We start from the raw sequence: 576716 nt of genomic DNA, 5'->3' as shown, positions 1-576716 counted from the left end.
GCTGAGTCACTTAGCTATACAGCAGAGATTGGCACAACACTGTAAATTAACTATACTTCAATAAAGTTATTTAAAAAAGAATAAAGGTGAAGAAGGATGGGAGAGAGGGTGTCTACGGGAGGTGGACTCAGTACTTCAAAGTTTTGACCAGAGTGAACCCTTGACTAACAAACTAATCTGGGATCTCACTTGAGTACTCTCCTTGTGTTTGTCTAAAATGAAAAAAAATGAGAAAGCCTAGTTGCAAAATTTATTAGGTGGGACCAAAGTTTAAGCCTGCTAAGATATTAGATGATAAGACTCTAACTATAAAAATGTTCATTAAAATTTTTTTAAAATAAATGACTCTTCTTTATAAGTAATACAGTCACATGATTCAAAAGTCCACAAGAAATCAGTAAAAATTGTGGAGTAGGGAGCTCTTGGGATCTGTCCCTCACGAGAAACACAAAAATCTGGGGGAAAAAATATCAGAATTAACCTTACTGAACTCTGGGAGTTAACCAGAGGTTTATAGTAATCATTGAGTGCTTAACCAAGAAAAGGCCGCTGAAACATGGTAGGAAATTTTGGTGACATTTTCACTTACCTTAGCCCCACCATTGTCCCCAGTGTGGCAGTGCAGTAGTCTTAAAGATAACAGCCCATAGTCCCAGTACAGGAACCAGGTTTCAGAGGGAGCAGAGAACATCTTGTTCCTGAGGAATTGTGTTTGTCTGTTTTGACCTGGTTAGGGTTTCTCTGGAGAACTGGTGCAAGGGGCTTCCCCCACCTTTTTTTTTGTCTCACTTGGAACTCTACCAGGGCTGAGTGGCTACATGGAGGACATCCCCCAAAACACTGAAAGATAAAGAACAAGCCACTGCTGTCTGGGGCAAAAAGTAACAGTTTGGAAAACAATAGACACAGAAAAAATACAGGAGGAAAAGATGAAGAGTGAGATTTTTGAGGGGAATACATTCTGAAAAGTTCCCATGTATACTAGGGAATCTAGAAAGACATGTGTATGCCCAGGGCAGGACACATGCTCAGAAAAAATAGAAAAAGTCAGAGGCTTTCATCTCTAGATGACCTTTATGCTCAGTGCAAGCAGGAGGTGAAGGCTAAAGCAGAGTTGAAAAATGGCCTAAGGAAGAAGTGCCCTAACACAGAGCCAATCTAAAAAGACCTGGAGAATTTTTTCTTTGATTTTCCAGGTTTTCTTCTTTTTCTTGGCTTCAGATATTTAAGGATATGTCTGTCAAACAAACCACTAGCTGAGCAGTAAGCTAAAAGAATAGAGACTTCAGAGCTTCCCATGACAAGAAATACACTTTACAAAAATAGTTTAGAAAAGCCACCAAGCAAACAACAACCTGCAACCCACAGTAAACAATAACAAAATATCCTAGAAAGGTGAAAGAATTTGATTTCCAGAGTTAGCACATCATAATACTCAGAATGGCCAGTTTTCAATTCAAACTTATGAGGCATGCACAGAAACAAGAAATTATGGCCCATTCAAAAGAAAAAAATTAACAGAAACTGCCCAAAAGGAAGCATAGACATTGAGCATACTAGACAAAGATTTTAGATCAACTACATTACATATGCTCAAAGGGAACAAAGGATGAAGAATACAAGGAAACCAGGACAATAAATTCTCACCAAACAAAGAATATCAAGAAAGAGATGGGAATTATAAAGAAAACCCAAATAGAAATTTTGGAGTTGAAAAGTACAATAATTGAAATTAAAAATTCATTAGAGTTTTAACAACAGATTTTTGAGCAGACAGAAAGAATCAGTAAATTTGAAGATTGGTGAAATGAAATTATCAAGTCTGTGGAGTCGAAAGAAAAAAGGAGAAGAAGAACAAGAACGAAACCAAACAGGGCCTAAGGTACCTGTGGGACCCCATCAATTGTAGCAACATATGAATAATGAGAATCCCAGAGAGACAGGAGAGAAAGAGGCAGAAAGAATATTTGAAGAAGTATGCTTGAAAACTCCCTAAATTTAGTAAAAAACACGAATCATCTAAGAAGCTCAACAAATCCCTAAATACGCAAGATGAACACAAAAACATCCATACTGAGACACATAATAATCAAACTGTTGAAAGAGAAGGATAGTGTGAGAGCTTTGAAAGCAGCAAGAGAAAAACAATGCACTACATACAAAGGATCCTCAGTAAGATTAACAGCAAATTTCTCAACAGAAACCATGGAGGCAGTGGAACAACATATTTTAAAGCACTGAAAGGAAAAAACTGTCAACCAAGAATTTTATATCTGGCAAAACTATACTTAAAACATGAAGGAGAAATTGAGACATTCCCAAAAAAACAAAAGATGAGAGAGTTCATTGCTAGGAGACCTGCCCTACAAGAAATGCTAAAGAGTGTCCTTCCAGTTGAAATGAAAAGTCATTAGACAGTACCTCAAAGCCATATGAGAAATAAAGAACAGTGGAAAAGGTAGCTACATAGATAAATATAAAGGCCAGTATTATTGTGTTTTCACTTGTAACACCTCTTTTTTAATTATATGACTTAAAATTCAAAGGTATAACACAATAATTATAAATACATGTAACAGGTGCACATGTATTTTGTAAGATGTAATTTGCAACAATAACAACATAAAGGTGAAGGATAGCGATGTATAGGAGTAGAATTTTGTATACTATTGAAGCAAAGTTTGAAGTAACTCAAACTAGGTTGTTATGTTAATTGTAATCCCCAAGATAACCACTAAGAACATAATTTAAAAATATATGGAAAAGGTAATGATAAAGGAATCAAAATGGTACACTACCAAAAAATCAATTTAAAAAGACAACAATGGAGGAATTGAGGAAGAAAAAAGATATGACTTATTGAAGACAAATAGCAAAATGGCAGAAGCCCTTCCTTATCAGAAATTACTTTAAATGTAAACAGATTAAACTCTCCAGTTTAAGAGCAGAGATTGGTAGAACAGATTTTTAAAAGTAACAACAGGATGCAACTATTTGCTGTCTAAAAGAGATCCAGTTTAGAGTCAAAGACACACAGTAGTTGAAAGTAAAAAGAAAAGATATCACATGCAAATAGCAACCAACAGAGAGCTAGGGTGGCTATACTACAGTAATACACTACAGTAATAAAATGAGGGAAACACACAACACATACACACACATGACCATCTCAATTGAAGCAGAAAAAGCCTTTGAGAAAACCAAAAACTCCTTCATGATAAAAACACTCAACAACTCAGAAATAGTAGAGAATTTCCTCAAAATGACAAAAGTCATATATGGAAAACCCGCAGCTAACATTATAATCAATGCTGAAAAATGTCCCTCCCCTTAGATCAGGAACAAGACAAGGATGCTCACTCTTACCACTTCTGTTAAACATGATAATGAAAGTTCTAGTCAGAACAATTAGACAAGAAAAAGATATAAAAGACATCTAAAGAAGAAAGGAAGAGGTATAACTATCCCTATTCACAGATGACATGATCTTATATATAGAAAATCTTAAAATTTTCATTAAAAAACTATTAAAGGTAATAAATGAATTCAGCAGGAAACAAGATCAATACCAAAAAATCAGTTGTATTTCTATATGCCAGCAATGAACAATCCAAAAATGAAACTAAAGCAACTCTATTTACAAAGCATCAAAACTAACAAAATACTTAAGAATAAATGTAACAAGGAGACAAAATACTTGTACACTGAAAACTAAAACATTGCTGAAAGAAATTTAAGAGGATCTAATTAAACAGACTTTTGCTATTCGTGGATTGGAAGACTTAATATTGTTAAGATGGCAGTACTCACCAAAGTGAGGTACAGAGTCAATGTGATCCCTATCAATATCCCAGTTTTTTTGAAGAAATAGAAATGCTGATCCTAAGATATATGGAATTGCAAGGGGCCCTAAATAGCTAAAACAAAATCTTGAAAAAGAGAACAAAGTTGGAGGACTAACATTTCCTGATCTCAAAACATACTTACTAGCATAAAAATAGACATAAGATATCAATGAAATAGTATTGAGAGTCCATAAGTAAACCCAAATATTTATGATCAGCTGATTTCCAACAAGGGTGATAGAACCATTCAATGGGGAAAGAACAGTCTCTTTAACAAATGATGCTGAGAACTGGATATCCACATGCAAATGAATGAAATTGGATCCTTATGTAAGCATAAAAAAAAAATAAACTCAAAATCAAAGAACTAAGCATAAGAGCCAAAACTATAAAACTCTTAGCAGAAAACACAGGAATAATCTTCATTACCTTGGATTTGGCAATGCATTCTTAGAAGTGACATCAAAAGCACAAGTAACAAAAGCAAAAAATAGGTATATTGGACTTCATTAAGATTAAAAATTTTTGTGTGCCAAAGGATACTATCAAAAGAGTGAAAAGACAGCCCACAAAATGGGAGAAAATACTTGCAAACCATATACCTGATGAGTCTAGTATCTAGAATCTATAAAGATCTTCTACAATTCAGCAATAAAAGGACAACCAAATTAAAAGTGTGCAAAGAATCTGAATAGACATTTCTCCAAAGCAAGTATATAAATGGTCAACGAGCACATGAAAAGATACTCAACATAGTCATTAGGGAAATACAAATCAAAATCATAGTGCTATACCACTTCAAACTCAATAGGATGGCCATAATTTAGTTTAAAAAAAGGAAATTAACAAGGTTTGGCAAGGATGTGGAAGAACTGGAACCCTCATACATTGCCATTGCCGGAGGGAATGAAAAATGGTGTAGCCTCTGTGGAAAGAAGTTTGTGGTTATGCAACAAATTAAACACAGAATTTCTATATGACCCAGAAATTCTACTCCTAGATATAAACCCAAAAGAACTGAAAATAAGTGTTCAAACAAAAACTTATACACAAATATTCATAGCAGCACTATTCACAATAGGCAAGAGATGGAAACAACACAAATGTCCATCAATGGATGAATGAATAAAGACAATGTGTTACATCCATACAATAGACTATTATTCAGCCATGAAAAGAAATGAAATACCAAAGCAATGTACAAGGTGGATAAACCTTGAAAACATTATGGAAGCCAGACCCAAAAGGCCACACAGTATAGGATTCTATTTATATGAAATGTCCAGAATAGGCAGGCAAATTCATAGAGATAGAAAACAGATTTGTGGTTTCCAGGGAAGAGAGGTAGATATGGGGCTTCCTACTGTGGTGATACAAGTTCTGAAACTAGATAGATATGATGGTTGTAAATATCATGAATGTACTTAATGTCATTGAATTGTATACTTAAAAATGGTTAAAATGGTAGATTTTATGCTATGGGTATTTTACCACCAAAAAAGAGTCAAATGTGAAAAGGCACATTGAGAGAAATGCCTTGATCCCATGTCTATACCCTCCACCCGATTCCACACTGACTCTTAGGGGTAAACACTTAAGAAGTTTATTGTTTACTTTTTTCTTACATATTTATGAAATACAAGCAAATTCGCATATACATTCTTTTTTTTTAAATTTTTTTTTATTTTGTGGCTATGTTGGGTCTTCGTTGCTGCACGCGGGCTCTCTCTAATTGCGGCGAGCGGGGGCTACACTTCGTTGCAGTGCGCGGGCTTCTCATTGAGGTGGCTTCTCTAGTTGCAGAGCACGGGCTCAGTTGCTCCGTGGCATGTGGGATCTTCCCGGAACAGGGCTCGAACCCATGTCCCCTGCATTGGCAGGCGGACTCTTAACCACCGTGCCACCAGGGAAGCCCCTCATATACATTCTTATAGATATCTTTTCCCCCAATAAAATCAATCATGTTATATATACTAATCTTCACTTTGTTCTTTAAGTTAACAATATATGTACCCTGGAGATCTCCCCAGATCAACACATAGAGATGGTCCTCCTCTTTTATAACTGCAAGTCCACCGCTATGAAAGCACTCATTCTTCTGGAGACCCACTTAATATCATTCAGCCTCTGAAAACAAATTATAACCCTTTTGATGGAGTTGTTAGCTACCGCTATGGTGGTAATCATTTTGCAGTATGTGTGTATCAAATCAACACACTGTAAACCTTAAACTCACACAAAGTTATATGTCAATTATATCTCAATAAAGCTGGGGGGAAAAAGAAAGCAAAAGTTCAGCACTTTCCTCACTTTATTTCCAACCTCAATAATCAGTCCTGCATTTCATTAAAAGCTTAAAAGATCCAAATGACCCCAAAGCAAAATCCCCTACCAGGATGCAAATGCAAGGTGATGAATTTCCTTGTGCTTTTTCTCGTCCTTGCACCTCCCATGGCCTGCTCCTTACTACAGGAGCTATTTGGGGTTGCTGATAGTGGCTGAGATTCTGCAGGATAGAAACCCTAATCCTTGCCATTTCAGCATTTTATCCATTTCGGAAAGTGAGTAGGAAGAGAGGGTAACAAATAGGACATCTGCTCCTACAGTCTTCAGAATTTGTCATAGGATCCTCCAAACCTAATCTTTGACTCATTCTTTTTTTTTTTTTTAACATCTTTATTGGAGTATAATTGCTGTACAATGGTGTGTTAGTTTCTGCTTTATAACAAAGTGAATCAGTTATACATATACCTATATCCCCATGCCTCTTCCCTCTTGCGTCTCCCTCCCTCCCACCGTCCCTATCCCACCCCTCTACGTGGTCACAAAGCACTGAGCTGACCTCCCTGTGCTATGCGGCTGCTTCCCACTAGCTATCTATTTTACATTTGGCATCAAGAAGGTGGGTCAACCTTCCTGGGATCCCAACCATTTCAAATAGCTTCTCTCTTGCAAAGATCAAAGGAAACCAGTGATTCTCAGCTGCTTCAGTAATTCGAATCAGAAAAGAAAGCGGTTAGTAGTTGCTAAAAAAATAAACCCAATCGAACTCCAGATTTCAGCAACCATGAAAGAAATTTTCTTCACACGTATGTTTAACATAATGGGTGAACAAGTGAAAAGGAAATGAGTTTGCACAAGGTACTATGGTTAGTCTTGTGATTCAGCACATTCCTTGGTGTAGATTCGCTCCACCTACAAGTAAATTTTCTGAAAACTTGTCATGGCTGCCTCCTGGGCTGAAGCAAAAGCGGGTCTGCCTCAGCTGCCTATCTCAATCTTGTTATTCCTTTCAGAGTAGGGACAGCTCCACGTCCTCGTGGTTCATAATCCATCTCATACTGCTTTCCTTCTCCGCAGCATCACTCACAAGGCGGCATCCAGTGTCCAGGCTCTCAATAAAGACGTGCTGACTTGAACGAAGGCTATTCATGGGTTCTACGTGGTTTCCTGTGGATATGCACCAGGGGCGGAAATGTACCAGCCCGCGCTCACTGAAGGCCAGCTTCTCTTCCTCTGACAGCTTCTGTTCTCCCGAGGCTGGTAGCTCAGAAGGCAGCTGTGCAGGAGCCCCTGATGAGCCTGCAGCACCCTCCTCCACGAGGCACAGGTGCCCAGCGGGCGGCAGCGCTGCGCAGTTGGACGCAACGTTTCTCTCTGCTTCTCCTCCAGCTCCAGGCCTTAGCCTCCGAGACGGACCTGAGTCTCTGCGCCTGCTTGACCTCCTCCGCCGTAAGGCTGAAGAAGTGCAGGGGAGGTTGAACTGGGAGGCGGGGAGAAGGCCGGGAGACCCTGCGCTGGGGGTCCAGCGTGGCAGGGAGCTCCGCAGCGGTTTCTTGCGGGGCTCCAGGCTCCGGGGCTGGACTAGGGGGGGCCTCGCTCAGCAAGGAGAACTCTCTAGGGCCCTCCTGAAGGGAGAGGTAAAGATGTATCTCTAGGAGATGATAGATGATAGATAGATAGATAGATAGATAGATAGATAGATAGATAGATAGATAGATAGATAGATAGATAGATGATAGATAGGTGAGATAGATAGGTGATGATAGATATTTGGGATACACATATACGGTATCACCTGGACTTGCCTGCAGAATCAAATGAGAAGAACTATTTTCTCTGGTAGTGGTTGATTACTACATTATTTTCTTAAAATGCTAGTTTTGAGTTACTGTGTAAATGGCGTGTTTGGTTTTTTTTCTGTTAATGACGCTACTGTATTGCTAACAAGATTCTAAATTAAAAAAAGAAAACAAACAAAACCTAGACTATGTGAACAGTATCCTCTAGAGGAGCACAGCATATAGCTATACAACCCTAAACAGAGACCCAACTCCCAGACATCCATCCATCCATCCATCCATTACCTCATCTACCTCATTACTGCCACCCTCAGCCATCTGTGGAGGGAATCCACATTCAAAACTTCATTCATTCAATATTATGACATAGTATGAGTGTGTTTCGTGTTTGGTAATTGCAATCATTGTTGCTTTTGTTGTGGTCATCCATTTACAATGCTTGGTGTCAGTTTATTTATCTCTTGTAAAAATAAAATACAGTGTGTGTATGTGAAAAAAAAGAGCACAAGAGCACTTGAATAATGAGTTTGTTTGCTATTAGTGTAAACATTAGTTTACTCTCAATAACAGCCTTTTTTAGTTTCATCGTTGTCGATCTGAGTTTATCTTAGAATGACGAACTTTTAAAAGACATATATTATTTGAAAATAGTTAATTTCATTTTACGAGATATCCTAACAGTGACACTGTAGCATTTTAAAGAATAATCATATATTAAAAAGTTTTTAAAGACTTGATAGGAAATATGGATTCCGAATAAAATTACATTCCCAATGAAAACAAACAAACAAACAAACTTCATTCATTAGGGAAGACCCAAAGTGTAGTGAGATCAAATACCTGAGGGCAAGTCTAAAAGCCCCCTCAGCCTTTAACCCCTCAGTGTGAATAAGTTTAGCAGATTTTTACTGGAGGCAGATCTTGATACACCTATAAGACAGATAACAAGCCTGACAAAGGATTTGAGAGCATTCATCAAAGGCAAAAATTCATGAAAACACACTTCATAAATTTCTCTATAGTTAACCTTGTCCTACACTGCTCTTTGATGGATTTTGACTATATTTCTGTGATACTGGAAACCCAGATCTCTCTTAAACCACGTCTCGCAATCTTTTTCTCTTTCACCAGCTGTTCTTGGCCTCATTCATCATTCAACAAATACTGGCTGGGCATCTTTCATGGGTCAGGCACTGGATGGGGCCCTGGTCCTTCTCTTGGAGAGAGTCTAGTCTCCCGTCCAGGCCCTGTCCCCTAATTTCTAGTAAAGATCTTTATCCAAAATGCCCAAAGACGTTGATAGTCTCTGGGCTGAGAAAAAGAAGTATCTCTGGTTCATTCAGTAAGGTGTAGGTCCTGGAATGATTGATAGAACATTTTTGAATGGGGTCATGGAAGCATTATCTTAATACACAGACTGTATAGAGTGCAGGCCACAAGTGTGGTTGCCTGAAGGAGCAATTAAAGGTCAGGTAGTCTGACTGTGCTGATGACACATATGAACTAAAGGAAAAAGAGATGGAGCTAAACGATCTCTGTAAGCTTTATGCTTCCTTTCAGCAACAAGTTTATTAGGTGGAAATTGATTTTGGCAATACATTTACATATGTTTTCTTTTGCCTGAGAATTTGGAAGACCACAAATCATAGCCCATTTGCTGCTTAGGAAGCCAGTCTGATGGATTGCTATTGCAAGAGCAATAAGTTAGACCACCTCTCCATCTAGAAACCTATTTTCCATCTTGTTCTAAGAGAGTTTTAAGAACTCTTACAAAAACACATGGACTGTACTAAGATTAAAAAAGAAACGTAGGTGAAAAAAGCAAGAAATGGAAAAATAAAGAGCTTTGGGAGTCTACAGCTTGCAAATAGCTTCCTATTTTCTTGAGCTTTTCTGCAAGAATGTTGTTTCTTGCAACTTACCACTTATATAATTTCATTTTTTCTAATATCCATATTTTCTCCATGTTTTACGTCTTTGAAATTGAAGCTCTTTTCACAAAAAAATGGCATCTTAGATAAATAAAATATGGTAATTGAGCACCCTATAACTAAAGCCATACCCCATTTGCTGTTTTATATGTGTTGCAACCAGATTTTCAGTTGCTTCTCATGTCCATATTTTGTTTTTCTAATTCGAATTGTAAATTCCTTAAGGATAAGAGAGTCCCTAGTGGTGCCAGACACTTTATATGCACTATTTTTTCTGAATTCTTTCAATAACTCTGTTTGATGAGTTACTCCCGTTTTACAAACAAAGAAATTGAGGCTCAAGGAGGTAAGGTACTTGCTGAAGGTCCTATAGCCAACTGATCAGTAGAATCAGGACCTAAGCTCAAATCTGTTTGACTCCAGTATCCTTTCCCTCCCAACTGTGCCAGCCAGCGTCTTCTATCTCAAAGTCACAGATCACACCTGGTATCGATTTTGGATTCCCCATAAATTTTCTTATCATTCTATGGACATAGTAGGTGTTCAATAAATTCTTGTCAATTGAATGAATGATTTCTATCTCATGTCTTTTTTGGAGCAATTCAGTTGGCATGGGAACAACTTTGATTTCTACTTTCTTTCGTTCATTTTGGCTCAACCTCTTTGGGATGCCTTAAGTATGTTGGAGCTGCCAGGAACAGAAAAAAAAAAACCAAAAAAACAAAAGCAGAGAGCCTCTTGAAGGGCAAATCATGCCTTTTAACTCCCCCACTTTTTGCTGAAAGGGTCTTTTTGTTAAGCCCAGGGTTGTAGGAGTAACTCTCTGTGGGGAGGTGAGGGTGGGGGTCTATGTGGTTTTGACAAGGGTGGGCTTAGAATTTACCCTGGAAATCTTGACTAAAATGTTTTTGTGGGTCTGGGGCACAGTTAGGTTCACACCTAGGAAACTCTCTGAGGGTAAAGCCACAGCTTGGTTCAATCGGGTGACTCACAAGTGTGAAGGTTCATATTTTAGCACCTGGCAATCAGAGGCAGAATTAAACCACTTAAAAATGAACACTGATGAAAACTCAGAAGCATTGCAGGGGCTCCAGGCCATGGCATATATTAGAATCTTAACTGCAACAAAGAACTGAATTTCCATCTAGTTCATCACTGATTCGTGTTAAAGGAATACAAAGGGCCAATTCTGGGTGGGCGGGTGAGCCTTTGTGTCCTGTCCTCGGGTCACATTCTGTGCTTGAACAGATCTGATTTCAGGAGCCCCTCCTTAAAAGCAGGTTCACTGTGGTATTTATCAGCTAGCCTTGGAACAGGGCAATTATGAGGTCCTGAAAGCTATAACACATATATATTTTTTTAACAAATTCAAGCCTCAGAAACTTGCAGAGGTAAGAAAAGAACTATAGTTTTCCAAATATATCTAAAATTCAATACCTGGTTTGTTTAAAATTGCTCTTTGATTTCTTCAGAAAAAAATTGCAATTGTATATGGGGGTATTGGTGGGGAAGGCCCTACTGTGTGCTGGTGTTGTGAGATCCACGGCTGCCTCATGGAGCAGAGAAGACACGGGAGCTGGTGACTGCAACTCACCTCACTTCAGAATCTCTCTTCCTGGGTGAATTTACAGATTTCTTAGGACTTTTGTTCAGTTTTTAACATTTCTAGTATTCTTTTTGGGATTCCGCCAGGGCTAGCAATTTATAGACGTGATGGAAGTAATGAAAATGGGAGTATTTTGTTGCTGACTTGCAGAGAAAGTGCTTGTGGGAGATGTATGCTTGTAGTTCATCCAGTTAGTCTGCCTCCTTAGCCAGCACTTTGGCCCTATGAGCTTATGCTTCATAGATTTAAAAAAAATAAGCTATTTAGATTTCCCACCTTCTACAGTTTTTCAGAATTTTATCTTTCCCCGCAGTTTGAGACACTGACTTTTATAGTAAATACTGAAGCTTATGCGATAACTAAGGCTACGTATTAGTAACATAGATGCCAGGCGTCCACTGTATCAAGAGTCCCCCAGGCTCTTGGCGACTGGAATCAGAAACAACAGAAGTACGAATCGAATCCACATTAAATGTGATCATTTCAACCTCTTTTTTCCCACTGGACTTCAAGCTCTGTGCAGAGGATCGTGTCTGGTTTTGTTCCTCTCACAGTGCCTAGGACAATGCAGGAATGATATGAATATCCAGTTAATTTTTAAAAAAATTTTATGTATGTAGGTACGTATGTATGTATTTATTTATTTATTTTTGGCTGCATTGGGTCTCCGTTGCTGTGCGTGGGCTTTCTCTAGTTGCGGTGAGCGGGAGCTACTCTTCATTGAGGTGCACGGGCTTCTCATTGCGGTGCCTTCTCTTGTAGCAGGGCACGGGCTCTAGGCACACAGACTTCAGTAGTTGTGGCATGTGGGCTCAAGAGTTGTGGCATGTGGGCTCTAGAGCGCAGGCTCAGTAGTTGTGGCGCACGGGCTTAGTTGCCCCATGGCATGTGGGATCTTCCCGGACCAGAGATCGAAGCCATGTCCCCTGCATTGGCAGGTGGATTCTTAACCACTGCACCACCAGGGAAGTCCCTGAATATCTGGTTAATAAATGAATGAATTAGTGCGTTAGGGGAAGAACTGTGCCCGCCCATAGTATCTGCATTCTCTAGCGTAGAACCTGGTACTAGTATATCTTCAATAAACAATGACAGATTTGCATATCTTCCTGGAGCTTAAAACATCAAGTTGTTAGGTTTCATGAAATTCAGCAATTACTTATTATATGATTATTGATTTTTAGAGATAGTATTTCAAGTTGGCAGTTCCCAGATAAACAAGGGCTAGATCTTATCCCCGGAAGGGCCCACAACAAGGAGGTGCCTCTATAGGTGCTGCGACCTTGCCTCGCTTTGGTGAGGCCGACTCCTGACTTGTTTACTTCGACTCTTATAACTCTTTACTGAGTGTATTCAAAAATCAAATCCAGCTGTGTTCAGTTATAGGAATGGGGTGAGGTGGGGAAATCCACATCATGGAGCCATGTTCCAGAAACTAGAACCTCTGGTAGCACCTAGAATACAGCCCCCTGGATACAGTGTAATGGAGAGTGAGGAACAACGGATGGGAGTCTGAAGGCTCGAAAGGTGCCTGCACTGCCCAAAACCATAATGACTTGCTTAACTTCTTTGTCTTTTCCTCCTTGTCTGTATCAGGGACATCTGTTGAAGAAAATCAGTGTCAAGGAAATCGTGTCCTGGGTAGAAAAGAAATCATAGCTAGATGATACATATATCTGTTTGCAAACATACAATCACACGGTGAATACCAATTTGCTCAGAAGTCAGTTCTTAAGGATGAATTTCTGATGCTTTGTTAGAGATCTTGGAAATTCAAATACAAGTATTTCCCATTCCACCTGTGTAAGGAACCTATAGATGCAAAGTTTAATAGACTTATTTGATGCACTAAAAGTTTAAGTTCATGATTCGTTCTAATTTTTTCCCTTTTTCTTCCTATTCCAGGCAAGATAACATTTGCCAACTCAACTTTAGAGTCATACAGGACTCCTTTGCCTCCCTATCTATCCAACGTGTGATACTTTGATCTAATTAAAATAATTTCTCAATGTGTTATCAAAGAAATTCTAACCATTAGACATCAACAGCCTACAGGAAACCACCATTTTGATGTTAGAAAAGAAACAGGAAATACTGCTTATCTCTGGGCCGCCAAGATTTCTGAAGCACTTACCTGCTCTGCTGGGCTCAGACTTTGACACCAAAGCTGTCACATCATTTATGGCATTTCCCTAGTTCTTTACAATACCACTGCAAAATTCACATGCCAGGAAAAAGGGTAGGTATTAAAATCATTCAATATCAAATAATAATTTTGAGGTATTTTCAAACATTCTTTAATATGAAGAGGAGGATCTAATACTCTATATACAGTAGGAACTAAATTTTGGAAAACACACATATAAACACACAAATACACACACACATTGGGAAAGAAGATGGAAAAAAATACACCACATAACAGAGCTGCTCTCTTTCGGTGGTGGATGCAGGATAGAGTTTTATCTGCTTCTTTCTGCTTATCTGTGTTATCCAGGTTATATCCAATAAACATATATTACTTTTAAAATTGGAAAAGGTTATAAAAAGAAATGTTATTGAAAACGTTTATCTTGATTGACTGGCATGGAGGTCCAAAGGCTGACCCTAAGGTAGGACTCACCATGTTCCAGAGCTTCTCGTGAGAGCTGGTTGCAGCCTGTCTCCAACTGAGACCACACCCTCGCTCAGGTGCTCCCCTTGTCTCATTCTGCTTCCCTCATTCCCTTCTTCCTGAAAGCATCCATTCAATAAATCACATGAACAGGAAAGAGTGTTGCCAGATTTAGGAAAAACCAACACACGAGATGCTCAGTTATGTTTGAACTTCTGGTCAAGAAAGAATGATATTTTAGTAAAAGTGTGTCCCATGTAATATTTGGAACATACTTTTACAGAAAAATGATTCACTGAAATTTAAATTTAACTGGGTATCTTGTATTTTTGCCGGCCACCCTAGTAAGAATTCATATTTCAGACTCTTCTTGTAGGGATCCTAGCCCGCAACATCTCATCCACATCAAATATAGAAAAGTAACTGGCTGTGAAAATTAAAGGATTGTGCAGAAGGATTTCATTGGTAATTCCCTCCACCCCACCCCCCCATATATAAGGGTTCCGTGGCTACAACTGGGAAACAACTGCATTCCCCTCTGATGGCAATCACAGAGTGTGAATTTCAGGGCCCACATGTGGAACTCATGGGAGGAATGCAGACCTCGGGGTCACTTTTAAAAGAGATTATGCCGTAGGGGGTGACCCTAGGGAAGGGAACCCCAGCAGGTTGTCAGGTGGGCTGAGGGGACTGCAGAAGCATCCAGCCAAAGGAAAAACAGAGCCTAGGACAGGGGTTGGAAATCTTTTCTCTAAAGGGCCTGATGGTAAATATCATCCTCTGGGTCATACAGCCCCTGCTGCAGTTACTGGCTCTGTGGCTGTTGCACAAAAGCAGCCAAAGTCATTATGTAAATGAGTGGGCATGGCTGTGTTCCAATAAAACTTTATTTACAAAAACAAGCAAGGGAGGAATTTGGCCTCTCTATCATAGTTTTCCAACCCTTGGTTTAGGAAAAAAAAGAGAAATTAGAGGGAATGAGTGGGAAACCTACCGAGAATCTATGAATTTGCCCATCAGAGAATCCCTTCAAATGTCCAGTTGTTTCATGTCTACACCAGGCTGGTGGAATCAGGTCTGCTTTGCAAAGGTCAGAAATGGAAATGAATAAACTGAAGGAAAGTGAGAAGAGACTTAACTTTCCATCAAATTTGCAGTTCTGACAAAGGGACTGGTCATTTTTAATTATTGAATTGAGACTGTGATGTAAAGTGACTGTGGGATTTCTCTTTAACGTCAAGTGACCAGAAGAGGCACACAGCCTGTTAGTCTTCAACCAGTGGCAGAGAAAAGACGCTCTCCCCTGAATAAATTTGAAAGGGATAGTGAGAGACAAAAACAAAGATGCTTTTTGACTACCTGATAAGTCCCAAGATACCTCTTACATTTATATTTGTGGGTCCTCATCTGGGATATAATCTGAAAAATGTTCCCAATGCTGGGGACCCTCCAAAGAAGCCAAGAAAAGTGCCTTTGAGAGAGAGAGTCAGTTTTAAATACCAGTGAAGACTGGAGATCACAAAGCTAGGGCAGGAGCAGGGTAGTAAAACATTCCTGTCCCCTTAATTCCCCGTCTTCCTTTCTGTTCATTCAGAAGAGTCGGGCAGGGAGAGGAGTCAGAACTACGGATGGACTACAAGGTCCTACCCTGTAACACAGGGAACTATATTCAATGTCCTGGGATAAACCAGAACGGAAAAGAATCTGGAAAAGAATATATGTATATATGTATATATATATAACTGAATCACTTTGCTGTACAGCAGAGATTAACACAATATTGTAAATCAACTAGACTTCAATTAAATAAGTAAACAACTAAATAAAGAAATAAAAAAATTTTTAAAAAGCTAATGAGGAGCAAGTGGGGAGCAAAGGAGGGGAGGAGGATAAGCACACCCTGCCCTGAAGGCACAGGGCGCTGGTGGGTGGCGTTACATTTGCTTTGTTCAGATGTGACTTGATGCTGTACAATTTAATCCCTGAATTAAAGCTGGTTGAGATTTAGAGTGACTGGAGGACTTTCTGGTGCCTAAGAATCAACAGATGAGTCACTGCCTCACTGTTCCTGCAGAGGCGGGTAAGGGCTATTCCCACTGAGCGAGACTGAGGGACACAAAGTTTCTACGGTTACAACCCAGGAGTCCTGCTCATTCAACAGGCTGGAGAGACAGGAAAACTTGAAGCAGGGCAGCACACAGGAGCTTGTGTGCTGGCCTCCTGCCCCACCCCCACCCCACTGTGGTCCCTGGACCCCCAAGACCTGCCCAGGACACCAGGGTTTCAGGGTGCCCAGTTTGCCCACCACTGAAGCCCATCTGACCCTCCCTTAATTTGGAGGCCTGCAGAAAATGGCTTAAAACTGCCTACAAGTGTGATGACACCAATTAACTACTTCTTGGCATTTTCCAACTGACATCAGAGCACATTCCAGAGCAATGCTGTGTTTCAGGGTTCAGCTAACTTTTCCTCTAAGGGGCCAGATAGTAAACATTTTAGGTTTTGTGGGCCCTGCAATATCTGTGGCTGCTCCTCAGCTCTGCTGTTCTAGCTTGAAAGCAGCATAGACAATACATGAACAAGTGGGTGTGCTGTGCTCCAATGGATTTTATTTACAAACACAGGCAGTTGGCCTGTTTGGACCAGAGCTTGCCAACCCCTGCTATATGGTACTGAAACATCCATTCTCTGTTTTGCCAAAAAGAGGTCCTATTTTTCCTCCAGAACCACCCTTCCCACCAACCCTACTCCCAGGCCATGTAGTTCAGGTGGTTCAGGCCCCACTCTTGACCCAGGGTGGGCATGTGACCCAGGTCTGGCCAAACATCATGCAATCCTATATCCACTATGATTGACTAGGGGTGAGTACCTAAGCCAGAGTTAATTTAAATTAAATTAAATTAAATTAAATTAAATTAAATTAAGAGATTCTTGCTTGGACAGCTCTGGATTTCAGTCCAGAAAGATGTATGCCTGGAATGTCTGCCTGTCTTCAGTGGGATTCCCCTAATACCAGGATTTTGTTCCCAGGAAAACCTGAGGGGGGTGTATGGAAGTCAAACTGGGGAGGGAGGGAGGCCAAGTGTAGGTGCAGTATTAAGCAAAGTTCTGCGGCTCAGTTCTGTGGGAGGTGGGGCAGCTCTGGGGACAGCCCTCCCCTGCCTCTCCCCCACATGCTGCTAAGGTGCTTCCTTCAGGGGAGGGGGTTGGGGTGTTGACACCTCTGCACTGGGGACTTTTACATTCCTAGGCAGGTCTAACTCTCAGGAAAGCAGCAGACAGTGCTGCCTTCAGAACCATAAGACAAGGAAGCGCGGGGCCCTTAGAGGTGAAAGGCGCCAGGTAAAAGGAAGGGTATATGCAGAAAATCAACAGTGTGTCTACACTGTTAGAGAGAGAAGCAGACAGAGAAAGGGGTAAAGGAGAAGATGGGAAGAACACGAGGTGTGAGGACAGTTTTTGTGCCCCTGTGTTTAGTATTCCTAAAACTTTAAGTTAGCCCTGGACTTTGCAGTTATATGGTGGAAGTGGGGGACACTTGAAGTTTTCTGTGACTTGCAAGCAAAAGTGTCCTAATTGGTAGAGACCCACGATTGATCAGCTTCTGCCATAACACAGAGTAAGAAGGAAACAAACCCTACGAGGCAATACATTGGTCTTTGGACCTCAAGTCCTGGAAATATTTTCTCTCAGCTGAGCTTTGATGTTTCCATTTCTGTTCTTAATAAGAGCCCAGTTGTAGAATTGCAGGGGTATCTTTCACACTCTTATAAAAATCCAACTCCTGAGAATGAGGAGAGCCTGAGAAGTCTGACCCCAGCTGGTGGTGAACCCCAGGTGCACTCAAGACCTTAATAAATAATGGAACACAAGTAGAAGGAAAAGCAAGAAATGTGGGAAATGTGATATCTCAGTTTGGAGGCCCGGTGGACCGACTTGGCCGTCGTGGATAGAAACAGATTAAGTGTGAGAAATCACTCATCCCTAATATACAGGCGTTTCATAGGCCCTGCCATTGTGAGAAGCATTCAGCCTCAGTAAGTCACAGACAACAAAATGTGCATTTTTTCACTTCAGAGGATTTAGTCAGTTGATTAACTACAAAAAGTGAGAGGTTGGTGGGTAAAAGACTGAGCTTTCACTTCAGGGAATTCTGGCGGAGCCCTCCAAGAAACGGAGTTCACATCTCAGCTCTGGGACTCATGGATAATAGCTCACATCAGAAAACCAACATAAATGATGTGGCAAGCGGGGGCTCAGGCAGGGGGCATGGTGGGCAGAGAACTCTTAGAAGTCTCTCCCCCCAACCTTGTGGTGGGGAAACCCTTAAAGACACGGTAGAATAAGTGGAGAATACTGGAATTCCTGCATTAGGTCTGATTAGAAATCACCTCGTATTTTTGGAGAAATATAGAATGAGGTGCCTACAAAGGTGATGGTCCTGGAAATATTCTTCCTCCCTAACTGTATGTTTATTCTTCTTTTTCTTTCTTTTAAGGGAATCTGCTTGTCACTAGGATAGGAAATCAGGAAAACATTCAGAGATTCACAAATGTCAGTGTACTCAGGGCTGGATTTACCAATAGGCAGGCTGGATTAGGTGTAAACTGGTTACATTGCTACTATGAATCTCCGCAAGTTTATTTTTTAAATGCTATTGTTTCAAACATCTAACAAAGGAGCTTGACTCCACCACTCAGTAGCTGTGTGACCTTAGGTAATCTTGAGATCCTTAAGCCCCAATAATCCTCTGTTATAAAATAAGATAATAAAAGAAAATATTTTATAGGGGTCTTTCTGAGAATTGTGAGATAATTCATGTAAGATATCTTCACATACTAAGCACTAAACAAATATTAGCTAGGATAAATTATTATTATTATTATTATTATTATTATTATCATCAGTATAATTACTAGGGCAGGTCTGAACAAAAATAAAAAACGTGGAGCCCATTTTCCACATTCAGCCTCCCAAGTTCACCTTTCTGAGCATCCATCTCCTGCACTGGCAACAAAGAAAGAACTTGAACTTGAACTTGGAGTTAAAGCCATGGATCTAGTCTCTGTATTGCCCCTTCCCAACTGTACAGCCCTAGAGGAGTTACAGACAGGTCTCCTAGCCTGGATTTCCTTATCTTCAGAGGTGAGGATATGCATCTGATGGGTTTGTGGTAGAGACTGAATATAAAATCTCTCCCACTGTGCCTGGGAGGCAGTAGGTGCTCCAGATCCTGTTTTACTCTCTCTCAATTTGATAGAGTATCTGATTAAAGGAATTAACATCATTCATTTATTCAAGATATGTTTTTGTTTACTTACTAGGTGCCAGGCGCTGGGGTACAACAGTACAAAAATCCCTGCCCCCTGAGAACTTACTTCCACTTCCACAGGGTTTGAGTTGAGCTGTCTCTTACCAGCAGAAAAAAAGGAAATGGTGCAGACAGCATGTGAGATGGGAATCATTCTTTTTTTTCCCCCAGCTTTATTGATATATATATATATATTTGACATACAGCACTGTATAAGTTTAAGGTGTACATACATCATGAAATGACCACAGTAAGTTTAGTGAACATCCATCATCTTGTATAGATACAATATAAAAGAAATAGAAAAAATATTTTTCCTTGTGATGAGAACTCTTAGGATTTACTCTCTTAACTTTCATATATAACATACTGCAGTGTTAATCATATTCATCATGTGGTACATCACATCCCTAGGACTTATTTATCTTATAGCTGGAAGTTTGTACCTTTTGACAGCCTTCATCCTAATCCCCCTCCCTCAGCCCCCACCTATGGTAACCACAAGTCTGATCTCTTTTTCTATGAGTTTGTTTGTTTCTATTTGAAGTAAAATTGACCTACAACACTATGTTAGCTCCTGTTATACAGCATAGTTATTCGATATTTCTACACATTTCAAAAAGATCACCACGATAATTCTAGTTAGCATGAAATAATTCTTAAGGGTAAAAAATAACATAGAGAAGACAGAGAGGGATAAGAAGCCTTTATGTGTATGTGTGTATATGCGTGTATGTATGTCTCTATGTGTGTATATGCGTGTATGTATGTCTCTATGTGTGTATATGCGTGTATGTATGTCTATGTGTGTGTATGTGTGTATAAGTGTGTATCTATGTGTATGTGTGTAGTGTGTATTGTATGCATGTGTGTATGTGTTGTGTATGTGTACATGTACGTGTATGTGTATATGTGTACGTTTGTTTGTATGTACATATGTGCATGTGTGTGGCTTTGTATGTATGTCTGTACATGTATGTTGTATACGTATGTATGTGTGTATGTGTGTAGGTGCATGTGTATGTGTATGTGTGTATATGTATGTATGTGTGTGTTTGTGTGTATGTGTATGTGTGCATGTGTGTGTATTTGTGTGTATGTGTATGCGTGTAAATTTTAAAGAGGTTGCCCAGGAAGGGCTGACAGAGAATTGGACTTTGAGTACAAACCTGAGAAAAGAAAGCAAGCTAAGTCTGTAGGACATGGGTGGAGAGAGGTACGTACCTTCTACAATCTTATTATATAATACAGAATCCATGTGACAGAATTTTTATATCTAATTCAGAATTGTTAGCTTTCACTCCTAAGTGAACCCCAAGGTTTAGTCACCATTGGCCCTTCTTCTAATATTACAGATGGGATTAAAAACTGGTATTTGGGGAAACCAGGTTAACACTCACCTGGTTCTGATATGATGATGTTCTACTTAATGACGGCTGAAAGCATCCTGATTTTCAGTGCTTTCCCTGTCCCCTGGCCTTTGGTCAAGATTCTTTTCTGTCATAAATGCTCTTAGCTGTATCATACCCAGTTTGCTGCTCTAAAGGCCATGGTCCAGAGGCACAATCAGTAATCAGAACCCAGTATGGTAGCTGCCAGCACTAACACATCCATAGAACATGCCAGATGTGGTTCTCAGTCCTTTATATCATTATCTCACCTTACCCTCTCAACAACTCGATGAGGTAGGTTCCTGTCTTATCACCATTTTCCAGATAAGGAAACTGAGGAACAGAAAGATTAAGTAATTTGCCCAGAGCTGTGCAGCTTGTAAAGCAGTAGAGATGGGATTTTGAATCTGGTTGTACATTTGACACCGTATCAGTGGTTTTCAAACTTCAGTGTGCAGTAGAGGCCCTCAAAAAGGTCGTTAAACCCAAATGGCTGGGGCCCAACCCAGAGATTCTGAATCAGTAGGCCTGAGTAGAACCTGGTAATTTGCATTTCTAACAAGTTCACAGGTGGACCACTGTGCTATATTATACTGCTTCAAGCTGGAGGGGACTTATTTCTTGGTGCTGTGACAAAAGAAAAAAGTGCTGTCCTTTAAAAACACTTTCAAAATAGAGCTACCATATGATCCAGCAATCCCACTCCTGGGCATATACCCAGAGAAAACCATAATTCGAAAAGATATATGCACCCCAATGTTCACTGCAGCACTATTTACAATAGCCAGAACATGGAAACAACATAAATGTCCATTGGCGGAGGAATGGATAAAGAAGATGTGGTACATATATACAGTGGAATATTACTCAGCCATAAAAAGAAGGAAATAATGCCATTTGCAGCAGCACAGATGGACCTAGAAGTGATCATACTAAGTGAAGTAATTCAGATACAGAAAGACAAATGTCATGTAATATCACTTATATGTGGAATCTAAAAAAAATGAAACAAATGAATTTACTTATACAACAGAAACAGACTCACAGACGTAGAAAACAAACTGCTGGTTACCAAAGGGGAGAGGGGGGAGGGATAAATTAGGAGGTTGGGATTAACATATACACACCACTATATATAAAATAGATAATCAACAAGGTCCTACTGTATAGCACAGGGAACTCTACTCAATATTCTGTGATAACCTATATGAGAAAAGAATCTGAAAAAGGAAGAATATATGTATAGGTATAGCTAGCTGAATCACTTAGCTGTACATCTGAAACTAACCCAACACAACATTATGTAAATCAACTATATGTCAATAGAAAATAAAAATTAAATTAAAAAAAGAGCCTAACTACCAAAAAAACCCACTTTCACTCCGTTTATTGATAACAAACTGGCGAGTCCAAGTGCTTAGGTTAAATTCAATTAAATCAGCATAAAGCTCCTATAAGCAGCTCCCAACATAATTTACTGTATAAGACAACGGCACTAAGAATTTTAAAGAAGCCAGAGTGTGATTGGAGAAATATGAGCACTTTAGGGGCCCACAGAGGTGGATACACAGAAGGTAGGTTGTTAAAACAATAGCCCCAATAAGTCTACACCCCTTTGTCATGTGATGCTGCCTCTCCACCCCTCAAGAACTGGGACCTATTTTCTGTCCCTGTTGAATTGAGCTGGCCTAGTGCTTTGACAAGTGGAATGTGGTAGATACTGTGTCCTTCAAGTCCTGGGGCCTTGGTCTTAAGAGGCCTTTTTTCTTTTGCATTTGCTCTTGCCCTCTTGGAACCTTGAAATCATGGAGCTAGAAGAAGCTCAGTCTAGTTTCCTGGAGACGGAGCCACAGGAGGAGCCACAGACAAGTGTGCAGTGGGGGCGATCACGAAAGCCCCCTGGGCTTGCTGTCCACTCGGCAGGCTCTGCTGGTCCCAGCCCCACCACCAGCAGCTACTAAGAACCTCCAGGGAAACATTCCAAACCCAACTGCTGGCCTGGCATTGGAGAGGCCTGTCTTTCCCTCCAGGGGCTGCTGGTACCAGGCTACCCACAAGCCTGGGAGTTGTGTCTCCCTGTGTGCACTTGAGGCCATGAATTCAGGGCCATGACACTGACTATCAGGATCACATAGACTTATTCCTTGGTCAGTTCTCTTGCCATCTTTCTGGTTAGACTTGCTAACTGAGCTTTAAATTAGCACAGATAAAACAGGCTTTAGGCAAAGAAATTTGGCAGCCAGTTGTTATCTATCTAGGATTTAACAACATTATTTTGTTTTCATTGAGTGTGTGTTTGTGTTATTTATTTATGAATAGTGATCCTGCTTTTTCATGAGTGTTTGTTACCAGAAATTTTATTTTGACTGAAATGGAATAATCTCACAACTAGATTCACTTATAGAAAAGAGTAATAGGGCTTCCCTGGTGGCGCAGTGGTTGAGAATCTGCCTGCTAATGCAGGGGACACGGGTTCGAGCCCTGGTCTGGGAAGATCCCACATGCCGCGGAGCAACTAGGCCCATGAGCCACAACTACTGAGCCTGTGCATCTGGAGCCTGTGCTCCACAAGAAGAGAGGCCACAGTAGTGAGAGGCCCGCACACCACGATGAAGAGTGGCTCCCGCTTGCTGCAACTAGAGAAAGCCCTCACACAGAAACGAAGACCCAACACAGTCAAAAATAAATAAGTAAAAATAAATTAAAAAAAGAAAAAAGAAAAAAACACAGTTCGAGTACTTTCTTTAAAAAAAAAAAAAGAGTAATAATAAATGATAGCAAAGAAGTAAACATATATGGTAAAAGCCAGGAAAGTGGTAAGGAAGATGTGGCAAATGGGGGGCGGGCACTAAGATAAGTGCCTCTGTGTTCACGTGACCTCACAGACCCCTCCCCCTGCCCTCAGAGCACATGCCCTGAGGGTCATGAGACAACTGTCCTGGCTCCCAGGTTGCCTCTCCCTCCCTCTCTTCCATCTTCATCCCAAGCTCCTTGGAGATGGGTTCTTCCAGGCTAGAACATGTTGGAGGAAAGTGAAGAACTACCTCCTGTGAACGTGGCCCCTTTCTCCTGTCTCTTCTTTCCCCAGTTAGCATAAGGACCTGCCTGTAGACTGGTCCCCTTGTGTAAAGGCTCTCCTCAACCCCCGAAGGCCCTTTCTTGCCCAGCTGGTTCTAGGCCTTAAGCTGTAAGCTTCAGAGCTTAGGAAGGGACTTAAGAGTTTCATCTGATCACAGTCTCAGAAGCCTGGAAGCACTTAAGGTGAAATCCCAGCTTAGGACTAGAGAAGGGGAAATGTGCAAGAATCTCTCATGATGTATTTTGGTGTCTGAAAAGGGCATAAATCCAGCAGAAAAGCAGAGAAGGCAGGGACTCTCAATATTTAAGCTGTTAGTATTTAGTCTCATATGTGTTCCAGGCACTGTTTCGCGTACCGGGGGTACAGAAGTCAACAAAACAGACAGGGTCTGTTCAGTCAATAAACATTCTTTCTTTTTAAATTGAAAAGAAATTTTTAAATTCTTAAATTCTTTTTAATTTTGAAATTGAAGTATAGTTGATTTATAATGCTGTGTTAATTTCTGCTGTACAGCAAAATGATTCAGTTATACATATATACATTCTTTTTTATATTCTTTTCCATTATGGTTTATCCCAGGAGATTGGATATAGTTCCCTGTGCTATACAGTAGGACCTTGTTGTTTATCCATTTTAAATGTAATAGTTTGTCTACTAACCCCAAACTCCCAGTCCATCCCTCTCCCTCCCCACCTCCTCCTTGGCAACCACAATCTGTTCTCTATGTCTGTGAGTCTGTTTCTGTTTCATAGATAGGTTCATTTGTGCCACATTTTAGATTCCACATGTAAGTGATGTCATATTGTATTTCTCTTTACTTGACTTACTTCATTTAGTACTTCATTTAGGACAAAAATCTCTAGTTGCATCCATGTTGCTGCAATGGCATTATTTCATTCTTTTTTATGGCTAATATTCCATTGTATATATGTACCACATCTTTATCTATTCATCTGTTGATGGACTTTTAGGTTGTTTCCATGTCTTGGTTATTGTAAATAGTACTGCTATGAACATAGGGATGCATGTACCTTTTTGAATTATAGTTTTGTCTGGGTATATGCCCAGGAGTGGCATTGCTGGATCATATGGCAACTCTATTCCAGTCAATAAACATTCTTGATACATAGGCTAGGGGCACTCAGACAAGAAAGAAACAGAATGAGGAAAGAAATGTCCCCTGACCTCAAGGGACTCACAGTCAAGTGGGAAAGACAGATATTTGAGGACAGAGTCCCAACGCTGTGACAGGGTGCTAAGGAAGCCCAGGGGTGTGGGGGGGGGGATGCCAGTCTCCTGGGGGGTTATTAAGGAACGCCTGCCCTAGATGACAAGAGGCCTAGGTTAAAAATGGAAAGAAGAGTCAGCTCTACCCACCACCAGAGCCTCCCATCAAGCCTCTTAGATAGCCTCAACCACCAGAGAGCAGACAACAGAAGCAAGAAAAACTACAATCCTGCAGCCTGTGGACCAAAAACCACAGTTACAGAAAGATAGACAAGATGAAAAGGCAGAGGGCTATGTACCAGATGAAGGAACAAGAAAAAAACCCAGAAAAACAACTAAATGAAGTGGAGATAGGCAACCTTCCAGAAAAAGAATTCAGAATAATGATAGTGAAGATGATCCAGGACCTCGGAATAAGAATGGAGGCAAAGATTGAGAAGATGCAAGAAATGATTAACAAAGATCTAGAAGAATTAAAGAACAAACAAACAGAGATGACCAATACAATAACTGAAATGAAAACTACACTAGAAGGAATCAATAGCAGAATAACTGAGGCAGAAGAACGGATAAGTGACCTGGAAGACAGAATGGTGGAATTCACTGCTGCGGAACAGACTAAAGAAAAAAGAATGAAAAGAAATGAAGACAGCCTAAGAGACCTCTGGGACAACATTAAACGCAACAACATTCGCATTATAGGGGTCCCAGAAGGAGAAGAGAGAGAGAAAGGACCAGAGAAAATATTTGAAGAGATTATAGCCGAAAACTTCCCTAACATGGGAAAGGAAATAGCCACCCAAGTCCAGGAAGCGCAGAGAGTCCCATACAGAATAAACCCAAGGAGAAACACGCCGAGACACATAGTAATCAAAGTGGCAAAAATTAAAGACAAAGAAAAATTATTGAAAGCAGCAAGGGAAAAACGACAAATAACATACAAGGGAACTCCCATAAGGTTAACAGCTGATTTCTCAGCAGAAACTCTGCAAGCCAGAAGGGAGTGGCATGATATACTTAAAGTGATGAAAGGGAAGAACCTACAACCAAGATTACTCTACCCGGCAAGGATCTCATTTAGATTTGATGGAGAAATCAAAAGCTTTACAGACAAGCAAAAGCTACGAGAATTCAGCACCACCAAACCAGCTCTACAACAAATGCTAAAGGAACTTCTCTAAGTGGGAAACACAAGAGAAGAAAAGGACCTACAAAAACAAACCCAAAACAATTAAGAAAATGGTCATAGGAACATACATATCGATAATTACCTTAAACGTGAATGGATTAAATGCCCCAACCAAAAGACATAGACTGGCTGAATGGATACAAAAACAAGACCCATATATATGCTGTCTACAAGAGACCCACTTTAGACCTAGGGACACATACAGACTGAAAGTGAGGGGACAGAAAAAGATATTCCATGCAAATGGAAATCAAAAGAAAGCTGGAGTAGCTATACTCATATCAGATAAAATAGACTTTAAAATAAAGAATGTTACAAGAGACAAGGAAGGACACTACATAATGATCCAGGGATCAATCCAAGAAGAAGATATAACAATTATAAATATATATGCACCCAACATAGGAGCACCTCAATACATAAGGCAACTGCTAACAGCTATAAAAGAGGAAATCGACAGTAACACAATAATAGTGGGGGACTTTAACACTTCACTTACACCAATGGACAGATCATCCAAAATGAAAATAAATAAGGAAACAGAAGCTTTAAATGACACAATAGACCAGATAGATTTAATTGACATATATAGGACATTCCATCCAAAAACAGCAGATTACACGTTCTTCTCAAGTGCGCACGGAACATTCTCCAGGATAGATCACATCTTGGGTCACAAATCAAGCCTCAGTAAATTTAAGAAAATTGAAATCATATCAAGCATCTTTTCTGACCACAACGCTATGAGATTAGAAATGAATTACAGGGAAAAAAACGTAAAAAAGACAAACACATGGAGGCTAAACAATACATTACTAAATAACCAAGAGATCACTGAAGAAATCAAAGAGGAAATAAAAGAATACCTAGAGACAAATGACAATGAAAACACGACGACCCAAAACCTATGGGATGCAGCGAAAGCGGTTCTAAGAGGGAAGTTTATAGCTATACAAGCCTACCTAAAGAAACAAGAAAAATCTCAAGTAAACAATCTAACCTTACACCTAAAGAAACTAGAGAAAGAAGAACAAACAAAACCCAAAGTTAGCAGAAGGAAAGAAATCATAAAGATCAGAGCAGAAATAAATGAAATAGAAACAAAGAAAACAATAGCAAAGATCAATAAAACTAAAAGTTGGTTCTTTGAGAAGATAAACAAAATTGATATGCCATTAGCCAGACTCATCAAGAAAAAGAGGGAGAGGACTCAAATCAATAAAATCAGAAATGAAAAAGGAGAAGTTACAACAGACACCGCAGAAATACAAAGCAACCTAAGCGACTACTACAAGCAACTTTATGCCAACAAAATGGACAACCTGGAAGAAATGGACAAATTCTTAGAAAGGTATAACCTTCCAAGACTGAATCAGGAAGAAATAGAAAATATGAACAGACCAATCACAAGTAATGAAATTGAAACTGTGATTAAAAATCTTCCAACAAACAAAAGTCCAGGACCAGATGGCTTCACAGGTGAATTCTATCAAACATTTAGAGAAGAGCTAACACCCATCCTTCTCAAACTCTTCCAAAAAATTGCAGAGGAAATAACACTCCCAAACTCATTCTATGAGGCCACCATCACCCTGATACCAAAACCAGACAAAGACACTACAAAAAAAGAAAATTACAGACCAATATCACTGATGAATATAGATGCAAAAATCCTCAACAAAATACTAGCAAACAGAATCCAACAACACATTAAAAGGATCATACACCACGATCAAGTGGGATTTATCCCAGGGATGCAAGGATTCTTCAATATACGCAAATCAATCAATGTGATACACCATATTAACAAATTGAAGAAGAAAAACCATATGATCATCTCAATAGATGCAGAAAAAGCTTTCGACAAAATTCAACACCCATTTCTGATAAAAACTCTCCAGAAAGTGGGCATAGAGGGAACCTATCTCAACATAATAAAGGCCATATATGACAAACCCACAGCAAACATCATTCTCAATGGTGAAAAACTGAAAGCATTTCCTCTAAGATCAGGAACGAGACAAGGATGTCCACTCTCACCACTATTATTCAACATAGTTCTGGAAGTCCTAGCCACGGCAATCAGAGAAGAAAAAGAAATAAAAGGAATACAAATTGGAAAAGAAGAAGTAAAACTGTCACTGTTTGCGGATGACATGATACTATACATAGAGAATCCTAAAACTGCCACCAGAAAACTGCTAGAGCTAATTAATGAATATGGTAAAGTTGCAGGATACAAAATTAATGCACAGAAATCTCTTGCATTCCTATACACTAATGATGAAAAATCTGAAAGAGAAATTATGGAAACACTCCCATTTACCATTGCAACAAAAAGAATAAAATACCTAGGAATAAACCTACCTAGGGAGACAAAAGACCTGTATGCAGAAAACTATAAGACACTGATGAAAGAAATTCAAGATGATACCAACAGATGGAGAGATATACCATGTTCTTGGATTGGAAGAATCAACATTGTGAAAATGAGTATACTACCCAAAGCAATCTACAGATTCAATGCAATCCCTATCAAATTACCAATGGCATGTTTTACGGAGCTAGAACAAATCATCTTAAAATTTGTATGGAGACACAAAAGACCCCGAATAGCCAAAGCAGTCTTGAGGCAAAAAAATGGAGCTGGAGGAATCAGACTCCCTGACTTCAGACTCTACTACAAAGCTACAGTAATCAAGACAATATGGTGCTGGCACAAAAACAGAAACATAGATCAATGGAACAAGATAGAAAGCCCAGAGATTAACCCACGCACCTATGGTCAACTAATCTATGACAAAGGAGGCAAAGATATACAATGGAGAAAAGACAGTCTCTTCAATAAGTGGTGCTGGGAAAACTGGACAGCTACATGTAAAAGAAAGAAATTAGAATACTCCCTAACACCATACACAAAAATAAACTCAAAATGGATTAGAGACCTAAATATAAGACTGGACACTATAAAACTCTTAGAGGAAAACATAGGAAGAACACTCTTTGACATAAATCACAGCAAGATCTTTTTTGATCCACCTCCTAGAGTAATGGAAATAAAAACAAAAATAAACAAGTGGGACCTAATGAAACTTCAAAGCTTTTGCACAGCAAAGGAAACCATAAACAAGACGAAAAGACAACCCTCAGAATGGGAGAAAATATTTGCAAACGAATCAACGGACAAAGGATTAATCTCCAAAATATATAAACAGCTCATTCAGCTCAATATCAAAGAAACAAACACCCCAATCCAAAAATGGGCAGAAGACCTAAATAGACATTTCTCCAAAGAAGACATACAGACGGCCACGAAGCACATGAAAAGATGCTCAACATCACTAATTATTAGAGGAATGCAAATCAAAGCTACAATGAGGTATCACCTCACTCCTGTTAGAATGGGCATCATCAGAAAATCTACAAACAACAAATGCAGGAGAGGGTGTGGAGAAAAGGGAACCCTCTTGCACTGTTGGTGGGAATGTAAATTGATACAGCCACCATGGAGAACAATATGGAGGTTCCTTAAAAAACTAAAAATAGAATTACCATATGACCCAGCAATCCCACTACTGGGCATATACCCAGAGGAAACAGTAATTCAAAAAGACACATGCACCCGAATGTTCATTGCAGCACTATTTACAATAGCCAGGTCATGGAAGCAACCTAAATGCCCATCAGCAGACGAATGGATAAAGAAGAAGTGGTACATATATACAATGGAATATTACTCAGCCATAAAAAGGAACGAAATTGAGTCATTTGTTGAGACGTGGATGGATCTAGAGACTGTCATACAGAGTGAAGTAAGTCAGAAAGACAAAAACAAATATCGTATATTAATGCATGTATGTGGAACCTAGAAAAATGGTACAGATGAGCCAGTTTGCAGGGCAGAAGTTGAGACACAGATGTAGAGAATGGACATATGGACACCAAGGGGGGAAAACTGCGGTGAGGTGGGGATGGTGGTGTGCTGAATTGGGCGATTGGGATTGACATGTATACAGCGATGTGTATAAAATTGATGCCTAATAAGAACCTGCAGTATAAAAAAACAAACAAAACAACTAATACTAAACTTTCATTGGGTTATTTGTATGGAAATATGTTAATATAAATGTTTCAGACATTACATGAAATTTCTAAAAATCTTATATTTGTATTTGTATGGAAATATGTATGGAAATATGTTAATATAAATGTTTCAGACATTACATGAAATTTCTAAAAATCTTATATGTTCTGGTATAATGTTATAAGTAATAATCCTAGTTATTACTTTAAAATGTATATCTCAGAAATAATTAATTTTCTTGTCAACTGCATTATTATGAACTTTCATAAAATCTTTAACCGTGGTCATTTTTAAGTCTTTTGTCATTTACAGACAGTTCTGGGTGTACTCTGATGATTTTGCAAATATGTTCCTATAAAAGGGTTCCATCTTCAAGAAATTCATGGAAAAGACTCTGACAAGTACAGGTTTCTGGTAACTGACTGTACTGCTGAACTGAATGAATAAGCATTTTCAGAACTCTAATGAAAAACTGATGAACTCATAAAAGTGCTAACAAAAGATCAAGATAAAAAAAAAATTAATTACATGGGACTGAGTGAACTGATGAGGATGAGTATAATTTTTGTGACTTTCTGTCTGAATTTAAAAAAAAAAAAAAAAAAATCCCACAAGGACTCAGAGGCAAAGAATATACAAATCAATTTTCACTGCAAAGTAAAGGAGCTGTTACAGTGGAGGATTACTGGACTGAATGTCAATATTATGACATAGTATGAGTGTGTTTCATGTTTGGTAATTGCAATCATCGTTGCTTTTGTTGTGGTCATCCATGTACAATGCTTGGTGTCAGTCTATTTATCTCTTGTAAAAATAAAATACAGTGTGTGTGTGTGAAAAAAAAAAAATAAATAAATAAATTTCTTTTAAAAACCCGTGGGGGGGAAAAAAAAAATCTATTTCCTGCTTTTAAATACCAATATTCTAAAAAATAAGAATGGTAGGAAACATACTGATATTGACTTTCAGAAAATTAATGCCCTAAATATGTTTTATAGGATTTGATACTTTGTAGGAAATCTGTTTTCAAAAAGTGAAACATCTTCAAAATTACTTTAAATCTCCAGGCACATTTCTTCAAATGGAAGAGATGCAGATTTTCTTAAATTGGGTTCAATCTGAATGTTAGCAGAAGAGCATGGGAAACTAAAATGATGTGATTGAAACTGACTAATAACTATTTTATTTTTAGTCTAAGAAGGCTGATAGGAAAAGAGATGGATTGAGAGTGAACAAAAACAAGTTAAAAGGATAATTAGGGATGGGAAAAAAAAAAAAATGGAAAGAATTTCACTCTGCTGGGAAGTATTGTGGTTATGGGGGTAGGGAAGCATTCTAGAAGAAAAAAGCATGAATAGGGCTTGGAAGTGAAAAAGATCGGGGACTACCCCTTGTGACTGGAATTCCCCTCACTCCACCCTCACCAGTTCCTTCCCTCTGCCGTGCCTTCACTCTCTGTAGTTTAGAAATTTCTTTTCTTACAATCTTGCCTTTATTGAAGCTAGGCCAAGACGGCAGCTGCTTTGGAGAAACATTTGTTTCCCTTCCCTCTTTTTGGAGAGTTCAAGGGGGAGAAATAGGCTGGAGATATAGATTTGAGAACATTTAGTCCTATTTTTTTGATGATTATCTCCTGCATTTTTCTCTGCTATGTCTTTCTGAAATTCTTATTAATAGATTTTTAACCTCTTAGATTGAGCTTCTTAATCTCTATCTTTGCCTTCGTATGTACAGTTTCTTATATTTTGGAGGGGTTCAATTTTCTGAGGGATTTCCTTGACTTTCTTTTCTCTTCATTATGTGTTAATTTATATTTTGTTATCATAGTTGAATTTTTCAAGTTCTTTGTTTTTGAGTGCTCCTCTTTTATAATAGCCAGCTCTGGTTTTCCTGATTCAAGATTTTCTCATATTTCTCTGAAGATATTAATTGGTATCTTTGAAGTTTTCCCCTGTTACCTAAATTATTTTTCTTTGGGTTTTCTTTGAGCAAGTGAGTGAGTGAGTGTGTTTAGAGAGCTTTCTTTATATGTCTAATGATCCTTGATTACCATGATTATAAGTAAAACATTAACAATCTTTTAGAAGCTGTTATGAACTTACCTGAGTGCCCATAAAATCTGTATGTTGGAGTCCTAACCCCCAGGACCTCAGAATGTGACAGCATTTGGAGATAGAGTCTTCAAAGAGGTAGTGAGGTAAAATGAGGTCATATGAGTGGGCCCCCATCGTATATGGCTGGGTGTCCTTAAGAGGAGATTGGGACATCCAGACTGAAGGAAGACCTTGTGAAGACAGAGGGAGAAGACAAGGAGAGAGATCTCAGAAGAAACCAACCTGCTGATGCCTTGATCTCAGCCATTTAGAACTGCAGGAAAATAAATTTCTGTTGTTTAAGCCACCAATTCCGTGGTATGTGGTTGTGGCAGCCCTAGCAAACTAATAGAGACATAAGGCTGTCTTCACTTTGGGGTGAGTTGCTAGAGAACTGGCTCTTTCGTTGATGCAGACCCCTTTCCCTCATGAAACACACACACAGTTTCAGTATGCAGTGGCCATTCAATGTCTCGAGAGATGAATCCTCCAACTTTCTCCTGGAGGCAAGCACCTAGCTATGTGAAGCCTTCATGGTCCTGCCCTTCAGAACACAGAGTTTTCAGTTGACTATTCCCCCACCCCCTTTGCAATCTTGTACCTCGCTGCCACCTTCTGCTGTGTTTGGTGCTTCTGATTTCAAGTCTTGTCCTTTCACATTCACTGGAGAATAAAATTCTGGCTGTCAGTTGTAGGGAGTGGAGGCATTGCCTGCTGGCATGTCTGCCTGGGGCTGGGATAATATGGTGCATGCATGCAATCTACAATTTCCAGCCACTCATATATGTTTTTGCTTTAAGCCTCGGCCTTTCCCATGTGTCCTTATGGCTGCTCTGAGTTCTCTAGGGCAGGGGTCCCCAGCCCCCAGGCCTCGGACTGCTACAGGTCCACGGCTTGTTAGGAAGCGGGCCGCACAGCAGGAGGTGAGTGGCGAGCAAGAGAAGCTTCATCTGCTGCACCCCATCGATCGCATTACCACCTGAACCATCCCCGACACCCCACTCCCGCCCCCCACCCCGTCCGTGGAAAAATTGTCTTCCACAAAACCGGTATCTGGTGCCAAAAACGTTGGGGACCGCTGCTCTAGGGCAAATGAGTCCCCTTCTGAATTTGTCCCCCTTGGGCATATATTTTAGGTATAAGCTCTTTCTTCTATCCCAGATGCATCACCACTCCCCATCTGCTTTACATTTTCCAAAAATGTGAACAAGCCTCTCCTTTCCTTGCTAGATTGTACCTTTTCTATTCCTTTGCTGCTACTTCGTCGAAGGAGATAAAAGAATATGTTTGATCTGTCATTTTTAGCTATCTAAGCCACTTTTGGAAAAGAAGAAAGATAAAGAGATTATTAAAATACATTTTTTTTCTCATTGGAAATTGGAGTTGATTATGAAAACAAAATTCAAAAGATTGTTTTTTAAAGTTGGTTTTATACCCAGTAGAAAGTAAAGTGAGGTCTGTGAACTGCGTGAGCTGCCTGTCATCTGTTTGCATTTCAGTTTCCTCACCTGTCAAATAATGGGATAAGAGTGAATAACTGGTTCCTCAATTCAAGTGGTTATTAGAATTATCTTGGGTGCTTGTTTATAACCCAGATCCCTAGGGCCCAGGGTCAAAATTTGGATTCCATAAGTCTGGAAAGTGGAAAGCATGAGGCTAAATAATCCCTTTGGGCCCCCAACACTTGGATATCTTAGTGATTCTGTGAATTTCATTTCTATTGCTTGATTTTCTTTTTAACTGGGAGCTCTTTTATGAAGGACAAATAGGCTAAATATTTCGATAATTGTAGACCCATTTAGAGCCTTAAACTGTGCTTCAATATTGCATAAGAATATGCCAGGAGTTATCAAAAAGTGGAAGCATTTAGTTGATGTAGTAGCTGGGAGGAACAGGTTGGGGTGTTAGGAGAGGATGTTAAGTGATTTGAAGAAAAATTTTTTAATATTTTTATATTTGGAAAGTAAAATACCACTTTTCATACAACAACTTAAAAATTATATGCCATAATTTTTTCTTGTCTGACATGATATGCAAGAAATAGAATTTGTTTTCTGCACACACAAAGCTCAGGGTGGGAGGCGGAGGTTGGGGGATGGTGTCATGAGATTTTCAGGTTTATCCAAAGGGGTCATGTGTTTTAAAAGGTTGCAAAGCACTGCAAGCAGTGAGATGGATTGGTTTCTGAAGAAAAGTGAGAAAAGAAAACCATTAAGTTCAACTGTCACTCTTCCAAATGAATATTGAAACCACTTGGGAAAAAGTTTTGAGTGAGGTTTACAGTCAGAAGCAACGTTGGTGTTTTTGAGGTTTGCTTGTGAATCGCCATTTAGCTGTACCACGTGCTTCCTAGAGATGTGATTAATTGCCATATTTTGAAGCTTTCGAAACTAAGGTGCCTGTTACGTGGGGCTGACTCGTTAAAGGGTTCTGTTCATTTGGATGAGTGGATTTATGTGTTGTGTTATGGCTTACTGGGCAAAGAATTTGGGAGACTGGTATTTCAGTTCTATTTTTGCAGTGATGTGGTGTATGAACGCTAAGTATCTAAGAACACTAGGGTCACTGAGTATTTTATCTTTAACTCTTTGTATACTCTATATTGCACGTGAGGGTGATTTGGCTCAATATTGTCACCCGTAGACCACCAAGGTTCATTTGGCTGATTGGCCAACTTGTCTGACACGGTAGGTGTCTTCCTTCTCCTTCCTTCTTTAATTTGAAGATGAATAATGGCATGTAATCCAAGCAATAGTTACTTATTACAGTGGTAGAGTAACGGCAGTAATTGTGGTAGTAGTCTTGCTATAAATCATTCCTTTACGTAAGAGGGGGACTGATTATGGAGACCAGAACTGTAAGCCTAAGATTAAAAGCAGTGGATCTAGAGACAAGAAAACTGATTTGGGTCCTGGTTCTCCCAGCTCTGTGAACTTGGTCAGGATGGTTTCAGCTTTTCAAGCTTCAGTTTCCTTGTTTGTAAACTTGAGATCATAATAACTACCTGATAGAATTGTTTTCAGAACTGAAGGAAACAATATTTTTAAGCACCAAGGTCATGCCTGGCATTTTGTCCTGAAGATGATGGAACCTTCTACAAGTTTTTAAGTAAAAGAATGATGTGATTAGATTTATGTTTTAGTAAATGTGAAGAATGAGCAAGAGGTGCATAAAACTAGAAAATAAGGGATATGAAGCAGGGAGACAGATGAAAAACTTATACAGCTGAAAAATTATACGATCTTAAACAAAGCAAAAGAAGAAGTGAAGAGATAAGAGAGTAAGTCTCTTGTGAGTAAAGCCCAGGCCCTATTCATCTTGGAGCACTTAGCACTAGCACAATGCCTGGCCTGTATGGTAGGTGCTGAGAAAATATTTCTTACTTGGTCATAGAATTGACTCAGTTTGGTTGAATGGCATCACAAAAAGGTCATAAGATGAGAAGTTTCCTAATTCTAACTAATATGTTTTTCTCATGTTTCCTGTTACTTCTAACTCTCTCCCTCCTTTTGTCTACCTCCAATTTGTGGAGCTAGGCATTTGCCTTCTTTTCTTTGGGAAAGGGGTGCCATAGGAGAAAGTAGACTTTAAAAAATATGGTAAAGTTCATAAGTTTTGATTTTTCAAGAACCTCATCTCATTTGGAAGAATACATGATGAATCAGAGTCAGTATCTCCTGCACAGACATGAACAAAGATTCCTTATCTTGAACGCTGGGGAGATTCAGAGGGGATGTGATAGACCTGGGGGTCTCCTGGGGCAGTGGGGTGGGCCGAGGGTAGAGGAAACTGGATAAGTTTGAGCTTCTGTCCCTGGGTGGTACCTGGGGGTGGGGGTGGGGAGAGGCAGCTCCAGTGCCCACCACCAGCTGATGAGGACACCTCAGTGCTGTGTGGCGTGGCCTCAGGAGTTCCTTGTGTGAGCTCATGCCCTGAACAGCAGGTGGGTCTAGGACCTGAAAACACAGCAGAGTTTTCCACAGGTCAGAGCTGTGCCGTACAGTAGAATTTTTCCCACACACAGGTGTGACTCAGAGGGAAATCGGGGTCTTAAAGAGGCCTTAATGATGGGAATGGCAGGGTAGGGAAGAAGGGTGCAGTGCTGGCCTGCCAACGACCAATGACTGAAGGCTAGAAGGGAACCAGGACACCTGAGTGGACAATAGGGTAGATGTCCACTGACAACCGGGTGCTCTCCCCCAGTCCACCCTGATACCTTGACACTATGAGTTCTGTCAGCCTACGGCCCCCAGAATTCTGATGCAACTCTGGGGGAAGTGGAGGAAGCTGAATTTGAACTCAGTTCTACAGGAACAAAGAGAAGTTCTTGACCACCTCATTTTGTCTGAGATTCAAGCTCCCTATGCAAATAAGATTTTTGGACATATTACTAGAAGTAGAGTAGGCATGATTTTTAAGTTGCTGCATAAATACATTCTGTGTTGCACAGGTCCAAACACACCTGAGATATAGATTCAATCTAGGAAGCCAATTTTCAAGAGTATTGCCAAATGGAGCCTCACGAGGATGGAAAGAAAATTAAAATCACGCAAAATGAGAAAGCAAACAAGGATCTGGGATCCTTAGCTGGAACTCTAGCAGTTTTCTAGTATTCAAAGAGTAAAATGCAGGCCAAGGGGGGAATTTCTGTGAAGGTTTATGTGGCACTTTCTATCTTCCAGGAACATCTCAAACACTTTATATAAGTTAACTCTTGATTCTTGCAACAAACAGAGCAATAGGTGCTATTATTAGCATCTACCTTTACCAGGTAAAGAAATGGAGGTGTGGAGAGGTTACATCATTTGCCCAAGTTCAGACAGCTGATGAGTGGCAGAGCCAGGATTCAAATTTGGGTTTGCTCCAGGGTTCATGGCCTCACTTTGCTCCCTGTCATGTTCTGAATTTGTGTAGTAACAAAGACCTTCACAGTTAGAAAGGAGCACTGGTCTCAGAAGCAGTGATTTCACTGGGAGTGGGTTAGGCAGGTGTCATGGTTGTGTGGAGAGATCTGAGATTCTGGTGGAGATGGGCATTGGACCGAATGACGCTGAGATCTCTGATTCTGAACTTCTAGGAAGCCATCATTCCCTTGACATTTCATTTGTTGGTTAAAATTTTTAAAAACTCTGTTTGAAATAGGCTTTTTCTTTCTCCTGTGGCACGTGAGACTTCCTCAAGAAAAAACTGTGATAAAAATCTAGCTCATGTTATGTATGTAATCATAAGTATCTTTCTGAAAAATAGCAGACTTTTAAAGTGAAAATATTTTATTTATGTAGCTAACAGACCTAATTGAGGATGACTGGTGAAATTATTTTCAGATCCTTCTATATTCAAAAAAAAGTTTAGGGGGGCTGACTCTACCTCCTGGTTATCAGTTCTGTTGACTGAATTTCTTGGGATTTGTTTTCAGTACATTGTTTGGAATTTTGGTTTGAGAGCTTCTCTTGGGTGGTCCCCCACCCATCTCCCTTTTTTCTGTCTGTGCTCATTCCTATCTAACATGTCTGAGATTATGATGGTGGATCCAGTCTTCCATCTCATTACGATATTGGGAATGTCCCGTTTGATGGTCCATGAAGGTCTATCCCTTAGGAACGTCAAGGGTTTACAGTACTTCTGGAATGCATTCAGAAAGTGGATGTGTATAATGAATTGAGTCCAGACTCCAACTTGTTTTATGTATACACTGACTTTTTCAAGTATGCAGCCACATGCAAATCAAGAGAAGATTGTATTTTGTTTTAGACTGAATTTTATCAAAAGAGGTTTACCATTTTGGGGCTTCCCTGGTGGCGCAGTGGTTGAGAATCTGCCTGCTAATGCAGGGGACGCGGGTTCGAGCCCTGGTCTGGGAAGATCCCACATGCCGCGGAGCAACTAAGCCCGTGAGCCACAACTACTGAGCCTGCGCGACTGGAGCCTGTGCTCCGCAACAAGAGAGGCCGCAATTGTGAGAGGCCCGCGCACCACGATGAAGAGTGGCTCCCGCTTGCCACAACTAGAGAAAGCCCTCGCACAGAAACGAAGACCCAACACAGCCAAAAATAAATAAATAAATAAATAAATAAAAATTAAAAAAAAAAAAAAAAGAGGTTTACCATTTTGGAAAATCACATTACTGACAGTGCTTGACTTAGGCTTTTGCATTGCCAATGGCCTTGCACCCCACCAGTAGCTACCTTGTTCACAGTGATTGCTGCATAGAGTTGCAAGTATCTACAACTTCTTTATGCCTTGTAGTGTGACCGTGACCAAGTATTTACATATTGAAATAATAAATTTCTTTCCTTCTATTTATTCTTTATATTAAATATAGACATTAATTTTTTAAAATCTATGTGTAGGTAGGTTAATTTTTTATAAATTTCATTTGGGATAGAACAGAGGGCATTACAAAATACTATTATAAAATGGAGGCTTGAGGATTTATAGAGACTTCATTTTGCTTTGAGTTTCTATAACCCTCAAAACCTCAAAATGAAACCAAGCCAAAAACCTCTAAATTTTAAAACCAGGGCTTCTTTGAATCTTGACTCAGTTTTACTAAAAGAATATATGACACTTCACAAAAGTTGGTAGGAAGTAAGTTTTCTGTGGAGGGCAGTGTGAAACAAATAGCAGGTTTAGGAGAAACCATTATAAAAACAAAATTTTACTTTCTCAGAATATTTTCAGACACTTTCTGTTTATATGACATGTTGTAAAGAGCAAATTAAATAAGCAACAAGTGCTGTGGCATGGCTGCTGTATTCATTCTACTAGAATATTTGTGTATTTTTTTTCCTTCTCTAATTCTCTTACCTACACGATCTGATATCAGAGGACAAATTTAGCTTCAAGATAGCTGAGATGAGGAAAAAGATGACCTCCCTTTTTTAAACTCAGCATTGCTCTGGGCCTAGTGGAAGTTCTTTTGCCTTTTCTCCATTTCCCTCTTTGAAATATCTTTTCTCTCTTTATCTCCAACCTTTCAAGTTCTATGTTCTATATCTGAAAGAATAAATGGGAAAAATGTCTTAGGAAAAAAGGGAACCAAAGCTTAATGAGTGAAGAGTCATCATGCCAAAGAATAAAATGTATTATAAAGCTATATTGAGTAAAATAGGATGTTAATTGCACAAGAATAGGTACAAATAAAAGAGGTGTTACAGAAGCAGACACTAGTTTGTGAAAAATTATTATGATAAAATATACCTCAGAAATGAATAGAGAAAGATTGTCAAATAGAGGGTGAGTACACAGTAGATAAAACTGTGAGAGAAAATTAGAATCTCACTTTATAATATGCATTAAAATATATTTAACAGAATTGAAAAAATTTTAATATAAAGAAAAGCAGAAAATATAGATGATTAGTGCCATGATTTCAGAGAGGGCAATAACTCTAGAAGCAAAAATAGAAAGTAAAATCAATGGAGGAAATCACAAAGGAATAGACTGATCAAATTAACTACTTTTAAGTTTTGTGTTTAGTGCCAGTAACGGTACAAACAGTAAAAACTGCCTGCCAGTACCAGTGCTCACACCACGGTGATGAAGTCGTCTCTGGACCTTCCCAAGTGTGTCTCCATGAAGGAGCACAGCTGCTGTTCACAGGTGTGCTGCTGTGTCCTGTGCGAGGGTGGGACAACTAAGAGGGTGTCACTCACATTGTAGATGTTTACTCTTTTGAAATATTTTTATATTTTTACTAAAATTTTTTAGGTTGCAAAAATAGGTTATTTGTATATTTACTATGTCAGTTCCCTGACCAATCAAGTGACGTATCTTCTCACAACAGAGGCAACAGATACCATTTTGCTTTGAGTCATGAAGAAGGAAGGGGTTCCACAAACAAAAGACTTCTTTCAACGCTGGAAGGTCCTTTACACTTTCATGTGCATCAGAAATTATCTTCAAATGAAAAAGAAAAAATCGCTAGTGGTAAAATTTAGCTAAATTTTGTGTCTCGTTTTGCAGGGCAGAGTATTGTAATTTGTTTATTTTACCAAAATGATACCGTAGTATTTTCAATTTAAGTCTAATAATACTTTCATCTGACATGAATGACTATATAATAAGTACCTAATATTTATTTACCATGACCACATAATTATCGAATTATATCACAACTATTATGTATTGGTTGTTACGAAAATTTTATCATACAATTTGGATTGCTGTTAAACTTTAATGGCTCATTAAATAAATATAATTTTAAAATATCACACATTCTAAGGTAAATGTGTTAAATGATCACATTATTTCTGCCCAGTATTCGAAAGCTAAGAAAATAATATATCACAATCAGAAAAAACAGAAAATGAGAATCCACTAAATAATAAAATGAAAGAAAATTACTTGGATTGTTGAATGCCAGGGGGAAGGAAAGGAAACGGTCAGTCTCAGAAGAATCTAGTACAGACACTTCACAGTGGGGGCAATGGTGAATTAACACTCTATTTTCATGCCAATAAGAATGGATGAATTCCTTTTTAAAAAATGAGAGGAAAAAAAAATTCATGGGGAATCCATTAAACGAAATACACTTTCTGTTGATTTAGTTACACCTCCATGTATTTGAATATTAAACAGCAGAACCCTCTTGCAGAGATTATCCATCTCAAATAAGACAAGTTTATCTTGTAGAAGAACACGCTGATAGGAAGTTTCTGGAAACTTCTTACACAAGAATTCTGACAAACAATGGAAAAAAATTCTAACTACTGTTACTTTTTTTTAAGCTTGAAAGCATTTCTTTCTAAAAAAATTTTTATTTTGTAAACTCTTTAAGGATGGAGAAAAAACAACTGAGTGAGGGAAATGGGGGGAGATTTTATCACTCAACTGTTGTAAAGCAGGAATAGAGTGAAATGCACCACAAACATTTTATTAAATGTTTAAAATTTAAAACTCTTGAAAAAATATATAATTACTAATGTGACAGAAAATAAACTCTTTGAAGACAAGAAAATGTTAACATGCTACTAGTAAATATATACTATAAATATCTATGTGATTAGCAAAACGATTTAACATTCAGAGAAAAATCTGCAAAACAATGACATGGGAGTTTTCTTCATTTGGTGGAAATCATATCAGAATTTGACAACGTTATGACTGATGCTTACGCATAACACAAACGTCAACGATAAATAACAGTATTGTACATTACTTAGGGGATGAAATATGAAACCAAAATTTAAGATTATAGGAGATGAGAGACTTCCCTCGTGGCGCAGTGGTTAAGAATCCACCTGCCAATGCAGGGGACACAGGTTTGATCCCTGGGCCGGGAAGATCGCACATGCCATGGAGCAGCTAAGCCTGTGTGCCAGAACTACTGAGCCCGTGTGCCACAACTACTGAAGCCTGCGCGCCTAGAGCCTGTGCTCCGCAACAAGAGAAGCCACCGCAATAAGAAGCCCACGCACCACAATGAAGAGTAGCTCCCGCTCGCTGCAACTAGAGAAAGCCCACGCGCAGCAACGAAGACCCAACGCAGCCATAAATAAATAAATAAATAAATAAATTTTTAAAAGATTATATGAGATGAAATGAATAAAATTATTTAATTTCATTAAGGTGAGCAATGCTAATTATTATTCCGCCATTTTACATACAGCTAGTAGCGTGCTGATAAACTCTCTTAAAAAAGAAATAAAAAAGCCCTGATTTGTGGCATTTGCTAACTTCAAGGGTAACACTGAATGGTAAATTAAGCAGTCCTAATAAGGCTTATTTCAAGCTCCCAATGGTTTAATAAACAGCTCACAAAATTCCTTCACATTTAACAGTCAGCTTTCACCAACCCATGCAATCTGGCTCCTATGCTCCATATACACGTACAATCTAAGTTATGTAGAACAGATGACAATAGCTGCTAGACCTGTGAATTTCAAAATGCTAGTCTTATATTTCTAAATGTGACTATTTTGGACAATTTTGTCCTGTAGATATGTTATCAACTCAAGAATGATTATATATATGTTTCATGGACTACTTACAAAGATAAAATCTGGAAATCTAAGATTAGGCTGCAATAAGAGCATAGGTGTTCACGGAAAACATACCAAATTGCAACAGACAATATTTGAAAATGATAGACTATCCCGTATTCTGCTTTCTGTGCGTTTTTTAACTGGGAGGAAATGAGACAGCAAAAATCTCTCTAACAACACCAAACAGCTTTTATCTTGCACAAACTGTACAACTGCTTTGTAGTCTCAGTAAAAGTTGAAGACTATTGAAAACACATTTGCTAAATATAAGTATTTTGTCACCATTGAATTTTTATAGGAAATGCAGTTGGTAACATCATGTTAATAAAAACATAAGCAGAGGCAAGTTAAAACTCTTTTAGAATATTTTGATGATATTAATTAAAAAATTCTAGAATATAAACCAAAGTAGACTTGAAAAAATATCAACATTTGTATGTATTTGGTTAGTACTAATTTATTGTATTTTTAAAAATGTGAATGTTATAAGCAAAATGTTGCAGAAACTGAATTCAAAAGACATAATATTCTTGAGACTTCCAAGGGATTAAGAAATTCCTTTAAAAAAGAAATTGTGATTTTTCTGAAAAATATATTATTGTTGCTAAAGAAATTGCAATTTGTTGACAAAGATCTGAACCTCTCTGTTTTAGATAAAAACTAAAAGTGAGAAGACTCAAAATTACCGGGGAATCCCACAATCAACCCATCTCTGATCCAAAACCAAAATTTCCATGTTACAAATTTTGGGTTTTATATTAGATGCAATAATATCATCATTAAGGAAAGTTTCATTGTGCTAAGAGAATACTCTGCCTGTTCTGATGTTCTAAATAACATGTCATTTGAAGAAATATGAGGAATGTAAAATACTACAACAGCATAAAAGTTACAGTTGCCACCTACTGATGACCATAATAGAGAATGTGATATTGATGGGTCGTGAATATTTGAGAAACTAAAATCTTTAAGTCGTTTTCTAAAATCTAGATCAGTTTCCCCGATATTGCAATTTCACTATTGGACTGTTTGCTGCAATAATTTACTGGACACGTTTCCAAATACAGGCACCTGGAAGACACTGCGTGTTTGTTTCCAGGCCACATCACAAAGTTAATATCATAATAAAGCAAGTCACACACATTTTTTTGGTTTCCCAGTGCATATAAAAGCTATGTTTACATGGTACAGTGGTCTACTGTGTGCAGTAACATTGTCTAAACAAATGTACGTACCTTAAATAATACTTTATTGTTTTAAAAATAAAACCATCATCTGAGCCTTCAGTGAGTCATAATCTTTTTGCTGGTAGAGGGTTTAAAATATTTCAGAATTACCAAAATGTGACACAGAGACACAAAGGGAGCAAATACCGTGGGAAAAATGATGCCGGCAGACTTGCCAGTGGAGAATACAGAGTTTCAAAATTTAAATGTACTTAACACTACTGAAGTTGGTCTGCAAGAAAACCAGTCTCAATCTCAAGAAAACCACCAAGTCAATCTGAGGTGATTTCTAGGGAAAATGAGATACTGGAACAAGTAAACACTGAAATCATCATAAAGATTTCATTCCTGTAAAACAACTGTATAAAAATATATTGACTGCTATTTGTAATTATGTTAGTTAAAATTTTCATTTTCTATTATCTTATGTTCAGTAATCTTATTTTTGTAATTTATACAGCATGCTTTTGTAATTTTGTATTTTGTAGAAATGAAGAATATACTAATAAAAAACTTTTGCTTAAAGAAAGAGCACTATTTCTTTTTTCTTTATTTTTTTTTGAAAGTGCAAGGGAAATTTTTATTTCATTTTATTTTTTTTATTGAAGTATAGTTAAAATACAGTATTATGTTCATTTCAGGTGTACAACGTAGTGTTTTGAAATTTAAATACTATACAAAATAATCACCATGATAAGTCTAGTAACCATGTGTCATCATACAAAGTTATTACAGTATTATTGACTATAGTCCTTGTGCTATGTATTATATCCCATGACATTTATTTTATAACTGGAAGTTTGTACCTCTTAATCCCTTTCACTTACTTTGCCCAGTCCTCCACCTCTCTCCCATCTGGCAGCCACCAGTTGGTTCTCTGTATCTATGAGTCTATTTCTGACCTGTTTTGTTTTTTAGATTCCACATAAAAGAAAAAACACACAGTATTTGTCTTTTTCTGTCTGACATTTCACTAAGCATACCCTCTAGATCCATCCAAGTTGTTACAAATGCAAGATTTCATTCTTTTTTATGGCTGAGTAATATTCCATTGTGTATCACACAGTCTTCTTTATCCATTCATCTATCAATGGACACTTAGGTTGCTTCCATGTCATGACTATTGTAAATAACATTGCAGTGAACATCGGTGTGTAAAAATCTTTTTGAAATAGTGTATTTATTTTCCTTGGGTAAATACCCAGAGGTGGAATTGCTGGATCACATGGTAGTTTTATTTTTAATTTTTTGAGGAGTCTCCATACTGTTTTCGATAGTACTGCTCCAATTTACATTCCTGCCAACAGTGCACGTGGGTTCCTTTTTCTCCACATCCTCACCAACACTTGTTATTCCTTGCCTTTTTGATGATAGTCATTCTGACAGGTGTGAGGTAATATCTCATTGTGGTTTAGTTTTGTATTTCCCTGATAATTAGTGATGCTAAGATCTTCTCATGCATCTGTTGGCCATCTGTATGTCTCCTTTGGAAAAATGTATATTCAGGTCCACTGACCATTTTTTAATTGGGTTGTTTGGTTTTTTGATATTGAGTTGTATGTGCTCTTCGTGCATTTTAGATTTTAACCCCTTGGAGGATGTATCATTTGCAGATATCCTCTCCCATTCAGTAGGTTGCCTTTTTCCTTCTGTTGATGGTTTTGTTCACAGTGCAGAAGCTTTTGAGTTTAATGTGGTCCTATTTGTTTATTTTTGCTTTTGTTGCTCTTCCCTGAGGAGATAGATCAAAAAAATATTATTACTAAGACTGATGTCAAAGAGTTTACTGTCTACCTTTTCTTCTAGGAGTTCAATGGTTTCAGGTCTTACATTTAAGTCTTTAATCCATTTTTACTTTATTTTTGTCTATGATGGAAGAAAGTGGTCCAGTTTCATTCTTTTGGATGTAGCTGTCCAATTTTCCCAACACCATTTATTGAAGAGGCTGTCTTTTCCCCATTGCATATTCTAAGACCACTATTTCTAATTTGCCCATTGTCTGGGCCAGTAGCATTCCAGATTATGCATATTTATTCTTTATATGTGGTTATGTGTAACTATATATAAAAATCATATAAAAATATACATTTTAAATGGTGTAATAAAGATGAAAATGGAAATTATTGTATGTTATTTGTTCTTTTGTATTTATTTTGCATTAGTAGTAGTAGCGGTAATGTATTTTACTTATACCTTAAAATGATTATAAATAATATTTTGTCAACAGCAGCATGATTTAGTATGCTTCACTAAAAGTCTCAGCTATTTTTGAGAGCGTGTTCAAAGGACTGTTTCTTAAGTTTATTTTAATACCAATTTTTAATGCTGTCACAGTTGAAAATTTTTCCTCAGAAAGATTTTTCAGTAAAAAACTTCAGTATAAACATCTATCATTAAGCTTAGGGGAAAAAGTTAAGTACTGTATGAGCATCATGTGAATTTTAATGTGTGAGAAAAATTATAGATGTTCGTTTTTACATTTATGTAGACCATCTTGCCAATTACTGTGACTTCCTGTTGCTATTAGCTATTGAGATGAAATGTGCACATGGGATGTAAGTCTATATCTATATGTCAGATAGTCTTTTCGTTCATTTTAATTGTGATGACCAATCTTTTGGCAGATCTGATGAGCTTTTAAGGTAGGTAACAAGAAGTAGAGTGCCGATTCTGCTCTCTTCTTGCTATTCACTTATGTTTGCATTGATAATAGTGTACTCAGTCCACATTATTTTCAGGAAAATTTCTAGACACTCATCCGTATCTGAAGGATAGTTTAAATAAAGCTGGGTACTATAATCTATAAATCCATTTTTTAGGCACATGTAAATGGTAGCAAACTGAAATCCTCTGAAAAGGAAGGAAGATAGAAGAGCAGTGTTATGGATATGTGATCCAAGCAAAGGCCCCAGGGCTCATGTCTCTATTAAGTATTGGTAAAGTTTAATTTCTATATTTTTAAAAGAAAAAATCAATGAAAAGAGATATTTCAATGTTTTTTTCTGCTCTCCTAGTGAACCATATATATATATACACACAGGTATGTGCCTTGTCTCATTCCAAACCCAGACAACTGGAAATGCTATCAAATTAGGAAAGGTGTTAAGATGTTGAGCTGCCAAAGATGATGAATGTTCACTATGATTATGTATTTTGTGTATTATCACTGAATATGTTACCAAAAAGACTCAACAGATTTTGCTACTTAAAAACTAAAAATTTTATAATGCTTTCTGCATACAAAAATTTAATGGTATAGGATAAATTGAGAAAGAGTTTTGCAATAAATATGATAGAAAATGAGTTAACATCCTATTTTCTTACAATCAACAAACCTCATATATATAAAGGCTTTTTAGAAATAAATTTAGAAAACTGCCAAAGACATTTTAAAAAGTCACAAGGCATGAACAGATGATTCACAGAACTCCAAATGACTGAGAAACATGAAAAAAACCTCACAAGTAATCAATGAAATGCAAAATAAAACATAAGTAAGACTATCATCATCCCTCCATCAAATTATCTGTTGCAAATGGTCTCTAAAGATAGCCATTCAGAATCCCTCCATCACTGTATGTGCATGTCAACCTCTCATCAAGAGGTGGCATTGATTTCTTTTTCTTTAGAATCAGGGCTGGTCTCGTGACTTACTTTGAACAGTAGAATGGGGTAGAAGTGATGCTGTGCATCTGATGTGTAAAGGTCCGCATTGTTGGCATGCATATAAATCGATAAAACTGGATCATATGGTAGTTCTATGTTTAATTTTTTGAGGTTTTTTATAATGGTTGCCCCTTTTACAATCCTACCAATAGTACCCAAGATTTCCAATTTCTCTACATCCTTCTCAACACTTTTTATTTTGTTTTTTTTAATAGTAGTCACCCTAATGGGCTTGAGGTGGTATCTCATTGTAGTTATGATTTGCATTTCTCTTATGATTAGTGATGTTGAGCACTTTTTTCCCCTGTGCTTGTTAGTCATTTTTATATCATCCTTAGAGAAATGTCTATTGAAGTCCTTTATCTAAAAGAATTGAAAACAAGGTCCTGAAGAGACATTTGAACGCCCATTATTCATAGCAGCATTATTCACAATAGCCAACAGGTGGAAGCAACCTAACTGTCAATTGATGGATGAATGGATAAAGTGTAGCATATACATAAAATGGGATATTATTCAGACTTTAAAAAGAAGGAAATCTTGTCACCTGCTACAACATGAATGAAGCTTGAGGACATGATGCTAAGTATAATAAGCCAGTCATGAAAAGATAAATACTGTATGATTCCACTTATATGTGTTATCTAAAGTAGTCAACTTCATAGAAACAGTAGAATGGTGGTTACCAGGGGCTGGAAGGAGAAGGAAATGGAGAGTTTCTGTTTAATGGGTATAGTTTCAGTTTTGCAAGATGAAAAAGTTCTGGAAATAGAGTATACTTAACGCCACTGACCCATACACTTAAAAATTGTTATGATGGTACTTTTTAGGTTATGTCTTTTACAGAAATTTTAAAAAATGATTAAGCTTTCTCAAAAGCAGTTGGGCAAAAAATATCAATAGTACTAAACTAAAATTCATAATCTTAGTCCAGGAAATAATAAAATAGGCAGAGATTCATAAGGATGTTCATTACAGTGCTATTTCCAGTAGTAAATTAGTAATTCATTATTGAAATTTCCAACAACAGAATTAGGGGTTGGTCACATGAATTTTTGATATACCTATATGACATATTATTTCAATGACATGAAAAAAATTTTATAGCAAAATGCTAAGTGAATAAATCATGATACAAACCTCTTTATATAGTGTGATCCAAATATATAAATAAATATATACACATATGTATGTATAGCTATTTGTTTTATGTATGATATAACTGTACATGGATATATTCTCTACATGTATATATTTTCATACCATATCTATTATACACATGCATGTAACGAGTTTATTGCATAAACTGACTTGGTAGATTGCAAATATAAAGTAACTTTATTCTTTCACACAACTGCTATTTTCAAATAAACTCTAGAAACTCATTCTTCCTGTTGCCAAGAAGAGCTTGTGAGCAGATCCTTTAGCTTTTCCAGCCATTTGAAGATATTAAAAAGTCTAGACTAACATCCAAACTTCTGTCTCTTATTTAATGTAAGCTTCTCTCCTGGCCCAGCTTTGGAATCCTGAAAAAAAGGACGTAGGTGGTTTCTTTACAATTCTCCCACTTTGTTTTTTCATCTTTCTTTCCACTCACCTGGCTGCCGACTCACTGTCCTGCTGGGCTGGAGGAAAGTAGAGAGGAGAGGAGAGGTCAGAAAAGATCACTGCCATCATGTCTTTGGATGTGACAGATGGTATGCACAGATTCTCAGAGGCTGTGGGGGTGCCCTCCCCACCCCACCTCATCTTCTGACCCTTCACTCTTCACGGCTCCACATCCTACTTCCTTTGCTCATGAAGACGCCTTCCTTGCCTTGCTTCTCACTACTGTCTACTTAGCCTTCACTCCTTGTTGTCCATCTCTATTTTCGATATCTTCTTGGAAGTAGTCCCTTTTGAGATGGTTACAGTCATGGTCCATGCGACCCAGAGAAACAGAGAAACAGGGATCTTTTTTCCAGTGAACTCTTGAAATGCAGGTACTTCTTAACTCAAGCTTCTTTTTTATTGGCTGCCACCGATTGTTTCCCTCAGCCCCTCCTCTTTCGTTTTTCCAGATGTGAATCAAATACTGTTACTGTGTCCACCAAACTCGAGAGGACCAAGCTATCCAAGTATTTTTCTTGAGTGTCCCTCCTTACTTGGATCAAGGTGAGAAGGAAGCACACCTCACACAGGTGTGGGGTGGAACAGTGCACCTGCTCTAGGACAACACTCTCTCTAAGGCAGGATTTCTCAGTTTTAGCACTATTGACATTTGGGGCTGGATGAGTCTTTGGTGTGGGGCTGTCCCGTGTATGATGGGATGGTAAGCAGCATCCCCGGCTTCTACTCACTAGATGCTAGTAGTACCACCCCCCAGTTGTGACAAACAATAATGTCTCCAGCCATTGCCAAAGGTCCCTTGGGGGTAAAATTGCCTCCAACTGAGAGTCACTGTCCTAAAGGCATTCTTTCTACAAACCTGCCTACTTCCTAATGACTTCTTCACCTTCTGTTTTTTAGGATGAAAATGGGTAGGGAGCTAATGCTGGCAAAAGAGCATCCCAAATGCAAATCCTGCACAGATGCTCTAGTACCCTGCTTTAGAATGTGGGGACATTGGCCAACCCTGAAATAGAAAGAGTCATATTTAACACTTTGCTGTTTCACATAAAATAAGAAAAAAAAAACCAAAACCCATGTGGTATGTGAGATAAGAAAGCACACCAAAATATTAATAAGGACTACCTTTGAATGGTGGACTCATTAGTGATTTTTTTCTAATTAACTTTAATATTTTATACAATGGATTCATTCATTCATGTATAAAAATAATAAAAAAATAAGACCAAACATGGATAAACAAGGTCCTACTGTATAGCACAGAGAACTATATTCAATATCCTATGATAAAGCACAAAGGAAAAGAATATTAAATTGTATATATATATATATATATATATATATATATATATATATATATATAACTGAATCACTTTGCTGTACAGCAGAAATTAACACAACACTGTAAATCAACTATACTTCAATAAAAAAAAATTGAAAAAAAAAGACCAAACAAATCCTACCAGTTTTCAAGACCCAGCTCAAATGCCATCTCCTTCATGATGCCTTTTCAGATTACCAAGCTGAAAATACTTTTTTTTCTTCTGGAACAATCACAGGTGACACTTAATCTTCATAGTCACCCCATTAACTAGGGGTTTTGTTATTCCTGTTTTACAGGCAAGGAAACTAAGCTTGGACAAGTAACTAGGTTGCCTAACAGGCCTGATACTATACAAGCTGGTAAATGGCAGAGGTGTCACTCAAACCTGGGTCCATTTCTTCAGTCCATTTCCTACCTGCCATGGTACTGGTCACTGGGCACCCAGAACTTCATGGTGTTTTAGGTGAAATTAAACATTACTGAACCATATCTCCTGCATTTGCATAGTATTCCCCAACTAAATTATAAACAGCTTTTACAGAATAGACTGTTGAGCTTTCATTACATATGCTCACGGAGGGCCATAGGGTAGGTAGATTGCTGAAATAATGCTCAGGTGAAACAAGATAGTGGACACATAAGTCAAATATAAACATCAAATCAACCATAGTTTCTGTCATAACTATTCAATGTCATTTCATAATGGCAATATCATAAGTCATGAAGATTATCTGACAGGTGAATACTGACATGAAGGCATATATTTAAGTGCATGATCTGCTGCCTAAATATTAACATCATCTGTATTCAAGCAAAAGGAGTGGCTTAATATATACTATGAAGAAAGACTGAATATATATTAGTATATACTTATGTTAGATAGACTGAACTGATTTTAAGACAAAATTATCATGTAAATTCAGCCAGTCCATTTGTACCAAACTGTCTTAAATGCCTACTCAAAATAATAATAATGGCAGAGCCCATGATGGTTTAAAGGAAGAGGTAACAGCTAAGGAGGCACAGGCCCTAGGGGGACACATGCCAGATCACTAGGTTTGGGGAAACAAGAGCAAGCTGGTCCCCATGAGGTGGAAGAGATGAGGCTCCCCAGGTATGACCAGGCTTGGGTCATAGTAGCTCAACAACTAGCAGAGTAGAGTCAACAGGCTGCAAGTTATCAATCCTATAACTATGTGGGGCTGGTATAGGCAGGAACTGATATGTGTGTCATGGAAAAGGTCTTCATTTCTATTACTGTGACCAAAATAGGTATATGTAGTCTTTTGGAAAACTAATGAAAACAGTGAGGTCAATGGTAAAACTCAAAAATGTGGTCCATGGACTAACATCAGCATCAATTGGGAGCTTATTGGAAATGCAAATTCTTGGTTCCTAACCTAGACCTAATGAGTCAGAATCTTTGGAGCTGGGACCCAGGAATTTGCATTTTAGCCTGTTCACCAGGTGATTCTTATGTTCAAGAGGCACTGGTTTACAGCACCCCCACCACATTCACTACCCTCACAATGGAAGAAAAATGTTCTACAATCCATTTAAAACCAGTTTCTAACTTTGTGTTGTCCAAGACAGTAGACACATGCCACATGTGGCTGCAAACACTTGAAATGTGCTTATTTATCCAAATAAAGATGTGTTGTAAGTGTAAACACTGGATTTCAAAGACTATGAAAAAGGAATGAAAACTACCTCATTAATAATTTTTTATACTGACTACATATTGAAATGATAATATTTCAGATATATTGGATTAAATAAAATCTATTATTAATTTCACCTGTACCTTTTTACTTTATTGGGGCTTCTAAGACATTTAAACTTACATGTGTGGCTTGTATTATATTTCTATTGGACAGCATTGTTCTAACTCATCTCCTTAAAGGAGGATTTCTTTTCTATTCTACATTTCCTAGTTATAAGCTAGCCAGGGCTTAGTTGAAATAATGACAAAAACAGCACTTGTTTCATGTTTAATGTGTGCTAGACCTGTACTTAGCATCTTGCATGGATGATTTCATTTAATCCACACCATAATTCTATGAAGTTATTACCCCCAATTTAATGATAAGGAAAATGAAGCTCAGAAAGTTTAAAAAACTTGCTCAAGCTACCAGCTGATATGTGACTGAGACAGATGCCAACTCAGGTCCATCTGGCCCCAAATCATGTACTTTTATATATTTCCCTGTACTTCTTGTTATACAATGTACTGAAAAAAAATCATTTATTTTCAATGATATCTATGTAAGTTAAAATGATGAGTATATCATTCAAGTCTTTATCAAGTAGAAGCACATCATTAGAAAAAATAATGACAGAATCATCTCCATGTGTGAAATATGAATCTACAGATGTTTAAGACTTAGGAAACTTGACACAATCTTCCTCAGCTTTTCATCTGATCAATGGGTGACCTTATCAATAATTCCTCATAATAACTCTTTTTTTAAGGTTTTATGTATTTTTAAAATTTTATTGAAGTATTGTTGATTTACAACGTTTTGTTAATTTCTTCTGTACAGCAAGGTGACTCAGTTTGATAGATAGATATTCTTTTTCATATTCTTTTCCATTATGGTTTGTCACAGGGTATTGAATATAGTTCCCTGTACTATACAGTAGGACCTTTTTTTTTTAATCCATTCTGTATATATTTGTTTCTGCATAATAACTCTTAAATCTGGTCACATGGCTAAAAAAACTCTCCTAACTTAGTTGACTATATCTAGATCAGAAACAAACTAAGAAAAAGCTACAACTTTGTGAAATCACTCCAGGTTTCAAGGCCCTGAGCCAGCATGGGTCACAGATACGCTCTTAAAAGTAGGGTGGATTCTTTTTGTTGTTGTTGTTTGTTTGTTTTAGTTCATTATATTTTATTTTTTTTAATTTTTATTGGAGTATAGTTAATTTACAATGTTGCGTTAGTTTAAGTGTGCAGCAAAGTGATTCAGTTATACATATACATATATTCATTCTTTTTTAGATTCTTTCCCATATAGGTTATCACATAATGTTGAGTTCCCTGTGCTATACAGTAGGTCCTTGTTGGTTATCTATCTTATATATAATAGTGTGTGTGTGTTCATCCCAAACTCCTGACTTATCCCTCCCCCCCACCATGTTTCCCCTTGGTAACCATAAGTTTGTTTTCAATATCTGTAAGTCTGTTTCTGCTTTGTAAATAAGTTCATTTGTTTATTTTCTTTTTTTAAATTAGATTCCACATACGAGTGATTTCATATGATATTTATCTTTCTCTGTCTGACTTACTTCACTTAGGATGATAATCTCTAGGTCCATCCATGTTGCTGCAAATGGCATTGTTTTATTATTTTTTATGGCTAATATTCCATGTATATATGTACCACATCTTCTTTATCCAATCTAAAGGTAGGGTGGATTCTTTTATAGACAAGTCTACTCACCAGGAGATCTGTAAATCCATGATGAAAATAACATTTTAAAAAATGGAAGAAGACATAGCATCAGTCTTTGTTTCAATGCCTGGGAGAGGAGACAGGAAGCTTGCAGCCAATACCTCACTCATTCTAACTGTTTTGTCAATATTTGTTATTGTTACTAGAACAGATCACCAGCGTGAACCTCAAAACCAAGGATATCTGTTTGGATAAGTCCTGTTTGAGTAAGTCCTCACAGATGAGTAGAATATGCTTTCCATCATCCATGAAATGATCTAACAAAAAATCAGAATATAGAGCTAGGTACCGAGGGCAGAAAGGAGACTATCAGAAGGAGTGGCTGAGATCACAGTGGTGTACCCCATGACACCTAAGCCTGTAAGCCTCTTCATCAACTGGGATAGTCTTGATGTCTTATGATCAGTATTAAGATATTATATTAAACATAACTGGTTAATAATAATGTCAACAAAAATGGATGTTCTGAGAGTTTGTCACCAGTAACCAACTCCAGTTGATCACAGCCAATCAGTTCCAAGTTATTTACAACCTTACTCGTGGTCTGCACAGACACTGGGGAATGTTCCCAGCGCCTTTTGGATCAAGTTTCCTGTGGGTTTTATAACCAACTGGACCCTTTCCACCTATGGCATCATCAAGGAATCTGTACATGGACCACAGAATTTCACCAACTGGAACTTCTAGGATAGTGTTTGTCTTCTTCACGTTTGTTTTTTCCAACAACATGACAACCCCAGACTTCTCAGGTTCTGAGTTCATAGAAAAAGATATTTTAGGGCTTCCCTGGTGGCGCAGTGGTTGAGGGTCTGCCTGCCAGTGCAGGGGACACGGGTTCGAGCCCTGGTCTGGGAGGATCCCACATGCTGCGGAGCAACTGGGCCCGTGGGCCACAATTACTGAGCCTGTGCCTCTGGAGCCTGTGCTCCGCAACAAGAGAGGCCGCGATAGTGAGAGGCCTGAGCACCGCGATGAAGAGTGACCCCCGCTCATTGCAACTAGAGGAAGCCCTCTCACAGAAATGAAGACTCAACACAGCCATAAATAAATTAATTAATTAATAATAAGAAAAAAAGATATTTTAAAAATTGCAATACTTTTCTTATGGATTCCTCAATCTATATACATTTGCAATATCATCACCATTCATAAGACAGGCCCAATCTTTCCAAAATCAACAGAGGTCACTCCAAGAATATGATCCTCAAAGTTAAGTCATGAATGTTTCTTGATGCAGGAAAGTCTGACTGCCAAGTCATTTGTTCGGAGATACACCAGCAGGGGTGGGGTTGTAGTGGTAAATGAAAAACCATATATAAGTGAACCCAGGTAGTTCAAACCTGTGTTGTTCAAGGGCCAGTGGTAGTTGTATGAACATAAAGCATTTTTGCAGCCTATACTATACTCAGGTGACTTCTTGGGAGCTGCTGCCTGTGGATTTGTAAGAGTTCTTTTATTTTCATCAAGTCCTTAGGAAAGCCAAATTTCAATTGCTACTTAGAGTTCCCAGAGCTTGAATGTGCCAACCCCTATATTTTCATAACTCACTCAGAATCTCATCTAATATAAAATGCAAAGGACTAATGTCTAATGACAGTTTTTTCCACCTGGTAAATACTAGCTTTCACTTGCTAGAAAATTTCAAGATGAAGAGGGAACAAAGACTCCCTCTAGATAACAGAAACTCATGGAAATATGACACCCCCCGCCCCCCAGGTCTAGCCAGTGGTAAAAATCATCAGCATAGCTCTAGACTTAGACCCAAATTAAAACCATCAGCTCAGGCTGACTGTGATGTGGCCATAACATTTCACCACATTAAATGTGTGATAACTGTGCATGGGCAGGTAATGGGATCTGACAGTGCTTGTTGTCACCATGGAGCTGTCATGTCTGCATTGTGTTCTCAATCCCAGAGAATCCATGTCCATCACAAGTCTTCATTCTGGCCTAAATATACTATGACAGTAATAATATATGCAGGCCTGCAAGAGTCCAAATCAGGGGAAGCAAATTAATGTTGACTGAGTACTCACCATGTGTCTGTGGCAGACAGATTTAAAGGGACCCCCCCCCCAATGATTCCTCACTTCCTGAGTCCACTCCTTTGTGTAATCTCCTTTCCGTGAGTGTGTGCAGGACCAGGAACTTGCTCCCTCCCAACAGAGTATGTCCAAAGTGATGGATGTCACTTCCTGATTAGGTTACATTATATGGCAAAGGTGATAGACTGTCATCCCTGTGATGATATTATGTTATATAAAATTCCTTCCTAGCAGGGATTCTTCCTGCTGACTTGATGAAGTAAGCTGCCATATTGAGGAAGCCCACATGGCAAAAAAATGTGGGTGGCCTCTAGGACCTGGGTATAGTCTCTAGCTGACAGCTGCAAAGAGCCAGGGCCCCCCTCCATCACATAGCCGCGAGGAAATGAATTCTGCCGATAACCTGAATAAGCTTGGAAGCAGAACTTTTCTGCAGATAGAAATGCAGCCTGGCTTATACCTTGATCACAGCCATATGCAATCCTGAGCTGAGGACCATTATAAGCTGTCCCTGGACTTCTGACCCATGGGAACTGTGAGATAACAAATATGTGTGTTGTTTTGGCTGCCATATTTGTGGTAATTCGTTATAGCAGCAGTAGAACACTAATACATTGCCATCAACCGTGTTTCTATTCTGCATCCTGTATCTTGTTTCATCACCTCAACAACTTGGGAACTCTGATAATTAGGCAGGACATAAAGTTTAAAAGATTTTGCACTTGTCTTAAGAAAATAGTCATACAAGTTTTTAGGGTTCTGTCCAGGAATTAAGGAAAACCTGCCTTGATATCTTGTATCTAATACCTGAGCAGTCATATGTAAATTATGAGCCAACCATCTTCAGTTTTTAAAAAATTTTTTATTGGAGTATAGTTGCTTTACAATGTTGTGTTAGTTTTTGCTGTACAGCAAAGTGAATCTGTTATACATATACATATATCTCTTCTTTTTTGGATTTCCTTCCCATTTAGTTCACCACAAAGCATTGAGTAGAGTTCCCTGTGCTATACAGTAGGTTCTCATTAGTTATCTATTTTATACATAGTAGTGCATATATGTCAATCCCAATCTCCCAATTCATCCTACCTCCCCTCCCCACCTTGGTAACCATAAGTTTGTTCTCTATATCTGTGTCTCTATTTCTGCTTTGCAAATAAGTTAATCTGTACCATTTTTCTAGATTCCACATATAAGCAATATTATATGATACTTGTTTTTCTCTTTCTGACTTACTTCACTCTGTATGACAGTCTCTAGGTCTATCCACATCTCTGCAAATGGCACTATTTAGTTACCTTTTATGGCTGAGTAATATTCCATTGTATATATGTACCACATCTTCTATATCCATTCCTCTGTTGATGGACATTTAGGTTGCTTCCATGTCCTGGCTATTGTAAATAGTGCTTCAATGAACATTGGGTTACATGTATCTTTTTGAATTATGGTTTTCTCCGGGGAGCCAACCATCTCTAAAATGACTTGATACAAATCATGCCCAGTGGGATGTTAGCAGATGGTGCAGTGCCTTGCATGTGTCCTGCCCACTCACCATGCCTATTCACCTGCTGCGAGTACCTGTGACTCTATACTAGTGAATGCTCTATGGTATGCTCAGCTCATGGTGGGGAAGGCCAAAAGTTCTGGGGAAAAGATGTCTTGGGGAGCATCCCTCAGCAAATGGTGGATGGAGTTGGAAGAGAAACTCCCAGCTTCCTCGGTCCTCAAGTGCAGATATTCTCAGGAGTGTTCTACATCATTCCCCACAAGTTCCCAGTGGGATTGAGACCCAGGTGCCCACAGTGATAACCTACCCCTTAACACACCCTGCAATGGTTTCTTTCCCTTCCTTGTCTTACTTCCTAACTCTTACTAGTGGTTCCTGCAATCTCCTCTCCAAATAAATGATTTGAACTGATTCCTTCTTGCAGGGTCTGCTTCTGTGTGAAGTCAACCAAAGAGGTAAGGGCACTTCACATTGGATGGAAATGTGGAAGAAATCCAATTAAGAAGGACAAAAACAAGTGTGTAGATTGTCTTGAAGAGTGCCCTTAAGAATGTTCTAGGAATAGTGCATGAAAAGGAGAAATAAATTGACCAGAAATGACTGATTCTATTCGTCAAACTCAGTAATTACCAGCCAAGTTTTGATAAGTAATTTGACCCCCACATACTTTAACACTGGGAAGGCAGTGTGCTGGATGATGGACACTGATATTCTTCACTGGATGGATGCCTCCCTTATTGTGAAATCACATGCCAGCATTCTGATTATACATCAGTCTCTTGAGTTTGGTTAGTGTGAGTCCGTTTCAAAAGTCCAGTCAGCTCTGACAGCAATCACTGATTACTAGACTTATTGTGGTGATCATTTCACAATATACACAAATATCAAATCATTGTGTTATACACCTGAAACTAATATAATATGGTATGTCATTTACACCTCAATTAAAAAAAAAGAATCAGACACTGACCTGCCACTCCAGAAGTCTCTGTCTGGGCAGGCAGGCAGAATCCTTTTATTCATTTATCACTTGCCTCAACAATTCTCATTATGCAATCAAAACCATACACGAATGCCAGACAGTTATATCTTGAGAAACAGAGCAATTTTATTTGTGCTTTAGCTTGAAGGAATAACAGAAAGAGTATCACGACGTGAATAAAGGGAATGTCCAACACGGACAAATAGGAAGGAGGAAATGCCAGTCTTCATGTTCCCTTTCTGCATGTGCAACTCAGTGTAGGAGACCCTGATTCACTGCAGCTTTGGGTGCTCATTAACTTCAACAACCTTTCTTTCTTTTTCTTTCTTTCTTTCTTTCTTGCTTGCTTTCTTTTCATTCTTTCTCTTTATTTACCAGATTTTAAAATAATAAATTGATTCCCCAGCATCCTCCAAAGATGTCAAGGAATCAGTTCAAACTCATGGACTTATACATATCTAATATATTTCAATTCATTCTGATTATTGACCAGTGGAATCTTTTGAAAGTTGTCTCTTGACTCGTTTTAAGAGCCCTCAGGGGTCTTTAAAGGCCTTCTAACCTTTTAAGTTTAATTTTTATTTTATATTGGAGTATAGTTGGTTTACAATGTTGTGTTAGTTTCAGGAGTACCCGTCCTATTTCTTTTAACTTTCAAAATAATGTCCCTAACCACACTGACACAACAACCAGAACAACACTGACAAAAACAAAAACGATATACTAGTTCTTCAGGAAATATAAGCATTTCCTGGCATTAAATTCTGAAAGAAATTCATTGTCTGCTTATAAGTGGTACTAGATAACATAACAGTCAATCTTCACACTTCCATAAAATCTGAGGGTAACACATTCAACTACAGCAGAGTGAAACACTCCTGTTGGAGCAAAGCTAAGGAGGTCACGGACCTGACATTCTTAAACTAGGAGCAGTGATCCTCAACCAGGGTCCAAAACCCCCATGGAGACCTCAGTACCTTTCCTCAGAGTTTCTTCAGCACACATTGCCTGCAGACCAAATAAATAGATCTCACACAAAAACGTATGGCTGTTTTTACAGGTATAGATACGTTTTTGATGATATTATTTTTGAATTCATGGTAGTGGTTAGTATTTTTGATTATCACTCTATATTTTCTTAATCAATGGTCACTAAATGAAACTGCTATTCTAGCAACAGTTTGGGGTTAATAAAGAATACTCATATATTAACAGATTAAGAGCCATGATTTAGACAGCCAAATGGGTAGCATGGCCCTTTGAATATCTTTCCTATGAATCCATTTTCTTCACTGGTTTTTGAAAGTTGAGACAGGGAGAATAGTCAGTTCAGTGTTACCTTCTTGGGTGGCCCTTGAACTTAGAGGTTCTGAATTTCTGCCTAAAGTGGGTCCCTGTGTGTGGGGCAAGGATGACAATTATGTGATGGAAATTCATCAGCCTAGCTGGTGCTCTTCTCTGGGTGGGACTTATTCCCATGACCTTGTGGGTAGTGTCAGGGCACAGGGTGTGGGGCCACTGGCTCCACCTGAAGCTCAGTCCAGGATACGAGCCGAGACACAGCAACCCCCTTGTAAAATATGGAGGGAGACAGGTGGGGTCCAGGAGGCAGTCTTGGTTCCAAGCTGGTGTCTCCAGGAGATCTCTCTGGGGCTCTAGATTATGTGTATTCAACAAACACCTAGTTCCCTAAGCCCACGCGTGTAAACACATGTCAAGAGTTCACTGAACTCTCCAGGATCTTTCTCATGTTTACAGTGCTTCACACTTCCATATATATATATATATTTTTAACATCTTCATTGGAGTATAATTGCTTTACAATGGTGTGTTAGTTTCTGCTTTATAACAAAGTGAATCAGTTATACATATACATATGTCCCCATATCTCTTCCCTCTTGCATCTTCCTCCCTCCCACCCTCACTATCCCACCCCCTAGGTGGTCACAAAGCACCGAGCTGATCTCCCTGTGCTATGCGGCTGCTTCCCACTAACTATCTATTTTACGTTTGGTAGTGTATATATGTCCATGCCACTCTCTCACTTTGTCCCAGCTTACCCTTCCCCCTCCCCGTATCCTCAAGTCCATTCTCTTCTCTTAGTCCTGCCGGCAACTCTGTGGGGGTAGGAGGTCAGAGTACTGAAATTGCAGATGAGATGAGCACTCCATCACACATAGGTTGTTTCCCTCAGGGCCACTTAGCTCACTTGTGGCAGAAGCATGAGGAAGACCTGAGCCCTCTGAAACCAACCTGGAAGACAACTTCAAATCAAACATAATATGGGAAAAGAATCTGAAAAAGAGTGGATATATGTATATGCATAACTGACTCACTTTGCTGTACACCTGAAACTAGCGCAACATTCTAAATCAACTATACTTCAATAAAAATTTTAAAAAATTTATGCACATACACACATGAATGATATTTATCCCAAGAAAATAAAATTAAAATTAATTAAAATTAAATCCACTAGGAATTTTTAAAAAGCATAATAATGTCATTGCCTTTTGAGAATCACAGAACATTTCTCTAAATCAGAATTTCTACTCACATTATGTTCTTTAAAACAACACACATGGGGACTTCCCTGGCAGTCCAGTGGTTAAGACTCCACGGTCCCAATGCAGGGGGCACAGGTTTGATCCCTGGTCGGGGAACTAAGATCCTGCATGCCGTGTGGTGTGGCTTTAAGAAAAAAAAACACATGCCACATAAAATACGATATTCAACAAAACATGTTTGGAAGTCCAGGAGTTCAAAATGGAAAGATAATTTTTAACATAAATAAAATAATGATTTAATATTTAAATCTCACTATTGAGTATCACTCTGATAATGTTTTTATGCACAAGATACTTTATGTGGATTATTCCATTTCATCATCACCATGGTCCTTGGAGGCATTTTATCTCATTTTTAAGATGAGAAAAGAGGCTCCAAGAGTTTAAGTAACTTGTCCAGGGTCACACAGCCAGAACACTGACAAGGGGGGCGATCTGAAATTTGCCTGGCAGCCATTTTCTCTTATTCTGCACTTCCCCCCATGCTTAAAAATTTCCCTCAAGAGAATCTATGTTTTCCTTGGGTCATTTTTATCTTTTGCCCCCTATCACCTAGGCCATAAATGATTAGGATCTTAGACTCTCAGTTCATGTTACCAAGCACCTCTTGAAACGTTATGTGAATTGTCCCAACAGATCGCAGACAAAGGGGAGTTGAGGCTGGACTTACTTGTCCAGCCTTCTCTCTCACCCACTAAATATCTCATGACCATTGACCATCCGGATGTCAGCATGTCACACATTATTCTGAGAGCAGAGCAAGAGCCCCTCAGGTCGGTAGATAATCAAGAAACTGTGTTATGAGAGTTGACATCTTATGAATAATTATTTAAAAAATCTGTTTCTTTCTGTTCCTTCAACCCCAGACAGGCAAGTTGATTCTACCAAGTTGCTCAAACTGTGATGAGAACATCACTTAAACAAGGTGCTAGTTGCCTTTATTTATTTTTGAAAGTAAGTTTTTAAAAAGTAAGTTTATTTGAAGATTCTATTGTGAGAGTGTGTGGTCAAAAGGCAAATAGCTTTGGATGTAAGACAGGCAGTACTTGGACTCCTCGGGGACATCTCAGAGAGCTGTGGGCCCCTCTTCTCTTCCTGAGTCACAGAAGTGTCTGTTGGTCCCAAGTTTCTGTTGCTGGGATGGCCGATGATAGGAAGCTACTATAGATGTGAACAGAACACAGTTTTAAGGTCACTGTAATTTTGCGGGACATGTAGCTAAATTTTGAGATGGAAGAGTTTGAGAGTGGGGCTGGATAACAACTTCCAAAAATATCATCTGAGCTGCAGACCTGGGTCCATGCAGGACAAGTGGTCCCAGGGGAGGAGGGGCATGGGCACATTCTACTGCCCTGGAGGGCTGCCGGGGTTCCTGCCCTGGAGGTGACTCTTGGCGGCATCAGGCCAAGATCCATCTTCTAAAAGCTACTTACTGCACAAGGCTGCTGCTGGGATTAAAAGGAATATTTTGATTTGCTGGATACTAATAGCTCCTTTCAGGTTATGAAATGCCATTAATTTAGGGGCAGTTTGGGGATAAAATGAAAACAGCATGACATTTCAGAAACATAAAACATGAAAAAAATCAGCTACAAAGCTCTCCTAGAGCATTTCTCAAAGAGAGGCCGTGTGTATTCTTGGGCCACATCACAGAACTGGGGTAAGTGGGAGGACCTGGAACCTTCCCTTCAAGAGCCCCTCAGGCACAGTCTAACTCCCCCCACCCCCACCCCCCCGCCCAGGACCTAGAACTTGGGACAAATGGAGCTGTCTCCTCCAAACACATTTGTAAAGATGGCCTTATTTCCAGATGAACAGCAAAGAAAACTATCCATTAAATGTCTACACTGAGGGAGTGTGTGGAAGGCGGGAGACTCGCTGCTTTGCTCTCAGCCCGGGATGGGGGTCTGTGAGCCCTGGTGTTCGGGGTTCCTCGCGTCCCGCCAGCAACCACAGCAGAAGGCAGCCAGGACTGAGAGTCAGGGCACAGCTCTTACCAAATCAGTGACCCAGCGGCCTCCTCCAGCCTCAGTTTCCCCTTCTGTTCTGCGCGAGGTCGTTTGATCCCCATGACATGGAAGTGAGGGAACAGAAGATGGAGGAAACCCTCTCCCTGAAGAGCTGAGTGACCCCCAGGCCACAGCTGGTGCAGGAGGAGGTGGGCAGCAGAAGAGCTGCAACCTGGACTTCAGGCCTGTAAACCAGTGTGGGTCTTCTGCATCATTACAGAACCTGCGCATTTATGTGACTCAGGCTTTCTTGGAAGAAATCTGAGGAGAGATTTCTAGGCCTAGGGTGACCAACTGTATTGGTTTACTTGTGACTGAAGGGTTCCTGGGCCGTGAGACAGTATTAAAACAAGAAACCAGACAAATCTCAGGCAAACGAGAACAAAATAGTCACTGGAGCTAGGCAATATATATATATACATATTTTTTTTTTTGCAGAGGTTCTCAACCCTGGCTGAAGAATACAATTACTGGGAGAACTTAAAAAGCCTGATGCCTGGGTATCATCCCGGACCATTGAATCTGAATCTCTGGGTGTATCTATATTATTATTTTTTGAACTCTGAAGGTTACTTTGATGTTTAGTAAAGATTGGGAAACTCTGCTTTGGATACAGCCTCAATGACTTTCTTTCCCCTGCAGACCACACAAAAGGGCTAAGCTTACATAATTGTCCACAACAAAGACAGGTGAAAGTTGCTCAACAGAGTCTTACTGAAAGGCGCAGCAGAGAAGGTTGACTTCCTCAAGGATGCAACAGCTGGGGCAAGCCCTCAATTGACTAAACCAACCAACTGTAGTGCTGGGGGGGAATCCAAGGACCACAGGGCCAGCTTCAGCCCCAGGACTTGTGGGGAGACAGATACTGCTTGGAAAACATTTCCTTACATTGGCATCCAGCCCCCCAGCCGTTGCGAGGAGAAGGCAGAGCATGGCCTGTGTGTTGTGATGAAAACAAATCTCTGTGAGGTGGGGTGGGTGGGATTTCTTCTAACTACTGAACAAAAGAAGTGCATTCTGAGAGTTTAAGGGAGTCTGACTCTTTTTTTTAAAGAATTAAAGATTTTGGAAAGCCTCAAGTTAAAATCTTGCAAGAAAAGAAGAATCTTTTTATTTTTAATTTTTAATTTAATTTTTATTTTATATTGGAGTATAGTTGATTTACAATGTTGTGTTAGTTTCAGGTGCACAGCAAAATGATTCAGCTATACATAAATATATCCATTCTTTTTCAAATTCTTTTCCCTATAGGTCATTACAGAATATTGAGTAGAGGTTCCTGTGCTATACAGTAGGTCCTTGTTAAGGAATCATTTCTGAATTAAGCTTCACATGAGATAGAGAATATCACTTAATGATTATGAGTTCTGACTTGCCTTGTTTTTCCTGATCCTGTGGGCTTCTGCCCCACCAGCTGTCCTTTGAGAACAAAGTTGTACTTTTGTAAAAGCACAAATTTGAGGATAACTTCTCACCTCTGTATTAAACACTGCACATCAGAGTTAACTGGTACCTATTCTAGGACATGATTTGCCCACAGCAAATCATGTACAGTAACCAGAAATCCAAAGTAGATTTGAATCAGTCTGTATATTGTTACTTTTTTATCATCTTCTTTTTAATTGTAAAAACAATAGTGTTGAATACAATTTTGAGCAACAACAAAAAATCTACTATTCCCCAACAAATATTTTCACTTTTGTGTTTCCACATCCATCTTCATTTCAAATGACAGTATCAATAAGAAGACAAGAAGAAACCAGAATGTAATACTATTAAACCTCTCTGGAGTGGGATGACTTTGTAAGCTTTGAAGCAATAGAAAAAATTACAAAGAGAAAGACTGACCAATTTGATTATGTAACATTTAAATCTGAACATACTCTGCATGTGTGTGTTAGACGTGGTCGAGGGACACTTAGAATCTCTCCCCACGTCCTGATCACGTGCCTTCCTCTATTTCAGAGGTCGAAAGGTAAACAGTGACATTTCCTAGGCTCCTTTGCAGCCAGGGTGGTAGATTCAAATTAGATTCACTCATTAATGCATTCTTGTGAGGATGTGCAGGCGGAAGTTCATTTGACTACTTGTTTTGTTATGTTTTTAGCTATGGGTCTTCTGGAACAGCATTCATGTCTAACCCCCATCTTCGTGGTTGTCAGGAGACATTTGTGTTGTGATGGTGGTGGCTTCCTGATTCTTGGGTCACAGCTGCAGTGGAGTGTTCTTCCTGATGGTGGCAGATGTCGTAGAAACTTTTAAGGACAAGTTCTGTGATATTGCAGGAGTCATTCACCAAGGCCCAGCCTAGAGGCTGTCTGTACAGAACTTCCAGGGATTTTACAAGCACCTAATTCTCTGTGTTAAATCCCTTTCTGTTTAAAATATCTAGAATGATTGCTATTTTCTGCACTGACTTGTCGCTGATACAACTGGAAAAATCTTTCAGAAAACAAAATAGAAGGATTAACATGTTTAGTATATGAAGTATTGGTAGGAGAAAGAAAAGACCCAAGAATAGAAAAAATGGGAAAAAATAACAAAATGAACAAATAGGTCACACAAAAGAATAAGCAGAAAGCACCTGAAGCAGATCTCTTTTTAGGAATTGCCCTGCAGCAGACGCACACAGACGACCATGGAGAAAGCAGCCAGACACAATGTGATCCCACTCACTCAGCCAGGGGGGATCTGTCACCCCATAAATCCTTCCTTCAGAAATTTGACATTGGAAATGAAATCTCTTTGATTTTTCCCACGTAGCTGGAATGAAGACATGTGAACCTGCAGACTGAGACAGAGAAAGCTTGTTCATGGTGGGAAAGAAAAGTGAGCAAAGGAACAGACAGGAACTGAAAGAAGAGGAGGTAAGAAAGAGGTGAAGAGAGAGAGATCCTCTGGCTTCAGTTTGCTCCTGGGAATAAATTTTCTGTCTTGCTTCAGCTTCATGTGTTTTGGTTACTTGAAAATAACATTAACAATAATTCTAACCAATATTTTTACAATAACAGAAAATAGACTCAAAGATCATTCATTTAACTAATTTTTATTGGGTGTCTTGTGCACAGGAGTTGAGGACTAGTGCTCTGAATAAGACCAAACCTTCATCTTCACAGAGTTTACAGGGAAGAGCTGCTGGGAAAGCAATTATAAGGAAGCACAGGAATCCTTAAGCACATACATCAGGATGATATAGCCTTGCTATGTCATTTAGGATAGAGGACTTGCCAAAAAAATAGTTTATTCATTTATGCAGTGGGGAAATCTCTCTCACATGTTTGTGATGTTTTTATCCTCTCTTCGGGCAGGGCATACTTTTACCACTATGATGAAATACCTAAAGCCAAACACTTCCATGATGGAAAGATGGAGAACCTGACAGCAGAATCTGAGACTCAAAGTGTGACTTTGGGCATCATAGAAGGTTTCCTACTTACTCCACCAAAAATAGCTTTTTGTCTCTGGTCCTAGATGAACATCTTTCCTCCCAGTGACAAGTATTAAGTGACTCAAAAGGCTGACACCAGAAGGATGTGGACACTGAAAAATTGTTATAGTTCTTATATAAGCACCCATGATTTCTCCGGCATGGCCTTGCTTTGATTCCAAAATCTACATGTGGAGATATTTGTCACCACTTTCTTCCATGAGACCTCACACAAAGGAATTTTGGAAAGGGATAAAAGGATGGTTGCATCGTTACATTTTTTTGGATATTTTTTTTAAATCCATGGTTTTAAAAAAGATGCTAGAGGATGTCAAATAATGCTGCAATAACACCACTTATTGAAGAGACTGTCTTTTCCCCATTGTATATTCTTGCCTCCTTTATCATAGATTAATTGACCATAAGTGTGGGTTTATTTCTGGGCTCTCTATTCTGTTCTATTGATCTATGTGGCTGTTTTGTGCCAGTACCATACTGTTTTGATGACTGTAGCTTTGTAGTATAGTCTGAAGCCAGGGAGCCTGATACCTCCAGGTTTGTTCTTTCTCAAGATTGTTTTCTCTTTTAGGCGTCTTTGTCTTTCCACACAAATTTTAGGATTATTTGTTCTAGTTCTGTGAAAAAAAATGGTATTTTGATAGGGATTGCATTGAATCTGTAGATTGTCTTGGGGGTATGGTCATTTTAACAAGATATGGAAGCAACCTAATTGCCTGTTGATAGAGGAATGGATAAAGAAGATGTGGTATATATACACAATGGAATAGTACTTAGCCATTAAAAAGAATGAAATTTTGCTATTTGTGACAACATGCATGTTGGATATTATACTAAGTGAAATAAGTCAGACAGAGAAAGACAAATACTGTATTTCACTTATATGTGGAATCTAAAAAACAAAACAAATAAACAAACATAACAAAACAGAAACAGAGTCATAAATAGAGAACAAACAGGTGGTTGCCAGAGTTGTGGGGAGAGAGAAATAGGTAAGGGAGATTAAGAGGTACACACTTGCAGTTACAAAATAAGTGAGTCACAGGTATGAAATGTATAGTGTGGAGAATATAGTCAATAACTACGTAATGTCTTTGTATGGTGACAGATGGTAACTGGACTTACCAGGTTAAACATTTTGAAATATGTAGAAATACTGAATCACTATGTTGTGTATCAGGAACTAACATAGTTGTAGGTCAATTATTCTTCAAAAACAAACAAACTCATAGAAAAAGTGATCAGACTTGTGGTTACCTGAGGTGGGGGTGGGGGAGGGGGAACTGGATAAAGGTGGTCAGAAGGTACAAACTTCCAGTTCTAAGATAAATAAGTCCTAGGGATGTAATGTACAACATGGTAAATGGAATGAACACTGCTGTACGTTATATGTGAAAGTTGTTAAGAGAGCAGATCCTAAGGGTTCTTATCACAAGGAAAAATACTTTTTTCTATTTCTTTAATATTGTATCTATACAAGATGATGGATGCTCACTAAACTTATTGTGATAATCATTTCATGATGTATATAAGTCAAATCATTATGCTGCACACCTTAAACTTATACAGTGCTGTATGTCCTTTATCTCTTAATAAAACCGGAAGAAAAAAAGATGCAGGAGGATTTCCTGTGACTTGGGAGACTTGCTGCCGGACTTTGACCTGTTATGAGCTGAAGACTCTAATCCTGGGACAGTGTTTGTCCAGGACAAAGCCATCTGGAATCAGAAAGACTGAGTTCAGAAGGCAACCTGACTCAAACATTTCCAAGTTGCATGATCTTCTAGGTCTTATTTTAGTGATCTGTAAAATGCCATGTTCCATGCAGAGTCGTGTCCTGTGATACTCTGTTGACAAAAAGCCACTCAGAAGGAGCATAAAAATTCAAAGCACAAACAGAAGATGGAAGGAGAACATTTTGTACTGTAGCTCCATTGCCCTCAGACTACAAGTTGGTGTGAAACCCTGGACTAAGGGGAACGTAAGATGAGCCCAGCTCAGCTCACACCAACAAACAAGTTATAGCCAGAGGCCACTTCACCCTGGTGAAATACCAGAGGAATTAAAGGCCGTGGCCAGCAGCTGTGAAGAAAGTCACTGGGATGGCATCTGATTGCCCAGTGAATGCTATGAGTGAAGGGTGTCATCTCCTACGGGAAGGTCAGTGCATTTCCAACGGTTCAACTGCGGGGTTTGGCTGGAGGCGGCCACAGACACACAGGTGCCGGGAAATGTCTGTTCCTTGCACTGTGCACTAGGACAGGCGGCTCTATGCTGTCAGGTGAAGTGCAGCATGGACCACGTGTCACTGTGGGGAAGGACAGTCTGGGTGAGGCAGTGGGCTCCGGGGAGCAGAGGAGGTAGTCTATGTTAGGATTTCTTTTCCTTCTTTCTTCTTCTTCTTTTATTTTCCCAAGAGAGAGCTGATTGTCCTGTTACTCTGCCTACTAATATTATTATAAACTTTACTTAAAGAGAGAGAGCGAGCTGGCCCACTGGTATTGTATTCCTGGGGGAGGGGGTCTGTGAGTTGCCTAAGGTGAGGGCAGGCAGATGGGCTCAGGGCTCCCTGGCTCTCTTCAACCAGAGATGCTCTCTTCACTGTTTTTTAGATCAAGCTTCAGTGTGAGATGTTGATTAAGAAATTATTCCATTGTTCAAAATAAACCGGTAAGTAAAACTAAGACCACCAAATCAGAAGAACTTCTCACTTTAATGGTTATACGAATCCCTTGAAGATTTTGTTAAAATGCAGATTCTGAGTCAGCAGGTCTGGGGTGGGGCCTGAGATTCTGCTTTTCTAACAAGCGCCTCGGTGATGCCCAGGCTGCTGGCCTATGGACCACACTTTGAGAAATAAGGTACTGGATGGAATTTCTGGATGAACATCTCATGGCACCCATATCACTATTAGGATCCTGCCCACTCTTGTATTTGCTCTTGTTTTTGAGTTTTTTAGTCTGTATTGCCTTTGTTTATTTTTAAACAGCTTTATTGAGATTTAATTTACATATCACTTGATTCATCCTTCTAAAGTGTACAATTCAGTGGTTTTAGTATATTCACAGAGTTGTGGACCACCACCGCTATCTAATTTTAGAACATTTTCATTATCCCAAAAAGAAACCCGTAATGGTTAATTTTATGTGCCAACTTGCCTGGGCCATGGGGTGCCCAGATATTTGGTCAAACTTTTTTTGAGTGTTTCTGTGAGGGTGCTTTTTTTTTTTTAAATAAATTTATTTATTTTATTTATTTATTTTTGGCTGCATTGGGTCTTCATTGCTGTGCACAGGCTTTCTCTAGTTGTGGCGAGCGGGGGCTACTCTTCATTGTGGTGTGCGGGCTTCTCATTGCAGTGGTTTCTCTTGTTGTGGAGCACAGGCTCTAGGTGCACAGGCATCAGTAGTTGTGGCTTGCGGGCTCTAGAGTGCAGGCTCAGTTGTTGTGGTGTGCGGGCTTAGTTGCTCCACGGCATGTGGATCTTCCCAGACCAGGGCTCGAACCTGTTTCCCCTGCATTGGCAGGCGGATTCTTAACCACTGTGCCACCAGGGAAGTCCCGTGTGAGGGTGTTTTTGGATGAGATAAATATTTAAATTCACAGACTGAGTAAAGCAGATTGCTCTCCCTAACGTGAGTGGGTCTCATCCAATCAGTTGAAGGACTCAAACTGAAACACCAGCTCTTCCTGCATCTTGAGGCTTCATCCTTCAGACTGCAACTAAACAACCTGCCCCCCTGGGTCCCCAGCTGCCAGCTCAACCAGAAGATCTTGGGACTTCTCAGTCTCCGTAATCATGTGAACCAATGTAAAAATATAATAATCTAATCTAATCTAATCTAATCTAATCTATATCTATATCTATCCTACTTGGTTCTGTTTCTTTGGAGAACAGTGACTAATACAAAACCCCATAACCACTAATAGTCACCCCTGATTACCTGCTCCCCCCAGCTCCTGGTAACCACTAATCTACCTTCTGCCTCTATGGATTTGCCTATTCTGGACATTTCATATAAGTGGAATCATAAAATGTATGGCCTTTTGTGAATGCCTTCTTTCACTCATGATGTCTTACAGCTTCATTGTTGTAGTGTAATCATTTACAAACCTTTAAACTCCTACTAACACATCAGAAAAAAAAAAGTATAATTTTAGGGACAAATTAATAAACCCCAAGCATAATAGGGGCAAATAAGTTACTGCTCTCAAAATTTGAGAGATGAAGATGAGATGTAAGTACATAATGAGTAAGAATAGCATAATTAATATAATAGCACAATCCAATTTAGATATAATATGTATATATATCCAAAGAAAGTAAATTCACATCATTTTCAAATATCCATGGAATAATGGAAAACTTGGCAACACATAAACAACAGAAAAATCACAATAATCCCCAAAGCAGAAATCATACAGACCATATTCTCTGACTGCATTTTAATAAAACTAGAAATTAATAAGAAAATGAAAGCCAAAAAAAATTTTTTTAATTGAAAATAACCACACAGAACAGTCTAGTAACTCTTCAGATAAATGAGATGGCAAAATTGAAATGACAAAGTTTTTAGAAGTACTGAGAAAACCTCGCACAAAAATGTGTTTTGTGCCCTATGTTACTCATAGCACAATCCAGTCTTCAACTGCATTTATTAGAAAACAAGGAAAAGTGACTACTTGGCATTTGACCACAGGTATTTATACTTTCTATCTCCCCAAACTACTAGAATGCCAGTAAATGTATTAATATGCTATTGATTGACAAGGAGGGAGAGCAAACTTTAGCTGAGGAGTTTCAATTATTTTGTAAAGTTGAAAAGCACTTGATTTAACTCAACAGTTTAAATTATTATCCAAGTACCTATAGACAATAATACCAACACGTAGTATGTAATTCACCCAGAACCTCTGTCAAGCTTGGCTCCAAATGACAGAGGGAGGGTGAAGGGTTTGACTGAGCCTTGGGGCTGACCTCAGGAGATGGCTTGAAAGTCCCTACACAGAGTAGCTGGACACTTGGGTCCTTCTCCACTATGCAGCCAAGCTACTGGGTCACAACAACTGCCCCCATGACACTGAAGTTGCATATTCCAGAGGGCTTGATCCATTGAGGTCTAGACCTTGAAGATACCAAGAAGAGTACAGCACAAGAGAGCAAGGGAGAGGAGATGGATTGAGAACAGGAAGATGATATTGATACTGCTCATCCAAATGCCAGCAGTAAGAAAAGGGGTTGACTCCAGTCTGGTGTGAATTTGGGATGCTAACATCTGAGGGTCCTTTAACAAAAATGGCATTTTATCATCCCTCCACCATTCAACTAACTTGCCTATGTACAAAAAGCTTCCAATCAGCATCATAGTGCCTAAATCTTAAATATGATGAGACAGCCAATGACCTTTAAACATTTTGGGAAATCCAACTAAATGAAGAGGAAATCCACCAAAAAACAAGGAAAAGGGATCCCAAAATAATTTGTGGGTAGCAGAAGAAAGTTTCAAAATAACCATTATTACCAAAGAGATAAATGAAAACAATATGTTGATAAGTAGTGAAAAAGCATAATCAGCAGATAAAAAAGAGCTCTTGGAAATTGAAATTATGCTATTAAAAATTATGAATTCAGTAGAAGAATTAGAAGTTAAAGTTAAGGAAATCTCACAGAAACTAAAATAAATCAAAGAATGAAAAACCAAACAAATATAAGGACGACGGGCAAGAAAATAGAACACTGGAGGGTCAATCCAAGAATGTGGATCCCACTATTAAGAGCTATAGAGAAAAAGCTGGAGAAATAGAAGGGAGGAAATTATCAAGAAAAATTACAAGAAAAACTTGGAAAAACAAAGCACAATTGCAGAAAACAATCTACAGATTGAAAGAGCCCATGACAAGGAATGAAAAAGACTCAGAGCAACACCCATCATTATAAAATCCAAAAATGCTATTGGTGAAAAGAAGATGCAAAAAGAGGTTAAAAATAAGGAAATGGGAATGAGAACCATTGGACTTCTTAACCTCAATACTAAATGCTAGAAGAGAGTGGGAAAATGCCTTCAGAATTAAAGGAAAATGATTTTTAAACTAGAGTTCCATACCTTGTCAAATGATCAATTAAACATGAGCCTAATACTGAGGTATTTCAGACCTATAAGGACCTCCCATTCATCCTTTTCAGGGAAAATTTTAGAGAATATGCTTCAGTAAAATGAGAATAAAACAAAAAGTGAAAACATGAGATCCAGGAAATATGGGATTTTATGGAAGAAAAGAATGAAAGGAAACCCTTGGCAACAGCTCTACAATTGGCCTGGAGAGCCTGGGGAGTTGGGGTAAGGAAATCACCAGGACAGAAATGGAATGAAAAGATTATTTGTTGTGATTTAGAGTTTGGAAAAAAATTGATAAGTTTTTCTTGGAGCATTTGGAAAATCATAACCTTGCATACATAGACTACTAAACAAAAGAAAAAGTGAGACAAATATCAACTCCAGAAAAAACAAAAAGTGCCCAAGAAAGAAAATACCAATGACTCAATAGCAAACTATATTTACATCGTGAAAATATTGAAATACTGACTATAATTTAAGCCAAATTATAGTATAAGAGGATGTTGAGTTGTATGGAGTTTCTGTAACAGAGCAAAGTATAATAGAAGTTAATAGATAATATCTATAACTGATAGATCAATAAATAGCAAGAGAAGTATTATTTAGTGATTAGAATAGTAAGGACCAAATACTGTATTAAAAGGTTTGACAGTGGTTTCCTTTAAGAAATAGAACTGGAATGTGGGAAGGAGTGGGACAGGTAACTGTTCCTTTTTTTTTTTTTTTTTTGGTTTTCAACTTTTTAGTAATAATTGATTTTATAATCTTTGTGTTTATATTATTCTGTTAACATTTTGTATTAATTTTAAAAAGGAAAATATATGTATAAACAATAAACTTTAAAAGTTAAGGAGAAGACCAAGAAAACTAAAGAAAGTGGAAGGGATATATTAATAAAGACAGAATTGAAATAAAGTAAAAGAGAAGAAAACAAAATAATAAAAGCAGACTGAATCAATAAAACTGAAAGCTTATTCTTATGAAAGCCAATGCAATAGTAAAACTTCAGGCAAGTTTGATCAAGAAAATGAGAGAATAAATAAATAAGCAATATTAGAGATAAGAAAGAGATCATACCCACTAAAACAGGCAATGAAAACAAGAAAGAAATTGTAAGAGGATAACTTATATATCTTGATACCAAGACATGTCAAAATCTAGATAAAATAAATGATCTTTTAGTGAAATCAAGGGTTAGACACATGACTATATCTGTAACCACTGAAGAAACTGAACAGGTAACAAGAAAAGCGGTACAATGTCCAGACAATTTTCAGGGCCAGTTCATTTAAGGTCCGAGAGAGATAATTTGTATTATTACTCAAAAAAGAAAATTATAGACCAATCTCACTAAGAAATATAATGTAAACATGCAGATAAAGCATTAACCAATCAAATTTAGCATTACATTGAAAATAAGTATCCTCATGATCAAGTAAAAACATTTTTTTAACCAGGAATCTAATAACGGTTCAAAAATTTTTAATTCATTCATTCATTCATAAAATTCATTATATTACATTTAAAGTTGCAAAATAACATAATTATTGCTATAGATGATTTTTAAAAACTCATCATTTTAACCTCTGGTTCTGATTCTTAAATTTCATTAAATTGATAAAAGTGAACCACTGGAAACCTTGAACACATATAGTACTTAATGGTGAAATAGTTTGAAATATCCCCATTTATATCAGGAACAAGGCACTGGTAATTAACAAGACGCCTATTACTACATGTAGTATCATTGTTAGTTTTAAAGTTCTGGTCAATACTTGAGATAGGTAAATAAAATGAAACGGACAGATGCAAGAAAACAATACAACTATTTTTATTTTTCAGTTAATATGGTTGTTTACAGACAACCACACAATTTGTTTACAAATTGAAAAATTATACTTTGTTAATGAATTGAAAAACTACAACTAATAAGAGTTGAATCAGATATAAGATGTATAAGAATATAAGATGTATAAGAATTTAAGATGTATCAGGATATAAGGCTATAAGATGTATAAGAAAAATCAATACTTTTTCTATAGACCAGAAATAAAGCTATAAAAGATAATAGACAGTTCTCTTTTCAGAAATAGCAAAAGTAAAAAATCATAAATTACCTAGGAATATACTTAACTGAAAGTGTGGAAGGTCTATAAATATCCAAGTTCCGTAAAGATATAAACATTTTCTGAAGGGCTTAGAGGAAGACCTATACAAATGGAAAGACATACGTGGTTCCTGGATAGGAAGAATCAATAATCTATCAACTCTCCCCAAATGATTTAATAAATTAACCACCAGTCCAAAGAGATAATTCTCTTTATCCACATGGCTAAATCCTCTACCTTCTTCAAGTTTTGTTCAACCGTCCCTTTCTTAGTGAGGCTTTTTTTTTTTTTTAACATCTTTATTGAAGTATAATTGCTTTACAATGGTGTGATAGTTTCTGCTTTATAACAAAGTGAATCAGTTATACATATACATATGTTCCCATATCTCTTCCCTCTTGCATCTCCCTCCCTCCCACCCTCCCTATCCCACCTCTCTAGGTGGTCACAAAGCACAGAGCTGATCTCCCTGTGCTATGCGGTTGCTTCCCACTAGCTATCTATTTTATGTTTGGTAGTGTATATATGTCCATGCCACTCTCTCACTTTGTCACATCTTACCCTTCCCCCTCCCCATATCCTCAAGTCCATTCTCTAGTAGGTCTGTGTCTTTATTCCCGTCTTGCCACTAGGTTCTTCATGACCTTTTTTTTTTTTTTCCTTAGATTCCATATATATGTGTTAGCATACTGTATTTGTTTTTCTCTTTCTGACTTACTTCACTTTGTATGACAGACTCTAACTCCATCCACCTCACTACAAATAACTCCATTTCGTTTCTTTTTATGGCTGAGTAATATTCCATTGTATATATGTGCCACATCTTCTTTATCCATTCATCCGATGATGGACACTTAGGTTGCTTCCATGTCCTGGCTATTGTAAATAGAGCTGCAATGAACATTTTGGTACATGACTCTTTTTGAATTATGGTTTTCTCAGGGTATATGCCCACTCTAAATCACAGCAAGATCCTTTTTGACCCAGCCCCTAGAGAAATGGAAATAAAAACAAAAATAAACAAATGGGACCTAATGAAACAAAAGCTTTTGCACAGCAAAGGAAACCATAAACAAGACCAAAAGACAACCCTCAGAATGGGAGAAAATATTTGCAAATGAAGCAACTGACAAAGGATTAATCTCCAAGATTTACAAGCAGCTCATGCAGCTCAATAACAAAAAAACAAACAACCCAATCCAAAAATGGGCAGAAGACCTAAATAGACATTTCTCCAAAGAAGATATACAGATTGCCAACAGACACATGAAAGAATGCTCAACATCATTAATCATTAGAGAAATGCAAATCAAAACTACAATTAGATATCATCTCACACCGGTCAGAATGGCCATCATCAAAAAATATAGAAACAATAAATGCTGGAGAGGGTGTGGAGTAAAGGGAACACTCTTGCACTGTTGGTGGGAATGTAAATTGATACAGCCACTATGGAGAACAGTATGGAGGTTCCTTAAAAAATTAAAAATAGAACTACCATACAACCCAGCAATCCCACTACTGGACATATACCCTGAGTAAGGCTTTTTCTGATCACACAAATCAAAACTTCAACCTGTCGCTGCACTCCAGAGCTCTGACTCCCATATCGAACTCCCTTTCTTTTCATCTTTTTTCCACAGCATACCTTCTCCCTAATGACCACATGATTACCTATTGTGTTTATTGTTTATCGTTGGCCATACCCTGATGCATGTAAATGCCTCTAGGGCAGGAAATGTCTCCTGTGTTATTCAATGAGGTATGCCCAGTGCCTTAAGCCTGACATAGGAAGTTGCTCAATAAATATTGCAAATACTTTCCGGACACTGTCAACTGTATTTTAACTCTGTTTGTGATGAATTTGCCATATGGAAGTTAGTTTTTTGTGTGTTTTTGGTAGCAAAATCTACTCTGTCAATCCAGAATAATATAGTAACATTTTATCTTTTGTTCTAGTGGTTTAATGGTTTTTAAAATAAAACTGAACTGAATTAAAATAAAACCCAATGGTATTTTTAAAACTGGAAGAGTAAATGTGCTAGAAGTTTCAAGATAATTTAAGACACGGAATTTTCCCAATAGATATCAAAACATGATAGAAATGTGCAGAAATTAAATAGTATGATAATGGTATAAAAATAGAGAAAAGAATTAATAAGGAAGAATAGAGAACATGACTCATGTACAATGGGAATTAAATATCTGACTAAAGTGCAGAAAAGATGAATAATTTAATAAAAATTATAGCTGAGATAACTGATTCTACCATCAGAGTCCTGTCTTTCATCACAAACACAAAAAATTCCAGGTGAATTTGAAAAAGATATGTGTTTTTAAAAACTATAAAAATACTAGGCCAAAATGTAAATAATTATTATATAATTTTGGCAAGAAATTCATGGAATTCATAAACAATAAAGGTAAAATTTGACAGATTTTACTATGAAAAAGAAAACAAAAACTTACTTTCATATGGTAAATATGCCATAAAAAATATTTACAATCCATATAAGACACGGGGTAAATACCAGTACTGCATAATGAGCTTGGGAAAATTAATGAGTGGAAGTCCAACAACTCAGTAGAAATGAAATTGCCAAAGGCTATTACAAGATAATAGACGTGTGAGCATGGTCTTTGGACCAAATTCAACATTGAAACCAGCCCAGGAAAAAGCCATAATGATAATCAGCTCATGATTATCAGCTGAGGAAACATATCTAAACCACAGAACATGACTCATTTGTGGGAGGGAGTCATCATTGGTTTATAAACACTGTGCCTGGGAAGGTACTAAAGATACATAACTCTGACGATGCCAAAATTTCTACTCTCACTGAAGCCATGCTACGATGCTCTACTCTAGTTAACCCTATGGCAATGGGAGGCTGCTCTAGAGAAAAGTGCTAAGATTCTTAGCGCTTCTAGTTGTTTAGTCTCAGAATAGTGTCCTCTTACCATTCTATTTCACATCAAAAACTGCTGATCAAATTGTAATATACTAAGGGTCTAGTTGAAATGCCACTAGAGAATGGACCAGAATAAATTGATTCCTTTTAAAAACATTTTTTATTGAAATTTACAATGTTGTTTTAGTTTCGAGTGTACAGCAAAGTGATTCAGTTATACATATATATATATTCTTTTTTCAGATTCTTTTCCATTATATGTTATTACAAGAGATTGAGTAGAGTTCCCTCTGTTATACAGTAGATCCTGTTGTTTACCTATTTTATACATAGTATTGTGTATCTGTTAATCCCAAACTCCTAATTTATCGCCCCTCCACCACTTTCTCTCTCTCCTTTGGTAACCATAAGTTTGCTTTCTAAGTCTGTGAGTCTGTTTCTGTTTTGTAAATACAGTAAGTTCATTTGTATCATTTTTTTAGATTCCACATATAAGTGATATCATATGATATTTGTCTTTCTCTGTCTGACTTACTCTGCTTAATATGATAGTCTCTAGGTCCATCCATGCTGCTGCAAATGGCATTATTTTATTCTTTTTTATAGCTGAGTAATATTCCATTATATATATACACCACATCTTCTTTACCCATTTATCTATTGACAGACAATTAGGTTGCTTCCATGTTTTGGCTGTTGCAAATAGTGCTGCTATGAACATAGGGGTGCATGTATTTTTTCAAATTAGAGTTTTCTTCAGATATATGCCCAGGTGTGGGATTGCTGGATCATATGGTAGCCCTATTTTTAGTTTTTTAAGGAAACTCCATACTGTTCTCCATAGTGGCTGCACCAATTTACATTCCCACCAACAGTGTAGAAGGGTTGCTTTTTCTACACACCCTCTCCAGCATTTATTGTTTGTAGATTTTTTGGTGATGGCCATTATGGCTGCTGTAAATAGAGCTGCAATGAACATTGTGGTACATGACTCTTTTTGAATTATGGTTTTCTCTGGGTATATGCCCGGTAGTGGGATTGCTGGGTTGTATGGTAGCTCTATCTTTAGTTTTTTAAGGAACCTCCATACTGTTCTCCATAGTGGCTGTATCAATGTACATTCCCACCAACAGTGCAAGAGGGTTCCCTTTTCTCCACACCCTCTCTAGCATTTATTGTTTGTAGACTTTTTGATGATGGCCATTCTGACCGGTGTGAGGTGATACCTCATTGTAGTTTTGATTTGCATTTCTCTAATAATTAGTGATATTGAGCATCTTTTTATGTGTTTGTTGGTAATCTATATACCTTCTTTGGAGAAATGTCTATTTAGGTCTTCTGCCCATATTTTGATTGGATTATTTGTTTTTCTGATATTAAGCTGTATGAACCATTTGTATATTTTGGAGATTAAGCCCTGTCAGTAGCATCCTTTATAAATATTTTCTCCTAGTCCGTAGGCTGTCTTTTTGTTTTGTTTATGGTTTCCCTTGCTGTACAAAAGCTTTTAAGTTTAATTAGGTCCCATTTGTTTATTTTTGCTTTTATTTTCATTACTCTAGGAGACGGATCCAAAAAAGTATTATTGCAATTTATGTCAAAGAGTGTTCTGCCTATGTTTTCATCTCGTAGTTTTATAGTGTCCCTGAAGTCAGGGAGTGTGATTCCTCCAACTCTGTTCTTCTTTCTCAAGATTGGTTTGGCTCTTCGGGGTCTTTTATGTTACCATACAAACTTTACAATTTTTTGTTCTAGTTCTGTGAAAAATGCCATTGGTAATTTGCTGGGGATTGCATTGAATCTGTAGATTGCCTTGGGTAGTATAATCATTTTAACAGTATTGATTCTCCCAATCCAAGAAAATGCTATATCTTTCCGTCTGTTTGTGTTGTAGGTCTATTCCTAGGTATTTTATTCTTTTTGATGTGATAGTAAAATTGATTCCATTTTTAAAGCCACAATTTCTTACCTGTAACTTTGGAAATGTTATAAGCTTCCTTAACCTCCTTGTATACTGACTGCCTCAGCAGCAAAGTGGAGATGTTAGAAGCTTCCTGAACCTCCTTGTGTACTGACTGCCTCATCAGCATAGTGGAAATGTTACAAGCTTCCTGAACCTCCTTGTGTACTGACTGCCTCAGCAGCAAAGTGGAGACAGATACTGCTTTACCCTCCACACGCTGGGGCCACTGTGAGTATTTAATCATCAGACAGCAATTTGGAAATGGCTGCACTGCAATGAAGACCACAAGGAAGAGAATAAATACAAGCTTTTGAAGATAAGAAAAGTCATTTTTAAAGACTGAAATTTTGTGGTCTCTTGGAAAAGCTTGGAGAGAATAGGGAATACATTTGTTTCCTGGTTTATACATAGAAAAGAATGGAACATGGGGAATTGTGGTAACTTACCTAAATTCATACAATGTGTTGCTTTCCATTGTATATTTTCTCTAAAATACTTTAATAGTATTTATATTCACTAAAACCACAGAATGAAGCCAGTCATCACATTCTTAGTCTTGAAATCAAGACATTTTATTTGGAAGGTGTTATGGGTTGAGTTGTGTCCTATCCTCCCAATACCTCATAATGTGACTGTTTTGGAGACAGGGTCTTTAAAGAGGTAATTACGTTAAAATGAAGTTATTACAATGGGCCCTAATCTAATATGACTAGTATTCTTATTAGAAGAGGATATTGGAGACAGATTGGTTCAGGGGGAAGACTCATGCGAAAACACAGGGAGAAGATGACCATCTAATCCTCATGCAAAATAATGAAATTGGACCCTCATCTTATATCATACACAAAAATAAACTCTTTAATTAAAGGCCTAAACATAAGACCTAAAACTATAAAATTCCTAGACGAAAAAACAGGGGAAAAGCTTCATGACATTAGTGTTGGCGACAATTTCTTGGATATGACCCCAAAAACATCAACAACAAAGGCAAAAATACACAAGTTGAACTATATCAAATTAAAAAACTTTTACACAGCAAAGGAAACAATCAACAGAGTGAAAAGGTGACTTAAAGAATGGGAGAACATAAATGAAAACAATCCATCTGATAAAGGGTTAATATCCATAAGAAATTCTTACAACTCAATAGCAAAAAAAGCAAAGAAACTTACTAAAAATGGGCAAAAACACTTGAATAGACATTTTCCAAAGAAGATACAAAATAGCCAACAAACATGAAGAATAGTATTAAGCATTAAACATAGTATAACGTACAATATATAAAAAGATGCTCAACATCACTAGTCATTAGGAGAATGCAAATCAAAACCACAATGTGATGTCACCTTATACCTGTTAGGATAGCTATTACCAAAAATCAAAAGAAAGCAAGTGTGAGTGAGGATGTGGAGAAACTGAAGCTCTTGAACACTGTTGGTGGGAATGTAAAATGGTGCAGCTGCTACGGAAAATAGTACAGATGTTCCTCAAAAAATTTCAAAATAGAATTACCAAATGATCCAGCAATTCCACTTCTGGGTATGTATCCAAAAGAATTGAAATCAGTTTCTGGAAGAGATATTTTCACTCCCATGATCATTGTAGCATTATTCACGATAGTTAAGATATGGAAACAACTTAAGTGTCCACCCAAGGATGAATGAACAAAGAAACTGTGATATATACATGCAATGGAATATTATGCAGCCTTTAAAAAGGAAATCCTGCTAAATACAAAAACACAGATGAATCTGGAGGACATTAAACTAGTGAAATAAGCCAATCACAGAGGTTAAATACTGTATCATTCCACTTGGATGAGGTATCTAAAATAGTCAAACTCAGAAGCCAAGTAGGATAGTGATTGCCAAGGGCAATGGGGAAAAGGAATTGAGGAGTTGCTATTCAGTGCGTATATATAATAGTTTCAGTTTTGGAAGGCGAACAAGTTCTAGAGGTCTGTATACAACTTGTACCTGTCATTAATAATACTGTATTGTGTACTTAGAAATTCATCAAGAGAGTAGATTGCATGTGAAATGTCTTACCACAATTAGAAAAGTGTTTTAAATGTAAAAGAAAAAAGAAAAAAATGGCCATCTATATTCCAAGAAGAGAAGCCTCAGAAGAAATCAATTCTACTGACACCTTGAACTTGTACTCCTTGGCTCCAGAGCTATGAGGAAATACATGTGTACTGTTTCAGCTCCCCAGTCCATGGTCCTTTGTTACAGCAGCCCTGGCAAACTAATGCAGAAGGGTCCTTCTTATTGTAGTTAGTCTGTTTTGTAAGACGATACTTTACCAAAAAGCAGGGGATACTTTACCTGCATGAACAGGGGCAATGATATCTGTTTTACAGAATTAGGAAAATTGTTGTTTCTTTCTTTTTTTTTTTTTAATTGTTCTTTCTTATTGAGCACTATATTCACATCTAGAAATGGACTTTTCTGAGCCCAGGATGTTTAAATTCTGATTAACTGGAGGTGACGAATAGAGAGGGCATTAACCAGTTGACGGTAACATTTTGATGCACACTTTTCTTAAATCATCAGCTGCATATACCCCATTAATAAAGAAGTGACATGTAGAGAGGTGACAGTGGTACAAGTTATAAATAGGCTGTCTAGACCTGGGGGAGGGGGAGGGTTGGGAGGGGAGACTGCACAAGGTTCTGATAGCCAAACCATGGTGGTGACAGTAACCACTTCGTAGCCAAGCACAACAGAATTGTTTCACACAAAACAAGTTGAACCCCTTGAAAGTTTTAAAACTTGGAAATAGTTCTAGATCACAGCCAGGGGAGAATATCTGTAATGGTGCTCCTCAAATGTAATGTACTTAGGAATTACCTGGGATCTTATATAATGCAGCCTCTGGTTCAGGCAGGTCTGGGGTAGGGCATGAGATTCTGCACTTCTAACAAGCTCCCAGGTAATGCCAATGCTGCTGGTCTGGGGTCAACACTTTGAGTAAAATTTGCACTACTCAAAAAACAAAAGGGGAAAGAAAGTAGACCATAGAGACATTAAAAGGAAATTTAGAACCTAAAGCAACTAGAGAAAGAAGAACAAACAAAACCCAAAGTTAGTAGAAGGAAAGAAATCATAAAGATCAGAGCAGAAATAAATGAAATAGAGATGAAGAAAACAATAGAATAGATCAATGAAACTCAAAGCTGGTTCTTTGAAAAGATAAACAAAATTGATAAACCATTAACCAGACTCATCAAGAAAAAGAGGGAAATTTAGAGCCTCATTTTGAAATGAAAGACATACAAATTGAAATGACCAGATATGTTTTTCCCATGCATTTGGCAAAGCTCTGAAGATTCTGTGACACATGGTGGGAGATGGTACTAGCTTCTCCCATGGGCCGATGGCTGGAATGCTAATAAACACAACTTTGAAGGTGGGAATTTGGTCCTATCTATTAAAGCTGAAAAGGCACATAATTTAGAGCCCAGTGTTTCACTTCTGCAAATGTACCTTACAGATTTACTCACATTTGTGCAAAAACGTAGTCTACATTTTTTGCAAAAAAGATGTACGTGTGAGTATATTTATTTTAAAAAAAATTTTATTTTATATTGGACTATAGTTGATTTACAATGTTCTGTTAGTTTCAGGTGTATGGCAAAATGATTCAGTTATACATATACATGTATCTATTCTTTTTCAAATTATTTTCCCATTTAGGTTATTACAGAATATTGAGCAGAGTTCCCTGTGCTATACAGTACATCTTTGTTGGTTATCTATTTTAAATATAGCAGTGTGTACATGTCAATCCCAAATTCTCAATCCATCCCCCCCCCCCCCATGTTTCTCCTTTGGTAACTATAAATTTGTTTTCTATGTCTGTGAGTCTGTTTCTACTTTTTAAATAAGTTCATTTGTATCATTTTATTAGATTCCACATATAAGTGATATCATATGATATTTGTGTTTCTCTTTCTGACAGAAAGCCCGGTCATCACGGTTTACTCAAGAATGGTGAGATCTGGGAACTATATTTAATATCCTGGATAAACCATAATGGAAAAGAATATGAAAGAGAATATATATACATATAACTGCTGTGAATTCCTGAGAGAAAGACAAATTGGTTTTTTTTTTTTCCATCTGTTGTTCTTTATAACTCACTGGCTTAGCAAAGTACAGAAACTAAGGAAATAGAGTTTTACAGCTAGATGTTTTTCAATACTGCATTTGAGCAAAACAATGTTTAGGGTTCTTACCCCACCTCCCACTCTGACACATTTTTAGCAAAAATACTCCTCGGTGCAAAGTGACTGTACACTTGGCACAGCTCTTTCAGGTTTGCAAACCCCCAGTTCTCTGCAGGGAAATAGCAGGGGGCCCAGAATATGCAGAGTCCAGTGTCAAGGGCAGCATCTCCAGCTTTCCCTTTATTTGCAAAAGAGAAAAATCTTGGAGAAAAGGGATGCCTGGTCTCTCTATATTTGTGCTGTTGGCATTTCTGCCATCATACCCCACAGCACCTGTTCAATGTTCTCAAAAAATTAGGGATTCTCAGGGGATGGAGATGTTGGCTACTTCCATGACTACCTGCCAAGAGCCGTCTGTGTTCCTGTTAATCACATTTCTTCTGGCTCCGATGCCACCACCTCTTCGATTGCAACCCTTCTCTCCTTCCTTGGTGGTTTTAAAAATTATTTTTTAAGAGACGTAACATAGGATCCAATTAGCTTTTAACCAAAGCTGGGAGAGGGTTCAACTGAGCTTTGAAATATCAGAAATATCAGTTCTAGCCCTGTCCCTCCAGGCAGGAAAAAGGGGATTTCAGCCCGGGCTGCTAATAGAGAGCTGATCTAAATGGTAGAAAACCAAAAAGCAGAGGAGATGGGCAGCCCGCAATGGGGAAACCGGTGCTGTTCCCAAGGAAAATGACCAAGCTGCCAGTCTTTTTTCTAATTTGCACATCTCCAAGGACATGTTACTTAGCCAGGCCTGCTAGCTGCAAAAGGAAATCCTAAGACTAGAGTATAATCGCCTCTCTTTCTGCCCTACGTGCTAAACCTGGATGTTCGTTCCTGTCAACACAAGGAAATCATCCTGTCAGATCCCACTCTCCAAAATAAAGCTCAGCGGTTGTAGAGGTAACACAAGTCATCTAATGACTAAAGATTCAATGGGGCCTGAGTGAGATACAGCTTAGTCTATGTCCCTGTGAATTGGTGTGGTGGTAGCTTTTTTCCAAACTCCGAAGAAAGAGCTAGATTTTTAAAATAATCATTGTAACATTAAAAAATCACCAGCCCTTGCCCTTTCTCCCTCGCCAGTCGGCAATCTTTATCTTTCCTCAGCACTGTTGCTGTCATTCTTGTTTATAACTTTTCCTTATGTTGGTGATTTTTTTTTCTTTTTCTCTAAATTTTCCTAAAGAGCGATAGATCAATAGAAAGACACAAAGACATCGAACCAAGAGCCAGAAAATCATCCTGGACTTGGAAGGAGAGTATTTACCGGAACCAAGGAGGGGGCTGGAACACGGTGGGCCCTCAGAGAGGAGAATCAATAAAGATTGCCTCGTCTGACCGGCCAGGCTTTTGTTAATGAATCCTCTCCTCCCTGGAGCCACAGGAAGGAGACGAATTGGGGGTGCTAGCTCATCGCAGGCTGTTCTGTCCTGTTTTTCTCCTCCTTCAAGCTTTGAAAGGAAAGGATGCCCATTGACTTGGATGGGACCCTTCTGGGGCCCTGTACCTTGGAGACTCAGGGCTTTGACCTACTCAGCTTTCCAAGGTCCAAGTGTCACTGAATTTGCCTAAATAACATTTGTCTGAGAATCTCACTTGCGTCTAAGTTTCAGATTCAGGGGCCCATGGAGAAAGAGTTCCAAGCTGGGTGAGATGAGTATGCCTCATGTTAGTGAGATCATTCATTTAATTTCCATGGGTGGGCGGTGGTGGTAGAGAAATAAGCATTAGTGGTTGGGGAGACGGGATGAACAAAAGGCCCCATCCTTGGTTTCAGGAGGACTGGGGTTTAGAACTGTCTTCTTGTTGCCTAAGGGCTTTCATGGGACATAAAATCATTTAACAACTGGAATATACCCTAAAATATCTTTGAATTCATTTCTAGCTTTTTAATTCTATGTCGTACCAATCCATAAGGCAGGGACACTCAAAGAATGAAAGTCCAGTGTTATTTTTTGAGAAAAAAATGGCTGGAAAGGGTTACTTATCTCCATGTCACAACTCTGCATCCGGCAGACGGCCTCGAGCATTTGGCACTAGAGTTCGTGGTGACAGTGACAGTCTTTCTTCCACGTATTTTAGTCTATTTGCTAGTTTGGAGATACCTTTCAAAACTCTCCTCTTCCTTTTTCCATCTCCTACACACAGCTATCACCTCAATTTTTTTTTTCTCACCTAATATGCCCTTGTGTGATCCCCACACAAAAGTGTGAAAATGACTTGGTCTGAACAGCCACTTACACAGCAGGTAAATTCCATCATGGTTGGATGGGAGATTTTTGTACTTGGTTTCTTCTCGAATGTTCTATTAATAATGTCACAAACAAATGTCCTTTCAGTACATTCTCTTCCTTCAGCTTCCAGAGGTATTGTCACTGACAAGAAGCAACAGGAAAACACAGTCTCGGTGTATGCTATTAGAATCTGGGTTTTCCCTAAATTTGTTTCATCATTAATGGTGGGTGTCTTGTAGAGTGAGAAAAATTCTGACAGTAGCCCTCTAAAAAGGTTAAAATATATTCATTTGGCAAATATTTATTAAACATTTACTGTGTGCCTAGCACTGTAAAAGGCACTGTTGAGGCATATGAAAAATTATATACATAGCAGTGGCAGAGCCTTCTGGATTTCTATTCCAATAACCCTTTAATCATTTTTGTCACACCCAGCTATCAGCACAACCATTAGCAAATTATGTCAGCCTGTCTTCTTCAAAGCAGATACAGAATCTGATTCCTGAGCCACCATCATCTTTTTCCTGGGTCATTGCGACAGCTTCCTAATAGTCTTCAGCACCTCATGGGTCTTTCTACAGTCTAGGCTCTAAGTGATTGTTTTAAATAAAGCTGGCTCATGACGCTATTCTTAAATCTCACCAGTGATGTCCCATCTGACTCAGTGGAAAAGTCGTGTCCTGGGGTCCCCACTATCTGGCTTCTCACTGCTATGCTGGCTCCACGTCCTATTGCCCCTCTGGAGCGTCTCCACTCCAGCCACACGGGTCCTCCGAGCATGTCAAACACCCCCCTGCCTCAGGGCCTTTGCACTGCCTGTTCTCTTTGCCTAGAGTACTCCTCCCTCAGATACCTCCACAACAGCTGGCCCTGACGCTTCCTTCAGATCTCCACTGAAATCCTACCTTACAACTGGAGACTTTCTCGACTACCAGTTTCCTGGTTTATTTGCCTATTTACTCTCTCCATACATTATTATTTTTTTATAAATTTATTTATTTATTTATTTATTTATTTTTGGCTGTGTTGGGTCTTTGTTTCTGTGCGAGGGCTTTCTCTAGTTGCGGCGAGCGGGGGCCACTCTTCATTGCGGTGCGCGGGCCTCTCACTATCGTGGCCTCTCTTGTTGCAGAGCACAGGCTCCAGATGCGCAGGCTCAGTAGTTGTGGCTCACGGGCCCAGTTGCTCCGCGGCATGTGGGATCTTCCCAGACCAGGGCTCAAACCCGTGTCCCCTGCATTGGCAGGCGGAGTCTCAAGTACTGCACCACCAGGGAAGCCCTCTCCATACATTATTAATGTGAGGTCCGCAAGGGTAGGATCCATGTCTATTTTGTTCATTGTTCTATTCCTAGTGCCTAGTGCCTGGCACAGGGAATATGCTCAGTAAATATTGGTGGAACTAGTTTTCTTATTTCTCACAAACAGAACACAAAGTTCATTCAAAATGATAATGTACTTACCTAAGAGATCACATTTTCACAGCCTGTCTTGTGTTTAGGAGTGTTTGATTAGATTTAAACATAAGTCTTTGGGTGGGCAGGGGGCTTTGGGGAGAGCCCAATGAAAGAGAATGACTCATCTGGGAAACATGTATTTTGTTCTTTCCTATTTTCCCTTTGTTCCTTCCTGGAATGTGGACTTGATGGCTGAAACTCCAGCAGCCATATTGTGTCAGTGAAGACACTGTCATGATTACAGCCATAGGCTAAAGACGTACAAGCAAAATGATAGAAAGAGTCTGGATCCTTCTTATGGATACTAGTTCTGGACTGTTTATCAAGTTATTTCTTTAAGTCACTGTTATTTCAGCGCTCTGTTACTAGCGAACAAACAGAATTCTTAACTGATGCAATGGCTATTTTCCTTCAGAAGGTTACATCCATTTAAGAAGAGAAGGTATAAATACAAGAAAATGTAAGTAGACAAGATAATATTATAAGAAGTGGACACAGTAAACTGCCACAAGAAGGGCATGCAATGTTATAAATTCATAAAAAAGCAATATTGAGAAGCTTCAAGGAAGTAGTAAGAGGTTGGTTGAGGAGGAAAGGAGACAACCAAGGGTTTGGCTATAGAAGATACTTGATGTGTTGCAGGAGTAGCTTGTCTAGGTTGACTGAACAGAACACTTTTATATAGGAAATTATTAGAAGTTTATGATTTGAAAAGAATATTGGAGTTGAGATAGAGGTAGACTGTTGATAGTGAAAAAAGAAAGTGAACAATGGAAATGAAAAAACTAAAAAGAATTTGGTCATGGGAAACAAAGGAGTGAGGGTGGTCAGACAAGAGGAGACTGTTGAAAGATGCTGAAGCCAATCACGAAAATAGGGAGTACAGGACGAGTTTCTAACGGAAGATGAAGGGTCTGACTTCAGACATGTTTAATTCAACATAAATGGAGCTAAATGGTAAATAATTAGAGATGCAGAGGTGGGACTTGGAAAAGAAGTCAGGATTGTAGAATTAGATGGAGGAGCCATTCCCATAGAGAAGATTCAGGAAGCTACATGAATAATGGGCTAGGCAGCTGTAGACAGCTACAATTAGAGTTGGAAGAAGAGGATTTAGTACAAGCCATAGACAGGGACTGATGAGTGAGCTGATAGGGAACCAAAAAGTCAAGGGACCCGACAGAGAGTGGTTCATGAATTAGGGGGTAGACAATTATGTTCAGAACAGAACAAAATAACATTATAAAAAAAAAAACACCAAAAGCCAAAGCAAATGAAACTTAGAAAAGAGGACAGGATTTGGCAATTAGTTCACTAGGAGCTTTGTGAGTGCAGCTTCAGCAGGGAGAAGAGACCACAGCAGGTAAAGAAGCCATTGGCAGGAGGAAGGCAGCCTGGGGCTGAGCCATAAATGTACAAGTTAGGACAAAAGGGAGACTGGAGCTCAATGAGCAACAGGGTCAGGCAAAGTTTTGTTTTATTTTGTGTCTTTAAGAGAGAAGAACTTGTTTATGTTTGAAGGCAAAGGTGAAGAAATCAGTATAGAAGAGATTGATGTTGTGGGAAAGAGATTAATGCAAAAAGAACTTACAAAGAAGATCTTTTTCTTTGAGACTAGAGAGAATGCTAAGGGGTCAGAAGTATTTTCAAGGTAGAAGATGAGCAAACTCCTTTAGAAGGAGACTGATTTATCCATTCAATAAGAGATGGACATCTGCTGAGAACTGAAGTGAAGAAAAATGGAATTACACACACACAATTTTGTATATTTTATATTTTTTAAAAGTACCCAGGTGTTCCCTTCTTGAAATGAGTATCCTAGGTGCTTCTTGCTGGTTCTAAGTGGTTCCAGGTGGGGGTGGATTATGTGACTCCCGAATTTCAGCTTTGCTCCGGAGCACAAGAGCTTAACGATCTGGAGAAGAAGCTGTAGAGTGGAGGAAAAGTTTAGAAGCAGATCAAGGCCAAAATGAAAACTTAAAGATAACAAAATGCGGATAAAGATCATCTACAACTCCATCCATTGTAACTTTTATGCAACAATGGACTCATACTGTTACCGACCAGCGTTCTTGGCCTTGCCCAATCAGTAGAAATTGATAAGAGGCCAGACAGGAAATTCAGGCAAGGCTTTATTGGGGCCCCTGCTGCAGCATGGGGAAGTGAGAAAAAACAACAGGTTCCCTTGCTCGCTCGCTCCGTGGCAGGGTCGGGGGGGGCGAGCTTGTTCCTTATATGGGGTGAGGGTAGGGGTGTGTGCAGGAGTCGGGCCAGAGGGGTGACTTAGGTGGTTTGCCCACCCCTTTGGTGGTGTTGTGTGCAGTGGGCATGCGCAGTACCCTGCTTTTGCTCCCAACACCCTGCTTTTGCCCCCGGCTCTTCAGAAGTGGCAGTTGGAGGGGGTTTTTTTGGTCTTTTTGTCCATAATTTGCCCCAACTGTGCATGCACGCAGTTATTTTTAGTCCCTTATAGTTTCTTTGTATTTTGTTGCTCGAAGAGACGTTTGTCCAGGTGCAGGCACTGCAGCAAAGTGTCACAGATCCCAGGATCCAGCCTGTCTCAATACCAGACATATTGTCCTGCAACTTTTTTTGTTTATCACATCCTGGTCATGTTTCCAGGTCTGCAAATGTGGATCTACATCATTCTTTTGTATGGGTGTTTTTCCATCATATTAGTGTACCATAATTTATTTAGACATTCTGTAATTGATGACATTTTAACAGTTTCCACTATAACCGCTGCGGCAGTGAGCATGTTTGTACATATATCTTTATGCACTTGTGACACTATTACTTTAGGAGAAATTCCTAAAGTTAGATTTGTTGCTGCCAACATTTTTTTCAAAATATTACACTTATAAGTCTTTTAATAACTGGAAATGCTTCTTTTCCATAACTTTTGCCAATATTGTCTCGTAATCTTTTACATTTTTGCCACTGAGAAGCAAAATACCTTCTTACTGTTTTCAAATTTTCATTTCCTTAGTTACTGTCAAGGTTTATGATATTTTTCTATGTCTACTGGCCCTTTGTATTTATTTTCTGGGGATTGCCTATTGCATCGTACAATTTTCTGTTAGACTGACTTTTTCATATTCATTTATATAAACTCATATTGTATTTTGATTATTAACCCTTTATTTCTAATATATTGAAAATGTTTTCTCCTAGTCTGCCACTTTGATTTTTGTTTATGTATTCTTTGCTTTAATAAAGTTTTTAATACTTACACAGTTATATTTATTAAGTTTTTGCTTTGGTATTTTGAATTTTAAAGCTTTCCCAACCCCAAGCTTAGAACAGTATTGCCCATACATTTTCTCCTAATACATTTTTAATTTTGATCTTACATTTATATCTGTAACCCAGATGAAACTAATTTTTGTATTTAATATAAGCTAGCACCTATTTCCTTATATATGAATACCTGATTGCTTTAGCACAATTTACTTCAATCCATTTTTTCCCTGGGATTTAAAATACTACCTTTAGGCTTCCCTGGTGACGCAGTGGTTAAGAATCTGCCTGTCAATGCAGGGGACACGGGTTCGAGCCCTGGTCCAGGAAGATCCCACATGCCGCAGAGCAACTAAGCCCGTGCGCCACAACTAATGAGCCTGTGCTCTAGAGCCTGCAAGCCACAACTACTGAGCCTGCGTGCTGCAACTACTGAAGCTCGCGCGCCTAGAGCCTGTGCTCCACAACAAGAGAAGCCACCGCAATGAGAAGCCTGCGCACTGCGATGAAGAGTAGGCCCTGCTCGCCACAACTAGAGAAAGCCTGCGCACAGCAACGAAGACCCAACGCAGCCAAAAATAAAGTAAATAAATAAATAAATTTATAAAAAATAATAAAAATAAAAATTAATTAATTAATTAAATAAAATACTATCTTTAGTATATATTAACTTTCTTTTTTTAATATATATATAAATTTATTTATTTATTTATTTTTGGCTGCGTTGGGTCTTCCTTGCTGTACGCAGGCTTTCTCTAGTTGTGGCGAGTGGGGGCTACTCTTCGTTGCCGTGCACGGGCTTCTCATTTTGGTGGCCTCTCTTGTTACTGAGCACGGGCTCTGGGTGTGCTGGCTTCAGTAGTTGTGGCACACAGACTCAGTAGTTGTGGCTTGTGGGCTCAGTAGTTGTGGCTCGTGGGCTTAGCTACTCCGTGGCATGTGGGATCTTCCCAGAGCAGGGCTCGAACCCATGTCCCCTGCATTGGCAGGTGGATTCTTAACCACTGCACCACCAGGGGAGTCCCAGTATATACTAACTTTCTACTCATTCTCGAGTTTCCCTAGATTCTCCTCCTGTAATTGGTTCATCTGATAGTGCTAATCTTATCATTATAACTCATTTTCCAAACTTTCTTGTCTATTTTCACTCATTTATTCTCCCAGGGGGACTCTAGAATCAATTTGTCAAGTTAAAAATCAAACACACATAAGAAATGACTGGGATTTGTATTGAATCATCTATATATTTAGTGTTTCCATCTGGCAATATGGCTTATCTCTCTCTTTATTTGACATTATTTCATGTCTTTCAATACAATTTTAGAATTCCTTAGGGAGTCTAACATTTTTGTTGCCCTTTTGGGTATCACTTTATACAATAACATTTTTCATTTAATACATTAAGAAACTAAACATATGTAATAGATTTTTAAAATGTTGATTCATTCTTTAAAATGGTGGGTTATTCTTTTAACTTGATTTACATTTTTAGTTTTGGTGTAGGAAATTTGTTCGCCTTATGGTCTCAATAACATGGAAATTGCCTGTTAGGTATACTCTGAACCTGGCACCCTTTCAAATGGTAGATCTTTGACAAACTTTTCCATTTCTTCTTTGGATTTCAGTCTACTTGGCTTTTCTTGAGCATTTTTTCCCACTTGATCTTGACTATATAGTCACTCATTCAATCTTGACTTTCAAATTTTTGACAAAAGGGACACAAAATATTACATAAAATTATTAGAACCTATTTCATACCTGTTGTAATTCTTTCCTATTTCATTCTTAATGTGGTACTTTTTGTTTGTTTTCCTCATTTATGATCTTACTTAGTATATCAGGTATTTATCCATTATACTCAGGTATTTGAAGAAGCTTATTTTAATTTCATTTATCAATTTTACTTAATTTTTGTTTTCTTTATTAATTTTAGCTTTTAAGTTAACTATTTCCTTCTATTTTCTTTTGGTTTATTTTGTATCCTCTTCCTTCTATTCCTAGTTTGCTGAGAGTTTTTACTATGAATGTATGTTTGATTTTATCAAAACCTTTTTCTGCACCTGTTGAGGTAATCTTTTTTTTTTTTTACCTGTTAATATGGTGTCACTGACTTTTAGATTTTAAAGCAACATGACCAAGGAACAACCATGTTGGATTACCCTTTTCATATAATGTTGAATTTAATTTGCTGACATTTTTTAGAGGAAATTCCCTTCTATTTTCATGTGGGTTATTGGTCTGTAATTTTCTTTTCTCCCTTCCAAGTACTACTAACCAGGTCCAACCCTGCTTAGCTTCTGAGATCAGGTGCATTCAGGATGGTATGGTTATAGACTGTAATTTTCTTATCTTATAACATCTTTGATTTGGAGTCAGAGTAATGGAAGTGTTTTCTCCTCTTGTAATTTCTGGAAGAATTTGTGTAGAAATGATGTTTTTTCATCTCTGAATGTTAGAATTCACTAATGAAGTCATTTGGCCTGAGTTTTCTCTGTGGGAAGTTTGTTAACTACTTCAATTCGTTCTATAGATGATGGTGATGATGATAATAGCTAATCTATGTCATGGCTTATTATGTGCTAGGCATTATAAAATTTATATGAATATGTAAGTCACTCCTTACCACAGCATTATGAAATTTGTGCTCTTACTCTTCTCATTTTTAGATACAGTAACGAAGTCTCAGAGAAGTTAAGTAACTTGCAGAAAACACACACCTAGTAAATAATAAAGCAAGGCTTCAGACTTATGTCTTTCCTATTCTGGAATCAGAATCCTTCCACCACATATTGACTGTAAATTTTTCATTCTAGTTATAGGCCTGGGAGTAGGAAACACAGTCTCTCATTCATTCATTTATCCACTCACTTCTTGCCGTCATGCGACAAGCATGTTAAATGCTCACCATGAGGCCATACCACGTGTCAGGCTCTGCGCACAAGGCATGCTAATCAGGGACCCAAGAAATGAGGTGGGTGCACAGGGTTTGTTATTGAGGATGAGTGCAAATATCTCCTGTTTGTCTTCAGAGAGAGATTTTCTTCATAGGTCCTCAGGAATGCTTACCTATGACAGTGTTATAATATTGTTTGCAACCTCTCTCCCATCTAACTCTCCCCAGAACTATCTTCTCACCCCAAATCACATTCAGTACTCCCCCAGTGCTTAAGAAAATTTTTACCTGGATGCCAGTTCCGATTAGCACCACCAATAAAATGCCATTCCTTGACAGTAAACACAGAAACTATCCAATCTCAGACCCCATATGCCATCTGCCATGCTAGGCAAACCCAAGTCTCTGATGTGGAATTTCAAGAAGCAATTGAAACTAATCTACGTAATTTCCTTAGCAATCAAAAAAATAAAAACTTTCCTCCAACCACCCCCCCACCAATGCTTTTTGATTTCTCACAACAGTCCTGAAGTGTTAAAGCTTTACAGATATGCCAGCATTTATTTCCTTGCTGTGTAGGGTGGAGACAGAATGAAATCACTGATGAGTCTACAAGGAGGTTCTCAATCACATTTTTTCTTTTACTTGAAACCACATGTTCCTTTTCTTTGAATATTTTTCGGTTGGGTTAAAGGAGGCTAGAGTTGAAAATGTTCTGACGCTTAAAAAATCGTTGTTGCTGGGAGGGTTTTTCCCAGTTTGAAAAATAATACAGCATGCTGCCAAAGAAACAAATGAGTCACAGGAATGGAAGCAAAGAGGCTAAAAACAAACAAAAAACAGCAACAAAAAACTCAACACTAACATCTGCTTAGGTGTATGTCAATGCTTAGCAGGAAAAATGAGCCTACATCTGTCTGGCTGTCTAGAACCGCACCTGATACATGCTGTGATTGGTCCAACTGGAAAGAGGACCCAGGAAGAGACAGCAGTCAGCTTGTACCCAATGATTCCTTGGATTGTCAGAAATTCGGTTCTAGGTTTCAAAATCTGCTGTCAAGTCTCCTGATTAAATTACTGCTGACTATCAGATGGTGATGGTGTAATGACTTTAGAATATAAAGTCCTTACAACAGTCTTTAATCCATGACATCATGTTACAGATGAGGAAACTGAAGGACAAAAAGGCTAATTAATTTGGCTAATAGCCAACTTCTAGGTAGTGGATACTTCCTACCAGGATACTGACACAGATACAGTGCAGGCACAGAACAGCCCCTGTACTGCAGGGATGCCTCATGGTACCCTTCTACCATCACACTCCTTTCCCTCCTGCCTGCATTCATTCCCTCCTTAACCCCTGGCAACAGATCAATAATCTGTTCTCCATTTCTGCAATTTGGTTACTTCAAAACGTTATCAAATGGAAACATGAAATATGTAATCTCTTGGGATTGGCTTTTCAGCACAATTCTCTGCATTTCATCCAGACCATTGGGTGAACTGATAGTTCATCCCTATTTACTGCTGAGTACTATTCCATGGTATATATGTATCATGGTTTGTTTAGCCATTCACCAACTGATGGACATCTGAGTTGTTTCCAGTTAGAGCTACTGTGAATAAAGCTGCTATAAATACTCTAGTACAGATTTGTATGTGAACACAAGTCTTCATTTCTCTGGATAAATGCCCAGGTGTGCAATTGCTGGGTTGTATGGTAGTTACTATTTTTTTAAAGAAACCACTAAACTGTTTTCCAGAGCGGCCGAACAATTTTACATCCCCATCAGCAATGTATGAATCACCTAGTTTCTTCACATCCTGCCAGCATTTGGCATTGTCACTATTTTTTATTTTAATCACTCTAGTAGGTGTGTAGTGATACCTCATTGTGGTTTTAATTTGCATTCCCCTAATGGCTAATAATGTTGAACATCTTTTCATGTGCTTATTTGCCATCTGTATATCTTTGGTGAAATGTCCCTTCACGTCTTTTTCCCAGGTTCTAATTGAATTGTTTGCTTTTTTACTGTTGAATTTTGAGAGTAATTTATACATTTGAGATGCTAGCCTTTGTCAGAGATGTGGTTTGCAAATATATTCTCCCAAACTGTAGCTTGTATTTTCATTCTCTTAACAGGGTTTATTTTTAATTTTGATGAGGTCAAACTTATAAATTTTTCTCTTTTTGGGTTATGATTTTGCCTGGTCTTAGCCCCTAACAATTTTCTCCTGTTTATACCTAAAAGGTTTACCGTTTCATTTTTAAGGCCATTATGAATTTTGAGATAATTTTTTTATAAGATGTGAGGTTTAGGTAAAATTGGTTCTTTTGTTTATTTGTTTGCATCACTTGTTGAAAAGGCTAAACTTCCTCCATTAATATGCTCTTGCACCTTTGAAAAAGCTCAGTTTGGCATATTTTCGTAAGTTCTAGTCTATTCCTGGGTTTTTTACTCTGTTCCATTGATCTGTCTGTCTATCCCTCTGCCAATATTACAGAGTCTAGATTACTATAGCTATACAATAAGTCTTAACATTGGATATAGATCAATTCCTCCCACTTTATTTTTCTATATCAAGATTTTTTAGCTAATATATGGCTAAACTGTGTGTGCTTTTCCATGTAAATTTTAGGATAACCTTGTCTGTATCTACAAAATAATCTTGTTGGGATTTTCATAGGAATTATGTTAAATCTATATATCAGTTTGGGGAACTGATATCTTTCGTATGTTGGGTCTTTCAATCCATGAACAGTGTATGTTCTCCAGCTATTTAAGTTTTTAAAAAATTTCTTTCATCAGTATTTTGTAATTTTCATAATACAGATTCTAAACATGTTTTGTCAAATTTATATCTAAGTGTTTAATTTCCTTTGAAGTGGTTATAAATGATACTGTGTTTTTAATTTTGCCTTCTACATGTTTGTGGTTAGTATATAGAAATGCAATTGGTTTTTGTGTGTTGATCTTACAAATCAATATTTTAAGAAGCAATTTTATTTAGCAAATATTTATTAGTATTCTACTCTATGTAAATCACATCAAATCATGGGGAATATTAAAGGTAGTTAATTACTGCCTATATTTTGACTGTGTACAAACCACTCAATTTATCTGTAGCAGAGGTTCAAGAAGTGAAAAATATGAGAAGATATAACTTGAGTCCACTGGTTACACAGCATACTTGAAGAACAGATGAGAAGTTGTGCAAAGGGACAGGAAGAAACTTTTGGGTAAAATAAGAGTACATCAGGGTGGAAATTTCAGGCTATCTGGGTTCTAATTGCCCTCCAGAATTTTTCTGTGGCTCAGGCAAGCCTCCCAATGACAAATGGTTCATAACACATAAGTCCTTTTCCCCCCAGCAACATATTTTAGAATCCAATGAAATTATATTCATGGACATTTTTGAAACATAGAAATGCTACAACCACATTGGGTTAGAAAATGTTCTCTCCTCTAGTGATTTAAATAACTAAGATCCATTTTTCACTTGGAAAATGCTTTTAAGTTTTAACACAAAGGTAAGATGTGTCTGATCAAGGTAGTCTGTCTACAAAGAGCCCTGTTTCTGGGGAACAGGAGTTAATTACATCTCACCATGTAGGAGTGAGTGCCCCTTCCATCCAGGCCAACTGGGCATCATTACAAGTGAGTAATTGCACCGCTTTTCATCGGTTGCCTAAATCATTAGAACACAAGATTATTAAACCAAGACCCTACCAATTTAGCTGCTCAAGGATGGAGTCTATTAGACCATCTGCTACCTTATCAACACCAGACACAGCAAGTCCAGGCAACTTTATATCCAACATGTAGCACCTACTGCTTCCAACTGATCCATATACTCTTTTTTAAGTGATGGTTATTTAATTGCTGGAGCTAACAAGCAATCCAACGATGCTTCTAGGCTATTAGTACAATTTGCCAAAAGTGGACTGTTGGGTTCAGAAAGAGCCAACACACAATGTAAGATTATTTCCAATCATGTTGTTCAGGCTGGAGTCTAGAGAGACTATTTCAGGAAGGCATGAGTGTTAAAGAGAACAGAATGGTGACCTCATCCTTTTCTCTGCTAAAGTTCTCTCACTATGTGGAGGCTCAGGTGTTTTTAAAAGGTGAAAAACAAAAGAGAAATACGGAGACTAGAAAATATATGCATTTATTTTTACCTTTTCTCTCTGAGTCTTTTCTCTCTACTTGACATCTTTTCATCTGTGAAGGCAGAAGTAGTTTCTCTATCGTTGACTATCATACCAGTACCTGGTAGGTGCTTAAAAAGTATTTCATGAAGAAAGACATGGAAGCAATCTAAATGTCCATTGACAGAGGAATGGTTAAAGAAGATGTGGGACATATATACAATGGAATACTAGTCAGCCATAAAAAAGAATGATATAATGCCATTTGCAGCAACATGGATGGACCTAGAGATGGTCGTACTAAGTGAAGTAAGTCAGACACAGAAAGATAAATATCATACGATATCACTCATATGTAGAATGTAATTTTCTTAAAAAATTGTACAAATGAACTTATTTACAAAACAGAAAGAGACTTACAGATATGGAAAACAAACTGATGGTTACCAAAGGGGAAATGTGGTGGGGGGGAGGGATAAATCAGGAGCTTGGGATGAACACACACACACACACACACACACTACTATATATAAGATAGAACAGACCTACTGTATAGCATGGGGAACTCTACTCAATATTAAGAATGAATATATGTATATGTATAACTGAATCACTTTTCTGTACACCTGAAACTAACACAACATTGTAAATCAACTATACTCCAATCAAATTTTTTAAAAAAGAAATGAATGTTGCCTAAATGAATATAAAGGTAAACACACATATGTGGGGAAAGAGGGAGGGAGGTTGTCCACACGGAGTTTGATGGGAGGAGAAGGAAAGGGTCAAACAAACCAGTCAGCAAACCAATCAGCATGGTCACTTCCATCTCCTCTGGGAACTTCTGAGAACCAGAAAGTCTGGAAGAAAGAATTTGGACTTGCTGGAGAACTGAGCCACTGGCCGAGCATTTAGAAGAAAATGATGCTTTGGGTGAAGGTGAAATGGGGGCTTTGCCATCCTCTCTCCAATAAATCCTACTTTATCTTTCCTCGAAGATGCAACTCCTCCGTGAACCCCAACCTCTGAAGTAATGAGACCAACCAACTTACCTTCACTCAACCACTCATTGCTTGAGAGTGGATTCCACATTCCTAAGTGTGTGACAACCTTGTAAGTTCTTCAGAAAGCAAGGCCATGGTTTTGTTTGGCTTTTTTTTTAATTTAATTTTTATTTTAGATTGGAGTAGAGTTGATTTACAATGTTGTGTTAGCTTCAGGTGTACAGCAAAGTGATTCAGTTACACATATACATATATCTATTCTGTTTTAGATTCTTTTCCCATATAGGTTATTACAGAATATTGAGTAGAGTTCCCTGTGCTATACAGTAGGACCTTGTTGATTATCTGTTTTATATATAGCAGTGTGTATATGTTAATTGTCATGGTTGTGTTTGAACTTCTCAAGTGCACCTGGCTAAGTACACAGCCTGTAGTGGCCACTGCAGCCTGACTGAAGGGAAGGAACCTGTGTCTCTACATCACTTTCCCCTGGGTTTTTCCAAGTTCAAAGAGGTAAATCACTCAAATTTCAAAGACTCCCTTCTGATCCCCTTCAAAAAACTAGTGGATAACAGGGTCCCCTCTTTAAAAGGATTACCCCCCTAATATTACTTTAGTTGGATTATATTAAAAATGTGTTTGAAACATGTGAAAAGAGTGATGCTATAACAGAGAGTGGGTCCTTTGGAGTCAGGCAAACTGGGTTCAAATCCAGGCTCACTCCTTATAACCCTGTGACCTTGACAATTCTTTGAGATGGTGGTGATAAGGTGGCTGTGAGAATTAGTTGTGCATAAAACTATTTAAGACAATGCCTGGTATTTTGGTGAGTACTCAGAAGTGGAAGTAATTATCAGCTTTGATTAGCCACTCTGGCCCTTGTTTCCCCTCCCCGCCCACAGGGAGATGGTGGGGTGAACGCAGATGTGCACCCAGTGGGGAGAGCAGAGCGGGTGAGGGTGTGCAGACGCTATTGTCTTGAGGGTACATTTTACTCCATGATAATGAATTTAGAGCATTATTTTCCACATTAAAACAAGCCCAGAGCTATATACGAATCGAAATATGCATGAGTTTTTATCAAAAATTAGGAGACCTCCTAATCTCGGGTTTGCTTCAGGATGCTTGGTGCTACTCCTGAGGGCCTGGGGGACTGTGTTCATGCCACTCTGCTGTTGGGGGTAGTTTGGAGGAGGAGTTTGAGAAGCACTGTGGGAAAGTGACTGGTAAACCACAAAACACCAAAAACTACTAGTTGAAATGATGCATCTGGTATCTGCTAAGCTTCCTCGGTAGGACCAAGAGCCAGACATCAGGTGCACATAGACTGAACAGGAGTAAATGTGGTCCAGTACATGCCAGTGTAAGCCTGTCTCCAGCATCACGCCTCTCCCTCCTCCCAACCTTTCCCTTGGGGGACTGAGAATTCTTTGAGGACTGGTTGACATAGTGAATTTAATTCCCCCAAAAGGACATGAAGGAGAATTTCAACAAGTCCCTGGAGGTTTTCAAGTGAACCCCAGTCACTGTATCCTCCTCCCAGAGATGGTGCCAACTCTCAGCCCAAACACTTAGCTACCATTTTCTTAAAACTCACACGGATATCAGGCTTTATATTGTCTATAAATTTTCCTAACAGTTAACCTAGTGCTTAAGTTTCTTAATAACTCTTCCTAGGTGTATCTAAAAGTTGCACATCATTGAAACATTTTTGTGTTAGGAAAGCTATTTGTAATAAAATTATACTCACACCTCCCCTGTCACCAAGATAACAACCAATACAAACTCCTCTTGAAAACCAGTGAGTGAAACATGGTTCATCTTACTGAAAAACCCGAAGGAACTGTTTGGCCAACCCAACAGAAAGCCAATGGCTACAAATAGTCTCCAAGTATAATTAGCTACTGGGTCTCTAGATTATAATAGCACTTAGTAGACAATCAAGGTTTAGTAGATTTATTTATTCATTCAACAGATATTCTGAGAGTCTGTGACAGGCCAGGTAATGGGTAAGTCACTGGATGGATAGATGGATGGATGGGTGGAAGATGGATGGATTTATGATGGTTATATCAGTGAATGGATTGCTCTCCAAAATGTAAGGCAATTAACACCTGATTTAAGCCAATCACAATACTACCTTAGAAAAGATCAAGGGTAGAGAGCATATTCTTTTTTAAAGAAGAAGTTCAGATCTATAACCATTTGGACACACACTATTTCAGACGTAACTTGGGCTCTGAGTGAAATTTCTTGGGTATTTGTGAGAGTTAATCATGGAAAGAGTCATGAGTAATTTCAAATGTGTTAGGTAAAAGCTTTTATTTGATTTTTACCCCCAATGGACAAATACCCTTAGTACTCCTGTGGTGTAAATGATTTCATCTTCCCCTGTTAGAGACCCTCCGAGGTCTAATATGTTGGAGCAGAACCAGCTTTCAAAGCCTTCAAAGAAGAAACTGAAAATTTCTGTTATGTTTTAATTTATATTCTGAGTTTTTATAAGGTGTACCCAAACTTTGCTTGTGGAAAATCATCATTTATCTTAGTGATTTGCCTGGGCATGTTATTCAGTGTAGTAGATCCATTAAGAATGTCAGCTTCCTGAAGACAAGGACTTTCTGGCTGTTCATAGAAACACTTTCACAGTACCTGGAACTTTGTTAACTGAATGAATCAATTAATAAATGCAAGGACCAGGTTAAGTTTTATCACTGCTAATGTGACATTTCACCTTGTTACACGTTGGACCATACCTCTCCAATGCACTGCAACCCTTTTCATCTTTGCAGCTCTACTGTAGCCTTGATAGCAATGCATATTCAAAGAAAAAAGTAAAAACAATAGGAACAGAGAAAATAGATTAAAGTCAGCTGTATTTAAACAAAATCAGAAACACCGTCTGTATCACACCGGTCATTTCTTTCTCCTGATCACAATAACAATGGCTCTAATATGTTTTAAAATCAAGTTATTCCTTACCACTTTCTCAGATTAAATTAGATTATTTATCTTCAAGAGGTGTGGATTTTCTTTCTCTTTTTCTAATCTAGAAAGTTCTAGGCAGAAATATCTTTTAGTACAAGTCAAATGCTAGTTGATGTTCTCTCCTTATAATATCCCAGCATAGAAATGGACCCAATTCCCCATTTTCCCAGCTATAAGCAGAGAATTCTACAATCATAAAGAGATAGTCTTAGTGGGATTTCTCCACATACACACTCCCCCTGCCCTGCCCAGGTCTTATTAGTTTCTGGCCTTGGGATTGTATAACCTTCATCCATCAGGACAATGGCTACAATAATGTGCCTGGATCCATTTATAAAGACAGTGTCAACTAAATCCTATCCTCCTAGAATTCTTGACCAACTTGCTAGATGTTTACCACACTTGACTCATTTGCTTCATTAAGAGAACTTAGACATTATTTTCAAATAATACAAATCATAGTCTTAATAACACCTCCCCATCCTCTCCCCAGCATATGAGGCTTCCCCAAACTTTGATTCTTTAATTTAGTCATGTATCTTCCAAAGCCCTGAATTGGAGGACTCGCACTCGAGTGCCAGACGCTGAGGAAACACCCATCTCCACAACCGACAGCTAACTTACTAGGACATATGTGGGTCTAGCCTGTCTTGAGGTCATATTTTATTTTGACCCAGAACATTTTCCAAGGCAAGGGAAAAGATGACTAATCCATCATTTAGGACCAGAAATGTCATTCTCAGATTCAAGTAGCACTTGGAAGATCCTGTGTGTTATGCCCCCACCACAACTGTGTCCTTCCTGAAATTTATGTGTTGAAGTCTTAACCTCCAGGACCTCAGAATGGGACTGTATTTGGAGATGGGGTCTTAGAGAGGTAATTAAAGCCAAATGAGGTCATATGGGTGGGCCCTAATCCAATATGACTGGCATCCTTGTAAGAAGAGATTAGGATGCAGACACACACAGAAGACCACATGAAGACAAAGAAGATATCTACGAGCCAAGGAGAGAGGCCCTTAGAAGAAACCAACCCTACTGACACCTTGATCTTGGACTCTTGGCCTCCAGAATTGTGCTAAAAATAAATTTCTGTTATTTAAGCCACCTGGCCTGTGGTATTTTGTTATAGCAGCCCTAGCAAACTAATACACTGTTTTAGAAAACCTGGAGAAGAGATGCCTGATTAAGGCAGAAGGAAAGATAAAGAAAAGCTGAGGTTCTTTCAGTATCTGAAGTGGAAGAAGTCTGTGAAATGGGACTAGAGATAGTTGCCTGCATTCAAAAAAAAAAAGAGTAAAGCTTAATGAGGATGAGGGACCTTTCCTTTTGGCCCTACTTCCATTCAGGTGGAAGCTAAATTGATTTCTGCTTTGTTCCCCCAACAGCTTGCATTAGCAACTGGCCACTGCCAAGCTTGGGCCAGGAGGGAAGAAGCCTTTATCCGTATGCAGATGAGGGCTTGGGGCAGGCTTCTAAACCAAACACCCTTGGGCCTTTAACCTGATGTAGGAGTTCAGCCTCATTTCTGGCCCACAAATCAATTCATCCCAGAGAGAAACCTTGGGGATAAACATTCACACACCATCAGGAATTCAAAACCTTACCTCCTGCAAGACTGGCTTCCAACAATTTGGAATAATAATACACCCCAACACAAAGACCCAAAGCAACAAAGCCCATCTCAGACTACTTAAGCACACTTAAAAAGCCCAAAGCAGATGGTCAGCCCCTTCCCAAACTGAACAAGCTGCCCTGGACCTAGTGAACTGCCATGTTGGCGCCATGCTTTCATCTGGCTTCCAAAATCTAACGTTCACTAAGCACTCCCAGTTTTAGGCAAGTCCCATTTTCACTTTCATTTAGAGAAAGATAGGAACCAGTCCTTCCCAAAATTTAGGGAAATAACTCTCTTTTAAAATTCACTAGCAATAGCACCTTGAATAGCTGAAATACCTCGTGCTTTTTTTCTCTCAATGGTAACCCTTGTTTATCTGATGCCCTGAGTGGACCATTTTTAACACATCCTCTTCTATATAACAAAATTATTTTTGGCAATAATCATGAAATTAAATGGATCATGGCCAGAAAATACATGCAAACAATGAAAACTTTCCTTTTATTGAATTTTGTATATATAATCATGTTAGTAAAAAAAAATAATGTAAAATATCAATGTTTGAAAAAGGGGGAAAGGAATGAATCAAGACTTTCCAATTAAATGCAAAAAGTCCAATTTAGGTAACCATGAAATTGTGTCACTAAGTGAACATTGTAATTTCTGGATCAATCACTTCTTAGTTAATTAAGAAACACAAAAGTAGAAATATCAATTTTAAAGATAATCAAATTATGTAAAATATTTCACATATGAACTAAACTTTGCACTTACCAAACAAGAGACAGCAGCTTGAGGCCTACACCCTGGTTCACTGTTTTAAATTTTAAACACTCAGAAAAATTCCAAGTGATCACAAAGAAAGACAGAATGAAGTAACTCAAGTTCTGTTTCTTCATCTAGATTGTTGTTTACCTTGGATCCACCATAGGGGTGAAGACTAAATTGTGCCCCATGTGAACTTGAATGACTCAGGACCCTTGGGAACTCGCTCTTGAAACAAACACGTGTAGCTAAGTCCACAGGGAAACTGGGCATTTTCTAAGTTAACTCCCATGTAGACTACCTATTTAGTAGAATGACCTGTTTACTAATAAAAATGTGCTAATCTGAAGATTTCACATACAGTAATCATCTAGAACCTAGAACCACAAAAATTTTTTGCGAGGAGAGATATTATGACACTGTTAATGATTAGAGTATAGAATTGTTGGCACATGGTGATAATAAAAAGCATTTTCATTTATGATTTATGATTTTTAAATTCTCTATAGACAAAGCACTCCTCTCCTGCCTGAATCTGAGCACTCCTCTCCTGCCTGAATCTCTGCCCTGCCCTTGGGTGACCCATTGACTTTTCCTCCTACAAAATGTGGCCCAGGAGCTCGGTTCTGTTCCCACACACTCCACACTTTACTCCATCCTTTGCCTCTGCTGAGCCACAGGACACTTTAACCTTCACTAGAGACGTGATGATTTTAAGGGCAGGGATCTATCTCTCCCTTCTTTATATCCCTCATGGTATAGATACCAACTGAATAAATGAATGACACAATTTATAAAAGATTTACTAATTTTTCTTACATATATATACATACCCTGGGTATTTGTTTAGAAAGTTATATAAAATTTTTAATATTGTAAGTAAGTCTTAGAAAAAGAAGTCAGACACTAAATCATAATCAGTCATACATACTGTATGACTTTGTTTAAATAAAGTACAAAGACAGGGAATCTATTCTAAACTTCTAGATGTCGGGACACTTCCTGTTACCCCAGTCAAGGCAGGGAGGTTGTGCTAATAACCATGTGGGATCACAAGGGGGCCTTGGGGGTGTCTGGTGACGTTCCATCTGTTGATCTGAATGCTGGTGCGTGGTTGGGTTCTCTTTGTGAAGTTTCCCAAGCTGAACATTTATGATATATGCACTTTTCAATAGGTACATTATACTTCAAGAAAAAGATTTTTCTTACAAAAAGAATCACAGAAAAATGTATTATATATTCAAGAGTAAAGATATATAATATTTGACCACATATAGGAAACAGATGATCAAAACCTTCCATCAAGTTGGGTAATAGATTTAATCTCTCTAACTTTCCACAATCCTTAAAGGTACAGGATTTCTCAGCTTACTGAGACTAGTTATTCACATCTTCAGAACTAAAACCAGCTTTAAGAACGCTGCCCAATGATAGGCTTGGTTCGGAACTCATCTTTTACACCTCCGAGCCAGGCTGACTCTGGAATGATCTCTGGTTGTCAAAGTTTTCATCCTTCTTTTCTCTTGGTCCTTCATTCTCCTCCTCTCATGACCTTTCTCACCTCTTTCCTTATACTAGGCTTTCTGCTTCCAGAATATTGTCAGTACCTTCTTTTTATTTATTTATTTATTTATGTAAATTTTATTGAAGTATAGTTGGGATTTACAATGTTGTTAATTGCTTCTATACTGCCAAGTGACTCAGTTATACACACACACACACACACACACACACACACACACACACACACACATATATATACTTTTTCATATTCTTTTCCATTATGGTTTGTCACAGGATATTGGATACAGTTCCCTGTGGTATTCCTTGTTATTTATCCATCCTACATATAATAGTTTGCCTCTGCTAATTCCAAATTCCCGTTCCTTCCTCCTCCCACCCCCTCCCCCTTGGCAACCACAAGTCTGTTCTCTATATCTGTTATTCTGCTTTTGTTTAGATATGTTGATTTGTATCATATTTTAGATTCCACATGTAAGTGGTATCATATAGTATTTGTCTTTCTCTGTCTGACTTACTTCATTTAGTATGATCATCTCTAGGTCCAACCATGTTGCTGCAAATGGCATTATTTCATCCTTTTTTATGGCTGAGTAATATTCCATTGTATATATGTACCACATCTTCTTTATCCATTCATCTGTCAATGGACACTTAGGTTGCTTCCATGTCTTAGCTATTGTGAGTAGTGCTGCTATGAACATTGGGGTACATGTATCTTTTAGAATTATAGTTTTGTCTGGATATACACCCAGTAGTGGGATTGCTGGTTCATATGGTAGTTTTATTTTTAGTTTTTTGAGGAACCCCCATACTGTTTTCCAGAGAGGCTGAACCAATTTACATTCCCACCAGTAGTGTTTTCTCCACACCTTCTCCAGCATTTGTTGTTTGTAGACTTTTAAATGATGGCCATTCTGACTGGTGTGAGGTAAATACCTTCTTTTAAGCATCTTGATAAGCACAGAAAATTTTCTCACCTCACCCTCCAAACAACTCAGTTGATTCCCCATTCATCTCTAGACATCCTTAAAGTTCACCAGTGATGTCCTAGAGTGTCAGAATCAACCAAAAGCCCTCATCTACTTCATCTCATCTCTTTTTCCCCGGAGACTCTCAAATCCCTTGGCTTTCCATAAATCCCACTCTTTTTCCAGGAAGGAGGGTGATTTGTGAAGGAAGACAGTCTGTGAGGGGAAATGCCCATAAGCCTGGGAGCAGTGAAGAGTGATGGGGGTGGGGGTGGGGGAGAGGGGGATGACAAGAGAAGAGGAAGAAAGGAATTGACAAGAGTAAGTAGGTGAACCACAGTGAGTCACATGTTTGCCACAATCTGACACAACCGTAAGGGAAAAATATTATTTCCTGGAGTTTTCAGAATCTAGTGACAACAACAACAGCAGCAGCATCAACCATAGCTATTGTTTATCAAGAGCTCATGATATGCCAGGCATGGGAAGAAGCACTCTATTTTAGTGTGTAGTGTTTAGTGTTTGATCCTCACAATAAGCCAGTGAGGTAGGTATTTACATCTCCACCTCACAGATGAGATAACTGAGACTCCACTAAACTAACAGGGAATCAAACCATAATTCAAATCTAGTTTTCATCAAGTGAATAAATTTACATAATAAATGGCTTACTAGTATCACATTACAATAAATTACATAATCAATAGCATTACATATCTTCAATATGTGGTCCATTTTTAGCAATCCATAGCTCAACACTTGGTGCAAAATTTCAGTGAACGTGATGCATGAATGCAGCATTTCTATCAATCCTTACATGTGAATCTGGGATGCAATGCTTCAGAAAGTGTGTCTCTAATTCCCTGATTAAACCTGTGTTTTTATCACACCCTGGAACGATAAAAGTGTTCAGATCTAGTGAGCATTCAGCCAACTTTCTCACTGGCCCAGTTTTGGAAATCACATTCCACCAGCCCCCCACCCCTCTGGTATAAAGGGAAAGTGCCCCATCCAACCACTCTGGTGACTCGGCCTAGCCTATCAATCTAAAATGTAGAGATTTTTCTTTATTTTTTGAGGATGGCAGTGACTATTTTCTTATACAGGAATCTCATCTAATGAACCAGCTGCTTATGGTTCCATAAGGAGAATATAACTTATGTTTCTTCTTTAGATTCATTCATTGCACAGATATTTATTGAACTCCTACTAGATGTTCAATAAATGTGTCTAGACATCATTCTAGATACCTGAGCTACATCTGTAAGCAAAACAAAATCCTGGCCTTTGTTAAGCTTACTTTCTAGCAATGAGATAAAGACAATAAACAATGAAAGTGATTAATAAGTATATGATCTAGTATGTTAGAAGGTGACAAGCAATGAAGGGGAGTAAAACAGGGTAGGGGGTTAATTAATATTTAGATAGGCACACACTTCACACTTTTATCCTCCGGAATACAATGGAAAAAAATCAAAACATATAGACAAAGTTACACGGTCAATACATACCAATATTTGTGTATGTAAGGTTGAGTTTCAAGAGAAAATGTAGTTTGAAAAATAAACTGCCATTGGAAAAATTGGCAAGAAAACATCAATCAATCATTTTTCTGTTTTTTCCAAATAATTATTTGATTTTATCACATGGAGAATTCACATGTGGAAAATTAAAGGAGATTTTGGTTGTCACCGCAGTTGGATTCAAGTCATCCTGAAAAAAACAGCATTCTACTTAATTAGTCAACTTTCATTTTTGACTCGAATGTTGGAATAGTCAAGACACCTTGAAATCCTGATGGAGAGTTGACTCTACAAGCCCCATAAGCCAATAATTCTAACAATATTAGCTTGAGGGTTTCTAAGAATCCACCTCAGTGATTTGCCATTACTTGTGCCTTGGTTCCCAGAAGGAAATGGCTGGCTGTTCGGTGAAACACGCTTCTGAGATGAGGACCCAATGCTGTTGAACACACACATTTCCTGGGCATCTCTGTGGACACCAACCTCCCTCCTCTCCAACCACAAACTCTCACACCCTGACGACCTCCACCCTCACGTCCTTAACCCACTACTCCTACCAACCCAGGAAGAATGCGGTGCTCCCTTGGAAGAAGGCATCAGGGGAGTGGCCGAGTACCTTCTGGGTTTTTTAAAAACTGTCATATGGTGAGATAGTAGTAGGTTTCAATGCTGTCACCTATTCAGTCGGTCCAGATGAACTAGAATCACCATTTCAGTGATGTCATAGCTCAAGGCAAGAACATGTCACCCTCTTTATTTCCAGCTTCCAACAAGCTGCTCAGGCAGATGCTAAATGTGGTCCTCCCTGCCACGTTCAGGAGAGTGGCCTTTGTGTGGGTTAATTGAGACCCCACTCCATTTAATAGGCTGTTGAAGTCTTATTGAAACAGAGCTAGTGCCGCAGGTTAAATACAGTGCAGTGCTCTTGCTAATCCTCTCATTAACAGGGCTGGGGAGCTTGTTGGGATCTGAGAGTTTGCATGTATTAACGGGGAGCTCTTCACTCAAGCGCTATCCATAAAATGACAAAGCCAGTTTGCAAATAGTGACATCAACAGTGACACAAAGCTAGATGCCTTTAAAAAAATAAACAGCATAATAACTGAGAAATCTTATATTCACACTTGAGAGAAGAAAAAGAGAAGCTGGGAAGAGATGTCTTACTGGTTTAGATTTAAAACTGAAAGGAGGCTGATGTCAAAACACCGCAGAGACGAGCAGATGAAGCTGAACTGAGAAATTATGTTAATGAGCCCTAGAGCTGAGGCCCATCTTTAGAAGCATCTGAGATGGCATATTATGTTGTTTTTATTAGGGGATAAAAAACAAAGTAAATTCCTGGCAATGGCTGAAATAGGTAGGAGGAAAGAATGTCGAGTTGCCAGCTCTCCTAGGAAAAGAGTGCCAGCAGAACCACTGGCTTAAGAAAGCGTGTGGCATCAGAAGCAGACTCCTGAAGCTGAGACAGCTCTGTGCCAGCAGGGAAAGTGGGTGCAAAGGTAACTGTGAAAAGGGGGGGGTGGGTACAAGTGTATTCAGCTGAAGACTGTCCATCACTGATTTGTATGTCATACAAGAAAATGGAAAGAGGATTTGGATAGGAGGGTATTGATAGTCAGAAGGGACAAAAAAAGTCACTAAAAAGAATGAAATAATGCCATTTGCAGCAACATGGAGGGACCTGGAGATGATCACATTAAGTGAAGTAAGTCAGACAGAGAAAGACAAATATCATATGATATCGTTTATATGGGGAATCTAAAAAAAAAAATGATACAAATGAACTTACTTACAAAACAGAAACAGGCTCACAGACTTAAGAGAACAAATTTATGGCTACCCGGAGGAAAGGGTAGGGGGGAGGGATAGATTGGGAATTTGGGATTGACATATACACACTAATATATTTAAAATAGATAACCAACAAGGACCTACTGTATAGCACATGGAACTCTGCTCAATACTCCGTAATAACCTAAATGGGAAAAGAATTTGAAAAAGGATAGACACATGTATATGTATAACTGAATCACTCTGCTGTACACCTGAAACTAACACAACATTGTTAATAAACTATACTCCAATATAAAATAAAAATTTTTTTAAAGTGTGGCACAAAGACATGCATCCTTGTCAAATGATCTGATCCATTAGCCACCCATGATGCTTGGTGGAAAGATAAAGCCATGCTCCATGGTGGCAAATAGCACACTGGGGCTCTTGTGGCTGAATGGATTCTGAATACATTGGGTAAAATGATATCTACATTTCAGGCAAGACTTTACATCCTCTAGTAAAATAAAAATAAATAAATAAAAGCAGATGAGGGATAATGATTTGCGACACTTTTCCTAGGACTGCTGAACCATGGTACAAGGCTGCTTTGCTGCCTGCCCACCTGCTCTGTTTGTGTGGAAAGGAGAAACAGCCAGAATTCAAAGGAAATCCAGCGTCACTGACCTGAGGGTCCTTCATATTGAGGAAGTGTGCGACTTCAGAGTTATTTTGTCTTAAGAAATGTGCTTTGGCCCAACTATCCAAAATATCCAAAATTCTGCTAATAACAAGCCATGTTTAAAGTGAGTGCTATGTTGCAAAACAGAAATAGAGTTACAGATGTAGAAAACAAACTTATGGTTACCAGGGGGGAAGGGGGGGAAGGATAAATTGGGAGATTGGGATTGACATATACCCACTACTATATATAAAATAGATAACTAATAAGGACCTACTGTATAGCACAGGGAACTCTACTCAATACTCTGTAATGGCATATATGGGAAAAGAATCTAAAAAAGAGTGGATATATGTATATGTATAACTGAATCACTTTGCTGTATGCCTGAAACTAACACAACATTGTAAATCAACTACACTCCAATAAAAATTTTTAAAAAATAGATAAAGTGCTATGTTGGATAATGTTCTCTCAGTTAAACGAGCAATCATTCTACCCCTAACTAGCCATGTGGCCATAGGCAAATTATTACTCTGTCAGGACCTAAATGTCCTGTGTAATATGCATGAGTCACCCTGGAGGAAGTCTAAGATCCTTCCAAGTTCCCAAATTCCATGATTGAAATATTAAAACAGAAGGGCAACCAAAAAGAAAGTAATTGGTAAATATTTTTTCTAAAAAAAACCATGGTCAACATAACTGGCCTATGTTAATGGAGAGAAAGGAAACGGGCTTTGGTAATTGATTCATATTTGACGTAATCAATGATCAATTCCTAGGGGAATGGGCTTAGCCTTATATGTATCCAATAATCCTTAAAGAGCCTCAGAAAAATTGGGCTTTAAATGTTTATTCCTTATTATTTCAGAGACTATTTGTGATAACCTTCCATCAACAGATGCACCAACGCTGAACATGGAAGTTTCTATCCTCTCCAACTCCAGAGTATCAGCTGAACTGTGATTGTCTCATCGCTCTCTTTTGGAAGCAGTTGCGACGTCTCTTCGGTCTATTTACATCTAGAAGGGATCTCAAATCACCCCTGGCTTTCTTTCCCTATTGCCACTGTCCTCCTCACTGTTCTCCCCACTGGCCTCCTTTCCAGTACTTCTTCTACACAGCAGTCAGGTTAATTTTCCTAATGCCCTCATTCAAATTTACCTGCTTACAACCTTTAACGAATCACCAGCACGTAGCAGATTAATTACTGACCCTTCATTGGCCATTCAGAGCTTTTCACAGTCTGGTTCTTGCTGACCGTTGTAGCCTTATTCTCTTACTAAACTCTAAAATGCAAGCCTTCTACTGGCCAGACTAGGGAAATTGCTGAACGTGCCCTCGCTTTCCCGTTGCCGGGCTCTCACCCCCAGCCCCACCCCCACCCATCCAAAATGCCTCTTTTGCCTTGTGCTCCTGTTGAAATCTTTCTTCTTTCGGATCCATTTCAAACACGGCTTTCTCCACAGAGTCTTAGATGGTTTCAGGCCGAAATGTACTCTCTGACTCCATTGACCACTACAAAAATCCTTCTTTTGTGACGTTATCTTTCTCTACCTTATTTATCAGGTCAGATTTGTTGGCCTTCCAGCAATAAGTAGCAGAAGTGTAGTCATGGCCCTCACCCCTCAGACCCTGCAGAGGCAGAATGCAAGGCAGGACCCCTGGGGTGTAGCTGGTAGTTAGCTCCCAGAGCTCTCACATGACGGCTAGCTTTTCTGTCTGTAATTGTGGACCCGAGAGGACAGCCTGTAATGAAAAACTCGCAAACGTTCCTCGGGGGAGCCCCGAAGTTTCCAGCACAGAGCACACAGCCTGTGCCCTAAACTTCTCTTTAGTCCATGGACTGGCAAACCAAATAAGAAGCTCCTAAGGCTTGTCATAGATATCCCACTAGACTGCCACCCGTTATCATCCTTTGACATCCTTCCTGAGACATTAGATAATAAATTTTACTCAGTGCTGCTAATAACCTCCCAGTCTACAAACTGCCCTAGGGCAGGAACAGGTCATCATTAGTTCTGGTTTGCCTGAAGATATCTCACAAAAAGCCTTTCCCTAAAAGGGGATAAATAAATATTTGTTGAATTAAATGAAATTATTTGCCAAAATGTAATATATAATAAATATAATATGTATAAGTAAATAATAACAATATTATAATAATAAATGTTCACTTGTGAGTTCTAAGCTGCTGTTTAAAGAAATTTTTTTTAAATGAGGATAACGACCTGCGATTCATGCTTTGATACCTTGGAATTCCCATGTTAGATTTTTTTAAGAAGGTGCCTACATGTGGGTCGGCAAAAGATCTCACATTGAAAAAAAGGAAATTCAGGTTCTCAAGATGATTGGTAAGATACCCAAGATTACACACGACTCCTTATGGACAGACCCAGGATGAGATGGGCTGGGTTACACTGATCTAGTAAAAGTGTAGTTCGTGGACCACACTTAATACAGAGCTTCAGGCCCCATCTCAGACCTATAGAGTCAGAATCTGCATTTCAAGATCTCCAGGTGAACTGGGTCCACATTAATGTTTGAGAAAATCTGCTCACAGATCATACTGCTAGAAAAGTGGTAATGCCTTCGACGCTTTCAGGGATCAAAACGTTTGTTTTAATAAAATCTTACAGATAAGTACATTTTCATCACCCTATGGCGGGTATAGAGGCAATGCAGGACAAAAAAAAAACAAACAAAAAGAACGACGTTGTAGGCATTCATTCTATTAGCTCAGGACCAGTAATTATTATTTGGGGTCAAAACAAAACCTCCTTCTACAAGCTCACATGAGAAGTCATTGGTAACAGGCTAGTTCTGTTAAGTCCAAGGAATGAATGCAATTACCTTTCCTCCCTTCTCTGTCTAAACAGTTATTATTCTAGTTTAGCCCAGCAACCTTCAAGTCTGTACTAAAAACTTTTGGGTCACTCTAAAACTTCAAGTACTGTAATCAAGTACCCTACATTTCAAATCCAGTTCTTTTCTAGGTATAAAGAATATGAATTGTCTGTAGGAAAATCATGGTTTATTTTGGTCTACAATCATATTGCCAGATTTATAAAGCAATGTTTATACTAGTTGTTGGTTGTTGTAAAAAACAAAATACATGGGGACTCTCAGAGCTGAACCATGAGTGTGACCAAGTGAATGGAAGTAGAAACTATAGATTTAAATGTGTTCTCCCCTCAACTCCCTTCTCGTCAAGTCTCTTCTACTTTTCTTTAGAAAACAAGATTTATCAGGGGTTTCCTTGGAGAAGCACCCTGTCATTTCACCACTCTTTAAGGCAACTGTGGAATCCAAGAGGGAAATTCTGCCTTAAGAATTCCCCAGTATCATGTTGCCCCTGGTTGAAACTGATCACATTTATCAAACACTATAGAAGTGCTAATGTTATGCATCGTTACCCACAGTTAATGCAATCAAGGGAACACTTTCAGTACTCTGGGGTGTGTGTGTGTGTTTGTGGGTGTGTGTGCAAGAGCTGTTCTTTGAGTGAAGAAAGCAGGAGAGATTACAGCTCAGGCTAGTATGAGCTCTTCTCCTTTGAAAGAAAAACATTAAGATTTCTTTGTCAATTTGGGGGGATGTTAGCAGTTCCTGATAAATCCTCTCTCAATGTTCACTGAAAATGTACATAAAAATTCAAGAAGAGAGAGAAAGAGACTAAAACAGTTCTTAAAGTGGGAAAAACAAGGCTACATGTTACAGTGAAGGGAGAATTTCAGTGAACTATGGTTTTGATGGCGATGATCAGAGAAACATAATGCTGAGATATCCATATTTTACCTTCTGAAGCAAAAGAAAACCAACATGTGGGGGCTGGAGCAGTAAAAACAGAAGAGGTGGGGCAGTTAAGTAAGTCTGCCTGTCTTTATTTAGCTTAAGGGTGTAAATGCAGCACTGAATTGAACCTTAGGCAATAACATGGCAATTATTTTCTTCCTTTATCAAAAAATAGTCCTTAAGAAAGATTCTGGGTCCAGTTAGTTTTACATGAAAACTCTGTCCCTAAAGTTTAAAATACAGAAATATTCTATTTGTAGTAAAAAAATCTCGTTCCATTTTTTCTCATAAAGACACCGACACTGGTACAAAACTGGATATGAACCACACCAACTCCCACTCTTGCCAAGAATACTATGGATAAATCTCATGTATAAATAAGTAGGAAAAAACCCTAAATATAATAGTATTAAATGAAATTGAAATGATTGAGTGGTTTTAGTTTTCAGTCTCCCTAGCAAACTATTTCACCCTAAGTATCCGAGGCTGTGTTCCCTAGGAAGCAGACTGAAATTCTGTGTTCAGCAGGCAGGATGTTTACTAAGGAGTGTCCTAGGGATCTGTGGAAGAAAGAGAAAAGGAACAAGAGTGAGCAGAGGGAGAAGTTGACTTGTGACACATCCTCAGCAGAGCCCACAGGGAGGTCTGAAGCTATGAGAGCCCTAAGTTTGCATGAAATGGTCCAGCTTTTTTAACTCCCACTCAATCAGATTTGGACATGGGCCACCCAAAGAAAGGACATGTCTTGGATGAGGCATCTCTCACATCCATTGCTGGAAAAGAAGAGCTTCTTCTTGACTCTGGATTTGTTGGGCTTGGTCTGCTGGTAGCCACGTTTCCTGGCACATGGAGAGGGCCTGACTATCCTAACGTAAAATGCAAGTGACGCTCAGAGAGAAAGCTCTGCAGTCAACAGCTTACTACTTGCAATCCCTGAGGCTTGATTCCTTCAGTTTTTCCTTCAATTCTCTGAGATAGTCCAGTATCTTTTCCAGATATACAAGTGAAGAAAACCCCCCTTCCACTTAAGCTAGTATAAGTTGAGTTTTTATTACCTGACTCATACACTATGTCAGGTTAAGTCAGTTACCAAACCTAAGCAAATAAAACACACAGACACACACACACACACACAACTGTAGGCCAATAGTAAGTATGAATATTGAATCAATCATACCAAGAAATATCATGAAAAAAGCATTAAAACTGTATATGAAAAGACTAACCTACTATAACCAAATAGGATCCACCCCAGGAATGCAAAGATGGTTTAATATTAGAAAAAAATGTGTCAACATAATCTACAGGTTGACTTTAATATTCAAATAAGAAAGTATATATGGTCATCTTAATAGAAGGGTATAGTAGGCTGAATAATGATCCCCCCAAAAATGTCTGTGTCCTAATCTCTGGAAACTATGAGCATATACTTTATATGGTAAAAGGGACTTTGCAGGTGTGATTAAGTTCAGAATCTTGAGATGAGGAGATTACCCTAAATGATTCAGGTGGGCCCCATGTAAACACAAAGCCCTTATAAGAGGGACGTGGTGGAGTTAGACATAGGCCATGTGACAATGGAAGCAGATACTGGAGTGACGTCCTTTGAAGAGGAGGAAAGGGCCACAAACCGAGGAATGCAAGTGGCCTCCAGAAGTTGGAAAAGACTAGGAGATGTATTCTCCACTGGAGCCTCCAGAAGAAGCAGGCCCTGACAACCCCTTGACTCTAGCACAGTGAGGCTGATTTGAGACTCTGACCTCTAGATAGTTAGAAAACAAATTGTCTTAAGCTGCCAAATTTGTGGTAATTTATCACAGCAGCAACAAGAAACTAATATAAAGTGGAAAAGACAATAAAGTTTCATATTCAATGTTGATTTTTTAAAAAACTTAGAAAGGACACTGTTTTAGCATGACAAAAGTCAACAATCTACTTCAAGTTGTAACATATAACAGTGTCACCATTATTTTTTAAACATTGTTTTGGGGGTTTTATCAAATACAGTAAGAAATGAAAGAATTTCAATATATCAATTGAAAAGGAGAAATGTGACTCTTCCTAGATAATATAGAGAGTGAACTATGAAAACATTAGAACTACTGGTCACTAACTCTCATCTATATTTCAGAAATCTAAACAGCTCTGAAGTCAGACTTCTTTGCATAAGTTTGATGCCCACACTCATTTTTCGGTAAAATCTGAGTTCAGTGAACATCAGGCTCTTTATAGTCTTTATTTATCTTTTTTAAGTAAAAATATCAGTTTATCAGCACATTGATTATGGGATGCTGCCTTAAACCTTGCTGTGGATATTATACAACATGTGCTATAGGTGCAATATTACCTTTCCAAAAATCTAAAGTTTGGAATTTCAAAATACATCTGTCTCGCAGGTTTTGTTATGGATTGAGGGCCTATAATAAGCAGTTTGGTACTATGACAAGGAATAGGTAAATAAATATATGAAATCATTAACATTAAAAGATTCAGATAGACATGATATTAAAAATATTCCACTTACATAAATTATAAAATACCTAAATTAAGTATAATCTCTCAGTAAGAAATGTGTGGGGCTCCACTGAAATAAACTACAAAATGAGAGAAATAAAAGAAAACGTATAAGTAGAAAGACATACTGTGTTTCTACGTAAGTAGGCTGGATATTTTAAAAATCCACATTTTCTCTCAAAATAATGGGTAGATATAATGCCATTTTAAACAAAATTGCAGTAGAATTTAATTTAGAACTTGATTTAAAAAAAAAAAAATCTCTGCAACCTCTCTTTCTTGCCTGCATACTACTCACAGAAATTTACAGAAACCCCACAGAAATGTTTTTTCTTACATAGGGCAATTCCCAACTGGGCACATTTTAATCTCTGCAAAGGGAAATGGGTATAGTTCGAGTTTGATATGCCCTATTTAGGGGATTTAAGACTCTGGGATTGGGAATCACTATTCTTAAATTCAGTTGATGTAATAAACATGTGTAAATTCACTTTTCAAAAAATTTTGCAGTAGTAAAGATGGCCACATTGTTAAAAAAAAAACTATAAAATTACAACAATTAAGTCAATGTGATATTAATTTTAAAATACCTTGATCAATAAAATAGAACAAATTATCCAGAACTAAATCAGAGAATAAATGAAAATATAGTGTATAATAAAGTAGGCATTGCAAAACAATAGGCAATGAAAATATTCAACAATTCTAGGTTATTAGGGAAAAAAATACTTGGTAAGACTTTTTGCTCACACCATACACATGAGTTAAAAAATAAAAAGAAACAAATGAACATGTTGAAAATTGTTGGGTGGTGTAAAGAAAATATTTTTAAAATCTCTGGTTGAGGAAAAGGTTTCCAAGTGAAAAATAGCAAAGGATTAAACTTTTTTGGGTCAAATGAATTGAAAGGTAAAAGCAAGTTTCAAACAAACAAACAAACAAAGAACCCCAAAATATACATGACAAATATTTCAGAAAAAAAGCCAATCACTTCAAGGTGTGCAATTCATACAAATCATTAAAATTCACTAAGATCCCAAGAGGAAAATAATTAGAAAAGACCTCACAATTCACACATGAGAGAATTCAAACTTTTTTTAAATGCTACACTAGAATGATTGGGATAAAATTCACTTATTCCTTTTCTTCCCTACAAAACCTTCAATTTTTCAATGAATAAATATTTAAGAAGGCAACAGGAAGAAAGTAATTAACTAAAACAAGAACTTAAATAATATGTGTACAACATGTGCTGGGAATTCTGAAGAATGCAAAAGTTACATAAAATAAGAAATTAAATTAAATGGAACAATGAACATGAAGTAAACAAATGGCATTCTTATTTCATAAATATGAGGTCACTCGGGCTGGGAGTATTACAATAGAAAGAGCTAGATGGTAGGATGCCAATGGGACTAAGAGGTAATCATTTTTTTTGCCACAAAATCTTCAGCATCTTTCAATTAATACCAAGAAAGAACTTAACAAACTCTTAAAAAGAGTCTTTATACTCTTTACTTTGGAGGCAGTCTTATGTAGTAGAAAGCCTAGAGGTCAGAGAACTGGGATTTAGTTGTTTTTTTTAAATTTATTTATTTTAATTTATTTATTTTTGGCTGTGCTGGGTCTTTGTAGCTGCACGGTCTTTCTCTAGCTGCAGAGAACGGGGGCTACTCTTCGTTGCGGTGCACAGTCTTCTCATTGTGGTGGCTTCTCTTGTTGCAGAGCATGTGCTCTAGGCACGCAAGCTTCAGTAGTTGTGGCACACAGGCTCAGTAGATGTGGCTCACAGGTTCTAGAGTGCAGGCTCAGTAGTTGTGGCACATGAGCTTAGTTGCTCCACGGCATGTGGGATCTTCCCGGACCAGGGCTCAAACCCGTGTCCCTTGCATTGGCAGGCAGATTCTTAACCACTGCGCCACCAGGGAAGCCCGGGATTTAGTTATATTTTTAAGACTAACCAGCAGGGTGACAATGGACAAGTCACTTAGAAGCTCCAGATATCAGTTGGCCTTATCTGCTATTTGGTAACAATAATCCTTTGTAGGACTTCAGCTCCTGAAAACTTGGTGTTAATGTCCTCTTGTGATCCCTCCACTTCTAAAATCTACAACATGATCTTAAAGACCATCTTATCCAGAGACAAGGGAGGTGAGGAGGTTATAAAGAAGATCATTCAGCACAGTTTCCCAGAACTGTACTTCCCAAGAAGAAAGAACTCCTAGGAAAAAAGGCAGACAGAAATAAATGAGTTTCTAGATTGAAGAGCTCATTAAGCAAAAAAAAAAAAAAAAAAAAAAGCGCTCATTTAGTGCCCAGCAGGAAGAAGGAAGATAGACCCACACTTAGGCATATCATCACAACATTTCACAATATGAGGCATAAGACCTCACAGGAGACCCTACAGGCGTCCAGAATGAAAAAAATTAAAAAGTTAGTATATAAAAAATTAGAAGCCAGAGTAGGTTTGGGATATTTAAGCACAACACTAGAAGGTGTTGGAGCAATGCCTTCAAAATTCTTAAGGAAAATGATTTCCAACCCAGAACTCAATATTTAGCCAAACCATCAAACAAATATGAAGTAAAATTAGACATTATCAGATGTAAGTTCTCAAAATTTTTACCTCTTATTTCTCTTTTCTTATGAAGCAACTGGAAAATATGCTCCACCAAAATAAGAGAGTAAACCAAGAAAGAGAAAGGCATGGGACACAGGAAATTGAGGGTTCAGCTCAGAAGAGAAGGGAGACACCAGTTTTTAGCCAGACTGGAGTTGAGAACAGCAAGTCCACACTGAAGCACGTCAGAAGGTTCTTCTATTTCCACATTTCTACAGGAATGAGAATGTGATAAGTACCTAATATCTTAAGAGGAAATTCAGATGATTAATAAAGTAGAATGGAATTTGATTGTTTTTTATTTTTAATCAAACAACAAAAATTAAAATGAACACTATTACTAACAGTAGAAAAAAATAAAAATTTGTACAGGGAAATAAAAGTATAGTATACCCCATGCTCAGCTGTGAAAAGAATTGACAGTCACGTCAACAGTGACTATGATGTAACCAACAGTATAAGGAGATAAGAAGTGTTCATGAACGGGTAGAGGTGGAAGGGGTGAAAGAGAACTCAGTCTTTTTCTTCCATAGAAAAAGTCAGTAGAGAATGCTTACAACTAAAACATCATGATGCACAGATATAAGTGTGTTACTTAGAGATATGGAGTTTAAATGTCAAATACAAACAAACTCAGCTCCGTCTGACTTCAAAGTCTGTTCTTTATACCATCACACACATGAAGTCCCAATCACAGAGTGTGAGGGCCACTGTGCCCCTCTGGGTGATGGCAATAAGTAACACAACATTCAAATAGTCAGAGATGAACAATTGGGAGCAATCAATGGTACAATGGGTGCACTGACATAAGGAAGAAGGGGATAATATTTATTGAGAGCTCCTGACAGATTTAGTTTTCTCACTTAATCCTGTCTGAAAAAACAGATACTTGTCTCTCGGAACATCTAAGCCTGAAGAATAGAGTAGAAAGATATTAACCAATTCCTGGTTTATTTATTTCAAAGTGACATTTGTTCAAGATGCCCACCACTAAAACTAATACATAAATGTTATCATAAACATCTATAGGGAATGTACAGTTTTATTGGGTCTCTGTAGATTCCAGAAGTGTTAGAGGTCATGTTCATGTCAATTCTTTCTAAATACTAGTTTATTTATAAATTAAAATTTTGATTTGTACATTCTTATTTTCAGTTTATTCGACTGGCTAAATTATAGGAGGAGGGTTGGTTAATTTGAAACATAGTGTAAGAAAAAATATGTAAATGCAGTAGTGTACAAGGCATAAAAGAAAGGGAACATTTGGTTAGTTCAAAATGTTCCAGCTTTTGGATCCAACTTAGGGATATAATACATACAGTTATAAGCTTAACAGAAAATAGAATCCTTAATTATATTTTATCTATCCATCAAATATTAGCATGTTTTTTGATCACTGGCCTTTAATGCCAATCTAGTTTTCATATTCTTTAAAGCAACACCTCTAAGCTGAGCTAATCATAAGAAACAAAGTACCAGTCAAACTGAAAATCATAAAACACTTAAAGGGTGTGGATTTTCCCAACAACTTTAATGGGGGCTGTTTAGAAATCTAGTTTCAATCTTTTCACTGCATTTCAATCTTGCTTTGAAGCCCACATTACTCCAACTAGTTCCTGTCACTACATGAGTATCATAAAACATAAAATATAAGTGGCAACAATTACAAAATTGGGCTTCCATCCTCTTGATATCCAGTGGCAGAAAATGAAATATACTTCAACAATACAAAGACATGGACAAATGGATATATACACACGTCAACTGTTTCAAGACAAATTTCAAAGTGAAAACAGAAAATTTGGCCAAGAGGTCCACACGAACCAGGACCTTAAAAAGTACTGTTAATTGATGTTAGACACACACAAATCTAGAAAACTAAGTTTCATTATTTTTGAAAATTAATGTGTTTGTGACTAGAAAGACTTTTAAAATCTTCATCAAACTCCTTAGTCTTGAGATGAGGAAACTGTGGCACCTAGAGGTTCCCAAGGTCACCTACTAAAGACATTGACTTTCAAGTCAACACATACATAGTCTAGTGTTCTGTTGGTTTGATTGTTTGATCTTTCATTCAAAAATATTTTCTGAACACCTACCACAGGTCTGACACTGGAATATAGCAATGAAAATTAAAATCTCTGCATCAAGAAGCTAATAGTCTGGTGCAGAAGACAGAAAACCAACCGAGGACCATAACATTTAGCCAGAGAAAAAAAAATGAAGGAGGGTAAGAAATAGAAAGTGAAGGGGAATCATGGTGAGAAATGAACCTGGAGATGCAGCTAGGGGCTGGGTCATGTAGAACCAGGGACCAGGTCATGTAAGACTTGGTGGGACTTTATATCCTGAGTATAATGGGGAGCTTGGAGAGAATTTTGATCATGCACATGACATGACCAGTTCCATTACACTGTGTTGCCTCTGTTGTGTATTTATTTATAGCACTGAATGTTTGGTGTACTTAATGCTATGGCTACATTGTCCTTCACCTTATTCCAAAAACTTATATCTACCTTTTATTTTTAAAGACATGGCAAACCACATAAAGAGATCTCCTGGATTCTATGATGTTGAGGCTTTACAAGCAGATCAGGCAAATTTGCTGGGGTTGAGGGTCAGATGTTCTACTTCTCTGTCTGCAGATCTAGGTTTCTTCCTCATGATTTCTCTGCCCCACTGATCTAAGTCCTGTCTCCTTTCATCCATCATTTCTAGTGATATTTAGTCATATTGACTTTTCCCAGAACGGTTCGAAATCCACTGCACTTTAAAGATGCAATGACAGTGATGTTGTAAAAAAAAGACTTAAAGACGACAATGAAACTATAGCTTATCTCTGTATAGAGCACACTTCCAGGACTTTGTGGAATGGTCTTGATTTTGCCTTTATGTCCCTAAAAGATACTTATAACTCACTGGATTATTTCTATTTCTGAATAGATGAGAACAGTACTTATTTCACATTGTGTGACCAAATCACCTGAAATTTGCTCAAAAGAGTCTTCAGTTGATCTCATATAACTACATAGTCACCTTGGAAATCTGTATCAATCTGCTTCCACCTTTTCATAACTTGAAGAAAGAGGATATGTCATGAAAAATGCAATTGTCAGGCTATGGGTCAGGATCTTTGCTTCCTTAACTGTAAATTTTTATCAACCTTGGAAATAGATACTCATCTTCAGTCTTTGGGCACTTAACAAGTTATATTACCTGAAGAGCATTTTTCAGGAATATTACTCTAATAGAAATTTTCAAAGAGATGAACGAGTGATAAGGTGGGGAGGGGAAGTGAGAGGGGGAGGGAAAGGGAGAGAGGGAGTGGAAGTGGAAAGGGGGAGAGAGAAGAAAGGAAAAGAAGAAAACACTATTCTTCCCAATTTTCCTAAAAAATATTTAGATTTACTTAGAGGCTCAATACATCATAATTAGCTTATTTTTATTCGATAAGCACTCCAAAACTGCAACTTTGTTGTGCTTTTCATTTCAATCCAGCACCTGTCTTGCACTTTGTCTCTAAGCATATTTTGTATCTTGGGATTTGCTCATCTTTTTATGGTTCCAATCTGTACCAATAAAGTCCATGTGCTATGTTACAAAGATATTTACTCAGCAGAATATGAAACAATTTAACCAGACTTTAAAAATCCAGAACAAAAAAAGTATTTATTCAGAATAATCTTGACAGAGATCAGAGATGCCTCTCTAATTTAAATCCAGCTGTAGATTTAGAGTCAACCTTAATGACAAAGATGCTTGTCAAATATTCTTTCGCATAAGATAGACTCTTATTCATATATAAATGTGTCTAGTGAACAGCAGAATCACAAAGGGACCAAGGAAAGGGTCACTAGCATTAGCCTTTACTTGACCTGTGAGCTTGAGTAAATTAACTCTTTAAGCCTCTGTTTTCCCACCTGTAAGTGGAAAGGAAATATCACACATAAAGCATTTAGCACCGTATCTGACACATAGTAATCTCTCCTTAATGTGAACTATTTGTTGTCATTAAGGTGGCCCACGAGTCCTCCCCACCACCCTCCCATCCAGAGGCAGCTGTCCTGATGCACAAGGAGGACATCAACTGTCAGGAGACCACAGCAACTGAGGTGGAAAGTACCTTTGAGGTCCTTGCGTTCAACCTCCCACACCTCATAGGTCTGGAGACTGAGACCCAAGTCTGAGACTAGGGCTTGGAGCACATAGTCAACTGTGGATAGAGATTAGAGCATAGGTTTCCTGGCTGCCACATCCATTACTATTTCCTGTAATTCAAGCTGAATCAAATCCCCTCTTATAAGGTGTTATATGCACCTGAGTGATGCTTCACACAAACACATGGAGGCTAAGCAATATGCTACTAAACAATTCATGAGTCACTGAAGAAATCAAAGGGTAAATATAAAAATACCTGGAAACAAATGAAAATGGAAACATGATCTAAAATCTATGGGACTCCGGTCCCTTGGTGTGGGAGCTCTTCTTGCCCTGCCCTGGATGGTACCCCTGGAGCATCCAGGTCGTCCCTCAGGTGCCTGAGGCTGAGCAGTGGCATCGTTTCCTGTTCCCAGCGAGCCCCTCGGATCCCCACTGAGGTGGTGCATCCAGTGAGAAGCTTTCTCAGGGGTCAAGATGTTGTGTGGCTGACAGGGTCTTTCTGCTCTGTGTGTCAGGCCTGAGCCTCTGAGGTGCGAGAGCCGAATTCAGGACACTGAACCACCAGAGACATCCTGGCCCCATATAATATCAATCAGTGAGAGCTCTCCCAGAGATCTTCGTCTCAACATTAAGACCTAGCTCCACTCAACGACCAGCAAGCTCCAGTGCTGGACACCCCATGCCAAACAACTAGAAAGACAGGAACACAGCTCCACCCATTAGCAGAGAGACGGCTTAAATCATACTAGGTTCACACACCCCAAAACACCGCCAGATGTGGTCCTGCCCACCAGAAAGACAATATCCAGCCTCATCCCCCAGAACACAGGTACCAGTCCCCTCAACCAGGAAGCTTAGACAACCCAAAGAACCAACCTTACCCACTGGGAGCAGACCCCAAAAACAATGGGAACTACGAACCTGCAGCCTGGAAAAAGGAGACCCCAAACACAGTAAGTTAAGGAAAATGAGAAGACAGAAAAATATGCACCAGATGAAGGAACAAGGTAAAAACTGAATAGACAAAACAAATGAAGAGGAAATAGGCAGTCTACCTGGAAAAGAATTCAGAGAAATGAGAGTAGAGATGATCCAAAATCTTGGAAATAGAATAGAGAAAATACAAGAAACGTTTAACAAGGACTTAGAAGAACTAAAGAGCAAACAATAATGAACAATACAATAAATGAAATTTAAAATTCCTAGAAATAATCAATAGCAGAATAACTGAGGCAGAAGAATGGATAAGTGACCTGGAAGATAAAATAGTGGAAATAACTACTGCAGAGCAGAATAAAGAAAAAAGAATGAAAACAGTTGAGGACACTCTCAGAGGTTTCTGGGACAACATCAAATGCACCAACATTCGAATTATAGGGGTCCCAGAAGAAGAAGAGCAAAAGAAACAGATTGAGAGAATACTTGAAGACATTAGAGTTGAAAACTTCCCTAACATGGGAAAGGAAATAGTTCAGTCCAGGAAGCGCAGAGAGTCCCATAGAGGATAAATCCAAGGAGAAACACGCCAAGACACATATTATTCAAACTATCAAAAATTAAATACAAAGAAAAAATATTAAAAGCAACAAGGGAAAAACAACAAATAACATACAAGGCAATCCCCATAAGGTTAACAGCTGATCTTTCAGCAGAAACTCTGCAAGCCAGAAGGGAGTGGCAGGACATATTTAAAGTGATGAAATGGAAAAACCTATAACCAAGATTACTCTACCCAGCAAGGATCTCATTCAGATTCGACAGAGAAATTAAAACCTTTACAGAAAGCAAAAGTCAAGAGAATTCAGGACCACCAAACCAGCTTTACAACAAATGCTAAAGGAACTTCTCTAGGCAGGAAACACAAGGGAAGGAAAAGACTTACAATAACAAACCCAAAACAATTAAGAAAATGGGAATAGGAACATACATATCAATAATTACCTTAAATGTAAATGGATTAAGTGCTCCAACCAAAAGATATAGACTGGCTGAATGGATACAAAAACAAGACCCATATACATGCTGTCTACAAGAGACCCACTTCAGACCTTGGGACACATACGAACTGAAAGTGAGGGGTTAGAATAAGATACTCCATGCAAATGGAAATCAAAAGAAAGCTGGAGTAGCAATTTTCATATCAGACAAAATAGACTTTAAAATAAAGACTATTACAAGAGACAAAGAAGGACACTACATAATGATGAAGGGATCAATCAAAGAAGAGGATATAACAATTGTAAATACTTATGCACCCAACATAGGAGCACCTCAATACAGAAGGCAAATGCTAACAGCCATGAAAAGGGAACTCGACAGTAACACAATCATAGTAGGGGACTTTAACACCCCACTTTCACCAATGGACAGATCATCCAAAATGAAAATAAATAAGGAAACACAAGCTTTAAATGACATATTAAACAAGATGGACTTAATTGATATTTATAGGACATTCCATCCAAAAACAAAAGAATACACTTTCTTCTCAAGAGCTCACGTAACATTCTCCAGGATAGATCATATCTTGGGTCACAAATCAAGCCTTGGTAAATTTAAGAAAACTGAAATCGTATCAAGTATCTTTTCTGACCACAACGCTATGAGACTAGGTATCAATTACAGGAAAAAAATCTGTAAAAAATACAAATATGTGGAGGCTAAACAATACACTATTTAATAATCAAGATATCACTGAAGATATCAGAAAGGAAATCAAAAATACCTAGAAACAAATGACAATGAAACCACAACGGCCCAAAACCTATGGGGTACAGCAAAAGCAGTTCTCAAAGGGAAGTTTATAGCAATACAATCCTACCTCAAGAAACAAGAAACATCTCGAATAAACAACCTAACCTTATACCTAAAGCAATTAGAGAAAGAAGAACAGAAAAACCCCAAAGATAGCAGATGGAAAAATATCCTAAAGATCAGATCAGAAATAAATGAAAAAGAAATGAGGGAAACAATAGCAAAGATCAATAAAACTAAAAGCTGGTTCTTTGAGAAGATAAACAAAATTGATAAACCATTAGCCAGACTCATCAAGAAAAAAAGGGAGAAGACTCAAATCAACAGAATTAGAAATGACAAAGAAGAAGTAACAACAGACACTGCAGAAATACAAACGATTATGACAGATTACTACAAGCAACTATATGCCAATAAAATGGACAACCTGGAAGAAATGGACAAATTCTGAGAAAAGCACAACCTTCTGAGACTGATCCAGGAAGAAAAAGAAAATATAAACAGACCAATCACAAGCATTGAAATTGAAACTGTGATTAAAAATCTTCCAACAAACAAAAGCCCAGGATCAGATGATTTCACAGGGGAATTCTATCAAACAATTAGAGAAGAGCTAACACCAATTCTTCTCAAACTCTTCCAAAATATTGCAGAGGGAGGAACACTCCCAAACTCATTCTACGAGGCCACCATCACCCTGATACCAAAACCAGATAAAGATGTCATTAAAAAAAAAAGATTACAGACCAAAATCACTGATGTACACAAATGCAAAAATCCTCAACAAAATACTAGCAAACAGAATCCACAGCATATTAAATGGATCATACACCATGATCAAGTAGGGTTTATCCCAGGAATACAAGGATTTTTCATATATGCAAATCAATCATTGTGATAGACCATATTAACAAATTGCAGGATAAAAACCGCATGATCCTCTCAATAGATGCAGAGAAAGCTTTTGACAAAATTCAACACCCATTTATGATAAAAACTCTCCAGAAAGAAGGCATAGAGGGAACTTACCTCAACATAATAAAGGCCATATATAACAAACCCACAGCCAACTTCGTTCTCAATGGTGAAAAATTGAAAGCATTTCCACTAAGATCAGGAACAAGACAAGCTTGCCCAATCTCACCACTATTATTCCACATAGTTTTGGAAGTTTTAGCCACAGCAATCAGAGATGAAAAAGAAATAAAAGGAATCCAAATTGGAAAAGAAGTAAAACTGTCACTGTTTGAAGATGACATGATACTATACAGAGAGAATCCTAAAGATGCCACCAGAAAACTCCTAGAGCTAATCAATGAATTTGGTAAAGCAGCAGGATAAACAATTAATGCACAGAAATCTCTTGCATTTCTATACAATAATGATGAAAAATATGAAAGAGAAATTAATGACACAGTGCCATTTACCACTGCAACGAAAAGAATAAAATGCCAGGAATAAACCTACCTAAGGAGACAAAAGACCTGTATACAGAAAACTATAAGACACTGATGAAAGAAATTAAAGATGATACAAACAGATGGAGAGATATACCATGTTCATGGATTGGAAAAATCAACATTGTGAAAATGACTATACTACCCAAAGAAATCTACAGATTCAATGCAATCCCTATCAAACTACCAATGGCATTTTTCACAGAACTAGGACAAAAAATTCCACAATTTGTATGGAGACACAAAAGACCCCAAATAGCCAAAGAAATCTTGAGAAAGAAAAATGGAGCTGGAGGAATCAGGCTCCCTGAATTCAGACTATACTACAAAGCTACAGTAATCAAGACAGTATGGTACTGGCACATAAACAGAAATATAGACCAATGGAACAGGATAGAAAACCCAGAGATAAACCCACGCACATATGGTCACCTTATCTTTGATAAAGGAGGCAAGAATATACAATAGAGAAAAGACAGCCTCTTCATTAAGTGGTGCTGGGAAAACTGGACAGCTACATGTAAAAGAATGAAATTAAAACACTCCCTAACAGTATGCACAAAAATAAACTCAAAATGGATTAAAGACCTAAATGTAAAGCCAGACACTATGAGACTCTTAGAGGAAAACATAGGCAGAACACTCTATGACATAAATCACAGCAAGATCCTTTCTACCCACCTCCTAGAGAAATGGAAATAAAAACAAAAATAAACAAATGGGACCTAATGAAACTTAAAAGCTTTTGCACAGCAAAGGAAACCATAAACAAGACAAAAAGACAACCCTCAGAAAGGGAGAAAATATTTGCAAACAAAGCAACTGACAGAGGATTAATCTCCAAAATATACAAGCAGCTCATGCAGCTCGATATTAAAAAAATAAACAACCCAATCCAAAAATGGGCAGAAGACCTAAATAGACATTTCTCCAAAGAAGATAAACAGATTGCTAACAAACACATGAAAGGATGCTCAACATCACTAATCATTAAAGAAATGCAAATCAAAACTACAATGAGGTATCACTGCACACCGGTCAGAATGGCCATCATCAAAAAATCTGCAAACAATAAATCCTGGAGAGGGTGTGTAGAAATGGGAACCCTCTTGCATTGTTGGTGGGAATGTAAGTTGATGCAGCCACTATGGAGAACAGTATGGATGTTCCTTGAAAAGCTAAAAATAGAACTACTATATGACCCAGTAATCCCACTACTGTGCATATACCCTGAGAAAACCATAATTCAAAGAGTCACGTACCACAATGTTCATTACAGCACTGTTTACAATATCCAGGACATGGAAGCAACCTAAGTGTCCATCAACAGATAAATGGATAAAGAAGATGAATAAATAAATAAATAGATAGATAAATACATAAATAAAATTGAGTTATTTGTAGTGAGGTGGATGGACCTAGAGTCTGTCTTACAGAGTGAATTAAGTCAGAAAGAGAAAAACAAATACTGTATGCTAACACATATATGTGGAATCTAAAAAAATAAAAAAAATTGTTCTGAAGAACCTAGGGGCCGGCAGGGCAGGAATAAAGATGCAGACATAGAGAATGGATTTGAGGACATGAGGAGTGGGAAGAGTATGCTTGGATGAAGTGAGAGAGTGCCATGGACATATATACACTACCAAATGTAAAATAGATAGCTAGTGGGAAGCATCCACATAGCACAGGGAGATCAGCTCAGTGCTTTGTGACCACCTAGAGGGTTGGGATAGGGAGGATGGGAGGGAGACGCAAGAGGGAGGGGATATGTGGATATATGTATATGTATAGCTGATTCACTTTGTTATACAGCAGAAACTAACACAAAAATGTAAAGCAATTATACTCCAATAAAGATGTTTAAAAAAATGTGGAAAAAAGAAAAAGAATTAACACCAATTCCATACAATCTTTTCCAGAAAGTTGAAGAGACGAGAACATTTCCCAATTTACTGTATGAAGCTAATTCTACCCATATACTAAAACCAGAAAAAGACAGAAAAAGGAAAAGATGGTCTTAATTGTTAGCAAATAAAATTCAACAGTAAATAAAAAGAATTATATACCATTAACAACAGTAATTTATTCCAGGGATCAAAAGCTGTTTGAATATTTGAAAATCAATCAATGTAATCCACTATATTAATAGGCTAATCCACTATATTAACAGGCTAATTTCTGCATCGATTGATAAGTGTATCAATACATATTCGTGATTTTTTTAGAAAAACTTAAAAAAATAAAAAAACAATAGAGAGGAAATTTCTCAATAAAGAGCATCTAAAAAACTGTACAGCTAACATTAAACTTAGTGATGAAATATTTTTCTCCTAACATCAGGAACAAGGCTAGAATGCCTGGTCTCACCACGTGTATTCAGCAAAGTGCTAGAATTTCTAACTGGTACAATACGGCAATAAAGAGGCATTAAAATACATAGAAAAAAAAGATAGAGATCTGAAAGGAAGAAATATAACCGTCCCTATTTATGGATGACATGCTTGCCTATATAGGAAGTTCCAAAGACTCTACCAAAAACTCCTAGAACTATTAAGTGAGTTTATCAAGGTCATAGGATATAAGATAAACATACAAAAATCAACTGTATTTCTAAATACTAGCGATAAACACATGGACATTGAAATTAAAAGTACTACTTAAAATTGCTCAAAAAATGAAATACTTAGGTGTAGGTGTAACAAAACATGTACAGAACTTGTATGTTGAAAACTGTACAACACTAATGAAAGAAATTTTAAAAGACTTGAATGAATAGAAAGATATACTGTGTTCATGATTGGAAAAGTCAACATGCCAAAGACAGCAATTCTCCTCAAACTAAAACTCCTATCAATATCTTTGAAAGATTTTTTTGTAGAAAGATACAAGTTTACTCTAAAATTTATATGAAAAAATAAGTAAACTAGAATAGCTAAATACAATTTTGAAAATGAAGAATAAAGTGGGAGGAAGGAATTTCAAGACTTATTCTATTCAAGTCTATAGTAATCAAGACTGTGTGGTTCTGGTGGAGGAATAGACACATAGATCAGGTAACAGAGTAAGGAAACCAGAAGTAAACTCACACAAACATTCCTAAATGGCTTTTGAACAAGATGCAAACACAACTAATTGGAGGAAGGATGGTCTTTCCATCAAATGTTGTCAGAGAAATTGGACATTTGCAGCCATAGATAGATAGATTGATTGATTGATTGATTGATAGAAAATAGATAAATAAATAAGCAAATTCGTTTTAAAAAATTAAAAAATAAAAAGAACTTCATCCTACCAGAGGGCAGACAGCAGAAGCAAGAAGAACAACAGTTCTGCAGCCTGCAGAACGAAAACCACAATAACAGAAAGTTAGAGAAAATGAAAAGACAGGGGATTATGTCACAGATGAAGGAAGAAGATAAAACCCCAGCAAAGCAACTAAATGAAGTGGAGATAGTCAACCTTCCAGAAAAAGAATTCAGAATAATGATAGTGAAGATGATCCAGGATCTCAGAAAACGAATGGAGGCAAAGATTCAAAAGGTGCAAGAAATGCTTATCAAAGATCTAGAAGAACTAAAGAACAAACCAACAGAGATGAACAATACAATAACTGAAATGAAAAACACACTAGAAAGAATCAATAGCAGAATAACTGAGGCAGAAGAATGGATAAGTGATCTGGAAGACAGAATGGCAGAATTCACTGCTGCGGAACAGAATAAAGAAAAAAGAATGAAAAGAAATGAAGACAATCTAAGATACTTCTGGGACAACATTAATGCACCAACATTCGCATTATGGGGGTCGAGAAGGAGAAGAGAGAAAGAAAGTACCCGAGAAAATATTTGAAGAGAATATAGTTGAAAACTTCCTTATCATGGGAAAGGAAACAGTCAACCAAGTCCAGAAAGCACAGAGAGTCCCAGGCAGGATAAACCCAAGGAGGAACACGCTGAGACACATAGTAATCAAATAGACGAAAATTAAAGACAAAGGAAAAATATTAAAAGCAACAAGGGAAAATGGCAAATAACATACAAGGAACTCCCATAAGGTTATCAGCTGATTTCTCAGCAGAAATTCTGCAAGCCAGAAGTGAGTGGCATGATATATTTAAAGTGATGAGCGGGAAGAACCTACAACCAAGAATTCTCTACCCAGCAAGGGTCTCATTCAGATTTGACAGAGAAATCGAAAGCTTTACAGACAAGCAAAAGCTAAGAGAATTCAGCACAACCAGACCAGCTTTACAACAAATGCTAAAGGAACTCCTCTAGGAGGGAAAGAGACTAGCAACTTAAAAAAAAAAAAGTGTACATATATAGACTGTTATATTAAAAACCTCATTGGAACAGCAAATCCCAAAACTACAATAGATACACACACAATAAAAGAAAAGCAACACAAATACAACACTAAGGATGGTCATCAAACCACAAGAGTAGAGAACAAAAGAGGAAGGGAAGGAAAAAACCTACAAAAACAAACTCAAGACAATTAAGAAAATGGCAATAGGAATACACACATCGATAATTACCTTAAATGTAAATGGATTAAACGTGTCAACCAAAAGACATAGACTAGCTGAGTGTATACAAAAACAAGACCTGTATACATGCTGTCTGCAAGAGACCCACCTCAGACCTAGGGACACATACAGACTGAAAGTGAGGGGATGGAAGAAGGTATTCCATGGAAACGGAAATCAAAAGAAAGCTGGAGTAGCAATACTCATATCAGACAAAATAGACTTTATAATAAAGACTGTTATAAGAGACAAAGAAGGACACTACATAATGATCAAGGGATCATTCCAAGAAGAAGATATAACAATTGTAAATATATATGCACCCAACATAGGAGCACCTCAATATATAAGGCAAATTCTAACAGTCTTAAAAAAGGAAATCAACAATAACGCAATAATCGTGGTGGACTTTAACACCTCACTCTCATCAATGGACAGATCATCCAGACAGAAAATCAATAAGGAAACACAGGCTATAAATGGCACATTAGAGCAGATGGACCTAATTGATATTTATAGAGCATTCCATCCAAAAGCAGCAGAATATACATTCTTCTCAAGTGCACACAAAGCATTCTCCAGGATTGACCACATGCTGAGCCACAGGGTGAGCCTCAGTAAAGTTAAGAAAATTGGACTCATATCAACATCTTTTCTGATCACAATGCTATGAGATTAGAAATAAATTACAAAGAAAACTATAAAAAACACAAACATGTGGAGGCTAAACAATATGCTACTAAACAACCAATGGATCACTGCAAATATCAAAGAGGAAATCAAAAAATACCTAGATACAAATGAAAATGAAAGCCTAACGATTCAAAACCTATGGGATGCAGCAAAAGCAGTTCTAGGAGGGAAGTTCATAGCAATACAATCTTACCTCAAGAAACACGAAAAAATCTCAAATAAACAACCTAACCTTACACCTAAAGCAACTAGAGAAAGAAGAACAAACAAAACCTAAAGTGAGTAGAAGAAATCATAAAGATCAGAGCAGAAATAAATGAAATAGAGACAAAGAGAACAATAGTAAAGATCAATGAAACTAAAAGCTGGCTTTTTGAAAAGATAAACAAAATTGATAAACCTTTAACCAGACTCATCAAGAAAAACAGAGAGAGGACTCAAATCAATAAAATTAGAAAACAAAAAGAAGAAGTTACAACTGACACCACAGAAATACAAAAGATCATAAAAGACTACTACAAGAAACTAAATGCCAGTAAAATGGACAACCTGGAAGAAATGGACAAATTCTTAGAAAAGTGCAACCTTCCAAGACTGAACCAGGAAGAAATAGAAAATATTAACAGACCAATCACAAGCACTGAAATTGAAACTGTGATTTAAAAACTCCAAACAAACAGAAGTCCAGGACCTGATGGCTTCACAGGTGAATTCTATCAAACATTTAGAGATGAGCTAACACCTATCCTTCTCAAACTCTTTCAAAACTGCAGAGGAAGGAAAGCTCCCAAACTCATTCTATGAGGCCACCATCACCCTGATACCAAAACCAGATAAAGGTACCACAAGAAAAGAAAATTATAGGCCAATATTACTTAGGAACATAGACGTAAAAATCCTCAACAAAATACTAGCAAACAGAATCCAAGGGTACATTAAAAGGATGATACACCATGATCAAGTGGGATTTATCCCAGGGATGCAAGGGTTTTTCAATATCTGCATATCAATCAGTGTGATACACCACATCAATAAATTGAAGAATAAAACTATATGATCATCTCAATAGATGAAGAAAAAGCTTTTGATGAAATTCAGCACCCATTTATGATAAAAAAAACTCTCCAGAAAGTGGGCATAGAGGAAACCTACCTCAACATAATAAAGGTCATATATGACAAACCTACAGCTAACATCATACTCAATGGTGAAAAGCTGAAACATTTCCTCTAAGATCAAGAACAAGACAAGGATGTCCACTCTTACCACTTTCAACATAGTTTGGCAGTCCTAGCTATGGCAATCAGAGAAGAAAAAGAAATAAAAGGAATCCAAATTGGAAAAGAAGAAGTAAAACTGTCACTGTTTGCAGATGACATGATACTATACATAGAAGATCCTAAAGATGTTACCAGAAAAGTACTAGAGCTAATCAATGAATTTGGTAAATTTGCAGGTTACAAAATTAATACACAGAAATCTGTTGCATTTCTATACACTAACAATGAAAGATGAGAAAGAGAAATTCAAGAAACAATTCCATTTACCATCGTATCAAAAGGAATAAACCTACCTAAGGAGACAAAAGACCTGTACTCCAAAAACTGTAAGATGCTGATGAAAGAAATCAAAGAAGACACAAACAGATGGGACGATATACCATGTTCATGGATAGGAAGAATTAATATTGTAAAAATGACTATACTACCAAAGGCAATCTGCAGATTCAATGCAATCCCCATCAAGTTACCAATGGCATTTTTCATAGAACTAGAACAAAAAATCTTAAAACTTGCATGGAGACACAAAAGACCCCGAATAGCCAAAGCAATCTTGAGAAAGAAAAACGGAGCTGGAGGAATCAGGCTCCCTGACTTCAGACTATACTACAAAGCTATAGTCATCAAAATAGTATGGTACTGGCACAAAAATAGAAATATAGATCAATGGAACAGTATAGAAAGCCCAGAAATAAGCCCATGACAAAGGAGGCAAGACTACACAATGGTGGAAAGACAGTCTCTTCAACAAATGGTGCTGGGAAAACTGGACAGCTACATGTAAAAAAATGAAATTAGATCATTCTTTAACACCAATCACAAAAATAAGCTCAAAATGGATTAAAGACGTAAATGTGAGACCAGACACTATAAAATTCCTAGAGGACAACATAGGCAGAACACCCTCTGACATAAATCACAGCAATATCTTTTTCGATCTGTCTCCCAGAATAATGGGAATAAAAACAAAAATAAACAATGGGACCTAATTAAACTCAAAAGCTTTTGCACAGCAAAGGAAACCATAAACAAAACGAAAAGACGACCCACAGACTGGGAGAAAATATTTGCAAATGATGTGACCAACAAGGGATTAGTCTCCAAAATTTACAAACAGCACATGAGGCTTCATATCATCAAAACAAACAACCCAATCAAAAATTGGGCAGAAGACCTAAATAGACATTTCTCCAAAGAAGACATACAGATGGCCAAGAGGCACATGAAAAACTGTTCAACATCTCTAATTATTAGAGAAATGCAAATCAAAACTACAGTGATATATCACCTCACACCAGTCAAATGGCTATCATCAAAAAATCCACAAACAATAAATGATGGAGAGGGTGTGGAGAGAAGGGACCTCTGCTACACCATTGGTGGGAATGTAAATTGGTACACCACTATGGAGAACAGTATGGAGGCTCCTTAAAAAAACTAAAATTAGAGATGCCATATGACCCTGCAATCCCACTCTTGGGCATATATCTGGAGAAAAACATGGTCTGAAAGGATACATGCACCCCAATGTTCATTGCAACACTGTTTACAATAGCCAAGACATGGAAGCAACCTAAATGTTTATCGACAGAGGAATGGATAAAGATGATGTGGTACATATATACAATGGAATATCACTCAGCCATTAAGAAGAATGAAATAATGCCATTTGCAACAACATGGATGGACCTAGAGATTGTCATATTGAGTGAAGTGAGTCAGACAGAGAAAGAGAAATATCATATGATATCCCTTATATGCGGAATCTAAAAAGAAATGATACAAATGAACTTATTTACAAAACAGAAACAAACTCACAGACTTAGAGAAGGAACTTATGGTTACCAGCGGGGAAGCATGGGGGGAATGGATAATTAGGGAGTTTGAGATCAACATGTACACACTGCTATATTTAGAATGGATAACCAACAAGGACCTACCGTATATAGCACAGGGAACTCTGTTCAATGTTATGTGGCAGCCTGGATGGGAGGGGAGTTTGGGGGAGAGTGGCTACATGTATATGTATGGCTGAGTCCCTTTGCTGTGCACCTGAATCTATCATAACATTGTTAATTGGCTATACTCCAATATGAACTAAAAAGTTTAAAAAGATGAATAAATAGATATATTATTGGAAAAAAAAAAAAAGAACTTCATCCTAAAGCTCACACCTTATACAAAAATTAATTCAAAGTGGATAGTTGATGTAAATATAAAACTATAAAAAAGAAATAGGAGAAAATCTTCAAGATTTAGGGCTAAGCAAAGAGTACTTAGATGACACCAAAAAAGTGTGAGTCATAAATGAAAAAATACATTGTACTTCATCAAAATTTAAAACATACATCTGGGGAAAATCTACACTTTAGAGATCATATCTAATCATTTAATCTTGTAATCCCAACATTTAACTAATTAGTTCTATGCAAATAAGTAAATGCCAAATAAGTATTTGTTGAAAGACTATATGAATATGGGCAAAGTACTTTTTAAAACTTAATCTGCTGTATGTGATCTGATTCAATTCAGTGTTCATTGAACATCTACTGCTGGGAAGCCCTGTGTTGGGTCCTGAAGCACTGGATCTCAGATAAGGAAATGAGGGAGTGAGCAGAGTACAGGGTGGGGAAAACCAACACAAATCTTGCCTTTTAAATAATAAAGATAACCCTCTGGAAATTAAACCAGAGCAACTTCTCTAGAGCCAAGCATTCTAAAACTTCAGCGTTTTGGGGTGGGTAAGCTTATCTCAGTCATCTCCACTAGGCTTTGGTTCTATAAACCAAGCATAAACCTTTAAATCAGGATTGACAGGTGTTTGGCATTCGTGTGACTTCTTCCCCTACCATGTTGGAGACAGACATCACTAATCAATCTCAGCGCCATACAGCTCTGTGCCTAGATGTGGCCTTGGAATCCATCTCAACCCAGTGCTCTAGGCAGTGCTCACCAGTCCATCAGAGTCAATCTTAGAAAAAAAAAAAATCACGATCTCGGTCTGAGGGTTACCCTGTATAAGCCACTCCTCTGCCAAGTGTGTGGGTGAATGGCTCGGTACCGTGCTTCTGAGAGCTCCAGGGTTCAGTAGGAAGAGGAGACTGCAGGTAGAAGGCTTCAACTGGGTCATCATCCTTCAGAGGACTGGCTCTCACACGGTATTTTTCCTAGTCCTCAATAGACACGTCAGCATCTCCCTACCTGCTGGCTCTGGCAGAGAGAAAGGGAGAGACAGGGACGAAGGGCTGCCACGGAGTCCAGGTGCCCTTAATGCGGTCCAGCGTGGCCCCCACAGGGCTGCTCTGCTTGCCGGCAGATATCCTTTTGAGCGTTCAATTAAAAGGGACATTTGCTGACGTCCGTAGGTGGTGCGCGTGGTCCTGGCTGCTTCAACATGCTGGCTTCCAGCATCGATATTTATAAGATTTGGGAGATATTTTGTGTTTGTTTAAATGCAAACATGAATGTTTACAGGACCTGGGCGATTTTGTGTTTATTTAAAGCCTCAGAAATAACAGGACCACTCTGTTTTACAACCTAGATAATATTTTGCAGAAGTTTTGCTGCAATGGTCACAGGTGTTTTAGCATTAAAACTGGAGGTTCAGAACCAAGAACAAAGAATAACCTTCACAAATCTCCCAGCAAAAAGGATGCAAAGTGACACTGAGAAGAGGAATTCATTTTTTTACTCCTGGAATAGTGTTCTGAGAAAGCTTAGTGGTAAGGGAGATCCAGCTGGATTTCAGTGTCCTCATCCATAAAATAAGGCTAATGATACGGACTCAGAGGAGTGTTGAAACAGTGAACATAATGAGTAAATTCTTTCACGACCTTGGAGTGGAGGAAGGCCTTCTGTAAGTACTCAAAATCCAGAGGCCATTAAAAATTAATACACTCAAACACATTTTAAAAATAAGCAAATCAAATCCTAAGAAAAACTGGAAACAGTATCTGTGTCTGATATCACAAGAACTCATCTCTGTAACATATAAAGAGCTCCTAGAAAGTGAGAAGAAAATGGCCAAGAGGTTTATGAAAAGACTGCTTATAGAAAAAAAAGAGAAAGACAAACAGCTCTCATATGTATATATATATATATATATATATATATATATATATATATATATATATATACACATATATATGAAAGAAAAGAGGCTCAATTTTACTCATATAAGAGACAAAGTGAAAATACAGTAAAATAACATTTCTCACCTATCAGATTGGCAAAAATCCAAAAGTTTAACAACACTCTGCTGGCAAGGTGGTGGGGAAATAGGTACTCTCATACATTGCTGGTGGGGGTGCAAAATGGTACAACCCCTGCAGAGGACAATTTGCCAACTGTCATCAAAATTACAAATGCATTTACCCTTTGACCCAGAAATCCCACTTCTGGGAATTTATCCTACAGATATACTTCAAATATATGAAGCAATGAATATATATTATATGCAGCATTAATTACTAGCCAAAGATTAGAAACAATCCAACAGTCCATCCACAGGGAACTGATGATATTACACCAGGGGGTATGTGTACCACGGAATATTATGCAGTTGTAAAATGAAGAATGAGGCTGCTCTCTATGTAGTGACGTGGAAAGGTCTCAGTGAAAGAAGTCAGGAGCAGATACTGCACATAAGTGGGTAAGAAAGGTGAAGAGTTGGGGAGAAAATATATTTACATTTGTTTTTCTTTTCAAAATTTCTATGTCTGTTTTAACATCATCTGCATTATTTTTTTCTTTTTACCTTTTGACCACCTTCATTCATTTGAACCAATATTTCTATTTCCTTTAATTTTCAAAAATAAATATTTGTAGCATCCAGAAGAAACTAATAGAAACAGGAGTCCTAATGGGTAACAGAGCTGGAAATATAATGGGTGGGAACAATGGCAGAAGCAATACTTTTTGACATTTCCCTTTTTATATTATTTTGACCTTTCACCATGTGAACTTGTTAACTTTTTAAACATAAAAATTTAGAAAAAAAAAAAAAAGGAATTGAGTTAATGAGCATAAAACACTTAGCCAGTGTTCCAGATCCATTTAGATATATATGTTAGTGGTTTATATAATTTAAAAGGTCCTCTTGTGGTTTTTGAATTTGGCTCTACAGAGTTCTAAGGCTGTTAATCATCATGTGGCCTTCACACCACTAGCATCAGAATGATCTGGGGCATATATTAAAAATGAATTTTCCTGGGCCCAACCCAATGCTTGCCTGCATGATCGGAACATCTAGGGATGACGTCTAGGAATAGGGAGTTTTTAAATTCTCCACGTGATTCTTATGAACCTTGAAAGTTGAGCATGACTATGATCTACCCCAAGTGGGGACGGTGTGAAGCCAGCAAGTGTGTAGGGACCCACTGAGACTGCGACTTTCAATGGCAAATATAGGCTGCCAAGTTCAAATCATATCTCTTGAGCTCCCAGCATGCACATCCCACTGCCTATGGCATCATCCCTTGACTGCGTGGTCGGGACCCCCAATGTAACACATCCAACCTTGAGCTTGGGTAGACTGCACTGTGAACGGTCTCCTGCACCCACTGTTCTCTTACACCCTCCCCATCTCAGTAAAGGATGCCATAACCCACTCTGCTGTTCAAGCTAAACATTTGGGCATCATCTCTGATTCTTACCTTGGTCCTCTTCCCATACCTAGTCCGTCAGCAAGTCCCAGCCTCAGCAAGGGTCGGACCAGTTTGCACTCCCACCAGCAATGTATTGCCTGTTTCTCTACTGCTTTGCCAACAGAAATTGAAATTGGGTGTCTTTTCAAATGTATAAGAGCTGTTTGTATTTCTTTCTTTCTTTCTTTCTTTTTCATAAGCAATCTACTCATGAAGTTTCCATTGCTGGTTTTTTCCCTCTCACTCTATAAGGGCTTTTTATATGTTTTCAGTGTCTTCCCGTTGCACTCAGGATAAACACTGTTTTCCTCGCCGTGGCCTGCCAAGGACCGGGTGGCCTGCCCCTTCCTCCCTGTCCTATTCATCCCCTGCTGCTCTTTCTTGCCCTCTGTGTCCACCCACACAGCCCTCCTTTCTTCCTTTGAATAGGCCTCCCTCACCCTGCCTCAGGGCCTTTGCTTGTCAGGTCTCTGCCTGGAACGTTCTTTCTCCAGAATCTCCCAGGCTTATCCCTTTGTGTAGCTGAGGACTCAGCTCAAATCCCACCTCCTGGGAGAGACCCTCCCTGACCACACCAACCCAAAGTAGCCCCCAGCCCACCCCATCCCCCGGTGGTCGCTCTGCCACCTTTGTTTACATCTAGAAAAGCATGAGAATATTGGGGGAGGAGAGGGCTCTGCCAAGATAGAAAAGGGACAGAAAAGGGAACTTGGGGACAAGCTTTGCCTATTCCACAGCCTTCATTTGGAGCCTTGTCTCTACTCCTGGGGCCTGGGGCCTTTGCTAGAAAAGCAAGTCAGGGACAAATAGGACAGGGAGGTAGTGGAATTCACATCTTTTCTGGGCATGAACACAAACTCGAGTGGGCCAGACCTAGCACACAGGGGCTCATCTGTGTGTGATCTGTTGCTCTGTGATCTCCACAACACCTCTTCACTGTAATTAGCCAAGAAAACTGCAGTTGAACAGAAGAAGCAATTCCTGCTTTAGTCGGTCATGGAAACAATTTAAACTTTACCCTGGCCACTTGGTTTTTCAAGCAGAGGGCACATGGCAGTCCATTTGAAATGAGACCAGCATCTTCTTTTCCCTTTGTAAGTTCCTATAAAATAAAACCACCAGATTCCCAGAAGATAAAACATCCATTCTCTCCCTCCCGTTCACATAAGTGCGTCCTCACGCCATCACAGGCTTCTGCAGATTTTAATAAGGTCCCCTGTGTGGGTCTCTTCAAATATGGGCAAAAGACTCAGAGTGAGAAAATGTCACATCAAATCAAGGGTGCTATAAATGCAGCCCTTGTGGCGGGCAGACGGCTCACAAGCAGCTTGAACCAAATCACAATCTTTGCCTGTTGGTAACCAAAATGGAAGAGTCTCCTTTGGGGCCTTCATTTTGGCAATTTCAATTAAATACTTAGAATTTTTTTGTAAAGGAAAACAGTGTTTGAATTGGGCAAACATCATAGCCTGCTAATGGTGAGAGACCCTCAGAACTTTTATTTCCTGAGGGGAAAAGTGCTTTAGAGACCAGTTCCGGTTAAACGTAAACAGCTAGACACACAGACACAACCACCTCTAACTCCAAAACCTTTTCTGAATCTACGTTTCTGCTTATGTTACTGTAACCTAGATCTCCAGCCTGGATTGCTCTAGTCCTACGGCGTAAATCAACATCCCACGCTTTTGTGGGTGTCTGAGCCCTTCCTGGACCCTCTGGAGGGTTTGTTGTAGGGTAGCAGTTCTTAACCAGGAAGATTTTGCCCGTAGAGGATATTTGGAAATGTCTAGACACAGCTGGGGAGAGAAGAGTGCTACTGGCGTTTAGTGAGTAGACGCCAGAGATGCTGCTAAACATCCCACAAAGCGCAGGACAGCCCCCCAACCAAGGTGATCAAGGCCCAGATTCCCACAGAACGAGGCTGAGAAGCCCCGTGGTAGAGACAAGTTTTTGCTGAGTCACTCACACTGCAGGCGCCCCGTCAACACAGGGTCCAGTCTGCGGTCCTGGGGGCGCCTGGGCTTCTGCTGATTTCACTGTCTGCAGCTCTGGGGTTGTGGCCTTTCTCTGTGGGACGCTGCTGCCACCAGGCTGGCATTAGCAGAGTATGGAGAGGAAACCATTACACTGTCTTCACTGGACTGCCTGTCCCTCCTCTCCCAAACAAAGCCTCTGACTGGAAGTTTTGGGGTTAAGGAGGCAGAGGAAACCAGAGTTCAGTAGAGGGAACAATATACTGGCATCCCAATGTCCTTCAGTTGTTCTTCGAAGACATTTACCTGCAAGGACCTGCCCATGGTTCGTCTTTCCTCCTAAGGTCCTGACACCTGCCGTGTTCCTTCCCCGCACACTGTCCTCAACCTGCAGCTGCCAGTCTTCCCCGCCCCTGAATGTTCTTCTTCTATTACGCTTTGCTCTCTGTCTCTCTGATCCCCACCCAAACTAAGGTTTTGGTCTATTTCTGCATTTCAGAAACCTCAGGCAGGCCTGTGCTAAACCAAAGAGGCTCCAACCTCAGCATGCCAAAATATCTCACAGAAACTTGTAAACGGTAGTAGTTTCTCGAACATATTCCAAATCAAAATTTTAGGCAGGGGTCCCTCTTAAACAAGTCTTTGGAATCAGAAAGGGAGACAAAAGAAAATGCATTTTTTTCCCTGATTCTTTAAGGAGTGGGCATGTGAGTTTCTTTTGTTTTCTATTTTCAGATCTGTTAGAAAGAAGGGATGTATAAAATAACAATTGGGAGTATCAGAAAGTTCTAGATTTGAACTGTAACTCCAGCCTGGAAGCCATGTGATCTTGGGCAAGTTGTTTACCTTCCTGGAGGTTTGGATTCCAACATGGAGATGACAACACTCTCTATCCTACATGGAGGCTGTAGGATTTAAATAAAGGAATTCGTGTAAACACAGTGCATGGCACATAGCAAATCTTCAATGAATATTAACTATTGTTACTACAGACCTCAAATTTCTGACATCCTTAACAGTAACATGAGAAATTCTGGATGAAATCCTTTGAGAAATGTGACTAATCAACTACTAAAAAGCAAAGAGAAGATAGACTCTGCCTGCCCATGACTCTGAGGATAAAACCAGTTTCCTAAGTATATAATTTTTACTCTAAGTGTGACCCTCAGAACGAGGCATCAGCCTCCCCTGGGAGTTCGTTAGAAATACTGTATCTCAGGATGCACCATAGACCTACTGAATCAGGGTCTGCTCTTTATCAAGACCCCCAGGAGATGCGCGTGTGTATTAAGGTGTGAGAAACACTAGGAAACGTGGTCCAAAATATGATGTGCACGTGGCTGCAGGAGAATTAGCTTCAGCTGGTTCTGTTTCCATGGTCTGTGGGTGACCTGATGACTTATTAATACCTGGCGTATCAATATTCTATCACTGTGTAATGAATTACCATAACCTGAGCAGCTTAAGATAACCCCCACTTATTATCTCACAGTTGTGTGGGTCGAAAGTCTCTGCTCAGAGCAAGACAGAGCTGAAATCAGGGTGCTGCCCAGACCGGGCTGTCTTCTGGAGGCTCTGGGGAGGAGTCCACTTTCAAGACACTCGTGTGTTGGGAGAGTTCATTCCTGGTAGCTTTGGACTGAGGTCCCTGTTGTTTCCCAGCCGTTGGGTGGGAACTGCTCTCTGCTCCTCAGGCCACTCTTGAGCCCCCACCATGTGACTCCCATAGCTCGGCAAGAGAGCACTTCCCTTGCATCAGATCTCTTTCAAATACAAGCTCCTTTTCCCCTCTGCTGCTGGCCAGAAAAAAAAACTCTCTGCTTTTAAAGGGCTTGAGTGATTAAGTTAGGATAATCTCACTATCCGAAGGTCAGATCTGCTATATAACATAACCTAGTCCCAGGAGTAAAATCCTTCATCTTCATACCAGGGGGAGGGGAATCCAGGGGTCGTCTTAGAACCCTGCTACCACCCCAGGTGTTACAGACAGTAAGTGTCCCCCCACAATTCCTATGTTGAAACCCCAATGTGACTGTATTCAGAGATAGGCCCTTTAAGGAGGTGATCAAAGTTGAATGAGGACTGGAGTTCTTAAGAGAAGAGGAAGAGACACCAGGAGTGCATGTTCACAGAGGAAAAGTCGTGTGAGGACACATCTGCAAGCCAGAGAAAGTGGCCTCAGGAGAAACCAACCCCGCCAGCACCTTGATCCCGGACGTCCAGCCTCTAGAAATAAATTTCTGTTGTTGAAGCCACCCAGTCTTTGGAATTTTGTTATGGCTGCCCTAGCCAAACAATACACTGGATAATAATAGCAATGAAAATCTAGTTTTTAAAAATGTGAAGTTGGCATGGCAAGATCCTTTGATGAAGTTTGAAATACACTCATATACAAACCAATTGAAACACTTGTGTGCCAGCCAGGGGAACCAGGATGCGAGGACAGATGATGTAAAAACCTGTGGATGATGGCGTATGCACTAGAAAATCACATATGAGCATCGCTTAGTATAAATCAGTGCCCTGAGACTTGCACCAAGTGCTGTGGAAACACAGAGAAGTAAGATCACTTGCAATGGTACTTAGATAGGTTCATCCCATCTGCTGAGCTAAGAAGATGGAACAGGGTTTAGAAGGATGAGCTATACTTTGTTTAGATTTGGCTCCTGTTGAATATTTGTGATTGCTTGATTATTGACCGAGTGAGAAAAACACCACTCCAAAAGGAATCTTCTGTGAAAAAAGAGAGAAAGTATCTGAAGGGAAACTGCTAAGAGGCGAAGCAAGAGAAAACTGCATTTTCTTCATTTTACATGTCTGACCAATCTGGATTTTACAATGATTATAAGTTTAATAGTATCATTTCACAAAAATAGTGAATGTGTTTTTTAAAAGACATGCATTGATGGGTTAGTTCTCATTTATTCCTGCTCCTCTCACATTGAACTGGTGATGTCTGACGTCCCACTGAGGTAGCTAAAAGCTGTCAGTGCAAACTATCACATTTAGAATGGATAAACAACAAGGTCTTACTGTGTAGCACAGGGAACTATATTCAGTATCCTGTGATAAACCATAATGGAAAAGAATATTTAAAAAAAGAATGTATATATGTGTATAACTGAGTCATTTTTCTGTACAGCACAAATTAGCACAACATTGCAAATCAACTAGAATTCAATTAAAAAAAAAAAAGACTGTCAGGCAGCCTTCATGTGGGTCCAGTTGGACCTATAGTCCAAGAGATAGACTGCTTTTCAGATCTGTTGTTTTTTTTGGTCCAGTTGGCCTCCATGGAATTTGCACACACATTTTAGAAATAAGATTGAATTTTTAGGTCTATTATTTTTCCAGTTCAAATATTAACACCTTTATATTTGATAAATGAAATGGTCATGGAGATATGCAAATCCACGATCATTTCATTTTTGGGAAGCTAAAATATAATCAGTTAAAAATGGAAGGTCCCCAGTTTTCTTCCATGTATTTAGAGATGTCAACAGGAGTAAGCAGGGATCACAAAGTAGACTGAATAAGACAAATTTCCAGCTTGGAGCCTGAGACACATTGAAGAACTCTTGCGAAGGCTGATATAATCACATATGTAAATCGGCCAGAGTTGCTTTTTTTTTTTTTTTTTTTCAAAATGTCTTGAAAAAGAAAGGGATTTATTTTGAAATTAGCTGTAAGAAAGGTAGGCAGGGAACGGCAAAGGTTACTCTGCATGAGATGCATGAGGTGTGACTAATCTCCAAGCTAACTTCTCTCACAAAGCAGTGGCCTTACTCTGGCCGTGGGGGTTGCCACTTGTTTGATGTGTCTTTGACTCACATGTTGTGGGTGAACCCACACTTCAAAGGCAAGGATCAGCAGGAATGTGCTTCTGGGTGCAAGATTTCCTGCCAGTGCAGGGCCTGTGGGGAGAAAGTCGGCCTGCCCTCCCTGGGGAGGTCCTGGAATGGTCCCCTTGAAAGGGACACTTGCCTTTTCCAGGGGATTTAAGACAGAAGCAGCTGATTTCCCGTGTGGCTCTCAGAGTGTCCTTGCCTCTTCCCTCTCTCAGCAGCAGCCCGAGTCCTGATCTCCACCATGGCTCACAGGAATTTGTAAGTCTCATAAGCAAAGCCTCTTAGTGCACAGCTTTTGAGAGCACAGCTTTCCCCTAATTTTAATTTTCCCCAAAGAACCACATTTAGAGATCTCCGGGTCTCTAGATCTGTGACCTCCTTCTCCCCGAGGAAGTCACCCCGGCTGTCTTAGCCGTTATCACAGCCCCCTTTTTTCTAGCTGACAGCCACAGCTGTAACTTTTAGCTGAGACTATTAGCCAGAATTACGGATGAATGAGTGAGTGAGTGAGTGAATGAATGCATGTGCACACACGTGCTGGCTGGCAGAAGCCCAGGATACAGGCACAGAGCACCGTCCTCCTACCTCTCGTCAACAGCTTTACCGGACACTACCTTGGTAAGTTCCCTGTCGCCATCTTTGTCTCCTTTTAGCCATCAGGCCTCACGAAAATGAAAGAGAGCTTCTATTCCTCAAAGGTTAGGACCCCCCCACCTACACAAAGCTTGGCGTACTATGTGTGACGGAGCGTTTTTCCTATTTTCTGTTCTTTTGATTTCTTTTAAAATCTATTTTAGGGACCTGTGTGTTTATGCCACAGGAAGTCTGTGTGCTAAGTTCTATGCATGTTAGCTAGAACCCTCTATTCCATTAATGGAAAGGGTGGGAAGGTGTTTTTGTCTCTGCTTTTCCCTAAACTGTACAAGACACATGGGTTTTCAACTAACATGAGTATTTCTCTCCCTTTCTCAGCAGCCTGGAAATATCTGTGACCCACCTCCCATAAAAGCAAGATGTATGGCAGCTAAGAATCGCTCATTTGCTGTCCTTGCAGGCAATTTTTGTACTGGAAGGGGAGGTTTAAAAGGACTAAGTTCTAGTTTCGCCTGAGGGGAGCCAAGTTTGGGAACTGGAGAGCAGGTCCTTCCCAAGTAGGCGTCCCTGCAGCCCTGTGCATGCAACCACAGGTCTTGTACAAAGCAATCATACTGACCTTGCCACCAGAGTTTACTTAAGGTTGAAAGTCAAAACTAAACTTAAAGGAAACCAAAGCTCATCACAACTGAGAAAAAAAGAAAACAGAAAACAGAGGGAGCTCGTGTGGATAGAAACTGTCAAGTTTCCCATTGCTTGTATTTGTCAGAATCACATCAGAAGTCCCCACCCACCTACCCTCCCTCCCTCCTTCCCGAAGTGATGCTGAAGTGACACTTGCAGAAGTGGTGGGGACATGCAGACACGGGACAGAGAGCACTCAGGGGCTTTGCCAGGATGGGTTGACCACAGCAGGTCATTTCCCAGCTCTGCTTCATACAACTGGTTCCCTTAACCTACTCTTCTTAGAAATAAGTTTCAGCACCTGGCAGGTGATATTTAACTTTACCTCCTTTGAAAGGGCACTTAGAGGTCATTACCACCCAGTCCCTAAGCTGCTTTCAGGACTTGAACTCATGTGAGAACAAAGGGCAAGGCCACACAGCACTTTACCTCCCCGGACGCCCACACGTGGAAACCCAGCTCAATCTGGGCTGGTCTTTTGAGAGTGCTTTACTTGAAATCTCACTGACAGAGGTATCCACTCGCCAGAACTCTAAAGAATGAAAGCACAGTGAAAGTCTATCAGAGGCAGAGGACCTAACGTTTATAGAGCGCTGGCAACGTGCCAAGCCCTGTGCATAGTACTGAACATGGATGAGACCATTTCACCCTTATCACAACCCTACAATGTACAGGAAACTGAGGCACAAAAATGTGAAGTGACCAAGATTACACAGCTGCTAAACGGAGAAACCAGGCAGTCTGACTCCTGAGCTTTTGTTCTTTTTTTTTTTTTCACTTTCTAATCAAAATTTTCTTTGTTTATTTAAATAACATTCTTTTAAGAAGGTAACATGTATACATACAAACAGTACAAAAGGGCATACGGTGAAGTGTGAATACATCTTTCAGTTCTGACCCCCTCTACTCTCCCAGTTTGCTCTAGAGACATTGAGTTTCTGGTATGTGTACATAGAGGTATTCTATGCATATAAAATTCTATACGTGCATACAAGCATTTGACTCTGACCCACCTGTCTTTTCCCCAGATGGCAGCTAGCTAGAGATACTCTTCTGTTTTTCCCCACTTAGTAATATATACCAGGGAGCATTCTATATCAGTACCTACAGATCTGCCTTATTCTTTTTAATCGCTGTGTGGTATTTAATTACATAAAAGCAGCCAGAGTTTTTTACTGAGGTCCCCCACCCTGCTCCTCTCCCAAAGGCTCTGAAACAAGCACAGAAACTTTTTCAGATTTTATCAGTGTTTTTACTGTTAACAATTATAGAAAAACAGAGGTTAAATATCACAATCAGGGTGTCTCTGAGAATCATAAGAATCTTTAAAAGTGTTAGTTACGGTTGTCCCTAGTCATCATCTAAATTCCACAGGCTCCTTATAGTTATTTGTATAAGTGTGTGTGTGTCCAGCATGTAGATAAGTGGGTTTGGCCAGGAGGTGCTGGAGGTGACACCAGGGCAAGAAGAAGGAGAAGGGGAGGAAAGGCATCTTTAGAGCCTTGGAACAAGTCTCGATGGACCCACCTTCCATGCAAAGTCTAAAGGGGCCTTTAAGCCGGAGTCTCCACAGCAGGCTGCTGGCAGGATATGTAACAGTTTCTCACGCTTTCCCAGTGACAATCTGAGGAGACCAATTCAATAAACATCATTCATCAATTACTGGGGTTTCTAAGGAATTTCCTTGGGAAAGGTGTGAATTGCAGTAAAAAGTTAAGTCCTAACCTTTTCAGCTCCCAAAGCTTGCTTTCTCCAGCTCTCCTTTGAGAGGGGGTGGGAGAGGAAGGTGAGGGTGATGAGAAAGAGGGGAGGACAGAAGGGTGAAAAACATCCGAAACCCAGAAAGAATCTCTCCGTCTCATACCGTCTTATAAAAAGGAACTTACCCATTCTGCCTTGATTTTTCTCCCCACAGGGATCTCTCCCATCACCAGGGCTTCACAGACAACAAAGAAAGACATCTGTCTGGTCATTCAAACATGAGCCCTGCTTCAGAAAGTGGCTCATTCTGACACCTTATTAGGGAATTTGAGGTGTGCCACCCGATGGCAGCGTGTGGCTTTGTGAGACCATCACTTTGTAGGTCCAGTGGCCATCTCTCTTCTTTGTTCCTCCTGCACAGAATGCCCACTAACCCCAAGGAAAGTCTTCTGTGAGTGGAAATAAAAAGAGGAAAACAGAGTTTGTCATATTTTATTTTTATTAACATAGCCCCAGTAAACGTTCTTGCTAGATGACCTCAGACATCATCAAGTGCCATTCTTCCCTTTTGGACAAGGACAGTGAAACCCAGGTAAGAACATTGAACATGCCCAAAGCCACATGTTACCTTGAGGTTTAAGCCCAGTCTGAATCTGACTTCATTTCGCACCTTGGCTGCATAGTTTACAGACTCCCATTGATGAAGATGGCAATACGCCATCCAACACGGTAAAGGTGCTTCAGAAAGACAAATATATGATATCACTTATATGAAGAATCTAAAAAACAACTGATACAAATGAACTTATTTACAAAACAGAAACAGACTCACAGACATAGAAAACAAACTTATGGTTACCAAAGGGGAAAGATGGGGGGGAGGGATAAATTGAGAGTTTGGGGTTGACATATACACACTACTATATATAAAATAGATAGCCAACAAGGACCTACTGTATAGCACAGGGAACTCTGCTCAATATTCTGTAACAACCTAAATGGGAAAAGAATGTGAAAAAGAATAGATACATGTATATGTATAACTGAATTACTTTGCTGTACACTTGAAACTAACACAGCGTTGTAAAACAACCATACTCCAGTATAAAATAAAAATTAAAAAGAAAAAAAGGAAGCCTTCCCTGAATCAATGTATTAACTTTGGATGAGCATTCTTCACTGCAATGTCTTTCTAAAGAGACCTAAAACAAAAGTCATTTAAAAAATGTGTGGCTCTCTTGATCAAAATTCAATGTTGGTAAAATCCTATTTTGTTTTCATAGTACAGGACTAGAGATAGTTTCAAAGTTCTATTAAAGCAGTTGCTTAACTGCATTGACTAGTAGGGTCTCTTACTGAGGACAGTTGAGATAAAAGAAGCAAAAGTAGAAGCCAAGTGCTGATATGCCCACAGTGGTGACCACAGGCTCCACAAGGGCAGAAAGCTTACTTATTTTATTTACCACAGCAAACCCAGTATTAACAGAATATATGATAATGGCTAGGCACTCAACACATTTTGGTTAAATAAATTAACAAAAGGATGATGGAAGAGGGGTTCCTCATCCATTTCTGTCTGCTCCAGCTGCCATCCTTCCCCAGTCTCCCAAGGGCAATGTGCTCTTGACGGCTCATGGCATCTCACGCACCTGGATCAGACCATAAATAACATCTTCTTAAAGAATGGGACCATTCTTTAACAGAATACCCTTTTTTAAGAGAGTACCATTTAAAAGAGTACCACTTAAGAGAGAGTATCATTCTTTAAGAGAGTACCATTGGTGCTTAAAAAGTGTGAAGGAACTCAATGCCCACTGATGGGAGAAGCAGAGCCGGCTCCCAGAACGGCCTTCCCCTACCCCACCTTGTCAACGCGGGAGCCTCACGGTACCCCTGGATGATACCTCCTACTTCTCAAGGTTGCCGTCTCAAAGCCTCAGGTTCCTGGTCTCTGAAATGTCAGTAATTCTGGTTAAACGTGTTCAATGAGGAAAGGTGTCACTTCTGGATCAGAAATTTGGGCGTATTTGGAAGACAGAAACAGAAATGATTTATGGATAGAAAAATCAAGGCATGAACTGGCAATCCCAGGTCGTGCCATGAGTGAGGGGGGCTGTCTAGTGCAGTCCGAGCCTTCTCAGTGGAAATTCAGCAAAGGCTGAGTCAGTGATGCTCTCTGAGATAATTAACCAGAGGACAGCTGATAGTTATGCCAGCTGATCTTTCCCCCCATCCATCTTCCTATATTCAGCACTTGTCCATGGTTTTGGGCTCAGGTTAAAACTGCAAAAATGGTCTCTAAGTAAATCAGGGGCCTGTTTTGAGAATGAAAAGTGAACATTGGGACAGGTGAGAAAAGTGGACTGCAATTCTGAATTTGGATATAAAATAGAAAGGCATCTCCTCCAGGTGAAATGCAAGTATTAAAGCACGTTGCCTCCTAAATCTGAGGTACCACACTCTCTGCCCACATCCTGCCATTCTCTGTCCAATGGAGAAACTCTTCCCAGTGAAAGCAGAGCCCCACTGCAGACCTAAAACCTCATATGTGTTGAGAAAAGCCCGTATTAGCTGCTTATACTGATGACTCCAGCCTTCAACTTATCAAATTAAATGGACAAGCAAGAATCACTAAACTTTTGAGAGAAAGAAATTATAAATAAAAATTTAAAAATCTTTAACCAAAATAGTTCTAGGGAGAAAGGAAGAAATGAAAATATGTCAAACACCTGTTTTAAGGATATGGGTTATAAATATTGATTTATTCTGAACAATAGAAAAGTACATGTCAATACATTAAAAATATATGGCTACACGTGAGATAACCAGAAATAAGATGTACAACTTCCAAAATACTAGAAGCAAAGCACAACACAAAATCAGAAAAGGAACAAAGAAAAGCCAGCCGATCCAGTGCCAGGAGTGAGAGGGTCACAGCAGAGACGAAAATCAGATCAAACACCCGTGTCATCACAAGAAAAGCAAAGGATTTTAACTTCCCCATTGAAAGAGAAAAACTTTCAGATTAGGTTTTAAAAGAAAAAAGCTGCATGTATGTTTATAAGAGACATACTTTAAAATTGATTCGAAGATTGAAAATATGGAGATTCATAAACATATATCAAGCAGAGGATGGAGAGGCAATTCATAAGGAAGAACTACAAACAGTCTATATGAGAAGATACTCAGCCTCTAATAAGAATAAGAAGATGAATTGAAATGACCATGCAATACCATTTTCCACTGGTAATAAGATGGGCAAAATTGTTAGCAACTGATAATAACTGGGCCTGGTGAGGATGTGGGCAAACAGGCACTGCAGACAGAACTGTAAGTTGGTCAGAATTTTCCAAGTAATGGGGGGCTTCAGGGGGAGGGAACAAGAATAGTGTGGCCCCACTGACTCATCTCCAGGATAAAGACTGGACCATAGGTACCCAGGTGACAAGTTTAGTCAACAAGTCATGTCATCACAAAGGGTGCTGATCCAGACCCATCTCTGATCCTTCCTCGTTTTACTCTCATGTGCATGTTTCTTTGCTAGAGTGTGCCTCAGTTTCTCCATCTACCTTACTGCTCTCATAAGATGAAATGAAATGAAATAGTATATGTAAAATGTTTTGCAGACTATAAAAAGCTACACAATATGTGACATTATCATTTTTTTCTTTTTTAAAATTTTTATTGGGGTATAGTTGATTTACAATGTTGTGTTAGTTTCAGGTGTACAGCAAAGTGGATCAGTTATACATATACAAGTACCTACTCTTTTTTATATTCTTTTCCCATATAGGCCATTACCGAGTATTGAGTAGAGTTCCCTGTGCTATACGGTAGCTTCTTATTAGTTATCTATTTTATATATAATAGTGTGTATATGTCAATCCCAATCTCTCAAGTTATCCCTCCCCGCCCCCATCCCCTGGTAACCATATGTTTGTTTTCTACATCTATGATTCTACTTCTGTTTTTTTTTTCTGTTTGTTTGTTTGTTTTATTTTGTTTTGTTTAGGATTCATTTCCCATGTAGGCCATTACAGAGTATTGAGTAGAGTTCCCTGTGCTATACATCAGGTTACTGTTAGTTATCTATTTTATATAAAGTAGTGTGCATATGTCAATCCCAATCTCACAATTTATCCCTCCCCTGCCATTCCCTGGTAACCATAAGTTTGTTTTCTCTATCTGTGACTGTATCATTTTTATAATAAGAATAAAATAGAAGAAGCACAGAAAAAAATGGGTATAAGATTAGACAAAATCTGGCTTCCTCCACCTGAATGTTTTTATTCTGCCTCAAAACTTACAAGAAACTTTAGAAGAAGTACATTCCTCATCCTTGGGTAGATCCAGATACGTGGTCAGCTGGTCTTCTTTATAGAAATGCAGCAAGACGGTCCCCAGCTCTCCCACAGCTGTGCCTGTCCAAAGCTTTCACAGTCACTGGAGCCCACTGAGGAGAAACCAAGGAAAGGCTTTTAGCAGCTGGGTCCCAAACCCTGGCCACAGGTCTCAGGGTAGCTTTTCAAGCCTGAGGTGGGAAGCAGGGACTCGGGGTTTTTGTTATACCGTCCATTGTCTGCCTTTTACTGTCACAGCTACTGTTGTTGTTTAGGGTGACATCTGAGCAGGCTTCTGACACTGGGGAGAGAGGGAAGACTTCCACCATCCAGGAGTGACAGGGTTTCTCCGAGGGAATGACATTTCCTCTTTCTGTAAGACCCTTGGCGTCATCTCCAAAAGTCAGCGCTTTCATAGAAAATTTCCATTAACCCAAGACATTCTAGATGAGAGTCATCACTCCAGAAATCAAACTTCTTTTTTTTTTAAATGCTGTTATTGGACAGATGTCAATATACTTTAGGAATAGTTAAGATATTAGGTTGGATCTGGGTCTATGTCTTACTAGGTCTGCAAACTTGTATAAGTTACTTCAATTCTTTGTGTCTCAGGCTCTTTCTTTTTTCTTAGCAATTTTCAAATATGAAATACAGTATTATTAATTATAATCCCCATACTGTGTGTTACATCCCCAGGGCTTATTTATTTTATAACTGAAAGTTTGTACTTTTTGACCCCCTTGACCCATTTCACCCACCCCTTGCCTCTGGCAACCACCAGTCTGTTCTCTGTGTCTATGCACTTATTTGGTTTTTTGTTTGTTTTGTTTCTATATTCCACACATAAGTGAGATCATACGCTATTTGTCTTTCTCTGTCTGACTTATTTCACTAAGCATAATGCCCTCAAGGTCCATCTATGTTGTTGCAAATGGTAGGATCTCATTCTTTTTTATGACTGAGTGTATGTATGTATATATACATATATATATATATATATATATATACACACACACACATATATATTTATGACTGAGTATATATATATGTAATATATATATATGTATATATATCACATCTTCTTTATGAATTCATCCTTCAATGGACACTTTGGTTATTTCCATATCTAGGCTATTGCGAATAATGCTGCAATGAACATGGGGGTGCATATATATTTTTGAATTAGTATTTTCATTTTCTTTGAATAAAAACACAGAAGTGGAATTGCTAGATCATATGGTAGTTCTATTTTAAATTTTTTTAGGACTTTCCATACTGTTTTCTAGTGACTGCTTTGCATTCCCACCAACAGTGCACAAGAGTTTCAATTTCTCCACATCCTCTACAACATTTGTTATTTCCTGTCTTTTTGATATTAGCCATTCTAACAGGTGTGAGGTGATATCTCATTGTGGTTTTGATTTGCACTTCCCTGATGATTAGCAATGTTGAGCATCTTTTCATGTACCTGTTGGCCATCTTTGGAATGTATGTTTTCTTTGGAAATTGTCTATTCAGGTCCTCTGCTCATTTTTCCGTTGGATTGATTGGTTTCTTGATATTGAATTGTATGAATTCTTTACATATTTTGAGTATTAACCCCTGATCAGGTATAACATTTGCAAATATATTCTCCCACTCAGTAGGCTGCCTTTTCATTTTGTTGATGATTTCCTTTGCTATGCAGAAGCTTTTTACTTTCATGTAGTCTGACTTATTTTTGCTTTTGTTGCCTTTGCTTTTGGAGTCAGATCCAAAAGTCATCACCAAGACCAATGTCAAGGAGCTTATTGCCTATGTTTTTTTGTTTTATGGTTTCAGGTCTTACATTCAGGTCTTTAACCCATTTGGAGTTAATTTTTGTGTACAGTGTAAGATAGTAGTCTAGTTTCATTCTTTGGCATGTCACTATCAGTTTTTTTCCAAAACCACTTATTAAATTCATTTATTCGTTCTTTATATTTACAGTGAGTTAAAAATAGTACCTACCTTTAGGCTTGTTATGAGAATCAAATGAGACAATGCAGGGAAGCATTTCACGCAGTCCTGGTATGTGGCAAGTGCTTGATAAACAGGAGCAATGGTTTTCCTTATTGTCTCATTCATACTCTATTATCCTTTCCCTTCCACTCAGACCGAGTCACCATTTCCTGAGTACACATGTTAGCAAATGAAAGCAGTCGGCAGGATAACATATGGCCACCCAGGAGGGAGAAACCAGATGGCCTAGGTTACATTTACAGACCCACATCAGGAAAAGCTGGGCTACTGTGGGTGAAATAGTTTGAAAATGCACTAAATCAGGAACCAGAGGACAGGCTTACTACCTACCACCAGTTGTTGGGTTAACTGAGGGGGCATAGCTGGGAATCAAATCCAAACTGGACTCAATTTTGATTCCTAAGGCTTCTTTAAACTAATCTAGAAGTAAGAGAACAACCCCTCCCTTTCTGGCAGGCCAATTCAAGTTCAGATCCATGACCCCAAAGTGCATCATCTGTAAATTCTCCTGGAAACATGTCTTTGAATAGAGCCTTCCCATCCCCTCCTGACCCATCCCCTACTTCTTTTTTTCATGGTTCAGAGTTCCGCTGTGACCTGGGATGTAGAAACTAGAGACAATATCCCTGCTAACCTAACAACAACAAAAACTGAATAAATTACAAAATCATAACTTTCTTTGTACTCTTCAGATTGCTGAGGTTATAGGGCAAAAAAAGTAGCGTGAAATCCAAGGAAAGAGAGGCTTCTCCAAGGAAATGTTGGAGAAGAGCTTTGGCTCACTTGCAGCAGAAGATGAAATGAAGACCCTGGGTATCACCCATGCAGGTATAAAGAATTCAGCTAAAATTCTAAACAAATTGCTAAAGACTGAGTAAGGGCAATCATGACAGCATAGGACCTATGGGATACTGAGACATTTGAGGAATTTCCCCTTGTTCACAGGGTTTTCTCCATGGCTACTCCACCAAGTGCTCATGCGAAAGCCTAGAGAAGGTGAGCATCTGCTGCTGGAGAAAAGAAAAGAACCCCATCTATAAACTTCTACCCTACAAAATGTAAGCCTTAAGATAGAGGAGAGGCAGCAAACCCTGTCACCTCAATGGCACAGGTGAAAATTCATTGCATCGAGGGAAGAAAGGAAATAAGAAGAAAACCCTTCATCCTTGGGGAAGAGCAGGAAATCATTTGGGGTCCAATATCCTATACAAATAATATTAAAGGTCTTCTATTGTTGAGAGGGGGCACAAGATTGACAAAGATACCAGCCAGTGTGACTGGCATGGGCAGGAGGTACAGGATCTCTGACGATGCCCCCCATACAAGGCTCAGGTACCCAGGATCACTGGGGCCGAGTCTAGAGCAGAAGAGTAGGGGCCACTCCTGCCTCCACCCCGAGCCAGCAGGCACTGAGGGACTGTCTCAGAGAGAGACCTCGCTTTGGAACAGGATGCCAGGGAAGGCTGAAAGCTGGGGGAGTGGGCAGGCACAAAGCATTAAGAAAAACCTTCCAATCTCTTCACCACCACCCCAAACATAAGACAATGCTAGAGCAACTTGAAGCCAGTGGTGTACCATAGCAATGAAAAAACCCAGACTCAACTCAAGTCTGATAGATTCAACTCCCACATTAATGGCCGAGCACCCAAAAATGGCCTATTTGCAGGAATAAATAATATTACTTCAGTATCTTTTGTCCTACTCACAATGTATGTAATTCAATAAAAAGTGATGAGATATACAAAAAATTAAGAAAAACCAAGAAACAAAGCAATTAGCAGAAACAAACCTAGACATGACCCAGTTGCTGGAACTATCAGGCTGGGAATTTAAAATAACTATCATATATATGTTTAAATTTCCAGTGAGAAAAAGGGACAACATTCATGAATAGACAGGGAATTTCAGTAGAGGAATAGAAACTGTAAGGAAGAGTCAAAGGGAAATGCTAGAAATAAAATCATGAAAAGAGAGATGAAGAATGTCTTTGACAAGCTCAGTAGCAGATATGATAGAGCCAAGAAAATAAACAGTGAACAAGAAAAGAGAGCAACAGAAATTACCAAAACTGAAACACAAAGAGGAAAAAGAGTGAGGAAAAAAGAACAGTACATTTGAGAACTGTGAGACAAGGTCAAACATTCTAACATACAAGTAATTAGTATGAAGAAGAAGAGAGCTCAAGATAAAAAAAAAAAAAAGTTGAAAAGATAGTAGACACAATTTTTTTTTTTTTTTAAATAATGAAAGTTATAAACCACAGATCCAAGGATATCAGCGAACCGCAAGCTGGATCACCACCCCCCACTCATACACACAGACTATATTCTGTATGATTCCATTTATACAACATTGAAAGAGCAAAGACATAGAGAAATAAAATAAATCAGTGATTGCTTGAGGGCTGGGAATGTGGGGAGTGTTATTTGACTTAGTTACAGTTTGGGAGAACAATGAAAAAATCCCTTATAAACATATGTGTACATTTTTTTCTGTTTATGGGGGTTACTGAGTTATAAGACAAGAGTGAATTTTGCTTTATAAGAAAGTGCCTACATGTGGCATGAGGGAATTTTGTGGTGATGGACATGTGCTGTACATTGACAGTGATTGCAGTTACATGACTGTGTTTGTCAAAACTTCTAGGACTTCCCTGGTGGCACAGTGGTTAAGAATCCGCCTGCAAATGCAGGGGGACACGGGTTCAAGCCCTGGTCGGGCAAGATCCCACATGCTGCAGAGCAACTAAGCCCATGCGCCACAACTACTGAGCCTGCACTCTAGAGCCTGAGAGCCACAACCGCTGAGCCCACACGCCACAACTACTGAAGCCCATGCACCTAGAGCCTGTGCTTTGCAACAAGAGAAGCCACCACAATGAGAAGCCCGTACACAGCAACAAAGAGAAAGCCCGCGCACAGCAACACAGCCAAACATAAATAAATAAAATAAATAAATTTTAAAAAAAAACTTCTAGAAATATACATTTAAAAGGATGAATTTTACTTTATGTAAATAACACCTGACTTTAAAAAAAACTTAAACTTAGATGACCATGCTAGGTCAGTCCACCAAATTAATCTTCAGTTTGAAATCCATACTCCTATGTTACCCAGTGGGTTAGATATAAAAATTGGCCCGAGACAACACCAGACTTAATGATCTCACTTCCTTATGATGGAGGTGGAGACAGACCACTCTTCATGATGGAATAAATAATATAGTATCAACAAGCTCTGAATAGTGGGGATCGAATGAGATGTTGGGTCTTAAAATCTGGTCTTAGATGATGAGCCCCCAGGAGACAAAAGTTGGACAAAACCAACTGCATCAAAATTTTGCCTGTGTTGGCCCTTCTGAGCACACTTTATAAAATCATAAAATGCATTAATGGAAATGGCTGGTTTCATAGGGTATCCCCCAGCAATAAAACTTCAATTTATGTTACTGGAACATTTTTCTCATAGTTGGTTTCCTCACACCAGTCTAGGCAGGAAATCCCTTGTGGTAAGAGTTCTAAATTCACATTAGGTCAGAAAGTTTGGTGATTTATTCTCTGGAGAATTTCTGAACTGAGGCTTCCTTATTATGTAATAAACAATATTTTATTTTGTCTCATTTCTATAAGTAAGCTTCTTTCAAAGTTCTCTGTATCTTATATTTATTTTTCTTATTAGTCTCCAAAATGCCTGCTTCAAATTAGGGGGAAAAATGGATACATCACCATTTACCACATGTAAAAGTTAAACCAGTAAGAAGGGTTGGTTTCAATTGTTTCTCAAACCCAGTTAAAGAAAATGACCCCATTTAGAAGAAAAGATGACGGAGGCTTGGATTTTGTTGAAAACCCTCTAGTAAAGATCAGCATCCAGATAGGAGTCAACAGAACACAACCCTTTCTCACCAGAAGCCATTTGTCTGTGAATGGCTTCATTATTTTTATCTTCTGAAAAGAACTTGGCCATCACATTTATATCAAATACCAGGAGGCTGTCCTTTGGTTTTGAAAGGTGTCTGAGTCACTTAAGAATCACAGAATTTTGTGCTTGAGGAAGACTCTCTTTGGTGTTGAAAGATGTCTGAGTCACTTAGGATATGCAGAAGGACAGCTCCCTCCCAGCTCGTGGGTTATCTAACATCTGAGCAGCCCAAAGTTCATATTGGCTGTTTGCATTAATCACCGTAATTTGACTAACAAGCTTGAAGTGACAGCTCAACCTCAGGATGGCATTAAGGCCACAAACTGAACAAAGACCAGAAGAAAAAGGGAGAGTGGTAAGGCAGAAATCCCCTGTTGCCCTCCATGGTAGCTGTGAATTTCCAAAGTGTCAGTAAAGACATCAACAAGTCAAGCCAAAGGGGATCATGAAGGGATGCCCGATGGGAGGGCAGCCATGCCAGCTACCTGCTCTCCTAGGCATGTTTTCTTCTTTCTGCAGATCTTAGCCAGCTTCCTTCTGACTTTGGCTGTGGCTCTGTGTGTAGTACCACCATGCCTGGACTTCAGAGTACCTTGGCCTCCTTTGCTGTGTTGATCAAAAATTCAACCTGGGCACTTTTGATTTCAAATAGATTTTGTCATTTTCTGTTCAAAAAATGTAATCCTTCTACCTCCAAAGACTAGGTAAGGATAGACTTTTTTAGGATTTTGGCAAAATAAGAATGAACACTAAATTTACAAGGACACTGAAGTAGAGCTGCCCCCTCACCACCAGCACCTCCTGTGCACATTCATCCAAAGGCATAAAAGACATGACCTCCCTGAGCACAGATGACTGATTTCTTAAGGACCTAAAGTCAAGCAATCGATTACCCTGCTTCCTAGGCAGAACTCTTAACTCGCCCATAGTTTTCAACTCAAACTTGTCTCTTGCATTCTGCTTGAAGTACACAATCTGGCCAAGTATTACAGCTATACTTTTAATAAAGCTTCTCTACTTCTTTATAGTAAGCAACTCAACCTACTGGTTAAGTCACCACACACCTCTCTGCAATTAAGTACTTTTCCAAAAATTCTCTTCCATTTCTTGAACTGAGTTCCACATAATACTGCTTTCTGAGAATCCTTTTTCAGTGAACTTAAACAAGAAGCAGGTCTCCTCCGAACCTCTTGTATGTTTGTGCATCTTGAGAATCTCCACAAACAAATGCACATGGTTTCCCAAACTTATTTGACAAAGGAGCCCTTTTAATGCTCTCACCCACAACACCTGTTGTTCCATATAACACAGTGTGGGAATTTCTGTCAACCTCATAAATTGATTTCTCTTCCTGGTAAATAGATGCTACTTCTTGTTTGAAAAACCTAACACCGTATTTCACATTCTCTGGTCAGAATCCGACCTCCAACTCTGAGATTATTTGCTGAAAAGGCAGCATTGACACAGCCTGAGTCCAATTCCTCTTGCCTAAGTTTTCCATCACCTGAATTTCCCCAGGTGCTAAAAAAGATTCCTCTCTTTACAGAAGAGTGGACTTTCAGAATTGGATTCATTACAGTTATACTTTATGATTGCTTCACACATATAACACCAAGAAGAGGGCCCTCTCACATTCCTCCACGTTCATTCAGAGTCCAGGACGTACTATGTTATTTCCCCCACCCCAGCCCCCACCCAGAGTCAGCTTGCTTCCTTCCGCTCCACCTTAATCCACTATAATTTTTAAATCTGTGCCTTAAAGAGTAGCCATAACACATACTTCATGAATGATTCTGGACGTTTAATAAGAGAGAAATAGATATGACCATATGTTTCTTTCAAGCCATGGTAGGTCTTCTTGTTCACAAATCAAAGCCTGATGCAAAAGAAAAACAGGTTCTCTTCACAATTATAAATCTGCCTGATTATATCCTAACATTTGATTTCTGAAAATAAGGAAATATAGTAACTATACTCCTCTTTCTATTGTTAATTGAACTTTATTTCAGGTTTTTTAAAGCACAAAGGAAGCAGATTTGGAGAAATATTAGTTTTGATTAAGTAAGAAGATTTTATACATAGTTTGCCCCCCCTTTTTTTTTTCTTAAAGTGTGGGTTCTTAGCATTTGGAAGAAAACAAAGATCGCTGAGGGTGGGAAGAGATGTCTCATGTTTTCATAGAGATTTCAAAGCTTGAGTCATCCTTGTCATTTTCAGACCCAACTGCCCAAAGCTGACTCAAAAAGGTGGGGTAAAGTGGAGGTTAAACTGAGTTTTGAAATCAATCTAACAACCTGTGACATCACCACGGAGGCCACTTCATTCATTGCTACCTCATACATCTGGTGCCTTCCCATGGCTCCCCAGATAAAAATAAGTTAGGCTCTGTTCATTTCCCAAGAATGTTGTCTCCTCTTAGAGATAATGTGGTGACTAGCAAAACAACTCCAAATATTTTAGACTTGTATAGGTTAAGCCCCAGATATTCTGAAGTTCCCGGCACAAACAATCCCTGACTTATGATGGTTTGACTTATGATTTTTCAACTTTACAAAGATGTGAGAGTGACACTCATTCAGTAGAAACTGTAGTTTGAATTTGAATTGTGATCTTTTCCCAAGCTAGAGATATGAGATAGGACACTCCTGTGATGCAGGGCAGCCGCAGCCCCCAGGCAGCTATGTGATCATGGGGGCAAAAAATCAACACACTTACAACCGTTTTGTACCCAGACAACCATTCTGTTTTTCACTTTCAGTATAGTAATCAATAAATTGCATGGGGCTTCCCTGGTGGCGCAGTGGTTGAGAGTCTGCCTGCCAATGCAGGGCACACGGGTTCGAGCCCTGGTCTGGGAAGATCCCACATGCCGCGGGGCAACTGGGCCCGTGAGCCACAACTGCTAAGCCTGCGCGTCTGGAGCCTGTGCTCTGCAAAAAGAGAGGCTGCGATAGTAGGAGGCCCGCGCAGCGCAATGAAGAGTGCCCCCCACTTGCCGCAACTGGAGAAAGCCCTCGCACAGAAACGAAGACCCAATACAGCCATAAATAAATTAATTAATTAATTAAAAAAAATAAAATAAATAAAATAAAATAAAATAAATTGCATGAGATATTCAACACTTTATTATAAAATGGGCTTTGTGATAGATGACTTTGCCCAACTTTAGGCTTATGCAAGTGTTCTGAGCACATTTAAGGTGGGCAAGGCTAAGTTATGATGGTTGGGTGTATTAAATGCATTTTTGACTTAGAATATTTTCAACTTATAATGGGTTTAACAGGACATAACCCCATCATAAGTCAAGAAAGTTCTGTATAGAACAGTAGTCACCTTATTAAAAGATTGACCACTCTTTATTCTTAGACCTCTTGGAGTCGTTGTGAGGAATAAGTGAGTTAGTATACATACCACAACTTGAATAGGGCCAAGCACAGAGGAAGTGCTCCTACTCACCGCATGTAAGTAATAAATGTCAGCCGTCATTACTACTACTATTTTTTTCCATGATTGTTCATAGCAGCTTTATTTGTAACATTCAAAAACTGGAAGAAATCCAAATATCCATCAATGGGAGAATGGACACATTGTGGCATATCCATACAATGGAACACCAGTCAGCAACAGAAAGGAATGAAGTACTGACACACACAACACATGGATGAATCGCAACATAATGATGCTGAATGAAAGAAGCCAGACAAAATAAAGAGGGCACACAGCATGATTCCATGTACGTAAAATTCTAGAAAATGCAAACTAACCTATAGTGACAGGAGGCAGTTCCGTGGTGGCCTGCAGTGGGGGAGGGAGTAGAGGGAGGGATGACAAGTGGGCAGGAGGGAACATTTTGTCGTGATGAGTGTGCTCACTCCTGATTGTGGTGATGGCTTCATGTGTGTGTACAAATGTCAAAACCTTAATTCTGTGCTCACTACTACTACTATTACTACTTCTAGTACCTCTTCTACTACTGCTGCTATCAGTGTTTCATTCAATCTCAGAGTATTTCCTTGAAAATTACACTTCAGAATAAGCAAAGTGTTTTAGATCCTTGCATCTCAAAGTGTGGTCCATGTGGTCTGCAGACCAGCAGCAACAGCAGCAGGGAGCCTGTTAGAAATGCAGATTCTTAGGCCCCTCCCAGACCTACACAATTTCAGCAAGACTGACAGTTGATTCTGATGCACATTGATGTTTGAGAAGCACTCAACAAACAGAATATTTTGGTCAGTGGGCTTTGTCACATACACCACATCTTTTCAAAGATTTCAACCTAGAATCTAACAAGACAAACTTGCTCTTTTAAATTGTTAGGGACAAACCAGAGACAACAAAGTTCTGCTTCATGTTCTGTATCCTCAGGACGCTAAGAAAGGAGAACTCAGAGAAGGAAGGCACGAGTGCCACCAGTGCCTACTACCTATTGAACATTTCATCTTGTGTATTTCTTCTGCACCTCATATGTCGTGTTCAAAGCCAAACTTAAGGGCTCTGTCTTAAGTTGGATTCCCCAGATGCAGACACTGAGATGAGGATTCCTGTTGGAGTGATTTATTGAGAAGGGTCCTCAGAAAAGTCTAGTGGGAGAGAGGAGAATCTGGACCAGGAAGAGAGGGAAGCTAAGCAAGGAAACAATGTCAAGAAAGAGAATGGGTAATTTTGGTTCGATCCCTCAGGGGACTCTGAAGACAGTGGTAACTCCTTGTAACGCAAAATGTGGTCCATGGGCCAGCAGCACCAGTCACTAGGACCGTGTTAGAAATGCAGAATCTCAGACCCCACACCAGCCCTACTGAATCAGAATCTGCATTTCACAAGGCCTCTCAAGTGATTCATAAGCAAACTAAAATTTGAGAAACACGGATGTAGGTCATACATCAAAGTTCTCCCAATTAGGAACAAGGATGGAGAAATACCTATGTTTCCCTGCTATATCAGCCTTTGGGTAAGGGCTGGTCTTGGGCTCCTTAATCCTCTTAGTAATTTCCCAGCTGTTTCCTCTTTCGTAAATGCAGATGAAGGCGTTTCAGCAGGCTGAGTTTGGCTGCTGGCAAAGAGATGTAGGTTCGGGCTGCTCCCAAGTGTTGGCTGAGAGTGAAAATCCACCAGGAGCTGGTAAAGAAGTCCCAGGGGGTTATGGGCTTAGAAGTAGCCACGCCACCTCAGCCTCCATTTACCTGCTCCCTCTGTCTGCCCTTTCTCTTGTCTTCTTAGTGCATTAATGGAGAACCATACGCAGAACTCTGAGGTCAATTTCCCTCACTTGTCAAGACTAAGTAGGTATCCCGTGCTCTCAGGTCCACCTCTGCAAAGGTTCTCAGATCTGTTCTTCATTCTCCATCGCCTTGCCACCGTCCAAGCTCAGAGTCATACCATTCCTTACTCCTGGCTCCCCACCCTCTGCTCACAATCCAAGCTCTGTCTGCACCTGTACGCATCATTCCAGGTACCACAGGAAAATCTCTGCTCCTCCACACCTCTTCCAGGCAGAATGGCCATCTGCCTTCTGTTCCCACAGCAACAGTTTTGTTCAGTTTTCGAGGGAGACATTTGTCTTTTTATGGTAGCGTTAGTCATTTATGGACCCATCTATCCAGATAGACTCTGAGCCACTTGAAGATAAAGATTCTTTGCACTTCCTGTGCTTAGCACATATTAGATACTCGACAAATATTTATTAAATAAGGAAATCATCGACTCTAAGTTACTTTTCAAGTACTTTAGCATATGCAGAGGTGCAAAAAATTTGCACTCAAGGATGCAAACACTAGACTAAATGAAAAAAGAGAAGGGTAAGAGAAATTATACACGAACCTTCCATGCTTTCCAACGATGAAAACTCATTCATTCACTACTTGGCAGATTCTCTTAGCTGCTTTGGAAGAATTTATCTGGAATCTTGAGCGCAAACAATCCCCTCAAGAATTAGTCACACACATTTGATAAAACACAAAACAGCTAAGGCCAATCACCATTTATTTCAGCTATTAATCACCAATGTTCATATTCACTACAGACTTGAAACTGTATTTCTCAAATACAAGCCTTGAGAAGAGATGCTGTTTGCTTTTACTAGTATTTCAGAACAAGTGCAACATTTGTAAGTTAAGTAATTAGCATCTGGTCTGTTCTTTCTAAAATGTATCTCCCTCTCTACAGCTAGTTCTCTCTGTCTCTCCCTCTCTCTGTCTCTCTCTCTCTTTCTCTGGTTTAATTAATGCTAATTCATACTGCCCTACAAGAATTTGCAAGCTGTACTGAGAAATAATGCAGTGTTAGTTTTGTAATTTAGTGCACAGAGCACATTTGTACAAAAGCTCTGTAAACTGGGCCCATGGTCGAAGGAGCAATTAGCACTTTGTTAGTATGCAATGATGTACTAATCCGTGCAGTCCCCAAAAGCAGTTGTCTATTCCATTTTGCCCTCATGTGCAAATTCTTTCCAGTGTATATAGCACTGCTCCAAAAATAACACACGGCATGCCTGCTGCTGTAAATTGGGTTCACGATGATGAAGAAATATCAATTCCAAAATATTTGTTGGGGAGAAATACACATGAGTACAATTTCCAGCAAAACAGGGAAGAGGGTGCAACAGACTTGAAGAGGGGCTCGTGTTCTCATTCCTCCCTCAGATTTCACTAGCCGAGTTGTCTTCATCTTTGGAGAAAGACTAGGGGAAGGACACTTGATGGAAAAATAAGACCTCACACCAGAACAGTTAACCCAAAATCACACTGATGTCAATTTCACTAACACTGTAGACTGATTTGCATTTAAACAGACACCATCCGTTCCTTTATTTAAATAGCACATAGGAACCGTGTAACAAATTGTGCGTTCTTTAGACTTCTCAAATTCTTAGTGAAGAACATGACCAGGTCAGGTTCATGATAAAAGTAAAATTTTGTCTCACATTTTTACAGTGATTTGCAGATACATGGGCTCATTGAGTCTCACCACACATCTGTGTGTCGGTAGACACACCATTGCCACTTTGCTGATGTGCAAATGTGGGTTCAGAGATGTTGGGTGATTTGTCTGAAGTCACACAGAAGGCACTACTTTGTAGTGATACAAAACATGGGTTCTGAGGCCACATTGCCTGCAGGCAAATTTTCACTCTGTTTCTGTCTGCCCGTGTGGTCTTGGCTTTACCTTTTTGTGTTCCATTTTCCCCATTTATAAAAGGGGAATGATAATTATGGTACCTGTCACAGCGAGTTATTGTGAGGATTATATGTAAAGCACTTAGAACCGTGCCTGATTACAAATAGTGCTATATAAGTGTTAGCTGCTGCTGCTGTTATTATTGTTTAGCATAAGTGAGTGCCCAAGATAGGGTTGATTCTCAGATGTGATGAACTTTCAAGGGATCCAAAGGTACCTAGTTAATCTTTCCTTCTCAAGGATCAATTTCTCAGGTTATATTATATACAATATATCAAACATTTTTAAAGATAAAAGAGAGCTGAAGGGAAAATTAATGCTATTAACTTGAGGAAAAGCTATTGTATGGAAGATAGTGACTATTACCATCAAAGAAGAATATAGCAAGCTGGTAATAAGCTGAAGCATGATTTTGATTTGATATGGAGAGCTAGTCTTGATAGAAGAGAGAAGGGGTTCTTAAGGCAGATCACAGAAATAACCACAATCCAGCACCTTTCCTGGTATCAGTGTCCCTTGTGAGGTAACTTTGCAACTCCTGTTATCAAGAGGTGGAGACTATTTCCTTTCTAGTGACTCTAGGGTGGTCTTGTGACTTTCTGTGGCAAATAAAAAGTACAGTCACCCCCCCCCCCGCCCCCTTTATTCTCTGGGAATATGCTCTAAGACCCAAGTGGAAGCTTGAAACCACAGATAGTACTGAGCCCTACATACACTATGTTTTTTCCTATACATACACACCTATGGCAAAGTTTAACTTACAAAATTAGGCACAGTAAGAGACTGACAACAATAACTAGTAATAAAATAGAACAATTAAAACAACATACTGTAAAAAGTCATGTGAATGTGGTCTCTCTCTTTCTCTCTCAAAATATCTTATTGTACCATACTCACCCTTCTTGTGATGATGTGAGATGATAAAATGCCCACATGATGAAATGGAGGAGGTAGATGACATAGGTGTTGTGACGTAGCTTTAGGCTACTATTGATCTTCTGATGATACATCAGAAGGAGGACCATCTGCTTCCTGGATCATGGAGCCATGACCATGTCGATGGTTGGGGATCCCTGGCAGGATGGAGTGGGACAGTGTGAGCTTTCATCATGCTACTCATAATGGTGTGTGATTTAAACTTATGAATTGTTTATTTCTGGAATTTTCCAGTAAATATTTTTGGACCACAGTGGGTAAATGAAAGTGAAACCATGGATAAGGGGGTCTACTGTGATGGCAGTGTTGACGTGCCAGTTCTGAGTCCAGGCCACAAGACACTTTACAACTTCTGCCCTTGCTCTTGGAAAGCTGCCCAGTTGGGCTAAGCTAGCCCACTGGAGGGTGGGAGAGCCCATCTCCCTTATCCAGGGGCAGCCAGCACACTCAGGAGGCAGTCATCTCACTCACTGGCACCTGAGTCCAGAAGAATTACCCAGCTAAGCCCAGGCCAAATTGCTAACTCATAGAAATATTAACTAAATCAATATTATTATTTCAAGCTGCCAGGCTTGGGGTGGTCTGGTGCAGGTGAAGCTGATTGACCCTGGGAGACCATGGCACCTCTGCCCTTAAAAATCCTGGAAGACAGTATAGGTACCTCCCATTGGGAACTATTTAGAAAAAAACTATATGGGATAAAAGGATGAAATAGGAGACTTCAGAGATTTTGTTCCAACACACGTGTTTCTGAGTTTGTTAAATGGGATTTAAGCTCCAACTAAAGGATTCTTTTCTGTTCATAAGCAAACAGCATTATCTTTCAATCATTCAAGAAACCTTACTGAGCACCTACTATGTGCTCAATGCTAAGAGAATGAAGTGATCTCTTTCCCAGCAAAAATTAAAAATTGTGACAAGTGTAAAAAAAAAAAAAAAAAATTGTGACAAGTGTAATTTTGACTACATTTGGTTCACTAGATGATATTCAAAATCATGTTTTTAAAAATCAATAGATTACATTTCCATAGTAGTCAGGGCAGCTTAATGACAACATTACATAAAAAAACAAATGAGTTAAAAACATGTTTTAAGAGCACATACAAATCATTTATGTATCGTAAGTGTAATAATACCTACTTGCAAACAGTTGAAAATCTAGAATCAGGCATTTAAGCAGATGTCAGGCCATCATTTGATTTTCCCCAATACAATTTGGTAGAGCACGTCTGTGCCCTCACACTCAACTTTTGCCAAAAAAATGTATGTACCAATCAACATATTCTGTCATACGAATTTGATACATGAAGTCTGGGCAACCTCATTCTCTTTCTTCTCTCTGACATTTCGTAACATATTGGTAATTTTATTACAATCCTCATTCTTAAGAAGTTCTTCCTCCTTTACACTCGTCCTCCCTAAACCTGTCAGCTGTGGTGGGGTTACTGCTCTCTCGCCTCTGCTCTCGACAATGATACCCTTTCCAGCATGACCCCGCACTGGTTCAGGGACCAAGTTTCTCGCATTGGAGCAGAGGACAGCGTGAAGCCCTCGGGTTTCTCCCCATCCCCATTGGTTCCACGTGGGCAGCGTGGGGTCTTTCATGGTTGCAGGACACTTCCTGAGACTTTCTAATTGCCTGGAGCAGAGCACATAACTTAGTCTTCTCTTATTCATTCATTCATTCATTCCTTTGTTCATTCACTCAACAAATGACTTATCCAGGCAATATGCTAGACATAGAAAATACAAATGTGAGCCAAATATTAACTTGACCCCTGTCCTCATGGAGCTCAGAGTCCAGTGAGAGAGAGAGGTCTTTGTCAAATATCACAAAAACAAATGTAAGATTTCCCCCATGATGAGTGCCACCTGGTATATGAGTACTTTATAAAGCTGACGTCAGAAAGAGCTTTCGTGAGTAAAGTTCACTTGAGTGAAATGTGAAGCCTGTATAGACATCAACCGGGAGGAGGAAGAGGTAAAGTGGAACAGGCAGCGGGACCTGAAAGTGCAAAGGCCCCGTGGCAGGCAGAGGCACAGAGAGGACGTGGGAGGAAGGGAAATCAACATGAGGTCAGGTTGAAAATATGGATGGGATGAAGGACCACACTGGGCAGGCCTTGGTGAGTTTACCTTGATCCCAAATCAACAGAGGACTTAGCAAGGTATTGACATGGGCAGTGTGGCATTTTTCTTAAATTTTGTTTTGTTTTTCTTTTTAATTTTATTGAAGTATAATTGATTTGCAATATTGTGTTAATTTCTTCTGTACAGCAAAGTGACTCAGTTATACATATATTTTTTTCATATTTTTTCCATTATGATTTATCACAGGATATTGAATATAGTTCTCTGTGCTATACAGTAGGACCTTGTTGTTTATCCATTCTGTATATAATAGTTTGCATGTGCTAATCCCAAACTCCCAATCCATCCCTCCCCAACCCGCCTCCCCCTTGGCAACCACAAGTCTGCTCTCTATGTCTGTGAGTCTGTTTTTGTTTCATAGATATGTTGATTTGTGTAGTATTTTAGATTCCAGTGTGGCATATTGAAAAGATCACTTTAGCTGCAGTGGAGGTAAGGATGCACTGACCTTCTGTTCCATAAGCTTTATCCCAGAAAAGACAACCCCAGGCCACAGCTGAGTCTTTAGACCAAGGAATGAGAAGGAGGGGCAGATGGAAGACGGTCTAAGGAGACAAAAGCTAGGGTTGGACTAGAAAAAGAGAGTACTCAGTACTCTGCCTACCAGAACCCCCATCAGTACATTCTGGCTGGTTTGTTGAAATGTAGATTTCAAGGCCCTCTTCCGCAACTTCTGAGTTGGCATCTCAGGAGTCTGCCTCGCTGTTCTGAGTCACCCAAGACTAAAAATTACACTGTGTAAGGCAGAAAAGTAAGTTGGAAAATGAGGCTGAAACCATTCAGAATCCCATCAACTCCTCAGCACGAGCCCTGAGCAAATAGAAAGAGGAAAGAACGCATCTAATGAAAGAGCACAGACATGATTTCTCCCGCGGGCTGAGCCAGGGCGTGTCCCTGTGCCCAGAACTCATCTGTACCACGCAGCCAGAGACCTTCCAGCAATGAATGTTTAATTCCAAGCTGCACTTCTGTGTCGCTGTCTAGTCTCCAGACTCACTATGATAGCAGGCATTTTACCTTTATTTCTCTCTGATCGCTCATAATACTTTAAATCAAATGTTGGCAAACCACTGTGCCAAATCCAGCCATCCCCTGATTTCATATGGCCCAGAAGCTAAAAAATCATAAGATTATTGTGTAGCATAATAATATCATATAGAATTCAAATTTAGTGTCCACAGATGAAGTTTTATTGGAACACAGAACCACGAGTATTCATTTATTTATTATCCATGGCTGATTTTGCTCCACATACACTCCAACCAAGGCAGAGCTGAATAGCTGTGATAGAGACCATATGGCCCACAAACACCTAAAATATTTACTTTTTTTTTTTAAAGAAAAAGCGTTTCTGACTCATGCCTTCAGTTAACCTCTTAGCCTATTTTGTCAAATTACTAATAAATTACCAAGCTCCTGTAGGCAAATAATTAACCTGTAATACAAATAATTGCCCCATAATTTAAATCCATCATAAGCTTGACTTTTATATTGAATTTTCTTAAAGCGAGACGTACCCATACCCTATGTACCATGACTAATTTACTGCTATTCAGCTGATTCAGAAAACGTATGATTTCACAAAGGATCTAACAGTGTTATCAGTTCATTGTATTGCACGTGCTTCTCTAGAAGTAATTAGACAAAACCAGCATAGAGTCTCTACTCCAATTCTAACTGATTTATCCAAAACAGAATTAATTACTTTTGGCTTAAAATGCACTCTGGGTTAATATGGTACATTTGAATAATAACATTTTATGAATATGCAAAATGCCTTTGAAAACAGTAAAAATCAGATAATTCACACCAATGACAAGGAGGCCCAGTACAGACAGATTAGCACATTTCTTGGGAGGGAGGATTAATTGAAAAAAAATGATGTAAGTTTACTGAATCACCCTGTAAACTGTGCCCAGAGAGACACACACTGTTGACAAGATTCTTTCAGTAAAGATACCATAACATGTTCGGTAAATATGATGGGAGTTACACTTGTAGGAGACCTCATTACAGCTCTTGGCTATGAAATCTTGGTGGAAAATTGGGGTGAGACTGCTGGGTTTTCTGTGAGAAGTATTGAGTTTGCGGATTATTAAGGAGGTGAGAATCAGTAAACAAGTGGGGTTAGCCTGCACAGCACTTTTCAAATTTCATTCTGTCTTTGACGCTTATAATGCTGGAGACATTCATTCCCAGATTAAAATAAGGCCAAGAAATCATCGTTTAAAATACAGTTATTATCTTGTTTGGTTTGGTTTTGATTTTTCTGTACCAGGTGCCACTCCTACAGCAGTAAAGTATTTTAAAAGAGAGGAATTAGACTATAGTAGAGAAAACACTGGCTGCTAGTAAACAGTCTTGGATGTCACCTTCCCAAGCTTTCCCAACACTTAATAGGCCCATGAGAGAACAGAAAAATTTAAAACCCAGTGAGCAAGGAAATTAAAATTACTTCCTCTACCATGGGCCAGACCTGAGCAACCTAATAAAGAAAGCAAAATGTTTTTTCCTACCTCCACTCCTCAACCTATACCTTTTTTTTCTAATCAATTACTGGTTTGCTCCTTGATCATTAACTCAACAATTATTTACTGAACACCTGAGAGGCACCCATTTAAATTTCTGGAAGTTCTACACAAAGGTGTTAAGTAGTGCCTACTGTATTAGTCAGGGTGGGAGAGATGCTGTAACAAAGAATGCCAGTGTCTCATTGAATTAACATAATAAAGATCAGCCCAGTCACTTACCTGGTGACAGGTAACCGTAATGAGAAATGGGAGAAGTGTGGTCTAACTCTCTTCCCAGAGGATGAATGAAGTGGGTTTGGGAAAGAGCTTGCCAGGCTTGGCCACTCCTGCCTTCAGAAAGCTTACTTTCTCCCGCATGTCAGCCTAAAGCGTTTGGTGCCATCGTGGACACTGAAATCTTTCAACCTCTGGGCCATTGGGGGCAGGGATAGGAAATGTTAACTTGATTGAGATATGAGATTAATTGTGAAACCGCTCTCTGCCATCATTTTAATCTTATTAAAATAAGTTAGTAAAGTATTTTAATCTTGTTCAGTCTTCTCAACCACTTTGAAATGAGGTCTTATCATCAACACATTTATAATGACAAACTGAGATTCATGGAGGTTAAAATCCTTCTAGAGTGACTGGGATTCAATCTCAGGGTCCCTGGACCCCCAGTCTAGTGCCCTTTTGCTGCACCACTGGTCCCCAAACTTGAGCCTTTTGGGCCTCACCCTCACACTTCTTACTGTACTAACATACTTACATTACTGTTTAAAAGATCCACTCATTAAAACTTAGTCTCCAATATCCTATGATAAACCATAATGGAAAAGAATATTTTAAAAAAAGAATGTATATATATATATATATATATATGTGTGTGTATATATATATATATATATACACATATATATATATATACATATATATATATGTGTATATATATATATATATATATATATATAACCGAATCACTTTGCTGTACAGCAATAATTAACACAACATTGTAAATCAACTATACTTCAATTTAAAAAAAATAGTCTCAGCCAAAGCAATGTTCTCTGTGAGATGAGATGCGGGTACCATATTTTCTAGTACATATTTCATCAGTGGTCAACACCACACACCTTGGCAATCACTTTATTTCCTTTATCCTCATTATTTGTCATTTAAGACAATAACCTGATAAATAGTCCTGAGCAAAGACAAAAAACCAGGGTTGATGTTTCTATGAATCTTTCTCTCTGGTCTTTGCCTTTTTAAAAAGATATGCTGGGTTCAACCCAGAGGAAAAGTTCTCTAAAATGACATCCTTCAAATTGGAACCACCATGAGTTATCATTTTAGAGCCACTGGCATGACTAAAATTAAAAAGACAAATTTAAAATGCAACCATGGATTCAACCAATCATGGATCAAAAATATTTGAAAAAAAAATTCCAGAAAGTTTCAAAAAGCAAAACTAGAATTAGCCACAGGCCAGCAACTATTTCAATAGCTTTTACATTGTATTTACAACTATTTACATGGCATTTACTCTGTATTATGTATTATAAGTAATCTAGAGATGATTTAAAGTATACAAGACGATATGCGTAGGTTATATGCAAATACTACGCATTTTCTATAAGAGACTTGAGCATCCGTGGATTTTGGTATCCATGGGGGTCTTGAATCCAACTGCCCTGGATGCTGAGGAATGACTGTGTACCTCTGGTTTCATCCTGACTCAAGCACTTAGAGACTTGCCTTCCACATCCCCCCAGTCTCATTCTCTGTCCATCCACACTTCTTAATTATATGGAATCTCAATTACCTCAAGAGGAACTTCATACTGCAATGGGTGTTCCACTTTACAGATAGCTAAGCAGAGGCTTAAACTTGCATTCAGTTGAAATAGTTATAGAATAATTGACTAAATTATCTGTGCAGCATGAGAAGATGCGCAACATCTCTAATTATTTGAGAAATGCAAATTAAACCTACAATGAGTTATCACCTCACACCAGTCAGAATGGCCATCATCAAAAAGTCTACAAACAATAAATGCTGGAGAGGGTGTGGAGAAAAGGGAACCCTCTTGCACTGTTGGTGGGAATGTAAATTGGTGCAGCCACTATGGAAAACAGTATGGAGGTTCCTCAAAAATCTAAAAATAGAACTACCATATGATGCAGCAATCCCACTCCTAGGCATATATCCAGAGAAAACCATAATTTGAAAAGCTACATTCACCCCAGTGTTCATTGCAGCACTATTTACAATAGCCAAGACATGGAAACAACCTAAGTGTCCATCAACTGAGGAATCGATAAAAAAGATGTGGTACATATATACAGTGGAATACTACTCAGCCATAAGAAAGAATGAAATAATGCCATTTGCAGCAACATGGATGGACCTAATGATTATCATACTAAGTTAAGTCAGACAGCCAAAGACAAATATCATGATATCACTTATATGTGGAATCTAAAAACATGATACAAATGAACTTACTTATAAAACAGAAACAGATTCACAGACTTCAAAAATAAATTTATGGTTACCAAAGGGGAAAGGTGTGGAGAGGGATAAATTAGGAGTTTGAAATTAACATACACACACTACTCTACATAAAAATAGATAACCAACAAGGATCTACTGTATAGCACAGAAAACTCTACTCAACCCTCTGTAATAACCAGTATGAGAAAAGAATCTGAAAAAGAATGGATATATGTATGTGTATAATTGGATCACTTTGCTGAATACCTGAAACTAACACAACACTGTAAATCAGCTATACTGCAATATAAAATAAAAAGTAAATTAAAGTAAATAAATAAATAATGTGTGCAGGAAGGTATATCCTGCAGGACAGTTGATGTCACTAGATCACAGTTGGAGGCTGAAGACCAAAGTACAGAACACACTTGATCTGGTGTCCAAAGACGGTTCCCAGTGAACCCCACTTTCTAGCCTTCCTGCCCGTGTGTAGTCCACTTGGAGGCTGGACTTGGCCTGGGCCTGTGACTCCCTTCAACTTCTAGGACAGGGGAGGTGACACAGGACAGTTCCAAGGCCTGGCAGCTTGAACCACAATGTAAGAGGTCCAGCTACTTTGCTGGAGAGACCAGGTGAAGACACCCCATGTAAAGGCCAATGTAAGGAGAGAAAGAGAAGGAGCAACCTTTCACTCAGTCCCCAACAGCCGAGCCCAGGCTTGGGCGTCCTTGCCGAGGTGCCCGTCAGACTTGTGAGTGAAGGATTCTGGATGCCCCAGCGCCATCCTAACCTGAGCGCAGCTGCCGGGAGATCCCAGTGAGGCCTGCAGAAGAGCATCTAATGAGGCCTGTTTAACAGGAGAAACAGCACCAAGTGTCAGGTCAGTGTTGGGGAGGCTGAAGCTGGCTCCAGTCATTTAAATGTCTACTCTTCAGAGTGCCAGCCCACAGAACGCAAAAAAAAAGGAGACGCCTGTCAGTTCAAGCCACTAAACACTGGAGTGGTTTCTACGTAACCAGAACACAGTGTAAGGCAGAAATTTGGGGTGAAGATGAGGACTCTCACACCCACACTGTGACTTCTTTCCAGGGTGGGTTTTCTGTTTTGTTCAATGGATTCAGGTCTCTGAGCAGAGCCTCTGCCACCTTGTTACACTAAGATACTTAAATGATTTCACAGGAAGGATTTTAGGGCCCTCCTGACTCCCAGGGATTTAAGAGTGTTTGTTTTTGTTGTTGTTGTTGTTTTTCATTTAAACAGGAGCTTCCTTGAGGCCCACTAGAGCCTATAGCAAAGAATGCAGATAAAAGCAGTCTTCTGAGCTGAACTCCCCACACATCTGCCTCTGCCCCCAAAAGCATGGAAACTTGTGCATTTCTCAAAAACATGAGGCTCACTGAATTAGGCCTTCAGTCCAGTGAAGTGTCTAGAAGAGGAAAATAACGTGGGCTCACACAGGCTCATGAAATCCTAATCATGATAACCCTAACCCTAACCCTGGACTCCTTTTCCTTCTTCTCTTTTTTTTTCAGCTGTGAAGCAGCACCTGCCATGAGCTGTGGTGGTGCCTATTTTCATATTGTCTGACAGTAGCAGTTGGATCAGGCTTGAGCCAGTGTGACTGAGAGGCAGGCTCCCTGCTTCCACAAAGCTGAATTTAATAAGATGAGAACAGCATGCCAAGATGGGGACCTCCCTCCCAATCACTTATCCTGACACCAGCCCCTCAGCGGGGCCGTATTGCCGAGGTAATCTGGGTGAGGCCGACAGAGCATCCTGCTTACAAGTTCAATATAATGGAACAGCAGGGGCCGAAGGGCTGGCAGAAAAGCTTAGCAAACCTAAAGCCTATTACTCTATGCTTGAGGAAAAATGAGTCACAAAATATTACACCCAGAGCAAGACTTGAACCTGCCAAAGGCAGCAACAACACACGCTCAGCCTGGTCCATAATGGTGCATTCAGGATTCTGTGGTCCAGGGTGATGTGGATTTCAATGTCCAGAACCCTAATGGAAATGTATATGCAAATTTCCCCTGAAGCCCATCTCTCCCTACCAAATCTAACAGGCAAGGTGACTGCACACTGCATATGTCAAAGAAAATGATGCCTTTTTAATCTGCCTTTTGTGGCAAGAAGAAGGCAAGAAACTGGACAGAAATCTCTCAGCTGCCTATGTGGCCTTTGTTGTTTTTTTGTGCCTCTTGTGATGTTGAATTTAAAACTAATGGGCGAAATAACAAGCAAATGGTCTCTGAGTTCTGAGTTAATTTGAATATCAACTCTTCAATATAAGTGAGTTCTGACACAAACTCTTCAACACTAGTGAATCAAATCAAACTCTTTGACTTGGAATGGACTTGCCTCATGCCTTCGGTCAATCACTGCTCTAGACCCAATCTAGTCTCCATCTAACTAAAAGACTAAGGTTTTTTGAAAGAATGACAATAGAACTAAGACTTGTGATGTTTTTCTCCTCCCCTTAGGCCAGCTACTACAGGTTCTTATAACAGTGGCCAGTCCGATCAAGTGAGGTATATGCATGTCATTCTATAATGTATAAGGTCAAATCCCATAGAACAGCAATGCTAAGAGTGAACCCTCATGTAAACTATGAACTTTGAACGATAATGATGTGTCAATATATGTTCATCAATAAGAGCGGAGGTATTACGCTGTGGGGGGTGTTAATAGTAGGGGAGGCTGTGCTTGTGTGGGGACAGGGGATATAGGGGAAACCTCTGTATTTTCCCTTTAATTTTCCTATGAACCTAAAACTGTTCTAAAAAAATAAAATCTATTAAAAATTTTTCATAGAACCATAAACACACAAAAAAGTCAAATTTACTATATGTAAGTTTTAAACATAAACAGGAAAGAAGGAAAGAAGGAAGGAGGGAAGGAAGGAAGGAAGGAAAGAAGGAAGGAGGGAAGGAAGGAAGGAAGGAAGGAAGGAAGGAGGGAAGGAAGGAAGGAAGGAAGGAAAGAAGGAAGGAAGAAAGGGAGGGAGGGAGGAAGGGAGGGAGGAAGGAAGGAGGAAGTTAGCTTTGAGATTAAAAGATGAACAATAAGTTGTTTGATCCAGGCAGTACTTGCCCTCTCCTCTGATGGAATCAGCCTCCAAACAGAACCATGAAAATCAAAGATTACAAAACAGCATACGATTTAAAGGGGAGACAATCATTCTTTGAGTTAATTGTTTCAAATCATTATCTCGGCTACATTTACAAGTCCTTCCAGGTAAACACTTATTGCCCTCATTTTATAGACAAAGAGCCCATGGAACAAAGGTTGCATAACTAAGCTCTGTTGGGAGGTGCTGAATCTGTGAATTGACTCCCGGTCTATGTGGTCCCAAAGTTTAGGTTCTGATCACAAAACACTAACACGAATGTTCAAGGCCAGCTATTGATAACTCAAGCAACTCAGTAATATTGTATCTGGAAAGAATCCTCCAAGGTGGAAAGGGGAGGAAGGGAAATGAAGGAGGAAAGGAGAAGGAGGTAGGAACCAAGGACAGCAATCAAATTACCAGCTTCACTAAATGAGTTGGGAGGTTTGTTTGCTAAGTTTTTTTAACTTCTAGTAAAGGAGTGGTTAAGTTTATTCCAAAGACTGATGAGAGCACAGATATTAAATTTCTACTTCCACTGGTCCTGCCAAAATGCTGAATAATTAGGACATTTGTTCTGCATTCATTCCAAAGAAAAGCATTTGTTTACCCAACCAAAGTATGATGGAACACCACTTATTTGCTGTTGCTTCAAGCAAAGCTTCTGGATCCTGGCTGTGGACTATTTAATTCCAAATGACATTAACATTAAATGTTAGGTTAAATCCTGACATTTTGGAGAATTGTAATTTTCCTAAAAATTATTCTGTGGACTTTGTCAGCTTTCATCTTTTACCCCTTGATCTGAAAAACAAACAAACATACAAGAAAAAGCCATTACAGTACTCCTTCTCCTTCAGTGAAAGCCGTGCGTGCAAATGGAGAATCATCTGGTGGGGTGTTAATATCTCAGGAAATTCATTATTTTGGAAGAACAGGAATAGCTTTTAAACAAAAATTCAATTAATATGTTTGATCAAACTGAAGCAGTTGCAAGAGGAACTTAAAAGTGATTGGGGGACTTCCCTGGTGGCGCAGTGGTTAAGAATCTGCCTGCCAATGCAGGGGACACAGGTTCGAGCCCTGGTCCTGGAAGATCCCACATGCCGCGGAGCAACTAAGCCCGTGTGCCACAACTACTGAGCCTGTGCTCTAGAGCCCGTGAGTCACAACTACTGAGCCAGCGTGCCACAACTACTGAGCCCACGCACCTAGAGCCCGTGCTCTGCAACAAGAGAAGCTACCACAATGAGAAGCCCACACACCTCAGTGAAGAGTAGCCCCCGCTTGCTGCAACTAGAGAAAGCCTGTGCACAGCAAAGAAGACCCAACACAGCCAAAAATAAATAAATAAAATAAATAAACTTATAAAAAATAATAATAATAAATAAATAAATAAAAGTGATTGGATTTGTTATAAATCAAAGTAATATTCCAGCCACCTCAGGGGTCACACTCTCTTTATCTCTGGGCTTTTGAATACACAGGCCTCTCTCTCTCTGGAACATTCTGCCACTCACCTCCCAGCATCCTGTTCTTCAGAGTCATCCTTCAGGTATCACTTTACGTGTAACTTCTTCCAGGGATCTTTCTCCCATTCTGCTACCCCACCTTCCAATTCCCAAGAAGGTACTTCTGCTCACAGCACAAAGGACTTTACCTACATAGAATGCATCCATCTATTCAATAGAGGCCAGCTTCTTCTCTGAAGCCCACTCACTCATAAGCTCATGAAGACAAGGACCACTTCTGGACAGATGTAGCTGGACACCTAGCCTATATTACATGCTCACAATGGTTGCAGAATGAGTGAATGACACGTCTGTTTATTCCCTGTGAAGCCTAGCCTAGATTAGGAGACAGCACGTGGATCAGAAAGGCTGTAATGGAATCCTGATTTACCAGCTCTGTGACAGCTGGCAAATTGCCTAACCGCCGCAATCTTGTTTCCTCATTTGTGTTATGGGAACATTAATATTTAATTGTCAAGGATGTTATGCCAACAAGTGAGATTTTGTGAGTCGATTGCTTGGCATTTCACCTAGGAAAGAGTAAGCACTCAATAGCTGGTAAACAGAGGCTACTACTTCTAAACAGAGGCTGCTGGGAGCCATGTTAATATCCATCATGTATTTACCTGCACCATCACGCCACTCTGAGACGCTGAATATATAAAGCAGTGGCTCTCACGTCTTAGTATGCAAGCTCAGGTGGACAGCTCACCAGGGCACGGATTGCCAGGCCAGCTCTAATCTCTGATTCAGCCAGTCTAGGGCAGGGTCCAAGAACACATTTCTAACAATTTCCTGGGTGAGCTGATGCTTCCGGCCCTGGGACCACACTTTGAGAACTGACTCTCACTTTCCTCTCCTGCCTTCTCAGCCCAGGCAGCTGCACACTGGAATCACACAAGAAGCTTTCAAAACTCCTGATTCCCGGCTCCTTTACCATGGACTTCTGATTTACAAATAGGTTTAGGGTAAGACCTGACTATTGGGATTTTTTTAAGCTTTCCAGATGATTCTGAGGAGAAAAGGCTGAAGACCAGGGCCCCCAAGCCTTTGCCTCTGGAATTGTGGTCCTGAGTGTCACCATCCGCCGCTTGTTAGAAACGCACAGACTTAGGCCCCACCCTGACCTAACCAAGAAGCATCTACGTTTGTAATGAAGTCCTCAGAGCATTACTGTGCATATTAAAGTGTGAGAAGCCCTAAAACACGATGTCTCCCGCCCAATTCACATCAGAGGAAGCACCCCCAGGTCTTACCTTGGCCCCACTTGAGCGAGGAATGTACCAACTCTGCCCTTTCCTCAAAGAGAGGGGTCCTTACCTCCTTCTCTGCAGGCACGACCCCGAGGGGTCTGCTCTCTCTGGCCACCCCTCTCCCCTCTCTGTCTCCCCAGATTCAGTCTCATCTGCAGACACAGCCTTCGTTGCACCTACGATCAAGGCCAAGGCTTCCTACTCGGCTTTCAGTGAAGATAGGGAGGAGGATCGATGTCTCAGAGGGATTCAGAAAAATAAAACTTTTCTTTAAAAAAAATAAGTTAGCACCTGTCTTCTCCCCAAATTACCCTAACACACAAATGTGTTGAGATGGTATTAAAATAGAATCTTTATCCACTACAGGCTGGAAAGTGAAAAGTAACATGGAAGAGATGCCTAATGATTTGGAAAAAGAAAAAGATCCAACTGCATTAGTGGAGAAATTATGAGGCGTCTACACCCAGAGAGACCTGGAAGTGCTAATTGAATGCCCTCATGCCATTATCAGCAAAGCCCCTCCAGAGCGAGCAGCACAAGCACATCTGAGCAGAAACCTGAGCTAGCAGCAAAAAGAACTGTCCTGATGGCCTAAGGAGGGTTCTGTTTGCATGAGTCAGCCACCCAGTGTCCTTGCATAGGTGGGTTCATCAGAAATCCTCCATAGACAAGAGGAAGATCTCCTCTGGTTGAGTGTGCCATGCCAGGTTGAAACCCAGAGAGAAGACAAGTTTGGTTTTTAGACCTAATATAGCTGTTTTCACGTAACAGCTATATTAGGAATATGCACATACATACATGTACTCAGATACACGCACACACATACTCCAAACCACAACTCTTGTTACTGGAAATGTGTTCCATGGACCGGCAGCATCTGCATCATCTGGCCCCAGCCCCACACCTACTATTTAAGAGTCTGCATTCCTTTGTATTATTTTATTATTTTTTAAATTGAAGTACAGTCGATTTACAATGTTGTATTAATTTCTGCCGTACAGCAAAGTGACTCAGTTGTACATGTATATGCAATCTTTTTTATATTCTTTTCCATTATGGTTTATCATAGGATATTGAATATAGTTCCCTGTGGTATATTTTAATAAGAACTCCTGGTCATTTGTATGCACATTACAGTTTGAGAAGAATTGCTCTAAACCAGTGGCTCACAATTTTGGCTGCAAACTGGAGTCACTTGAAGATTTCAATGTGCAGGCAATTTTAGGAACCAGGGATCTAAAATAAAACATAAAATATGCCCCTTCTTTTCCCCTCAGATTGAGCCCTTTCACTAGTTTAAAAACAGGACATTGATGTGTAAGACAAACACTTTAAGACAGCTATTGGAAGACCTTATAACTCTTTTAAAGACTAATCTTATTCTGTTCTGTTAATGAATTATCTTTCTAGCTATATGCTCCCTGAGGCCAGGGGCCAAACTTATTCTGTATTACATTAGACTTCAGGCCAACCAACCAAAGGGCTTGGGCTGGGGTAGGCGCTGAACTAATGTGTGTAAATTAATGATAAGTTAATGATAATAAATGAAAGATCAAATTCTGGCTTCTCTGTGGTATTCATTCTTTTCTTTGTACATTTCAATCGTTGAAGGCATTATTAGGATTATGTCTCCCAATCAAGACTACAAGAAGGAACATATTTAAAGTTTTCTACTCCTCTTTCCATCCAAATATGTAACATATTAATGAACACAGAGGATATATTCAGTACTGGTAAATTTCATTGAATAACCTCAAGTTTTTATGTAACTTAGAGATATAACTTTTCAGGAGGAACAATTGATCCTGTGTCATCATGAACTATGCTTTACTGGGAACTTACTGTATTTTACATGAGAAATCTTGATTAATGGGCCAAAATAATCTTCAGAAAAAAATAACAAAGCTGGGGGTATCAAGTTCTCTGACTTCAGACTATACTACAAAGCTATGGTAGTCAAAACCGTATATTTCTGGCACAAAAACAGACACATAGATCAATGGAACAGAACAGAGAGCTCAGAAATAAACCCACCCACTCACATGTGGTCAATTAATCTTCAACAAAGGAGGCAAGAATATACGTGGAGAAAAGACAGTGTCTTCAATAAGTGGTGCTGGGAAACCTGGACAGCTACATGTAAAACAATGAGATTAGAACATTCTCTAACACCATATACAAAAATAAACTCAAAATGGATTAAAGACCTAAATGTAAGAACTGAAACCATAAAACTCCTAGAAGAGAACATACACAGAAGACTCTTTGACATAAATCATAACAATATATATTTTTTTGGATCTATGTCCTAAGGCAAAAAAAACAAGAGCAAAAATAAACAAATGGGACCTAACTAGACTTAAAAGCTTTTGCACAGCAAAGGAAACCATCAACAAAATGAGAAGACAACCTACTGAATGGGAGAAAATGTTTGCAAATGTTATGACTATAAGGGGTTAATATCCAAGATATATAAACAGCTCATACAACTCAATATCAACAACAGAAAAAAAAAATTAAAAAATGGGCAGAAGACCTGAATAGACTTTTTTCCAAAGAAGACATACAGATGGCCAACAGGCACATGAAAAGATGCTCAACATTGCTAATAATCAGGGAAATGCATATCAAAACCACAATGAGATATTACCTCACACCTATCAGAATGGCTATCATAAAAAAGTCTACAAATAACAAATGTTGGAGAGGATATGGAGAAAAGGGAACACTTGTACACTGTTGGTGGGAAAGTAAATTGTTGCAGTCACTATGGAAAACAGTATGGAGGTTCTTCAAAAAACTAAAAATGGAACTACCACATGATCCAGCAACTCCACACCTGGGAATATATTCAAAGAAAACAAAAACACTGATTTGAAAAGATACATGCATCCTAATGTCCATAGCAGCACTATTTACAATAGCCAAGATATGGAGGCAACATAAATGTCCATCTACAGATGAATGGAGAAAGAAGATGATATATATACACACACACACAATGGAATATTACTCAGCCATAAAAAGGATGGAATTCTGCCATTTGCAACAACGTGGATGGACCTAGAGGTTATTATGCTCAGTGAAATGTCAGACAAAGACAAATATTCTATGTTATATGTGGAATCTAAAAAACAAAACAAACAAATGTATGTAACAAAACAGAAACAGACTCACAGATAGAACAACCTAATGGTTACCAGTTGGGAGAGGAAAGAGGGTAAAGGCAAGGTAAGAATAGGCGATTAAGAAGTACAAACTACTGTGTATAAAATAAATAAGCAACAAGGGTATATTGTACAGCACAGGGAAATATAGCCATTATTTTGTAATAACTTTAAATGGAGTATAATCTATAAAAATATTGAATCACTGTGTTGTACACCTAAAAATAATATAACATTGTAAATCAACTATACATCAATGAAAGAAAGAAAGAAAGAAAGAGAGAAAGAAAGAAATCTTGATTACTGTGAACTCAGCAAGCAAGGAAAAATAAAAACTAATGTCGGGAATAAATTTCCTTAAACCTAAGTATCTCTAAGCTATGTTCTAGGTTTAGAATATATTCAACAGAATATACCACACTTTACTTTCTATAAATCTGTCCAATGACTATCAGTGTTTAGAATGATTACACTAGACAAGGGGTCAGCAGATGTTTTCTGTAAAGGACCAGATAATAAATAATTTTGGCTTTACATGCTAATGAAGTCTCTGTAGGAACCACTTAACTCTAAAGTTGTAGTGTAAGAAACAGTCACAGACCATGAGTAAGCAAATGGTTGTACTCGTGTTCTAATAAAACTCTATTTATAAAAACAGGTGAATTTGGCTCTGGGGCTGTAGTTTTCCACGCCTACAATACAAGACTGTAAGAAATTTACTATTTAAAAGTAAAATGGGATAAACTGTACTTACAAAGGCAAAATAAGTTCGTTTTGGCAAAAATAGGATACAAACAACTGCACAAAAATGCATATACACATACTTAGATAATATTTTCACATAGAAAGGTGAACGCTTGACCAAAATTTTTAGAGGCAGTGTTGGTGAGGGGAGGCAGCAGGAAGTTGCTCTGTTAACTTGTAAGTTAATAGAATATGTAATTAACCAGGGCGTGATATTCCTCAAATAGTCAGGTTATTCACAATAACCTTTTAAAGCTTGTAGCATCTAGGATGATTTTTTTTTCATGGGAGGAACTATGTGAAGTCTTGAGCAGGTGAACCAGGACCAGAACCCACTTTAGTTTTCCAGAGGAATTAGGGAAATGGGAAAGCTAGCCAGGGGATGATGGAAACATAGACAATCAAAATAATATCTATTCTACTATAAGGGGTCTTAGCCTTTTGATGTATGAAGTGGTGTAAGATCATTTCAAGGTTGAGCTGGTGTCCTAAGTGGACAGGCAAAGAGCGTCACCTTCCTGGTCCTTTCAGGATTCTTTCCCTCAGATGAACGGAAGCCATAACAACTAGCCCAGGAGGAAACTCAGCCAAGCCTAGGATCCCTTGACAAGTTCTAACTCACTGGTCTTCACCACCCATGCCCAAATAAGAATGCGCCCACATAAGAATATGTTTCTCTAGCAAATTAAATACATTTAAATATTGGCTTGGTCTAAGGCAGATGGTCCTCTAAGTTTGATCTGGTTTGATAATCTTAGAAGATATAGATTTAAGTTTGGTGAGAATTGATAATTAGAGTGTTTACTCTGGGGTAAATATTCTGGATTTGAAAAAGAAATTCAGTTTTTCTCTGGAATTCAGCAAACTAGTGTGATGTTTTGTTGTTGTGGTGGTGGTGGTGGTGGTGGTGGCGGCAGTGGCTTTCTTTGGGGTTTGGCTTAAGACTCGGTTATTAAGCTCTTTGCCAGCTCCTACCTTCTCCCCCATCCTAGAAGTATCCCTCCTCCAACGCAGTAGGTGTTTAATTGATGCTTGCTAATTAACTAGAAAGGAGCATCTCCCAATTCAATATTGGGAAAACTGGATTGGCACATTTCAGCCTGAGAGTTGTACTTTGTTTTAGAAGAGACGAAATATCTCTAAGTCTCTTAGGTTTAAGCCTCTCTTAGGACCCTGGGCTTGTGTACAGTATGCTACAGCTCCCCTTCCGTGGCACTGTATGGAAATTGGTCATCAGGGTACTTCTGTAGAGGGTCATTTACAAAACAGGGTGGTGTGAACACATGTTCTGATTTAACTGAGATAACTTCACTAAGCTTGTGCTGTCAGGGTAAGCTTGCTATCCCAACAAAATTATTATGTCCAGTGCCAGACTGCACAACCAATTATATGAACTATATGGTCACTCTAATGAGAGCTGACCCTAATTGACCACTGACATCAGCTAGGCACTCTGCTAAGAACTTCAATGCAAGTTATTTCAGTAAATCCTCACAGCACCCCTCAGAGATTCTACCATTATTATTTTCACTTTACAGATGAGAAAACTTGAGGATAAGAGAGCAGAAGTTACATAGATAGTACAGAGCAAAACCTAGATATTCACCCATGAGAATGATTCTAAAAGTCAGAATGCTTGACCACAAACATCACAGTAGAGTAAGGTGCCAGGGAACTGTCCTTTTCTGGGTGGGAAAAACTGTATTTGGAAAAAGGTAAGAGACAAAGATAAAAAGAAAGGTGGAAGCTGCATGAAGGTAATTTTACAAGCAACATTAAAGTTTCTACATCTTTTTCTTCCTTAGCTGGCTTAGTCTGGACTATGACATGAGGTTAAAATGTACATTTCTACAGGAGGTTGTGTGTGTGTGTGTGTGTGTGTGTGTGTGTGTATATATATATATATATATATATATATATATATATATATATATACAGACATATATATATATATATCCAGAACTGTGGATGGAGAAAAAGTCACAAAAAACTCTAACAAGAGATGAGGTGGCATTTGCCACAACGTCTACAATCAGGGTTAGAGTATGTTCCAGTCTTCACCTGTTGTAGATTAAATACTGTCCTTTAACTATTTTAGTGCCTCTTTCCCCTTTCAATCTCAAAGATTCCCCAGCCTGGACAACAAATTGCATGGCAGTCTTATCTATAATAAAATATTCATATAAATTCATTTCTGTTTACGGACTTTCAATGTTTAACTGATATCGTAATGCATATCTTTTCATATCTCTTGGGATATTTCATTTAGAGGGTGACAAATTTGGTGTTTTATTTAAACATTTATTGAAAGAACTAAACCAAGCCCTGGAAGGTGGGAGTGAATCCACGGAAGAAGACGGCAGCCTGTAAACTAGAGAAAATTATAAGACTATTGTAATAAAGTCTTATAACGGGGGTAGGTAAAGCTATTTCTGGAAAGGAGGCTTTTTCAATAAAGGAGCTTTATTCTGGATATGAAATATATACACAAATTTGGTGGTCAGTGTAGCAAAGGAATATTCCAGGAGCATATAAGCCGTCTGCAAATTAAAGGCTAATGGAGGAAGAGTAAAGGGCCAGCTCCTTCTGCCTCCGAGCTCAGGTAGCGAGAGGACAGAGAGGGAGAAACATGGGAATTCTTATCTCACCTTATCTGGTGAGATAAGTTCTCTTCTTTGGAACTTTGGGTACCTTACTAACCACCACTGCCATTGCCACCACCACAGGACTGCCTGGGAGCTGGGGCCAAATGGATGTAAAGAAAGAATAAAAACAGGGGTTTTCCTCCGTCTCAGGCCCCAAGGGCCCCCATTCTCCTTCTTCAGACCAAAATTCAAGGAGTTTTCTTGGAGCTCTGTCTGTAACACCTGGTGCATGGTTCTGGGTTTCCTACTGCCTTTGGGTCTAGAGCAGGAGATGACCGGTAGGAAAAACAGTACACTCAACACAGGTTCAGTGGTACTTTGAGTTCTGGTTTCCTCCCCCATCTGCCTGCCACAATTTACTGTTCAGGCTCCTCAGGGAGTTTAAGATCCAGGATGTTTCCTTGCATTCATTGAAAGAGACAGGATGGAGTATACTTAGTCTCTCTGGAGTAGACCTGGACCCAGAAAGAACATCTTAATCTCTGTAAAGAGACCAGCTTAATGACTAAAAGTGCGCAGAAAACTTCTTACCTTAAGTCTGAAAAAGTCATGAGACCTGTTAGATTTCACCCAAGGACTGAGGAAGAGGAGAATAAAGCTGTTTTATGAATGGTCTTTCAACCTTCTGGTTACATATGGTTAAATCTTCATGAAGAATATTTACAGGTATTTCACCTTCAGTAATCCATTCTACAGAGCTGGCAGGAAAAAAAGGACAATCTGAAAGCACTTGAAATGCTTCATTATTTTTCAGAGTAGAGTATGAAAGAAAAACCTCCAGCTCCTAATGCTGGCTGTCCGCTTCACTGAATCACCAAACTACAGGGAAGTCTTGAATCACAGCTTCAGATTGAGACAAGGTGGGAACTTCATCATGCCTGTGTTATTGTGGGGGATGGATTCAAAAATAAAAGACCTAAGTTTCAGCTGGTCCCAAACTATGGAGAATTTTACTCACACAAAGCCCCCATTTGCCAATGCAACTCTGGTAATTGGACACTTAATTACCCTATTTGCACACATATATAAGGGGTGTGCCTGCAAGAAATCAGAGCCCACTCTTAAGACTTTGCCCCCAAGCAATGAAACCACATGCTTTTGTCAACAACTAAATTGATTAGAATCGTGTTTATTTCTGCTCGTGTTAGTCCACACGTATTTTCACTGGAGCCTGATGTCTATTGAGTTAAAAGCTTAGTGAAAAAACCTATGTTATGCAGAAAACCTAGAGAGTAATTGCCAACTATGTGCCAAGAATCTTTTCATTTTATAGAGAATGCAAGGTCTGAATCAAAAGAAATACTCTTTGCAACTTCATATGCTCGGGCAGACTCAGCAGCCCTATAGTCATAATAAAGACAGAAGGGCCTTTTAAAAGAATATTTTAAGCAAAATTTCCAGCATGGATTATTCTCTAGGGTAAATGGCTCGGGCATTGAATTTTCCCATTTCCCTGGGGCAGGTAAAGGAGTGAATTTTCTCTAAATATCTTCTAGCTGGACAGTGTCCTAACAATGTCCTTGGGGAAATGTTCTCTGATTTAGAAGCATGTATTGTGTGTTGGGCCATCTGGGCTGCCTCCCCATGAATAAAATCACCAAGATATGGCTGTTTCTTGATCTTTGATTACATATAGACCTGGGTTCCAGCTGTGGCTCTAACTTGCACTAGTCATATACTACTGGGGACAGATTCAGTTCCTTATAATTGTTGAATATGGTGAAGAGAAATGAGAAAGCTTGCCACGGGAGTCCGCTAAGGTGTCAAAAGTGAGGGGGCAATGAATGTTCACAGCAGCCCTACTTACAATAGCCAAGACATGGAAGCAACTCAAGTGCCCATCAACAGATGAATGGATAAAAAAGATGTGGGGTATATATACAATGGAATATTATTACTCAGCCATAAAAAATGAAATACTGCCATTTGCAGCAACATGGATGGACCTAGAGAATATTATGCTTAGTGAGATAAGTCAGACAGAGAAAGACAAGTACTGTATGATATCACTTATATGGGGAATCTAAAAATAATACAAATGAATGTATATGCAAAACAGAAACAGACTCACATAGAGAAAACTAAGTTATGGTTACCAAAGGGGAAAGGGAGGGGGATGTGCAAATTAGGGATAGGAATTAACAGATACAAACCACTATACATAAAATAGGCAACAAGGATTTACTGTATAGCACAGGGAATTATAGCCATTATCTTGTAATAACTTATGGTAGAATATAATTGGCAAAAATACTGAATTACTATGCTATACACCTGAAACTAATATAACGTAAATCAACTATACTTCAATTAAATAAAAGGCAAGGAGGGACAAGCAGGAAGGAATGATCAGTAGATTTGGTAGTTTGAAGGTCGAGAGTATGCTATCTTTGTTTTGGTCACCAGGCATTCAGTAAATACTTGTTAAGTGACTTAATTGTCAGCACCATTTATTGAGCCTACTTTGTACAGAGAGCATTACATGAGGAGTCAGGAGTAACCAGAAAAAGAAAACGGAAGCCTGCCTACAAGACTATTGATGAGTATTCCTTGAAGAGTAAAAACTCACCAAGGTGAAACAATATTGAACAAGACCAAGTTGAAAGACTCAAGGTGAGGATGAGGGGTCAAGATGACCTTTGAATTCTTATATAACAATATGATGTCTACTGGTATTCCATAGAGGGATTCCCCTCCTGGCCTGGGCTCCGAAGGCGCAAGCTGTGGAATGGCTGGAGCTGGCTGGCCGCCACCACTGCTGTGATGTCCTTAGGTTCAGCAGATTCCAACCAATGCAGAGGAGCTTGCACCAGGGGCTGTCCCATCTTAGCGCAGTGAGAAACAGAGGACCTGGAGTCAGGCCAGGTGGGATGTTTAACTTCATCACTTCTTTGGTCTCTGGTTTGTGGGACATCTGGTCACTCTTGCTTGGGCTTGGATTTCTTCTGTTATCACTCATATAGAATATCTATCTATCTAGTTAGCTAGCTAGCTAGCTATCATCTCTTTCTCTCTCTATATATATATCATATATAGCTATATCATCTCTCTCTCCATCTCTATCATCTATCTATCCTTTTTCTGTATATCATATATATCTATATTTATACATATCATATCTGTCTATCTCTAGCTATCTATCATCTATCACCTATCTATCTATCTATCATCTATCTGTATCTCAGATATGAGAGGAAATATTTATATTCTCCTTTCATATCTAAAACAGAATACAAATACATCACTACTCAGAAAACTATGCTTCTTTTTTCCAAGTCTAATTTAAAAAAATTGTTCTTCTAATAGGAAGAGTTATGCATGAAAATTGCTAGATTGAGAGCAGAAGCAGAAGGACAGGCTCTGTCGGTCACGTTCACCACCCTTTGCTCAAGTGCCATAGACTCTTGCTTTCCTTTCTTAGTTGTAGTAGATTTTCTTGAATAAATGTTTCCTCATTTGCTGAATGACCTCAGTACAATTTCCACAGTAAATTGTTGCTTCCTTTTTAAATATGTTTGTTATGTTTGTTTCTCTGAGGAGTGAGCCCACAGAGGTCCTCACGCTACAATTCCAGAAGTGGAATCCACAATGAGGATTTTAACCTATAGTTTGGTGGAAAGAAAGAGGAAGGAGCTATATCTCACATAACACAACAAATTTTTCTTAAAAGCCTCTTGAAGATCTTTCTTGTTCTCAAGAGTTTTCCATTCCTAGCGTTGTCTGCCAGGGTCCCCTTTCCTCTTCTTTCTCTGTGTCTTGTCTCACTGCAGCCTCCTTTGCCACCTCCCCTCATCTCTGTGGCCTCTCCCACTGCGTCCCCCACTCCCAGTCTGATCAGCGTCTTTGTCTTATGTAAGTGGATGCAGCCTTCTCTATGCTTTCCCTTTCGTGACACATCCAACATCCCAGGCAGTAAAACAAAGACTCTGTTTGGTACATAACCTCCTTGGTAGCCTTAAGAATGGGAAGAGGGGAAAGGCAATGTAACATTTTTTCCAATCATGCTACTTTATATTTAGCTTGAGGTCTTTCAATTTCATAAATGCCATTTTCACTAGTTATGGTTGATAGGTTTCATAACCAAGGAGATTGTTAATACCTGGAAGGAACTGGTAGATGAGGCTTACGTTTTCCCGGTCAGCATCCATTTAAACAAATAAATATTTATTGAGGACTTTAAACCCAAGTGTCTTCCTAGATGAGCAGCAGAAACAGTACCTGGAAACTTGTTAGAAATTCAAAATTGTGGGCCTCATCCCAGACCTAAGGAAGCCGAAAACTTCACTATTAAAATCTGAGTTTTAACATGCCCTTCCAGTGATTCTAATGCTTGCTAAAGTTTGAGAGTCACTGCTTTACTCCATGAAGAGGGATCATGATAGAAGCTTAAGAATGCAGCCTTGAGCACGACTCAGCTCCTTTAGAAATACTCATGGTCTGTCAGGCAAGATAAGCATGTACACAGACAATTAAAATATGGTGTAATATATGCCATGTTAGAATTACATACAAGGTACAGAATTGCAGAGAGAAAAGAAAGTTAACTTTTGTCAGTGAGGGAATTGCTGAGCAGATTTTACCACTGACTAGGTTATACTTAGGACTTAGTTAGTTAGTTACCTCTCTCAGCCTTGATTTCCCCATCTGTAGGTTGGAACTAATAACGCCTATTCTGATGAGTTATACTGATTAAATAAAAGCATGGAAAGTGAAAGTGTCCAGCATAGACTCCTTGCTCTATTAGTGGTAGTTCACCCTTAGCCCTTCTTATCCAAACTTCTTCAGTACATAGAAGGTTAAATGAATATGTAGTAAGATTTCAGAATGTGGAATCCCAAGCTTTACAGAAATAACCATTTTCTCCCCAAATCTATTTTACTGGCTGATAACGAATACCAATTATAATTTAACTCCTCATTTCTGCTTTCCAGATTCATTGGCTATCAGGAAAGTTCCAGGATAGATTTTGTTCAACATTTGCCCATATCAGATTGACAGTCAAATTTACCTGGGAAAACAAAGCTTTACCATTAGCAGTCACTGCCGTGTTCCACCTCCAGCATTTATCAAAATTGTATCTCCCCACAAAAGGAAAAAATAAAATGCTAATCATTGACTGAACAATTATTGAGTACCTACTATGTTCCAGGGCAAGAAAGATGCTGGACATAAGGGAATAGAAAAGACAAACCTCGCTCTATCCTCATGAAGCTTATATTGCAACAGAGACTGGGGGTCAGGCTATTTTGGAATTACAAAACTGAACTGCTTACAAAACTGAAATTTTTCTCAAGAATAGAGATCAAACTTGTGTTCGTGTGGTGGTATCCTCCTAGTCCTAAACAACGCTTGTAAGATATACGGGGACTGGCCCACAGCATTTGAAAAGTGGAGTATTTTTACTTCAATTGAGGTCTCAGATTTTCTTAAGATTCACAGATGAGTAACATGCACTCTGTCTTTCCAGGAGATTTGTAGTTAGTGGGTAGACAGGCAAATAACACAAAAAACATGCCTAGCAGCGCCTGGCACAAAGTAAAATGTTCAATAATGGAGACAAATGTTAGTATTACTGCTTACTCAGTACAGAAAGGTGCTTGAGGAATCCATTGTTAGGCCTGCTGGGTGCTCAGGCCACGTGGAATACCACCAAACATTGCCCCAGGCCCAAAGGAAACAAGATTCCTCTAGATATGGGTTCGGTGGGACCTTAGGGCAAAGATAAAACTACCTGCCTTCAAGGTGGTTGTGCTGATGGAAAGTACTCAGGACAGAGGACTCAGACACAGACCAATTGGATTTTAGTTCCACTCTAGTCAGCGGTGAGTCTACTAGTTCTACCACCATTAAGACTTTAACTGCTCTGAGCCTCTGTTTCCTTTTATCTGTAAAATTAGGGTAAAAATACCTTCCCCCCAGAGCTGTTGTGAGGATTAAGTGCAAAAATGGATTTTAAAGTAGTGAAAAAATATGTTAGGCAAATGTGAGGGTTATTGTTGTCATCCTGCAGGAGAAATGCTGAGATCCTTTTATAGCCATTGGGCCATCTCCCAAGACCTGGACTCTGCCCGCTCACGGGATGGACAGGAGTTTCCGCATTGAATGTGCCTTCCCTTCTTCCTCAGTCCCCAACTGAGACAGGCTGGGACCTGGGACACTTTGCTGCTGTGCTGCAATGTTTGCACCTGGACACACCTGTCCTCCAGCAACAAAATACAAAGAAACTATAAAGGACTAAAAATAACTGCATGCATGCACAGTTGGGGCAAATTATCGACAAAAGATACAAAAAGACCAAAAAGAAAACCCTCCACCTGCCACTCCTGAAGAGCCGGGAGCAAAAGCAGGGTACTGTGCATGCCCCCCTGCACACAACACCACCAAGGGGGTGGGCAGACCACCTAAGCCACACCTCGCCCCAACCCCTGGGCACACCCTTACCCTCACCCCATGTAAGGAACAAGCTCGCCACCCCCCTCTCAGGGAGCGAGCAAGGGAACTTGTTGTTTGTTCTCGCTCCCCTGTCCTGCAGCAGGGGCCCCAGTAAAGCCTTGCCTGAATTTCTTGTCTGGCCTCTGATCAGTTTCTATTGATTAAGGAGGCCAAGAGCCCTGGTCAGTATCACAACAAAGGTAATGCCAACATTGATTATGTGGCTGAATGGAGTCTAAATGCAGTGCATTTTCCCCATTTGGAAACTTGAGCCGGAGCATGGCTAGCTCTGTACTCACCCCACACTCCCCAGTTCCCAGCCCCTCCACCCCTCCATCCATTTCATTTATCCTTCGTGTGTTAAAGTCACACCCCACCAAATTATCTGCTCCCTAAAGAGTCCCTTTCTGTTGCTCTCACCTTTTTATCTCCCAGGGTGCATAGCGGACTGACTTACATTGAATTCGTGCTCAATATTACTTTTAACAAAGAAGAAGAAAACTTTGTTTTACCTGTTGATGTAAGGTTATTTCCAACATTCTTTGGTGCAAGTTTCCCATGCTTTCTGGTATTTCCCAACTAGTATCCAACATTATCCAGAGGGATAATTCATTGGTTCTAATAATATTTGTTGAGTCCAGACTGCATAAATGTTGGAAACACAGGTTAAGCAAAGAGTTGTTTCTGTTGTCATAGAGCTTAAGGGCTGTTTGCTATTAATTGTAAATGAGGACACTGTAAATTACAAATGAAGACCAAAAAAATCTGAAGTTTTGGCATTCCATGGGCACACACAAGTACAGCTCTGTATATGGCCAGGATCCATTCCGGTCAGTGTTTAGGCCATAACTTTTAGAAATGAATTTTTAATATCACTTCTAACCAAATATAGACTCTTTAATTCAAAATATCTACTGCAAAATAGATAAAAACAATACCACTCCTAAAGTCACCTGCAAAGAGAGTGTTTTTAGTATTTTGATTTCTATTATTAGATGTAAGCTGAATGGGACATGTCAGCCATTTCTGACCACAAGCCGCAGTGCAGATGCGGACCCATCTCCACTGTAAACGCACCCACGCAGAAAACCTCCTTGGCAGGGACAAAGCCCCAGGCTCTGCTGCCCGGTCTAAGAGTCTCACTCTGTTTCCTGAGGTATGTACTTTGCAAACTAGCCTCAAGAAATACGTTTCAAAAAGAGCTCCCAGACCAAAACTGAAGAAAACCTTCATACGTCAGAGAGCACAAAAAGTCCTGAGAAGTCCTGCAATTAAAAAGAAAAAAAAAAAATCTATTTGGTGTGTAACCCAGGCCTCCCCACGTTCATTTCACCATAGGGCCATTTTTCCAAAAGACATGTATAAATATCCTGAAAAAATAATATTCCAGGGAAGATATTTTTGGAATGCTCTAGTTTAACTTATTCAGATCCTACTCTGATAGGTGGCTTTTTTGCTTTGCTTTTTTGATTGTCATCATAAGAACTTTTTAAATGTATAGAGTTGTCCTAAGTCCATTCTGAACAATTACATCATCTGCTGAACGGACAACCAAAATTCTGTTTTGTCATTTAATAGAGAAAGCAATCCAGATGAGAGGTAACAGTGGCCCTTTACCATCTGAAGAGCCACAGAATGACTACCTGGGCGTGTATGGGGCCTGCAAAGGACTCATCCCGCAAGCTGACACACAATTCATTGTTCTACCTTCATTTCATATTTATTTTCCTGGCGTTTGTCTTTGCTTTGGCAACCTTAGGTAAATTTCTAATTTTCCAAGGTTGCCTGCAGTGAAGTTCTATCCCCGGAGATTGTTTTTTATTAGTCTCTTAAGCAAGTTATACAATTCAAATCACCTCTCTCAGTCCACCCATCTGCTTGTTTTTGCTTTTCTTCCTCTCTGCTGGATTCGGTGTAGATATCCTCCAGGCCTCCTCTCGCCCCTCCCTGTCCACTACCCTAAACTCTCCCCCACCGTTCTGTCTATCCTCTCTGTCAGGGACCAGGGGCCCCTTCTGTTCAGATGGCTCCGGGCCCACCTGTACCGGCCCCATCTGTCAGCAACGCAGCCCCAGCATCCCGCAAACCTGGTGGAGGAAATTCTCCTCCGAAGAATTGACGTCACTAGGTGTTCTCCTGAGAGTTGTGCCCTGAAAATTTAGCTACATTGAGGAAGAATAAAGGGCATTTCAGTGTGGACTAGAGGCGTTCACCACGCTGGCATTGATAAAATGCTTCTCCCACACAGCATGCATTTCACCGTTAGCAACATCACCCAGAAAAATTAAAGGAAAGGAGGAATTGAAAAAGGTAAGATCTTCAGGCTAACTAGAAATGGTAAAATGTTTATATCTTAATGCATAAGAAGATCCAGTGGATAAAATCTATATTCTAAACCTAGCCTGAGCAAACTTATTTGCAAGGTTATCTCCTCTTGTTCTTCCAATTCAAGCAGGGCAGCAATCTTTTTTGGAAGACGTCATTCCATTTTAGTTCCTTGGCACTATTTGTAAAGATGTCAAGGACTCATAACCCAGAGGAAGCATTTCCTTGAAAGGAAAGTCTATTTCTAATATTTAAAATCCCCAGTCTCCTATAAAATATATATAGTGGGAGAAAAAAAGGTCTACAATTGAAGACTACAGTGAGGCTTGGCTACTTTTTCTTGTCTGAAATTTGATTCACATTCAACCCAGATCTATGTGTTGATTTAGAGCCTGAAGTGCCAAGAGGAGAACAGAATGGACGCAGCCAGCCACTGTGGAGTGCATTTTGTGCCAGGACTGAACAAGCTCTAAAATATGTTGATGGCCCCTGAAATTCATACGTTAGAGCTCCTGATGTCCACGCGGCCTCTAGTTCTGATGTTGCCTTGCCTGCTGCCTGAGCGCAAAGCACTGCAGCGACCCTGTTTATCTGGCCCCCGCACAACGTTGTCAAGACACATTTCCATTTTCCAAGTGACTGCTGCCACTGGGCCACAGTCTGTGCTCATTTCTCGAGTAGCTAAACCCTTTGACACTGTGGTTTTTAATTAAAATTACATTAAAGTTAATCAACCAGAAAGAGGCTGCTGTAGAAGGCAGGTTTGATTGCAACCTGCGAAGGGCACAGAGGCTGCCAACTTGCTAAAGATGTGCCTGCAGATGCCAATCTGCCTGCGTGAGCCCCACAGTTACAGAGCCGCTGCCGAGCGGTCAGGTCTGCTGGCGTTTTCCCTGGGACTGTCAAGCAGCAGCTCGGGAAAGAGGGAAAAAGCAGACAAGCCTCTGCAAAGGGCACCATCCCCACACCTCTGCTGCTGCCCCGACCACTGATGTGAAACTCACATCCCAACCGTTTCATCTCCAGACACAGCTGGGCTCCACAAGGAGCCATAGGTTTGTTGTCTGGGGAGGCTCCTCAACGTTCCGTCTTCTTCTACAGGCTGGGCTTCTGGCATATGGGGCTGTGTATATCATCCAGAGGAGATACCTGGATGCTCCAGGATGCCTTGTTTCTCTCCAGGCTCTTTGCAAAAGGGCTTCATTGGAAAATGACAGCCCAGCATTACCTTAATAATCTGAACCAAGAGACTATCAAATAAAACTTCGCATCTAGGATTTGTTATTTCACACCTACTGAATGTGGCAGTGGTGTTGAGCTGAAAATTTAAATTGTATTTTTGTTCCATGCTTCTCTGATTAATTTACATCATATACCCAGGCCTTACCAAAGTACCTGACGCTTGGTAAGAGTTTGGTTAGTTTTCAATAAATGAATGAATGAGTGAAGAAAAGAGTGCATTGTTTATCACAATACCTATGCTTTTTTCTAAAGCTATAAAACCGACATTAGTACAAAAAGCCAGGTATCATTTTATCTTGAGTGCCCACTCTGTGATCTCTTGGAAATTGCTGCCTAAATCACTGTGTTGAGAAAGATTCTGAGGCAGTATCCTGGTAATCGAGTGGAGAGTGAGCTCAGTCAAAGCTCTGAACAAGATATCCTTGTTCTAAGGCATGGAGAGCAATATAAAGATTATGTCAGAATTCTGTGGTTGCTTCAAAGTAAACTGACAAAACCTCTTGGGATGATTTACAAGGAAAGAATGAACTTCAAAGAGGAAAAGTAACTAACTTTACTGAGCCTCAAGCTCTTGTCAAAAGCTGGCAAAAAAATTTATGTTATAGATCCCTGAGTGGACTCCTGAGTCCAGCAGCTGGTTCTGACCCAGCCCTTGGTCCTGTAACCAGTACCCATGTCCTGCGCAGGGTCTGCCCGAGTGCTTTGCTCAGCAGCAAGTGTCTTGAGGCAGGTGAGCCCCAGGTGCCATGTACATCCTAACTGTGAACATTAATGACTGTGTTCACAAAGTGTCTCCCTATAAAAAGCTATTTATAAAAACAGATTTTTGTTTTTCTTTAAAAGTTAATTCTGTTTTCTACAGTGAGATCTAAGGGCAAGTCTGCTAGGGAGGGGACTGGTTCTTCAAATGTTTTCTCTTCTCTAACAAAAGGAGAAATAACCCTGCAATGAGTTCTTTTTTTGCTTCTCTGACCAGCTTACTTAAGATTTCCTTTCTTTGTTTTGTTTTTTTTTAACATCTTTATTGGAGTATAATTGCTTTACAATCTTGCGTTAGCTTCTGCTGTATAACAAAGTGAATCAGCTATATGTATACATATATCCCCATATCCCCTCCCTCTTGTGTCTCCCTCCCTTCCTCCCTATCCACCCCCCTAGGTGGTCACAAAGCACCAAGCTGATCTCCCTGCGCTATGCAGCTGCTTCCCACTAGCTATCTATTTTACATTTGGTAGTGTATATATGTCAGTGCTACTCTTTCACTTTGTTCCAGCTTACCCTTCCCCCTCCCCGTATCCTCAAGTCCATTCTCTACCTCTGCATCTTTATTCCTGTCCAGCCCCTGGGTTCATCAGAACCTTTTTTTTTTTTTTAGATTCCATATATGTGTATTAGCATATAGTATTTGTTTTTCTCTTCCTGACTTATTTCACTTTGTATGACAGACTCTAGGTCCATCCACCTCACTACAAATAGTTCAATTTCGTTTCTTTTCATGGCTGAGTAATATTCCATTGTATATATGTGCCACATCTTCTTTATCCATTCATCTGTCAATGGACACTTAGGTTGCTTCCATGACCTGGCTATTGTAAATAGTGCTGCAATGAACATTGGGGTGCATGTGTCTTTTTGAATTATGGTTTTCTCAGGGTATATGCCCAGTAGTGGGATTGCTGGGTCATATGGTAGTTCTATTTTTAGTTTTTAAGGAACTTCCATACTTCTCCATAGTGGCTGTATCAATTTACATTCCCACCAACAGTGCAAGAGAGTTCCCTTTTCTCCACACCCTCTCCAGCATTTATTGTTTGTAGACATTTTGATGATGGCTATTCTGACTGGTGTGAGGTGATACCGCATTGTAGTGTTAATGTGCATTTCTCTAATAATTAGTGATGTTGAGCATCCTTTCATGTGTTTGATGGCAATCTGTATATCTTCTTTGGAGAAATGTCTATTTAGATCTTCTGCCCGTTTTTGGATTGGGTTGTTTGTTTTTTTGATATTGAGCTGCATGAGCTGCTTGTATATTTTGGAGATTAATCCTTTGTCAGTTATGTCGTTTGCAAATATTTTCTCCCATTCTGGGGGTTGTCTTTTTGTCTTGTTTATGGTTTCCTTTGCTGTGCAAAAGCATTTAAGTTTCATTAGGTCCCATTTGTTTATTTTTGTTTTTACTTCCATTACTCTAGGAGGTGGGTCAAAAAGGATCTTGCTGTGATTATGTCATAGAGTGTTCTGCCTATGTTTTCCTCTAAGAGTTTGATAGTGCCTGGCCTTACATTTAGGTCTTGAATCCATTTTGAGTTTATTTTTGTGTATGGTGTTAGGAAGTGTTCTAATTTCATTCTTTTACATGTACCTGTCCAGTTTTCCCAGCACCACTTATTGAAGAGGCTGTCTTTTCTCCATTGTATATGCTTGCCTCCTTTATCAAAGATAAGGTGACCATATGTGCGTGGGTTTATCTCTGGGCTTTCTATCCTGTTCCATTGATCTATATTTCTGTTTTTGTGCCAGTACCATACTGTCTTGATTACTGTAGCTTTGTAGTATAGTGTGAAGGCAGGGAGCCTGATTCCTCCAGCTCCGTTTTTCTTTCTCAAGATTGTTTTGGCTATTCAGGGTCTTTTGTGTTCCATACAGATTGTGAAATTTTTTGTTCTAGTTCTGTGAAAACTGCCATTGGTAGTTTGATAGGGATTGCATTGAATCTGTAGATTGCTTTGGATAGTATAGTCATTTTCACAATGTTGATTCTTTCAATCCAAGAACATGGTATCTGTTTGTATCATCTTTAATTTCTTTCATCAGTGTCTTATAGTTTTCTGCTTACAGGTCTTTTACCTCCTTAGGTAGGTTTATTCCTAGGTATTTTATTCATTTTGTTGCAATGGTAAATGGGAGTGTTTCCTTAATTTCTCTTTCAGATTTTTCGTTGTTAGTGGATAGGAATGCAAGAGATTTCTGTGCATTAATTTTGTATCCTGCTACTTTACCAAATTCATTGATTAGCTCTAGTAGTTTTCTGGTAGCATCTTTAGGATTTTCTATGTATAGTATCACGTTATCTGTAAACAGTGACAGTTTTACTTCTTCTTTTCCTATTTGGATTCCTTTTATTTCTTTTTCTTCTCTGGTTGCTGTGGCTAAAACTTCCAAAACTATGTTGAATAATAGTGGTGAGAGCGGGCAACCTTGTCTTATTCCTGATCTTAGAGGAAATGCTTTCAGTTTTTCACCATTGAGAACATTGTTGGCTGTGGGTTTGTCATATAGGGGCTTTATTATGTTAAGGTAAGTTCCCTCTATGGCTACTTTCTGGAGGGGTTTTATCATAAATGGGTTTGAATTGTGTCAAAAACTTTTTCTGCATCTATTGAGATTATCATATAGTTTTCTCCCTCAGTTTGTTAATGTGGTGTATCACATTGACTGACTTGCATATATTGAAGAATCCTTGCATTCCTGGGATAAAACCCACTTGATCATGGTGTATGATCCTTTTAATGTGCTGTTGGATTCTGTTTGCTAGTATTTTGTTGAGGATTTTTGCATCTATGTTCATCAGTGACATTGGCCTGTAGTTTTCTTTTATTGTGACATCTTTGTCTAGTTTTGGTATCAGGGTGATGGTGGCCTCCTAGAATGAGTTTGGGAGTGTTCCTCCCTCTGTTATATATTGGAAGAGTTTGAGAAGGATAGGTGTTAGCTCTTCTCTAAATGTTTGAAAGAATTCACCTGTGAAGCCATCTGGTCCTTGGCTTTTGTTTGTTGGAAGATTTTTAATCACAGTTTCAGTGCTTGTGATTGGTCTGTTTACATTTTCTATTTCTTCCTGGTTCAGTCTTGGAAGGTTGTGCTTTTCTAAGAATTTGTCCATTTCTTCCAGGTTGTCCATTTTATTGACCTATAGTTGCTTGTAGTAATATCTCATGATCCTTTGCATTTCTGCAGTGTCAGTTGTAAATTCTCCTTTTTCATTTCTAATTCTATTGATTTGAGTCTTCTCCCTTTTTTTCTTGATGAGTCTGGCTAATGGTTTATCAATTTTGTTTATCTTCTCAAAGATCCAGCTTTTAGTTTTATTGATCTTTGCTACTGTTTCCTTCATTTCTTTTTCATTTATTTCTGATCTGATCTTTATGACTTCTTTCCTTCTGCTAACTTTGGGGGTATTTTGTTCTTCTTTCTCTAACTGTTTTAGGTGTAAGGTTAGGTTGTTTATTTGAGATTTTTCTTGTTTCTTGAGGTAAGATTGTATTGCTATAAACTTCCCTCTTAGAACTACTTTTGCTGCATCCCATAGGTTTTGGGTCATCGTGTTTTCATTGTCGTTTGTTTCTAGGTATTTTTTGATTTCCTCTTTGAGTTCTTCAGTGATCTCTTGGTTATTTAGTAGCATATTGTTTAGCCTCCATGTGTTTGTATTTTTTTACCTTTTTTTCCTGTAATTGATATCTAGTCTCATAGCATTGTAGTCAGAAAAGATACTTGATGCAATTTCAATTTTCTTAAATTTACCAAGGCTTGATTTGTGACCCAAGATGTGATCTATGCTGGAGAATGTTCCCTGAGCACTTGAGAATAAAGTGTATTCTGTTGTTTTTGGATGGAATGTCCTATAAATATCAATTAAGTCCATCTTGTTTAATGTATCATTTAATTTTTAAATTTATTTATTTATTTTATTTTTGGCTGCACTGGGTCTTTGTTGCTGCAAGCGGGCTTTTCTCTAGTTGAGGTGAGCGGGGGCTACTCTTCGTTGCAGTGCACGGGCTTCTCATTCTGATGGCTTCTCTTGTTGCGGAGCACAGGCTCTAGGCATGTGGGCTCAGTAGTTGTGGCTTGCGGGCTCCAGAGCGCAGGCTTAGTAGTTGGGCGCATGGGCTTAGTTGCTCTGTGGCATGTGGGGTCTTCCCAGACTAGAGCTTGAACCCGTGTTCCCTGCATTGGCAGGCAGATTCTTAACCACTGCGCCACCAGGGAAGCCCTAATGTATCATTTAAAGCTTGTGTTTCCTTATTTATTTTCATTTTGGATGAGCTGTCCGTTGGTGAAAGTGAGGTGTTAAAGTCCCCTACTATGGTTGTGTTATTGTCGATTTCCTTTTTTACGGCTGTTAGAATTTGCCTTATGTATTGAGGTGCTCCTATGTTGGGTGCATAAATGTTTACAATTGTTATATCTTCTTGGATTGATCATTATGTACTGTCCTTCTTTGTCTCTTGTAATAGTCTTTATTTTAAAGTCTATTTTTTCTGATATGAGAATTGCTACTCCAGCTTTCTCTTGATTTCCATTTGAATGGAATATCTTTTTCCATCCCCTCACTTTCAGTCTGTATGTGTCCCTAGGTCTGAAGTGGGTCTCTTGTAGACAGCATATATACAGATCTTGTTTTTGTATCCATTCAGCCAGTCTATGTCTTTTGGTGGGAGCATTTAATCCATTTACATTTAAGGTAATTTTTGATATGTATGTTCCTATTACCATTTTCTTAATTGTTTTGGGCTTGTCATTGTAGGTGTTTTCCTTCTCTTGTGTTTCCTGCCTAGAGAAGTTCCTTTTGCATTTGCTGTAAAGCTGGTTTGGTGGTGCTGAATTCTCTTAACTTTTGCTTGTCTGTAAAGGTTTTAATTTCTCCTTCAAATCTGAATGAGATCCTTGTTGGGTAGAGTAATCTTGGTTGTAGGTTTTTCCCTTTCATCACTTTAAATATGTCCTGCCACTCCCTTCTGGCTTGCAGAGTTTCTGCTGAAAGATCAGCTGTTAACCTTATGGGGATTGCCTTGTATGTTATTTGTTGTTTTTCCCTTGTTGTTTTTAATACTTTTTCTTTGTATTTAATTTTTGATAGTTTGATTAATATGTGTCTTGGCGTGTTTCTCCTTGGATTTATCCTGTGTGGGACTGTCTGTGCTTCCTGGACTTGATTGACTATTTCCTTTCCCATGTTAGGGAAGTTTTCAACTCTAATGTCTTCAAATATTTTCTCATACCCTTTCTTTTTCTCTTCTTCTTCTGGCCCTATAATTCGAATGTTGGTACATTTAATGTTGTCCCAGAGGTCTCTGAGACTGTCCTCAATTCTTTTCATTCTTTTTTCTTTATTCTGCTCTGCAGTAGTTATTTCCACTATTTTATCTTCCAGGTCACCTATCCATTCTTCTGCCTCAGTTATTCTGCTATTGATTCCCTCTAGAGTATTTTTAATTTCATTTATTGTGTTTTTCATCATTGTTTGTTTGTTCTTTATTTCTTCTAGGTCCTTGTTAAATGTTTCTTGTATTCTCTCTATTCTATTTCCAAGATGTTGGATCATCTTTACTATCATTACTCTGAATTCTTTTTCAGGTAGACTGTCTATTTCCTCTTCATTTGTTTGGTCTGGTAGGTTTTTACCTTGCTTCTTCATCTGCTATGTATTTCTCTGTCTTCTCATGTTGTTTAACTTACTTTGTTTGGGGTCTCCTTTTTGCATGCTGCAGGTTTGTAGTTCCCATTGTTTTTGGTGTCTGCCCCCAGTGGGTGAGGTTGGTTCAGTGGGTTGTGTAGGCTTCCTGGTGGAGGGGACTGGTGTCTGTGTTCTGGTGGATGAGGCTGGATCTTGTCTTTCTGGTGGGCAGGGCCACGTCCAGCAGTGTGTTCTGGGGTGTCTGTGAACTTATTGTGATTTTAGGCAGCCTCTCACCTAATGGGTGGGGTTGTGTTCCTGTCTTGCCAGTTGTTTGGTATGGTGCGTCCAGCACTGGAGCTTGCTGGACATTGGGTGGAGCTGGGTCTTAGCGCTGAGACGGAGATCTCTGGGAGAGCTCTCGCCAATTAATATTATGTAGGACCAGGAGGTCTCTGGTGGTCCAGTGTCCTGAACTCGGCTCTCCCACCTCGGAGGCTCAGGCCTGACATCAGGCCAGAGCACCAAGACCATGTCAGCCACATGGCCAGGTACATGGGGATTTTCTTGCCTTTTGGGAAGTCTGTGGTCTTCTGCCAGTGTTCAGTAGGTGTTCTGTAGGAGTTGTTCCACAAGTAGATGTGTTTTTGATGCATTTGTGGGGAGGAAGGTGATTTCTACGTCTTACTCCTCCGCCATCTTGAAGGTCCCCCTGCAATAGGAGACTCCACTGAAGATGCCAACCTCCACAAGAGCTAGAGGTGCAGAGGCATTTTTTTCAGAGTGTTTACAGCTTGCTTTTTTTTTCCTTTTCCTTTGTGCTTCGTCTAGTTTCACTTGCTCACAGGGTGCTTCATGCAGTGGCATCGCACCCGGCACTTCAGATCAGAGTGCCTAGTGAGAAATTATGAGGTGAGATCTTGAGATTCAGTGTAGAACCAGACAGATGTGTCCTTTATCTCATGGAGCACACTTTGTCTAAATCAGTCTGCTGGAATTTTCCTCAAACTTCATTTTCTTTGGAGGAAAATGTCCGGGTAATTCATGCAAAAAGTAGCTCTTCTTTTGTGCTTGTTTTGGTTTCACTTGCCTGTAGGGATCCTGTGCAGAGGCCTTGCACCTTACACGTTGGATTAGAGTTCCCAGCACAGAACCACTGCGCCTGATGTCTCAGCTTGGTGGGCCTGCATGGATACTGTGATTCAAGATGGCAGCCATGGGCCATGTGCCTATTTCCTTTCTTTGAATGTAACCATGATGACTGGAGCTACAGCAGCTATCTTGTGACCATGAGGCACAAGCACCAAGACCAAAATAAAAAGGAATTCTGAGAATGAGAAGCAGAAGGATGGAAAAGAATTTGGGGCTTTAAAGACATTTTTTAAACTGTTGCCCTGAAACTGGAATCTCAAGATTCCTTGCTTTGTGAAATAACTAAATGTCATAGTGCTTAAGCCACTGTTAGTTGGGGAATCTTTTACTTGCAGCTAAAAGCTTTCTAATTGATATAGAGGTCTTGTTTTCCACCACAGAGAATAAAACCTCCCAATTTCATTCCTTCCACTTTAACATTTTAATCATGTGACATCTTTGTGTTTGCAGTGTATCAAAAATGTGTCTGTCCCTTGTAGAAGTCCTTAATAGGGAAACATATCAAAGGTTAGCTTTTCTTGCCTGGTCAGATTTTTGGAGTAATAGCTCTCCTTTGGCCTCTGTGAGACCTCTACAAAAATTTCCCCAGTCAATATTTAGGTGTTTTCTCCTCTAGCTTTAAATCAAGAGGAGTTCTCTTGTCCACTAGAATGCAGTTTTCCCATGAGAAAGTGAACACTTGTTTGGTGTTTGTCCATGGATGAACCAATCAGATCATTCCCTGATGTTTGGGAAAAGACAGTAAAGAGGCTGAGGACATAGGCTGATTAGGTGGACAGGCTGAGGTCCATGATGAAAACAGAAAGATGAGGCTGAGGCTGCCACCAGCAACCTCTGCCAGCCCCATTAGTGCTCCTGGAAAGGTCTTGAGTCCCTACTACTCACATATGCCAGCCATAGGATTGTCTGGAAAGGTGGCCAATTCTGCCACTTACACTGACAGACTGCATATAAAAATACCCACCTACATGCTTTTCACCAGCGATATTTCTAGGGAATAAAGACACAGAAAAATTGAAAATGAAAGAATGTAAAGAGATAGACCACACAAATACTAAGCATAAGAAAGTGGAAATCACTGTAGGAGACAGGATGTTAAATTAGAAATTCAGCTGGAGTGCTCGGATATAGTAAGTCTGAGCACTCCAGCTGAATACTCTATGTGTCCAGGAGGTGCCTGCACTTGCTCCAACGACTGGAGCAAAAGGCAGTGTGTGCTCTGGGACGATCCTTCCCCGGCCTTGGCCCTGGAGGAGGTTGACGCTCCATCAGCCAGTTGAGAAGGAAGCAGAGAAGCAGCCATTCTTTCCTCCCTAAAGATAGCTGGCCTGTCTTCTACTGTCCTAGCCGTCAGTGGAGAGGGTGAGGGAACAAGGAAACTCTTGTTTTTGATGAAAATTGAGAGGAAGTTTAAAGTATTGATTAACACTATAAAATAAAATACAACACAATAAAACAAAAATCCACCAGGTCACTATAAATAGAGCCCCAAACATTCAATGGTGTCAAATATAAAGTTGCATCACCGGAATGTTAATAATATGGTAAGAGTGAGTCTGCACAGCTAAACTGTTGACAGTTCCATGGGCTTGTGTCAGGTCTGAATTTGTGCTACTGTGTGGCATTCGTTGGGTGTCACAGTTGGGATTCTTTAGAACAGCAGATGCTAAGGTGGAATGTGGGGTACATCTATGTACGTTAGAGTACATTAGAGTCATAATCAACACATACCAAAAGGAAGGGGAGGAAACAGGATTGGGCAGAGAGAGAGATGGCAAACTGGGAAGCAGGCCTGACGGAGCCTCACCAACCTGCCGGGCCTCTGGCTGTCAGCACTGTCCAGTGGGGCTGGGAGGCTGGGGTCTGCACAGCCTTGCCTGGCTCAGTCCCTGGGTGCGGTTGGCCCCAGAGGGTGTGACCTCAGTCAGGGCAGCTCTCTGCAGCTGAAGCCTGCCCTAGGCAAATCTGTCAGTGTAGACTCTTCTCGACTGTGTTGTCTGGCCACACCTCTAGCACACTGAAAGCTATATGATAAACAAATGTTGAAGATTCCATCAAAAATATATCTAAGAACCAGAATTCTAGAGAATCAATCTGTACATTTAAAACAGCAAATTTTAATTAATTCATTAGTACATTCAAAGTTTCTGATAAGGAAAACTTCTGTTTGGAGGAGCAAACTAAAACACCTTTATTTTTACAGCAATAAAACAACATCATGAAATTTTGTTTGTATTCTTGCGCTTTTGTTGAAACTTTACCCCACTCCACACCTATATGAAATAAAAGTTATCAAATAAGAGTTATAAAAAGAGAAATACTTATCTGACTCTTTTCAGGAACAACAGTAAACAATATTATTGACAGAATCAGCAATTGAATTAAAAAGTCTGTTAATGCTGGTGTTAATAAACCTGGCATATTTTCAATTTAGATTGACACTATTCAAACCAAGTCTTCTGGGTAATAAGATACGTCACTAAATCTGGGAACATTGGCTACCTAAATTAAACATTTATTACTTGAAAATATTGGAAGCTATTACAGATGTTCTGTGATCAAATTATATTTTTTCATAAAAAATATCCTCCTTAGGAAGCCAAGATGAAATCATGGGTTGTGTGCTATTTACCCTCTGGCTAGAGAAAAATACATAATTATCCATGATATTAAAGTTTCAAATAAATAAACAAATTTACTTCTTTAAGGATGGGTATGTGTACTGTTTGGATTTCAAACTTGAATGATTTGTTACTTTCACTCCATTAGCAAGTACTTATTGATTTCCTGTTATGTGCCAGGCACTTCCCTAGGAGCTGAGAAGTATGGAACAAGACAAAGATGCTCTCTTGTGTAGTTTACATCCTAGTGATTTTATTACCAGAATTTAATGTCTTATTAAACAGTAGTGACACAATGGCTTCTTGAAAACTATGATGACCTAAAATTAAAATTTTGATAAAGGTTCAAGTATTTCTAAAGTACTCCGTCAGAGGAAACCATAGTGTCTCCTTGTCCCTCCAAAATGAAACCATAATGTCTTCAGCCCTCACCAGTCCCTTCTTTTCAGAAATCCAAATTAGTATCTAAGTTTTCTAGCATGGTGTAAGGAGATGATGGCTTATACTCTCAAAGCCGGCACAACTTTCAGGCCCCTGGGTTCTGGAAGTTTCTTCTGTTCCACTCATTTCACTACACGGAACTTAGTCTTTTCTTATCTTCCATAACGATCATGCACATCATTTCCTAAAACTCTCCCTGTTTCTCACGGGTCACAAGGCACACGAGGCTATTTTCTATTAAACATGCCGAGCTGACTTCTTCCTCAAAGACATTTACACCTGCTCTTCCCTCTGCCTGGAACACTGTTCTTCCAGACTTCATCCTCACTTCATTCAGGAATGAATGTCACCTCCTCCACGCCCTACCTAAAATAACACACTACCTCAATACCCTGCTTTAATGTTTTTCATAATATTTGAGAGTTTGTCGACCTGTTGTGCATTTATTAATCTGTTTATTGTCTGTCTACCCAAGTAGAATGTAAGCTCCAAGAGATCATGGACTCAGACATGTTCACTGCTGTAACTTCAAAGCCCTGAATATACTGAGAACATAAAAGTTGCTCAATTAAAATTTGTTGAATGAATGCATGAATACATGAACACATGAAAAACACGAATGAACGTGAGTTTAACAGACTTCACTGAAGAGTTTTGGGCGAAGATAAAAGAGGGGCTCAAACTATAGCAATATAAATAATCTTAAGAGGAATCATAAGCATTCACCTCCTCAAGAATGTCCTGTAGCCACTCACATCCCTTTCCCTCTGAGATGAAAACAACGAACTCCTGCTCTTATTTCAGGTAGAGGAACGCCCTTCTTCAGGCATTCGGCATCTACTCACACCTACTCGTGGAGGACTCACATTCTGACCCGGTACTTCCCAATGTATTTTTCCAAAAGCAGTTCTTTCCTTTAGAGAAAATTACTTAGTATCTACTCTTCAAAGGTAAAAATTTCTCCACTTCATTAGATCATTAATTAAAAGTGGTATAAAATCAAAATCTTGAATTAGAAAACTTAATTCTTAATTCTTCTATCCCAGATAGATAGAAGCTATTTATTCTTTAACAGATGTAAGTCAAAGACTACCCTAACCGCAATAAGTAGGAGCTTCCTTTATTTTTACTGAAGTATAGTTAACTTACAATATTAGTTTCAGGTATACAATATTCGATATTTTTAGGGATTACACTCCATACAAAGTTATTATAAAATATTGGCTACATTCCCTGTGCTGTATTTTATACTTACTAGTTTGTATCTCTTAATCCCCTTCACTTATTTTGCCCCTCCCCTGACCTCTCTCCTTACTGGTAACCACTAGTTTTTTCTCTGTATCTGTGAGTCTGTTTCTATTTTATTATATTTATTTGTTTTATTTTTAGATTTCATATATAAGTGAAAACATATAGTATTTGTCTTTCTCTTTCTGACTTATTCCATTAAGCCTAATACCCTCCAGCTCCATCCATGTTGTCACAAGTGGCAGAATTTCACTCTTTTTTATGGCTGAGTAATAGTCCATTGTATATATGTACCACATCTTCTTTATCCATTCATCTGTTGATGGACACTTAGGTTGTTTCCTTATCTTGGCTATTGTGAATAGTACTGCTATGAACATTGGGGTGCAATGTGCACCCCAGGGCTGGGATGCCCAATGTGGGGCTTGCATCCCTCACTCCCCAGGGAAGATTCCTGAGCCTGTGATATCCCCCCTCCTCTTCTGGGTCACCTGTCAGGAGTATGGGTCCCAACTAGATGGCTTCTCCCCCACTCCTACCAGACTCCATGTGGTTCTTTCTGAGTAAGAAGAAGAGCCATTGGAAGAGCCATTCTGCTAGTCTTCAGGTCATTCTCAGAAAGAAAAAGACCAATGTTTTACAGAGAGGTCTCAGCCCACCTTTCTGGGAGTAGGATGACTATGACAATGTGGCCTCACAAACATCTTGTGGTACTGTGCAATGAAATAGGACGCTTCATTTTTGTTAATTCTAAGTTTGGAAATTGTCACCTGTAAACTAGAAATGCATCAGGAATAAGAGAAAGAAAGAGATTGCGGTAAAAGAGAATTGGAAGAAAGGAGGAAAAAAATCAACCAGTGAATTCAAATAAGTTCTATAGTTGAGTTCATAGTTGGTACCAATGTCAATTTCCTGGTTTAGACAAATACAATGTTGATAAGATATTATCTTTGGATGAAGCAGGGTGAAGGATACATGGGAACTAATTGTACAAATTCTTGTGAGTCTTAAACAATTTCAAAAAATTTTAAATATTCTTTTTAAAACGGTGTCAGAAAGCAGAGGAACCGAAAATACAGGGCAGATCCTCACACCTACAGATTAATATGGTGAAAAAAGCTTTATACACTGCCCTTAGCTGCACATAGGCAGTAGCTTTAAAGCAGATTTTATAGTAACAATAACAACCATTGTCATTTACTGACCTCCTATTATGTGCCAAACCCTATGCTAAATGGTTTGTACATATCATCTTGTTTAATCTCCTCCAAGGGGCTATTATTGTCATCTTTGTTTGACCAGTGAGGAATACAAGATTCAGACAAGTTAATTTTCCAAAACCATGAAGCCAATAAGCGATGGGGGTAGGAATTGGAGCCGGTCTCTTTGATTTCAAACTCCATGAGTTTCATGGCACAAATGACCATGCTTTCTTATACCTGTGCTGTAGCACAGATAAAGTACATTTGGTTTCCATAGGGGATAGGTAGATTTACTCAGATAGGCACTAGCCAACCTTCATTTCCCCTGACAGGTCTGAGTGAGTGGGGAAAGGAATGACCCCTTTGAAGAAAGTGACACGAGTTGTTCTAGTCTCATAGGTTTCTTTTCTTTGCGTTCTATGATCCACTGGCCATAACTCGAATTCATGCTATAACATGGAATACCATCTCTGCTATGAATTTATAGTTGGGTTGATTCTGATGTACATCAAACTGGGATCCTAAGCTTGACATGGGGAGTCCAGCTGCCTTTGAGATGCACTGGACTCCACCCAATGGCATTGCTCAATATTAGATGCTGACTAAGTAACCCAACCAAACCTTCCTCTGAAAAATTTTGAAGGCAAGATACACAAGGAGAAACAGATATAGTAGAGGAAATCAGCGGTAGAAAAAAGCTAAGTCCTGAGAATAGCAATAGCATAATCTTTAGGCAAGAGACCAGTGGCCACAAGCTGCTAAGGGGAAGTAAAGAGAGCTGGATTTACAGAGATGCTTTTGAATCATTAATTGCAATGATTGATATTCCAGGCTCCCAAAGGCTTGATTGTGTCAGTACTTCTAGTGTCCTTTGCTTACTATACAGTCTCACCTATCTTGTTTTTGTAAATAGGGGTTTCTCTACAATTGGAGAATACATATACAGAGAAGTTTCTTGCAGGTAAGAAGTATAAACCAAAAGGAGAACAGACTTCTAATATAGTATTTAAAAAAGATTTTTCATATTCAAAAACAACAATAAATGTCCAAGATCATAGACTCATATTTTTTTTATGCAGAACAAGAGTTGAATTTTTTTAAATAATTTCAAACTTAAAAGAAAAATTGCAAGAGTAGTACAAAGAGTTCTCATGAGCCCTTTATCTAGATTCACCCATTGTTAACACTTTGCCACACTACTCTTATCATTCTTGCTGTAATTGAATATATATGTGTACTATTTTTTCTGAACCATGAGAGTAAGTTACCTACATCATCCCCTATTACTCCTTAGCACCAATTATATATTTATTAAACAATGCTATTCTCCTCACATAACCACAGTGCAGTTACCATATTTGTGAAATTTAACAGTGATACAATATGATTGTCTAATCCACAGTCAACACCCCAGTTTCACCAGTTGTCCCAATAATGCCCTTTATGGTGAATTGTTCTGGTTCAGTACCCAATCCATTTAAATACCACATTGCATTTAAATCTTATGTCTCTTAGGGCTCCTTTGATCTGTAATAGTTCCTCGGCCTTTCTTTTTCTTCCACAACATGGACATTTTTAAGATTACATGCCATTTCTTTTGCATAATATACTCAATTTTGGCTTGTCTGATTTCTTTCATGATCAGATTCAAGTTATACATTTTGGGTAGGAACACCACATATGTGATATTTTGTCATTCCTAATGCATTACATAAGGGACACATGATGTGAGTTTGCAAATCATCACTTTTGGAGCTCACGATAGTAATAACTGACCCAGGCAACAATTATCAACAGAGACTAAGTTAGTGAATAAAAGCTTGATGAGGAACAGAATATTTACATCGTCTCGAAGCATCTCCATATAAATACTGATTAATTACAAAAGGATAAATAGCAGCTTTACAGTGGAGAAAGCTGGTGAATATCACCTTAACAAAGTGATCAGAATCATGTATTCTTAAAGATAATTGAGTACATAGGGGATTCCTTGAATGTGTTTCCTGTTTTATTTTCTAGAATCTACATAGAAAACTACAGACAAAAATGAAAACTAACAAGAAGGGGTAGTGAGACAAAATACAGCAGCAAAGAAATGACACCTTCCTTTCACTTAAATTCTAAGTAAATGGATCTTATAAGGTGAGATATTTCTACACTGAGTTTCTGGACTAACTAAAAAATCAGTACCCAAAAGCCTGCCTAATAGATTTATCAACAAGAAATAGTATGAATATGACTCCTGAATTATTCACATATAATAATTCTAGCCACAGCGGGGGTGTGGGGGAGAGGGGAAGACAAGATGTGACAATCAGAAACTATTAGGTTTCTGAGCAAAGGACTTAAGGAGAAAATGAAAAATTGAATTATTATATGATCCAGCAATCCCACTCCTAGGCATATATCCAGACAAAACCATAATTCAAAACGATACATACATCCCTATGTTCATAGCAGCACTATCACAATAGCCAAGACATGGAAACAAACTAAATGTCCATCAACAGATAAAGAAGATGTGGGACATCTATCTATACAATGGAATACCACTCAGCCATAAAAAAGAAGGAAATAGGGCGTTGCCTGGGAGCCGCCGGAGGAGGAGCGGCGCGGGGGATGCGGCTGTGGCGGCTGCGGCGGCGGCGGGGGGCGCGGGTCGACGATGGCGCGGCGGCGCTGAGGGCGCGGGGCGGGCGGCGGTTGGAGGGTGGGCGGCGCGGGCGGGCGGCGGCAGCTCCACGGCCCCGGGCGCGCTGAGGGACGCGGCTCTCGCCTCAGCCCGGCGGCGGCGGCGGCGGCGGCGGCGGCGGCGGCGGCAGCGGCGGCCGAACAATGAAGCTCCTGAAGCCGACCTGAGTCAACCACAATGGCAAGCCAATTTTTTCAGTTGATATTCACCCTGACGGGACCAAGTTCGCAACTGGAGGACAAGGACAGGATTCTGGGAAGGTTGTAACCTGGAATATGTCTCCAGTCCTCCAGGAGGATGACGAGAAGGATGAAAATGTCCCCAAGATGCTTTGCCAGATGGACAATCACTTAGCATGTGTGAACTGCGTGCGGTGCTCAAACACTGGGATGTATTTAGCTTCTGGGGGAGATGATAAACTGATAATAGTGTGGAAGCGGGCTACATACATCGGCCCCGGCACCGTGTTCGGCTCCAGTGGCAAGCTTGCCAACGTGGAGCAGTGGCGATGTGTCTCCATCCTGCGGAGTCACTCAGGCGATGTGATGGACGTAGCGTGGTCCCCCCATGACGCCTGGCTGGCCTCGTGCAGCGTGGACAACACCGTGGTCATCTGGAACACAGCGAAGTTCCCAGAAATCCTAGCTACTCTGAGAGGCCATTCTGGCCTGGTGAAGGGCCTGACTTGGGACCCTGTTGGTAAATGCATTGCCTCTCAAGCCGACGACCGCAGCCTGAAGGTGTGGAGGACGCTGGACTGGCAGTTAGAGACCAGCATCACCAAGCCTTTTGATGAGTGTGGAGGGACGACCCACGTGTTGCGGCTCAGCTGGTCCCCTGACGGGCACTACCTCGTGTCCGCCCACGCCATGAACAACTCCGGCCCCACTGCCCAGATCATCGAACGGGAGGGCTGGAAGACCAACATGGACTTTGTCGGGCACCGGAAAGCTGTGACTGTCGTGAAATTCAACCCAAAAATCTTCAAGAAGAAGCAGAAGAACGGGAGCTCTGCGAAACCCAGTTGCCCGTACTGCTGCTGTGCTGTCGGCAGCAAGGACCGCTCGCTCTCTGTCTGGCTCACGTGTCTAAAACGGCCTTTGGTTCTCATCCATGAGCTGTTTGACAAATCCATCATGGACATTTCCTGGACTCTGAATGGGCTGGGCATCCTGGTGTGCTCCATGGACGGCTCTGTGGCGTTCCTGGATTTCTCCCAGGACGAGCTCGGAGACCCCCTGAGCGAGGAGGAGAAGAGCCGCATCCATCAGTCCACCTACGGCAAGAGTTTGGCCATCATGACCGAGACCCAGCTCTCCACCGCCGTCATCGAGAACCCCGAGATTCTCAAGTACCAGCGGAGGCAGCAGCAGCAGCAGCAGCTGGACCAGAAGGGCTCTGCGGCCAGAGAGACAGGCTCCGCTACCTCGGTCACTGGCGTCGTCAACGGGGAGAGTCTGGAGGACATCAGGAAGAATCTTTTAAAGAAACAAGCTGAGACTCGGACAGCAGATGGTCGGAGGAGAATCACGCCTCTCTGCATAGCACAGCTGGACACTGGGGACTTCTCCACGGCCTTCTCCAACAGCATCCCGCTCTCGGGTTCCCTGGCGGGCACCATGCTCACCTCTCACAGCAGCCCGCAGCTGCTGCCGCTGGACTCCAGCACCCCCGTCCCCTTCGGCACCTCGAAGCCTTCCACAGAGCCTGTGGCGGCGACCGGCACCAGGCCTGTGGGCGATTCTGTCAGTAAGGACAGCGTGAATGCGGCCTCTGCTCCCGCTGCACCGTCCCCCTCCATCCTGACAACCCCGTCCAAGATCGAACCTATGACAGCGTTCGACTCCCGATTCACGGAGCGCTCCAAAGCCACACCGGGGGCTTCTGCCTTGGCCGGTTTGACCCCGACGGCTATGGAAAGGGTGAAAGAGCAGAGCCTTGTGAAGGAGCTGCGGCCCCGGGATGTCCTGGAGAGCAGCAGTGACAGCGACGAGAAGGTCCCTGTGGCTAAGCCCTCCTCGCTCTCCAAGCGGAAGCCGGAGCTCGAGGTGGAAACGGTGGAGAAGAAGAAGAAACGGCGGCCTCGGAAGGACTCGCGGCTCATGCGCATGTCCCTGTCTGTGCAGTCCCCAGCTGCCCTGACTGCAGAGAAGGACGCCGTGTGTTTGTCCGTCCCAGCAGCTGCGCTGAAGCTGCCCATGCCGGGCCCCCAGAGAGCCTTCACCCTGCAGGTGAGCTCTGACCCCTCCATGTACATAGAGGTGGAGAACGAGGTGACAGCCGTGGGGGGCATAAAGCTGAGCCGCCTGAAGTGCAGCCGGGAAGGGAAGGAGTGGGAGACGGTGCTCACCAGCCAGATCCTCACCGCTGCCGGCAGCTGTGACGTGGTGTGTGTCGCCTGTGAAAAGCGGATGCTGTCCGTGTTCTCCACCTGTGGTCGCCGCCTCCTCCCTCCCATCCTGCTGCCATCCCCGATCTCCACCCTGCACTGTACCGGCTCCTACGTCATGGCCCTCACCGTCACAGCCACGCTGTCTGTCTGGGATGTGCACAGGCAGATAGTGGTGGTGAAGGAAGAGTCTCTACACTCCATCTTGGCAGGAAGTGACATGAAGGTGTCACAGATCTTGCTGACGCAGCATGGAATCCCCGTGATGAACCTGTCGGACGGGAAGGCCTACTGCTTCAACCCATCACTGTCTGCGTGGAACCTGGTTTCTGACAAGCAGGACTCCCTGGCCCAGTGTGCAGACTTCAGGAGCAGCCTGCCACCCCAGGACGCCATGCTGTGCTCGGGACCCTTAGCCATAGTCCAGGGCCGCGCCTCCACCTCGGGGAGGCAGGCAGCCCGGCTCTTCTCCGTGCCTCACATGGTGCAGCAGGAGACCACCCTGGCCTACCTGGAGAGCCAGGTCGCCGCAGCGCTCACCCTGCGCTCCAGCCACGAGTACCGCCACTGGCTCCTCCTCTACGTGCGATACCTCGTGAATGAAGGGTTTGAATACCGACTCCGAGAAATATGCAAGGACTTACTGGGGCCCGTTCACTCCTCCACTGGAAGCCAATGGGAGTCAACAGTAGTGGGTCTGCGGAAGAGGGACCTGCTGAAGGAGCTGCTGCCAGTCATCGGGCAGAACCTCCGCTTCCAGCGCCTCTTCACCGAGTATCAGGAACAGCTCGACATCTTGAGGGACAAGTAGCCTGCCCAGCCGCAGCAAGGGCAGGGCCACACTCTCGCCGCTGAGGACACGCAGGTCGGCCTCTCATCTCGCTGGGCTACAGGATGAGGAGACACTGGCAGGAGGTGGGCTGTCCTGCACAAGTACGGGCCCAGCCCCTGGGCACACTTCCCCTGTGTCCTGGGCCTGTTTCTCCCTCAGGGGGAGCGGCTCTGCCTGCAACTCGCTCCTCCCTCCAGGACCCCGGTGCGGAGCTGGGGCTCTGCCCAGCTGCCCCGGGACCAGTGAGGCAGCCCAGGCCTGCCGTCTCCAGCACGGTCCCCAGGTGGACACTAGCCCTGCTACTATAGGCGCCGTGCTGCTCCAGCTATGACGAATGAGCCATTTGTGAAAGAGAGAACCGTGAGACGTTAGCGTATTATGCAGTCAGTAGACTGACCTGAGATCTATGTAAAAAGAAAGCCTATTCCAACACATGGACTATTTTTGTACTAGAATTTGCTAACTTGTAATATGGAATTTTCCTTTTGGCCAATAATCAGGATTTCCCTGTAAGTCACTTGGACATTGGTCACTTGTAGGAAATTTAAACTCTAATTATGACAGCTACATTGAAAAATAATTGTACTGAAATTAACTTGTCTATCTTCATTTAGTTTTAATTTTTAAATGTTTGTAAAAAGAGACTTTTGGGGGGGATGGGGCGATTTCTTTTGTAAGTGTAAAATAAATGAACACGCATTGGATACCAAAAAAAAAAGAAGGAAATAATGCCATCTGCAGCAACATGGATGCAACTAAAGATTTTCATACTAAATGAAGTTAAGTAAGAAAGAGAAAGACAAGTACCATATAATACCACTTATATGTGGAATCTAAAATATGACATGAATGAACATATCTATGAAACAGAAACTGAATCACAGACATAGAGAACAGACTGGTGGTTTCCAAGGGAGAGGGGGTTGGCAGAGGGATGGAGTGAGGTGTTGGGGTTAGCAGATGTAAGCTTTTATATATCGGATGGATAAACAGCAAGGTCCTACTGTATAGCACAGGGAGCTATATTCAATAGCCTATGATAAACCATAATGGAAAAGAATATTTTTAAAAAAGAATGTATATATATATATATACATATATATGCATATATATAATATAACTGAATCACTTTGCTGTACAGCAGATATTAACACAACATTGTAAATCAACTATACTTCAATAAAAAAGTATTAAAACTGAAAAAAAAAATAGAACAAAGAACTCCAGAAGACCTGTAAGTAAAGGCTACAGCTACAAAACCTAAAGACTTGAAAAGAACATGGAAATATCTGCTGGTAATATTCCATTTGTATCCATAAATACAGAAACAGCATACCACTGTTCATCAAATATTTATTAAGTGCTTTTTATGTGACAGACAATGGGATGGCCTTAGGAATCCAAATATGGGTAAAACATAAAGCTGCCTTTTGGATTTTACTCTGCAGTGGGGAGAGTGGACTGTAAGCATTTTTTTTAAGACAATATTTTATTATAGGCTCTGTAATGAGAAAAAGTAGTGTCCAAGATAACAGAGTAACCAAGAAGCCTTCAGGGAGTTGATCATGGCTCATCTAGCTTATTGGAGAAATTGATAGTTTGATGTAGCTAGTGAATTACTCTTCTCATGACTCCCCTTGAGCAACTATTATGAGCCATTGTCTTGATCAATTAACATGTATTAACACCTATAATTCTCATAGCAACCTAGGTGGCTGATACTATTTTTATCACTATTTTGCTGGTGAAAGTGCTAGAGGCAGAAGACAGGATAAAATGAGTGTTGTGCATAAAGTTTTAATCAGAAGCCAAATTACAGGAAGATCCATGTTCCATGCTAAGAAGCTGACATTTATCCTGCAGTCTGTGAGGTACTGTAGATTTTTCAGAACAGAAGTGTCATGCTGAGAGTTGCGTTTTAGAAGTTTATTCTGGCAGCTATGTGAGTGGCGGAGTGGAGTTGGATAAGACTGGGGAGAGAGGAGGCAATCGGGAGGGAAAGGAGCCAGTGAGGAGACAATACAGCAGGTCTAGCTGGGCAAAGAGAGGATGTGGACCATGCAGGAGAGCGCTGGAGAGGGCAGTCTGGTCCAAGTGTGTCAACAGGATTGATGATTGATTGGGTATGGGTTAGGGTTAGGGTTAGGTGGCAGGCACGGTTGCTCCCAGTGTCTGGCTGAATCTAATAGATGGTTTCTAGCTCAGCTGATTGCAGTTGTTGGTTCAGTGCCCACATGTGGCCATTAGCTTGGATTCCTCTCTGACCACCAACCACATCACCAACCAGGCTTCAATTTCAAGGGGCAATAGGTGAGAATCTAAACCCTTCTGGACAAATCACTGTCTCTGATAGGAAGGAACACTCAAAACACATATTAGAAGAGGGTATGCACCTGAAACTAACACAACACTGTAAATCAACTATACTCCAATATAAAATTTCAAAATAAAATAAAAATAAATTAAAAAGTGGTGTGGATTTGTCAGATCAGTCAGATTATCTTATTATAGGGAGTACAGCATATATCAGGAACTTCAAGGAAAGATGAGGAGATGGTTCTCCTTGGGTCACATGTTTCTGCATGCCTTATAAGACTTTCTCCCAGAATATTCTTTCGAAGATGTTTCTATAGTGAAAATCCTTGAAAGACAGAGATAATGCCTCCCTCCAGAGCAAGAGTAGATGTGCTTGCAGCCTTGTAGCTAGTTTTCCTCAGAGGAAAGGGCTGATCTGTTTAGCGGCCATTGTAAAAGTTGTGAGTTTCCTAAGATGAATTAAGGCTGATCTCCTGCAACGCAGCCTCCTGCACCATCCAGGTCCTCCTGTGTTGCTCTGTGGAACTTAGGGACAAGGATAACTGGCACACATACATGTGCTCACTCCCTGCTGCCCGCTGTGTCGTGTAACAAAGCCTCCATCTCTGACCCAGGAGTCTTCAGCTTTCCACCAGCACCCATGAAATTGTGACAAGCTTCTTAGCATATAAGTGGGATAAAATCCCAGACACTTCACAGTTCTTGAAAGAAAGTTATAGAGATTCCTAATTGTGGTGTGCTCAATACAAAAGAATAACCAAATTGAGCAGTTTTGCATTAAAAGTTAATTGTAATTTTTTGACCTCCTCTAAGAATCTCAGCCCAGACTCTTGCCTAAGATTTTTTTTTAATTTATTTATTTAATTTATTTATTTTTGGCTCTGTTAGGTCTTCATTGCTGTGCGTGGGCCCTCCCCAGTTGCAGCAAGTGGGGGCCACTCTCTGCCGAGGTGCGCAGGCCTCCCGCTGCGGAGCACAGGCTCCAGGTGTGCAGGCTTCAGTAGTTGTGGCGCACAGGCTTCAGTAGTTGTGGCGTGCAGGCTCAGTAGTTGTGGCACAAGGGCTCTAGAGTGCAGGCTCAGTAGTTTCGGAGCACGGGCTTAGGTGCTCCGTGGCACGTGGGATCTTCCCAGACCAGGGATCGAACCCGTGTCCCCTGCATTGGCAGGCAGATTCCCAACCACTGCGCCATCAGGGAAACCCTTGCCTAAGATTTAAATAAACTCACTCTCTTAGTGATTGACTTGCATTTTCATAATTTTTGAAGAGAACTGTTAACAATGAGTGAGTTTGACTTGCTAGAAATCCTCACAGAAGACAGGAGATGGTGGCAGCGCTCAGATGTCTATTTCAGTACTCACTGGGGGAGACTTTTTCCTTTTCTAAAGGAGTAAACCCCGGGGGGGTCTGAGGATGACTTTAAAAGTGCAAAAATAGCTTACTTTGAGATTAAATGTACAGTGGCTGCCATCTGAGATGAAATTCCTCTGAATTTCAGCTAATATAAATAGCTACTGAGCTTAGAGACCCATTCTTGGATTTCTTAACTGTGTTACAGGTGCAACAAGGTGATGGTGACTGAGATGGGCCTTATGAGTGTCTGAAACTTTAGTGAGCTGATTCTGTAAAAACTGTTGTTTAGAAGTTTTGTCTTTTATCAGCTAGGGGCTACAATTTATTTTTGAATCCAACTGACCTTTTGCTTGGGGTAAACCACACTGATAGGCTTTTAATTGTACACATGAGAGAAAGATTTCTGAAATCCAGACATTTGAGAAGGGTAGATCTAAGGACCTACACTTTTCTGAGAAATAATGTGAAACCTTACTTTTATAGTGGTCAGAGTACATCTCTGTAGTTTGAATTTTTAAATAATTAATACAATTTATTTTTTAGAGCAGTTTTACATTCATATAAAAATTGAGAAGAAAGTACAGAGTTCTCATACAACCCCTCACCCCTCCACACACAGTTTCCCCTATTATTAATATCTCACATTAGTGTGGCACATGTGTTACAATTGATGAGCAAACTTTGGTACATTATTAACTAAAGTCCACAGTTTACATTAGGTTCACTCTTCTTGTTGTACATTCTAAGGGTTTTGACAAATGTGTAAACATGTTTCTACCATCACAGTGTCATAGAGAGGAGTTTCACTACCCTCAATATCCCATGTGCCCTATTCATCCCTCAGTCTTTTCCTCCAAACTCTTGGGAACCACTGATCTTTTTACCATCTCCATATTTTTGCCTTTTCCAGAATGTCATATAGTTGGTATCATACACTAAGTAGCTTTTTCAGATTAGCTTCTTTCACTCAGCAATATGCATTTAAATTTCCTCTATATCTTTTAAGTTTTTTCTTAATAACACTTTTTTTTTATCACTGAACACTACTCCATCGTCTGCATGTTCCGTAGTTTGTTTACTCATGCACCTACTGAAGGATGCCTGTTACTTCCAAGTTTTGGCAGTTGTGCATAAAGTTACAAGTTTGTGTTGGGTCATAAGTTTTCAACTCATTTGAGTAAATATCAAGGAGCATGATTACTGAAGCATATGGTAAGACTATGCTTAGTTTTGTAAGAAATTGCTACATTATCTTCCAAGGTGGCTGAACATTTTGCATTCCCACCATATAGATTTTTTTTTTCAGGTATTGTCTTGTGTCTGTAGTTTATTGCTTTTCCTTAGTGTGTGTGTGTATGTGTATTCAAACAGTTGTTTCAAAGGATTAGGAGCAGAGACTCTAAGCCAGCTAAAGAGGTATTGTGGCAGGAAGAATAATGCCCCCCCAAAGTGTCTGTGCCAGAATCTGGGAATGTTACACGGTAAGGAGGAATTAAGGTTGCTAATTAGCTGACTTTAAAATAAGATTATCCTAAATTATCCAGGTGGGCCCAGCATAACCACAGGAGTCTTCTAAATGAGGAAGGAGGCAGAAGAGACAGAGTCACCATGATGTAGTGTGAGAAAGACTGCTGGCTTTGCAAACAGAAGAGGACCAAGAGCAAGGACTGCAGGCAGCTTGTAGAAGCCAGAAAAGGAACCTGCCAACACCTAGAGTTCAGCCCAAGGATCCAATTAGAACTTCTGACCTGAGAACTTTAAGATGATAAATTTGTGTTGTTTTAAGCCCAAAGTGTGGTCATTTGCTACAGCAGTTACAGGAAACTACTACAGATGTGTAACTTCACCATCTCAGAGTGGAAGAAAGATTTTGAAAAAGGACAAGGCTCTCTGTGGTCCACATGTAATTCCAAGATTGAATGACCCAGAATTGAAAACATATGTCTATACAAAAACCTGTACACAGACATTCACAGCAGCATCATTCTTGATAGCTGAAGAGTAGAAAAAACCTAAATGTCCATTATCCATTTTGTTTAATGAATAAATAAACAAAATATGGTACATCTATACAGTAGAATATTATTCATCCACAAAAAGGAAGTACTGATACCTGCTACAACATGGATGAACCCAAAGACATTATGTTAAAGAGGCCAGTTACAAAAGACCACATAGAGTGGAATCTCATTCATATGAAATGTCCAGAATAGGCAAGTCCATAGAGACAACTAGAAAGTAGATTAGTTGTAACCAGATGCTGAGGGCAGAGGACAGAAATGGGGAATAACTGCTAATGGGAACAGGATTTCTTTGGGGGAGAGTAAAAATGTTCTAAAATTAGTGACAATAGTTGCACAACTCTGTGAATATACTAAAAACCACTAAATTATATATGTTAAAAGAGTGAACATTATGGTATGTGAATTACATCCAACTCTATCTCAATAAAGCTGTTATTAATAAAAATATGGAATGACCCATATTTTGGGAAATGTACTGATAATCAGTTATTGACTTTTGATGTGAGTTTTGTAGATACAATTTTCCCTGGGAGAAATGAACAATGGAATTCCCCTCTTTCAATCATTTGGGAGGCAAGATTTAGACTTTTCCTGGTGAAAGGGAAACTGTCTTCTTTCTCTGACCTTGAGGTTGGTGGGAGCTTAGATTCTGGGTGTATCAGTCAAGATTGGTAAAGTTATGATGCTAGGTAAATTTAGGTTTAAAGACCCAAATATAAGACGTGATACCATAAAATTCCTAGAAGAGAACATAAAGCAAAATATTTTCTGCTATTTTATTTTCTACAATAAATTGTAGCAATATTTTCTTAGGTCAGTCTCCCAAGGCAAAAGAAAAAACCAAAATTAAACAAATGGGACCTAATCAAACTTAAAAGCTTTTGCACAGCAAAGGAAACCATCAACAAAATGAAAAGACAACTTACAGAATGGGAGAAAATATTTGCAAATGATGCAACCAACAAGGGGTTAATATCCAAAATACACAAACAGTTCATACAACTCAATATTAAAAAAACAAACAACTCAATCAAAACAATGGGCAGAAGACCTAAATAGACAATTCTCTAAAGAAGACATACAAATGGCCAACAGGCACATGAAAAGATACTTAACATTGTTAATTATTAGAGAAATGAAAATCCAAACCAAAATGAGGTATCACCTCACACAGGTCAGATGGCCATCATCAAAGAGTCTACAAAGAATAAATATTGGAGAGAGTGTGGAGAAAAGAGAACACTCCTACATTTACATTCCATGGTGGGAATGTAAATTGGTGCAGCCACTATGGAAAACAGTATGTAGGTTCCTCAAAAAAACTAAAAATAGAGTTACCATATGATCCTGTAATCCTGTTACCAAAAGTTGGGTCTGGCTGCTCACTGCTCAAAAGCCAACAAAGAGGCAAGGTTTGTGGAAAGGAAAGTTTCCTTTATTATGGAGGCCGGCAACCCAGGTTGAGGGGTGTTGGGGGAGTAGGGCGGACTCCTGTCCAAAGGCCTACTCCCCCCCCACTTACAATCAGTGGGCAAGAGCTTTTATAGACGGAGGGAGGGGGCTACATGCAGAAACAGCACACTCAGCTCTGACAGTCATCTTGAAACTGGTCATGCCATGGTCTGATCAGCATCATCTTGTTTTAAGTACAATTAGTCTTTAGTTCCTGCGTCAGTTTGTTCCGATTTCTTTGAGACCAATTCTCAGAATTGTGGCAGCTTATGTCATGGCTACAGTTTGGTCATCATATTGTTAACTTCTTCCACCTGGTGAGGGTTTCATTATCTATAAGACAGCTCACAGGATATGGCTCAGAATATTATCTACAGCCCTTGAGGAGGAACTAAAGTTCCTTGACTATGCATATTGACTAAACTATTATTATTTAGTCTTGTTGGACTGTTTTTCTTTGCTTCTGCATTTTCTCACTTCTTGATTAAACTTATTCTTTGGCCAAAGTTTTTCCACAGACAAAAAGGGAGGCTGAGAACATGGAGTGGTGGGGGAGGACCATAGGGTCCTGCTCCATTTCAATCTCCCCTTTTCTTTGATACTCTTCAGTCTTGAGGAGGGACAGGTACAGAACAAAATAGGGAATAAAGTTTTGGATAGAGAGGTTAATCATAGACTTGGCAGAGGAATTTGGTTTTAGTTTACATTTCTGTTCCAATTTTCCCCAACTCTTTGAGGGATTGGGCGACAACTGCTCTTGGCTACTTCCTGCTAAAGTGGGGTGTAGTCCTGCCTAATTTGGGGAATGGACAGAGAATTGGAAGTAATCTCAAGTTCCAAGCTTAGCATCAATATTTTTTATTAGGAAAACATTATAGCATCAATATTTTGTATTATGAAAACATTATCTCTCTTTTTGATTACTTTGTCATAGTACCTGGACAAACATTTGAAAATTAGTATAAGTATTACAGTGAGGATAATAATCAAAATGCAACTTTGTATTATTCTCTAAATGTGTTCTTTTTTTCCTTAATGGTTAAAGCATATGTACAGTGTATGTTTAATAGGCCACAAACAGGCTGTTTTGGTTAGCCTAAAGTTCAGATTAAATCATGTATAAGCCAGAATGACTTCCCCATACCTCAATATGTGAAAATTTCTTCCATCATTTTTCAGTTTTAATTGTAAATCTTTCCATAGAAAGCACTAAAAAATCAATATATTTTTTTCCAACATTGCCAGAGTGGCTCAGTTACCTGCTCTGGGTCCATTCATGTCCCTCGGTGCTAGGCCAACTTTTTGTTTATATATTTGTCTAGTCATCCACATTGGGGGACAACTAATTAGACATAACAAACAAGTACAGAAAGGTATGTTGATGGGGAAACATTTTATAGGCTATACATCATTTATACCCAATTGTCACACAAGCATTGTACATGTGCTTTGAGTATTAAACTTAAAGCCAGCAATGATACACATCATAAGTAGCTATACTCTGTGTTAACTTCACTAGACAATTTTTTCCATCCTTAACACTGGGGTCAAAAATATGGTTTGAAGCAAAACAATAGCTTTCCATTAGAACTCTTTAAATTTCTTACCCAGTTCAGCAGTATGATCTGAAAGTTATCCAATGTTTTCAATATAATTTAACATACCAAATAACTCTAGTTACTTTAATATTTTTTCTGAGATGCCTAGAGGCCCCTTTGGAATACTCAAAGTTAGCTAGAGAAAGAAACTTACCATCTGTTATCAAAAGCAGCTCAATATTCCAGGAAAATTTTGTTCTCTTAACATGGAGAAAGAAAACCAGATTCCAGTCTCGTACCAGCTTACTATTAATAACAAAATTCATTTATCTAATTAAATTCAATCTAATCTTAATCAATCCTGACAACATACAAAATTGTCTTCTCCAAGTTCCTTTTTCATAAACCTTTTATCACTTTCTGGATCCATATTGTGTCCCTATTTTCCCCATACATAAATAACCAGCTCTAGGACAAAATTATTTTCCTTTTCTTCCTCAAGAAAAATATCTCCACTCTTTGTACCTTCTCTCGCCAACAATGCATATCTTACTTGCTTTACATACTGAAATGCTTCCCTTATCATTTTTACATATTACAATTTTTAACCCTTAAAATTCTTAACAAAACCAAGAAACAAGTAATTGAACTGTTATACCAGCATTTACAGATTGACAAACTTAAGAACATATTCCATAACTTCTAAAAACTTACATTTTTCTCATAGTATAATTTCTCTTTAATGTAGTATAAGATGTGTGTTTAGTAAACCTATCTTTTGAAGTTCTACTAATTAACACAAGGCTGAAGTCTCAGGCAAAGTGGGCTGTGTTTGTATTTCAAGGACATGATAAGAGTTAACTTCAAGCTTTCTCCTAGGCGTATTTTTGTTCTCTCAGGGTCAGAATTCTGAAAACAGTATTTTATCAAGCTAGCTTTCTCTAACTGCATATGCAAAAAGAACCAGTTTGGGAGTTTCAAATGAGTTTTACCTTAACCAGTTTTCTCTGGAGTCTGAAGAATGCTGTTGCCATACATTGTTAAAAAAAGTTATCTTTCTTTCTCTTTAGTCATAATCTCATAGCTAAAATTTTTCTAATGAATTGAACCTGAATTTCCCATTTTACAAAAGACAACAAAGATACCAATCTCACAAATGGAATATACTTTCACACACAAGAAGACAGAACTGTCACAAATCCTCCAAGAAGGATGACCCATACGGAGTGCCAAACAAACACTCTCCAACACAAACAGTCCTCAATGTCAGACACACATCAGAACCAATTGGCAAAATGCCCAAATAGCATTTTGTGCTCAAAAGAGAAGTTTGCTGGGCGCGCACCGATGGACTTAACTTGGTCTTGGAGCTCGTCAGCTCATCCAGAGGTATCTTTCCGTTCCACCAAGGCAAAGCATAATTTGGCAGCCAGTGAGGAGCAGAGGAGAAACAGGGAGGAACCCTGAAACAACTGGTTTCGGCAGCTGCTAGGAATGTCCCCCCACATCCCCTCTCGGTGCCAGCAAGCCACAAGCAGCGAGCTCCTTGCAGCCAACCCGGTGCCGTGTCATGAAGGCTACTCCGCTTGAGAAAATCCCGGGAGCCAGATATCGCGAGAGGGCAGCCTCATGCTGGGAGCCAAAAACTTACCTAAAGTGGGTCCAGCTGCTTCCTTCTCAAAAACAAGTAAAGAAGCAAGGTTGGTTGAAAGGAAAATTTGCTTTATTTCAGAGATCAGAAACCTGGAGGGGTGGGGGATGGTGGACTCTTGTCCAAAGGCCGACTCCCCCCTACACCCCATCAGTGGGCAAGAGCTTTTATAGATGGAGAGAGGGGGCTACATGCAGAAACAGCACACTCGGCTCTGACAGTCATCTTGAAACTGGTCGTGTGGAGGTCTGATCAGCATCTTCTTGATTGTTTTAAGTACAATTAGTCTTCAGTTCCAGTATCAGTTTGTTCCCATTTCTTTGAGGCCAATTCTCAGAATTGTGGCAGCTTATGTCATGGCTACAGTCTGGCTATCATGTAGTTAACTTCTTCCACCTGGTGGGGATTTCAGTATCTATAATATAGACAGTTCACAGGATATGTCTCAGAATATTATCTCTAGCACTTGAGGAGGGACTAAAGGTCCTTGACTTTGCTTAATGACTAAACTATTATTATTTGGTCTCGTTTGACTCTTTTCCTTTGTGTCTGCATTTTCTCACTTCTCTGATTAAACTTATTGTTCGACTAAAGTTTTTCCACAGACAAAAGGCAGGCTGTGGACATGGGGGGGTCAAGGACCACAGAGTCCTGCTCCGTTTCACTTATATGTTAATTAGGTAAAAACTCTTACTGAGTAGAGTTATGTATGGACCTAAAGGTAAATGCCTTTCAGACTGAGTGACCCACAGAAGGATTGAAACTTTCTCTTCTTAACTCTGGAGATACTTTCAGTTACAGTATAGGACATTTTACAGTGATACTGTGACACTACAAATTGTAATTGACTTTCAGAGAACAGACTTCAGCTTTTTAATGCCCCCCAGGTATGTGATCTTACACTAATACACACTTTGTTGACTCTGATTGCTTAATTAGGACCCAGAGTTCTGTGATAGTTGGAAATTTCTGGATTTTTTCCCTGGCAAAAACTTCATAATACAACATGAGACACATAATTTCATGATGAACAGTTCAGAACTGCAAATGTAATTAATGCATTTTTTTATGGTTGCTGTTAACTATAATTAAATACCATGACAGATGCTCATCAAGTAAATTTCCAGCAAAGATTGATTGATTGATTGATTGATTGATGCAGCCTCTGAGATTATAGTAGCAAATTCGAGAAGAAAAACATTTGAGAAAACAATGGAATGATCTAATAAAAGTGGTAAAATAAAGTTACACTGAAAAAGAAAAAACCTCTGCATTAATTTTTGTTTTGTGTGTATCTATCTTTTACTACTTTGGGTGTGAAAGCACCCTATGGGTTTCATTCAGAGAGTCTGATACAGCTTACTAAAATTTCCCAGTGAGCCCTTTTGTGGTGAAAAATGTGAACTTCTATTCCCCTCTTAGCAATTCCCCTCTTAGGATTTCAGAACTGGAATCCTGCTCAAACATTTACATGTAATTGTTAATGGTGTCTCACTTTTATAGGAAAGGGTGGCAGCACAGTCAGCTGGCGAAAGTTTATGCTCCCCTTTAACAACATAGAATTGTTGCAAGGAAGGGGTTTCTAGCCATTGACAACCATTGCTTAGCATGTCCTGCATCTATGTGGGACCTCACGACTGAGTTCTGGCCAATGGAAGGTGCATGGAATTGAGGTGTATCCCTTCCAAACTTGACCCATCCTCCATGCTCTCTTAGCCCTCATCTGCTAACTCAGGACCTTTTGGAAGCCATGGACAGAAGACAGCAGAGCCTCCAGCATCCCGGTCCCTGAATCACTCTGTGGAGCAGAGTGTCCTCTCCCTCTTTCTGCATAGTGGACCTTACAGAGGCCAGAAATACATATTTGTTGGCTTAACCCACTGAGATTTGGAGTTTATTCATTACAGCAGCAAGTATTCCCTTAAGAAGTACTAAGGTTCACTACTGTGCTTTCAAGTCTGAGAAGAACATCTAGCACATGGGAGGCCCTGAATGAACAAATAAAAGCGCACTCCCTCTAGAAAGGCAAAGAAAAATGCCATGTAAGCACAATTTCTTTGTCTTCTGGGCAAGTCATTGTCAAACACACCAGATCAGAAATGGTCTTACAGGAAGAGTAGGAAAGACTGTGGAGCAGGTAATGCTACCTGCTTGTCTAATCCCACAGGGCCAGGATTTTCTTATGTGATTTTGGGATCAGGGGAGAATCTGATAGTAATTCCAGGTCATCAAAGGTCCCCATATAACCATTTATATGTACTTTTACTTCAGAAAAATCACTATTATTTATGGAGAGCTTATTCTGCCAATATCCATGATGATGACAAAATCCTTGGTGGTAGATTGCAGTGTCCCATTCAGCCTAGCCAAGGATACATTTATTTGATTATGCAAGATACTTTTATACACATTTTCTTATTTAAGCATTTATACGTGATTGTCCCCCATCTCATGTGTGGGGTGATGGAGGCCCACGGTTTTTGGTGAACTCATTGCCAAGGGCACCCATCTGTCTGCTCCTTGCGTCCTGGGTCTCATACTCTACTCCAACCGTGGCTCTGAGCACCAACCTTCATATCACCCAAAAGCCACTTGTTTAACACCAAAAACAAACTCTCAGATAATTAATTCAGGAGCACACACCCAACTGTGATGTGGATTTGGAACCATTTCCTTTGGATACTTGCTTCGCGAGTTCACACAAACCACCAACAGAGCATCCCCGTTGGTACTGCTGTTTCTCTAGTAATAGACGGTTTTCCTTCAGGCTTTTATCTTGACCTTGTGACACTACACCTTCTTATTGGGAGGTTCCCTGCACATTGCCAAAAGTCCATTGTGTAGCTCAAACTGTGTTACCTGGAGAGGCCTTTCCTCTCAATCGGTCAGAACTCAAATCCTTCCTACATCATCCCCTAAAAAAACCAATCTTTTATACCAGGCATCCTCAAACTTTTTCTGTAAAGGGCAGATAGTAAATAGTTTAGGCTGTGTGGGCCACACAGTCTCTGTCACAGCTACTCAACTCTGTCCTTGTAACACAAAAGGGTCATAAACAGTACGTGAATGAATGAGTGTGGCTGGGTTCCAATAAAACATCATTTTCAAAGACAGTCTGTAGGCTGGATTTGGCCCATGGCTGCAGTGCACCAAGACTGATTTTATACATTCATCATTTTCTATGATTAGGCTGAACTTTTCCCCAAACATTTGTTTATTCTTCAATTTTCCTGTTTTGGAGCCTTGATATGGGTATGTAAGGACAAGCAGATACTCTATTGGGATATTTTAGGACTGTTGGAGTTTATGCATATGCTGAAAAAAATTGGTGTAAGGGAACTTTGGATTTAGGAAATGTTTTCTAAAAGGAAAGGAAAGAAAAGATGATTCTTGACGTAGAGTGGAGGATGCACTAATATAAGGAGAAAACAAAGTTATTATTGGTTGATTAATAGGGAATAAAACAAAGAGACTTGCTGCATTTATTCATTCACTGAAAATATTTGTTTTCTCTCTTTGCTGCAGGCCTTGGGATTACAATGTGAAAAAGACAAATGTGGTTGCTGCCATACAGAATTGTTAGTTTAGTTGGGGAGATACACATTTAACAAGTAATTTTATCACAAAGGGTGAAGAATGTAGGGACCTGGTGGGTACCGGGTAAAAAACGTGAGCCTGGGGCTTCCCTGGTGGCGCAGTGGTTGAGAATCTGCCTGCCAATGCAGGGGACACGGGTTTGAGCCCTGGTCTGGGAAGATCCCACATGCCGCGGAGCGACTAGGCCCGTGAGCCACAGTTGCTGAGCCTGCGCATCTGGAGCCTGTGCTCCGCAACAAGAGAGACCGCCATAGTGAGAGGCCCGCGCACCGCGATGAAGAGTGGCCCCCCCTTGCCGCAACTAGAGAAAGCCCTCGCACAGAAACGAAGACCCAACACAGCCATAAATAAATAAATAAATAAATAAAATAGCTTTACAAAAAAACAAAAAAAAATGTGAGCCTGACTAGGAAGAAGGAACCTGGGGGAGTGAAAGGATGTAGGAAAGTGATGTAAGTGGGAGGAAACTGACAAATGGCTTTGGAATCTGGAGAAGACAGTTGAATGCATATGTATATGACTTTGAAAGGCCAATGGCGGACATTGAGGTAGGGAGTGACAATCAAAGGATTGGGAGTTTTTTTTAAATATTTTTAAAAAATTTAATGACCTTTCAGGTTAACTGCACTGGTGGAGTGGTGAGGTGGGGGGTGGAGGGGAGTAAAGGGTGGAACTTGGCTGTAACTAGGTGGCAATTTTAAATGAGGAGTTTTGTTGTGTTAAGGGAACAATAAGGAATTACCTTGCCTGGGGCACAGAATGCCGGAGAGAGTGGCCAGAGCCAGGGCCAGAAACAAAGGTTGGAGCCAGATGGCAGAAGGCTTTGAACGCCAGGATCAGGGGCAAGATCAACTTGAGCAGACTGTGGGGTCCTGAGCAGCCAGAGCAGGATCTGAGCCGACAAGTTTTAGGAAACTAAGGATTAGAGAGGGAAAGCCTGGAGGCAAGGAAAACAGGTAAGAGACTCTAAGAACAGTCCAGGTAATAAAGGGCAGGAGATGAGATGAACGGGGTTACATTGTTTTGTGAAATTGCTTCCCTTGTCTATAAACTCCTTTGAGTTAAATGCAGCATCTGTTCAGCTGCCTGTGGCACAGTTTTTTACCGGATGAAAAACAGCACTGTATTCAGGAGCTGCTGACAATGTCTCTCCTTGTGCTCTGCTATGTTTTAATTATGTTTGACATTCATCGCACACTATTATCCAGTGGCAGCAAAATGAAGAAATGCCGCTTCATTGGAAGTCAAACAAAAGTGAGGACACATGTAATTATATAGTATTAATAATAGATTATTCCTTAAAAGCCAGATTTTTAGGTTTAATATACCCGTGGCCTCCTACCTACCACCCACTCTGCATATCTTGTTTGATTCAATTGTAAGAAGCCTCAGCCCACAATTTAATTACAGACATCCACCATAAAACAGTAACAGTTTGAAAAGAACAAAGAATCCAAAAACTACATTAGGAATCAGGAGAAGGTGGTACCTTTTTATTTTGGAAATTTTCAAACATATACCAAAGTAGAGAGACTAGTAAAATAAACCCATGAATACATCACTCAGTTTCTACAATTATCAGCACATTGTGTAACTTGTTTCACTTACAGCCCCACCTACTTTAACCCTTCATCCCCAATCTGGATTATTTTAAAGCAAATCTTAAGCATCCTTTTATTTCACCTGTAGATACTTCAAAATGTATTTTTAAAAGAAAATTTTAAAAAATACAGACACATTACCATTATAATGCCTAAAATAGAAACAACAATTATTCTTCAATATCACCAAATATTTAATCATGGTTTAAATTTCTCCAGTTGTCTTATAATTTTTATTTGATATTCTTTGTTTTTCAAATGAAGATATAACAAGAGACACATGTGTCGTAGGTCCATATATCTCTTAAGTCTCATTTAATTTATAGAATCTCCACTTTTTTTGTTTGCTATTTATTTATTAAAGAAACCAGGTCATTTGTCATGTACAATTTCCCGCTTTCTGGATTTACTGATTAGTCATGTATATCGTTAATCTAGTCCCTGGTTTTTCAATAAACTGATAATTAGACCCAGAGGCTTGATCAGATTTGGTTTTACTTTTTTTGTAAGAATATTTCATGGGTGATCCTGAATTCTTTCATATCACATCAGAAGGCATTTAATGTATTGTCTCTTCATTTGGTGCTATTAAGAGAAATAAATGGGTTAATGTGTTTTCAACCTGATCCAACTATTATAAAGTTCTCCACTAGTTACCCTGAAACAAAAGTTTTTATGAAATAAAAATAGAAGAAATACTTGATGGTTTTTAAAAAATTGCCTATTATTAGGAACTCATGGATTTTTTTTTAAATTTGATGTGTTTTAATACATTAAAATCATATATTTTGAATGGACAAATTATTTCACCTTTGCCCAAAGTCAGACCCCTCAAGTTGTCTTCTCTTTCTTTTTCACTTTCCTTTAGTTTCTTTGATAGCTTCCTTGATTTTTGGCAGAAGAGGCTCTTTTTGTACTTACCTGAGTCTGGATTCAGCCATTTCTCCAACAACTCTGTTTCCTTTTAGTGGGAAATGGTATTTAGAAACCACAGTCTGAGCATAAGGGTGCTTATTGCCATAGGGTTGGTCATTGTTTCCAGGCCTTTCAAAAGACAGAACTAGGAGCTTTTTTTTTCAAGAAAAAATATTTCATGACTATGAACTAATATTAGAATAAATTTACAATTTTTATTTAACTTATTTCCTTTTATAGTTGTATATCCTTTCTCATATGCCGGGAATTCTGGTTTCTAATGATATTCAATTAATATAATTATTTATTTGCTTGATCCTAACAATATACAATTTCAAAATAATAATAATTATTATTTTTTTTTAAAGATTTTTTTTTGATGTGGACCATTTTTAAAGTCTTTATTTGAATTTGTTACAATTTTTTTTAATTAATTAATTAATTTATTTATTTATGGCTGTGTTGGGTCTTCGTTTCTGTGCGACGGCTTTCTCTAGTTGCAGCAAGTGGGGGCCACTCTTCATCGCTGTGCGCAGGCCTCTCACTATCGTGGCCTCTCTTGTTGTGGAACACAGGCTCCAGACGCGCAGGCTCAGCAATTGTGGCTCACGGGCCCAGCTGCTCCGCGGCATGTGGGGTCTTCCCAGACCAGGGCTCGAACCCGTGTCCCCCACACTGGCAGGCAGACTCTCAACCACTGCGCCACCAGGGAAGCCCCAAAATAATAATTATTATTATGAACAATATTATTATTAAACATAGTTTGCTTTCCTTGTACTTCTTTTTGTCTTTGAGGTATATCCCACTAATTCTGCATAATTGTATATATATACATATATATAAAATAAAGTTATGTATCTGGTTAAGCCCACAATTATGTTTCATTTTGCTTTTATTTTTTAGGGATTTAAAATTTTTGATGTATTCATCAGGGTTCTCCAGAGAAACAGAGCCATTAAGATATATATAGATATATATAAGAGGAGATTTATTATAGGAATTGGTTCACATGGTTAGGGAGGGTGAGAAGTTCCATGATTTGTCGTCTGCAAGCTGGAGACCCTAGGGTGTAGTTCAGTCTGAGTCCAAAGGCCTGAAGGTAGAGAGACAGATGGTGAAAATCCCAGTCTGAGTCTGAAGGTCTGTGAACCAGGATCACTGTTTGAGGGCAGAAGAAGATGAATGTCCAGCTCAGAGTGAGAGAGCAAATTCACCCTTCCTCCACATTTTTGTTCTCTCCAGGACCTCAGTGGATTGGCTGATGCCCACCTGCATGGGATGGGGCTGCAGGGGGATCTGGTTTATTCAGGTCACCAATTCAAATGCTAATCTCTTCCACAAACACCCTCACAGACACACCCAGAAATATTGTTTTACCATCTATCTGGCCATCACTTAGCCCAGTCAAGCTGACACATAAAATCAGCTATCATTTTTGGGTTAATTTTTTTTTAACATAAAACATTTACATGGAAACAAAGACAAAACTATGAAACTAATTGCATTCAGAGAAGTGTGGCTTCTGTTTCTTTCATCTCCACCTTGTGCCTTCCTTCCCTTTATAGATAGTCATTTATATTTATTTTTAGTTTATTGTTCCATTAAAAAAATCACACGGACTTTTATATACCTTCTCTTTAAAAAAAGGTAGCATAGTATACACACTATTCTAAAGAGGATTGCTTAGAAGGCTATAGAAGAAAGTTCTACAGGTCTTAAGTTACCACTTCTATGAAAATAATTTGTTATTTTTATCATCAAATTTCAGTATATTTGTTATAAAATCACTGTGTCAGCATAGACCTAGAAAAAAGATAACATCAAAATGGACAATTGCTAGGCTTGAACTCTGGTAATCTGAAGAGAAACACTTTGTTCAGTTAATGATTATATATTCAGCACTTGTGATGTGCCAAGCACTGTCTTATTTAATCCTCATGACAACCCTGTGAGGTAAGTATTATTCTTAACCTCATTTTGGAAATAGAGAAACTAAGGCAAGACAGGTTAAGAAACTTTCCTGAAATCTCCAGCTATTAACCAGCAGAACTGGGCTCTGAACTAACATTCTGGCCATCCCGCAAGGCCGAACATTTACCTTGTGTCCTTCTATTTCCTATTATAAACAACTTTGCAGTGAACATCCTAAAGATTAATTTTAGTTCTCATCAATTAATGTTTCCTTACAAGGATCATTTATCTAAATGAATTTGTGAGTTGAGAGGTAAGCATATTTTGAATTAAGTGTTTGGGAATTTTTGATTATCTTTAGCTCAAAAAATTGAGACAGAATCCTTTTGAGTAAACTAACAATGTGTCCCTATGAGTTTTTTTTTTTTAATTCAACTCTATTGAATTTGAATACAATAAAATGTATCCAATTTAATTGTATGGTTCAGTGTTTTGAGAAATGTATACACCCATGTAACCACAACCACAGTCAAGAAATAGAACATACCCAGCAACACCAAAAGTTTCCTTGTGCCCACTTGCACATCCCACAAGCTTTGAGAACTGATTCCTTTTACTTGTAGTGCTCTTCTTAGAGAGATAAATAAACTTTTTGGTTACAGGCCATCTCATTCCCAAATGAACTATCTCCAGGCAGAAATTAATTTTTGTACTTGTCTGTTTTCTTTTCTACTAGAATCCATGTCAGAAAGCATGGACTTGAAGCTACCAATATTAAAGCTTCTTTCACTATGTGAGCTGAAAGCAGGCATCCACTGGGCTCTTGACATCAAGCCTAAAATTCCCATGTCCCATGGGCCACTCCCACCAGCCAGCCCTGACTTTTTGGATATTTGACTTTCATTTGGATAAAGAAACATTTAAATAGCTATAATGCCTATTTCCCTGAGGGAGTGTTATACATCTGTCCAAAAGATGGGAAATTTCAGTTGCTGAATGATCAGGAAATTTCACTTTTAATCCCAGGTATAAAAGTAAGTTCTATAGACATGACCAACTATACTAGCATGTAATAATGGAATGTTATAATTTTTAAATGGCCATCTATGTACAAGAAAACTAACTGCCAAAAGGGTGAAATGGTTGGTACAAAGTCACACCATTTAAGATACAGTTGGGATACTCCTGGGCATATATCTGGAAAAAAAACATAATTCAAAAAGATACATGCACCCCAGTGTTCCTTGCAGCACTATTTACAATAGCCAAGAAGACATGGAAGCAACCTAAATGTCCATCAACAGAAGAATTGATAAAGAAGACGTATATACAATGGAATACTACTCAGCCATAAAAAAGAATGAAATAATGCCATTTGCAGTAACATGGATGGACCTAGAGATTATCATACTAAGTGAAGAAAGTCAGACAAAGAAAGACAAATATCATATGATATCACTCATATGTGAAATCTAATCGTAAAATGATATAAATTAACTTATTTACAAAACAGAAACAGATTCACAGATTTTGAAAACAAACTTATGGTTACCAAAGGGGAAACATTGTGGGGGAGAGGTAGATCAGGAGCTTGGGATTCACATACACACACTACTATATATAAGATAGATAACCAAAAAGGACCTACTGTATAGCATACATATCTACTCAATATTCTGTGATAACCTATATGAGAAAAGAATCTGAAAAAGAATGGATATATGTATATGTATAACTGAATCACTTTGCTGTACACTTGAAACTAACACAACATTGTAAATCAACTATACTCCAATAAAAAAAAAAAAAGATACAGTTGGGATAAAAAAACTTTTCTAACGGGATAAACTACCTCTTCTTCCCAAATCTCAGCCTGCTAGCTCAATCTCATGTTCTTTTCACAGTATCATGCTGTCATTCCATATTGGTGTTCCTTAGGCATGACGGTTCCCAGACAGAAATGATAGATATTGTATTCACTGCACCATGAGAAAATTCTCATGGCCCTCATTTTGCAGTATCATTCAGATATCACTTGCAAATCAACCTTATTATACCCATCTTCATACTGACTTGGTGTAACACAGACACAAGATTACCTGATTACCATCTAGGATCTGCCAATTATCAGTCATGTGACCTTGAGTAAGTTAATATTCCTGTGCCTCAGTTTCCTCATCTATAACATAGTGATCATTTTAGTGCTTGCTTCCTCGGATTGTTGCCAGAAGGAAATGGATTAATATATGTATTTAGTAGAGAACTTGACATATTACCATTACAATATCATCATGACTATAAAATACTTTAGCCAATGTAGATTCACTGAATGTCCCTCTTGCTCACTGCCTCTCTCCCCAATTCCAATCTGCTCTGCAGGGATAACCCACATTAGACACATAGCAAAGACCCCGAACATCCCAGTGATCTCTAAGGATAAATTTATGAGAGCTTTCTGGCTTCCACTAGAGTTAAGAGGATTAAGAGAAGGCAGCACTTCGGGCATTCTGAAGAGGCTTTCTGAATGGAGTGGAACTGGAGAGGGGCAGGAATTGTTGGGCCGAAGCTAAATGGTTTCCCTTATTGTGGAGAAAGTGACTGACTATGAAACAGCCCTGCTTATTTTGCAAGTTTAGATCAGAAGAAGCAAATGGTCTAGGTGCTGCCCTGGCCAGTCTTGACCACTGTGGTTGGATACCACAGTCTTTACATGTTCTGACCATGGCCTGTAAAGTTTACACCTTTACCTGCATGATTAGGGACAGTTAGATCTGATTCCATGTGTCTTCCATTTCAGAGATTTTGTCCTCTGAAACCCACCCTCAAGTATCTTCCATCCTTGTTTCTCACTTTGTGTTGTATTATTTGTCATTCTCCCTGACCGTAGGCTAGTTTCCTCCTCATGGCTGGAGACGTCACTACTGACAGCTCACAGCATCTCAACTTGTGCTTCTCATCACCATTGGAGAAGGAAGACCTCTTTTTTCTTAGTTCAAATTCTAGGCAAAATGGGTCTGCATTGGGTCAGGTGCTAAGGTGAGGGAGGTTGGGATCCTGTAAAAACATGACAGCCCTTGCTGGAAGCACATGCTGGGAACGATGGGAGAGCATTTCCCCCGAGAGGGGGTTGGAGCGGGTGGGGCTGCTGCTCTCACAGTGATGGTGGGGGTAACCACCTCCACCATGACCCTTTCTTAATTTCCTTCTGCTTTCTGCCTCGCGTCCCCTCACTTTCATTACTCAGCAGCATGCTGTGGGTGTGACTTTTGCTCTTGTGTGCCATTGGTGCCATCTGCTCCTGCCTTGTCTCCTTTGATGTCATGATACAGATGGCAAGGACACAATGGGAAGTGGCACTTAGTTCAATATGGTAGCTCTGGCTACATCCAGCCTGCCCTTGCTCAGTGCTGCTTATAAGTAATCCAGCTCATATGAAAGTCTAATAATGCAATCATTATTACATTATGGTTTAGCCTCTGAAATCCCATTATAAATTATTGAAACTAGATTCACCCTTTCCAAAATATGCATTTTTTACAATAGAGGAGCTAATATCTAGGATTGCTTTAAAGGTAATCTGATCGATTTTTAAGAAATGATAACAACTTGCCATTAACAAGCTACCAAAGTTCAGGAGTATTGTTGCTATTATAAACAATGGAAAATATCTTCCAAATATGCTTGTTAATTTGACCATGTAAGTGTCAGAGCTAATCAGTCAACAGCTACAGCTAATGCAGGAAAGAAGAAAAATTAATATTCATTAGACTCTTGTTTACACTTCTGTTGTCAAGGTTAATCAGTTTGCTTTAAGCACAACATTTCACTCTTATTAAAGTCATTAGTACCCTTCAGTACACGGAGAACACTGGGGTTCACAAGTGTTTGATTTATACATCACACACATTGCACAGGGACCCATGCTTAAGCCATATTTTGCTGGAATTTAGACATAAACTTTTATTGAGACCAACCAATTACTCTTCTTCACAGTAGAATGATAGGTAAAAAATGTAACCCAAATTTAGGTGTTTAGTCATATTCTCAATTGCAGAAACTAACAAGTATTCAGCCTTTCAGTTTTAACACAAACATTACATAGATTCATACCAAAACAGTCCCTACCAGGCACTGGCAATGCAAAAAGGATTTTTGGCATTTTGTTTACCTTTATGTCAAAATGATCATTATAAACAACTGAATTGTGATCAAAATTTTTTTACCGAAGAATAGTGAATGTATCTAGCTAGTCCATGGCTGTAACCTTATCAGAGGATTCGCTTTTCCTATTACAAATAGGAAATGACTCTTTTAGTAATTTTTCACCCCCCTCCAAGTGTGGAGCTGGCAATTTGATGGAAATCCCAGCCTGACATTATTCTAGTTTACTCCTCAACACCAGTTTACACAGGGAAGTGAGCCTGGGAACGGCTCTCTCCCCATCACTCTTCATCCCACGAAGAAAGCTGATAGACATCATGTAACGTGGATCTCAGCTTTCACCTGAGTTTCCTTGGTGTTTAGTTCCAGAAACAGGAATTATGATGGGTTACTCAGCAAAGACTTATCCTGACACCCAGTTACTACAACATCTGAAGCCTGCTCCAGACGCACCAGTACGAGTCTCAGACTCCACAGAAACAGTCTATTTCTTCGAGCTGCAATGGAGCTGTGTTGTTTTTCCTTCTTTTCATCCTGTGACCAATGACCAGGATGCTCTGGATAAATGCCCCTTGGCTATAACAAATAGAACAAACAATATTCCTTCTGTATGCAAGTTACATGTTTTTGTGACAGTGAATATGGAGGGGCCTCAGAGGACAAAGAGTTTTTTCAATAACTGCCATAAGAGGACTGAATATTAATTATTCTCAAACTAAAAAGTTATTTTTAGCATATCTCTTCTAAAACTTAATTAACACATAGCCAATACATTCATACAGTAGGAGAGTTCATTTGTACTTTGGTGGAGCTATTTGTAATTGATTCTGCTAGTTTTTTTCCTGAAAGCTCTTAAAAATAATTGGACATTCAATTGGAGTACTCTTGACATTTACTGTAGATAGATGACATATAGAACTTTCAGCAAAAAATAATCTCCACAATACCATAAAAATATAGAATATAGTATTTGGGAATTGCATTAATTATTTATGCGTGAGAAAGGACTAAATTTACTGCCGTATTAGAAACGGCCATCTATCTGGCCTGGAGTCTTGGTTTGGCTTCTCAAGTTTTTTACCATGTAAAATTGCACTGTCCAATACAATAGCCACTAGCCACTTGGAGACATTAAAGTTTAAATTAATTTAAACTAAATAAAATGAAAAATTCAGTTCCTCAGCCACATTTCAGTATTCAGTATCCACATGAGCTGGTGATCGCCCTATTGAATGATGCCAGAAGAGAATATTCCTGGTCATCTCAAAAACTTTTATTGGACAGTGTTAATATAAAATTTATGCAGTCCTCGTCAATCACAAAAATGATCTATTCTTCAATCACTTTCCAGGAGATTTTCATTTCAAGGTTAACCTAATAAAGATGTATTTTGACCTCTTGTCTCCAAAGATCATTGCCATACAGTAACAGGAACAAGACACAAAAAACCAAATTCCACTGCCAATGAGACTGGAAGATGTTTAATTCAAATAAAATGTACATACAGAAAACGATGGACAAATCATAAATGATGTAGAAGGTAGAAGGAAGGTCCTATCTAAGCAACTGAGTGTGTGTGTGTGAAGAGTGGCCACAGAAGCAAGCAGATGTGTCTACAGAACCTGCAAAAGGCTCAGAAATGGGAGGTCAGTTCTAGAGATGGGGACTTCTACGTCTCACTTCTGTCCTGCACTGTCAGAGTGCTTCTTTTACTCTAGTAAGAAACTACATGTTTTATCCTCTAGATTAACCACAGGTTCAGGACTAGGGACACCAGGTACAAGGACAGACAGTAGAAAGGGTGGCACACTGAAAACAATGTCACCCAATGAATACCGACACCCTGACTGCTGAGAAACCTTCTGGCTTCTTTCCCCATCCAGTTCCAGAGCACCCATCAGCTGGGTTTTTTATCTTCCTCTGTCATCACCTCACCTTCTAAACAGGAGATTGGAAACTCCTTCTGTGGAGAAAACAAACAACTCCAGAGGGAAGACATACTAGTATTGATAAGAGGGGTCCCTTTAAAAAGCCAGCCGGCCTCTCTATTGCCTGCAATGCAGCCACCAGCCCACACCCCCTCCCCTTGCACAAACAGATGTCAGGCAATTTTTTAGTGCCTCACTCTTCAACATAAAAGAACAGCCAATGATAACCATGTATTTGAGGATTATCTCCAACAAGAAATAGAGAGACTGAAATAAGCAAAGTGGAAAAGCAGAAACAGGAAAAAAAAAAGGGAAAATGCAAGAAGAGGAAAACCTTGGAGAAAACATTAGAGAGATAAGGGAATATTACACAAATAAAACAAGAACAGCATACCACTAAAGGAAATGGAAAGGCAATTTAAAATATGTGAGTAAATATATAAACTCTGTGGAAACTTTGGAAGACAAAGGTGAGGAACTCTCCCAAAACTGAACAAAGAAAAAGAGATGATAGTAGAAGAAGAGAAAATTAAAGTTCCAATATTCTAAGTTCCAGGGGAAAAAGAAGAATAGAGAAAATGATGCAGAAGAAATACAAGAATATTTCCCCAAACTGAATAATATGAGTGTCAGCACAATGCATGAAAAAGAACCTACAGTCTGGCACAGGACTGCAAAATGTCCAAACATTAGGGACAAAAAAGATCTTAAGAAAGATGGGTCATATCAAAAAGAATGAGAATTAAAATGACAATGATTTGGGCAACAGTGATTTTGTCTAGTTCTTAGCCAGAATCAAGAGAAAAAGTCTGTATACATTATATTAAAGTACTGATGTAAATGTCAGAGGAGACAACAAAAAAAGCTGAAAATGATTTACTGTGGGCCCAGTTGTGAGGAACTGTGAAAGAGGAATCAAGAGACTGGTGGATTTTTGTTCTGCTGAACAAAAAAATCTTTGATAACTAAAATTATTTGTAGGTACTATGGGATAGAAATAAATTTAAAACAAAACAAAACCTGATCCAAGAAAATAATCGCAAATTATTTAACATCCAATTCTTATCAAAATCCCAGTTTAAAAAATAAACAAGCAAACAAACTTTTGGATTCAAATCTGGGAAATATCAGATTATAAGCTGTATGAAGTGAATGAAGTAGTAAATAAGTATATGGGCCCCTTTTCATGTGAGGATTTGAAGACATAAAATACGTAGACATCATGGATACAACACAACAGTACCTTGTTAAAAACAGCTTCTAACCAGACTTCTAATCTTACCCTCAGAATTCACAATAAGGATCATTAATAAGCACAGAAATCATTAATAAGCACAGAAAATAACCTAACTGACTGACAAGGAATACTTTTTCATGTTCAGTTTGTCAAAAATACTAGTTATCCTAACATCTTGACCACGACATTTATTGTGTCAATGATTATATAAAAATACTAAGAGCACTCTTTTTCAGGATGACTTTTCTGGAAACTGAGATTTGCTAAGAAGGACTACAAAAACCCAAATACATTATCATGAAACCCTGAAATTCCTGTTTCCCACCAGGTCATCCATTGGAGCATTGGTGATGCTTCCAGACTTTAACAGCACAGAAGACGTTAGGTTATTAATGAGGGCAGATTTAAAAAGGAAGTCTGTGAATGTGATTTGATGTGTATTTTACAAACTCCTACATATCAATGTAGTACAATGGAAATCTGTCAATTGCCTGCTTAAGTATCTCTGGTGGCTCCCTTCAGCCTAGTATATAAAACTCCTTAATCTTTTATTCAATAACCTACATCAATTTTCTGTCCTTTCCTCATGCTTCTAAACACTTTCTCAGCTCAAGCCAGATGAATCCGCTTGCTTCTTCCAAGTCTGGGTTTTCTGTCCAGAAAACATATTGTGCCTTCATGCATATTGTCTGTCTGCCTTGAATGTCCTCACTTCCCCTCTACCAAACCTTATTTTTGTCCATCTTAAAGCTTTGGTTCAAAGCTCTGCTCCAAGAGGCCCTTCCTGACTGATACCAACTGTGGCTGTTGTTTGTTGTTGTTTGGTTGGTTGCTTACTTGGTTTTATGACTCTGGGCCCTCGTAAGAACTACTAGTAACTTTATCAATATTTCAGTTTTCAGCATGGACTTACAGCAAATTACTGACCAACTTGTCACCGTTGACAGTGGGCAAGCTTTCTTCTACTTACTGGGACTTCAACTCTACATTATCCTATGTCAGATTCCTATGGATTTCAGGCTCACTTTAAAGTATGGATCCATTGGTCCATAAATCTGCCTCACACACGCAGTGTGTGTTTCTATAGTGACTGTACTCCTCAAGTGTCTATGCATTTCGGGCTATGAAGGCTGTTCCCCTGGGGGTTTGGCAACACGCTGGCATTGTGTGGGGTGTAGGTCACATCATGGCTGGTACCCTTTCTGGTGAATTTAGGCAGAAGGGAGGGAGGAGCCCCAGAGCACAGCCCTCCAGGCATCACCACTGACCCCGATGGGTCTGGGGCTGTAACCCACTGGTCTGCTGCTTTGGAGCAGGAGAAAATGATGAGTCCACACTCTGGTTCTGAGTCCATCCACACTTCAGCAATTTTTTGATACCTTGGCATTAGGGCCAAGCCAGCCATCTGGGCTTCTTCTGTGGCTGCTAATCTCAAAATGGCCCTCAGGCTTGCAATGACTCTTCCGAGGCTGTGTGGTGAGAAGTAGGAGCAGTGATGACACGCCTCTCCCAAGGCTGAACTGCAGGCCACCCTCCACCCGGTCCCCATTCACATGTCCTTTCAGTGCCCCGGTTTCCTCCAGGGTTTTTTGGGGGGTGGAGGAGGAGGGAAGGAGAGACCTATGTCAGTCACACATCTTTCAGGAAATGCCCATCACTCTAGACTTTCTTAATCTTTCTGTCCCCTCGAGATTTTGGAAATCTGGTCAAGCCTGTAGACCTCTCAGAATAACACTTCTAAAGGAATAAAATAAAGGCATAAAAAGAAAATATTTATATTAACATACAGTTAACCAAATGTTATTAAAATACAATTTATGGTAGTTATCTATGTTTATTAACACACAAATAACAAGATCTAGTATCCAATTTAGTATGGATCTAGTGGATCCATATCCACTTTAGTGGATCTAGTATCCAACTCTAATTTCTAATGCTGTTGAGCTTCGCAATTTCCAGGTAGCTGAAACAACTGTGATATAATAAGAAATGGGATTTCCATTGATGATAAAAGTCACAGATACCGTGAATATAGCAATGCATCCATTTTAAAAATTAATTTTTAAAATTAGCAATACATAAACATGTTAAAAATCTAAACTCTTGTGTGATAGAATGAAATTCTTCCTCCTTGCCCAGTTCCCCACTCTCTCAGTTTTCCTTTCTAGAAGCACAGTCATCTGTCTGTGTGTTGCCTTCCAGAGAAATTCAATGTAAATATATACCAGGAAGGGGGAGAAAGTTATGTATTTTATTTGTTCACTTAAAACATTTTGAAGATTGTTTCATTGCAACTCACACTTTTTAAGGACAGGTAGCCTTCCACTGTGTGAATGTACCATAATTGAGTGAACCTCCACTGATGTATTTATACTGCTCTCAATCTTTTGTTCTTATAAATGAGTCACATACAATTTTGAAAACATGTGGATTATATATGTTGCACAGACTACTAAAAATGAAATTCTCAAAGGCAGTATAGATTTTTAATTTAGAAGAATTTGGCACAATTGTCCTCCAAAGAAGTTGCATCAATTTCCACTCCATTCAAGAATACATAAGAGTTGTATCTGGCAAATGTACAGGTTTTCCCTGGAACTTGGCACTATTTGGAAGAAGACTGGGAGTGAATTCACAGTACTGTTACCCATAATTTCCTCACCTTTTATTCTCCTTTAATGCCTCGTGCTAAAATTTAGTAGAACTTGGTCATTCTTCCTATTCACTGGCAATTGTTTTCACTTTTGTGGCAATGCCTGCTTTTGATTTTATATTCTTGGGATGGCACAGAGTCCTGGCAGCCTAGATCAAGATGTTAGAGATTGTTTCAATAAATAATGTCCAGCAAATAGTTCATCTGAGTGCCTATCAGAAGGAAGTGGGTGGTGGGTCTTGTGATAAATCTCTTCACCTATGGCCCATTGGAAACTGAACACCAACTTCAAAGCATGTAACATTTGTCTTTTCTAAGAGGTTTAACTCATAAAATATGTTAAGATAAATGATGCCAGTAATATTCTAACAATGATGGGCTATCATTTTGTTTCCATAGTTACCTGTGTTTCTATTAGCTTAAGGTTTCAGATGAGTAGCTTCAAACTCTGGTTTCTTCTTCAACTAGGTCAATAGTAACAATTTTTCCTTCTATTGGGGAAGCAAACCAAGTTGTAAATCTCATTAATGAAGAAGACACTTCTACAATGTCCAAATTTTACAATGCTCAATTAGATTAAATTCAGAGCAATAAAACATTTCTGAATATGTTCTCAGAGACACTCATATCATAGTTTTCCTTATTTGACATCATCTTTACCAGTTAAGAGAACACACTTCAGATAATAGTAACGCTCTTTACAAATCATTATTTCCTGAATCTCTTCCTGGTTTTAGCTATGACAAGTTCTTTTGGTAACGCTGAACTCTAGACATGCTTATCTCAGACTTGTTTACAATTTTAGGCTAAAGGGCTTTTCTAATCATTGCAGTGAGTGAGCCAAAATCTAGAATAGGGTCTTCATGGGAGAAGAAGTAGGATAATTAAACAAAAGTGATTAGAGTTGATTAAAGTGATGATAAAGTGTAAATGGATTCACACTTACAGGTTCTTCTGAAATCCAATGTAAAGAACTGACCCCATGGCTAATCTCAGGGCAATTAGGTACTCATGGAGACCTAGTGAAATTCTTTAAGTTCAGATTTTGAAAAGTAATGTGTTATCAGGGGAAACAGAAAATCCAGACCTTAGAGACTAATTTTGATTCCTATGAAAATAGTAGGAATCAGGATAACATATAAAAGAGAACTCAGTACTGGGAAAAACCTAAAAGGTGTGGCTAGAAATATATCCTTCTATGCTCTCCTCCTGTGAAAGGAGGAAAGACTGAGTGATCAAAGGGAAATTGTAACTGCAACAGATCTTGGTTTTACTCCTTCCTTCCTTCCGCTTGGTCACTGGCTCCAACATAGCTCTCAATTCTAACCCGTGTGACATACTCATATGTCATATGTGTTCTGGGCATATCAGCAGTTAAGGGTCCAAAAATAACTGGTTAGATGGAGTGTCATGGTAAATAGTGCATTTTTGACTTACTATATTTTCAACTTATGATGGGTTTATTGGGACATAACTCTACTGTAAGTCAAGGAAGATCTGTACATATAATGGAATATTATTCAGACATAAAGGAGAAGGAAATCTTGCCTTTTGTGACAACATGGATGAACCTTGAGGGCACTGTACTAAGTGAAAAAAGTCAGACAGAGAAAGACAGATATTAAATATTCTCATTTATATGTGGAAACTGAAAAACTTGGATCATGCAGGGAACTCTACTCAATATTCTGTAATAACCTATATGGGAAAAAAATCTGAAAAAGAGTGGAGATATATATATATGTATAACTGAATCACTTTGCTGTATACCTGAAAGTAACACAACATTGTAAATCAACTATACCCCAATATAAAATAAAAATTAAATTAAAAAATTCTTTTAAAAAAGCTGAATCAGAAAAAAAGAGCAGAATGGTGGTTGCCAGGGGTTGAGTGTGGGGAAATGGGAGATGCTGGTCAAACGGTGTACACTTCCAGCTATAAGATGAATGAGTTCTGGGCACCTAATGTACGCCTGATGGCTATAGTTCATACTGTATTATATACTTCAAAGTTGCTTAGAGCGTAATCTTAAATGCTCTCACTTCGAAAAAGAAACAGTAATTATGTGAGGTGATGGAGGTGTTAACGACCCTTATTGCTGTAATCATTTTGCAATATATATGTGTATGAAACCTATACAATGTTATGTCAACTGTATCTCAATAAAGCTGGAAAAAAAAAGAATTCTACATTAGCCCGTGTGTATGTAGGAAGGCAAATGATGAAAGGAGATGCTTCTTCCACAACTCCTTTTAATTCTCTAAAAGTAGTTCCATTATATAGATATTGGAAGGTCAGAGGGAAGTTGCAGAAATAATAAATCTTAACATGAGTCACTATGAGGGCGAGTAGAAGCTTGTGAAATTCCAGCCCATGTTCATGGGCGTGTTCCAAATGTGATGGCTGACGTCTACACTAGTCACATTATGGAGGGGCTCTGCCTGCTCCAAGAATTTCAAAGGACAAATAAGGAATTTTTTTTCTTTTTTTGGCCACGCTGCAGGGCATGTGGGATCTTAGTTCCCCGACCAGGGATTGAACCTGTGCCCCCTGCAGTGGAAGCACAGGGTCTTAACCACTGAACCGCCAGGAAATTCCCAAGAATCTCAAAGGAGAGATACAGTACTGAGAGAACAAATTACGACAGTATGAGGCTGCATAAAGCAGGACCTGAACATTTTGATTCAGGGAACTGGAGGAGATGATGTTTCTGTTCTGAGTCTATGTGATAGAGTCAGGGTTCTGCCCTCTGCTCTCGGGGTAGCCTCAGGATATTCATCTTCCTGTGTGTTTCAAGTCATTTGTGAAAGGATACTAACCCTGCCCACTGAATCAGTCAGGGTGAAAGTGGCTTCAGGTGACTGAAGAGCCAGCTAACCTTGGCTCAGTCCATAAAGGCATCACCTGTTCACGCAGGAAAAAGCCTGCAGGTAAAGGTGAGCAGTTCTCGGGCTGCCCCAGCAGCTTCCTGATGGGAGGCTTGCAGGTCCTCTGTGCCTTCCTTGATTTTCCTACCCCTGTTGAAATGGCAGCAGTGCCTGAGACAGCTCATTCTCACACTTTCAAGTCCAAGTTTCAAGCTGGAAGCAGTGAGAGCGGGCAGGGGAATGAGGAAGAGGAAACCCCCCAAAAATGACCCTCTCCCTTCAAGAAAAAGGAAATGTCTTCCCAGGATCCCCTTGGCAGATTTTCCTCTGTGTCTCCTTGGCCAAAACAATTCTCTCACTGCAAGAGAGGTTATGAGAAAGAGCATTTGGTTTGCTATCCTCTGCGGCAGGAGGGCAGGCAAGAGAGATGGAGACAGACAGAGCTGGCTACAACCACCTCAGGCCAGAACTGTGAATGTTAAATGGGATAAAACATGTAAAACAATTTGCACAGGCACACATTGTGAATATTCAACAAGAAGGTAACACTTATTTGCTATTGTTATTTGCCTTGAAGAGAGAATATTTTAATGGAGAGACTTTGTCATGCGCTTTAAATATTTGAGTGTTGTGATACCTGTGATGAGAATAGAGTTGAGATCATAGTAATTTTCTATGAGATCTGTTTCAAAATGATATTGGCTCTGATAGTAAGCACACCATGGACACAATTTTCAAGCAGGATTGGAAAGACCCCTGTTATTTAGGTGGACACTTGCATTAAGGGTAAGTCTGGGATTCCTTCTAGTGGAAGCTTCTATGATTCTACACTACAGCCATCAGAGGCTCAAGACACAAGATCTTTCTCTTAGCTTAAAATGGACTTAATTTGTGCTTGGGGCTAAATTGCGGTGTTCTGGCTGGATCCAGAATTTCTAAAATGAGGACAGAAAAGACTATTACAGCTCTGCAATTGCAACGAGATATGCAATTCCTTCATGATTAACAGAGAAGAGAATTGTTGCTTAGATACGGACAAGTACAAAATAATAGTAATTTTTTTTCCTGTTGAGAGGTACAGAATTCATTTTAGTTTTAGATATTGAAATTCTAAATACTGATATCTCCTCAAGTTAAAAATGAACACTGGGGTCAGTAGCTTACCCACAACTTCCTTATTGGATCATCTATTCTTAAAATGACTGTATATTTCCCGTGTTATGACCTTCTCTGTCACATGTGCATTCTCCATCCCTTCGTTAGGATTTTGTGAACGTGCTATGAACATGTTAGAATGGTGTAAATGATATTTGCTGTGTATGATTTGTTTCCCGTCCCCAATCCTGCCAGGGGGAGGGAGGTGTTATATCTCAAGAGACTCTCTTACCAAGTCCAAGTTTTAAATCAATTAAACTTGTACAGACTCCAACATACCATCTTGCTATGACCTCGAGCCCTGAAGTACACGGACGAGCGGAATGATCGCAGCCAAGTTGGAAAACTGTCTCTGAAAAGAGTAGCTGGTTGACAAACATCAGTAGTGACTCAACCAAGGGAAAGGGTGACTTCCTCAAATTGAAAGGGGTCCTGAAGGTAAGACAAACGCTGAAACCATATTCCCCAAATTCATATTTTCATGCTGCTTTAAGCTACCCAAGGAACTCACAGCAGAGGTGCAGAGCTACTTACTGAGAAGCTCAGGTACTCCCTTTTCACACCATCAGCATTTTCTTCTCCTCACACTTTCTCTTCAACCTCTTTCCAACTGTCTTCCACTCCACCAGTCACCAAAACTATTCTGTTCAGGTCACCAAGGACCCACACTTGGTGACGCCCTACGGCTGTTTTTCATCCTCACCTTCCTTGTCTTCTGAGCATCATTCAACAGTGTGACGACGCCTTCTCCCTGTGTGGCTCTGGTGACGTTACACTCTCCCTGTGCTCTTTCTTCCTGTCTGGCTGTTCCTCCTCAGGACTTTTTCCTGGCTCCTCCTGCTTTACTCCAACTCCTATTATTGGCGGATCACTGACCTTCAGTTGGGTTCCTCCTCTTTTCTGTCCACACTCTGACGAAGGCTTGAAGTTCCAACTTTAGCCAGTGCTGATCTGTCTCCAGTGAGGAGCTTCTCCTCCGAATCCCATTTCAGTGCATGGCTAATAGGTTTCAAACCGGACATGCAAAGAAGGAGTCAGGCCTTCCCTTCTCCCACTCACCACCACGTGACCTCATTCATCCCCTGCCTTCCCATACCATCGCCCACTCAGTTAATAACGCCTGAAACCTGGGAATCATCCTTGAACACTACTTCTCTAGCGCCTTCACAACCAGCCAACGCAATTCCTGTCAATTCATCCTCCAAACGTGTTTCACGCACATCCACCCACTTTCTCCACCTCCACCACCGCACCTGGTCTAACTACCAGCATCCCTCACCTTGTGTGCGGCAGTGGCCTCCTAGCAGTGTTCTCAGCTTCTTTCCTTGGCTCCCCTATGATTCATTCTTGCCCAGTGGTCAAAACTACAATCATACTACAGCACCCCCTACTCAAAACTCTTAAAGGGTTCTTACCACTGCCTAAATAAAACCCAGACTCCTTACTGTGGTCTAGAGGTGTTTCACATTCCAAACCCTGGCAATGTTTTTAACATCACAGCCATTCTCGTTCTTTCTGCCTGAGCCTCTGTCACACTGACCTAACACACCAGCCTCTTTTTTGCTGCAGGCCCTTTGCACTTGCTGTTTCTTCTCTTAGAATTTTCTTTGCCTGGCTCTTTGCATAGCTCACCCCTCCTGCTTCAGTCTCAGCTTAAATACCACCTAATCAGTGATGCTGTGCTCACTACATTACCTAAGGTTTTATTTGTTTGTTTGTTTACTTATTTATTTAGACTGGTAGGAAGACGGTTCTTTCCTCTGGGATTTCAGGCACATTTAGAATAAAACCTGGACGGAATATGAGAAGGAGAAGCAACACCTGTATTTGGGAGACAAACAAGATTATGATGAGAAGGACCCCATTTGATCACCTCTCCTTGATCTTTTAATTTTCTACCAAGAATGATAAATTCTAAAGCCACTGGGGTCTTGCAGGTCACTGAAATGACCGTGATGGGCTATGAGTAGGGCAGTCGGGAGTGGTACAGCAGTCAGTGCATGTCTATGTGAAGGTATTCAAGGGACAAATTTTAAAATGCTGAACATGAGAAGCTAAGCCTGGCTGAGGGCTGAATTTGGCCTATGAGTCACCAGTTTAAGATCCATACCTAGATGTCTCTCATTTGTTGAGTAAGTCAGAGCATTCCTAGTTCTATAAGCATCAACTTTATGTGCTTCTATGTGTACATTACTAAAAAATAATATATAGTCATAAATAAAACAGTCTAGAACCACATATTCTTTACTTGACCTTTAGGCATTTTTCTCTTTTTCTATCTATGCTTTTGAAGTACTACGAATTATAATGTTATATAAGTATACTTACCTAACTTAGTTTCCAGTCAAAGCACTTGGAGGTGACCCTGAAGGGCACCGTGGAAAGATTTGAAGCATGGGGGAGGTCATTTTGTGTTTTAGATCACCACATCTGTGTTTTGCAAAAATCACTCCAGAACAGTGTGGAGTAGGATAAGAAGTAGAGGAAGTAGGGACAGTGGTTAGTAACTATTGCAGTAATTTAGATGAGAACTGATAATGGCAAAGACAGCGAGTTTGGAGAGATGAAGAAGAAATAATCAAACTAGAAAATCCAGGTTAAGAAAAGCTACAGCAGACGTGTATTAAAGTTTCAAGTTTCCTAATGGTCATGGAAAAACAGGAAATGAAAGATGTTATTCCATAATAATCACCTAGTAAAATACTGTATACCAGTCAGGACCAAAATTTTTCTTGAACTCCGAGAGGAACACATCAAGAATACGACCCTGCAAAGAACACTGTGCATGAATATGGCTGTATCTTATCTCAGCCTTTGATGAAAGACAAGGGTAAAATATTAATTCATAATTCAATTTTAGCATCTCTATAAGGAGTTAAAATAATATCACATAGATGTTATTTTCTTATGACCACTACCACGGAGAGAGAACTTTAAAAATCTAGGAGATAAATTGACAGCATGTCTCTCTTTTTTTTTAATATTTTAATTTTATTGGAGTATAGTTGATTTATAGTGTTGTGTTAGTTCAGGTGTACAGCAAAGTGATTCAGTTATACATATACATACATTCATTCTTTTTAAGATTCTTTTCTCATATAGGTTATCACAGAATATTGAGTAGAGTTCCCTGTGCTATACAGAAGGTCCTTGTTGGTTATTTATCTCATATATAGTAGTGTGTGTGTATGTGAATCCCAAGCTCCTGATTTATCCCTCCCCACAACGTTTCCCCTTTGGTAACCATAAGTTTGTTTTTGATATCTATAAGTATGCTTCTGTTTGTAAATAAGTTCATTTGTATCTTTTTTTAAATTAGATTCCACATATGAGTGATATCATATATTTGTCTTTCTCTGTCTGCCTTACTTCACTTAAGTATGATAATTTCTAGGTCCATCCATGTTGCTGCAAATGGCATTATTTCATTCTTTTTTATGGCTGAGTAATATTCCGTTGTATATATGTACCACATCTTCATTATCCATTCAACTGTCTATGGACGTTTAGGTTGCTTCCATGTCTTGGCTATTGTAAATAGTGAACAGCATGTCTCTTAAACCATGTTTTTCAAACTTTGGATTATGACCTACTAAGGATTGTGAAATCAGTACACTAGGTCAGAAACAGCACTTTTAAAAATGAAACAATAAATTTGAATACAAAATAGGATATTTTTACTTAGCAAGGGCAAGTGCTAGAACACAAAACTTGTGTGCGTGTGAGTTTGTGTGTACATGTGGCCCAATACATTCTGTACTGCAGGTCATGGTACAAACAGGTTTGAAAAGCTCTTCTTTACACAACCCTCCTGTATTGACTCATCTCAGCTGTGATTCTGAGATCGCTGTAGGGTGGAGAAGGGAGGAAGATGTCTGGGTTGTTAGATAAAAGCAGAGTTGCAATCAATCATCCTTAGGTATGTGATAGGAAACTGATGCCCTCCTGATTCTACCTGAAGTTAACCCAGGTAGCTCCAGCCTCTCTTCACAAAATGCTACCAAGGAGATAAGGCTGTCAAACCCCCAATCTGTCTGAAGCTGAACCACGCCCTGGAGGAAGCTGTTGAGTTCTGTCCCTTAAAGACTCGATTTGTCTAAGTCACAAAGCTTGAGTTTGAGCAGGCATGCATCTTGGGCAACACACCAGAGTGTAGAGAGCTGTGTGCTGTCTGGTACGGTCAGGACACATCCTCTATTGTTTCTTTCACTATACTCTCAGAACACTCTACTTACAGAATACTTCACTCTGGTTAACAGATGTGTGGGGACCTGGTGAATTGGAGGGTGTGTGACTTTCTAAAGGGGGTTACCCAGACTCAGTTATCTGTGGGAATGGGATCCCAGTGTTTTCAGACCTCCCCAGTTGTCAAGAGATCCAGATATTTGTGTAAAACGACTTGTCTTTAAATATTGGCAACGTGGTTTTAAAAAATTAATGATGGGCCAAACAACTCTATGGGCAAGATCTGCTCTCATGGCTCCTGGTTTGCCTCTTTCCACCTAGATCAGGCTTTTTTGTTTGTTTTTTTTGTTCTTGTTTTTTATTTGTTTGCTTTTTTTGGTTGTTTTTCTTTCTTTCTTTCTTTTTTTTTTTTTTTTTTTGGTCAAGAAATGGGAAAAGAATTTGAAAAAGAATGGATACATATATATGTATAACTGAATCACTTTGCTGTACACCTGAAACTAACACAACATTGTAAATCAACTATACTCCAATATAAAATAAGAATTTAAGAAGAAATCCTTTTCTTTAATTGAATTTTATGGAGAAGTCCAATAAATAAAACCACCACCAATGAAAGTGCTCCTCTTTGAGGGGTGGGCTGGAGCTGTTTCCATTTGCCTCAGTCTTTCTAGCTCTGCTCTCATGAGCCCCCGGCTCTAGAAAACAGGGAAACCATGGATGTAAATGCTAAAATATTGTCTTTTTTGAGACAGAATTCTTTTTTCTTTTTATTTAAATTGGCAATTTGCCAGCAGGTGTCATTACTCTTGAGGTCATTCTTATATTGTAATACTAAGATTATATCATTAACATGTGGAAGGATGTTTGTCTTTTTTTAATTTTTATATACATTGGGGCAGAAGGGAATACATAGATCATTTAAGTGAGCAGGATTAAATTATTTAGGTACAAGCTATAAATGAAGATTTCTAGACAAAATCCTGTTTTAAGCCATTTTAAATCAGAACTGACACTTTCAAAATCCATTCTGATATTGCTGTATAGATTCAGAAAAACATTTAAAATCTGAAAGCTACATCAAAATCCTATAAGCTGGCCCATAGAGCAACTAGGGATTTCTGCTGGAATAAGGTGAGGTATAAATAAAAGTTCCAGAGATAGCACCTGACTATGCAATCAGAAGCTGTTAATAGATCACTTGATATTGAGAAAAGTAGAATTTTTCATAATTAAGTTCCCATTAAAGTGAAGGGAACAGGATGCTGTGCCCCATAGTTATAGGCCACTCTGAAAATATTGTTACTTGGCTGTGAGGTAGGGCTGGAATCCAGCCTTTTCTATTCTGAGGCTCTGTTTTGGATTTTTCCCTTCCACTATGCAAATAACACAAGATTTAAAAGGTATTCATAAAAAACATTTTCTGGTGTCTGATTTAAGATAGCTTTGACAAAAGCAATAAAAAGACCACAAATTTTGCTACTAAACAGATTCTGTTTTAAACAGATTTTACATATAACTTTCGTATAAAATCAGTTGACAGCCTTTGATAGAGGCAGACCAGACTGCTGGATATAAGTGTAGTAAAGAAAGCATCCCGAAATGTGGGTTATTTGTTTACTAAATTTCAAATGCTTAACCTTCTTACCATCCACTCAGTAGGGTGGCAGGAGTAGAAATCAACATACATAGAAATATTATCTGTGCTCATTCTCCTACTGTATATTCCACCCTATTTATTGCAGAACTATCTTTTATCTACTTTCCTGAGCACAAACTCCCTCGAAAAGAAATCAACTTTTGAACCGAGGTAATCTATCCATATTTTCTCTTTGTTTTCTTGCCCTCTGCCTGCCATTCCTTTTTTTTTTTTTCTTTTTGCTAACTTCTGTTGAACTCCTGACCTTGGGTAAAGATGCAGCTTTACATGAATATTTGAAAGCGACTTTTGGTGATTTAGCTGCTAAATGCGTATGATAGAAGTCCAGCTAAACTTGGAGGCTCTGGGGGGTTTTTAACTCACCGGTGCCAGAAAGAAGACCAGTCTGGGGAAATCCAGCTAATGTCTCCCAGCTGTGCAGGGAAAGTGTGAACAGCTCTGTCACAAGCGCTGCCTTTCTCTTCTTTTCCAGACAGTACCTTCTACTCAAACCATCACTTCTCATTTGCCATTTGGACATCGGTGATGGAACTTGCTGCTTTATTGCCCACGGAGAAACCAAGTGAGGAGTGGGGGGCTGATCTGGAAGTTTCCCTGGTACAAAAGAAGTTTCAGGCTCAGGCCTGGTCCTGGAGCAGACACACAGAAGGCTGACAGATTTGGCCTAAAGGTGGCTGGTGGACCAATAGGTAATGCAAGGAGAAATGGCCTTTTCTGGAGTCGTTCTTTCCAGATGAGAAAGTGACATGCCATCACTCGGCCCTGGGAGCAAGCTAGCATTTCTTGGCCAGTTTCCAAAGCAGGTTTGTCAGGAGGCTGGGGCTGTTGTACAATCAAGAAAGAAGTGACAGAAACACAGGCAGCAAAAGCCTCAGAAACAAACAGTAAATTTTCGCTGTGAGGCAAATATTCTCAACCTTAATATTTTATCAGAAAGCAGGCTGATTGATACTCAGCACAATTTGCAGCAAACACTCGACTGCCCCCCGAGCAGCCGTTCCCTCCACTGCTTAGAATTCCTTAAGAAGACCTTGTCCACCTTTCCTACTTTAAAGACAGGGAGACTGAGACTCTGATGATTCCTGTGAGCCTCAGCTCCTTTGTTAGTACAATGAGGCATTGTGCTGCATGTTTTTCCAAGCTTTATAAGGACTATGATTTAAAAATTTCAGTTTGTTTTCGTGTCACACTTCCTTTAAATGCCAAATCACAGTAGTTTGAGTCTCACTCTGTTTGATCTCAGGAAATCCAGATGCTGACTCTATTTCTTTCTTCCAGGAACACCTGAGAAGTGCTCAGACCTTCCTAGATCTTCCCTGGTTGTCATTTGCCATTTCAGCCGCCGACTTGCTCTGGACCACAGACCAAGGACTATTTGTTGCTGCGCTCTTCTTGCCAATTTTGAGCCAGCTTCTTGCAGGCATCTGTGCTCCCCGGGACCATGGTATTTTTAACAAAGTCAGCACTATAACTTTTAATGAGAATTTTGTAAGGTCTTGAAGATAGTGCAGTGCAAACCCAATGCAGAATGTCTACGTGATTCTCTCAGTCCTGTGAGTCCCCAGGTCCAGGTCTCTCCCCTGGTGCCCCTTTGTTTAGCAGATTAGCATCTTCGCTTGGCTTTCATGTGGTCATAGTCATGTGACTATGCAAAAGGGACCAGTTTAGTTGTCCCAAAGTGAGAACCTGAAACACATTTACCATATCTAATATGTTAGTTCTATTTGTTTCCCACAGCTGCTGTAACAAATTACTACAAACATCGTGGTGCAGAACAACAGGAATTTATTCCCTCACGTTCTGGAGGCCAGAAGTCCAAAATCAGTATCACTGGGCAGAAAGCAAGGTGTCAACATGGCAGTGCTCCCTCTGGAGGCTCAAGGGGAGAATTGCTTTTGGCGGCTGCCTGCATCCTTGGCTTGTGGCCTCATCCCTCCACTCTCTGCCTCCCAGGTCACACTGCCACCTCCTCTTCTTTGTGTGTCAAATCTCACTCAGCCTCTAAGATTTCCACACCAATTCCAACATGTGTGTTTTTATTCCACACCACCAAGTACCTCTCTAATACCAGGGTGTCCTACAATTCAACTCACCTCTAACACAATCTACCTGGAGGGAGTGTGTCAGATCCCACAAGTCAAGGGCTCAGTCCTGCAGGACGGCCATCCTCACCCCTCCCCCAACATCAGACACTAACTGCAAGTCCAGGTGCTTCTGACTGGCCCTGTCCTTGGGTCTGATTAATTCTTTCGAGCAGCTCAGAAAACTCAGAGAAACATTTTACTTACTAGGTCACCCGTTTATTGTGAAAAGATAGAACTCAGGAGCAGCCAGATGGAAGAGGCACACAGGCAAAGTCTGTGGGAAGGAGCTCGGAACTTCCCTGCCCTCTGCTAGTGCACCACCCTCCCCAGACCCCCACATGTTCACCAACAGGGAAGCTCTCTTGGGTTTTTATGGAGGTCTCAATACACAGGTACAACTGATTAAATTATTGGCCACAGGTAATGATTCACCCGTGATTAAATCACCTCCAGCTCCTCTCCCCTTCCCAGAGGTCAGGGGGTGGGACTGAAAGCTCCAACCCTCTCATCACTGCATTGGCTCCACCAGCAACCATCTCCCATCCTTAGGTGGGAGGGCTTTCCAAAAGTCACTCGTTAACATAGCAAAAGACACCTTTAAAGCTCTCATCACAGGAAATTCCAAGAATTTTATTTAGGAGCTCTGTGCCAGGGAGGGGACTAAAGTGAAATATATATTTCCTATAATAAATTACAATATCACAACCTCTCTATCTTAAATGAACACGTGTTGTGTCATTTAGGGTCTACCACAAGATCCTCAGCTTAATCACATCTGCAAAGGCCCTTTTCCAGTAAGGTAACATTCACAGGTTCTAGGTAGTAGGACCTTATATTTGGGGGGCCATTATTCAGCCTACTACAGTAGTCTTTGCTGCTATTCATCAAATAATTCCAATCCGTAATCTTCTGGACAACGGCCTGACTTCCTTTGGTTGGGCAGGGGATGTCACCAATGAGTGAAAGTAACTTGTGCCTCCTCTAGGCTAGAGCATTAAATTGCTAGTTCAAGGCCTCCAGAGCTCCATTCCCTCTGCTGTGAGCCCAGCCATTTTTGGAATGATGGGTGTACCACCTATCAAGGATCCAGAGGAAGGAGGTAAGAAGCAGAGTCCCCGGCTGAACTGTAATGACATAAAGGATGAGCAAGGAATACGCCTGTGCTGTTAAAAGTCACCAGATTCAGGATTTTTTGGTTTTGATTTTGATTTTCAGCAACATAACTTTTTTTTATTGAAGTATAGTTGATTTACAATAGTTAGTTTCAGGTGTACAGCAAGTGGCTCAGATATGTATGTATTTCAGATTATTTTCCATATAGGTTATTACAAGATATTTAATACAGTTCCTGTGCTCTACAGTAAATCCTTGTTGCTTATCTATTGCATGTGTACTAGTGTGTATCTGTTCATCCCAAATTCCTAATTTATCCTCCACCCCTCCCTTTCCTCTTTGGTAACGGTAAGTCTGTTCTCTATGTCTGTGAGTCTGTTTCTGTTTTGAATATAGATTCATTTGTATTTTTTTCTAGATTCCACAGAAAGTGATATATAATATTTGTCTTTCTGTGTCTGACTTACTTCACTAAGTATAATACTCTTAGGTCCATTCATGTTGCTGCAAATGGCAGTATTTCATTCTTTTTTTATGGCTGAGCAGTATTCCATTGTATATATGTACCACATCTTCTTAAGCCAATCATCTGTTGGTGGGCTTTTAGGTTGTTTCCATGTCTTGGCTATTGTAAATAGTGCTGCTATAAACATTGGGGTGCATGCGTCTTTTCAAATTAGAGGTTTTCATCTTTTCCAGATGTACACCCAGGAGTGGGATTGAATGTCCTCCACCTGCCTCCACCTGCCTTTTGTCTGTGGAAAACCTTTAGCCAGAGAATAAGTTTAATCAGAGAAGTGAGAAATGCGGGGGCAAAGAAAAACAGTCCAACAAGACTAAATAATAATAGTTTAGTCATTAAGCAAAGTGAAGGACTTTAGTTCCTTTTCAAGGGCTATAGATAATAAATATTCTGAGCCGTATCCTGTGAGCTGTCTTATAGAGACTAAAACCAGGTGGAAGAAGTTAACTACATCATGACCATGACATAAGCTGCCACAATTCCAAGAGCTGGCCTCAAAGAAACGGGAACAAACCAACCCTGGAACTAAAGACTAACTGTACTTAAAACCGTCAAGATGACGGTGGTCAGACCATCAAGATGAGCGTCAGAGCTGACTGTGCTCTTTCTGCAGGTAGCCCCCTCCCTCCGCCTATAAAAGCTCTTGCCCACTGATTGTCAGTGGGGGGAGTCGGCCTTTGGACAGGAGCCTGCCCCCCCCCCCGCAACCCCCGTTTGCCGGCCTCCAAAATAAAGCAAACTTTCCTTTCCACCAACCTTGCCTCTTTATTGGCTTTTGAGCGGGAGCAGCTGGACCCACTTTCACTAACAGATTTTGGCTTCCAACGTGAGGCTGGGCTCTCGCAATATCTGGCTCCCCGGTTTTCCCAAGCAGAGCGGCGCCATGATGCGCCAGGAAGGCTGTGAGGAGTCCTCTGCTCGTGGCTCACTGGCCCTGCCCAGAGAGGGGTTTGGTGGGGACATTCCTAGCAGCTGCTGAAACCATTTGTTTCAGGGTTCCTCCCTGTTTCTCCCCTGCTCGGCACTGGCTGCCAACGTACGCTTTTCCTTGGTGGAACGGAAAGATGCCTCCGGACAAGCTGACGAGCTCCAAGACTAAGTGCACTGGTGTGTGTCCGGCAAACTTCTCTTTTGAGCATGAGGTGCTATTTGGGCATTTTGCCAATTGGTCTGACGTGTTTCTGACGTTGAGGACCCTTTGCGAGCACTGAGTGTCATTTGGGTGTATTCCTAATTGGTTCTGACTTGTGTCTGACGTCAAGGCCCATTTGTGTTGGGATGTGTTTGTCTGGGACTCTGTATCGGTCATCCTCTGGAGGGTTTGTGACAGTTCTGTCTTCGGGTGTGTGAGTGTGTATTGCATTTGTGTGATTGGTATTCTTGTTGCCTTTTGTAAAATGGGAAATTCGGGTTCAATTCATTAAGAAAACTTTTAGCTATAAAACTATGACTAAAGAAAAAGATTTTTTTTGTTTTTTTTTTTTTTACCAATGTATGGCAACAGTACTCTTTAGACTCTGGAGAAAATTGGTAAAGATGAAACTCTTGAAACTCCAAAACTGGTTCTTTTTGCATATGCAGTTAGAGAAAACTAGCTTGATAAAATACTGTTTTCAGAATTCTGACCCTGAGAGAACGAAAATATGCCTAGGAGAAAGCTTGAAGTTAACTTTTATCATGTCTTTAAAATACAAACACAGCCTACTTTGCCTGAGACTTCAGCCTTGGGTAAATTAGTAAAACTTCAAGCCAAGAAAAAAGAAAAAAGAGAGAGAGGAAAGAGGGCTTAGGTTTATTAAACAAACATCTTGTACCATTGAAGAGAAATTGTGCTATGAAAAAAAATGTATGTTTTTAGAGGTTATGAAATATGTTCTTAAGTTTGCCAATCAAAAAATGCTGGTATAACAGTTCACTTACTTGTTTCTTGGTTTTGTTAAGGTTTTCAAGGTTAAAAACTGTAATATGTAAAAATGGTAAGGGAAGCATTTCAGTATATAAAGCAAGTAGGATATGTGTTGTCAGCAAGAGAAGGTATAAAGGTGAGATATTTTTGTTGGGAAAAAAAGGAGAATAATTTTGTCCTAGGGCTGGTTGCTTCTGTATGGGAAAACAAGGGACAAATTAACATGGATCCAGAAAGTGCTAAAAGGTTTGTGAAAAAGGAACTTTGAGAAAAGAATTTTGTACATTGTCAGGATTAAAATTAGATTGAGTTTAATTAGGTAAATGAATTTTGTTATTAACAGTAAACTGATGCAAGACTGAATTTGGCTTTCTCTCTGTGTTAAGAGAACAAAGTTCTCCTGGAATATTGAGCTGTTTTTGATAACAGATTGTAAGTTTCTTTCTCTAGCTAACTTTGAGTTTTCCAGAGCACCCCTGAGACATCTCAGAGAGAAATATTAGTAAAAAAAAATTTTTTTTAATCTAATGGAAAGCTATTATTTTACTTCTAACCATACTTTTGACTCCAATGTTCATGATGAAAAAAAATTGTCTAATGAAGTTGTCACAGAGTATAACTACTTATGAGGTGTATCACTGCTGGCTTGAAGTACATGTCAGAGCTGACTGTGCTGTTTCTGCATGTAGCCCCCTCCCTCTATAAAAGCTCTTACCCACTGATTGTCAGTCGGGGGAGTTGGCCTTTGGACAGGAGTCTGCCCTCCCTTCCCCCGTTGCTGGCCTCTGAAATAAAGCAAACTTTCCTTTCCACCAACCTTGCCTCTTTATTGGCTTTTGAGCAGTGAGCAACCGGACCCACTCTCGGTAAGCGTGTAGTTATTTCTTGGATGTCCTGTCTTAGGTTGCATTACACTCAATTATGTTACTTGTCAGCTATAATGATGAAAGCTAAAATGATGAAAAAATAACTTTGTTTTTCATATTAACACCAAGTATATTTAGCACAGTTTTTAGATTCACCGACTTTTCCAGAAATATAGCTATCATGTAAATCCATGGAAGATTATCCTTTGTTTTGTTCAGAATTTTACAAAGGATGTTTACTATTTTGAAATATCATGCTCTTAACTACAGTGTTGGTTCTGGTATTTCAATACCAGACAGTCAGCTTCATAGCTTTCCAACTGGTGGGGATTCTAATTTAGGTAAACATGTGACTCTTTCATTATACTACTTTATTTTTCTCTCTCTCTTTTATTTATAGGTAGGGTTTTTTGGTTGCTTTTTTTGGGGTGGGGGTTGTAGCCTATGATTATCTGGAGGCTGATATTCATCTTTGTGGCACTGAGTCTGGGAGGGTTGTGAACCACATTGTTTAGGACAGTGCAGGTTCTCAGCATAGCAATGAGATCATAATTATAATGATAGTTACCATTTACTGATTGTTTTCCATGCACCAAAGCAGTGTGATAGTCACTTTACAAATATCTTCTCATTTGAGTCTCACAATAAATCTTTCAGATAGGCATATTTTTTTTATCTCCATCATTACAAGTGAGACAAGTTTGGCCAATACAGTTAGTAAGTGTAGTTGGCACTCCATACCCACGAATGCAGAATCCGGGGGTGCAGAATCCATGGATATGGAGAGCCGACTTCACTAAGCCATTTTATATAAGGGACTTGAGCAGCCGCAGATTTTGGTTTCCGCAGGGGTCCTGGAACCACTCCCCTGCGGATACAGAGGGAGGACTGTAATAGAGCATCATTTGAATCCAAATCTGCTTGACCTCAGAGCCAGGGTATTTACCTGCCCAGTTAAACCACCAGTCTAGAAAAGATTGTTGCACCAGCTGAGGGAACACCCAAAAGCAGGCATGTCGTAACTCTATGTCTGAACCATCATTGCTTCCAGTACAGCAATACCAGTCTCCTAATTTCAGAACAGGAGGCAAGGCTCAAATGTATCAGGAAATACAGAAAGAAGAGCTATATAGAGTTAACAAACTTCAAATATATCTGCTACTTCTTCCATTTGAAAAGTGAAAATGCCGCAGAAGTCTCCAAGGTCAGAATCTCCTCTTTTCAGTTTTTCTTCATGAACAACTTCATATGTTCATGCAAAACCTTTGACCTCTAAGAAGCCAGCAGCATTGATAATTATATCTCAAAAACAACCCTTTATGTGGTACCCACTCTATAATGGATTCAGAGACATGAATAAAACATCTTAATTTTCAAGTATTTCTTTTTAAATTAATATTTGAAAGAAAAATATCTTGTAAAGAAAGGAGATTTTTGTAAGGCGTGTAGCTCTTGCATAGAGGGATAGAGTTTTCATGGCCTGTCTTGTTAAAACTGTTCTAGTACCCATCTGATGCACACTTATTTATGGATTTTAGACTAAAAGCTCCTTTTTGTCAGTTTTCTTCACAAGCACTTATCTCGACATCCTCATTAGGTGATTTTTCTCTTTTCTTTTTTGTTGAGGCCTAGCCATGCCCTTGGTACTCTCTTTTGTTCCTTGCTGCAAAAGGAATGGTTTTAAAGCCTCCCTTTCCACCAGTCCCACCTTTTTTTTCCCTTTGTAATTAGCCTTATTTGAGGACCAGAGAAGCAAAAGATTGGAAAGAAATACAAAAACTGTTGAACAAAAGATGATGTTCTTTACCCCAACCATACGCTGTATAGCTCGTGTGCAACCTGGGTCAGATGACTCGCATATATGCCTTTAAAATGAAAAGAGAATGAAAAAAGAAAGAACAAGAAAAAGCACTGACTTTCACAGCAGCTGCATTGGTATAAACAGGCTGGGAGTAAATGTCACAGCAAAGGAGAATAATACATCTTGCCTTCATTGCAAAAGTAACTCACTTTAAAACCAAAGAACATGATGAAACTACACACCTGGTCACAATGCTTTTAGATAGTCATTTGAAATACCTTAATATTAATTTTCTCTAATTGGAAGGAGAGAAACACTTTTCTTTTTTAAAACTCTAAGCGTGTTTTCTCATTTGAGCCACACGAAAATGGAATTGTTCAGCTATTTCCTTTAAAATTGGTTCATTAAAACAGTTTCGATGCATTGGTGATTAATGAAATGTTTTTTCTGCCTCCTCTTATTTCATTAGTTAAGAGGAACAATGGATTTATGCTTTCCTTGTCTCTAAAAGTAAAACTCTAGCTTTCAAAATGTTAAAATTCATAAATACCGGCTGGCTGTTGGGCCTGGAATAATGTTATTTCTTAAAAAAAAAAAAAAAAGTTTTTTTACCAATACATTTCATGAGAATGACCATCAAAGGCAGTTTTAATGGGACAAATGTTACAAGGTATGAAGACTCAGGTTTCCAAAGATAGAGCTGCCAAAAACCAACTTGTCTTCTGCCCCACTCTACCCCCTGAAATAAACATTTTAAGTTTATCAGAATATAGGCTTTGTTTGTTGTTTTCCATTTTGATTGGGCAAGTATCAGTGACCCAACAGGAAATGCAGAGAACACTCCACCTGGCAATTTAAGGAGAGTTCAGCAAACAGATTACAGTTGACCCTCCAACACAGGGGTTGGGGCGCTCACCCACCACACAGTCAGAATCGGAGTATAACTCACTCTTCACGGTTCCTCGGTATCCACGGTTCCAAATCCTCAGAGTCAACCCACCGCAGACCCCTAACACTGTAGTATTTACTATTGAAAACAATCTGTGTATAAGTGGGCCCATGCAGTTCAAACTATGTTATGTGTTATTCAAGGGTTAACTGTGTTTGTAAAGGTGTGAAAGGGGTTTAGGAAAACCATCAACATGCAGTGTTGGTAGCCCCTGTCATCCACAGGCCTGAAGTGGCAAAAGGAAGGAACCATTATCAAAATCTATGAAACAAACTCTGGTTTCTTGCAGCCAACCCGCAATGACCGGCAATGCAGAAGTCAGAGGAACACACACCCCACCCTGCTCACTTCCTGCCCTTGATTTCTTGTTAGCTAAGCCAGCTGGGAACCAAAGGGCAAAGGAAGCTGTTGGTGCCATCCTGGCACAGAGCAAGGGGACAAGGAAGCAGGAGGGGCACAGGGAATCAATCTGATTTTTTAGAGACCCAGATAAATACCTCTTTCTCTCCCCACTTCTTGCTACAAGATACAGGCATCTCTTTCCCTTAAGCTTTCTTTTCCCTTTACATAAAATCAGTTTCATGGAACTTTTTTAAGGAAACAATTCTAAACAGCAAAACTTAGTCCTCTTAATTCTGTTAACAGACCTCAAAGAGCTCAAAATACCTGAAGAAAGGTTACTGCCCCCTCTTCACCTGCTACTGGGTGGAAAGTAATTAAAGGATGCGGTCATTTCACTCAGCAAATATTTATTGAGTACTGAGCAAGTGCACACTGAGGCACCATCTAAGAACCATGGAGGACCCAAGGGTGAGTCAGATGAGGATCTGGTCACCAGCATGTCTCTGAATTCCCAGCATCCATTTCTGTTTTCTTCTCCTGCACGTACTCAGGCACAAGACAGTGCTCACAACCCAGGCTGGTCAATCAACACATTCCTGTCTTCTACCTGGTGTGACACGCTCAGGACAGATCAGTTACCTAAGATAGACCAATAAGAGTCTTGTTTGGGGGGCTTTCCTGGTGGCTCAGTGGTTAAGAATCCGCCTGCCAATGCAGGGGACTTGGGTTTGAGCCCTGATCCGGGAAGATCCCACATGCTGAGGAGCAGCTAAGCCCGTGTGCCACAATTACTGAGCCTGCATTCTAGAGCCTGTGAGCCACAACTACTGAGCCCACGTGCCACAACTACTGAAGCCCATGTGCCTAGATCCCATGCTCCGTCCGCAACAAGAGAGGCCACCGCAAGGAGAAGCATGCACACCGCAACCAAGAGTAGCCCCTGCTCGCCGCAACTAGAGAAAGCCCCCGTGCAGCAACAAAGACCCAACACAGCCAAAAATAAATAAATAAATAAACGTTTAAAAAAAGAGAAGAGTCTTGTTTGGAACTGTTTTGCCAGATTTACGAGCAAGAGTCTTGTTTGGAACTGTTTTGCCAGATTTATGAGCAAAGAGGTGCTCTTTCAAAAGGAATTGTTCAGTGAAAATGATGTGAAAAAAAGCCTGTGAGAAGGATGAGGCCAAGATGAGAAAAGCAAAGTTCAGGAGAGAACGAGATGGAGGCTCTGGACCAGCCACACCTGAAGCCTGTTGGACTCAGTGTCCTGAGATAATACATTATCATGTTTTGCTTAAGCTGTGATTTTATCTCTTACAACAGGATGAGTCTTGACTCATATATTATCTTCAAGAAGTTTGTGTGTAACAGAGAAGATCGGTGTGTAAACAAAACACAAAATATAAAGTTAGAAATAGCATTTTTAAAAGATAGATATAAAGACTTCAGGGAGCCTAGGTTTACTTACAGAAGTAATTATCTTAACAATCAAGGAAATTAAGATGCCATTTGAACTGGGCCCTGAGTCACAGATAAAATGTGACGTGTTGATTTTTAGGGGTGAGCACACAGAGAGACAGAGATATAAAAGGATATACTCCAATATACTTCAAAATGTTATCCATGGTAATTTCTGGGAATTAGGATTGTAATGGAAAAGGGTTTTTTTTTAATTGTTGTTTTGTTTAGGCTATAATTTTTATTCTGTTATATTCTTTAAATTTGTTACAACTAGTATGTGTTACTTCCGTAGTTTTCTTAAAAAGAAAAAATATTCAGAAACCTCCTTTAGTTCAGACCTCCTTTTGTACAGACCTATAAGCAGTTGCAATAAACCACGAGTTGATGATGATCTGCCAAAACAGTGTGTGGAGGAAGGGTGACAGGTAAGCAAAAATAGAACAGGGACATGAATTATAGCAGGACAATTTATTGTAATGACTTTTTAAACAGCTTTAAAATGTGAAGAGATACTTTCATCATTTCTTCCTCCCCCGAATGTAATTTGTCCTAGGCCAAATACAAGTGTGATGTTGGTAGTAATTAAAATTTAATTTGTTTTGCCACAAAAAAGATCTACCAGATGGATGTTTCTCTGCTTTTGTTGACTGGGTAGAAACTAGAATGTAATGATGATGATGAAGAGGAGGAGTAGGATGATATAACCCGTAGTACAGGGGAAGCACATCACATGTACAGCAACCCTATAAATTGTTTACTCCTATAATCTGCACTTTGCAATTGAGGAAACTGACACTTACCCTGGGCCACATAACAAGCATGTGGGGACTGAGATCTGACCTCATGAAGTCCTGGTCCAGGGCTCCTATTATACGGCATCTCCACAGGAACGATGATGGATGGTCTCTGTGCATATACAAACATACTTAAAGAATTAGAAGCCCTATCCTTAATACAAATGAGAAAGAGTGATGACAAAGTTTTCACTATTTCACATGCATCCTCCACTATCATTTGGTGTACAGCTAGCTGAGGTTAAGGGTACATTTATGCCCATAATCTTGATTTCAGCATCATACTAATTCAGAGGTAGTCAGGGCATCTAACTTGCTTCTGGAACCACATATCTGCTGCCCTGTGCCAAGCAGAATGCGATCTACCAATATTCTAATGCTGAAATTAGACAGCTCAAACAACAGCTGATTGCACACCATGAGATCCACTAAAATCTGACAGCAGGTGTACTCACCAATTTTGACCATAATGATGGCAATAAGGAGACTTTCTGTTAAAGGGACAAGAGAGCAGATATCTGGCACCAGGCAATGGAAAAAAGCAAGACAGTTTTAAACAAGTACCACATGTGGTGACTCATTAGATGTTGAGAGCTAATAAGAGGCTGAAGATTTTTAGCTTAGCACTGATGCTGTGGGCCGCAGGATCTCCTAACATCTAGAAATTGAGGATGAATCAGGAGGTGGTGATAAATCCGGTGCTGATGCCTGGAGTGTGGAACTGTTATATTTTTAGGATAAAGGCAAAGATGTAAAAGTCTAAGAGAGTGCCAGGGTGAAGCAGATATGTTGAGAGATCTGCATGTTTTTGTGTTCATTCATTCATTAAGCAAGTACAATGCCATGGACAACACCCCAGATTTCAGTATACAGAAAATGGCCCCTTCTGGGTGGAGCTGATAGTCTAACAGAGAAGAAACAATTAACCAGATAAAGATTATAAAGTGCAATGGCTGTTGGGATAATAGAAATGTAGGATACCATGAGGGCATGGTCTAGGGAAGTGAAGAAGTTCCAGTGGAGGTGCAGGCCCAGGACAAGAAGAAGAAATAATGAAAGAGGGAGGGAACCACCAGGCAGGACTGTAAGAAGGCCAGAGCTGGCAGGAGCTGGGTGGTTAGCGAGGATGGAGAGGTGGACAGGCCCAGATCCTTATGCTGTATACAAAAGCATCTGTACTCTTACAGACAGGAAAGATACCTCAATAGCTGCCATTCTTTTAAAGGCAGCCAGATAACCAACATGTGTATTTTGAGAAACTGCTACATGCTGTGCAGTGAACAAGATGAAGTCCCCGCCCTGGAGAAGCTTGTCTATTGGTGGAGGGATTCAGACAATGAATCTGCAGAAGAATACACATGCCGAGTGCTAGGAAGAAGAGGAAAGAGGCTGCAGTGGGAGAGGATGAGTGGGGGGCAGGGACATGGAACCCTGGTCGTGCACGGTGACCACTCTTGTGGAGGAAATATTTGAATTGAGGTCTCAACAGTGAGATAGGAGGAGGCCTGTGAGGGTTTGGGGAAAGCATTCCAAGCAGAAGGACAGCCAACTCCTTGAGACAGAAACAAGCAGTCTTGTGTTCACCACCCAGAAATTGGGCCTGTGCAGCCAAGAGGGGGATGAAGGGAGGTTTAAGGGCCACGAAGTGGGAGAGATGAGGACAGATAAGGTAGAAACTTGAGGGAAAATGACCAGACATTCAGGTTGGCCCCAAGTAACCCCAGTTACCACTCTTTTGCCCAATTTAATTATTAATAACGCCCTCCCTCCTTCTCTAAGGCTCATGGAATAGGGCAAGGAGACTAGATTTTGCAGTTCAGGTGAAAGCCATTGGGGACTTCTAAGCAAGGGAACCACGTGATCCGCGGATTCATGCCTTGGAAAAGTTGCTCTGGCTGCAATTGGCAGACGTTCTGTGAGGCGAAGGACTTCCATTCATTCTGTTTAAGGCCCTGATACCCAAAGAATTTCTTGGGTTTCTCACAGTACTGCAGAATCTTGGAATTTGGAAAGAATCTAGAGCTTACTTTGTTTATAGTCCTACACCATGTAAGAATGCCTCCTACCATGATTGGTGCTTACAACTGGCTTTAATGAAACTCAAATAAAAGACTACCATCAAATAAAGAGGCGGGAGACTTAGAATAAGAAGAACAGAGTCTTTGGAGCAAGACAGAGCCAGATATGAGTCCTGACCCTGTATGAGCTTTGTGACCTCAGGCAAATTACTTAACCTCTCTAAGCCTTTGATTTGCCACCTGCAAAACAGAAACAATAATAACCACCTGGGTGCCTTTAAAGTATTAAAAATAAGCTATGTAAAGCAATGGCTGGTGCAGAGTATTTCAATATTATAAAAATAAAATAATAAAGATTCTTTAATGTCATTTCAAAAAGCCAATCCTACCTGACAAAGTGATTTTTCAAATTATTGTCGACATCACTTTTTATAGTTTGCTTTGAACCTCTGCTGAAAACAGTGCATTCTCTCTCCAGAGTAATGCACTTGATATGCACATGAAATTTTGCAAAAACATTTATTGAATGGCAGCTTGGAATAATGTTTGCAAAACTGTTGAAGGGCTCCTTTTAAAACAGAAACTGAGCTGAATCACAGAATTGTAATTCCATCTACCCCACTCCCCATTCAGTATCCCAATTTTCCCAGCAAGGTGACTAAGTCTTTCCCCTCTGTCGCTCACACCCCTTCTCTAACCCTAGTCTAACCTCACTAAACAAACAGGTTATAAGTGACTATCAGACACACAAAGGAAAGGGTTATATGGCTTTACAATAGAAAATTATTGAAGAAAATTATTGAAAGTCTCCAGCAATCACTACAGCAATTTTTTCCTGTACTGATTTTTGTCCTGAAAAATCTGGATAAGTCTGACTAATTCCTGAAATATACATTTACATGGTCTCCTTCACGCCTGCGACTAGGATGAGGTGGCCCAAATCTTTGTGATTTACCACTGGTGCTAAGAGCCCAGGACCACAAACACTCGTTCACATCTAACAGAACAACCTTTCTCAGAAATCTTGAGTAGCAATTACACTAGCTTTAAAAGGAAGCCATCATAAACATTTCACAGTTATTGTATTAGTTTTCTAGGCCTGCCATAACAAAGTGCTATAAATAACAGAAGTGTATTGTCTCACAGTTCTGGAGGCTAGAAGTTCAAGATCAAGGTATGGGCAGGTTGGTTCTTTCTGAAGGCTCTGAGGGAGAATTTGCTCACTGCCTCTCTCCTGGCTCCTGGCAGTTTGCTGGCATTCCTTGGCTTATAGATGCAGGCTTAACTCCTGCATCTTTGTCTTCATGTTTACATGGCCTTCTCGCTGTGTGTATTTGTCCCTTCACACATTTATTCATTTTATAAGGACAATTTATTCTTTTTATAAGGTCACCAGTCATACTGCAGTAGGAGCTCACCCACTCCAGAATGACCTCATTTTACCCTACCGAATCACACCTGCAACAACCCTATTTCCAAATAAGGGTACACTCTGAGGTACTAGGGTTAGGACACCAACATGAATTTGGGGTGGACACAATTCAATCCATCACAATACTGAAATGAATCCTCTTTATTTCACATTTATTTATGCCTTCCCCACAGAGAGATTCCATTTGAACTTTTCTAGTTTAAAAAAATGCAAAAGGATAGCTTCCTCAACTCGATAAAGAATATCTATAAAAAATCTATAGCTAATACTTAATCCACAACTATATTTCATGGTGAAAAACTCTAAGTTTTCCCACTAAGATCTGGTACAAGACAAGGATATTTCCTCTCACCACTCCTTTTCAGCATTATACTAGATGTTCTAACCAATGCAATAAGACAATAAAAGGAAATATATATATATATATATATATATATATATATATATATATATATGTATATAGATATATAGAGAGAAGGAAAAAATAAAACTGTTTGCAGATGATATGATTGTCAGTGTAAATAATCCAAAAGAATCAACAAAAACCTATTGGAACTAATAAGTGGTAATAGCAAGGTTGAAGGATACAAGATTAATATACAAAAGCCAATCACTTTCCTATATACCAGCAATAAACAAGTGGAATTTGAAATTAAAAACACAACACCATTACACTAGCACCCCCCAAAATGAAATACTTTGGTATAAATCTAACAAAATATGTACATGAGCCATATGAGAAAAACTATAAAACTCTGATGAACAAAATCAAAGAAAAACTAAATAAATGGAGAGATATTCCATGTTCATGGGTAAGAAGATTCAATATTGTCAAGATGTCACTTCTTTCCAACTTGATCTATATATTCAATGCAGTCCTGGTCAAAATCCCAGCACATTTTTTTGTGGATATTGACAAATTGGTTCTAAAGTTTATATTGAGAGGCAAAAGATCCAGAATAACCAACATAATATCGAAAGAGAACAAAGTTGGAATATCAAACCCACCCAACTTCAAGTCTTACTTTAAAGCTACAGTGGTAAAAACAGTGTGGTATTGAGGAAAGAGTAGACAACTAGATCAATGGAACAGAATAGAGAGCCCAGAAATACACCCACATAAATATAGTCAACTGATCTTTGACAAAGGAGCAAAGGCAATACAATGGAGTAAAGATAGTCTTTCAACAAATGGTGGTGGAACAACAGGACATAAAAAAAAGAAAAAAAAAAGGATCTAGACACAGACCTTAACACCCTTCACAAAAATTAATTCAAAACCGATTGTAGACCTAAATGTAAAATGCAAAACTGTAAAACTCTAGAAGACAATAGAAGAGAAAACCTAGATGACCTTGGGTATGAAAATGACTTTTTAGATATAACAGCAAAGGTACAATCCAGAAAGAAAGAATTGATAAGTTAGACTTCATTAAAATTAAAAACTTTTGCTCTGTGAAAGATGTTGTCAAGAGAATAAGAAAAGAAGCCACAGACTGGGAGAATGTATTTGCAAAAGACACATCTGATAAAGGACTGTTATCCAAAATATACAAACAACACTTAAACCTCAACAAAAAGAAACAAACAAACTGATTTTAAAAATGGACCCATAGACCTTAACAGACCCCTCACCAAAGAAGATATATAGATGACAAATTAGCATATGAGAAGATGCTCCATATCATATGTTATCAGGGAGATGCTAATTAAAACTATGAGCTACCACTATACAGCTATTAGAATAGTAAAATCCAGACCACTGACAACACCAAGTGCTGGTGAAGACGTGGAGCAACAGGAACTCTCATTCACAGCTGGTGGCATGAAAAATGGAACAGCCACTTTAGAAGACACTTGGACAGTTTCTTACAAGAACAAGTATACTCTGAAAAAATTAAGCAACCATGCTTCTTGGTATTTACCCAAAGGAGCTGAAACAAAAACCTATATGTGGATATTTATAGTAGCTTAATTCGTAATTGTTAAAAACGGGAAGCAACCAAGATGTCCTTCAGGAGGTGAATGGATAAATAAACTGTGGTTCATCCATACAATGGAACATTATTCAGGAGTAAAAAGGAATGAGCTACCAAGCCATGAAAAGGCCATAGAGGAACCATAAATGCATATTACTAAGTGAAAGAAATTTGAAAAGGATATATATTGTATGATTCCAGCTGTATGGCATAGTGGAAAAGGCAAAGCTATGGAAATAGTCAAAAGATCAGTGGTTGCCAGGGGTTAGCTAGGGGTAAGGAGGTGAACAGAGCAGTAAAAATACTCTGTGTACCGTAATGATGGATACATCATTGTCCAAACCCATAGAATGTATAACACCAAGAGTGAGTGGTAATGTGAACTGTGGACTTGGGGTGACTATGATGTGTCAGTGTAAGTCATCAATTGTGACAAATGTACCACTCGGTGTGGGGGACTTCTTAATGGGAGAGGCTATGTATGCTTGGGGTCAGAGGTATGTGGGAAATCTCTACCTTCCCCTAAATTTTGCCGTGAACCTTAAACTGCTCTAACGATATCGTCTTAATTTTTAAAAAGTGATTCTTTTAAAAAGTTCTTAGAGCTACTTGTCATTCCTGTTTAAAAAGATATTTCCTTTGAAAACATTATGCCTTGTTAAAAAATATACAGCATTATAAAAAAGAATTAAAAATGAAAAAGCATCTGATGCAGGCCTCCCCACAGGCCCACCCCTGCCACCACTTGTTCTCGAAGTTGACATCTGAGTCTCAGGGGTAATCAGGAACACAGAATTCATTCCAAAAATCTCTGCGGCTCAGTTGGAACAACTGTTCGTGTTTATAAGGCACATGGTTTGATGAAGATTGCATCTATTTTAGATTAGTCTGGGGGCTGGCCCTGTTGTTCTAAAAGTCTAAGGATGAAATTACAAATTTAAACAGTCGGTGTCGGTGGCAGAGCCTGCTGTTTGCTGGAGCAGATGCTGTCAGCGTTCCTCCCACATCCTGTAGGCACTTTTTCTACCGGCAGCACCTACAACTCCCTGCCAGAGGGCTTTCTTTAGGCCTCATGGGGCACAGACTGGAAGTGCCAGGTGTAAGTACCCCTGGAGGAAACCCCAGCACAACCTGGTGGGGTAACTCTGAGAAATAGCCACACTGACCCCAGCCTGATGAAATTCACTGACCATTCTTGTAACTTGATCCACAATGTGCCCTCCCTTCTTTCTCTCACTTCCCTTCTTCCCTGGTGTTTCCTGGTTTCATCTCCTAAATAAACTAGTTACACATTGTTTTAGGATCTGCTTCTGGGGTAACCAAAACTAAGACGCTTCTCTTCCCAATACTTATTCCTTTCTTCCTTGTTAACATGACTTCAATTTTCTTGGAGTTCCCAGCTTCAAGTTCAAGTTCATGGGCTTCAAGGGAGGCTGTCTCTCCCCACCCCAGGAAAGGGGTGCTGATTGGTTTAGACCCAGCACAGGGCTCGGGTTCTTCTACGTGAGCAGGTGGCTCCGTTATGACCAGTGAAGACACTGGGAGGGCAGAGCCAGCACGGAGGAGGCAGAACCATGAGAGCCGCAAGAGCAGAGGCAGAGCCTTAATCAGATCACACCCGGAGCTGATCTGCCTCTGGAATTCTTGTTACATGAGATATTGGCCATTCCTGTTGTTTAAAGCAATTGAGCCAGGGTTTGTTGTTACTCCAGGCAAAAAGCATCTAATTAATACATTTTATGTCTAGAGAAAACAAAACCCACAATCCTTAGAGTGTCAAGAGGCAGTATATGGCCACTAGAGCAGGAATCAAGAGCCAGAAGGGGACAAACAGACATCGGGACAAGCAATTCAGGGGAAGTGGACAGGGGATGGAATTATGTTCACCGAGTAATAATGGCAAAGGAATCCAGAATGTCCAAACCAGAGAAACAGGGCACCAAGAGTGGAGAATCAGCTAACCAACCTTTCTTCTTTCCTTCCTTCCTCTCTCCCTCCCTCCCTCTCTTCCTTCCTTCCTTCCTTCCTTCCTTCCTTCCTTCCTTCCTTCCTTCCTTCCTTCCTTCCTTCCTTCCTCTGTCATTCATGAGCACACACTCTATTCCAGGCACTTCTAGGAACTGAGCATTCAGTGGTGAGCAGGACTGACGTGGCCATAGCCTTTGGGAAGCTTGCACCCAAGAGAATCACTAGCAAGTTGAAGCCCAGGAGTGCATTTTAGAGCAAGAAGCAGGAAGGTGAACCCATGTATGGGCCCAGATAAAACTGTGTTGCCGCAGCTGTGTGCTCTTTCTGCTGCTCTCTCCCCCAACAGGTGGACATCTCGACTCTGGGCCTCAGCGGAGCCAGGAATGACTCCTGACATCAGGCAGTGTCAGTGACTAAACTAACCCCAAATAAAGAAAACTCTTCCGAAGGCCTCAGTGGAACCCTGTGAACTGGCCAATGTTTGGTAAAATGGCCCTCTAGAAGAGAAAAGTCACTTTTATTAAAAAAAAAAAAAAAAATACGGCAATGAGATGGAGGCTGCTATTTGGCAAATGAGATTTTTTCTCAAGTAAGAAATGACCTAAGTTGAAGGTGTCAGGTAAGCTCAGCCAAAGAGCTACCTGGAAATCTGTATTGATAAGTCAGTGCTCAGTAGGGGAAAAAGTACTGTGATGTCTTCCAAGGCACGGAAAGGATGTTAGCCACTCAGATACCCATTTGCTATAGCCAGGAAAACTTGGAAGAAGGGAAGTCTTGATGTTTCTCTATCCCTTTGGAAGAAATTATTTTATAACTAAAAGGAGAACAGAGACAAAATATAAAATTATACTTGTTTCTCTTGGAATTCATGCCATAAAAACTGAATCTTGAAGATGGCAGGTACCCATTTCTGAGTGCCAAGCTATAAATTGACCCAAACATCTCTTAAATATAACGTACAATATTACTTGTACAATTTAAATGTACATTATGCTTTATTATTAAAATGTTTTACTTAAAATGTTTATCATTCGTACATTTAATCTGGTAACACTTTTTTTTTTGCACTGACCTGCAGATGTCTGTGTCACCTACTATTGTTCTGCTTTGTATATATTCTGCTTTGTATATTATTTTGAAACATATCAAAAATATCCACACATACACATTTATGCTCTCTTTTCAAGCTAATATGGCTGATAATTATGTTATAAAAATGTATGAGTATTGCTAAAAATGTGTGGTTTTGTGCATGTTATGGAATCTTAAAGGCTATTTTTGATTCATTTATTTATTCATTCATTCAACAAATATTTGTGGAATGACAAGCTAGATGCTAGAATCTTGAGCTAGAATCTAGATTTGTCGTATAAGTCTCTGTAGAAACTACTTTTCTACTGTTGCCTTATAATGGAGCCAGTTAACCGTGAGTTATTAATACCAAGATCCAAATAATAAATCAATATGAGATGGCAAAAAAATGTCAAAAAGCAGAAGAACAGGAGCAAGGTCAGGTTCAGATACAAAGATTCATAGAATGGAATATACAAGATAAAAACGATCAAGAGAGTGTGAAGACCATGAGAAAATCTGTGAGACTGATACCCACAGAAGTTTACAAATAACAAGGAAAGCACCGTCTAGTCAGTGCTTGGTTGGTATCAGCAAATTCTCATTGACAGAGAGCTGTGTTGAAAGGCTTGAGCCCCATTCTTTGGCCCCAGTTGATCCTTTAGACCTACAAAGCACTATTTTCAACCATCTGAGTCGTCATCACTTCATCACAGAGAGCCAGTCAATCCCTCTACAATCTCTGCTTTATGTTTCTTTTCCACCAAGTTCCAGTTGCTGTCTAATTCTGAAAGCAGAAGTCCAACATTGTATCATAAGAGGCAAGATTTGGATTCATTCTGGCACATCACCTGTGGTGCACCATCTTTGGTTCATGACAGAGCAGTCACTTATGCCACCTGAACATCCTTCTCTTCTAAGATGCAGAGAACAGAATATCACGTCATCAAAGTCAACAAGTTAGAAAAAAGAGAGACTTAAGACAGCAAGGTAGAAACGAAGATAAGCCACCATATGTGTGCAAACCTTCATGGGAGAGGGAGGAAGTTGGCAGGCCAATACTGAGAGCCCTGGGACCTAAAGGGAAAACTCTGATCAGTGGTGTAGATTCAGAAATTCTGCCTCATCATTTTTCTCAGAACAAATCAGGCCCTGTACACTGACTTAAGTCAACTATCTAAGAAGAGACAGAAATATATATCAGTAGGTCAATTATTTATGTGTGGTCAAAATCCCTCTAACCTTTCCCAATCTCAAGGGACTTATAAAAGCTATCAGGAATTTTCTTGAAGACCATGGACTAAAAATAACTGAGAACTATACTCAGTATCCTATGATAAACTATAATGGAAAAGAATATTTAAAAAGAATATATACACACACACACACACACACACATATAACTGAATCACTTTGCTGTACAGCAGAAATTAACACAACATTGTAAATCAACCATACTTCAATTCAAAAAATGAAAAAAATTAACCGAAGTGGAAGAGTCTTGAAAGGTTTTTAATACAGACAGGGGCAAAGCCTGGTGATCTGACTTTATTCCATGTCATCCAAGTGGTCATGCTGGGCAGATGGAGCTGTGGGGTCTGAATAAGATATTTTTTCCAGGACTTGCGGTTCTGACTCAGAACAAGCACTGGAGTGGATCAGAGCTGACCCAGAGCCAAGCTGTATGAAGTGAGGAGGGAGATAAGGATGGGAGTTACTCAAGACCCAAAGAGTCAAAAGGAAGTCTGACTTTTGTGGCTACATCCACCAGGCTGACGGCTTCTCTCCTGGCTTCCACTTTTGTTCAGCCAATGTGAACCACCCTCAGGACAGCAGAAAGTGGAGGAAGGATGGGATTTTGGCAACGGGCCTCAAACATTTTGGTCTTGGGACTCATTTACACTCTTAAAAGATAAAAACTGTATCTATTGATATTAGAAATTAACACAAAAATTGTATCTATTGATTTTACCATATTAGAAATTAAAACTGAAAAACTTGTATCTGTTGACATAGATATATGATAAAATAGACTGATATAGAAAATGATATAGAGAAAAATTACATCTATTGGAAATTTTTACATTAACTTATTAATGTACTTGAAAAATAACAATAATTCCATAGTACATTAAAGTAATTAAAATGTTTTATGAAAAATATATTTTTCCAAACAAACAATAATTAGTGATAAAACTGACAGGTTTACATTTTTGCAAATCTCCTTAATAGCTGGCTTAATAGAGGGCAGCTGTATTCTCATATCTGCTTCTGCATTCAATCTGTTGCCATATCACATTATGTAGTCCCTGAAAAATTCTACTGTATACTCAAGAGAAAGAGAAAACAACACAAATATCTCAGTATTATTATGAAAATACTTTTGAAAATAGCTATGAAAGGGCTTGGGGACACCAAGGATTCCCCACACCACACTTTGAAAACTGCTGGTTGGACTATATATGCCCCTGCCCTCTCCTTTCTAGGCTACAAGTTAGCAGTGGTTGTGCCCCCTGGTCAGAGCTGCACCCGCTGTTGGGCATCCAGCCCTCTCTGTCCATTGTATTCCCAGCCCCTAGCCCTCTCCTGAGCCTGGGAGTGATAAAGTCTCCCTGGTGTTGGTAGCCCTGGGGTGCTTCAGATCCCCTGCTGGCAACTCTTAATCTTGCCCATACCTTTCTTTGTAAATAGACCCTTCATTAAACTCTCATCAATCATCTTTTTTCATGTGTGCGTGCAGCGGGCAGACTCTAAGGTGGCCCCCCATGATCCCCCCTCCTGGTGTTCTTGCCTGTGTGCAATCTTCTCCCCTTGAGAATGTGGCAAAAGTGTTGGGATGTCACTCCTGTGGTTGCATTATGTTGTGTAAGACTCTTCTCGCTAAAACAGGTGCATTCTAGAGCCTCTCCTTGATGAAGGAAGTGGCCACGTAGGAGAAGTGACCGTGTGACCAGGACTGCAAGCAGCCTCTGGGTGTGCACACAGCCTCCAGCTAACAACCAGCAAGAGCTAAACCCCAACCCTACAGCCATGGGGAAATGAACTCTGAGCTTCAAAGGGATTCTCCCCAGTTGAGTCCCCAAATGAAAACACAGCCCAGTCCACACCTTGATTCCAGCCCTGTGAGACCCTAAGCAGAGGATCTAAGTTTTAGCAAGATTCCTGATCCATAGAAACTGAAATAATACAGGCATGTTATCTTAAACTGCTAAGTGTTTGGTAACTTGTTACACAGTAATAGGTAACTAAAACAGTGCAATTTTCCCCCCAAACCCTGACTCATAAACCATCTACACACTAACTATAAAAAAAAAATTTTTTTACCACTGCTGTCCCATTTTTAAACACCTTCCCTGTATTCATTTCCAAGTCACATGATAGCTACAAAGAAAGTAACAGCTAATACGTGCAGAAGTGTGTAGTGATATTGGGTTTTTGTTGTTTAAAACTCACCAGTTGACTTTTCTCTGGGTTAGAAGGATACAGTATTAATGTTACGGAAGATGTACGGAAGATGTTACAGAAAAACCCGAACGAACTTTTTGGCTAACCCAATATATAAGGGTTATACATGCAAGAGTCTTTTGCTTTTAATTCCATAGAAATTGATACTAGTAAAATGTACACAAAATATTTGCATGTGGCACAATATACAATATGTGTATAGTTTAAAAAATTATAGTGTCATGAGGATCTGCCACCCAGCTCAAAAAACTGAATATTACAAAAACCTTTGATGTTAACTCCCTGGGTGTTCATCTAAAAGCCTATTTTCTTGCCTCCCCAACCAGGTAACCAGTATCCACTATTTTGTGTTGTTCACTCTCTTACCTTTTGTTATCAGTTATCAACTATATCTGTTGAGATATATATATATTGTTTAGTTTTTAAATGCCTTTGTGCTTCACTCATATATACTTCATGTATATATGTATGTGTGTATATATATAAATTCATCTGCAACTTGCTTTTGTTTCTCAATATTATTTTGAGATTCATCAATGTTGTGGATATAGCTGGAATTCATTCACGTTTTATTGTACTTGAACTTGGTTATCCACTCTCTTATCTATGTATATTTAGCTTGTCTTCAGTTTTTGTTATGAGCAACTTGCTGTACACAGGAGCAGGAATTTCTCAGCTCCAGGTGTATACCTAGGAGTGAAATTGCTGGACTGTAGGATGTGTTAATTTGCACCTTCACCAGATAATGTCTAGTGATTTTCCAAAGTGGCTCTGTCATTTGATGCTCTTAGAAACTGTGTGCAAGTCTTCTTTTTGCTCCATGTTTTGCTGATGAGCCTAATGTACCTTTAATTAATTTGAGAGGATGTTGACTTCTACTCTAAGTGACACCAGAGGTTATTGGAAGATGTTGAGCAGAAGTGTGACCTGACTCCACATGTATTTTAAGTGTACCACTGTCTTTCAGGTTGCAGATAGACTACAGGAGACCTGAGGGGTGGGGGGTGGAATATTTGGAAATGCAGGCAATAATTCAGGTAGCAGATGGTGTTGGTCTGAACCTGGGTAATAGCATAAAGGTAAGGAGATTTCAAGATTGAGCCATAGAGCTTGCTGATGGACTGGCTGTGGGCTGGGAGAGTTGCCAAGGATGACTCCAACTTTTTCTGCTTGAGCAATTCTAAAGGTAGAGATGCCTTTAATTGAACTGGGGAGGGATGCATTGGTCAGAGCTGAGTCTTGGAGCTGTTAAGTTTGAGATGTTGGTTAGACATCCCGTGGATATCTTAAATGGCTGTTGTATGAATGAGAATGGAGCAGGTCCTCCCCATCAGCACTGTGGATGTCTGAGTCTGGATTACTCTTTGTTGTGGGGCGTCCTGTGCATTGTTAGATGTTTAGCCACATCCCTGGCCTCTACCCAGTGGGTGCAAGTAGCACCCATCCCCCCAGTGGTGGCAACCAAAAATGTCTGCAGTCATTGCTAAATATCTTTCAAAGTGGGAATGGGGGGCATAACCATCCTGAGGTAAGAACCACTTGAATGGAAACAAGTTATGAAGACAATCCTGAGCTGATAAATTTGGGAGTCATTAGCATAAAGATGGTATTTGAAGTCATTAAACCAATAAATATCACCAAAGAGTAGATGGAAAAGAGAAGATGTCAAAGGGCTGAGATTAAGGGTGGGGATGCACCAGTATTTTGAAGTCAGAGAGATAAGGAGGAACCAGCAAAGTTTCAGCAAAAGAAACAAATAAGTCAGGGGGAGGAACCAAGAGAATGTGATGTCCAAGTGGAAAAAAATTTTTATCAAAAAAGAGAGAATAAAAAACTGTGTCAAAGAAACCTAGTAAAATAGGGTTGAGAATTGATCATTTGGTTTGCTGTCATGAAAGGTACTGATGACCTTGACTTATCTATCTATAAGTTGCTAAATACAGTATAAACTTAACAGCAAGAGACTGGTCTTATGTCTATTACCAGCACCATTACTTTCTGTTAAAACAACCAAAACTAAACAAACCAAATACAATGTTACTTATTTTTTGTTGATTTTCACAGGTGATCTTTTGAAAATCTATTTTTGGGGCAAAAATGTTTCTAATTGATTCCAGAAGTAAAGGAAAATAATTATAGACATAGAGTACAAAATTTTTTTCAATGAGATTTCTGTAAATGGAAAGAGAGGAATCTGGCATCAACTAGAGGGAGAAGTGGAATCATGATGGGAAAATGACAGGGCATGTTTTTATAATTATGCAAAACCATATCCAGCTGAGAGGGAAATTTTGATGATGCAGAGGAGAGAGGAGAAAATTGTTAGAGTGATATCCATGGGTAGGCAAGAGAGGTCTGAGTCATGCTGTTTACATTTCAATATATTTCATACATGCCAAGAATGTTAAGTTTGAGATCCACACAGCAGGGGCCGTATCCTCTTGGCACTTTCTGTCGGGTAGGTAGATGCTTACAGCTTCTACCTCAAGCACACCAGGAGGCCTTTCTCGGACTGGAAGAGAAGGTTTGGCCCCCAAATGTTGGCCTCCCCTCCCCCAAGCAGTCCTCAGCCAACGACAGATGGGAGTGTACATTCCCTGGGGAGAGGGCAACCCTAAGGAGGTTTCTGTGCCATCCTGAGAGCTCCAGGGGTCTGGGTCCCAGTGCCCACAGCAGAAATCTGCTCTTTAGCTCCCCCCACCCGCCCCGCCCCCCGACCCCGTACTGGCTGATTTCCCTTCCCTGCCTCACTTCAGTTCCTGGGATCTCCTCCCAAATAAGCTACTTACACTCAAATCCTTGTCCCAATGTCTGTTCCGGGGAAACCCAACCCAAGACAGTATAAAGTCAAACAACATTAAGCCCTACCTACTAGTCAGCAGTACAGTACTTCTTACAAGCTGTGTAGAAAATGTGTCATTCTAGACTAACTTAAAAACAATGTCTGTATGCCTTAGCAGATTTCAACCCAGAATATACTACAACACAGAGGAATATTTATCCTGACTAAAGTGGCCCCGTGTCTGTGCTTGAGTGCCACTCTCTGTCACATCAGTGTGACAGCACTAAGTGTCTAGCTTGAATAAGTGGTCCCTGTCCTTTGATAATACACCGTGGGTCTGGCATTCTGCTCACTACAATTTTCAGCTCCATCAAGGGAAGCCTAAGACGTCTCAGAATTCCCAGAGATTTTCAAACTGTGCTTCATTTGTTCTATTATGCACTCAGTCTGTCTTGTCCCTTTGAACTGGATTCACCAGGGACACAATTAGATAGCCACTTTATTTGGGTTTTTTGTTGTTGTTTCATACTCCCTAGCTTGCCATTTCTTTTTCAGTCTGAATTGTGTTGCTTCCTCATCCTCCACCCACCCCAACTCACTCATCTTTCATTTAAAAATCCCGCAGAGACAGGTAACTCTAATATAGATCCTTATAGATCCATAAGACTTCATTTAGCATAGTTAGGGAATAATTGCTAATATTTATATAGTGCTTCTTATGTGCCCGACACTGTTATAAATGCTTTACATGAGGTTTTTTTTCTGTCTTCACATCAACTCTGTGTTGCAGATACTAATATTATCTGCATTTTACAAGATGGAATTATTATGAATTTTAATTGGTACATTTTGGATTCCACAGCACTTCAGGGCTAGAAACAGTCTTGAAAGTTCATTTAGGTGATCTCTTCTTGGTAAACAGAGATGTTTCCAGGTGTTCTAGGATAATCATAGACCCAAACCTTTGAAGTAGTTTACAGATGCTATGAAGGGAATTGGGTACCTCTCAGAATTCATATGTTGAAGCTCTAACCCCTGGTGTGATGGTATTTAGAGGTGATTAGGTTTAGGTGAGATTGTGAGGGTGGGACCCTCATGGTGAGATTAGTGTCCCTATAGGAAGAGACCAGAGAGCTTGCTCTTGTTCTCTGCACCACATGAGGACACAGCAAGAAGATAGTCATCTGGGAAAGCCAGGAAGAGGCCTCACCAGGAACCAAATAGGCCAGCACCTCGATCTTGACTCACCACCTCCAGGACTGTGAGAAATAACTGTCTGTGGTTTAAGCCACCTAGTCTATGGCATTTTGTTACAGCAGCCTGAGCTGGCTAAGGTGCCAAGTTTCTGCAGGACCCAGCCTGGCATCTCTTTCCAGGCCAATCTCAGATCAGTGTCCCCCCCTTACTGTGACACTCTGGTCACAGTGCTTTATTCTGTTTCTGCAATGAGACAAGCTCCCTATACTTCTGGGTTTTCATAAATGCTGTTCCCTCTGTCTCACACACTCTGGTAGACAAAATAACGGCCCCCAAAGATGTCCATGTCATAATCCCCAAAACCTGTCAATATGTTACTTGATATGACAAAGGGGACTTTATAAAGTGTAACTAAGTTAAGGATCCTGAGATGGGAAGATTATCTGGATTATCCAGATGGCCCACAGGGTCGTTATAAGAGGAAGGCAGGAGGTTCTGAGTCAACACCACAGAAGCAGAACGATGCTGTTGTCGGTAGAGGGCCAGGAGCCAAGGCACGTGGTGGGCGCTAGAATCTGGAAGAGGCAATCCTTCCCTTAAACAGGTTCTGCCCTGAAGCCTCCAGAAGGAATGAAGCCTTGCTGACCCCATTTTAGACTTCTGAACCCCAGAACTGTAAGATAATAAATTGTGTTCATGTATGTCACTGTTTGTGGTAATTTGTTACAGCAGCCATAAGAAACTAATACTCTCTTCCCACTTATTCCTCTCTTTATTTTCATTCTTATTGATCTTTCATATTTCCATTCAAATATCACTTCCCTCAGGGAAAGGATTGTCATTTGTCTTACCACTTCAACCACTAACTCATCAAAGAAATGCCCCTGTTACATTTTCACAGCATCCCATGCTTTTCCTTCAAAGCTCTTTAAACTGTTAGATTATTTGATTAACTTCTGTGTAACCCCCCAGATTCCAACTTCTGTGAGGGCAGAGTCTATGCTGTTTTTTTTCTCACCATTATATTCCCAACATCTCACACCAGAATATCACAAACATTCAATAAATAGTTGTTTAATGAATAAATAAATGAATGAAGTAACTAATTCATATAGGACATGAAAATGATTTGATAGCTCTAAAAGAGACATATAAACATTATTGTTATAATTTTAATTGGTTAGGCCTCCAAATAAAAATTAATGCTATAGGGACTTCCCCGGTGGTGCAGTCATTAAGAATCCACCTGCCAATGCCTGGGACATGGGTTTGATTCCTGGTCCGGGAAGACCCCACATGCCGTGGAGCAACTAAGCCCATGTGCCACAACTACTGAAGCCTGCGTGCCTAGTGCCTGTGCTCTGCAACAAGAGAAGCCACCGCAATGAGAAGCCCATGCACCACAACAGAGTAGCCCCCGCTCGCTGCAACTAGAGAAAGCCCGTGTGCAGCAACGAAGGCTTAACAGAGCCAAATATAAATAAATAAAATAATTTACTAAAAAATAAATAAAAATAAAAAAATAAAAATTCTATTAAAAAAAGTAATGTTATATATAAAAGGCTTCCTAATAGTCTATGAGCCTTATTCCCATATTAAAAAGCATCAGAAACAGTTGCTGGTTAATAGGAAATTGGAGGCTCATTTTTATCTCATTTTCATTCTTCTAAGTCATGTCTTTTTCTTGTTTCCACCAGTTCAAATATATGAAAAGTACCTTGAAAAGGAAGTTGGCTCTCAAATTGATTTTATAACTTTATTAGTCAAGATAATCCTTGCTGTGGTGTAGTAGCAACCCCCCAAATCTCAATGGCTTTAGACATAAAATTTTTTCTTGTTCTTGCAAAGTCTGGAGGGTCAGCAGCATTGTCTTCCATTTATTGATTCAAGAATTCAGGCTCCCTTCATTCTGTGATGCCGCCACTTCAGCCTCTGGCCTCCGGGCTTTGTGCAGGACAAAGAACTCACAGCCCTTGACTACCTTGGTCCAGAGGTTACGCACATCACTTCAATTCATAAGCCATTGGTCCAAAGTTGTCACGTGGGTCTGACCCAATGGCAAGGGAGTCTGGGAAATGTGAGGGGCATGGGGAAAATTTGGTGAGTATTGTCCACAAGGGCTATCAATGTTTTTGGCAATAATTCATTACTTATATGCTATACGTAAATTGAAATATTGTTCCCCCAATAATATTTAAATGTACTTAAAAGTTCCAGCTCTTCGAAGAAGCAATACAGTGACTCATTTCTTAAAGAGTCTTTTGTGAGTAATCACTTCAGATGTGTCTCTTTCAAATTAAGACAGGCGTGTTTATGTTGACTTTTCCTGAAGTGGTGTCCTCCTTGGCATGCTGGGCCAGCTCGCCCCTGTACTTCTCTACCCAACTCCCAAGTTCATGTCAGGTAACCTTGCAATGGTAGCTTGAATTTGGCCACAATGGGATCACCTACACCACAGCATTTAGCAAATGCTACAAATTAGGACTTCTTTTGTTTTCAGAGAAGCAGTTGTTAAACATTTACTAGCACATTACTGTATACACTGGTGGTTAAAATGATTGTTTGGTCCTAGAAATCAGATTGTAACATAGTTTTTAAATTAATGAGTTATACAATTTTAAGGCCAAATAATCTTTTGGTGCCCAGTGGGTCTGTGCACACACACATGCCCACACATGTGCTTGAGGCTGGCAATGCAGTACAGCAAAAAGGCTCCAGAAGGGTCAGGAATCCAAAGTCTGTTCTAGGTTCTGCCACTAATCCCTATGAGTCCTTAGCCAGGTCACTCAGTCTCTCTCAGGCACAGTTTGTCAAGTGTAAAATAAGAAAATGGTGCCTGCTGACCCCCCATCCTCTCCTGTCCTGATACTTACAATGCAGATCCCACGCTGAATCAAACCACAGTGCTCATACTTTGCACTAGACTGACAGTACCAAAAACACCTAATTGTTTCAAGGGCAGACATTGGAATTTATTTCTAGATGATTCTGTTAGGGTTTGTGTTTGCTCTGTGAGAAGTCTGTGGGTATACCACAAAAATATGTATGAAAGAATGGCACTCTGTTATTGTAAAATAAGTGAAAGATTTAAATTGCAAGGAATTCATGTTGCAAGCTCTGTCATCTTGAGACTTAAACTACAACTGCAGCATTTTCTTTCTTTTTAGATCATGCTCTTATATTGGCTTTTGTTCCAATTATTTATTGCTGCATAACAAATCACCGCAAAACCCAGTGATTGAAAACATAAGCTGGTTTACTACGCGTCACAATTTCCTGGATCAGGAATTCAGGCACATGGGATCAAAAGGGATGCTGGGTGATGTTCAAGGTTGCTAAACATATCTGGAAGCTCCAAGATGGCTTTACTTATGTCCTGGTGCCTTGGCAGGAGCAGCGGGAGGACTGGGCTCACCTTGGCTCCTCTCTTGCTAACCCAAGGTCATCATGGCGACTGAGGGTGCCCAGAAACCAAAGCGGAAGCTGCCAGTAGTCCTCTGAAAAGGTAGGTCCAAACGTGGCCGGGTGTCACTAGTGGCAATCTCTGCTTACAAAAGCAGTCACAGGCCAGTCCACGTTCGATGGGAACAGTGTCAAATAATTTGTGGCCACTTGTAATCTTGCATAAAATCAAGAAATATCTTAAATACCACCAGGCCCTCTGTAATCCTGCTCTCCCCCAAATACACCATTGCCACCACCAACAGCAGAGAGATCAAATCTCTCTCTTAAATTCCCATGACATTACACCTTGCCCCTGTATGTAAACCTTGCGACCTTTAGCACAGTCTTGGTATAGAATGGTTATACCAAAATATGTTAATTTTATCAGTACGTTAAAAAAGTCTGCCTACAAAATACATAATTTGTATATGTACACCTCTTCATTTATCCTTCAAAGAATGAATCTCTTCCCTGACAAATCTTCAGATATTTATATATATAAAAATTATATATATTATATGTTATATTTATATATACTGTTGTTATATATATAACATATATAAAATTATATATATTAAAATTTTGTTTTATATATTATAATTTTCTGTTTGTGTGTGTGTCTGTGTGTGTGAGTATATATATATACATATATATATATATATAGAGAGAGAGGTTAATTACAATATATTGGCTCATGCAGTTATGGACGCTGAGAAGCCCCACTATCTGCTGTCTGCAAGCTGGAGGCCGAGGAAAGCTGGTGATGTAGCTCAAAGAGTTGAGAGTCAGAGAGCTGATAGTGTAGACTCCAATCCGGGTCTGAAGGCCTGGAAACAGGAGCACCAATGGCAAGAGAGATGGATGTTGCAGCCCAAGCAGTCAAGCCCAGTTAACTGAATCTTCTTCCACATTTTTGTGCTATTCAGGCTCACAGTGGATTGGATGATGCCCACCCATAATGGGAAGGGCTTTATGCTTTATTCAACTGCTAATCTCTTCCAAAAACACCCTCACAGACACACCCAGAGACAATGATTAACCAGCTATCTGGGCATGTCATGGCCCAGTCAAGTTCACAAATAAAATTACCCATCAAAGCTAGTAACCTTGATACTTTATTTAAGTGCTAGTGAAGAAAATTTAGAAGAATATGCCCACAACCTTGCCAATAAATTTGACAATATCAAAATTTAAATAAATCTCTATTACAAAATACCATGAACAAAGTTCAAAGTGAAGTGACAAATTTGGAAAAAGATATTTGTATCGTATGTAAATACAACATGGATCAATATCCAAACTATACAAAGTATTTCTACAAATCAATAAACAAAGATAAAACACATGAGAGCAAAATAGACAAGGGATATAAACAAGTCATTTACAGAAATAAAAACACAAATGACTAAGAAAAGATGCTAAACCTCACTAATAATCAGGGCATTGCAAATTACAATCCATTCTTAACCTATCAGATTGATAAAAATTTTAAAACCTGACAATATCAAGTGTTAGTGATAGTGTGAAGGAAGGGGAACTGAAATTGGTACAGACAGTTCTGAGGCCAATTCAGTGGTATTTATTGAAACAAACAAACAAAAACACATACCTCTGTGACCCAGTAATTCCACTTCACACTAACTTCCTTCGTTCCTGTGCAAAAGGAAGCATTTTGATGTTGTCAAAATTATTGACAAAGTCACATATTTTACTGCATTTTTTATTATCAGTTAAATAAAATTTATTATCAGTTAAATAAAATTAAATATTATCAGTTAAATAAAATTATTATCAGTTAAATGAAATTTTACCAGTTAAATAAAATTCTAGTCATAAACTACAAATTTTGGTAGGCGAGTATTGCTTTTAATGCATTAATAAATGTATATATTTTGTATAATTATGATATAAGGAACTACATTTAAAGTTACAAGAGTTATATAGCATTCTTTATAAGCATGCAAAAATAGAGACAACTAAAATAATCATTAATAACGGAGGTGCTAAGCAAAATGTACTCTAGTTAAAAGAATGGGGGTAGATTTGTGTGTATTCACATGAACTGGTCTCCAGAACAAGTTGCTGAGTGAAAAAAAAAAACAAGGTAGAACATTACATACAGTGGAAAACTATTTAAGTTAAACACATATACAAAACACTACTATAAATTGTTACGAATTTGTAAATAATGGTATGTAAATGCGAAGAATAAGGTCTGGAAGGACATTTACAAAGCTGCTCACAGTGGTGACCCAGAGAGTGTTGAGGGTGGGACAGAAATCAAAGCAGGGATTCAAAGGAACTTCAGCCCCATCTGTAGTATTTTAATTTCTATCAAGACAGTATATTATTTGTAAAAAGTAAGAATAATTTTAAAAATTAACCACAAAATTTTTTATTTCAAAATGTTTGAAGAGATAAATTACTCAGTAATAAGATAAGATATCCACATAATATTTTTAAGAGAACAAACTAAATTTTGGGTCATTCTGTCCAGTACAGCTTCATTTAGGTAAAGGGAGAGAAAAAAACAGTTACATAGATACATGAGGTATTTAAGTGGAAATGCATGGAAAGGGAAAGACCCCTGCAGACTGGTGATGATGGTTACTTTGTGGGGAAGGGAGTGAAGGTGGGAGGCAGAGGGCAGGGGAGACTTTTACTTTTTTAGAAAATATGCTTCTGCACAGTTTCAATGGTCATAATGAGCCCATACTAACCTTATGATTGAAAGCCTAATTTAAAAAGTTAATCCAAGGTTGGCCTACATGGTTAGTTAAAAAACATCCTGAATTTCACACCTAAACCATGGCCTATTTCCAGTATCACTTTTGTTTAGAAGATGGAAGCCTTTTATCTAAGAGATTGGCTTGAAGTTCATGCACTGAGTCAGCAGAGGACAGCCTCCATTCATGAGGAATGAAGGAAATAGGAACACACAATTACTCTTCTCTAAGGGTTAGGGAAAATGCCCCAAAAGGGACACATTGCATTTTATTATCATTATTGGTTTGTAACTCTTCAGGCAAAGGGTGTTGAGCTAAATAATCTAGGCCAAATCTTAGGCAAGAATTTGTTGATCCAGACCAAATTACATAGCGAGAACTGGAAGAGACTGTACTAATTGTACAATCACTTTTTTATTATTAACATAGGCACAAAGGGATAAGTGTATAAACTGATGCTATTACTGTCCCACTCCTTTGTGCCCAAACAAAAGAAAAGAAAAAGATTTTACAAACAGTGTCTGTTTGATGGTATCAAACATGGTAGGAAGAGCCTCTTCCTTCAGTCATTTCCTGTTTGTCAGTCTTCTATCTAGGTGTCAGGTTTAAATTTGGAACACACAAGAAGCAGTGAATTTATCTCAAGCGAAGGAAGAAAAAAGGGAAGAACAAAACCAGATTACCCATCAGAAAACAAAATATAATTTAATATGCAAATTAATGTTCCTTCTCCTAGTGATAAAAACTATCGGGGAGGTGACTTGCACAATACCAATGAGAGTTATGAACAAATACGGCTCTAATGGCTTATGAATTGTTAGCCTGTGATTTGAAGACTGATTTAGGAACTACTGACATTGAAAGACATTAAATTAAAGTGATGATGAAAAGTGATGGATTCCAATACTGGGATAAGTCAAAAGTGAAATACCGAGGGCAAAATTAACGCAAGAACCTCCAAAGAGAATGATTAAAAATGAAAGAATATTCTAACAGAAAACAAGAAGTACAATAGCACTGATTAAATCATAATTGGTATAAGGATTCACTGATACTAAAATGAAGTTCCTTCTTAGCTAATATTTGGAGAAAAGAAAGGGATGCCCTATTAAACCCTCCTAATGACTGACCCAGAGAGCAGTGCAGCACTAAGAAAATTCTCTCGGTCCATGTGTGTTTACTACATCTGGATCTCCCAGGACAATGCCAATTTACTTAGTTTTAATTGTGATATAATTGACACAGTAAAAATGCACAAACCTTAATTGTATAGCACAATTAATTTTACATATGTATCCAGCCATGTAGCCATCATCCAGACCAAGCTTTGCAATATTCCATCACCTTAGAAGATTTCCTTATGACATTTTCCAGTCAATTCCTCTTCCCCTAGAGGTAACCAGCCTCTCCTGCAACTCCTATCATCATAGCTTAATTCATATGTTCTTGAGCTTAATATAAATAGAATCATACAATATGTAGTCTTTTGTGTCTGGCTTCTTTCATTGTTGAATGATATTTGCATTGTTTCAATTTTGAGACCATAATGATTGAAGCTACTGTGAGCATTCTTTAGAAGGGTCCATATATTTTCATCTGTTCATATGTCATCAATTTCCTGTTGATCATAAGACCCGTGAATTAAACAGAAATGTTTCTCAACCCAAAATGGTGAGACAGAGATTGGATTACCATAACAGACGGTCCTCTCCAAAAAGAGAAGGAACAGGAGGTACAGAGCAGTCATAGGTCTGTAGCAAATCTGAAATCCACCAGGCTCATGCCACCTCCCCTTGACTGAGGCCCAATTCTCACCCTGCATGTGCGTTATTCCTGGCTCTTGGCTTTGACCTTTGGGCTCTTGGCTCCTCCTTCTGAATCATGATTTCTCTTCCATAAAAAAAAGTCTGTGTTTGCAGCAAGGTAGCTTTCTTAGCCTGCTTCCTGCATATAGAAATTAATTTTTTATACTATCTCTGTCCCTTTCATTCCAAGCTGTTTTGATTCCCTTACCAATTTTGTGGTTTTCTTGTATCAATTTATAATATCCTCAATAAACAAAGCCACACCCACATTTCTTTCTGAGACAAGTCCTTCCATATCTGGGCCACATGTATGGATGCTATGGGACAAAACCCTTAAAATTCTTAAAAGCCTTATTGTTACTGAGAGAGTTTATAAAAGTCTGCCCGTAAATCTTTCTGAGATCCTAACAAAGTATCTTACAACTGCATACTTGAGATATTTACCTTAAGGCCATGTTCCAGTGATAGCTCTGGATTTGGTCTTGCCATTTATTATTTTGAAAATCTTTTACTGGGAGACACTGGGGATGGAAAACGGTTTTATTTTCAAGCCCAACGAATCCTGAATATATTGTGATTCCTCTAAATTTGACTGAAAAAGTTAACAGTTCCTTCCTTATTTCATCCCTCTTTCTTCTTGTAAGTTATTGTAATCAGTAGAAGAAGCCAGTTGGCACTTTCTGCATTCTGCCTGGAAATCTCCACAGTGAAGCCCATGAGTATTTCAAGTACCCTTTCTATTTTCCAAGTCTCCATAGGCAACAAAATTGCCAAACTGTGTGCCGCTACATAACAAGGATTCCTGCTTCCCCATCTTCAAGTAACACTTCCCTCACTGTCATATGAGTCCTCATCAGTGGCCTCTTGAGGCGTTTGAATTTACAATATTCTTGAAGCACTACCAGCATCCACCCACTGCCCGTCCCAAAGCCACTGTCACATATTTAAGATTTGGGTTATGGAGCACCCTCTTTCCAGGTACCATTTACACCAAAATGTAATGGCTTCAACAATAGCCATGTAATTATACTCATTATTTTGTGGGTTAGGCATCAGGCAGGGATCTCCAGAGTGATTCTTCTGCTCCCTGTGCCACTGACTGAGGTCACTTAGTGGTATTCAGCTGTGGCATGTGGGTTGGTTTGGAGGGTCCGAGACAACCTCGCTGCATGTCTGAAGCACTCTGGTGGGATGGCTGGAAGTCTGGGCTTAACTGCAGTGCCAACATGGCTTCTCTAGCATGATGGTCTCAGGATATCAAACTCTGAGAAAGCACATCAGCAGTCCCAGAGAGTGTGTTCCATGGGGCCAAAGCAGAAGATACTAAGCTTCTTCTGACCTAATCTTGGAAGTCACACAATGTGCCACTTCTACCACATTCTAATAGCTCTGAGTAAGTCACAGGTCCTGGGAGGGAGCCAAGAGGTGTGGTTCACTGCAGGATCATCTTTGGAGACTTGATAGCATATATGGAACAAAAGTAGGATGTCACTTGAAGACTAAGAAGAATCATTGTAATGTCACTGTTCCTTATCCAACTAGCAAATAAGCATGCTCTACTTTTTAGCTATTATGAATCTTCTCTGTGTTTGTAGTCTTAAATACATTATTTAACATTTCTGTATTTTATTTGCCTTATTTGTTATACTTTGTAAATTTGTTGTGATGATTTAATTGAGATCATAAAGTGCTTAGCTGAGGGTCTAGCGCATAGTAAATATTAGGCATAATAATATAAATATTTAATATTTTTAGTCCCTGTTCCTTTAAGAATCCTATTGCAAAGGAATTGTTTGTAACAACTAATAAAGAAAAAAAACAAACACACACAGAGAAAGTACTATGACCTGTTAATTGAAATGATTTTATTTTATTGTTGAACCTTAGATATCTATAAAACTTATCTCTAAATGCCAAGCAGAAAACTGGAAGGGCATTGACACATGTCAATACTGACATACTCCTAAATCTCTTTGTGGCTCTGGTATGTCTCAAGATGATTCTGGAGCATGTCGCCAAAGCCAGGAATGATGAGGAGATTATTGTCATCCACAAGACCCTCTCTGGCTTAGACTACTCCAAAGCATGGGGGAGGTCACCTGCTTCACGTCCCAGAGAATCATTCTGTTTCAAAACCAACTCTGAATTCAAGAGAAACTTCAGTTATTTTATTTTTTGCCCCAAATTAGAGGGCATATAGACAATAAGGCTGGCCAATGTATGGCTCTAATGAGCACATTTGGAGCTGGTTAAAACATTCAAAATCTTAAACCTTAAGATCTGAGGTTTCCCACATCCCAAACTCCCCTCTCTTTCAACCCACTTGTGTTTTCTCTCTGTTAGGTCTGCAGATGGGCGAGCAGTAAGGTTGGAATACGCCCCTGAGGGCATAGCGCTCTCCTTCTTTGGTAGGCATGCCCAATGAAGATGAAGCTTACTTTTCTGGAATCTCATTTACAAGAACAAGTCTCCGGCCTTGGTCACATCTCACTTTCTTCTTTTCTACCAATTTTCTCCCAAATGTTACTGTTGGGAGGTTGCCAAATCGTCAGTGATGCTGCCAGGGCTAAGCTTTCTCAGGTGTTGCCTGGCTAACTCAGGCCTTCCAGAAGGTCAGAAGAAGTCTGAGAACAAAAGTGTCCTAAATCTAAGTGGGGCCATGGTGATAAATGGTGGCCATTCTGATTCACTCAGTGGAAAGTACATTAGTGTAGAGCTGGGACTTTTTTAAGGAAGAGGAACTAAATATGAATTGACCATCCCACTTGCAGTGATGCAACATAGTATGATACTATTCGACTGGTTAGAAATATTGGAATATTATGCTACTTTGTCCAAAACAAACCAATGTTATTTGGTTTTTAACTTATTTTCCTGCTACCCAAAACCCTAATGGTTTGGCATTTCCTTGCTTGCTGTTATAAACAAACCAAGAAAGAAGAAGCAATTTGGAGCTGTGTATTTAAAGCTGGAGGCACTTAAAGAACAAGGTTGGTGCTCTGAGGTCTGCAGTTTTGTCTGAGTGTCCACACAGAACAGGCCTGGGAGCTGGTTTCACCCACACTTTGGAAGAAAGAAGACAGCATATGAGATGGAAGAGACATCTTCTGAATGAGGAAAGTAAATTTGTGTTCATTTTCAGTACTTGGGTTCCAGCCTAAAGAAGGCTATTAGGATGTTAATGATCAATTGTACCACTTTAGTGTAGGGCCAAAGCTAATATTGCTCTAGTACTGAGGGAGTATGATCTCTCATAATGGGTTAAAATTTGAACATATATTTACTTCCAAAAAGAAGGGGGTTACAGATAAACTTCTGTCCCTTAGTCCCTCTTCTCAGTCATGATATCTACACATCAAAACTAATGAGTCACAGAGATAGAAAAATCAAGACCCCAAAGAGATGGGGAACCAGACTCTAAATTAACAGATCTCGTCATTAGGGTCAGAGAGCAGTGGCAAAATCGACTATTATAATTATAATCATAGTTATTGTTTTTGTTTTGAGTTACCAGAGGGCTCAGAAGGCTCAATTTCAGAGGACACGTTTAAAATTTCTAGTTTTGTCTTACTGAAGTTACAACCATTGTTAAATCTGATGAAGAGTTCTGTCCCCTTTTCTAATTCCATGAAAGACTAATTCATGTATAAAAAGCCTCTACTTCATTCATTCCTTTGTAAAGGAAGAGATGCATCAATCCACTCAGGAAACAAATCTTGTTACACATGGGAGATCAATTGTTTTATGAAATAAAATTAAAAGTGTAAATGCGGTTAACATTTTAAAGATATGGCAATTGAAAGTATGCCTTGAACTCATTTGACCAAGTATTTTTTTTCCGTTTTTTGAAATCACACCTGTATTGACATGCACTCTCTTCCTCTATCTGGTAAGCACAAGGTGTGGGAACTTGTGCAATAGATAATTAATCTCTATTGCTATCTATAGTTTCATAGTTAACACTGTCTTAGCAGAAGTGTGAAAACACATTCACACCTTTGAAAATGGATGATTAACTAATCAAATGACAATATGAATGTTAGACAGAATTACAGAAATGACTGCAAGGCAGAGCTATTTATGATTACAACATTCTATTTCATTTTTAAGGGTAGATTGTTCAGTATAATCTGTGCTCCTCAAACGTCTAAGCAGATTCTCAACTTTTTAATTGCATGACTCCTCAAAAAAGAAGGAAGAAAATTTCAGATCCTTCCCTAATTAAGCATTTTTTCCAGTTTTATGAGTAAATAATTGACATACATCACTGTATAAGTTTAAGGCATACAGCAGAATGGTTTGATTTACATATATTGTGATTACCACAATAGGCTCATTTAACATCCATCTTCTCATATAGATACAATAAAAGAAAAGAAAGGAAAAAAAGTTCTCCTTGTGATGTGAATTCTTAGGATTTACTCTCTAAACAGTTTTCCTGTATGTCATACAGCAGTGTAGCTATAGTCATCATGTTATACATTACATCCCTAGTACTTATTCATCTTGTAACTGCAGGTTTGCTCCTTTTGACTACCTTCCTCCAATTCTCTTTCCTCTCACCCTCCACCTATGATAACCACAAGTCTGATTCCTTTTTCTATAATTTTGTTTTCTTGGTTTTTTTTAGATTCCTCATATAAGTGAGATCATACAGTACTTGTCTTTCTCTGACTTATTTCACTTAGCATGATGCCTTCAAGGTCCATCCATGTTGTTGTGAATGGTAAGATTTCTTCATTCTTTATGGCTGAATAATATTCCATTGCAAACATATGCCACAACTTCTTTATATATTCATCCATCGATGAACACTTGGGTTGCTTCCATGTCTTGGCTATTGTAAATAATGCTGCTATGAACATGGGGATGCAGATATCTTTTTGAGTTAGTACTTTCTTTTCTTTTGGTTATATTCCCAAAGTGGAATTGCTGGATCATATGGCAGTTCTATTTTTAATTTTTAACAACCAATGGATCAAAGAAGAAATTAAAGGAGAAATTAAAAATTTCTGACATAAATGAAAATGGAAACACAACATACCAGAACTTGTAGGATGCAGCAAAAGCAGTTCTAAGAGGGAAGTTCACAGCAATAAACACTTACATTAAGAAGCAAGAAATATCCCTGACAGACAACCTAACACTATGCCTTAAGGAGCTAAAAAAGAAGAGTCCAAAGTTAGCAGAAGAAAGGAAATGATAAAGATTAGAGCAGAAATAAATGAAATAGAGAACAGAAAAACAACAGAACAGGTTAACCAAACTAAGAGTTGGTTCTCTGAAAAGATGGACAAAATTGACAAATACTTAGCTAGACTAACCAAGGGAAAAAGAGGAAGAACCCAAATCAATCAAATTATAAAGGAAAAAGACATTACAATGGATACCATAGAAATTCAAAGGATCATAGAGGCTATTATGATCAACTGTATGCTAACAAACAAGACAACCCAAAAGAAATGAAAAATTCTTAGCAACATACAACTTACCAAGACTGAATCTGGAAGAAATAGAAAATCTGAATAGACCAATTACTAGGAGATTGAACTGGTAATCAAAAATCTCCCAACAAAGAAAAGCCCAGGACCAGATGGCTTCACTGGTGAATTTTACCAAACATTTAAAGAAGAATTAATACCAATCCTTCTCAAGGACTGAAGAAATGAAAGAGGAGGGAACACTCCCAAACTCATTTTACAAGACTAGCATTATCCTGATACCAAAACTAGAAACAAATACTACTAGAAAAGAAAGCTACAGGACAATGTTCCTGATGAGCAAAGATACAAAAATTCTCAGTAAAATGCTAGCAAACAAAATTCAGCAGCACATTAAAAAGGTCATTCACCATGATCAAGTGGGATTTATCCTTGCAATGCATGGATTATTCAACATATACAAATCAATCACTGGGATACATCACATTAACAGAATGAAAGAAAAGAATCCTATAATCATCTCAATAGACGCAGGAAAAGCGTTTGACAAAATTCAACATCCATTCAATATAAAAAACTGTTAAGAAATTAGACATAGAAGGAACATATCTCAACATCATAAAGGCCGTATATGACAGGCCCACAGCTAATATCATACTCAATGGTGAAACGTTGAAACCTCTTCCTCTAAAATCAGGAACAAGACAAGGGTGCTCACTCTCACCAATCCCATTCAACATAGTAGTAGAAGTCCTAGCTAGAGCAGTCAGGCAAGAAAGAGAAATAAAAGGTGTCAGAATTGGAAAGGAAGAAGTGAAGTTGTCTTTATTTGAAGATGACATGACTTTATATATAGAAATTCTAACAACTCAACCAAAAAACTGTTAGATCAAATCAATGAATTTAGTAAAGTTGCTGTATACAAAGTTAACATGCAAAAATCAGTAGCATTTTTATACACTAACAGATTTTCTGAAAGCGAAATAAAGAAATCAGTCCCATTTACAACAGCATCAAAAACAATAAAAAGCTTAGGAATAAACTCAACCAAGGAAGTGAAAGATCTCTACTCTGAAAACTACAAGACATTGATGAGAGAAATTGAAGACACAAATAAATGGAAAGGTATCCTGTGTTCATGGATTGGAAGAATTAATATTGTTAAAATGTCAACACTACCAAAAGCCATCTATAGATTCAGTCCAATCCCTATCAAGATTCCAAAGGCAATTTTTTAAAGAAGTAGAAAAAACACTCCTAAAATTTATATGGAACCACAAAAGACCCCAAATAGACAAAGAAATCCTGAGAAAGAAGAGCAGAGCAGGAGGCATCACACTTCCTGATTTCAAGCTATCCTATGAAGATAATAGTCTTTGAAACAGTATGGTACTGGCATAAAAACAGACAAATAGACCAATGGGACAGAATCAAGAGTTCAGAAATAAACCCGAGCATATACAGTGAACTAATATTTGACAAGGGACCCAAGAATACTCAATGGAGAAAAGATAATCTTTTCAGTAAATGATACTGGGGATAATAGAAAAGTCCATGTAAAAGAATAAAATTAGATCCATATCTTACACCACTCACAAAAATTAGCTCGAAATGGATTAAAGACTTGAATGTAAGACCTGAAACCATAAAATTCCTAGAAGAAAACATAAGAATAAAGCCCCTTGACATAGGTCTTAGCTATGATTTTTTGGATATGACACCTAAAGCACAATCAACAAAATCAAAAATAAAGAAATGTGACTACATCAAAGTAAAAAGCTTCTGTACAGCAAAAGAAACCATCAACAAAGTGAAAAGACAACCTGTGGAATGGAAAAAATATTTGCAAACCATATATCTGATAAAGGGTTAATATCCAAAATATATAAAGATGCATACAACTCAATAGCAAAAAAAAAAAAATGACCCCGTTTAAAATATGGACAATGAACCTGAACAGCCATTTCTCCAAAGAAGATACACAGAAGGTCATCAGGTACATGAAAAGATGTTTAACATCACTAGTCATTAGAGAAAAGCAAATTAAAACCATAATGAGATATTACCTCATACCTATAAGAATGGCCATCATCAAAAAGACAAGTGATAACAAATGCTGACGTGAACGTGGAGAAAACCTAGTGCACTGTTGGTGGGAATGTAAATTGGTACAGCCAATTTGGAAAACAGTATGGAGGATCCTCAAAAAATTAAAAGTAGAGCTACCATAAGCATTTTTAAATACATGAGGTTAAAAAGGGAAAGAGAGGTATAGTTCAGGACCATAAACAGGGAAGAGTCAAGAAAAGAGAATCATATTTGAGTGACTAGTCAGTTATTTTTTTCCTCTGGACTTTGTCATTTCCATTTAAAATGTAGACTAATCTGAATAGGCAATTAAACATCTAGTCTATCACAGCAAGTCCTTTTTTGATAGATGCATTAAAAACCAAATTGAGAGATAGGTTTCGTCTTCATTGTTTTGTTAATTTTCTAAGTGTATCTGTGTGTTCTCTCTAAGAAATAATAATTGGGAAAAGGCAGTGATACTTTAGGAGGAATGTAGATCTAATAATTGGAGGTTTAAGACCAATATTCCATGTTCATTGTAGTAAAGTCTTTAGATAAAAATATTTATATTTATATTTTAAAGCCAAAGTGCATATTTGTGGCACATATCACTTGTTGCCTCATAGTGTGGTATTTGAAAGACGTATTAACCCTCCTGTAATGCCTTGAAATCCAGCTACATAGCTGATTCATTACCCCACCCCAAATTAGCCCAGTGCTTTATACTAAGTATACATCCTTTTCTACAGAATCAGTGCTAAACAGTAAATGATGAGACAAGCAGGGCTGAATAAGGCAGCCTTCCTGTGCACATACAACCCAGTCCCCATAAAGCCTCACTACTTCTCGAGATCATTATGATCATTAAAAACTTACTTGTAGACATAAGCCTCTTGAGGGCCACAAGCACTGTTTTATTCACCACTGAATCAACACCTATGTCAATGCTCAGGATATTAATGAGAGATTCAACAGTGGACATAGCTATTCAACAGACATGAGAGAATTTACACAGTCAAATAAATCCTGACCTTTAACAGTGGTTACTTTAGCCAACGATAGGCTTATAATACTGTTGCTGAAAACAAGAATGCCTCAACATGAAACATTACACAAACCAGGTTTAATGATCCCAGGTATGCCTGTCAGGAAAGCTGGGTTCTAGACTGGACTTTTTTCCATTGGGCCATCATTTAAGATCTACTGATCCCTCTCCTTGAAGTCCTGTAGCTTCTTCCCATTGCTTTGCTTCAATGAATACACTGGCCAGACTGATCTGTGGACCATGAACAGAGACTGAGATGCCTCACTTTTACAATGAGGGACTTTAGTGGGCAACATAGTTCTCCATTTGTAAATAATTCAGCGATCTTATTTCTCTTTCCATTTTTTAAAATTTCGCTTTGAGTCCTTGACTATGTTATCAAAATGGCAAGAAAAGTTGATACATCTTCATCAATTCTTTTGCTTCTAGCTTGGGTAAAAAGTTTGGTGTTTAAGAGAAAGTGGATGGTAAAATGAAACTAAAGCTTTTAGATTACTGTGGATTTCATGAAAATTAGGCTTTGTTTTTCTCTTTTAAAACAAGTAACTATCAATGTCATATCTATAAGAAACTTGATTAAATTTGAGGTGAAAAATTGTATCTTGGAATTCTCTGATTTTCATCAGTATGTCACATTAGTATGTTTCTGTGTTTTTTAAAAAATACCCACATGTTCAATAAATGATTAAATTCATTTTTTAAAGCATGTAAATAAGACAATTAAGAATTAAAAGTACAAAAAAAAAAAGAATTAAAAGTACAAAAACCTGTTAAAAAAGAGGAGAATAAAAGATGTATCAGGGACCTGGGATGAGTTAATTTATGAAACTTAGCAATTAAAATACTGCAAGTTTCCTGGTAGGTAAGACATGATGGGAAACTCACTGGGTAACTTAGTTCTGAGTCTAATAAAAGAATACCTACAGATTTGTTCTTTCCTAGACAGACTCTTTTTCCATTTCCATCAAGCCATAGACAACATTTAACACAAACATTACACAAATTTCACTATATTTTGTACCTTCTGGGTCATTGCCACAGTATTAATTTATAGAGCTTCAGGTGAACTAGAAGTTTGGGTCACAGCACTCATTATATCTCGTGATCCCTGAGACACTGCCAGAGAAATCAATGCAAGTTTATTTGCTTCTTAATCAACAGATTAAAATTATAATATCCAATCATTAATAGTTGTCAATGAGCAAACATTCACTAGTAGAATCTACCAAAGTAAAAAACATTTTCTAAAGTGACCTGCAGTAAATATGCCTTTTGACCTTTCCCATCTAATAAATCTGGTGATGGTACAGGGCTACCTATTACACTTTTTACTTAAAATATTTTATAATAAAAATAAACCTAAAGTGATGAAAATACAAACATTGAAGCATCTATTTCTTTTTGTGATCTTTGTATGAATGAAGAAAAAACTTGGGAAAATTACGTGTTCTCAATGTTTGGATTATAAGGGGAGTGTCAAAAGGTGCTTATTGGGGTGACTTCTAGAGCACTAGTGCTACTTTGAATTTGTGGAATCAAATTGGGTCTCTAAAGAAGGGCTTTGTAATCATAAGGAGGTGTCCTGGACAGAATACAAAGTATCTCAGAAAGGTTTTAGGACTCTGTTTCACCCTTTCTTTAAAGAGTAACTGCCTTTCTGAAACTTTCTATAAATGGAATGAACTGGGGCTCCAGAGGGATGGAGATAAGGGGGAAGGAGTGGGATTATAAACTCAGATCAGGCCAGAGGTAGGCCTGGTAATTTGGAAAGTAGCCTGTGGAAAATCTGGGGTCATTAAAGGGCTTGCAGGAAACAATGACATGATGAGATAGAAAATGGTTTTACAAGGCATCATGTAGTTGAGGTGCACAGAATGAATGGGAGAGAAGAAAACCTGCAGGTCTGAAGCAGTTGGGAGGCTACAGAAATAGTCTGGCTAGGAAGGGGTATGGGTCTGCACAGATACACTGACTGTGAGGAAAGAAAGATGCATGGTTTTATAGGAAGTTACACAACATAGTTTGGATTTAGGGAGTGAAATACAGAACTTCCCATTCAAAGATGATTCAGATGTTAAGTACTGGCTGAGCTCTGACAATATTGACTGAAATAGGGATGACAGAAGGTAAGTCTTTTCTAATGTGCTGAGTTTGAGGTTATCAGTAAGACATCAGAACTATTCGGTAGAGAGCTGGGGATGCAAGCCTGTAACTTGAGAAATTAGAACTCAAGTAACATTTGGGAACCCTCCACATAGAATGCAACAGTTGCATCCCTGAGAATGGATCACTTTTCTAAGAGAAAGGCCACAGAGAAGGCCAGAGCTCTCAAAATTGAACGTAATGGGAAAGCCAAAAATTTTTAAACGGAAGAGGGTTAGTCAAAGAACAAAAAAAAGAGCAGAATTCATGGGAGAAGTAGGTGAGTATAGTATCAATCTTACTGAGATAAAAGGTTTTCTAAAAGGACAGATGGGGGTAGGCAACAGCGTTGGATGCCTCAGAGAAGCTGAGAATGCTTCTGCACCCATTTATGGAAGCAGCAAGTTTAATGATTTCCTACTTCTCTCATCCCTTGACAGTAAACCTCCTCTTAGGGAATGTGATTCTATTCTGCATAGTGGAAAATGTACCTCCCCCAAGGGGCAGAGCTACCCCTTCTCCCCTCCGATAGCCTTTCTAGAACACCAGGTGTCTAATTGGGTACTCATGTGTTTCAACAGTCTTCTCAGGACCACTACAAGAGCAACTCACTCTCTTGACCAGAAAATGTGATCGCTTATGGCCATTCTATTTCCTAAGGGTAAGCTCATCGATGCCTAAGGTATTTCTGGGATTCACAGATTGCAAAAGTACTATTATAGGACATCTAACATTTATTGACTACCAATTGCATGTCATACATTGGCTAGCATTTCCAACATTGTTTCTTTATTTAATATTGACCATATTGCACACTGGACATTATTGGGAATTATTGTTCCCCATTTTTTGGAGTGGCCTCCCAAGGTTGTTTTATTTGCCTTGTAGTGGAAGGGAATATCTCTATACTTTCGAAACTGAGAAAATGGGCCACTCTTGGACCAAGAGATCAAAGAATCAAAATCAGAAAAGCGTCAGCACTAGAGAATAATGCTTATCAGGCCATACATCGCCCATTGTTCTTTTTTGTTACCAATAATTTGAAATTACAGATTATAGGGAATTTCATCTAGTTGTGATAAAATTGAGCTTCTTATATAATACCATAATTTCTGTGAGTAAGGAATTTTTTGCTGTCAATTTCTTTCTCCCAGTTAAAACTTTTCATTTTAAATTTGACATAGTGGCTTAGCTGTTATCTCTTGTATCTAGTTTACAGAAGTTGACAGTTTCTTCTTTGTTTTTAACCTATTTAGTTTATGGGAGAAATATACTATCATTTATACTTAAACCCAACCTACAAAGCAAAACCAATCTACAAATTCAGGAAGGTGTTTTTCACCCTGAAAGTAAACAGGGCATGCAATTTTTCATGGTTAATACTTTTTATAATTGGGATACTATATACTTCCAGTATAATTAACTAAGAGTTGGGTTATTCATACCTTCTGAAAATCCAGCTTATGTTGCCCTCTTAATGGTAAATTGAAGAGGCTGTCATTAGCAATACTTCACAGGTGGCCCCTTTTGCATTACCTATCCAGAGCTTGAGTCAGTTGAAACCTGAAAAGACTATGACAGTAACAGCAGTCACAGAAATAGGCAGAGAGATGGACAGGATGAATAGCTTAGAAATAGATCCTGGATAAGATAGAGCTGAAAAGGAAAAGAGAGGTTATTCAGTGACTACTTCTGGGAAAATAGAGTTAGGAAAGTGGGTTTGTTATTTGGAAAAAGCAGTCAAGCTAGATATTCAATTCCTACCGTAATAAGAAGAAATAAAGAGGAAGAAAAGAAATAGATGTAAAATAGAAATCTATTTTTTAACCAACAGAAAACAGAAGAAACATAGAGGAGAGAATGAGTTATCTCTTGCTAAGAATTAAATAATGGGATAAACAACACAGAAAAATACTCCATATGTGTGTAAGTCTGTCAAATTACTTTAAGTAAAAGGAAAACAACAATTACAATAAATAAATGCCACAAACAGGATAGAAAAAGGCTTCATATAGAAAGATAATATATAAATCAGTAAGGAAAATAGTGACAGCCTAATTTTCAATGGGAAAGAATATGCACAATTCATAGGAGGACAACAAAAGCATGCAAAATATTTATCACTGCTAATGAGACTCAAAAGCTGTAACAACATGCTTGTTTGTATCCATTTAGCCAATATATTTAAATGACTTTACCTATTGTTGACAATTTATCCACAGTAATTGGCACAGTAATTCCACTTCTAGGAATTATCCTTCAGAGATAAACAGAGCTAGAGATGAAAGCTTTATTTTTAGAATATTTATCTCAGTGTTAATTTTAAACAGAAAATGAGAAACAACCTAAAACTTCAACACTAAACAGTGAAATAAAGTGTGGTATGTAGACTCAGGTCACAATAGGAAAAGAGCAGGCAAATAGTGGCCTGGGACAGTAGTCTGTTCTTTTGTGCCTGAATTTTTATGTATTTCCAGTGGCATTTTGCATAGTTAGAATTTGATGGTTGCAGAAAGGGTGACAGATTCACACAGCAGCAGAGAAGTTAAGAATGTAAACTCTGGGTGGGATTTCCATGGGTTCCCATTCAGTTCTGCTGCTTTATGATCTTATTCTGTGAGCAGTGAGGGAACCATTGTAGGTGTTTGTATTTATTAGGACAACCAACTTGAATTAGCTTAAACAAAAAGTGGTAAGCAATCAGCAAGTGCTCTTGTAGCCTAGATCATGTACAAGTGGATTGTCTTGGCGTACAATCCCAGGAGCAGGAGTGAGAGGGAGGAATGAAGCAGGGGAGGAGGGAAGGATAACACATGGACCCACGTTACAGGTCACTGGGGCTGGATACCACGGGGACTTCGAGGTGTCTTATAAAGTGTGCTTCAGAACTGTCTGCCCAAGGAATAGAAAGCAGGACATATTTATCCACTGGATCCCACCCACCCTTGATCAAGGTGGGCCCCTGGGCACTAACTCCCTCTGCAAGTTGTTGTGTGTGTGACAGCTGAGAAAGCCCGTGGATGCTCCACTCCAAGGTGTCAGAGGAGCGAGTGAGACGCACGAGGTGCCACCAGGTTGCGCCTGACGATGGTTGAAACCTACAAAGCGCTGGTGGCCACAGCAGGAGCTGGGGCTGAGAGGGTATACCAGACGTGTCCCATACACAAGTCTTTGTGGCTCAAAGAAGAGCGAAGACCCAGAAAGGCAGGAATAGAGCTGAACCTCAGTGAAAATAACCAGAGGTTCCAGTTCATCTGGATTTTCTCAGTCTCAAATGTCTGTATCTCTCTGGCTGAAAAGAGGCATCACCTTTTCTCTACATGATAGAAAACTTGTCTCTTAATGGCTTCTACATTTTGCATCTTACAATTTCATCCTCAGGAAATAAACTGATGTAATTAGACCTGTATCTAATATGTCCTGAGGCAAAGCTTCATTGACTTATTCAAGGTCAGGCACCTTAAAAAGAGGTGTCATGTCAGGACATGAGGACACTGGTATTCAAGTATAAGCATTTATATAAAGTCTTTGGTATTCAAATTAATTTCTCCCTCCTCCAGGCTCCCACATCACCTTCTCTCATGTTGGGCTGTAATTATTTGTTGATGTGTTTGTCTCTCTCCCTCTAGACTCTGAGTTTCTTGAGGGTAGGGACTTCATCTTATTTCTCTTTGTTTCCCCAGAACTAGCATGGTGCATGGTACATAGTAGGTTCTCCAGTTTGGGGGGGAAATAGATCATGAATTCAGCAAGTTTGTCCTTGTCAGGTTAACAATGCAGAGCTATTTGGTGTACGTCACTAAAGTTCTCACTGCTTATTCCCTCTAAATAAGCAAAAGATCCTTGAGATGTTTTCAGTGCAGCTAACTAGGATGTCACTGATATTTCAGACTCAGTGTACAACAAAAAGCACTACTGTTGTTTGTTTGTCAAGTTTGTCAGCTCCTGCAAAAAAGTTTCCAAAGATCATAGCATCTTCAGGAGACCAACGTAAGAGATCTCCAGTGTAAGTCATGTTGTATATTATCATGATCTTTATTATTATCGTATTTTTTAGGAATAAGAGTCTCTGACCCCAGAGAAAATTGTGGTCTCTCTCATAGGAGGCCACCCCAAAAACGATACACAGTAAAAATAAAACATAAAATACGGAAAGCCTTCTGCAGAGGTGAGAGGTGATTTTTTCACACTTTTCTTTTCTCACCTGATAAGTGATAGGGCACACTGTTAAATCTCCTTTGAAGGGTGTTTCACATAATCTTGATTTAAACATAATGTTACCTAGATTTCAGTCCTGAAGGCAAAGTAGCTCTGAACTACTCTATCAAAAAAACAAGAACAAAAACAAAAAAACTGAATATAGTGCAATAATAGTTCAAAAGATCCATTTTCTAAAAGTAAAAGATACTCATCACAGTAACAATAGCTAGAATTCAGGAACAGCCTGCTTTGTGGCAGAAAGCACCAGTAAGGTTGGATATAGGTCATCTAATGCTCACATCAGTCATGCAGGGATAGTCTTATTGAGAAAACTGAGGCTCAGGTGGAGAATGACTTATCAAATGGAAATTAGACGTAGGAGAGGAGATGGGTAGGTCCATTCAACATGTGAATGAGTCTCTCGGCTTTCAAGTTGAACAAGAGCCAGATATGAAAGACTACACACTGTATTATTACATTTATTAAGGTTCAAAATCAGGCAAAACTAATAAATCCTCATAGAAGTCAAGAGAGTAGTTACTTTTGTGGGGTGGGGTTTGGATACGATGGGGTATCAGGGAACCTTCTAGATGATGAGAAATGTTTTATATCTTGACATGGATGGTGGTTCAAAAGTATGGACATATGTTAAAAACTCATTCAGCTGCCCAAATATTTGTGCCCCTTTCTGTATATAAGTTATATCTCAATAAAAAAGTTAAAAAGAAGGGGAAATGGAATTAGAATTCACCTCTGTTTAGTTCCAAAGGCCCTCTCCTTCCACTACATACTCTTTCTGCGATGTTTCAAATGTTTATGTTCAACACAGAATCTGACCCATTTTCCTGGGATAGTTCACAGAATAGTCTCACAGATACTTTAATAAACAAATGCAAATAAGTTTATATAGCAGAAATTGCAGAGTACAGGAATGATTATGAAAGGATGATATAGTAGCTGGGACTAGTTTATAAAGAGTTTTGTGAGCTCGTTAAAGGAAATGGTTTTATTTGTACAGGGAACCACTGAAGGATTTGATATGACAAGTTTTATGATCATATTTGACTTTGAGGGTGAAATGGATTAGAGAGGATGGATGGGTGGGTGGAGGAAAGGCCTGGGGACAGAAAGCGAGGTAGAAAGCTGTTGTCATCATCTCTGCAAATGTGATCTTGGACTAAGAGTGATGACAGTGTGGTTGTAGAAGAAATAAAGATCTGTTGAGTGGAAGTTGTGATCAGTTGGATGTGGGCAATGAGGGGCGGACAGGAGCTCTGAAGAGGCTCAGAGGGCTGATCCCGAGTGAAGGGGGTCCTGTTTAACCACCAGGGAAACAGGGACAAAGTATATTCCTCTGGGGAGAGGCTAACACTAGGCAGGTTGTCACGGCTCCAGCCAAGTAATTTGGGATTCAGGGAAGAGCTGTTATGGGCTGAATTGTGTACGCACCAGATTAATATGTTGAATTCCTGAGCCCCAGTACCTCAGAATGTGACTTTATTTGGAGATACGGTCTTTCAAGAGATAATTAAGTTAAAGTAAGTTCATTAGGGTGGGCCCAAATCCAGTACGACTGGTCTCCTGATGAGAAAAGGAAATTTGGACACAGACATACATTGAGGGAAGACCATGTGAAGACACAGGGAGAAGACGGCATCTACAGCCAGGAAGAGAGGCCTCAGCAGAAGCCAACCCTGCCAGCACCTTATCTTGGGCTTCTAGCCACTAACGGTAAGAATATAAATGTCTGTTGTTTAAGCCACCCAGCCTGTGGTACTTTGTAATGGCAGCCCTAGTGAACTAGTACAAGTGCCAACCTGGACTTCAGGCCATTCAAATCGGAGAGGGCACAGGCCGTGGTGTTCTGGGAGCTAAATCACAGCTCAGAAAGTGGACAGGGCCACCAGCGACCCTCGGATAGAGATCTTCTAACCAAGAACTAGCTCCAAAGTCTGTCTACTGGTAGGAACAGGGCTTCTAATATTCTTCCAAATTTAATTCTCAATGGCTCAAAGATCGGGCAGAGCAGAGCTATAGGTGGATTAAAAAGTATGGTCTTTCATGGAAACAACCTAAATGTCCACCAACAGATGAATGGATAAAGAAGATATGGTACATATATACAATGGAATACCACTCAGCCATTAAAAAAGAAGGAAATAATGCCATTTGCAGCAACACAGATGAAACTAGAGATTGTCATACTAAGTGAAGTAAGTCAGAAAGAGAAAGACAAATACCGTATGATACCACTTATATGTAGGATCTAAAATATGACACAAATGAAACTATCTACAAAACAGAAACAGAATCACAGACATAGAGAACAGACTGGTGGTTGCCAAGGGGGTGTGTGTTGGGGGAGGGATGGAGTAGGAGTTTGGGGTTAGCAGATGTAAGCTATTATATATGGAATGGATAAACAACAAGGTCCTACTGATAGCATAGAGAACTGTATTCAGTATCCTATGATAAACCATAATGGAGAAGAATATTAAAAAAGAATGTATAACTGAATCACTTTGCTGTACAGCAGAAATTAAAACAATGTTGTAAATCAACTGTACTTCAATAAAAAAAAAAATCACACACACAAAAAGGTATCGTCTTTGATTCAGAAGCTAGGCAGTAAGAAGCAAGCCAGGGCTGACTAACCATTTCAATTTCAAAAAAATAATTGGATTTCAACTTAGAGCAAAAAGGAATGCTAGATCCAGTCAGAATTGACTTGATAAACAAGATACTTGTTTGTACTTACACATTCCTTGGGTATTAGACTAAAAAATAAATATATATGTATACATATATATATGCACATACACAGACGTTTAGTCTACACACCTCACATGCTCTGCCATGGTTCAGCCACTGTCCTTGCTCCCTTGTGTCCTGCATCTTCTCCCTGACTTCCCCTTGGTCTCAGTATTGCTCCCCAGTAATGAGGGTCAAGGGCAGATCACTTGAGGAATAAATCACCATGACTTTCTCATTGGTCTGTACACATTTGTCAAGGAATGGAATCACCTGGAAATCCTTCTCGACTCCTTTTCTACTAAGTACAATTAGGAAGTATAGATTCTCCCTTTGCAATTACTCTCACACTCACCCTTTCTTTGTACATTTCACACAGCTCAGTTCAGGTTATCATCTGATTCTGCCTCAACGACTGCAATAGCCTCCTTACTGTTCTGCTCAACTCCTAGCTCTCTCCGCACCCCTGAAATCTGTCCTACAGAAAAATCTTTGAAAAACATCACTTTGACCCCAATGCCATTTTTCTACTTGTTAGCGTTCAACACATTCAAATCCTCTGCAACCTAATGTTTAAGGCTTTGGGAATCTGGGTTTTCTAATATTTTCAGTCTTATTTATAACCATCCTCGCTTCCCCATGCTCATCGATATGGTTTTGGGCATTGCCCACCCCCGAGCCGCAGTGCAGCCTTGAGCTCCCCCTGCGCTCCTGCTCGTGTGCATACTTCCCTCTCTTCCCTCCCTCCTTTTCCACGCCCCTTCAAGAACAGCTCGAACCCCAGACACTTTTGCTCATTCTTCTGCTAGCATGACAAGCCTTCTTCTCTGCCTACCCATGCCACCCGTCTTTCAAGGCCAACCTTAATTTCTCCTCATCTTTGACGTCTTTTCTAACCGTCCTGGCACTCAATCTTCTGTGACAGCAACTGTGGGGCCGTTAGGGTCTGGATGCCTGAATCCCAGGATTGTGGCTGGATAACAATCACTGCTCATTCCCAGGACTACGGACCCTCCTCCCTCTTCCGTTCCTATGGCGGTGAGAGCCCCCAAATTGTCTATTCATAGCGTGATCCCTTAGGAAATTTCTTCTGTTTTGAATTGCCAATTGCCTTTTTATGATTTAACTTAAAAAAAAATGACTTCTCTTTCCCATGCAGATTGTAAAGACTTTGCCCCCACACGACCTAGTTTCATATGAGGGAGGAGAGGAATGCACTATCGTGTACCAGGCAGTGATGTGCTGTTTTTCCCAGTGCTCCTAGTGTGATGGTCTAGCAGTCTGTTGCAGGAAGAGCTTCAAGACCCAAGAAAGAGCCTGGAGTCGGCAACAGAGACATCAATGGTTTAATGGATGAGAGAGCTTACGTGTCTGAAGCAAGGTCCTGGACCAACATCCCACCGTGTGTGGCAGACGGCAGGCAGGATGTGGTAGCAGTCTTTGCTCCCGGGGGCAGGTGGAGATGTCAGGTTGGCTTATCGATTATCATGGAAAGTAGCAGAGGGGCACGTTGCACACCACCCCTTTGATAACAGTCACTATCTGGGGCCTGGGGCAAGTACATAGGAAGGTCAGTCATGTGAGTAGGGTGTAGGTGAGGCAGGCACTGGCTGGGCAGGGGATGTACAGAGAGCAAGAGAACAGCCATCCTGAGTGGCCTGACCATACACTGATTTATGGGGCACGCAAAACCCATGATTTTACAGATATTCTTGCTTAGGATAAGGCTAAAGTAGAGAGTATTCATTTAAGTTTTTTTTTTTAGTGAGTTGATTTAAATAAAAAAACATTAAATAATAATGGTTCAAGTGATACTCAGTGATGGCAAAAACTGTGGAAGTGGTCCTTGAATGACTGAAAGAGTGTTAGATGGTATTACATTTATTTCTCACAACAACCTTGCAAATTAGAAACTAAAGTCAAGAGAAACGTTGGGACTTAGCTAACCTAGAAAGCTAACGGGTCATGAAGCAGGATTCAGCTGGAGGCATTTAGGTCTCTGATGCTCTCCAAGGATCCGCCTTTACCATGACACCCGTTTGTATAAGGAAGATTTCGTTTAACTACTTAAGTGTGTGTCTGACTTGTGTTTTTATACCTCACCTCATCTCCTCAAAAAGAGTTACTTTCTATATTAAATTCTTCACCTCCAGAATGAATTTGGTGTGCTTCTAAACACATTTATAAACATACCCAATTTCCTGCCTGGCTGAGTGAAACATTAATTCTCCAGCTTGGCACCTCATCCTACAGCTGTAATAATGGCCGTTATGCCCAAATAGGCCCTTAAACGGAAGACCTGCTGAGCAGAGACCCACTTTCCCAGACCTGCTCCACCTCGTCAGCTTCTCTGCCAACTGACCAGGCGGAAGCAGCAGCAGGGGAGGAGGGCCTGCATGTAGGTGGGGAGGGGATCGTTTTGAAAGCCTTAAATCCCTCACAGGGAAGAAGCAGCTGCTCCTTGTTTTTCTAACATCTGTCCCATCTGTCCCCATCCGCATCTGTCCCCATCCGCACCTCACCCTTCACCTCACCCTTCGGGGGCTGGAGCTAGCTACACGTAGATACGACAAGGGAGCCTTTCTGAAGGCTGGTTGGTGAGTGGGTATGAGCATCATTGCTACTCAGAAAGTTTCTTCTACTGAGAAGGGGACAGTTGGGGTTCTTGAGGACGATGGCTATCACCTTCCTTCATTTTTTTCTCACAAACATGCAGCTGTAATTGCCAGAGTAGGGATTTGTAGCATCACCCAAGTCGGACTGTGCGTCCTGAGGATATCATTTCACGAGACAGAGGTACCCCTAACGCGCACTTCCTAATTGTAACCTCCGGGGGAGGCACAGGCTTCCGATGTGGGGGGAGGGGAAATCAGGATGCTACACACAGTACAAGGATGGTGCACCGCCTTTAAGTGCCGCTCGCCGCATTTAGCAGCGTGCTGCCCATACCCGGGTTCCCCGCCAACACTGTGCGCCTCGGGACTTAAGGACCTTATTTTTATCCAGTTATTTCACCCTAGTATTCAGAACCGTGGCTGGAACCTGGCAGGCGTGAAATAGACACTTAAGAATGAATGAACGTTAACGAAGAAAAAACAAAGGAGCAGTCTGCTTCCTTTGGTTCGAAGGCAGGAGTGCAGGGAGAGGCTTGGACTTGAACCGAGTCGCCCCGGTACGCGCATCCCCCGGGCACGCCGCTTACAGGGTGGGCCGGCAGGCACTCCCTTTGACCCCCAGCGCGCCTGCGCGGTCCAGGCGGCCCCCCCACCCCGGGCGCGCAGTGACGCCCCCTCCCCGGTCCTTCCCTCCAACAAGTCCTCCCACTCGGGTCACGGGGTTGAGCACGGGGTTAGGAGTGCGCAGGCGCAGTGGGCGGCGGAAGTCGCGACCAGGAAGTCAGAGGGGCAGGGGCAGGGGCCGCCCCGCTTTGCGAAGGGCCCTGCGCTCCTCCTCCTGCTCCCGCGTACCGCCCACCCTGTCTCACGTGGGGCGCAGCCCCGCCCCACCTGTGCGGGCGGCCACGCGGCTGCCACTTCCCGCGCGCGGACATGGCCCTCGACCCCACAGGTACGGGGCGGGAGGCGGGGGTTGCGGAGCCTCGGGGGCGTGCGGCGGGCGTGGGGCAGGGGGCGGGCTGGAGGTGGTGCGGCGCTGAGGCCGCCCCGCCCTCCCGCGTCCCCGGCGCCCGGCCCGCCGGCCCTCGGCGAGAGGGTTAGGGGATGGCGGTCCGACTGTGGCTTGCGGACGTTTTCCCCCTAGCGCCTGCCTCCTTGTCATCATGCCCTTTGCACAGTTTGGGGCACAGGCTCCTTTAAATATCTGTAGTCCGACTTGAACACATCGGTCAGGACGAGGGCCCGTTTCTCTGGAAAGTGTCCCCGGACTCCCGGTCCCGTCCCCTGACTTAGGCGCGCCCTCCTGGTGCCGCGCGGCGTCAGTGCCCGCCTCCGACGCCGTCCTCAGGAGTCCCCTGCGGTACCTGGCGCGGAGGATGCTCGCAGAGTTGCGGGTCTGGGGGGAGTGCTGATTGGCTTTAGGACATTCCCTTCGTTTTATGGATGTGAAAACTCAAGGCGGTGGGAGGAGGAATGACTTCCAACCTTTGGAGAGCCAGAAGTAAAACAGCCCTGTTGGTGACTCAGGGAGAAGGAAATAGACGTGTAGTTGACAAGTCTTGTGGCTGGGGGAGCCGAGTCCGGGTGAGACTCAGAATCCCACGTCCAGCCCGGGCGGCAGGCCGTGCTGCCGGCCGTGCTGCCGTTTGAGTCCTTATGGAGTAAACAGATACTTGTTGCCACCTCACTGTGTGTCGTGTCTTGTTCTAGGCCCTAGGAAACTAGTGTGTAGGACAGAAAGTCCCTGCTCTGTCTAGATCTTGTGTTCTAGTGGTGGAAGAAAGAAGACAGCACCCCTCTACCCGTACACACTTTTACAGATTGTGGTAAACATGAAGAAAATAAGCGGTGACAGAGGTAGATGGTAAAGCGAGGACCACTTTAGGTGGAAGGGTCAGTGAAGAGCTCTAGGAGGAAGTGTCATGTGAATTGGCATCTGAAGGACCAGAGGAAGCAGTCCTGTAAAGAGGTAAGGAACCAGTATGCTAAGGCGCTCCAAGGTGCAAGTGCTTAAACGATTTGATTGGAGTGAGGGCCAGAGTGTGGAGATCTGTCAGGAAAGATGCTGGGAAAGTAGGCAGAACCTAGATGCTGCAGGGCTTGAGCGGTGATAAGTAAGCATTTGGACTTTTCCTCATGTTATCAAAAACGTGTGGAGGGTTTTAAAGAGGGCAGTGACATAATATGATACGTTATGCCTTTACTACCCTGGTAGCAGTGGTAGCGTTGTAGAGGGACCCTGAGAGGAAGGTTAAGATGGTAGCAGCAGTCCAGGCCAGATATGTTGGTATGTATTGGCCTGGGCTGGTATTAGGAAGAAATGGAAAGAAAGACAAAGCTTCGGAAGATGTTTTGGAGGAGAAATTGACAGGACTTGCTGTTGCATTGAATAAGAGTGGTGAGCGAAAGGGAGGCATGAAGAGTAATTCCTAGACTCTTGATTTCAGCTGGGTGGCTGGTGATGGTCCAGTCTAACAACACGATGCTCATTGGAAATTCAGATGAAAGCAGACATGGAAACAAGATTGGAATGGAAAGTAAGAAAGTGGACTCAGCAAGTAGGACGATTTAAATATTTCTTTGTTTAATTATCAGGATACAAATGTATTGAAGTCAGCTTTTTTTTTTTTAAACTTAATTTTTGTTTGGTTCATAGGTTGAAACATAAGTTCATATTTTGATATTCCTCTTCTTACTGTACACAGTGGTATGTTTCTGAGTAGATATGCCAAATGAAGCTTATATAGCAAAATCTGTTTTCTCATTGGTTTATGTTAGGTTTTAAAAAATCTTTATACAAGTTTGATTTTCATTTGGCAGCGGCTTTTAACTAACTGCCATTTTAACTAACTGTCCATTTTCCTCAAGAAATTCTGAACCCAACAATGAAATGCAGGTTGCATACTTTTATATGTAGTTTTATTTAAGGAATTTTCCTTTCTGTGAATGTAGAGGTAATACCAGCACTCTTTGGAAGCTTATCAGCCATAATTACGTTCCCTATTTTCTCGTACTATTTGAGTGCAAAGAGAAAAAGCTGGAGAGTCCAAAACACCGAGGGAAAGTGTGAGGGAGAGAGAAATTTTAAAAAAATACTACTTGCTGTTTGCACTTGCAGATGTTCAGAATTACTTTGCCCAAGCCTCTGGCGGTTTAAAATAGTCCACGGGCAGTTCTAATATGCAGAGGAGAAACACGGCTCTGAAATCTCCCAGGTTTATTGACTTGATCTTCAGCTTTGTTTTCTTATCAACCTAATCTCCCTGCTCCTAGGGAAGTTCTCCCTACATCTGTAGCTGTAAACAGGACCTTTGATCACATAGTAATGATTCAAGAAATATACAGTATAGTTCATTCTCCTATAAAAGGACTTAAGCAGTTAGTCTTATTCCAAGTTATAACTTTACCAATTTATAACTCTTTCTGCAAGTATTATATTTATTTTAAAAATCCAGTCAAACTTAGGTGATTGAAATTTTAGAGGTTGTTTATTGATCACCTATAGAAAGGGTGTTAGAAGTGGTGCTTGTTGAAGTAGAATTTCCAGAAAGGTAAAATGATTACTTACGCTAAGACAAAGTGAATATGTATTGAAGATTTTCTTCAACTCAGTAATTAGTAAGGGAACCAGTAAAATGTAAAAAACACTCCAAAAAGCATTGAGAGGTAGATACTAGAATATGTCATAGATTGTTGGCTTAGATAAAAGCTGGTTAATTTAAATAGGGCCATAAACTGTCATTTTGGGGGTTATCTTTCCCACTGGTCAGATATTATTTCTGTCTCTGTTGGACAAAGTTCTAGAATTTAACCTCTGCCCCTAACAAGTTGTAAAATAGCCCAGTCATGGGAAGTCCAGCCCAGTGCTGTCCTGAAAGGACACCCAATTAAGCCTTTGCTGCTTCCAGAGTCCAGAGAAATCATCTGACATGATTATATTCCCAGATGACAACTCACAGGAACCTGGGCCTGAGAAGTTTGATTTCTTACTTTTTCTAATAACTGGAAGAGATTCCCTTCTCCTCTGTTTTTCTTCTACCTTTTCCTCTTTGAGCAGGGTAGGTAGTTTCCCTGCCCCGTCTATTAGGGTGGATTCACAGTGGGGGCAGCAGGAGAGAAGTTCCCTTAAGTGTGTGCGTGTGTCTCCCTCCATGGGTGTTTTCTTCCAGAAATCTAATAAGGGGAAGAACGTGGTAGTGAGCGGGCTCAGGGGTGGGAAGTGGGCTCAGGAATTTCATGACATTCCATGAGTAAGATGTGTGTATCTTGGGAGGATGGCATTATGGCAGCTCTTGGGATACTTAGGTTGCATGGGTTCTTTTAGTGGTTCCCATGGAGATGGAGGTAGATGAGCTTTAGGTATACCAGCACCCTCAGTCACTGGAAGATTCTGCTTTTCAAGTTAGACATCTCAACGGTTGGGAGAATCTTTTTTTTTTTTCTGAGCATTGTGTTATTAATATGGAAAAATACTATAATGTAGTTGATTAGAAAATTTTTTATTTTGTTATTGCTTCTGTGTTTTCACAGTATCTGGTTACACACAAATTATATTCAAGTTGAGAGCTAAAAATCTGACTTCCCACGTTTTATGTATTGCTAAGCTCAAATCACGTTTGCACTAGAAAATATATTGCTTTTGTCTCATTAGATTAACAACCTGAAATTGTTCTCTGAAATTTATTTATTTATTTTTAAAATTTATTTATTTCGGCCCGTGGGATCTTCGTTGGGGCATGCAGGATCTTTCATTGCGGCGAGCAGGTTCTAGAGCACATGAGCTCAGTAGTTGTGGCCCACGAGCTTAGTTGCCTGACCAGGGATCTAACCCGAGTCCCCTGCATTGGAAGGCGGATTCTTAACCACTGGACTGCCAGGGAAGTCCTCTGTTCTCCGAAACTTAAAAACGCTGGCATTAGCAGAGAGCACAGGAGAGAGAGAAGCATTGAAGTCAAAGAGGGATGTGTTTGGAGGCCCTGTGGGGTTTGGACTGTGATCATGAAATGTCTCCTAAACCCGTTGGTGGAGTTTGAATTTTATCCAAGAATAACAGGGAGACACTGCAAGTGCAAGAGAGTGACAGGTAGAACTTTCCTTCATTGTGTGTTGATCTGACTTTTGATCAGATCCCGAGCGAGATCTCAGCTGAACCATCTGCATTGGGGCATCACACCTGGAGGCATGGGAGGTCCGTCTCTCGTGGGTGGTTGTAATTTTGACCACTTGGCCAAGGTCTTGTCCCATTTCTTTGCTATGTTTTTCCTGTCTTGTAATTAATAAGTAATCTGTGGGGAGACCATTGAAGACCATGCAGATGTTCATTCCTCATCAAAAATCCCCCTTTGATTGAGTCTCCATTGATGATTTTTGCCCGATTCAGTCTTTCCTATGATGGTTACAGAATGATGGTTTTCTACCTCCAGCGCTCTCTCCATGTTTATTAGATGGTTGTTGACATTTTGCTGTAGACAAGAAACCATTTTGTTTCTTATTGATTTATAGATTTGTTATTGGTGTGGACTCATGAATTTCTATCTTCTCCATGGTTCATCATTTGTTACTGTGTGTGATTATTTTGGTACTCACGTTTTCTCAGATTTGGCCAGTGAGAGTTCGTTCAAACCAGCTTCTGGGTCCTTGGGACGTGCGCCCATCATTTTTTGAGCATTTCCTTTTTTTCTCACACAATATCTCTGGCTCCTCTAGGACCTCCCCTGGCCCAGCCATAGAATTACTCATTTCTCAGACAAGCCCTGGTTCCTTTACTTGGGCACGGTATTGAGGAACGAGATTCGGGCACCTGGGCACCACTTGGGTGTTTTATGTGCAGGTGATTTATTCATGGAGTGTTTTTAGGAAAAACCTGCCAGGGAGGGAGGGGAACAGGAGCAGGAGGGGAGGAGGCTGAGTAAGGGTGTGCTGCAGGGCTTGTCCTGCTTTGGAGGCAAGGGAGCTGGGCTTTGTGATGCCTGTCAGCCCAAGCCCGCTGCAGGGGTAGGGAGAGGGGACCTCGAGAAGGAAAACCGCCAAGTGCTCCCATGCCCCAGGGCAGTGCTGGGAAGGTTGCAGGTGTGATGTTTCAGGTTCTCTCCTCCAGGAGGCACCTGTGTTCCCCGCCACGGGAGGGACACCAGCTCCATCCTAAAAATAACTTATGTGAGTCTGTTAGGAACCTTAGTTTGGGTAGTGAGAGCTTGGATCAGGTAGGCAGGTCAGGTAGGAAGGGGTAGGCAGGTCAGGTAGGATGTGTGTACTGCGTCCAGGTGTAAAGTATCTCGGGGTTGTGGTAAAAAAGTTTAAATATACCTAACATATGCCAAATTGCTTTTGTTTTTGTTTTTCCTCTAGGCCATTTGACATGCTGTTCCTTCTTTTTGGAATTTTTCCCTTTCTGCCCCACCCCCACACCTGTCTAAGTCTTGTTCATTTTTTTAAAAAAATCAGTTTCAGAGGATGCTTTCCCTGATGGTTACCACCCTCCAGTCTTTTGCAAATTTTTTTTTTTTAATATTTGGAATTTTAAAAACCACCAAAATTTCAAATAATCTGGGTATGGAGTTTCTTTCATTCTAATCTAGAGTTTTTTCCTTGAGAAATAGAATGAAACCTATAGACGGGGTATGTCTATATGTATCATATAACTTGAGAGATGAAGGAAAATCTGATGTGAAAATGGGAATATTTACTTGCGTGGTGACCAGTAAATGTCTTTCATATGGTGCCATATCTTTAACTATATTAGCGAAAGGATGATTAGAAAGGATAGGCCAGTTATTACACGTAGACTGCAAGACATTCTCCACCAGCCCCAGGAGGCACTGTACTGTTATGCAGTTAGCACCGAATTGAATTTGGGAATGAGTAGGACTGACTTGTTTCAGACTTTGCCAGTAACCTCAGGTCCTTTAAGAATTCTGAACGGCATAATCTGAGATTTGAGGATGAGGGGCAGGGAGAGTAAGATGTATCAGCAGCTGAGGCTGCTTCAAGCCTTAAAGTTGTATGTTTTTAAATACTTCCAGCTGGTCTCAAGGGGTTCTTGACTCAGCACAGAAAGTTCATGTTTCATTGACTCGATTAGTATGGTTATTTATCTCTAAGGGTGTTAATGCTGTATTTGTAGGCATCGCTAGGTGTATAGATGTCAAAAATGCAAGTACCTTAGACTTGATAGAAGTGGGCCACACAAAATGTGCCCAAATAAGAACGTTGATTCCCAAATTAACCTTCTCCCCCCACCAGCCCCCATTATACTTTTACATTTGTAAGTAAAGAGATTGAGGGAAAACATTTTTAAGAACGTGGTGTTTACTATCCTGCATTGTGTTTTTGCTAAAGAACTGTTACTGGGAGGTTTTCCAGATTAAAGGATTTGTTAATTAACTAAATATGATTAATTGAAAGACAGAGTTTTAAATGTTTATGCTGCAGAATAAGGTACATCAGTGTATAAACAATCCTTAGCATGTTGCTTGGTACATAGTAGGTGCCTGATAAATGTTTAACAGAATGAATATCGAATGAATGAATATTTTTTTTTCAACTATTTGTTAGTATAATGATTATCAAATGTAGAAATTTAAATACATGTGTCATTTATTAAATAGTTTTATTGCATGTTTACCATATGCTAGGAGTTAGAGGGAGTTATGGAGGTTAATGAGACATGTTCTCTGACCTCATTCTACTTAAGTTTCGTGCAGTGTTTTTTTTTTAATTTTTTTTTTTTTTTTATATCTTCCAGTCACTTAGGCTGGGCAGCCTGGTGAGGGAAGGGGTCTTGGGCTATGCCCCTTAACCCTTGGGTGTCTGGCATGATACGCCCGTTTTCTTTCTTTTTTAAAATTTATTTATTTTATTTATTTTTAAAATTTTTGGCTGCGTTGGGTCTTCGTTGCTGCGCGCGGGCCTTCGCTAGTTGTGGTGAGCGGGCGCTACTCTTTGTTGCGGTGCGGTGGCTTCTCTTGTTGCAGAGCACGGGCTCTAGGCGCACGGGCTCAGTAGTGGTGGCTTGCAGGCTCTAGAGCGCATGCTCAGTAGTTGTGGCTCACGGGCTTAGTTGCTCCGCGGCATGTGGGATCTTCCCGGACCAGGGCTCGAACCCTTGTCCCCTGAATTGGCAGGTGGATTCCCAACCACTGTGCCACCAGGGAAGCCCCGTGCAGTGGTTCTTAATCTAGAATCTGATATTCGAATTATTTGGGGAGCTTTTAAAAATACCAATGCCTGGGTGTTACCCCAGCATCTCTGTTTTAACTGGTCTAGGGTGGGACCCAGAATCACAATTTTTAAAAGCCCTCTCAGGTGTGGCTGTTAGATGCAGCCAGAATTGAAAACTTCTGGTACCAAACCCTGTCTTAGTCTGCTTGGGCTGCCGTAATAACATTCCATAGACTCGGTGGCTTAAACAGTGAACATTTATTTTCTCGCAGTTTGGGAGGCTGGGAGCCCGAAGTCCAGGTGCGGACCGATTTGGCTACTGGTTCTTCCCCTTCTTTACAAGGCCACCTATCAGATTAGGGCCCTACCCATATGAGCTCATTTAACTTTAATCACCTCTCCAACTACAGTCATTTTGGGTTTAGGGCTTCGACATGAAAATGGTGGTGGTGGGGACACAGTTCAGTCCGTAGCAACCATTGATCTAGCAGGAGAAGATTTCGTAGGTAGTGTGCTGTGCTGTGTTCTAAGTCCACGTGTGATTAGAGCCATAGCGTTTGTGCATGAAACACCGTGGGGTTAGAGGGTGGAGAATTCGCTTTCAGGTGCTGGGGTCAGGGAGCACTTTGGGTAGACCAAGAGTTGAGTGTGATGTTAAATAAGTAAACTTTGATAAGGAAATAAGAGGTAGGAGATGGAAAATAAAGACAGAAGATTGAGCTTGAGTTTGACTTGACTAGTGATTTGCTGGGTGGTGATGCAAGATTGCTTTGAGCTATGTAAACCTCAGGTTCATAACGCCTGCTCCTGCCTGTGATGGTGTTTGTAAAATGATCCCTTCTACCACCACTTTTTCCTTCCTTCTGAAAATATTTATTGTGCTTTTTCTGTGTACTATATAAATCCAAGCTGACTTTTTTTTTTTAAGCTAAGAAGGATAATATAACCACTGGGGTGGCAGAATAAGGATTTAAACTATAGAAATTTTAAGTTGAAATTCTGATGCTGGTGGGACTTGGGAATTACTAACAGATACTTGAAAATGTGGGCCGAGTAGATTTGGAGATGTAGACAAGCAATGAGAACACAGCATAAAAAGTACCATTTTTAAGGTGGAGCCTTGTGGGATTGCCGCGGGAGGAATAGGAGCAGAGCTTACCTAGAGAGTGTTTATACTTTTTTCAGTATTACCATAGTTCAGAATATTTTTGAGGCTCCTTTAGAATTTGCCTTCAGCCTCTACAGTACACATATCTTAATATCTTAATTATTTATCTTAATATCCTCATTTTGGTAAATTTTTGTTCTGAAGGTGAACTTGAATTTCAGCCAAGGTTAGCCAGAGGCAGTCTGGTGAAGGTGGTAGGAAGAAAGTTGTATTGTGGAACTGGTTTTAACTCAGAACTCAGACTGGCTCTGAAGGCCATCCTGAGAAAGATGTGAGTGATTTGAGCAAGGGTTGAATCTTTGAAATAAGTGAATAAGGTCTCAATATAAAAATAATTCCCTTGCTGTGTTATCAAAGTGGTCCATGTGTTTTGTTAAATTTTATGAACTCTTACAAGATGGAGGGGAAGAACTGGTCGAGCTAGTGTGGCCAGAGGCATTGAGAAGCATTCGTAAGGATGCAAGTAGCCCACTGTGTTCCAGACGGACACCGGAGGGAAAATAAATCAGGAGTGTGTTGCTGGGAGGTCCAGGCATGCTGTCATTTATTCCTTCTGTTTCCCGTAATAACACGGCTGATTTTCTATTAGATATCAATGGGAAATTGTGCTTGTAGCAAAAGACAGTCTTGAAGTTTTACCAAATAAAGTAAATGTGAAGCCTTTTCATTTAAGACATTATGGCCACAATGGAGATTGCAGTACTTTTCTAAAATTGGCATGTCTTCTTGCATAAGTCGATTTCCTGCTTTGGTATACTTTTAGTCTTGTCCCTTTCTGGCCTCATCTTGGTTAAAGCAATGTGGGTGGAAGAGGAAGTTTTCACACCTAGCAATCTGCAGAATCTGAGGTCCAAGAAATAGGTGCTTTGGGGAAATGGGCACATGTGGTGTGAACGAGGTGGTTACTACCAGAGGAAGCTGATAGGACAGAGGAGTACAAATGTAGCACAATGATTGTGGGAAGTCCGTGGTGTGTGACCCAGAAGCAGAGCAGAAATAGGCACATCTGCTTCATTGATGTGCTTTCTGGGTTTTGTAAGTTTGAGCTTATAAAAAGATTCTGTTGTCACTGACTGACCTGATATTTGATGTTTATTCTCTGTGAAGGTACTTTTCAGCCAACTGACAAATCAGTCCTTTTGCTTTTTTTTTTTTTTTAAATAATTTTCTTCATGGTCAGAATCATTTAGCTTTACTTTCTGATCAAGAAATGTGAAGTTTTGAATTTTGCTTGTTCAAAACGATGCTTCTGAAACCAACAATCTTCTTGTTCAAGGGTTCTTTCAGGCTTCACCGTGACTTTGGAAGCTCACGGGACCTTGTTTGCTGAAGTCCCCTGAAATAGGCCACTGCCCCAGGTGAGGGGTCGGGTTGTGGAAGAAGATTTGGGGCCAGCCCTTTTATCAGAGGCCTGGGTTATTTCCCCTCTGTGAGTCTCCATGTTTTTATGTGCAAAACAGAATCCAAATACTTAACCTGAGGGGGCTTTAAGAAGACTAAAGGGTGTTCCTGGCCTTCATCTTGAGGTTTCATAGCCAGAGGCTGCTGGACTGTTGGGAGGAAAATCTTTCCTGCTATGGATTTTCTTTGTTTTGTTGATTCAAGTGTGGCTTGAAGGGAAGACAGTGGGAAAGGGACACTGATCTTCCCTGTGTTCGTTTTCCCAGTCTCCGTACCCCTGCCCGCCCACCCCTTCTTCACATTACACTGTTGCTGTAGAAGTGGGTATGACCGAGCTGGCAGACACAGGGAAGTCTGGTTGGGGCATCAGTGTCTTTGAGCACTGAGACCGGAGTCCTCCTGGGCTCCTGGTGTGAAGCACGCAGTGCAAAGGTACCAGTGGAGAGCTCTGGTCCTGCTGTATTGTACACAATGCTGTCTGCCTGGGCCCTTCATTTGGAGACTCTTGGTAGCTGGTATAGAAGAGGGACTTAAAGTAGAAACCGTTGCTAATAAGAGCAGTTTTGCACATCTACTACAAGCATTTTTCTTATTTTTCCTCCAGAGTAAACAGTAGCATGGAAATGTCTGCGGGAACAAGTAAGTGCAACTAGGAGGTTCCAAAAAAGACAAAAAAGTGGCATTATCTAAATAACAATTAAATTAATTACATTAGAACATTTTCAGTGTTGAAAAGGTATTCCTTGCCCTTCCGGTGTCACTTCTTTCCAGTGGAAGATTCTGTGATGCTCTTGAGTTGCGTCACCGTTATCTTTGTGGATTCATGGCAAGTGCTGCTGTCATTTGCCTTGTAATTGAGGATGGCATGTTGCAGGAACACGTGAGCCCCAGAGCAAAGTCTGAACTAACAAAGTCAGCCAGTGAAAAAGGTGAAAATTGACTTTCAGGTGATGATAGAATGTTGAGAAGTTAGAGCTTTGGAAATTTTCCCCAGTGGTGTTATCCTGATTCTCCATCTCAGTATAAATTCATGTGACTATAGAGTAGCAAATTCTCAAAATTTGATTTTTTTTGTAGGCTTTGGTGCAAATGTATAACATATGCATCATATTGACATTGAGGGAATCACCCTGTAATTTTGTGAATAAAAACTGCCATATCTATAATATTTGTAGTGTTGAAGGAAACTTTGAAATATGTATAAAATCATAATTAATTAAAAATTGACATTTAATGATCGGTATGCTACCAAGTGGTATCAGAATTAATTATAAATTTTTAAGTCTGGTTTGTTTTTCTTTTTTTTTTTTTTTTTTGGGCTGCATGGCATGCAGGATCTTAGTTCTCTGATCAGGGATAGAACCTGTGCCCCCTGCAGCAGAAGCGCAGAGTCCTAACCGCTGGACCTCCAGGGAATTCTCAAGTCTGTTATTTCTGATTTAACACCAAGAGTGTAGAAAATCTAAATAAATATTTATATGATTCTAGAATTTTCTTTGCCATAGGAGGTTTTAGAAGAACGATCAGAACGAGTTCTTGCAAGCCATTTAAAAAATGTTTCCGGAGGAATATTATAACCTAGAATTTATAATGTAGGTAAATTTAGGTAATCAATATTATAATTTACTTATGGAAAAAATGGTTCAGTACCACAAAGCTATGTCTTTATTCAGGGAGCTAATTTAAAAAATTAGTGCTTTATCTAAGACCACTGCAAGATGTGTAGAGAAAGAGTGGATTCATCAGGACACATTATAGGTGAGTTGTATAGATTAAAGCTGTATGAGTGAAAGGAAGAGATCACATTCTGAAATTGATTATATAAAGTAGATCAGCATATCACAGTATTTCTTCTAATCTGTTCAGTAATAATACTGTTAATTACTGATGCCTAAATATGGTTTGCACTATAGACAAGGAGAAAAGAAGTGTGTGGAGACTGCCCCAGTTTTATTGTCTTCCCTCCAAATAGATACCAGCTTTCCACTCACAGGATGTGTCACAGACACTTCAAATTCAGCTTGTCTACCCTGAATCACCCTCCCACCTGGGGTTTCTTTTGTCTCCCTGTCTCAGTGAGTGGTCACATCATTTCATTTGGAGCCAGAAAACTGGGAAGCTCTCCTTGACTCATCCTGGTTCCTTAGTCCCCTCAGGTCCCACCACTCCTCCAGAGCCTCCCTCTCAATCTGTCCTTTTTTCTCCACCCATACTTGCAGTTCCTTCTGTATGCTAGTGTTCTTTTTCTCATCTTATAGCAGCTCTGGCAAAGCTAAGGAAAAGAGAAGGCATAAATCAATAGTGTAGGCCAGAGTTCAGCAATCTATACCCTGGGCAGAATCTGGTAAGGCCTGTAGGCTGTGAATGGTTAGTAACATTTTCAAAGGGTTGTTAAAAATAAATAAATAAATAAAAGGAGTATACATGACTGAGATGGTTTGTAGCCTACAAAGCTTGAAGTATTTACACTCTGGTCCTTAACAGAAAAAGTTTGCTGACCCCCTGGCATAGGTAGTGAAAATTGGGATACAGTTATAGGTGTAGTAAAGAGGAAAAAGTCATGTGAACGTCTTCATATCATTATTTTGAAATTTTAGATGAAATGGATAGTTTCCTTGAGAAATACAAACTTACTAAAAACTGCAGCTGACTCAAGAATAAATAGAAAGCCCTTAGAAAATTGGATCAGTAGTTAAAACTCTCTTTGTGTCTATCTCCCACACACATACATACTCCCAAACCCTGACTAAACCAGGTACACACACACATATACACATATACATGGCAGGATATTGGCTTATGTGATTGACTGTTGGGCAGGTCTGAAATGTGTAGGGCAGGGTGTCAGGAAGGGCAGCCCTGGAACTCTTGGTCATGAGCCAAAGCTGTGGTCTGCAGGTGGAATTCTTCAGGAAAATCTCAGGTGCGCTCTGAAGACTTTTCAACAGATTGAATCAGGCCCACTCAGATTTTCTAGGATGATCTCCCTAAAGTCAACTGATTAAAGACGTTAATCACATCTGCAAAATACCTTCCCAGCAACAGCTGGATTAGTGTTTGTGTGAATACCTGGGGACTAGCACCTCACCAAATTGACCCATAAAGCTGACCATCACGGGTGGTTTCTACCAAACTTTCAAAGGACTGGTAATAATCTTGATTTTTATACAAAGGGGTCCAGAGAATACAAAACGAAGTCCCTAACGTATTATTTGAATAATGTGACTTTGATACCAAAACAACACAAAGATAGGAGAGTAAAGTCACAGGCAGATCTCAACATGAAGATAACTTCAAAGATTCTAAGCAAAATTTGAGCACTCAAGACAGGTGCTGCTGGTTACTACTCACTGTTCTTCTAAAAGACATAGACAGAATTGAAAAAGAAAGGTACAGAGCTTTCCTGATGATTGTCTATATAGAAATTGGAGGACTTCCCTGGTGGCGCAGTGGTTAAGAATCCGCCTGCCAATGCAGGGGAAACAGGTTTGAGCCCTGGTCCGGGAAGATCCCACGTGCTGCAGAGCAACTAAGCCCATGCGCCACAACTACTGAGCCACAACTACTGAAGCCCGCACGCCTAGAGACCACGCACCACAACGAAGAGTAGCCCTTGCTTGCCGCAACTAGATAAAGCCCGCGAGCAGCAATGAAGACCCAACGCAGCCAAAAATTAATAAATAAATAAATAAATTTATATAAAAAAAAAGAAATTGGAAGAGAATCTATTGGCAGAGTATTAGAATTAATGAGAATTAAGTAAGGTTGTATTGGTTATAAGGACAATATAAAAAATTTAGTTGAACCTACATACCAGCAATAAATAATTACATATTATTTATGAAAAGATACCTTTCCTGATAGAAATAGATCTAATAAAAGATGAATAGTATCTTGAAGGAGAAAGTTATAAAACTTCTTGTCTACTTAATTATTTAATTTCTGATAGTGAACGTGTTAAAATCACCCACTGTGAGTATAGGTTTGTATCATGTTTTAAAGTTAACATATTATCAATTGAAGTAAAATATATATACAGTGAAATTTACAGATTGTGAGTTTTGATAAATGCATATGCCCCAAACAGGACATCCCTCAGAGAATATCCGTCTCAATGCCCATGGATAACTAGTGTTCTGATTTTTATCATTGTAGATTAGTTTTGCATGTTCTTGAATCCTATGGTATGTACTCTTGTGTCTGGCTTCTTTTTCTCAACAGAATTTTTGAGATTCACCCAAGTTGAGTAAGCCAGTAGTTCATCCTTTTGTAGTGCTAAGTAGTATTCAGTGGACATTTAGGTTGTTTCCAGTTTGGGGCTATCATGAATAATGCTTCTATAAACTGACTTGTACAGGTTGTTTTCTGGACATATATTTTCGTTTATCTTGGGTAAATGAATACCTAGGGAGTGGAAAATAGGCTGGGTGTATATTTAACTTTATAACTTAATAAGCAGTTTTCCAAAGAAGTTTATCATCTCACACTCCCGCCTGCATGTATGAAAGTTCCAGTTGCTCCATGTTTCTTCCTTACATTTGGTGTCATTAGTGTTTTTCATTTTAGTCATTCTGGTGGGTGTGAAATGACATCATAGGTTTCATTTGCATTTTCTTAATGGCTAATGATTTTGAGCACCTTTTCACGTATATATTTACAGTTTTGTGTATCTTCTTTTTGAAGTGTCCACTATAGCCTTTTGCCTCTTTTTTTATTGGGTTGTTTGTATTTTTGTTATTGATAGGAGTTTTTTAATATATTCTAGCGTCAAGTCCTTTGTCAGATACATATATTTTGCCCATTTCTAATTGGATTGTTTTCTTATGGTTGAGGGTAAGCAAGTCTGAATATTCTGCAAATACATAAAGATCTTCTCCTATGATTTCTTCTAGAAGTTTTTTTTCCTTAACTTTTTATTTTGAAATAATTACAGACTCACAGAAGTTATAAAAAATACTAATGTGTAGAGTCTCTTGTGCCCTTCACCCTGCTTCCTCCAACAGTGAAATCTTATGTAACTGTAGTACAAATATCAAAAGCAGGAAACTTGACGTTGGTACAATACTGTTAACTAGACAGTAGACCTTTTCGGTTTTCACCAGTTTTTATATACATGCATATGTTTGTGTGTATGGTTCTATGCAGTTTTACTCCATGTTCCTGTTCTTAAAGGGAAAGCATTCAGTCTTTTACCATTAAGTATGATGTTAGCTATAGATTATTTGCAGATTCTTTGTTAGATTGAAGAAGTTCCTTTCTAGTCCTAGTTTACTGAGTTTTGTTTGTTCATTTTTAATGAATAGTGTTGAATTTTATGTGTTTTTTTCTGCGTCAGTTGATGTGATCTTACGGCTTTCCTTTTTAACACTGTTAATATGATAGATCACATTGATTGTTTTTCAAATAGTGAACCAATCTTGCATCCTTGGAATAAAGCTCACTTGGTGTGGTGTATTTTTCTTTTTATATATTGCCAGATTTGATTTGCTAATATTTTGTTGAGGATTTTTGCATCTGTATTCATGAAGGATATTAGGTTTTTTTTTTTTTAATATTGCTTTGCTTTTGGTATCTGAGTAATGCTGCCCTAATAAAATGTGGTGGATTCAACCAACTGCCATTGTGTAATACTGTAGTACCCATGTACTGGAAAAAGTCTGCATATAAGTGGACCCTCACAGTTCAAACCCTTGTTGTTCAAGGGTCAACTGTATTGGTTTGAGACTTTAAATATGAGCATTTATTGCTATATATTTCCCTATAAGCACTGCTTCAGCTTTGTCTTACAAATTTTGATATGTTATGCTTTCATTTTTATTCAGGTCAGTGTATTCTTTTACTTCCTCTTTTGACTTATGAATTATTTAGAAGTGTGTCATTTAATTTCCAGGTGTCAGGAGGTTTTCCTGCTATCTTTCTGTTACTACTGTCTAGTTAACTCCATTCCATTTGATTTATCTGTAGGGTTTCTGTATTTATTTCTTAGTTTTTTTAAGTGGTTGTTCTAAAGATTACATTATGCATACATAGTTTATCACAGTCTACTAGCATCAACATTTTATCTTTCAAATAGAATGTAGATATCTTACTACCACCAAAGTTGCTTTATCCTCTTTCCTTTATCATGAAGTCATCTTTAATATTATCTCTATATACATTGAGAATGCTATAATTTTTGCTTCTGTCAAAAGTAATTTTTAAAATTCAAGAAAAGAATAGTTTATTACATTTATCCTTTGTGTTGCCCTTTCTTCATTCCTGTTGTTCTGAGTTTCCTTTTGTTAATATTTCCTTCCTGTCTGAATAACTTCCTCTAGCCATTCTTTTACAGCAGGTCTGCTGGCAAGAAACTACCTTAGCTTCCTTTCCTCTGAGTTATCTTTATTTTGTCTTCAATCCTGAAAAACATTTTTTCTGGTTATAGAATTTTTGATTGACCGGTCTTTTCTTTTAGTATTCAAAAATACTGTGACACTTCCTTCTGGTCTCTGTGGTTTCTGAAGAGAAAGCCTTTGTCTTTTGAATTTTTGTTCCACTATATTTCTCTCTGATGCCTTGAAGATTTTTTTTTTTTAATTTTAGTATACAGCAGTTTCTTATTAGTCATCAATTTTATACACATCAGTGTATACATGTCAGTCCCAATCGCCCAATTCAGCACACCACCATCCCCTCCCCACCGCGGCTTTCCTCCCTTGGTGTCCATACCTTTGTTCTCTACATCTGTGTCTCAACTTCTGCCCTGCACCTTGAAGATTTTTCTTTCTCATTTTCCGAAGTATGATTATGATTTGTCTGGGTGTGTATTTCTTTCGGTTTTTAACTGTTTTCTTGAATTGATAGTTTTTTGTCTTTTGACTAGTTTGGAAAGGTGTCAGTCATTTCTTCAAATATTTTTTCAGCCCTGCATTCTTTTTACCTCTTTTTCTGAGACTGTGGTAAAATCAATGTTAGATCTTTTCTTCTTGTCTTGCAGGTTCCTGAGCCCCAGTTCATTTTTTAAAAAGCCATTTTCTATTTTATAGATTGGAAAGTTATTATTGAATTATTTTCTAGTCCTCTGACTTTTTATTATGCCATTTCCATTTGATTTTTGTATATTAATCTTGTATCTGGAAGCCTTGCTAAACTCACATACTAGTTCTAGTAACTTTTTGTAGATTCTATTGGATTTTCTATATAGACGCTTATATGATCTTTGAGTAACTATGGTTTTATTTTTTCCTTTTCAATCTGGAAGCCTTTTATTTTTCTTGCCTTATTGCACTGGCTAGAACTTCCAGTATAATGCTGAATAGAAATGGTAAGAGCAGACTTCTTTATCTTTTGTTCCCTGTTTTAGGAGGAAAACATTCAGTGTTTCACCATTAAATATGATATCAGCAGTGGGTTTTTCTTTAGATGCTGTTTATCCTGTTGAGGAAGTTTCCTTCTGTTCCTGCTTTACTGAGGGTTTTAATTAGGAATGGATATTAGGTTTTTGTCAAATGTATTTTCTGTGGCTTGTTGTCATAACCATGTGTCTTTCCTTCTTTAGTTTTTTAATATGATGAATTACATTTCTTGACTTTTGAATATTAAATGAAGCTTGCAATCCTGGGATAGACCCCACCTAGTCATGAAGTATTATCCTTTTTTGTATTGCTGAATTCAATTTGCTCATCTTTTGTAAAGAGTTTTACATCTGTATTCATGATGGGATATTGGACTGTAGTTTTCTTGTAATGTCTTTATCTGGTTTTGATATCAGGGTAATGCTGGCTGCAGAGCAGTTTGCTGAAGGAGTTTGTATGGAATTGATATTATTTCTTTCTTAAATGTTTGGCCACATTCACCAGTGGGGCTCTCTGGGTCTGGAATTGTTTTGTGAGAAAGCTTTTGACTACAGATTCAATTTTCTTAATAGATATAAGGCTATGCTGGTTATATGTCCTTTTGAGTTAGGTTTGGTTATTTGTGTTTTTTCAAGGAATTTGTCCACTTCATCTTTGTTGTCAAATTTATTGACCTACATTTAAAAATCACTTAAATACATTATTATTATATAAAAATGTGTATCATTTCTGATCTTTGTGACCTCCCTTTTTTCCTGGCAAGGTGGTTTATCAGTTTTAATAATGTTTTCAAAGAACCAGTTGTGGTTTCATTGCTTTTCTCTATCATTTTGCTTGTTTGTTTTGGTTTCTATTTCATTGATTTATGCTTAGATCTTTATTATTTCTTTTCTTTGCTTTGTGTTTATTCTTTTTCTAATTTCTCAAGGTGGAAGATTAAGTCATTGATTTAAGACCATCCTTTTTTTCCAATGTAAACTTTTAGTGCTATAAATTTTTCTATCAGTACTGTTTTAGCTGCATCACACAAATTTTGATATGTTATATTTTCTTTCATTTCAAAATACGTTCTAATTTCTCTTTTCATTTCTTCCTAGACCCATAGGTTATTTTAAAGTGTGTTATTTAGTGTCAAGAGATCCTTTTGTTACTGATTTCTACTTTAAATACACTGGTGTCAGGGAACATACTTTGTATGATTTGAATTCTTTTACACTTATTAAGATTTGTTTCATAGCCCAGACTATAGTTTATCTTGGTAAATATTCAGCTGTTATTGAGTGGAGTATTCTATAAACATTAGGTCAAGTTAGTTGATAATGTTGTTCAAGTACTCTACAGTTTTAACATGTAAATTTAAATGTATGTTTTCTAATATGCCTTATATATTTACACTTGTACATCATGGATTCATTTTATTTGATCAGAATATATTCTCTGTTACTTCTTGTGGCAGATTTTATTTTACAAAGAAGGTTACAACAGTATCTTCCCTCCCTCAGGCTCCGTGTGATGTGGCCCTCCCTCCACTGGAGTGTAGGCTGAGCCCAGTGACTTGAAATCAACATAAGGTAGCGGGAACAAGGCTGCACGGCTTCCACGACAGGCTCAGAAAAGGCCACTTACCCGCTGTACCCTGTGTAGGTGATTTGGCCTTTCCAGTCCGCATATCAGATAAATATGTGAAGAAAGAAGTCTTCTTGGCAGTAAATCCTCCAGCCCCAGCTTTTGCGGCTGTTGAAGTCAGGGCCTGTGGCTGGAGTCTTCCCAGATGAGCCCCAGACACAGAAGCAGAGGAGTCACTTCTGCTCTACCTGCCTGAACTCCTGCCCATGGGCTCCCTGTGCATACAGAAGGGTTCTTGTTTTCCATCACCACATTGGATTAGTGGCTTGGTTTGTCACACTATGATAAAGATCACTTCTTTTTCGGTGGGGTTGAAAGAGATAAACTTTTCAGTTCCTACATATCTGAAAATATCTTTAATTTCACTCTTAATTGGCTCTGGAATTCTTGGATATAAAGTAATTCTTTTTCAGAACTTTGATGTTATTTCGTCATTATCTTCTTGCATCCACGTCTTGCCCATGAAACACGATGTAAATCTGGTCCTTGTTCCTCTGTGTGGTGAATTTTTTTTTCCCTTTTGAAGCTTTTAGGATTTTTGAGCTTCAGATATTTCATCAAAGTGCACTTAGGTGACCTATGATTTGTTTCTTTCTGAGGACTCATGTCTTTTTATTTGCTTCAGTATATTACATTTATTTGAAAATTTTATTTTCTTTACTCTTTTCAGCCTCTTAGGGGTTGTTTACTTCTTGATTAATTACAGTTGGGTTCTCCCTTTCACTGTGTTGTCCTTCAACAAATTTAGGTAATTCTTGGCTGTTTGGTTGTTGCTGATTTGTTTGCTTTTTGAGATGCCTTCTTACCCTCTCTACAAATACTGTATCACTTCATAGCTGCATCCAAAGGTTGTTGGGAACCAGGGAAAGCTTAGGGGGTTCCTGGTCGTAAGTGTCACTAGATAGATACTGAGAGACTTTCTGATCTTTTGGAGATAAGTGCCTGTATTTACTTATTTTACCTGTGGTCTGAAGGCAGCAGAAGAGTGACCTCCTTTGGCTCCTGCTGCAGTATTTCGACCACTAATGCTTTGGTTTCCTCTAGGGATGTCTCCTTCTCCCCGTTTCTGCTGCTTCAGAGCGTGGAGCATGCCTCCTACTTTTGGTATCAGTTTTTTTCCTGGGAAAAAACTCTGGGGATAAGATTGCCTCCTTTAATCTGATCTCATCTGCCTTTTGCCTTTCAGAATTCCTGATCATTTGGAGGATACTTACCCCTTTGGATTTTAGGGTTCTCTAGGAATTTGAGGAGCAGGTGGGAGTTTGGAGCCAGGTGCTCCGGCTGCTGTTAGTCTAACTGAGGTAGTTCTATTTAAAGTGCACAGAAACCTCCTGTAGTTTGTTTTTCTATGCACACGAGTTCTACTTTTTCTTCTTCTGCCAGCTCTTTCTTAAGCTACTCTTGTTACTGGGTAGAGAAACTATTCACATGTCTCTTAATCTTGGATCTCTTCATCTATCCTTGGGTCTCAGTACTGTATGGCTAAAAATCCTCTTTTTGTGGATTATATGAATTAAAAAATTATAACACTTTATGACTTTAATTTTGCCAAGACTACATGGAATGTGTTATCAAATAAAAGTGTTGCAACATAGTTTGCAGAATGTTTTAGAAAGATGTTGCCTACACCCTCACATTTTTTTCTTTTGTATATAAAACAATATTTAGAATGATTTTCAGAGACTAAAGAATCACAATTTCATGAGGTCATAGAAGAGTCACTTTTTAATATATTTGCATAGGCTTTTAAGTAGACCAGAGTGCTTATTTTTCCCCTAAACTGGTGATTTACCTGAGACTTTACTATATTAAAGGAAGATCTTTTTTTTTTTTTTCAGAGCAGCATCTCAGACATGTCGAAAAAGATGTTTTGATCCCCAAAATAATGAGAGAAAAGGCCCGAGAGAGATGTTCTGAACAAGTTGAAGGTAAGATTCAAATATTCTTATGAAGATCAAATACGTTGTTTATAACATGATCTGAATTTAATCCTTAGCCTTGGAATCAAGTAGTCAATGAATTAATATGTATGAATTGCTTCTTACCCTTTCACTCAGATACCAGTATTTCAGCTTTCAGAACTTCCAGGCAGTGTTCAATTCATTTACAATTGAAAAATATTCTCCCAAATTCCTAGTAAAAAACATTTTTTCCCAGATGTACAGTTATATAGAGAGAAAAACTTGTATTCGTATTTTGGAGAAACAAGTTATTCTGGTGATTCTGATAGGGAAAGAAGAAACATCAAAGGTAATGTGTGCCTGTTTTTCCTCTATCAACATATTCATATAGGAATATAGTCTAAGATGATTTTCTTTGGCGTCGTTGTCTATTACTGAATTGTTAATGGAATCTCAGTAGTACTTACAAGTCTTTTTTAAAATTTTTCTATATTTTACATTTCTGAGCAGAAGATATTTATGTAAATGCATGTGCTAGGCACCCACATATGCATGTATTCTTTGAAAAATGTTTTTAATATAAAATATGCCTGTATTCTATAAATCTAGAGATATATTGATTAATATGTAATATTATAGTGAAAAATATAAACAAAGGCATAGAAGATGAAAAATGAGGCCATAAATGATGGGTAATTAGAAAAGCAGATAGCAGTATTATTGTAGAAATGTCTTTTAATAAAAATCTTCCTCTTGGAATGCCCATGGCAAAGAAACAGTGGTAATACTGTGCTGACGTGGACTGTTTTCCCGGCATCCCTTGTAGCCTTCGTTGAGGGACCACAGTAGTGCTTAGTGGGGCTGATGGGCTGCAGTCACCTGCAAGTTTCTCTGCGGGAAGCCAGGCTGTGTCAGCTGTAGTTTGGGGACTGTGTCAGTAACATTTGGGTGCTAGGCACATTTCTGTCCCTTAGATGCTATCTCCTTAGAGAATGATCTCTGGGACTGATGGACAAAGGCAATAAAAGAATAGTTCCTCAGAATTGACATTGTGTGATGGTCATTTCTTTTTCTTAAATGATTTATTATGAGCTATTCCCATTTTAAATCCACCTATAAAATTAAGTTTGAATTAAATCCATCTGTAAATAAATTTATTAACAAGTTATCAGTAATTTATTAGTATCATTTGATGGTCTTGCTTTCATTATGAATTAGTTGTATAATCAGAGCACCTTCCTTTCCCCCACCCCCAGATGTCAGGAGAAGTTACTCCATTGGCACCTGCAGGGAGGGTTCAGTGCACACCTGGCGTCAGCGGGTGTCATGCTGATGGTCTCAAGAGGTAACCCTCCACCTGCTTCATAGGACTTTAAAAAAATATCCTGATTCAGGTGAGGGAGGATAAAACTTAAAAATGGATAATAAAATTATAGGGTTTTGTAACACGTTATTCTGATATCTAGAATGAAAGAAAGCTAGATAATTCAATTATAGACTTCTTACATGATTCAGATGAAAATGTGAAATGGTCGAGTTTGGGTTTCAGAACTACCTTTGCTTTGCTCTTAGACAATGAAACTTTGTTTTTGGTCTTTGAAATGAAAGAAATAGAGTATAACTTTAAAATATTTGTGTTACACACCTATTACTTTGTAATGGTACAGAAAAGAAAATGTTTCGTTTTTGCTTCTTTATAAAAACTTAAGTTACTTAGGATGTTGACTTTTTTTTTTTTTTTTACCATACTTAAAATCTTCTGAAGACCGAAAGCATCTTAAAATTTGAGATCCATTTGAGTTATTTCAATGCATTTGTCCCTACTAGAACACGTTATAACAAATGATCTTTGAGTATTTGAATTTTTATAGATAATCATATATTGATTTTTTGTCAGGCCATATGGTCCAAAACAGTGTTTTAGAATCTAAAATTGATTATTTTATAAAAGAATGATCTTCCTGTTTAACCATGTGAATTAGGAGAGAACATAAACTGGCATTGCTCAAGTGGGAGCAGAACAGCTACATTTAAACTGAACAATAAGACAGAATTTAGAATCAGAACACTTCCATTGTGGTTTATTTACTATTTATAGCCTTCATTTTATTAAATAATTATAGGATTTTACATAAAAGCATTATGCATCCTAATTGTACAGTTCTTGAGTAAAGATACAGAAATTCTAATAAGTGATCTGATTTTCTGCTAAATGCCTGAAACATGATTATGTAGGAAAGCTTTTCTGTTTGATTTTTTTTTTTTTTTTTTCATGTCATTTCAACCTGGCTGATCATAAGAATTGGGTCAGGCTGCCAGCAACTTAGGTTTGTGAAGGGAATGGAACAGCTTTTCCAGTGACAAAGAGAAATGAAATCACTTTCAATGAAAAAAAAAGATGCCTCATTATAGTCACCAACAGCAGTTATTGACAGCTACACTTCCTATTAACAAGGAGCATTTAACTAAGAGTTTGGCTGTTGGATCTTTGGACTTGATCTAATTTGCTAGCATTAATTAGTTTCTTTTGAGCACAGACACTTGGTGCTCACAGCTATAGATTTGGAGGGCTAATTAGGATAGAAAATTGAACAGAATGGGGTAAGGCATTAACCTTCAACCATTACCAGCTGGGACACTGATAAAGACCACAGCATCCAAATGCTCCCTATTGATGTGAAGAGTACCCTAATGAATATCAATTTCAGCCAGGTTGCTATATTCTTACTAGTTCTCTCTTCATTATAAGTTTTAACCAGCTTCCCTGATCCCTTCATTATCTATATGTACACTATTGGGTTTTACTCTACACTGATTTAGTCTGCATTGCACATTTCACCTTATGTTTAAACACACTTAAAATTTGTCTTAAGTAGTGGATAATGTTTAGAATGTTTCATTGTTATATCCCCTGATACTTCTGAAATTTAACTTTTATCTATAATTACATGATTCTGATTCTACAGTTAATTTTTATGAAGTCATGGTAACTTTGCCATTTCCATGTAATGAAAATTATAACCTGAAACAAGAAAATCTCAGCTTTTGGGTGACAGTTAAGCAGTGTTTGTATTAAACTGGTGTCAACTTTAGAATCTTTGTCTTTATAAAATAGATTTTTTTTGTTTCCTTTTGAAGAGAAAAAGAATGCTCATCACTTTTTCCTTTATAACTTAGTTTTGATTTGATGAGTAAAGATGGCGTGACTTGGGGATCAGATACAGAATTGAGAATCTGTATCTCACTACTACGTAAACTTTCACAAGATTATAAACTCTGTTGGTAAAGCATACATCAAAAGAAAGGCAATTGAACAATGGATTTAAATAGAAAACTTCATAATGTTCTTCCTTTGCCAGTGGTATTAGTGGCAGTGAGTAGAGCCACTAAAATAAACGATCAAAGTAACACAATGAATGCTGAATACACTGGGAATGGAACGGAAGAAAAATTCTAGAATGGCCAGTCTCTGCCTTTCTCCCATCAGTCCCCCTACTTCCCAAAAGCCAAAACAGAAGTCCCCTTCCATCAAGTGTGATGGTGGAATCATTGCTGTTTCTTGAATCAGGGACTTACCAATGTGTGGTGTTTTAGGAGGATGGTTTGATGACCTCTGGAGGCTACTTCCCACTCTGTGACTTTTCCCATGCATTTGATTCTTCACTAATTTAATGATTTATATTTTCTATGTTAGGAATATTTTTAAAAATATTGTTTGTCATACATAATGGTAAAGTATGCATTCTAGTGCTATAAATTTTTTTTTTTCTGGAAATAGAGCCTTCATAAGAAAAAGAGTCACTGAATTGCTGTGTTTTGTAAAAATTCATTGGATTTCTTTGCTTTTTTGAAATGCATAATTGGCATTTGATATAACATCTCTATGCTGAGTAAAGAAGTTTGCCTTAAAAATAGGAAGAACCCTTTTTTCTTTTTGTTACGACAGATCAAGACCAGAAAAGTACTTTGACATCAGGGGTGGCCTGGAACTTTCTTTAACCTGGATATATTCTCCTACTCACTCCTTTCACCCCTTGGGCCTTCTTTTATCATATTTCAATGTTTCTTTTGTATCAGTGTTTTCTGTGGCAGTCTTTTTGATCTACTGGCCAATAGGTAGGATTGGTTCTAAAGGAATTGTATAAAGTATAAGGAAGCATGGATTGTTTATTTGACACATCACAGAACTGTCGTTAAATAACACAGAAGCTTAATAAAATGGCTGCCGTCTTTATCAGTCAAACACAACTGAAATATGTTATATTTTGCTAAGTTCCAAAGATGGATGAATTAACAAAAAAAGAAATTCAAATTAAGAATGCTTAGGATATTCTTTAGGATATTTGCAGGCAGAGAACTATCAAGACATCATTAAAACAAATTGGAGGGCTGCAGACTGTAAATGGTCAAAGTAATCAATCTTCTATCCAACTCTGTTACTTGAACCTGCCCAAAACTTTTCATTTGTTGTTTGAATTGTACATGTATTATCATATGTATTTTTGCCATTTAACCGGTTCACCAATGTTAAGTCACACTGAAGTAGAGATTCAACACATCTTTAGACTGGTTTGGATATGTTAGGAGGATAATATATAAAATCACAAAATATGAGTATCTTTTATGTATAAGAGTATGTTATATATTCTAAGAAATTTAAAGAGATTTAAGGCACAAGTCCTCTTCTTTGGACCTACACTGGACTGTGTCAGGGTCCCCAAGACCACCCCTGAGTTTGGTGATTTCCTACAAAGACTCATAGTACTAAGCATATAGTCAGACTGATGGCTAAGATTTATTAGAGCAAAACCAGCAAAGGGAAAAGGCACATGGGACGAAGTCCAGAGGAAACCAGGTGCAAGCTTCCTAGAGTTCTCTCCTGGTAGAGTCACTCAGCATGAGCTTAATTCCACCATGGCTGAATTGTGACAACGCGTGAAATGTTGTCTCGGGGGGAACTCGTTAGAGACTTGGTCCTCAGACTTTTAACTGGGAGTCGGTCACGTGGCAGCCTCTGCATAGTATGTACCAAAATTCCAGACTCCCAGAAGGAAAGCAGGTGTTGAACATAAACCACGTGGTTTACCCAGACAGTTTAGGCACAGTGAGCAGCTCTCATCAATTAGGGAATGGTGGGAACGCTCCCCAAATCCAGGTTCTGACGCCAGCTAAGGGCCAGCCTTGTAAGCAGGCCTTTCTAAGGAGAGCGGTGTCAGGCCTGCCATGGTAACTCTTTCCTGCACATGGACACAGTAAAAGTTATTATGTATTTAATAACTTTATAATACTTAATTAAATAATTATGTGTTCAATCAAAGTTATTATGTATGTCTGTTGGGCCTGATGTCATGCCAGTGGCATCATGAATAATAGACCTCTGTCAGTCACAAGTACAGATGAATGATTTTTAAAACAACTGAGCAAAGTATATGATATGGTCATTGCTCATTGACTTAGTAGTTCTTAGTTACATTTATTAATTCACACTTCTGTTGTAGGACTTAATGATTGTCTTGACTTATTGGTCTTGTTTCTGAATAATGGCAATTTTGTAATAAAATTATCTGTAATTGGACATTAGTACTCCTCTTGAATAAAATGGCTAGTTCTTCTTTCACAAAGAAAGGTGCAGTATGTTTTAGTTTTAGAAGTTAAGTTAAAATTTTTTTTTGAATTTTATTTTATTTATTTTTTTATACAACAGGTTCTTATTAGTTATCCATTTTATACATATTAGTGTATATATGTCAATCCCAATTTCCCAGTTCATCACCCACCCACCCCCCCACTTTCAGCTAAATCTTTAATTGACTAAATTAGCAGGGAATATTGTCAGAGCAGATGAATCTAGTGTTTTTAACAACTGATTTATGCAACTCATCTCTGAAGGTATAAGAGTGAAAAGTCTACATTTGAACACAAAACCAAAAAATTACATGGCTTGAAACTTAGAAATATTGTTAAAATGAGTATTATTAATAAAAATGTGAGTTATAACTTCTATCAGTATTAACAAGTTTGTATTATTTTCCTAGTTTCCTGGCTATTCAACTTCCAATTATTTTGCTGTAATAGACTTAAATCTTTTCATCTTATGAGCAATTAATCCAAAACTAAGTATCATCTTTAAACAGTACCATGCCCTTGTATATAAAATCTGAGTACGAGATCACACTTCATTTAAGCTATCTGATGATCCTTGAGTTGTGATTGGGATTCTAATCATAGCCTGTGACTGGTAAACTTCTTGCAAATACACACAAATAGTTATATTTTTACTAAATACATTCTTATAGAAATCTTGTATGTCTGTGGAGAATAAAGGGGAAGTTTGGTTTGTACAGAACCCTGGAATGCACTAGATTGGTAGGTTTAGAACTATTTAAAAAATAATCAGTTCTTTTTGGGATGAGGCTAGAATTTGTTTCAAACTGTAATGTCTAAAACAGATAAAAGCAGTATTTTTTGTTGTATTATTACAAGTTACTGATTTTGTTACATTTACAGAGTCAGTACATGAAAACAATTATTATTTTCAGGAAGCAAATTTGAAATCAGATGTTATAACAGTTGTTGCCTAGTATGTATCTCCCAGTTAATTTTTGTGGTTCAGTTTTTTGAGGGATGCAAAATATAGAGTAAATCCTAAATCACATAAGGAAGCAGTTCTAAATAGTAATGATTTCTTATGATTTACTCAGATTTTCAGAGTATTGTTCAATTAAATAGATATAATAGAAATTTTGTTCTGAGGCCCATAAGCAAGTTTTTCTGGCATCATATTTTATTATATTGGCTGTCTCCAATGTGTTAGCATTTGATAATACTATTTGCATATGTTTTAGTGTTGGTCAATTATTACATGACTAAAAATATATTTTTACAAAGCCAAAACGGAATTTTCAGATTCTCTTAGGCACTTGAATGGACCCTTAGGGTTATATGGAACGTGGTCATTCAAAACCATTTACTGAGTATTTCCCACTTAGTAGTCACCATTATATGAACAGTAAATAAAACAGACAAAGATATTTGCCATGAAAGCCCTTAGATTTCAGTGAAGGAGGGAGGTAAATATTGTTAAGTTATTATAAGTAAATATAAGTGACCTGGAGAATAATAAAGTTGGGTAAGGCAGTGGGGAGGGTGCTGGTGTTAGAAGGGGCTGCAGTTTTTAGTAGGTGGTCAGCATGGGTCTCACTAAGACGGTGACATTTGATCAGAATTCTTGTAGGAGGTGAAGGAGTGAGGTGCAGTATCTCTGGGAGGAATGATGTGAACAGGAGTAGCACGTGCAAAGATGCTGAGGCACTGGATGCGGCTGGCATGTTTGAGGAGCAACAGAAAGGTCCCTGTGGTTAGGGTGGGATGAGTGAGGAGGAGAGCGGGAAGTGAGCGTTCAGGAGGGTGACAGTGGATAGAATCAGGGTCTTGTGGGCACTGAGGAGCCAAATGAAAGGTAGTGATGGCTTAGAGCAGTGGAAGGAGACGGGGTCTGATCTGCGATGCGCTAGCATCACTTGCCGCTGCGTTAAGTGTAGATGGGATGGGGCAAGGGCAGACCAGGGACGCCAGTTTAGGGATGTGACTGTGATGGTCCAGCTGATAGAGGGTGGTGAAGTGGAGGGGTGGTAACGGTGGAGATGGTGAGAATGAGCGCACCCAGGGTGTATTTTGAAGACAGAGTTAAGAGAGAAAAAGACGACTCCCTGTTACTTGTCCTGAGCAAGTAATGGATGGAGTTGTGGTTAACAGAGATGGGGAAGCCTGTGTGTGGAGAAATTTTATTATTTTATTTTAGTTTTTGGCGATCGATAGATCAGGAGTCTAGTTCTGGACATGAACTTCGAGGTGTCTGGTAGACGTCTAAGTTTGAAGCCACTGTATTGGACGGTAGTAAAAATTCGTCACTCTTTTCAAGGGAGACAAAGGAGGCGAATGTTTATCCAATTGTGGTGGTTCTGGTATTTTTCTAATATTTTTGTGTAAGTGTCAATTCTCTTGGTGTGCGTTTGATACACGTCAATTTGGACAGTGATAAAGACTGACATTTTTGTTCCTTGGTTTTAAGGTTCCACCTGGACTACTTTCATTCCAGAATTAAATCATGATTACACTGATTTGTTAATTCATCAAACTGTCCTTCAGTACTGCTGGCTGCAGTATCTGGTGCTGGGTACCTGGTCTCACACCACAGTGAAGAGGCTAAATTAGCCATTTGTATAAAGTGACGAGTGGTCAAAGGCAGCAAATACCGTTTCTCTGTGCTGACTCTGATGAGTTGGAAGTGGCTGCCCAGCACACTGGTGCTGTGTCAGACATGAGTGGTGGATTTGGTAGGTGATGATATGCTTTGTCTAGTACTTGTCCTTTTGGCCTACGTGCTAGTTTATTTGTAGTTAACTGCTTTTTAGTTACGGATCTTGTTTGCTATGTATTATTTATCCCTGCCTTCACCTAGATTGAAAAGTTACTTTCTTCCAATAGCTTAAGCAGTTTTTATTATTCACTTCATTTTCTGGGAACACCTCTAATGCTGTTTTCTGTAACACTCTTTTTGGGGGCTGTAGCCCTAACATATATACACTGTAGACCATTCACTCATTAAAAATGTGGTCATACTCACATAGCATAATAATTTGAGGTACATGTTGAACTTAATGTTTATTTTTATAATTTATAAAACGACAATGAGGTATCACCTCACACCGGTCAGAATGGCCATTATCAAAAAATCTACAAACAATAAATGCTGGAGAGGGTGTGGAGAAAAGGAACCCTCTTGCACCGTTGGTGGGAATGTAAATTGATACAGCTACTATGGAGAACAGTATGGAGGTTCCTAAAAAAACTAAAAATAGAATTACCATATGACCCAGCAATCCCACTACTGGTTACATACCCGGAGAAGACCATAATTCAGAAAGACATGCACCCCAACGTTCATTGCTGCACTATTTATGATAGCCAGGTCATGGAAGCAACCTAAATGCCCATCGACAGATGAATGGATAAAGATGTGGTACATATATACAATGGAATATTACTCAGCCTTAAAAAGGAATGAAATTGGGTCATTTGTAGAGATGTGGATGGACCTGGAGACTGTCATACAGAGTGAAGTAAGTCAGAGAGGGAAAAACAAATATCGTATATTAACGCATACATGTGGAATCTAGAAAAATGGTACAGATGAACCTGTTTGCGAGGCAGAAGTAGAGAACAAACGTATGGACACCAAGCGGGGAAGGGGGGGGGGCGGGATGAATTGGGAGATTGGGATTGACATATATACACTAATATGTATAAAATAGATAACTAATAAGAACCTGCTGTATAACACAGGGAACTCTACTCAATGCTCAGTGGTGACCTAAATGGGAAGGAAATCTGAAAAAGAGGGGATATATGTCTACATATAGCTGATTCACTTCACTGTACAGTAGAAACTAACACAACATTGTGAAACGACTATACCCCAATTAAAAAAAAAAACAATACTTTTTGATGTTTAGTTTTTAGTGAAATTGAAAGTCTTCTTGATTTTTATTACCTTGTTAATCTTATGAAAAATACACTCAAAATATTATGTGGTAATTACTAGTTAATTTTATGAAGGATCATTAACAAATCTGGACACGTTCATAATGCTGAGTTTAAAAAAGCATGATATAAAATTGTATACCTAGTATTATCCTAATTATAACAAAATGATAGATTCATATAGGGAAAAAAATACATTCAAAATTTAATAATAATACCTGGAAATGTGGGAAGGAAAAAGGTGGATCATAGGTTATTTCTTTTCCTACGTGTAGTTTTTTTTCATATTCTCCAAAATGAAAACATTACTTTCTTGAAATAAGCTTTTTATATGTCCTGTATGTGCAAATTATAAGTACATAGCTTGATGAATTATGACAGAGTAAACGTATCTGTGTAACCACTATTGAGGTCAAGAAACAGAAGTGACCAGAAGCCAGCCTTCTTTGTGTTCCCTCCCAAACACTGTACTTTTCCTCCTCCCATAAGGAGGAAAACTACAAACTGCATAGATTAGTTTGCCTGTTTTTTAATTTAAATGGAGTCATATGGTATGTGCTCTTGTGTCTGACTTCTTTTACTCAACTTTGTGAGAATCATCCGTGTTCTTGCATGTAGTAACAGTTCCTTCATTTTCATTGTCACGTAGTGCCATGATAGAAATGTGCTATTCATCCATTCTGCTGTGATGGATATTTAGGTCATTTCCGGTTTTATACAAATAATGCCCCTATAACCATTCTTGTTCATGGTCTTTGGTACCTGTGTGCATGCATTTCTGTTGTTTATGTACTTAATAATGGGATTTCTGGGTCATATGATGTGTATAATTTCAGCTTCAGCAGATAATGTTAAGCAAACTTCCAAATGACTGGAAGCACATATACCCAACTTTTAAAAACAACCATAAAGGGATGTGGGAAGAAGAGTGTGGATTATGGGTGATTTTTTTTATTTTTATAGATTGTTCTCTATAATGAACATATATTTCTTTAAAAAATAAACCTATAAAGAATTATGTTATATTTTATAATACAACAAAACTATAAATATAGAAAAGGTAAATTTTTCTGTGTGTTACATTCTATAAACATAATAGAAAGAAAGATCACAAACTAGGAAAATATTTCTAACATATGTGGCAAAGATTTGATATCCTTAGTATATAAATATTTACTATCTGTAAGGAATCAGTGAATATCCAGTTTAAAAAATGAGCAAAGGACACAAAGCTTCTTCCTGATAAATTACATATACATTTCTGATAAATTACATATTATTAAGTATGTTATAAAACATGCTCTCACTTTCAGTGGGTTAATTGCAAACCACACCCAGTATTACTATATGTAACCTGTAAACTTGATATGATTTAAAAATTTGTAATGGAGACTTTCTGCTTCTGGCCTGGCCTACTAGCTCTTATCACACACATCCTTCTGTAAAAAACAATATATTAAAGACAACTACCTGAAGGCATTGGAGGGTAAACAAAAGCAGATGGAAATCAGAGGGCAGTCAAACATTGAAGGAAAGGAGTAGGACTGGGTGACTCTCTGCCCTGTAGGGTGGCTGAGACTCTGACCAAAACCAAAACAAAAACAAAAACAAGTTGGTCTTGATGGTTTGAAGAACCAAGCACAGGGTTTGGTGTAACTGCAGGCCCTGGCAGTTTATTTATACATTTTTATACATGGAGGGAAGGGGAAGAGCATAAATCCCAACAAGGATCAAGCCAGAGAAGAGGAGCATCAAATTCTGTGCATAAACCCTGGCTCAGTCCTAAAGTACATATGGGGCACATGACAGGTAGCTTAGTTAAGGCTAAAAGAACTGAACCAAAAATTGAGCTGCTACCCACTATACATTATTGCCAGGGAGACAGGTTTCTGCATTTGAGTTCAGCAAAGAAAATTGACTGCTTAAGTGAAAAAGGAAAAAAAATTCTTGAGAAACAACAGAATCCAGACTTTTTATATGGTATCATTCACAATATTCATGATCAATGCCAAATTATTCAGTGTACACAGAAACAGGAAAATATGACCCATTCTTTAAAAAAAATCATCAGAGGCTAACTTCAAGATTACTAAGATGTTGGAATTAGCAGGCAAGGATTTTATCTCAGACATTGTAATTGTTTAAGAATGTAAAGGAAAATATGATTGCAATGAATAAAAAGACAAGAACTCTTAAGAGGACCTGAAACAATAAAAAAGACCCAAATCAAAATTCTAGAACTGAAAATATACAATATCTGGTGTAAAAACTTTAGAATAAAAATGGCAGAAGGAGTCATGAATCTAGAGATAGATCAATAGAAATAGTCAATCTAAAGAACAGAGAAAAAAAGATTCAAAATGAACAGAATTTCAGGGACCTGAAGATAGTAACCTTTACATAATTGGAATTGCATACCTACCAGAATGGCTACCATGAAAACACTGATAGCATTCACTAAACATACACCTGCCCGCTGACCCAGCAACTCTACCCAGAAGAAATGAAACTTATGTTTCATTTCTGTACAATTAATACTTATAGTAGCTTATTCAAATAGCCAAAAATTGAAAATAACCCAGGTATCTTTCCAAAGGAGAAGGGGTAGACTGTGGTATACTCATGCAGTGGATACTAGTCAGCAGTAAAATGGAATAAACTAGTGTTATAGTGTTAATAACAGAGATGAATCTCAAAACTGTCTCTCTGGGTGGAATGTAAATATGAAAGAAATAAGAGTACATACTTTTAAAAAATATTATATTTTAGAACAGGCAACATTTACATGGTGCTCTAGAATAGGCTCCACTAATCCAAACGACGGTGGCAGTGTTGGGGTGCTAGTGGGACAGGTACTGATTGGAAAGGGACTTTAAAGGAACTTTCTGGAATGATTTTAATGTTCTGTATTTTGTTTATTTGTGTTGCACAGGTGTATGCTTTTGTTGAGTGCTGTATTTAAGATTTGTTTATTTCACTGTATATAAATGTCATCTAATAAGAAAAAGTAAACATAGAACTCTAATCGTGTACATAATAAAGTATTTGTGGGTAAGAAAACATATATGATGTATAATGTTGATGAGGCTTTGGAGAAGCAGATATTTACACTGCTGGCTTGGAATATAGATGAGCATGATGTCAGGAAAGGGGTTTGTGAGTATTTTAAATAATTAACAAAAATTCATAAATGTGGCTACTGCTTCACCTAGCAACTCTATTGGTAGGAATGTGTCTTAAGGAAATTATCAGAGATGTGACATAGCATTGTATATAATATAAAATATTGTCAAAAACTTAGATGTCAACAGAGTCTGATTGGTTTTAAAAATTATGGTACTAGAAATGATATACACAAATTTGTGACAATAATGATGCATGATTGATATGAGAGACTAGCATAATATATCATTTTCATCCAGGGTTGATGGTCTACAGTGGTCAAATCCTTCCCTCTGCCTGTCTCTCTTTTATTGGAGCACAGCCATGGCCATTTACCTAGGTGTTGCCTGTGGCTGCTCTCATGCTGCTGTAGTAGATGTGAGTAGTTGCAACAGAGACAACAGAGCTCACAAAGCCTAAAATATTCACCATATGCCTCTTTACTGAAAAAATTTCCTGATCCCTAGTTTAATTAAATTAAGTTTTTAAAAAATACAGAAGAGCTTACCAAAATTAACTAATTCCATAATTAGTTAATTTTGAAACCAAATCAGTTGAAACCAAGTCAGTCTGCATCCTTAGGGAGTTTAAGTATGGTAGGGGGGATAGTTACGAAATAAATGTTTAAACCAAAATTATGACTAATAGTATGGAGAGAGAGAGCTATGAAGAAATGTTAACAGAAGTTGTTTCTGAGTGTTGGGTATATTGGTGATTTAAAATATCAAATATAACAAATATCCATACTTTTGGATATACTACTGTGAAAAATCTGAACTGTTTGTTTTTCTCTTATTTTGGACTCAGCAGACCATATTGTTGAATGTATTAAGGAACTCTTTGTTAGTACCCCGTGATTTTCAGAGTGGACCTATTTGTCCAGTGCCTCAGTGATAAAGGCTTCATGCGATTTCTTCTGTGTTATCTTTTTCTTCCACATCTTCCCTGGTCAGATCTATTCAGATGATGAAATTCAACTCATCACATTCTTACAGTGGAACCTCTGCTCTGCCCTGCTGATTGAAGTGCATTTGGTCTTCATCTCTCACATAGGCCAAATCAGTGGTCCTCAACCCCTGATGTACATCAGAATTATCTGGGAATCTTTTTTAAAATACCAGTGCACAGGTTTCTCTCTTCAAAGAAAGGTGTTAGTTAGTTTTTTTTTTTTTTTTAAAAGCTCCCAAGGTGATTTCAATGTGCAGCCAAGGTTGAGAAACAGGGATTAGCCAAAGGCACAGGCTTGCCCCTTAAAGCAGCGTATAGTAATGAGCCATATGGGTTTTACTCCGTTCTCAGGTCATTTTGAATATATTAAAATTACCTACTTCACTGCCCGGGGTACTCTTTTTCGTATTAACGATATATGTTTTGGTTGTTCTGTTGTTGTAGCTATTCTTAGTTTTTGTGTGTATGTTTTCTGTTTCCTGAATTTTTATTTCCCTTACTTCCGTCATGGAGGTTGAGCCCCAAATTATGTAGGCCAGCGTTCAAATTCTTTTCCAGAGCACCAAAGATTCTTAGCAAACTCGTCATAGGAAGTGATAAACCCAAGTATACTTTTGCAGTCTTCAACCCCTATCCCCTTTTATCCTGTAAATTACATGGCTACCCCCTTTCCCTCTTTCCTGTTAAGAAAATCGCTAACCTCATGGCACACAAACTTCACCCTCTGTAATGGTCTCTCTGTGTTTCATCAGCACAGTCTTTGGTTTGTCAAATTTCAAATCTAGATTCTAATCTACGTGAGCAGAGATTTGATTTGTGGTTGTCTCAGATCCCTGAATTCACAGGATATCATGTGAGTAATTAGTTTACAACTTCAGTTAAGACAGTTATTGTGACTTGGAGATGCGGTCCTTAACCAACCTGTGCCTGTCCTCTGCCCTCCCCACTGTGGTGGTCCTGGCCCTGAGCACAGCAGGTGAGGAGCCCCCGGTGATGCCCTGCTGGAAGGCAGGCCTTGTGTGACGACACATTTACACTCAAAAACTCTACAGGAGGAGCTTCAAGATGGCGGGAGAGTAAGACGTGGAGATCACCTTCCTTCCCACAGTTACATCAAAAATACATCTACATGTGGAACACCTCCTACAGAACACCTGCTGAACACTGGCAGAAGACCTCAGACCTCCCAAAAGGCAAGAAACTCCCCACGTACCTGGGTAGGGCAAAAGAAAAAGGAAAAAACAGAGACAAAAGAATAGGGATGGGACCTGCACCAGTGAGAGGGAGCTGTGAAGGAGGAAAGGTTTCCACACACTAGGAAGCCCCTTCACTGGCGGAGACAGGGGGTGGCGGGGTGGAAACTTCGGAGCCACAGAGGAGAGCTTAGCAACAGGCGTGCAGAGGGCAAAGCGGAGAGATTCCCGCACAGAGGATCGGTGCCGACCAGCAGTCACCAGCCCGAGAGGCTTGTCTGCTCACCCGCTGGGACGGGTGGGGGCTGGGAGCTGAGGCTTCGGCTTCGGTCGGATCGCAGGGAGAGGACTGGGGTTGGCGGTGTGAACACAGCCTGAAGGGGGCTAGTGCGCCACAGCTAGCCCAGAGGCAGTCCGGGAAAAAGTCTGGAACTGCCGAAGAGGCAAGAAACTTCTTCTTGCCTCTTTGTTTCCTGGTGCACGAGGAGAGGAGATTAAGACCACTGCTTAAAGGAGCTCCAGACACTGGCGTGAGCCGCGGCTATCAGCGCAGACCCCAGAGACGGGCATGAGACGCTAAGGCTGCTGCTGCAGCCACCAAGAAGCCTGTGTGCAAGCACAGGTCACTGTCCACACCTCCTCTCCCGGGAGCCTGTGCAGCCCGCCACTGCCAGGGTCCCGTGATCCAGGGACAACTTCCCCAGGAGAACACACGGCGCGCCTCAGGCTGGTGCAACAGCATGCTGACCTCTGCCACCGCAGTCTCGCCCCACACTCCGTACCCCTCCCTCCCCACAGCCTGAGTGAGCCAGAGCCCCCGAAGCAGCTGCTCCTTTCACCCCGTCCTGTCTGAGCGAAGAACAGACGCCCTCAGGCGACCTACATGCAGAGGCGGGTCCAAATCCAAAGCTGAACCGCGGGAGCTGTGCGAACAAAGAAGAGAAAGGGAAATTTCTCCCAGCAGCCTCAGGAGCAGCGGATTAAATCTCCACAATCAACTTGATGTACCCTGCATCTGTGGAATACCTGAATAGACAACGAATCATCCCAAACTGAGGAGGTGGACTTCGAGAGCAACGATATATATATATATACTTTCCCCCTTTTTCTGTTTTTGTGAGTGTGTATGCGTATGCTTCTCTGTATGATTTTGTCTGTATAACTTTGCTTTTACCATTTGTCCTAGGGTTCTGTCTGTCCGTTTTTTTTTTTTTTCTTTTTCTTTAGTATACTTTTCAGTGCTTGTTATCATTGGTGGATTTGTTTTTTCGGTTTGGTTCTCTTCTTTCTTACTTTCTTATTTATTAATTACTTAAAACATTTTTTTAATAATTATTTTGTTTTTTATGTTAATAACTTTTTAATTTTATTTTACCTTTTCCTCCCTCCCTCCCTCCCTCCCTCCCTTCCTCCCTTCCTTCCTTCTCCCTTTTATTCTAAGCCATGTGGATGACAGGCTCTTGGTGCTCCAGCCAGGCATCAGGGCTGTGCCTCTGAGGTGGGAGAGCCAAGTTCAGGACATTCGTCCACCAGAGACCTACCAGCTCCACGTAATATCAAGTGGCAAAAATCTCCCAGAGATCTCCATCCCAATGCCAAAACTCAGCTCCACTGAATGACCAGGAAGCTACAGTGCTGGACACTGTATGCCAAACAACTAGCAAGACAGGAACACATCCCCACCCATTAGCAGAGACTCTGCCTAAAATCATAATAAGGTCACAGACACCCCAAAACACACCACCAGACGTGGACCTGCCCACCAGAAGGACAGGATCCAGCCTCATCCACCAGAACACAGACACTAGTCCCCTCCACCAGGAAGCCTATACAACCCACTGAACCAACTTTAGCCACTGAGGGCATACACCAAAAACAACGGGAACTGTGAACCTGCAGCCTGCAAAAAGGAGGCCCCAAACACAGTAAGTTAAGCAAAATGAGAAGACAGAGAAACACAGCAGAGGAAGGAGCAAGGTAAAAACCCACCAGACCTAACAAATGAAGAGGAAATAGGCAGTCTATCCGAAAAAAATTCAGAATAATGATAGTAAAGATGATCCAAAATCTTGGAAATAGAATGGAGGAAAGACAAGAAACGTTTTAATAAGGACCTAGAAGAACTAAAGAGAAAACAGACAATCATGAACAACACAATAAATGCAATCAAAAATTCTCTAGAAGGAATCAATAGCAGAATAACTGCGGCAGAAGAACGGATAAGTGACCTGGAAGATAAAATAGTGGAAATAACTACTGCAGAGCAGAATAAAGAAAAAAGATTGAAAAGAACTGAGGACAGTCTCAGAGACCTCTGGGAGAATATTAAACACACCAACATTCGAATTATAGGGGTCCCAGAAGAAGAGAAAAAGAAAGGGACTGAGAAAATATTTGAAGAGCTTATAGTTGAAAACTTCCCTAATATGGAAAAGGAAATAGTTAATCAAGTCCAGGAAGCACAGAGAGTCCCATACAGGATAAATCCAAGGAGAAACATGCCAAGACACATATTAATCAAACTATCAAAAATTAAATACAAAGAAAAAATAATAAAAGCAGCAAGGGAAAAACAACAAATAACATGCAAGGGAATCCCCATAAGGTTAACAGCTGATCTTTCAGCAGAAACTCTGCAAGCCAGAAGGGAGTGGCAGGACACATTTAGAGTGATGAAGTAGAAAAACCTACAACCAAGATTACTCTACCCAGCAAGGATCTCATTCAGATTTCATGGACAAGTTAAAACCTTTACAGACAAGCAAAAGCTAAGAGAATTCAGCACCACCAAACCAGCTTTACAACAAATGCTAAAGGAGCTTCTCTAGGCAGCAAACACAAGAGAAGGTAAAGACCTACAATAACAAACCCAAAACAATTAAGAAAATGATAATAGGAACATATATATCGATAATTAGCTTAAATGTAAATGGATTACATGCTCCAACCAAAAGACATTGACTGGCTGAATGGATACAAAGACAAGACCCGTATATATGCTGTCTACAAGAGACCCACTTCAGACCTAGGAACACGTACAGACTGAAAGTGAGGGGATGGAAAAAGATATTCCGTGCAAATGGAAATCAAAAGAAAGCTGGAGTAGCAATTCTCATATCAGACAAAGTATACTTTAAAACAAAGACTATTACAAGAGACAAAGAAGGACACTACATAATGATCAAGGGATCAATCCAAGAAGAAGATATAACAATTGTAAATATTTATGCACCCAACATAGGAGCACCTCAATACATAAGGCAAATTTTAATAGCCATAAAAGGGGAAATCGACAGTAACACAATCATAGTAAGGGACTTTAACACCCCACTTTCACCAATGGACAGATCATCCAAAATGAAGTTAAATAAGGAAACACAAGCTTTAAATGATACATTAAACAAGATGGACTTGATATTTATAGGACACACCATCCAAAAACAACAGAATACACTATTCTCAAGTGCTCATGGAACATTCTTCAGGATAGATCATATCTTGGGTCACAAATTAAGCTTTGGTAAATTTTAAGAAAATTGAAATTGTATCAAGGATCTTTTCTGACCACAATGCTATGAGACTAGATAACAATTACAGGAAAAAATCTGTAAAAAAATACAAACACATGGAGGCTAAACAGTACACTACTTAATAACCAAGAGATCACTGAAGAAATCAAAGACGAAATCAAAAATACCTAAAAACAAATGACAATGAAAACACGACGACCCAAAACCATGGGATGCAGCAAAAGCAGTTCTAAGAGGGAAGTTTATAGCAATACAGTCCTACCTTACGAAACAAGAAACATCTCAAATAAACAGCCTAACCTTACACCTAAAGAAATTAGAGAAAGAAGAACAAAAAAACCCCAAAGTTAGCAGGGGGAAAGAAATCATAAAGATCAGATCAGAAATAAATGAAAAAGAAATGAAGGAAACAGTAGCAAAGATCAATAAAACTAAAAGCTGGTTCTTTGAGAAGATAAACAAAATTGATAAACCATTAGCCAGACTCATCAAGAAAAAAGGGGAGAAGACTCAAACCAATAGAATTAGAAATGAAAAAGGAGAAGTAACAACTGACACTGCAGAAATACAAAGGATCATGAGAGATTACTACAAGCAACTCTATGCCAATAAAATGGACAACCTGGAAGAAATGGACAAATTCTTAGAAAAACACAACCTTCCAAGATTGAACCAGGAAGAAATAGAAAATATGAACAGACCAATCACAAGCACTGAAATTGAAATTGTGATTAAAAATCTTCCAACAAACAAAAGCCCAGGACCAGAGGCTTCCCAGGTGAATTCTATCAAACATTTAGAGAAGAGCTAACACGTATACTTCTCAGACTCTTCCAAAATATAGCAGAGGGAGGAACACTCCTAATTTCATTCTACAAGGCCACCATCACCTTAATACCAAAAGCAGACAAAGATGTCACACAAAAAAGAAAACTACAGGCCAATATCACTGATGAACATAGATGCAAAAATCCTCAACAAAATACTAGCAAACAGAATCCAACAACACATTAAAACGATCATACACCACAATCAAGTGGGGTTTATCCCAGGAATGCAAGGATTCTTCAATATATGCAAATCAATCAATGTGATACACCATATTAACAAATTGAAGGAGAAAAACCATATGATCATCTCAATAGATGCAGAGAAAGCTTTCCACAAAATTCAACACCCATTTATGATAAAAACCCTCCAGAAAGTAGGCATAGAGGGGACTTACCTCACCCTATTAAAGGTCATATATGACAAATCCACAGCCAACGTCATCCTCAATGGTGAAAAACTGAAACCATTTCCACTAAGATCAGGAACAAGACAAGGTTGCCCACTCTCACCACTATTATTTAACATAGTTTTGGAAGTGTTAGCCACAACAATCAGAGAAGAAAAAGAAATAAAAGGAATCCAAATTGGAAAGGAAGAAGTAAAGCTGTCACTGTTGGCAGATGATATGATAGTATACATAGAGAATCTAAAGATGCTACCAGAAAACTACTAGAGATAATCAATGAATTTGGTAAAGTAGCAGGATACAAAATTAATGTACAGAAATCTCTTGCATTCCTATACACTAATGATGAAAAGTCTGAAAGTGAAATTAAGAAAACACTCCCATTTACCATTGCAACAAAAAGAATAAAATACCTAGGTATAAACCTACCTAAGGAGACAAAAGACCTGTATGCAGAAAATTATAAGACACTGATGAAAGAAATTAAAGATGATACAAATAGATGGAGAGTTATACCATGTTCTTGGATTGGAAGAATCAACATTGTGAAAATCACTCCACTACCCAAAGCAATCTACAGATTCAATGCAATCCCTATCAAACTACCATGGGCATTTTTCACAGAACTAGAACAAAAAATTTCACAATTTGTATGGAAACACAAAGGACCCTGAATAGCCAAAGCAATCTTGAGAAAGAAAAACGGAGCTGGAGGAGTCAGGCTCCCTGCCTTCAGAGTATACTACAAAGCTACAGTAATCCAGACAGTATGGTACTGACACAAAAACAGAAATATAGATCAATGGAACAGGATAGAAAGCCCAGAAATAAACCCACGCCCATATGGTCACCTTATCTTTGATAAAGGAGGCAAGAATATACAATGGAGAAAAGACAGCCTCCTCAATAAGTGGTGCTGGGAAAACTGGACAGCTACATGTAAAAGAATGAAAATAGAACACTCCCTAACACCATATACAAAAATAAACTCAAAATGGGTTAAAGACCAAAATGTAAAGCCAGACACTGTCAAACTCTTAGAGGAAAACATAGGCAGAGCACTCTGACATAAATCACAGCAAAATCCTTTTTGACCCAGCTCCTAGAGAAATGGAAATAAAAACAAAAACAAATGGGACCTAATGAAACTTAAAAGCTTTTGCACAGCAAAGGCAACCATAAACAAGATGAAAAGACAACCCTCAGAATGGGAGAAAATATTTGCAAATGAAGCAACTGACAGAGGATTAATCTCCAGAATTTAGAAGCAGCTCATGCAGCTCAATATCAAAAAAACAAACAACCCAATACAAAAATGGGCAGAAGATCTAAATAGATATTTCTCCAAAGAATATATACAGATTGCCAACAAACACATGAAATGAAGCTCAACATCATTGATCATTAGAGAAATGCAAATCAAAACTACAATGCGATATCACCTCACACCTGTTAGAATGGGCATCATCAAAAAATCTACAAACAAAAGAAAAAAAAATCTACAAACAATAAATGCTGGAGAAGGTGTGGAAATAAGGGAACCCTCTTGTACTGTTGGTGGGAATGTAAATTAATACAACCACTATGGAGAACAGTATGGAGGTTCCTTAAAAAACTAAAAATAGAACTACCATACGACCCAGCAATCCCACTACTGTGCATATACCCTGAGAAAACCATAATTCAAAAAGAGTCATGTACCACAATGTTCATTGCAGCTCTATTTACAATAGCCAGGACATGGAAGCAACCTAAGTGTCCTGTCGGCAGATGAATAGATAAAGAAGACGTGGCACATATATATAATGGAATATTACTCAGCCATAAAAAGAAATGAAATTGAGTTATTTGTAGTGAGGTGGATGGACCTAGAGTCTGTCATACAGAGTGAAGTAAGTCAGAGAGAGAAAAACAAATACCGTATGCTAACACATATATATGGCATCTAAAAAAAAAAAAGGTCATGAAGAACCCACAGGCAAGATGGGAATAAAGACGCAGACCTACTAGAGAATGGACTTGAGGACACGGGGAGGGGGAAGGGTAAGCTGGGACAAAGTGAGAGAGTGGTAGTGTATATATGGACATATATACACTACCAAATGTAAAATAGATAGCTAGTGGGAAGCTGTCACATAGCACAGGGAGATCAGCTTGGTGCTTTGTGACCAGGTAGAAGGGTTGGATAGAGAGGGTGGGCGGGAGACGAAAGAGGGAAGAGATATGGGAACATATGTATATGTATAACTGATTCACTTTGGTATAAAGCAGAAACTAACACACCATTGTAAAGCAATTATACTCCAGTAAAAATGTTAAAAAAAAAAACTGTCTACAAATTGAGTTAAAATTTTTTTCTAGTTAGCGAGTATAAGGTATATATACAAGCATGAGAGTTGGTCCTTTAAAAATCTTATTTGTATTAAAAAACACACATATATGACTTATCAAGTTATTACGTTATTATTGTAATCTTGTATATCGTCCAGGGAAATTCTCAGTTCATTCTGTTAACTCTGGTCATATATGTATATTAGACTCGTATATGCCCAGTTTCTGAGTTTCACTAAAAAGAGGCTGAGTCCAATATACCATTGTTGAGTTGTATAGGTTAGTGTCCTTGGTAGGTAATATTCTTTTCACATTGATACAATGACTCTTTTTTTGCTATGTCAGTGTTTTGAGTGGGCCTATTTGAATATAAACACTTCTGCCTCACAATGCAGAGTCAGTTTAGATGGGCAGCGGGGAAACCTCTTCATGTTTTTGACCTTGAAGGAACGTTGGTTTTCCTATGAGTAGTGGGTTATAGTGGGTAATTTATAGGGTTAATTATTGTTGAGACTGGATTCTTCACCTTTTTCCCTACACATTTTAACGTGCCATTTAATGAATGTAAAGTTATGCTAAGCATTCATATTAAATAGACTTGTTAAGTATGTCTTTCCTATCTGCTACATGGTTCCTACTGAGAGTGTTAATATTCAAATATTCATTTATGATGGCGTTTATTCGGGAATATGTCTAATAAAAATATACCATATTCTTCATCTTTAAATTATCACTGTTAAAGAATACATTCCATAATGATATTTTTCAGTAGTGGATGGAATATCTCAGTTTTCTTCTATTTCCCTTTCGTTTTAAAGGAAAAGTTCCAAGGTCATGGCATCTGTAAACTGGTTAGGAACTGACATATACTATGGAGTAAAAATTGAAGCTGAGTTGCCCTCTAGGGGTTCAGTTTTAACACAACACATTTTGAAATAAGTAATGAGATCTTTGGGGGAGGGGTCCGTCTGCTGAATGGGGAGTCTGTTCATTTTCTGTGTCGTGTGACTAGTCAGAGCAAGCTGACTTCGCTAGTGAAAAGGAGAATGTCCCGGTTTTGTAACCTACAGGCAGTTTAATCAAACATCCTTTTTGGGATTTTTTGGTTTGCTTTTAAAGTCAGAGCATGTGTGCCAGACTAATCCAACCATCAACGTATTTTCAAGAATTATTTGGTGATTGATCCACGAATTCTTTTCTGATGCTCCTCTGCCTCCTCAGTGTCACCTCTTAAGCACTTTTAGGTCAGCTGCCTTCCCTCTTCTGCCCAGACCCAGCGCAGACCCCAGTGAAGTGGTTTAATTGTGAATCTTTATTCTCTCAGGATGTGACAATGAGATTTCAGTGGCATCTTTGTGGACTGGGTCTCCAGCCTAAATGGTGCCCAGCTTTACATTGCTTGAGGTCCAGTTCTCTTTGGACTCTGTCTCTGGCACAAAGTGCTCTACGGTGTAATTGTAGAGTTAGGCTCTTTACTGTTTAGAAAGCGGGAGCAATTTTTTTTTTCCATTATTGAAAATGTTAACTGAACTTGGACTTGAGTAAATGGTAAATATGGAATTTATTTTGTGTGTAGATATTTAAATGTTTTGTATATTTCAGCACATTTGTATATCAAATATAAAAATTCACATGGTTATTGATATATTTTTAACACGTTAGTGTGTACTGTGTGTGTGTGTGCATGTATGTTTTAATAATGCTCTTTGATTCCCTTTGAAGGGTGCTATAAAACTTTACTCCTTTAAATATATATTTTTCACCTCTGTAGTTATATTGAGATTTTCCATTCTTTTTCTCATGGTTATGGAAAAACCTTGATTACTAACTGTCAGAACCTATTTTTTATCATTAATTTGTAATTATTTTTAAAGTTCAGGATTTATCTGTTAATTATTTTAATACCTGAAAACTCATTGGATTTTGATATATATTAAAATATTAAATTGGCTGTGCTGTAGATTTGTGCCATCCAGTTTAGTAGTCACTAGTCACAGGAGCTACTTCATTTTTCTTAGTGACACTACCCACACTTCACATGCTCACTAGCCACATGTGGACTGTGGCTGCCATATTGTATAATCCAGACACTAATCATCATCATCACCACTGCAGAAAGTTTTATGGGACAACAGCGGTATAGATATATGAATCATCTTCTTCACTGTATTTTTTAAAACATCTTAATACTGGTAGTTACCTGTGTAAAATGAACTGAAATGTATAAACATTATATGCCTTTATATTTTCTTCTCTTTAATCAAAAGAATATTTTGGAAATAACTGTAATTGAAACGGATCACACATGAAATACTTTTACCTTTCTATTTATCTTAAAGATCAGCCTTTATTACAAGCTAAGTGATATCAAATGCTGTAATAAAAACTATATATTTTTGAAATACGTAAATATATCTACTTTATCTCCATCTTGTGGTAGAAATATATGGAAATCCTGTTCGTAAGAATATAGTTAAACTGTATACATCTTTACATTGACTTACCCTGCTCTTTCTCATTACTGTAAATGAATTAAGTGTTTATTAACAAAGTTTTAGGTCTTATTCAAGGAGCCAGTTAAAAATAATTTTAGATTTTATAATTACTATTAAGGGGGAAATCCAGAACTACAGCTGCCATTCGAATATGTTGGAATATTAAAACAAAGAATACAAACATTTTAGTCATGGTTGAGAGAAAAACAAATATGAGAGCTTTAGCTGCTTATGTGCAGATGTAGTTTTTGTTGTTAAAGAGGATTATGGTAAATATGTTTCTGTGATAAATCTATGAAGTTTCATGAAATTGTTTCTTACTGCCACATAGTTTTTTAAAAAATACCTTTGATTTTTAAAGTTTCTAGTTTTTGAATGTACTCAGCGGTTTTGTGGATAATTATCATTGTAAAATTATTTTTGGAAGTAAATTTTAAAATGAGCATTAAAACAATTTGTAAACTATAGCATTCCATATAAATACATAAAATTATCTTTTTAAATCCTAATATGAAATATCAAAGGTTTAAGAACATACTTGTAAATCAGATTTATTTGAATCAGATTTATTTAAAAATTTTTAAATTAAATAATTTAAAAATATTTCTTAAAAAAGTTTTTAACAGATTATATTTAACCTAATATTCTTAATTTTTATATTCTTTTAGCTTAAGTGTTTTTTTTTTTAGTTAACTAATATAATTTACAAAGCAACATTAATTTAGAGTTAAGTTTTTATATGGGAAAGTATGAATGCTCTAGGAATTCTGAAAGAAAATTTTAGTTAAATTCCAAGAATTTAGGAAGAATTTTATGCCAGAAATAGACTTTTAAGCTAGGTTAGATTTAGATAGCTTTTTTTTGTTTCTTTCTTTCTAAACTCCATTTGTTTATCTTATTAACTATTAGGGAAGAAATAGCCTATAAACGGGTAACATCTAAATAACCTATTTAGAAGGTATCCGGAATAGGTGTTAAAACATGAAAGCTGAATACAATGCAGCATTTTTTGAGACAGTGACCAGAGATTAGCCTAATTATAAGACTAGCTTAGGACCCTGTTTTGGTGCTCCTTGAAAGCCTAGCAAAAAACTCTAGACCTAATATAATAGAAAACAGGGATTTCCATGTAGCAAAGCTTTTTATTTAGGGAAATTCTGTGATCTTAGAAACTTAGCATTAGATGGAGCTTTTGAGGTTAACTAGTCCCAGTTCAGGAATCTTTCCAACAATATATGAGACTTTCCGTTTTCGATAGCTCTGCCCCAGTTCAGACTTTTATTATTTACCTCCTCCTGCATCTGATTGTTAGTTTTTTAGAAAACATCATTCTTTTAATAAAAATTATAAATTCTCAATTTATATAATGTAAGGAATATAGAAAGTATGAAACCTCTTCCACAAAATTACCCTAAATGTCAACATTCACAAATACAGGTATCTCTCTGTGAACATATATGGAAGGAATTACAGAAAATACATGATTTTTAAAAGTTGAATTTAGCAAAACAAAACTAAACTGAAAGATTTGCTGAAGTTCAGGTAAAATTTTCTGGATTAAAAAATGTATTACTTCCAAATTTGCATCAGATATTAAGAAAAGATTATATAAAAACCATTAATAAACTTGTCATTGTGTTTTTTAAATTTCATATTCTAATTATGAACAGTATTGAAAATATTATTATACTCCCTCCACATCCTGACTTTTAGGGTCCCGGTTTTTGTAAGTTGTATTTTTACATGGTCTCAATTTATAATACTTCTTTTCTATAACTATGAATTCAGTGCTCACCACATCTTCTCCTCGTTGTATTTCTTTGTTTTGATCCATTGCTTCATGGGCTGGATTTCATTGTCACATAGTTTATTTAAGAAGAATCTTTCGGTTCTAGAATCCTTACTATCATGTTTGGAAATGACTACTTGTTGCCTTATACGTGTGTGACATGTAGGGTGGGTGTAAAATTGTTGGGTCATGTTTTTCCCCTCAGAACTTTGTACATGTTGCATTCATGTTTTATGACATTGGTTGTTGCTCTGAGAAGTCAGAGGCCAGCCTGACTTTGGTCCCCGCCCCACCTTGCAACCATCTTGCCATAGATGATTTGATTTTTTGTGTTTGGATAGTAGAAAAATTCTTTCTTTATCCCTGAGTTTGGCATCTTGGTTGTTTATTGCTCTGTATCAGTTCTTTCTGGAATATACTGTGTCCTTTTGCTTTGTAGATTCAATTCTTCATGTCAGAGAACTTTTCTTAAATTGTCATTTAAAATATCTTTTTTTCTTTTCCTTTTTTGAATTGTCTACCTCTAAGATGCCAGTCATCCTTGGAACTTTGACATGGGATTAACACTTGATGTTATTTGCTGCATCACAGATTACGCCAAACTCAGTGGCCCCAAACAGCACACATTTATCATCTCTCAGTTTCTGTGGGTCAGGACTCAAACAGGGCGTGGGTGCCAGGAGGCTGGGATCTTTCTAGGCCACCTTAGAAGCTGCCTACAGTAATTGCCTACCACGCCTTGGTTTTCTCTACCTTTGCATGACCTTTTTAAATTTTCCTCTGTATTTATGATGATTATCCTAAGTCATTCTTGTAAAATCTCTCACTTGAATTTTAGCTGTGTCTACTCTATTCCCTATTATTTATTACCACTATTATGGGTTTGTTTTGGTCTTCAGTTTATATTTTTATCTCTTTCATCTCACTCTATTTTATCAGCCATTCCTTGAAGTCTAGCTTTCTTGAATTTATGTTTTATGAAGTTCTTATGTAGTGTGACATCTGAGATGAATCTTCTTTTCCTTAGGGTGTGTTTGCAGAGTTGCCCTGCTGTTTCTCTGAGAAGTTGTGGGTTAATTCTCTGTAACACTCCTGCCACCTTTTTCTGATGTTTCTCGTCCCTCGTGGGAGCCTGGAGGGAGGGGAGAAGGGGCTCGCAGGCCAGTGCAGTGTTTCTGTTAAATAACCCTTGGGGCTGTGTCCTCTTTCCTGTGGGGTTGCCTCTGGGTGCCCATCTCTGTTAAGTGGGGAGCCTGGGGAATGGCAGCCCTGGGGGTTCTTCTTCCCCTGCTGGGTCCTCTGAGGGGCTGAAGGCTTTTATTCTAGAGGTTTTGTTTTGTTTTTTTCCTTTTCTCTAGGATTCCCGTTTATACCCTTAGTCTGCTTCTCTCAAGGATGAGGGGTGCTAGTAGTGTGAATTCTCAGGACTTTCTTAGCTCATTTTCTCTGCGCAGTGTGTTCTGGGGGTAGAGTTGGGGTGGAAGCTGGGCTGAGCCTTGCCAGAGTCTTTTCTTTCTTTCTCAACTATTCCTTTTTAAATTATGGTATAAGACCATAGCTATACCTTTTTTCTTTATTGTGGAAGCTAGCCAATGTTTCCTTTTTTTAAACTACTTTTGTTTACTTTTTTTGAGGAAGGGCTTATGAGCTTGAAATATCCTGCAATTTGTAGCCAGAACTATCCTCAGTATCTATTGCCTGAATTGTTTTCTTAGCGTATAGACTAGATTTCTCTATCTAGAAAATTTCCTTTCCTTCCCCAACTTTACCCTAAGTGTTGCTGCTGGGTAGAGCTTGCTGAAGTGTACGGTTTGGTCCATGTCATTCTCCACTGCCTGTAGGGTCCAGTCTAAACTCTTACATTTAAGGTCTTCCAGGATGTTACTTAAGCCTGCTCTACTAGTCAGAGTCTTGCTTTTTTTCTTGAGCTTCGGCTCTGGCTAAATTTAAGTATTTCCAGTTTCCCATACATACCCTGGGTCGGTTTCCAAGATGTGGCCAGTTCATAACATGGCATGTGTACCCCCGCGGTTTTTAGACCTCCCAGTCTTCTGATCCCTTTCTCTAGGAACATGCTCATTTGTCCAGATCCATCTCAATGTGTGGTCCCCAGAGAAGAGCACAGAGAGGCTGTGAGCTGCCACTGCGATTGTGACACTGATATTAATACGAGTGGTCCAGGTGTTCTGTCGTTTTTCATATCATGGGATCACATTGACTTTATCTGTCATTCTCTTCTAAAATTTGAATGTTTTAAAATGTAAATGCAGGAATTTGTATTTATTCCTGAGAAATTTCACCTTTTTTTTTTTTTTTACAAGATTTCCTTAACTGTAGATGTTTTGTTTTTTGAAAATTATTTATTTATTTATTTATGGCTGTGTTGGGTCTTCGTTTCTGTGCGAGGGCTTTCTCTAGTTGTGGCAAGTGGGGGCCTCTCACTCTCGCAGCCTCTCTTGTTGCGGAGCACAGGCTCCAGACGCGCAGGCTCAGTAATTGTGGCTCACGGGCCTAGTTGCTCCGCGGCATGTGGGATCTTCCCAGACCAGGGCTCGAACCCGTGTCCCCTGAATTGGCAGGCAGATTCTCAACCACTGCGCCACCAGGGAAGCCCAGAAATTTCACCTTTAATCAGAGGAGACATTAGCAGGAATTGGTGATTGAAGAGGCCCCTGAAGAGAAGCCTGATGACACCTATGAAAATTTGGTTTCAAATGATTTGCCAGAAGCAGTGAACTTGGACGCCTTAGGTCTGAGGTAGATGGTTGTGACATATCCAGCAAGATACCCAGCTTTTAGCAGAAATTTGCTTTAGTCTTAGGTTTCTAATGTAAGGCATTACAACAAGGCTTTAAAACAAAACATACACCTTTTCAAAGTATTCTTTTTCTTAACTCAAAACCCTGTTTTGAGTCCTGTAAAATCTGTGTTCATTTTTTCCCTAAGACCTTTTATATTTTGTACGTATGATTAAATTGGAACTGTGTGGATTTCAACTAAGGGAAGAGAATAATTTGTTTTTAAGATCTCATTTTGATTGGGTAAAATAATTCTACGTATTCATAAGCTGAAATAAAATATTGTTGTCCACATCTTAAAACAAATTGGGTAAAATAAATGTAAAGTTAGTGATTTTTTTTTTTTTTTAAAAGGTCTTTAACCTTTTTAAAGGTTAAAGTTCTGAGTTCTTTTTCTACTGTTGTAGAGGATAAGAATTAGCGTGGCCCGTGGCTTTCAAAATATTTTTTCACCCGGCTGATGGTAAGAAATACATTTTAAAGTACAACCCAGTGTATACATACGTATGCACTTTTGTGTTTATGTATGTGTTTATATAGACGAAATGCACGGTATACATTATTTCCTCTTCTCTTTCATTTTTAAAAACAAATGTTGTTTGCAGTCTGCTAAATTTTCATGATCCACTAAAGGGATACAGACTTCAGTTTGCGTTAGGCAATAGATAAACCTAAAAAATTTTCATGTAAGTAGAACCTGGTTTTCCCTTTGTCTTACGTGACAGTTTGGAAGTGTTTTGTTTTTATTTCAAATTGGTCCTTAAGAGTATTTTTCATGTTTCTATATTACCTGCTGTTTTGAGAAACTGATTCTTAAAAAACCATGGATAAATTATTTAGTAAAAATGAACTTAATTTGTAATATGTGCAGTTCCTCTCAAGTGTGTTTGTTTTTTTACGTTTGGGTTCATTTCTTTTTGAAGGAGGAAGAGTTCCTTCCCCATAAACAGAGCCAGTAGTTCGGAGACAGAAATGAAACTGCAGTGGAGTGAAAAGCAATGATAGATTCATTTTGAGATCTGAATAGAATCCAGGACCAAGTGGGTTAGGAACAGACTGTTAGAAATCTGAATTCCTATCTCCCCCAGCTGTCCCAAGACTCAACAGGCCAGGAATTATGCATATATTCAGTTAACTAGAATGTGACAGGTATGCCCCATGAAAAATGTAATGGGGAAACTCCTTAAATGGTTGGTCGATTACCATTGTAACCGTGTAATATTTTACACTAAAACCAGAAGACCCAGGAAATAACTCTTTCTATTTGACATTAAAAAATATGATGATTCTCTGGTTTTAAAGTTTGTACATTTTGCGAAAGCTCTTTTTAGCTTAATGTCAGCAAAGCAGCTGCTGTTTGAATTTACTTTGCAAAACACTGAATTATTCATTTCCATAAACAAAACTTCCTTAGTAATTATTTAGCATTAATTTATTTCTCTTTATTTCAATCAACCCTGTTGACATTCTATTTTAAAATTAAAAATATTCTTTGTGGAATTTAACGAATACAACTCTGTGTCAGCCACTTTCTCTACTTTCTTCTGTTCCTATGACAGAAAATTACCAAATCCTTTTTTATTTTTATATTTCGAATATTTTATATTTTACTTTAATTTTTACTGTTTATTTTTATTATTTTAATGAAAGTTACTAATAAGATATAGACCAAAAGTAAAAGTCTTATTTAGCAGTATCTTATGTAAAGTAGCTTCTTAAGACCAAGCCCCATGTATTTGACCTGTTAGATTTTGCCATAATGCATGAATATAATGAACAGCTATTATATTGGATTCTGACAATGTAAAATTATTAGAAATATTTAAAATAATTATTCATTTCATCATTTGTACTCACAGACTGTTTAATAGACTATTTAGTAGGAGAAGAAAGGTAAAGATTGTAGTTTTGCATTTCTTGGGACTCTTCCATCCATCTTTGCAAACGTGGAGACAGCCCTTTAAATTTCCTGCTTCCTCTCTGTAGTCGTGGTGAGGGCTCCCTCAGCCCTTCAGACTCTTATTATAGTCAGTGCACTTGCCCTCCTGGGCGATCACCACTGCCATGTGATGTTTGTTGTATTTTTCCATAATTGCTGTTTAGTTTTACATGTCATTGCTCTGCTGCTCCATTGGAAACTTCTGGAGGACAGCAAACAAACTACTTGTTAGCTTACTAAATGTCTGGTAATATAATAGAGGACGAAAAGAATCCCCATATTTATTTTATAAAGTAGTGTCCGTCCAAATGAAGCACCCTTCTTAGCTCAGGTGCTTCTTGGAGCTCACAGTCAGAGAGGTTCAGCAACCCACACGGAATCCCTCCAGCCCAGGCTTGGAGGGGATGTAGACTTTCAGTGAAGGGCCCATTTCGATGCCCTGTTGTTGGTTCCCAAAAGGAATGTTCTCCATCCATCATGGCCTTGTGGGACCGTAGAAAGGCTGAGGTCTGTAGAATAGGAGGTGGGGGAGTTAGTTAATTCCTCTGTTTCTAGGGCTGCGATGCTATTTAGCATTAGTAGGAGACTTCTGCTTTAGTGGTTGTTGAATGAGTGATGGTAGGATTTGAGGGGATTACCACGTGTGCGTATTTACTCTGGAGTTGAAGTGTTCATAAGAGTCTTTCAAGCTGGTGACACAGACCATCAGCCTTCACCAGGAGCCACTATGCAGACATGTGTTTTGTATTTTGTGTTTCCTGTGCATGGTGTCTTAGAAAACAAAGTTAACCGAGCTACTTAAAATTGTGAGATTTTACATAAAACAAAAATTCTAGCTTTAAAAAAACATGAATCCTCAGATCTGGGATGCTGTTGCCATTCCTGCAAGGCAGACAGTATCTGGAATAAAGCAACAGCTGCCCCTTTAAACATGGGGCATGTACACTGGTTTAGTAGTCTTTGTGCTTGCACTGTGATTTTATATACATATGAAATATATTATAAATATACTGTTTGATATTATACATATATAATACATTATATGTATATAATGTTTATATTAGAAAAATATTTCTCTGAAAATACGCTTCAGTTGTAAGAAAATCCAACTGAGATGTCTGTGTGGTTCAAGAAAAATAGGACAGAGTCTTTCATGAAAGTCAGGAATATTCTTTTGTGTCTGACATGCAGATGGTCCACCTTCCATGCAGCACAGGCAGCCGCAGCCTCAAATTCTGCAAGTCTTTGGAGAGTGTCATATCTTAACAGATTTTGGTTTTCATGCCCCTAGTTAGGGTCTATAAGTAACTTGTTTGGCTGTTTCTCATGGGATATGAATTTTGGAAATATAAATTTCCAGGTTAATTTACATAGTTCTTTGGTTCCTCAAATTCTTTCCTATGACATGGTATCTAAGACACGAGAAAAGGTACACCTAAGGTAAGTAATACCTATGAATTATTTAGTACGTAGTAATAACCTATTTTATGAGGTTTAAATATAATAGATAATAAATATATACTTCATATATTTTATATAAAATCTTTCTAATAAAATATTTTGAATATTATATATAACATAATGTATATAATGAGCAGTGTTTGACATGCCTTAAGTACTCTAAATCATATTATTTTCAGTTCTAATAAATAGTACATTTAGCTGTGATTTTGCTTTCTTAAATGTATTGTTTAAAATTTGCAATTTTTCTGTCATTTTCATCTGAATTGTTGAGTTTGCTAACAAACAAAACAATACTTTCTGTTCAGTTGACCCAACAAATGGGCTTTCCTCTTCTCCCGTCTTGGATTTGAAGAGTGTTCAAGAGTGAAAGGGGAGGAGGATCTATCTTGTGTTCTCTTTAGTTGTGTAAGTTACAGATGTGTCAGCCTTTTGTCATTTTAGGATTCACTCATTTTTACCCTGCTCAGTACATCCTGCTTTTTCTAGAAAAGTCATAAAAGTGATCTGGTTGTTTTTAGGTGTGCATGCTTTTTGGAGGTGGCTGTCATGGAAAGAGGATGACCTGAGAAGAACTGTTTCTTTTCTTTGCCCACCTTGTAAATATCTGTGCCCGAAACAAGACTCCCCTCCGAGAGCAGTCCGTAATAAAAGCACATTCCTAACTATTTGAGATGATAAATCGTGAAGTTTGTTTTAAAGAAGTCAAGTTTACTTTATGTCAATTTTCTATTTGCCCTGTATAAGATATATTTAATTACTTTATTCCATCTCTGTGTTCAAATTAATCAGATTCTGACTACATATTGGTGCTCAAATTAGAATAATTCTTTAATCAACTGTGTCATCCATGCCATGGTAGACTAGAATAGAAAAGCTACTCTTGGCATATTGAAGACGTGCACATTTTATTTCTATTGTAATTTAAAAGTAAAATCAGAAATATTGATTTCTACTTGACTGGAGGGATGATTTAGTTTGAATATCAGTCTGATCTTAATCAGGTGAGAATTAATTGAGTTGGAGGTATTAGATATTCAGTGATGTTAAGCGAACCATGGTCAATCTAGAGAGAAGCTTTCTTTTGTACTATGTTAGAATTATCAAATAGCTCATGCACCACCATGTTAAATCATCTTTCCATGTTCATCCTCTACCTGCTTGTCTCATTAAATGCACCACTAAATTCATTCTGTACCCAGTCTAATGTTTAAAGTAGCAAGCTAATAAATCACAATTTAATAGAAAATTAAAAGCATAATAATTTTGTCATAAAATGCTATTGTTGTCAGAATTTTCTAATTATATATTTTCTAGTACCTAATTTAAAAAACCAAGTGATAAAACCTCTGCTTTTCAAGTAATACCTGGGACTTAAAAAAAAAATCTTAGCTTTACTCTTTTTTTTTTTTTAAATATTCAACATTGCAAGAATCAAGTGAGCAATACAGAAAAATTTTAATGTTTATTTCCAGAAATAAAAATAGAGTATGTAGCATTATATCGGTCTACGACATGGCATGGGCTTTTTATTTATTTTAAGAGTGTGATAGCAATATCATAAGTGTTGTGAAAATATAAATGGTGAGATAACACCTCCATAGGACTCGCCCTTAAGTAGTAAAATTGTAAAGTCTTTAAATAAACTGCAGCCAGAACGGAAAGGATGGATTTGCCTTGTTAACTAGGGATACTACACTTATTAAATGCCTCATTAAATTTAGCATCACATGTCTTCTATTCTTTTTTTCCTCTTTAAAACTGAGAATTGGGACCGATTTATTAGCAAGGGAGCACGTGTTATCAGTGTCAGATTTCTTCCATTTTGGCAGTTGGTATGACTGTGTTAAATTAAAATAAAACCAGCAGTGTGACTTTTGATGGTGTCATTTTTACCTTGGACGACTGCTTCACTTGTCATTCGTGGTATGGAAATAGTTGGATCTCTGCAGCTCTATATTTTGCAAAAAGGAATGACCACATTTGTATTTGAGAACAGTTAGCATCTAATGAAATTAAGCCATCCAGGCAGAAGTATTCGTCGAGTGTGATGAACGGGGTGTTCTTCTTGAGAGAAAGAGGGGTCCCCACCCTGTTGTCGCTAAGCAGCAATTCCGGGAAAAGGGAAAAGGGTTGTTTAAGAAAAAAATCAAGAGATGACCTTTCACTCTGCGCATCAAAGTCAAAGCTCCTTTCTCCCCTCTCCTCTACCCAAAGGTATTACTTTCTTCTCTTTCTTTTGTTTAAATTACATTTTGTAAGGTTGACACATCGACAAACTACCAAAATACAGTAGGAACGTGTTTCTGCAGTTCTCCCCCCAGGCCCCAGGTTTCCTCCTAAGACCACCACCACCACCAGTCTCTTTCATATCCTCCCCCCAACCCACCGTTCTGTGTTACACAAGCATCTGTCTGTATAGGTGCACATGTGTACACATATGTGTGTGTGTGTGTCCTTGCTGTTTTCACTTTGAGTCTTGGAGATCATCCCTGATAGTGCACTTTCTTTAGCGGCCAGATAGTGCTTTGTGGTTTAGTATTTCTACTCTGGCTGTTGGTGTGACTTAGATTAAAAGAAAGCTGATAAGTGGCTTTGAATGGTGCCAAATGCTATTTTTTACTAATGTGAAGGTATTTTTTGCCTCAGCTAAGAGAACACAGGATGAGGAATGGCTAGTGATATGCCATTCTTTTAATGATTCTCTGCAAATGATTTTTGTTATGTATTTATTTTCATTAAGAAAGACATAGCCTGGTGTGATGAATTGGGAGATTGGGACTGACATATATACACTTACATGTATAAAATGGATAACTAATAAGAATCTGCTGTATAAAAAAAATAAAATAAAATTGAAAAATTCAAAAAAACGAAAAAAGAAAGGCATAGCCATAGTAATTTTTATATTTTAGTTGTCTCCTGTGTTTGGACATGAAGAACTTACTGTCTTTTCAAATGCTGTGTCTTAAGGGAAATGCCAAGCTGTTTCAAATCCTTTTTTGGAGCAAAGCAAAGGTGTTAGATACATCAGTAAATCTGACAAACCAGCAGACTAGGAAGAGGGTGAGCAGGTTTTGTCAATAATCTGGAAACCACATCCAACAAGGAGGGAGCAGTGTTCACCTTGGCTCTGAGCCAGGAAAAGGAAGCGATAGGAATGCTATTGTCTGTAGTATTTGATGGGAAGGCAGCAGCAGGAGACTTAACTCTAGTTTTCCAGGCAATAAATCCCCCCCTCCATGCACACACACACCCCAATGAAACTGGCTACCTTGTGAGATAAGGAGTTTTCTGTCCCCACAGTGTTTACACAGTGAGATGATTAGAAAGGACTTTCTGAATTGAGGAAGGGTTTACGGTTTCTAAGTCCTTCCTCCTCTGGCCATTTCCACCCCAGAAGTCTAGAACAAGGTCCTTTCCTGGACCCTCCATGAGTGGTGGTGAATGGTCCCCATTGACCCATGCTTATCCCCAGAATAGTCTGTAAAGCCACCTCCTAGAATGGGAAAGTACAACAGGCTGGTTTACTGCTTGCATTACTTGCGTTACTTACAGCATTGATACTGCTGCTGTGTAATCCTGCTTCTTATTAGGGGATGGCAAGGAAGCCCGGAAGGCTCCATGTTCAGAAAGGGGCTGGCTTCCTTGTTGGTTGCTCTGTTGGGTGTGTATTCATGAATAGGTCTTTTAACTTTGGAGGCTGGGGGGCGGGCAAAGAGGGAACATGTAGCAAAAATGTGTGGTGTAAACCAGACTCATTCACTTAATTTCTCTTGCTTTGTCACTTTCTAAATCCTCCCCCTCTGTCATTGTTAATAATACTCATGGATTTTCCTATCTGGGGAGACTGAAAGCCTTTCTCACGTGCAGTTTTTTTTAGGAGTTGGGGTGATTTGGTGCTTTCCTTGGGCACACTAGGCTGTGCTAACGTCTACCTTTCCAATTCTGATAGCACTTAGAATCCCAAGCACAGAATTCAGCATTTCATTGTCTACTGTTTGGAGAAGCCACTTTCTAATGTGTAAAATCCTTATTTTAAATATTTAAATATGTTTTATTTGAAATATTTAAATGTTTTATTTTATATATTTAAAAGTTTTGTTTTAAATATTTAAAAGTTTTATTTTAAATATTTAAATATCTTTTATAGGCATTCTGGAAAAGGAGGTGTGGAGCCAGAGGGTGAGGTATCCGGTGTTATTTTATTTTAGGTGATTGCTCAGGAGCAAGAAATCAGAGCCATAAGCTGTAGCTTTATTTTTTTCCCTGTGGTGGTGACTGGAGGGGCTGAGCCATCCCCACTCACTTCCCGGTCCCAGTTGTGACCTCATGTGAGGTGACTGGTGGGGCTTACAGCTCTCTTGTGACCCTGGGGATTTCTGCTGGGTGTGGAGGATTTTCCTGTGTTCTGATTGTGGAAAGGAGTAAGTGGGATTCCATAGTCGTTACAAGTATTTTTCAGGAATTAAAGAGGCCTGGCTCCAGGCCAGTCCTTGTCACACTGTGTGTCTTGGAAATGTGTGACGTCACCTACTCAAAGCTCAGGTTTCCTTGTCTGGTAAATGAAGATAATAATAGTGCTTATCTGTTATTTGTAAAAATTCACGTGAGCTAATAAACATAAAGTACTCGTGTCTGGTGTATAATAAATACTCAGTATATTTCAGTGGCCATTATTATTTTGATTTTATTGCTATTACTATTAACATCTTTAAATACCTTGCAAGAAAAAATCATGAAATCACATAGGAAAATGGAAAAACAAAAAAAGGCCACCTGAAATAGTTTATTCTAATGGAGATATAGACCCGGCTCAGCATTAATGTATTATTGCCCTTTGTTCTCCATAAACAGAGATCATCTCTGTTCCAGGTGCTACATACTAAGGGCTCCTGGTCGGAATCACATTTTATTCCCATTGAACTTCCCTTCCAGTAAATGGAGATAAAGAATCTGAGCGGCTCATCACCAGCTGCCTGTCTGCAACTCACCTGAAGTACAGGGAACTAAACATGTCCAGGACTGTCTTGTTCAAAATGGCAGCCACTGTGCACATGTCACTTTAATTAACTTAATTAAAAAGAAAAATTCAGTTCCTCAGTTGCATCAGCCACATTTCAAGTGCTCAGTAGTCCCCTGTGGCTAGTGGCTACACTATTGGAAAGTGCAGAGAACATTTGCATCATCGCAGGAAGTTTTACTGGACCATAGAAATATAACGTGAACTATATTTATAATTTTAAACTTATAGTAGCCCTCATTTTTTAAATGTGACATTAATTTTAAAAGGTAAAAGTAATTTTAATATTTAATCTATATAGTAAATAAATATTATCTACTTAACATGCAATCAATATAAAAACTATGAACAAGATAGTTTATGTTACTTTGTCCATCCTAAGCTCCCACAATCCAGTATCTTTTACACCAACAGAACGCCAAAATTAGGAGTAGGCACATTTCAAACCTTGCTTGGTAGCCACGTGTGCAGGGTTTAGAGGGTTACAAACCCAAGTTTACCCAGTGAAGACACAACTGTTTGGTATTATTGAATTGCTTTGTGCATCTATCACTATATTATAAACACATTGAAGTTAGAGACCCTATTTTGTATTTAATGAACACCTGATTAAAGAAATAACTGTCCTGGAAGTAAAAGTTGGAAATAAAAGCTATGTTTAATGCATCAGTGATAAGGAGCAATGATTTTTATTTGTTCTAATCCTCTCTCTGACCTTATGTGAATCAAAGATATTTCTGGACAGCAGAATTTCATAAAATGTTAACATAAAAACCAATAGGTGATTTTCACTCCTCATCTTAGCATTCAACAATAATGACCATGCCTTCTTTAACCCAAACTGTCCCAGAAAAGATAGTCATTTGTGGATACCTTTTATTTATTTATTTTTATATTTAAAAATCATATGCAAAAAAATTTGCAGAAGAACAAAGGGAGAGTGACCTTAGAAATTTTAATAATAATTAAACATAGCAAGTCCCAATTTTTATTCTGTGTTTCCCTGTTATGAAAGTTTTATACTTGAAATTCATATTCATAAAACTCGAAGTTTTATATACAGTGTGTTTGAATGAAACTAACTATTCATTGTGGACCTGGAACACACCTATCTTGTCAGTATTGCTCCAGATTCCAGCACACCTCCAGTCAGTCCCCCTGCACCAGCAATCCTGGTTCTTATGCTTGCATCCATAAAATACGACGTTTTTGAAAACTTTGATGGCTACTGATTTTTTTTGACGAGAGGATAGTCATGTTTTTTGCTCCATAATTTCAAAAATTTTTAGTTTTTTGACTTATACGTCCCATAAATACTATTTCCTTCTAGTCATCTTTGTTTATAAGCCATCCTTAGGCATTTGGGTCACATACACTTCAGCATAAAAGATGGGGGAGTACACTGCCGTGTGTCCCTAGCACGTGGGATGTACATGTTCTTGTTACAGGACGCCACGTGCATGAGACGTCCCTCTTGTCAAATGACTGATGGGGTGAGTATGCCATATTTCCTTTTTGTCCTTCAAAGTATGTTATTTACTCATCAGGTCCTGATTTTGAGAAAGTTCACCTGGGATATTGTCATCTGAAGATACTAGTCTGTGGTTGTGTTTATAGATCTGTTTCACCACCGTCATCAGAGTCTGGAGTGCTGCTTTCAGTTCTTCGCATTCATCTTCTGATTCATCTAATACGTGGGAATCATCTTTTTGTCAGTTTTCTTTCTTCTACTACAGGCAGTGTATTAGTTTACTATCACTGCTGTAACAAATTATAAACATTTAGTAACCTAAAACAGCACAGATTTGTTACATTACAGTCTGTAGTTCAGAAGTGTGACACAGGTCTTCCTGGGTTAACATCAAGATGTTGGCAGAGAGACTTACCTGGTTGTCCAGTGGTGAAGAATCTGCCTTCCAATGCAGGGGAAGCAGGTTCGCTCCCTAGTCAGGGAACTAAGATCCCACATGCCGCGGTGCAACTAAGCCTGCGCCACACAACTACTGAGCTCATGCGCCTCAACTAGAGAGCCCATGTGCTGCAAACTGCAGAGCTCACGCGGCCTGGAGCCTGCGTACCACAACTAGAGAAGAGAAAACCCACACGCCACAACTAGAGAGAAGCCCGAGCGCCATGATGAAGAGCCCACACACCACAGCTAAGACCCGATGCAGCCAAAAAAATAAAAAGTAAAATAAAATTAAATAAATAAATAAATAAAATATTAAAGAAAAGAAAAGATGTTGGCAGAGCTGCATTCCCTTCTGGAGGCTCTATGGGAACCTCCATTTCTTTGCCTTTTTCAGTTTCTAGAGGCCTGTTTTAGCTCGAGCTGCTCTAACAAAAATGACATAAATGGATGACTCATGAACAACAAAACTTCATTTCTCACAGCTTTAGAGGCTGGAAGTCCTAGATTAGGGTGCCAGCACAGTTGGGTTCCTCTTCCGGGCTGCAGACCTTTGTGTCCTCACATGGTGGAGAGCAGAGAGCAAGCCAGCTCTCCCTTGACTCTTACCAGGACATTAACCCCATTTATGAGGACACCACCCTCCTGACCGTATCTCATCCTAACTACCTCCCAAAGGCCCCGCCTCCTAATATCATCATGTGACAGGGTAGTGGGGGCGCAGTGGGGTTTCAGCACATGGATTTTGTGGGGACACCAACATTCAGTCTGTTACAAGGCACCCAGTTTTTTGACTGGCATTCCTCTTTTTCCATCGTTAACAGCCAACAGGATAACCTCCCTCTGACCCTACCTCCATCATCACGTCTCTTTCTCTTCATCTGTGCCTCCCTCTTCAACTTTCCAGGACCCTTGTGATTACTTGGGCCCCACCCGGATAATCCAGGATAATCTCCTTATTTGAAGGTCAGCTGCTTAGTAACCTTAATTCCCCTTTGCCATGTAACCTAACATATTCACAGGTTCCAGGGATTAGGATTTGGGCATTTTTGGGGGCTATTCTATCTAACATAATCAGAAAGTGAAAAAAAATCTCAAATCTCAACTGTGTTCAAGGAAAGCAAAAACCAAAAGACTACTTTTATGTATTCATGAATGATGGTGTAATACATCAAGCAGTACAATAAGAAAACTGATAAAATAATGGTTTATTTCACTGTGGCATCATTTTTCTAGGTGATTCCATCATTTTGTTTACATATTATTTTAGCCTAGGGAATAATTGCTGAGTCATGATGAAATAAGTTCTAGGATAATATAGTAAAATGTTTCGTTAAGATCATTAAGAGTCTATATTGTGTCTTAGCCTTATACAAAGATGCAATGAACCTATATAATTGCAAGATAGAAATGAGTTTTATTGTATTGTAAAATATGTCTGTTTTCTGTGGTTTTTTGGAAGGCCTCTAAGAAAAAATGAAAATCATGAAATATCTTTAAAATATTGGTTAGAGCTACTCATGAAAGAAACTCAGAAATTAAAATTGGGTCCAGTGGACCCTGATCTCTATACAGAGGGTCAGTGTCTTGGTTCCCTTGCCTTCTGTGATGCCCCAAGGTCCTTTTGTCTTCCAGTCTCCTCTCTTTCTCTGCTGGACCCTTAAATATTGGCAGCCCAGTGGTTACCCAGGGCCTCTTTACTTTTCATTATTTTTAATAAGTTACTACTGTCAAAACAGTGTCTTCCAACTTGCCTCAGCCCCGTAGAGCTGAGTGCTTTCTGGAGAGTCTACTTGGATATTTCAAAGGTCCCCCAGCTGGATGTGTCTGAAACTCGGCCTCATCTGTTCCCCGTCTCCCTCCACGGGCTGCAGCCAAAACAGAACAGTGTCATATGTGTTTCTTTTCTGGTGTTTTTGAGTCATCAGACTGCGCCGTCTGCTCCCAGTGAGAAGTGTAGGCCAGTGGTCCCCAACCTTTTTGGCACCAGGGACCGGTTTCGTGGAAGACAATTTTTCCACGGGCTGGCGGGGATGTGATGGTTCAGGCGGTAATGCGAGCGATGGGGAGCAGCAGATGAAGCTTCGCTCGCCCGCCCGCTGCTCGCCCGCTGCTTACCTCCTGCTGTGAGGCCCAGGCACGGCCCGGGGGTTGCGGACCCCTGGTGTAGGCATTATCCCTGACTCCTTGTCTGTTACCCCCTGAACTGATGCTTCTACTCCTCTGCCTTTTACCCCCTTGCCATCTCTTGCTCGGATTATTGTACTCACATCTTAACCAGTTTCCCTGTTATTCCCACTCCTGCCTCCCTGCCAGCTCTTCTGGTTGTCTGCAGAAGAAAATCTGATGGTGCCATTCCACTGTGTAAAACCCTTCTAAGGATTTCCATTCCCCTTAGGACAGAGCCTAAACACTGAGCACTGCCTGCTGGTCACAGTGGTACATGCCTGTCCTCCTCCACCTCCCGTCCCCCAATTGGCTCAGTGTAGATCATAGCTTACAAGGATGGTAAGCCCCTCTTGGATGGGTTTGGAGTCCCAATTCTGTGCTTCCACAGCACCCTCCCTGCCTTCCCCTGTCTGAGTGGGTACCACACTCGTCCAATAGCACTTTTTAATTGTCTGTCCTCCTCAGGGACTGTTGGTTCCCTCTGTCTTGTTCAGCATGGAAACCACACAACCTAGCATAGTGCTGGGTGTGTAGTAAGTACTTGGAAAATGTTTGTTGAATGAATGAATGACTGATATTTTATGAGCCTATGGGATAAGTACTGAAAGAATATTTGAAAAAATTTAAAATTTTAATTTATTGAATCGGTTAATAACTGTGAAAGCCTGAATTAACTCATTGGACAGTGCCTGGGATGTAATAAGTACAATGTTAGCTATTATTGTTGTTACTATTATGAGGCCGGAATATAAATGACTTTTTTCTTTTTCATTCTACTCTGATAATTTAAGAAAAAAATAAATGATTTGGGATTAACATATATACACTACTATATTTAGGTAACCAACAAGGACCTGTATAGCTACTGTGTAGCACAGGGAACTCTACTCAGTACTCTGTAATAACCTGTATGGGAAAAGAATCTGAAAAAGAATGAATACATGTATATGTATAACTGATTTACTTTGCTCTACACCTGAAACTAACACAACATTGTAAATCAACTATATTCCAATATAAAATAAAAAACGAAGAAAAAAAAATAAATGAAATACTTGCAGTTGGATCTCTTCTTAAACATTAAGGTGATGGCATGATTTGGTGATTTCCCATCTGCAGTATTTTCGATTTACCTTTGGAAACGGAAACATTTTGAAGGTGTGAGTACAGTGAAGAAACCAGTGTTTCAGTGAATGTGTCTCATAAAAGATGAGGTGGCTTCTGCGTGTTATGTTTTCCATTGAAGGGTTAGTTTTATGGATCTCTTGAAAAATTGTCTATGGAATTTTGTTGTTGTTACAATGTTTGCTGGCAGATACTCACTAATACACTTTTTGCAACTAAATTGAACTTGTCCTAAGTAGCTTCCCACCCAGTCTAGAATTATTTATAATATTTGGCTTTTTTGTAGGTTGGATTGGATTGAATTCTTTCCAGAAGCCATACTACTGGTATCATGGACTCAAAGGTTATGAAGAGAATATATAGTTTCATTACTAAATTTTATAAACAAATGTATTCATAAAGTCAGAGCTGTTTACAAACTATTTCCCATGAACTTCATGAAATACTGTTGATTATATAGATAATGTGCTTTGTGGCCTGTGGCCATGGCTGCCCTCGCTGAGCAGCCATTAGGAGGGAGAGGACACATGCCTTGGTTCAGGTCTTCACCCCTGCACGAGACGCTGGTGAGCTCAGCACCCAGGGCCCTCTGCCCCCACAGCTTGAGGAGGCTCTGCACACAGGCCTTCACTTAGAAGATAGCTTCTCCTGGGAAAATTAGCTTTAGATTTCAATTTCTATTATAAATCTAAAACTCACAGACACCTTTGTCTGAAGTGAAATCTTAAGAAAAGTTGACACCTACCTAGACTCTCCCCAAATTGTATCATTTAAAAACCTCTTCTGATTCAGTAACTGGTCAACAGATCATTTATACATTGTATCAAGTACATCTCTGTTTTTATTATCTAGCTCATTATAAGGAAGCCGTTTTATGCTTAAGATTTCCAGTTGTAGAGTTGATGATATGTTTTGAATTTAGGGTGATTTAAAAATCTGCCTACTACATTTCTTTAATAAGCAAGACCTCCTAAATGTCTTTCCTTTAGATTAAATTGATGTTCCAGATTTAAAAGTGAAACCATCAAGATGGTGGTGTAGTCATGGAAATATTACACAGAGCTTATATGTTAACATTCTAAATTACGTTGGTACCCAAATAGAGCTCTGCTTTTTGTAATGCTGGAAACAAAATAGGTACTCTATAAGTACTTTACTGATTGAGGAAATAAAAGTACTAGAAAGTTAGAAGTAAGTGCTATGTCTAAAGATGGTTGTGTAAAAATTCATAAGCTCGGGATTTTTTAGAAAATATGTTAGTGGAATCATAAAAGGAGTGGTTCTGGTCAGAGATATGAAACATTGGAATTACTTCTTCTAATCTTGTATGTTTTTAAATTGTCATTTCTCATTGAATGCTTTAGTTCTACCTGTATGACTGCATTTGCAAAATAATACGTTGCTTGAAACTGACTAAATGAAAAGTGTGGAAGGTAAGTGTTTCTGCTCCCACACACAGCCTTGCCCTTCATCCTTGGCTTAATCAGGAAACCTTATTATTGGCGGTTATTTAAATATTAAAATACATTCAAAAGTTCCATAAATTAAATGTGTGAAAAGCAATGAATTCCAAACCATTTCTTTCTCTTACTGCTTTTATATGGAGGTTCCCCAAGTTCTTTCTTATATAAACTGGAAATTATATAGACTTCTTGTACTTAATTACAGTATGATTATTTTGCCCATTATCCTAGACTAATAGACTTTATCTCTTTCCGTTTTCCCTAGCTTCACTTGATCCAAATTTTATCATGCCCACAGAATATTTTTACCCAATAGTTTATTTATTAAGTGGTTTCTTTCAGAGAAATGAGTGTTTACAGAAGAAGGATAGAATTTCATGTTCCTGATATTTTGAAGAAAGAAGTCTTGAATGCTATCTTTAAGCACATTTCTTTAAAGTTTGGAATAACTTTTAATCATCTCTCTCACTGTTTATTGATATTTATTTGCATTACCTTAAGATATACGTAAGTGAATGAAAGTTCATTTTCATAGTCTTTAATGGTGAATAATTTATTTATATACAGGTATACAAGCTCTTTAACACTTAATATTGAGAGACAGAAGCGATTTAAATTGGGCTTGTTTTAGAACACCATCCTAGGAATCTGGCAACATCACTGTTATATGAATGTTTGCTAATGTGGTTTGAAAGAAGGATCCTCATTAAAATCTTGTTGCTAAACAAGTGACAGAAACCTTACAAACAGCTTGAGGCTTCAGGCCAGTCACAGTTACTCCTGAAGAGATCTGGACAAGTGTGAAAATACAGAGACTGTGCCTTTATTGTAATCAGAACACATAAATGCTATCTGGAGTCAATTCCCTACTTGAGGACGTTTTTAGTCATATTAGGGAAAACAAATCTTAACATAATTCAATGCCTAAGCCTTCTGTTGTGAATTTGTCAAGTGTAAAAGTATTGGGTGTGTTAAATTCAGAAAGTGTACTTTTGGTAATAGCCCTTGTATTCATGTTTTCCTGCAAGGGACTGGGGTTTGGTCAACTAGCATATGGTCATGAGGTAAAGTTCATGATGCTCATGACCTTTCTGAAGATGATATTTGAGTGCGCTGATTGATCCAGGTCTCTGAGTGATGGTGAGGCTGCGAAGAGTCAGCCCACGGTTTGTCACCACCGTCTAACATTTAGTCACTTCTGGATTAACTATGTTCACATTCCTTTTGAGGGTTGCTCCTGTCTTAATTCTTATTTAGGATCATAACCCTTGCCTCTAGAAAGGCAGGTCTTAACATCAGGCTGTGCAGAGAGCAGTTAACATGTAGGGATGCTAATGGCTTTCCAGAGTGGAAGTTAGTGGACTTTTCAATAACCTTGTGGCCCCCCATCAGGACCTCTGATGAGAACAAGCTGATTGTAAGTCTGCTCTGCCTTTTTGAGTCATAGGGGATCCTCATCAAAGGACACAGGAAGTCCCCTTGCTCTGATTTGGCCCACGTGCCCAGCTCATCAGTGAAGAGACGACAAGAACATTTGTAGTTGAGTGAAAAAGATGCCTGATTCGGTTTAGGACTCAGTGAACAGTGGCAGTTCTGAGACTGGTCAACAGCAAGCTGAAGGAGCCCATGCTCGGAGCTGGAGCATCCCTGCCCCGCTGTGTGTGACCAGACACGCACACCGTTTGAAGTGAGGTCCTCTCCCACAGCAGCTGTCCTCGCTCCCATCGCCCCTCATCCTGCAGACTGTGCAGTGGACTTGGACGTCTGTGCCATAGGCCTCTTGGTCTGGCACAGCCCCTCGAAGGAGTTTCTTGTGCATTTACAAATCTCAATCATTTTCAGTTTGCTTGTGGTTTAAAACCACTTTTGTTACACATTTTGTATCTTCATGGAGGCTCCTGAAACTACCTGCCTGCTTTAAGATGATTATAAATTTTATTTCTTAGTAGCTGAAAGGGTAATACCAAGCTCAAGAAAAGAGGAGAATCCTGATAATTTTGTACTAAAAGAGTTATAAAAGCTATTCTCCAGCTTCTCTGTGAGGATGATGTCATATTTTAAGGTCTGACATGGACATGGTTGGTTACAGACTGGAGGCGGCCGGGGCTGGGACTAGAGCCCCCAGTGGGTAGGAGAAGGACCAGAAGAGTTCAGGAGAGTCGCTGCCAAAGCAGGGGAACCCCGCGCACTGTCCTAAGGAAGGGCTGAGGAGGGATCTGGTCTGACCCAAAGCAGACCCAGTAGAGAAGCAGGGGGCCCCGCTGTGGCTGGCCTCTGGCACCTGGGTTTTCTGGGTTGGTGGTCCTGAGAAGGCAGGATGCCAGGGGGCCAGTACAATTTAAAAGGGAAACTACCAGAATGGAAATGTGATAGAAAGCCGTTTGGATTTTCTGGAGCATTTCAGAGTTGACTCAGGAATGGAATGGGAGCCCTATTATCAGAAGTGAAGGACCATGGCAGGTTGTCTGAAAGAAAGAGGGTAACTTGATGCCATCAGAAGGCACACAGAAACTGGCCCCCAGAGGCCTGTGTCTGGACACAACTCCCCTTTTACTCTTCCTATTCATTTCTTCTAGAATATACTCTTTTTTTTTTAATTGAAGTATAGTTGATTTACAATGTGTTAATTTCTGCTGTACAGCAAAGTGATTCAGTTATACATATATATACATTCTTTTTTTAATATTCTTTTCCATTATGGTTTATCACAGGATTTTGAATATAGTTCTCTGTGTTATACAGTAGAACCTTGTTGTTCATCCATAGAATATACTCTTTTTCTCTATAGGGAGACCTTGGAGATGCTGCAGGTTTGGTTCCAGACCACTACAATACAGTAAATATCACAATAGAGTGAGTCACACAAATTCTTTGGTCTCCTGGTGCATTGAAAAGTTATGCTCACACTATATTAAAGTGTGCAATAGCCTTATGTCCGAAAAAAGAATGTACATGCCTTAACTAAACAATACTTTATTGCTAAAAAATGATAACCATCATTTGAGCTTTCAGCGAGTCGTAATCTTTTTGCTGATGGAGGATCTGGCTTTGATGTTGGTGGCTGCTGACTGATCAGGGTGGGGTTGCTGAAGGTTGGGGTGAATTTCTTAAAACAAGACAACAATGAAGTTTGTCGCATCGAAGGACTCTTCCTTTCATGAATGATTTCTCTGTAGCCTGCAGTGCTGTGTGATAGCATTTTGCCCACAGTAGAACTGCTTTCAAAACTGGAGTTAGTCCACTCAAACCCTGCCGCTGCCTTATCAACTAAGTTTATATAATATTCTAAGTCCTGTGTTGTCATTTCAACAAGTTTTATAGCATCTTCACCAGGAGTAGATTCCAGCTCAAGACCACTGTCTTTGCTCGTCCATAAGAAGCGACTTCCCCTCTGTTCAAGTTTTATCAGGAGATGCAGCAATTCAGTCCCATCTTCAGGCTCCACTTCCAATTCCAGTTCTCTCACTATCTTCTCTGTGTTGGCAGTTACAATAGTAACATCAAAGATCACTGATCACAGGTCACCATAACAATTATATTAATACTGAAAAAGTTTGAAATATTTCAAGAATTATCAAAATATGACACAGAGACGTGAAGTGAGCAAATGCTGTTGGAAAAATGGTGCCAATAGACTTGCTCGAAGGAGTGTTGCCACAAACCTTCAATTTGTAAAAAAACGCAGTGTCTGCACAGTAGTAAAATGCAGTACAGTGAAGTATGTCTGAATTAGAAATCCTACTTAATCTCTACATTCTGCGTGCCTCTGTGAAGCCACCTCACTCTTCACCTCATAGGTCTCCTCACCCCCCTTTCAAATCTACAGAGTAAAGGACTTCTATTCTGCCTTTTATTCATGTACACGTCTTTTGTGGAGCATGTCCTGTGTGCCAAGCACAGTCTAGGTAATAGATGTTAAATGAGTGAATATTTTAGAGCTGTTAACAATTATAGTGATGTAATTACAAGTCATTTTTTTTCTTCCAAATTTTTAATTTCAGATTTCACTAAATGTTGCAAGGACTCTGGAATCCTTATGGTAGTAAAATGCCGCAAAGAAAATTCTGCATTGAAAGAATGTCTAACTGCTTAGTAAGTAGTTACCTCAGCGTTTGTGCTCCTGTGTATATGTGTGTGTGTAGTATGTGTAGTAGATAAGAGTATGTTATTTAACTCATTACATGTAATATATTCTTTACTTCTCCACAACAAATTTGTCATATAGTTGGCTGAGTCTAAAATTTTAATTTGTTAAAGATTCTTCTAAGAAAAACGATACAACATATTTATGAAGGGTCTTTTCAAGTTTTGTGTGTTTGTCAGCATTTTATCTGATTAAAATACATGATTTTTCATGTGATTTAATAAATTCCTTTTTATGAACAGAAAATAGAATATATTATAGATGGGTTTGTGTTTATCTCTTCTAATGAAAAGGTACTTTTGCCAGCCTTGGGATATTTTGGACTAATGTAATTTAACTTCTAGGAGAGTTGCAATAAATCAAATGAAGGCTACAAAGGTAAATTTAGATTTTTTTTTTTAAAGTTAATTTATTTATTTATTTATTTTTGGCTGTGTTGGGTCTTCGTTTCTGTGCGAGGGCTTTCTCTAGTTGCGGCGAGCGGGGGCCACTCTTTATCGCGGTGCCTGGGCCTCTCACTATCACGGCCTCTCTTGTTGCGGAGCACAGGCTCCAGACGCGCAGGCTCAGTAATTGTGGCTCACGGGCCCAATTGCTCCGCGGCATGTGGGATCCTCCCAGACCAGGGCTCAAACCCGTGTCCCCTGCATTGGCAGGCGGACTCTCAACCACTGCACCACCAGGGAAGCCCTAAATTTAGATTTTTGAAGTTAAATTACTTTGAAAAATAATTCTTAAATATCATGTTCACTGATATTCTCTTGTAGTTCCTTGAATCTTAAAGTAAAAATATGCAGAGGTCTTTTTTTTTTTTTTTTAACATCTTTATTGAAGTATAATTGCCTTACAATGGTGTGTTAGCTTCTGCTTTATAACAAAGTGAATCAGTTATACATATACAATATGTTCCCATTTCTCTTCCCTCTTGCATCTCCCTCCCTCCCACCCTCCCCATCCCACCCCTCTAGGTGGTCACAAAGCACCGAGCTGATCTCCCTGTGCTATGCGGCTGCTTCCCACTAGTTATCTATTTTACATTTGGTAGTGTATATATGTCCATGATACTCTCTTACCCTGTCACATCTCACCCCACCCCCTCCCCATATCCTCAAGTCCATTCTCTAGTAGGTCTGTGTCTTTAGTCCCGTCTTGCCACTAGGTTCTTCATGACTTTTTTTTTTCCCTTAGATTCCGTATATATGTGTTAGCATACTGTATTTGTTTTTCTCTTTCTGACTTACTTCACTCTGTATGACAGACTCTAACTCCATCCACCTCATTACAAATACCTCCATTTCATTTCTTTTTATGGCTGAGTAATATTCCATTGTATATATGTGCCACATCTTCTTTATCCATTCATCTGTCGATGGACATTTAGGTTGCTTCCATGTCCTGGCTATTGTAAATAGAGCTGCAATGAACATTTTGGTACATGACTCTTTTTGACCTATGGTTTTCTCAGGGTATATGCCCAGTAGTGGGATTGCTGGGTCGTATGGTAGTTCTATTTGTAGTTTTTTCAGGAACCTCCATACTGTTCTCCATAGTGGCTGTATCAATTTACATTCCCACCAACAGTGCAAGAGTGTTCCCTTTCCTCCACACCCTCTCCAGCATTTATTGTTTCTAGATTTTTTGATGATGGCCATTCTGACCGGTGTGAGATGATATCTCATTGTAGTTTTGATTTGCATTTCTCTAATGATTAATGATGTTGAGCATTCTTTCATGTGTCTGTAGGCCATCTGTATATCTTCTTTGGAGAAATGTCTATTTAGGTCTTCTGCCCATTTTTGGATTGGGTTGTTGGTTTTTTTGTTATTGAGCTGCATGAGCTGCTTGTAAATCTTGGAGATTAATCCTTTGTCAGTTGCTTCATTTGCAAATATTTTCTCCCATTCTGATGGTTGTCTTTTGGTCTTGTTTATGGTTTCCTTTGCTGTGCAAAAGCTTTTAAGTTTCATTAGGTCCCATTTGTTTATTTGTGTTCTTATTTCCGTTTCTCTGGGAGCTGGGTCAAAAAGAATCTTGCTGTGATGTATGTCATAGAGTGTTCTGCCTATGTTTTCCTCTAAGAGTTTGATAGTGTTTGCCCTTACACTTAGGTCTTTAATCCATTTTGAGTTTATTTTTGTGCATGGTGTCAGGGAGTGTTCTAATTTCATACTTTTACATGTACCTGTCCAATTTTCCCAGCACCACTTATTGAAGAGGCTGTCTTTTCTCCACTGTATATGCTTGCCTCCTTTATCAAAGATAAGGTGACCATATGTGTGTGGGTTTATCTCTTGGCTTTCTATCCTGTTCCATGGATCTATATTTCTGTTTTTGTGCCAGTACCAAACTGTCTTGATTACTGAAGCTTTGTAATATAGTCTGAAGTCAGGGAGCCTGATTCCCCCAGCTCCATTTTTCGTTCTCAAGATTGCTTTGGCTATTCGGGGTCTTTTGTGTTTCCATACAGATTGTGAAATTTTTTGTTCTAGTTCTGTGAAAAATGCCAGTGGTAGTTTGATAGGGATTGCATTGAATCTGTAGATTGCTTTGGGTAGTAGAGTCATTTTCACAATGTTGATTCTTCCAATCCAGGAACATGGTATATCTCTCCATCTATTTGTATCATCTTTAATTTCTTTCATCAGTGTCTTATAATTTTCTGCATACAGGTCTTTTGTCTCCTTAGGCAGGTTTATTCCTAGATATTTTATTCTTTTTGTTGCAATGGTAAATGGGAGTGTTTTCTTAATTTCACTTTCAGATTTTTCGTCATTAGTGTATAGAAATGCAAGAGATTTCTGTGCATTTATTTTGTATCCTGCTAGTTTACCAAATTCATTGATTAGCTCTAGGAGTTTTCTGGTAGCATCTTTAGGATTCTCTATGTATAGTATCATGTCATCTGCAAATAGTGACAGCTTTACTTCTTCTTTTCCGATTTGGATTCCTTTTATTTCTTTGTCTTCTCTGATTGCTGTGGCTAACACTTCCAAAACTATGTTGAATAATAGTGGTGAGAGTGGGCAACCTTGTCTTGTTCCTGATCTTAGTGGAAATGGTTTCAGTTTTTCACCATTGAGGACAATGTTGGCTGTGGGTTTGTCATATATGGCCTTTATTATGTTGAGGAAAGTTCCCTCTATGCCTACTTTCTGCAGGGCTTTTATCATGAATGGGTGTTGAATTTTGTCGAAAGCTTTCTCTGCATCTATTGAGATGATCATATGGTTTTTCTCCTTCAATTTGTTAATATGGTGTATCACATTGATTGATTTGCGTATATTGAAGAATCCTTGCATTCCTGGGATAAACCCCACTTGATCATGGTGTATGATCCTTTTAATGTGCTGTTGGATTCTGTTTGCTAGTATTTTGTTGAGGATTTTTGCATCTATGTTCATCAGTGATATTGGCCTGTAGTTTTCTTTCTTTGTGACATCTTTGTCTGGTTTTGGTATCAGGGTGATGGTGGCCTCATAGAATGAGTTTGGGAGTGTTCCTCCCTCTGCAATATTTTGGAAGAGTTTGAGAAGGATAGGTGTTAGCTCGTCTCTAAATGTTTGATAGAATTCACCTGTGAAGCCATCTGGTCCTGGGCTTTTGTTTGTTGGAAGGTTTTTAATCACAGTTTCAATTTCAGTGCTTGTGATTGGTCTGTTCATATTTTCTATTTCTTCCTGGTTCAGTCTCGGCAGTTTGTGCATTTCTAAGAATCTGTGCATTTCTTCCAGGTTGTCCATTTTATTGGCATAGAGTTGCTTGTAGTAATCTCTCATGATCTTTTGTATTTCTGCAGTGTCAGTGGTTACTTCTCCTTTTTCATTTCTAATTCTATTGATCTGAGTCTTCTCCCTGTTTCTCTTGATGAGTCTGGCTAATGGTTTATCAATTTTGTTTATCTTCTCAAAGAACCAGCTTTTAGTTTCATTGATTTTTGCTATTGTTTCCTTCATTTCTTTTTCATTTATTTCTGACCTGATCTTTATAATTTCTTTCCTTCTGCTGGCTTTGGGGTTTTTTTGTTCTTCTTTCTCTAATTGCTTCAGGTGCAAGGTTAGGTTGTTTATTCGAGATGTTTCCTGTTTCTTGAGGTAGGCTTGTATTGCTATAAACTTCCCTCTTAGCACTGCTTTTGCTGTGTCCCATAGGTTTTGGGTCGTCGTATCTCCATTGTCACTTGTTTCTAGGTATTTTTTGATTTCCCCTTTGATTTCTTCAGTAATCACTTCGTTATTAAGTAATGTATTGTGTAGCCTCCATGTGTTTGTATTTTTTACAGATCTTTTCCTGTAATTGATATCTAGTCTCATAGCGTTGTGGTCAGAAAAGGTACTTGATACGATTTCAATTTTCTTAAATTTACCAAGGCTTGATTTGTGACCCAAGATATGATCTATCCTGGAGAATGTTCCATGAGCACTTGAGAAAAATGTGTATTCCGTTGTTTTTGGGTGGAATGTCCTATAAATATCAATTAAGTCCATCTTGTTTAATGTATCATTTAAAGCTTGTGTTTCCTTATTTATTTTCATTTTGGATGATCTGTCCATTGGTGAAAGTGGGGTGTTAAAGTCCCCTACTATGATTGTGTTGCTGTCAATTTCCCCTTTTATGGCTGTTAGTATTTGCCTTATGTATTGAGGTGCTCCTATGTTGGGTGCATAAATATTTACAATTGTTATAGCTTCCTCTTGGATCGATCCCTTGATCATTATATAGTGTCCTTCATTGTCTCTTGTAATAGTCTTTATTTTAAAGTCTATTTTGTCTGATATGAGAATTGCTACTCCAGCTTTCTTTTGATTTCCATTTGCATGGAATATCTTTTTCCATCCCCTCACTTTCAGTCTGTATGTGTCTCTAGGTCTGAAGTGGGTCTCTTGTAGACAGCATATATATGGGTCTTGTTTTTGTATCCATTCAGCCAGCCTGTGTCTTTTGGTGGGAGCATTTAATCCATTTACATTCAAGGTAATTATCGATATGTATGTTCCTATTCCCATTTTCTTAAATGTTTTGGGTTTGTTATTGTAGGTGTTTTCCTTCTCTTGTGTTTCTTGCCTAGAGAAGTTCCTTTAGCATTTGTTGTAAAGCTGGTTTGGTGGTGCTGAACTCTCTCAGCTTTTGCTTGTCTGTAAAGCTTTTAATTTCTCCATCGAATCTGAATGAGATCCTTGCTGGGTAGAGTAATCTTGGTTGTAGGTTTTTCTCCTTCATCACTTTAAGTATATCCTGCCACTCCCTTCTGGCTTGCAGAGTTTCTGCTGAAAGATCAGATGTTAACCTTATGGGGATTCCCTTGTGTGTTATTTGTTGTTTTTCCCTTGCTGCCTTTAATATGTTTTCCTTATATTTAATTTTTGACAGTTTGATTAATATGTGTCTTGGCGTGTTTCTCCTTGGGTTTATCCTGTATGGGACTCTCTGTGCTTCCAGGACTTGATTAACTATTTCCTTTCCCATATTAGGGAAGTTTTCAACTATAATCTCTTCAAATATTTTCTCAGTCCCTTTCTTTTTCTCTTCTTCTTCTGGGACCCCTATAATTCGAATGTTGGTGCGTTTAATGTTGTCCCAGAGGTCTCTGAGACTGTCCTCAGTTCTTTTCATTCTTTTTTCTTTATCCTGCTCTGTAGTAGTTATTTCCACCATTTTATCTTCCAGGTCACTTATCCTTTCTTCTGCCTCAGTTATTCTGCTATTGATCCCATCTAGAATATTTTTAATTTCATTTATTGTGTTTTTCATCATTGCTTGGTTCCTCTTTAGTTCTTCTACGTCCTTGTTAAATGTTTCTTGCATTTTGTCTATTCTATTTCCAAGATTTGGGATCATCCTTACTATCATTATTCTGAATTCTTTTTCAGGTAGACTGCCTATTTCCTCTTCATTTGTTAAGTCTGGTGTGTTTTGACCCTGCTCCTTCATCTGCTGTGTGTTTTTCTGTCGTCTCATTTTGCTTATCTTACTGTGTTTGGGGTCTCCTTTTCACAGGCTGCAGGTTTGTAGTTCCCGTTGTTTTTGGTATCTGTCCCCAGTGGCTAAGGTTGGTTCAGTGGGTTGTGTAGGCTTCCTGGTGGAGGGAACTAGTGCCTGTGTTCTGGTGGATGAGGCTGGACCTTGTGTTTCTGGTGGGCACGTCCACGTCTGGTGGTGTATTTTGGGGTGTCTGTGGCCTTATTATGATTTTAGGCAGCCTCTCTGCTAATGGGTGGGGCTGTGTTCCTGTCTTGCTAGTTGTTTGGCATAGGGTGTCCAGCACTGTAGCTTGCTGGGCGTTGAGTGAAGCTGGGTCTTGATGTTGAGATGGAGATCTCTGAGAGATTTTTGCCGTTTGGTATTACGTGGAGCTGGGAGGTCTCTTGTGGACCAGTGTCCTGAAGTTGGCTCTCCCACCTCAGAGGCATGGCCCTGATGCCTGGCTGGAGCACCAAGAGCCTTTTGTCCACACGGCTCAGAATAAAAGGGAGAAAAAATAGAAAGAAAGAAAGAAAGAAAGAGGCTATAATATAGTGAAGTAAAATAAAGCTATTGTAAAGCAAAGCTATACAGACAAAATCTCACCCAGAAGCATATACGTATACACTCACAAAAAAAAGGAAAAGGGGAAAAATTAATATATCCTGCTCCCAAAGTCCACCTCCTGAATTTGGGATGATTCGTTGTCTATTCAGGTATTCAACAGATGCAGGCACATCAAGTTGTTTGTGGAGTTTTAATCCGCTGCTTCTGAGGCTGCTGGGAGAGATTTCCCCTTCTCTTCCCTGTTCGCACAGCTCCTGGGGTTCAGCTTTGGATTTGGACCCGCCTCTGCGTGTAGGTCGCCTGAGGGCGTCTATTCCCCGCCCAGACAGGACGGGGTTAAAGGAGCAGCTGCTTCGGGGGCTCTGGCTCACCCAGGCTGCGGGGAGGGAGGGGTACAGAGGAGGCGGTGCGAGCCTGCGGTGGCCGAGGCCGGCGTGACGTTGCACCAGCCTGAGGCGCAAAAAGTTGCACCAGCCTGAGGCGCAAAAAGGCGGGAAAGTTGTCCCGGGATCACGGGACCCTGGCAGTGGTGGGCTGCACAGGCTCCCGGGAGGGGCGGTGTGGAGAGTGACCTGTGCTCGCACACAGGATTTTTGGAGGCAGCAGCAGCAGCCCCAGCGTCTCACGCCCGTCTACGGGGTCCGCGCTGATCGCCGCGGCTCGCGCCCTTCTCTGGAGTTCGTTTAGGCGGCGCTCTGAATCCCCTCTCCTTGCGCGCAGCGAAAAAAAGAGGCAAGAAAAAGTCTCTTGCCTCTTCGGCAGCTGCAGACCTTTTCCCGGTCTCCCTCCCAGCCAGCTGTGGTGCGCTAACCCCTTCAGGCTGTGTTCACGCCGCCAGCCCCAGTCCTCTCCCTGCGATCCAACCAAAGCCCGAGCCTCAGCTCCCAGCTCCGCCCGCCCCGGCGGGTGAGCAGACGAGCCTCTCGGGCTGCTGAGTGCTGCTCGGCGCCGAGCCTCTGTGCGGGAATCTCTCCGTTTTTCCCTCTGCGCCCCTGTTGCTGTGGGGTCCCCGCTGATAGCTGTGGCTGGCGCCCATCTCTGAAGTTCGTTTAGGCGGCGCTCTGAATCCCCTCTCCTCGCGCACCAGGAAACAAAGAGGGAAGAAAAAGTCTCTTGCCTCTTCGGCAGCTGCAGACTTTTTCCCGGGCTCCCTCCCTGCTAGCTGTGGTGCACTAACCCCTTCAGGCTGTGTTCATGCCGCCAACCCCAGTCCTCTCCCTGCGATCCGACCGAAGCCCGAGCCTCAGCTCCCAGCCCCGCCCGCCCCGGCGGGTGAGCAGACGAGCCTCTCAGGCTGGTGAGTGCTGGTCGGCGCCGAGCCTCCGTGCGGGAACCTCTCCGCTTTGCCCTCTGCACCCCTGTGGCTGCGCTCTCCTCTGTGGCTCCGAAGCTTCCCCCCTCTGCCACCCGCAGTCTCTGCCCGCGAAGGGGCTTCCTAGTGCGTGGAAATCTTTCCTCCTTCACAGCTCCCTCCCACTGGTGCAGGTGCCGTCCCTATTCTTTTGTCTCTGTTATTTCTTTTTTCTTTTGCCCTACCCAAGTACGGGGGGAGTTTCTTGCCTTTTTGGAGGTCAGACGTTTTCTGCCAGCGTTCAGTGGGTGTTCTGTAGGAGCAGTTCCACTTGTAGATGTATTTCTACTGTATCTGTGGGAAGGAAGGTGATCTCCGCGTCTTACTCTTCCGCCATCTTCTCTCCTCCCTCTGCAGAGGTCTTTGAATGCATCTGCTTTCTGCTCATCTCCCCACGTTTTATCACCCACATTATTGACAGGCAGTGTTGTGGATACAGTGCTTTAGTGAGTAGGGAGTTGGTAGTTGTCCGTGAGATCTTAGTTTTGGTGAACGCTTACTTCCTTCTGTACTCTGCTCCCCTAGCCTGTGAAGCATCTATGTCAGGATGGTTTGATACTTCTTAGGCAATTACATAAAAAGTGGTGATTATCTGAATCTTAAATTGTTTTCTTTTTTGATAACAAATAATGTACACATGAATTTATAGACTCTTTTAGAATACTGAATCTCCACATTTATAGATGAGGAAACATACTCCAAGTCTGCATGTCTTCTCTCAAGTCAATAAACAATTCTAATAGCTGCTCTTTTTTATGAGCCCAGACCTGCACTAAGTGTTTAACTGTGGAGAAGTTCTGGTCCCTAGAGCTCCCAAGAGATGTTGAATGAATAGATGAACCTCTTTCACATTTGTGTGACTGAATTTGTTAAATTCCCTTTTGTACATTAATTAAAGGATTTTGACACCTCGGTTTCAGTCATCATATCATAGGGACTCATTATTCTTAGTTGGGACAGGACAGCACTGGAGCCAGGAGCAGGGACCGTGGAGAAGGCAGCGGGCTGGTGTCTCCTGGGTCCCCTGGGGCGTAGCTCCCCCTGCAACCCATGCAGGGTCCTCACTGTCAGGTGGGGTGATTATTCCTCACGTGGAAACACGTCACCCCAGCGCTGGCACATAGGAGATACTATGTACTCAGTAATTGTTAGCTCTTTTTAAAAGTTTGTGTTATTTGTTAGCTTTTGTTATCTGGATATTAATCATTGGCATATCCTGCCATCTCTCGCCCCCTAGAGATGGAGGAGAAGATAACAGTTCCCAGTCCATCCTGGGGGGCAGGGGGAGGCTGTGCCTGCTTAGAAGAGAGGGGAGCGAACCAAGAGGAGTGACTGACATTTGTGGGAAAGAAATGAGAGCTATTAGGAAGAATTCTACTTGACCTCAAGTCTCAACATACTCTAAGAAATACTGCTTTTTTTGTCTTTGCTTAAGTGGGGGCTCTGCTTTACTTACTGTCGACATTCCATGGGTGGAACAACTACCCTCTCTCATCTCCGCCTGGTGACACCCTGAAACAGTTTTGTGTTCTATTATTTCTCCCTGTCTCTTCTCACTCATCCCTCAATAAACTGCAGTCTGGCTTCTGCCCTCACTCCCCTGGAACTGCTTTTCCCGGAGGTTCCAGTGAGTGTCTTTTCCATCTTTTCTCTGATACTTGACCCCTCTCTGGAAACCTCTGGAAGTCCCTTCCATCTGGCTTCCTTCTTTACGCTCTTTCCTGTCTCCTCAGCATCTCTACCTATTTCTTCTCCACCTTTTCTTCCTTAACGTCTTCCTTAAAGCTGGTTCCCCAGGTTCTCTTCTCCGTTTTAAATCTGAGAAAGCTCAGTTTGCACCCGTGGAATTCAGCTGCTTCCTATGGGTCATGGCATTTCTCCACTTCCCTCTGCCGGTCCAAAACCGAACTGAGCTCCTTTGACTCCTGCCTCGTGTCTTTGTGAATTCTAGTTGTCTCGGATCTAGAATCTTCCTGGTCTCCTAACTGTTGATTTCATCTCAATCTCCCCCAGATCCACTTCATCCTTTTCATCAGAACTGTGCTTCCTTTGGCTTAGGTCCTCCTCATTTCTTGTCTGGATTATTGTAATAGCTTATTTATTGGACCCTCTTGCTGCCCACCTTTAGCCTATCTGCCACATGCTGTCAGATTCATCTAAGGCAGTGGTCCCCAACCTTTTTGGCACGAGGGACCAGTTTCGTGGAAGACAGTTTTTCCACGGTGGGGGCGGGGAGGGGATGGTTCAGGCGGTAATCCGAGCAGTGGGGAGCAGCAGATGAAGCTTTGCTCCTTGCCCGTCACTCACCTCCTGCTGTGCAGCCCAGTTCCTAACAAGCCACGGACCGGTACCGGTCCGTGGCCCAGGGGTTGGGGCCCCCGATCTAAGGCACAGAACTGATCTTACAGTTGCTTTGTGAATAGTGCCCGTTCAGGGTAGATTTGACTTCCCAGTGGGGCATGAATGGATCGCCATGATTTGGCCCTCTGCATTCCAGCATCTCAGGCCCTTTCTCCTGCACATGATCTGCTATGGTGGTACTAATCTACTTGTACTTCTTCATGCATCACAGTTTTTCCATATCTATGGAATTTTCCACATGTGCCTTCTATGTGGGTTTCTGTTGGTCCTTCAAAATGCAACTCAAACGTCTCCCCCGACAGCTCCCCTTTCTCCACTCTGCCCCATGTTTCAGGCCACAACTGCCGTAGTACTTTGTGTACATAATTGTGATGCAGTCTTGTCTGCTCTCATGGGTCCCTGGGGATGGGTGCTCTGACTTCCCATTGTCCTATCCTGGGACATTGCTATTCAAAAAAGAACCATTAGGTCTTTTTTTTTCTTTAATTTGGTAGCCTAATGTTTACAATGAATTTATGACCATTACTAAAAACCTTCTAAAGATTGTGCCTGATGAACCGGATGTCTGAATTTATTGTTAAAGTGAGCTTACGTGCTTGCAAAGTGATTCACTTTAAAAGATTTTCATTTTCTTTCTAGCTATAATGATCCAACCTTTTATGAAGAATGCAAAATGGGATACCTGAAGGAAAGGGAAGAATTCAGAAAAACTGGAATTCCTACCAAGAAAAGGCTGCAGAAGCTTCCCACAAGCATGTAGGCAAATATTCAAATGATACTCAGTAATGCCAATGTTCATGGAAATCACAGTCACCTGAAATGATGGACTCAAAGAAGTGTTTGCTTTATCCTTAATTATGGAAATAATTTTATCTGAAATAAAGATTTTTTTTAAACTTCAAAGTTGAGTTTATTGAATGGGATAGGAGTAAGTGGGGAATTGGAACATGGTTTACCTGGGCATAATGGGTTTATCCTTAATTATGGAAATAATTTTATCTGAAATAAAGATTTTTTTTTAAACTTCAAAGTTGAGTTTACTGAATGGCATAGGAATAAGTAGGGAAATGGGACATGGTTTGCCTGGGTCGTAATGGGGTTTTTCATATAGAGAACAGCTATAGTTCTCTAACAGTGATCCGATTTTTAGGTTTCCACATGAATCTTACTTATCAATCTATAGACTAATCATGGGGCCAGAAGTAACTAAAGGAAAGCAGGAATGGACAGCCTTCAAAGGAGTTAATAACTTGGCAGTATAGCAGGATGGTCATGAGCCAGGCTCCACCACTGAGGATTAACTGAGTAGGTAAGTAGAGTATGTAGGACAGTCTTGGACGTGGTAAGTGCGCTTTAATGGTTATTAGTAGAAGTAAAGGCTTATTTGGAAACAGAGATGAGGAGATAAGTGCTTATACATGAATTAGTTTTACTTACATCTTTAATAGAAAATTTCCTAAAATGTAGTGGCATTCCTTCACCTGTTAATTCTGCTACTGAAAATATTTTAATCTTTTTAAAAGTCTTCTTTATAAGGATGAATGACCATTTTGTAACATAGTAGTGGTTTCAGGAACTAGTGTAAAAAATTTCTGTCCCGACGTAATAATTTGATCCCAGGTTGAGCTTTTATATTAAAAGTTGCTTTTTTTTTCCTATGAGCTGTTAACTCTTCACCATAGCCATTGCAACTAGTTTCCAGGTAAGTAAAATTTATATGTATTTACATAGTTTTTATTAAAATCACAAATAGAAATTCCTGCCTACTAGGACAAGATTTAACTTAGGCCCCAATCCCATGAAATAGATCTGAGATCGAGTTAAAAGTAAATAGGACCCTAAAGAACCATGCGATGTTCAGGTTCCACACTTTGCTCTTGAGTAGACCACTCAAAGGAACTACTTGACTCTTACTTGAAACCCAGAGAGACCACATTTTCCAGGCATACAGATCAAAAGGAGGGAGACAACAGGAGCAGACAAGCAAAGCAGATACAGCCACAGAGACCACACGGCGTGGGGGTAAACAAGCCCATGCTCCTCTGGGGACCTTTCGATATTGGTGCATTTCCTAGAGCACAGGAATTAGTTTGTTTTTAATGACTTAAGAAAGAGCAAAATGGTTACTTTAAAAAGCTACTAAAAATATACAGCTTGTGGTTATTTTATAATTTTAATTAGAATTAGAGGGGCCAGCTTCATTTTTATGTGGAAAATTCATCTAGGTAGATGTCGCTTCCCCACAGGTGCTAGACAGACTAGGTTATAGAGTATAAAAATGTCCACTGCATGCATGGTACTCTGGGGAATCCGTCCCCGTGTGTCACTCGGCTCTTCCTCTGGCTGGCACCCCTGCACCTCTGCTGACACTCTCCTGTCCAGTGACAGGCCACAGATCTTCTACCCGTACGATCTGCCTTCTCCAGACAGCACTTCTGCATGAGACCATGACTGTTTTCACAGGATTCAGTCCTTTAGTGCTTGAAGCCTGAACTCTCCCCTCTACTTTGGTTCTTGTGTTCCACAGAGGTACATCCCTGCTCTACTTACGAATTAGGTTCCATTTTAGCAGAACCTCAGTTTCCTTTTAGAGAAGATGTAACTTCTATTTTAGCTAATGGGGAGGATTGAGAGGCTTTTGTTGCTGTTATCCGTGTTCTTTTCACTCTGTTGAGTTATGGATGTGCTGAATTGGGTTATCCATATAAAAATCTGGAGGTTAAAGAAATCTTCAAGGGAAGTCCTTTGGAGCAAGCTTCAGCTAGTATGAAACAAGTCAACAAAATTTTCCATTTTAAATAAGCTACAGATGGGCCATTCTCTCACTTCTCTTTGAATCTTACCAATAACAGAAATGATCATAAAATACATTTAAAAATTTATGACTGGGAAAATTTCTTTTGGTTATTCTTTCCTAAATAGTTTTACATCATTTGTTTAGCACTTTAAACTGTCAAGAACATCAACCACTGATTTTCTAGCGTACCTGTTTGATAGCTACCCTGTTGTTTAGATGCAAAAGCACTGTCTCTATTCAGAAGTTGGTTTAACAAGACAAATGTCTGTTACATGAATCAGATTAACAACCTATAATTGGTACATGACCCTGGAATATTTAGGCAAGGACAATATTTCCACTTCAATTTCAAACAAAAATAATTTATTTTAAGTAATGTCTTGGCATTGTTCAAAACATTAAGCCATTATGTCATACGACTTATTTTCTTTACAAAGGAAAATGCTCAATCTTGGTTTTAAAAAAGGCAAACCAGTAAGCTACATTAGAGATTAGATATAATGTACAGCCTATGCAGCCACGTGACAAATAGTTTCTGCTGCTTTGTTATTACACAAGTAGTTGCTTCCTTCAGCTAAAGCCTGGAGTCTTGTATTTGTTTTATGCATATTGGGTTTTGTTCTATTACTTGGCAGGAGATCGTACTCCCTCGAGTCAGCTGTGTTCATTGGTCAGAATAAATTCCAGCATCTGACATCAACTCCATTAATCACAGACAAGCTTGAATAAGTAAGATAATAGAAAGACAAATATCTGGTGAATGGTGAACACTGTTTATATATGTATGCTATTCAGTTAATGTAGAAGAGATTTGAAATATTCTTTTGAGTCCAAGGGGTTTGGAACTGTCTATCAAAAAGGATAAAGGCCTTCTACATGAAACGCTTTATCTCATGCAAAAGATGTAGGAACGGAGACATATATTACTAATATTCTTAATACCACCACCCTGAAAGAATACAGAGAAATTTCCGTATGAAGCCATCCTTGTTACTTGTTTATAAATGATTGATAGGCTCTTAGAATCAAAGCGTTGGGGGACATTTCATGATTATACTATATCATATATCAATACAGCACAGAATTTGGTTTCTAGGATTATAATTTCTAATTAATTAAAAACCACTTTCTCAATAAGTAAAATTACATTTCAAAACAAAGTTTAACCAGTTAATAAGCTGCTCTACGTAACAAGCAGGTGTAGACCCTTGGAAGAAAACGGCTTTATATAGTTACACACCCATTGGGATTTTCACTATAGCACTGAAGGACAGATTAGACTGAAGCCTTTGTGATACTATTCCTACTTCTAACTGGATAACGTATATGACTGTAATAGTTTATTCACACACCACATGGTTTTTCAACTATTTCATCACTTTTTTTCAATTAAGACTTGAGGGATGTACCAGGACAGAGTTGGCTTCAATGAGCAGATCATTTCAAGTCTTAAAATCCAAATTGTACTTTAAATTTTATCAACATCGTGATTAAAAAATGACTTTAAATCTTATACTTTGAGACACAATAGCACACATATAGATGCAATAACCCAGATAATATTGTTCCACTGTAATTTCCTTATCCTTACGCATTATAAGGTCAGCAGAAATATAACCTAAGTCACATTGCCATTTTACTCCTTTACGCAACTTAAAGCAACTTAACATGCTTTTTCTCTGATACAATGGTCTCCTTTATTTTTATGAGTTAGGCATTTCACATGCTTTGTAAAACCATGTCTGAAAACTTTAAATTCCATTCTTCATGTGAGGGGCAGAAATGTACAATTATCATCAAAGGTAGAGTTGTCATTGTGAAACACCTTAGGTTTATTAATTAGTAACACATATCTGATTCTTAGCCAGAATATGGAGCTGGAGGGTGTTCTTTCATACTGAAAAATCAACTACATAATACGGTACATTATGTGCAAATGTAAATACTGAAGAACTCTGCAAAAGTTTAATCAAAATCTGCTTTCAGTTTGTTAATGATTTCCCAAGAAAACCACTGAGGGAGATACAGCAACCTCGTGAGAACATCATAAATCTCTTCATAATTAATTTTTATAATGGCAGTTTTGATTATGTTGATCCAAGTAATGCAGTGGTGGCAGGTTGGGTAAAGGCAAAGGTTTATTTTTAGTTTCCCCAAATGTTGTCTCACTTGATTTAGGAGGGCTTGGGAATACCCAAGAATTATCTTCTAGAGAACTTCTGCCATAAGAGTTGTGTTCCTGAAAGTTTGTGCCATCGTGAGGAATGGATCGCTCATGATCTGTCCATGACTGGAGAGCTGCTTTCTCTGATAAAACCTTTGCATCTCCTGGTAAAGGGGAAGACGTGGCATGACAAAGAGTTTTGCCGTTTGGTGAGAGAGGGGCCTGTCTTTTGTACGTTACGGTAAAATTCGTCAAGTGCAGTTTTGTGCTGTCTTTCCCAAGGTCTTCCATGCATCCTGCTGGGGCGCAAGCTGAAAAGAAAGCACAGGCTAAGCATCAGCTGTCCTGGTATTTATGATCAGAAAACAGTAAACAAACACTTTGTTAATTTGGTTGATTCTAGAACTGGAAATGGACATTTCCAAGTTAGTATGATCACTGCGGCAGTGTGACTTGAAGTTGACAGATGATCTCAGTTCTAATCCTGGATCCGCTATTTACTGACAGGGTGACACTTGACTGCTCCAGGTGTCACTTCTCTCGTCTGCAAAATGGACACAGGAATCTTGTCCCGCCAATATCACAGTGAACATGAAGAAATTCCTATTTTAAAAAGCTGGAAACCAATTCAGTTAAAATACAAGTAAAGACCCTGTTCCGCAGAATGTTTGTGTGTCAGTGGAGACTAAGAAAGCTGTTCGTAAGTTTTAATAATTTTGTTAGATATAATATTCCTTAGCTTAGTCAAATCTGTTTTCCATAGGTGGTCCAAAAGTAAATTTTTCCAGAAATAACTACATTGTGAATTGGTGAGACCCAACTGAAATTTAATATATATTAAAAGGCTTTTATGGATAAAACAATTTAAATTAAAAGCTATAAAATCATCTCATTTCTTGTCAAATATATATAAGGGTAAATGTAAATTCTGCTATGGTCACAATATAGGTCAAAAAAAAACAAAAAAAATGAGTTTAGTAACCTGTAATGGCTTAGAAAACAGACCGCTCTCCAGCTGCTGTTCAGCCACAGACGACACAAAGCAAGGGTGTGCTTCCCTCCCTCTGCATTGCCTTTCCCCAGGCAGCAAAGACAAATTCACCCTCAGCCCAAGACGGATACCAAGTGCAACCAAGGCCTGACTCTACTTTTAAAGGAGAAAGAAAGAAACTGAACCACATTAAAAAATAAGCTCATTGCCCCTTTTCTTGGGAGGAGGTGACAGTGCTCAGCTTCTGGACAGGGTGACATGTGGGTCTACAGAAAAGGTGACCTGGGCTTATCTCTGTCCACTCCCCAAAGCACTCAGTTCTTTGTGGAGAGTGGTGGCCCCGGGCCTGGCACTGTCGTAGGAAACGTGCTAGAAACTTTCGGTTCAAAGCAGGATAAGATTGATCATTCACCAGCTCAGAAGGGACACGACAATAAGCACTTCCAAATGAGAAGAGAGCATTTCTCCTTAATTATTTTTTGGAAGTTCTGTTTAGTATATAAGAGGCACACTGAAAACTCACTGAAACATTACTCCATGAGTCTCGTTTAAGAGAGGTCTTATTTCTACCATCAACTTAAAGTTGTCTCATACGTAACCCTGGCCACTGGAAAACCTGAGGACAAAATGAACCGTAAACTAAGTTGGGGCGTGCCAAAGCACCTTATTGTTTTGCCTGGTTCATAAGTAACTAACCCTAGAAACAGAAAGGCAATTCTGAATTTAGCTTTCTGTCCCAACGTGCAATGTCCCCCGCCCCACAGGAAACCTTCCTGAGGAGAACTATTTATAAAATCTCTTGTGCCCTCTTCAGGGACAATTTGAGGTGCAAATGACAATTTTAAATTAATTATTTTTTAAAAAATAAGTCACATCTCAGTCCTTTAAAAATGAAGTTTACGGCATTCAAATTTACATTACACAACTTTACAGGAATACAACCATTACGTAATAAAAGGTACAAATGCACTGATTTTTTTCCGAGGTATAGAAACAGCTTTGGCAAAGTAGCCACTACTAGTTAACACAAAACTCAAGAAAAGGTTTAATCAGCCAAGCAGTTAAATATGAAAAGCAAAGCAATGAAAATTTTTGTTTGGTTGAAAGGGCTAAGTGAATAGCATCTAGTCTCTATTCAAAACAATCTATCCTTTAAGGAAAGAAAAATTAAGTTTACAAAAAATGAAAATAACCAAATAACGAATCAGAGTTCTCTCTTTAAAAACAATTTAAAGAGCTACGTCTTTGGTGTATTCTGTAGCACTGGAATGAAAGTAGCTTTTGGTGTCTTGGTGTCTTTTTTTTTTTTTTTTAATATATGAAGTAGTTGTGGTAAAAGGTCAACTAGAGCAAACTTAACACCTCAGCCTTGAACACATAAGCAACACTTGGCTGAGAAAAAAGCCACAAGGGGAAAAGAATACAGTACTGAAGAAACACACATCAGCAACACCTTTATGTGTGAAGTTGACCAGTATGAGGCTGAAGCCAGAGCAGAGAATGGGTGGCTGTGAATAGACTACATATACTTTGGCTTATCAAACTCATTTGATGAGATTTCGATAAGATACGATAGCGAGTTGCTCTTTGAGCAGTTTGGCTGGAATCAGTGGTTTCCGGCAAACCCTGACTTGCCTTTCTTGATTGCAGTTGGGGTTTTCAGCTTTCTTAGCAGTTCAGCTTGTACTTGAGTCACCAGATGTAAATTAGACATTTCTCTCTTCAGTTCCCAGTATGCACTTTGCATATTATCACTGAAATACAGGGTTTTTTTTTTAAAAAAAAAAAAGTTAATGGTTATTATTCTCTGTGGAGAGAAGGGGATAACTTTAAAATAGAAATGAGCTTATCTGCATTTCTGCTCAAATTGTTGTGAAATAATACAAATCAAATAAAACTTCCTCATTAAATAAAATATTTAAATAGAGCATTATAACAAGTGAAAAAATCTTATTCACAATACATTGACCTAATTTTAATCAATTAACTGAACTATATTAAACAGAAGGGTATTATAAAAAGTGTTCTAACCAACGAGTTTAATAGTTCTCTTCTCAGGACTGAGATTTTAGGATAGCCTACCATGTGCAGTGGTGTTAATATATTTAATAGTAAGGAATATGGTCTTCACTTGCAAATCTGATCAAGAATAAAGTGACATTCATTCATGGATGGATTTTAAATTTGTATTTATCTTTTGATTGTTCTGATGTTGTGAATTGAAATGCTGTTATCAATTCTGAATGTACACCAAAGCCCACATTAAAATAAAATTTAGGTTTCATGCATTCCAGTCTTTTATGTTTGACTGGGCTGTCTCATATTGTTGGTTCTAAACCAATGTGACATGACAGCACAAGACATGAAGAGCCAGCTGATTTCCTGGTAAGGGAAAAGGAGCTGGAGAGAGGATTATATGAAACAGAAATAAAAACTTCACAAATACCTCTCATAATTAAAAGTATTTTACCTCAATTATCTGAGAAGTTATAAATCAGTTATTTTAAACCTAATTTTATTGAGTTTCGTCTTCCATTAAGCATTCTTATTTGCATATTCATGATTTTTTTTAGGTTCTTAGTTGCCAACTAAATAAATCAAAATCTTCAACACATATGTAAGAACAACTGATCTCATAGTGTTCAAACAACCCCTACTACCTCTTAAAGATATTAGTGTAATTTTAGTAATAATGAAATCAAATTAAACAAACATGTCACATCATGCTTCAATTTTTGTCTAGCTATAAACAAAAACCTTTAAACAAACTACTAGGATAACACTCTTCATATCTAAATCTAATATTCTAATTATGGAAACAACAGATATATTCAAAAAGAGTTATTTTGAATTATGACATTCCTTTTTTGTCAAAATATTCCCATTCCACTCAGACTATAATTCTTTCAATAGGAGCAGGAGAATAAACTTTATACTGCTTTTGAGAAAAATCTACTCGTTTTAATCTGTTGTAACGTCACTTGTTAACCAGTAGTCTATTAAAAAACACAGGGATTTTTGCAAGTTTTTGATAGGTGTGAAATAATTACTTCACAAAAATTAGTTAACCACCTCTGCTTCGGCAGTCAACATCTGAGCCGTGTGCTACAATGAGTGTGTCACACAGGAACTGTCTGAAGTGTGAAGAGTCAGTGATTCCTTGGTGCAATTCTGGGCATTCAGCATGCTTCCCAAAAAGGTTACTCACATTACGTAGCAGCTAAGTGTAAACACTGTACATGTGCTAATTCATGCAGACAGTCATGATATGAATCATACAGATTAAAAACAGTGGCTTGAGATGGTAAATCAGTACCTGACTTGGAGAAAAGCAAATACAGTATTCAAGACAGTGTTTGGATACTGGAATATCAAACATTTCATCATTCAAAATAGCTAACCATATAAAATAAGAGAAAATTATAATAGAGGTGTTAATGCAGCACTAATACACATTTTCCAATTCAGTTTAATGAAGACTGCTTATAAATTAGGTGACACCAAAAACTAGGTCACCTAGTTTAACATATGTCTAAACTTTTTCTTTTGCCCTTAATGTCACCTGAATTGAAAACTACAGATATAAAAAACTAAAATTATTACTAAGTATAAGCTCTCCCTCTTGTGGATAACAAAGTAATGGCAGTTACTTTACACTTTACCATTTATATTAAAGTGCTATAGTCTTCAAAGTGTGTTAAAATTTTTAAAATTCTACTTGAACAAAATGTTTAAATCATTGCTTAAGTAAGACTGGACAGTTGTCATCCACAGATCTTCAGCAGAGCTCCAGCTAACCTTTACTTATCCAGGTATTTTTGAGACTATAAACTGTTCCCCTTCTACCTCCCACCAGCTGGGAATATAAATTAGTTAAGTTTTGCTTTAAATACCATACAAGCAAAATCCTAATGATATATATAGTTGTGTACAAAGAACTCATAAAGCTACTTGAACACTGAGATGCAGCACCAAAGTACCCCAAATGAGAACCCTAAGAAATAAGACAGATGAGACAATAAGATAATGCTGGTTGAGCATGTACTATGTGCTAGACAGGCACCTCACCCTGTTCTCACACAAACGTGGCAACCTGGGAGCTCACTTCACACACAAGGAAGCAGGTGCAGGAGAACTTCCTGACTCTAACAAGCTGCTGTTCAAAGCTGCCTTTTAGCTATCCAGTCCTGTGACTGACTGCTGCCCTTTGTGGGTAACATTTTTCAAATCATCAGAACCTTCAGCTTCATCACATATTTACCAACCACTGACTTCCAACACAACCTTCTTCGTCCCAGTATAAAATTCCACACCTCTAAATTTTAAACGTAATGAAACCTGCTTATCCACATCTCAAGAAGGGGGCACATGTCCAGCTTACATGGTAAAAACTGTGTAAAAGCTCAGTTTTCTTAATTGACACTGTACGTTCAACTCTTTAATACTGAAATGAATGTTCCTTTGTATAAGAAAAATCTACTTGAATTTTTTTTTTACTTCAGCCCTATTTTTCTTTAGCTTTTGAAAATTTATTGAACTACTACATTCCCCAGAGGAATTAAAATGAAAGTATGGTATATCTTGACAACTGTGATTTCTTCAAACAAGCATCTTTCAAGTATTTTTAATTGTAAGGCACAGCAGGCAATCATTTTACACTGCAACCCATATTCTGTTATGTTCTATTCTGTTTTATTTATTTTTAAAATGCTTGTCTTAACTCACAAAATTTCATGATCAACTAAGGCAACACAGCACAGTGTGAAAAACACTAACCTAATCCCTATTTTCTAAACCAAGAATTTGCACCTGAAGAAGTTACCCCATACCTAGATCTGGCTTAAGAACTGAAGGCAACAACCTAAAGGTAACCCCCAACTAGTACACTGGCAGGACACTGGCCAAGTTTCTGATAGGCAGGGCTGTTATTGTTAAATGATATTGTTTACAATGAGGAACATATAAAAGGCCTCCAGTAATTAAAATGTTCACTCAGGAAACAATATGGTACCACCTCGTTCCCCTGGCAATATGATGGAGGAAATGCAAAAAAGGAGGTGATCCAAAAAGGGGAGTTTTCCAAATAACTGGAAAATAATCATTAAAAATACCTAAACTTTTAGTTAATGGTTTTATGGAAACATTCCTATGTACTTTTCTCCTAATACAGTAAACTTAATTTATCATCTGAATTGTTGTATTTAGAAGTGGATGACGTAACTTAAAGACTAATAAAACATAGGACTATAAACTGTAAATAGGTATAAATGATAAGGTAAAGGAAAAACAAGATAAAATGCAGTCAGGAATGAGGCTAACATAAAAATGCATGATATAAAGTTTACCAAGGGTAAGCTACAAGTTTGGTTATTAGTTTTCTAGTTGCTAACCAGAAGAGGGAGAGCTAATCAGTTCTGCAATCCACACTGCTATGGGTTTGCAAACACAGAAATGTACTTGAGCACTGAGGAGCCATTAGGACCCGCTTTAATTACACAGTTCTTTAACATACAGAAACTCTTAGACTGAACTTCATTCTAAAATCTGTTTCTCTCAGTTGATACCCTGAATTGATACTGAACTTTAGAGAATTCAAAACTGTACTTCAAAGCCACAATTACATAGTTCTCAGCCTCAGAAACCAGACTCATCTCTTGGGGCCTTCCTCCTCCTCCAAATCCTGGCCTAGAGATCCTTCACTATCTTTTTAGTTATGTGATGCCTTCAAACACACATCTTTTTGGTGGGTGGCGGACAACTTTTCAAGTTACTCTCAAAAAAAGTGATCCAAATTATGTAACACTGCCCATGAATGGAAGCAGAAGCCCTGTTCTATACCATGTACTTCTAATTATTTATATAAGCCCTTTTATTTGACCTACTGATTCTAACACGCTTCTTTCCAAAAATGGTTTAAGAAGGCTTGTAAAAATGACAAATACAACAAAATTAATAAGGGGAAACCTAGGTTGACAGGAAGAAAGAAGGTAACTGACATAGAAGACACCTTGGAAAAATAATTCACATGGATGCTATACTAGACACATGTTTTAAAGAAAGGAAAAACTTCCTTGCTGTATATTTAGATGAAAGTTGAAGGCATAAGTGAGCTACTGTTTGAATGGCAGGGCTGAGTAGCTGCAATAGAGACTCTGGCCCATGACACCTATAATACTTACTGCTGGCCCTTCACACAGGAAGAGGGGCTGCCCCTGGATCTGGAAGAGGGGCTGCACTGTGTTTCCTCATACTGTTTTCCCCAACTGAGCGTTTCTCTCCATTAGATTTTTGATAGGAGGAATAGGTATGAGATAATTCAGTAAATTTTGGAAGCCAAACGAGCAAACAATGAAGTCAAATGAGTATGTTTCATTGGGTGGAAGTATCCATGGAGAGAGGGGATGCTAACATAGCAGAACAAAAATTATCAGATAAAACAATGCACTTATGTTACTTAAATAAAAATGATACATATATTTGAGGAAAAAAAGGGCCGAAATAACATACATGAACTCTGATAGCTACTTTTATTCTTACCCCAAGAGGACAGTTCTCTTAAAATTCATGTCATATCAAAGACTAAGGCTGTCCAAGTTTGCCCTTAAGACAAAGTGATATTGCTGTGTATGGAAATACGTAATTTTTCATGTAAAAATCAGGATTACAGAATACTTCTACACAACTAGCTCCCTAAAATCCTATCTAAAATATTATTGAATGTTCAAAAATTTTATCTAAGGCATCACAATATGCACCTTTCTACTGCTCAAGTTCAAGCCTGTTGTTAAGGAACAGTTAAATATTTTTTATAAATACATTGTGATCAGAAATTACATGCAGTACCCAAACAGTGTCAATCTGTTTTTAAGGTTAAATCATAACAGAAATCTAAGTACCTATACAAAGTGGCCTACAGAACAATTATTATTGTTATATAATGTATTATTATTGAATGTTGAAGAATGTTCATACCTTGAAATGCTTAGTCTTTGGAGATCTCTGCTCTTCAGATTGTCTTCCTGAGATGGATACTGTCATTGTTTAAAAAACAGTTTAAAAGTTGTAATTGTTACCTTCTATTTATTCTCAAAACTTTATTTACCCTACACATGCTTCAGCTTTTACAGAATACATCTGTAACTGTACAGCATAAAACTAGTATCTTATATTCAATTTTAATGAAATAACTCCAAATCTATACCAGATATTTCTAAATCATTTCCAATTATTTAAAGTCATTAATGCTTTAATTTTCTTTAAAAAATACACTTGCTCTCACATAAAAGACCTTGGAGTCTTACAAAATGTATTTCTGACGATACCAATCTGAAATCTATATTCAAAAAAGGGTAACAAATTTATCAAATTACTGTTTCTTCAGGTATAGCTGAGTGAATTCCACCAGAAAATGGAAGTTTATTGGTATTTCACTTTTTGGTATTATTACAAAGAAGTACCAAAATTTAACAGGTTATTGTTTAAAAAGATGAACAAATTTCCTCTTTCCACAAGAAAATGACAGGGAAAGGACTTCATAAAGTCCTTATATACTTCCAAGTTTTAGTAGTTTAGGTTACAGATGACAAAAAGAACCTATAAAAGATATTTAAAAGTGGACTTAATACACTTAAGATAACTCTGTAACACACTTATTTGCAATGCATTCAATTCAGGGTCTATAACAAATTAAAATGACTATCACAGGCACTAATTCTATTAGCAGAAATGGCCAGTATAAACTAAAAGAACAAAATTTAACTTTACTATTTCTTATTTATATAATCTAAATGATATTTTTTAAAGTGGAACACTAAAAAGCCACAAAAGGACTTCATGAGTCCTCTGAGTTTGGGAGTGTAAAATATCAAAATGTACTACAGAAGTTAAAGTGTCTTTGGATCTGATTGTTCAGAAAATACCAACTAAATACTGTGAATGATTTAGTTGCATCTCAGGGAGCCCTGTGGAGAGGGGAAACAGAACTGGCCCACAAGTCAGAGGAAGTCTGACCACTAACAAAGCACATAACCTTGGACATTTTCCTTTCCTGTTCTTCACAGGAAATGAAGGAATCAGATCAAGTCACTTATCGTTTCTCTGTATAATTAATTAAAAATATACATTTTAATTAGTGTATACTTATACATATATGCACAATGGAAACCTTGTTTTTAAAGCCAATGATAGTAAACAAAACACCTAACAGTTTTGCTTGGTGAAGTATTTCTCCAGCTACCACCTAACAATTCAGAAAATCTAACACAAATTAGCAAAAAGCACAAAGGAATTGTCTCTAATACTCAAAGACCCTATCCCTGGCCAGTCATCAGTTTGCCATGTTCTAAAGGCAGTAATGGATCTGTTTCCCAACTTGTGCCATCTGATGTTGGAGTTTCACATAAATGGGCCCATAGCTACAAAATCCTGGGAAACACTGTTCAAGTTAAATAGGTTCCTGTACTTCAGGACTGCTCAGAACCTTTAGTACACACAGCACACTGTGCATCTCTAAAGAGGCTGTTATTGGCTACCTTAGGCATCTACACCAACTCCATTTACTGAGCCAGTGTTTCCTACGCTTCGGTCCTAGTGTCTGTTTTTCTCAAAGGAGCCGCTGTTCTGAATATAAGTGGCTGGAAAACTGGAGGATACAGAAAGTAAAAAAGGCCCATAGTGGAACTGACCCTGGAACCTTGACCTCATTAATACCAAACACTGAATCAACTGAGTTCACTAAGTACTTTAAAAAAAAAAGCAAAGCCCCCAAAGCCCCACTATTCTGTCCATGTAGGATGCTATTTCACACTTCAGAAGGTGTTATAAAATATGTTTCACAGAAAATACCATCTTAAAAATATTTGTAAGTATGGCTACAGTAGATATAAGATTATTGTGAACATAAATTTTCTCTCCATAGCTTGCTCTTTGACTCCCATATCCAAGAGGACTCTGACCAGTAATACCTTTGAAACAAGACTGAAATGTACACATCCCACAATACCAAGATTTAAACTTGGAACCCTTGATAAACTGATAAATTTCCACTCCATCTTTCCCTGGTTCATATCTTTATATTAGTTGTGAGCATTTTTGACTTTAAATCTCCCCTCCCCCAGCCAAATAAATTCCTATGAAGAAGGGACCGTGTCTTAAATCCCCTTTTCAAAAAAAAATTCCTCCCTTACCTCACCTTCAACTCTTAAAGTTTCTTAGTCTCTCAGATTCAATTTCATCAGCAATAAAACAAGTGATTTCTAAAGTTTCTTCTACCTTCAAGTCTGTTTCTGTGATTTGTGAAAGATGAATTAAACTAAAAGCAAATTTATCCTCTAGCACCACCTAGTGGAAAACAAATAATAAGAACTGAACTGTATTAACACATATACACATATACACCCCTAAAGCGCTGCTTTTCTCGATTACCCTAATTAAATTTTTTGAAACACATTCACTTATTGAATACCCTATGTACTAGGCACCATGCTGCTTAGATATTTAATGTCAAGTTTATAGAAAAAAAGTTCAGTTAAATGAGTTTGCTAATGTCACAATTAATAAGCAACACAACCATGAACCAAGTTTTTATGATTCCATGGTTCTGCTTCCTACTCTATAAGGAGATACCCATTATTTATAAAAGCTATTAAATCATTTCAAGTAGAAAGTATATACTGACAATTGTAATTCAGAGCTTCAAGATGCAGATCTTTTCCTGCAAGCACATCTTTTTAAAAGAAGCCTCCTAAGGGCTACTACGGCAACTGGGCTTGCAGGACAGGATGCTGGAAGCTGCTGAAGGAATTGTGCATGTGATCATGGGTGCAAAGCTAGGAAAATCAACTTCAGATGTCAAGTAGGAAAAACAGGTTTTTTTGGCTCTAATGGTAGTTGATAGTAATTTTTATAGTGGGTGTTTCCCCTTTATCAGGCCTGGGGGCTCCAAATCAAGTTCTCACTGTCCAGTTCAGAGGAGTTCATTGGGTAAAGACCAAGGCAGGATGCTATATTATTCTTAATGCCTGTCTCATTCTTAACCAGTGGTCACCTCCAGTAAAGACCACATTGCAGACGAGAGACCTGTCGGCTCATCTAAGGACACTTGGGACTCAGGGCAGAGTGCTGGCTGGCAGTCAGGAAGCGTGGGCGGAGCTCCTCTTTCAGGTGGTGGCTGCTCAGAAGAACCTAGGGTGGGGACATAGCTCCTTAGTAGTGCTGGATACTCTGATGGGCAAAATGTTGACCTGAGAAATAATTATCTAAGTGGCTACCTTAGTTTGAAATACATAGTGTATAGAATGTATATAATGGCTATTGAACTCCAGACTATTAAACTTTTCAATTTCCTGTAATAACTATTTTAAACTTTGTGTTTGGATCATTGCTCCCACACTGCTCTGCTTCTCTATCATTCCTTCTTTTTATTCTCAGCATTGTCATGACATTGAAAACATTTATCCAAGCTTTTCTGAACCCAATGTAAAGTTGTCCCTCGGTATCCTATCCATGGGACACTGGTTCTAGGATCCGCAGTGGGTACCAAAATCTGCGTATGTTCAAGTCCCACAGTTGGCCCTCTGTATCCTCGGGTCAGCATCCATGGATTCAACCAACAATGGATAGCGTAGTCTACAACCTGTGGTGGCCTCGATCCACAGATGTGGAACCCACAGATACTAAAGACCGACTGTATACTTACTGAAAACAATCCTTGTATAAGCAGACCTCCACGGGTCACAACCCCATTGTCCAGGGATCACTGTATTAGTAGACAGACTCTGAGTGAGGACCTGAGAGGCAACTTGTGTTTCAGTGGATGACTTCAGGCTAACCATACTTTAGCAGCTCAGCAGGGTTTTTGTTTTGCTCCCCACCCCCACCCTCCGCTCCGCCAACCCCAATTCTTGCATTCTCAGCTATTTGCTGAAAATTAAAGTTGCTCCAAAAGTATTAGACTTCTGAGAATTAGTGGATGCTGTAAAGTTTTGTTTTAATAATTCTAAAAATCAAGTCTCCTGTCATGTCTAAATTAATCAAATTATTACATTAAATGAAGTGGGAAACTTAAAACCTGAGTTCTCTTTAAACTTTACAGAGAAAAAAATGACTTAAGGAAATTGAAGGAAAGGAAGTCTGAAAGAACAGCTTTAATAAATTAATAAACTAATAAGGTTTTTAAAAATTAGCTTTTAAACAACAAAATCATATAGTTCTGGGATTATGCTAAAAGTATACAGTTATCATATTTTAGCAAAAATGATTAAAGGGGAAGATAAAGGTGAATTTTCAGATAATGTAACTCTCTAAGTAGTCATAATTTATGTCAACTCTGATTTAATACTTAGTTATAAATCCTACATATGATGCACACAGCATGCTGAATTTCTCAATTTAATAATTCTGTAATACCATTTGTTTGGCTTTTTGTAGCTCTATTTTGAGATCTCTACATTCTTTCCTCATCAGTTCCAGTTCTTGTTCCAAACCATGGATCTTCAGGTCACAGCTCAACTTTTCCACCTCCCAGTTGGATGAAGGTGGATTTAAATTTCTTATCACTACAAAAAGGATGGACATTAAAATTGTTATTTCTGACTTCTACATTGGTTGCAATTCGAAAAAGATTATGCTAATAAAATGCAGGTTAAAAGAAAAACCAATATAAAACATGAACAATTACTAAGTTTCTGAAAAACAGTAATTACTTTCAAGTATCTATGCTAATAAGAAATCTAGCAATCTTATTTTAGAATGTATTAATCACCCCTATCCCTGATTTTTGGTTTAGGGTAAAGAGCAAATTTGTCAGCCTGAAACTCTAAAATATACAACACATATCAAGCATATGCTGAAATTATAGATGGATGAATAATCTATATACATCAAGGTTAAGAGTGACAAGAATTAAATGAAGTGAGTAAACTGATGCTCACTCAGCTCATCACTCCATCTAGTCCCTTTAGAAAGTATAAAGTTTGACCATCAGGCCTAGAAGATAACTTCCAAACAATTTTATTCATAAACATTCCACTGTACAAACTCAATACCACTGGATACGGACTAACCCTTGACTTGGTTCCTTAGGCTCTGTACAGAGAAAAAGCCCCAATCAGCTGCCATGAGAGATCTCACCTCAACCTCCCATCAAAAGGTCTCTCAGAGGCCTACTCGTCAGCTTGTCTCATCAGAGTGAATGTGCATGGGAGCAGGCTAATACCCACATCCCCCACTCTTAATTTTTCAACATAGCATCTCATCTGCACATTTTAACAACCTTTAGAAATTGGCGGGGGTGGGGGGGGTGGGGGGGGAAGCAATTGTAACTACTCAATGACAGGGCATCTAACCTAACAGTGGGCAAGAGGCTTTGGAGAGGATGGGGTTCTACTCCTTTCTTCATCTACTTCACTGCAAACTAGCCCTGAATAAAAACCATCAAATTTTCTCTAGGAAAAGTACAATTTATATCCAAGGAAAAGTTAAAAGGAGTTGATATTTTGTAAAAGCAGAGCAATTAATATAAGCCTAAAAATTAAAAAATAAGTCCTTAGTATACAGATATAGAAAACTGATCATGGATATAACACAGGAATGGAAAAATGTATTAATTGCGTTAGAATAATTATAACAAGTTTAAGTGGCCTACCCTGCTGAGTTTCCACCTCTGTCCTCAGCTGGAGGAGTTCTACTTCTTTAGATTGTAGCTGTTCATTCAATACTTTCAAAGATTCAGAGTTGTCTTTATTCTAGTTAAGTAGGGAAAATGCCAAATTACATTCAATAAAATCTATAGGTTGGTATTATATATTAATTTTCAGGTAGATGTTGAAAAAACTGATTCTAGCCTTTGAAAAGCAAGGTGGGAAATGAACTCAGTTTTTCACTAATCTCTTTTTCTAACTTAGGACATATTATTCACTGGCTTTTTTAAAAAAACAATGATAAACTCTACTAAGTCATGATTTTTCAAAAGAAGTTAGTGGTGTTAGATGTACTTACGACCTAAACATCAAAAAAAAAAAAAAAAGAGACCTAAACATCATTACATATTGAGTACTTATTTTGTATAGAAATAACTTACAAATATTCCTATCAAAATTTTCTATTTTTGCCTTGAGCATGCAAATTTTTTATCTAGTAAGTGTAAATATCTCTGATTTCTAATTTTAACCTCTTGAAGGAGAAAACTCATTTGCAATATACAGATACCATCCTTTTCAAACCAACTTACCATTTTATCCAATTTGCTCTTCAAATTATCTCTGTCAATGCAAACCTCTCGATATGCATGATAGGCCTTATTTACTTGTTCTCGTCCCACAGAACTTGTTTCTTCATCCTTTCGAGCTCCTATAAGCTAATGGTATAAAATTAGAAGACAAAGCTTAAGAGGATATTCTACGTAAGAAAATAAGTCAGTCTTCTATGGCTCCACAACTTAACCTTAATTACTGTAATGCAGGGAATAAAGCCTGGACTACAATTGAGTGAACATTTCACTTCCACACAATTAAGCTTTACTGATTAAGAAAGTAAAAAGTACAGAACAGATATTTTTAAAACTCTTCTTTCAGGCTTTTACTTAATCAGTATCTTATACTTTGTAGTAACTATTTATAGTATTAATTCGTCATACTAAACACAGTACATCATTCTTTTATAGTGCTTATGTGTTTTCCAAGCCAGCACACAGTATTTAATTTCCATCATCAGAAAAGTATCAAGTTAGTGTGTACTTGACATTTTAAGGAACAGACGTGTTAGTTCAAGTCCTATATTATTCCAGAAGAGAAATTATTAGGATTGTTGGTCACAAAGTACAGAAATATTTCCAATGTTACTTATACCAAATCACATTTTTCTATTGACTTTTAAAATAAACCTAACTACAAGCTCCAAAATGTTACCTTTTGTCACTCTATCCAGTATGTCACAATTTTATTTAATAGTCATTAAGAAAATTCATACGAATACAAAGAAATTGATTATTTTTACAATTGAGTCCTCTTTTCTTACTTCCTCCAAATGCGTGAAACTCTACCAAGCCCTATCCTTAAGTTTTAATAAGTAGATCATTTCCTTCCCCCTTTGTGGAAGCTGCTGTCTGTAATGTACCACTACACTGAAGATCTAAGGATCATAAACTATGATCTGAAGAAAAATGAACTTAGTTAAACTTTAAAAATAAGTGGACGCGTGAGGAAGATTTCTCAATAAATGGATGAGTGAGTAAGATTTCCCAATAAGCTAAATAGATCTGATGATTTATAATTGAATCAGCTACCTTGCTTATGTATTCTATAACAGTTTCTGCATTAAAAGGTGTAAACAGAAAACATTAATTCATCAGTTAAATGCATTCTTATTACGTGTGTTCAAGAACAAAGGAGAATGTTGAGGTAAAGAAGATGTCAGTCCTGGTAAAATTTCAGTACTGACAAAAACGTTATTAAACATATCAGAACAATGTTCCAGGAACTTCTTCCTTTGACACTTCATTTCCTTTGACACTTCATTTCCTTTGTTGGTATATAATTTTTTGCACACATTTAAAAATCCTGAATAAAATACATACAGCTATGAAGGTAAGGCAATCTGAAAAAAAGAGGTAAGAAAAATATTTGAACTTTAATCCCTTCATGTTGTTAATCCTATTCTGCAAATATTCACCAAGCACTATGATATGTGAAACACAGTAGGCTAAGTAAAATGCCCAGGGTTTTGAGATTAGCAGTGAGTTATCCTTAGAAATTTGGTACACTCATGGAAGACAGAGCAGAAAAATATTTAAAACTTCAAATGCTTTGAATTATTAAGTCACAAACATAATGAAGGTAAATAGATAAATTACCTTTTCTTCCAAAACTCTTATTCTTTTTTTTAAGAAAGAGTTCTCTTTCTCTGAATCCTTAAGTCGTTTTTTGATGTCTTCATATGCAGTGACAAGGGCAAAATGTGAAGCAACAGATTCATCTCCTGAATATATTGAGACTGGAGTCACTGTATCTCTCCTATGGGCTTTTTCATGATTCAGAATGCAGATATCATCTTCTACCAGTGCATCCATGACAGCTATTTAAAAACATAAAATAGAATGTCTCATTGAATAAATGAGCAGAAAAAAGAAGGTATATTTAGAATAATGTGAATATTGGGGAAATGTTTAAAAACTCCTATTTCTTTTTTATTTTTTATTGAGATACAGTTAATGTATAATACTATGTAAGTTTCAGGTGTACAACACAGTGATTCACAATTTTAAAGGTTATATTCCATTTATAATTATTATAAAGTATTAGCTATATTCCCTGTGCTATACAATTATCCTTGCAGTTTATTTATTTTATATAGTAGTTTGTACCTCTTAACCTCCTACCCCTATCTTGCCCCCCGCATTCCCTCTCCTCACTGGTAACCACTAGTTTGTTCTCTATACCTGTGAGTCTGTTTCTTTGTTATATTTACTAGTTTATTTTTTAGATTTCACATATAAGTGATACCATACAGTATTTGTCTTTCTCTGTCTGACATATTTCACTAAGCATAATACCCTCCAAATCCATCCATGTTGTTGCAAATGGCAAAATTTCATTCTTTTTTATGGATGAGTAGTATTCATTCCATTGTACATATATACCACATCTTTTTTTCTCCATTCATCTGTCGATGGACACTTAGGTTGCTTCCACATCTTGACTATTGTAAATAGTGCTATGAACACTGGGGTGCATGTATCTTTCTGAATTAGTGTTTTTACTTTTTTGGATATATAACCAGGAGTGAACTTGCTGGGTCATATGGTAACTCTATTTTTAGTTTTTTGAGAAACCTTCATACTCTTTTCCACAGTAGCTGCACCAATGGCTTCTTGATGATAGCCATTCTGACAGATGTGAGATGATATCTCATTGTAGTCTGAATTTGCATTTCTGACGATTAATGATGTTGAGCATCTTTTCCTGTGTCTGTTGGCCATCTGTATTTGGAAAAATGTCTATTCAGGTCTTCTGTCCATTTTTTAATCAGGTTGTTTGTTTTTTTGATGTTGAGTTGTATGAGGTGTTTACATATTTTGGATATTAACCCCTTATCGGTCATAACATTTGGAAATATTTTCTCCCATTCAGTAGGTTGTCTTTTCAATTTACGGATTTTTTTCCTTTGCTGTGAAAAAGCTTTTAAGTTTATTTAGGTCTCATTTGTGAATTTCTGCTTTTGTTTCCTTTGCTTTAGGAGATAGATCCAAAAAAAAATACTGCTATGAATTATGTCAAAGAGCGTTCCGACTGTTCTCTTCTTTACGGTTTCAGGTCTTACATTTAAGTCTTTAATCCATTTTGAGTTTATTTTTGTGTATCTTGTTAGAGAATGTTCTAATTTCATTCTTTTACATGAACTGTCCAGTTTTCCCAGCACCAGTTATTGAAGAGACTGTCTTTTCTCCATTGTATATTTTATTAAAAAAAAATGTTGTTTTTTACTTAAGTATAGTTGATTTACAATGTTATGTTAGTTTCAGGTATACAGCACAGTGATTCAGTTTATGTATATATAATATGCACACACACACACACACACACACACATATATATGCCTGTAACGTTTGTTTTGCTTTATTTCAGACAACATGAATACTAAGGGAAGGTTTTGTTTGTTGTTTTCAGAGTCTGGTCTTCCATCATTGTCTATTTGCTTTTCTGATTTTATAACTGAAAGCTTCCAATTGCTCTCAACTAAAGTCAGAGTTTGGCAAGTCCAGTGATTTGTTTATATCTAGGATTATAGGAAAGTTAGGCAAAAATAAATGTGTTTACTACAAATCTGAGTAGTTCAAACCTATGATTCAGTTATTCTTCACCAACACCAATTTAAAAATTTCTAACCATGTAGGACAACTCCTTAAGTTAGATTCTTTGTCAGTTTATGAAGAAAGTCGAAAAATACCCCAATATCCTACAATATCCCCCCAAAGTGGCAGATCCTCATAACCATAATTAACTCCTGCTGCTTCCAGTACAAAACTGCACTTTCTCCTAATGATGGATAAAGAGTAAAGTTTTCTTCCTCTGAAGGGTTTACTTTTTCCTCTCTGGATTCAACTCTGTTCCAAAATAACAGTAAACATCATTCGAATCACATTGCTAGTAGTTGAAATCCTCGTATTTCCTTTCCAAAAGGAAAGTATGGCTTATTCCCATACTGCAAACCTCAAGTAGGCATATGTATCTCTAAGACTCTTTCACACACACATTATATCTTAAAAGAAAAACAAGCAGAATAAGAGCACATGGGTAGTTAAGTGATAGGATGCAGTCTAGCTTAAGGAGAAGTAAAATTGTGCCTATCTTAGACATCTGACTTAGAATGTCTTAATATCCAACCAAATGGACAGGATTTATTCAACTGGAATCATTCTTTTTTTCCCTAAAGACAGTTGAAAACCAAACTGCTCTACAGAGTTGAAACAGATGGTGTCCCACAATTTGTGCAGTTTGAGGATCCAAACCTATATGCTCTTGCTTTACACAAAGTTCTAACTAGGTCAGCAGTGCGACTTCCTACTCATCCATTTTTATCATGAAACAATCATTTACTCAGCAAGGAAAACCCAATGTGGGAGACGGCTGTGCAGTAAAATAATTGTTATGCCATAAAGGGAAGTAATATATTTGAGATAATACAGAATGCTATGAGGATTGAGGGGTGGGGAGGAGGAGGAGTTTTTAAAGAAGGTACCGGGAAAGATCAAATGACTCTTAACCCTGCATTCTTAGGTGAAGAGCATGGTTATTTTTACCGTACTTTCTGTACTTAAACTTTAACAGTTTGCTAACTTCCAGCAGGGGTAACAAGTTCAAGGGCCTGAAAGAGTATGCAGAAAAAGAATGAGGAGGGGAATGACAAGAGATGAGATTGGAAAAACAGAATGGAGACCAATGGAGATCGTCCTTTACGATAAAGAGACTATAGGATTTGGTCCCTATTCTGTGGAATTTAAGAAAAACCTGGACATGATTCAAGAATGTGAGGAATACTTACACAACAACTATAAAATATATTCGTAATCAAATGAACTACTTAGTATTGTGCTGTTTTACAAATGTTATCCCCATTAACTCTCATGATTACCCTATGAGATAGGAAAATCTTATTACACCCATTTCACAGACGGAAAAACTGGGACCCATAAAGGTTATGAAGTTTAACCAAGATCAGCACAAAAACTTGGATTTCAGAGCCTGAACTATTAGTACATTTCTCTCCCCCATGAATCTTTTACACACTAAATTCATCAAGAACTACAAAAGTAGGAACCTTTTGGAAGGTTTTTAAGTACCTTATATGGAAGGGAGTGTAGTGATTTAACAATGTCACATTTTATAAAGTATGATAACTGGTCATTTTTAGGATAAAATGCGTAGTCAGATTGCTTATTTTATATATCTGTTGCCCATTTTATTTATAAATCACCCAAAGTTGCATATGGTCTCTCTCTCTAAATACAAGAAAACATTATTTGTCTAAAAAAGCTTTTTTCAAGTTTTATATCATTATTCTATATACTATAAACATGACTTGGAATGCACTGTCCTAAAAAATTGCTTATCTGTCTTAAAAAGTATATGAGAAATAGCCAAGCACACCAAAGAGAAAATCCACTTGCATCACAGATACACATCAAATTTTGTTTTAATAGTTGTCATTTAAATTTGTTATGAAGTGAAAATGAAAAATTTAATTTCTATCCTTGCAAAAATAAATATAAAATCACATAAGTATCAGAAATATTAATGCTTATCATATTACTCCATACACACCCAACTTCTTCTGGAGATTAAAAGCTGCAGGGCCAGGGAAAATGAGATCTCAGAAAGGTACCAAATAATAGAAGGCAGATATCCCACTGTATTTATTACTATACTGAAAGGAAAACTGCTAGCAAAGTAACAAAATAGGCTATGTGTAACCTTTGGCTTTATTGCTTACGCAAGCATCCTTCCTCAACCTTATTTCTACAGAGAAGTAAAGGGAGCTGCAGTAGCCTACCTCACAGTAAAGTAAGATTCAGTTTTATATACTTTGTGATGAAAGGCCTCTTCATGGGTATCCAAAGTATCTGGCCCGGAAAATTTGATTTTCTGGATAAACGGCAAAAGCCTAATTGGCTCTTATTATGCTTAAACTAGACCAAGCTAGCTTTAACATTTGCGAAAATTTATACTGTATCTAAACTTATTTACCATAACTTAAATTATCTTAAAATAACAAACCTGTGTTTACTTTAATCTTTAAAAAGTGAGTGCCATGAGCAGAATGTTATTATCAAAGATTAGAATGATCAAAAGATTAGATAGTATTTTAAATAGCCTAGCAGGAATTGATAATATTAATTTTTAAAACTTAACAAATGTCGAAAATATTATCCCAAGACAAGATTAAGCGGGCCTCTCTCAATCATGAAAGTCAATGATAAATGTATCCTACAGGAACATGCAACACAAAAAATGGTCTTTTACAAGAATATTCTAAGAAACTGGAGCTGACCTAGAGCAGTGTTTGCAAAGTGAGGAATGGACAACTGCCTTAGAATGATTTAGAGTTCTCTTCAAAACTACTGACTGCTAGGCTCCAGTGCAGATCTATGCAAATCAGAATGTTGGGGTGAAAAACATCAAACTGAACTGTCAGTAATCAGTCCATGTGACTTTAAGTCCCATTCCAATTTAAGGACCACCACTGTAGTGGAAACAAAGCTAAGTGGATATTACGTGATTTACAGAATCCCGATTATAACTAGTACTCTTAAACATTTGTGGGCATGGTTAGTTCTATGTTATCAGTTGGTAAACATCACCTAACTTTTCTTTTTTTTTTTTTTGAACTCTTTATTGGAGTATAATTGCTTTACAACGGTGTCATCACCTAACTTTTGCATGGAGATTTTGTTCTTATTACAGAAAGTTACTTCATATTTATCATTTCATCTCACCACAATAGTAAAGGAGAGTCAGATATATTTATCTATAGACAAATAAATCTATATATAATCATGAAAACATTTTATATATTTGGCAATTAGATTTTGTTTCTTTTCAGAGGTTTTTACATAAGAGAAGTACAAATTAAAAGAGAATTAGAAAGGACTGAGGTGAAAGATGTTGACAATTGCTGAGAACAATGAAATTCCCAAGAACGATTAAAAGTTGTTGTGATCACCCAATTCCAGTGTGGGGGAGGAGGCATTTCCACACCATCAGCAAGCAATGCTCTGGACACCAGCTGGGTGCCCTACAATTCAACTCAATTCTGACACTATCTACCTAGAGATGGCATGGGATTCCACACGTAAAGGGCTCAGTCCCACAAGACTTCCCTCTACTTCAGAAGCCAATGGCAAGCCCAGGTTGCTACCTGTACTTCTGAGGGACCAGCTGCAAACTGGAGGTTCCAATGATTCCCTCCAATTCAGGATGCCGATCACCAAATCCAGGTTGTTACCTGTACTTCTGATCAACTGGCTGTAAATCAGAGGTTCCCACAACCTTCTTGAATTTGATTAATTTGCTAGAGCAGCTTAGAGAACCAAAGAAACCCATTTACTCACTTGATTACTGTTTATTACGAAGGATATTAAAGGGTATGAATCAACAGCCACATGTAGAGATACACAGGGCCAGGTGCTGAACAAAGGAGCTTCTGGCCTCCTGGAGTTTGGGGCCAGCATAGTGGCATGTGGAAATGTTCTGGTTCACCAACCTGGAAGCTCTCTAAACCCTCTCCACTTTGGGTTTTTATGGAGGCCTCATTACATAGGCATGATTGATTAAATCACTGGCAACTGATTGAACATATCTCACCCCCCACCCTCCATCCCCCAGGTCAATGGGACTGAAAGTTCTAATCCTCTAATCATCTGGTGAGTTCCCCTGGCAACCAGCCCCCATCCTGCAGTGCTTTCCAAAAGTCAACTCATTAACATAAATCCAGTCAAGGTGGAAAGTCTCTTGTTGTAAGTAACAAGATATCCATTTATGTCACCTTGATGGCTCTGAAAAGGTGTCAGAAACTGAGGACAAGAGACCAAATATTATGGCAAAAGATGCTCCCATGGCTTTTATCCCTCAGGTAATTCCAAGGGTTTGGGGAGGTGTGAGCCAAGGAACCACAGATGAAGACCAAATGTATATGAGAAATATATTTTGGTCAGCTAAGTGACCACATATGTTTTTCTTACAAATCACAATATCACAATATTAATGGAGAAAGATGGGCACAATCTGCCAGATGAGGTGGGTAGAAAAGAGAATAGCAGTTGCTGAAGGCTAGGGAAGAGATGTAAAAAGAAGAAGAAAAAAATTCAAACATTATTAATCAGAATTCATCTTAGGAGACCTTAAATTTCAGTCTTTTCTACAATCAACATTGAGAGGACCCTCAGTTGAGGTATGCTATACATACTGGGGTGTGAGAGACTAGAAGACATAGAATTATTTTCTGACACCAGATTAGTCTTTTTTCTAGGAAAAAAATGATTATCCTGTTGTATTTAATCATCTTAATATTTCCTATTTATTGCTCACTAAACATGACAGGTACTAGTGCTTCTGCATAGTAGGGGAGAATTCACCCCCCCAAAATATGTCTCTTTGGTTATGTTCTAAGAAACAAGAGAGGTGGCGAAAAACTGCGAAGACCAAGTAGGAGTTACCGTTTTGTAAGAAACATGCACATTTATAAGGGAAATATCCATCTGTAAGGGTGTTTCCCTCTCTCTTCCAGAAAGCGGAGGATGACCAAATGTCTAGAAACTCTTATAACAACCTTATCCTTGTTTACTGTGCTTATTCTAGGAACCTCACATAACTGACTCTTCCCTACCCTTAACATTCCCTTTTGTCTTTAGCTGAGGAGAGCTTTGACCATTTTGGCAAGTTACTCAGTTCTCCAGGGTCTCTCCCATGTATATGTATTAGTAAACTTCTGTTTCATTTTCTCCTGTTAACCTACCCTCATGTCAATTTAATTCTTAGACCAGCCAAAGGAACCTGGAAGGTGATAAGATAAACTTCATATTTTATGGCAAGACAAAAAAATTTTAAAAATAAAAGTTTTCTCTACCCCTTTGGACCTCCTCCCTCCCCTTTAGTGTGTGTTGTGCATCCGCATTAACCAGACCTCCTTAGGAGATAACTTCCTTCTTAATCTTGTAAGGGGCCACGATGACCCCATGACCCACTACTCACTTTTTACTGGCAGATCTGGATTGTATAAACTGTCAATAACACATCATTTAGAGTATAACCCTTTGTCTCAAAAACATGTAACTGTGCTTTGACCTCTAATGGGTGGAGCAGTCCTCAGAGCATTCTAAAAGACTGTCTCCCAGTACAATCACCAGGTTGGCTCAAATAATATTTCCCATTTCTTCCTTAGATAGACTATTGATTAATCTTTCTGTTGACATGCATGTCTTACCACCAGAGGACACCTGGCGTCTACTGTGAACCAGTGCTCAGTACCAGCATGGGCTCATTAAGCCCCACCAACTCAGATGTTCTGGTGAGTTCTGATATTCAGATCTCATTACTTTTAAGTGATGATCCTAAACATTTTATTCAGGCTGTTTTTACTTAAGACTTGGAGTCTTAAGGGTAACCAGTGCATTTCCTAGGCAGGGGACCTAAGGGGATCTGGGCTGGGCAGGAGGCCCAGGGAAACATAGGTGGCTGGGTTTTTGTTAGATTTAAATTTTAAAAAACAAGTCAATATATGGTCTGAACAAAACTTTTGCTAGTGAAATGAGAAACTGAATTAATTCAGGTCTGAAGAGCAAGGGACATCTGCTCCTTCCAGCCACAAGGTATTCTCAAGTGACTGAGAACCTAGTGGAAGTATCTGAGGATCAACCCTCGTGATGTCGCAGTCCTACATGGGAACCCACTACAACCATTAAATACTGCTCTTCCAGAGGCACACACTAGAAAGACTGATTGATTGTCTTGTGCTCTTGATGCTGAAAACTCGGCCTCCTGTGCACCAGTGCCAAATCAAATCTTGGAGACAGTGTTTTGGGTGAAGTAGAAGAGAATAGCTTTATTGCTTTGCCAGGCAAAGGGGGACAAAGCAGGCTCCTGCCCCAAAAAACTGTGTGTCCTGACCTGGGAGGATATGATGAGTTTCATAGCAATGGTTCAAGGGTGGGGTTGCTGATAAGATCAGGGTGTGCGCAGGGCCTGCACTCCTCTAATCTGGTCTCAGGTAATTTGCTTAATGAGCTTCTCTGGTTCCTTTAATGTAGTCTCAGGTGGTCTTTCTCTGGTATGAAGAATGCTGACATCTTAAAGAGCTTAAAGACATTGTTCTGTGTATCCCCTGAAGTGGAACCAGGACCCTGCCCCAAGGCTGCACAATTGTTTCTTGGCTGCTCCTCCCTTGTCTCAGCATCCCCTCCCTTCCTGGATTAGTAACTGTTCGAATCTGCCCTTTGGAACTCAGGGAGAGTCATGGAGGCTGGAGTTAAGAAACAGGGTACAGGAAGGCTTCCGTGCCCAGGAGCCCCACAGTGTCCTGCTCAGTTTCACTCTGAGCACTCTCAGAGGCTTTACTGGGGGAGGGAGAAACCGAGACACGCAGAAGAGTAGAACTAATCCAAGAGTAACTCTTCAGGGAGCGAGACAGAAGCAGCACACATCCCATCCACCTTTCTATCCTCAGAAAGTTGTTCAGAGCATATCTCATATCTGAATTAGACTACCAAATTCATAATGGGAAACTGTGCCTTAAAGGCTAAACAGCTCCTAGACAGACTGCCACCTACGGGGATGCCAGCTGGGTTTATGTATGCTTGCAGGTGCTTACTTAATTGAGAATTAAAGGATATCCTGCCCTGAAACAGCCAAGATGGGGCTCTTTTTTGGCTTTCCAAAACTGATTTTTGCATGCACAGTTAAAGAACGCCAGCAGAAGCTAAGTTCTTACCCTGTCAGTCAGTCTCCTGGAACACTGCCTACAGGGTCTACTGGAAACAAGAGTGGTAAGAGTTTTTCCCGTTTCTAAAATTAGATTAGCATGAGAAAATATTTCTAGGGCTAACTTCTCAGTTCCTTTGAATTAGAAAGACTTGTAAATTGTTGAAATTTTAGAGAGCTCTCATCTTAAACTATTTTATCTATTTTAATTGGTATGCAGAAGCCCCAGAAGGCTTCAAAATGCCAAAACAGCTTCACTGAAAGATTTGTTGTAGAAAGCTAATGAAATATTAATGTTATAACAAGTACCTAAAATAAACAAAAAAAATCCTTTAAGACTGATGATCCCTGGTCGGGAACTAAGATCCCGCATGCTGTGCAGCATGGCCAAAAAAAAAAAAAAAAAGACTGACATAACTACTGCTCCCCTCTAATCTCCTTCAAGTACTCATTCTAGTAATCCTCTGTCTGAATTGCCTTCCACTCTGAAGACACTATTAGTGGTTACCATTATAAATGGAATCACCTGAGGCTGTAAGTGAGCCTGTTCAGATCAGAGGCCAACTGAGGGCCATAGTTAAAGAATTTCTTAAACCCAGGAAGGCTCCTCAAAAGTTTTTGTAAATGGATTACCAAGATGCGAGGCCACTGGTTTGACTAAACTGACCAGAGCTGATATTCAGAGCCTGATAGGAATTTTTTTTTTTTGGTGTTCTCCTCTAAGCTCAGTGAGGGAAAGAACATTCCAACATAAGTGGATGGGTAGGTCTAGATATCATTGCTGTGGCCATCCAATTCTTTGAGGAATTAAAAACAGCTGTCTTTTTTTTTTTTTTTTAATTACAAATCCAGTCTTTACAGAACCAGAGGTGTGGCTCCACAAACAATTTAAAGCCCACCAGTCCTTTTACCACTCCCAAAACCTCCCTTTGGTTTTTGGCTAAAATACCACTTTTTTTTTTTTAACATCTTTATTGGAGTATAATTGCTTTACAATGGTTAGTTTCTGCTTTATAACAAAGTAAATCAGTTATACATATACATATGTTCCCATATCTCTTCCCTCTTGCATCTCCCTCCCTCCCACCCTCCCTATCCCACCCCTCTAGGTGGTCACAAAACACAGAGCTGATCTCCCTGCGCTATGTGGTTGATTCCCACTAGCTATCTATTTTACGTTTGGTAGTGTATATATGTCCATGAGACTCTCTCACTTTGTCACATCTTACCCTTCCCCCTCCCCATATCCTCAAGTCCATTCTCTAGTAGGTCTGTGTCTTTAGTCCCATCTTGCCACTAGGTTCTTCATGACTTTTTTTTTTCCCTTAGATTCCATATATATGTGTTAGCATACTGTATTTGTTTTTCTCTTTCTGACTTACTTCACTCTGTATGACAGACTCTAACTCCATCCACCTCACTACAAATAACTCAATTTCGTTTCTTTTTATGGCTGAGTAATACTCCATTGTATATATGTGCCACATCATCTTTATCCATTCTTCCGATGATGGACACTTAGGTTGCTTCCATGTCCTGGCTATTGTAAATAGAGCTGCAATGAACATTTTGGTACATGACTTTTTTTTTTTTTTTTGACTCTTTTTGAATTATGGTTTTCTCAGGGTATATGCCCAGTAGTGGGACTGCTGGGTCATATGGTAGTTCTATTTTTAGTTTTTTAAGGAACATAAATACTGTTCTCCATAGTGGCTGCATCAATTTACATTCCCACCAACAGTGCAAGAGGGTTCCCTTTTCTACACACCCTCTCCAGCATTTATTGTTTCTAGATTTTTTGATGATGGCCATTCTGACCAGAGTGAGATGATATCTCATTTGATTTGCATTTCTCTAATGATTAATGATGTTGAGCATTCTTTCATGTGTTTGTTGGCAATCTGTATATCTTCTTTGGAGAAATGTCTATTTAGGTCTTCTGCCCATTTTTGGATTGGGTTGTTTGTTTTTTTGTTACTGAGCTGCATGAGCTGCTTGTAAATCTTGGAGATTAATCCTTTGTCAGTTGCTTCATTTGCAAATATTTTCTCCCATTCTGAGGGTTGTCTTTTGGTCTTGTTTATGGTTTCCTTTGCTGTGCAAAAGCTTTTAAGTTTCATTAGGTCCCATTTGTTTATTTTTGTTTTTATTTCCATTTCTCTAGGAGCTGGGTCAAAAAGGATCTTGCTGTGATTTATGTCATAGAGTGTTCTGCCCATGTTTTCCTCTAAGAGTTTGATAGTGTCTGGCCTTACATTTAGGTCTTTAATCCATTTTGAGTTTATTTTTATGTATGGTGTTAGGGAGTGTTCTAATTTCATACTTTTACAAGTAGCTGTCCAGTTTTCCCAGCACCACTTATTGAAGAGGCTGTCTTTTCTCCACTGTATATGCTTGCCTCCTTTATCAAAGATAAGGTGACCATATGTGCGTGGGTTTATCTCTTAGCTTTCTATCCTATTCCATTGATCTATATTTCTGTTTTTGTGCCAATACCATATTGTCTTGATGACTGTAGCTTTGTAGTATAGTCTGAAGGCAGGGAGCCTGATTCCTCCAGCTCCACTTTTCGTTCTCAAGATTGCTTTGGCTATTCGGGATCTTTTGTGTTTCCATACAAATTGTGAAATTTTTTTTCTAGTTCTGTGAAAAATGCTAATGGTAGTTTGATAGGGATTGCATTGAATCTGTAGATTGCTTTGGGTAGTAGAGTCATTTTCACAATGTTGATTCTTCCAATCCAAGAACAGGCTATATCTCTCCATCTATTTGTATCATCTTTAATTTCTTTCAACAGTGTCTTGTAATTTTCTGCATACAGGTCTTTTGTCTCCTTAGGTAGGTTTATTCCTAGATATTTTATTCTTTTTGTTGCAATGGTAAATGGGAGTGTTTTCTTAATTTCACTTTCAGATTTTTCATCATTAGTGTATAGGAATGCAAGAGATTTCTGTGCATTAATTTTGTATCCTGCTACTTTACCAAATTCATTGATTAGCTCTAGTAGTTTTCTGGTAGCATCTTTAGGATTCTCTATGTATAGTATCATGTCATCTGCAAACAGTGACAGTTTTACCTCTTCTTTTCTGATTTGGATTCCTTTTATTTCTTTTAATCTGTGCTTTCCAGTTACAAGGAAACCTTTCCCCTCGAGCTAATTATGACTTACAGCAATTTGGTAAACTACACCTTTGTAAGTAGAATTGAAACATTCATCTTTTCTCTCTATCCAACCATTCCCTCCAGAAATTGGAAACTCTTAGGTTCCCAGCACCTTTATCAGGTAAATAAGGAAGACCACCTCCTGATAAGTACAGGAATCTCAAGGTATTTTGGGGATCTCAAAAAGAGAGAACTTCACCCAAATCTATAGATATTGCAGGCAGAATCTGTGGCAAGCCTTTGGTGTAATTTATCTGGCCTTGAGAGATCTTTTAAAGGTTTAATCTAAGATTCCTTATGAAAAGTTCCAACACAGCCAATTTATGAGTCTATGTGGTCAATTACAGACTTATTTCGCAAACAAATTAATATGGCTATATTTGGTAGAAATAAGGGTAATTTTAGAGAGAAAAAGATTATGCTTCAGTGGATTTTAAATTCTAATTTTGCCAAATGAGGCTTTTTTTTTTAATATTTACCGCCTAAGACTCACTTCTTAGATGGCTCCTGTTGTTATGCTTTATTACTGTAAAGTTTAATTGAATTATTAAAACAACATTCTAGTTTGTTTCTAAAGCTGATCACAATCTATTTTTGCATGAAGATCAGATTCACCATGACCTGCAACCAGGAGATTATGCACACTGGAAAAGACATCAGATAAAAGACCCTTTACAGCCATGCTGGATGGGGCCATATCAGGCTTCCTCTCCTGAATGAACTGTAACTCCTGTCTCTGACACCCGACTTCGACTAACTAGGACCAGCACTACCAGGCCAGAACAAGAAGACAATGACATCTGAAGTAGACAGCTGATGCAAGATGACCCAGGCCTGCATACTATTACTTTGACAATTGCTCACACTTCTGTTTATGAATCCAAAGTATTTCTTTCCTGGGCTCAATCATTTGCAAGTCAAAAAATCAATCCAAACAAACCGTAGGTTTGTGGACCTATGTCCAGTACTCCTAGATTTCCTTGGAGGATTTCTCCTCTCCAAGGCTCTAACTGGATGGCCCTTATTTTATTTTAGAAGAAACTCTAGTATTGTGCAAGCTACCCATTACCTTCAATATCACTAAGTGGGACCCTCTTACCTGGCCAATTAATGACACCTGTTCTGAATGTGCCCATAAGCACTCCTTTTCACTAGATGAAAAGATATTGGGTAGCTCCTAATGGGACCTAATGGACTCATGGAACAAGTTTATGGCCTTGGCTCTCTCCAGGATGGTTAGAAAGATGTGCAAATGGTTTCCCTTGGGCTAAAGGTCACCTATGGGTAGCCTTGGAAACAGCCGCTGCCAATTTGCCTTTAATGCTAGTGTGCTGGGTTTCTATCACTTTTCCAATAGTATGACAATTTGGCCGAGATATTTGTTAACTCATAACACATAAGAGTCAGATTTCCACTCTGAATGCTCCTCTTCCCAGTTTAGAAAAAATACTAGGAAAATGTTTTGATTTAGGAGGATCTTGGCTTAAACGTTTACTACTGACACTGTTACTCCTACTGTCAATCCTATATAGCTCTCTATAAATTAATGAACATGCACAATGCACGTGCAAGGTAGAATTGGCATAAGTCCTATTGGACAACTGGAATTGACCGTTAGTCCTTGACAGACATCTCAGTAGTACAACTCCCTAAAACAAGTTATTAGGACCCAACACCAAAGGACATGATGGACCCAGGGCACGTAAGCAACCACCCTGGCATAAGGCAGCCAAATATTTGATCACCTAATGCTATCAAAAGATTAAAGATCAAAAGGGGGAACTGATGAGATAAAATTCATGTTTTATGGTAAGACAAGAAAAATTTAAACATAAAATTTTTCTCGACAGAGACAGCAGTTATGCTGCCATAAGCCAAGGAAAGCCTGGGGCTATCAGAAGCTGGAAGAAGCAAGGAAGGATCCTCTCCTAGAGGCTTTGGAGGACGCATGGCCTAGCTTCCTTGACACCACGACTTCAGACTTCTAGCCTCCAGAACTGTAAGAGAATACTTTTATTTTGTTTTAAGCCACCCGAGTTTGTGGTAATTTGTTATGGTATCCCTAGGAAATTACTACCTTAGGAGTTTGTGATAATTTGTTATGGCATCCCTAGGAAACTAATATCTCAGGGAGTTTTGACGCTATTCTTCAAGCCAAGAAAATGCCACAGGTGAGATTTGATTAGGGGAGCAGTATTATCAGATTTTCAGTTTAAAAGGATGACTCTGACTACACTGGAAAATACAGCCTGGCAGGAGAGGAAGACTAGTTGAAAAGAAGCTGGAGAGCAGAAGCAAGAAACACTACAATCCTGCAGCCTGTGGACCAAAAACCACAGTTACAGAAAAATAGACAAGATGAAAAGGCAGAGGGCTATGTACCAGATGAAGGAACAAGAAAAAACCCCAGAAAAACAACTAAATGAAGTGGAGATAGGCAACCTTCCAGAAAAAGAATTCAGAATAATGATAGCGAAGATGATCCAGGACCTCGGAATAAGAATGGAGGCAAAGATTGAGAAGATGCAAGAAATGATTAACAAAGACCTAGAAGAATTAAAGAACAAACAAACAGAGATGACCAATACAATAACTGAAATGAAAACTACACTAGAAGGAATCAATAGCAGAATAACTGAGGCAGAAGAACGGATAAGTGACCTGGAAGACAGAATGGTGGAATTCACTGCTGCGGAACAGACTAAAGAAAAAAGAATGAAAAGAAATGAAGACAGCTTAAGAGATCTCTGGGACAACATTAAACACAACAACATTCGCATTATAGGGGTTCCAGAAGGTGAAGAGAGAGAGAAAGGACCAGAGAAAATATTTGAAGAGATTATAGTCGAAAACTTCCCTAACATGGGAAAGGAAATAGCCACCCAAGTCCAGGAAGCGCAGAGAGTCCCATACAGAATAAACCCAAGGAGAAACACGCTGAGACACATAGTAATCAAAGTGGCAAAAATTAAAGACAAAGAAAAATTATTGAAAGCAGCAAGGGAAAAACGACAAATAACATACAAGGGAACTCCCATAAGGTTAACAGCTGATTTCTCAGCAGAAACTCTGCAAGCCAGAAGGGAGTGGCATGATATACTTAAAGTGATGAAAGGGAAGAACCTACAACCAAGATTACTCTACCTGGCAAGGATCTCATTTAGATTTGATGGAGAAATCAAAAGCTTTACAGACAAGCAAAAGCTAAGAGAATTCAGCACCACCAAACCAGCTCTACAACAAATGCTAAAGGAACTTCTCTAAGTGGGAAACAAAAGAGAAGAAAAGGACCTACAAAAACAAACCCAAAACAATTAAGAAAATGGTCATAGGAACATACATATCGATAATTACCTTAAACGTGAATGGATTAAATGCCCCAACCAAAAGACATAGACTGGCTGAATGGATACAAAAACAAGACCCATATATATGCTGTCTACAAGAGACCCACTTTAGACCTAGGGACACATACAGACTGAAAGTGAGGGGATGGAAAAAGATATTCCATGCAAATGGAAATCAAAAGAAAGCTGGAGTAGCTATACTCATATCAGATAAAATAGACTTTAAAATAAAGAATGTTACAAGAGACAAGGAAGGACACTACATAATGATCAAGGGATCAATCCAAGAAGAAGATATAACAATTATAAATATATATGCACCCAAAATAGGAGCACCTCAATACATAAGGCAACTGCTAACAGCTATAAAAGAGGAAATTGACAGTAACACAATCCTAGTGGGGGACTTTAACACCTCACTTACACCAATGGACAGATCATCCATAATGAAAATAAATAAGGAAACAGAAGCTTTAAATGACACAATAGACCAGATAGATTTAATTGATATATATAGGACATTCCACCCCAAAACAGCAAATTACACGTTCTTCTCAAGTGCGCACGGAACATTCTCCAGGATAGATCACATCTTGGGTCACAAATCAAGCCTCAGTAAATTTAAGAAAATTGAAATCATATCAAGCATCTTTTCTGACCACAACGCTATGAGATTAGAAATGAATTACAGGGGATAAAACGTAAAAAAGACAAACACATGGAGGCTAAACAATACGTTACTAAATAACCAAGAGATCACTGAAGAAATCAAAGAGGAAATAAAAAAATACCTAGAGACAAATGACAATGAAAACACGACGACCCAAAACCTATGGGATGCAGCGAAAGCGGTTCTAAGAGGGAAGTTTATAGCTATACAAGCCTACCTAAAGAAACAAGAAAAATCTCAAGTAAACAATCTAACCTTACACCTAAAGAAACTAGAGAAAGAAGAACAAACAAAACCCAAAGTTAGCAGAAGGAAAGAAATCATAAAGATCAGAGCAGAAATAAATGAAATAGAAACAAAGAAAACAATAGCAAAGATCAATAAAACTAAAAGTTGGTTCTTTGAGAAGATAAACAAAATTGATAAGCCATTAGCCAGACTCATCAAGAAAAAGAGGGAGAGGACTCAAATCAATAAAATCAGAAATGAAAAAGGAGAAGTTACAACAGACACCGCAGAAATACAAAGCATCCTAAGAGACTACTACAAGCAACTCTATGCCAATAAAATGGACAACCTGGAAGAAATGGACAAATTTTTAGAAAGGTATAACCTCCCAAGACTGGACCAGGAAGAAACAGAAAATATGAACAGACCAATCACAAGTAATGAAATTGAAACTGTGATTAAAAATCTTCCAACAAACAAAAGTCCAGGACCAGATGGCTTCACAGGTGAATTCTATCAAACATTTAGAGAAGAGCTAACACCTATCCTTCTCAAACTCTTCCAAAAAATTGCAGAGGAAGGAACACTCCCAAACTCATTCTATGAGGCCACCATCACCCTGATACCAAAACCAGACAAAGACACTACAAAAAAAGAAAATTACAGACCAATATCACTGATGAATATAGATGCAAAAATCCTCAACAAAATACTAGCAAACAGAATCCAACAACACATTAAAAGGATCATACACCATGATCAAGTGGGATTTATCCCAGGGATGCAAGGATTCTTCAATATACGCAAATCAATCAATGTGATACACCATATTAACAAATTGAAGAAGAAAAACCATATGATCATCTCACTAGATGCAGAAAAAGCTTTCGACAAAATTCAACACCCATTTCTGATAAAAACTCTCCAGAAAGTGGGCACAGAGGGAACCTACCTCAACATAATAAAGGCCATATATGACAAACCCACAGCAAACATCATTCTCAATGGTGAAAAACTGAAAGCATTTCCTCTAAGATCAGGAACGAGACAAGGATGTCCACTCTCACCACTATTATTCAACATAGTTCTGGAAGTCCTAGCCACGGCAATCAGAGAAGAAAAAGAAATAAAAGGAATACAAATTGGAAAAGAAGAAGTAAAACTGTCACTGTTTGCGGATGACATGATACTATACATAGAGAATCCTAAAACTGCCACCAGAAAACTGCTAGAGCTAATTAATGAATTTGGTAAAGTTGCAGGATACAAAATTAATGCACAGAAATCTCTTGCATTCCTATACACTAATGATGAAAAATCTGAAGGAGAAATTATGGAAACACTCCCATTTACCATTGCAACAAAAAGAATAAAATACCTAGGAATAAACCTACCTAGGGAGACAAAAGACCTGTATGCAGAAAACTATAAGACACTGATGAAAGAAATTAAAGATGATACCAACAGATGGAGAGATATACCATGTTCTTGGATTGGAAGAATCAACATTGTGAAAATGAGTATACTACCCAAAGCAATCTACAGATTCAATGCAATCCCTATCAAATTACCAATGGCATTTTTTACGGAGCTAGAACAAATCATCTTAAAATTTGTATGGAGACACAAAAGACCCCGAATAGCCAAAGCAGTCTTGAGGCAAAAAAATGGAGCTGGAGGAATCAGACTCCCTGACCTCAGACTATACTACAAAGCTACATAATCAAGACAATATGGTACTGGCACAAAAACAGAAACATAGATCAATGGAACAAGATAGAAAGCCCAGAGATTAACCCATGCACCTATGGTCAACTAATCTATGACAAAGGAGGCAAAGATATACAATGGAGAAAAGACAGTCTCTTCAATAAGTGGTGCTGGGAAAACTGGACAGCTACATGTAAAAGAAAGAAATTAGAATACTCCCTAACACCATACACAAAAATAAACTCAAAATGGATTAGAGACCTAAATATAAGACTGGACACTATAAAACTCTTAGAGGAAAACATAGGAGGAACACTCTTTGACATAAATCACAGCAAGATCTTTTTTGATCCACCTCCTAGAGTAATGGAAATAAAAACAAAAATAAACAAGTGGGACCTAATGAAACTTCAAAGCTTTTGCACAGCAAAGGAAACCATAAACAAGACGAAAAGACAACCCTCAGAATGGGAGAAAATATTTGCAAACGAATCAACGGACAAAGTATTAATCTCCAAAATATATAAACAGCTCATTCAGCTCAATATTAAAGAAACAAACACCCCAATCCAAAAATGGGCAGAAGACCTAAATAGACATTTCTCCAAAGAAGACATACAGACGGCCACGAAGCACATGAAAAGATGCTCAACATCACTAATTATTAGAGAAATGCAAATCAAAACTACAATGAGGTATCACCTCACTCCTGTTAGAATGGGCATCATCAGAACATCAACAAACAACAAATGCTGGAGAGGGTGTGGAGAAAAGGGAACCCTCTTGCACTGTTGGTGGGAATGTAAATTGATACAGCCACTATGGAGAACAATACGGAGGTTCCTTAAAAAACTAAAAATAGAATTACCATATGACCCAGCAATCCCACTACTGGGCATATACCCAGAGAAAACCGTAATTCAAAAAGACACATGCACCCGAATGTTCATTGCAGCACTATTTACAATAGCCAGGTCATGGAAGCAACCTAAATGCCCATCAACAGACGAATGGATAAAGAAGATGTGGTACATATATACAATGGAATATTACTCAGCCATAAAAAGGAACGAAATTGAGTCATTTGTTGAGAAGTGGATGGATCTAGAGACTGTCATACAGAGTGAAGTAAGTCAGAAAGAGAAAAACAAATATCGTATATTAATGCATGTATGTGGAACCTAGAAAAATGGTACAGATGAGCTGGTTTGCAGGGCAGAAGTTGAGACACAGATGTAGAGAATGGACATATGGACACCAAGGGGGGGAAACTGCGGTGGGGTGGGGATGGTGGTGTGCTGAATTGGGCGATTGGGATTGACATGTATACACTGATGTGTATAAAATTGATGCCTAATAAGAACCTGCAGTATAAAAGAACAAACAAACAAAACAACTAATACTAAACTTTCATTGGGTTATTTGTATGGAAATATGTTAATATAAATGTTTCAGTCATTACATGAAATTTCTAAAAATCTTATATTTGTATTTGTATGGAAATATGCATGGAAATATGTTAATATAAATGTTTCAGTCATTACATGAAATTTCTAAAAATCTTATATTTGTATTTGTATGGAAATATGTATGGAAATATGTTAATATAAATGTTTCTGACATTACATGAAATTTCTAAAAAAAAAAAAATTTTTCTCTACCCTTTTGGGCCTCCTCCCTTCCCTTTGGTGTGTGTTGTGCATCTGCATTAACCAGACCTCCTTAGGAGATAACCACCTTCTTAATCTCGTAAGAGGCCACAATGACCCATAACTCATTACTCACTTTGTACATTTAGATCTGGATTGTGTAAACTGTCAAAAATATGTCACTTGACATATAATCCTTTGTCTCAAAAACTTATATATAACTATGCTTTGACCTCTAAGGGGTGGAACAGTCCTTAGAGCTTTCTTAAAGACTGTCTCCTGGATTATAATCCTCAGGTTGGCTCCAATAATATTAAGGTAGAGGAAAATTTCTTCTGGACAGCATGCATTTTCCTACTTCCCAGGTAGGTATTATTTTCCTAATTTATAAACAAATCTTAGAAAAATTAAAATACCTTACCTACACCTACATAAAGAATCAGCAGCAAAGGTGGGAATGTGAACCCAGATAAGCCATCTTCCAAATTTATGCTTTTAATACCACATTCTGAGAGGCAACACAAAATTGATTCTTATTTTTCCAATAAGAATCTGGACAAGGCAGAACTCAGTGGTAGAAAGAACAATGGCCTGAGATTCAGAAACCCAGACTCTAGTCTAAGATCTGCCACCTTGATTATTGATTAGTTTACCTCTCCAGATCTAAGTTTTCCCAGTAATAAAACGCCAGGGTTGAACTACATCACTGAGATGCTGCCCTTCCTATATTGTGGAGGCAAACTTTTAATGCGAATACAGTATGGCAACCTAAACAGATAGAAGGGAATTCAGTTTTACCAGGAACTGAGTAACAGATACAGTACACATATTATGACAACACCAAACTTGACTAGAAAGGTATTGTCACCACAGATGAGCAAACAGGGGCTCAAAGAAGTGAGGCAAATTTGTCTATAATCACACTGGTAGTATGTGACAGAGCTGGGGTCTGAATCAAGGCCTATTTAATAGGCTCTTTCCTCGACTTTACATTGCCTCCTGAATTGAATCTTATCTAGAATTTTCACCATCTTTCTACCCCTCAAAAGCCAGACTATCCCTGTACCCACTTCTATGGAATAAGGATTAAGTCTTACAGAGAAAAACCAACACCTACTTCTCTTTCCCTTTTGTTAATGAAATAATTAAGGGCAGGAATGAGCTAACTGGTTTATAAAGAAGGGATCGTCGAGTGCCTTTTTTCAAGATACTATGTACCTCAGCACTCAAATGCCCTATAATTCAGTGAGTGCCCAAAAATGTACTCAGCACCAGATACACAGTATGAAAAACCCCATTTTCATTTTTATAACCCTCACCGAGTTATCTCGCTAACTGCCTTAGTCCAGAAATCAGTTTGTATGGCCACAGAATCGTAAGACTCTTTCTGGGTTAGCACAGGTATGTAAAGCAGTCTACTTCTTTTCATTCCTTTCATAAATAATACACCTCAATGCAACTGAGCATCTTCACACACTAAATGCTACTGGTATTAGTGTTAATTATTCTCTAATAGTGATATGACAACTGTATTTTAATCCAAAATATAGGTACCAAAAGAAATTAAATTACACTGGTTTCATTACTTCAAGGATTATGAAGTACTTCATCACATCATCTTATTTAATAATCATGACAATGCTTTGTGTTGGCATATCAGGCAGTGTGCTTTGACTTTTAGGGGAACTAGCTCATTTGTTCTCCATAACAATTCATTAAATCTACATAAGACCTGCGAGGTGAGCAAGAATTTCCTTATATCCTTACATTCGTGTACAACTTTCCATCTTAGAAAAACATAGCATTAAAATTTAACAACCCTGTGAAGGATGTACCATTCCTAACTAACAGACGATGTAAGCAGTGATCACAACAGGATGGTAAATTAGACACGGTAAGTTTAGATAACTGTAATGTAAACCACGTCTTGAGATCTTGTTCAATTAAATTTAAAGCTCTAAAAATAAAAAAGCAAGCGTCTTCTATGTTTAAGAGGCAAGGATCAATTTCAATCCTAGTAGGTTGTCTTTGATCATCTCAGCATATCTCCAATATACCCTGGAGCAATTTGTTTCCATCTGTATTACAGTTTCTGTATTTTCTCTCACTTCTGAGTATCTGAGTTCCTTGTTTGTAGGGACGAGGGACTCAGCCTACCTGGCATGTAGTAGCCACTCAACAAATGATGGAAAACCATCCTGAAAAAACCTAACATTATTGTTAGCCATCGGTGATGTACAGGGGTCGATTTACATCGCCCCAAGCAGGACCGTACTAACCATACGTCCCTCTTTGGTTTCCGATTTAAATGCAGCCCCAATGAATGAAATAAAACTGCAGACGCCCCGGTAAACCAGAGCACGGTAAGAAAACAAGCACTAGGGATAACCGAGGACCAAGCGGGGCCCGACCCGGCTCGCGCGAGTAGACGCGGTCGAGGATGCCGGGCGGGCCGCTCCCAGGTCCAAGGTTTGGAGAAATGACGCGTCTCTCCGCACCGACGACGGCAGCAGAGGGAGGTCCCGGCACCGCCCGCGCCCCCGGGCCGGCCAAAGCGGGTCACTCACCCCGAACACAGGATCCGTGGGGCCGCCCCCAGGGCCGCCGAGTTTCGATTCCCCAGCGTTTGGAAACGGACCGAAAACAAACCGGGTCGCTAGGGGTCACCGCGGGCTTCCTGTTTCCTCAAAGACAGCGCCGCTTCCCCGGCAAAGGCAGCCGCTCCGGGAACGCCGCGAAGGGACTCCCATTTCTCCCGCCTCGGCGGCGCCAGGGCCGGCGCGGCCGGCCAGTCGGCTGCGGCCTGGGAGGCTCTGGAAGGAGGGCCGAGCCAAGGCCGAGGGCCGAGCCGCCGCCGGAGAAGGCCGGTTACCCGGCCCCGTCAGCGCCCGCCCTAGCCTCGCGCCGCGCAGGGGGAGCGCAGCAACGGGGCTGGCTAAGAGGGCGAGCAGCTCATGACCGGAAACGGGACGTCCAGTAATCCACGGCTCGGCGCCTGAGCCGCGCAAGCAAACCGGAAGTCAGGCCGGAGGGAGATGGGAGGGCGTTCGCCAAGCCAGTGCTGGGGCAGTGGGGAGGAGAGGTGCACAGAAAAGCAGGGCGCGGCGTACTACGCGTCCCGTGAGCCTCCGCCGCGGGGTGGGCGGGGCCGCGGCGTGCTACGTGTCTCGCGAGCATACGCAGCAGGGTGGGCGGGGCCGCGGCGTACTACGTGTATTGTGAGCTCCCGCGACTGGACGGGCGGGGCCCTGGCGACGCGGGAGGCGGAGGCGGTGACGCAGTGTGGTAAGGCGTTAACCGCCTTGGCGGAGGTTGAGGTGCTCGCTTACTACAGCGCCGTCTTTTTCCTTCAGCGTCCGCTTGGGGGTCCCCGAACGTTGTAGCGCGTGTTGGCTCCGCTTAGTAGCGCTCTTGTGGGTTTCTAGTTCTCGCCTCGCGGTGGCCGGGAACTGGGGACCCGTGACGATTCGCGCCTGCGGGGAAGCCGTTAACAACCCGACTAGTTTCGGGGCGTTGCTCCGGGTCCCCTCGTTATTCGGCACACAGCTCTTGTTGACATTGTGGAAGCTGTTGACTTCGGGGGGGGGGGTGTACCCGGCTGCGCCAGGTAGAGGATGGACAGGCCTGAGCTGTGGGGTCACGAGTAGTTGAGTTGGGGGCCGTCCTTGGAGGTCGCAGGCATACAGAACCCCTCCAGCTGTAGGCCTATATTTGATTAAACGAATAAAGGAGAAAATGGTAATTATAGGGCATTTATCCTTACTGACTGCCAGTTAGCAACAGTGATGCTCCTCCCCAGCCCTTTCGAAGTGTTTTGTCAACTAAGGACTTAAATATTGTTGAAGTCAGTGTTCTGTTGGAAGATGTTTTTGCATCGCGTTTTTTTTTCTTAAATTAATTTATTTTATTTATTTATTTTTGGCTGCGTTGGGTCTTCGTTGTTGCATCCGGGCTTTCTCTTGTTGCGGCGAGGGGGGGGCAACTCTTCGTTGTGGTGCGCGGGCTTCTCATTGCGGTGGCTTCTCTTGTTGCAGAGCACGGTCTTTAGGTGCGTGGGCTTCAGTAGTTGTGGCATGCAGGCTCAGTAGCTGTGGCTCTTGGGCTGTAGAGTGCAGGCTCAGTAGTTGTGGTGCCCAGGCTTAGTTGCTCCGCGGCATATGGGATCTTCCCGGACCAGGGCTTGAACCCGTGTCCACTGCATTGGCAGGTGGATTCTTAACCACTCTGCCACCAGGGAAGCCCTGCATCGCAGTTCTAATTCATCAACCAACAGTCAGCTCATCAAGGATGGATTCAGCTCTAGGGTTTACTTTAAAATATTTTTCTGTTGTTGTTAAGCCTCTCTTTTTGCTTTAGATTTAAGTGAAAATTCACAGCTGTTATGAACAAAGCACAACTTAAAGTTAACATGACATTTAAAAAATGTTTTAAAATCTATATTAATGTAATCATTTAGAAAGAGCCATTCACTTCAGTTTATCAGGCTGGGACATAAGAGCAGTGTTTTTAATATTTTGGAGAAGAATCCTTTTTCTGGCTCGGTAATGCACTTTACAGAATAAAAGCAAACCACCGAGAGGTATGTTTTGCCTCGTTTTTGAAGAATGCTAACAAAATCTGTTGAGGCACCCCCAAATCATCAAAAATAAAATGATAATCTGGTTTCTGATTTGTTGATCTGGAAATGTTGAATCTTTACTCACAATTTAGAATAATTTGAGACTTGTTGAAAAAGAAGGGAAATTCATTTTTATCTTTTGTCTCTGAGTAAATAAGATGACTTCGCTCAGTATTTTACTATATGTGATCAGTCTGTTTTTGTTTTAAAATACACACTTCTCTATTATAATAATGAAAAAAAGTGGGTCTTATTAACAATACAATTTGCTTGTTCAGAATGCATAAGCTTATCAATTTAGTCAAGTAAACCATCCTAATTTTTTTTTTTTAATTTTTATTTATTTATTTATTTATTTATTTTTGACTGTGTTGGGTCTTCGTTTCTGTGCGAGGGCTTTCTCTAGTTGTGGCAAGCAGGGGCCCCTCTTCATCGCGGTGCACGGGCCTCTCACTATCGCGGCCTCTCTTGTTGCGGAGCACAGGCTCCAGTCGCGCAGGCTCAGTAGTTGTGGCTCACGGGCCTAGTTGTTCCGCGGCATGTGGGATCCTCCCAGACCAGGGCTTGAACCCGTGTCCCCTACATTGGCAGGCAGATCCTCAACCACTGCGCCACCAGGGAAGCCCCCCATCCTAATTTTTTTTGTCAGGGAATGGGGGCGGGGAGAGTGGTACGCCCGGTAGGTTATGACAAAATGTAATCCAGATATTTGTTAAATTGAGCTGGAAATGGTCACTTTCTATCCACCTATGCATCCGCTTTAATTAATTTTAGCAAATAAATTATTAAAGAAAACTTGCCACACTTATGCTTTGTTATAAGCATAAGTTGAAGTTTTATTACAATCTTGCTGTAAGGAAAAAGACCTCCGATAAGTCAAATGAAAGATACAGTCTTAGTAGGGACATTTTACGGGAAAAGAAAATGGTTAGATAATTATCATTAAAGTAGATAACAGAAAAAAAGGAATTTGGGGGTCCTTAGACTCTTAACTAATAGTCAACTGCTTAGGTGAGTGGATGGTTTTCCAGAGCAAATCTTAATTCCATTAAAGTTTATTGGAAGGTTGCATAGGCTTTTTTTTCAGGAATGTTCATTTCACCGCGAGAGAGGAGTTGTGAATTACAGTCATCCAAAAAAACATCTGTACCGGCCAGGTTTGGGACAATTTTTTTTAAACCATTATTACATCTTCTATAACTACAAATGCAGTCTGAAATTTTCAAAACGATTCAGGTCTTTATAAACATATATTTGACACAAGGCACTTTTTAAAAAGTCCTGTTTTACAGGTTGTAATAAACAAAAAAATAGGTAACACAAGAGATTCTCCCCCACCTCGTCCCACCTTCTCCCATCCTCTCACCAAGGTCCTGATATTTTTCATCAGGAGCTGCTCCTGAAGGATAGAGTGAGGACTGGCTTCAGTGAGGTTCCCTTTTTCCCTGGGGTAGGTTGGATTTCAAAGCAATATCTGAACAAAGAATATGGGTCCTGGCACAACTCTTGACTGTGGCTCAGCCTCCTTCTCCTGTTTTTAGGCAATTGTGCATCTTTCGAGCTGCTTCAAATCTTATTTTTTTGTTTAATTAGGCACTATGTTAAAACAACGAAAAAAAGTGCTGTTGTGTTTTGTTTTTTTAATGGGAGCTATATATTTCTAAGCTGTGGCAAATATTTACTGTTAGAGGAAAGAGAATACACCTTTTGAGGAAAATTTGTAAAGCGAATTTTGGGTTAGTGATTTAAATTTTATATTAGTTTAATTTGATTAAATCATACCATCCTAGGGATCATGTTTTCTGTGTCTCTGCCCTGTGTTTTGTGAGTACTGTGAATGTGTGGCTCTGCAGTGTCAGCAGAACAGAATTAAGATGTCAAAACCTTTAAGTTGAAATAGCAATATCACTTTTCATATTAAAATCAGCTTCAATGTCATTTCATCCATTAATGTCTTAGAAGCATTCTTCCTCTCTTCTCCCCCACCTATCACATGTCCAGGTTAAAAGCCTTAGGGTAAGGGAATGGTTTCAGTGGCAGAGATACAAAACAGTTTCAAAAATACTACCAATAGTGAAAAATCTGGTATCTGAGCCTACATAGTCTGTTTTCCTTCTTTCCTCCCATACCTCATTGCTCATACCGCTACCCCCCCCCCACCAAAACACATGCACATACATACACAGAATGTTGTGAATTGCAGAATCAAAAATTTCATGATTTCTGTTACACTATGTGTATCTGAATCTGTGAGTATGCCTGAAGCAGCAGGCAAACTGGGCGTCATGGATCCCTAACCCTTAACCTTGGAAAGTACATGAAGGCTTTCCAGGGGGTTATGTAAATGATCGTTTAGGGTTATTAATTTTCACACTGTTTACTTGCATGTTTCTTTCCTAAAATTGATCTGCCTCAGAGTGTGCCTAAACCAGGGCAGCTTTCCTCTTTCCTCTTTTGTAATTGTCCATTTCCCACTCTACAATTAAAGCAATACCTTTAATCTGACCTAAGTCTTGTTTAGAAAGTAAATGATTCTAATAACTGGGTAGCTAATTGTTTCACAAGAGTAGTAATTTCCAGTGGGTTTTGAAAATGCTTCAGAAGAACTCAATTGAGTTGTCAGCTGATCATTAAAAATAATTTTATGACATACCCCATGTGATTTTTGGTACATAGCTTAGTAGTTCAGAAGAATGATTATTGATATAACCAGAAATCCTTCTGCTCCCAAATATTTGGAATGGAAGAACACAAAATATAAGAATAGGATCAGCTTGAACCCTGTTTCTTTCTAACAACAAATAATATTCATTCTGGATACACGACCTAAATGGGGGGAGAAGGTGCTATCCATTTCTGTATGAGATGCATTTCCAATAAAAGCTGACTTACAGTATTTTATAATGATCATAATTTGTATTGAGTTTCTCATTTGATCAGTAGTGCTCTAGTAAATTAATGATAACACAATACTGATGACAATTTTTATAATTTATGTTCTCAGGAATTTTAAAATATACTCTTTTGTGTAGAGAAATATGATCAATTTAAAGTATATTCAAGCACTAAAATATGTTGCGATAAGCTTGTGTGGGGGAAGTGAGATAATATGAAATCAAGGAGAAAAGGAATAATATCAGTTTCCTACCTGTGGAAGGAGATCTTATTCATGTGCTTTTCAAATGGATGGGTTGATAGTAGATATCAAATTACTATGGCATTTACATTCCATTTATAAAAGGGATATATCCTACTGTCTCTAGCAGCTAGCCTTGTCCTGGACAGGCAGTCTGTGCTTCATAATAACTTTTTGACTTAAAATGTTTGCAGTCAGTAGGAATTAGCTTCTGACAGCTTTCATTTTTTAAAAAATAAACATGAATGTCATAACTGTATGCATAGAAACTAAAGGCAGTGACTTTCTTTTGGAAACATATGTAGGTGAAGAAAAATTTAATAGTCTTAGAAAGCCTTTGATGTAAGGAGTAGGGAGAAGAAATATGAGAAGAGCTAACAGAAGACCAGCATCAGAGACCCCAGGATGGTGTTGGAAGATTGTACAGAGAAGGAAAAAAGATCCAGTAAGGGAAATTTTACACTGCTTACTAAATGAAGTAAGAGCAACCCTTCTCTGAGTCTTGATACTTACACTCTTACTATCTGAGATATGAATTAATTAGTTTATTCAATACTTAACAAATATTCATTCAGAACTTACCATGTGTCATTGTTTTAGGCACTGAGATGAAACGGGGAAAATAGCTTTTTAATATATGAAGAAGTAAAATCTATCACAGAGAAATCAGTCACATAGTCAAGACCTATGTGAAATTTAACATGATGAGAAATTACTTCCCATTAATTTTTTTTCATGACAGTTTCTATATATGTCTATGAAGAAAATAAACTTTTTCCCCTGTTTAAAATGGGAAGAGAGGAAGAAATAATTCTATTTTGTGACTGTCACATATACACTATAAAAACCAAGAAGATAAAGTCAGCTTTTCAGAGGAAAGACATTTTTATAAAGCTACCAAATAAACAACAATGAAAGGATGACATTAAACTTCAGTAAGATCTATAGAAAGAAATTAAATTAGATTTTTCAAGTAGACTATGTAGCAGAAGAGAGGGAAAATTTCTAAACCCATTTCACAGCTCACATGATATAAAAGTGAAATCATTGACTTTGTAACAGTTGCAAAATTACAGACATAATTTCCAACTGTAGGTTTTTCAGTTGTCTATGAATAGTCAGTTGATTCTTAAAAGTCCAAAAACAAAAAGATGTGTGTTTTTTTTTAATTCACTTATATTTTGTTAATCCTTTTCTCTTAACAGTCATTTTATATCATTCCCTTTTGGCTTTAATAACCCCCCATCCCTCTCATCCCATAGCCAGTCTGTTCACCTGATTTTGTAGATTTTACCGTTTAGCTAATCTTTTGGATCTTTTTCATAGTCTCTACCATGCCACAGTTTCCTATCCATCTATTATAATAGTTTCCTTTAATTAGTTCTAACTTTTTTTTAGTTTCCAAGTCATTCTTTATATGGATAGCTAAATGGTCTTTTAAAAATGTAAATCTTACCATTACGTTTCTCCTCTTAAACTCCTGGAATGACTCCTTAGCTTGTTTCAAATGTCTATTCTTAATCTAGCCTAGCCTATTTTACCACCAGCTTCTATAAACACTGCCAGCTCAGACATTGAGATTGGATATCTTTACTCCTTTATAAGTTTTCATTCAGTTAACCCTGATTATGATTTTAGAATATTTACTTTCTTAGATTATCATTTGACGTCTTTTTTAAATTTAAAAATTCTCAGAGAATTGGGGAACTCCCGAAAAAATTTTCAACATTAGTGTGAGAATTATGGCTCTACTTCTTACTTGTCCTAAAATGATATAACATTTAAAAGAGGATCCTATATCTTCAGATAATGGATATCAGCTTCAGAACATATGAAGCAAAACTAGACAGAACTAGGAGACATGCCCACAATACTGGAAGATTTTAACATGCTTCCCTAACTCATAGAATAAAAAAAAATACATTAAGGAAATAGATGATTGAATAAAATTATTAGCATCACACTCATTAGGATGGCTATTATCAGAAATAAAACCAAAATGGAAAATATTCATCTTAAAATTAATATGGAATCTCAAGGGAACTTAAATAGTCAAAACATCTTGAGAAAGAAGAACAAAGCTGGAGGCTTCCCATTTGCTGACCTCAAAACATATTACAAAGCTGCAGAATCAAAACATGGTACTGGTGTAAAGACATACATATAGACCAATGGAATAGAATGGAGAGCACAAAAAGATCCTCACATATATGATTTTCAACAGATGTGCCAAGACCATCCCATGGGGAAATGTGGTTGGGAAAACTGAATATTCGTATGCAAAACAATGAAGTTTGACCCTTACCTCACACTGTAAAAATTAAATCAAAATGGATCAAAGACCTAAATGTAACAGCTAAAACTATAACACATTTAGAAGAAAAATAGGGGGAGGGCTTCATGACATTAGATTTGGCAGTTTCTTGGATGTGACACCAAAAGCATAGGCAACAAAAGAAAAAATGGGTAACTAAAGGTCTCTAAATTAATCACTAATAAAATATTAAAAAATCATTATCTAGTGACTCCAATATTGGACAAATACTGTGATCTTTACTCTGAATTTCATTAGAATTGTCTAAATTCATAATTGAAGGGTAAATAAAGAATATAATTTTAGGGACTTCCCTGGTGATCCAGTGGTTAAGAATCTGCCTTCCAATGCAGGGGACGCAGGTTCAATCCCTGGTTGGGGAACTAAGACCCCACATGCCGCAGGGCAACTAAGCCTGTGCGCTCTAGAGCCCGCATGCCGCAACTACTGAGCCTGCGCGCCTGGAGCCTGCACGCCACAACTAGAGAGCCTGCACACCACAATGAAAGATACTGCGTGCCACAACTAAGACCCAATGCAGACAAATAAACATTTAAAACTTTTTAAAAAAAGAATATAATTTTAGCTTCAAAACTAAAATAATGCCTATGCTTAAATAGTGTAGACATTTAATGATATGAGGAAATGTTCACAATATGTTGTTAAGAAAGCAAATTGTTGAGTTCTGTTTGAGGTTACAGACTGATTTATTTATATCTTTTCCTTCCATTAAGATTGGAGTTAAAGAGTAAAAAATACATACACATAACAGAAAAAGAAAGAGGTGGGGAGTCATCAGAGGACAAAGGATTTCAACAAATATACTGAGAGAAACCAGGTATGAACCTCTCAGGAAATGAAGTGGAACCCAGGAAGCTTTAGCACAGAATATACTGGAGAAGAGTCCACAGTGGAGATAGGAATCAACCCTCCCAGAAGGATCATGATGAGGCCCTGAAGGCCCTAAATGAAAGATGGAGAATGGATATGACATTTTTGGAAGTCTTTCATGAAACTAATTTGCTTTTTTGTCTTCCCCATCTCATGCACAAAGACAAGCCATCCAGGCTCTCCTCTCAGAACAAAAGCGGAGAGGACCCTCTCCAAAGAAATTGAAAAGAAAATTAGACAAAGTGGGAAAAGCCTTTAGTTTGTTTCTTTCCAGGGTAGGAATTCCAACTTATTCCTGTGCTCAGTGTGTTATGCTTACTTTGCAATTTTAGATGTGATATGTAGAAGAAGCATACTCTTAGTTTTGCATTATGCAATCTAAGTTAATTCCATTTTCACATTCTCATTTTAAAACTATTGATAGATTCCTTTTCTTAACATTTGTGTAGTGACTTTTGAAACATTAATTATATAGTTACTAGAACCCAGAGTAAAAAAGTTATAACTCTTTTTTTAATTAGAATTATGCCACATTTCTGAAATGAGGAAAATAACTGACAATATATAAATAATATAACATATAAATTATTTTGAATGGCAAGTTGAAATTCTCTAATTAAATTAGCGTCAGATTCTGTTTCCATGTCTTGTGATTTAAAGGACATGGTCAACTTAATTGAAGACTATTCTTCTGCAATATTAGTGGAAGAAATTTTACCTTTAAGCAAATCAGTTGTGTGACTTACATGACAATATAGCTTAGATAAAGGCCAATTGAGAATGGGCACATGTAGGGAGAAATAACTAAGCTGCTCTGAAATTAATACTCTCCTTGTTCAACCTACTGATATAATTCTAATCTTTTTATAACAGTATTGCATTTGGTAGCCACCCTGAAGATCTTAATTATTCTTGTTCGATCTGTTGTTTTATTCTCACAAGTCTCAATATACTGAATAATACAAAATACTGGGATTCTTGCAGCCATCCAATATAGACATAAAGCGTATAAACTGATTACTAAGGTTTAAAGTTGGCATTTAGCACAATTTATCAGATTTCTACTTACTTGTTAACTTTTTCCTGGAAACAATTTAAAGCTGCAAAAGATACCATCCTTTAAATATGCCAGTAAGCTGTTTCTTTCCATTCTATCAATACTTTGATTTCTTATTTTGGGTGAAATCCATCAGTTATCCTCATGATTAAAACAAAAAAAGAAAAGAAAATATTAAGCATCTTGGAGCATTTATTGAGCTAGAAGCTACCCAGCAGTATCTGCATAAAGTAGTCCCTGAATGATAAAGATAAATTACAACTTTGCACAGATAATAGGCTCTTAAATTCCTGTTGAATTGTTAAATATAATCTAAGGTTGACATACAGGCACAAATTGGTTACTTAGGTATGAATGAACAGCAAATTTTAAATTTACATTATAGAGAAGATTAAGGATAAATGCATTTTAAGTTAAGAAGCAAACTACCTAATCATTTGTTAACTTGAGCACTTGAGAAAAATCATGAAGGAAAGACAAAATAGAGTGCTCTCATTATGCGCTGGTTTCTGCATATTTTAATTTTCTTATCTAACTATAAATATAGCTCATTTAAAAGCAGTCTAGAAAGGAAGTCAAACATTTATTATATGTATTTAGTGTACCAGCACTGAAATGGGTTTTTTTATATGCTGTTTCATTTCATCATTAAAACCATTCTATGAATTATACTATTATTACTATCAACATGTACAGATGATAAAATGATAGATTATTTAACTGGTTTGCCTTAATTTAAAAATCTCATAGGAAGGAGCCAAAATTTAAATCCAGAGCTACGAATGATATTCAACTGATACGCACACAGCCATACTAGTTTTTAAATAATTTGAATATCGGTACTATCTAGGACAGCCTTAACGCTGAAGTTCATATTATTTTCATTATTTCATAATATAAATATTCACTCAGTGCTTCTCTTTGGCAAGTATTCTTTTAAGTGCTAGGGATACAGTGGTTAACAAGATAGATTGACTTGCCAGTGGATTTTCCTTGTTTTGTAGAGGACCTCATTAAATAAACTATAATACAATGTGTTGAGCAGCATGGAGAGGGGGTAGAGATTGCTGGGGGCACACGGTAGGGGCATTGACTCTTACTCAGTAATTTTTCAGATTGGCTTAGACATCACCTCTTCTCAGTAGCCTGACAAACCACCTACCTGGAAGTCTCAGGTGTGCCCCATACACTTACAAATCATTTTGCATTGGTCTCATAATAGCACTTAATGTTACTTGAGGAGAGGAATTTTGTCTTTCCTTTAGCATTGTCTGGCTCATAGCAAACCCGCAAGAAGTATTTTAGAACAAAGAAAATAGAATTGAGGTCTGAAACAGCAGCAAGGAAGTGAGAGAACAGTTTTAGATAAGCTTTTAGGTATTGAGGTGGGAAATGACAGAGATAATCCTTGTAATGTAGGAGGAAAGTTTATCTTTTGAGAATGAGGAGAATGGTCTGAGATTTAAAAAGGTTTAGAATAATCACTGAAGAATTGCAAGAAGAAAGAGAATACATAAAAAGGATAGCCTTAAAGATGTGCTGAGGGCTCATCTGAGGTTGAAGTCTCTGAATTTGTAGTGGTACCAATAGGCATGACTACATAATATCCTCCAAGAATCAGCAGCTCAGATTCAAGACCTCGACGACCAAGGCTGTATTCCTTTGTTTTTAAATTAAATTAAATTATTTTTTATATAGCACATTCTTAGTAGTATCTATTTTATACATATTAGCATATATATGTCAATCCCAATCTCCCAATTCACCGCACCACCACCAACCCCCTGCTTTCCCACCTTGGTGTCCATATGTTTGTTCCCTACATCTGTGTCTCTATTTCTGCCTTGCATACCGGTTCATCTGTACCATTTTTCTAGATTCCGCATATATGTGTTAATATACGATATTTGTTTCTCTCTTTCTGACTTCACTCTAGGTCCACTCTAGGTCCACGACAGTCTCTAGGTCCATCCATGTCTCCACAAATGTCCCAATTTCATTCCTTTTTACGGCTGACTAATATTCCATTATATATATGTACCACATCTTCTTTATCCATTCATCTGTCGATGGGCATTTAGGTTGATTCCATGACCTGGTTATTGTAAATAGTGCTGCAATGAATTGGGGTGCATGTGTTTTTTTTGTTTTCTCTTATCTTTATTTTTTTTTAATATCTTTTTTGCAGTATAATTGCTTTAAATGTTGTGTTAGTTTCTGCTGTATAACAAAGTGAATCAGCTATACGTATACATATATCCCCATATCCCCTCCCTCTTGCGTCTCCCTCCCTCCCTCCCTATTCCACCCCTCCAGGTGGTCACAAAGCACAGAGCTGATCTCCCTGTGCTATGCAGCTGCTTCCCGCTAGCTAGCTATTTTGCATTTGGTAGTGTATATATGTCAGTGCTACTCTTTCACTTTGTCCCAGCTTACCTTTCCCCCTCCCCGTGTCCTCAAGTCCATTCTCTACGTCTGCATCTTTATTCCTGCCCTACCCCTAGGTTCATCAGAAACATTTTTTTTTTTTAAGATTCCATATATATGTGTTAGCATACAGTATTTGTTTTTCTCTTTCTGACTTACTTCACTCAGTATGACAGACTCCAGGTCCATCCACCTCACTACAAATAACTCAATTTTGTTTCTTTTTATGGTTGAGTAATATTCCATTGTATATATGTGCCACATCTTCTTTATCCATTCATCTGTCGACGGACACTTAGGTTGCTTCCATGTCCTGGCTATTATAAATAGTGCTGCCATGAATATTGTGGTACTTGACTCTTTTTGGATTATGGTTTTCTCAGGGTATATGCCCAGTAGTGGGATTGCTGGTTTGTATGGTAGTTCTATTTTTAGTTTTTTAAGGAGCCTCCATACTGTTCTCCACAGTGGCTGTATCAATGTACATTCCCACCAACAGTGCAAGAGGGTTCCCTTTTCTCCACACCCTCTCCGGCATTTATTGTTTGTAGATTTTTTGGTGATGGCCACACTGACCGGTGTGAGGTGATACCTCATTGTGGTTTTGGTTTGCATTTCTCTGATGATTAGTGATGTTGAACATCCTTTCATGTGTTTGTTGGCAATCTGTATATCTTCTTTGGAGAAATGTCTATTTAGGTCTTCTGCCCATTTTTGGATTGGGTTGTTTGTTTTTTTGATATTGAGCTGCATGAGCTGCTTGTATATTTTGGCGATTAATCCTTTGTCAGTTGCTTCGTTTGCAAATATTTTCTCCCATTCTGAGGGTTGTCTTTTCGTCTTGTTTATGGTTTCCTTTGCTGTGCAAAAGCTTTTAAGTTTCATTAGGTCCCATTTGTTTTTGTTTTTATTTCCATTTCTCTAGGAGGTGGGTCAAAAAGGATCTTTCTGTGATTTACGTCATTGTCTTTTTGTCTTGTTTATGGTTTCCTTTGCTGTGCAAAAGCTTTTAAGTTTCATTAGGTCCCATTTGTTTATTTTTGTTTTTATTTCCATTTCTCTAGGAAGTGGGTCAAAAAGGATCTTTCTGTGATTTATGTCATTGTCTTTTTGTCTTGTTTATGGTTTCCTTTGCTGTGCAAAAGCTTTTAAGTTTCATTAGGTCCCATTTGTTTATTTTTGTTTTTATTTCCATTTCTCTAGGAGGTGGGTCAAAAAGGACCTTTCTGTGATTTATGTCAAAGAGTGTTCTTTGTATGTTTTCCTCTAAGAGTTTGATAGTGTCTGGCCTTACATTTAGGTCTTTAATCCATTTAGAGTTTATTTTTGTGCATGGTGTTAGGGAGTGTTCTAATTTCATTCTTTTACATGTAGCTGTCCAGTTTTCCCAGCACCACTTATTGAAGAGGGTGTCTTTTCTCCATTGTATATTCTTGCTTCCTTTATCAAAGATAAGATGATCATATGTATGTGGGTTTGTCTCTGGGCTTTCTGTCCTGTTCCATTGATCTATATTTCTGTTTTTGTGCCAGTACCATGCTGTCTTGATTACTGTAGCTTTGTGGTATAGTCTGAAGTCAGGAAGCCTGATTCCTCCAACTCCGTTTTTCTTTCTCAAAATTGCTTTGACTATTCGGGGTCTTTTGTGTTTCCATACAGATTGTGAAATTTTTTTGTTCTAGTTCTGTGAAAAATGCCATTGGTAGTTTAATAGGGATTGCATTGAACCTGTAGATTGCTTTGGGTAGTATAGTCATTTTTACAGTGCTGATTCTTACAATCTAAGAATATGGTCTATCTCTCCATCTGTTTGTATCATCTTTAATTTCTTTCATCGGTGTCTTATAGTTTTTTGCATACAGGTTTTTGTCTCCCTAGGTAGGTTTATTCCTAGGTAGTTTATTCTTTTTGTTGCAATGGTAAATTGGGAGTGTTTCCTTAATTTCACTTCCAGATTTTTCATCATTAGTGTATAGGAATGTGAGAGATTTCTGTGCATTAATTTTGTATCCTGCTACTTTATCAAATTCATCTATTAGCTCTAGTAGTTTTCTGGTGGCATCTTTAAGATTCTCTATGTATAGTATCATGGCATCTGCAAACAGTGACAGTTTTACTTCTTCTTTTCCGATTTGGATTCCCTTTATTTATTTTTCTTATCTGATTGCTGTGGCTAAAACTTCCAAAACTAGGTTGAATAACAGTGGTGAGAGTGGGCATCCTTGTCTTGTTTCTGATTTTAGAGGAAATGGTTTCAGTTCTTCACCATTGAGAACAGTGTTGGCTGTGGGTTTGTCATATATGGCCCTTATTATGTTGAGGTAAGTTCCCTCTATGCCTACTTTCTGGAGAGTTTTTATCGTAAATGCTGTTGAATTTTGTCAGAAGCTTTTTCTGCATCTATTGAGATGATCATATGGTCGTTAACCTTCAGTTTGTTAATATGGTTTATCACATTGATTGATTTGCGTATACTGAAGAATCCTTGCATTTCTGGGATAAACCCCACTTGATCATGATGAGTGATCCTTCCAATGTCCTGTTGGATTCTGCTAGTATTTTGTTAAGTATTTTTGCATCTATGTTCATCAGTGATATTGGCCTGTAGTTTTCTTTTTTTGTGACGTCTTTGTCTGCTTTTGGTATTAAGGTGATGGTGGCCTTGTAGAATGAAATTAGGAGTGTTTCTCCCTCTGCTGTATTTTGGAAGAGTTTGAGAAGTATACGTGTTAGCTCTTCTCTAAATGTTTGATAGTCTTCACCTGGGAAGCCTCTGGTCCTGGGCATTTGTTTGTTGGAAGATTTTTAATCACAGTTTCAATTTCAGTGCTTGGGATTGGTCTCTTTATATTTTCTGTTTCTTCCTGGTTCAGTCTTGGAAGGTTGTGCTTTTCTAAGAATTCTTCCATTTCTTCCAGGTTGTCCATTTTATTGGCATATAGTTGCTTGTAGGAATCCCTCATGAATCTTTGTGTTTCTGCAGTGTCAGTTGTTACTTCTCCTTTTTCATTTCTAATTCTGTTGATTTGAGTCTTCTCCCTTCTTTTCTTGATGAGTCTGGCTAATGGTTTATCAATTTTGTTTATCTTCTCAAAGACCCAGGTTTTATTTTTAGTTTTATTGATCTTTGCTATCATTTCCTTCATTTCTTTTTCATTTATTTCTGATCTGATCTTTATGATTTCTTTCCTTCTGCTAACTTTGGGGGTTTTTTGTTCTTCTTTCTGTAATTTCTTTAGGTGTAAGGTTAGGTTGTTTATTTGAGATTTTTCTTGTTTCTTGAGGTAGGATTTTATTGCTATAAACTTCCCTCTTAGAACTGCTTTTGCTGCATCACATTGGTTTTGGGTCATTGTGTTTTCATTGTCATTTGTTTCTATGTATTCTTGGTTTCCTCTCTGATTTCTTCAGTGATCTCTTGATTATTTAGTAGCATATTATTTAGCCTCCATGTGTTTGTATTTTTTACATTTTTTTTCTTGTAATTGGTATCTAGTCTCATAGCACTGTGGTCAGAAAAGGTACTTGATACAATTTCAATTTTTTAAAATTTACCAAGGCTTGATTTGTGACCCAAGATATGATCTATCCTGGAGAATGTTCCTTGAGCACTTGAGAAAAAAGATTATTCTGTTGTTTTTGGATGGAATGCCCTATAAACATCAATTAAATCCATCTTGTTTAATGTATCATTTAAACTTCTGTTTTCTTACTTATTTTCATTTTGGATGATCTGTCCATTGGTGAAAGTGGGGTGTTAAAGTCCCCGAATATTATTGTGTTACTGTCGATTTCCCTTTTATGGCTATTAGCATTTGCCTTATGTATTGAGGTGCTCCTATGTTGGGTGCATAAATATTTACAATTGTTATATCTTCTTCTTGGATTGATCCCTTGATCATTATGTAGTGTCCTTCTTTGTCTCTTGTAATAGTCTTTATTTTAAAGTCTGTCTTTTCTGGTATGAGAATTGCTACTCCAGCTTTCTTTTGATTTCCATTTGCATGGAATATCTTTTTCCATCCCCTCACTTTTAGTCTGTATTTGTCCCTAGGTCTGAAGTGGGTCTCTTGTAGACAGCATATATATGGGTCTTGTTTTTATATCCATTTAGCCAGTCTTTGTTGGAACATTTAATCCATTTACGTTTAAGGTAATTATCAATATGTCTGTTCCTATTACCATTTTCTTAATTGTTTTGGGTTTGTTTTTGTAGGTCCTTCTCTTGTGTTTCCTTCTATTGTGTTTCCTACCTAGAGAAGTTCCTTTAGCATTTGTTGTAAAGCTGGTTTGGTGGTGCTGAATTCTCTTAGCTTTTGCTTGTTTGTAAAGGTTTTAATTTCTCCATCGAATCTGAATGAGATCCTTGCTGGTTAGAATAATTTTGGTTGTAGGTTTTTCCCTTTCATGTCTTTTAATATATCCTTCCACTCCTTTCTGGCTTGCAGTTTCTGCTGAGAGATCAGCTGTCAACCTTATGGGGATTCCCTTGTATGTTATTTGTTGTTTTTTCCTTGCTGCTTTTAATATTTTTTGTTTGTATTTAATTTTTGATAGTTTGATTAATACGTGTCTTGGTGTGTTTCTCCTTGGATTTATCCTGTATGGGACTCTCTATGCTTCCTGGACTTCCTTTCCCATGTTAGGGAAGTTTTCAACAATAATCTCCTCAAATATTTTCTCAGACCCTTTCTTTTTCTCTTCTTCTTCTGGGACCCCTTAATTTGAATGTTGGTGCGTTTAATGTTGTCCCAGAAGTCTCTGAGACTGTCTTCAATTCTTTTCATTTTTTTTGTTTATTCTGCTCTGTGGCAGTTATTTCCACTATTTTATTTTCCAGGTCACTTATCCGTTCTCTGCCTCAGTTATTCTGCTATTGTTTTCTTTTAGAGAATTTTTAATTTCATTTATTGTGTTGTTCATCATTGTTTGTTTGCTCTTTAGTTCTTCGAGGTCCTTGTTAAACATTTCTTGTATTTTCTCTATTCTATTTGCAAGATTTTGTATCATCTTTACTATCATTACTGTGAATTCTTTTTCAGGTAGACTGTCTATTTCCTCTTCATTTGTTTGGTCTGGTGGGTTTTTACCTTGCTCCTTCATCTGCTACATATTTCTCTGTCTTCCCATTTTGCTTAACTTACTGTGTTTGGGGTCTACTTTTCGCAGCCTGCAGGTTCGTCGTTCCCTTTGTTTTTGGTGTCTGCCCACAGTGGGTACGGTTGGTTCAGTGGGTTGTGTAGGCTTCCTGGCGGAGGGGACTGATGCCTGTGTTCTAGTTGGTGAGGCTGGATCCTGTCTTTCTGGTGGACAGGGCTGCGTCCAGTGGTGTGTTCCGGGATGTCTGTGAACTTAGTATGATTTTAGGTAGCCTCTCTGCTAATAGGTAGAGTTGTGTTCCTGTCTTGCTAGTTGCTTGACATGGGGTGTCCAGCACTGGAGCTTGCTGGTCATTGTATGGAACTGGGTCTTAGCATTGAGATGGAGATCTGTGGCAGAGCTCTCGTTGATTGATATTACATGGGGCTGGGAGGTCTCTGGTGGTCCAATGTTCTGAACTCGGCTCTCCCACCTCAGAGGCTCAGGTGTGACAGCAGGCCAGAGCACCAGGACCCTGTCAGTCACACAGCTCAGAAGAAAAGGGAGAAAAAAATTTAAAAAATTAAAAAATATTAAAAAAAGAGAGCAACCAAACTGATAAACAAATTCACCATTGACAACAAGCAGTAAAAACTATACTAAGATAAACATAAAAATCAGAAACAAGTCAGTTGCAGACAGCAAACCCCTCACCTACAGTTGCTCCCAACATCCACCACCTCAATTTTGGGTTGATTCGTTGTCTATTCTGGTATTCCACAGATGCCGGGTACCTCAGGTTTATTGTGGGGATTTAATTCGCTGCTCCTGAGGCTGCACGGAGAAATTTCCCTTTCTCTTCCTTGTTCTCACAGCTCCTGGGGTACAGCTTTGGTTTTGGCCCTGCCTCTGCATGTAGGTTGTCCTCAGGCTTCTGTTCCCACCTGGACAGGACGGGGTTAAAGCAGTGGCTGATTAGGGGCTCTGGGTCACTCATGCCAGGGCGAAGGGAGGGGTATGGTAGTTATAATTGGAATGGCGGGCAAGTCTGTGGCGGCAGAGGCTGGCGTGACGTTTCAACAGCCTGAGGCACCCCATGTGTTCTCCCAGGGAAGTTGTCCCTGGATCACAGGATCCTGACAGTGGTGTGTTGCACAGGCTCCTGGGGTGGGGCGTGTGGATAGTGACCTGTGCTTGCACACAGGATTCTCGGTGGCTACAGCAGCAGCATTAGTGTTTCATGCCTGTCTCTGGGGTCTGAGCTGATAGCTGCGGCTCGTTCCCATCTCTGGAGCTTGTTTAGGCAGTGTTCTGCCTTCTGTGGGCAGACAGGGAAGGAATCCACTCTCCTCTTGCACCCCGAAACAGTGGTCTCTTGCCTTAGGCAGGTCCAAAGTTTTTCTGGACTCCCTCCCGGCCAGCTGTGGCGCACTAGCCCCCTTCAGGCTGTGTTCATGCAGCCAACCCCAGTCCTCTCCCTGGGATCTGACCTCCTCCACCATCTTGAAGGTCCTCCGCATGTGTCTTTTTGAATTATGGTTTTCTCTGGGTATATGCCCAGTAGTAGGATTGCTGGGTCATATGGTAATTCTATTTTTAGTGTTTTAAGGAACCTCCATACTGTTCTCCATAGTGGCTGTATCAATTTACATTCCCACCAACAGTGCAAGGAGGTTCCCTCTTCTCCACACTCTCTCCAGCATTTGTTGTTTGTAGATTTTCAGATGATGCCCATTCTAACTGGTGTGAGGTGATACCTCACTGTAGTTTTGATTTGCATTTCTCTAATAATTATTAATGTTGAGCAGCTTTTCATGTGCCTCTTGGCCATCTGTATGTCTTCTTTGGAGAAATGTCTATTTAGGTTTTCTGCCCATTTTTTGATTGGGTTTTTTGTTTTTTTAATATTGAGCTGCATGAGATGTTTATATATTTTGGAGATTAATCCTTAAGCCTATATTCTTTAAGAATGTTTCTGGCCTCAACTAATTGGAAAGACAACAGATAGTGGTTTAAACAGGTAAAGGTTTATTTCCTCACATATCCAGAAGAGCAGGTTATATAGAATGAGGGTAAGATTCCTAAAGTTAAAAACTGCAACAACAACAACAAAAATAGCAGTTCTGGAATGTTACTATGAGTTCTTTCCTGAATATCAGCAATTGGAAATGGGTTTTCTTTTTTTCTGAAATCTTGTTTTGTACAATAAACGCTTTTTATATTAAAATTGATTGTTGAAATAAAAGTTTAGAAGGAAAATATCTCTCTGTTGTTTCCAAAACCTTTTTTTGTTTTATGCTGAATGTTACACAAATGAACGCTTCAACATCATTAAGGAACCCAGGACATAAAAAGAAATGATAGTATACTTTAAATGGGTGGATTCTGTAGTATGTGAATTATATTTCAAAGCTGTTAAAGCAAAAGAAATGAGGAGAAAAATGGGAACTCCCCCTCTGCCCCCAAGCGTAGCAAAACTTAAAGAATAGAAAAATTTGACCATTTGCAGTAAAGAAGATTCTTAGGAAGTAGCTTTCTGGTATTGGGGTAGAGGATAAGGTGAATTGTATTGGATCCTAATCTTCCACCAAAATTATTAGGTAAGTCAAATTCATTTCTTTATACCAGGCTCTGTCTCCTCAACTACCTGCATAATATACATGTCATAACTTGCTCTGATCCCCAGTGCTTTCAAGCTTTCTCTTCTCTTTGCATATCTCTCCTCCCCATTCACAGGAAAGCAAAAACAACTACTCAAAGAGTTACCTAAAATTTTTTCTTCATTTCCTTACTTCATAGTTACAGTTCGGCATGCTCCAATCAGGACTTCATCCCCAGCACTAAACTAACATTGCTCTCAGATCATCAGTGACTTCCATGTTTAAATCCAGTGGCAACTTCTCTGTCCTCATGTCTGAAATTCTAAACAACATCTAATGCAATCAACCATTCTGTCTTTCTGGCAACATAAGTGTCACTAACTTTGATCTAGTTACTTAAGCTGAAAACTTAGTCAATCTTGATCCCTATCTTTCCCTTATTCCCTATAGGCAATACAGCAATGAGTCTTACCTGTTCTACCTCTACAACATGCATGGAATAAGTCCATTTTTCTTCAGAGCCTTATTTCTACGCAGGGCCAAAACATCGTCTCCCTACTCAAATATATTCTTTATACTGTCATATATTTTTAAAATATATACTTTGTTGAACTATACCATATATACAAAAATTATAGATGACGAGCTCAAAAATTATTACAAGTAAATACACTTGTATAACCACATTCAGGTTAAGGATGAATCTCTTCCCCTCACATATTATCTGTCATAGTTGTCTGGACCCTAGAAGAGCATTGCCAGCCCCACAGAAGCTACCTCATGACCCCTCTCAATCACTATACCCCCTTGACCCAAAGCTAACTGCCATTCTAACTTTTAACACCACAAATTAGTTCCACTTGTTTTAAATATATGTATGTATAGATGTATATACACATACATGGTATCATGTAGTGTGTATTCTTATATCTGGCTTCTTTTATTCAGTGTGTTTCTGAGATTCACTCAAGTTTTGTGTCTCAAGAGTTTGTTCATTCTTCTTGCTATGTAGTATTCCACTGTATGAGTATCCCACATTTCATTTTTGTTCTACAGGTTATAAATATTTGAATTGTTTACAGGTTTTGGGTATGAATGTTCTTGTACATACCTTGAGATAGATATAGATATTAGATATAGATATTTGGTATGTATGTACTTAGAAGTATGTTCAAATTTAGTAGATAATGAAAAGCAAATTTGCCAATGATCATACTAATTGGCAACTCAACCAACTGTGTATGAGAGTTCCAGTCTGTTTATATCTTTGCCAACACTTGGCATTGTCTGTCTTTCTAACACTGGCATTGCTTGTGTGTTGTGGTATCTCATTGTAGGTTTAATTTGCATTTCCTTTACAATTCTTTTTTTTTTAAATTAATTAATTTATTAATTTATTTATTTTTGGCTGTGTTGGGTCTTTGTTTCTGTGCGAGGGCCTTCTCTAGTTGAGGCGAGCGGGGGCCACTCTTCATCGTGGTGCACGGGCCTCTCACTGTCGCGGCCTCTCCCGTTGCGGAGCACAGGCTTCAGACGTGCAGGCTCAGTAGTTGTGGCTCACGGGCCTAGTTGTTCTGCGGCATGTGGGATCCTCCCAGACCAGGGCTCGAACCCGTGTCCCCTGCATTGGACTCCCAACCACTGTGCCACCAGGGAAGCCCCCTCCTTTACAATTCTTAACTCTGAGGACCTTTTCATATTTGTTGGTCATTTAGATTGCCTCTTTTGTGAAGTATCTGTTCAAGTCTGTTGGCTATTTTTCTATTTGGTTCTCTGATTTTTTCCTAATTGATAGTAGATCTGGACAGGAAATCTTCCCTGCACTTATTACCTGTCACACTGGCCTCATTTTTGCCCTTCAAATAGGCCAAAAATTTCCTCTTTTCAAGGCTCTTTATGGGCTGTGTCTTCAATTTTCAAGTCTCGGCCCAAATGTCATACATCCATATAAACCTTCCTCGACCAAACCTCCTCCAACACACACACCTTCCTATCGTATCACCCTATATTTCCCTTTAGTATTTATCAATATCTGACATTATTTATTTACTAGTTTGCTTATATATACTGTGTATTTCCCCTCTAACTGGAATGTTAACTCATGCCTGCTGTGTCTGTTTTTATTCCCTGGTGTTTCCCTAGCACCTAGAACTTTTGTGCAACATGTGAGAGGTACACAGTAAATTATCTGTTTAAAAAAATGAATGAGTGAAGGAACAAATTAATATCTAGTTTGAGGTATTGTCCATATTGCTATATTTAAAGAAAACCAGATTTATATTCCAAAGGAATATATGTTTTTGTAGGTTAAGGTCAATTTTCTTGAACTAGGAATATTGTTTGACCCTTCTTTTATACATTATAATTACATTCCTAGAGACTAAGATTATTGAACCCTTAATTATCTTCATTTTCCAAGGTAACTGTAAAATTAGCCATTATTGGCATATTACCTGATGCAGCTTTACAATTCTAAAATTTACAAGTGTATAAAACATTTTTACAATTTAACTTTTGCAACAAGAAGTTACAATTTATCAAAAACTAAGACTTTGGGTACACAAGTGTTTAAAGAGACAATGGAGATTGAAACGATTTTTATTGAAAATTTATAGTTTGGTGGTTTATTTGGAAACCTGTTTTCATATTTTAAAAGTTCTCTAGAATTTTCAATAACTGATTTTAATTGAAAGTCTGATATATAAGCTGTAATTATGAATAAAATGTATAGAAAAATAATACTAAATCTGATAAATGAGTAGTATTAAAAATTTTCTGCAGTTCGTCACCATTTTGATATATGTAGGTCTGATACTAAATACGTTTTTTCAAAATGTTTATTTCAAAGATAGGTACTGTTATGTTGCTAAAATATCTTTGAGAAATAACTTTTAAATGTTAATTTTGTAATTTTACATTTATATTAGCCCTGATTAGACCACGAAATGGACACTTGTTTACAGTATGAGAGCTGAAGCAAGAAGGCAGAGTGTTACCTTGCAAACACACAGCAAATATTGATATTGGAGGTTACAAATAATTTATAGTGAGTAGGCAAAATTGCAAATATGGAATCTGCAAGTAATGAGGATTGATTGTATAATTATATGAAATAATACAATTTTTAAATTTCCATTTAAAAATTTTGGAAGATAGAGGAGAAAACAGTTCATAATCTTATCACCATAAGACTTTTATTTTCTATATTTTCTTCCAGTTTTTGTCTCTGATATATATATTTTCAAATATTGCATAGATACCTATTCTTTTTGTCTTCCACCCCAATTTACCTCTGGAAAATCTTCCTCCTCCACTGTATTTTGGGTGGGGTGGTCTCTACATCTTGTTCCAGAGATGGGTATGTGACCTATGCCTAAAAATTAGCATATGATATTCACTAGCTATAGTCACTGGCACTGGGATAGACATATGCCCACTTAGAACCAGTGTGATGCCCTGAGTTTTTTGTGGACTCCTGGAGAAGAGACACTCCTTTCACACTGGACTTGAACTTGCTGCCATCTTCTTTCACATGGAACCTAAGACTGAACCTAATGCAGAAGGAGGCAAAGTAGAGAGACTAAGGGAAACCAAGTCCTGATGAAATCAATCCTGAATCAATCAGTTTATTTTTATAAGAATTGTCTATATTTAAGATGTATAACAAGATGTTTTGATGTACATATACATTATGAAATGGTTACTACAGTCAAGCTTATCAACATATCCATCACCTCGCACAGTTGCCTTTTGTGTGTGTGTGTGTCTGTGTGTGTACGTGGTGAGAACACTTAAGATTTACTCTATTAAAAGACAAATACTGTATGTTACCACTTATGTGGAATGTAAAAAATAAAACAAATGAATTAATATAACAAAACAGAAACAAACTCAGATACAGAGAATAAATTAGTGGTTACCAGTGGGGAGAAGAATGGGGGAGGGGCAAGATGGGGTAGGTGATTAAGAGGAGCAAACTACTATGTATAAAATAAGTAAGCTATAAGGATATAATGGGACTTCCCTGGCGGTCCAGTGGTTAAGACTCCTCACTCAATGCAGGGGGCACGGGTTTGATCCCTGGTTGGGGAACTAAGAACCCACATGCTGCCAAAAAAAAAAATTAAGAAGATATTGTAGAGCACTGGGAATATAGCCAATATTTTATAATAACTTTAAAGAGTATGAGCTATAAAAATATTGAGTCACTATGTTATACATCTGAAACTAATATAATATTGTAAATCAACTATAATTTAATAAAATAAAAATTAAATATAGGAGGATTAAATAGACAAAAATAAAAAGAATTCTATGTAAATTTAAGAAAAGAATATTTACCTTCTATCTAATATTTGGAGATTGCAAACAGTGTTTCTATCGTTGTTTAAAAAAATTTACTCTCAGCAGATTTCAAGTATACAATACAGTATTATTAACTATAGTCACAGTGTACATTAGGTCTCTAGAACTTAGTCATCCCACGTAACTGAAACTTTGTGCCCTTTGACGAAAATATCCCCATTTTCCTCTCCCTACCCCACTTCTGGTAACCACCATTCTCTCTGCTTCTATGATTCTGACTTTTTTCAAATTAAGCAAGATCATATGGTATTTTTCTTTCTGCACCTGACTTATTTCATTCAGCACAATGCCTTTCTAGGTTCATCCATGTTGTCACAAATGACAGGATTTCCTCCTTTTTTAAGGCTGAATAATAATTCTTCTTTTCTTAAATAAATTCATTTCTTTCTTTATCTTATTTTGGCTGCATTGAGTCTTCATTGCTGTGCACGGGCTTTCTCTAGTGGCGAGTGGGAGCTACTCTTTGTTGTGGTGCGCAGGCTTCTCATCGTGGTAGCTTCTCTTGTTGCGGAGTACGGGCTCTAGGTGCACGGGCTTCAGTAGTCGTGGCATGCGGGCTCAGTAGTTGTGGCTCACGGGCTCTAGAGTGCAGGGTCAGTAGTTGCGGTGCACGGGCTTAGTTGCTCCACGGCATGTGGGATCTCCCGGACCAGGGCTCAAACCCACGTCCCCTGCATTGGCAGGCGGATTCCTAACCACTGGGCCACCAAGGAAGTCCAGTAATTCTGTTATATATATGTCACTATTTCTTTATATATATATCAGTATTTCTTTATCCATTCATCCATCAGTGGTTGTTTCTGTTTCTTGGCTATTGTGATAATGCTGCAGTGGACATGGGAGTGCAGATACCTCTTTGAGATAAGGCTTTTATTTCCTTTGGATATATATCCAGAAGTGGGATTGTTGGATTATATGGTACTTCTATTTTTAATTTTTTGAGGAACCTTCATATTGTTTTCCATAATGGCTGGACCAATATATATTCCCACCAACAGTGTACAAGGATATCCTTTTCCTCCACATCCTTGTCAACACTTGTCATTCTTTAACTTTTTGACAATAACCATCCTAACAGTTGTGAAATGATATCTCATTGTGGTTTTGATTTGCATTTCCCTGATGGTTGGTGACATTGAGCATTTTTTCATATACTTGCTGGCCATTTGTATGTCTTCTTTGGAAAAATGTCTATTCTGGTCCTTTGCCCATTTCTTGATCGGGTTATTTGTTTTTTTGGTATTGAGCTGTAGGAACTCCTTATATATTTTGGATATTAATCCCTTATCAGATGTATGGTTTGTAGATATTTTCTCCCATTCCACAGGTTGCCTTTTCACTTTATTGTTTCCTTCACTGTGCAAAGTTTTTTAGTTTGATACAGTCCTACTTGTCTATTTTTGCTTTTATTGCCTTTGCTTATATCCGTGAAATCATTGCCAAGACCAATGTCATGAAGCTTTTCCCCTATTGTCTTCTAGAAGTTCTAGTTTCAGGTGTTATGTTTAAGGCTTTAATCCATTTTGAGTTAATTTTTGTGTATGGCATAAGATAATGGCCCAATGCCATTCTTTTACATGTGGATATTCAATTTCCCAACCCCACTTATTGGAGGGACTGTCCTTTCCTCATTATCTATTCTTGATGCCCTTGTTGAAGATTAGTTGACCATATATGTGTGGATTTATCTCTGTTCTGTTCAGTTGATCTGTATATCTTTCTTTGTTCAAGCAGCATGTTTTGATTACTGTAGCTTGGTAATGTATTTTTTAAATCAGGAAGTGTGAGGCCTTTAACTTGTTCTTCTTAAGATCGCTTTGGCTATTTGGGGTCTTTTGTGGTTCTCTATGAATTTTAGAATTTTTTTTTCTATTTTTGTAAAAAGTGTTACAGGGGTTTAATAGTGATTACATTGAATCTGTAGCTCACTTTGCATAATATGGACATTTTAACAGTGTTCTTCCAGTCCATGAACACTGAATATCTTTTCATTTTTTTGTGTTGTCTTCCATTTCTTTCATCAGTGTTTTATAGTTTTCATTTTACAGGTCTTTTACTTACTTGGTTAAATTTATTTCTAAGTATTTTATTATTTTTGATGCAATTGTAAATGAAATCGTTTTCTTGGTTTCCTTTTTGTATAGTTTGTTGTTGGTGTAAAGAAATGCTACTGATTTTTCTGTGTTGATTTAGTCCTGAATTTAGCTATGCCTCATGTCAGCCATACTTCTCACTTTTGGTATATGAGCCAATCGTTTTTTTTCTTTCCTTTTTAATTTTTAATTTTTTGGCTTAAGCTGTCAGTTGCAACAAAATGAATCCTAGCTGATACAATATAGTTTCAATCATAGCATCATACGCATTTATAATCTTGCTTTTGCCCTCATAATATTTTATTTGGAGATATAAATATAAGATTGACATTTTTTAATTAACATGTTAATAATTTGCAGTTTTTAAAAATATAAATATCAACTTTATATTCTCATTACTATATGTCTCTAGATCCTTTAGATTCTTATTGCAATATAAATTTTTTTATAACTTTTTTTTTTAAATCAGTCATCAATTTTATACACATCACTTTATACATGTCAATCCCAATCACCCAATTCAGCACACCACCATCCCCACCCCACCGCAGTTTTCCCCCCTTGGTGTCCATATGTTTGTTCTCTACATCTGTGTCTCAACTTCTGCCCTGCAACCCGGTTCATGTGTACCATTTTTCTAGGTTCCACATACATGCGTTAATATATATATTTTTATAACTTTTCCATTTCGTTTTTGAGAGTTCATTTGCCTATCAGAATGTTCAATGTTTGAAAATGCAAGAAAACTGTCTCTTTTTTTTTTTTTTAAGATTTATTAATTGATTGATTGATTGATTGCTATGTTGGGTCTTTGTTTCTGTGCTAGGGCTTTCTCTAGTCGCGGAGAGCGGGGGCCACTCTTCATCGCAGTGTGCGGGCCTCTCACTATCGTGGCCTCTCTTGTTGCGGAGCACAGGCTCCAGACGCGCAGGCTCAGTAGTTGTGGCTCACGGGCCCAGTTGCTCCGCGGCATGTGGGATCTTCCCAGACCAGGGCTCGAACCTGTGTCCCCTGCATTGGCAGGCGGACTCTCAACCACTGCGCCACCAGGGAAGCCCGAAAACTGTCTCTTAAAAATTTTTTTCTTCAATAATGTATCTAGTCAAACTACAAGTAAATGCTTTTGTTGACATTTTTTGTGCTGCTTTCTTTTCTGGAATTCAGCAACTTTTACTTTAGTCATGTCAAGTTAAAAGCTGCAAGCCTTTTTTGTGTGTCACATTTTCTTTTGACTTACCAGAAATAATTTATATTAAAAAAATTAGTTCTCAATTGTTGCAGTTCATTATACAGTAGTAGGCTATTGTTGCTGTAGACTTTGAAATAATACCTGTCTCGTTTTGTTTTAAGAAAAAGTTATAGTTTTGAACATAGAGACAATTCAATTCTTATAGAACAATATTTAGAATAGTTTTAAATTTGCATAACACTAATTATGGCCATTAGTAATTATAAGAATGCCAGTTAAATCATGTCTAAAATTGTAAAGAGGTATTAAAAATTGCATATTGTATTATTACTTTATATATTAATCTTCCTATTTCTGTTAACTTACCATATTATGGACATATTAACAGGATATGTATTCTAACAATACATTACCTATGATGTTAAGTATTTAAAGTTAAGACTCACAAACATTAAATAGCCACAATACTAGTAAAGTTTAGTCTACTGTAATTTTTTAATTAATCAAGCTATTTTAAAATTTGTATCTTTAATGCCAGGTTCAGATAGTTGTATAATATACATGATAAACATATTTCAAGTATATTCTGCATGTAAGAGCAGAAGACTCCCTGATAGCTTGGCATTGTGATGGCATTATACAGAATATTGGAAAATACAGCACAGGAAATATAATAAAAGGAAGATGAACAGTTCTGTTTTCACCACAAGAGGCTTAAATTTGTATATCTTAGCATTAACCTAGCCTGTGAGCTAAGCTCAAATCTTTGTGTGTGTGTATGTTTGTGTGCTTATGATTGATCCTAGATGAAAACAATAATTGAATGCATAGAAATATTTCCTATCTGGGGTCATTTGCTAAGGTGGGGAGGCAGAAAAGTGTTTTCAAGACAGAAATTGTCTGGGTGAGTGGGAAAGTAAATTTAAAGGGAACTGTGGTAGGATTATGGAGAAGTGTTGAGTATCCTTTTGAGGTTTGTCACCATAGAATTTAAAATCAAATCAGTCTGCCTTGATACCAAAACCAGACATAACATTATCTTTTATAAATGTAGACACAAAAATCCTCCACAAAATACTAGCAAACTGAATCCAGCAGCATATAAAAAACATTATACATAATGACTAAAGAAATTTGTCCTAGGAATTTAAAGTTAAACATCTGAAAATTAATTAATGTAGTATATCAATACAATAAAGAAAACCACATGATCATTTCAATAGATGCAGAAAAAGCATTTGACAAAATCCAACACATTTTCCTGATTGAAAAAGAAATTCAACAAACTAGGAATACAAGGGAACTTCTTCAGTCTGAAAGGGCACCTACACAAAACTCACAGATAATACCATACTTAATGATGCAAGAATGAGAGTGTTTCCCTTAAAATAAGAAACAAGAATGTCCACTCTCCCCAGTTGTATTCAACATTGTACTGAAGGTTCTAACAAGGGCAGTTAGGCAAGAAATTGGGATTAAAAGTATTTAGATTGGAAATGGAAAAGTAAAATTATCTCTTGTTTGCAGATGACATGATTTTGTAAATAGAAAATCCTAAGGAATCCAGTAAAAATCTATTAGATGAAGATGAAGCCATATGTTTAATCTTTATTTCCTTATCCTATATGTCCCACCAAGTGTCCAGAATGCATTTAGATACTAAACATTCTTCAGCGCCTTGTAATTCCAGTTACCTCCCCCACAACCATGGATTCTGCCCCTTCCTCGCTTTTGAAGCTCTGCTGTGTGCTGCTTCTTTGTTAGAAGCAAAACCAAAAACTCTCATGGAGAACCAGCTGCAGAAGACAGTCTCCCTAGATAAGGCAGTTGAGGAGGAAGGGCCTGGATGTGCGGTCGGGAATGTCCTGGTGTACACGCCACACCTCAGGAATGTTACTGAGGATGGAATGGCTGCTTTTGGAAGACAATTTCTAGAAGAAAAGATGTTGACTTTTACAAGCCAAAGATGTACTGAAGTATAGAAGGCTGCTGTATTTGCAGAGCTAGGTTCTTCGGTTCTCACTTTAGTGACGGTAAATGCTGAAAGGACTTCTAGAGCTGTTTGCAGTTCCAGGAGACTCCTTCAGAGCACTTCTGCAGTGGCTGAGTGCTACTTGTGAAAAGACAGGAAAAGCTGCCAGCAGGATAGCAGACAAACAAACTAGAGTCCCGTGGTAGGTAAAAGGGCAGTCCCCAGTCTAGACTCTATCTTGAAGCCAAAGAAAAGTGGAAACTGTATATGGTGTATAAAGAAGCCACCAGATCAGTAAACTGCAGGAAGAACCTCAGTCTCTCAACTCCGATGCCCACAGCTCCTGTTTGGGAAAACTCACATCTTTTAAGATAAGGGATCCTGTATGAATAGTACCAAAGCATTATCACCTAGTAGCTAATGAATTCTATTGAAATGTTACACTATATGAAAAAATAAAATGTGCATGTCTTCAAGATGGCACAAAATACAGGTTACTGCCTCTTGGGGTACATTTCTTAGAGGGCTCACTAAATATGTAAATAGTTGACGTTTGTTAGTATTGTATGACTGATGACTTCACTGAGAACCTGCACAATTCAGGCTTAGCTCTGGATTCAGTTGACTTTGTGAAGTATTTACCCACGCAGAGTGGGCATTTGGCTTGTTTTAACCTATTAGGATTTTATTTTCATTTTATATTAAAGAAATTCTATTAGAAGAAAAGAGGTATGTATTAATCCTGAGTGGGCTGGTTTGGGGATGACTTCTTTTAGTGAGGCTTTCTAAACATTGAGATTAGAAATTAGGTAATTAGTGAATCCTGAAAGTCTAGCTCTTCAATTCTAAAATCTTCATTTAAAGCGTCTCATTTCAGCTTTTCTAAAAGTTCAAGGAAAAAAGGTCTCCAGTTCAGACTTTTTCTGATGAGGGAAGAATATTTTGCCTACCTTATAAAAATGTGACTCAGTGCTTAAATTTAAAACTAGATTTAAAAATTAGTACAAATAACAAGCAGTGAGCCATTTTTATGGATATACTGTAATTTCATAATTATTAATCTAAAATTAAAATTCTATACTTCGTCCTTTTGAAAAAACCTACATACTACATGTCACAGTACACACAAACTACATGGTGAAGTTGGGTGGGCGCTCCCGTAACCTTTGAGATACAGTATAGGAATCTTAGCCATTATCTTCTCTCTCCTGAGTAATATTTGAGTTTTATTTTGTATATTTTGGCTGGTCTTGGTATTGGTAGAATATACTCTAATGTGGATCATCTCTATTTCTGTATTTATTTGTTACTAGACCCAACCACAGTCTTCTTTTCCCCTTTCTACCTCTCTTGACTTGTGGAATGTACTATATATGGTCATACAATTTGTAATCATATATTAGAAATCACAAATCTGTTTTGTGCTTTTTATGTTGTTAGATACTGATACTCAGACTTTTACTAGGATATTAAATGCATTTAGTCTTATTACAAAATTTTAAAAACAATATAAACAGAAAAGCACCCTTGAGGCTTCCCTGTTTTCATGAAGCTCTTCTGCCAAGTACATTCACTTCATACTGTATGTATTCTGAATATTAATCCCTATGTCTATGTATTGAAAATATTTCATCCTTGTCTTTTTCTTGCTTTTCAACTTATTTTATGGTTTTAACTTGTTTTTAATTTTAGTTACACAGAACATTTAATCTCAACATGTTCAAGATTATCAATCTTTTATGACTTTTTTGTATTTTATATACAAATGCATTTTTACTTCAATGCTATATATGTTGTTTGATACTTTTTACCTTAGTGTTTAGTCAGTCCGGAATTTATTTTTATAAATGGTGCTGGGTTGAGGTTGAACTTTATTTTTTATTGTAAAAATCACGAGTGACTGTTAAATTTCTCACATGCTTTTGGGATCATCTTAAATATTAAGATGATCATAATGGTTTTTCTTCTCTAATCTGTAATGTGACATGTCATGCAAACAATGCAAGTGGCCAAGCAGCCCACATATCAGACTTGCTGGAGCAATGTTTACTAGAGAACGCTCACATGGATGGAGTCAGTAACTTAATGGTGAACCTCCACTGCCTCATTCCACTCTGAAGCAGAGCATAGCCCAATCTATTCAGGCCATAGGGCAAATGCCATTAGAGGGCCCTTGACTGTTGAACTATGGAGCTTTTAATGAATAATTAGAGAAGCACCATGATTTCCCCTGGCATGATCAGGGACCAGACTATAGTAGTAATAAGATGTGGCAAAACTTTGATTCTAGCACTGTCCTGACAGCATGGCATTCAAGGTTGAAGGGAAATCTAAGACTGGTGGTTACAGTTGTAAGATGCTGCAAGTTAGCCGTAGGATTGCCATGCCTAACTCACAGTGGGCCACACCAGTATATACGACTGGGTTAGCACCATCCCCTTCCCTGGCATGAAAGGGGCTTCTCATTGTGGTGGCTTCTCTCGTTGCGGAGCATGGGCTCTAGATGCGTGGGCTTCAGTAGTTGTGGCTCTAGAGCGCAGGCTCAGTAGTTGTGGCTTAGTTCTCCGCAGCATGTGGGATCTTCCCAGACCAGGGCTCGAACCTGTGTCCCCTGCACTGGCAGGCGGATTCTTAACCACTGTGCCACCAGGGAATTCCCTTACACATCATTTTTAAAGAATGGGTTGCGTTCCTTGAAAAACCCTTGGCTCAATCTTATAGTTCATTTATTTTTATTTTGACCATTTTGATAGTGTATCAATTGATTTTTTAAAATTTCAGTGGTCAAAATTTAAATTTCCATGATATTCTGTTGATTCTTTTAAGAAATGAATATCCTTTCATATCTTTCTGAAGTTAGTGGATATTCTAAAATGCCATCCTATTTAATTTATTAAGCTTGTGTTTTATAGGTAATGAATTTTTCCTTTTGTTAGGTTTGTTTCCTCTCTCTCATTATTGGATTTTGTCTTTGATTATTGTGATTGAGTGCTCAACTGCGTACTTGAGATCGTTTATGAATTCTGTTTACTTGAGCTTTTCTCCAAATATGGAAGAGTGGTTAAGACAAAGCTCCTGGATGGGGTGAGCCAGTGGCTTCTTCTGGGTAGTGAGAACTCTCTATTTTTCCTGGGTGTTGCTAGCCTCCTGAAGCTTCTGTTTTACCCCTTCACCCCAGGATTAGCTATCTCCGCTCTACCTGATGATAGACGTGTCTGTTGCTTAAAGCCTGGCCCAAAGAGAGGTGACCCTGTATGCTCTACTTTAGTACTCCAGCCAGTCACTCTCTTAGTTTTCCCAGACCCCTCATGCATTCATTATCTTAGCACAGCCTTGGACCAGCTTCCATCTTTGTGGGAGTTTTTTTCTGTGGGTATTTGGGGCTGTGGCTTCCTTCTCTTCATTCCCATCTATTTTCTTTCATGAAAGGCTTCCTCATAGTTTCTGGAGACCTGTGGGTACTGCTTGCTTTTTTTTTTTTTAATTACATCTCTTAGGATATATACTCTTCTGTAATTTCCTGGCACCTGGGGTGGCATGAGAAGACTCTGGCATGTATTCAGTCTTCCATCTTGAACCAGTCTCCAAGATAGCTACATTTTAAAAACCATTTTATTTTAATTTCAGACTCATAGAAAATTTTCAAGAATATAAGAAAGAATTTCCAGTTGCTTTACACCCAGATTTCCCAAATATTCTCAATGGTAACATTTGAAAATAATGATTTGGGAATATATATTCAATATATATTTGGAAATATATATTGAATCATTTAAGAGTAAGTTGTGATATTACTGAAAATGGCACTAAAGCAATGATTAAACTGGAAAAAACTGTTAGAATTAACTTTTTTGGATCTTTGGAATCTAATTTTGGAGTCTAATAAAAACTTGACAATACCCAGAAGAGTGCTTACTAAAGAAAGCAGCTGCTAAATTTCAGTAAGTGAGTTATGTGATGTTTTTACTTTCCCACGTGTTAGGGTAATTCCGGAGGAACAGAACCAACAGGATGTGTGTGTGTGTGTGTGTGTGTGTGTGTGTGTGTGTGTGTGTATACAGAGAGAGAGAGAAAGAGAGATTTATTTTAAGGAGCTGGCTCATACGATTGTGGTATCTTAATAAGTCCAAAATCTGATGGGGTAGGCCAACAGGCTAGAGACTCAGGGGAGAGTTGCATTTCAAGTCCAAAGGCAGTTCTGCTGGCAAAATTCCTTCTTGCTTGGGAGAGGTCACTTTTTTTCTATTAAGGTCTTTGATTAGATGAGACCCATCCATATTGTGAAGGGTAATCTGCTTTACTCAAAGCCCATCAATTTAAATGTTAATCTCATTTAAAAAACACTCCTTCACAGCAACATCCAGAATAATATTTGACCAAATATCTAGGTACCCTGACCCAACCAAGCTGACACATAAAACTAACGATGGTTCGTTTTAACACCCAACTACTATCCCCCATTCCCAGATCACAGGTGCCATAGGAATGGCAGCTTGCATGTGCAGCGTGTTGGTGCCAGAGGGGCTGACCACACACACAAAGAATACAATCTTTACAAAGAGTAAGTTGCAGACTCGATCTGTCTCTACCACTTGATACTTCAGTATACCAGTTGATACTTCAGTATGCTATTTCCAAAAACAAGGAATTATTTTTATTATTACATGACTATAATGTAGTTATCCAAATCAGAAATTTACTTTGATGAAATACTGTTACTATATGGATACATTTTAAAGGCTCTTGTTACATATTTCAAAATTTCCCTCCCAAAGTTTCTACCAATTTACACTTTTGTCAGTAGTATATGAGAATTTCAAATAATTCTTTACCATCTTAAAATTGTAGACTTAAATAGTTTTCAACTTTGCTAGATTGATATATAATGTCTTCAGATTCATCCCAGTAGAACTCCTATCTTTTTTTGCTACTATAGATCTTAACTTCCTTCTCTGTATTTCGGGTTTTCTTCATGGAATCTTCCAAAGAATGAAAAAGAAAAAATGTACAACTCTGGAAGTATTGGGGGGACTTCCAAACTTGACTGCCCCTAGCACAAAAGTACTTTTGTTACTATCACTGTTCTTTATTACATATACTAATTTTAAAAAAATTTATTTTTGTAACCTCTCTATAAAATAATAATTTTACAGATAAAATTATAAGAGGTTAAATGTCTTTCCCAAAGTTATGCAAGTAGTAATTGGTAGATTCTGGACTCCTTTTAGACTGCCTGGCTTCAGAGCTGATAACATTATATTGGGCCGCTTAGGTGGGAAGGACAGTGAAACAGTCTATGCACATTTGCCAAAGGGAATTCATATCTGCCATATTTAATTGTCTTGAAGATAGTGATCAAAGCATCTTTCATGAAAGATGATGGAAGATATCAGACTGAAGACTCCAGATGGGAATTGAAAGTGATGAAGAGTGTTGGATGTTAATGATGGACAAGAAATACAGCTTTTAGACTAATATGATTGCTAAGTTAAGGGAGATTGTATGTGATCTGAAGACAGAATAAACACTGAAAACCAGCACATACTGCAAAGCTAATAAGGTTTAACAAATCTTCAGAGCTGACAAGACATAACACAAATGTGATGAAAGGGTGGCTGGTGAAATTTGGACTCTGATACATGGCTAAAAAGAATATAGCAGAGTAGCTGATAATCCAGCAAAGAGGAGTAGAGGACTTTCGACGAAGAACAGTCAGAATGGAAAAATCAAGAAATATGAAAGCAGGACAAGTTTTTTTTTTTTTTTTTTTAAATTAATAGACTTTTACTTTTTTTTTTTTAAGTATTTGTTTTTTTATTTACTTATGGCTGTGTTGGGTCTTCGTTTCTGTGCGAGGGCTTTCTCTAGTTGTGGCAAGCGGGGACCACTCTTCATCGCGGTGCGCGGGCCTCTCACTATCGCGGCCTCTCCTTGCGGAGCACAGGCTCCAGACGCGCAGGCTCAGTAATTGTGGCTCACGGGCGCAGCTGCTCCGCGGCACGTGGGATCTTCCCATACCAGGGCTCGAACCCGTGTCCCCTGCATTGGCAGGCAAACTCGCAACCACTGCGCCACCAGGGAAGCCCAGGACAAGTTTTTAGAGATCATCTAGCCCTACTCTCTTTACCTTACAGATAAGAACACTGAGGCCCTCTTGAAATTATAGAGCTAGGAAGTTGCATGGTCAAGATTAGAAACTACATTTTTGACTCTTAAGTCCTGATCTTTTTCTACTGTCTCTTGAATATTATGAAATTTTAGTCCATAATATTAAAATTATCTTATTTTCACTTCAAATTCTTTTTAGAAGTAGGCAGGTTCAGTGTTGTAGTCATTCAATTCTTGGTTACAAATGAGATATTTTTCTAGAAATGGGAATGATAAAAATTGAAATTTTAATGCTGAAACACCCCAACTCTGAAGATAGTGATACAGATACTATTACTTTTCTCAAACCAAAAAGAGTTGCATCATCTGGGTTAGACTGTGGTTAAAAATATATGCACTTCCTGTAACAATGTTGGAGAACAAAAGAAGAATGGCAAGTTTTTTTTGTTTGAAGGAACAGTCATTTTTCTCATTCACATACAAACAAAACAATTTCTATTATAAGTAGCCGTTTATCTTCATTCCTATTCTGTATTTATTTATTCACACTGTCTTATTAAATTCTGAGATTATTCAGAACTCCTTGGATATGTTGTAATTTTATCATCTGGGATACATCAGTCATAAAGTACATATACATTGTAATAAGTGATGCTTCATAAGAATTCGCATTGGCTATACTCCATCTTTAAGACCTTTGTTCTGTTGAACAATGGGACTGTGTGATATTTCAGTTGAAGAAGAATTTATCTTATTTTCTAATTTTTTTCAGACTCTGCTATAACATTCTAAAATAGCATTCATGAAATACAGAAATCTTTGGAGAATTTATGTAAAATCCATATTTTCTTTAGCTCATGAATTTCACTTTAATGCTACAAATATATATAATAATTGTACTATATTAAGTTATTTAGAACTGTTTAGTGGGGTTCTACAGACCTTGGTGTTCTCTTTAATAAATGCCATTTAACTAGTAATGCATTGTAATGTATTGTTATAGATAAAAAATGGCTCACTAACCCCTTTCCCATCCGTTAGTATATTTAACCAGTTCCAGATGCTCCACAGACACATAGAAGAAATTGAGCAAAATTAGGGGAATGATATGAATGATTCCTGCATGTAAAGTACTATTTAGGCATTTGGGGATCAACAGACAGAGAATCATGTTTCCATCATGAACTCATTTATTGCTGGAGATTCAAAAATAGTATCTCTGTCCTCAGAGAGGTTACAGTCTAGTGGTGGGAATTAGGCAGTAAACTTCATTATATTATGTCGCAGAATGTTGTAAATACCAGAAGTTGAGAGGACAGGAACGTCAAGCAGGGAGAAATTGCAACTGGTTGAGGATATCCACGAAGACTTCTTGAAAGACATGGTATCTGAAGTGGGTCTTGAAAGTAGGTAATTTATAGGTTATGATAGAGTAAGGAGAAAAACAGGAGCAAAGGTATAGAGACAGAATACATTGGATATGTTTGGGAAATATCAAATAATGTAAGTTGATGCAGTTTGGAAGATGAAGAGAAGAAAGTAATGCTAGCAACCATTTAATGAGCACCTACTACATGCTGTGCTTCTTGCCACATACCCTGCATGCATTATTTTATTGAGCTTTCAGAACACTCTGAGATGGTGCTAGTATTATTCCTACTTTCCAGATGAAAAGATATTAAATGATTTGCCCAAGATGATACAGCTGTTAAGTTGATGTTCTTAGATCTTAATCTAGGTCTGACTGATAATAAAATCTGTACTCTTAAGTACTTCACTATAGAGTTACATTGTGGAGAATTCAAAACCAAAGTGGGGAACTTAATTCCAATTATGTTAGCCATGTCAAACAATATTTTTTTAGCAAGAGGACCAATTATTGGGAGTTTATAAGATTAATCTGTTATCAATGAGTTGAAAGAATATGGGGAGAGAGAAAGTAGACAGATGGTTAGTAGGCTGTTTATAGCAGTCTAAATGAACTGATGAGGAACTGAGCTGGGTTGGTAGCAATAAGATTGGAAAGGTGGGAACACAGCACAGAATCCTTTTTAGTTTTGTAACTTGTAACAAAATGACAACCATTTAAATGGAGGGGATGAGGAAGTAAGCAGTGTCAAAGTTGACCCTGGGTGAAATTTGAGTCTAGGTAACAGTATTGGGGAAGAGAAACTGTTTTGAAGGAAAAGAGAACCCAATTTGGCCCAAGTTCACTGTGCTTGAGTAAATCCAGGTGTCAAAATTATTTGAAATGTAGGTGATTGTGAGACTTGAGATGGAGTTCAGGGATGAGAGATGGAGATTTGGCAGCTATTTGCATGGAAGAGAGGGTCAAAGCTATTTGAGTGAAGTCCCCAAGAAAGAGAATGTAAAAAGAGAAGTTTGAAGACAGAACCTTGGAAAGGCCTACATTGAGGGACTAGGGAGAGAAAGAGCAACCAGTAAAGGAATCAGTAGTGGTTAGAGGTTTAAGAATAAGCCTTTGGATTATGTGATTAGAAAATCTTTGGTCTCCTTTGAGAGAAACATTTGGTAAAAACGAGATGGTCAGTCATTTAAGAATTGAATAGATGCCTAGGGTTTCTTGTACCAAGTTTATACTCTTTCTATTGTGTGACTCTAGAATTTTTCTCGAGAGGAATGGACCCATATTTCATATTGCCTATCTAGCAGACTCACAAGTATTTTAAACTCAAGACCAAAAAGAACATACTATTTCTGTTCCCCAAACCCCAAGCTTGCTCTGTATTTATGTCTCCTACTTGGTTATTAACTCCACTGTTCGCTCATTTGCCCAAAATGGAAATCTAAAATTGATCTGTCACCATCTCCCCTTACCACTAAGAACCTTCCCCTCTCTTTCAAAACCAACATGTGTTTGATTGATTATTGCTATAGACTGAATGTTTGTGTCCCCCTAAAATGTGATGGTATTAGGAGGTGGAGCCTTTGGGAGATGATTATATAGTGAGGGCAGAGCTCTCATGAATGGAATTAATACACTTATAAGAGAGAGCCCGGAAAGTACCTTGCCCCTTCCTCCGAATGAGGTTACCACAAAAAGGCGGCCATCTATGAACCAGCACGTGGGTTCTTACCAGACACCAAATATGTCAGTGCCTTGATCTTGGACTTCCCAGCCTCCAGACCTGTGAGAAATAAATTTCTGTTGTTTATAAGTCACCTTGTTTATATGTCACCTGGTCTGGTATTTTTGTTATAGCAGCCCAAACAGACAAAGTTAGAAATTGGTACTGGGAAGTGAGGGTAATAAATACCTAAAAATGTGGAAGTGGCTTTGGAACTGGGTGATGGGTAGAGGCTGGAAGAGTCTTGAGCTTCATGCTAGAAAAAGCCTACATTGCCATGAATGGATGGACTATTAAGGGCAATTCTGATGAGAGCCCAGAAAGAAAAGGCGAGAGCTGTAGAAAAGCTTCAGTCTTCTTGGAGAATACCTAAGTAATCTTGAACAGAATTTTGATAGAAATGTGGATGCAAAGGGGGCATTCTGATAAGGTCTCATATGAAAATGAGGAACATGTTATTGAACAATGGAGAAAAGGTGATCCTTGTTATAAAGTGGCAAAAACTTGGCTGATTTGTGTTCATGTCTAGTGTTTCGTGGAAGGTGGAACTTGTAATGAAAGTGGATATTTGGCTGAGGAAATATCTAAGCAAAGTTTTGAAGGTACAGCTTAGCCTCTCTTGACTAAGTAAAGTAAATTTTCTTGACTTATCTCCATTGCCCAGTGGAGCTGTGGGTTGGAGCCGCCCTCATGATCCCAGGCCAGTAAAGCCCAGCTGAGCCACAGGCACCTGACTCTAACCTGTGAGAGCTACTGTGTGGGCTGCTCAAAGCCAAGGGATAAGGCCACGTACAGCCTAGGAGGCCCAACCCCTACCTGGCAAAACTGTGGGGGTGGGACCCAAGCCCCAGTGGGTCTGGAAGGGGTCCACAGCCCATTGTGCCTAGAGGGCAGAGCACAGAGCCAAAGAAGGTTATTATCCAGCATTAATGTTTAGACTTGCTCAGGACCTGTCACTCCTTTCTTTCTTATTTCTCCCTTTAGAGGGGGAATGAGTATCCTATGCCTGTCCCACCATTGTATTTTGGAAGCACGGAACACATTTGATTCCACAGGTTCACAGCTGGAGAGGAATTTGCCTCAGGATGAATCCTGCCTTCAGTCTCACTCATATCTGATTTAGGTGATATTTAGATGAGACTTTGGACTTCAGATTTTTGAGTTGATATTGGAAGGAGTTAAGACTTTTGGGAGTTGTTGGGAATGGAATAAGTGTATTTTTCATGTGAGAGGAACATGAATTGTGGGGGGCCAGAGATGGAATGCTGTAGACTGAATATTTGTGTTCCCTCAAATTCGGAGGTAGAGCCGTTGGGTGGTGATTAAATCATAAAGTCAGAGCCTTTATGAATGGGATTAGTATCCTTATAAAAGAGGTTCCAGAGTGGTAGTACTCTTATTATTCCCAGAGAAGCGGTTAACTAATTTGTGAAGTAAAAAGTGGTAGTGCTGTCTGACTGAAAATTGAGTGTCTATAACCATTCATAATTACTGCATTAAATGAATGAATAAATAAACTAATGTATAGCCTAAACTTTTGCCTGTATGATTTTGAATAAATATTCAATGTTTTCTATTTTCCAAATGTAATTTTTAAATTTTCTTTTGAATTCTCTAGTTTAATATGTTAGCTAAGTTATGACATAAAAAATTAAAAACAGAAATTGAGTAAAGCAAGTTTACTTAGCACAGCTTTGCTTTTGTCAATAGGCATGTATTTATGTCCCCTACTTGGTTATTAACTTAAGGCATGATTTTATAGGGACCCCCCTCAAAGATTCTAGCACTCTCCTGGCCACATTCTCTTTCTCCTCTTCATTTGCACCTTCTGGATGTGGCAGTAATTTTGAAAACCAACCAAGTGTTGGAGAAAAGGTAATAGAAATAATGAGAATCTGGTTTGAAAATAATAAGTATTTTATAATCTGTATTATAAATTCTATTAGCCTGGATAAACTGTGTCAAATCTAAAATACCAAGAGGTTTAAGTTTGATACAATTGAAAATGAGTATCACTATTTAAGTAATAATGACATTTTCTTGGTGTTAATTTATCTTCTCAGTATTATCCACTGTGAGACCTAACTTCCTAAGAAAATCTGAAAACTTTATCTACCAGTTAAAAGTAATTTTTTAATCCCCTTAACATTTTATAATAGGCTATCATAATGGATTTTCCTAAGCTTTCCATTGATGCAGATGCCAGTGAACTTAGAGTGCTTTCTCCGATGGTTCCAAGATGGACAGACTCCTAGGCAGTTGAGTAACAGATAGTAATGCTTTGCTTTCTTTTATATCTCTTCTACTTTAATGATTTGTATTATTAGTATTCTCTTCAATATGATGTTTCTTTGTAGAAATATTTTAAAGTGACTTCATTTTGTGGGGAACAGTTAATCTATATAATATAATCCATAAACTTGTTTAACTAGTTAAATATAACTTCAATGTGGTAAAAATAAATGGATAAATGAAGGGCACCTCTGTGAAACACTCTGCATTGTGGTACCTCCCACCTTTTGAGCAGGAGACCTCATGTCCTGTTTAGGACATATGACCTACTTATATGTGGTCTGAGTGAGGATTCTTGTGTCATTTGATATTAAATACTAATAAGGCCTATTTTTCTTATTAAATAATAAATATAAATAGAAGATTCTTGAATGAACATGTAATGGATAATTTCACTGTTTGTAGAACTTACCCTCAGCTTAGTTGTCCCCAATACCTGCCTTGGACTTAGAATCTCCCTCATCTCTCTTTATATTTGAGTTTTGGCCAGTGGCTAACATATCTCCTCCTACTACTACATTGTTTGCAGCGCACAGTGGGAGCTCATGGAGGATGGATGACGGTGTGATAGTGTTCTGGAACATAAAACTAAAGGAAAGCCTTGACAAAGATAACTTTAATTTCTTCCATTTTTGATGACCAGATCTATGTTTCGGTTTTGTCAAAGTCACAAGATGTCTGCTATTAGTACTGTTGTTTTTCAGTTTTGTCAACGTCACAAGATAAACATGTCTGCTATTAGTACTATTGTTTAATATTTTCCTGGAGCTAATTAAAAGTAAAGAAAACAAAATACAAAGGACATCATCAGCAAGATAGCAGAATATGAGGCTTCTGACTTTTCTGCCTCCCACAGATGCACTGAATGAACAGCTACATGCAAATCAATTCCTTTGGAGAGAAATATAGAAACTAATTGAGGGACTTCCCTGGTGACACAGTGGTTAAGAAACTGCCTGCCAATGCAGGGGACACAGGTTTGAGCTCTGGTCTGGGAAGATCCCACATGTCGCAGAGCAACTAAGCCTGCGCGCCACAACTACTGAGCCTGTGCTCTAGAGCCCACGAACCACAACTACCAAGCCCGCATGCCACAACTGCTGAAGCCTGCATGCCTAGAGCCTGTGCTCCACAACAAGAGAAGCCACCGCAATGAGAAACCCGCACACTGCAACGAAGAGTAGCCCCCACTTGACGCAACTAGAGAAAGCATGTGTGCAGCAACGAAGACCCAATGCAGCCAAAAATAAATAAATAAATAAATTAAATTAAATTAAAAAACTAATTGAGTTACTCTACACATTGGGTGACTGAGAAAATACCTACACTGAAACGAGTAGGAAAGCTAAGATACATTCATGCTGTAAACCTTCTTCTTGCAATCAGGAGGGAACCCCCAACTACCAGCTTCTCCCTGAGGATAGAGGGTTTGGACCACATGGTTAGATCCTCAACTTTTGTGGCTGCTACCTAAGGAACTGGCTCCCAAATTACCTAGCTCTGAGAGCCAGTGGGGATCAGCATTTGTGAGTCCCCCAGGACCACATTAAACAAACAGGTGGTTTTAAACAGAAGTGTAAGTACTTACCATGGCTATACCCCTGGGCTCAACACAGAGGGAACAGATAAAAAGCACAAGGTTATTAGTTTCTCCCTGATACTCTCAGTATGAGTTTGACTGCATACTTTTCTAGTTGCTGCCCAAGGATTGAGAGTTTCTAATCAGCTGTGTCTGGAAGCTGATTGTGCTCCTCCAGGAGCCTGAAAGTGCTGTGAGCACTTCCCTCCCCGTCTCTCCCTTCACTCACTCCAATGATAAAAGTGAGTGTCCAGCTTCTTCCTGGAAGGAGCTTGTCCGTGCATCTAGCACCCCAACTTTTATGACTGCCACTCAAAGGACTGGCTCCCAAATCACCTAGCTTAGAGGGCCAAAAGGGCTTGGCACTTACAAGTCCCCATTCACCACAGAAAACTAGTAGGCAATTTCCAACAGATGTGTGAGCACTTCCTGCCATTGTCTCCCCAGGCTCATCACAGAGGGAGCAGGCAAAAACACAAGTCTCAGTTTTTACCTGGAAGGGATTTAAATATATACTTTTTTAGCTGCTGCCTAATGGTTCTGATTAACCTGCATATGGGAGCTGTTGGAGCACATAATTAAAAGTTCTGTGGGACCCTGAATGGACGTGTGGAAACTTCCTGTGCCTTCTTCTCCTGCCTTGCCCCAGTGATAAAACCAAAGGAGATAAGTGATTTACATGTCAGGTAATTCAAAATGCTTGTCATCAAGATGCTCACTGAGGTCAAGAGAGCAATGCATGAGCAAAGTAAGAATTTTAACCAAAAGAGGAAATATAAAAATACTAAAAAGAAATTGTAGAGCTGAAGAATAAGTGAAGTGAAAAACTCAAAAGGGCGGTTCAACAATAGGCTCAATCAAACAGAAGAAAGGATCAATGAGCTTGAAGATAACTCACTGGAAGTCATCCAATCGGAGGAGCAAAAAGCAAAAAGAACAAAAAAGAGTGAAAATATGGAGTGGGATGATATATTCAAAGTTCTAAAAGAACTTATGAAAGAAAGAAAACTACCAACCAAGAATACTGTGTCTGGCAAAGTTGTCCTTCAGAATTGAAGGGGAAATAAAGATATTCTTAAACAAACAAAAGCTGAAGGAATTCATCCCCAGTAAACCTGCATTGCAAGAAATGCTAAAGGAGTTCTTTAAACTGAAATGAAAGGATGCTAATTAGGAATATGAAAACATAAAGGTATAAAACTCTCTGGTAAAGGTAAATATAAAGTTGTATTCAAAATACTCTAATAATGATGGTGGTGTGTAAATCACATATAAATCTGGTATAAAGGTTAAAAGAAAAAAGTATTAAAAATCCCTATAGCTCCAATACTTTTTTAATAGGCACATAATAGAAAAAGATGGAATTGTGACATCAAAAACATAAAATGTGGGAACAGAGAGTAAATGTGTGGAGCTTTTGTATGTTATTGAAGTTATCAGCTTAAAATGGACTGTTATAACTATAGGATGTTTTAGGCAAGCCTCAAAGTAAAAATGTATAGTAGATATACAAAAGATAATGAGAAAAGAATCAAAGTGTACCACAGAAAATCATCAAATCATAAAAGATGAGAGAAAGAGAAGAAAATAGGAACAAAGGATCTACAAAACACCCAGGAAAGAATTAACAAAAGAGCAATAGTAAGTCTTTACTTGTTAAAAATTACTTCAGATGTAAATGGACTAATTCTCTAGTTGTAGACTGAAAGTGAAGGGATGGGAAAAGATATTCCACACAAGTGGAAAGCAAAAGAGAGCAGCAATAGCTATTCTTGTATCAGACAAAATAGAATTGAAATAAAAAAAATGTAAAAAGAGTCAAGGTTGTTATATAATGATAAAGAGGTCAGTTCATCAAGAGAATTTAGCAGTTGAAAATATTTATGCACTCAATATTGGAGTGTCTGAATTTATAAAGCAAATATTAACAGATTTGAAGAGAGAAATAGACAGCAATACAATAATAATAGGGGATCTCGGTAGTCCACTTTGAACAATGAATAGATAGATCATCCAGACAGAAAATAAGGAAACACTGGACTTAAATTATACTTTAGATGAAAAGAATCTCGCAGACATATACAGAACATCCATCTAACAGCAGCAGAATGCACATTCTTCTCAAATGTACATGGAACATCTTCCAGGATAGATCATATGTTAGACCACAAAACTAGTCTTAACAAATATAAGAAGATTGAAATCATATCAAGCATCTTTTCTGACAGTAGTGGTATGAAACTAGAAATCAGTTACAGGAGAAAAACTGGAAAATTCACAAATATGTGGAGATTAAACAACATGCTCCTGAACAAACAGTTGGTCAAAGAAGAAATCAAAAGAGAAGTCAAAAAATATCTTGAGACAAATGAAAATGAAATGCAACATAATAAAATTATGGCATACAGCAAAAGTGATTCTAAGAGGGAAGTTTATAGTGATAAATGTCTACATTAAGAAGAAAGATCTCAAACTAACTTTACTCCAGAAAAAACTAGAAAAAGAAGAACTACTAAGCCTAAATTTAGTAGAAGGAGGAAATAACACAGATCAGAGCAGAAATAAATGAGAGACTAGAAAGATAATAGAAAAGATCAATGAAACTAAGAGTTGTTTTTTTTGAAAAGATAAAATTGACAAACCTTTAACTAGACTAACAGAAAAAAAGAAAGAAGACTCAAAATCAGAAATGACAGAGGAAAATTTACAACTGATTACAACTGATGCCTCAGAAATACAAAGGATCATAAGAGACTACTGTGAACAATTATATGCCCCAAAATTGGATAACATAGAAGGTTGGAGAAATTGCTAGAAACATACAACCTTCCAAGACTGAATTGTGAAGAAATAGAAAATTTGAACAGACCAATAACAAGTAAGGTGATTGAATTGGTAATCAAAAATTCCCCCAACAAAGAAAAGTCTAGGACCAGATGGCTTTACTGATGAATTCTACCAAGCATGTAAAGAATAATTAGTGGTAATTCCTTCTCAAACTCTTTCAAAAAGCTGAAGAGGAGAGAACAATTCCAAACTCATTTTACAAGCCCAGGATTACCTGATACCAAAATCAGAAAAGAACATTACTAGAAAAGAAAAGTACAGGCCAATATCCCTGATGAACATATATGCAAACATCCTCAACAAAAATACTAGCAAACAGAATCAACAGCACATTAAAAAGGATCATATACCAGGATCAAGTGGAATTTATTCACGAGATGCATGGATGGTTTAACATAAACCATCCATTGATTTGACATTTATAGTCAAATCAATAAACATGATACACCATAATGAAGGGGGAAATAATCATGTTATCATCTCAATAGATGCAGAGAAAGAATTTGACAAAAGGCAGTACCCTTTGATGACAAAAGCTCTTGACAAATTGGGTATGGAAGGAATGTAGGTCAACAAAATGATAGCCATATATAACAAGCTCATAGTTAACATCATGCTCACTAGTGAAAACTGAAAGCTTTTCATCTAGGATCAGGAATAAGACAAGGGTAGCCACTCTCACCACTTTAATTCAACATAGTACTGGAAGTTCTAGCCAGGGCAGTTAGGCAAGGAAGATAAATAAAAGCATCCATATCAAAAAAGAAGAAGTAAAATTGTCTCTGCAGAATACATGATCTCATATATAGAAAACCCTGAGAATGCAATCAAAAAATTGTTAAGAAATCAGTAAAGTTGCAAGCTACAAAATCAACAAACAGAAATGAGTTGCATTCCTATACATTGACTACAAACTCTCTGGAAAAGAAATTAAGAAAACAATCTAATTTACAGTTGTGTTAATAAAATGCTACATAATAAATTTAACCTAGGAGGTGAAAGATCTGTAAACCTAAAACTATAAAACATTGATGAAAGGAATTGAAGAAGACACAAGTAAGTGGAAAGATATTCCATGTTCATGGATTAGAATTAATATTGTTAAAATATCCATACAAACCAAAATAATCTGTAGATTCAATGCAATCCCTATCAAAATTCCAATGGCATTTTTCACAGAAACAGAAAAAATAATCCTAAAATTTGTGTGGAGTCATATGAAACCCAGAATAGCTAAGCAGTCTTGAGCAAGAAGAGCAAAGTTGGAGGCATTCTACTTCCTGATTTCAAACTATCTTACAAAACTATAGTGATCAAAATGGTATGGTATTGACATAAAAACAGACACAGATCAATGGAACAGAATAAGGAGACCAGAAATGAACCTACATATATATGGGTCAACTAATCTTTTATTTTTTTGGATTCATTTGTATTCTTTCTTTTTTTTTTAATCATCTTTATTGGAGTATAATTGCTTTACAACGGTGTGTTGGTTTCTGCTTTATAACAAAGTGAATCAGTTATACATATGTTCCCATATCTCTTCCCTCTTGTGTCTCCCTCCCTCCCACCCACCCTATCCCACCCCTCTAGGTGGTCACAAAGCACCGAGCTGATATCCCTGTGCTATGTGGCTGCTTCCCACTAGCTATCTATTTTACATTTGGTAGTGTATATATGTCCATGCCACTCTCTCACCCTGTCACATCTTACCTCTCCCCCACCCCATATCCTCAAGTCCATTCTGTAGTAGGTCTGTGTCTTTATTCCCATCTTACCACTAGGTTCTTCATGACCTTTATTTTTTTTTTCTCCTTAGGTTCCATACACATGTGTTAGCATACTGTATTTGTTTTTCTCTTTCTGACTTACTTCACTCTGTATGACAGACTCTAACTCCATCCACCTCAGTACAAATACCTCCATTTCATTTCTTTTTATGGCTGAGTAATATTCCATTGTATATATGTGCCCCATCTTCTTTATTCATTCATCCAGTGATGGACACTTAGGTTGCTTCCATGTCCTGGCTATTGTAAATAGAGCTGCAATGAACATTTTGGTACATGACTCTTTTTGAATTATGGTTTTCTCAGGGTATATGCCCAGTAGTGGGATTGCTGGGTCGTATGGTAGTTCTATTTTTAGTTTTTTAAGGAACCTCCATACTGTTCTCCATAGTGGCTGCATCAATTTACATTCCCACCAACAGTGCAAGAGGGTTCTCTTTTTTCCACACCCTCTCCAGCATTTATTGTTTCTAGATTTTTTGATGATGGCCATTCTGACTGGTGTGAGATGCTATCTCATTGTAGTTTTGATTTGCATTTCTCTAATGATTAATGATGTTGAGCATTCTTTCATGTGTCTGTTGGCAATCTGTATATCTTCTTTGGAGAAATGTCTCTTTAGGTCTTCTGCCCATTTTTGGATTGGGTTGTTTGTTTTTTTGCTATTGAGCTGCATGAGCTGCTTGTAAATCTTGGAGATTAATCCTTTGTCAGTTGCTTCATTTGCAAATATTTTCTCCCATTCTGAGGGTTGTCTTTTCCTCTTGTTTATGGTTTCCTTTGCTGTGCAAAAGCTTTGAAGTTTCATTAGGTCCCATTTGTTTATTTTTGTTTTTATTTCCATTTCTCTAGGAGCTGGGTCAAAAAGGATCTTGCTGTGATTTATGTCATAGAGTGTTCTGCCTATGTTTTCTTCTAAGAGTTTGATAGTGTCTGGCCTTACATTTAGGTCTTTAATCTATTTTGAGTTTATTTTTGTGTATGGTGTTGGGGAGTGTTCTAATTTCATACTTTTACATGTAGCTGTCCAGTTTTCCCAGCACAACTTATTGAAGAGGCTGTCTTTTCTCCACTCCATATGCTTGCCTCCTTTATCAAAGATAAGGTGACCATATGTGCGTGGGTTTATCTCTGGGCTTTCTATCCAGTTCCATTGATCTATGTTTCTGTTTTTGTGCCAGTACCAAACTGTCTTGATTACTGTAGCTTTGTAATATAGTCTGAAGTCAGGGAGCCTGATTCCTCCAGCTCCATTTTTTGTTCTCAAGATTGCTTTGGCTATTCAGGGTCTTTTGTGTTTCCATACAAATTGTGAAATTTTTTGTTCTAGTTCTGTGAAAAATGCCAGTGGTAGTTTGATAGGGATTGCATTGAATCTGTAGATTGCTTTGGGTAGTAGAGTCATTTTCACAATGTTGATTCTTCCAATCCAAGAACATGGTATAACTCTCCATCTATTTGTATCATCTTTAATTTCTTTCATCAGTGTCTTATAATTTTCTGCATACAGGTCTTTTGTCTCCTTAGGTAGGTTTATTCCTAGATATTTTATTCTTTTTGTTGCAATGGTAAACGGGAATGTTTTCTTAATTTCACTTTCAGATTTTTCATCATTAGTGTATAGGAATGCAAGAGATTTCTGTGCATTAATTTTGTATCCTGCTACTTTACCAAATTCATTGATTAGCTCTAGTAGTTTTCTGGTAGCATCTTTAGGATTCTCTATGTATAGTATCATGTCATCTGCAAACAGTGACAGCTTTACTTCTTCTTTTCCAATTTGGATTCCATTTATTTCTTTGTCTTCTCTGATTGCTGTGGCTAACACTTCCAAAACTATGTTGAATAATAGTGGTGAGAGTGGGCAACCTTGTCTTGTTCCTGATCTTAGTGGAAATGGTTTCAGTTTTTCACCATTGAGGACAGTGTTGGTGTGGGTTTGTCATATATGGCCTTTATTATGTTGAGCAAAGTTCCCTCTATTCCTACTTTCTGCAGGGCATTTATTATAAATGGGTGTTGAATTTTGTCGAAAGCTTTCTCTGCATCTATTGAGATGATCATATGGTTTTTCTCCTTCAATTTGTTAATATGATGTATCACGTTGATTGATTTGCGTATATTGAAGAATCCTTGCATTCCTGGAATAAACCCCACTTGATCATGGTGTAGGATCCTTTTAATGTGCTGTTGGTTTCTGTTTGCTAGTATTTTGTTGAGAATTTTTGCATCTATGTTCATCAGTGATATTGGCCTGTAGTTTTCTTTCTTTGTGACATCTTTGTCTGGTTTTGGTATCAGGGTGATGGTGGCCTCGTAGAATGAGTTGAGGAGTGTTCCTCCCTCTGCAATATTTTGGAAGAGTTTGAGAAGGATAGGTGGTAGCTGTTCTCTAAATGTTTGATAGAATTGGACTGTGAAGCCATCTGGTCCTGGGCTTTTGTTTGTTGGAAGATTTTTAATCACAGTTTCAATTTCAGTGCTTGTGATTGGTCTGTTCATATTTTCTATTTCTTCCTGGTTCAGTCTCGGCAGTTTGTGCATTTCTAAGAATCTGTCCATTTCTTCCAGGTTGTCCATTTTATTGGCATAGAGTTGCTTGTAGTAATCTCTCATGATCTTTTGTATTTCTGAAGTGTCAGTGGTTACTTCTCCTTTTTCATTTCTAATTCTATTGATTTGAGTCTTCTCTCTTTTCTCTTGATGAGTCTGGCTAATGGTTTATCAATTTTGTTTGTCTTCTCAAAGAACCAGCTTTTAGGTTTATTGATCTTTGCTATTGTCTCCTTCATTTCTTTTTCATTTATTTCTGATCTGATCTTTATGATTTCTTTCCTTCTGCTAGCTTTGGGGTTTTTTTGTTCTTCTTTCTCTAATTGCTTTAGGTGCAAGGTTAGCGTGTTTATTCGAGATGTTTCCTGTTTCTTGATGTAGGCTTGTATTGCTATAAACTTCCCTCTTAGAACTGCTTTTGCTGCATCCCATAGGTTTTGGGTCGTCGTGTCTCCATTGTCATTTGTTTCTAGGTATTTTTTGATTTCCCCTTTGATTTCTTCAGTGATCATTTCGTTATGAAGTAGTGTATTGTGTAGCCTCCACGTGTTTGTATTTTTTACAGATCTTTTCCTGTAATTGATATCTAGTCTCGTAACGTTGTGGTCGGAAAAGATACTTGATACAATTTCAATTTTCTTAAATTTACCAAGGCTTGATATGTGACCCACGATATGATCTATCCTGGAGAATGTTCCATGAGCACTAGAGAAGAAAGTTTATTTTGTTGTTTTTCGGTGGAATGTCCTATAAATATCAATTAAGTCCATCTTGTTTAATGTATCATTTAAAGCTTGTGTTTCCTTATTTATTTTCATTTTGGATGATCTTTCCATTGGTGAAAGTGGGGTGCTGAAGGCCCCGAATATTATTGTGTTACTGTCAATTTCCCCTTTTATGGCTGTTAGTATTTGCCTTATGTATTGAGGTGCTCCTATGTTGGGTGCATAAATATTTACAATTGTTATACCTTCTTTTTGGATCGATCCCTTGATCATTATATAGTGTCCTTCTTTGTCTCTTGTAATAGTCTTTATTTTAAAGTCTATTTAGTCTGATATGAGAATTGCTACTCCAGCTTTCTTTTGATTTCCATTTGCATGGAATATCTTTTTCCATCCCCTCACTTTCAGTCTGTATGTGTCCCTAGGTCTGAAGTGGGTCTCTTGTAGACAGCATATATACGGGTCTTGTTTTTGTATCCATTCAGGCAGTCTGTGTCTTTTGGTGGGAGCATTTAATCCATTTACATTCAAGGTAATTATCGATATGTATGTTCCTATTCCCATTTTCTTAAATGTTTTGGGTTTGTTATTGTAGGTGTTTTCCTTCTCTTGTGTTTCTTGCCTAGAGAAGTTCCTTTAGCATTTGTTGTAAAGCTGGTTTGGTGGTGCTGAACTCTCTCAGCTTTTGCTTGTCTGTAAAGGTTTTAATTTCTCCATCAAATCTGAATGAGATCCTTGCTGGGTAGAGTAATCTTGGTTGTAGGTTTTTCTCCTTCATCACTTTAAGTATATCCTGCCACTCCCTTCTGGTTTGCATAGTTCCTGCTGAAAGATCAGATGTTAACCTTATGGGGATTCCCTTGTGTGTTATTTGTTGTTTTTCCCTTGCTGTTTTTAATATGTTTTCTTCATATTTAATTTTTGATAGTTTGATTAATATGTGTCTTGGCGTGTTTCTCCTTGGATTTATCCTGTATGGGACTCTCTGTGCTTCCAGGATTTGATTAACTATTTCCTTTCCCATATTAGGGAAGTTTTCAACTATAATCTTTTCAAATATTTTCTCAGTCCCTTTGTTTTTCTCTTCTTCTTCTGGGACCCCTATAATTCGAATGTTGGTGCGTTTAATGTTGTCCCAGAGGTCTCTGAGACTGTCCTCAGTTCTTTTCATTCTTTTTTCTTTATTCTGCTCTGCAGTAGTTATTTCCACTATTTTATCTTCCATGTCACTTACCCGTTCTTCTGCTTCAGTTATTCTGCTATTGATCCCTTCTAGAGTATTTTTAATTTCATTTATTGTGTTTTTCATCGTTGCTTGCTTCCTCTTTAGTTCTTCTACATCCTTGTTAAATGTTTCTTGCATTTTGTCTATTCTATTTCCAAGATTTTGGATCATCTTTACTATCATTATTCTGAATTCTTTTTCAGGTAGACTGCCTATTTCCTCTTCATTTGTTAGGTCTGGTGTGTTTTGACCCTGCTCCTTCATCTGCTGTGTGTTTTTTTGTCTTCTCATTTTGCTTATCTTACTGTGTTTGGGGTCTCCTTTTCACAGGCTGCAGGTTCGTAGTTCCCGTTGCTTTTGGTATCTGTCCCCAGTGGCTAAGGTTGGTTCAGTGGGTTGTGTAGGCTTCCTTGTGGAGGCGACTAGTGCCTGCGTTCTGGTGGATGAGGTTGGATCTTGTCTTTCTGGTGGGCACGTCCATGTCTGGTGGTGTGTTTTGGGGTGTCTGTGGCCTTATTATGATTTTAAGCAGCCTCTCTGCTAATGGATGGGGCTATGTTCCTGTCTTGCTTGTTGTTTGGCATAGGGTGCCCAGCACTGTAGCTTGCTGGTCGTTGAGTGAAGCTGGGTCTTGATGTTGAGATGGAGATCTCTGAGAGATTTTCGCCGTTTGGTATTACATGGAGCTGGGAGGTCTTTTGTGGACCAGTGTCCTGAAGTTGGCTCTCCCACCTCAAAGGCACAGCCCTGATGCCTGGCTGGAGCACCAAGAACCTTTCATCCACATGGCTCAGAATAAAAGGGAGAAAAAATAGAAAGAAAGAGGATAAAATAAAATAAAGTAAAATAAAGCTATTATAATAAAAAGTAAGGAGAAAATTTATTAAGAAAAAATTTTTTTTTAATTTTTTAATATAAAAAAAATTATTAAGAAAAAGTTTTTAATTTTTTAAAATAAAAAATAAGGAAAAAATTATTACGAAAAAATTTATGAAGAAAAAAAATTTTTAAGTAAAAAAAAAAAAAAAAAATGGACAGACCAAACCCTAGGATAAATGATGAAAGCATAGCTATACAGACAAAATCTCCCCCAGAAGCATACACATATACACTCACAAAAAAAAAAGGAAAAGGGGAAAAATTAATATATCCTGCTCCCAAAGCCACCTCCTGAATTTGGGATGATTCGTTGTCTGTTCAGGTATTCAGCAGATGCAGGTACATCAAGTTGTTTGTGAAGCTTTAATCCGCTGCTTCTGAGGCTGTGGGAGAAATTTCCCTTTCTCTTCTTTGTTCATACAGCTCCCAGGGTTCAGCTTTGGATTTGGACCCGCCTCTGCATGTAGGTCACCTGAGGACCTCTGTTCTTCAGTCACACAGGACAGGGTTAAAGGAGCAGCTGCTTCGGGGACTCTGCCTCACTCAGGCCAGGGGAGGGAGGGGTACGGATGCAGGGCGAGCCTGCGGCGGCAGAGGCTGGCATGACGTTGCAGCAGCCTGAGGCGCACCGTGTGTTCTCCCGGGGAAGTTGTCCCTGGATCACGGGACCCTGGCAGTGGCGGGCTGCACAGGCTCCCGGGAGGGGGGGGGTGTGGATAGTGACCTGTGCTGGCACACAGGCTTCTTGGTGGCAGCAGCAGCCTTAGCGTCTCATGCCCGTCTCTGGGGTCCGCGCTGATAGCCGCGGCTCACGCCCGTCTCTGGAGGTCATTTAGGCGGCGCTCTGAATCCCCTCTCCTTGTGCACCGTGAAACAAAGAGGCAAGAAAAAGTCTCTTGCCTCTTCGGCAGCTGCAGTTTTTCCTGGACTCCTTCCCGGCTAGCTGTGGTACGCTAACCCCTTCAGGCTGTGTTCACGCCGCCAACCCCAGTCCTCTCCCTGCGATCCGACCAAAGCCCGAGCCTCAGCTCCCAGCCCCCGCCCGCCCCAGCAGGTGAGCAGACAAGCCTCTCGGGCTGGTCAGTGCTGCTCGGCACCGATCCTCTGTGCGGGAATCTTTCCGCTTTGCCCTCTGCACCCCTGTGGCTGCGCTCTCCTCCGTGGCTCCGAAGCTTCCCGCCTCTGCCACCCGCAGTCTCCGCCCGCAAAGGGGCTTCCTAGTGTGTGGAAACATTTCTTCCTTCACGGCTCCCTCCCACTGGTGCAGGTCCCGTCCCTATTCTTTTGTCTCTGTTATTTCTTTTTTCTTTTGCCCTACCCAAATACGTGGGCAGTTTCTTGCCTTTTGGGAGGTCTGACATCTTCTGCCAGCGTTCAGTGGTTGTTCTGTAGGAGCAGTTCCACGTGTAGATGTATTTCTAATGTATCTGTGGGAAGGAAGGTGATCTCCGCGTCTTACTCTTCCGCCATCTTGCCCAGACCCCCTCAACTAATCTTAAACAAAGGCATCAAGAATACACAATGTGAAAAGGATAGTCTCTTCAGTAAATTGTCTTGGAGAACTAGATGTCCACATGGAAAAGAATGAAATTTGATCCTTAACTCACACCATACACAAAAGTCAACTCAAAATCGATTAAAGACTTAAATGTAAGACCTGAAACTGTAAAACTTCTGGAAGAAAACATAGAGGAAAAGTTCCTTAAGATTGATCTTGTCAATGATTTTTTTTTGGATCTCACACCAAAAGCAGAGGCAACGAGAGTAGAAATGAAGAAGTAGGGCTACATCAAACTAAATTGTTTCTGCATAGCAAGGGAAACAATCAATAAAATGAAAGGCAGCCTACAGAATGGGAGAAATTATTTGTAAACATAGATCCAATAAGCAGTTAATGTCCAAAATATGTAAGGAACTCTTACAAGTAACAGCCAAAAAAAAGGTTTAAGTTAAAAATGTGAAGTTTTTCTAAAGAAAATGTGTGGCCATCGGATATATGAAAAGATCCTTCACCTCGCTAATTATCAGGGAAATGTAAATCAAAACCACAGTTAACTATCTATCACTACACACCTGTTAGGATGGCTCTTATCAAAAAGTCAAAAGATAATAGATGTTGGTGAGGATGTAGATACACTGGAAACTTGTACACTGTAGGTGGGAATGCAAAATGATGCAGCTGCTATGGGAAACAGTATGGAGGTTCTTCAAAAAATAAAAATAGAACTACCATATGATTCAGCCATCCCACTTCTGGGTATTTATCCAAGAGAACTGAAATCAGGATCTCAAAGACACATTAGTACTCCCATGTTTATAGCAGCACTATTCGTAATAGCCAAGATATGGAAACAGCATGTGTCCATTGATGGATGAATAAATAAAGAAAATGTATAATGGAATACTATTCAGCCTTAAATAAGAAGGAAGTTCTGCAATATGCAACAACATGGATGAACCTGGAGGACATTATGCTAAGTGAAAGAAGCCAGTCACAGAAGGACAAATACTATGTGATTCCACTTATATGTGGTATCTACAGTAGTCATATTCATAGCATCAAAGAATGGAATGGTTTCCAGAGGCAAGGGAAATGGTGAAGTGGGGAGTTATAAATTAGCAAGCATAAAGTTTTAATGAAGAAAGATGAGTAAATAATAGAGATCTGCTCTACAATATTGTACCTATAGTCAACAATGCTGTTATTATGCACTTTAAAAAATTGTCAAGAGGGTGATCTCATGTTAAGTATTCTTACCGCAATATAAAAAAATTAATAAATTTTTTTTTAAAAAAAGACTGAAGATGGACTTCCCTGGTGGCGCAAAGGTTAAGAATCCGCCTGCCAACACAGGGGACATGGGTTCAAGCCCTGGTCCGGGAAGATCCCACATGCCATGTAGCAACTACACCCATGCACCACAACTACTGAGCCTGTGCTCTAGGGCCTGTGAGCCACAGCTGCTGAGCCCCTGTGTGCCACAACTACTGAAGCCCTCAGGCCTAGAGCCTGTGCTCCACAACAAGAGACGCCACCATTATGAGAAGCCCGCGCACTGTAACAAAGAGTAGCCCCCACTCTCTGCAACTAGAGAAAGCCTGCGCGCAGCAATGGAGACCCAATGCAGCCAAAAAAAAAAGACCGAAAATGAATTAACTAAGCATCAACTCAAGAAGAGAAAGATTAGCTCAACAAAGAATGCCCAAAGAAAGTAGAAGAAAGGAAAGATTAAAGTGCAGCTATCAATTATACAGAATTCAAAAGAATAAAAGAGAAGACTCAAGCTCTGGTTGTTTAAAAAGTGCTGACAAGATAAATGAGGGGAAAAAGGTATAAACAAATTAAGAGTAAAAGAAACATAATGAGAAATGTAGTAGATGCACTAGAATTCTTTTTTTTGTATTCTCACTTTTATTATTTACAAATTTGAAACTTATTACAAGAAAAATTCTAAGTTTGTTTCATGATGAATTGTAGAAAATAAGCAACAAATTTGTATTTGTGCAAAACTTATATAGAATGCTTCTACATGATTCATAATTTTCTATCAATTTTACTACTCATTTATGTTTTTGTTAAATAATATTTTCAATTTTTTGTTTTTTAATTATGAGAAATTTCCAATTTAGAGAAAAAATGAAATACCTATATACTCATTGCCTGGACTTAGCGGACATTAACATTTTATTCTATTTGCTTCTGGTTGCTTCATTTTTTTAAGAAGTATAGTTGATTTACAATATTTTATTAGTTTTAGGTATACAACATAGTGATTCAGTATTTTTATAGGTAACAGTCCTTTTAAATTACTATAAAATATTAGCTATAGTCCATGTGCTGTATAATATATCCTTGTAGCTTATTTACTTTACACATAGTAGTTTGTACCTCTTTAGAATTCTTAAATATTTGACAAAATTGGAAAATCCTCCCTTAAGCAAACTTTCCAAAAAAGGAGAACATTCTATATTTCGCTTTATGAGGCTGTTTTAATCTTGATGTCAAAAACAGACAAAGACAAAAGTAGAAATGGAAGTTGTAGAGCAATCTCATCTGTAAACACATATATGAACCAATCTTAACAATTATTAATAAACTGAATGCAACAACATACTTTAAAGAAAAAAATCTTATGACGTGAACCCAGAATGCAAATATGGTTTATCATTAATTAAATCCATTAATACAACCTACTCAATTCACATATTTAAAAAGAAAAACCTTATGTTTACCTCAGTATACAGAAAAGCCTTTGATAAAATTCAACACCACTTCAGGTTTAACAACAACAACAACAAAAATTCTCTTCATTAACTGGTAACAGAAGGAAAACAATTTTTTGTTACCTTTCAATGGTCTCTACCAAAAAAATGCATATATGTTTGACTTTATAGTCAAATAGTAGACTCATTCTCTTTAAAATTAGAAAAAAAGTCACGATAATGCCTTCTATTCAATATTATACCTGTCCTAGCCAGCATAATAAAAGAAGACATAAGGATTAGAAATAGAGAAAGAAATAGAAAGCTATCATACACACACACACAAACACGAGGAAGTACACTAAATTTGAAGTGAAATGCAAAACAATGCCTTGCCCAAGGATATAGAGCTGGTGAGGAGCAGAGCCAGGAATTCACATTTCATTTGGGTCCAAAGTCTGGAGTCAACAACTTCTAATCTACTGTCTAGTGACCCACTTCAACTGTAATACAAAATGCAGTATTATTCCTCATAAATTTCCTTGCCAAAGTATTACCCAAATTAATATATATGTGTGTGTGTGTGTGTGTGTATATATATATTAGCAACATTTCAAAATCTTCCTTTAGATTTTGTTCTTCCTGTTTTTAGATTTTTTCCACTCTTTCAATATGATAAACAGTGCACAGTGAATATTCTTGGTCTTTGTATGTATAAGTTAGTCGCTTTAAAAAATTTTTTTTAATTTTTATATTTTATAATTAATTTTTATTGGAGTACAGATGCTTTACAATGTTGTATTAGTTTCTGCTGTATAGCAAAGTGAATCAGCTATACATATACATATGTCCCCTCTTTTTTGGATTTCCTTCCCATTTAGGTCACCACAGAGCACTGAGTAGAGTTCCCTGAGCTATACAGTGTGTTCTCATCAGTTATCTATTTTATACATAGTATCAATAGTGTATATATGTCAATCCCAATCTCCCAATTCATTCCACCCCCACTTGCCCCCTTGGTGTCCATACGTTTGTTCACTATGTCTGTGTCTCTATTTCTGTTTTGCAAATAAGATCATATATACCATTTTTCTAGATTCCACATATATGCGTTAATATACGATATTTGTTATTCTCTTTCTGACTTAGTTCACTCTGTATGACACTCTCTAGGTCCATCCACATCTCTACAAATGACCCAATTTCATTTCTTTTTGTGGCTGAGTAATATTCCATTTTATATATGTACCACATCTTCTTTATTCCTCTGTTGATGGACACTTAGGTTGCTTCCATGTCCTGTCTATTGTAAATAGAGCTGCAATGAACATTTTGGTACATGACTCTTTTTGAATTATCGTTTTCTCAGGGTATATGCCCAGTAGTGGGATTGCTGGGTCGTATGGTAGTTCTATTTTTAGTTTTTTAAGGAACCTCCATACTGTTCTCCATAGTGGCTGTATCAATTTACATTCCCACAAACAGCATAGGAGGGTTCCCTTTTCTCCACACCCTCTCCAGCATTTATTGTTTGTAGACTTGTTAATGATGGCCATTCTGACTGGTGCGAGGTGATACCTGGTTGTAGTTTTGATCTTCATTTCTCTAATAATTAGTAATGTTGAGCATTTTTTCATGTGTTTGTTGGCCATCTGTATGTCTTCTTTGGAGAAATGTCTATTAAGGTCTTCCGCCCATTATTTGATTGAGCTGCTTGTATATTTTGGAGATTAATTCTTTGTCAGTTGCTTCATTTGCAAATATTTTCTCCCATTCTGAGGGTAGTCTTTTCGTCTTGCTTATGGTTTCCTTTGCTGTGCAAAGCTTTTAATTAGGTCCCATTTGTTTATTTTTGTTTTTGTTTTCATTATTCCAGGAGGTGGATCGAAGAAGATCTTGCTGCAATTTATGTCAAAGAGTGTTGTGCCTATGTTTTCCTCTAAGAGTTTTATAGTGTCTGGCCTTACATTCAGGTCTTTAATCCATTTTGAGTTTATTTTTGTGTATGGTGTTAGGGAGTGTTCTAATTTCATTCTTTAACGTGGAGCTGTCCAGTTTTCTGAGCATCACTTATCGAAGAGGCTGTTTTTTCTCCGTTGTATATTCTTGCCTCCTTTGTCATAGCTTAGGTGACCATAGGTGCCTGGGTTTATCTCTGGGCTTTCTATCCTGTTCCATTGATCTATATTTCTGTTTTTGTGCCAGTACCATGCTGTCTTGATTACTGTAGCTTTGTAGTATAGTCTTAAGTCAGGGAGCCTGATTCCTCCAGCTCCGTTTTTCTTTCTCAAGATTGCTTTGGCTATTTGGGGTCTTTTGCGTTTCCATAAATATCGTAAAATTTTCTGTTCTAGTTTTGTGGAAAATGCCATTGGTAATTTGATAGGGATTGCATTGTTTCTGTAGATTGTTTTTGGTAGTATAGTTATTTTCACAAAATTAATTCTTCCAATCCAAGAACATGGTATATCTCTCCCTCTGTTTCTGTCATCTTTGATTTCTTTCATCGGCATCTTATAATTTTCTGAGTACAGGTCTTTTGCCTCCTCAGGTAGGTTTATTCCTGGGTATTTTATTCTTTTTGTTGCAATCGTAAATAGGATTGTTTTCTTAATTTCTCTTTTTGATCTTTCATTGTTAGTGTATAAGCATGCAATAGATTTTTATGTATTAATTTTGTATCCTGCAACTTTACTAAATTTATTGATTAGCTCTAGTAGTTTTCTGGTAGCATCTTTAGGGCTTTCTGTGTATATAGTACCATGTCATCTGCAAACAGTGACAGTTGTACTTCTTCTTTTCCAATTTGGGTTCCTTTTATTTCTTTTTCTTTTCTGATTGCCATGGCTAGCACTTACAAGACTATGTTGAATAACAGTCGTGAAAGTGGATACCCTTGTCTTGTTCCTGATCTTAGAGGAAATGCTTTCAGTTTTTCACCATTGAGAATAACGTTTGCTGTGGGTTTTCCATATGTGGCCTTATATTATGTTGAGCTAGGTTCCCTCTCTGCCTACTTTCTGGAGAGTTTTTATCATATATCAGTGTTGAATTTTGTTGAAAGCTTTTTCTGCATCTATTGAGATGATCATATGGTTTTTATTCTTCAATTTGTTAATATGGTGTATCACATTGATCGATTTGCATATATTGAAGAATCCTTGCATCCCTGGGATAAATCCCACTTGATCATGGTGTATGATCCTTTTAATGTGTTGTTGGATTCTGTTTGCTGGTGTTTTGTTGAGGGTTTTTGTGTCTATGTTCATCAGTGATATTGGCCTGCAGTTTTCCTTTTTGTGATATCTTTGTCTGGTTTTGGTATCAGGGTGATGGTGGCCTCATAGAATGAGTATGGGAGTGTTGCACCCTCTGCAATTGTTTGGAACAGTTTGAGCAGGATAGGCTTTAGCTCTTCTCTAAATGATTGATAGAATTCGCCTGGAAAGCCATCTGGTGCTGGACTTTCGTTTGTTGGAAGATTTTTAATTACAGTTTCAATTTCATTACTTCTGATTGGTCAGTTCATATTTTCTGTTTCTTCTTGATACAGTGTTCAAGGTTGTACTTTTCTAAGAATTTGTCCATTTCTTCCAGGTTGTTCATTTTACTAGCATATAGTTGCTTGTAGAAGTCTCTTATAATTCCTTGTATTTCTGTGATGTCAGTTGTAACTTCTCCTTTTTCATTTCTAATTTTTTTGATTTGAGTCCTCTCCCTTCTTTTCTTGATGAGTCTGGCTAAAGGTTTATCAATTTTGTTTATCTTCTCAAATAACCAGCATTTAGTTTTATTCATCTTTGCTATTGCTTTCTTCATTAGGTTAGTTTCTTTTATTTTCTTTGTATACATTCAAATGAGTGGGATTAATAGGTCAAAAATTGTGGCTATGGCTATTGAAATATATTGGCAAATTTTATTCTAAAGTGATTTGTAGTGATCATGGAAAGGTATATGATTATAAGTGTGTTTCTAATTATACAATTAACTCTTGGATTAAGAGCTTCTTTAAATGGTGCTTATATTCGATAGTGGTTGTTCTACTAATTTATTAATATGGTATATGTAAGTCTTTTTTTAAAAAACTAGGTTTTGTATTACAAAATAAGTTGCTGATAGTTTTATTTGTATTTTAGCTATATTACTTATTTTTTAGTATACATGTAACTATTATTATTGAAGCTAGAAGTCAGGGGCTAACTCATATAATTCTAACGTTTTATATGTTTAAAATTTTCATGATAAAAACCCTCTGAGAAATTTTTTTCAAATCACTTGAATTAATAATGGTTAAAAGGTAAAGCTATATAAGCAAAAGAGTCCTTTAATTTTTTAAAAATAAATTTCAAATTTTCACGTGGTGAAATATTTTGCTGCCTTTGGTTTTCCCCAGAATTAGAAAAGGGGATCAAGTCACACTATGTCCACCATATACCGAAGAGGCAGTACAGCCTAGTGGATAAGTCCATACAATTAGGGAGAAAACTGCCTGCATTTAAATCCCAGCTCTGTCACATAGTAGCTCTGGGACTTCAAATAAATTACTTTACTTTTCTAAGCTTTCCTTTTCTCTCCAAAAGTGCTCATACTGAGGTTGTTGGGAAGACTATATAAGCTGTGTGCATAAGGTACTTAGAATAGTATTTGGCTCATAGTCAGCACTGAATAAGACTTAGCTGTTATTATGGCAAAAGTACTGGATATATATTAGATATGTACTGACTGGTAATAGAATAGATATTATAGTAAACCTCTACTCCACTTCTGCTCCATCATACTTTTCTTATTTTTAATTTTGGAGCATTTTATAACCAGAGTGATTGATGTTTCTGTTTTGTTCCTTCGTTTCTGGGTAGGTGGAAACATAACATGTTCAACATGTACAGAGAAGAGGTGGGCAAAAAAGATATAAAAGAGCTACTTCTCGGATTTTGGCTTGAACTTTCTCTCCTTATACACTCAAATCGTATTCTTTTATTTTCCTGTTATTTATTTTCCAGATTAAATGCATTTATGGAAAAAGGAAAATTGAATAGTAAGATGATAGCAGAATATTGTAATACGGCAGTGGATTCCTCAGTGGAAAGCAACATGTATGTAAACAAAGTGTGGGTTCAGTGTGAGAATGAAAGTTGTTTGAAATGGAGATTTTTGTCAAGTGAGGATGCAGCCAGAGTTGATCACAATGAACCATGGTACTGCTTCATGAACACTGATTTAAGGTACAATAAGTGCTCTGTCTCTGAAGAAGACTTTCCTGAAGAGTCTCAGCTTCATCAAAGTGGATTTAAGATCGTCTATTCACAGCTCCCTCTTGGAAGCCTGGTTTTGGTAAAATTACAGACTTGGCCAAGGTAAGATTTTTGTTGCTGTTTTATAATAAACTATTGAGGTATAGTCTTGCTAAGTTTATTAACTTTCAAAACTTTTCAAAGAATCAACTTCTTCCCTATTGTTGTCTAACTTCTTATTTATTATTTTTTGATCTCATTGTTATTCTTTCCCTGACTTCTTTGGGTTTAATTCTTCTTTTTCTAGTTTCTTAAACTGGAAACTTAGATAACTGACTCATATCTGTTTCCCTCCTTATATGAGCAATTAAAGCTATGAATTTCTCTTATTAAGTACTTCTTCAGTTATATCTCACAAATTTTAATATGTTGTATTTTATTACTATTCAGTTTGTGATTTCTTCTTTGAAATGAGTTATTAGAAGTGTGTTTTTAAATTATAAAATATGCAGGATTCTAAAAATGTCTTATTGTTATTGATTCCTAATTTAACTGTTGTAGTCTGTTTCATTGAATCTTGATTTATGGCACAGGATGACCTATCCTGAAAAAAATTTATATTCTGTAACTGTTGCCTAGATGCCTAAAAGAGTTTTTTCTTTTTCTTTAGATATTTGTATATTTACTGCTGTATGGCTCAGTTTTTCCTGTTCTGAGTTTATTTCCCAAGTATGCAATGTGCATTTTCAGGGTATGGTTTCAAATTTTTTATTTCAATAACATTTTTTTTTAAAATTTTAAGCAGTTTATTCAGTTGCATTGCTTTGATTTTATTTTGGGACTTCTGTAGTACTGATAGTGAATCTTCTTTGGTTAGCTTTGGTATTACTTTTTTCTTCCACTGTTATCATCTTTTCATTTTTTTAATTTAAATATTTTTCCCTTTCCATCTTTTATTTTTCTGAAGGAGTTACAAATTGAGCTTATTTTTTCTGTGTTCCTTCCAGTTTAGTCTTTATTGAAAACTTTATAATTTCTTTCATGAGTTTCGATGCCTCTCTTTTTATTTTTCTTAATTTTTAAATTATTTTAAACATCTTTACTGGAGTATAATTGCTTTACAATGTTGTGTTAGTTTTTGCTGTATAACAAAGTAAATCAGCTCTATGTATACATATATCCCCATATGCACTCCCTCTCGCGTCTCCCTCCCATCCTCCATATCCCACCCCTCTAGGTGCTAACAAAGCACCAGGGTGATCTCCCTGTGCTGTGCGGCTGCTTCCCACTAGCTACCTATTTTACATTTGGTAGTGTATATATGTCAGTGCCACTCTCTCACTTCTTCCTAGCTTACCCTTCCCCCTCCCCATGTCCTCACGTCCATTCTCTATGTCTGCATCTTTATTCCTGTCCTGCCCTTAGATTGTTCAGAACCTTTTTTTTTTTTTTTAAGATTCTGTATATATGTGTTAGCATGCGATATTTGTTTTTCTTTTTCTGACTTACTTCACTCTGTATGACAGACTCTAGGTCCATCCACCTCACTACAAATAACTCAATTTTGTTTCTTTTTATAGCTGAGTAATATTCCATTGTATATATGTGTGCCACATCTTCTTTATCCATTCATCTGTCAGTAGACACTTAGGTTACTTCCATGTCTTGCTTATTGTAAATAGTGCTGAAATGGACATCGTGGTATATGACTCTTTCTGAATTATGGTTTTCTCAGGGTATATGCCCAGTAGTGGTGGGATTGCTGGGTCATATGGTACTTCTATTTTTAGTTTTTTAAGGAACCTCCATACTGTTCTCCATAGTGGCTGTATCAGTTTACATTCCCACCAACAGTGCAAGAGGGTTCCTTTTTCTCCACACCCTCTCCAGCACTTATTGTTTATAGATTTTTTGATGATGGCCAATCTGACTGGTGTGAGGCGATACCTCATTGTAGTTTTCATTTGCATTTCTCTCATGATTAGTGATGTTGAGCATCCTTTCATGTGTTTGTTGGCCATCTGTATATCATCTTTGGAGAAATGTCTGTTTAGGTCTTCTGCCCATTTTTGTATTGGGTTGCTTGTTTTTTTGATATTGAGTTGGATGAGCTGCTTGTAAATTTTGGAGATTAATCCTTTGTCAGTTGCTTCGTTTGCAAATATTTTCTCCCATTCTGAGGGTTGTCTTTTCGTCTTGTTTATGGTTTCCTTTGCTGTGCAAAAGCTTTTAAGTCTCATAAGGTCCCACTTGTTTATTTTTGTTTTATTTCCATTTCTTTAGGAGGTTGGTCAAAACGGATGTTGCTGTGATTTATGTCAAAGAGTGTTCTTCCTATGTTTTCCCCTAAGAGTTTCATAGTGTCTAGCCTTACATTTACGTCTTTAATCCATTTAGAGTTTATTTTTGTGTATGGTGTTAGGGAGTAGGGAGTGTTCTGTTTTCATTCTTTTACATGTAGCTGTCCAGTTTTTCCAGCACCACTTATTGAAAGGACTGTCTTTTCTCCATTGTATATTCTTGCCTCCTTTCTCAAACATAAGGTGACTGTATGTGCATGGGTTTATCTCTGGGCTTTCTATCCTGTTCCATGGATCTATATTTCTGTTTTTGTGCCAGTACCATACTGTCTTGATTACTGTAGCTTTGTATTATAATCTGAAGTCAGGAAGCCTGATTCCTCCAGCTCCATTTTTCTTTCTCAAGATTGCTTTGACTATTTGGGGTTTTTTCTGTTTCCATATAAATTGTGAAATTTTCTGTTCTAGTTCTGTGAAAAATGCCATTGGTAGTTTGATAAGAATTGCATTGAATCTGTAGATTGCTTTGTGTAGTATAGTCATTTTCACAGTATTGATTCTTCCAATCCAAGAATATGGTATATCTCTGCATCTGTTTTTATCATCTTTAATTTCTTTCATCAGTTCCTTATAATTTTCTGCATACAGGTCTTTTGTCTCCTTAAGTAGGTTTATTCCTAGGTATTTTATTCTTTTTGTTGCAGTGGTAAATGGGAGTGTTTCCTTAATTTCTCTTTCAGATTTTTCATCATTACTGTACAGGAATGCAAGAGATTTCTGTGCATCAATTTGTATCCTGCTACTTTACCAGATTCGTTGATTAGCTCTAGTAGTTTTCTGGTAGCATCTTTAGGATTCTCTATGCATAGTACCATGTCATCTGCACACAGTGACAGCTTTACTTCTTCTTTGACGATTTGGATTCTTTTTATTTCTTTTTCTTCTCTGATTGCTGTGGCTAAAACTTCCAAAACTATGTTGAATAATAGTGGTGAGAGTGGGCAACCTTGTATTGTTCCTTATCTTAGTGGATATGGTTTCAGTTTTTCACCATTGAGAACAATGTTGGCTGTGGGTTTGTCATATATGGCCTTTATTAGGTTGAGGTAAGTCCCCTGTTTTCCTACTTTCTGGAGGGTTTTTATCATAAATAGGTGTAAGCTTTTGTTGAAAGCTTTTTTGGCATCTATTGAGTGTTTCATATGGTTTTTCTTCTTCAGTTTGTTAATATGGTGTATCACATTGATTGATTTGCGTATATCGAAGAATCCTTGCATTCCTGGGATAAACCCCACTTGATCATATTGTATGATCCTTTTAATGTGCTGTTGGAATCTGTTTGCTAGTATTTTGTTGAGAATTTTTGCATCTATGTTCATTAGTGATATTGGCCTGTAGTTTTCTTTTTTTGTGACATCTTTGTCTGGTTTTGGTATCAGGGTGATGATGGTGGCCTCAGAGAATGAGTTTGGTAGTGTTCCTCCCCCTGCTATATTTTGGAAGAGTTTGAGTAGGATAGGTGTTAGCTCTTCTCTAAATGTTTGATAGATTTCGCCTGGGAAGCCATGTGGTCCTCAGCTTTTGTTTGTTGGAAGATTTTAAATCAGTCTCAATTTCAGTGCTTTTTTTTTTTTAATTTTTATTTATTTATTTATTTATTTATGGCTGTGTTGGGTCTTCGTTTCTGTGCGAGGGCTTTCTCTAGTTGCGGCAAGCGGGGGCCACTCTTCATCGCGGTGCGCAGGCCTCTCACTATCGCGGCCTCTCTTGTTGCGGAGCACAGGCTCCAGACGCGCAGGCTCAGTAATTGTGGCTCACGAGCCTAGCTGCTCCGCGGCATGTGGGATCTTCCCAGACCAGGACTCGAACCCATGTCCCCTGCATTAGCAGGCAGTTTCTCAACCACTGCACCACCAGGGAAGCCCCAATTTCAGTGCTTTTGATTGGTCTGTTTATATTTTCTATTTCTTCCTGGTTCAGTCTCAGAAGGTTGTGCTTTTCTAAGAATTTGTCCGTTTCTTCCAGGTTGTCTATTTTTTTTGGCATATTGTTGCTTGTAGTGATCTCTTATGATCCTTTGTATTTCTGCAGTGTCAGTTGTTACTTCTCCTTTTTCATTTCTAATTCTGTTGATTTCAGTCTTCTCCCTTTTTTTCTTGGCTGGCTAATGGTTTATCAATTTTGTTTATCTTCTCAAAGAACCAGCTTTTAGTTTTATTGATCTTTGCTATCATTTCCTTCATTTCTTTTTCATTTATTTCTGATCTGATCTCTTTGATTTTTTTCCTTCTGCTAACTTTGGGGTTTTTTGTTCTTTTTTCTCTAATTGCTTTAGGTGTAAAGTTAGGTTGTTTATTTGAGATGTTTCTTGTTTCTTGAGGTAGGATTGTATTGCTATAAACTTCCCTCTTAGAACTGCTTTTGCTGCATCCCATAGGTTTTAGGTCGTCGTGTTTTCATTGTCATTTGTTTCTGGGTATTTTTTGCTTTCCTCTTTGATTTCTTCAGTGATCTCTTGGTTATTTAATAGCATATTGTTTAGCTTCCATGTGTTTGTATGTTTTACAGTTTTTTTTCTGTAGTTGATTTCTAGTCTCATAGCGTTTTGGTCGGAGAAGATACTTGATACAATTTCGATTTTCTTAAATTTACCAAGGCTTGATTTGTGGCTCAAGGTATGATCTATCCTGAATAATGTTCCATGAGCACTTGAGAAGAAAGTTTATTTTGTTGTTTTGGATGGATTGTCCTATAAGTATCAATTAAGTCCATCTTGTTTAATGTATCACTTAAAGCTTGTGTTTCCTTATTTATTTTCATTTTGGATGATCTGTCATTGGTGAAAGTGGGGTGTTAAAGTCCCCTACTATGATTGTATTACTGTCGATTTCCCCTTTTATGGCTGTTAGCATTTGCCTTATGTATTGAGGTGCTCCTATTTTTGGTTCATAAATATTTACACTTGTTATATCTTTTTCTTGGATTGAACCCTTGATAATTATGTAGTGTCCTTCTTTGTCTCTTGTAATAGTCTTTATTTTAAAGTCTGTTTTTCTGATATGAGAGTTGCTCCTCCAGCTGTCATTTGATTTCCATTTGCTTGGAATATCTTTTTCCATCTTCTCACTTTCTTTCAGTCTGTATGTGTCCCTAGGTCTGAAGTGGATCTCTTGTAGACAGCATATATACGGGTCTTTTTTTTGTATCCATAAGCCAGTCTGTTCCTTTTGGTTGGAGCATTTCATCCATTTACATTTAAGGTAATTATCGATATGCATGTTCTTATTACCATTTTCTTAATTGTTTTGGGCTTGTTATTGTAGGTGTTTTCCTTCTCTTTTCTTTCCTGCCTAGAGAAGTTCCTTTAGCATTTGTTGTAAAGCTGGTCTGGTGGTGCTGAATTCTCTTAGCTTTTGTTTGTCTGTATAGGTTTTAATTTCTCCGTCGAATCTGAATGACATCCGTGCTGAGTAGAGTAATCTTTGTTGTAGGTTTTTCCTTTCATCACTTTAGATACATCATGCCACTCCCTTCTGGCTTGCAGAGTTTCTGCTGAAAGATCAGCTGTTAACCTTATGGCAATTCCCTTGCATGTTATTCGTTGCTTTTCCCTTGCTGCTTTTAATATGTTTTCTTTGTATTTAATTTTTGATGGTTTGATTAATATGTGTCTTGGCGTGTTTCTCCTTAGATTTATCCTGTATGGGACTCTCTGCTCTTCCTGGACTTGACTGACTATTTCCTTTCCCATATTAGGGAAGTTTTCAATGATAATCTCTTCAAATATTTTCTCAGTCCCTTTCTTTTTTCTTCTTCTTCCTGGACCCGTATAATTTGAATGTTGATGCGTTTAATGTTGTCCCAGAGGTCTCTGAGACTGTCCTCAATTCTTCTCATTCTTTTTTCTTTAGCCTGCTCTTCAGTAGTTATTTCCACTATTTTATTTTCCAGGTCACTTATCAGTTATGCTGCTATTGATGACTTGTAGAGAATTTTTAAGTTCATTTATTGTGTTGTTCATCATTGTTTATTTGTTCCTTAGTGCTTCTAGGTCCTTGTTAAACGTTTCTTGTGGTTTCTCCATTCTGTTTCCAAGATTTTGGATCATCTTTACTATCATTACTCTGAATTCTTTTTCATGTAGCTATTTCCTTTCATTTCTTTGGTCTTGTCAGATTTTACTTTGCTCCTTCATCTGCTGCGTATTTCTCTGTCTTCTCGTTTTGCTTAACTTACTGTGTTTGGCATCTCCTTTTCACAGCCTGCACGTTCATAGTTCCTGTTGTTTTTGGTGTCTGCCCCCAGTGGGTAAAGTTGGTTCAGTGGGTTGTGTAGGCTTCCTGGTTGAGGGGACTGGTGCTTGTGTTCTGGTGGATGAGGCTGGATCTTGTCTTTCTGGAGGGGAGGATCGCATCCAATTGTGTGTTTTGGGGTGTCTGTGGACTTAGTATGTTTTTAGGCAGCCTCTCTGCTAATGAGTGGGGTTGTGTTCCTGTGTTGTTAGTTGTTTGGCATGGGCTGTCCAGCACTGGAGCTTGCTGGTCGTTGAGTGGAGCTGGGTCTTAGCATTGAGACAGAGATCTCTGGGAGAGCTCTCACCAATTGATATTACATGGAGCTAGGAGGTCTCCAGTAGTCCAATGTACTGAACTCGGCTCTCCCACCTCAGAGGCTCAGTACTGACACCCAGCTGGAGCACCAAGATCCTGTCAGCCACACAGCTCAGAAGAAAAGGGAGAAAAGAAAGAAAGAAAGAAAAAAGTAAAATACAATAAATAAGTTATTAAAGTAAAAATAAAACAATATTATTAAAATAAAAACATAAAAAAGTAATAAAAAAAAAGAGGAGAGCAACTAAACCAATAAACAAATCCACCAATGATAACAAGTGCTAAAAACTATACTAAGATATACATAAATTTCAGAAACTAATCAGTTGCATACAGCAAACCCCAAGTCTACAGTTGCTCCCAAAGTCCACAGCCTCAGTTTTGGGATGATTTGTTGTCTATTCAGGTATTCCACAGATGCAGGGTTCATCAAGTTGATTTTGGAGATTTAATCCGCTGCTCCGGTGACTGCATGGAGAAATTTCCCTTTCTCTTCTTTGTTCGCACAGCTCTTGGGGTTCAGCTTTGGATTTGGCCCCACCTCTGTGTGTAGGTCGCCCTCTGGCATCTGTTCTTCACCCAGACAGGACAGGGTTAGAGGAGTGGCTGTTTAAGGGGCACTGGCTCGCTCAGGCCAGGGGGAGGGAGGGTATGGAATGCGGGGCGAGCCTGCAGTGGCAGAGGCTTGGGTGACGTTGCAACAGCCTGAGGCATGCCGTGTGCTCCCCTGGGGAAGCTGTCCCTGGATCACAGGACCCTGGCAGTGGCGGGCTGCACAGGCTCCTGGGAGGGGAGGTGTGGATAGTGACCTGTGCTTGCACACAGGCTTCTTGGTGGCTGCAGCAGCAGTGTTAGCGTTTCATGCCCGTCTCTGGTGTCCGCGCTGATAGCTGTGGCTCATGCCCTTCTCTGAAGCTCGTTTAGGCGGTGTTCTGTACCTCCTCTCCTCGCGCACCCTGAAACAGTAGTCTCTTGCCTCTTAGGAGGGTCCAGACTTTTTCCAGGACTCCCTCCTGGCTAGCTGTGGCGCTCTAGCCCCCTTCAGGCTGTGTTCATGCAGCCAACGCCAGTCCTCTCCCTGAGGTCTGACCTCTGAAGCCCGAACCTCAGCTCCCAGCCCTCACCCGCCCTGGTGGGTGAGCAGACAAGCCTCTCAGGCTGGTGAGTGCTGGTTGGCACCGATCCTCTGTGCGGGAATCTCTCCGCTGTGCCCTCTGCACCCCTGTTGCTGCGCTGTCCTCTTTGGCTCTGAAGCCTTCCCCCCCACCCCACCCCCCACGCCCAGCCCCTGTCTCCGCCAGTGAAGGGGCTTCCTAGTGTGTAGAAACTTTTCGTCTTTCACAGCTCCCTCCCACTTGTGCAGGTCCCGTCCCTTTTCTTTTGTCTTTGTTTTTTCTTTTTTCTTTTGCCCTACCCAGGTACGTGGGGATTTTCTTGCCTTTTGGGAGGTCTGAAGTCTTCTGCCAGCGTCAGTAGGTGTTCTGTAGGAGTTTTTCCACATGTAGATGTATTTCTGATGTATTTGTGGGGAGGAAGTTGATCTCCACGTCTTACTTCTCTGCCATCTTGAAGGTCCTCTCCCTCCTCTTCCTTTTCTCCCGTCATCTTGTTTTCATTTATATTCAACTATTCTCCGTGAAAAATATATGTTTGCTTTCATTGGGAGACTGTGATGGGCTTATGTAACACACACACAGAACACACATGAGAGGCCTTCAAGTCAGTACCTAGATTTGTGCTCTTGCTCTGTCACTTACCGTTGTGGGCTGAATTGTGTTCCCCCAAAGGTCGTAAGTTAAAACTCTAACCTCAGAATGTGACTGTATTTGGACTAAGGGCCTTTAAAGAGGTGATTAAGTTAAAAGAGGCCAGTAGAGTGAGCCCTAATCCAATCTGACTGGTGTTCTTGTAAGAAGAGAAAACTTGGATACAAGGGGAGACACCAGGGGTGCATGTGCACAGAGTAAAGACCATGCGAAGACAGAGCACGAGGGCAGCAGTCTGCTGGCCAGGGAGAGACCTCAAGAGAAACCAGACCTGCTGACCTTGATCTTGGACTCCTAGCCTTTAAAACTGTGAGAAAATAAGTTCCTGTTGTTTAAGCCACCCAGTCTGTGGTATTTTCCTATGGCAACCTTAGCAAACCAATACCCTTAATATCTTTGCAGAGAGATTCAACCAATACACTTAATATCTACCTCAGAGAGATTTCCACATCTCAGAGAGATTTGGAATGTTACACATCAACTCTGAGTAACCTTTTGTTACTGAGAGTTTTTCTAAGGATAAAATATGAAATGTTGTAAAAAGATATGTATATTAATTGACTTCTGTGTAATTAGGATGGGCATGAAGAGGAACTAGATGGTTATGTATATGAACACTCATTTCTGAAGTTACTTATGAAGGTATTTGTAGTCTCATTGTCATTTTTTATATCTCTAACATTTTGAAAGCAGAGCGTTTGTATTTTCTACTGGAAATCCTGAAGTTTCAATAACTCTCATTCAAGAAATGGGTTTGCATCTTGTCACTATATCTGAAATATTATGTTAGAAATTTGATTAGGAATTTCTTTTGCAGTTTTGTACTTGTAGCTGAGGGTTAGGATTTGAAATACAAATGAAGCATGTTTTACTCTAGTCCCTAAATTATCTCCAGTCTGTGATTAGGACCGTCAAAATGCTGCAGAATACAGCTGTAACTACCTTCTTGTTGTTTGGAAAGAGTAGAATGCATTTGGCATGTAGTCACATATATTTCTTTTTATAAGCTAAGTACAAATGAGCACAGACTTAAAATACAGATTAAGAAACTCAAATCTGTTGCTGTATTGCTTATTCATTTCCACAAATACAATAGAAAGATGATAAGATAAATTGCAGTAGTAGAATATAAAGCTGAATTAGCCTACTAAAAACAGCCAAACATCAGTTCTTAATTAAGAAATGTTATAGACCCTGAAATTTCAAGTGGGAAGACCAGTCAGCTGGCTACAGAGACGCTTAACAGTGTAGCATTATCTGGGTCAATTCTTGTTAGCCCGTGTCCTTACATGTAGCTTTTGAAGGCTCAGAAATTCAATCTTATCAACATCCCAGAGTTATTCTTTCCCAGAAGAGTTCATACTTTCCAATAAAGCTAAAAAGCTAAAGAGAGACTGACACAGAGTCAAGAAATGTCTGCTTAATCTTTAAATAATAAAAATAAATAAGTTAAGAGAATATCATTTTGTCTATGGTCAAGCTCCATGGAAAATCAAATTATAATAGTTATATTTATCACCACATTGTAAGATAGCACACACTTACATACTTATAAAATACTTATGCAGCCTCTTGCCTTTGAGTAGTGCCTATGTGAGCTTGAGGGTGGGGCTGTCTGTATTACTAGGAAGAGAAAAACTATAATGTTTAAGAAGTCTTGATTTTTAAAGATTGATCAAATACATTGTATTTAGCTAGAAAGAGCAAAGAAATTAAAAGTAAAAAATAACAGTGCATCTCTCACTTAGTATAGGAAAATACAGTATCAAGCAGAAACTAGGCATATTTACACAGACATTTTACAATGATTTCTCATAAGTATGGAAATTAATTTCTAGAAAATATGTTTGCATTCTAAATACTGTAGTCTAAACAGGTTAGTAATCAAATATGCCTTTAAGTTAACAAACCAATCCAGTGATACTTTTTAGATATAGTATATACATTTATAAATTGAGGTTTCTACTAGATCCTTTCAGTATTATAAAATAGTATTTGATTACTTCTCATTTGCATACTTTTGCCTGTGGATTTATATGTGTGTGGATGAGAAATTTCCTCTTCCCAACGGTCCCTGCAGTTAGGTATAGCAAAGAGATTTCTTGGAAAGTATGACATTAAGTTAGTGATGATTCCAACTCATCCATTTTGTTTCCCACAGATTAAGAATGAGGCCCAAGTAAATCTGCTACCTTCTTAAACATCCAGACCACAGTTTGAAAATAAAAGTTATATATTTCTTCTCGTTCGGTATAAATACATGGCAGCTGTTATAATGCTTAAGCTTCAACTTACTGAAGGCAGTAGCCAACTCATTAAAGATCATTTCCACTGGATAAGGAATGTGTAAGACATCAGTTTCTTTGTAATGTATTTTCACTTTCCTTTGAAGTTTCTTGTCCTGCCAAAATTTCCATTTCCTCCTGCAAGTGGATTTCAACACCTGATGTCTGTTTGACCTTGTTGTGTTTGTACATTTTACCTTCCACCACCCACAGGTTCTGAGATTGACCATACACTTTCCTTGTAATTCTGACACCCTTCCATTGGGTGGCCTATTCTTACTGTCTGTCTCCACCTTTAAGCCCCCAAACAACACTCAGAATTTCTCCTCAATATGAAAGTGAAAAATCAGGAAGTAGAAATGCACAATGCACTATCATCATTGACAGTTTGGGAACTCAAATTGAGGTCAGAGTGAGGGCAAAAAATGGACATCAACTTCTTTCTTCAATCACAGGAAGTCAGAGACAATGATGGATGTAGCAGCTGGAGAGAAGTAATCATGTTTTCTACATGTATTGCCTCTGCTCAGCTTTTCCTGTAGTTTGGTACATTCTGTTTTAGCTGATATGTACAGACTAGGAGTCAGACAATTCCTTTGCACCACCTGAAAGTACCCCAGTTATTTGGACATTTCATAATACTTTTCATAATTCATCTTTAAATCAGTATGCAATACTTTCTGTAATAAAATATGTTTTAAATAATGAACAGAAGCTTTTTTCTTTTTTTGGTATCTAATTCTTTTTAGGAGTCATCTCTTTTTGTTTATATTTTATTGAGTAATAATTTAAATTGAATACTCTGGGACCCAATAGGTTCCACTTAAAAAATAGTTATATCAGAATTTGTGTCAGAAAAGTAGCAGCTCATCTTACACATAATAACTGCAGAATCTTTTTTTCATGTGTTAAATATCAGAAATCCATTTTGTGAGACTGTTTTACACTGAATGGAGTAGGTACTGCTCATAAATTGGTATTGGGTTGACAGTAATCCTTATTAAAATTGCTGTGAAGTGCAAATCACCTAGTATTAAACATGAGCCCCTTACCTTTTATAAAGAGTTTAAACAAATATGATGTAACAATCATAGTTTGGTTGTTTTTAAAATAGCTATTGATCATATTGAAGGACCCACTTGTTCCTTGACTTCTGATAAGTTGGGGGTCTCCATTGCAGCTACCACTCATTCTTAGTCATTCATTTGCCTGTTGAAGTCCCCTTCTTTTGAGTGTGTTCCCTCAGCAATGTAGATTTCCTTTGTAGATTTAAAAGATAAACTGCACTCAAGTTTAACTCTCAAGCACAGCCCAGTAAGAGTCACCAAATAGCAATAAGATACCGTGACATGAGCCTGATAACAACCAGATGGTCCTCTTCATTTAGGTCCTGAACTTTCACTTGACTTTCCATTATCATTTCCAGTTCTTCTTTGGCTTACAGATTGTCTGACTCAATTTTTAATTCTCTAGCCCTTATTTTCCCACGGTTCTGGGGGCTAAAATTCTGAGGTCAGGGTGTCAGAGGGTTGATTTCTTCTCAGGCCTCTCCTTGGCTTGTAGGTGGGTCTCTCTTTTTGTGTCTTCTCATGGTCTTCCCTCTGTGTGTGTCTGGGTCCTAATCTTCTCTTTTTATAAGGAAACTAGTCATGTTGGATTGGGGCTCACCTTTTAACTTAGTTACTTCCTTAAAGACCCCCTCTCCAAATACAGTCACATTCTGAGGTACTGGCGGTCAGGACTTCGACATATGAATGTGGGTTGGTGGGATGACATAATTCAGTCCATAATGATGGCGCTTTACAGTATTTTAATTTGCCAGAAACCAAAAATCTGTAAAGCACATGTTCATTTGAACTTTGAAACAGCGCAGTGAGGAACCAGAGTTACAGTGAGGCCTAGTTACCTGCTTGAGGCCTCCTGTCTGGTAGAAGGCAGAACTAGAGCCTGGGCCTTCTAATTTGAACTTCTCTACCTTTTTCGCTCTATGGTACTGCAAACTGAACTTGTTAATTGTAAAGATAATTGAACTTGATAATTGTACAGATAATTATATTATAAATAATAGAACTTGATAATTGTACAGATTTTTGAATGCTTGGGTATATTAGGTATGCATATTTTGGATCTTGATCTGTAAAATTCAGTCAGCTTTCTGCTGTACATTCCCCTAAGATTTATTTTTAGTAAAGAATAAACCTTATTTGCAGTACTGAGGATTTTTAGCCATTTGGTCACTGCCAGTGGAACAGATGTGGTGGGGGAAGGATAACACAGAACCGCTGGCTCTATTTCTACTTTTCTCACAGTTGTTACAAAGTTCAGTGTCAGAACAGCCCGAACCACTTTGGCAGTCCTGGTTCACGAATCGCTAGCTCTCTCCTACCCCATCAGAAGCCCTGTCAGTGGGTTAACATTTTAGTAGTTAATCATTCTGATTGGTGAGAGTTGATTCAAGCCTGCCATGAATCTGATGACTCTTTTTTCTCTTATCTTTCCTATTAGCAGTGCCTAAATGTCTCTTATAGACCCTGGAAATCATTCTTTTGTCTTATGATTCTTTCTCCTCATATCTTATGAATGTCTTAAGTATGTGACTGTTTCAAAGCTTTCTATATCTACAAAGATACAAATGATTACTTGCATCAATTGAATATTCTACTTTTAAAAGATATGAATATGTTTAAAATGTGTAAAACAGTTATTAAAATTCAAAGGGCAAAGTTTGACAGATGATTGTGACAGATTATATTAATGTCTACCTTTTTTAAAGCATCAAAATAATAAAAATATTTTCTTTTGAAAGTTGGCCGGGGATACTTTGCCCTGATCCTTTTAAAGGGAAATATGTGACCTATGACCTGGATGGAGATGTGGAACAGTATCACATAGAATTCCTGGGTGATCCCCATTCAAGATCATGGATAAATGCAATGTTTGTTGGACATTATAGTATCACATTAAAGGTAGGTACAGTAACATCAAAACTTTGTTCCTCTTGCACTTGTTTTTAATTATGGCCATTTTGTCTCAGATCCTAAAAGATATATAATTTTTTACTTTTATATTTATATAAACAAAATAATATGTACTATTTGTTTAAACTCAAATATTTGTATTTTTAAAGCAGCTTTCTCAAAGGAAGTATGGATATAAAAATAGCCACGAGGTAGTTTTAAATTTTATTGCTCTAATGGCAATATAGTATAAATCAACTGAGGACTCTCCATAATTGCCTTTTTTTTTTTTTTTTTTTTAATTTATTTATTTATGGCTGTGCTGGGTCTTCGTTTCTGTGCGAGGGCCCTCTCCAGTTGCGGCCAGTGGGGGCCACTCCTCATCACGGTGCGCGGGCCTCTCACTATCGCGGCCTCTCTTGTTGCAGAGCACAGGCTCCAGACGCGCAGGCTCAGTAATTGTGGCTCACGGGCCTAGTTGCTCCGTGGCATGTGGGATCTTCCCAGACCAGGGCTCGAATCCGTGTCCCCCTGCATTGGCAGGCAGACCCTCAACCACTGCGCCACCAGGGACGCCCCCATAATTGCCTTTTGAAACAGTTTTACGATTCCATCATTTGGTAATTTTTTAATTCTCTTGAGAAGATTCTAAGTTATAGCCCTAGCTCACAGGGAAGATTAATTACGGAATGCAACCAGATTTTTCAAATTTCAAACAGTATTTCATTATACTAACTCCTTCAGTATTTTTTGATTCTTTTTAAACTTTAAATCACACACTACAATTAGTGAATAGACAGTTCTCAAGTTGATGAGAGTAAGTGAATTGGACCTGTTTTCATGGGTTTGGTTTAATTGTTATAAATTAATTCAATTATCTGTATCTGTATTCTAATATTGAAACTTTTCATCTGCAAACCATGCTTTCATTAGAAATCTGATTAAAAAGTAGATGTCAGAAATGTGAATGCCTTTGACTCAATTTGGATGGTTCCTATTTTAGAGTGAGAAGTATGTATATATTCAAATATACATATACATGTATGTACATTTAAGGCATGCCATTTAATCCACAGTATAAGTAAATCTGTGGAAATCTGAGCTACTTGCAGATGGACTTCTACTATTTTTCTGGCATAAACAGTACCTTTGTTCCATTCAGCTTGAAAGCAGCTGGAAGGGAAGGCTGTTTCAGTAGAAATATTTAAGTATGGAATAACATCACATACATTCATTTCATGGTAGTTGTGAGCCAGTCATTTTAGTATGAGGCATCTTCTCTGCTCGGACATTTCGGATGTGTCCCTGGGCACTTCTGCTGACAACCACAGAAGATAGGAAGGAGTGTTCTCCCTTATGTGCCCCTCCCCTTTTCTAAAAGATAGGGAAACCTAGCTTCTCATGAGGCAGAAATTAGAATCTTAAATATTTGACAGTGTGATAAAGAGCAGGGCATTCTTAAGAAATTGTATTTAAACGTACATAAAAAATCAAAGTGTATTTTTAAGTTGTCTGAAGTAATGTTACTCTCAGGATTTGAGTTATGTCAGGATAAATTTGAATAGTCTGATTCCAGTGAGCATACCATTAATCCCTGGGACAAGGAAAAAATCTGATGCAAAACAAAACTAAACTCAAGAATCGGGAGCCATAAGGTTTTAACCTTCTGAAAGCATTAAAACAAACAGAAATTCTTGCAAAGACCAGGAATTCAGGGCTGCTTAAATTAAATAGGCTCCTAAAGCAAGAATGAGAACAGAAAAAAAATAAAGCATTTGTTTCACCTCTTCTGTCCCCTACTCCCCCAGCTGGCTGGGTGCTCTGGGTGGATAACTCACTGGGTGACCACAGGCTCTGGGACAGGCTCTCTCCTCTACTGTCATTCATGGTGTCTACCTACAGGCTCGTGTCTCTTACTCTCTTCTTGTTTGTATCTTTTTCTTCACTTCCTCTCTTGGAGCTAATATAATAGGGATGCCTTCTTCTGTGGGTCTCTTCATTCAAGGCTGAAATTTTAGTTCCCCTTTACCTCAGATTCAGGTGGCACATGCCGGCTGCCCTGCTATGCTCCGATTCCCTACTCCTGGCTATCTAAGAATCTCCACTTGCCAGGAAGGAAACTCACAGATGATTAAAAAGTAGACACAAAATGATAGGCATATACAGCTCTCACTGTTTAAGCTGACTATATCTTACTTCATATATTATTTCAACATTACTTTCTCCTAATTTGTGTAAGCTTAGTTTAACAAATGATTAAATAATATTTCAGAGTTTTCACTGACTGTGGACTATATTTTGCAGTGTGTGTTTTACTGTGGGAGAGAAATAAGCTCTTCTAGAAAGACATTATATGCATTTATGAAAAAATAAAATATTTTTTAGTTTTAGATTCTGAAAACGTTAAGTCTTTTAGTTCATGTTTGTCTAGTTTTTTTTCTTTATTTTTTTTAGTAGTCACTGAAAAATTGATATGTTTATGGGACCAGTGACTTATTAATTTTCTTGTTGACAGCACAACAGAGCTCTGTCACTGTGGATGAATATGTATATGAATATACAGGTGATAAGCTTTTCCCCAGTAAATAAAGTTACTCATCAATAAACTGGGATATAGTTCAGAAAAAAGTTGAAGGCAATATTTAGATTTTGTATTTGTAATTTATATTAGTTTACTCACACATTTTATTTTTTCATTTACTATAAAATCAGTAGTATAAAGATAGCTGAAATTCCCTTCCCCTTTTAAAGAAACCTTGATTCTCTTATGGTATATATTCAAAATACATGTCACTCTGGTAATTACTTAGAGAAAATAGACGTGAACATGTGCTAGATAGCTATTTAAGAGTTGATGCATGGAGTACAGTTCTTTCCCCAGTTAGCACAAATGTTGTTTCTTTTATATTTAGTAGGTACATGTCTGCAGAATCCATTATTTGCAAGTTTATTTTTTTGCTTGATAGACTACATGACTTAGTTTAGTATTTCTTAAGCCTGGCTTTGCATTAGAAGACTTTATAAAGCAGTGACAGCAACCAAAACACAGCAATGCCTGGGCTGTACTCTACTGGATCAATTAAATCAGAAGCTCTTGGAGTAGGGCCAGGCCTCAGCATTTCTAAGTCCCTTAAATGAATCTGTGTGTATCCCAGAGAGAGAGAACCACTGACTAAGTTTTCTCAACTTGAGGCGTCAGACTTTTGTTGGTTTATCTCTACTAGTGCAGTAATGTAACTGTGGTCATGGCTCACTGTTTCACGACGCCTTTCTCCTACTTCCTTTGTTAGTCTTTCACTCTGGTTTGCCTGGAGATGATGCTGACTGCCATAGGTTCACATGTCTAACCCAGAAGTAAGAGTTTCCCTGAACACAGCTTTAAAGTCAATCTTGTCATTCAACATTATACATAATTTATAGATATTGCTGATAAAGCTGATGTATAACTTAAATGTAATATGTATAGCATGTTTTAGTTGATCATCTCTCTTATAAGTTATATAGAGTCATTATAATTTTTATTGGACATAAATTATGTACTCCAACCAGTGATCGCTTGGCCTACAATTTTCTAGTTCTTTATACTGCCAAGAAAATGTAAGAAGTTCACCCCTGATGGTAGGAGACTCCTGTGGTAAAATTTAGGTTTGTTTTGGTCCATGATGTGAGTGGATTTTTTTGTCTATGTATTTTAACAGTCTGCTCACTACTGTATGGAGGATATACCTGTAGATGTGTAAGCATTTCTTTGGGTACCAGGTGTCATTTGGGTATTTACCCATTGTATTATGGAGCTGCCTCTATTTTCCAGGGAGATGAAAAGGGAGTAATGCTGTATTGCTAAACTTGAGCTCTGCAATTCCTAGAATTCTGCTTCCTAATTGGGGTGGTCATTAATACTGTTCACCAAAATGTTGCAGGTTACTGCCTTCCTGTTATAAAGTAGAGATGCACATTTGATACTCTTGTGGTGGGGTGAGGCCAATGAGTTGTGAGTGAGTGATGAATATCTGAGCATGTGACTGTGTCCAGTGCAGCATCCTCCAGAGTTCTCTCTTTGTCTGTGGCTCTGTGACTGATAATTGAAATTTTGGCTTGCTACTCTCTCAGCCCAGATCCCTTGATCACTCTTAGCAAAGGCCCCCACTGCCTACAAATAACAGATCTGCAACATGAAGAAGATATAGGCCTCACTTTAAGCCCCTAGGATTATTCTAACAGATACACTAATGATAGTACAGAGGATGTTACAGTTCTTTGTAACCTGTATCTTTAGCAGGACCATTCCTAAAGCTTCAGTGCTCTTCAGAATACGGCCGAACGACTGAGATCACATTACTCTTAATTTTTCCAGTCTGTAAGTAGAACTAACACAACCTATAGTAATTTATCAAATAAGTTGATTTCTTTTATGTATTATGATAAACATATGATAGAAATTACCAGTGTTGATGATACATTGAATCTAAATTTGGTCCAGTAAATATCCTCCAGCAAAGGGCTCTGATTGTCAATATGCACTGCAGTGACTCCAATAACTAAACAAGCCTATAAATAGCAATCATGTAATTGAACCCCTGCTACAGGCCAAGGATTGGGTAGATCCTTTTATAATAATATAACACAATAATATATAATATAATAAATATAATATTTAAAGTCTCATAGCAACCCCATGAAGATAGGCATCATCACTATTGACATATGGAAGAAACTGTGATTCAGGCTTCATGTCTAGCCCAAGGTCAATCAGCTGCTAAGTGAAGGGGCAATGATTAGAATCAGGATGTCTAACCCCAAGGTCCAATTCTTCTCTTCTATACCTTGCCAATTTACATATACATAAGCAATAGTCTAATTTATTGTTGAATGTTTTTCCACATTGAAATGAGGAACATTTTCACCTTTTAATTCTAATATACATGTTGAATGATGGCAGTTTCTGGTAGACTTGTTTTTTATTTACTGCTTGATGTTCCCCTTTGGAGGAGGACTCGTGACCAAACAGAACTCTTGATGCTTTCAAATTACATTTGCAGTAGTCGTTTGACAAGTGTCTGGATTAACATCTATTTGAGCAAGTGTTTTGCTTCTAAGATTTATTAGGATCCAAATTCTAGGAATGTAGTCTACAATAAGGATTAGCAAATTAGCTTATAACTCTATTATCAGGCAACATTTCACTCAGAGTAATGAAGTGAAACTGGATACAAATCTATTGAGCCAGCTCTCAGTGGAAAATCACATTTGTCAAAAAAAAGTGTACATATGTATATATGTGTGTGTTTTTGTACCATGTTCCTGCTGGCAAATAATCTGTATAGCTACCAACCTCTCAGTAAATTTTTATCATACCAATTCCATATTTGGTATAAAATTTGCTATAATTTTGGTATTATTGGATTGAGATTTTTTTGTTTGTTTGGTTGTTTTCTAAGCATCCTTTAGTTTTGGCCTGGAGAAAGTTTAAGGGAATTAGAACATGTTTTTATAACTGTGAACTATTTGTGGATAATCTGCCAAGAAAACTTTTATAGTCATGTATTAGGAAAAGAGTGAAGTTGTCATAGTGATTTAAAAAGGCAGGCTCTAGAGCCAGGTTCTTTGGGTTTGAAGGTTGGCTGTGCTACTTACTAGACATTTGACCTGAGGGAAGTCACTTACCTGTTACAAATCCCACACACCTCATCTTAAAATGGAGGTTATGATAGTATATGCCTCATAGAGTTGTTACAGGTTTAACTGAGGTTATACATGTAAAGCACTTAGCACAGTGCTTGTCATACAGTAGGCTCTTAATAATAATCGTAATAGTTCATACTGTCATTGGAAGTACAGGAGAAATATATAGTTACATTACTTATTTCCTCTTCCTAGAAACCCACATCTACAGGAGAGAGTACCAAAAAAAAAAAAAAACAAGAACAAAAAAAACAATAACAATCAGGTGGATAATAATATATTTTCTTTTGACTAAGATTATATGTGAAAAGTGACATGATTTTATTGTTTTTTTTATCAGCCAATACGTTGCTCCCAGAAATTGAGTGGCCATTGCTGCCGTGCTTTTCTAGTTTAGTGTAAGCAGAAGTGCTAAGACCTTTTGAAAGTAGGAGATAGGTTAGAGCCTTCTTAATCTGACTCCTTGGTGAATGAATATTCCCTAATATCAGCAATGCCTCAAGATACTTTAAGTTTCTTTGATGGAATTTGGAAAAGACTAGGAAATATTATCTTTCAAGTTCTTTGCAACTGAATAAAACCAGTTTTCTTCCGTATCTGTCTTCTGTCTTTTCGATTTACTTACATTTGTATATGCTGACTTTGCTGCTCCAAATAAATTCTTGAATTTACCTCTGTCATCTCTCGACTTAATCTCTTATGAATTTAGATATCTGAACTTGTATTGAAGTTAAAAGTCCAAAAATCCAAATAATATGACCAACTTTACTCAGCTGATAAAGGAAGGAACAGGTGGCTACCTTTCCCATCATCAAATGCATGAAAAATGTATTAAGCCAGCTAGATTTCTCATATTGACTCCTCAGTGGAACAACAATAATCTTTCCTAGAAACATTTAGCCTTATATAGCCTTCTCAACTTTCTAGAAGTGCTTATTTTCTGTTAAAGAAACCAGAGTCAGATCATTGTCTTTAAGCCAAAATACAAGGCTCACTAAATTGCCTTCAGGGTCATATCCCTTATGAGTAAGGCTTTCTTATATAATGAGTCTTCTATGTTGAGGTTCTTAAATTAGTAAACAGTTGCAGAGTAACTTTCTGGTACATTCTTCCATTAGGGAACGATGAAGTCCAAAACTCAGAGCCATATAACTGAAAGTCTACAATTGATATATTAACTGTTCTTTTCTTTAATTTCTCTACTTTTAAAAAAAATTTCTTTTAACCAATTACCAGGAACAATCTGTGATTCAGGCAAAACCCTAAACAATGCAGATTGAACTGACTTTGAAAATAAATTCCAGAATTACCACTTCCTCACCATTTTGTTCAGCTCACAGGATATGAACTGATTGTGTCACATATTTAACCATCCTCTTCTCCTGGCTCTCCCACCTGCTTGTATGATTCTATTTTTAAACAGAATCCGAGCATCTGTCTGTAATAAATACGACATTTGTTTTCCCATAAACACATATTCCCTAAAAAACAAGCAAATGTGGAGTAGAAAATAGCAGCCAAGTATGTTAACTGTCATTTAGGCTCAGGTCTTGATATCCATTCATACCGTTACTTAAAATCCTTTAAGCCAATCCTGACTTTTTTAAGGCTCAGAGCAAATGAGCACATGGCTGATTTAAACCCATCTCCCACTTCTATTTAACATCCCCAGGTGGAGCAGGCAGCCTGGCTAGAGCTGTGGGAGACAGCAGCCCTGGAGATAAGCATGGGCCTTAAAAATTATCTACTGACCCAGTGCTCACTTGCTTCCTGTGCTTTATTTCATCAATATATTACTAATACTTTTACAGAACAATGAAATAATTTCTTGTTGCAGACTTAATGATATATTCAGTTTTGCAAAATAAAAATTCTACAGCTTGAAAGCAAAATATGTAAAATACTTTATTTAAACTGTACACAATAAATAAAATTAAGGTTTTTTATTTTTTTAATTGTGCTAAAATATATGTAACATAAAATTTACCATTTTAACCGTATATCCAGTAGTGATTTAAGTTTTTAACGGCTGATTAATAATCCTAGAAAAAATTTTCCTAAGCAATGTAACTATGACCTAATAGAGAAAATGCCAGATGGTAGTTTCCTATCACTTTCAACACAATTTATTTCTTATGAAAATGACCTACAAGCTCTTCATAACACCATCTTGGAGATTTGTGCAACAGAATGCCTTTTAGTGAAATATCATTTTATAGTCATTGAGCCTGTGAATTCTGGAGCCAGGTTGCCTGTGTATGAATCCCAGCTCTATCACTTACTGGCTGTATGAACTTGGGCAATGTCTAAACTCAGTGCCTCAGTTTCTTTATGTGTAAAATGAGGATAATAATAGTACCTACCTTGTAAGCTTGTTGGGAAGTAAAAAAAGTTGTTTGTAAAGTGCTTCAGACTGTGGCTGACACTTAGTACTATATAAGCATTGGCTAAGTTAGTAAATAAAAATAACAATGGACTCTAATAGTAGAATTCCTTTGGACATAAAGTACACAGTCAACTCCTCCCTATTATAGGTAGAGTTTCTGTCTCATTTTCTTGGACTACAGAGACTAAATGATAAATGTTTATATTCTGATCATTTATGACATTGATAACCAACATTTAAAAATGCTTTACATTTTATAAAGTACCTCTTACATATGCTATCTCATGTGATCTTCATTTATTGTTAAGAAAGTTAGGGCTCAGGTAAGTGACTTGCCTGAGGTCACATAGCAGCAGAACTGGGACTGAAGCCCAGGTCTTCTGACTGCAAGCTCCAGGCTTTTACATTATATGTCAGCCTGCTTGAGGCTTACATTGGACCATCTGTTTCTAATCTTCATAAGCATACCAAATTCATAATAAGCTCTCATCTATAAACTGGAAAATCACAAAGCCCTTCTTATTGGTCTCCTGTTGTTAATTCAGTCAGCTTGATTAATTAACTTAACCTTTGACCAGGGCTTTTGAAAGTTGGACAAAGACGTGAAAGCTGTCTCCACGTTTAGTGCATTGATTCTCAGCCATAGATTTTAGGCCTCTTCGTGGCTGTCATTAAAACCTAGTATTTATTATTTCATTCCCTTGTAATTCTCTTAGAAGTAATTGGTTATTATTAATGTTGGTATCCTGATGCCAGGGTTTGTTTTTTTGTTTTACTCTGTTTTTGGTTCCCAAACTTGCTCATCATCACGTTCTCCCACAGAGCTCTTTAAAAATATATATTCCTGAACCTGCATACTGGGGAGTGTTCTGAGAATCTCTACAGTTCCTCAGTGAATCTCAAGAACCACTGTATAGCAGATTTTCTCACCATAATACCTATTTTCTGGTTTACTAGAATTAGCTAAAAAAGAGATATATGAAACATACATTATTTTACTATGTTTACTTTGTGAAATTTATGAATGTATTTATGAGTTTGTGGTGCTAAAGAAGCCACGCAAATCTTTAGCAAAATTGTGATGTTAGATTCCCCTGTCCCTTTAATTAGTGTCTCTCTTTGGTGGTGACTGATTGTCTCCCTGCTGTGATATCTGGAGCCCTCTTTCTTTCTCTCCTCTCAAAATCTGGTTTCAGGTCCACACACTAAATGACAAATGTATTGGTTGTATAAAAATTGTTTTCTAAATGATGTCAGTCGAGATAACAGACCAGCCTAAAATGTTAGACTAGGGCTTCTTTAAAATCAACATGCAGTGGTTGTTTATCCATCTTGGTAGGAAAAGAACTTAGATATTCAAAATACTTAGAAAACATATGTTAAAGTCTAGGTTAATAAAGAGCTTATCTAGTAGCCTGTGATTTTTCTGATTTGTCCATTGGGGCTGTTTTACCTAAAACTGCTTGGCTTCCTTCCCCTTCCCCACATCAAGGTTCAGGGTATGCTCAGGCCCTGGCATTGGTAATTCCCAGTGTTTCAAGCCAAGTAATGGAGTCACACTGTAAAGATTTGACTCTCACATTTTCTTATTCTTTATTTTCTGCCTAATTTCTCTCCTAGTACTCATTGCATTCTTGGTATTATCTTTCAACTTGATGTAAAGGATCAGACTAAACAGAGCTAGAACTTTTTTGGGGGGTGGGGAGGTCAACTTAACTGGTTCACACTTTCTAGTGGTATAGGAAGCGGGGGACCTAAGTTATTTTGATCTTAAAATCCTGCTGAGTTAGAGTAAGCAAATTCCTATTTATGATTTCGAAAGCATTATTGCTTCAACTGTTCAATAATTTGAATGAGCTGTCTAAATAATCCAGAACCTGTGTTAAAGACAGCAGGTGAGAAGGGAGACAGGTGTTAGGAAGCTCAGGCGTGTGTCGTGCACAGGGGTGGCTGTGACTATCTTCTAGTTGGCATCAAAGGAATGGGAATGTTCTTACTGTCGAGATTACTGGTTGCTGTTGCAGAAATCCAATTTAAGGAAGACAGGATAGCCTTGTTATTAACTTTCTATTGGATTGCTTTAAGTGAAAACGATAGCTTTGGCCCGATAGTAAATATTTAGAAGGGTGTGTCATGGGTAGAGCCAGCGAGGTGCACTGGAAGCTTGAATGTATAAATAGCAGCAGTCAACACGAATCCCCAGGCAGAGGACTTTATAAGAGGTGGCGGTGTTGATCCTCAAACATTTAGGAGAGATGCATTACGAAGGAAAATTATTTTGTATTTCTTTAGGTTATGAAATCTGTGACTAATCTCCCCATGTTTCTAAAGGCATATTATAACTTAAAGTAATGAAATAACTTAAAGTAATGGTCAATATTTGAAGCCATTTCAATGAATTTATGAAACCCAATAAAGCAATCTAGGTACTTATGATTCCGGTTTTCCAGATTTTTAATATATGTTCAACATTATGTCTGAAAGATAAATTTTCTAAATTGTAAATTCTTTTATTTGCAGCTAACTTTTATGTCTATATCATCAAAATTTGAATTGATAATTTTGGATAGTAAATGCTATATTGTACCTACAGGATTTTAGTGAGGCTCTACTGTCCCCCCAAATAGGTCATATTAAGCATTTGATTGAATTTAGTTTTAAAATTAAGTACTATTTTTTACATAACATTCAAAGTACTTGAAATTATGCCCACTTTTTTTATTCAAGAAAAAAATGCCGCTAATATCATAGGATAAATCAGTGGCTCATGAAGTACTTTAAAGATCTGCATTCTTATAAAAAATGTTTAATATAATCTTAGAAGTAATATCACCATATTATAATGCTAGATAGTCATCATGCTTATACATTTTTCTTTTACCTTTCTAGGGATAATAACATAATTCAGGATTGTAGCCCAGCCTTTTAGTTTCATCCCCAATTTCCTGTCTGGGCTTTCCCCATGCCACCCTGAATAAAAAATGTCTATTTATAATACCCAAAATATTTACTGAGCTCCTATTATTTCTACCAATTCTAGGCTCTGAAGTGATCAAAACAGACAAAATTTAAATGCTGTCACGAGACTTAAATTAGTGGGATGAGACACAGAGTTAACAAGTACATTTTTTAAAAAAAGATATGGTATGTTAGTTGTTGACGAGTGCCATGGGGAGAAATGAAGGGAGAGCAATAGGCAGGTAGAGTGAAGGAGCAGGGTGCACAGGGGTGGGGAGGAAAGACTCCACCTGCAGAGTCCATGCGCTAGGAAATCCTTCCCCACAGCCAGCCAGATACCGGTGGTTGGTTGATAATAATTCTTGTTTTGATTATATTTTTCCCTTTCACTTATTCCAAAAAGTGGTCAGGCCTCTCGTGTTCTTATGTCTCAGGGGCATTTTCTGTTGGGATCTAAAGCAGAGCTTACCTGTCTTCTTGACCTGAGTTCCCTGAGGGTGGGCAGTAATGGGAACGGGGCAGGCAGGAGCAGCTATGCAGGGAAGAGATTCCCTCAGACATGGAAGAGGACAGAGGTCTGCCGGTGCCCTGGGGAGTGGAGCACCTTGGAGAAGAAGAGCACGAGGTGCACCAGGAGGTTGAAGCCACGCTGGCAAGGTTCCCAGCCTTGGAAAGGATCCTTTGGACCAGGCATGGCAAGGAAGCTGTTCGATTACCTGACTTTAAGGGACTTGAACAAAGATGTTATTCATGAAAGCCTTATGGGTTGAGAAGTAATGATCTGTCCTCGCTCTTCGGGCACCGTGTATTCCCTTCCAATTTACAGGAACCTAGAGAAAGTAAGGGGTGGCCCAAAAATGAGCAAGATCAAATTTCTTATCCTTGTTGGACAACAGCTGTCACATTCAATTTTATTTAGCAAAGAGAAGGTAATGTGATATTGCTCACACATTTGAGTTTGAGAAGTGAAACTTATCCTGCTACAGCTCCAGATGATTATATCTTGATTAATTTTTATGTGGAGAAGCAATCTTAAAATAGAAAGCAACAGATGATATGAATTTCTGCCAGATTGCAGATTTCTTTTTACTGGCCTTACTGGGTGGACAAATACATAGGTATTCTTTTCTTTGAATGTGCCACTCGTATTAGTATATGGTGATAGCACACAGCACGCTCAGTGAGTTGGAAGTTACTGAGAAGGGACATTCAGCTTCCTACTCAGACCCTAGGAAATGTGAAAATGGTACTGAGGCTCTCAGTCAGCCAGTGATAACTTGATTGGAACAAGATCATGTAGGAAAGTAGTTGACAAACTTCAATTTTGGATACAGCTAGGAATTTTCTCAGACATAAGGTACTATCTTTCCCAGCCTAACCATCTGTTTAGTCTCAAACCTCGTCCTTACTCCAAATATTTACATGCTTATTCATCTATCAAGAGCACATCTATCAAGAATTATCTTATTTATGCTCATAAATTCACACAAATTTTTAGACTGTATGTCTTCCTTCTCTTTCTATGATGATTATTTCCCCCCCCACCCTAAATTTAATAAAACTGATTGAGAAAACTCAAGTTGCCAAAGCAATATAAACATAATGAAAGATATGATAGTCCCTCTTTTTTAAAAAAAATTTATTTATTTTATTATTATTTTTTTGGCTGTGTCAGGTGTTAGTTGCGGCACGCGGGATCTTTGCAGCACGCGGGCTCTTCACTGCAGAGCAGGGGCTCCTCTCTAGTTGTGGTGCGTGGGGTTCTCTCTAGTCGTGAACGCGGGCTCCAGAGCGCACGGGCTCATTACTTGGGGCACGCAGGCTCTCTAGTTGTGGCGCGCAGGGTCCAGAGCACGTGGGCTCTCTAGTTGTGACATGCAGGCTCCAGAGCACGTGGGCTGTGTAGTTGGCGGCACGCAGGCTTAGTTGCTCTGCAGCGTGTGGGATCTTAGTTCCCTGACCAGGGATAGAACAGCGTCCCCTGCATTGCAAGATGCATTCTTAACCACTGGATCACTAGGAAAGTCCCTGGTATTCTCTCTTGGGATCAAAGAATTTACTGGAATTTGAAGAATGCCCAGCCCTTCCTGTAGTCTCATCTGAAGTCATTGATCTTAATCCTTGACTTCATAAGCTTTTAGCTCCTTGGAAATCTGTTACAGAGCCGCCTTGAAGATTTCCTTCTTAAACAGGTATATTTAAAAGCTTGTCTGTGTTTTGTTTTGTTACTATTGTTTACCTGGAAAACCTGTAGAACTCAAATGGAAAAACTATTATAAATAAAACTATTATAAACAACAGAAGAACTGTTACAAACAATAGGGAGATTCAGTTATGTGGCAGTTGTAAAATTACCCTAAAGCAGTAACAAATGTGAAAATATGAAGGGATAAATAGCATTTATAATAGCAACAAAGCATTTATAATGTACTGGAGTAAGTTTAAGGAGCACGTACAAGATCTATATGAATAAAACTTTAAATGCTACCAAGAGACAGAAAATAAAACTTAAGGAAATGGAAAAATATAATCCTCTTCTTGGTTTGGAAGATTTAATATGGAAGGATGTCCATTCTCCCTAAATTAATTTTAATGCAATCTCAATTTTTATTTATTTTTATTTTTTTAAATTTTATTTTATATTGGAGTATAGTTGATTAACAGTGTTGTGTTGTTTCAGGTGTACAGCAGAGTGATTCAGTTATATATATACATGTATCTATTCTTTTTCAAATTCTTTTCCTATTTAAGTTATTACAGAGTATTGAGCAGAGTTCCCTGTGCTATACAGTAAGTCCTTGTTGGTTATCTATTTTATATATAGCAGTGTATACATGTCAATCCCAAACTCCCAGTCTGTCATCCCCTGCTTTCCCCAACCGGTAACCATAAGTTTGTTCTCTGAGTCTGTGAGTCTGTTTCTGTTTTGTAAATAAGTTCGTTTGTATCATTTTTTAAGATTCCGCATATAAGCAATATCATATGATATTTGTCTTTCTCTGTCTGACTTACTTCACTTAATATGATAATCTCTAGGTCCATCCATGTTGCTGCAAATGGCATTATTTCATTCTTTTAAAAGGCTGAGTAATATTCTATTGTATATATGTACCACATCCATTAAAAAGGACTTAAAAACCCCCCTACAGTTGACCCCATGAACAACCTGGGGGTTAGGGACGCCAACCCCCTTTGCAGTTGAAAATCCACCTGTAACTTTGCAGTAATTTCACAGTGGCCATCAAAGTTCACCTGTTCTGCACCCACAGATTTAACCAACCGTGGATTGTGTAGTACAGCAGTACCTATTTAGTGAAAAACTCCACATATAAATGGAGCTGCAAAGTTCAAACCTGTGTTGTTCAAGGGTCAAATTCTAACATTTGTAAGAAAATAAAACATAGAAGAGGGAGTTAGACCTATAAAATATAAAAGTATAGTAATACTCTAGTAGTTAAAGCAGTTTGATATTAACAGTTATTTGATAGATTAATAGAACAATATACAGTCCAGAAGTACTTGAAAATAGTTAATGATAAGGTTGTATTCAAATAATTAAAGAAAAGTTGTATTGTTTAATAAATTATGTATGTACAAATGGCTAGCTACTTGGGAAAAAATGAGGTAGAAGCTATACCTCACACCTCACATCCAAATTAGTTCTAGAAGGATGAAAAGTTTAAATGAACAGAAAAGAAAATACAAGCATACTAAAAGATAAAGTATTAACAGGAGAAGATATTCTCAATACATATAGCAAAGGGCCATATTTTAATATACAAAAATCTCTTACAAATCAATGAGAAAACAACCAATATAAATATTAACACAGGATTTGAACAGTCATTCCATAGAAAAGAAAATATAAATGGCTTTTTAAAATATGAAAAATTGATGAATAAGTTCTAGGGAAACTAATGTACAGCACGGTGACTATAGTTAACATTAATTACTGTGTTATACACTTGAAAGTTGCTAAGAGAGTAGATCTTAAATGTTCTCACCACACACACAAATAAAGGTTTTAATGTGAGCTAATGGATATGTTAACTAACCCTATATGGTAATCATTTCCCAGTGTATATGTGTATCAAGTCATTGTGTCGTACTCCTTAAGTTTACACAGTTATTTGTCAATTATATCTCAGTAAAGCTGGAAAATATATGAAAAATTGCTCATATTACAGAATTCAAAAAATGAAAATGATAATAAAAAGGAAATACAAATTTTTCCTTAAAAATATTGGCAGAGATCTAAGTTTGGTAATGGAAGTGTTCTCCAGAGTGTGAGGAAGCATTTGTTCATGGCGTTGTAAATTTTGACCACCTCACTCAAGAGTGATTTCACAAAAGCTTCCAAAATTTAATATATGTATAAACCTGTCATTCAACATCTTAGGAATTTATGCTTCAATACACTTTCACATGGGTAAAGAGACATACAGACAAAAAAAAATTTTATTGCAGCATTGTTTCATTTTGCAAAATATTAGAAAAAACTTAAATCCATCACAAGGGTGTTTGTAAAATAAATAATGGTACATGCCATACTACGTATTTGGATATACATACATCTATATCCTCATTCCCTTGGGTTTTCTCATCTAAATTCTTGCCTTTAAATATGGTGTGCGTGTGTGTGTGTGTGTCTATGTTTCCTACATTTTATCTGCAGTTCAGTTCTCTCTCCTGAATTCCCTTACCAAACTGCTACTTGGTATCTTCGCTTGGGTGTCATAATGCGTACTCAGCATGTCTGAACTCTTGATCTCCACCCCCCTCCCATTTCACTTCCTTGACAGCCTTCCCCATCTCAGTGGATGGCAAATCACATCCTCCTCTCGCTCAGTCCCAAAGCCTTAGAGTCATCCTCTCTTTCTCTCTTCACCGATCTTCAGCTGGTCAAGAAATTATTTTTGCTCTACCTTCAGATTATATCCAGAATCCTACCACTTTTCACCACAGTGGCTGCTATGACCTGATCTATACCACCATTATTTCTTGCCTGGATGATTGCAGTAGCCAGTCATCCACATCTACACTTGCCTTTGTATAATCTGTTCTCATCAAAGCAAGCAGAGTGATTGTTGTAAAATGTTAAATCAAATCAAATGTTATTCTTCTGCTCAGAACTCTGTAATGGCTCCCATTTCACTCAGAGTAAAAGCCCAAATCCCTACAATGGCCTGCAAGGACCTCCATGACCTGGCCCCTGTTAATTTATTGGATATCATTCCCTATTACTCACTCGCTTCCTCATTCACCCACAACCACCTTCCCTTCTTTGATGCCTCTTGAATAAACTTGTATTCTCCCATCTTAAAGCCTATTTTCTCCGCCTGCAGTGCTCTTTCCTTGGACATCTACAGGGCTAACTCCTTGACCTCCTTTAGGTCTTCGCTCAGATGTCACTTTTTCAATGACAGTTACCCTGACCACTTTATTGCCTCATCTTTTCTTTATTACATAGTATTTATAACCTCTTAAACTGTAGCCTTAACTTATTTGTTACGCTTATTATGGATTGTCTGTTTCACTGGTTAGAATGTAAGCTTTGTCTGTTTTCTTCAGTGATTGATCCCAAGGGTCTAGAATATGTTGAATAAATCCATAAATGAAGCAATCTGAAAGGCAAATAGAAAAACTCAAAGTATGTAACAATTCATAGCAGTCTGTAAAAGCAGATATTTAAATGATGTAAATGCCTATAGGTACATACAGTGTCTCTGGAAGACTGTGAAAGAAACTGGTAATATTGGGTGTCTTTGGGAGAAACGCTCAGTACTAGGGATGGATAGGGAGTCACATTCTACACTTTTAGAATCACTTCAATTAAAGAACAAACTAGTTGGAAAAAATACAATGCATAGCTGAGCCTTATTCTGGAATTCAAAATTCTTTATAAAGCAAGAGTCTTTAACTTTTTGAGTTCCTTAGAAGATGTTTAATTGTATTACTACCACTAGGTGGCACATACTTACTGATAAATTCTTAAAGATTCAGAGACACAGGTTTAAAAAATGCTTTTTAGTTCCCCAAACTTGATAGTTTATTTTAGCAATGTATCACATTGGTTTTCCTCAAGAAATTTCCTTGACTTCAGTTGTTTAGTGCTATAACAGCTTATAGGTGATTTTTCACTGCCCATTAATTCTTAGCATCATTATAACATTTGAGTTGCAGAAATGTCTTAAATCTGTAAATGTTAGCTTAGTTATTCTTAAATTAGTTTAAATTTTCTAATGTTTATTGAATTGTGTCCACCTGTCTTTTCTTTTTCCTAAGAAATAACTGAATAAATGAAATTTAAATATTCTGTATATAAAACTAGGTTTCTGTTTGATAAGTTTTTTTCATTGCTTTTATGCCAAATAAATTAGTGTCCAGGACCACATGCAGTGTAACACCTGTATTCTTTTTGATGGTGCAGTTTTCAAAAAGAAAATCGTGGCATGTATTTTATAAATTGTAACATTTATAAACATTATAAAAACCTTTTTGGGGCAAGCTCTAAAATAACATTGGCAAAATTACTGGGCCAGATAATTTTTATAGTCATTTTTAACCTAGAGATTCTTTGACTCTGTTTTTCTTTTCAAATTATATTTAAAAAAAAAAAAATGATAAAAATGATCTTATTTACAAAACAGAAACAAATTCACAGACTTAGAGAACGAACTTATGGTTACCGGGGGGAAGGTGTGGGGGAGGGATAGTTAGGGAGTTTGGGATTGACATGTACACACTGCTATATTTAAAGTGGATAACCAACAAGGACCAACTGTATAGCACAGGGAACTCTGCTCAATATTCTGTAACAACCTAATTGGGAAAAGAATTTGAAAAAGAATAGATGCATGTATATGTATAACTGAATCACTTTGTTGTACACCTGAAACTAACACAACATTGTTAATCAACTGTACTCCAATATAAAATAAAAAGTTTAAAAAATAAAAAGAGAACTAAAAAAAAAAAAACTAAATAAACATTTAAGAAAAACTACCATATTCAAGTAGAATACCATTTATTGAGCGCTTACTATGCCTGAAAACAGTCATTTATTAGATGTGAATGGAATTAATTTTATTTACTACAATAAGAAACTAGGCTTTTCAGTTTTCATCACTTCATTATCATTGCTATGTTACTTAAAAGGGAATCAACATTATTCTGATAAAATAGATTAATATTCACTAATTTGTTACACTGGTGGTCTTAACTTTTTGTAACTTTCTAAATATGAGATAAATCATATTAAAATATTATCTTAGTGAATTAAGACTCTGACCCTTTTGGCTATTAACATGCAAAATTTCCACAACTTTGCTATATTCTAAAATACTAATAAAATAATAATTAGATAACAAAATCTAAGGAATATATGGTACAATGCTTAGATTTAGTTCCAGCTCAACAGCTAAATCAAGTCGATGTTAAAACAAAATTATATGCTTAAACATGAATCTTATTATTTTTCTGTCTTTCTTTAGCCAGGAACATGTAAGAATAAAAAGAAGTGGTATAAAAGTGCACTACAAGAAGCATACCTCCTCTATGGATGCTCTCATGAGCAAAGACTGGAAAGGTGCTGCCTATCAAAACAGGGTACATGTGATTTTTTATTCTTTACCACCTCAAAATAAGGATTTATTCAGGTGCATGCTTTCCAAAATATGTTTGCACATTTAAAAATTTCTCTCTCCTTTTCATAGGAAGATAGTATATCTTTGTCCAATGAAAAATCATTCTTATATTGGTTAATAGTATGCATTTTTGCCCTCTGAAACTATTTTCCATGACTAAACATGCACTCTATTTAAATGTAGGTGTTTTAATTAGTGCTCTGTTATCTTTGTTCTTAGCCTTTCTACATAGGTCCTCTTGTGTATTTCAAAGCATGTATTTCAAAATTAGAAGCCATGGCTTTAAAATATATTCCTGGAGTGACACTTTTACTTGGATGTGCTATATTATTTCAGAACAAAGTATTTTTCCAAATGTTTTATTTTTAAATAAATTCAAGGCAGAGATAGAAAAATAATCTTCAACTTTTTTAATTAGGTGAAAAAATATGATAATATTTCAAGTCATTTTCAAGGAAAGTTCTCTTGAATCATAAATATTATGGTTTATGGATAGCTTTTTTAATGAATTGATCATAAGACATATAGCAGGTAGAACACATTTTTAAGTCTAAAAAGAATGTGATAGTTGCATGGAAATGATTTTTCAATAAACAAATATATTAAAAATTTTTTCTGCTTAGTGATCATAAGAATTTTTTTATCTTACAAGGCCCCTTCTCATTTTATCCACCTTAAGTTTTAAAACAGATTATTCTATGGGAGGATCTGGTCTTTGGTGCTAACTGAATTTTAAAGTAAGAGTGATATTTTTTATCCTGTGAAAAAGTTTAATATATATATTTTTAAAACTTATATGTAAAAACATTTTACTTGAACAAAAGTTTAAGTGTTAACCTAGCCACCTAAGTTTCGATTTTAAAGCATATAAATAGGTTTAAAAAGAGTGGAAAAAGAATGAAAAGCAAACTACTCTGGTCAAAAGACATTTATTACCACAAATGTGATTTTATTCCTTGTGCTCAAAATATAATGTCTCTGTTTATTAGCCATAAAGGTTGAACTCACTTTACTGTCACAAATACAGTTTTACACTTTGCATGGGCTATACATTTGTCTTGTGTAACCAGAGTAAACTTTGAAATATTTAGTTTTTTTAAACATTAATATTTTGAAGTAATGTAATCTGTTACTTTTGAAAATTATATTACAGCCATTTTACACTAGCAATATCCTGCTTTCTCAATAAGTTATGGAACTATGCCGTTGCCGTTGTTGTGTGTGCCAGAGCGTTTATGTCTGGGTCCTTTGGCATTCTTACTTGTCCAGAGACTCTCAAGCCGGGTTAATAGCTGATCGGTTTTGCAGGAACAGACCATTTTCTAGCTGAAAGTCTGATGATTTTTGCATGCAGAATTTGTGTAATTCGGTCTGATTATAGAGAGCCATATGCCTAAGGACTGTCATTTTGTGCCTGAAGTAGCCCAAATTGACGGGCACGAACACTTCCAGGAGCTCAGTCTTTACCATCAGGGGCTCGCTCGCTGCATACTCACTCTTCACTGTCTCCAAAATAAGCAGTTTAGTCCTGTGCCTGCTTAGCTTCCAGGGTGGATTCTAGGACGTATTCAGCTTCTTACTGTATTCAAAGTAGTTTTGAGAGGTAATTAACCATTATTCAGATATTTTACAAAAGGTTAGTTGCTTAGAGGCAAACCATTTATTTCATTCCAGCAACTTTGAGGATTTCTTTACCCCCAAAATTCATTCTTCCAACCCAGAAATAATTACTACTAATTTTTTTGGCCTAAATTCTTCCTGCCCTGGAGAAATTGGCCCACTATTATGTTTGATGCAATTGTTTCATTGTTGAAATCTACAGGGTCAGTCAATGATACATAAGTATAGACCCAGTCATAGTATAACAAAATTCCATGTCCTATACACATGATTTGGTTACTGTGTTTTTGTTGTATTAACTATTACTCCAAATCAGTGATTCTTCTGTTGGGTCTAGAAAACTTCTTCTTATTTAGGAAATTCATTATTTTTTATTTTCAGTTGTATTTTTTAAATGAATAGGGTATTACTCATATAGTCTCTTCATAATTTAGCCTTAGGATTTTGTATTATTTGTAGGATGAATATTTTTTATATATTCTACATTTTAGAGTAGATGTCCTTATCTCTATCTTTGTTTCTCAGAATTATTTATTTCTAAATATACTAATTTTTTAGAGCACTTTTAGGTTCATAACAAAATTAAGCAGAAAGTACAGAGTTCCCATATACCCCCTGCCCTACACACGCACAACATCATTCACTGTCAACATCCTGCACCACAGTGGTTCATTTGCTACAATCTATGGACCAACACTGACACATCATTATAACCCAAAGTCCATAGTTTACATTAGGGTTCACTTTTGGTGTTGGACAGTCTATGGGTTTTGACAAATATATGCAGTGACATGAATCTACCACTTTAGTATCATACAGAATTGTTTCATTGTTCTAAAAATCCCCTGTGTTCCACCTGTTCATTCCTCTCCCAGCCCAATCCCTACCCCTCTGACTAGCAACTACTGTCCTTTTTTTTTTTTTTTTCCAAATTTATTTTTATTGGAGTATAGTTGCTTTACAATGTTGTGTTAGTTTCTACTGTACAGCAAAATGAATCAGCTATGCGTATACATATATCCCCTCTTTTTTGGATTTCCTTCCCATTTAGGTCACCACAGAGCATAAAGTAGAGTTCCCTGTGCTATACATTATGTTCTCATTTGTTGTCTATTTTATACATGGTATCAGTAGTGTCTATGATCAATCCCAGTCTACCCATTCCTTCCACACACACCACCCTTTCCCCCTTGGTATCCATACATTTGTTCTCTACTTCTGTATCTCTATTTCTGCTTTGCAAATAAGATCATCTATACCATTTTTCTAGATTCCACATATACGTGCTAATACACGATATTTGTTTTTCTCTTTCTGACTTCACTCTGTATGATACTCTCTAGGTCTATCCACATCTCTACAAATGACCCAATTTCATTCCTTTTTATGGCTGAGTAATATTCTATTTTATATATGTACCACATCTTCTTTATCCATTCCTCTGTTGATGGGCATTTAGGTTGCTTCCATGTCCTGACTATGGTAGATAGTGCTGCAGTGAACATTGAGGTGCATGTGTCTTTTTGAATTATGGTTTTCTCTGGGTATATGCCCAGTGGTGGGATTGATGGGTCATATGGTAGTTCCATTTTTGGTTTTTTAAGGAACCTCCATACTGTTCTCCATAGTGGCTGTATCAATTTACATTCCCATCAACAGCATAGGAGGGTTCCCTTTTCTCCACACCCTCTCCAGCATTTATTGTTTGTAGATTTTTTGATGATGGCCATTCTGACCGGTGTGAGGTGATACCTCATTGTAGTTTTGATGTGTATTTCTCTAATAATTAGTGATGTTGAGCATCTTTTCATGTGCTTCTTGGCCATCTGTATGTCTTCTTTGGAGAAATGTCTATTTAGGTCTTCTGCCCATTTTTGGATTGGGTTGCTTGTTTTTTTGATATTGAGGTCTATGTGCTGCTTGGATATTTTAGAGATTAATCCTTTGTCAGTTGCTTCACTTGCAAATATTTTCTCCCATTCTGAGGGTTGTCTTTTTGTCTTGTTCATGGTTTCCTTTGCTGCGCAAAACCTTTTAAGTTTCATTAGGTCCCATTTGTTTATTTTTGGTTGTTTTTTCATTTTTTATTTTCATTACTCTAGGAGGTGGTTCAAAGAAGATCTTGCTGCAATTTATGTCAAAGAATGTTCTGTCTACGTTTTCCTCTAAGAGTTTTATAGTGTCTGACCTTACATTTAGGTCTTTAATCCATTTTGAGTTTATTTTTGTGTGTGGTGTTAGGGAGTGTTCTATTTTCATTCTTTTACATGTAGCTGTCCAGTTTTCCTAGCACCACTTATTGAAGAGGCTGTCTTTTCTCCATTCTTGCCTCCTTTGTCATACCTTAGGTGACCATAGGTGCATGGGTTTATCTCTGGGCTTTCTATCCTGTTCCATTGATCTTCTATTTTTGTGCCAGTACCATACTGTCTTGATTACTGTAGCTTTGTAGTATAGTCTAAAGTCAGGGAGCCTGATTCCTCCTGCTCCATTTTTCTTTCTCAAGATTGCTTTGGCTATTTAGGGTCTTTTGTGTTTCCATACAAATCTTAAAATTTTCTGTTCTAGTTCTGTGAAAAATGCCATGGGCAATTTGGTAGGGATTGCATTGAATTTCAAGATTGCTTTGGGAAGTATAGTCATTTTCACAATATTGATTCTTCTAATTCAAGGACATGATATAGCTCTCCATCTGTTTGTGTTGCCTTTGAATTCTTTCATCAGTTTCTTATAGTTTTCTGCATACAGGTTTTTGCTTCCTTAGGTAGATTTATTCCTAGGTATTTTATTCTTTTTGGTGCAGTGGTAAATGGGATTGTTTCCTTAATTTCTCTTTCTGATCTTTTGCTGTTAGTGTACAAGAATGTAAGAAATTTCTGTGTATTAATTTTGTATCCTGCAACTTTACTAAATTCATTGATTAGCTCTAGTACTTTTCTGGTGGTATCTTTAGAATTTTCTGTGTATAGTATCATGTCATCTGCAAACAGTGACAGTTGTACTTCTTCTTTTCCAATTTGGATTCCTTTTATTTCTTTTTCTTTTCTGATTGCCGTGGCTAGGACTTCCAAAACTATGTTGAATAATAATGGCGAGAGTGGACACCCTTGTCTTGTTACTGATCTTAGAGGAAATGCTTTCAGTTTTTCACCATTGAGAATAATGTTTGCTGTGGGTTTGTCATATATGGCCTTTATTATGTTGATCTGGGTTCCCTCTATGCCCACTTTCTGGAGAGTTTTTATCATAAATGTGTGTTGGATTATCTATTGAGATGATCATATGTTTTTATTCTTCAATTTGTTAATATGGAGTATCAGATTGATTGATATGCATATATTGAAGAATCCTTGCATCTCTAGGATAAATCCTACTTGATCATGGTGTATGATCCTTTTAATGTGTTGTTGGATTCTGTTTGCTAGTATTTTGTTGAGGATTTTTGCAACTATGTTCATCAGTGATATTGGCTTGTTGTTGTCTTTTTTTGTAGTATCTTTGTCTGGTTTTGGTATCCGGGTGATGGTGGCCTCGTAGAATGAGTTTGGGAATATTCCACCCTCTGCAATTTTTTGGATGAGTTTGAGAAGGATAGGTGTTAGCTCTTCTCTAAATGTTTGATAGAATTCACCTGGGAAGCCATCTGGTCCTGGACTTTTACTCACTGGAAGATTTTAATCACAGTTTCAATTTCATTACTTCTGATTGGTCAGTTCATATTTTCTATTTCTTCCTGTTTCAGCCTTGGAAGGTTGTACTTTTCTAAGAATTTGTCCATTTCTTACAGGTTGTCCATTTTATTGGCATATAATTGCTTGAAGTAGTCTCTTATGATCCTTTGTATTTCTGTGATGTCAGTTGTAACTTCTTTTTCATTTCTAATTTTATTGACTTAAGTCCTCTCCCTTTTTTCTTGATGAGTCTGCTAAAGGTTTATCGATTTTGTTTATCTTTTCAAAGAACCAGCTTTTAGTTTTATTGATCTTTGCTCTTATTGTCTTCATTTCTATTTCATTTATTTCTGCTCTGACCTTTATGATTTCTTTCCTTCTACTGTCTTTGGGTTTTGTTTGGTCTTCTTTCTTTAGTTGCTTTAGGTGTAAGGTTAGGTTGTTTATTTGAAATTTTTCTTATTTTTTGAGGTAGGAATGTATTGCTATAAACTTCCCTCTTAGAACTGATTTTGCTGCATCCCAAACGTTTTGGGTCATTGTGTTTTCACTGTCATTTGTTTCTCTGTGATTTCCTCTTTGATTTCTTCAGTGATCTCTTGGTTATTTAGTAGCGTATTGTTTAGCCTCCATGTTTTTATATTTTTCACAGTTTTTTCCCTGTAATTTATTTCTAATCTCATAGCGTTGTGGTTGGAAAAGATGCTTAATACAATTTCAATTTTCTAAAACTTACCGAGGCTTGATTTGTGACCCAAGATGTCCATCTATCCTGGAGAATGTTCCATAAGCACTTGAGAAGAAAGTGTATTCTTCCGCTTTCTGGTGGAATGTCCTATAAATATCAATTAAGTCTATTTGATCTATTGTGTCATTTACAGCTTGTGTTACCTTATTTATTTTCTGCCTGGATGACCTGTCCATTGGTGTAAGTGGGGTGTTAATGTCCCCCACTCTTATTGTGTTACTGTCAATTTCCTCTTTTAAGGCTGTTAGCATTTGTCTTATGTATTCAAGTGCTCCTATGTTAAGGTGCATAAATGTTTACAATTGTGATATCTTCTTCTTGGATTGATCCCTTGATCGTTATGATTGTAATAGTCATATGATCGTTGTCTCTTGTCATAGTCTTTATTTTAAAGTCTATTTTGTCTGATATGAGTATTGCTATTCCAGCTTTCTTTTGATTCCAATTTGCATGGAATAACTTTTTCCATCCCCTCACTTTCAGTCTGTATGTGTCCCTAGGTCTGAAGTGGGTCTCTTTTAGACAGCATATATACGGGTCTTGTTTTTGTATCCATTCAGCTAGTCTGTGTCTTTTGGTTGGAGTATTTAATCCATTTACATTTAAGGTAATTATCAATATGTATGTTCCTGTTATTTTCTTAATTATTTTGGGTTTGTTATTGTAGGTCTTTTCCTTCTCTTGTGTTTCCTGCCTAGAGAAGTTCCTTTAGCATTTGTTGTAAAGCTGATTTGGTGGTGCTGAATTCTCTGAGTTTTTGCTTGTCTGTAAAGCTTTTGATTTCTCTGTCAAATCTGAATGAGATCTTTGCTGGGTAGAGTAACCTTGGTTGTAGGTTTTTCCCTTTCATCACTTTAAATATGTCCTCCTGCCACTCCTTTCTGGCCTGCAGAGTTTCTGCTGAAAAATCAGCTGATAACCTTATGGGGATCCCCTTGTAGGTTATTTGTTGATTTTTCCTTGATGCTTTTAGTATTTTTTTCTGTGTATTTAATTTTTGTTAGTTTGATTAATATATGTCTTGGCATGTTTCTACTTGGGTTTATCCTGTATAGGGCTGTCTGCACTTCCTGGATTTGATTGACTGTTTCCTTTCCTATGTTAGGGAAGTTTTTAACTATAATCTCTTCAAATATCTTCCCAGGCCCTTTCCCTTTCTCTTCTTCTTCTGGACCCCAATAATTCGAATGTTGGTGTGTTTAATGTTGCCCCAGAGGTCTCTGAGACTGTCCTCATTTCTTTTCATTCTTTTTTCTTTATTCTGCTCCTCGGCAGTTATTTCCACCATTCTATCTTCCAGCTCACTTATCCATTCTTCTGCCTCAGTTATTCTGCTCTTGATTCCTTCTAGTGTATTTTTCATTTCAGTTATTGTATTGTATGTCACTTTTTGTTCTTTAGTTCTTCTAAGTCCTTGTTAAACATTTCTTGTATTTTCTGGATCTATGCCTCCATTCTGTTTCCAAGATCTTGGATCATCTTTACTTTCATTACCCTGAATTCTTTGTCAGGTAGATTGCCTATTTCCTCTTCATTTATTTGGTCTTGTAGGATTTTACTTTGCTCCTTCATCTGCAACATATTTCTCTGTCATCTCATGTTGTCTAACCTACTGTGTTTATGGTCTCTTTCTGCAGGCTGCAGGGTTGTAATTCCTTTTGCGTCTGCTGTCTGCCGCCTCATGAGTGAGGTTGGTCTGGGGGCTCATGTAGGCTTCCTCGTGGAAGGGACTGCTGCCTGCTCTCTGGTGGGTGAAGCTGAATCTTTTCCCTCTGAAGGGCAGGGCCATGTCAGGTGGTGTTTTGGGTGTTTGTGAGCTTACTACGACTTTAGGCAGCCTGTCTGCTGATGGGTGGGGCTGTGTTCCTGTCTTGCTGGTTGTTTGTTGTGAGGTGTCCAGCACTGGATCCTGCAGGCAGTTGTGTGGGGCCAGCTCTTGGTGTTGATATGGATACCTCCAGGAGTGCACATGCCGATTAATCTTCCCTGGGCCCGGGAATTCTCTGGTGGTCCAGCATCCTGGACTTGGCACTCCCACCCAAAAGGCCCAGGCCCAACCCCTGGCCAGGGAACCAAGAGCCTGCAAGCTGCACATTGCAGCCAGAGAGAAAAGAAAGAAAAGAAAAGAAAAAGAAAGCAAACAGACAAACAAAACCCAAGACAAATACCAAAAGCAACAGCAAAGAAACAGCAGCAACACACAGACACAGAATAAATAAATAAATAAATAAATAAAACAAGAGAACAGACAAAAGAATTTAAAAATGAGAACAGTCAATAAGGACTAAACTAACAAAAATGAAAAATGAAACAAAAACAGAAAGCAAACAAACAACAAAAGAAGCAAAGAAAACATAAAATATACACATTAAAAACAATCAAAAATTAAAAAAAACCAAAAACAAGATAAACCACAAAACAGCAAACAAGTGAAGTAAAAATAGAAAAGTAAAAAATATATATTAAAAAAAGAAAAATAATAAAAAGATAAAGAATAATAAAAGCAACAATACCAACAACTGAACAAAACGAAGCAAAGAAGAAAAGAATAACTAATAATAATATTTTCCTGGGGCCTCCTCTGTCAGTGTCCTTGCTCCCACCGTGAGCCAGAGCCATCCCCCACCTCCCCAGGAGGCCTTCCAGTACTTCTAGGTAGGTCTGGACCTGCTTTGGGCACTGTGGGGCCAGCTCAGACTCTGACCTGGCCCAACTCCCACGTGTACTTGCCCCTAAAGTCCACTGCTACGAAGGCTAGATTGGTCTCAATTGTGGGAACACTCGTCTATTCAGGTATTCCACAGATGCAGGATACCAAGCCGTTCTCCGGGATTTAATCCACAGCTTGTGTATCTGCACAGAGAGATTTTCATTCCTCTTCCGTAGTCACACCACCCCTGGGACTCAGCTTTGGTTTTGGCCCCACCTCTGCATGTGGGCCACCCTTAGGTGTCTGTTCCTTGCCCAGGCAAGAGGGAGCAAAAGCAGCGGCTGCTTTAGGCACACTTACTCACTCAGGCTGGGGAGGGGTACGACAGCTACAATTGGGTTGTGCGTGAGTTGCCTGCAGTGGCGTGGACCAGCAGGCAGTTGCAACAGACTGTGGCACACTCGTTCTGGTGGGAATCCCTCCCAGTGCCCACAGAGGCAGGCACTGATGTGTGGGGGCGGTGGCAGCCCTGCCCCCCACGTGCCTGTCAACTATGGTGCCTCGCTTTCTTTCCAGGCAGGCCATACTTCTTCTAGGGGCATTCCTGGCCATGCATCCCCTCACTCCTGTCCCCTCTGCTGTATCTGCACAGCCAACAGTGCTCCTCTCCCCATATCAGTTCTACCAACCCCTCACTTTAGCACTCAACCCCCGCCAGCATCGGCAGACTGTTGTCCCAGGCAGGGGTGCCCAGGGCTGATTCCCAAGGAGGCTTTGGGATGGGCAGCGCTCAGGCCCCAGAACCCACACGGGCGAAGGAGACCCTGGCCCGAGGGGCAGGCAGGCCCACTTAGATGGGAGCCCCTCCCAGTGCCCCCGGAGGCTGAAGAAGCTGGTGGGTGGGGAAAGGGGTTGTAATGGCGGCTCTGCCCCTTGCACACCACTCAACAATAGGCCTTGCTTCTGTGGTGTCCCAAGCTTTTTCCGCAGACTTTCCTGGTTGTGGAGCTCCTTACTCCTGTCCCTTCTGGCTATCTTTTCACAGCCAACAGCTGTCCCCTCCCTGGGTCCATGCTCCAAATCCCACTTTCCAGCACCCAGCCCCCCTTTGCAACTGGCGACTCATGACTCAGACTGGAATGCACAGAGCTGTGGTGTAGATCATGCATGCAGTTCTTACTTTGTCCTGTCTTCCACAAACCATCCACTGCATTCTCCTTTGATCCCCCGAAGTTCCTTTTCTGTCCCAGCTGATTTCCCCACCATGAGGGAGTTTTTCTGAGTGTGGGAACCTCCCCTCACCTTCAGCTTTCCGCCAGGGCTGCTGGTCCCTTTTTTGATTCCTCTTTTCTTTTTTTCTTCTTTCTTTTGTCCTACCCGGTTGTTGAGGGGATTTTTCTTGTCCTTTTAGGTGTCTGAAGTCTTCCGCTCATGTTCAGCAGGTGCTCTGTGAGAATTGTTCCATTTGTAGGTGTATTCTTGAGGTACTTGTGAGGAGCGACGAATTCCATGTCCTCCTATTCCACCATCTTGACTCCTCTACTGTTCTTTTTACTGTCACCATAGTTTTGCCTTTTCTGGAATGTGACATAGTTGGAATCATATGGTATGTAGCTTTTCACATTGGCTTCTTTCACTTAGTAATATGCATTTATGTTTCCCCGTATCTTTATAGCTCTTTTTTAAGCACTGAATTATATTCCATTGTTTGTATGTACCACAGTTCATTTATCCATTCATGCACTGAAGGATATCCTGGTTGTTTCCATGTTTTGGCAATTATTAATAAAGCTGCTGTAAACATCCGTGTGCAGGATTTTGTGTAGGCATAAGTTTTCAGCTCACTTGAGTAAATGAGCAAATACTAGGGAGTGCAATTGCTGGATTACATAGTAAGAATATGTTTAGTGTAAGAAACTGTCAAAGTATCTTCCAAAGTGGCTGTACCATTTTGCATTCCCACCAGCAATAAATGAGAATTCCTGTTGCTCCACATCCTTGGTGTGGGCCATTCTAATAGGTGTGTAGAGGTATCTTATTGTTTTAATTGCAGTTCTCTAGTGACATATGATGATGAATATCCTTTCATATACTTATTTGCCACCTTTGAATCTTCTTTTGTGAGGTGTCTGTTTATTGCTCATTTTGTAATCCAGTTGTTCATTTTCTTATTGTTGAGTTTTAAGATTTTTTGTATATTTTGAATAGCAGTCCTTTATCAGATACGTATTTTGTAAATATTTTCTTTCACTCTGGATTGTCTTATTCTCTTGAGAGTGTTCTTTGTAGAATAGAAGTTTTTAATTTTAATGAAATCCAGCTTATCAGTTATTTCTTTCATGCATCTTGCCTTTGGTATTATATCTAAAGAGTCATCAGCATGTCCAAAATCATCTAGATTTTCTCCTATGTTACTCTCTAGGAGTTTTATAGTTTTGCATTTTACATTTAGATGTGTGGTCTGTTTTGAGTTAATTTTTGTGAAAGGTGTAAGGTCTGTGTCTAGATTCTTGTATGTGTGTATGTGTGTGTGTGTGCACGCCATGTGGATATTTAGTTATTCCGACATCATTTGTTGAAAACATTAGCTTTTCTCCATTATATTGTCTTTGCTCCTTTGTCAAAGATCAGTTGACTGTATTTGTTGGGTCTGTTTCTGGGCTCTGTATTCTGTTCCATTGATCTATTTTTATTCTTTTCCCAATATTATACTGTCTTGATCATTGTAGCTTTTTAGTAAGTCTTGAAGTCAGGTGGGATCAGTTCTTCAACTTTGCTGTTCTTCAATATTGTGTTAGCTTTTCTGGGTCTTTGTCTCTCCATAAAAGCTTTAGAATCAGCTTGATATCTGCAAAATAACTTGAGATTTTGATTGAGATTGCATTGAATCTATAGATCAAGTTTGGAAGAACAGAGATCTTGACAATATTGAGTTTTCCTATCCATGAACATGGACTATCTCTCCATTTATTTAGATCTTCTTTCATTTTTCATCAGAGTTTTATAGCTTCCCTGGTATAGATCTTGTCCATATTTTGCTAGATTTATGGCTAAGTATTTCATTTTGGGGGGTGTCTACATAAATGGTAATGTGTTTTCAATTTCAAATTCCACTTGTTCATTGCTGGTAAATAGGAAAACAGTTGACTTTTGTGTTAATATTAACCTTGTATCCTGCAACTTTGCTCTAATCACTTATTTCTTCCAGGAGTATTTTCCTTGATTCTTTTGGATTTTCTACTTAGATGATCATGTTATCTGCAAACAAAGATAGTTTTATTTATTTCTTCTCAATTTGTATCTTTTATTGTCCTATTGCATTAGTTGGGAGTTCCAATACAATATTGAAAAGAGTGGTGAGGAGGAAATGTCTTTGACTTGCTCCTGATCTTAGTGGGAAAGCTTTGCATTTCTCACCATTAAGGATGATGTTAGCTGTAGATTTTTTGTAGATTCTCCTCAAATTGAGGAAGTTTCCCTCTATTCCTAGTTTGTTGTGAGTTTTTATCATGAATGGGTGTTGGATTTTGTCAAGTGCTCTATCTGCTTCTATTGATATGATCATGTGACTTTTCTTCTTTAGCCTATTGATGTCATGGATTACTTTAATTGATTTTGAATGCCGAACCAGCCTTGTATACCTGGAATAAATCCCACTTGATTGTGGTGTGTAATTCTTTTTTATACATTGGTGGATTTGGTTTGCTAATATTTTGTTGAGGATTTTTACATCTATGTTCATGAGAAATATTGATTGCTCTGTAGTTTTCATGTAATGTCTTTATTTGGTTTGGGTATTTCAGGTAATACTGGCTTCATTGAATGAATTAGAAAGTATTCTGTTCGCTTCTATCTTCTGAAAGAGTTTATAGAGAATGGGTATAGTTTCTTCCTTAAACGTTTGATAGAATTCACCAGAGAACTCACCTGGGCTTGATGCTTTCTGTTTTGGAAGTTTATTGTATTGATTCAATTTTTAAACAGACACAGGCTCTTCAGATAGTCTATTTCTCCTGTGTGACTTTTGGTAGATTGTGTTTTTCAAGGAATTTGTCGATTTCATCTAGGTTATCAAATTTGTGGGCATGGAGTTATTCATAACATTTATTTATTATCCTTTTAAAGTCCATGGGAACTGTAGTGATGCCCCCTCTTTCATTTTTTGAAACTAGTATTTATGTTTTCTCTTTTCTTTTCTTAGTTAGCCTGGCTAGAGGCTTACTGATTTTATTGATTTTTCAAAGAAACAGCTTTTGGTTTTATTAATATTCTCTTTTGATTTCCTGTTTCCAATTTCATTTGTTTCTCCTCTAATTTTTATTTCTTTTCTCATGTTTACTTTAGATTTAACTGGCTCTTCTTTTTCTAGCTTCCTAAGGTGGAAGCTTGGCATACTGGTTTTAGATCTCTGGTCTTTCATAATATATGCATTTAATGCTATAAATTCCCCTCTAAACACTGCTTTCACTGTATCTCACAAATTTTGATAAGCCATATTTATTTTTTCCTCTCATTCAAAATATTTTAAAATTTCTTTTGAGATTTTTTTTGACCCATATGTTATTTAGAAATGTGTTGTTAAAGCTCCAAGTATTTGGGGATCTTCCAGTTATCCTTCTGTTTTTGATTTCTACTTTTATTCCGTTGTGATATGAGAGCAGATTATTGGATTGGATTGGTCAAAAAGTTCGGGTTTTTCTGAAACATCTTACGGAAAAACCCGAGCGAACTTTTTGGCCAACCCTATATGATATCTATTTCTTTAACTTTTTAAGGTATGTTTTATGGCCCAGAATGTAGTCTATCATGGTGAATGTTCCAAGCAAGCTTGAGAAGAATGTGTATCTGCTGTTGTTAAATGAAGTAGTCTATAGTCTGCTCTGCCTTTTGTAGAGCACTTCATATAATTCTGTTTTCTCTCCTTTCTTAGCATATCAATTATACTTTCTTTTTAATTTTTCTAGTGGTTTTCCTACAGTTTGCAATATTCATTTACAGTTATCCAAGTCCACTTTCAAATAACACTTTATAACTTCATGAGTAATGAATGTACCTTATATTAACAAAAATTTCCTGATTCCTCTTCTGTCTGTTGTATCGTTGTCGTTCATTTCATACATACACACACACGCACACACACACACACACAATATATATAATTGAATATATTGTTGCTATCATTTTGAACAAAGTATTTTCTGTTAGATACATTAAGAATGAGAAAAATAAAAGTTTTTACCTTTACTTAGTCATTCTCTGCTGCTTTTCCTTTATGTAGATCCAAATTTCTGGTTTATACCATTTTCTATCTCTCTTTTATAATTTTTTTTATAGATTTATTTATTTTTATTTATTTATTTTTGGCTGTGTTGGGTCTTCATTTCTGCTCATGGGCTTTCTCTAGTTGCGGTGCACGGGAGCTCCTCTCTGTTGTGGTGCATGGGCTTCTCATTGCAGTGACTTCTCTTGTTGCAGAGCACGGGCTCTAGGCACACAGGCTCTAGAGTGCAGGCTCAGTAGTTGTGGTGTATGGGCTTTGTTGCTCCGCGGCATGTGGGATCTTCCCAGACCAGGGCTCGAACCCTTGTCCCCTGCACTGGCAGGCAGATTCTTAACCACTGCACCACCAGGGAAGTCCCTCTATCTCTCTTTTAACATTTCTTGTAAGGCAGGACTTCTAGCAATAAGTTCCCTCAATTTTTCTTTGTCTCACAATTTGTATATTCCTTTAGTTTTGAAGAATAATTTTACAGGGTACAGAATTCTAATTTTGTGGGGTTTTTCTCTCAACACTTTAAATATTTCACGCCACTCTCCTCTTGCTTGCATGGTTTCTGAAAGGAATTGGATGAAATTCTTATCTTCCCTCCTTTATAGGTAAGGAGCAAAGATAAGAATTTCCCCTCTCTGGCTTCTTTCAAGAATTTTCTTTATTTTTGATTTTCTGCAGTTTAAATAGGACATGCCTAAGTGTAGTTTTTATTGGCATTTGTCCTGCTTGGTGTTCTCTGAGCTTCCTGGGGCTATGGTTTGGTGTCTGACATTAATTTTGGGAAATTGTCAGTCATTATTAATTCAGACATTTCTTCTGTCCCTTTCTCTCTTTTCCTTCTGGTATTCCCATTACACGCATGTTACACTTTCGTAGTTGTCCCATAGATCTTGGGTATTCTGTTCAGTTTTTTTTTTTTTCAGTCTTTTTTCTCTTTGCTTTATCAGTTTTAGAAGTTTCAATTGATGTATCCTCAAAGTCAGAGTCCTTTCTCAGCTGTGTCCAGTCTACTGATGAGCCCATCAAAGGCATTCTTCGTTTCTGTTACAGTGTTTTGATCTCTAGTGTTTCTTTTTTATTATTTCTTAGAATTTCTACATCTCTGCTTACATTGCGCACCTGTTCTTGCAAGTTGTCTACTTTTAACATTAGAGCCTTTGGTATATTAACTGTAGTTGCTTTAAATTCACAGTCTGATAATTCCAACATCTATGCCATATCTGGGTCTGCTTCCAGCGCTTGCTCTGTCACTTCAAACTGTGATTTCCCTTTTAGTATGTCTTGTAATTTTTTGTGGAAAGGTGAACATGATGTACTAGGTAAAAAGAACTGTGGTAAAGAGGCCTTTACTAGTGCAGTGGTAAGGTGTGTGGGGTAGGGGAGGCATTTTGTAGTCCTGTGATTAGGTCTCAGTCCTGGGCTTTGAGTTTCATGAGTGCTTCTCGGTTTTTTTTTACTGCTTAGGTGGTCCATGATGGCCAAAGGGGGCTGGAGTTGGAATTCCCTTCCCCCACATGGAAGGCTACAGCAGGCTGGATTTGGGCGTTTCCCTTCCCCCAGGCTGGTTAGGCTCTGAAAAAACCCCAGTAGGTTAGGTTCTGGTAAAATAGTTTCTCTTGAGGGCAGGCCTTGTTAGAAGAATTGAAAGCTCTGGCATATTTCAGAACGGTTACTTTTTTCCTCCCACTGCCTGAAGCATAGGGAATTATTTTCCCAGTTGGCACTGTGAGAACTTGATGGAGCTCCTGGAGGTAAATTCACCAAAGTACATCTCCCTCCCCCAGGACTGGATCCCTCTGGGGTTTTTCTCTCTCAGGCTTGTTCACACTGAGCCTCCAGCACTTCGTGGATTTCAGTTCCTATTTCCCTCCCAGGCATTGGCTCTTGGCGAGGTTTCAACTCTAGTAAGTTGTGGTTCTTTTAATTTGCCAGTAAGCAATTTGTCTCCAAATTTGGGGGCAGTGCTTTGCCCTGTGAACTCACTCCCTGAGGGATCTAAGAAGAGTTATTGATTTTCAGTCTGTTCATCTTTTTACTTGTTGTTAGGATGGAGTGGTGACTTCCGAGCTCTTTACTGCCAGACAGGAAACTGGACTGTCCTTTTTGTTTTTAAGAAAATGCTCTCAGCTGTCATGTTTAAAGAAGAACATACTGACAGTTTTTCTGAGGCCATGAATGGACAAGCTTTAGAAAAATTATTTAAAGAAGAGAAGCCATTGATTTATATTAATATTTGTACCTCTCTCTAATATGGTTGTAAATAAAAATTTTTAACATCTGTTATGGGTCATGAGGCATAACCATCTCTACTCATTTGGAACATTTTCATTTTCTACCTGCAGCTTCTCTTTTATACTTTAAAAATATGATTTGGATGTAGCTCAGAAGAGGCCCTTTTAATTATCCAAATCTACATTTCCTGTTAACTGCTGAGGGTCCTTACATGCAGAGATTTCTGAAGGGAGGAAATTAAACCTTTCTCAGTAGGGAGAATGCAGCTCTTAGAAAGTAGTTAATGCTGCTGAAGTTGAACATGGACCTACTGTTACTATCAGAGAAACCGCTAGTGATTGTTATGTTTTTAAGTATTACATCAGAATTTCTCTTTGGCATTTGAAATTAGAGTGGTTCTCTTGCATTGGAAGAAGATTCTGCAACTTTTGAGCATAAAAAGTTCCTTGAACAACAGTTTGGATATTTCTGTTCCCAATTCATCTCCCTACTGGAAATTTTACATAAGAATGACTTATGTTTTGAGGAGAAACATAAATTTCTATTCTGTTATCATTAACTCTCAATATATGATCAGGGTCTTTTGGATCCAATTTTAGTTTCTGTGTTTCTTTTTGTGCAGTTTTAGCTATTTGTACAGATTAATGTTTCATTGTGATTTTTATTGTTATCAGAGGTCTTCAAAAGAACAGGGAGAAAAAAATTTTTAGATATAACTAAACTTATTCTATCTTGTAACTGCTATCAGGTTTCACTGGGCCACGATCTTTTTTCTTCCTCTCTTTTGAAACATTTTGCTATTTTATCATTACTCATCAATTATTCCCAACTATGTTTGAAAGACAAATAATTATTTAAATGGAATAATGATGGAATAACTTAAAAAGAGACAATAGTGAAATATATCATCAATGAACTATTTTTCCTAGTAATACAAGGAGGTCTCTCTCTCTCTAACACACATACCAATTAGCTAAAATGAAAGAGAACATTTTTGATTATCTAAAATCCACCAGACATTGTTTTAGGAGCTGTATTTATGTAGATTATATTATTTAAATCTCACAATATACCAATATATTACTCCTGGGTTATCAGTAAAGAAACTGAAGGTCTGAGAACATACAGTGTTTTATATTTTACACTGTCTAGTACAGTAACTTATGCCATGTAAATATTCTATGTATTTCAATTAATAAATTATATTAATTTGTTCAGGTACAATGTATATTTCAGATCCATATAATATTTTGAATAAAATACATATACATTTAATTAAGTATAAAAAAATTGAGCACCTGTGCATATGAAAAATGGTCCCTGCCCTGAGACATATCTTAGCCTTGCAGAGTGCTTACACATACATTGATACATAATATCAATACAAGTTAGAAAGTTCTATGGCCTAAGGTGACTATGGATTTGCAAAAGAGGTGGGAATTTCTCCTAGTTGAAGAATCATCTGTGTTGGTAGATGGTCTTGTACGTTCATCAGTAGGGAAAATGTGTACTCCAGAAGAAGGGATTATTTCAAGCACACAGCTGAGCACAGGAAAAAGGGCAGTTTACATGTGACCAGCCAGTTGTAGGTATAAATATAATAACCTGCTCCTCTAGATTTCTGTTTTATGAAAATAATTTTTTTACTACAAAATTTGCTTTTAGATAGCAAGCATTTATTTTCTCTTATATTCTTGGGTATTTATCCTTTTTGTTTTACTTGTTCATTGTGAATTATAATCCTATATTGTAAATTAAATTTCTATGCATTTTTCTTTAATGTTAAATGTAACCCTAAAACTTTACAATTAATGTCCATAGCTCTTTCCATTTTTCATTACCACAATATTAAGGTTTCTAAAACATATCTATGAATAAATATTTACATATAATCTATTCAATTATGGAATTCCAGATTGAACATTTTTTAAAAATCCAGCAGTCGTGCCAATGATTTTTACTAATACACACACATACATACTTTTGCTCATATCAAAATTATATCTTGAAATAATTTTCTATACAGTTGACCCTTGAACAACATGAGTTGGAACTGCGTGAGTCCACTTACACGCAGATTTCAACGAATTCACTTAATAAATATATGGAAAATGTGGGGGAGATTTGTGACAACTTGAAAAAATTCACAGATGAACTGCATAGCCTAGAAATATTGAAAAAATTAAGAAAAAGGTATGTCATGAACGATTAAAATATATGTAGATACTAGTCTATTTTATCATTTACTACCATGAAATATGCACAAATCTATTATAAAAAGTTAAAATTTACCAAAATATATGCAAACACAGATTGTATGTGGAACCATTCATAGTCGAGAGAAATGTAAACAAGCATAAAGATGCAGTATTAAACCATGATTGCATAAAGATAACTGTGATACACACTGTACTACGGTAATACTTTCCTAGCCATTTCCTGCTGCTGTAGCAGTGAGCCCAAATGTAGTGCACATCTGCTTAAAACGCTGTGACACCAGTCACCTCTGCATGAGCACTTCGTCTTTCCACTAAGTGGCATATCACAGTAGAAAGTTCTTTCTTGCGGTTCTCATGTATTCAGTTGGCCAAAAAGTTCGTTCGGTTTTAAGTAAAAATAAAAGACGCGTTTTTCATTTTTACCAGAATTTTATTGAACAAAGTATTCACTAACTGAACGAATTTTTTGGCCAGCCCAATATTTTCCATAATATTCAGTGCAATACCATAAACCCTGAATAGCACCATGGGACCCACAAAGTGCCACTCGTGATGTTGGAAGTGCTCCCAAGAAATAAGTCATGCTTGGTATGTACCATAGATTGAGGTCTGCAGCTAAAGTTGCCACCATTTCAAGATGGATGAATCCAACCATTGTTTAAAAGAAAAAAGAGAAGGAAAGGAAATTTGTGAAGCCGTCACTGTGGTTACACCAGCATGTGCAAAAACCTTGCACTTTTTGTGCAGTACCTTTTTATCTTGAATTGAAGATGTGGCCTTAATGTGGGTGCAGGTTTGCTATCAGAAGGACATACCTTAGACTCTAATATGATTCAAGAAAAAGTGAGGTCATTATTTGACAACTTAAAGCAAATGGAAGGTGAAGGATCTAAAGTTGGAGAATTTAATGCCTGCAAAGGATGGTTTGATAATTTTAGAAAGAGGTTTGGCTTAAATGTCAAGATAACAGGAGAAGCAGCTTCTGCTGACCAAGATAACAGGAGAAGCAGCTTCTGCTGACCAAGAGGCAGGAGACAAGTTCCCAGGCACCATTAAGTCACTGAGGAGAAAGGATGTCTGCCTGAACAGATTTTTAATGCAAACGAAAGTCCGTTCTGGAAAAAAATGCTGCAAAGGATATTTGTTAGAAAGGAAAAGAAGCGAGTATCAGGATTTAAAGCAGGAAAGAATAGGCTAACTGTATGATTTTGTGCAAATGCAGTTGGGTTTATGATCAGAACTGCCCTTATCCATAAAGCTGCGAACCCATAAGACTTGAAGGGAAAAGATAAACAGCAGCTGCCAGTCTTTTGGTTGTACTACTAGAAGAAGGCCTGGATGACAAGAAGCCTTTTTCTGGATTGGTTTCATCTGTGCTTTGTCACTGAAGTCAGGAAGTACTTTGCCAGGAAGGGACTGCCTTTTAAAGTTCTTCTGATATTAGACAATGCCCCTGGCCACCCAAAACCCCATGAGTTCAACACTGAAGGCATCAAAGTGGCCTACTTGCCCCCCAAACACAATGTCTCTAATTCAGGGGGTCATAAGGACCTTGTAATGCTCATTACTCACAGTGCTCTATGGAAAGGATTGTCAACGCTGTGGAAGAGAATACTGATAGAAAGTCGTGAAAGTCTGGAAGGATTATACCATTGAGGATGCCATTGTTGTTATAGAAAATGTTGTGAGAGCCATCAAGCCTGAAACAATAAATCCCTGCCGGAGAAGATTGTGACCAGATGTTGTGCATGACTTCACAGGATTTACGATGGAGCCAATCAAGGAAATCATGAAAGAGATTGTGGATAAGGCAAAAAGGGTAGGGGGTGAAGAGTTTCAAGATATGGATCTTGGAGAAATTCAAGAGCTAAGAGACACCACACCAGGGGAATTAACAGATGAGTGCTTCTGAACCAGGGCTAGATGAGGAAGAAGATGTAGAAGAAGCAGTGCCAGAAAACAAATTGACATCAGACAAGCTGGCAGAAGGTTTCCGAATATTCAAGACGGGTTTTGACTTTTTACAACATGGACTCTTCTATGATATGGGCTAAAGCAAAACAACAGGAACGCTTCTACGATACAGGCGCTGAAACTAAAGCAAACGGTGGAAGAAGGGTTGGTACCATATAGAAACATTTTTGGAGAAATGAAAAAGCAAAAAAGTCAGACAGAAATTAAGATGTATTTCTGTAAAGCTACACCAAATGTGCCTGCCTCTCCTGTCTCCCCTTCCATCTCCTCCACTTTGTCTGCCTCTGCCACCCCTGAGACAGCAAGTCCAACCCCTCCTCCTCTTCCTTCTCCTCGGCCTAGTCAGCGTGAAGTTGACAAGGATGAAGACCTTTATGATGATCCACTTCTACTCAATGAATAGTAAATAATCATCTTGCCATACAGTTAATAAACTTATCTGTTGTGTATTATGAGAATATCTTCGTATGAAAATGGAATACCTGTATGGCAAGTACTGTATGAGACTTTTTGTGTCCTCATCATCATCAGTGCCCAAGTATTCATAATGTAGAACATTGTGTGCAAGGTGTATATTGAAGTGGATAGCCTAACCTTATATAGGCATAAGGTGAGTGATATTTAACATAAAAGTAATAACATGTTAGTTTTCTTACTGTCTTATGCCTTCGCTTTCAAAGAATTATATTACCATACAGTATGTCTCTCTTTCTCTCTCTCATAATTGGAGATACTGCATATCAACGTATCATCACAAGTAAGGGTTTTTTAACAAAATGTAACAGTGTTTCCCATCCTGTCTTAAGAGTATGACTGTACTACTCTATGCCATAAAAATGTGACAACCATTCATTCATTAGTGTATAGGAAAGGCTACTGTGAAACAATCATATCGATTACACTAGGCAACCATAAAGCAGTCATGTTGCTGTTTCTTTGTTAAACATGAATTTCTTTTTCACATTATCTTTTAATTTTTGATGTCTAGTGTTAGTAATACGTATGACATCTACAGTGTTTTGTATCATAGAAGACATTATTGCTGTAGGTACTGACAGGCAGAGGATTCATCTTGTAAACAGATAACTTACAGCATTGATATATACAGTACAGTACTGTAAATGTTTTTTCTCTTACTATTTGCTTAATAACATTTCTTTTCTCTGGCTTAGTTTATTGTAAGAATACAGTGTATAATACATATAACATACAAAATATGTGTTACTCGACTGTTTATGTTATCACTAAGGCTTCCAGTCAACAGTAGGCTATTAGTTGTTAAGTTTTAGGGTAGTCAAAAATTATATGTGGATTTTTCACTGTGCAAGGGGTCAGCACTTTTAACCCCCATGCTGTTCAAAGGTCATCTGTTCTCTATTTGATTAGACTCTTCATTCTTGCTGAGTCTTTCTCTGAGGCACTGTTGGCAGCTCAGGGGCCCCAGATGGAGGCAGCAGGCATAAAGCTTAGGGACTTGTAGTCAAATGGATCTGCCCCCACTGCATGACCTCATGCTGTGAAGTGCAGATGGAGTATGCCCCTTTTAAAACTATCACAAGGATTAAATAAGATATTGTCTCTATGAAGTCTTTATTACATGTCTGGCTGGTAGTATAGGGTTGACCAAAAAGTTTGTTAGGGTTTTTCCAAATTTTTTGGCCAGCCCAATAGATGTACACGTAGAGGTAGCTGGGATTTAATTCCAGATCTTACATACTCTAGAGCACATAAGCTGACCAGAGTCTAGAAATAAGATACACTAGGTGCTAGCTGGTGGACATCCAACCAGCCATCAGATTTAAGGGAGGAGGTTTGTCAAATAAGTATACCGATCCCTGATGTTATTACTTTTGGATTACTTAGTTTTACTCAACTCTGGGAGCTGAGTTTGTTAGCATTTTGATCAAAAGAACCACTGAAAACACATATCATGGTATGAGAAAGTAGAAAATTCTAATGTGTAATGTTGCATTTATTTGAACAGGAGTGTAGTTCACTTTTTTGAAGCAGCCATACCTTATTATCTTACAGACAAATCCAAAGCAGATGGCAAAGTTGCTGTGGTGGCCAAGAAAAGGGTAAGATCATGTTTTATTAAATCAAATATACAGACTTCAAATTCAATCTGATTAACACTATTTTTAAACGAAAATTAAATTAATATTTTAAATCAAAATAACATATAATCAAATTTTTCTTCTAAATGTTAGTTGACACTAGGAATTTAATATTTATGGTTACTTATATCAGTGTTATAGAATTATCAAATATTAGAATAATAGAAAATTGTAAGTTAACAAATAAACAGTTACTTTTATTTGTATATACTCTCATATACTAAAATATTTTTAATATGTCATGTTATTATAATGTATGCAATCTTCATAGAAAATTCAAATAATTAAAATTCACAGCTTAATATGGACTTTACCTTAAAGTTAAGTAGAGAACAATATCAGACATTTGTATGAATCTTTTTAATGAAAATTTGTAAAGTTAATAGCATTTTAAAAGAATTTTAAAAATTTAACATGTCATTCTATATACATTGTGTGTGGAGATATGTTTAACTCTAGTTACTGTCAAAACTGTGATTGGGATAGGTTGAGCCTTGACAGTCTCCTTAAGTGGCAATATTCTCGAATAGTAGTTTCTCTCCTTGTGTCCACCACTACCAGTGCTTTTCCCACTCCCTTGCCAGCTTTAGATATCACCAATTTTTACATATTTGCCAAAATTTGAAAGGAGAAAAATATGCCATTGTTATTTCAGTCTGCTGTTATTTGTTCTTTTATTTTAGCGAGGTTGAGCATTTTTCATATACTTATTGGACATATTTCTTCTGAAAACTGCCTATGCATATCTTTGCCCATTTCTTTCATGGGCTTTTTTTACTTTGATTGATTGATTTATAGGTTGAACTGCTTCTTTGGATCTTCATTTCCTTATGAAGGCTCCCCTGTCACATAAAACTTACCTTAGATAAATTTGTGTGCTTTTCTCTTTTTAATCTATCTTTTGTTACAGAGGCCCCAACCGAGCGCTTAGAAGGATAGAGGAAAGAGACATTTTTCCTCCCTTACACAAACCAGTTATCCGAATACCATTTATTGACTAATAAATAATCTTTCCCTTCTTTACTTTACTGTTTTTCTTTTGTTATCTTCTTTATAGTATACAGTATACCTTCTTCATAATATAACATACAGCATTTAACATGTCAAAATATCTGTTTCTATATCTATCATGTATCTAGTCTTAAAAAGAATTCTAAATTGCTGTAATTATTGTTTCTCTATCCTTTCTTTAATGTGTGGATTGGTGAACCTTCATTACCCTGCTTTTTCAAAAATTGTTTTCATAGTTCTTGCCTGTTTAGTTTTTCAGATTGTATGTATGTATGTATATTATGATGAATTGACATTTTAAAAACCCTTTCTGTCTGGGGAGGGACTGTCCCTCCCAAGACTAGCCAGTTCTTCTAGATGGCACAGGGTACATCTTTCATATGCACCAACAAATTCCAAACATCACCCAGCTACCTTCTTCTCAAATTCTCAAATACCAAGCCAGTATTGCCCCTGCCCTAAATTATCCCAGGGCCAGGTTCCAGCCAATGGAGACCACCCCTCTAGACCAAAGCCTTCCAGAATTATTCAAAGTAGCCAGTCCTAAACTGTTTACCCTACCCTACCTTTCCTTTCCCATGGAAACCTCAATAAAGGCACAATTTAAATAGTTTAAACAACACACAGGTGAACTTTAGAAATATTTAGTTAAGTCTCCCAAGAAAAATTCTGTTGAGGTGATGATTGGTATTGTAGAAAATCTATGTATTAATTTGGAGAGAAATTACATGTTTATAAAGTGAATGCACACACGTAGAAATATGTCTCTTTATCATTTTTTCTTTAGTTTTTTTCAATGTAGAATTTTACATATTTCTAACTAAGGCCTTCCCACATATTTGTTACTAATTGGAAAAGGATCTCTTTTTTAATTTTTCTAATTAAAAAAGAAATCATTTATTTATTTATTTATTTATTTATTTTTGGCTGCGTTGGGTCTTCATTGCTGTGCGTGGGCTTTCTCTAGTTGTGGCGAGCGGGGGCTACTCTTTGTTGCGGTGCGTGGGCTTCTCATTACAGTGGCTTCTCGTTGCAGAGCTTGGGTTCCAGGCGTACGGGGTTCAGTAGTTGCAGCACGCAGGCTCAGTAGTTGCAGCACGCAGGCTCAGTAGTTTCAGCACATGGGCCCTAGAGTGCAGGCTCAGTAGTTGTGATGCACGGGCTCAATTGCTCCATGGCATGTAGGATCTTCCCGGACCAGGGATCGAACCCTTGTCCCCTGCATTGGCAGGTGGATTCTTAACCACTGTGCCACCAGGAAGCCCCCTCTAAATTTTTTTAGCTTATATATAGAAAGTATGCATGTATGCATATCTTTTTTTCTAACACTTTATTTTTATTAATGCCAAGAGTTTAACTTATACCTCTTGAAAGACAAAATTAATGACCACTTTCTTTTTTTTTTTGTACACACACACTGTATTTTATTTTTACAAGAGATAAATAGACTGACACCAAGCATTGTAAATGGATGACCACAACAAAAGCAACAATGATTGCAATTACCAAACACGAAAACACACTCATATTATGTCATAATATTGACATTCAGTCCAGTAATCCTCCACTGTAACAGCTCCTTTAGTTTGCAGTGAAAATTGATTTCTATATTCTTTGCTTCTGAGTCCTTGTGGGATTTTTTTTTTTTTAATTCAAACAAAGTCACAAAAATTATAATCACCCTCATCAGTTCACTCAGTCCCATGTAATTAATTTTTTTTTCATCTTGATCTTTTGTTAGCACTTTTATGAGTTCATCAGTTTTTCATTAGAGTTCTGAAAATGCTTATTCATTCAGTTCAGCAGTACAGTTACCAGAAACGAATGACCACTTTCTTGATTTATACATTTATGTATGAAGAATTCAAGCTATTATATTTTCTGATAAAAAAAAAATTTTCCCCCAAATTATTGCAAAAATTCTTCATAATAAGCAGGAAAATTTCATTAGCCCAATTGCAGAAGTCACTTACATTTTATGAGTAGATGTCTGGATATTTGTGCTAATTAATAAGCTTGCTTATTAACATAGAATTCATGTACTGCAACTCACTTGATTCACTTAGCTTTATATGCATCTTTCCACAAAGATAAATATTATAATAGATCTCTACTGCTGGCTTCTAGCACCAGGCAGAGAGATACCTCAGGAAAGTATAGTAAGTAGAGGAACCCCTTGGGAAGAGTCACAGTCAGGTTTCAAAACTCATTTAATATCCTTTTGGATTTTACTTTTCTTCACCTTTCCATAGATCAGTGTTCCCAAAACTTGAATCATTCAGGTATTCCATCATCATTTTGCCATTTTCTGTGCTGTTAGTTACTATAGTTTTCTTTCATTTGATTAACCTTTTTAGTAATTTAATTTTTTTATTGAGGTAAAATTTAAACACCGCGAAATGCACAGATCTTAAGGGTGGAGTTTGATGAGTTTTTCTTAAGTGTATACACCCATGTAACTACCATTCCAGATTAAAATAGAGCACATTTTCATTACCCCAAAAAGTTTCCTAACCAAAATTTTAAGATGTAAATGTACTCTTTTGATGTGAGTTGCATTTTCAAATATATAAATAAATATATATTAATATAGAAAATTGTCCATTTATCACTTTACATCATCAGTGGAAACCTTCACATAGAAAGTTCTTTTTGTACTAATTGCAGTTTCCCTGTTCTCAAACTCTGTGCCACTCTATGGCAGTATTATGAAACAGCCTTCCAGGGGAGTGATTTTTAACAAGATATTCTTTAGTAACTTAAAAAGTAAACCTGCCTGATTAGGTTGCAAGCTTTACCTCTTTTATCTTGAATTAAAATCTATAGGAATTCTGTAGGATAACTATTAGTAGGAAAGTAGTAAAATTACACAAAATGGATTAATTGTTGATATCCAGAGACTTTTATATACCATTTATGAGAACAAGCAAAGACCCCTTGATTTAGAGTACCTCTTTTCTAGTGTGGATGATTGTATTTGTTTCTTAAATAGAAAAGTCTACTATGGGACTTACATATTTGCTTACCCCTGTTTTTGACTTGACTTTCAGTTTATGGATCTGACTTCAACCAAACTGACCTTCTTGTAGTTTTCTTAAGATGGGCAGTGGGAATGGGAGGAGCTGGGATAGAGGGGAAGTGGGCATAGGGGTGAGTATAGCAGGCGTGAAAATCCCTTTGTTTTTCTTCCCTGGAAGTAAAATGACAGCATCCTAGTGTGAGGGCCACACTGGTCTCCAAGCTCTCAGGTTGTTGTCCAGCAGCCGGCTTACAGCTTACAAAAGGTAGGTTTTCCACCCACAGGGCTGCTAGGCGCCTCTTGTTTTCAGGGGTTTCAGGTCCGAAGGGGAGTGCTTTGGGAGGTGGAAGTGGTGGGGGTATCCTAATCCGATGACTTGTCCCAGTGCACTGATTTATCTGAGAAAATTCAAAGTTTAGTTATGCAGACCTGGTACTTGGTAAACAGAAATTCATCTTTATCAGTAATATCCTCTCAACTTTTAAGAATTGTTTTCATCCTAATTACTAAAAAACAAAATATCATTTTTAAAATGTCACCATTTATAATAATAGAAGATTGTATTAATTTTTGTTTCTCTACACATTATGCCCATTTGAAAATTCACTCAAGGTATTAATTCACTTGGAATTCAAGTTCAGTAATAACTTAAAATCTAGTGTCAGATTCCAGAAATTCAAAACTTTTCAACCATAACTCTCCACGTTTTCTATTCTGTATTTTAACTTTGAGCCAGAGGCAATAAAAAGAATTCTACAAAATGTGATTGCTCTTTTGTTAAGATACAAAAACCTTTTCAACTTGAGTCCTACTAATCACATGAAGAGCAGGTGTTGTCCTCTGTTATTTGGGACTAAACGTATTATGCAGCTTTCTTCAGTTTTGTTGGTTATATTCATTACAAGTATAGTCCTTTCTCTCATCCAGACACACAAATTATGACTCCAACATCAAGCTACACACATGATGAATCTGGGTTTCTTCCAAAGTTAGGGATATTTCTCATTCACCATCACCTTCCTCATCCCATTCCATTAAAACCAAAACCAATCTTACTAATCCATAGAAAAGTGGATATAACATACAAAAGGAATAAAATAATAAAAATAATAAAAGTAGGGCTTCCCTGGTGGCGCAGTGGTTGAGAATCTGCCTGCTAATGCAGGGGACACGGGTTCGAGCCCTGGTCTGGGAAGATCCCACATGCTGCGGAGCAACTAGGCCCGTGAGCCACAACTACTGAGCCTGCACGTCTGGAGCCTGTGCTCTGCAACAAGAGAGGCCGCGATAGTGAGAGGCCCGCGCACCGCGATGAAGAGTGGCCCCCGCTTGCCACAACCAGAGAAAGCCCTCGCACAGAAACGAAGACCCAACACAGCCAAAAATAAATAAATAAATAAAATTTAAAAAAATAAAATAAAAGTGGATATAACATACAAAAGGAATTTGAATGTAGCTATTGCACTAGATATTAAAAATGATCTTTCTGTGTCTAATAGAAATAGCTATTGTTTTCCTGTTTGCAAAGGGAAATTGTTATCATTGGAAAAAATATGCCAGTGAAAATTAGTAGAATTTACATGTAACTTACTAGAATGAATCTATAATTTTAAATTTATAAACATTTGGCTTCTGCCCGTAATAGCTTCTTCAAACTTTTTATTTATATTAGACAACAGAAGCCTACTATTTCTTTTCTTTGAAGACCTATAAATTATTACTTTTTTTTTAATTTATATTTATTTATTTATTTATGGCTGCATTGGTTCTTCATTGCTGCACGCGGGCTTTCTCTAGTTGAGGCTAGTGGGGGCTACTCTTCGTTGTGGTGCGCGGGCTTCTCATCACGGTGGCTTCTCTTGTTGTGGAGCTCGGGCTCTAGGCACGTGGGCTTCAGTAGTTGTGGCACGTGGGCTCAGTAGTTGTGGCGCGCGGGCTCTAGAGTGCAGGCTCCCTAATTATGGTGCTCGGGCTTAGTTGCTCCGCGGCATGTGGGATCTTCCCGGACCAGGGCTCGAACTGGCGTCCCCTGCGTTGGCAGGTGGATTCTTAACCACTGAGCCACCAGGGAAGTCCCAATTATTACTTTTAAATTCTTTAAAATTGTAATGACTTTGGGGTGATATTTTTCTTTTTTTTATGTACTAATACCTTTGCTTCAAAAATAATTTGCTCTGTTATGAAATACGTATATTAGGTACACATCTTAAATCTGTACTCCCCCACATACTGGGAACACAGTCACCCAGATCAAACAAACGGAGGTGTATCTTGCATATCCTTCCAGGAATCTAGGCTCAAGAATGTCTTTCATTTCAACCTCTGGGATCCTTAGAGAGCTGATGTAAAGACTTGGATCCAGATAAAATATTTTAAAGAATAGTCTTTTTTTTTTTAAAAAATTGTGCTATTGTGCAGAGTCTGTCTCTTCCTGTGTAGGAGAGATCATCTTCTTTTGCATGTTGATGAGGATTAATGTTCAGAATTTGACAGTGATCATGGGTTAAAGAATCAGGCCAATTATCCTTACTACTCAAGTTGATGGAGAGAAAAGTGGTAAAATAGATAATGAAGGTCTCAAAATTTGTTCTTTGGTCCAGAAAGAATGGTGTAATATGGGTACTATAATCATTGAATGTTCTCTGTACATCAGCTTTTTAGAATTTAATTGAAATATGTAGATTCTAGAAGTTCTTCCTGAGAAACCTTATCTTTTCCCAACATTGCTCTTGCTAAAATATCCAGTGACTTCGGAAAAACTATACACAAATAGGAATTGTTTTCAACAGACTTGGATTTTTAGACAGTGTCCAATTGCAAGTCAAATAATCTAACTTACCAGCTTCATTCAATCGGATAAACAACTGATATAAGTTCTGCTTTCTTCTGATTTCCATGGAACTCTTTCCTCTCTGGACACCCTGTTCCTGTTAGTCCTTAGTATTCTGAAGCTCTGTATAAATATGAGTGCAATCTGTGCTATTTTAAAAAAAAAACTTCCTGAATTTCTGTGTTCTATCACTGGTATAGCTAGATGGTCAAAGACTGTTAAAAAAAAAAAAATCAAGTGCAAGACTTCAAAATTTATCAGTGAAGTACATAGTCATATAGTTCCTTGAGGGGTCCTGTTACTTCTGTCCTCAGCCAAGACTGGGAGGTGTTAATAGAAGGCCTTTTCATGCCTTCTGTTTAAGGTGGTCTAGTGGTCAATTTCTATTTTAGGGGAAAATATTCTCCTGTGTCTCAGCTCACTGCTTGACCACACACTCCGGTATTTTTTCTAGTAAGCTCCTCAAAGCAGAGAAATCCACAGTGCTTTAGTGTGAACTTACACATGGCTGAAGAGAGTGCAAGGGACAACTAGATGTTCATAAGTCATGTTGCCAGGGACTGGTCTCTGATATTGTCCAAATCTCACAGGAATACCCCTCTACTGAAGATTGACCAGAGGGAAGCATTGGTCATTGGCAGACATCTATGTAAGAAACACTGGATTTGTAGATGATCTGTTGAAATCATGTTTAAATAGGGCTAGAAAATGATCATTTCAACCTTCCCTCCTTTTCAAAGAAGTGTTAAAAACAAATATTATCTGGACCTGAAGACTTAACTATATTATTGGTACTCTCCAGATACTCAGATTAAGTAATAACCATCTTTTACAATGTTACATGAAACCAGTTTTCATCCTTTTCCAAGCATATATTTCCCAGCAGATTTACCAAAGGGGAATGAGAATATTGGCTTTTCCTTCTATATGATGACTTTTGACAAGGAGTTTATATACATTATTCAAGGTACAGATTCATTCTTCTGTCAAAGTAGGCAGCTCTTTAGTGATTACTGACTGACAATTATTCTCAAAAGGTTACAAAACATATTTATGTCTTCTATGAGCATAAAATGCTGATCAAAATTTTACACCCTCAGATTTAGCACAGCGAACAAACTTGTTCTTCTTGCTTAAAAAGATTTTTAATCTTGGGACTTCCCTGGAGGTCCAGTGGTTAAGACTCCATGCCTCCACTGCAGGCGGCGTGGGTTCGATCCCTGGTTGGGGAACTAAGATCCTGCATGCCACACGGCTTAAAAAAAAAAAAAAAAAAGTTTTTAATTTAGATGAATAGTGGCTTAAGGAAATGGGCAATATCAAGTCAGTTTATGCAGATTATATTAATCTGATGTAAACACAATTCTTATAGATTTTCTGTCCTTTGCAATAAAAGGCAGTTCTCTCATTTGCCATTCTAGTCCGCAATGCTAATTTTTTTTTTTTCAGTAAATGGCATATGCCCTCTATACAGACACCTCTTTGTTTTTATATCCAACAAGAAAAGAATTAATACTTGCTTTGTTTTCTTTAAAATCAGTGACACTTGTATAGCAATATATTTGTGTGGATGGGTGTGGGCTAGATCAGTGCCTGGAAAACTTTAGAGTCACCTGAAGAGCTTATTTAAGTACAGATTCCAGGCCCCACCCCCAGAGTTTCTGATTTGGTAGGCATGGGATGGGCGTGAGTATTTGCATTTCTAACAAGCTCTCAGGTGTTGCTGATTCTGTCATGTCGTGGCTCTTGTTCTGAATAGCATTGGACTGGACAACATAGGAGAATCAGCTGTGCAACACAGGAAGAGAAGGAGAAGAGATAGATTAGATAAAGTAATCTTTAGTGTCTACTTGTACTGGGTTGGATAGTAGCCTCCAAAAGATATGTCCACCAAGAACCTCAGAATGTGACCTTATTTGAAATAAGGATCTTTGCAAATCCTTTGGGTAAGGATTTTGAGATGAGCTCATCCTGGATAATGTGGGCCCTCAATCCAACGGTAAGTGTTCTTATGAGACAGACATCTATCCTTCAGAACTGTAAGACAATAATTTTCTGATGCTTTACCAAATCTGTGGTAATTTGTTATGGCAGATTTGGGAAACTAATACACTACCAAAGTCCAGCCATATCAAAGTGCCAAGTTCCCTCTGTCGTATGGTCTAAGGAAAAAGGGTAGCGTTCCGACACTGACCTGGTGGACTAGTATAACAATGAAACAGTGACTGAACATCAACTAATTGCCAAACGCTGTTGGATACTTCCTGGCATGTTATGTAATTAATCTTCCCTCAAATGCCTTGAGGTAGTTATTTTTTTAGCATTATTTAACAAAAGAAGACCCTGAAATGCAGAATGGTCATTTAGTCAGAAAATATTTATTAAGTGTCTACTTTACGCCAGGCTCTTGCTGGATGTTAGAGTAGTCAGTGACTTACCAAAGGTGATCCCACTTGTAGGTGCCGGCGTCAGCGTCCAGATCCAGACCCTCTCCTTCCAGATGCAGTGCCCTTCTCCATCCGTCATACATTGTCAAAGCCTGGAGCAGGAAAGCACAGGGAGTTTGGCAAATACTGACTAGTCCATTTTGGCTGCTATGGAGTAGTTAACAAAGGAGAAAAGGAATTTATTATGACCAGCACAACTCACCGTAATTTATGGTAGTCGTCTAGCAGTATTTCTTTCTGTTAGTACCTATAAAGCAGTTTGCACTTTGTTACCTGAATTTCATTTCCACTTGTGACCAGCCTTTCAGTTCATACTCAAATATGCGTGTAAGCTGATCCTTAATAACAAGATAGAAATAATAGCGTTACATTGTCTTTGGAGATGTAGTTCAATGATTTAGACAACAATATTTCTATACATATTTTTTACCATATAGATATATAACAGTCCTGGAAAAACTATTTGAATATTACCTTGAGGTTGAAGATCACAAAAAGGAGATCATTTACTCTTTAGCATCATAATAATATGAATTCCCTGAATGTTTCATACAAACTTCCCCTGAGTGATTATTAGGATATAATTTTTTTATGAGAAGTAAATTAAAATATCCCCATTTAACTGTAAATTCATCAGTTTCTACTTGTAATTCTGTTTCTCTGTGTATATTTTAAGGCTAAGATTTTGGTATATACAGGTTCAGGACTATTATATTTTGGGGGTAGATTGTTTCTTTTAGCATTAAGTAATAACCTTTTTATCTCTGATTTTGCTTTTTGCCTTAATATCTGCTTTTTTCTACCAGTAATACTGTAGCAGTATTCCCTTTGTTAATAATCATTGATATATTGTATCTATCTTCTTACTTTCAATTTTTCCATGTCACTGCATTTAAAAAAATTTTTTACCTTCATTGAGATATAACTTATTCAGTCCTTTAAATTGTAAAATCCACTGTTTCTTAGTATATTCACAGTTGTCAACCAATACCACTATCTAATTTCAGAACACTTTTTCATACCACCAAAAGGGAACCTGATCTTCATTAGGAATCGCTGCCCATTTCTACATCCCCTCAGTCCCTGGGAATCGCTAATCTACTTCTGTCTCTATGGATTTGCCTTTTCTGGACATTTCAGATAAATGAAATCATACAACATGTGGCATTTTGTGTCTGACTTTTTTTTAACTTTTCACTTACCATAATGATTTCAAGATTCATCCAGGTTGTAGTATGTGTCAGTACTTCACTATTTTTAAAGGCTGAGTAATATTTCATTACATGGATATATCACATATTATCTATCCATTAATGGATATTTGGGTTGTTTCTACTTTTTTGGGTATTATGAATAATGCTGTTATGCACATTCATAGTTTCATAATTATGACCAAACATAATTTTTTACATGGACGTATGTTTTCCTTTCTCTTGGACATATACCTAGAAGTGGAATTGCTGCATCATGGGGTAACTCTACATTTAACATATTGAAGAACTGTCAAAAAGTATTCCAAAATGGCTCCACCATTTCACATTCCCACCAGCAACGTACGAGGGTTCCAATTCCTCCACATCCTTCATCTTGTCCTTGCTTAGGCATTAAAACCCCAGTCCCAAACCCTTTTGGCCCTTTTCTGGTATAAATTCTCTGTGGGTCTTCACCATGTCAGTTCCCACCTGTATAGCTTTGCATTCCACATGTTTCTGGCATCTGAATATTTCTTTTTCTTTCTTTAAAGATCATATATGTATTAAAATTTAAAAGTAGTGTTACTTAGTATTTTTGTGTATTTGTGGAAGGTGAGGAAGGGAGAGTGGATATAGGGGGTAGGCATTCGTACTGGATGAGTCGACCATTCCTAGAAGTTGAGCAGGTCAGTGGAATTGCAGTGATGATGAAGTGGCTGACTTAGAATTACATGTGTTGTTTAGGGCTGGGGGCCAGAGTTTTTCTTTTGGGCTAACTTACTCAGACCATATAGGATCCATTATTATGCTGAACTCATCGTATCCCATATGAACTAACTGATCTTTTTGTTGTTGTTATTTTACAGATGCAAGTTTCCAAAAATAATACTAAAAAGAAAAAGTCCCAATTTAGAAAAAGGAAAAGGTATGCTTTTTTAAATTAAAAACTATTATGATAAAATTGAAATATATATATTGGGTTTAATTTTTATATGACATTTCCCCCTGGTTCTTAATTTTGTTTCTCTAGGGAAATACGTTTTAAATTTTCTAAAAGAATTAATAAAATGATAAGTAGTAGTCTTAGAAGTATGGAGAAAGTTTTATGTTGGTACAAATGTGTTGAACTATAAGTTTCAAAGATTAATATCATGTGAGCAACCAGATAAGAAGGGTTTTTAGTTTAAAAATAGGTAATGCAAACCAGAAATAAGCCTTTATAATAAGTCACTGATGACAAGTTTTAGTGTTTATCACTGAACCAGCCATACAGGTTATTTATTTTTTTAATGGATAGTAATCAGTGTTATGTGAAAAGGAGTCCTACTCAAAAGACAAAGACTGGCCTAATATGATAGTCCTTCTCTTCTTCTTTGTCCTTTTTTAGAAGATGAATAATTAAATTTTTAAAAAGGACTTTCACTTCCTAATCTTGACACTTCACAGTAGCCCCATCAAATAGATAGGGATATATCATAATTATCTCCATCTAAAAGATGAAGAATTTGTGCCTTAGGGAAGTTAAGTGACTTTCTCAAGATCTTCTGGTTAGAGAAAATGCGTTTGAACAAATGTTTTCTGACTCTAAATCAGCAACATGGTGTAGTGGGAAAAGCATGGATTTTGCAGTCTGACAGAATTTAGTACTGTCACGTTCAACCATTTTCCTATGTTGTCAAATTTCTTAGTTTCTCTGAGCATCATTTTCTTTATGCGCAAAATGAGAGTAACAATTACTTGGTAGGTTTTTGGAGGGAGGATTACACGAAAAAGGCTGTGTAAGGTGCTGGGTAGATTATTAGTGGTTTTCACTTAGTGAGAGCTCAGATCAGTATTATTACCCTTTGGTTTTTCACTGCCTTACTTACTGTGTACAACAACCAAGAAAAAGTACCCCAAGGTAGGAAATATATACCCATAATTTACAGTTACCAATGAATATGCATGAACGGTCATTTAAATATACATGCTTGATCTTTTGAAAATAAATCTGTCAAATTCTTTTTCTAGGAAAACTGTTTTAAAATCATCTTTTGAAAATGTTTGTTCAGATGATGCCTTATCAAAGGAAAACATGGGTATGTGAAGGCCTGTCCTGCTTTTAGTTCTTTTACCTGTATTTAATTCCACCAAATATAATTGTAGTCCTTTGAAGAAAAATAAATGTACATGTATACCTACATGAGAAACATTAGTGGGTTTTTGGTATTGATTTACATACTAAGGCTTTTCAATTGTCTTTTGGTTTCTATTCCCTCGAATTAAATTTTCTCTGGCTTTGTCATATATTTAATTTTTAAAAATAAAGCATCAGCAGTTGTGGGAGGAAATACCAGCATCAATACGCTTCAATCCAGACTTCTCTATTCCACATTTATTGGGGTCCTAGGGGTGCCAAAGGGGGAGAAGGAAGAAAAGCAGCAGCCTAGGGCTTCCAGCTGAATTAATTGCCATTGGAGTTAGACCACAGTAGGGAGAATGTCGCCTGCAGGGAGAAGGTCTTCACTTTCAAAAGCACTTTACTTTTCTTACATTTTCATTGGTCTTGAAAAGCAGGCACATGCTTGTTTGCTAGGTGGAACTTTGGCAGCCATACAAAGAGGTTTCAAAGCCAGTTAAACCCAGAGAAGTCATTGTGCCACACTCCCTCTCCTTGAAGCCACCCCCAGATCCTACGGGGCTCTCATTTCCATTGGCTAAATACACCATTTGTTTTCAGTCTCAGTTAAAGAAAGGAAAGCAGGCAGAGGAAGGACGAGGTAATTATTTTTTTAAAAGAAATTTCTTTGGTTCCTCTCCTAAACTTATTCTGCTACTGCTTTCCCGCTATTTAAGGCGCTTTTTTTTTTTTTTTTTTGGTTATTTTGTTCCTTTGCCTCACATGATCAGTTCAGGTATTCCTGTAGAAAGGCAAAAGTTATTTTATCCCTAGGCTGAGTTACCACCAGGTGACCCTGATACTACAGCTGGATCCTTCTGCTCTCCAACTAGCACAGGATCCTACAGAAGAAATTCATGGCTGCCAGGAATCCACTGACTGGAAATGACTCTTCCATGTAAATGAGTGAACACATCTCAGTAGTCTTCCACTAAAGGGAAGCCCTGTCAGTAGTCTCATGTTCTGTATGGCTCTGAAAGTCTCAGTAGTTAATTGTTAAAATAGTTTACCTGATCAGTGTTCCACTCCTCAATCCCATTTGAACTAAAGAACAGAAACATCTAGTCTTCTGTGTTCTTTGTAAGAGCTGACTACTTCCTGAAAGAGTAGTTCTTTTTCAGTAGTTTGTACCCTCCTCAGATTTTTTACCCACTACCCATATTTCTGTGGATCCCTTGATGTAGGCATCTGAGATCTCTCATTTCTTCTTAGCTTAAGGTAGGATCAGTCCTAGATCGAGCGACAGAGGAAAATTATACCGTCAGATTCTTGAGTCTCCATGCCACTTTTGGACCCTCTTTCCTTACACTCCCAGATGCTAGTGTCTCCTGTTAGTCTACTGCCCCAGCTGTGATATTCCATTATGGGTTTTATGCTCTACAGTTGCTTCCCTCTTTCCCTTAGTTAGAGATCCCAGGGAGAGTCAATTAAGTGCATCTACTTTACCTTTCCGAGTATCAGTTTCTTCATCTGTAATAAAGAAATGCAGTAGAAGCCCTCTTATCCAACAAAGAGAGGACTATTTCTGGAAAACAGTAGAAAAAATTGAGGAATCATGAAATAAATTAAACTGTATATTCATGGCTGTATAAAAATTTAATCTAATGCTGGGAGGAGGAGATAAATTAGGAGTTTGGGATTAACATATACACACTACTATATATGTAAAATAGGTAAACAACAAGGACCTACTGTATAGCATAGGAAACTATATTTAATATCTTGTAATAACCTATAATGGAAAAGAATCTGAAAAAGAACATATATACATATATATATACATACACATATATATGTGTATGTATATATATATATATATATATATATATATATGTAAATCACTTTGCTGTACACCTGAAACTAACACAACATTGTAAATTATACTTCACTTTTAAAAAGTGGTTATAAAAAGAGATTTAATCTAAGAAATAGCTATTTGTGGAGCATGTCTGTATTTTTTTGGAGAATTGCTACCAGGAATATCTTGTATTATATATTTTTTTCAGTGTTTAGGGACCAAAAAAAAACATCCATCGATGGTGATGAAATAATAATACAATAATAATAATAACACCTGTAACAGTTAGTATGTGTCCTCACTTTTCTAAACATTTCATATATATTTATTTAACCCTCACAAGATCTATATGAGATAGATAAGGTAGATATTATTTTAACTCCCATTCTGTCAGTGGAGAAACTGAGGTACTTAATAGGTTACATGACTTTTCTAAGGTCACGTAGCTTCTTAAAATTAATCAAAGTTTGCAACAATTTCCTTGGTTACTTTGGGTACCAGAAGCTTAAAGCTAAATTTATGGTTATTCTTTACAGCACTGGTAGTTGGTCTAAGCATTTTTTTTTTAAAGGAATTCCTTATTTTTATTATTTATTTATTTATCCATTTATTTTTGGCTGTGTTGGGTCTTCGTTTCTGTGCGAGGGCTTTCTCTAGTTGCGGCAAGTGGGGGCCACTCTTCATCGCGGTACGCGGGCCTCTCACTGTCACGGCCTCTCTTGTCGCGGAGCACAGGCTCCAGACGCGCAGGCTCAGTAGTTGTGGCTCATGGGCCTAGTTGCTCTGCGGCACGTGGGATCTTCCCAGACCAGGGCTCGAACCTGTGTCCCCTGCATTGGCAGGCAGATTCTCAACCACTGCGCCACCAGGGAAGCCCAGCATTTTTTAAATGTAATGCCTTTCGTATCTCCCTTAATGAATTGATTTTGACTTCTTTTATTTTCAGTCTTTGAGTTTTTGTCATTTGTTTTATTGTATCAGTGTTTTCTGTTGGTAAATACCTCATTTCTTTTTGGGGAGTAGACAGTGTGTTAAACTTTTGATAGGTAAAAGATTGACATAGTACCCTGGATTAACTAATAATCTACTAACATTAATTAATAAGTTAGCAAAGGATGTGTTCATTAGCTGCCTGAGATAGGTGAGCATTGCAGAGAATGGCTAATATAGGAAAGGTCTGGGTGATGGCTGAGCCCGGGTAGGAGATGAAAGCCTTGAGGCCTGGGTCTGGGGTGTAAATGGCTAACGGGGAGAAGGGTGCTGTCTCGCTATTCAAGGTAAACTTTGCCCACCTGCTCTTGGTTTGGAGTCACCTTTAACCTCTCGGCCTTTGTGCCTCTTGTTTCTGTTTGTGTCCCAGAAAGGTGTCCTCTTCTTCATTCCACTTCAGCCTGTATTTCACTCATCTCTACATTTAAATCATGAACACACAGAAGAGGGTTTGTGGTTACTTGAAAACAAAGCAAAACCAAGTGCTTTTTCCTCCTCTTCACCCTCCTTTTCTGAAAGAATGGCTTCAAAATTTCAACATTGAAATGGCCCTGAAAGTTTATTTAAGATGCTATTTTTCAGTGCCAGGTTTGAAATAACCCAACCAGTGGCCTCTTTATATAAGGGAGGAAATAGCTTCTTTAGACATTTAATAGAGAAATAGAGAGTAAAGAAAACTTCATAAATATACATTTGAAGGCTTTTAAAATAGTGACTGATTGGACTTCCCTGGTGGCGCAGTGGTTAAGAATCCGCCTGCCAACGCATGGGACACCGGTTCGATCCCTGGTCTGGGAAGATCCCACATGCTGCGGAGCAACTAACCCTGTGCACCACAGCTACTGAACCTGTGCTCTAGAGCCCGCTAGCCACAACTGCTGAGCCCGTGTGCCACAACTACTGAAGCCCGCGGCCCTAGAGCCTGTGCTCCGCAACAAGAGAAGCCACCGCAATGATAAGCATGCACACTGTGGGATAGGGAGGGAGGGAGGGAGACGCAAGAGGGAGGAGATATGGGTATATATGTATATGTATAGCTGATTCACTTTGTTATAAAGCAGAAACTAACACACAATTGTAAAGCAATTATACTCCAATAAAGACGTTAAAAAAAAAAAAGAAGCATGCACACCACAACGAAGAGTAGCCCCTGCTCTCCACAACTAGAGAAAGCCCACGTGTGGCAACGAAGACCCAACACAGTGAAAAATAAATAAATAAAATATAAATAAATTTATAAAAAAAAGTAGTGACTGATTTATTGAGACAAACAGTAAGTTATTTCTTATCAGGAATGGAAAAAACACTGATTTATTTTATAAAAAGTCATTTTTAAAAGCCAGATATGGACTTCAGTATGAGAGATACTTTCTTCTTTCCTTTTCCTTTTTTTTTTCTCTTTTTTTCCACTTTCTCTGCGTGATAGAGCAGCTATCACTCAACAACAAATTGAAGCAAGTCAGGAAAACTACAGGATAATGAGGATTGATAGAAGATGATTGGTCATGCAGTTAGCACAGGCGTGCATTCTCTATCTTTGGAAGAGATCATTGACCAATTTTGATAACCTAGTTTGTAGATTACAATAACTGCAATTTCTGAGAATTATTTTTGCACTCTCTGCGTTTACAGTATAGGAATACCTATTTAGAGAAGCAAGCCTCCTGTTGCTCTGGAAGCAGAATTTGACATCAGTCAAGTTGGTGTTATGAACCCTGGTTGATTCATGAAGTCATCCATTACTTTGTCTTCCCTTTGATCGAAAGGCAGTGTACATACTTTTCCAGATCACTTGAAAACAGAGAGCCTGCAATGGCACTTGGCAATGACATTCATTATCATAAATTGATTGTATTTTAGTCTAGCCTTAGAAATACAAAGAAGTTTGTGTGCCATTTTTCCTTTACAGCAGAGCTCAAAATACATCTTCTCAGCAGTGCACTGAATGTCAGTATCAATTTCCATAGACTCAGAATGTAAAGTAGGAAAACACAACGTCTATGAGTGGGACTGGGGAATTGGTGTGAAGATAGCCACACAGTTGTTAAGTGACAGGTTACTAAGTAAGAAATCTGTCATAAAGAGAGGTTAATCTCATTAACAAAACTGCTTCAATGAAAATGTACTTTCCTACAGAAAATTCTGATTCAGTAGACATGGTGTTGCATTCGTATTTTTTAATAAAGTCTCCAGGTGATCCTTGTGCCCCCAGATTTTGAATATCATGGTTCTAGAATGTGATAGCTTTTACTCTGTGTTCTTAGGCTTTAGCAGTTACCACAGAACACAGATCTGTGTGCTTACAACTAACATGTCAGTTAACCGTTTTTGTTTGTTTGTCTTTAAACATAGGAACTGGTTCTGAGGTGTGGAATGGCTTATCAGAAAGCTGCTTTCAAACTGTTTTGAGAGTTTTCCACAAAGAAAACCTAAGACTGGCTAGGTGGGGATGATGACCAGGAAGGGTTGTTGGTCTGTGGTTCTTCTCTGGGGCCCCTGACCCTTAGGAGGCACACAATAAACATTTGTTGATTAAATAAAAGAAGATGGTAATAAAATATGAATTCTTTGGAGCTGGAACGTCTCACATTAATCTCTGTTTTTACCTTATAACATGCTTAGTTTACAAGGATACCTGTGTGTAAACACACACACACACAAATGGATGTGTATATCATGCACAATTAAAATTAATGTTATTGCTGGGAACACCTTGATATATTCATTGATAATATTTTAGCGCTGAAGGGTGTGTCCTGCTTGGGTTCCATGAACTTTCAGCTGCTCTACCTCGTGTGATTTTTGGTTACTTGCCAATGAGCAGTCCATAATAGAGGTGGTGTGTCAGATTTGTATAACCAGAGTGGAAGGTGATGGGGTGTGTGTTCGTGGCCTTTCTCTTTCAATCATGCTGCCCTTAGAAGACTTCTCAGGGGCCCCACCAGTCTGTTGTGCAGGAGCAGGCCACCCGGGTCTCCTTCCCCTTATCTTTACTTCAACAAGACTCGGTATCAAATGAAAATGTTTGTTTTATTTAAATCGGGAATTCAGTTGATATTGTTAATCAGTGATTGAGTCTGTAGAGTTATAATAGGTGTTTATTTCTTTGATGGGGATATTATTTTATCTCAGCAAGTTCAATCAATTACCAGATTTTTTACATACTTACATATTTCTGTCACAGTAGCACCAAAAACCCACAATTTTTATAAGTGTGTGGTGTTTTTTTTTTGGTCAGATTAGGCAGTTAAGATGCATTGATATTTTGATTAGGAATAGACTAGTCTGGATTTAGCCTTGCCACTTAATTACATGGCTTCCCCTTTTAAACAGTAGCTTTAATAGTTTATTGCAGGGATTGACAAGTTGTGGCCCACAGTCCACCAGTTGCTGCTTGTTCTTGTAAATAAAGTTTTATTGGGACACAGCCACTCTCATTTGGTTTAAGTGTATGTGTATGGTTTGCATCCAACAGCAGTATTGAGTAGTTGTGACAGAGACCATCTGGCCCACAAAGCCTGAAATATTTACTCTCTGGTCCTTCACAGAAAAAAAGTTGCTGACCCCCAGTCTATAAATAACAATTTAGTTTGGTGCCCTTGGCTCCTTATTTTAAAAATGCAAACTTCTAGTGAGCTTTTGATGTTTCAGGGATACTTTATAGTCTACACATAGCAAGAATGTAACCTACATTTTTCAAGGAATAATTATTCAGTATAAAAGATTCACCTGGAAATCCATAGTAATTTTGCATCAAGCAGAGGCCATATCTGAAAATTATACAAAGTATTTATTTTTTAATCTCATAACTTTAGAAAATGTCCTCTTTGGGGGTGGTTAATAGTATGAATTAGATTGAATTAATTAAGATATAACATTTTTGACTGTATTAATGTTGTTTCTTTAGTTGTCTCTGAGACAGAACTTTTACTAAAAGAGCTGGAGCAAATGCTAGAGCAAGCACTGGAGCCCACAGCCGCCCCTGATGAGTCCGAAGGGGAACGTGGAGAGGAGACAGATACAGGAGAAAAGGTAGGGTCCATAGTGACCGTCAGGCCTAAACAGCAACTCCAGACTCCTTAAACAGCAGAAATTGTTCCTGGATCTTCATTTTCACTGTATGGGAAATGCTTTTCACTTCTGAAACTTGAGCCCTTGATTATCATGAGGTGAATAATAAACTAGTAGCCTGTTGAGAAATCAGGATGCATCTATCAGTCTTTGAAAAAAGTATATTTGAGCCAAGGAGCTCTTTTATTTTAGATATTTAAGGCTGGAATGAAGAGAGATGGAGGGGCTCACCGTCATCAAGGGGGTGCCGATCTTTACAGTCAGGAGAAGGGCCAGGACAGGAGCAACTCAGGAAACCTGCTCTGCCTGTTTCATGCACAGGGTTGACCTCCATGGGGACAAACCTCATTAGTAACATCCTGGAGGCGGGGTTTTTCACTGGAATCTATTTCACCATTCTTAACTAAATTGTCTTTTTCTTTTGGTCAGCTATATTGGGCTGAGAAAGGCCATGTGTGCTTACTGTATTCAATATTTATATATGAAAACAGAAATTTTGAGTTGGTTGACACACTGCTCAGCACATCAGCTCCATGTCTGTGCAAATAAAATGAGGTACAAGCCCAGCTCATTAACACAGAGCAGCAGTGTGGCAGGTGTGAGAAAAATAAGTCATGGGGCAGACACTTCCACAAGGTGGTACAGCTGTTCCCTATGTAGTTAGGAAGAAAAACAGCAGTGGGGAGCCCTGGAACCTTAAGGTTTCATTCCTTCTCTCATTCCCTCGTTTGGGTGTACAGTGTGCCTGGAGTCAGGAGGGCAGTGGATAGGAGACGGGCTCAGGATACAGTGCCTACATGCCCATCCTGGTCCTGCCAGTGAGGACTTGGGGGACGTGGCAAGGTTGCCTAGCACTTGCCTCAGAGGACTGTTTTGAGGGTGAAACAAGGCAAACCAGGAAAAGTGCTTTGCAGAGTAATTGACACCTAGGGTTGGCTATTATTACAGATGAGAATTGTCAGTGGCAGCCACTGGAGAGAGTGACAGCTAAGAATTCGTCACTTTGTCTCTTTTCCCATATTCTCACTTTGCGGAACTACCCATCCCCAAGTCTGTCTGTTCTGAGATGCAGAAAAGGTGGATTTGTAAGTGGACAAGATTGTTTACCCACTTTGGCTGATTTCATTCAGAACTTCAACAAGAATAAAGATGATTCTTAAATACCTCCTTGACTGAGTTAGAAATCAAGGAAATAGACAGAATTTACAGTTGAGATCAAAATGTCAAGGAAAATAAAATTAATGATAAAAACACTTGCTGAGCTGAAAAACATAATTGTTTTCTTGGTCAGTGATACCAACTTGTACTTGAAATTTCCATGGGTTGTGAATGCCATTTTTCCAATTAGAGTTCCTTTTTAAACAAAAACAAAAACAAGCAAAAAACTTGTTGTCTCTATATAGATCCTACCCTTTGTAGGACAAGAGCTATAGATTGGCGATATATATATTGTATACATGTAGTTAATATACAAATTATTCTTTTCTAGCAAATGTGTGTTTTGTTTGAGCACTATATGGATTTTTGCAGTGTTTTTTTTTCTCAGTCTTAGCAGTTTGTCTTTTCAAAAATACAGCCAGGTTGATTTTTGTAGAAATGTCCTGGAGCTTTTACAGCCACAGAATTGGCTTCTATTTTGCCATTATAACTAGTAACTTCATAGAACAGGAAAGTACTTCTGATTTTTATTTCTTAAGGTAAAATAGTTTTTATACATCACCAGCCAGGAGCTTGCTCTTTGTTTTAGATTCTTGTAATATTTTAAAGTCATTTAGAAATTATAAAAATTAACCATTTTATCTTGCTGGTAAGCAGGTGAGTGCTGCCTGCTGACTGGTTCATAAGCTTCTCTCCACACTGAGCTTTGCAAGTCTGGAATTCATGCCAGGTTCAGGGTACTTAGGGCCTTGTTCACTTTTAAATAAGGAGAATAGCAATGAGACCAACTGTCAAAGCTAGAGCAATTTACATTTACAGCTTAAAAATAAAGAAATGATCACCTAAGGGATTTCTTTTTTTGTTTCTTTGTTAGTAGGAAAAATTAATATGGCTTCCAAAGGTAATACCACTTAACACTGAAGATGTGTTTTGTTTTTAGGAGAAAGTGGCCTTTACAAGCTAACACATCAAAAGGAACCATCTGATAATTTTAAAGTTCTGAGCATGTTTATTCTCTGGGCAGATAGTGTTTGAGCTATTTTCAAAGTTGTAAATTTTGATGATGTTTTCATCATTCATTTCATGTATGAGGTTTCAGGTTGATTACTCTCAAGCACTTATACCAGTGAATTGAGAGTAGCAACATGAACAAAAAGCATACACACGTGGATAATCAAAATCCATTTCTATTTGTCATTGAAATACTTTATGAGATTATTTTCCTCAGTAGAGTCACCTTTCTAATTAATTATGTTCTTAGCTAATATTAACACTACTTGACATGCCCTGACGTGGAAAAAAATGGGAAGGAATTAATTTTAGATTATTATAAAAATCCACCTGAATAATTCACAAATTAGATAGTCCATATACAGATAAGACAGAGTTTACTGAATAATATTATTTTAATAATTATTATAATAAAAGGTACATTTTTGATACATGAAAGCACTTGTCTAAACTGCATGTATTTTTTAAAAATTAATTTATTTATTTTTGGCTGTGTCAGGGCTTCGTTGCTGCACGCGGGCTTTCTCTGGTTGCAGCAAGCTCTTTGTTGCAGTGTGTGGGCTTCTCATTGCGGTGGCTTCTCTTGTTGCGGAGCATGGGCCCTAGGTGTGCGGGCTTCAGGAGTTGTGGCACGTGGGCTCAGTAGTTGTGGCTCACGGGCTCTAGAGCGCAGGCTCAGTAGTTGTGGCACATGGGCTTAGTTGCCTCGCGGCATGTGGGATCTTCCCAGAGCAGGGCTCGAACCCATGTCCCCTGCATTGGCAGACGGATTCTTAACCACCGCACCACCAGGGAAGTCCCATAAACTGCTTGTATTTTTTTTCTTACATTGTGTGGGAAGTTACCTCTGCCTTTAATGAACCTTGAAGTTGTAAATCTCGTGTGCGTGTGTGTGTGTGTGTGTTTGCATTGTTTTTACCTGTGTTCTTTCCCACTAAGCTAGCACACACTCTCACTGTTTGTAAGGAATGCAGATGCTTATGAGAAGATGAGAAGAGAAAAGTGTGACTAAAACAGTTTTAACTTGTATTCCCCATAATAATCATTTTTAAAATAAACAAATATAGAAAACTCTCAGAAGTTTAATTTTAATGACCACATTTTTCCAAAGCATAAAATTGAAGCTAACTAAAAATGTGTGATGTTGGAGAGTAGAGACAGGACTAAATACTAAGTTATTTTTACACTCACACACTTACTGTACGTTATACTTTACGTGGGGATCATTATTTGACCACCAGCAAATGGAACACCTTCTTAAGGAGTTACTGACAACTTTATGTTTTGTTCAAATAATTAAGCCTGGTCTTCAAGTAAATTTGATGACTTGTATGGTTATTTTTACAGTTATCTAAATGTGGCCCTGAAGCTCCTGTGGGCAGCTCGCTTGAAAACCACTGTGAAGAGGACTATCTTGTAATTGATGGGCTAAGATTAAAAGCTGGAGAATGTATTGAAAATATAACTAAAAAGTTTAAGGAAATAGATGCGTTGATGTCTGCACTTTAGGGCATTACAGATATTTTCAAAAGTTAGTTATAAAAACATTTACATCTTTATATTTTCCCAAAGTCAAAACTTAAAAATGTTTAGTGAAATAGGTATACATTATACCAAAGTTGTTATTTCTAATAACTTTCTACTTTGTGTTTTGAGAATATCCATTGTTTTGAGAGTCAATCAAATGGTAATTAAGTTAGTGTTATAAATTTAGAAATCTGAGAAACCCTGATATTTGCATTTGTAGGTTTTTTTTCTTGTTTGCCTTAATTTTAAAATGGCTTATGAAACCTACTTCACAAATACATGCTTTATAGTGATTATTTAGGCCCTTTGTTCAAATGTGGCTAACTGCTAAAATGACTGCCGATGCTATTATAATTCTTACAGATATTTCAAATCTAATATACTTAGAGAATGTGAATTTGTAGTAGAAAGAAGCTACTGTAAAATAAAAGGAAATAATAAAAAATGGTTGTGTAATAGAGTTGGAGCTTTTCTTAAAAAATAAAAATGTCAATTGCCGCCTTATACTGGAAACAATCTTTTCAGCTATAGTTCCCTAACTGACTAACAGAGTCTATGGAGGGTCTTTGGAAGATCAGAATCCTGGACCCTTCCCCACTGAATCAGTATTTCGTAGGTGAGGATGGGAAAATGTAATTTAAAATATATAGAGATAAGTTAAACATATTCACTATAGAAAAATCTAAACTATATACAAAAGTAAAAGGTACATCCTGCAGTACCACTTCCTTAACATCCTCCCCCCAGGAGCCCCATTCCTTAGGGGTCCCCATGAATGGTTCCAGTGGGTGTCCTTCTCACTCATGTTCTGTGCTCATCAACTTGTGTGTCTGCACATCCATCTCCATTTCTAGCTCTCGCTCCCTCTCTATACCTCCCTCTCCCTGGGGGGAGGGGGAGGGGAAAGGGCATTCCACGCACATAAAAACAAAAACCAAAGCTTAAGCAGAGAAGAAAAGAAAGCATCTGGTTCCTGTGTTGGTTGAAGTAGCTGGAGTGGAGTGTGATGGGGAGAAGGTGAGCCACAGCAGATGAGGAGGCTGTGTACCCAGGCTAAGCAACCTGGGGAAGAGGTTCAAACATTTGAGGAAACTCACAGCAGTGCAGTGTGGGTGAGTAAGCAGGAGGGACTGTGGAGTCAAGAGCACCAGCGGGGAGGCTACTTGGTAATTTGGTTGTGAGATCATGGGGGCCTGTATTATGGTGGTGCCTTGATGGAGAGAAGCAGGTAGAGTCAGGCTCAATTAACATGAGTGGATGATTAGGACTTGGAGACTGGATATAGGCATGGGACCAGGTTTCTGGTGTTCACAGTGCTGTTCACTGAGGTAGGAACACATGCATATTAGAAACGTAGGACACATGTCAACTTTGGGCCAAACTCTGTAAGTTCAGCTAAGAGTCTAGGCTGTTCATGCTTTAACAAAGTCTATGTTTCAACACCACACTACGAACCAGACTGACTAGGAACAGTCTCTCCACACATCCTATTTCAATTCTAAGTGGTTTAAAACAGTGAAGGCTAAGGCTTCCTTTTTCTTCCAGCTGAATTTACTCCAGAGTATTTTAGAAAAACTCTTTCACTTTTCCTTAGCAGTATGATTTTATATTCACAGCCTACGAAATATCTCAAGAAGTAATTGATCCCATTGTGTGTTACTCCTTAGAATCAACTATAAAAATGACTTCAACTGTATTTGCAAGACTTTATTCACAATTCAGGTGTTTAATCTAAACCCCGACTAGTAGGTCGGTTAGATCACTTATAGCTAATTCCTCTTGGTGGAGCAGCCGGTGCTCATCAAAGGGAGAGTCCGTACGTAAGATGCTGAAATTTCCAGACTGAATTCGACTCTGCAGTAGTCTAAGTGATAGAGTCTGGAATGTCCACTGGAGTCTTTGTGAGCTTGAGCAGCTCAAAATGATGCTGCGAACAAACATTTGAGTTGGCTCTTCGGCAGGGGAAACTGCAGTCTCCTTCCAAGAAGAGGCTGGGGGAGCCTCTATCCATGTGACGATACAGGCTTTCAAATTTCCAGATGGGATGTGCCCAGGAAGAGGAGGAAGGTGCAGTCAACTAACATCTCTGTCCTCAGGGCTGAGAATCATGCCTGGCTGAAGACCCTCCCCGCAGGTAACGTCCCATGTGGAAACAGAATGCCTGCCTTCAGATCCCAGCGCTGCCATCTACTAGCTGGGAGACCCGAGACAAGTTATTGAACTTCTCCGAGCCTAGTCTTCTTTCCATCTGTAGAGTGGAGGTTACTGTGAAAGCAACATAATAAGCTACATAAAGTGTGTGTAACAATCGGAACACATGGAAAAGATGCAAGTTATGACTATGAATGTCTTGGCTCAGAGCCTTTCTCTTCTGACTGCCTCTGCCATGCTCCTCTGGGTCCTAATAGACTAACATCTTCCTTTCAGCACAGCCAGAGGTGACACCTGCTCCTGCGGGTCTGGGACCAAGGATCTGATGAGCTGCCTTCTAGGGCAGGCCTAGAGGTGAGCAATACCCTACATTTATAGCCAGAGCGTCTAGTTGTGCCCCAAGGAAAACATTGTAAGGAAACTGCATCTGCCTTCCAAGGGAAGTTTAACTCTATGTACACTAGTTACACCAGGTTTGATATGTGAGGTGTAAGGCAGTATGTCAGGGCCTCCTGCCCAAGCATTTGGATTCGAGTAAGAGCCCCTCTTTGTCCAGTTTGAGGAGGCTGCCTCATCCTCTTTGGAATGATTTGGGCCAAGTCATCCCAGTCTACAGCCTCCATGAACTTACGGAGGCTCAGCACCCGTTGGAAGCTGAGTCCCCAGTTAGACCTGCAGACCCTGGAGAGTTGAGCACTGAAGCCAACTCTGTTACCCTATATTCTAGGAAGACCTGGTCCACTTGCCCCATGCTAGAAGCCAGATTCATTCAGGGATTTCCATTGGTAAGAGGCTTAGCTCTATCTTTACTGGAGACAAGCTGTGTACATTGAATGGATTAGTCTCTTTTTGCCTCCAGTGGGACAAAGTCTTGCAAGAGTCTGTAATGTCTATAGCCTTGGCCTTACTGGCTCTGCAGTGGAGGCCGATGGGCCACAGATAGTTAACCCATCTACTATAGACCTAGGTGCTGTCATAAACTTTGTAGATCGGTCTAGAGTCTTTGTGGAAAAAAATGGTGGTTTGCTCATATGGACACCAGGGGGGAAAGTGGTGGGGGGCGGGGGGGGGGGCGGGGTGGTGGTGGTGGGATGAATTGGGAGATGGGGATTGACATGTATACACTAATATGTATAAAATGGATAACTAATAAGAACCTGTTGTATAAAAAATAAAATACAAAAAAAAAAAATGGTTGTTTGCTCTTTCTGGAAGAACCTTGCATTCATGTACCTGAGGTGACCTGTGTAGTGCTTTAGGTCAGGGGTCCCCAACCCCTGGGCCACGGACCGGTACCAGTTAGGAAGTGGGCCGCACAGCAGGAGGTGAGCGGCAGGCGATCAAGCAAAGCTTATCTGTATTTACAGCTGCTCCCCATAGCTTGCATTACCGCCTGAGCTCCGCCTCCTGTCAGCATTATGGTGAGTT

General features: G+C 38.5%; 3 protein-coding genes and 1 pseudogene across 6 annotated transcripts; 3 read left to right on the top strand and 1 right to left on the bottom strand.

Annotated features, from left to right (window-relative positions):
• The first annotated feature begins 212502 nt into the window (after positions 1 to 212502).
• Positions 212503 to 215671, top strand: LOC137773286 (protein HIRA pseudogene; annotated as a pseudogene).
• Positions 215672 to 310562: 94891 nt separating this feature from the next.
• On the top strand, positions 310563 to 390785 carry CMC1 (C-X9-C motif containing 1). Of its 4 annotated transcripts, XM_068558261.1 has the most exons (5): positions 310563 to 310748; positions 331324 to 331413; positions 346092 to 346232; positions 379503 to 379593; positions 390522 to 390785. In XM_068558261.1, the coding sequence occupies exons 1-5, from the start codon at positions 310730 to 310732 to the stop codon at positions 390640 to 390642; spliced, it is 462 nt and encodes a 153-aa protein (XP_068414362.1). In that variant the 5' UTR covers positions 310563 to 310729; the 3' UTR covers positions 390643 to 390785. The 4 variants fall into 4 exon arrangements, with proteins under 4 accessions (XP_068414362.1, XP_068414366.1, XP_068414364.1 ...); XM_068558265.1 differs by lacking the exon at positions 346092 to 346232 and having other exon boundaries at positions 331329 to 331413; XM_068558263.1 differs by lacking the exon at positions 346092 to 346232.
• A 2235-nt stretch (positions 390786 to 393020) lies between these two features.
• AZI2 (5-azacytidine induced 2) lies at positions 393021 to 433580 on the bottom strand. Its single transcript, XM_068557522.1, has 8 exons — positions 433134 to 433580; positions 410683 to 410903; positions 409063 to 409188; positions 408478 to 408577; positions 407241 to 407389; positions 402807 to 402865; positions 397470 to 397588; positions 393021 to 395154 (listed from the first exon to the last, which is right to left on the bottom strand). Exons 2-8 carry the CDS (start codon positions 410896 to 410898, stop codon positions 394742 to 394744), a joined length of 1182 nt encoding a protein of 393 aa, XP_068413623.1. The 5' UTR covers positions 410899 to 410903; positions 433134 to 433580; the 3' UTR covers positions 393021 to 394741.
• A 203-nt stretch (positions 433581 to 433783) lies between these two features.
• ZCWPW2 (zinc finger CW-type and PWWP domain containing 2) lies at positions 433784 to 573119 on the top strand. Its single transcript, XM_068558330.1, has 9 exons — positions 433784 to 433851; positions 494601 to 494954; positions 508599 to 508758; positions 527269 to 527383; positions 549839 to 549885; positions 561291 to 561349; positions 562435 to 562502; positions 569278 to 569402; positions 572958 to 573119. Exons 2-9 carry the CDS (start codon positions 494614 to 494616, stop codon positions 573117 to 573119), a joined length of 1077 nt encoding a protein of 358 aa, XP_068414431.1. The 5' UTR covers positions 433784 to 433851; positions 494601 to 494613.
• The last annotated feature ends 3597 nt before the right edge of the window (positions 573120 to 576716 follow it).

The sequence above is a fragment of the Eschrichtius robustus genome, chromosome 12 (genome assembly GCF_028021215.1).
Source record: "Eschrichtius robustus isolate mEscRob2 chromosome 12, mEscRob2.pri, whole genome shotgun sequence".
NCBI lineage: Eukaryota > Metazoa > Chordata > Mammalia > Artiodactyla > Eschrichtiidae > Eschrichtius > Eschrichtius robustus.
The sequence above is the reverse complement of the archived record's forward strand: the minus strand, read 5'-3'. Positions and strand labels throughout refer to the sequence as shown.

What these genes read in the sequence shown, in the direction of transcription:
- CMC1 (XM_068558261.1), top strand. An exon ending in GACCTCAGACCTCCCAAAAG is followed by an intron (nt 346,233 to 379,502) that starts GCAAGAAACTCC and finishes TTTTAATTTCAG; the next exon opens with ATTTCACTAAATGTTGCAAG. An exon ending in AAAGAATGTCTAACTGCTTA is followed by an intron (nt 379,594 to 390,521) that starts GTAAGTAGTTAC and finishes TTTTCTTTCTAG; the next exon opens with CTATAATGATCCAACCTTTT.
- AZI2 (XM_068557522.1), bottom strand. Translation starts at nt 410,898, where the DNA reads ATGGATGCACTGGTAGAAGATGATATCTGCATTCTGAATCATGAAAAA. An exon ending in AGAGCAAATTGGATAAAATG is followed by an intron (nt 408,578 to 409,062) that starts GTAAGTTGGTTT and finishes CTACTTAACTAG; the next exon opens with AATAAAGACAACTCTGAATC. An exon ending in CCCAACTGCAATCAAGAAAG is followed by an intron (nt 395,155 to 397,469) that starts GCAAGTCAGGGT and finishes CTTTCTTTTCAG; the next exon opens with CTTGCGCCCCAGCAGGATGC.
- ZCWPW2 (XM_068558330.1), top strand. Translation starts at nt 494,614, where the DNA reads ATGGAAAAAGGAAAATTGAATAGTAAGATGATAGCAGAATATTGTAAT. An exon ending in GTGCTGCCTATCAAAACAGG is followed by an intron (nt 527,384 to 549,838) that starts GTACATGTGATT and finishes ATTATCTTACAG; the next exon opens with ACAAATCCAAAGCAGATGGC. An exon ending in CTTATCAAAGGAAAACATGG is followed by an intron (nt 562,503 to 569,277) that starts GTATGTGAAGGC and finishes TTGTTTCTTTAG; the next exon opens with TTGTCTCTGAGACAGAACTT.